This window comes from Cavia porcellus, unplaced genomic scaffold (assembly GCF_034190915.1).
Source record: "Cavia porcellus strain 051 isolate PalLab524CR breed Dunkin Hartley unplaced genomic scaffold, mCavPor4.1 scaffold_4, whole genome shotgun sequence".
NCBI lineage: Eukaryota > Metazoa > Chordata > Mammalia > Rodentia > Caviidae > Cavia > Cavia porcellus.
In genome coordinates, this window is record NW_026947487.1 from 21,652,245 (window position 1) to 22,228,960 (window position 576,716).

At 37.0% G+C, this 576,716-nt stretch overlaps 1 protein-coding gene and 2 pseudogenes across 10 annotated transcripts; 1 reads left to right on the forward strand and 2 right to left on the reverse strand.

Annotated features, from left to right (window-relative positions):
- Positions 1-53,398: 53,398 nt before the first annotated feature.
- Klf12 (KLF transcription factor 12) lies at positions 53,399-443,721 on the reverse strand. 10 transcript variants are annotated; one of them, XM_063246843.1, is made up of 9 exons: positions 443,515-443,721; positions 316,195-316,258; positions 264,369-264,458; positions 212,654-212,753; positions 185,167-185,713; positions 154,955-155,090; positions 123,475-123,537; positions 79,834-79,991; positions 53,399-62,826 (listed from the first exon to the last, which is right to left on the reverse strand). In XM_063246843.1, exons 4-9 carry the CDS (start codon positions 212,657-212,659, stop codon positions 62,645-62,647), a joined length of 1,092 nt encoding a protein of 363 aa, XP_063102913.1. In that variant the 5' UTR covers positions 212,660-212,753; positions 264,369-264,458; positions 316,195-316,258; positions 443,515-443,721; the 3' UTR covers positions 53,399-62,644. The 10 variants fall into 10 exon arrangements, with proteins under 10 accessions (XP_063102913.1, XP_063102914.1, XP_063102907.1 ...); XM_063246844.1 differs by lacking the exon at positions 212,654-212,753 and adding an exon at positions 261,762-262,463; XM_063246837.1 differs by lacking the exon at positions 212,654-212,753 and adding an exon at positions 398,350-398,426 and having other exon boundaries at positions 443,515-443,717.
- A 35,507-nt stretch (positions 443,722-479,228) lies between these two features.
- LOC100729849 (large ribosomal subunit protein uL30-like) lies at positions 479,229-570,704 on the forward strand (annotated as a pseudogene).
- On the reverse strand, positions 487,595-487,745 carry LOC111753876 (U4 spliceosomal RNA; annotated as a pseudogene).
- Positions 570,705-576,716: the final 6,012 nt, after the last annotated feature.

The window sequence follows — 576,716 nt, forward strand, 5'->3', positions numbered from 1 at the left end:
CATAGTAGGACATGTGAAAAAAAAGTTCTTCAAGATCATGGAGAGTCCAGCTATCAACATCAGCCATCTCAGTGTTAATACCTGTGCTTATGTAAGTTGATAAGATCCTTCTCTACATGAAGCTGTATACATTTCTGTATACATTTTTACTTTAAAAAATGAGATTCCATGTGTAAGGAGGAATTTACATACTTGAAAGAGAGGCCACCAATAAGTAACCCAATAACATCATTTAGGGGTCTCATAAATTCCATAAAGAAAATGAATAAAGGATTGGATAGAGGGGTAGGATTAAGGCAGGTAAAGTTAGGTGTTATTAATAGTATGATCATGGATAGTCTGGACCCAAAATTAGGAAGGCTGGAGTGTCACCCAACTTCTGTCACCAATCTATGGATTAACCTCAGGCAATGGATATCTGTGGACTAAGAAGTCTGTTTAAACTACATTCTTCCAGAAAACTTTTACAGTCTTTGGTAGGCAGAATGTCCCCCTCAACACACACACACACACACACACACACACACACACACACACACTGATGATGTCTGTGCTTTCATTTTTGAAACCCACGAATATATTGCAAAACACAGCAAAGGAACTATTAAGTACTTTGAAATGGAGAGATAGTCCTGGATGACCTGGGTAGACCCAACGGAATCACCAGGCTCATTAAATGCAGCAAATATCCTCTGATTATAGAAATGGAAGGCAGAAAAGGAATGCGGAAGAGAGATGAAGCAGAAAGACCAACAGAATGGAGAGGTTTGGCGTGTGAGAGGAGGTTAGCCTCGAGTGCTGGAAGGCTCCACATAGAAAGAACATGAAGGAATGCATGCTGTCTCTAGGAGCAAAGGCTTGCTCCGAGGTAACAGTTGGAAGGGGGACTTAGTGCTGCAACTCCAGAGACTTGAAATTCCCTCACAACCTGAGCGATTGGAAACAAATTCACTTACAAATCTTACTCAGGAGGACGGAGCCTTGCCAACACCTGAGTACAACTTTGTGAGACTCTAAGCAGGAGATTCAGATACAATGAGCTATGAGAAATAAATGGGTATTATTTTAAGCTACTAAAAGTCTCTTTCAAGACTTGCATTGGTTTATGTCCTGAGTTTATGCTCTGAAAATTAGACTAACGTTTCAGGCAGGTCTGAAGTGTGCTGGCCAAGAGGAATATATTAGCATCATTTCCAAAGAGATGGGAGGAGAGAGTGGAGACAGGGATAAGAAAAAGGGGAGGTGAGTGACTTGCTTTATTTCAAGTGCTTTAAGAAAATACCACAAACTAGCTGGCTTTAACAACAGAAATTTCTTTCTCACAATGCTAGAGACCTGCTAGAGACCAATCCAAGATCAAGGTGTTGATAGGTTTGATGGTTCCTGAGGACTCTTCCAGATTTCTTTACATGGGTGAGGGGCACACTAAACAGGACAATTAATTCCATCATGAAAGCTTCTGCCTTCTGAGTCACTTCCCAAATCCTGTCTCCAGACACTGTTATATTAGGAATTAGAGTTTCAGTGTATAAATTTCAGAAGGACACATTCAGCTTTCCCAGTGGGCCTTGGGCTAAAGGCTAGTTCTCGCCTCCTATTACATTTTTAATGTGGAATTTCAATAAATTCTAAAATTCTAAATTATAACACAGGCTGCTGGGATATTATAAAGGTATATTTGTCAAGGGAGAAGGATAAAATTTCTTTTATGTCATAGCTTGCTAACTTGATTTATAACTTCTATTTAGAGATAAGCTACTCAATCTCTATTTGCACTCTTGCCTTGAACCCCACAAATGGTAGAAGGTTTTTTTACCTCCCACATATCATGATTTCATATTATTTATTCCTCTGTTTCAGCCTCTTCTCCCAGCCTGGAAGGGCCTACCACCATTCTTCAGGCTCAGTTCTCCTGTAGTTATCTGCTGTAGGGAGCCTTCAGTGAATGTCCTTCTAAGCCTTCTTGCACTCCATGTGCCAGGTGAAATGATGAACTAAGTCTCCCTTACATTGTCTGATGAAGAAACGAGATGACATTGAACAATCCTATTGTCTCACTACTGTGGTGTCTGGTACAGGACATGGATTTAATTAAAAACTGAAAACTAAAAGCAAATGGGAAACACTTTATTCCAAATATATTTAACAAGCATTTAAGGAATAGTAGTGTAAAAACAGAAAAAAGAAAATTACTGGGAAGGAAGAAAGGAGATGTGGCAAATTTCTTGTTCTAGATCAAATAGTATTTCTTGAACATTAAATATTTGCCAGAAACTGATGAGAATTTCACAAGGTTATACTCAATCTTTCCAACACTCTGAGCTAGGAACTGTCATTATCTTTACTTTACCAGTGAGGAAACAGGTTCAGAGGCCAAGTGACTTGCCTAAAAACCCACATCCAGGAGGTGGTAGAAACTATAGTGATTCCTACACCTCCAGTCATAAATACGCATTGCTTCCTGGCATCTGCCACACGTAAAAAAAGAGCTAGACTCTTAGTCCTGTTTTTAAAAAGAGACTACACAAATACTAACTCCCTAGGGCATGAATAAACATTGATTGAAAGTGAGTTGCACATTCTCACAAACAAATGTGGGCCATCTGAAACATGTAAACAATAAGACTGACCAACTGGGAAAGATAATTTGGATTACAGTAAGAAAATGATAATCTATTCCGCTGACACTGAGCAGGGGGTGTGTCCCAGAGGAATCTGGGAGGTCTTCTCTGGAGGCCCTCATTGCAGTAGTTTCTGGAAACTTCTTCACACAGGATGTGAGAAGGGAATGCATGGGGGCTGAGTCAGTCTTCAAATCCAAAATGCAATACCAACACAAGTTTTACATTAAAATACTTTAAGATATAAATTGCTCCTCACAACAGTTTTTCATTTAAAAGAAGAGTTACTATGTTTCCTAAAATGTTATTTAAGGACATTATACACACCAACTCATTGGGCTAAATTATTGTTTCTTAAGTCAAGTCTAGAAAAGTAACCACTTTGTAACTTGGGAAAACTACATGTGTGCCAAATAAGCAGAAATATGTATAGCAGGAAAAACAAAAATAAAAACAAAAAACACCTCACCCACAAACTTGCAAAAGAATTGTCTTTATTTTGTTGTAACTGAACCTAATAATTATTTTAACTCCCCATTTGGCAAAATGGCTGGAAATATTTGGGATCTCAGCACAGTAGGGTCTTGCACGCCCCTTATATTTATTCCTTTCATTCCCTAGGACTAGGTCTGAATTTGGGGTGGCTTGAGGCCTGGGCAAGGGCTGGAGGAAGGGGTGACATCAATACCAACCCCTCCTTACGGGTCATTGCTTCACCCTCCCCATTTGCAGTGACCTCAGACCTCTAGTGAACATCCCTCTCTTCACTATGCCCCTCTTCTGTGGGTGTGTAAGAGTGGAAGCGCAGGATAGAGGCTTCAGTGAGGCTGCCTTGGGCCCTGTCCACCCAGCACTCCTTCTGCTCCCTACCGTGAAGTCTGCGAATGGTGCACACTTGTTCCTGCTCCGAGGTCAAAGGACTCAGCCTCACTCTGCTCTGAGATCTTCCAGCCGCATCAAGGGCTCTGTGGCACCCTCTTTCCCTAGACATGAGACTTACAAGAAGCAGATCACAGGCCCTCTTCCCAGAAACCAATGCTGTCTAGATTCCACCTCTTCCCTTTGAATTTCCATTTCCTCATCCCACATAATCTTTAGGTGTCCCGGGGCAAGAAGTCCTACATCACTGCTCTTACATCATAATGCACCACTCCAAGTCTTCTGTCCCATTCCAGGGTCTAGGCTTACGAAACACCAGTGCCAGGAATAAACAATTTTGACTGCAATTTCTCCTCTCCTGTAACATCATGCACAAGAAACTTGTAATTTGTATGGCTTAAAGAATCGTCTATGAAGTGGAAGGGAGAGAATACAATGAAGTTACAAAACAACTATACCACTGCCACAGTTCAGAGAAAAGCACCAGAGAGGGAATAAGGAGCCTGGCTGTGAGATCATCCTGGGTAGGTCATTTCCCCTCAAGGCCTTGCTTTTTCATATAATTAAGGATAGGAGGAGGTAACTTTCCATGTTCTCTTTTGACTCTAGAATTTCTTCTTTATCTGATTTTTAAAATTTTTTTCATGTAGCTCTGGTGCCTTTGAAACTCTTTAATCATATATTTATTGTAAGTAATGTGGACTACCATGATTTACACTCCACTTCTACCCGTTTGCAATATGTAAAAATAAAATGCCTTGTAACTAGAGTAAGACTTATTTAACTAAGTCTAATATCTAATTTCCATAGCTAAAAAGTCATGCAATGGAGTAATTTAAAAGCCTATGTCTCTTTTAATGTGTTCTAATTAGTAGTAATATTTCTTATGTACTTTCTATAAATGTTTTAGTGTCCTTGTTATTAGAACTGGGGAAAATGACATGGTCAGTATAATATGTACTGATTGAGAAGTGTTTCACAAAAAAGTTAAAATTGTATCTATAAAACTGTAAAAAGTAACCTGTTTCCAGAAATTGTGGAATCTTGAAAATAAGTTTCCAATTATAATATATAACTTACAGTTTATATAGGATCTAAGTAATTTACAGGAAAGCTCCATCAAACATGATCAGGTGTCCTTTTGACAATGTATCTCATAATTCAGAAAAAAAAACACTTGCTAAGTAGTATAATAAAAAAAAAATAATGGATGACTTCCAGGCTACCAAGAGAAATAGAAAAGTTATTTTCTAAAACAGTACAACATTTAATTAGTGTGACAGAAAGTCTATTTAAAAAGCCTTGCTTGTTCTCTTATTTTTTTCTTGCTTACAGAGTTGGTATGTTACACAGTATATAGCACGTACGCTACAAAACACCAGGGCTGTGTTTTTAATTTTAAGTCAGTGTGAGAAAAAAATTAAATTGAGTCCGATCTCAGTTTTGCTGTCAAGTCTCCTTGTGTCTTTTAATAATTTCTTTCACACCATCTGAATTGAGTTTAAGAAAAAATGATTTCCAAGAATTCTACCAACCCTCACAAGTGTTTGATTCTGTACATTTTTCCTTAGCTCTCAAGTAGGAATCACAATGCTTATGGTATCTACCTCACAAAGTGGATATGAGAATCAAAGTTCTCTCAGTCAATAGAACCTACAATTTTGCATTTATATAATTATTTGCTTAAGGCCAGTTGTCCCTGTGGGTGTTCAGCTGCAGGAGGACAGGGAGAAAGTCAGCTGGATACACTGCTCTACTTCCAGGACCTAAGAGAGGAGACTGTGGCACATCAGTTTATAAGCCTATCAAATAAGAATCGACCATATACAGAGCACTGAAAATAGGTACCAGCATCACTCCCTGCTTTCTCAGAGAAAAAGATACAGAAACATATGGCCATGTTGTATATCAACCACTGCTTAAAAACCAAACTCCTCTTCTACAAGAGAAGGAAATTAGAGCTGCTCCAAGTATGGGGCCAAACCTGTCACAGCAATATCAGCTGCAAGCTGGACAGAAATGCTAATTTTCTTTCCCTACCCAAGAGTTTCAGGCTTCAGAAACTCTGGAGGCAGGGCCAGCACTCTGTGTTAACAAGCTCTCTATGTGGTTCTGATGTACACCAGAGTCCAAGAACCTGTCTCCAGCAACCTTCTTTACAAATCACTTGCATATTCTTTTACTTCTCAGGTCAAAACTAAGTTTCTAGTTTGAGTTTAAAAAGTAACAATTTCACCCACAATAATAATAACTAAGAGTTTCTGAGTGCTTTACTGTGCTCCAGGGATTTGACTGTAAAGCATAAGTCTCACAGAAACTTTTGAGGTAACAAACATTCTGTTTTATAAACAAAAAGATTTACTAAATTTTCCCATGAGCAGTAAGCAAATACTTCAAATCTCAGTAGCCTGGGAGCAGAGCTGTGCTTTTAACCGTCACATCTCAGAGATTCCATGCCAGTCACCATGCTGAAGGTAAGCCCCTTAGGCTTTGGATCCTATCATGTAGTGAGGAGCACAGGTAAGCAAGTTAATTAAGCTGACCACCCCACAATTAGAGGAAGAGAGAAGGCTCTTCCCAGGAGACTGGCCACAGGAGGCCTAGTGTTGACAGCAGATTATTCTGTAAGAATTATCTGTGGACGTTTTCTCATGCAAGGATAAAACTGTTTTGTGTTATCTACATAAATTTCAGTCAGTGCCAAAAACGGATGACTTTTAGTTTGGCAGACTTAATACTAACCCGGCATTTCTGGAAGTACTTAGAAAACGCATCCATTGTTTCTTGAGATTTATTTTCTTCATCCTCAACCACAAAAGAGGACTTTGAAGATGGAGGAAAGGAATACACTGAGGTGGGATATAGGAAGAGGAAGCTTGTGTAAGAGGAGAAGAGAGGAAACAGGATGTTGGCGTCTTGTCCTGTCTTTCGCGTCCATGTGAGGATTCAGGAGTGGGCAGGGAGTTGACGCCCACCTCGTCCCAGGGTCACAGCGAAGGATGCAGCATCTGCGCGTGTGGGCCTGGGCAGAGCTGCCTATAGAGGAGGATGTCAGCAGGGAAATGGCACATGTGGTTGGCGTGACTCGTATTCCAGAAGAGGCAGGGCGGAGAGCAGATGGATCACGGTAAGCGGCTGCAGAGTTCCCAAAGAGAAGCTGTGCTAATAGAGCGGGGCTTTCTTTGAGTGCTCTCCTGGGACACGTCTTTTCAACAGCAGCCAGGGTGGTCTCTTTGGGGGACGTGGTCCATGGCAGTGCGGAACAGCAGAGAACACTGCTGATTTAGTGCCGAGCATGAAATGCACTTGCCTCTGGGTCCAGCTGAGCGCCCCTCATCCCCAGAAAGATTCCTGTTTCATTCACAAGGACACTGAGCTTCAGAGCTATTAACTACTTGTCCAAGATCATGAACTGGTTAAGTAATAAAGCAAACCAACTTCTCTGAATCCGTTGAGGTTTTTATTTATGTTTTATTTTCTTTTTCACTTGTTTGTTTTTCTTATCAGATGTTGTCTCTTGGAATGATGGGCGGGAGAAAACAGAAAATTTTAAGAAATAGTGCTGCCTCCTAAGGCTAAATGGGATATTCTTAAATGAGATTGCTTATCTAAATTATTTCTCTTTTAAATTGTCTTTCACAGACTTGAGTAGGTCTGTTGGTGGTGGTACTTTTTAAACTAGGCAGTGAATTAAAAAGCATCTTTCTCTCTGGATACAGTCACTCATCGCTTAGTGATAGGAATATGTGCTGGGAAATGTACTATTTGGTGATTTTGTCACTGTATATGTCATGGAGGATTTAGGCACAAGAAAAAAATCAGTTAAATAAAATAAAAGTAAATGAGAATATTTTTCCATCATGCTGTTATATTAATTTGTTTTTAACAAGAGGGACTTGACTAAGATTTAGGGCAAAGAGAAAATCGTATTGGGGCAGGATAACAAAATAAACAAAAAATGTTCCAAGAGTGTGTACATTTGTTCATTTCTTAAGAAATAGGGGTTAAATTTTGTTTTCCACAAAATGCATAAAGGACTTTGTTTCTATGAGGTTGGAATATTCTGCAAATGCTGTTATTAGCAAAAGAAAGTATGGAGGATTGTGGCCAGGATGTCCTAGGATACGTAAGCACCCAGATGATTCCAGCCATCCTTCGGGGCAGGTCTCTTGGTGGTGGTGCAGGTGTACCGACTTTGATGGGCTGAGCTGTAAACTCTGTTCTTCAATGCTGACGCCTAATGAGCTGGGAAGGGCAATGCAGAGGACTCCTTTCCCCCAAACTGGTAAGGCATGAACATATGCCACGTGAAAGAAGGCAGCCATAAAAGTCACACGCGGAATAATTCCATTTAAATGAAAAGACCAGAATGGGAGAATTCATAGATATATAAAATAATTTTTCCTGGTCAGCAGCTAGGGATTAGAAGTGACTACTAATTGATAAGTGACTACTAATATATAAAGAGTTTCTTTTTTGGAGTGGTGGAAATATTCTAGAATTAGTAGCAATTGTTACACAGTCAATATACAGAAAGCTATTGAATTGTGTACTTTAAAATGGGAAGTTTTATGTGATGCGAAGTACATCTCAATTTTTCCATTAAAATAAAAAGGTTTGGTTTAAAGCAGGCCATAAAAGTGATTTTGTTTTCTTCCATCTATGTCAAACTGAGCCAAAAGGCTGCTCTACTCTGACGATGGAAACAGAGGCTGGAATCATGTGCTTCTGTAGCATCAAGGAAAATGAAATCAGAAAGAAAATATAAAGCAACAGCAAAAAGAAAGCAGAATATAAAAGAGCAGAGTCCAAGACCATGCTGGCCTGGGCGGGGTGGGAGCAGAAGTCCTGGTCGACTATCAGATGTGAGGAAGAAGTGTTAAAAGAGAGACAGCCGCCAGGACTAACATGAGGTCACAGGAGGCTGTTTGTGGCAGTGAAGACTCGCCCCAGCCTGGAAGAAGAGACGTGTGGATATGTCACACAATGCCTGTCCTGCAGAAGATATTGATCATCCAGTGCCTTCACAGCAGACATTTCCAAATCAAAATTTGTCTTCATTGGAGTAGAACTGAAAGAAAGAGAAGAGATGGTTTTCTTCCCTGTAAGTAAGATAAATGTTCCCAAGAGCAGATCAGACAAATGAAGAATGCCCACAGAAAAAGGGAAGGTAAAGGAAGCGAGGCAAAAATAAAATTCACTGGTGCTGTTTTCCATTATCCTCTAACGATTTTTGGTATTTAAGAACTTGTGTCGGGAAACTTGTTAGCAGGAATCTTAAGAAATATCTGTTTTTGAGTAAAATCTAGTCTCCAGAGGGAAACTAATAGAAGAGAGGGTAAAAACAACATGTCAAAAAGACTGTAAGAACTTTCATCTCTCTCCTATTATTCTTGCCCTAAAAACAAAAAACACATCCTCACCTGGAAAGGAGGAAGAGAATTGGAAAGCAGTGGAGAATTGACGACCTCAATTTTGTTCCCTTCCGCTTTTGGATATTATTTAAACTTATCATGATGATAAAGGCATAAGATGATGCATATTTTTGTTTAATAAATACTTATTCAGCATCTGCTCAGGTTCCACGGTGGGGCCAGAACCAAGTAAACTGAGGCAGCTGGGTGGCAGTAAGCGGTCTGTGTCAAGACAAAGAGGTTCACAGAGGCAGGAATAAAATCCCAAGCTATTGTGGAAGCTACATCTGTCCATAGGTAGAAACATTTGTCTCTGCCTTGGCGCAGGACTTACCAGCAAAGGCTTCGTAGAAGGAGTTAGCGTAATAAAAGAGGCTGCCTGAGGTAGGCTGGCAGCACAAGAACACAGTTTCCTGGATTCAGTGTGATACACAGGCACTCAGACAAGAGGAAGAAAACAATTTAGGACCAGAAATCTCGGTGTAGGAATAAGGTCCTATGATTGATGTCATACATAAATCATATCCGCTCACGAACACCGTCGGCTGCTCTTTTCCAATAGCAAACGGGAGAGAAGGCAAGATGACCAGGCTGCTGACAAAAGAGGTGAATGGTTTAAAAAAGAAGATAGTGTTGCAGGCAGCTGAGTTAGATAGAAAGAAGCAGTCAGATAGGGTTGGGCCCTGGAAGAAACCAGTGCAGAGGACCAGATACATTGTAACTATGGGGGAAACAGACACCTCAGCTGAGGGCCAGGCCTCAGACAGAAGATCAAACACATGCACCCATACCCTAAGGATAAACATCAGGAAATGATATTCTAGATAGGTCTCATCACCCTGAAGAAGCTAGAAGGAGCCACTAACCCAAGGCCCTACAGGCAGAGCCCCTGCTCTGTATGCATGCCCGCTTGCTGTGTGACTGGCTTCCTGATTTAATCAATTTTCCCTGAGCAATTATACTTGTAATCCTAACGGTTGGCCATAGTTCTGTCCCACCCCATGCCCACCTTGTGAGTTTCCATTTTTCCCCAGTTTGGACCCTCCTCACTTTGGAATTTTGGTCTGTAAAAGAGCAAAAAAGAGTCTTTGGCAACCCACTCATGACCCTTTCTGTATAGATCTCTCAGACAGAAGCTTGCTTTCTCTCCATAAATATATTCTACACTTAACCTCTGTTGTTCCTAAAATTCGTTGTTCAATTTTAGAGAATAAAAACTCATGCCGGACATCTATTAGGTTGAGAGTTTCTTTCTCCTATGTCAATAGTAGACATGGAGAGATAGTGGTTATAAAGTGTATCGTGGAATGCTAGGGCACTGGAAATAACGTGCACGTCAAGAGATACAGGTTCTGAGCAAATGGTGGGACCCACCTAAGTGAGAAAGGGGCTGTGAATTCCTATAAGGGTTCAAGACAATAAGGTGGCTCAGTAGCAAAAGCAGATTTTCAGTATGCACGGCTGAAAGCTCCAGGAGTCCGCGATTTAGACCCTCACAGGGGTGTGGCAGGTCCCTTCTGAGGACAGGCGATGCTGGGGTGTATGCACAGAGCTGCCCTCGCCTCCTGACTGGGCTTCAGGGGCCTACTCTAGCCACTCAGCAAGCTCTGCTGGGGAAAGGTGAGGGGAGAGAGGCACTCCCTTGGGACACCAGCCTTTGTTTCTCCGGCAGGTGACACCTTTGCACAGTAGTATATCAGTGTATATGGATTTGTGTTTGAACACTGACTCAACAAGATCAGGAATCAGTTAAAGCCAGGCATATTCCTCACAATAAGGGACAATAGCATTGCAAGCAAAAGAATAGGGAAGTGTGTGATTCCTGGTAACACAGTTTAGGAGGAAAGAAGACACAAAAACAGGGAGGGGAACAGAAATGTAAACCAGGCTTGGAGATTTCTGTAGGAAGCAGGGCAAGGTCCAGCAAACCTTTTCCGCTACCAGGCCTTCCAGGAGAGCATCTGGTTTATGGCCTTCGGAGTGAAAGGCAAACAGAAAGAAATTCGTATGCCTGTGCCAGAAAGAGGATTAGGTGTGATGAATACAAAATCGTTTTATGGTTTAATGAGCCCCTCTTTACCTTTAGGGAAGCAGTGACAACTGTATGGCAGTACTGAAGAAAAGCTTTTTGAGTACATAAGAGCAATAATTTATAAATGACCTAAGGACCCTATTTTTCTGACTCTGCTCTCTGAAATCCATATCCCCAGGAAAGTCGCTTTTCTGAGTCCACATCCACAAGCCAACAATGACCAAAGACTTCAACCTGGAGGTCACACTGTACCTTGAGATCCAAAATGACCTCATTGTTTCCCTCTGTGGTTCCTTGTTTTCTCTGCTTCCCTCTGCCGCACTCCTCTAACATTTCTGACTTGGAGCCTGTCGGCATGAACTGAAACTGATAAACCATGAAAACAAACTCTTTCTCCATCAAGTCGTATATATCGAGTATTTTTTCCCCAGCAACAGAACGGTGACCAGGACACTATGTTACACGTACCTGTTGTGTCATTTGACTGTTCAAAGACCTTCAAAACCCTATACTTTTAACCAAAAAATTGCACTTCTTTTTATGAAATTGGTAATCCTATAATTTTGCCTCTAATTATCCTTGCAAAAATTTCCAAAGTAGTATCTTGTGTTCCAGACATACTGAGTAGCTCATGAGGAGCTACAAATATCACCAACCTTTAGATTTTTGCATTCTCTACTTGCTGAAATTCTTCAAGAACTATTTCAAATGTCATCACCAAAAGAAAAACTTCGGGACCTTCTTTGAAGAATGGGAGAGAAAGAAAAGAGCATCCGCTCTTGTGGCAAATGAAAATGAGGTCTGAGTTGGACAAAGAGAGAACTAGAAAAAAACTATGGAAAAGAAAATAGAAAAGAGCCTAGAAGCACAGTGGCTATGAGAGGAGCAATGCTGAGAGGAAGTGATGCTCATTGGTGAAACTCTTTGTTTGGTACTAGAATAATTATTTATTTTTTAATCTTTTTTCAAAAAGCTGATTAAAATGGTTGTAGTGTCTTGAGCAGAATATATTGTGATTCAGTCAGGTTCTGGCCTAAAGCATTTTGCATTAACTTATTTAATATTCTTATCCTTGGATGGAAAATGATTTAACTCTCAATAGAGAAAAGTAAACTTTCAATGATTTGTTCTACACTACAGCAGACAATTAGAAAGTCCATTTTTTGGACCTAGGAAAATTTGAATCTGTGCCTCAAACTCTATCATATCACCTGACCCCCTTGAAATTGGGAAAGTGCCCTGAGTAGTTCCTTTTTCTATGCTCTCATTTCTGACAAGACCATCATATCCACAGCATCCACAGCAGCACTCTTAGAAATACTGTCCCACACTGTCTGGTAAAGCATAGAGCCTCAGGACCAGCTGGGAACCACCTTTCACAGTGACTACCTATAAATGGCTCCTTTTAAACATATTTTTATTTACTGGTGGTAGTGTTCGTTCTCCTTTTTTGGCAGAAAGAAACAATAACTGTATACCACTGTTTTCATAATACCTAAATGTGGAAGAAAAATTCTGAAATATGTATCTAGTGAGATGAGGCGCATTAAGGAGAGAGAATACGATAAGGCCCTTACACGAGTGGGCTTTGGGGTCAGTCATTGTGGGTTTCAAATGCCAGCCATGTCATGTTTTTGCTTTGATACCAGGGAAGTTTTCTTAATTTTTTTAAAGCTTTATTTTCCTCATTTACAAATTAAGGAACATAAAAGTACTCACAGGGTGTGGGAGGCTCTAATACCAACCCTTGCTACAGGAATAATAATGACAGTACTGGTAATATTACTTGTAAAACTGATGGAGTAAGGAGTTCACCTGGAATTCTTGGTTCTTTCCTCACATTCAGTGAATTGAGCAATATGGTGGATTGATAACATTATCCTGAGGTCTCCATGGGGTGGGGGAGCTTACAATAAAAGAATAGTGAGGTAGACAAGCCTTAGTCTACACACTGGATAGCGTGATCTGCAGATAGATAAAAACTTAAACTCACCTTTTGGTTCAGTCTCTCACAACTCTTCCTAGCCAAAGGGCTAGTGATTCACTGGAGTGAGAGGTGGGCTGTATGGAAAATTGAAAAGACAGTATGTTTTCAAAACACTAGAAGACATTGAGGCCCAGGTGATACAAATATACCACTAAGCTAGAGTGCGGTGAATATGGCTTTCTCCTAGCAGTTCTGTGATACATTGGATCACTTCAGTGTCCCAAAAATTCTGCTACATTGGAGGTAAATGAGCTGGTGTTAGCAAGGAAATTAAATAAGCATGAGGAGAAGGCAGCATCTGGCATATCTAGGGTACTATGGAAGAGACAAGGCCACTGCAAAAGGAAAATATGTGTAAGTAGATGGCAATTGAGAACAAGGACATAATCTTTGGAGGTTTTCAGAGATGGATGAACTCCTAGGGTTTTGCAGGATGTTAGAAATTCTGAAAAAGTAGGAGCATGAGAAATGAAATACTCTTGGATAATAGCCATCAGATTTTGCGACAACCACCAAGTGAAAATATCTAAGCCTAAACGAGAGAAGATTGGAAAAACCAGAAGGCCATGAATTCTACTCACTCTTTGTAACATGACTTTGTATCTCTTCCTACTGACGACGGAGTTTATTTTCCTCATTACTTAGGTCTGGGATTGGTGATCTTACCTGTTTTGACTAACTTTACATTATCAAATGTGATGAAAGGAAATGTGAGGAAAAGCTCTTGTAGCAGGAATACCCGCTTCTTTGTTGCTGTCAGGGACTTTGTAACAGCCAGCATGTGAAAGAGCCTAGGCTAACACAGTTCTCTTTCATGCCCTGGAATAACTAAGAGAAAACAAAAGTATGAGTGAGGACATTGGCTCTCAATTAACTACAAAGCACTGAGTCCAACTAATACTAATTAGGAGAGATGTTAATTACCCTACCTCAACTTTGCATGATCCATGTTGCTGACTCCTAAGGGCACTGTGCCAGCCATTGCTATGATCATATCATCCATCCACAACCAACATCCCTACTGAGGGGAACAGTGAATTGTAGAAGATAAATAGTGATACGAGGTATCAAAGAATTCTGGGAGATATCAGGAATTGTGGTAAAGAACACTATAAGAAAGAAAAGAATTCTAGGACAGAAAAGACAATCATGAGACAATGTGGAAGACTAGGGGAAATATGGAGTACTGTGGGTAAGCATGGAAGATGGAGGCAGAAAAGTGGATTGTGGGAGAAGACAACGGTGGGAGAAAGCAGGATGGTGGGAAAAAACACAATCATTGAAGAAAACAATTATGGGAGAGGACAAGGAATTGTAGGATTATACAAAGGATTATGGGAGAAATCAGAATTGTGGGTAGGATACCGAACTCCATGTTCTTTCGGTCACTCCTTCCACAAGATCCATCCCTGTAAGATTCTGACTACAGCCTCAAGTATGTCTGAATCATGCCCCAATCTCTAGCCACATGATCTCTGCTCCTTCATTACCATGTTCATTCTCATCCCACGACAGCCGACCAGCTGGAACCACAGTTATCAGTGGCGCTAACCCCACAGTCCAAAAGTAGTTACTGAGAATTTTAGGACAGACATAGAATTATGGGAAAGATCAGAGACTTGGGGAAAGACTTGAGAATTATAAGTGAGAACAAAGAATTGTGGAAGAAGCAGGGACTTTCGGGAGAGCCAAGGAAGTTCTGTAGAAGTAGATAAATGGCATCCTGCATTTAGCTTGGAACCTCCTGCAGGAACCATACCTTATTCCTTAGGATTATTCCCCTGAGCTCATAAGCCATGGTCTCTCCCAGTTGTCCCCCGAATACCTCCAATCCTTCTGAAGTCATCCCCTGTGCTTCCCAAGTCACACTTATCCTAGCCAGATCACATCCCTTCTTTTTCCCCACCATACCCCTCTTTTATAAGCCAATTAACTGTGCTTTACCTTTACCCTAACTCTACTGACAGGACAAAGCTGACTTTATTCCAGGCTTCTCCCTGTCTCACACTGTACTCTTGTTTTGGCCAAGCTGAGTCCTCTGAGCTCATCTATGTGCACACTCCCTCCCCTAAAGCCACACTTCTTGTGCTCTGTCATAACTATGCCCTTCCAGGCTGCCATACCCTCTCGTTACATGCCCCTTCATCTGCACCATGCCTCTTCCTTTACCAGCTAGAACATGGCACATAGGCTTGGACCCACCATTCTTCTCCCTCCACGGTCACTTTCCTGGCTCACCCCATGCCTGTTCATGGTCACTGCCCTCCCACCATAGCAGTGCCCTATCCACGCAGCCCGGGCTGGGTGCTCATGTCTAGACACACTTCTTCCCTGGTCTCTGCCTTGCCTCTCTTGCCTCAGCCATCCCATCTTTCCTCCCAGACTTTACCTTTACACTTTACCAAGGCCATTTCCCTTCCATCTGTCATGCCCAGGCTCATTTCATCCTATCCCAGGTGAGTGCTCTATCTACCAGTTCCTTCCCAACACACAGGCCACACTCCCTTTTCTGGACTCTCAAGCAGTTACTGCAGAGATTTGAAGTGAACTGGAGAGAAAGAGGTTAAACCTTCTCAGTGGCACTTGCAGAGTAACAGGAAACTTGTGGCTCTGCAATCCTCATATTAAAAAATGACTTTTTCAGGTTTCTCCCAGCTCCACACACCCCCAACATGGGCGATGATCAAGTGATTCAGTGGGGAAACAATGGTAGATGGGTCACCAAACCTTGTTCCATATAGCCAATTTTCATGTTCATCAAACTGGTGTTTTTTCAGCCAGATTTTATATCCTGTACCCTAGCCTAAGGACTATATTCCGTCTGGCTCCTCACTGACCTTAAAAGCCAGAAAGAAGCATGGAGAAACATACTTTACGTCCTTCCTGTGACCATTCTTAGTTACCCAGTACCTTCTTGCAGTCTCATGACTGTCGGGCAAGCAGCGTACACAACCCCGTCCTCTGAGGATGCCCTCCACATCCCTTCCATTCACAAGACTGGGTCTGTAAGACAAATGCCAAGTTACTACTAATTTCCTTATTCAGAAATTTCAGAATTTCAGAAATTTCTGGATTGATCCATCTGGGGAATGGCATTTTTCATTAGCCATTTTATCACTTGAATTAAAAGCCATATTTATTTATTAAGGACTGTATATATTTCATTGACAGACCAAGAAACTTCAAGAACGTTGCAGTATGAAGTTGTGCCACTTTGGTTCTTGATAGTACAAGAATTACTCAGAAAATTAAAATGTGCTTTATAAGTGGAAAAGTGGCTTATAGGTGGGAAAGGACTTTGTAATCACAGGTTTACTTTGGGATGTTTTGGGGAAGCAAATATAGGGAGCCACTTTCATAGTTTTTATTAGTCTTTTATGCAACAAATTCTGTCTTCATTGAATGTGAGGAAGGAGGCAAAGAATGTTTGATGAAATATTTGTTGTAAAGTCATAAGTATATTAGTGGCTAAAATTCTGAAAATTGAGAACAAATCATTGTTTAAAACTAAATTAGAATTGATTCAAGAGTGTCACTATTATAATAGTGCTTTCCATCTTTTGCTTTGTTAACCAGGAAGAGAAAGTGGTGTGGTTAGAGCCTGAAATTGGGAGTTGAAGTGGGTGCTGTCATGGAATCCTCATTTATTGTGTGCATCAGAAAAAAAAGTCAAGAATTCTGTCTTGGATTATCTTTTCTATTGTTATTCTCATTTAGGCATTTGACAAGATTTTGATGAGTATTGGAAGTGACACAGACCACATAGGTTAACATTCTGCTTTCAAGTCAAGACACTAAATGGGCATTTTCATGTTACTTTTCTTTTGCTACAAAATCAAGTCCCTCCAACTCAGTGGCTCAAAACAATGTAGACAAGAGATCAGAATGTTCATAGTACAAAGGTCTAGGCGTGGCTTCACAGGGTCCCCTGCTCTGAACCTACCCAGGCTGAACTCAAGGTGCCATCCAGAGCTCTGTGATTTAATCTTCTGTCAAGGTCACTTGTTATTGGCAGCCTTCAATTCCTTAGACATCCAGGACTGAAGCCTTCAGCAAGTGGCATCTAGAGAATCTTGGCAACCTTTAAGAATTATACTCTCTACTCGAGGTAGAAACCGTTTCCCAACCTTAAGATTTGTCACAATTGTGTTGTTACTGAGATTCTTACTCTTCAGCACCTTAATTTTGGTCAGGGGTGGGATGGGAATTATCTTAATAAAACTGTTGCAGAAGACAGTTCTTCTTCCTGGTCACTTGGCAGTATTTCAAATTTAAGGCATGTGTGCGTGTGTGTGTGTGTGTGTGTGCGTGTGTTTAAATAGATTTTCTATCATAGCTAAACTGTGGGAAGTTGTGTGGGAAAATAAGACTAGCTAGTTACAAGAAATGTAGATCATGAAAGAGACTCCACAAGAAGAGGTCAAGGTACCACTAATTAAGAAAACATTTTGTTGAATAGCCAGTCACCTGGAATAAATTAAGTACATTTCCTTGGCTACAAGGCGCCCGGACTCTGACAATCAGTCTGTTCTAGAATTCCTCTGTGCCTTTTCAGTAACCCACAGAAAATTTGGTATTCAATACTTTGAAACCATAAATCCATTAAAAAAATAAGGGTGCACAGTACTCTGTGGGAGGTCTGTTTGCTCTAATGAGCAAAGAATAAAATAATTATCTCACACAATGCCGCAGGTGTAGGGCGGAAGAGCAACTTCAGTAACTGCAACTGATAATAGGTCTCCAGTGAAAGCACATTTTTAGATCTCCTTTTTCTCAGTTTCTTTTCTAGTAAAAGTAGCAGATGCCAAAATTAGTTCAGTCGCTTTTTCTGGGCCCTTCAAATACTGCAGCCACATTACTGGGTCTTTTGTTTAATATATTCTATCCATATGCGGTTGGTTGGCCTATTAAGCAAACATAAACCTTTGTGCCTACCCTTGGAAAAAGTTGTGTGGCTTTGCTTTTGATTCAGGAATACAGTTCTCATCCCGACTCTGCCCCTTAGGTTCCATTGGTTTTGTTCCATTTTTAAGTGCCAGTTGAACTGAAAATGTCAAAAGTCTTCAAAAATGCACTTATTTTTGTCCACAAATAATTGTGAAGGCATTGTATTAAGGAACTGTAAAGACCGCTTTGTTCAAAGATGCATCTGTGAGTCGGATGTTGTGAGATGTGTGCAGAAACGGATTCCTTTGCAAACGATTGTCCAGCCCATGGTCTACAAAATGCCAACTGCTTAAGAATAATATGAGCAGCAAAAACTTGGCTTTGAAATTAAAAAGCTTAAAAGAGGTTAATTTTTAAAATGAAAACATTTTTATTGAATTAAGCGAATTGAAAAACAATGAAATTAATTAAAAGCAATTTAGTTCTAGGAACGCTGTAGCTAACTGACTTGCTCCTCTCTCTGTCCCTCAGCAGACGATTTCCTTAACAGACCACCCCAGGTAGGATCTTCACAAGCTCCCATCCTAAATGCTCACCACGCACTTGCCTGCAGGAGCTCCTAGGTGACACTGGGGGAGGAATGGGAGCGTGAAGTCAGGCACATCTCTATTCTTGGCTGTTGTTCTCTTGTCTAACACAACAAATACAAACCCCTTGCATAAATAAACCTTCTGGGGACCACGTCCTCCTCTTGGCACTTGATTCCAGTCTCTGAAGCAGCTTTTAAATGTTTCCTCTTCACCTTGCTATGGACCTGGCTCCAACAATTCATCCTTTTATATAACTTGCATCTTTCTTAGATTACCTGTGTATGTGCGTGTGTGTGTGTGTGTGTGTGTGTGTGTGTGTATACTTATACACTCAGGTAACAATTTAGTCAAGGACCTTGCACTTGCTAGGCAGGCTCTGTGCCGCTGAGCTATATCCCCAGCCCACAAGCATCTTTATATTGATAACCATTTGGTTTCTTTGCTTGTTCTTACAGACATCTTTGTTATCTTGCAGATACGTGTATGAAGTTTTCTGTAGTTCATGTCCTCAAGCCTCCTATCCCAACCTGATTAAAATTTCCAGGGCTGATTCTTAAAAGTGTCACAGGTCACTCCAATGAGCAGCCTAGGTGGATAACTACAGCTCTAGAGGGTGAAGAGCATATCATGAAGGGTGTGCACGTTCAGATGATTTACTCAGTATCGCACGATTATTCTCCCAAACGACTGTACCTACCATCTGTTCCAGACATAGGTAAGAAAGATTTTGTGTTGCTTCATTGATCCCTGCCAGACATTTTTATTTTTGCCAATACACATATGAAGCTGCATTTCTTATTATGCTTATTCTGATTTTCTCCAACTACTGGGGAGGAGAAGCATCTTTGCATGATTTTTCCATTGCATTGTAGGTTCTCTCTCTCTCTCTCTTTCTCTCTTTCTCTCTTTCTCTCTGTAAATGGCCTGTTCACATTGCTTACCTATTTTTCTCTTGGTGTGTTTATCATTTTTTATTGACTTATATGTAATGTTTAACATATATTCTGTGTAATGATCTTCTTTTCAATGTTTGCAAAGTATCTTCTCCAGGTCTGTTGTTGGGCTTTTAAATTTGTGGGTTCTTCAGTGAAAACTAGTTGGATATAGTTTCTATTTTGCTTGTGATAAAATTGTTCTTTCCTAGAACTAGAATTAACTATTCTTAGATTTTTTTTCATGTAAATCTCGGTACTAATTTATGAAGCCTAATGAAAATATTATGTTGGAATTCTGCTTTAATTGCATTAAATGTGTATACTGATTGTCATCTTTAAATTATTGAGTCTTCCTTTTCTTGAAAATGAGGTAATTCTCCATTTATGTAGTTCTTACTTTATCTTTCATTGAGGTTTTAAAAATTCTTCATAATGGTCCTCTACATCATTTTAATATTATTCCAAAATGTATTCCTTGATATCTATTTAGAGCTTTTATTGCTATTGTAAATTGGATCTTTTCATTATGACTCTTGCCTGGCCATTACTGATGTTGAAGATGAGTATTGGTTTTTATACATTGAAACTTATCGAGTAATCTTGTAAAGTCTTATTGCCTTTTAGAATGTCTTGGGTTTCTATGTATATGATATTATTGACTGCAAATGACAGCTTTGTTCCCTACTGATCCGAGCCCTACATCTTATTTCTTTTTCCGTGTAACTGTTTGGGATATGAATGGCGGTAAGTGTAAGGGACACATTTGCTTCCCAGGCTGAGAGGAGCACTTTCAGCCTGCAGTTTTCAGCCGGTAGGCCCTCAGGGATTTCCTAGGCTACAAAGTGCCTGAGGTCACACCTTTCCTAGGGTGGCCCATATTTAATCAGTGGATCTGAGCCCACCTTTGGGACAACCTCAATAAGCAGTTCTGTCTCTGAGCTTCTCTGTAATAACTGAAGCTATTGCTGGGCCTACTTTGCCGTTCAGTTTTTTTCTCTCCCAATCTTGCTTCCTTCTGTGCTTTCTCAATGGTGTTGATCCCAAGGACACTTCTTAGTAAACACCCTGCAGGCTAAAGTCTATCTCAAGATACTGCTTTTACAACACTAATTGTGATATAATAATCCCTGAACTTTTCAGGTAATCAGAGTTTGGGGTTACAAGAAACAGAGAAAGTCTATGGTTTGCTTGAGGAGAATGTAAGCTACATGCATAGAAGGAATTCATCTGTACATGCTTTATAAAGAAAAATGCATTGAAGAGACTTAGGTTGGCTTATAAATGACTGAGGAGCCAAGAGATGTAAGCTTAAGAGGGCAGAAAGAAAAGGGAGATCTGGAAGCCAAGACAAACCCAAATGTCACTGGTGCAGCGAGCATCCTCCCCAGTATCACTGCCTCCCGTAACACATGTGGTGGCCTTCTTCACTGACAAAAGCCCTTTCAGTCCTGTTCTTTTTATTAGTTCCTGTCACTTTCTTCAGAATCAAAGTCTAGAAAGGAATGGCATGTGTGTCCATCCTGGCTGCCGCTGGCCTGGATCTTTTTGGCTCATGAAGGAGCAGATGGTCCTAGTTCCTCAACAGGACTTTTAAAGTCAACAACTCTCTACACAGTAATGAGAATTCAAATGTGGCATAGACAAAATCATGAAAAATATGCGGTTTTGAAAATTTTTGGTAGTTTCTAAAATTCTATGTGTAAGTAATAGATACTGGTAAACATTTAACAACTATCACTCCAGGGAAAAGAAGTAATTGGTTGAGCCAATTTTTGGGGTGAAAATTCACACACCATGGTTCATTTCAGTCTACCAACATGATACTTTGGGCGGGCGGGAGGGTACCAGGGATTGAACTCATGACCGCATGCTTGCAAGGCAGGCACTTATGCCACTGAGTTAAATCCTTGACTCCTAAAATGATACTTCTTAACACAGAGTTCAAAGGAGATGAACTTAATCTTCTCTCCCAAGCTGGTGTGAGCCAGGCCCTGAACACATCCACAATAATAGGATGATTGTTGTAAGTTTTGATTTATTTCAGTTTCTCACAATAGGGAGACAATACAATGTTTACACATGTGAGTCTGATTTATTTCACTTATGAGTATGGTCTCTAGTTGTACCCAGTTACCTATAAAAATCTTAAGATTATCCTTTATGGCTGAGTAGTACTCCATTGTATAAAAATATATCTTTTTTGTCCATTCTTCAGTTGATGGACATTTAGGTTGTTTCAAAGATGTAACTATTACAAATTGTGCTGATATAAACATGGGTGAACATATATCACTGTGGTACAATGTTTTTAATTCTTCTGGGAAGATACCCAGAAGAGGAATAGATGGGTGGAATGGGACCTCCTAGTTTTTTGAGGAATCTACACACTGATTTCCACAGTGGTTGCACTAGTCTACACTGCCAGCAACAGTGGAGAAGGATCCTTTTTCTCTGCAGCCCCTCCAGCATTTGTTATTGATTGATTTCTTGATAATAGCCATTCTTATGGGTTGAGGTGGAATCTCAGTGTTGTTTTAATTTGCATCTCTCAAATGACCAGTGATACTGAACGCTTTTTCATGTTGTATTTTTTATATATTTATTTGCTATTGGTATTTCATCTGAAAAGTGTATAATTATCTCAAATGCCCATTTTTGGATTGTGTTTTTAAATTTGGGAGGTCTGAATTTTTTGAGATCTTTATATGTTTTGATAAGTAATCCTCCATTTGAGAAATAACTGGCAAACATTTTTCCCACATTGTGTGTTGTCTCTTCACTATGTTGGTGGTTTCTCTTGCTGTGCAAAAGTTTTTTAATGAGATTCCAGTTGTTAATTCTTTGTGATAGTTCCTGTGCAACTAGGGTTTTATTCATAAAGTTATTGCCTGCACCAGTGTCTTCAAGAATTTTACTTATTCTGTCTTTCAGCAGATTTAATGTTTTTGTTTTACTATTTAGACCTTTGATCCATTCTAAATTTAGTTTAGTGCACTGTGAAAGATACATGCCAATTTTAATGTTTGGCATGTGTAGAACCAGTTTTCTCACCATTTGTTAAAGACGCTATTTTTCGCCCAGTGAATGTGTTTGGAAACTGTCAAAGATAAGGTGGCTGGGTGTGTCTGGAGTTGTTTCTGAATCTTCTATCTGTACCACTGATCTTTGAATCTATTATTTTGCCAATATCATGCTGTTTTTATTACAGTAGCTTTATATTATAATTTCAACTTGGATTGTGATGCCCTCTGTCTTGCCTTTGTTGCCCAGGATTGCCTTTGCTATTCTAGGCCTGTTCTCGTTCCAGAAGAATTTTAGGATTGATTTCTCTAATTCTGTGAGATATGCTATTTAATTTTTTTATTGAGATTGCATTAAATCTGTATGACAGTTTTGAAGATATGTCATTTTCACTACATTAGTTCTTCCTACCAAAGAGCATGGGATGTCTCTCCATTTTCTAGTATTCTCTTCAATCTCCTTTTTCAGAGTACTGTAGTTTTCAATGTAGAGGTTGTTTGCATCCTTCTTTAGATCTTTTCCCAGGTATTTCATGGTTCTTGGATGCTATTGTGAAAGGTGTTTTTTCCCCCCAATTTCTCTCTCAGTAAGTTTGTTATTCATGTACAGGAAGGCTATTAATTTTTGAGTGTTGACTCACTTACACTGCTGAATTTGCTTATTAAATCTAAAAGTTTTTTAATGGAGTTTTTGAGGTCTTCTATGTAGAGTATCATGTGATTTGCAAATAACAATAATTTAACGTCTTTCTTTCCTATCTTTATTCCTTTTATTTCTTTCTGTTGTTCAATTGGTCCAGCTAAAGTTTCCAGGACTATGTTGAATAAGAGTAGAAACAGTGGACATCCTTGTTTTGTTTCTGATTTTAGAGAGAAAGTTTTCAGTTTTTATCCTTTTAGTATGATATTGGCTGTTGATTTGTCATAGATGGCTTTTATCAGATTGAGACCATGTATTCCAATTTTCTGTAGGGTTTTTATCATTAATGGATGCTGGACTTTACCAATAGCTTTCCTTCCATCTATGAGATGATCATATGACTTTTGTCTTTGACTCTATTAATATGTTGTATTACATTTATTGATTTATGTATGTTGAACCATCTCTGGATACCTGGGATGAATTCCACTTGTTCATGATGTGTAATCTTCTTGATATTTGATGCACTTGCTTTGCCAGTATTGTATTAAGTATTGCCAGTATTGTATTAAGTATTGTATTAATTTTTGCATCTATGCTCATTAGGTCTCCTTTTTTTTATGGTATTGGGAATCCAACTCAGGACCTTCTGCTTATCAGGAAGTTGATTATACTGCTGAGTTATATCCCTGGGCATTCATTAGAGAAATTGCCCTGTAATTCTCTTTCTTACTTGGGTCTTTCTCCAGCTTTGATCAGGGTATTGCTTGCTTCCAGGAATGAATTTAAGAGTATTGCTTCCCCTTCAACCTCATTGAAGAGTTTGAGAAGTAGTGGTGTTATGTCTTCTCCAAATTTCTTCTAGAATTCAGCAGTGAATGCATCTGTGTCTGGACTTTCTTAGTAGATTTTTAACTGCATCTTTGATTTCATTGATTGATATTAGTTTGTTTAGGATTTTTATACCTTCTTGATTCCATTTTGGTAATTTATATGTATCTAGGAACCTGTCTATTTCTTCTGTATTACCCATCTTTTTACAAGTTTTTAAAGTAAGTATAGATGATCTTCTGATTTCTGCAGGACCCTTTCACCTTTTTCATTCCTACTCATGTGGATTTGAGTTTCTTTCTTTCTTTTTTGTACCAGGTATCAAACTCTTGGCCTCATACTTTTCTTTCCTTTTTATTTTTGATAAAGTTGGAGAAGGGTTTGTTGATTTTATTTAAGCTTTCAAAGAACAAACTCAATTCATTGATTCTTTGAATTGTTTTTTTCTTTTTTTTTTTTTTTTTAGTCTCCCATACATTAATTTCCACTGTGATCATTATAATTTCCTCCCTCATAGGAGCTTTTGGCTTAGCCTGCTCCTTTGGTTTTGTTTTGTTTTAGAAGTTTTAGGTTCACCATTAAGTTGTTTATACAATGTGCTTGTTCTGTTCTCCTGATATGGGTATTTACTGCTATAAATTTCCCTCTTAGGACTGCTTTCATTGTGTTCCATATGTTCTAGTACATTGTATTGTCATTATCATTTTAACTGTAGAAACTGCCTAATTTCTTCATTAATTTCATCTGTAATCCTTTGGTTGTTCAGGAGGATACTATTTCATTTCCATGTGTTCAAGAAGTTGTTTCTTTTGCCATGGATTTCCAATTTCATTGCACTCTGATTTGATAATATGCATGGGATAATTTCAATTCTTTGCATTTACTTAAGCATGTTCTATGAACTAGTATGTGATTTGTTTTGGAGAACATCCTGTGCGTAGCTGAGACGAATGTGTATTTGGATGTTGTGGGATAAACACTCTGTAGACATCTACTAAGTTCATTTGTTCAAAACTTTGTTCAGTTTTAATATTTCATTGTTGATTTTTTTGTTTAATTGATCTTCCTTTTGTGACAGCAGGGTATTGAGATTTCCACTGTATTAGGGCTTCTTTGATTTTTCATGCCTGTTAGTATTTGTTTTATATAATTGAGTGCATTGGTATTTGTTGCATATATATATTTATGATTGTGATCTCTTCCTGTTGGATTGTCCCCTTTACAAGGATGTAGTGACCTTATTTATCTCTTTTAATCAGTCTTGGCTTGAAATTCACTTTGGAAATATAATAAACACTCTTGCTTTTTTCTGGGTTCCTGTCTCATGGAGTATTGTTTCCCATTCTTTGAGTTTCAGTCTATGAATTTTTAAAAATTAAATGTGTTTCTTATATGCAGCATATTGTTGAATCTTGCTTCTGGATGCATTCTGCCAGTCTGTGTCTTTGATTGGTGAACTGAGACCATTAACATTTATGGTTATAACTGATATGCACTGACTTAGCCTTGTCTTGTTATTTTCCTGCTTTTGGCTCCCCCTCTTTTTTCTTCTCCCTCCTTCCGTTTAATTGTTTGTCTTGCCTGGTGGGTTTCTTCAGTTGGGGCTCAAAGAGCTGTAGTCTATGTTATAAATTTCCTTAGATGTTCTTTGTCATTCAAGTATCCTTTCTCCATCAATTTTGAAAGATAGTTTTGTAGGATACATCAATCTGGGTTGAAGGTTGTTTTCCTTTAGAACTTGAAATACTTCACTCCAATCTCTCTTTGACTTAAGAGTTTGTGCTGAGAAGTCAGCTGTGATTCTGATGGGCTTTCCTTTTTAGGCGCTTTGTTTCTTTGCCCTAACAGCTTTTAAGATTTTGTTTGTGTTGAATTTCTGGAATCTTGACTATGATAAGCCTGGCTGTAGATTTTTTAGACTGTGGAGTGTTTTTGATCTAATTGGAATTGTATAAACCTCACTTATCTGTATGTAAAATTCTTTTTCTCTACCAGGGAAGTTTTCTGCTATGATGTTTATGAACACTTTTTAAATATCATTTGTTGTATCTCCAGCTTTTTCATTGACTCCTATCAACCTTAAATTTTTCTTCTTTGTCTTATCTAGCAGCTGCTGGATTGACTTCTCATGGTCCATTGCTATTTTTGAGACATCTTTCTTTTCATGGTCACTAACTGCAAGCCTGTCTTTATTTCTGAGATCCTGTCATCGTATTGGCTTAATCTGCTGCACATACTTTCAATAGAATTTTTATTCTCCTGTGTATCTGCTTGAATATGCCTTATGGAGTTCATTTCTTTCCTATGCTGAGCATTCACGGCTTTCACAACTCATCCAACTTTCTTAACTCATCTAACTTTTTGCCTGCATTGCTCAGCATTGTCTTTATTTTGGACAATATCTCTGCAGTTGTCTGAGAAATTACTTCTGATTTGATTTTTTTCCAGAGCCTCATTCAATTGCTCTGTTGTTACCACTTCAGAGAAGCCAAGTAGAAGGCTTTCAGATTGTCCTATCTCATTGCCCCCTGGCTTTGTCTTTGGTGAACTTGATGTTTGGGGTTGCATTTTACATGTGTCTTCTCGTTTTCTTTCCTTTTTTAGTTTAATTCTTTTGGTGATGCTTGTATACTGCTTATGATAAGTTGCTTTATTGCTAGTATTTAAGACCTTTTGGTAATGACTGCTTCTCTGAGGTATCTTCCAGATGTAGCTCATTTTGGGGTTTTGAGTCTGTTGGAAGATTCTACCTCTTCAATTTGTTGGAGATTAGAAGTTGCTCTTGTTTGGCCCAGTCCCTGGTTCACTGGCACTGTGCCATGGTATTTTCTGTGATCCTTAGTCACACTCAGTCATGGAATACCAGGACCAACAGCTAGCATACAAGAGCCATTCTCTACCAGCTCACAACTCTGGCCATAGCCTCACCCATCTTCTTCAGCATGCAGATTCGGGTGTCCTGCTGCCAGCTCTCAGGCTGGTCTGCTGTTCACAAAGGGGCCTTCCTGGCAGCAATGCCTCATAGCACTCTGCTCGGCACACTCCCGCTCCTTGGCTGCTGAGAATTTCGTAAGTGCCAGTTTGATGGCTATAAATTTTTAAGATTTTTTTTCACAGATTTTGTTTCTTCATCAGTTTTGATGGTTAATTTCCCACAATACATATCAGTCTGAGTTGGAAGGTTTTTTTTCTCTTTGGGCCTGAAATACTTCACTTCAAGCTCTAATTTTAAAAAAATTTTTCATTTTAAAGAGATTAAGACAAAAGAAGACATAACAAAACATATCAAGTCAGAACAATGCAAGTAACACAACATTTTAAAACAGGACAACCCATAATTAACAGTAACTACCATAACGTCTCTTTCTTTGAAATGGTTGAGCATAGCTTCATACAGGATAGTGTCAAACATACCAAAACAGTATAAAACCATTCAAGAGAATGAAAGCATTACAGCGTTTTCAGAACCAAATAACAGAGAATAAACAATGGCTACTACATTATCTCACTTTCCATAGAAAATTTGTTTATACTATCACACATAATAATTTCCAATAAGATATAACAGGATACAACCAAAGGAAACAAAAACTAAAGCATAGTAGTACTTCAGAGTAAGATGATACTAAATCAGCACTGGCTATTCTAATGTCTTGTTTTCTTTAACATAGCTGTTTGTACTATCACAGATATTAAAATCAAACAAACTAAGCTAAAACCATTCCAACTAATGAATGCACATCTTATAAGGCTTCAGAGCAATGTAATGGGGAATCATGGTTACCATAAACTCTTATGTACTCTTATCATTTCTTACACAAGGGAGACTATACGGTATTTATACACGTGAGTTTGATCTATTTCACTTATGAGTATGGTCTCAAGTTGCATCTATTTATTTATAACTATATCAATGTGATCATTTTTTATAGATGAGTAGTACTCCATTGTATAAAAATACCACAACTTTTTTATCCATTCCTCAGTTGATGGACAAGTAGGTTGTTTCCAAGATCTGGCTATTACAAATTGAGCTGCTATAAACATGGGTGCATCTGCCTTGCAAGCAGGTGGTTGTGAGTTTGATTCCTAGTACCGATAAAAAAGTTTTTTAAAAAAGAGCAAAAAATAAATAAATAAATAAACATGGGTGCATATATATACATATATATATATATATATATATATATATATATATATCACTGTGGTATGATGTTTCCAGTTCTTCTGGGAAGATGCCTAGAAGTGGAATAGCTGGAACAAATGGGACTTCCAATCCCAGCTTTTTGAGAAATCTCCAAACTGATATCCACAATGGTTACACCAGTCTATACTCCCACCAACAGTGCAGGAGAGTTCCCTTATCCCCACAGCCTCTCCAGCATTTGTTGTTGTTGGTTTTCTTGATCCTGGCCAATCTTTCAGGAGTGAGATGGAATCTCAGTGTGGCTTTAATTTGCATTTCTCTAATGAGTAATGATGATGAATATTTTTTCTTGTTTTCTTCAAAACAGCTGTTCATAGCATCACAGATAATAAAATCAAACAAATCAGGATAAAACCATTTCAATTAATGAATGAAGACATTATAAGGTTGCAAAACAATGTAATGGGGAATCATAATTACCATAAATGTTTGTGTACTCTTACCAGGGAGATCATATGATATTTATACATATGAGTTTGATTTATTTTGCTTACGAGTATGGTCTCAAGTTGCCTCCATTTACTTATAAATATCTCAATGTGATCCTTCTTTATAGCTGAGTAGTACTCCATTGTATAAAAATATCACAACTTTTTTATCCATTCGTCAGTTGTTGGACAGTTAAGTTGTTTCCAAGATCTGGCTATTACAAATTGTACTGCTATAAACATGGGTGTACAAATATCACTGTGGTATAATGTTTTCAGTTCTGGGAATATGCCTAGTAGTGGAATAGCTGGAACAAATGGGACTTCAAAATCCAGCTTTTTGAGAAATCTCCAGACTGACCTCCACAGTGGTTGCACTAGTCTACACTCCCTCAAACAGTGCAGGAGAGTTCCCTTTTCCCCACAGCCTCTCCAACATTTGTTGTTGATGGTTTTCTTCATCCTGGCCATTCTTTTTGGAGTGAAATGAAATCTCAGTGTTATTTTAATTTGCACTTCTCTAATGACCAGTGATAATGAACATTTTTTCATGTATTTATTTGCCATTAGTATTTCTTCACCTGAGAACTGTGTATTCATCTCAGGTGCCCATTTTTGGATTGGGTCTTTGATTTTCGAGGTCTGATTTTTTTTTTTTTTAATTCTTTATGTTTTAGACAGAAGTCCTTTGTCTGAGGGACAGTTCGCTAAGATTTTTTTTTCCAGTTTGTGGGTTTTCTTTTCACTATGATGGAGATTTCTTTCGACATGCAGAAATAAGACGTGATCCCACCTATTGAATCTGTGAAGTATTTCCCATGCAGTTTGATTCTTGTTCATGAATTCTCTACCTATCCCTATGACTTCAAGATTTTTACCTAATTTGTCTTCCAACAGATTTAGTGTTTTTGTTTTAATATTCAGATCATTGATACATTTAGATTTTAGTTTAGTACGTGGTGATAGGCATCTGTCTAGTTTTAATTTTTGGCATGTAGAGAGTCAGTTTTTCCAGCACCGTTTATTAAAGAGACTGTCGTTCTTCCAGTGAACATGTTTGGCCCCTTTATCAATGATAAGGTTGTTGAGTGTGTTGGTAGTTGTGGTTGTATCTTCTAATCTATTCCACTGATCTTCAGATCTGTTTTTACTCCAGTACCATGTTGATTTTATTACAGTTGCTTTGTAGTATAACTTCAAGTCAGGGATTGTGATGCCTCCTGCCTTGCCTTTGCTGCTTAGAATTGCCTTAGCTATTCTAGGTCTCTTCTGGTTCCAAATGAATTTTAGGATTGATTTCTCTAGATCTATGAGGTATGTTGATGGTATTTTCATTGGGATTGCATTGAATTTGTATAACAGTTTTGGGAGAATGGCCATTTTTACAATATTTATTCTTCCTATCCATGAACAAGGGATGTCTTTCCATTTTCTGAAATCTTCTTCAATTTCTTTTTCAGGGCATTATAATTTTTCCTGTATAGATCTTTTACTTTTTTTGGTGAGATTAATTCCTAAGTATTTCATTTTTTTGGATGTTAGTGTGAAGGGTGTGGCTTCTGATATTCCTCTCTCAGTGATTTTGTTGTTAGTGTATAGAAATGCTATTGATTTTTGAGTTGATTTTGTATCCAGCTACATTGCTGAATTTATTTATTATATCTGGGAGTTTTTCAATGGAGTTTGGGGATCTTCTATGTAGAGTATCATGTCATCCACAAATGATTATAATTTAACTTCCTCTTTTCCTATCTTTACCCCTTTTATTTCTCTTGTATTATTGCTCTGGCTAGTATTTCCAGTACTATGTTAAATAGGAGCGGTGATGTCAGGCACTTGTTTTGTGCCTGATTTTACAGTAAAAGACTTCAGTTTTTGGCCATTTAATATGATGCTGGCTGTTGGTTTGTCATATATGGCCTTTGTCATATTGAGGTAAAGGCCATCTATTCCAATTTTCTGTAAGGTTCTTATAATGAATGAGTGTTGGACCTTATCAAAAGCTTTTTCTGCATCTATAGAGATAATCATGTGATTCTTACTTTTGGCTTTATTGATATGGTGGATTGCATTTATTGACGTATGTATGTTGAACCATCCCTGAATGCCTGGGATGAATTCCACTTGGTCATGCTGTATAATCTTCTTAATGAGTCGCTGTGTCCTGTTTGCCAATATTTTATTGAGGATTTTTGCATCTTTGTTCATTAGGGAGATTGGCCTATGGTTCTCTTTTTTTAGTTGGGTCTTTCTTAGGTTTTGGTACTAGAGTAATATTTGCTTCCAGGAATGACTTAGGAAGAATTTCTTCCCTTTCAATATCATTGAAGAGTTTGAGGAGTGTTGGCATTAAGTCTTCTTTGTATTTCTTGTAGAATTCTGCAGTGAATCCATCTGGGCCTGGGTTCTTATTTGTAGGCAAGGACTTAATTACATTGTTAATTTCATTAATAGAAATTGGGTTATTCAGCAATTTTACATCTTCTTGAGCCAGCTTTGGTATTTCATATGTTTCTAGGAATCTGTCCATTTCTTCTGTGTTATCAAACTTATGAGACTAGAGGTTTTTGAAACTGGTATTGATGATCTGTATTTCCACAGAGTCTGTAGTGATTTCACCTTTTTCATTCCTTATTGCATGAATTTGAGCTGTTTCATTCCTTTTTTTAATAAAGTTGGCTAGGGGCTTATCAATTTTATTTATTCTTTCAGAGAACCAACTCTTTGATTCATTGGCTTTTTGGATTGTTTTCTTACTCTCTATTGTATTAATTTCTGCTCTGATTTTTTATAATTTCCTCCCTTCTTTTGGCTTTGGGGTTGACTTCCTCTTCTTTTTCTAGATATTTGAGGTGTAGCACCAGGTTGTTTATTTGTATTCATTCTGTTTTCCTGATGCCGTAACTCAGTGCAATAAATTTTCCTCTGCGAACTCTTTCATTGCATCCCACAGATTCCAGTAAGTTGTATTTGTATTTTTGTTTTCTTTTAGAGATTGTTTAATTTCTTCTTTAATTTCCTCTGTGATCCAATGATTGCTCAAGAGTTTTTTATTCAATTTCCATGTGTTTGTAGGGTTTTTGCAGTTGCTTTTATCATTAATTTCTAGTTTCATGGCACTATGATCTGATAACATGCATGGGATAATTTTAATTCTTTTGCATTTATTTAAATATGTTCTGTGGGCTAGTATATGGTCTATTTTAGAGAATGTCACATGTGCTGGTGAGAAGAATGTGTATTCTGATTTTGTTGGATGGAACACTCTGTATATGTCTATCAAGTCCATTTGTTCACAGGTGTGATTCAGTTCTGTTATTTTTTTGCTGATTTTGTGTCTGGTTGGTCTGCCCCTTTTGTCAATGGTATGTTAAGGTCTCCTATTATTGTTTTATTGCTAATTTGATTTTTCATTTCTATTAATACTTGCTTTGTGTAACTGGGTGCTCTGGAATTTGGTGTATATATATTTAAAATAGTTATCTCTTCCTCTTTAAGCTTTCCCCTAACCAGTATGTAGTGACCTTCTTTATCTCTTAGGATCATTCTTCGTTTGAAGTTCACATTATCTGCAAACAGGATAGCTACCTCTGCTTTTTTTTTCGGTTCCTGGTGCATGAAGTATCATTTTCCATGCTTTGACTTTCAGTCTGTGAGTTTCCTTTTGTGTTAGATGAGTTTCTTGCAGACAGCATATGGTTGGATATTGTTTCTTGGCCAATTCTGCCAGTCTGTTTCATTTAATTGGTGAATTGAGACAATTTACATTAATAGTTATAACTGTTATATATTGGCTTATTGTTGACATGTTGTCTTTCTGCTGTTGCATCTTTATCTTTCCATTCTATATAGTAGTACATCTTGCTTAGTGGTTTTTTCCTGTGTGTATCTAGACTGTCTTTCAGTATTCTTTGCAGGGTTCGCTTGATGTTCATGAAGTTCTTCAGCTGTTCTTTGTCATGGAAGTATTTATTTCTCCATCCATTTTGAAGGATAGTTTTTCAGGGTAAATCTGTCTAGGTTAAAAATCATTTTCCTTTAGGATCTGAAATACTTCACTCCATGCTCTTCTTGACTTCATTGCTTGTGTTGAGAAGTCTGCTGTGATTCTGATAGGTTTTCCTTTATAGGTGATCTGTCTTTTCTTTCTGACAGCTTTTAGTTTTCTTATTTTGGATTTCTGGGATGGTGATTATTATATGTCTGGGTGTAGTTTTATTTTGGTTATGACTATTTGGAGTTCTATATGCTTCACTAACCTGAATGTCAGTTTCCATTCTCATGTTTGGGAACTTTTCAGCTATTACTTCTGTGAATAGCCTCTTTATATCATTTGTATTGTTCCCTTCTTTTTCATTTATCCCTATAAATCTTATGTTGTTTTTCTTTGCATCATCTTGCAGCTGTTGAATTGTTATTTCCTTATTCCTTGTTATTTTAAAAAATCTTTGCTGTTCACTAGCTGCAATCTTGTCTTTGAGGCCTGAAATTGTATCTTCAATTTTGTTGAGTTGGTTTTGACAAATTTCGATGAAATTTTTGATTTCCTGTATATCTCTCTTTGAATCTGCTTCATGTATTCTGTTTGTTTCTTAAATTGTTCATCCATAGCTTCTTTTTGTTTTGTTCCTCTAATTTTTTAACTGTGTCTTCTTTAGATGTGTTCAGCATCTCTTTCATTATTTTTATCATTCCTTCTTTTACCTGGGAGATTATTTCTAGTTTGAATTTCTTTAAAGATTCCTGGAGTTGCTTCTTTATTTCAGTTGCTATTATTACAGGTATTTTAGGTGTATGGCATATATTTTCTTCTATGTACATGGCTCCTAGGCCTTCTTGGGATGGGCTGGAGGTTTGAGATTGTATTTTGGTCTTTTGTTTTGTCATTTTCCTATATTTCTGTGTTTCAAGTGTTGTTCCAATGCTTCCTGTAGACGTGTTGGAAATGTCTCCTATGCCCTAAGCTCCTGGGACTGAATGGAGGTTGCTGAATGTAGTGTATTCAGGCCCTCAGGCCCTCTTGTGCCACCTTCAGTGTTCCAGGTAGCTGGGCAGGCACCTAACCACTGTGGATGATGGGCTAAAGCTCTTCCTGGGCAAAGACCAATCCCCTGGAACTCACTTCACCTGCTCTCAACTCCCCTAATTGAAGAAGGTTGCTGAGCATAATAGAGGTCCACAAAACCTCCCAAGGCTAGTCTAGTGTGGCTGGAAGCTGGGTGGGTCCTTGAGTACTGGGAGCAATGATCTTAAAGCCTCCTGGGGCTAGGGATGGCACTTAGATTCATCCCACCCACCTGCTGATTTTCCCAGTTTGGGAGAAGGTCACTGGGCGTGTCCTGAGCAGGCCTAAAACCTGCAGAGTGCAGCCTAGTGTGGCTGAGCTCTGGGCAGGTCCTTGAGCTCTGGAAGTGATGATCTGAAAGTCTCCCAGAGCTTGGGATGGCATGCAGACTCACTCCAGCTACCAGCTTAAGCTCTTCTAATTTTAAGGTTTGTGTTAAGAAGTCTGCTTTAATTCTATTGGTTAGTTTTGTAAGGTACTTGTGTAACACCTTTTAAGATTCTGTCCTTGTGTTGGACTTCTGGGATTTTGACAATAAGGTGTAGAGGTAAGTTCTTTGCTAACCATGGTTGTTTGGGATTCTGTATTGTTTAATTATCTGCATGTTAAATTATTTCAATACATGTGGAAATTTTCCTTCTATTTCTTCTGAATACTGGTTTTTAAGCCATTTGTGCTGTCTTTTGTTGTGTCACTAATTTCAGTTAATCTTCGGTTATTCTTCTTTTAACATCTGTTGGGTCCACTGCTCTTGTTCTCATATTGTTTTTAAGGTGTCTTTGAATAATTAATTGGCTACTGACCAATCAGCCCTACCTTCTAGTTCTAACACTCTATCTTCATATTCTGTTTTCTACACTTTCAATAGAGTTTTTAATCTATGGGATTTCTGTTTGGTACTTTTTCATGGACTCTAATTTTATACTAAACTGGTCATTTGCATTTTATATCATTTCTTTAGTTTGGCTAATTTTTTATTAGTGTCTTCTGTAAATTCATTGATCATTTTGTTTATTATTTGAATGGTTATAGCATTTTTTCAGTTTACTAAAAATCTCATTTATTTGTTTTTAATTTCTATTATTAACATTTCTAATAATTCAGCTGTATGATTTTTGATGTCCTTCCTGATGCCCCATGGGTCAGCTTTTGGGGGAGTTTTTGGAAGCATTCTGTTGCACTGTGTGCTAATGTTTCTCGTGTGTGTGTGTGTGTATCCTGAGTTTTGTTGATTAATTAAAGTTGAAATTCTTTGTTGCTAGCATGGAAACCTCTTTAATTACTATCTGCTTTTCTATGATGTACTCTGGGTAGAGTTAACTAATACCTTTACCTCTGTCCCAAATCCAATCACTGCCATTAATTTAGGCAGGGAGGCTGCAAATTGACCCAGCATGTAGTTCTCTGGGAATGGGCTGCATTTGTGTTAATGACACAAATCAACCCAGATATTGGCAAACAAAACCAATTAATCACAACAACTATTATGCACTGTCAATAGCACCTAAATTAGCAGCATTAATAACGTCAAAGACAAACTGGACATTGATGTATTCTAAAAACTAATAATGGACCTTAAGCATAGAAAAGAGATCTACAATTATAGTATAAATATTTTTTTAAAAACCAAAGACACATAATAAATATCTACTGAACACAACAACTCTACCTTCATTAACAATGGAAAATTATTCACCATAATGACATAGAGTTGTCTAAAGGTTAATAAGTCTTAATGATTATACTAGTAAAAATAGAGAGGCTGGCAAATAGGGAAATAAAAAAGTAGAATTTGAAAAAGTAATTGATGAAAAATAAGAGAAAAATGAGCTAAACTATCCTATTAAGAAGTAAAATAATATTAACAAAATTAGATATGTAACAAAAAAGTGCTTTCATGGCTCATATCTAGATGCCCCTAAGAGTTGTGTGTGTCAGGTATGAGGTCTTAGTGATTAGAAAGTAACTACAACAGATTTTGGTACCAGAGAAGTGAGGTCATTACCATGATGCCATGTGACCTTATCATCAGAGGCTTTTGGAACTAACTTGCAGGAGACATATGGAAAGATTTGAAGATGCTAGTTGGAAAACCAGTCTTAAAATACTGTAAACAGTTTTGGGAAGTTTTGCTTGCAACTCAAAAGACCAGAATGCTGATACAAACACAGCAGGAAAAGATTAGGTTTAGGAGGTTTTGGTTGGGAACAAGGACTGCATTGGCAGTTGTATTCCAGGCCATGTGTATTATGCTTTGACAGAAATGTGCCTATGTTTTGCTGATGTCCTGAGACTTTGCAGGAGACTGAGGTTACAGTTGCCTGACTAACTAATCTGATGAAGGAAATTTTAAGGCAGCCAAATATTCAGGCTGCCACTTTGGTACTCGTGGGGATTTAAACTAGCTCTACCTTCGGAAGTAAGAGCACAGTTGAATGATTTTAAAAGTTTTGAGTTGGGCCAGAAAAGTAACTCCAGCAAAACAGGAGCCTGCAAAGGTGTAGTAGAAAAAAGTTTGGTTGCTGAAAAGATTAGCATTAAAAAGAACCCATGCACATTGGATCTGGTCAGTGCAAAGGATGCCTGTGGGCATGGGAAGAATCTCAGAAAAACCCATCCTTTGTAGGCTCAAAGTTGGCAAGTTGAAAGACATTGCTTTGAGAAGAGTGCTCCAGGGCACTGTGTTGGAGAAGAGCCATGTGGTGGCTTAAAAACCTGTGGTCAACTAACACCAGCTGAACTGAATCAGCATAGTACTGAGTGGAGGGGGGCACCTAAGGATTGTCACCAATATAAAGGAGAATTAGAGAAAGTTGTTTGTTGCTGTTGGTTCTCCTGTTGTCATGGGTTCTCCTTGAGAAGCTTGTTGAGTGTCTTTCCTGATATGAACTTGGCTGTTCTCATGATCAAAGGAGCTTGGGACCTTGTTGTTGAGAATGACTGTGGTTCACTTTGGGGGAGCCCTGGTCCTCACTTTGAGCATCATTTCCTGACTCTAGAGGGACAGGTGGTGTGTTGTTCATTCTCCAGGAGAATCTTGTCACACTAGCTTCCTGATGTGAACTTGGCTGTTCTCATCATTGGAGGATCTCAAGATCTTGTTGATGCTGGGAATAGCTGTGGTATTTTCAGGAGAGCTCTGGTTCTTTAAGTGTTATTTTCTGGTTCCAGTGCAGTCTACTGGCATAGACATTGTAGCTTCCACTGTGGACTTTTGGGCCTTCCTAGTACAGATGCATGAAATAGACTTGCATGAGTTCTTGTCATGGACTCTAGGCCTGCAGTTGAACTTGTGGAGAGCATTGTCATGGGCTCTAGACCCTCAGCTGGATTCTCTAGGTCTTTAGAGTGTGGACAGATTTCCTGCACTCTGTGTTTGACTCCTTGGGTGACCCTTATAAATATTATAAATATTTGTATTACTATAAATTATATGTGCCATATATAATTGTTTTTCTTGCAATTCCTGACTACAACTTAAGGAATTGATTCCTCATGATTTGGTTTATAGTGCTCAGCCAGCCATCCAGCAAGATGCAAAAGAGTTCATCTACTACTTCAGCTGGCAGCAGACCACGCTATCACCCATATGGGTGCCTTCAATATGCAAGAGTCCTACCTAAATTTCAGAAGAAGGCTAGGAAGACCAGGCAGTGTGCTTCTGAGATGGCAATGTGTGAAGCTATGAGGGTAACACTAAAAGTGCAGTGGAGATCCTGGGATGTTGGAAAATCCAGGAACATGCAACGTCTGAGGAAAGCCAGTCTGAGAAGCCACGAGGATCACAAACATTGGCATTACTGTAGAGATGGGGCCACCCAAGCCCTTTGGAGTTCACAAAACACTGTAACTTGCCCCAGAGGCTGGATATGGAATTATAGGATTTAATGTTTAATGTTTGCCCTTCAGAGTTTTGGTTTTTCTTTGGTCCCATTCCTTTCTATCCCCCTATTTCTCCCAGACTAAATGCATTTTCCATAAAGAGATGCACAGGAGTCTTTGGGGGAAAAGGAACAAAATGTTACGGCTTATATTTAAATGTCCCCCAAAGCCTTATATGTGGGGTCTCATAGGTGGGGCTTTTGGACTGTGACTGAATCATGATACTCATCAGTGGTTTAGTCCTAAGTGGCTTAGCTAAAAGTGATGCTGGAAGGTGAAACCTGGTTGGAAGAGGTAGGTCACCGGGAGCACGGCTTAGATGCGAACAGCTCTCTCCTTCCTCCCTTAATCTTTCTCTCTCTCTGCTTCCTGCTGCTGCCATGCCATGGGCTGTTTCTCCTTTGCCATGCTGATCTGTTTTGGAGCTATGGACTATGTGCTGAAACTATTACAAACTATGAGCCAACAAGACATTTCCCCCTTAGAGTTCTGGGTTTTGGGTACTGTGTCTCAGTGGCAAGAAAGTAACTATGATAAAAACAAATAAGAACAAGGAGAAAATGGGGAGAAAAATAAAGAAAAAAAGAAAAATAAGAAGGAAAAATATGAAAGAAGAAAGAAAAAAAAAAGAACAAAAAAACCCAACCTCCCAAGATAATAAAGAAAAGCAAAAGGAAGAAAAGATGAAAGAAAAAATATGAAGCCAAGGGGCTGGGAGTTTAGCTCAGCAGCATAAGTGTCTGCTTGGCAAGCGTGAGGTTGTGAGTTCAATCCCCAGTTACTGCCCCCCAAAAAAGACTATGAATCCAAAAATTAAGTATTTTTGAATAAAATGTTTTCTTTCTAAGATCTACAGCATTGAAATACAGCAAGTCATGGTTTTTCTCCACCCTCCTTATGGCCTGTGGTTTTGTGAGATCTCTACCTTGCTCCAGAAGTCCCTCTGTCCACACACCCCAGACTGTGACAAACATCCAAGCCAAGATGTTTGATCTTTGCTCACATTGGTAGATGGAAAAAGCAATAAAACCACTCACTAATTTCTGGATGTAGGCAGTGGGGTAAGGGTTTCACAAGACCATTGGACTTAAAACCAGCACTTTCAGATCCGTCCCCTCTGAGGGCTACACTTGTTGGTCCTGGCCTCTCACCCTGGAAGGTAGAATCTATGGTTTTCCCAGCCTGCACTTGAGCTTCTCAGGGGATCTACGTTTAGCCCCTCTCTGTGGCTGTCTCTTGTGGCTTTCTCTCCACTACTCACTGTGGTAAGGTAATAATAGAGATCATGACCTGAAGTTATTCTGTGGCTCAGAGTGAAATAATCTTTTCCCAAAATGGCACCTGATTAAATTCGTTCCATTATGGATTTCTTTGTCAGCTCTAGCCAGCTGTGAAGGAATAATCACTTGGAGAGTAAAACTCCATACTGTTTGTGTTGTTTACAATAACCATGGGATTTTCTTTGGGCTAGCATCGCTGGCCCAGTCCATTATTTTCCCCAGAGCTTACCTTCTGCCCCAAGGTGCTGACTTTACCCAAGGTCAGATCAGTCAGCTGGTGATGCTGCCACCCTGTGCTGAGGGGAGACTGTGGGGAGTAGCCTTGGAGTTGGTGACTGGACATGGAATCCAGAGGCACCAGAGGGGGGTGATGAATGTGTAGCTTCCATCTGTGAATGAGGACTTCCTTCCCTGTACTGCTGTGTGTGACTAACTCCCCAACATTATTTCAATTCTACCTTCTTGTTATATAGAGGTAAAATAGTTTATGAATTTATCTTTGTTTCTGAGCTATAGCCAATCAGAGTGATCCAATCCCCTACATTAATGAATGATTTGAAACACAGGGCTGAGACAATCAATGCTATCATTCTCCTGGAGTCATTTATTGGGGAGCTGTGGGATGTGGTGACTAAGTTGAGCCAATCTAATGCTGAAGTGAAGAAGTTATATTCTATGAATAAGAGAGTTCTTTCTTTTTCCATGTTGTGGTCAACAAAAAAGAAATAGCCCTGATTGTTCTGGCCTGCTGTTTTAATAGGCTAAAATTGATTCCGTGGAATACAGAGCACAATGAACAACATAGCATGGTATGACTTACTTTATTTTTTTTTAAACTGACTTGAAATTGTTGTAGATATTATAAAGTTCTTCATGATATAGTGCCTAATTACATTTCCAATTTCATCTCTCCTATTTTGTCCTCTTTTACTCAATGTATCTGTTGTAGTCAGGGTTTACAGGGAAAAGATTTAATACAGGACACATAATTTATAGGATTATTTTATAATATTCACCCAGAGTCAAATGCAAAAGAGTGTAGAAAATCTGCCCACACACTAGAGACTCAAAGCATCCATCTGAGGGCCTGGATCCCATAGCAATGTCCTGCATGAGACCATCTGGAGGCCTAGAACCCATGACAATGTCACATGCAAGTCTGTATCACTGATCTGCATTGGGAAGGCCCAAAGGTCAGTGATGGAAGCTAGAAAGTCTGTGCTTACAGGATGAAGGGTCTGCGCCAGTACTGAGGGTTCTGCACTGGAGCCAGGAAGTGATGCTCAAAGTAAAAACCAGAGCTCCCTGGAAAAAAACCCCAGCAATCCACAGCAACAATGAAGTCCTGAGATCCTTCAATGATGAGAACAACTGAATTCATATGAGGAAAACCAGCATGACAAGCTTCTCCAGGAAAATCAACAGTATACCATCTTCCCCTCCAGTTCTGAATTTATTCTGTTGGCAACAATCCTCAGATGGGCCCTCCACCCCCAGCACCATGCTGATTCAGTTCAGCTGGGTGTTACCATTAGTAATGCTTGACCATTGGTTAATCCAACACAGTATCCTTAGAGGATGAGTAGCATTGGCTTTATCAAAAGATTGCTTAGAAATTCAGAAGCTCCAGCCCTCCCTAGACTTACTAAATCATAATCTGCATTTTAATAAGATCCCTAAGTGATCATATATTCATTAGCATTTGAGAAGTTCTGTTTTTGACCAGGCATTCTCGAAGTGTGGCTTCCAGGTCAACAGAATCAGCTTTAGCATCTTCTGAGAACATAAAAAGCAAAATGCTTAGGCCCCTGCCTATACTTAATGAAGCCGAAACTCTGGAGATGGAGTCCAGCAGTCTGTGATTTAATGGCTTTATCACTTCTCCAATGCCACGTATAAGATTGTTAGTTGATGTAACTCTTACCTGATAAGACTTGTCTTTGAGAACTACTGCACCATAGCAGCAGTTGCTAAACGTAATTTCATGTTGGAATTACTCAGAAAGCTTTAAAAATTGCTGATGTTTTCAGCCCATCTGCAGAGAATTCTGAATGATAGCTATGGAGCGTAACTTAAGACACTGAAGTGTTTGTCAAAGCTCCCTAGGGTTATTCTAATTTTCTGTGCACTTGAGACCACTGATCCATACTCTAACCATTGCTGTTTCTCCAAACCAAAATCTTTTACTTTTTCTTTTTCTATTCTGTTCATTTGTTTTTTCCTTCTCATCTTTCCTGTCATGACACATTTATATTTCCCTTTTATAATTTTGTACAGGTGTCGCTTCTAGCAGAAGGTTTCTCCATTGGCCAAGACTGAACTAAGTATCACATAGTCTCACACACACCACCACCACCACCACCACCACCATGTATTTATATGCCATACGGAGCAGTTCTTGTACTGGTCTCCACTTTGGCTTTTTCCTGACCTGCTTCCTCACATGGTTATAGTCTTTTTGAGTGTGGAAAGTCATTCACTCACATTTCTTCATTCTTTGGGTCTAATCAAGACCTGGCTTTTAAAAACTGAAAGCTCAACATGAATTTGTTAGATGAACACATTATGGCAGAGTTTGTGTCTTCTAATTCCTTGCTGAATGTTCCAGTGCCTGATAGATATTGATAGTTCCTCAAGTGTTCTTCAGAGGGATTCCTTTCACTTTAAACCTTCAGAATATAGTGAGAAAGGGGCTGGGGATTTAGCTCAGCGGCATAAGTGCCTTGCAAGCAGGCAGCCGTGAGTTCAATCCCTGGTACCGATAAAAACAACAACAACAACAAAAAAAAAAAAAAAGTGAGAAAATGCAATAGGCATAGGAAAACTAGGGGAAATCAAACTAGGAGAGTTAACCCACTGCTTTACTGCTGAATAAAAACAACATATTGTGTTAACTGAGCCATTTGTAACTGGGGCCAGGATGTGGATTCTGACTAAGAGTGGATTATCATAATGACTGTATACAGCATCAATGTGATTAAGACGCTGGTTTGGGGATAGACAGGTTGGCTTTGGCACTTACTCATCATGTTTTTCTGACTTCTTTAAATCTTAGGGTCTTTACCTCTAACACCAGTATAGCAATGTTTGCCCCACAGGAGTAGGTAAGGATTAAATGAAACCGTATTTATTAAGCACATTTATCAGGGCACATGGTATAATGAATAAAAGCTCCTCAAGTATTCCTAAATTTCACTTAGACTGTGGTTGTAGTTTGCCTGTATCTTTGCTAATGAAATTCTGTTAAAAATATAAGTGGATTCAGGTGTGGTGGCACATGCCTCTAATCCTAGCACTCTGGAGGCTGAGACTGAGAATTGCATGTTTGAGCCCAGCCTGAGCAACCTAGCAACTTAATGAGACCCTGTCTCAAAATAAAAACAAAAAGGGGCTAGGGGTGCTACTCAGTGCAAAAACCTTGGATTCAATCCAACTCTTAGTAGAACGTACTGCTCACATTTTTTCACATAATACATATTTATTTATATGCACATAAGGCATAGCACACTCAGACCCTTTCCATTCTACACTTAATGCCTCATTATCCAAGCGCAAAAACAGAAACTGTCTCCACACCTACGTCTTTTCTATGCCCACACAATCCTCTGCTCTTGGAGGTATCAGTTTCATTTCTTTCTTCAGAACAATAGCTCCTTCATAGAGCCATGAAAAACCCCAAAGATAATCAGAAGGAATAGAAGGGCAGCAGGGCTAATCGGTGGATAACTGACCCACAAGGAACAAATTGCCAGTCCTAGTTGGAAGTCCACACGCAAGAGGAATCACATAATTCTCCTTGAGCTAAAATTGGGCCCATGGCTATAAAATACAGAGTTTTGTGTGCTGTATGCTGAACCTGACCACATTAAGACCAGGAATGTTTGTTTATGGGCGTCAATAAAGTGAAAGTATAAGCTGTATGAGCAGAATTGGGCTGACCAAGGACAGCTAATTCCTGCAAATACCTTGTTACTCACTGAATGTAAATGATCTACTTCTGCATTTTACCATATTTACTCAGCAATATTTTGTGGTGGCTGCTTCCAGGTTTATGTGTATTTTTAATCTGGGAAAGTCCAAGGTTTATTCACTCATGTTGAAAAAAAAAAGGTCTTTGGTAAAGATCAGGAACAAGTCTACAACGAGAGAGATGATAAATTTGACCAAACATGTACTAAGTTATTTCAATAGTTTCTTTAGAAATCTATTATCTTGAAATAAGAAATAGTTTCTCATATTGTAAATAAAAGATGAGATATTTCAAGAAGGGGAAAAGCAACAGCAATAAGAACCCAACTCTCTCTAGGCTTTCACTGGAGTCACAGAAGGTACTTTGGTGTTGAAGTGAGAGAGAAATAAACAGACTCTATATGGTAGTATTTACCATGCTTTCTTCATATTTTACAGATAAAGAATTGAGGTATCAAGGAGCTGGGTCTACTTGCTCGTAACAAACACAATTAGCAAGCTATAGGATTGGTCCCAACACCTCGATTTGTTATTAGCCTAGTGGAACCCTGAACTTCCTTATATAATGTGAATATTTTTTACTGCTTCTTCAAAAGAATTTTGTGCATATATTCTTTATTTATTGTGCAACTCAACACTGGTAGCTGACAAGTTCATTAGCACAATGAAGCTCCTGTGGCTGAAACAGGAATTTGAATTCAAGGGCCATTTTGAGGTCAGCAGATTTCTGACAAATTTGTTTAATTTTGTGAACATGAGTTTCCTTTTCTGTAAAATGGGATAAAGACCTTTACTTTCAGTGGCGCTGTACGCAGGACATAACCATCTCCCTTCTGAGTATTACATGGAATAGGCCATCTAATCATTTCGTATGTGTAAACACCCATGCATGTTTGGAAAAAATTCTTTCTCGTCAACTGTGTATTCCTTGTTGAACATTATGCTCTTTACTTCATAGGCAGAATTTGCCAAAGAAAAGCCACAAATTAGGAAGAGACCCCCCCCCCCAAACTCGCCTTTATGTATCTTTGCAAACGTTGCTCTCTATTCTTTGCCCTTGTGTAACTCCCAGCCATGCGGCCAACCACAGCCAGGGCCACAAAAGAATGTAGCAACGGAAGGTTAGTATTTTGTACTTTCTTTTTTCTCTCTCTTAATTCAAATCTGCTCTTCAAAATATGTTTACAGACACATTAATACTAAAGTGTGATACTTGCTCCTCAAGGCTTATTTGGTGAATGATAAGAAGCCTGATACAAATACATGAAGTCTAATGTGTAATTTCAAACACTGTGTGAACAAACAGGAAATTAAGTTATGGGGAGGCAGGCTCGCTCAAATTTTAGGTGACCATTAAATACAGCAATTATCAATCTGTGTAGGTTTAAGCTTAGATACCATCTTATACGTAAGCAGGTGTGATGTGTTTTATCCCCAAATCTTAAAGTCCACGTTTACAAGGAAAAATATCTCCTTTACTGTACTTTGCAAGAGCTTGAAGGACAAGCGCCTCAATGCCCCTGTAAGGCATGATAATAATCAAACGGTCTTTGCTTTAGATCTGAAGGAGAACCGGAGACTCTTGAAGACAGGAAGACAGGCAGAGGATAGAACCAGCATGCACCTCCTCCTTCCCTGGCGGTAAAGAAACAGGCTCTTTACCCAAGATCCTTTGCGGAGGAAACAGAGATTGAGGGTGAAACTGATTTCCCTGATCACTGCACTTGAAACACATTATCCATGTGCACCTCCAACACCGCAGGGAGATGGCATAGCCACTTGCAGTAGTAAATATGTCCCCTGGAGCGAGGAACTTGCATGCATCCTTTTACTAGTAAACTGAATAACCGATGTCTAAGACCAGTCCATATAGTCTTACAGAGAGTGTTCTTTCCTCTGTGTTAACATTTTTAAAAGATTTTAAACTTCCATAACAAAGCCCAAGGCTGCAGCTCTGTGTATTTTATATAAAGATTCTTTCTTAAATTCATTATCCTAGAAACACTCCCAGTTGCACCCTTCTACCTAGATTTTTGGCACGTGTGAAGAGAAGTCTGTGGCCAGTTTTGGAGGAAAGTCCCTTTCCCCACTATCGTGCCATTTATCACCATGACTGAGGTTTTTGTCAATCTTTTTCACGATTACCTCAAAAATATTGTTATTTGTGAACCAAAGCCAACAGACCAGTGGCATTTTCTGAAATCGAAGGCTGAGAAAGCCCTTAACAATAATGTGTTTTAAAGAAGCGGAAATATAATGGGGGAGCCCCACTCCTGCTGATAAGGAAGTGAAGGGATGCCAAACACCAGCCCGCACGGGGCTTTATGGAGTAGTTAACCTTGAGATTTACCTGTATGTAAAGATAAAACTGCAACTTCTGCCTAACAGATTTATAGAGCTCAACAAGTACTTTGGCTTCAGCATCCATGCTTTTATCTACTTTTAGACTTTATTATTGGTTTCTGTCCAGCGATAGTCTTTATATACACAAACTGTCATGAGATTAAACAGTAAAGTCAAAAGGTTTCCTTTGCCATCTTTGATGTCTTAAAGGTTTTAATAGAAGCTCACACCTTCCATCAGTTGGATCCACAGGAAATGCCACCCCTGGCCCTGTATGGATGACAAGCATTTTACAAGTCACAGTCCCCAGATAAGGGGCAAGAAAATGTCAAAGTAGTATCCTTTCAAAATTCTAGTGGAGAGTAAGTAGTTCATGTATGCACAGAGTCTAAACACGTAAGTTACTGTCAGTATATTGGTGAGTAAATGTGTCACAGTCACACATGAGAAAAAAGAGACCATTGTCTTGACTTCTGTGAATGAAGATAGCCACATCAATGTAAAGAGTGAAATTTAAAAATATAAAGGAAACAGCATTTTCTTTAGGTCCCTTGTGGGATGAGAGATTCTGATATTACAGAATGTCTCACAAAAGGCAGGAAATGATAATGTTAGAATAAAATACACTGATAATGGGAGAAAAATAAAACAATGGCCTGAGGAGGTGGCTTGTTCCCACTTGCTCTGGCTATGAGAAAGTATTGCGTGGGCTGTGCCTTTTTTCCCTGCAGTGTGTCCTGTCACAGGGGCTGAGAATCCACTTGTAAATGCCCCAACTTGAGAGAAAACATCTCTGATGAGAACACTAAGTTCCCCATTTACATTTCTACCTACTCAGCAAGAGTGACAGGCAACCTATTTTTTCCTTGAAGAAAAAATTTATTTTTCTTTATTTAATTGATACATTTTAGATATATTATTTTTTGATTAGAGTGAGTCATGTGTATCAGCTGACATTCTGAGTTTCACAATTTTTTATCATGTTTTTTAAATCCAACCATAGTCAAATAATCAAATGAAAGCCATTGTTAAATCCTTTATGGTCTCGGTTCAAGACTTTGCCATCTTTGATGTCTTAAAGGTTTTAATAGAAGCTCACACTTTTTCCATCAGTTAGATCCACAGGAAATGCCACCCTTGGCCCTGCAACTGCGTACTGTCTTTACGGATTTCTTCTGAGACACAAAAGTGTTGAAGTCTGACAAATGAAGAGACATATACATATTTGAATTGGCATAAGCCTTTGTGGGTTGAAATAGAAATCAGAAGATAATCTGATGCTAATCAAAGTGGTCACTGGCAAAGCTGAGCAGAAAATCTTGGATAAAATGGCACTTGTATTTTTAATTGCTTGAACTTTTCCTGGGAAGTTCTTTGTCATCTTGATAAGCATTGTAAACATTGATAAACATGTAAACATTGTCTCATGAATAGTGTATCTATGTATGCCCTCATTTATTTTATTTATTTGCAGTGTTGGGGATTGACCAGAACCTGCTAAGTACCTACTCTTATCACTGAGCCACACCCCTAGCCCTTTGAGTGTTATTATTATATATGCTCCTTAAAAAAATTATTTGTATGTGTGTGAATGCATTTAAGATATGGCTTAGTTTACATTTACTACCATGTTCAATTTTTAGGAATAAAAAAAAATCAGTAGATGGCCATTGCCTAAATAATAAAGTTCAAATTCCAGAATTTAGTCTTTAGATCTCTGTGATCTGGTTGAGAAATATGCTTTTGATTTTACTATTTCCTTTTTCCTTAGCAAAATGTTATCTCTAAACTGAATCATTTACATAGCTATCACTATTTCTGTGTGCTAATCTGGTACCAGGATCTATGGTCACAGGTAAATAAGGTACCGTCTCTGCTCGCCAGCAGCTCAAATTCACCAAGCAAACACACAGCAAAGGATGTTTGAGGTTAAGAGAACAGCATGGGTTACGAATGTATGGGGACAATTAAGTGTATTGAAACCAAATAAATACAAACCCAATTAAATAATGTCATCAGAAGTTCTGAAGAATTAGGTATAAAAGAAAAATTGAACTGGGAGATATGGGTACAGACCATTTTTGCTAAGTAGTGGCTTTCCTGTTGCATAAATGAGGTTCCTTAATTCCAAGCTTCTTATGTTTCCCATCAATGTTGGAAATAATATATCAATGTTTCAGAATGCAAACTGATTTTATGGCACTTCAGCCTTCTAAGAAAGTAACCCATAAAGGATACAAAATTTTAGAATTGTTTCCCTTTGATTCTAAGACCATTTATAATGAAATATAGAAGTATGTGAAAATCAAAATCAAAGTATTTGTGAATCAGGAATCTGTGAATATTTCACACTCTATATGCTTGTGATAACTAAGAGAACTTTGCAGGTGAGGAGCTAATCTTCTAACCCTAATGTAAAATACGTAATTTGAGAAATTCTTGGTGTAGATATGCAAGGAGTCTGAGGCTGGGAGATGGGAGGACTGGGGGCGGGGGAAGTAAAAATGATTAAGATGCAGTATGTACATGTACCAGTTCCCCACAGATTAATGTAATGATTGTGTGTCACAAACATATACTAATAAAACATTTTAAAATTGTGTTGAACTAAGCACATACAGTCAGAATAAATACAAGTGAAATTTGGGAAACCTCATAAAACTGGATGAATTGTATTAACATCGATATCCTAGTTGTGACATTGTAGTTTTACAAAACGTTATTAAGGAAAATTGGACAAAAGACACGTACAATCTGTCTCAATTATTTCTTAAAACTGCCTATGACTTTCCAATTATCTCAAAATAAAATTATTTAATGGAAAAATGCTAACAAAATTAATTAAATGTTTTAAAATTTTATGTTGAAATCTTTCAACTTTTTTAAAATCTTTCAACATTTACATATAAAATTGAAACAGAACTTTTAAAAAATCACTGTATTTAGTTTAATAGACTTATGAGAATATTTAATTATTAGAATTGCTTGTTGTTAATCCATTAAAGTTCTTAAAAGAGAACTCAGATGTCTAAAATTTACAAGTTCAGTTTTTAATGTTGAGGAGAATGTTATGAGGTCCTTACAAACTAATATTACACTTGCTAGATTTACAAAACTAAGAACACATAAATTGAGATATAAAGGTAAAAAAGAACTAAGCTTTGGATTTCTTACTTTAGTAAATGCATTTATTCTTTAAATAAAACAACTTCTGCAAAGTCTTTTTGGAATAAGGGCATAACAAAACCCAAACTCAAGGGAAAAGCAGGTACCTTTATAATAGAAATCAAATATAACATTATCATTATTGGGACAAACCACATTACATCTCTTCTGATATAACACACTAAGAAAAGCACATAACCTATCTAACATCTGTGCTTTAAAAATGTCTAATTTGAACCTGGTCATAAAGAAATAAATCTACTTGAGAGATACTTTCAAAGCAAATGTCCAAATTCTTCTAAACTGCTGTTATCATAAAAGACCAACAGTAAGCAAATAAGTCCTCTAAACCTAAAACAAGCAAAGTTGGAAAGAATAGATGAGAAAGAGCTGGTGATTGTGTGATCCCTATTGGGGTCTGGATTCTAAAACTACAAATCTATAAAGGACATTACTGAGACATTTTCAGAAGTCTGATGCGAGAATATCTTCATTCTTAGATTATGAAGTTTCAAGAGAGAACAGTAGAGACACAATTTTTTCTTATACAGTTAAAAACTGTGTATGTAATGTGTTATAAATCTAGCTGGATGGTTCATTGTTGTTATAAACTTTTAGTAAGTTTAAAATTCTTCAAAGTAAAAGTTAAAACAAAACAAACAAAAATCTCCAGCTCACTTTGAAACCCAATTTTGCTCTTTCATATGAGGTTCTTACATTTCAGCAGTTTCTGCACAAGAGAACTGATCTAGTCTAAAGGTTTCCTCATCAAGGACTGGCTCAGCATTATGCCTGTTTCCAAATCTAGACCAATAAAACTGGAAGAAAGCTTTGTTAAGCGGTTTCCTTTCTATTTTCATTTCTGGAAGACTTTCTAGGTGCATTACTTTTGCATGAATGTATCTATGTGTGAGGCCTGATAATTTTGGAAGCTTTTAGATGGTAAAAACAAGAACTTTTGGCTAAATCAGCCCTGAAACAATTCTGTTTCCTTTTTTTTTCCAGTTTTGGGGATCAGTCAACCACTTTACTTCGTGAGCAAAATGCATCATTGCATCTGACCCCTAAATTGAAGCTGCCTTCATATTCAAGTGCTGCACCCTTCACTAGGATAACCTTATAGCTCCATTCCAAACTGTAGCTGGCACCAGAATTTTCATGAAAGGTACAACCTTTGTTTGGCAACATATGTAGATTGGTCATGCAGAGATGAGAGTAAGACTTGCAGGTCAGGAGGATGGAAAGTAGCTTGAGTGACCACATAGAGGGATACACTGGTCAGGGTGTTCCAGAGAAACCAAAGCAATGGGCATGTATATATTTACGCACATAAAGATTTATTTTTAAAAACTGGCTTACATGGTTGTAAAAGCTTAAAAACTCTGAAGTCTGATGTCAGCTGGCAGGCTGAAGACTCAGGGAAACATTGCTGTTCAAGTCCAGTAGCAGTGGCTGGCAGGTTTCTTTTTGCTTAGGAGAGGTGAATCATGTTCTCTTCAGGCCTCCAATTTATTTGATGAAGACCACCCACATTATAGAGATTATAGAGAGCAATCTACTTCATTCACCTAATTAAATGCTAATCTCATCAAAAACCATTGCTTCCGTCCACGAAAAAGCATTTCAGAATAATGCTTAGCCAAATATACAGACATGGTGGCTCAGCCAGTCTGAGACAGACAACCATCAAAATGGAGAAACTGCCTAGTGTGAGCCATGAGCACACTTGATTTGCTTTAGAAGTTGGGCAGTGGATGAGGAGAGATGAAGTAGTGAACTCAATGCCTTCAAACTACTTTTGACATGGTGCTGTGCCATGCCATGCTGTTCTATTCCATTCCCATCCATCCCAGACTCTACACTTCAGATCTTGAAGTGAACTTGAAGCCTAGAACAAGGTGATTGGAAACTGAGATGATGCAAGCAGCTCTGCCTCTCTTGTCCTCATGGTTGTACTCTCAAAGTTCACAGAAATCTTCTGGAGGCTTTGATTTTTCATTGGCCATAGAATTAAAATCTAGATATCAATCATACAATGTGCATCTCAGGGATGAGAGGTCTGGTGGGTTATCTGTATTACAGAGCTACTCACCCTACCTTAAGCTTTCATAAGACTTTAACTAGTTTTGCTGCTGCCTATTCATTTATAGTTTAAACATATAGGAAGAGTATATTGACCTAATTACTCTAATAAGCTGTAACCTATTTTTGGTCAAGGATTTTTGCCTTTAAGTACACAATGTTTTATACCCTATACTAAATAGTATATTCTCTTCATAGAAAAGTAACTCAAATATGTACTTTATTTTATGCAAATAAAATTGCTATTAGTAACTACAATTATGAGTGGTTGAGCAGAATAGATTTCATGTACTTTCCTAACTATATCCTTATGTTTTAGGTATATCAAATATAACTTATATGCTCACTTAAAATAGTAAATATTGATACATATACAATATGTATATGTATTTGAACACCTTGGCTTACAAATACTTTTGTTTGCAAACAATTCCATTCACAAACAGAAGCATTTCAACAAAAACTTGCTTCATTTGTGAAGCCAATGATGAACACAGCCTTGGCCATCTTCCCCAAAATTGTGGAATGAGTTAAATTCATGAACTAAGGTACAACTGTAGAACAAAGGAGTCAACTCAAGTTCTCAAACGATGATTTGGATTCAAGCAGAACACATAACAAAGCAATGGCTCCAAATTTGCCATGAGAGATACAGTAGGTTTCATAGAATGAAGAATGATATTTACCCTCTGTGAACACATCCCCTCTACAGCCTGGTCTACGGTCAAGCATCAGATGGCAAAGGAGTCTAAGGCAATGGTAAGGCCAGCCTTGAGATGCTGAACTGATCTAGGACAGATGGAAAGTTCTGATGGGCCTGGACATCACAGCAGCTCGTGGCACAGACTTTTAGTGTCATGCAATGCTCTTCAAGATAACAGACTGTAATACCCACAGAAACTGCAACAACTGGAGGACGTGATGGCTGTACACTTATTCAAACAATTCTTGGGCTTTCTTGCTTTTAGTATGCTTACCTAAGTCTGATGTTGCTGATATCATCATGGCCTTATAAAAGTGGATCTCTCTCTTATGCACACAAATGCAGATTTAACACCATGAAAATACTAAAGAAGAGCAATCATGTAGAAGTTATTTCTGTATAAGGAAAATGTAACTATTCCTGAAATCCACATCCCTCAAGTGTAGGCTGTGCTGTTTGTGTTCATTGGTGACGGGAAGTGATGTAAATTATACTTACTACACTACTGGGAGAAATATATTAGATCCAGACAGCACATGGACAAAGCACAAGGACCACACTGTGTCGCCAGCAACCATGTGACTTTTGTGGGAAGACAATGCAGTATATACTGTGAAAACCCACACTGGCCATTTGGGGGCTAAGACAATTTTTTTTTAGAGAATATAATTTTGTTCTAGCGCTACATTTTCTTTTTAAAATAAAGCCCCAAGATATTTTAATCTTAAGCATATTCTATACTTATGGCTTTAACTGTTTCATGCTGTTGGTTCCGCATCATTAAATTGGAGAGAACAACAGAGTGAAACTAGCTGTGTTTAGGTTGGAGAGCACAGCTGGGACACAAACACTCTGAGGAAAGGCAAGGCTAAGGACATGAGCGAGTTATCTAGCTCCAGTATAATTCCAGCTACCACTGAAGCATCCAGGGATCACCTGCTAGAAGAAATATCAACAGATAAATTACCTGGAGAGAATGACAGCCTCATGGGATTTGTTCCTTGAGAGCTGTCTAATTGGCCTATTCGCTGACAAAGCCTCCTGGAGTGAATGGAAATGCAGATCAGGAGAAAACAAAGCTGGAGAGCTGGTTTGGCTGCTTGTGTGGCTTGAAGGGAACTTTCAGAAAATGGGGACAAACATGTAAAAACCTAATGTTCTTTGTCGTTTCATTACAAAGCCCTACCCAGAATGTCGTACCTGAGTGGGTTAGATCCAGCCCTCAGTATGTTACCAGACTTCACCAGAGTGGGAGAAGAAACAGCCCCTGGCTTAACTGAGTATTTCTATGACAGATCACAACTAAAAGCTTTACGATGATGCAGTGAAACTAGACTTCACGGTTTACTGCTTCAATTTTAAAGAAGTATCTAATCTTTTAGTGAGTAATTTCTTTTATAAGGCTGGTGATGTAATCACCCGCAGAGTCCCTAGGAGGCTTTCCCCTGAGAGGAAATGATCCTAAAACCCATCCACAGCGTCCACCCAGAACTGGGTATGGGAAGCCAAAGCGGCAGCCCTCAAGCTTCCTGATGGGAGCGGCAGGCTTCCCATGCGAGGGCAGCTCACAGGCTCTGCCCAGTTTGTTTAAATGCAGCAGAACAACATTGAGAAACTCAAGTGTTATTTTGGAAAGGGCTTTGAGTCAGTAGTAAAGTGGGCCAAAAATCTATTTCGGTCTTCTTTTTTTTTCTAAGTGTGCATGAAGGATAGATAGTATTTTGCTGTTTTTGTATTTATTTGTACATACATAATCAAAGATACCTGTTGAACACTTTTATGACAGTGTTATTCATTCCTCTGCTTTCCATCCTCTCCATTCCTTGGACACATACCCTTTTGGTGGCTAAGGACACTAGCCCTGGAGCCAGACTGCCTGGGAAAGTTGCCTGAAGTCAAAAGCCTCCCTTTTTCATCTGTAAAATCAGGACATGGACAGAATGTAACTCATAATTTTAGTAATGAATAAAGGGAACAAATACAATGCTGAGGACATTGCCTAGCTGTATTTACTATCATTCTTTTTGTAGAATAGACTTTTCTAGATCGTCACCTGGGACATAATATAGTAAAAAACAGACTTTTTCAAGAGCTTATTTTAGCAACTGTCTAAAAAGATATTTTACTTATTAATGATCTTGTTTTAAAAAGTGTCTATAACCCACTCACAAAACTCACAAAAAATCAGCCTTAATTTTGCTGTGCAGATTTTACACTTAAACAATACACAAAGTCTGAAGAAATCACAATTCATGAGGATTTCATTCTGGACTCTAAAAGGCATATTTGTAATATCAATTTCATATTTCTTTACTACTTTTTAGTACTGAAATTTTAAGTGAAAAAAGGCTCAGATGCTGGTTGTTAAAAAAAACTTCACTTTTTAGTGTGGATTCTATCTTGTTCTGTTTCAAATCACTATACACAAGTAGTAAAACTTTTCATAAAAAGGTTTAATTAGAATCGTTAATAACTATGATTTCCAAAGTGTTTGAGTCAGCCTTAGTAATAATTAGGGAGTTTTGTTCCATACAAAATGCTTTATTTAACCTTCATGCCTTCATTCAGATAATTATACAAATGCATACAGTTAAAGGTTTAAACTCTATTTCGGTTCACAGCTCAATTCATAGGAAAGTTGAATACAGAAAAGCAATGCACCAACAGAATATGTCTGAGACACCATTAAAAACGATAACACTTGTTCATTTAAATCTCTGAGAATAGACTGGAATAATCATCCTCTGAGAGAATCTCATTAGGAGGGTCTCCCTTTACATTATCATAGGGCAAAAAAGAAAAAAAATCACCATTTTACAGTAAAAGGAAAAAAGCTCTGAATATATTTACAATACATACACTATACATAAATACAAGAACAACACTTACATAATATTAATAAACTTATAACAGGGGTTGCCTAAACACTACAGAGTATATAAATGCAGAGGAAACTATTAGGAAATTAGAACTTTAGATAAGCTGGAGAAATAAATTCATTTGCAATTAAAACTCTGAACAGAAAACCAAATGAAGATTTAAGAATTCAACACATTTGCTTGCCATCATCATTGGGGGACTTTACCCTTTAATGTGTAGGGTCTCCTCTGGGCACCTAGCTCTCTGGGTTCAGAGCCCCGTGAGTCTTTCGTAAGTTACATCCCTAAAGTAAATCAGACGCAGCCGTTTATTCAGTTTGCTGTTCAGAGGCTGTGAGCCTAGAATAATTGCTTTGTAAACTAAAAACCATTTTTGTATTTTTACACAGAAAGGTCTTGTGATCCAATCACCATGTGTAATGAGCTAAGTGTCAAGGAAAACAAAAGAGATGCCTGCTTGATTTGGCCAAAAAACACATTTTTCTTTATTCACGTGTATTTTTTCAAATATGACTGAGAGATTTATTCAAAAGAATATGACATTTGAATTGACCCCCACACACCGAGAGCAAAGTCTAGACTACTACTAATTACAACTAAGTCAGTTTAAGTGGCAGGTGGATATCTTAAAGGTGGTCTGTTCTCATTATTTCACGACACAGAAAGTTCTGAGTACATTCTTCTATGGACAAACATGAATTTGCTGGTTTCTCTTTTTAAAAAATGACCATGATACACATAATTGCATTATGAGGCAGGATGACATAATACATAAGACGATGTTTTCAAGCTGGCTTTGTTAAGTAGTTATCTCACATCCACAGAGTTGGTTTGTTACGTGATGCAATGTGTCCCACATAGACATGAACAAAACAATACAGCTGGCATCCCATGGGGGCAGAGGGACAGTGGTTTCTAAAAATGAATCTTTAAACACAACAAATCGTGGACAGACAAGTTGATAGGAAAGAGCCTTGTACATAGGCACCAGTGCCCCAGTTCAACAATACCCATCAAACGTAGTAAGGTTTGAGGAACAAAATATAATTCTATGGTATGGATGTAATCATAAATTCTGCCATGGGAAAACTTGAAAAGAGTGGAGCAAAAGCATTTTCTATAATGTTTTTATGTTCTATCTTTAGAGCATGAAATTAGCAGAAAGGGAAGATATTACTATGTCCTTAAAATGTTTAGTTTTTGATTACTTGGACATTTTTTACTATTAGATTTGGACTCAAATTCTATCCTTCCATATTCACCCTCATTTCTCAATAAAAATGAATCTCTGTGAAAGTCTTGGTTAGCCTGGTTTGGAAAAAGGTAATTCACCGGTCACTGGTTTGTTCTTTGCACAAAGGGCAAATTCTGTGGTCTAAAACACTTCAAATTTCTAGAGATGAAATCCAGAAAGAAGTACGGATGTGATTATTTCCGCTATTCATCTCTTTTCAACTCAAAGTGGTGCTTTTGTCATTGAGAAATTATTGCTGGTGAAACCCAATTAGCTGAGAAGAGCCCCCATCTGCAAAGAACACTTGCTTTCAGCGTGGAAGAGAATTTGTTTATATAAGTTTTATCTCTTCCCTCGGCCAAGTAACAAGGAGAAAGATCATAATTCAGAGGATTCATTTTCAGGAAAAGAAACACTATGAGAAATGACATTCTCTTAATGTTTTCAAAGTCCATTAGTACTTCCATGAATCAATACTGTCAGAGACCTTGTTCTACATGGAAGGGAAAGGATTTCATTTCTCTGATGTTAGACAGCTTCTCACATAAAACTCAATTAAACTAGCAATACTATAAACGAATTATTTATAAGATTATTTAAAGCATTTCAAGACAGTGCTGTTAAGTGAGAAATCTGAACATGAATTATCTATTGAGTATCAGCTGAATGTTTGTGATTGCCATTCCACTAACACCTAGAAAGGAGTTCTGAATTAATAACCAGCTCCATGGAGGTAGATTCTGACTGGACTACATGTGTAAAACCAACACAGGCAAAAATGCTAGTAAATTGGAAAAAATTTTGATGATTCTTAAGCTCCAGGCCAAACATTTGGGAGGAAAGTGACACGTTCAGGGAGACACTCAAGTTGTTTCTTGTTGTTATGACAATCCTTCATATGTGAATTTCTAGGCAAGGCCTGCCTGATTTCAAATATTCTACACCATTGTCAAATCATGTGTTCTTATCCTTTCCTGCTTGGAAAACAACTACTCTTTCAGAGTGCCCATAATAAAACTTAAGAGCCTGGAGAGGTGTTTCTAGGGATACACATCCTGTAGGGGACATTTGAAAGGACAAGTCTTCAGAGTTTCAGACAAGTGGTTTCATATCCCCACTCAGGTATTTCCTTCCTCTGTGCCCATGGACATCATCTTTGTACCTCAGATTCCCATCCACAACATGTAGAGTTGTTGTAAAAATCAGAAGTTATGCACCTAAAAACGTCTAGCACTGTGCCTGGCATGTCATGTTTAATAAAAAAAAAAAACAGCTATAATTTTTATTGTTGGAAGTTTTGGTCTCCCAAGGATTTTAGTGTATTCAGACCACATGCAGACAGCAGCTCAGTCAGAAGACTTCACTCCAGGGAGAGCAAGGAACACACCAGCTTCTTGTGATGCGCGACTGGCTATTTCAATCCCCTGCCCTGGTGTCCTTCCTTCTCCTTTCTTCCCCTCTACAATGTGGAGGAGAAAAGAGTGGATGGTTTTCTAGGCTTGTGGTCTGGGCCTGGAGAATGCTATCTATCGTGGTAGTCTACACCACCTAAAGCCTGAGGACTTAATGACAGTCATAATTTTAAAATTACTCTGACCAAATGTTTGGCTTGGAAAGTGTATAATTTTGCTGATAGCCTCAACAGCTTGTTTGGGTGAATTTGTGCTCTGAGATGGCATGGTTGGAGAATTTCCAGGGTTCATGTCTATTCACAGAGTCTGATTCTTGTATATTTCTACCCATGACTTCACTCCTAGCAGTAAACTAAATTTAGGAAAATCATGAACTTCTGAATGTAAATCAGGTAATTCTCCAGACTAATGGGAAAACTAGTCAGAGACTAGATTTACCAAGTATCAGTAGTACTTTGGCAGACTTTTTGGGGATGTGATTTTTATAAATATTTATCCCAAAGTGGTTCTTAGATGACAACAGGAAGTACTTGGGAAAAAAGAAGAAAGAAACTAAATATAAATTTGTGCATTGGATAAGTAAGCAGAAAATGTCCCTCAGTGTTTTGCTCTAAATAAACAGGTATTTTTAACTGAGCAAAACTTTTTGAGCCATGCATGCTATTTCACAATTTGGGGCAAATCACAATCACGTTTTTATTTGCAAATTTTAACTGCCACATGGCTGGTGCATGAAGATAACCACAATATTCACATTTGTATTCTTACATTCTGCAAGAAAAATCAAATTAGGAAATGTTACTTGCAAATAAGATTAGTTATACCTAACAGACAAATGCTTTATCCCCACTGTGGATATAGGAATGGATTTAATTTACTATGTGCATACATTTATTCTGTGTGTATGTGTTTTCAAAATGTACAGGAAAACCCGAGTTTGATGAAGAATTATTGCTCTGTAAAAGTATAGGAATATCTCATTGGTCATATTTATTGACAGGCACTTTCAGTATTTAATTCATTTCTGAAAATGGGCATTAGCTTATTCCTGTTGCCAGTATAAATTCATTTAACATGTGGCCATATCCACAGCACTTAATTTTGTCAACATGAAGCGATACCTAAAAGCGATCTCTCTGGAATTAAACAAGGATAACACCTGCACAGTTTTGTGATGAAGAACCACTTAGTTGAGGAGGAAGATGACAGGCTGCTGAAAGCTCGTAGCACAAGTAAAATCCTGTATAACTATTTCCCCTTGTTCAGGAAAAGACATTATGAGTTTGGAATTAGTTGTCTGTAGCAAGTTTTAAAATGACTTCACTGGGTTTTAAACCATCTTGGCTAAACCATGACAAGTGGTCATTCCATTTTGACAGAGCACAAAGAACATACTCTGAGACAGTGGGACAAAAGTCCATGGCAATATCACTAATTGTGTGGAAGCTATTCAAGGCATATCTGAACAAGTTTCTTATTCTTATTGTGATGAAAACTAGAAGCTCTTTTCCCCAACATACTTCATCAAACTATTTACAACTTCTGTAAAACTTGCGTGTTTGAAAATACTTTATCCATTATCACATTACGAATACAGTAAAATATCTTCACTCTATTTTTTAAAGATGCAGTATCCTTCTATTTCATCTTCTTATGAAAATCTGAGTTTCTATAGTAATTGCTCAGTATTTAGCATAGTCAAAATACCAATGGACATGAGTTGCTAAACAATATTACTCTATAATGAAACTGTGAAAATATAGCATTTTTAATTTTTATGTACATTTCTTAACTATAAAATGCAGGCAAGTCATACATAGTCTTATAAGCTGATTTCCTAGCAAGGTAAGAACTTTACATTTCTAGATAGCTTGGATTATTACAAATTCTTTTACAAAAGTTCTTTGTTGGTATTTACTAGCCCACCAGCTGCTGCATGTACATGTGTGCACATGTGTGCATATTTTGGGGCTGTGTGTCCAGGTAAGTGGAAGGCAGTGTGGGGACAAGTAGAAACGTACCATGGAAGACAGGACTCACCAACCGCTTTCTAAACTAAACCAAGTCAAACTGAAAAGGCTTTGTTAAAAGGTATGTATTACTTCAGAAAAACTAGAGGAAGACAGTTGCTCAGTGATATAACAGAACACATTTATCTAATAATTTGTAGGTATTAGTAAAGAATGAAATCTGAGAGTAGATCATGAACTATGGATATTAAGGCTTATTAATGATGTATTAAAATTATCTCACATTAGGTCCCTTCTATGCAGGCGAGAGCATGGATGCTGGTCTGTTAATACTGCTTCAGTTCTGTTAGTGCTCACTGTAAATGTTAAGACAGTCGTGTATCAACATCATGGCTACATTTCTAAGCAGTCATAACAACATAAGAAAAGCATGTGAATACATTTGAAGGCCTCACCTCACCAGATTTATTTAATTTCAGCTTTGGTAAGTAAAGTACAGATTAAGGAATACTGCATCTTTATCCATATACATGTTATCATTCTAATGAACTGACTTCAAAGTGCAGAATTCTATTTACTTTGAAACATAAATGGCAATTTGAAGTTAAAATGAATTATATAAAAGTGAACACAATCTTTGCACAAGCTTTTCCAAATTTCAAGCATATCATCCTAAAACTGGCATCTGTAAACACTGTGGCATTTTGTGAGTTTATCCCCTGACAATCTACCTTCCTATTTCTCACTTAAATTTTAAAGTGAATAAAAAGTGCTCATTCACAAAAAAAAAAAAAAAAAAAAAAAAAAAAAAAAAAAAAAATGGGGGTTATGTTACTGGTATTTAACTGTTTCTGGAAAAAAAAATCCTATGTGTTTTATAAAGGCAGTAGTATACTCTTTATGGTAAAGTCATTTAGGAATCTCAGTCTCAGTGCCTTAATAGAACTTAAGACAAGTTACCAAATGGAGTACACAGTCAGCAAAATGAGGCAGGAGATGGATGGAGAAGTATGAATCTCTCTCCAAACAATTTAAGGTCAGACTATAAGGGGTTCTGTTAAAACTGTGAGCACGAGTCTCCTAACTTTTCAAGTGCCTTAACATCCTTGAATCAGTCTCTGCAAATGCAAAGAGAGAGTCAGCTCTCCTGCAGCTTAGGTGACTCTCAGATGAGTATGTGTATCAAAGTGCCCCACTGTGCACGCATCTCTTGCTGCAAATTGAAAACTAATGAATGCTTCTAGTTAGAGAAAACCTTAAAAGTACTTTAAGATTCTATCCCTTTCCTATAGTTCATCATGCACTGTGCTTTTCCAAAGAAGCTAGAAATGGCACATGATATGGATTGGAGATTTTTCTGTGCCTAAAGATACCCTTCTACTCCAAACTACTTTCCTTTACATGGGAAAATACTTTTAGGAAACTCACCAAAGTGAATTTTCTTTGTCTCAAAACAAGCCCCAAAAAGGTTTCAATTCCAGGGGTAGCTCAGAGACTCATTCACTTACTTGTGCTTGGATTCCTTCTAGAAGAACTGCTATGTCAAAAAGGGAAATGGTGCAACGGTGATAGGTTTGATCAGTTAACTTACAATCTCAGTCTGGTTTCCACTTTGGAAGGTGAAAAAGCTCACTTACCCAACTCTTTCTGAAGTTATTAGACAAGTGCAGCTCACTTAATTCTGTGCTAACTTTAAATCAAGCTGTCAGTCGGGAAGACTCCACTGCCTGTCAGTTCAACGAATTCTAAAAGCCTTGTCTACTTGCAATACTCTCAAGACGCCTCTCAATAGAGAAAAGGGTTGGCTCTTTAGAGAGCAGGTAGGACCAACTCACATCTACAGTTTACTTGATGATTCCCCTATTATTGCCAACAAGTTTGGCAAGCCTTGGGGATTCATAGTTGTATTTGTTCCTCTCTGTATTCTTCGCCATTAACCAGGAACCAATGTTAACATGCACCAGGAAACCTTTTTCTATCCTGAATAGTTATAGGCAATGAAAAATAGGAGTTGCATACAGTACAAATAAAATGTTCCAGTTGGTCAAAACAAAACAAAACACAACAACAAAAAACACTGGTTGGTGGTAGCAGATTATGTAGCTGAGGAAGCTATCAATAGAATTGCAGCCCTTTTCGGAGGGAAATTACCTGAATTTTTCAGACCTGGCAGAAAATATAGAGCACATATTTGTGAAGCGAGAATTTAATCTGAAATTCCTTTTCATACCATCCAACACTAATCATCCTCATTGCAATGTTCATGGTTCTTGCACCATCAGAATAAGACTATCCGTATTGGAAGATGATCTTTAAAAAGGATCATTCGGTCACTGGAAATGATTTCAGAATGTTCAAACATTTTAAAAATGGGCTAGGAATACTGTGAGGTTGATCTGTGAAATTCCCCAAATCAAGTGTTTGCAATTAAAATGTATGTGCAAAGGTCTTTGGTGGAGACCTTGTACATCTAACCTATAAAAAAGCTTAACAACAACAACAAACAACAACAACAAAAATCTTACCAAGCCCCTTAGCCACAGAAAGCTGGAAAAAACCCAGCTTTTAGTGGGGACAAAAAGTATGATAATTTTTCAGAAAGAATGCTTGTCGGTGATGCATTGCTTTGTTTACTGCAAAAGGCTCAAGATTTTAGAGGGTGGATGGGATTCTACTTCCCTCTCATCCTCATCCCAGGATGAATAGATTCAATATCCCTGCAGATGCCAATGAGGATCACTGGGTCCTAGCGCAGTTTAAAAAGTGAAACGTGTACAGGAGAACCTACCGGAGAGTCACTTATCCTTGGCTCTCCGAGGGAGGAAGCTAGCACCATGGCAGCCTTCTAGGGGGAGCGTTCCCTTCTCACCACCTCGGTTCCAAGGAGAAATGACCCATTCATCAAGAGTTAATTCTCAGCTGTCTCCTTTGCCTTTCCTGAAACCAAATAACTGTTTTCAAACAAGAAAAGGGGAGCATAATCTTTAATTGTGGTCTTCAACCAAGCAGGACAACAAACAGCAGAAAGATTACCTCAGTGCTGTAAATGTAACCAAGACATCTAAAATGCTGGGGTGTTTTTTACCATCCCTTTAGTAAGTATGAAAATTGGTAACGTGAGTCCTCAGTGAAGTTATTGTAGCAAAGTCCTTTTATTCATTATTGCTTTTCTCCTCAAGAGGCGCATTATTTCCATCTCTGCTTTGTCTGATTTTTCATGTGCACTGACTTTGCCTGGGTAGCCCCACCGCTTCCCTTGGTGCCAGCGTGTCTAAGGAAGTTTTTTTCCCCTGATTCCTTGTAATCAAACACTAGGGGTAGGAAGAAATGATGCCTAGGTGACAGAACACTGCAATTTGAAGTGGGGCAGGAGTTTTTTTTAGACAGGCTCTTCCTATTCAACTACTGAACATCTTGGTGCCAGTCCATGTCAGGGCAGAGACCAGAACTAGACTTCAACTGAAATGTCGCTGCCCCTCTGCTTGAACAGATGAACAAAACGGAATTGAAACAAAACGAAAACAATCAATGACAAACAAATGAAGGATTCAATGTTGGTTTTCTTCAGGGCATGGAAGATGACAAATTGCAAGTGGTATCTAGTTGCTGCCATCACTACTGCAAAGGGCTGCTCGAGTGTGCCTTTATTTTCAGGAAATGGAACCTCTCCAACAACTTCTTCCTTTTTACGTTCAAGCTGCTTGCTGGTAACAGACTGGATGTGTGTTCTGTGTTCTAGCTTACTTAGGTAGGAACTCAAAAATTTTTTTAGAGGGGTTAAGAGTAGGGTGTGATGAGAGTTATCCAAACTTAAAAGGTCTTGCTCTAGTCATCAATTTGTGGTAGATGATCTTTAAGGTACTGATAACAAATCGTCTGACAGCTCAGAAAATGTATAGGCTACAAACATCTTTAAATGGCAGAGGACACAGCATGGAAAACAATGCCTGTCTCTTCAGCATTTGCATCGCTGAACTCCCAGGCCAGCGTGAGGACATCTCTCGAGCAGTCAGGACGGGGGTTACCTTCAGATCGAGAGGAGAAGCGTTCCTTCTTGTTCCTGCTCTGGTTTCAGACATCGTGGGATGGTGATGCCCTTTGTGTTAACACTGTGAAGGGGATTCAGCCCTGCTGAATTAGGTGCCACGAAGAGATCCAGCTCTTACCCTAGCTGGACAGGCAGCCCTCCTCACACCAGCATATGCCTCCGGCGGTGCAATGCCAAGTGGTCTGACCGGGAAAAGCTGCGATCACAGTCCGCACACTTGAATGGCTTCACTCCCGTGTGTTTGCGGTAATGCCTCGTCAGTTCATCCGAGCGGGCGAACTTCCAGGTGCAGCCTTCCCAGGTGCACTTGTAGGGCTTCTCCCCTGGAAGACACAAAGGCACACACTTTGGTGCTCCATCACCTTCTCAGGACAAGCCGGCCAGCCCTGTGCACGGGGAAGACTGCTGTTTTCAATGGGTTTTCCATTTGGTAAACCTTGGCTAGGAAATCTCACTGTCCCTACAAGAGTATTTGAGATCAGACAGCTCAGGGTTTCAAACTCATCTTTCCTGCTACAATGTCAGGCAGGGGAGTCCACACTTGCATCCTTAATTATGAGGAGTGAATTTGTACAACAGATATCAAAAGGCATAGGCCACATCAGGTGGCCAGAAAAGGCATATTAGCTCTCTAGCAAGTCTGATTTAGCCCTAAGGTTGGAAGTCAAAAGCAAGCATCAAGGATACTGATGTTTAGTTGCACCCCGAGCCCTTCCCGCCTCCATGTGTATGGCTTAGGTGGTTTAATGCTATTTTAGGACACAATGGCCATTTTTCAGTGACTGAAGATGCACACACAATTTCACTGGCCCCCTTTTACAAAGGTTTCAGCTCCTATCACATAAGCTAAACACATGTCTAGTATGCAAGAAGAAAGCAGTGAGAAGCTAGAAAGGAAGACGCTGCTGGAGAGGTTCCACTCCCTGAAAATAAAGGCACATTTAACTCCCAGAAAGCAGGCCCATATTATTCATAAACAGAGATGCTTTGCTAGAACCCTAGGTACCTCAGTAGTAAAGCGTTCAAATGGTTTTCTCAAGCCTTAAGAATCAGGGTGAGTCAGAGGTCCCACCAAGTTGGACCAAGTGCGAGAACTGCCTGTAAAAAGCAGTTGAAGAAGTCTGTAATTTGACCAGGTCCTTCAGGCAGCTTGTAAGGACTGTAAAATATGCAAAGGCTGTGCTGGGAAAAGATACTCTACCCATTGTGTGTATGGGCGGGGAGGGGTGCCACGGGGCAGGATAATAGATGGCCCAGGTGAGTGTTTTCCTGGCCCTCTTTCAGACTGGGAGCCCTGTCCCCAGGTAACCTCACAAAAACTGATCTCTCCTTCTGCACCTTCCAGTCAGCACTCCACACAATGTGCTTCTCCGCAGCACAGGATCTCTCCTGAAAAAAGAGAGACATTTGCAGACCCTTCCCCATACAGAGAACTGTAAAGTGAATATTTTTAACCCCAATTTACAGGTGAGAAAACTGAGGTTTCATGTAAACACATAGTATGTGGCTCTGAATCCAATGCTTTCACCAAGCTACAGAGCAATGGATAATTCTTACCCTGTCTAAACTTTGTTGCCTCCTCAGAGTTAGTTCTGCTTTCTTAGGCACTGTCAAATTGTTTGCTTCTTATTTCTATTAAATCATCTATCACAATATACTCTAATGATTTTGTTTTAATGCCTTTCTCACCCACCAGTTGCTGAATTCTTGGAGGCCAGGAACTATGCTTCTGTGATTTCAGTATTCCCAGGCACACAGAACAGGCCCTAAGCAGGAACTTAAGGAAGAGAACTGCAACACACCACACCCACACCCACACCCACACACACACATGCATACACAGAAATTAGGAAGCCCTATAAATGAGATGTACAGGTAATATCTACATGGAGAAGCTAGACCAAACCAGACTTAACTTTTTTCATCCAACTGTTAAATCAATGCTACCTCTATGGGTTCTGGGAGGTTGAAGCAGCCCTCCCAGAAAAGAGTAAATGAGTGTTTCAAACCTGTGTGATCTAGCAATGCTGATGTACTAACTGTGGGCCGCAGGATGGCCTGAGAAGGCTCTTTTCAAGTAAAAGCCCACTGACTGCACTGACCTAAAACCTCAACTTCTAATTCATTCTCGTTGTCCCAAAGAAACAAACTCTGCATCTGTTATGTGCCTGCTGACCAAAGTTGGACAGTAATTAAATAAAAATCGGTAAAATATCTAGCATAATTGGGAACTAACTATATAATTTACCAGGGAGAATGATCAGCATGCTTTTACATGCTGAATACCATCTCTGTATTTCTGAACTTTGTATTGCTGAGCTTGAGACACATCAACTCTTCAAAACACCTCCACCTTTGGGCCTTGTGCTTAGTGAGCTGGGGGACACCAAAATGCATCTCCTAGCTGTGTCCTGTGTTAGGGTGGATGTAGATATGTACAACACTGTATGTACAATATGTATGAAGGTAAGCAGCTTCCGCATTAGCACAGCTCAGATGCGTAAGAGGGTAACATTTCTGTTAGTGGGGAAGTGTCATATGCGATTAGAAAAGCCACTGAACCCTGGCCACTACAGACTGTCAGGGAGAGCTCGGTCACCAAATGGTCCTAAAGAGAGCAGGGCCAAGAGTGAGTAGGCAAGACTTCCAGGCCCATCTCAAGGAGACATGAAAGGCTGGCATGAGCCAAGAAGAAACTGGCATCACCTGAGCTGATGTCTGATTTCCTTGTACACTCAGTTTAGGCATATAAAGTTCTCTTAATTTACTTCTCAAAATGCAGACAGTTACACCTTATTTTGGTAATTTCATTCATAGTGGTAGTTACAGTCTTTCTATTTGAAAAATCTATAGCTGGGGTTGGTAAACTATGGGCTCCATTTTTGTATCTTAAGGGTGAAAACATATCAAGAGGAATCTGTATTTGCAAAATTACATAAAATTTAGAGTCCATATTATAAACTAGCCATGCCGATTTGCTTACACAGTTTTATTTTCCAAAGGAGGCAGATTTGAGCAGTTGTAACACAAAACATGTGGTGTCAGTGTCTGCAATTCTTAGTACCTAGCCTCTGCAGAAAGTCCACTGATACCATGAAAGGCACTCCTGCTCTGTGTAGGCTTTCCGATACCTTACTGCACTGAGTTGGAGCATACAGTGCATGTTGTTAGTTTAGGATGGAGAGGCCAGGGTGTATTTTGGTTGTGCTATCTGAATTCACAAATTACACTTCTCAATTCAAATGTTAAGAATTCTCTCAGTAACAACACAGGTATTTCTGATCTTTATGTTATTTTCAAACATAACTTTAACTGCAAATAAAGCACTTGTCATCTCCTCACAGGTGGGTGGGTAGTTGTAATGAATGCATAAAAACTGCCCAACTTATGGGGTACTACATGATATTTCAATATATATATAATATATATAATTTATATATATATATAAAACATTTAAACTAGGTGAAATGTATCTACTTCTTCAAAGTTATTCTTTATTAATGAAAACTTTCAAAACCCCTTTGACAGCATTCTGTATTTTTTTTTTTTTTTGTCTTTTTCCTTTTTATCGTTACCGGGGATCGAACTCACGACTGCCTGCTTGCAAGGCAGGCGCTTATGCTGCTGAGCCAAATCCCCAGGCCCAGCATTCTGAAATGTATAGTACACTGTGATTATCTGTAGTCTCCTACTGGGCAATGGTGACCGGCTCTTCCTGCCTCTAACTGTAGCTTAGCACACATTCATCAGCCTCGTCCCACCCTCTCTCCACCCCTCTCCCCTAAACCTCTGGTGGTAACCCTAGACTTTCTGCTTCTTTGAGATGAACTTTTTACGCTCTGCATATGGGTGCGATCCTGTGTACCTACCTGTCTTTCGGTGCCTGACCACATGCGCTATTTCATAACAAGCACTTGAAACTTAAAGTTGTGTGTGAAAGAGAGTGTTAACAGGCTCACCCAAATTCTATCAGAAGTAAAAAAACATCTTCAGGATTTTTCTGTTCACTAAAAATGTACCTACGAAGGTGAAGGTCAGAATGGTGTCAGCATCAGGTATGCTTCTTCTCCAGACTTCACTGGGAACTCAAAGCACTGATTCTGCATCAGGATAAAGCCTGGCTCCTCCAACTACCTCAATACCCTTGTGTTGAAAAGGTCACCAGGAGCAAAGATGCCTTTCCACTCTGCTGATGCAGGGCGAGGATGACCTCATGGGGAGGATCACACAAGGATTCAGATGCTGGGAACTGCTTCTCAGATCGACTGTTTAGAGGGGAAGGGCAGGGAACCCACCAGCTGGCAAGGGTTGGTCTGAGCCACAATGTGGGGCAGGGGAAACAAGTATAAAACCGAAAAGCAATCTGTGACGTTATGATTAAGCATGATAAGCAATCATAAAGACAAGGAAAGAGGCCTCAGGAACACTGTGAGCAGACATCACTCACTTCTCTGCTAAAAATCCATGAAAGGGACCCAGAAGCTTATAAACTTTTGAGGGATAAATAACAGCAAAACTGTTCTAGTAGGCAAGAGAGAAGGGAAAGAGTACATCAGAAAATAGGAAATGTAATTATCTGGGTGATAAGTAACTTCTCCTTAACATTTTCCTTCCAAAATTTTGTACTTTTTTACTATTCAAAAACTAAAAATTCCATGAATATTTATTGCCTCCCTTGCCTTATTAATAAAATTGGAATTTAAACATTCTTTCTCCATTTTAGAAAAAGGAAGAAAAAAGAAAAGATATTTAATATTTCCTCAACATTAAAGGATGAGTTATGAGCACTGGGATGGAAGAGCTGGATCCTCTGGCCAGGCAGGGGCTGGCTTCTGCCGCTCACTCGAACAAGACCTGGTATCGATTATACCTACCGGGTACACAGCATTTCATTAAAAAGATCAATAAGTCATTAAATGCTCTCTTTGGACGAGCCAAGTTTTAGAAATGGATAAAAATTTTAAATAGATACTACATTGTTTTTCATATATAATGTTTATGTTTGTGCTCTGAAATAATTGAAAGGGTATACTCTCATACATTAAGATAACGTTAACTAATGACACGATGTGAATAAAAAACTAATTAAGATGATAAACAAGCTTTTAAGATATACAGAAGTGTGTGTAAATGAGCCCTGAAAGGCATTAATGAAGAACAGTCTTTCTTCCATTTTGTCTCTTTCCCTTTAAAAACTTGCTAAATAAGAAAAGCCTACATTTAATTTTAGAAAGCCAGTGGCAGGAACAGAAGGGTAGGTGAATTTTCCATGATAATGTTCCTATGGAAAGAGCTGGCATGGATAATAAAATGAGGCAGACACCTCTGCGCTCAGCTGCTGCTACGCACAGCTGCTCTAAATCAGGATGAGCCAGGGCAGTGACAGTAAACAGGATTTCTGTTCATTTTGCGGGGATAGTGAATTGTCCTCAAATTCATTGGAACTGGAATGCTGCAAAAGTGTTACTCCAAACTCCTTGCCCGGGAAATAAGCTAAAAATAAAAACAGCAAACCTACTTCTTTGCTCCTTGTTTCTTATCCACAAGTATGCCTCTAAACCCTCTCTGGTAAATCTTTGAAAATTAATTTAGTATTTTCAAAATGACCTGAAGTTCTGATTCCAGCAGTTCTGGTGACGTATGTTAATCTTACAGAAAAAGGCATGGAGCACGTCTCTTTTCTTCATGGTATCATTTCTTTAGCAATAAGTCTTGGTTTGTGATTCAGAGACACAAAGTTGATATGTGAGAAATATTAAAGGACTCGAGCTGAGTGACCAGTGGCCAGTTGGGTGACACCATGCTACTCTATTTCAGGGTGTATTTCACTAACTTCTAGGTTTTTAATTTTGAAGTGATTCTTTCCATATGCCATGACAAGCTTTTATGCCATTTCTACCTTTTATATTTTAATAAAAGGTGGTGCTGAAATTGGTACGATTCTTATATTAAACACATATCTAAGATTAAAAAATAGAACATCCCAAAAAAGACTTGCTATTCCTGGTTTAAAAAAAGAAAACTTCTGAACTCCACATTTAGAGTTCAGGTTAAATACAACTTTATTGGCATGTGTAGCCAACTTTGCGTGCATGTGTATGTGTGTGTGTGTGTGTGTGTGTGTGTGTGTACGCATGTGTGCATTTGCAGGTATTATTTAAACAGAATAAGTGTCTTGGGAAAATAAAACACATCAGAGGGTTTTTTGGGTCTTAAAACAGTCAACACAAACTGATTTATTATGAGAAGGTTGTCTCTTTCAATTTTGGTTAAAGAAAAGGATTAAAGTCAATAAATGCATTTCCATGACATTTACCCCGCAGAAGGGATAATAAAGTCTAAAGAAAACACCAGGTAGTGAATAGATCCCCAAACCCACCAAACAAAACTTACTTTTTCAGGTACCTCCCATGTCACCATGTGAAATGCTGAAAAGTAAATGTGAACTGAGACAGAAGGCAGGTGCCCTTTCATATTAAAATGATGTGTGAGCAATAAGCTTGGAGGAATGTGCAGTTGAAAAAGGCCTGTGTTAAACAAAACACCCATGTTCTCATCAGCTTCTATTATTTTCTCAAGCAACTGAAAAGGACACCTTTTGCAACAGGAAGCTCAGGCATTTTTCTTAGGTTCAGAAGTGCATTTCTGAAATATGTCCCTGTTTAACTTTTATAAAGTTACAGGGCTCAGACACTGACAAATGAGCTTCATTACATTCAAGGCTCAACATATTTGCTGTGACAATTTGTTTCACATGAGGAATGGTATTTGCATATGAGGGGAAAAAAAACCAGAATCAAGATTCCTATCTTGTCTTTTGGTTTCTGTTACATTAGTTCATGAAAGTTCACCGAATTTTAGATTGAGAAGGAAATTAGGTACTTTCAAGATGAGGAAATAGAAACTTTGAGACCAAGAGGCCAACCTGTGTGTGTGGCTCCCCTGAGTCATCCAGGGGCAGACCAGGCTACCTTCCGCCTTCAGTGGTTAAGGTGGTATTAACCATCAGACAGGACGGACGGCCAAATACAGGCTCAGCCAGGGATTCACACGTGGATTCGGAGCTGCAGAGTTAAGCATCTTGTACCAGTTTTTCCATCTGTAAAATGAGTAAACTGGTGATTCCTGCAGTGTTTTTATGAAATTCTAAAATACAGATACCATGTGTCTGGCAAATGGCAGGTTCTCAGAAAAGGATATTTAATGTTGTAGTCATGGAATTGTAGATTTTTCTGTTTTTGCAAACAGAAATAGCACAAAGTTAAAATAGATCCTGTTTGCTATTTTTAAGGAGAGTCATAATCACTTTCTCATTGCTGAAACACAAGAACCTACCCTACATTAGAGGAGGGCGGGCTTATTTCAGCCAAGGGTTATGGTTCCTGGTGAGCTGGCTGCAAGGCAGAACAGCACAGCAGAGGGCCATGGCGGAGGAAAAGCTGCTTGTGCCATGGAGGCCAGGAAGCGGGGACAGAAGGGAGGAGCCAGGGAGCTGGACACGCCCTTCCAGATCAGATCCCTGGCGACCCCACTCTTCTGCCCAGGCTCACTAGGCTAACTCTGCTATCTCACCTCTGCGATCAGTCACCTTCCAAGAGCCCCATCTGCGAGTGCAAGAGGCTCGTGGGGGATACACTCAGTGTAAACTCTAACAAGAGGTGAATTGAGGTTTTCTGGTAATAGGATGCCAGTCCTTTACTCTAATTTAAAACAACATCTTAAGTATAAAGCTACTGTATGGGTCAAGGAAACACATGGTATTTTGACCTAGTAGTCTTGGTAACTAAATCAAACCAGTTAGCAATATGCAGCTCTGCTCTCTTGAACGTATGGAACAAACTGATGATACTCTCTTTATATGTAAATAAGACTAAAAGAGTCCCTTTTTTCCTTTCCCACGTAGTTTCGGGATGGATATTTCACTTAAAATAATATTTGCCAAGGCATATAACATTTCTAGGTGTCATATTTTGTCTGAGAGCTTTAAGGATGTTAACTTATTTAACTTTGACAACTTCCTAGTGAAGCAATTACAAAAGCTGAGCCCTGCTTCCCTTCGTCATCCAGTTAGTGTGTGTCTTAACCACTCTGCGCAGTACCTGTGGAAGTTTTAGGTTGCTGCTTTAATAAACCAAGATATCTAGTCAGAACTGGGTAAGCAGACTGAGATCCTGGGTTGCCTCTGACAAGACAGACAATGTTGTTAACACAAAGCCTAGCTCTCTTCATGCAGAAATCAAATATAAATAAAGGAAAATATCCCATGATCAAATGCACTTTATCAAAAGTTAAAAGTGCAAGGTCAGAGGGCATTATTTTACTTGGCTGTTTGCAGTTGAAATTTCCAAACTATGCCAACACCATTCTCTTGCACCTGTAACAGGAGTATTTCTCAAGATTCTGATTTTCTCTTCTTACCTGCGCAGGTTCCCTTTGCTTTCCCCAGTCTGCACCACAGCTTACAAGAAGATTCTCAAGTAGCTGCACCTGTCTCCCTCCTAAGACGCACAGAGGTACAGAGCATTTCTAACTGGAGATCCAAAAGCAATCTCAGCATGGCTGACACCTTGCTCAGCTGCTACCACCTGAACAAGACCTATTCCTCCTCCCATTTGCTATCAGAAAAAAGATAACCTCATCAATGCAAGGACCAACTCATAAACTTCTAGTTGGAGAGATGTCTTGGGCTTTTACAGAGGTAGGACAGGTATTCCTTATCTGTCCCAACTCAATGAATGTACCTGGCAGCTCGTCTTCCAAACACCCAGCCAGCAGTCCTCTCCATCCAGGCATGCCTTGATGGAGGTCCATTTTTAAACTCTTGCCATCTTTTAGCAGATGCAGCTTCTCTGGGTCTTTCCTGGTCATATGCCCAACCCTCCCAGTTTACTATCTGTCTTGCATTGAAAGAAACTTCTCAGACAGCAAGATTATGTCCTTCCTTGGCTCCACAGCATACTGGGAAGGTCCATATTAAAGCACTCATTACTGTGCAATGGGATGAAGAGTTCCCTGTATTTTTGTTTATGCATCCATGTGGTACCAAAGCTGGCTCTGAGCAAGCCTGGACCTTACACAGTGCTTGGTACTAATGGAACTGTTCTTTGTTGATGAACTGCACAAAACCACTTTAATTCAGATTATTTCCTATGGAGCTGCCAGTGTAGCTCGGCAGTAGAAAGCTTGCTTAGCATGCTTGAGGCCCTGGGTTCTATCCCCAGAACTGCAAAACAAAACAAAACAAAACAAAACAAAACAAAACAAAACAATTCCCTTTCTTTTGAAAATAGAACATGCAAAAGTCAACATAAAAGTCATCTGTTATATGAGACAGTTTATTTTTCATGTTCTTATTCATCCTATGATCTTTTCTAGATTAATAAATTTGAAAATATACTTTTGAAAAGGAAAATAGATTTTGGGAGGTTTCATTTAAAACTCTTGGTACACACAGATTTTCAAAGAAGTATCTTATTTCAAAACTATGAAATTAGTTACATGATAAATGATTGAGCCTTGTATTTTGTTGCTCAAAAGAATATTAATTATTTTAATCTTAAACGCTATATGTTTATAATTTTATCGTTAGTTATGATTCTTAATTGGATTAATCAGAGCATTATGCATAAACATTTTAATATATTTTAGTGGTGAGTATACAATCTATTAACCTATCAAAATATAGTCCCTTGTTCTATTTAATAATTCTACTGAAACCACAAATTTTAAGTTAGTAGCAGTTATTCATGCTACTGAGGACTAGATGACCAACAATCAAAACCTAGTTATCCTCAAACAGAACATAAGAGAGTACCAAGGCCGGAGATATTATTATCCTACATCATCCTTTCCCAATAGCTTTGAAGAGTACATTAAGAAAACAGCCAAAATCAAAGGAAGATCCATAATGATCCCATGTCAATTTTACTTTTCCAGTCATTGGTAATTTATGGCTAACATAAGTAGAATTCAAAAACAATACCCATTTAAGAACACAGCTATTTAAGTGAGAAAATCATAGTGCTGTTTTAGAAGTCTTTACTATGTATATGAAAGAAAAGATTGATGTATTTTTAATGTCATTTCAGTAAGGTAACACTTTCACAACAAAAGTGAATCAAATATGCACAGCACAGGTACCTGCACTCAGATTACTAAGTATCTTAGACATGATGTGCTTCTCAATAGTAATTCTCTAATGGGTTAAAACAACTCATGTCTCCATGCAAGTACAATACTTGCAACACTTTCATAGTAGGTTGCTACCAATCTAGATTGGAAACAGGTGGAAGACTCTCCATGTTTGAGGTGACCCTAAAAAGCATTTGTCTGCATAGGATACTCACCACATCCCTCTAGGCAGAACCAGTTACCTCCTCAGCACAGATAAAGCTCACTCCAGCCTGTTCTCATCTTCCCACAGTGGAGGTTTGTCGAGGTGGTGTCTCTCTCCCAACTTCCACCAAACTGAGGATTCTTTGCTGTCTTCATATTTATATCACCCTCGCAAGTATGCAAAGGGCCATGAGAAGATCAAGCACCACTCGCTGCCTATTCAATGTTAGTTTATGATGAGCTTCCGGCTCATATGTCTCACTGGCTTTCTAAGAAGGGAAATTTTAGTAGATTGAAAAGAAAGACCAGCTCACACTAGTACAAAGTCTCAAAGATAGACCACTGAACTCTGTTGCTATCTCATTAGTTCCCATTATTTGAATGACCAGTGCTAATGGGTAAGGACTGCCAGGCACACATGCCCAGAAATGCAGCTCTAATGAAGAAATGACTCTGGCTGATTATTGCAGACCTATCTGTGATGGGGCGTATGACAGCAGCACAGGCCCCAAGAAAGTACAGCCTTCACCTCAGCCCCAATGCCTTTGTGCTCCACTGCAGGAATTTACATAGATGATGAAAACACATAAAGCATTTAAGGAGCTGAGCACAAGGCTTGGGACACCAAAGGTCCTCAGAAAATACTAGCTCCCTCTGCTTATGACCCGTCTCATAATAACATCCTAACCACACATGCTGGTCATCCTCCAAGTCCTCCTCTGCCCTGCCCTCAGGTTCAGTGGGCTGCTTGGCTGTTGTTCCTACTGCTTCACTGTTTCCCACATACCCATCCTTTCTGCTAACGGGAACATACAAAGTGCTGGAGGGTCTGGGAGGATGGAATGTTTGCCTGCTTAGGAGAGCAGTGTGGTCCAAAAGCTCAACAGAGAAAGAGGCAGGGAGGCAATCTGGAAAGTAAACAGGAGGTTACAGACTGAAGACAGAAGAAGACAAGAGGCAACTAGGAAAGCTATTTCAGGCCCGGGGAAGCAAACAGGAATGATCTCCACAGAGTGAGGCAGGTCTGCAGATTCACTCACTTGTGTGGCTGAGGAAAAGGAGGCCTACATGGATGTTCACGTTTAAGGTCTAGCTACTCATGTGATCTACAGTGTATGTACGGACACGCTCTCCGAAGTACGGCTATGCCTCTTTCTACCTTTGCGAAATAAAACCTTCTCCACTGACAGCTAATGATTTAACAGTTGTTCAGTCAAATTTATCTAGAATGGGTCATTATAGATGGAAGACTGCAACATGTTGTCAGGCACGTAGAATACATTCCATAAAGGATTATTTATTATAATGGTGACAGAAGGGGCTTATTAAACATATTAGCTTTGCTCCAAATTTACATATGTGCTATGCAAATTTTAAATTTAGTAACAGTATGAAATAGACTATATAATTAAAGCTCACTGACTATATACTAGATTATCTAGACTGCTTTTCTTTAAACTTATTGCTCTCAAAAATAAAAATAAAAAACTTACTGTTCTCAGTAATGACACATATATATGCATATAAATAGTTATATCTATGCATACTTAATTTCAATTCAAGAAATAATTATTGAGCCTCTATGCTGTGTAATCACCATATATATTTGGGATATAAAACTGATGTCCCATTGATTGATGACAATTATGCACTTTTCTTTCTTTATTTCTTTCTTGTTTTGTTTTGATATCAACTCACAACCTCGTGCTTGCCAGGCAGGCACTTGTGCTGCTGAGCTATATCCCCAGACCCATGCAATGACCTTCTATATTCATGTTCAAAATTAAAGAAGAAAATCTGAGATTTATATAAGTTAGGCAGCTTCTTGAAGTTTATCTAAGAGGGTAAAGAAAGATTGAACCTTTTGTCTCCCACTTCAAGTTGAGTGATACTTGTATTTTCTGATTCCTTGTCAATTACTCATTGCTGTAGTTTGAAGGTAATTTGCGTCCTCTAAAACTCATATTAAAGTCTAATCCTCATTATGAGATTAAAAGGAAGGACAGGCAGAACCTTTAAGAGGTGATCAGGATCTTGCCTTCATGAATGGGTGAATCCAGTCAAGTGACTGATGGATTAATAGGTTGATGAAGTAATGGGTTATCTCCAAAGCTGGGCTATTATAACAGCCAGTGTGTCTCCCACGCACTCATCTCTTGCCCTGTGCCAGAGACTGACAGACTATGCTAGAAAAAAATAAGGCTATCATCACCAGATGTGGCCTTTTGCCTTGACCAGAACTTTTGGGCTGAAATAAACCTCTCTCCTTTGTAACTCACTCAGTCAATGTACTGTGCTATCAGTAACAGAAAATGAACTGGACAATCCTACTACTCATGTTTCTGAGCTGTCTCCTTAGGACTTAAACAATTTACTAGGAAAGGATTTTTTCCCCTGAGAAATGTCAATCTGCTCTTCAGTGATTTATTAGTTTGGCATCCCTAAGCCCCGTGCTTATGTAACTTATCTGTATAGGAGGAGTCTGCAATAGAGCTTTATATGTGATGATACGTCTGATGAGTGATCAGATGTGAAGTCATGAAGAGGAACACCTCACTTATCCAGAGGGGAGACCTGGCAGTCACAAGCATCTGTAAACCAATGTACCAGTGTCACAAAATCCATGTGTTTCTTCAACCATTCAGAATCTCATCCAGTAAAAACAAAACAAAACAAAACAAAACAATGGCAAATTGGAAACAAGAAATACACAAGCAGAAATACATTGGCAGCAAGAACAGATAAGGTGACAACAAAGATGTGGATGAGATTACAACAAAGATGAACAGGATCTGCAGGCATGCAGGGTCCACATGTCAGAAGTGGGTGTGTGTATGTGTATTTCAGATATATAACCCATGTTAACTGGTACATAGTAAATAAGCTAATTATAGTACTCGCTGACCACAAAGGCTTAATTCAGTAACAGAATAGTTATTAAATAATGTATAGATCCCTTCATTTATTAACATAGAGAAGGACAAACTTTAGAAACTGCTTGTAGGGATGGGAGGGGAAGTCAACAGGACGAAGATGTGTTATGTAATGTATCAATTCTGCACGATGTAACCAGTATGTAAGGAAAACACGCATAGTAAAAAAATATTAAAACAGAGTAAGTTAGTGTTTTTAAAACCCAATAAAACACTTCCTTAATGTGCAAAATTCTGAATGAATTATCGTTGGTAAAGCCAGACACACAAGAAATGTGACTAATGTGACTACTTTAATTTGGCTTACTTTTAAGAACAATAGTTTTCAAATGAATTAAAATGATTATAAAACATGATTGGCTATTGAGTCCCACAGATTTATTACATAGCAAGATAGAAATCTGGAGTATAAAACATTTCCAGTTTCTTCTGACATGGGATACTTCTATATGTTCTAATTAACCTTTTTAAAATATGGTTTTAAATATAACTTTGGCTTTTAAAAAATATATCAGTAAAACACAATCTTCAGCAGAACAATGATAGTCCATTTTACAGTCATGTCTTAGGAGAGTTCTTGCTTCCTCTTTTCAGACCCCGTGCTTAAAGCAACATCTGGGGCTAGTGCCCCATCTAGTGGCTGCATGAATTACCGACGCCTCCATTTTATTTGTACCGTATTTTAGAAATTACCATAGCACTTACTGAAGAGAAAATAATGCTAATTTTAAACAGCAATACCAAATTTTCTTATGAAATGCAAACTTAAGTTATTTAAATTCAATACAATTTTTAAAGTGTGGAAATCATCATACACAGTATTCATGCAAAGCCGAGATTTGAATGACTATTAATGTAAATACATTGCATATTCATTTAACTGTACTGTACTATGCATCATGTAAAGGAGACATTCAATTCAGGGCAGTTACTGCTTAAGCTGATGAACGTACATAGAGTGACTGCTGAGATATATTTTTCTCCTTTTTAACGTACCTTATTATTTATTACAGTAATGGCATTTCAGACTAGTTGGAACATCTTAAAGTTATTATCTAAACTGCACATCAGTGAAAATATATTTAACTAACTTTAAGTTTAAAAAGCTACTCCTAAGCATTTCTCTAAATTCCTCGCTAATATCTAGAAAATCATTCTCTCATATTCTTATATGTTTAAATTACTGAGTCCTAAATAATAGACAACTGATCAAGTACTACTAAAGCACAGAGATCTACACGTAAAGCCAGAATTAACCTGCCTTTCTCACAGAAAGTTCTCACTGCTGCCTGTCCCCTCCCCTCCCATAGCGTGCGTGCTTTTCATAAGTCATCTGCTATTATCCCAAATGCCACATTAATTATTGTTGGTCACACACAAGTAACTTGCTCAATATGCCTGAAGCAAAGGGAAGGTTAGAAGATATTTATTAAAAGCATGTGAACCAACCTGAATTTCTGTAGACCCAGCATTCATTACATTCTGAACACTAAGTAATGAAATCTTGTACATATTTATAAATTAGAAGCACAAGCTCACTTTGAAGCAGTTACAGCAATTAACCTAATTTTAGTTCTTCTTTTTTCCTATTGAAAAGTGATGTTACTGACTGATGGTTCAGGAGACTCTGCCTGCACAAGTTACAGCCATCTGCTGGTATCCTGGGCACTGTTTCATGACAAACACAAAACTGCAGATCTGCAAGGCCCTCATATGAAATGGTATTTACATATAACCTATATACATCTTTTCATGTACTGCAGGTCACGCTGTATGTGGTATAATACTAACACAGAGTACATGGTAGGTAAATAGATATTGTACTGTATTGCTTATGGAACACACACACACACACAGACTCTCCATGGATGCTCAGTGTACGTGCAACTTTTTCCCTACAAAATAGTTTTTATCCAAGAGTAGTTGAATCCACAGAGAACCTGCAGATACAGATATCACAAAGTCTCTGCTAAACAGACAAATGGATTTGAAACATCTTGGTTTGGGGCAGGAATTTAACAAGGCTATTTGGATGCAGGTGTGAGATAGAGATGTGGATTGGAAGTAGGACAAGTCAGTGAACTCTTTGCTCTTAAAGAATTAAGACCTGTCTGGATGGAGGTTCACAGGTTACGTCTCGGGAGTTTCTCCTTGTATGGATTTTACTCAATAACCCGAACATTAACTGGCAAAGATAGAGGAGCTGAAGAAGACAGCAAAAAGAAGGTGCGAGGAGAGGTTGCAAATCATTTCAACTTATTAGAATAATGGGCCAAATCATTCTATACCCAATACAGTGGGTATAGAATAACCCTTCTGAAGGCTGGAAAAAGTATGTGCCACCTGCAGAATGCTGATTCTGCCCTCTATCTTCAGTCAGTGCCTAAACACTTGCAAAACCATGGCATTAAATCCCTCAATAGTACCTAAAGAAAGATCTTGCTTTCTTTCACTCTTCATCATGTGGATATGTAAACCAGAGGTGTCTATGTGAAATGAGGCCAACACGTATTCCAGAAACCTCAAGGTGAACAGGAATAACATAAAAATGTGATGATTCACTGACAGACCATCTTTCTAAATAGAAACGATCCCATAAAAACATCAATAATATGGCCTGATCATACTTCGTGCTCTGATTTGTACACTTCTGGGATGTAGCATGTTTATTTAACTTCTATGTTTTTACACTCATTCTTTGATTTAATGATAAAAAAAGTTGATGTGAAAATAGTACCTAAGTAACATATGAAAACCTCTCATGGAGAAGCTCAGAATCAGGGTAAAGGAAGAATCTAGATTACGTAGAAAAGGGAAGGAATTGGGTATAGACAGGAAATGTGCAAAGGACAACTTAAAATGTGTTCAGTCAACCATTTTGAACATTGTAACATGCTAGACGAGCAAAAGGAAACTCCAGATTCTGTAATGCTTTCCTGACTTCAGGCAAGTCTCCTGTGCCACAACTACATTGCAAAACAATGATGCCCAGCCTAGAGGTTCAGTGTTCTGGGCCTGTAGTGCAGCGAGACAAATAGTTAGATGTAATAACACAGATAAGTAAATGGCAAAGAGGGCCAATTTAGATTACGTTACTACCTGAGCTTGGAAAATGGTCTGCATCATGTGGTTATTCTGTTTTCGATGGCAATCCTATTTAGGTGGCCACCTGGGAATCTGTTCCACTTGGTGCTTCCAGCTACAAGCAGATGCTGAGGTCTGATTGCTGTCAAGCACAGGCACTGGACTAGGCTGCTTGTTGCGTGGCATGTTTTACCAGGAAACCATGGGAATACATTTTCCTTTTCTACCTGGCCTTTGGTGTTGCCCTCCACTCTCCAGTCACTCCTCCTAGGAACAGAAGTGTGATTGTGAGCTCTCTTCCTATCTTCAGTCCTACAAAAGACTCCTACAGAGGGCACACAGGTACACCTGGAAACTCCGGGGACACTGGCTTGGGAGTGTAGAAGCAGAGATGGGTGGGCAAGGGCCTAACTGACAAATCATCACCTCTCTTCCTAAGTGGACAGAATAGGGGATGGAGAGAGGGTGGTAGCCAAGTCACAGAATTCCATGTGTTGGTGATCTTTGTCTCGAAACAGCGAAGACTAAGAAATCATTTCGCTACCACACACACAACAACAACAACAACAACAACAACAACAACAACAACAACCCAGTGAGATTAAAATAGGATATGTGGAAATGTTTCTAAAACTTCTCACAAATCTATGTATGCATCAATTTTATTTGTTTACAGTTTGGAGGAAATGGATTAAAAACATGATGTAAGGGGGAAGTGGATAAGGTGTAGCTTTAAGAGAAGAGAATAATTCTATCCATCGTTTGTTTACTGTGCTATGTGGACATTACTAAACCTGATGACCTTCATACTAAGATTTTGGCTGGTTTTTAAATCCAGAGAGAGAGAGAGAAAGAAAGACAGACAGACAGACACATACACACACAGATGGAGAAAGAAATGAAAATTCATCGTGCCCAGAAGAAAGCATTGAAATAATTCAGGGCAGATGAAGGCAGGCGAGGGCGGCAGCCTCGTACCTGTATGTGTCCTCCGGTGAGCTTTCAGGTGAGAACTTTTTGTGTACACTTTGTTGCATCCCTCGAAGTCACATCTGTGGATCCGCCGTTTCCGGGAGTCTGGGGATTCAGACCGTCTCTGGCGTCTTGTGCTCTCAATACTAAACGGTGAAATTGAACTGGAGAAAGAAAAGTAGAGTTACATGGTGAGATGCACAGCCTCCGTTCTGGCCGTGGGGCCTTGGACTTCACAGAATTAGGACCACGTTCCCTGCTGCCCCCAAAGTCAGGCAGCATGGCTGATGCCTGGCCAAAGAGTCCAGGGAGAGAAAAACATGCTTAAAACGACAACAATAGAAATGACAACTTAACTCCAAGTGAAAGTAGTGGCAGGTGAGTAAATCGCTCCTATCAAAAGACAACATTTGATGGTAGTAAATCAACACCTCATGGTTTTGAAGTTCAGAATATCCTTTATAGAGACTATTTTAGGAAGCCCTGCTATAAACAAAGGAAAGGAGGAATGCATTTACTAAGTACCAGGAGTGACTGAGCTGTATAAAATCACAACGCACACTGCAAAACAAGTGAGGTCGGGCTGAAAGAAAAGACATCACTATAACAATAACATGACTCATGGACAAGCGATCGCCAAGCAGTAAAATGTACCTGACATTTAACTTTTCTCCTTGGTGGTTTCTCATGGTGAGGAATAAAGTACACTGTATTTAAAGATTAGCTGTACTACTAGTATTTAAAAAAAAAAGTTTTAGCTCTGAAGTTCGGCCCTGACTTGCATGTTGTTTAATCTTAATGCACCAGTAGAAAAACAGGATTACACAGCAATGTTAGGTAATTGATTAACAAGTACCTTTTTAAAACTCTGATCTCTTTTGAAACAGAAATAAAGATTATGATTCATCAAAATTGCAGCGAAATATGATAAAGAAGTATTTCTACCATAGAAATGTATCACTCTTTATTCTGACATAGGTTGTTTTTCCATGTTAGAATGCTTTTAAAATTTGTTTTTATTAATGAGTCACCTCTTTAACAAACTAAACATTGTGGATAAATATAAATTTCCCCTTGTCTTCTACAATCACCCTAACTCCTTTCTTTAGCACCTTCCCACTCTTACTTATGTTACGTATCTGCATTTGTAGAAATTCACATACTGTCCATTGAAATAATGTAAGTAACATTATGCTGTTCATATGATTCTGCCAAGTTCTACTCTGGCTCTTTTTAATTCAACATTAAGCGTTTGAAATTTATCCATACTGATAAAATAGTTTGTTTATTTGAAATGGGATATGCTACAACTTGTCAATTCTCAGATGCACTTTTTCTTCATATTTTAACATATCTAATACCAAAAAGCTTCTTGCTTGTTATCCTTTAACTGGAATAATTTTTTCTCTATTGGTACATATAGAAATGGTGCATTTTACAACAGATGATATTTTTACTTAGACTAAAAATTGGGAAACTTTTTCCTATGGAGACAGATAGTAAATACTGTATTTCAACTTTGAGGGCCCTAAGTCTTATGTCATAACTAATCAACTCTGAAACTGTATAATGAAAACAGCTATAGGTAATATATAAAGAAGTGTGGTTCTAATAAAACTATACTTACAATAACAGTGGGTTGCATTTGGTCCATGGGTAGTTTGTGGACTCCTGACTTTCATGAAATAAGGTACTATTCAATAAATTTGCATTACAGAGTCTTAAAAAATCCATTTCTTAAGTGACAGATGCATACACTACTTCTAATACTGTTCTACTCTATTGTTCCAATATATTTTTTCTCAAATGTGTCCTTCTATATATATACACCTTTCAAGTTTTCAACATATTCTTTCCCTTCTGCAAATGGCACATTAGTCAACCAAGCTTTATATTATGTAAGATCGGAGATGAATGATGTTTGTCCACCTGTATCTCAGTCTCATGCAAGATCTGCATTAGAGTGACCAATATGCGATATGTGTGGCTTAGCAAATTTTCTCAGGCTTTGCATCAATCAGTGTAGCTTTGTGGTTTTCCACAAACTGAGTCAGTCATAGGGACAGGAGTGTATTGTGACAAGGGTCAACAGTATGACTGGCCTGCCCCAGAGAGAGCAGGTTTAGTAAAGGTTTACTTAGCTCACATTTTGCATAGGTTTTGATTTACAATCAGCTGGCTCTAGGGGGGCAGGGTGGCTTTGCAGAGAACAGTTCATGGCAGGCAGAAGACAGCAAAGTCAACAACTGATCTTAACAATGTCTTTCTGCCCCTTTTATACTCTATCCAGGCCGCAGTGCCAAGACAATCAGTGAACTGATCACACCTCCTTAATCACAGCATCATACACTTTAGATTCAGCTACCTCTGAAAAGCCCACCTCCCCATGACTGTATGAGGCTTTGGGGAGCATCTAGATACAAAACATAACATTCACTCTGTTTTGAGGCTATCCATAAATATGGGCCTATAGCAACAATGACCTGTCATTACACTTCAGGTTTTCTGTTCTTTCCTTTCTGTTTCTCTAAGCAATACGTCTGCTGTTTACAAGGCACTGGTGATGTCCTCAGATACTTTGGTACTTCAAAAACTGGACATGTTCTACAAGAACAAAAACGTACATGAAGCTACTGCCTTTGCTAGCACAGAATTCCTGCAATAATCCTTGTTATAATCTTGGTATGAGGCAAAGTAGTTGTTGCTGCATTCTCAACTGCAGTACTAAATACATCGTCCAGTGCAGAAGAGCAATAAACTGAGGCCCACTCCCTTCCCCAGGAGATTGGGCCAGTTAGAGGGGTACGAAAGCCTGCAGGGGTGTCCTGGGCACTACATGACAAAAATTAGACCTAGAGAGAACAAATAAGTGAATCATAACAGTCCCACTTGGAATGGCAAGTTAAATTAGAATTACACCCAGAGAGGCTCAAAAAGTCATATCCAGAAACAGGTCTATTTAAATAGAAAGCATTGCATGGCTGCCATGAAAGAAATTAGGGTTAACTGTAATCAGCAGGTAATAAAAGACCATTTGTCATGGGTGACCTTAGTGTGATGAGATGCCCTTCACTGAAATTGGAGTTCCTACAGGAGCTAAGGAAAAAAAAGCAAGGACGTTTTTTCAAGGCTAGAAGAGGACACACAGAAAATGTAAAAATAAGAGCAGAAAACAGGGCCACAGAGGGGCTCAGCAAATTCCAAACACACCAATCTCAGCAGGGCTCCAAGAAGCCTGAGGACATGAGGACACTGGCAGGTAACGTTAGTAGCCATCTCTTACAAATGAAGAAACTGAGGCACAGAGAAGTTAAGGCAGAGCAAAGACAAAGATGATGGCTATTAGAGGATTTGGACTCAAGAGGGTAATTTCAGAGCTGAATCTGAGTGTCTCACTTCACTGATTCAGACAAACAGGCAGGCATTACAGACCAGCACATGTTAGAACAACCAAGTAATTAGTAACTGGTAACTTCTCCCTCTAATCTAGCCATCTCAAACAACAGCATACCAAACATCCCTAAATGTAGCCTTCTATAAGATACTTTTTAGCCAGATGTTTAGCTCAGTGGCTCAAGTGGAAAGCACCAGGTCCTGAGTTAGATTTCTGGTACCAAAACAACAACAACAACAACAACAACAACAATAAAGACAGTTTAAATGATAATTTTAAGGTAAGCCCCGAGGCATGTAGTACGTTTACTATTTTCCTAAGAAAACAGTTTTTTAAGTTCTAAATTATAATTATATATTTATTCTCATTTTTTTCTTTCTTCTTTTTTTTTTTTTTGGTTTTGTAGTCCTGGGAATTGAGCCCAAAATCTGTGTCCTATGTGCTTTATCACCAAACTACTCTGTACATCCCTTTGAGAGCCGGTTCCCTTCAGGTTCTCCAAGCTAGCCTTGAACTGTCAATCTATGTGCCTCAGCCTCCTAAGACACTGGGATTGCAAGCATGGGCCACCACTCCTGGAGGGAAAATGATTTTTTTTAAAACAAGCAGCTGGCATTAGTATGTGACAGGGACCATCAATGCTCTGGCATTCTGATTCTCTCTGTCCTGGCCATACCATCTCATTCACAACTGTACTAAAAAAAATTCTGAGTTGACTGCACAACGGAGTTACCTTACAGAAAGTAGGGGGCACTGCTGTGAAAAGTGTATTTCTTACTGTTTTCAAAGCTTATTTTAAAACTATTCTGATAAAGACATTAAGCATCACCTGCTGGAATTCCTGATTAGTTTCTGCCAGAGAATACATGTAAGTAGAATAACATCCTTGTTAGTAATCAAACACCTTGGGAATAAATTACCAAGGCCATATCCAAAGGACAGTAGAGAAGACTTTCCGTTCATCTGGATTTACACAAATCCCAGGGAGAGATTCTGTTCACACAGACAAGCCAGGCATCTGCTATTCTGTAGACTTTCCCTCAGCCAGCAGATGGCTCTCAGAAGCATCTTCATACTGCAACACGCCTTCCTCCCAACAAACCACAACCTCCCTTTCATTGGAGATATTAACTAAGGGAAAGGTGCTGTGTAGATATGCTCACTTCCAAATCCCCAGGGGACACACCCCAAAACAGGATGGTTTCATCAATGTAAGGTTTTCCTTCATGCTTGTCTGTAGTTTCCTACATAAAACTGGTACTGAACAGACTGAAATTCTAAGATTAGTAGTTGTCACCCTTTCCAGAAATCATGACTAAGACATTATGTCACTTCACATTTGAATCTGGATTCAATAAAAATGTTTTTACAGAATGTATAAATCAAGAGCAATGTATTTGCTACAATGTGTCAAAAAACTCAATCTCATAGACTCAAATTAGTTTGACACTTTTTCATACGAAGAGAATATGCCTGAGATACATTCTAATTGTCATTTCGTTTATTTAGTACAGAAGTCTCCTGTGAATTTAATGGAGAGAGAATGAGCCTTTTTGGATGTGAGGGTCTGGGATGAACTCACGGTGCATCGTGGTCCTACTCAGCTATAAGGACTGACTGCCACTAAGGGTTTCCCTCATATTTTCAGAGTCTTACAGGCTTATCTTCTTGGTCTCTCCTTTTTTTTTCATGATATTTTAGCAAGTATTATCAGTACTATTAAGGAAAATTATTAAAGATAATCAAAACAGAGAACAGTAATCATGACTGGCACCAGCCATTCATGGCTTTATGATTATTACTGGTTTTATTATCTAGCTTTTATGATGAAACCAGATTGTCAGCTGTGGGAGAGGAGGGCTTGTAAACAAAATGTAGATCTATTTCAGATGCACAAGGTCTATTCAAAATAGTTACTTTGGAGGAAATTCTATGCATTACAATTATTTTACCCCCAAAACGAATTCACAGTGTTTCAAAGTCACTGAAACAAAAACTTCTGAATTATATTAAGCACACCCACTGACTGGAAGACACAAAACTTGCTTGAAGCTAGGCTTGGTGGTGTCTGCCTGTAATCCCAGCACTCAGGAGGCTGAGGCAGTAGGACTGTGGCGAGTTCAAGGCTAGCCTGAACTGCATAGAAGACCCTGTCACAAAAAAAGCAAAAACCAAAAAATGAAACAAAATAAAACCCCAAAACCAAAACTTGCTCAGTATGTCCATGGAATTTCTTCCGAAAACAGATTTAAATTTGGTTAGGCCAAGAGTCACAGCATAACAATTTCAAAACGCTTTCTAGGTCAGAATTGGACTGCAGGTGATTATTTTAAACTGAATGCGTTAGACAAGCCCTGCCCTCCTTGGGGCACAGGTCTACTCCGTGCCCTGCTGCCTTCTCAGAACTGCATTTTTAAACAGCCTGTCCTACCCATGGGCTCCTGCATACACTTAATTTTGAGACACTATAATCATGATTATTTAAATTTTCTTTATTTGACTAAAGATTAACTTTAGCTACTAAAGAGTGATGACAAAGTCTTACATAGTACATCTGTATTATCAGTAGATGCCTAAAAGGGGAAGAAGAAGGCAGGAAAGGAGCTCAGGAGCCTTTTCTACCTCTGAGGAATTTTCCATGCACATCAGCCAAAGCCTCAACAGAGCCTGCTCAAGGGCAGCCCTGGACAAGAAGGGGTTCATGTTTCCCCATCAGAAGGATCTTACAAAATAAATTCACTGATAAGGTCACACCACGGGCCTTCCCCAGACAAGGACAGTATATAGTAAGTATAATGAGATTCTGCATTTCAAATATTAAAACACATAAGGTGTTTCAAATATACAATTTCAATGAAATATTATAAAGCAACTATAACAGAAACTTCTGACATGATTATCAAAACAAACTTTCATCTATTTTATGGTGATCATTAACTAGATCTATGTTACACTAGAGGTTTGTTTTATTAAAGAGCACTGAAATTATATCAGCTAACTATCTGGTACTTAAGCTTACTAAATTATTGAAGTTTTTATTGCACATATGGGGATATATATAAACAACAAGACCAAACAGGACTCACTGGTGGTGCTCTGCCTGAGTATTCTGTGGTCAAAACGACCATCCAGCACCGTAAGAGCTGATGTGATTATTTCCTACTCTATAAGACTGAAGCACAAAACTATTTATGATTTTAATCTTCTATAGTGATTTTTTTCAAATACATGTATCATACTCTTCCTGAACTAGGCTTGTTAATAAACATGGAAGCAAAACCAAAAAGAAATATATGTTGTTCACTAAACTGGAGAAAAAACAGGGCTAAGGATGTAACTCAGTGGTAGGGTGCTTATTTAAGGCCCTGGGTTCCATCTCTAGCACCACTACATATATATATATACACACACACATACATAGGCACAGACCTCCTCTTTTAAAATAAAACAAATTGAACTTGAGGTTGAGTTTATAGAGTTTTAAACTTTTTCAACTAATAAGCCCATTACTATCGTTAAGAAAAAAGATGAAAATCTTGATTTTTTAAAAAAAAAATACACAGGATTCACAGCCTGAAAAAATATGTATGAGTCATAGGTTACTGTAAAGTATGAGCAATGGTATCTTGGAATTTAATCTCTGATTTTCACATACCTCATTTCAAATGTATGATTACTGAATGGAATTTTCATGAAGTGTAGCTAAGAGCAGTGTCCAGTACATCCCCTATTCTCAACACTGTGCTCCTTCTATCTGTTTTGTTAATAACTATTAAAGTCTAATTTGCATGCCATAAAAATCTCTCTGTGATGTAGTAGCACTCAACAATTCATATTTTTTGTGCAGTGATCAACTTCCTCTAGTTCTAAAATGTTTTCATCACCTTAGAGAAAAATCCTCTGCTCATTAACAACACTCTGTCTTCCCTCTAGCTCTTGGCAACTTGTATGTCCCTATACATTTGTCTGCTCTGGACATTTAACAGAAAGTAAGTAATACAATACATGATTTTTGTGTCTTTTTTTTTTCCGTAAGCATAAAATTTTCAAAGTTTATCTTTTGTCATGTGTTAATACATTATGTTTCTTTTTATTATTAAATATTATTTATGAGATTGGCCTACAGTTCTCCTTTTTGGGTCTTTCTTTGGATTTGGTATGAGAGCAATACTTGCCTCCGGGAATGATTTAGGGAGGATTGCTTGCTTTTCAATTTCACTGAAGAGTTTAAGGAGTATTGGCATCTAAACTTCTCTAAATTTCTTGTAGAATTCAGCTCGGAACCCATCAGGACCTGGGCTTTTCTTTGATGGTAAGTTTTTAATTATGTTTTCAATTTCAATAGCTGATAGTGGGTTATTCAAAATTGCTGTATCTTCTTGGTTGAGCTTTGGTAGTTCATGTTTCTAGAAATCTGTCCATTTCCTCTGGGTTTTCCACTCTATGTGAGCAGAGATTTTCGAAGTACGTATTCATAATCTTTTGACTTTCCATGGGATCTGTAGTAATTTCCCTCTTTTCAATTCTTATTTTGAGAATTTGGGTATTTTTCTTTCTTTTTCTTTATAAGGCCAGCTAGAGGTTTGTCAATTTTATTCTCTCAAACAACCAGCTTTTTTATTCAATAATTCTTTGTATTGTTTTAGTTTCAATTGCACTGATTTCTGCTCTAATCTTTACAAACTCCTCTCTTTTATGAGCTTTGGGTTTAACTTGCTCTTCTTTTTCTAGAAGCTTAAGATGAAGCATTAGGTTATTTGTGCTCTTTCTGTTTTCTTGATATGAAAATTATTCCTATATATTTCCCTCTTAAGACTGCTTTCATTGCATCCCACAGATAGCAGTATGTTGTTTCTGCATTTTCACTGAATTGTAGGGATTGCTTTTTTTCTTCTTTAATTTCATCTGTAGCCCATAGATTGTGCAAAAGGTTTTTATTTAATTTCCATATATTTCTGCAGGTTTTGCAATTTCTTTTGCCATTCATTTCCAATTTCAATGCATTATGGTCAGATATTACGCATGGGATAATTTCAATACCTTTGCAGTCACATAAGAGCGTTTTATGGCGTAATATGTGGCCTATTTTGGAGAATGTCCCATGCACAGCTGAGAAGAATGTGTATTCTGATGTGGTTGGGTGGAACACTCTGTAAACATCTACTAAGTCCAATTGCTCCCAGGTATGATTCAGTTCTATTATTTCTTTGCTGACTTTTTGTCTAATTGATCTATCTCTTTGTGACAATGGGCTGTTAAGGTCTCCTGTTATAATTGTGTTCTTGTGTATTTGGTTTTTCATGTCCATTAGTATCTGTCTTATATAGTTGGGTGCTCCTGTATTTGGTGCATATATATTTATAATTATTGGTTCTTCCTCTTGAATTTTTCTACTAATGAGTATGTAGTGACCTTCTTTATCTCTTTTAATCACTTTAGGTTTGAAGTTTACATTGTCTGCGAACAAAATAGTTACCCCTGCTTTTTTCTGGGTTCCTGTTGCATGAAATACTGTTTTCCATCCTTTGACTTTCCATCCTTTCCATCTATGAGTTTCCTTTTGGGTAAGATTGTGTTTCTTGTATACAGTATATTGTGGTATCCTGTTTCTTGATCCATTCTGTCAACCTATTTCTTTTGATAGGTGAATTGAGGCTGTTTACATTTTGGAGATCACTGATATGTACTGGCTCGACTTTGCCATGTTATGTTCCAGTTGTCTGCTTTCTGTTTTTCCCCATTGTTTAACTGCTTGGCCTACCTGGTGGTTTCTTTCTGTTGCCAATCTTAATAATGAACACTGATGCCAAGATTCTCAATAAAATACTGGCAAATAGAATGCAACAAATCATCAAGAAGATTATACATCATGACCAAGTGGGATTCATCCCAGGAATGGAGGGATGGTTTAACATATGCAAATCAATAAATGTAATACATCAACAGAGCCAAAAACAAAAACCACATGGTCATATCAACAGATGCAGAAAAAGCTTTTGATAAAGTCCAACATATGTTCATGATAAAAACCCTTCAAAACTTGGAATACATGGTATCTACCTCAATGTATAAAGGCCATCTACGACAAATCAACAGTCAGCATTATACTACATGGACAAAAACTGAAAGCTTTCACTTTAAAGTCAGGAACAAGACACCGATGTCCACTATCACCACTCCTATTCAATATAGTCTGGAAACACTAGCCAGAGCAATCAGAAAAGAGAGAGAAATAAAAGGAATAAAGATAGGAAAGGAAGAAGTTAAATTATCATGATTTGAAGATGACATGATACTTTATATAGAAAACCCAAAAAACTCTATTAAAAGACTACATGAAGTAATAAACAAATTTTGAGTCAATGCTCAAAAATCAATAGCATTCCTGTACACAAAGTCACTGAGAGAAATTATGTAAATATTGCCCTTCACAATAGCATCTAAAAAGATGAAATACTTAGGAATCAACCTAAGAATATAAAAGACCTATCTGCTGAAAATTATGCTATGCTAAAAAAGGAGATTGAAGAGGATATTAGAAAAATGGAAGGATATTCCTCGCTCTTGGCTAGGAACCAATATTGTGAAAATGGCCATACTCCCAAAACTGTTATATTGATTTGATGCAATTCCATTCAAAATACCATTAACATACCTCACAGTTTTAGAGAAAACATTCCTAAAATTCATTTGGAAACAGAAGAAACCTAGAATAGCAAAGGCAATTCTGAGCAACACAAGTAAGGCAGGAGGCATCTCAATTCCTGACTTGAAACTATACTACAATGCCACAGTGACAAAATTAGCACGGTACTGGCAAAGAAATAGACCTGAGGATCAATGGAACAGATTAGAAGATGCAAACACAACTACAAAGACACTCAGCCACCTGATATTTGACAAAGGGGCTAAACATGTTCACTGGAAGAAGGATAGCCTCTTTAATAAATGGTGTTGGAAAAACTGGCTCACCTGCCAAAGACTGAAACTAGATCCATGCCAATCACCATGCACAAAACTAAAATCCAAATAGATTAAAGACCTAAATATTAAAACAGAAACACTAAATCTACTGGAAGACAAAGTAGGTAGAAGTCCTGGAGACATAGGGGTAGGCAGAGAATTCACAAATAAAACACAAACTGCATGGGAAACACTTCAAAGAATCAACAACTGGGATCTCATATTATTGAAATGTTTCTGCACTTCAAAAGAAATCACCAATAGAGTGAAAAGAAAACTGACAGAATGGGAAAGAATTTTAGGCAGAAACCCCTCTGACAAAAGACTTATATCCAGAACATATGAAGAACTGAAATATCAAGCTCCCGAGTGCTGGGATTACAGGAGTGCACCACCACACCCAGCTCATTGTATTTAATATTTTGAAGAGTGGCCAGACATTTCTTCGAAGTCACTGAACCATTTTATAATCTTTCCAGCATTGTGAGAAAGATTCAATTTCTCCACATCCTCCAACACCTGATGTCTGTCTTTTTAATTTTAGCCATTTTTAAAAGGTATGAGGTTGCATGATTGCAGTTTTAATTAGCATTTCCCTATTGACTAATGATGCTGACAATCTTTTCAAGTGCTCACTGGCCCATCTGTATATCTTCTTTGAAGAAATGTCTATTTGAGTATTTTGCCCACTTTTAAAATGCCTTGTCTTTTTATTGTTGTGTGTAAGACTTCTTTAGATACTGTGACTATAGATCACTTATCAGGTGATTTGTAAGTATTTTCTGTGGGTTGGTTTCTTTAAAATTTTTTGATTATGTACTTTTCTCATTGATGAGACAAAATACCCTCACCCAAAGTTAAAGGAAGAAAGGGTTATTTACATCACAGTTTTTAGAGGCTTCAAGGCAGGGTGGCTCATGACAGCTAGGCAACTGTTCATGGATCAGAAGACAGCAAAAGCAACAAGAGGAGAAAGAAGCCACTTTCTGTTCTTATACTACAGTTCCTTAAACTGCATCCAGCTTAAATGGGTTAGGGCAGTGCCAGTCCAATCAGTGGACTGATCCAGCATTCAGGCACCCTTAGTCCTAGCACTGAAGTAGGAATCAATCACAAACTCTCAATACAGTTACCTCTAAAATTGCATGATACAATGGAATACTACTCAGCTATAAAAAGGATGATCTTGAGGCCTTTATAGGTAAATGGAGGCAATATGAAAATAACCTCATTAGTGAAATAAACAAGACTCACATGAGTAAATATCACAAATTAAATACAATTTATTGTTTTTTAGTGTAAGAAACAATCAAAACTGACAGAATAATGGATTCCAAAAAGTACAATTGATGCTGTGAAAGTGAAAGGGAAAAGTGCTCTAAAGAGTGTAACAGTATTTACAGTGTGTTATATGACCATATGACTGAATTTCTGTTGAAGCATTGAACAGAAGTATTTGCATTGTGAATGTTTGAGTGTCTAGCCACTATTTATGCTTTGATTTTGTGACTTTGGCAACTATTTTTTAAAACAACAATGAGTAATGTATCAACTAGTAATTCTATGATGATAATTTTTTTTAAATTTAGTGTTGTTCTACCCTTTTCTGTTTTTCTATTTTCTTTAATTTTCTTTTCTTTATTTGAAAAAAAAAAAAGAGAACAATATGCAATATAACAACCAAAAAGATAGCATGAGGCTTAGGGGGGGCATGTAGATACAAATCATAACATTCTTAAAGCACAAATGTTTTACATTTTGATTAAGTCTAATATTTTATAATATATGTGTATGTATATTTGATGTATCTAAAATAGTTTTGACTAACAAAGTCTCAAAATATTTACTCCTGTTTTAAGAGTTTTGTATACACAGGTTTTAGATTTAAATCTATGGTCCATTTTTAGTTAATGTTTGTGAATGGTGTAAGAAATGAAGAAGTGCTCTTATTTGATTTTTTTGGTATGTAGAGATCTAGCCATCCCAGCACCATTTTCTTTATTCTTTCTTAACTGAATGGTCTTGGAACCCTTGTCAAAAATAACCTGATCACAAACATAAGGATTTCTGGAATGGAATAATACCAATCTATTTTGATTTTGTAGCTTTGAGATAAAGTGTAAAATCAGAAAGCATTAGTTTTCAAATTGGTTCCTTTGTTCCCTAAAATTGTTTCCATATGCAACTTAGGATCATATCAATTTCTGCAAAAGAATACGCAGCTGGTTTGGAATAAGGCTTGCACTGAATTGGTCTCTAGACCAATTTTTAGATCACTGTCATCTTACAACTCATAGTTTTTTAATTCATGAGACCTTTCCATTTAATTACACAAATATCTTTGATAGTTTTTCAAATCTCAGTGTTTAAATCACATGTTTCTTTTGTGGAATTTACCCCTAGGTATTTTTTCTTTTTTGCATTATTATAAGTGACACTACTTTCTTAATCTCACTAATTTTCAGATTTTCCTCTGTTAGCAGAAAGATACACAACTGATTATTGTATATTCATCTGGTGTCATGCTACTTTGTTGAGTTTGTTCATTAGTTCTGATAGATTTTTGAGGAACTCTTAAGACTTCTCCAGATATAAGATCATGTTAGCTTCCAATTCAGAATTATTTTTCTTAATTGCCCTGAATAGAATGTTGAGTTAAAGTGGTGAATCAGAACATCCTTGTTTTGTTCCTGATGTAAAAGAGAACAAAAGCGTAAAGGGATTCAGCCTTTCACAGTGTATTTCAGGTGTCTTTCACACATGCTGAAGACAGTCCCTTTTGTTCCTAGTGTAATGAATGTTTTCATCGTGAAAGGACATTAGATCTCTGTCAAATGCTTTTCTTGTATCTACTGAGATAAGCATGTGCCTGTGCTGCTCGTTCTGTTACTGTGGTGTGTTACACTGACTGATTTTCATGTTACACTAGCCCCATTCCTGGGTGAAGTCTCACTTGTAGCGACACACAATCCTTTGTATGTTGCTGGATTCAGTTTGCTTATTCTCTGTGTATATTCGTAAGGGATACTGGTGTGTAGTTTTCTTGTGTGATACAGTATTTGTCTGCTTTTGGTGTCAGGGTAATGTTGGCTTCCTGGAGTAAACTGGGAAGTGTTCTTCTCCCCTCTTTGACCTTGAGCTCTCTGGTACTATGTTTACACTAATAATTGTCCCTTGGGGGCACATTTGCTGCTATTTATCCTTCTTTTAAACATAATTTTTGCTTTCAGCTTGCTTCCACAGAGTTGCTCTTGCTGACATTTCTACGTTATTGGCATTAATTTGGTCTCACCGAAATGTCCTGCTTTATTGTAAGTCTCTGAGCTACACTGTCCACCAAATGTACAGACCTGGTCCATGGTCTGCTCACCTAAGAAGAGTTAGATAGGCACTCTGCAAGTTTTAAAGGACAGTGTCTGTATTACTTACTCTAGATTTCTCTCTTTTCTCTTACTAGAAGACTGTTCGTGATTGGGTACTGCTAGGCCTCAGTGTTCAATTCTCAATGTATACTATATTATTTACTTTACACAGTGTATGCTGTAAAATACTGCAGGTGGCGGAATAATGGATTTTACACATATAAACCTGGAAGATTATCACAAAATTGCATAAAGACAGGCAGAGTAAATTAAATTGCTACTATGGGCAGTCTTATAGCTGAGTAGCTTGGAATGCATAAGTGCCTGCGAATGACAGTCTCAGTATCTCCAGGCTGCACCTCTCTCCCTGTATCATCTTCTACAGCAAACATGAAACATCTTTCACATATCAAGGTGATAACAGTTAATCTCCTACAGTATATTTTCTAAAGATTAAAGGTTATATGCCCTGTTGATATTTTTTTCTTGTCTTTTTCCTGTTAAGAGAATCAGTAAAATAAAAGTAAATCGGTATCATTCACAGGCATTTTTCATCTTTACACTACCGATTCAGTTAGGAAGGGCAAACCCTTTCTGTGAATGCACAGTAGGAAAGAAAGAAGCAGCCATGCCGAGGTGTCTTTGGGGACTTTATACCCCAGTGCAGTATACGGTTTGGTTTCTACCTCAAATACATGAAAAATGACTCAAATCTTTGTCAATTCTATGACATAGAGAAGTCATAGTGTATGTAAATTTTTAGGAAGCTTTAGGCCTACCTTGGTCACTAGTCTGATGCTAAAAATCATTACTTTCATCGATTTATACTCAAGAAAAACCCTACAACCCCATTTCACTGCCTGGCAGTCCTCTTTCCTAGAGGCAGAGAGACCCCCAGACCTTCGGCTGTCTCTGCCTAGTGTCCCCTCTACTGTAAAATGCTTTCAGCTGGCTCTGCTCTATCTGGCCTCTCTCCATCCTGAGAGATCTCCATATTCCTTCCCTCTCATTTCTCCTCCATGCCCAGGCCAACTGCATCCAACAGGGAAACCACAGACTCCTTCTGACCCAGGCAACACTCTTCCACCCAAAGCCTTGAGGGAAAGAAAGGTCAGACCCAAGGTGTAGGTGGGTTCAGTTCTTAGTCTACTAATAAGCATTTCTAAAGGCACATTTTACACACCACGAGTTTTGTTTTAGAGGAATTTGGTGCCAGCTGTTAGGATAATAAAAATTTCTCCAACTTATTATGTATGCAAATCATAATTATATAAGCCATAAAAATGATATGTGATAAGAGAGGCCCAGTAAAGTGCTATGGGAGTCAGGGGAGAGAGCTTCTAATTCTTCTTGGGAGAACAGGGCAAGCACAATGGAGGGCACCAGCTAGTGAGTCCTGAAGACACGGGAAAGTAACGCAATGGTGTCAGAGAGCGAAGAAAGACCTCTGTTAAAGAGACTTTAAAAACTCGCCCAACTTATCTTATTATCAATTTACCCAATGCACACGGTCCCTAATAGGTGGACAATAGGGAAGGACACAAGGCAGACAGAATGACCGGAGTCAAGTGGCATGGCTTCAGGATGCCTCCTGAAAGAAACATTTCTTTTGTAGAGCCTGGAACTATCATGATTTTTTTTTAGTAGGTTTTCTCTTCCTCCCCCTTTTCCTTTTCCTCTTTCTTTTTTATGTTTAAGAGGAAAGTTCTGGCTTATAAAAGGATTCATTGGTGAGGAAGTGATTAATGGAAAGGCCTTTATCAATTACAGAGCTATTTACTGCCATCATCTAAGTAAGTGGGTTCTGTCTGAAACGAAATCCTGTCTTTAAATCTCCGTCAGAGGGGACCAATTCCTCGGCCTCTCGTAGAGAATGGAGAATGTCAGTTCTTGGTGACTGATTGGATAATGAGGGTAGAGGAGAGAGGAATGAAAGGTGACCCCAGCAGACTAGCCTGGGTGACCAGGGAACAGTAATGTATCAACCAGCCTGGAGTCCGAGGAAAAATGGTGACAGGAGGTTAATGACTGAAACTGATTTATATGTAAACAATAGATTTATATTTCAAAGACAATAGGGTAGCATTTTCTATTTATCTGCTACAGAAGAAATAATGTAAAGGGAAGTAGTAACTAGATAATAAGTATTTTCAGAGATAACTTAAATGGGTTTTATAAAAGAAAGGTCATAAAATAAATTTAATGGTAGAGGAATTTCATTAAATGCTGTACAATCTGTAATTCAAAAGGCCAAGTACTAAAAAAAAAAAACTAAAAATGCACAGCTTTTGTTTATTCACTCAATTAACACTCACTAAATTCTTTTAGGAATATTATTAAGTTTACAGTTGGCAGTTTACATACTTGATGACCTAGGTGATTGTTTTTCTGATTGGTTTTAATTATAGCAGTTTGTTTTCAGGACCTCAAAGGGATACACTTAAGCAGAGGGAAGGACAAGGGATCAAAGAAATGAGCTCTGACTTACTATGTATGGCCTTAGGCAGCTTGCTGAGTATACTTTAGAACAGCTTTAAAGAGCAGATCCAGGTCTCAAAACAGCTCAAAACTACTAGAGAACAATCCTGCTGATGAAGTTTCAGCTGTGCTTCAGAAAATCCATCGCTTTCCTAGGCATCAGTTTTTTTTTTTTTCTATAGAACAGTAATAACTATACTTTGCAGTTCATAAAAATGATTAGGGCTATGAAAATGGAAGTTTGTCTGACTAGGTGGATATTTGGGAAACGGCTGCTGTTTCACCCCGTGCTGACCTCAATTATTAGCCCTGCTTCACCAGCTGAGCGATCGGGGGTCACTCATTGAGTCACTTTCCCAAGGACGCAGCTGTGAAGAGGTGGGTGCTGCCGCTCAGCGCTTGTTCCCTCACACACAGAGAACACTGGGTGCCTACAGATGCAAGCAGCAGTAGCAGCCAAAGCACCTCACCTGATGTTCTCCCCGCTGGGCTCTGTGTTCGGAAGCGTCCCTCGGCTCACTCCTCTCTGGCCTTTCAACACGCTCCCTGTGAGCTCTCTCACACTCTCTTCTGCATGGTGTGTGTCCTACACTATGTTTTTGCAGGCTCTGTGTGTCTCTTTGGAGTCCCCTCTTCCTTGAACTCCAGACTCGTAGATCTTTTTACCTTCCACTTGTGCATTAAGCATGATTCTAACCGAAAATGTCCAGAGGTGAACTCATGAGGTTTTCCCCAAACCTGCGCCTTCCTACTTTTTCCAATCTCAAGAAATGATAGGGGGTGAGGGGAAAAAGGAGAGTAAAACAAACAAACAAACAAACAGTAACATGCACATGTAATCACTCCCCAAGATGATATAAACTGCATGAAGTGCAAATACGTATTAATAAAAAAACTAGCAAAAAATAGAAATGATCACTACATTTCTAGCAGTTCAGAATAAAAATGGAATTCCTTTGTGATTACTGTTCTCTTCTACTCCTTACTGTCTGATAGCAAAACCTATTAATTTGATTTTCAAAATGATTTGTTGGGTTTTCAAAAGCGACCCCAAAGTACTCAGTACTTCCGCACCGTCTTCACAGCCGTGACCTCCTTTCTGGCTTCAGGCCATGACGACTGGAATCCTTCCCTCTCACCCTTCCCACAGTTCCTTCTGGTGTGTGATGAAAATGTACCCAGGATGACACTTACCCCTTTAACCATTACTAAGTATACAGTTCAGCAGCGCTGAGTATATGGAAATTATTATAAGCACAATTTAAGAGACATCAGTCAATACCACGTATGGTGTTGGTGCCCTGTGATTGCTCAAGTCACTGGAGAAACTCAGAGGACACAGTCACCCTGGGGGTTCTGGCGATCTGAAGAAGCAGGGCCCTAGTAGGTCCTAACTGTTGAGTGACACATAGATTAAGGGAGCTTGAGGGGAAGCCATTAAGGCACTCCAGACAGGAGGCACCACCTAAGTAGCCTAAAACACAAAAAGATGAAAGGCATTTGGTCAAAAAAGTCTGTCTACTTGAAATTTATAGTTTATCTCTAAAGGCTCAGCAGAGGACAAGGAATATCGGCTGGTGTTTACTGAGCACCATAAATGATGCCAAACACTGTGCTATGTGGTTATGAGGGCTACCTATTTAATTTTTGGAACAACTCTATGAGACTGATATAGTTGCCTTCCATTTAACAGGAAAAGGCAAACTAAGGGAGATGGATGCATGGTGAGAGATAAAAATACAAAGGCAGACTGCGTAAGGATTTTCAACACCACAGCAAAGTATTTATCTTTGTCTTCTAAGCATGGATTTTATCCCTCCCAGCCACTTTTCCATCTGACTTGAACTAGTGGTGCCACCTCAGTGTGGCCCTAAAACCATCAGCTTCCCTCTTTCCAAAGCTGAGCCCATGTGCGTCAGGGTAGGTCTGGCAGCCTCCCTCATCACGGATCACCAGCCAGCCTTCCTTCAGTCCAGCTTGGCGGACTGAAATCCCTTACTTGCCGTAGTATTGTTACAGGCAGCTGAGCTAGACAGAAATATTATGCGCAGGCAGATAGGGCTGGCCCTGAAGCAGCCAGTGCATAAGGGCAGATACCTCACAACCGTGGGGGGAGAGGACACCTCCCCTGTGGGCCAAACCTTAAGACAAAAGATAAATCAAATGCATGTGCATACTTCCTAGGGGTACACATCAGGGATTGATATCCTAAATAGGTCTCTATAGCCCTAAGAAACCAGGAGTCACTAACCCAGGCCCTACGGGAAGAGCCCCTGCTCTATATGCACGCCCACTTGCTGTGTGGCTCACTTCCCCATTTGTCCCTGGTTTAATCGATCTTACCTGAGCAATTAGTCTTTCGGGTTGGCCATTGTTCTGTCTCACCTAGTCCACCTGGTGAGTTCCCACGTTTTCCTCACCTTGGACTCACCTCACTTTGTGGTTTTGCTCTATAAAATTCCTAGAAAAGACAGTTTTTGGCAACCCACTTGGACCTCTTCTGTCTCTCTCTCAGCAGAGACTTTCTTTCTCTCTATAAATATATTCTGCTCCATTGTTCCTAAAATTCATTCTTCGATTTTAGAGAACACAAACTCACACCAGGAACCAAGTAGGAGGGCAGTTTCTTTTCCCGATATCAGGATGGCAGTTTCTTTGCCTTCTATTAGTATACCTCCACAAGCTTCTATTCAGAGATGTATTTATCAGGCACCAAAAACACATAATGAAACTCACTCACTGCTACAGAAAATGGCTGGAAAGTTTGAGAACTACTTCATACACTAATCACATCAACTAAGGACATTATCTCCAGAAAGCTCAGAATTTCTGTAAGTTATGATCTATCCCTAGTAACTCAGAGGGCTAATTATCAACATAATAAATATTTGATTCTTCCAGCTGCTCATATAAACTACAGTACTTTAGGACTATCTGTCTGACTCCAAGCAGTCAGTGAAATGATTTTTACTCTAGGAAAGTCACCATTTTATGAATCCAACCATCATCTCATAATTTAAGTATCAGGTGATGCAAGTGTCTATATGTTAAGGACCTATTATTAAGTAGTGCTTTGCACCTTACCAAGAACTTACTGTGCTTATATAACAGATAATAGGTAAGGTGTAAATCTCTCCATAACGTCTATTATGGTTCCCAAATACTGGCACAGATGTTGGCTGTCAGATGGGTTGCTGTCCTGAAGGATTAGCAGGGTATATTGTGGTCAAGTGTTCAAGCACATTTAACTACATTAGTGTAAGGTCAGGTTCATTCAAAGAGCAGGAAGGCAGAAAAATGAAGTGCTGATGCTTATTATGAAACACAATGACCAAGACAAAAGGGCTTTCCAGTAGAAAAATGACACACTAATGAATATACTTCATCATAAGTTTTTAGCTCTCTTCTTTACTCTAGAGTCAAAAATGAAACATTTGTTTGGTTTATAGCGCCCTCGTTATAAAATAAGAACACAATGATGTTCTAAATAAAACAAAACAAAAAACCCCAAAGAGTAACCGCCAGTGGACTTGTGAGATTTCTTCCCCATCTTCCTATCAATAACCGAGAGGACCTGAGGGCAACTCCTGAGGCTTTTCCAAAAATACGTCCACCTCAACCTCTCCCACCAACATGCAGCTGAACATGCGTACTACTGGCGATACAAGAGAATCCTGTGAACTCCATATATTCTACCTTGGTTTTTTTTTTTCAGCTCCATCTACAACCTTTATCTAAATTGTAAATTGAAGAGAATCCCATCCAAAAGTACATTTATTCTTCAAACTTACTACTCTAGCTATTGAGAAGGCCTATTTTAAACATTTTTCAAGAGTTCTTTGCTTACAAGTGAGTGTCACAATGAGAAAGTGTTACTCTTAGCTAACCTCTGACAAGGAAGTTAGCATTTCATGACTCTATTTTCTTCATTTTTAAAATAAGAAGGTCAAACTCATTAATCTTTCCTCCTTTTCAAGTCCTATGATTCTACTATGCTAAAATATTTCAGGCCAACCCTGAAGAATTAAAAGTATGTAATCTTAAGATATTTGTGAATTGTGTACAAAGTTCATACTAATTCCCAATTTAATTTTCTTTATCTTTTGGGCAATTAAAATATACTTTCATATTGAATAACAAGGCTTTGATCGATAATTCTGTGCACAAATATTAGGCATATGTGTAAATATATGTAAACTATCTTGTTTAGCTTTACTTAAAAGCTTTTTTTTTTTAACAGCAAGAGAACTAAAGAATATGTACATTATCAATGAGAAGTAATTAAACATCTTTAGAAAAAATTCTGAGGTTGGGGATAAAGCTCAGTGGCACAAATGCCTGCCTGGAAAATGCAAGGTTGTTGGATCCCCAGTACAAAAAAAAAATTCTGTTACCGCTTCTCCAAAGATTACCAGATGGATAAAATGTACCTTGACATTAATGTGTGACAGTAAATCACTGAAATATGTAAAGATTTAAGCATTAGTTCTATAGCTGCGTTTTCATGTCATTTTGTGGAAAACAGACTGGTCATAAAAGATACCGTCTGGTCTGTGGAATTTCAAATCTAAGGAAGTGCGTATTATGTTTGTGAAAACATTGATAATAAAAGCAAAAACCAAATGAAAGTATCAGACATAATCTCTGCATGCTGGGGGATGCGACAAGAGTGGTGGATTACCCTAAAAGGGTGAGGAAGTTAAAAAGATATAAAGAACAAAGGGCATGATAAGTGTAGTCATCATGATTTCCACTCAGGTCCCTTTAGGATTACAGTCAGTCCTAACTTCGGAATGAGTTGGTTAAGGAGAATTGTTCCTAAGCCAACAGTGGGTCTAATATAGCACACCTGTGAGAGTTTGCAATTGAAGTTGGGGACTTTTGGATTTTGGTTTTGAGTTGTGAGGAAGGGGGACTGTGTTTAAGTTCCTAATACCACAGTGAGACCATCCAGGGCTAGGTTTGCAACTGTGCAACTCTGGATGAGTAGCTTACAGCTTCTGTGCGTCAGTTTGTCTTAAAGGGCTGTGGTGAGAATTAAGTCAGGTGATATTTGCAAAGAACTGAAAACAGTGTCTGGTACTTGGTTAGCCTAAAACAGTTGTTCTACTGTGCTAGTTCTGGGCTGGAAATATCTTACAGCATTGTTGTTTAGCTTGCAGAAAATTGCAGAAGAGCTCAAATAAAATCCAGCTTTAAAGAGCGAATGTCATACAGCCCATTTATGATGTATAAGTGAAGGTTCCAAGTTAATTAAAAATAGAGTTTTGTGTCTCTAAAAAAGTTGGAAGTCATCATTCTGGGGCAAAGGTTGGGGAATGAAAACACCACTTCTCTCTCTCTGGTCACTGCTGTTACCTGATATTCTTCACAGGCTCTTGCCACGCTGCACACTATTAATAACTTCTGAATCATCTGGCATTTATAGTGCTGATGATAATCAGAAAAAACATATTCACCTAACTCTGCTAGTTATAAAAGCATTCATAAATTTATCTGAGGTTAGCACATTCTTGGATAATTTTATTTCTATAGCAAGTTGTCCAGTTTCCAATCATAAGTTTTTTCTTTTTACAAAAACATACTACCTCCCGGGGTGCGTTAATTCAAAACCTGGTAACACATACAAGAATACACAGGTAGCTGTCCATTCAAGGCTAACCTAGAGGGCTTCAAGGGCATAGAATTTGCTTAATTATCTTATTTTGTAGAATCTGTGACCAAGAACTTGTGACCTCTCTTTATGATCTCAAAGTACAACACGAACCTTGACAGAAACAGTCACAAGAAGGAACGTCTACAGCACACCTGAGCTGTAGGGTGCTATGGCGTGATGTCTGTGTTCCCTTCAAATTCTTATGAGAAAATCCTAACTGAACAAGTATGAGGAGGTGGGCCTTTGGGGAAGTGGTGAGGTCATGGAGATGGTGGGAGACCCCAGGGTGTGGGCTTGCGCCTCCCATTATGAGAGGGTACAGAGGAGAGGGTGTCACCCAGATCCAAAAGAGGGCTCACCAGATCCCAACCCTCCAATATTTTGGTATTGGACTTCCCGGCAAGGACTCAGTTGTTGTGGTTCACCAGCTACCAGATTCGGGATACTTTGCGAGAGCAGCTAGAACAGAGTAAACCATGGGGTGAGCCTGCTTCGGCATTAGCACAGATCCTGATTCAGGTCTTGCCATGTCATACATATTTTAATTTCATTAAGTGAGTCCAGTTCTTACTTTATTATTTCAAGGCAGCTGTGTGGACTCACTTTGCCAAATGTTCTTTTATCTCAAGGAGGAGGAATCCGGGAAGGCATCCTTGCAACACCCTCCGTGTGTGTCCTGGGGAATCAGCCTGTGCACTAAGGTACATCTCTGTCCTGCAAGCGAGGTGCCAGCAGGTGGTGCGGGGGAGGACAGAGACACAGTAGTAAGTCTGCTCCGGCAGACAGGCAACTCCCGGATGGAAAGCCACCCGGTGCTAATGTGATTTACACACACAAGACAGGCCTTCGAAGTCCAGGAGCAAAAGGAAAAACACAGAGTATAAGATGGGACAACGCCTCAAAGCACTAAGCGTGTTTCTACATGTTCCTTTTTTTTCTTTTAAACCAATAGTAGCTTCCTCCAGGACTATATCTTTCCTTAAGGGAGCTAAATGTTCTCCAAAGACTTTTTGTTGTTGGTGGTGGTGCCAGAGATTGAACCAAGGGCCTCTGCACTGAATTATATCTATACCCCTTTTTTTCTTTTCTCTTTTTAATTGTGAGACCAGGTCTTGCTATATTGCCCCGGCTGGACTTGAACTTCTAATCCTCCTGTATCAGCCAGGAAAGTGCTGGGATTATGGGCTTGCACCAGCACACTTGGCTTTTATTTTTAATATTCTAGTTCACCTTGGCAAAGTTCCCATGGAACAAAAGAAAACTGCCTCCAGTATACAGGAGAGAAAAACAAAATCCCCATTAGACAAAAGATGTCAGCACGAGGAGCACAGGGGAGGATAAACACAAGGTTCACACAAGCTCTGCTGTGGTCCAAGCTCAGGGTCTGTCAGAGTCATTGCTGGTAAAGTTACATCAACAATGCTCCCAAGCCTACAAAAGTCTTTAATTGGTCAAGCATAGCTATGGTTTCTAAGCCTTACACTCTGGTTTTTGTGCAGGAAAAAAATCTTACTTTCATATTTGTAAGAATAATGGCCAAAATTTCTACTACAACTCACTGGATCTAATTACTTTTATAGTACTTATGACAGTAACATTCTCTTTAAGTCCACGTCAGTGGTTTTTGAACCATGTACCATGGCATCACGAGAGATTCAGGGTCCCTATTTTGAATTACTTCAAGTATGAAAGCTAATACAGTAAGACTGTAACTCTCAATTATGAACTCCCATTATCAAGGTTGCATTCATCAATACCACTGTTCTCAGAGGTTGACTTCCACAAACAGATTGACTTTTTAAAAAAATATTCTATGTAAGGAAAAGTCTATTATTTCCCCAAATCTTAAGATCTCCTTGTGGGACTGGTCACTTCCTTTCACTTCACAAATATTTACTGAGTATTTCTATGGACTAAGCACAGCACTGAGTCTGAGGATCCAGCTGGGAAGGCGGCAGAGAATCTCCATGTTCTCATCAACTACAAGTCTAACACAGACCATGAGTGATAAGAGGCTTCACACTCACAGGGACCTTTCCATTGAGGAAGGAAAGCCTGCTAATGTGGTGAATTCCAAGCCTAATCTGCTATGGATGATCTCCTTTTATAGTTGCTAAATTTAATAAAATATAGGGTATTTAGAGATACAAAGAAAGGGAGAAAACAAGATAAAATCCATTGCTCAGATTCTTGCATTAGATTTGGTAGTTTTCTGAATATTCAGTGTATCCTATGGAATACGCACAACTTTTCTCTAGGAAAGTAAAAAAAAAATTCAAGAAATGAACCAAATCTCTGAAATTACTTGCCAGCTTTTACTTCAGTCAAAGCTGAACTCAAAAGATAAAGGTATATGTATTTCAGTCTTGCTTTGGAGCATCACAAGTGGTAATTTTCCTTTCACTGAGCTTTTTGTTATTCAAATCATAATAGCTAACAAAAGCTAAGAGCTACATGGCAGTTTAATGTTTGCTAGATATTATGTTAAATATCTTACATGCATCATTTTATTTTATTCTCCCAATACTCTTAAAATGACGACATTATTATCTCCATTTTACAGATGAGTAACATCAAGCTTAGGGAGATTAAATAACCTTAAAAAGAATGAGGTCTGATAGGAACATCAACCTTTAGTAAGGAGGATATGAATCAGTAGAGCATACTGTCAAATGAGAGCTAATTTAACATGGTATTTCCTTTAAGAAAATACTACAGGCAGAGGATAGTAATAAACTGTTCCATAAAGGATTTGGCCTGGCCCTGCCTCCCGATCCCCAGAGGAATGACTATCCTTCAGCTCTACGTTATCATCCTCTAAGTCAGGCAGAGTCACAACTTCACGTTCTTTTGGACACAAAGAAATAGTTAGGCTTTAGTACCACCCCTGTGTCTTCCTAACTCTTAGTAATTCGTGTATTGTTTCACTACTTTCTCTGCTTACAGGGAAGATTGAAAGTAAGGAGGCAGGAAACATCGTGGATCATTTTGCATGGACTGGGGGATGTCATGCTTATCTTACTGTAACACAGGTACTTTTTCTCTAGTTTTGGGCTCACTCTAGCCCCTAGATCTGGGCTTGAGATATGAGCAAACTGGGAATGAGGAGTTAGGCACATTCATGTGTGTACTGTTACTATTACTCTTGCAGAATATTGACAAACAGGATTTAACATCACTCCCCTCAGATTGACTCTTGTTACACAGAGATTTAAATTCTGTTGTTTGATCAGTGCCATACAATATTAAACAGACTAGTGTTTTAAGGTCTTGCAACTGCCAGAGAATATAACTTTGATTTAAGACTTACTACATAATTACTTAACAAATTAAATGTGTCTAAGAATTTAAGAGGGGAGACTACTGAAGGAACATTCTCTGATTCAATTAAAATTGCATGCAAACGTTTCCCCAATGGTGAGAGAAAACCCACCAAAAGATTCAGCATGCATGTTACATTAGTCATGGGTTTATATGCACTCATGTGTATATATTTGGAAAAGTCTGATTTAAGAAACAGATTTTAAAAATCTATTTTGATCTTGCTCTGGTTCAGAAGCACCATAGAAATTTCAGAATAATCACCTATTTTTAAAGTCCTGCTGTGGAAATGAGAAAAACCAAAGATGCAGTTTGTAAGAGACCTACAGCTTCCAGAAAAGAGAGAAAAAAAATCGTATGACTAAAATACCTTGTGAGTTCCTATAATTTACTACTTGAGACATGATTATGTTTGAAGAAATCTAGGTATAAGAAATTGATTTATATCTTTGGGGGGGGTGCTCAGGATCAAACTCACAACCTTGCACTTAACCAAGGAGGCGCTTGTGCTGCTGAGCTAAACCCCTGGCTCTGTAATCTATATATTTAAAAAGGACTTTAAAAGAACTTTAAAAGAAACCCAGTAACCAACTATATTTATCTGGAGAGCTCTCTGTAATTCTACAAATATTTCCCCGAAGGTCTAGACATACGGCATCTTTGAACTGAAGTAAAAGATGCATTCTCCATTTGCAAACAAGAACTCCAGTCTGATTTGGGTAGCATATCTAGGGGCAGGAGATAGAGTGCTTCATTTGGAATGAGATGAACCAGAAACGCCAGGGCTGCTGTAGAGTGGCTTTGTTTGTACACACCCCAACTATTTCAGATCGCACTTTCAGCACAGATGAAATGGCGTTAGTAACACCTAATGTGACTGAGCTGAGGGACTCCCATGAATCTCTCATGAGAATGAAAAAAACAACATTTTGAAAGGATACCTGTAGCTCTCCTATGCCAGGGGTCTTTTCAAAACCCTCCTGGCCTGTAAGTGCTACAAGTTGTGCACAGGTGGCTGGGGTCTGAGTGGCAGACATCTATGTCAGCTAATGAATCTGGTCTAGTGTGGGGAAGAGGCGGCAACCACAGTGAGCCAGGTCAGAGGAGAAAGTACAGGAGAGCTGCTTGGGCTGAGGTGTAGGAGAATAGGCAGGAAAGTGCTGAAAAAATCATACAGAAAAGGAAATCCTAGGTCTAGCACGTAAAAACAGTAGCATCACTTGCAAAAATGCGTATAAGGGCATGAAAATAAGCACTACAGGGTAATGTAGTTACATGTATGCATACATGCATGTATGTGTTTGTTCATGAGAGTTCACTGATTTCTAGAGGTAGCTAGTTGGATTTACTTTCAGTAGAGACTAGCATTTTTGAAAAGAATGTGACAATTAGGCATCTTGGTATTGAATCCTCAGGCAATAGTTGCATCCTGAGGTATGGAACCTTCTAATTCTAACTAGCTATACCCTTGAGAACAGGGATTGCTAAGCAGTCAGCTGTTTTTGTAAATACTTAAAATTATAGCTATTATATATTTAATAACTACTAATTTATTATTTATGATAATTTGTAGCTAATGCATTGGTATTCATTTTTAAAACACAGTTCACTGTAATGAAGGTCGTCAAGCATTCAGGTAGTACAGGCTGTTTTCATATAAATTCTTTAACTCTTAGAAACATAAAAGAACACATATTGCAAATGCATCTTCATTTATAAAGCACTTGCTTTAGGCAGGAAAAAGGTGGCACTGCTATATTACACTTAACCTTAGCCAAAAGGCCGAGAAGTGATAAGATGACACTATTATAATCCAGTAGTGATGAAAGTCATCAAGTCATTTAAGAGCCTACCATGACCAGTGCTGTGTCAGTGGCCTAGAAGCCAGCTCTGGGTTTGCTTCTCCAGTGTACAGAAACACCTGATAGAAGAACTGGGATTCTGGCTAAAGAACATGCTCTAGCCATATAAGTAAGTACTCATATTTATAAATAACATATGTAACTATGGTTATCCCTCACATATATCTAACAAAAGTTACGTTACTCAGGTTATGCCAATGACTGCACTTATATTTTGAGAAGCTATCACATGCAGGAATGACTACATCTCACATACTAGGTCGAAGTCTTTTGTACAAAAAAAAAAAAGAAATGTTCTTTTGACAACACTTATCACTGTTCTGCACATATGTAGTTTTTAAAACAACAGGTTTTCAAATCTATTAATAAATACCAACTTGTAAAATCAAGGCATTGCTTTAGACGGCTCCAAGCAAAAGCAGCACAATGATTTTCATTCTACTTAATGTTATTTTCAACATTTTCACCAGTTTGAAAGCTCAACAGTCAAGGGCATGCCACTACACAACTGAATCAATAGCAGTAGAAAATGCAGTTAATGGCCACCTGATACATGATGAATCACGAGGATAGCAGGACACACTGTATGCATGGGGCCAGAGGCTGAAACGGAGTGATGCTGCCTTCACAATGAAGCCAGACAGAAAAGAGCAATCTAAAATACTTCACAGGGGAGCAGCTTCTAGCTATAAAGACCCATACGTGAAACCAACAAACAAAGCTATTCTATCACCACAGTTACTAGCATACATACGTACACCTGGCGAAGGATAATGAGACTGTATTAGTTCAACTATTTACCTGTTCTCACCTGTAGTAAAGCGTGCTCTGAGAAGTACCAAAGGGGCAGAGGCAGTGGACCTGCCTGAGCTCTTTAAAACTTACAAATGAATGAAAAAAGGTAAATAATGTCTTGTTGACCAAGGCTTACTTGCAGGGCCTATATATAACACATAATACCTAAATACATTATATTAGTGAGACACAGGAAGACCTACCTGTGACAAGGAGGTGACATCATCTCCCCTAAGAGACTGTCAGCACACACCAGTAGCATAACTTTGTTAAGTCATTTGTGAGAGTGTGAGTGTCCCCGAAAGATGAAAGCTCTCTGAGGGAACTTTTAGATTGCCAGGCTTAGCATAGTGTCTCATACATAGAAGGTACTCAAAATCTGCCAGACTTCTAACTACCTACTGAAGTTACTTTCCTTGAGGAAATGTTAGAAAGTCTTAAAATGGTCAAGTTCTGGTGTCTTTCTGAAACATTACAGTTACAGAGTTAAAGCTGGAAGCAATCATAGCACCTTAGTATAGACATGCTCTACCCTTTTTTATGTCTAAAATGTTTGAGTGCCTACTATGACCCAGGTTTTATGCTACATGCTTGGACTTACAGTCCCAAAGACAAGAGGCATAAAACATACTTATATGTACATGCACACATGTAAAAGAAGAAGAGATAATAAGAGGCATGATCAGATATGCCCAGGTCAGTTTAGTGATATCACACTGAACGATATTAGCTATACATTAGTTACGGCACTGTATAAACTTGTCTTGCATTTCTGTCAACGTTTATTGAGTTTGCTAAATACTGTCCTCAGAGCTTTATGTAATACAACACATTTAATTCTTACAACAACCCCAAACAGGTATTATTAGTAAGCCCCATTTTATAGATTAGGAAGGCAAGGCAGAGAGATATTCAGTAACTTGCCTAAGGTTGCAAAGTTACCATGTAGTACCTGAGATACGAAAATAAACAGATTAATCTTTTAAGCCTTACTCTATTTGCCTCTCTCATTTTAAAGAGTTGGTCACATCTTTCAAGACATCTCACAGAATGGTCATAAGAAATAAATGAAATGAGATATATGAAACTGTGTGAAAGTACAAACAGCTTAATAATATAAAATATCCTAGAAAAGTGGTGCTAATGAGTGTTTTACTTCCCATTTCTGGCGAAATCATTCTTCATTGCTTCCCTTTGGAAAAGGATGGAAAAAGAGGAGTTTGCAGAATCACTGCAGAGACTCACCTCTACTACTAGGGCTGAATTATTCACCAGTAATATAACTAGGAACGCCAGGGAGCAAAGTATTGGTTTGAAGGCCTACTTCTATTCTGTGTCACCCAGAAGGCAATGTCACACACACATGATATTCTGATGACTGATTTTATGGAGCTGACAATTAAGAGTTGACATTTTAATGAAAATAACTAACATACATGGTCCTGCTCTGTCCATCCTGTGAACCTGAATTAACAATTATGGACTGAATGTTTGTGTCCCTTTAGAATGCATATATATAAGCCCCATCCCACAATGTGATTATCTTTGAACGCTGGTCCTGTGGGAGGTCATTCAGTTTAGTTGAGGTCATAAGGGTGCAGCCACTGGATGTGGGTTAGTACCCTTCTAAGTAGAGGAAGGAAGACCAAAGTTCTTTCTGCGTACATTCTGTGCAAGCCAAGAAGAAAGTCCTCAGAGGTCCCAAATTAGCCAGTCCCTTGATGTTGGTCTTTCCACCCTTCAGAAGTGAGAGAAGTAAACTCCTGTCACATAAGGTACTCAGGCTAAGGCAGAGCTGTGACAAATACATTTAAACTTCAATCTGTTAAGCTCGGGAAAAGAGAGATTTTTGTTGTTATTTTACCCCTGGGAAAAGGGTTGAGTTTGATGACTTGTTTAAAGCCAGAAGCCAAGTGCAGACAGGATTAGAACCAGCATCCCTTGCTTCCAAAGCCTCTGCTTCTTCCAGTGAGATGCTTAGGCTCTTGTTCTTTGTATTTCTTCAACCTAGGTCAGTTTTAAAGGACTTAAAAAAAGAATTTAAAAAGGCTACATTCAGTACTTCAGAGGCTACATCTCCCTCTGTGGCCAATTATAACAGCAGATTTGCTTTGATGGTCATTTCCTGTAGAGTGAACTGTCTTCAGGTTATTATCATCAGGGGCCCTTCAGTGCATGCTCCGGGACCTTCGGCCCACGGTTTGCTTCCATCCTGGGGAGGCCTGGATTCTTAGATCTTGGAAAGATAAGTGATTAACTCTTTTTACCAACATGGACTGACACTTTGCACAGTGCCACTTAAAATTGACTACCTGTTGAGTCAGCTAGCAGACTAAGGAGAAAAAATAAGATATTTTTCCCTTGTTCATAAAAAATGTTATACGCTTTAATCCTATTAAACCCCAGGCCCAGAATTTAAATCTTGTTCCAGATCCTATTTCCAGAGTTGTGACAGTTGAGGGTGTTTGTCTTGGTAGGCACAAAAATGAGAACCACAAGGTTTATTTTCCAATCTATTAATATATACCAGAAACAAAAAGACATTTAAATTAGCTCACCCCAAAGACGACAAAGCCCATCCAGGAGATGATCCTTTTTTATTGGACTAGTTTCAAGGAAATATAAAAGGGCAAGCTTTTATTAATCAGGCTTTTTATACTCAGCTATGAAGAACCACGAGGCAGAAAAAAGCAGAGACAGAGTGTGAATGTAAGCCTCATAATTAAATTCAGGATCAAATGGATCACAGGGAAGACCACAAATATCAACTGGCAGTAACAACTGAAACCCTAATCCTTTATAATACTGTACAGTTTGTAGAAAAAAAAAGAGAAAAGGAAGTTACTAAGTGTTTAAGGTATGAATTAGGAAGGTTACATTTAAGAAAAAAGTAAAAAAGTGACAATACCACTTAAGTATTTGGCAGCATCTTGCCTTCCATGGCTTAAAGTACTTTCCCACATAATCTCCCTGGTTTATTATCACATCATCCCTGTGAAACAGACAAGCAAGAAAGAGCAGGCATGAGATTCAATCTTGTTGGGATTCAGTCTTGTCCCGTATCACATCATTAGGGAGTAAGAGACATGGGAGCTAGCCAGTCATCAAAAAGTGAAAGGAAAACACCAAGGTGAGTAGATGTTCTAATTCTTTATTTACTTTGCAAAGCTGGCCAAAATTAGCCAAACTGTCTAGGCTTCAGTTTCCGCACCAACAAGGTGAAGATTATGCAATTCACCCGTGTGCCTTAAGCCTGCCGTACCACCAGCTGTGCTCCAAACAGGAAAAGATCCTCGCACTGGAGGGCCTCAGTCTTGGGGAGAAAGCTGGAAGAACATCTGCAGGCCAGTAAGTATAATAAGCTGGGACGACGGTTCCCACACTGGTCTGCGATCAAAAAGGAGGAAGTTGGTGGGAGGAGGAGCACGAGGGAAGTCTTCTGAGAATTTTTCTGAGAATGTTTGAGTGTTCGGAACTGACTTCCTTGGTAACCAAGGTGTTTTGGACAATGTCACAAATTCAGTGTGGCCGAAACCGAGACGATTGCACGATGGGAAATTTTCTAGAAAGCAAGATGGCAAGAGGAGGAACTGTAAGAGGCAAAGGGCTTTATCTATTTGCAAAAGGTCTCACCCCATTTCTCTTCCCTGAAAGTTCCCATTTCTCTTATTCCCTAATGATGTGGGAATAAGACATAAGATACGGGACAAGATTGAATCCCAACAAGACTGAATCTCATGCCTGCTTGTTCCTTAGGGCTGTGGATTTGTAAATTATAGCAAATTATAGCAGACTGATAAAGACAGGAAATGCCCACTTGTATTTTGTAACGATCACTGCGGGCACGGTGAGGACTGACACGGGGTACAGAAAGAACCTGAATCTAAAGAGACCGGTTAGGAGCTCAGGGTGGATTTCAGGTGAGATGGGGGCATGTGGGGGAAGGGCCAACAATGCTGCAAACGATTTATGAAGAGGGGGGCTAGACCTGGGGTCAAACAAATGTGGGTTTTGAGAGTTAGTACGAGCTTTCTCATTTGGGTCACTTTGTAGAAGTAAATAAGAAAAAAATGGAGCGTTGGGGACATGAACAAATACACTCAGGGTTTCTTGTAGTGCTAAAATCTTCTCAAGGAAGAGAGAGGCCTGGGTACTTGGTATTTCAGGGGAGGGCTGGGAGTCTCAATGTGTTAAGATTTATTTAGTTGGAACTGGTTGTCTGATCAAGTATCCCGGGGTTAAACATATTGAGGCAGGTGACATCATTTTATAAAGGGTCACTTGTAGTATGTGGAAATGGGACAAAGAAATGGGCTGAAACTTAAGGTACTTTATACCCTGAGACACATGTAGAGTGCCTCAGGTACACTTCACGTAACTTCCGTCTGACCTACTTGTGAATTAATTACGGCTGCATTTCCATGCCTTTTTAGAACCACCACATTGATTGAAAAGAGTTCTATCCTCATATTTTCTCCATCTCTGAAACTTCGCTGTCCCTCACATCTAATACTGACACCTACACAGAGATGCTCCTTGGTTAGTGCCATTTTTATGGCGATGGTGCCCACACTCGAGTTTCCAGACTTGCTCTCTCCTACAAGGTCCCAACCACAACCACAAGTCGCTCACACATTCCTGTCATCCTCGAATTCTTTTCCTTTCTTCACTTTCTCCCCTAAACAGCTGGTGACATTGCCTTCACATGTGCCCGCTTCATCCAAAGCTCTTTCCACTGGTGCCACTCCGGTGTGAGCCAATGCCATGTTGCTCTACATAGACACGCAGCCTCCTCATCTCTCTGGCCCACTCACACAATCCTCTCCCCACTGAGCAGCCGGGCCAAGCCCTACCATCTCAGCTCCATCACGTCATTCTCCGGCTCCAAGCCTTCCATGCTCCCCACACACGCACACCGCTGATCATGTTTTAACTCCTGCCAACCTCCCCGGCCCTGGCCTGTTCTGCTTTTCTATGTCCCAAGTCTGTTCCCACCTTGTCTCCTTCACGTGAGTTGTGTCTAGCAGCTGGGCTGATTGCCCCCATATCCTCTTACAGTTACCCCTTTCAAGCGGCTTTTTCTGACCAAGCCCTCTGGCTGCTTCATCATCTGCAGACCACCATCACATTTCAGTCAGCAGACTTAGCACCACCAGACGCTGGCTGGCATACTGTACTCCCTGGTAAGCTCCATGACACCAAGGGCCTTTCTGTCCTCTTAAATGAGATGCTCCCTGAGGACCGAAATGTGGATCTGCCCACTACAATAACTTCACTGGGCAAGGGAACAGAGACTCTCTACAAATACTCTGGAACACTGACAATGCAACTGAGTTTTTTTCATAAAAGGTATTTCAGGAGTTTAAAAAGTGGTCAGGGTTATAAGCAATGCAGAATCTAAACACTGAAACCATTGATTAAATACTGGTTGGGACAAAATTAAAATGCAAGTGGCTGAAAGTCCATGCACCTGCTCAGTAGAGATGAGATTGACCTAACCCATTCTACAAAAGCAAAACAGTTCAACATAAATGAGGAAGGTATTGTTGGTATCTCCTGGTAGTTTCTGAAGCCATTTGCAACTGAAAAGCATCATCATGATCATGGACAACAATCAAGTCTCCTGGTCAGAAGACAGAGAGGCAGACATGCAAACCCTGGTATCCACCCCAATCTTATTTTTCCACACTGTGTATTCTGCTTTGGTGCTCCTAGAAACATCCTTCTCACAGAATACAAGGTGAAGAGCACAGGATCTTCTGGCTGTCCAGGTTTCTTTATTTGTAAGTATCTTCTATTAAAAAATATCCTGACAAAAAAGTTTTGTTTTGTAAATTAGGGCTACACACACAGTCAATTCCTAATACCCAGAATGACAACACACCAATTACATATTCTTTTGCAGGCTGCATGTTACGGCTTGTGTCTAGATGTCCCCCAAAGTCTGATATGGTCATTTTGGGAGATGGCTGGATTTAGAGTGACAGCTGGGATCAAGGGCATGTGATTACAAAATAAGTCCACTCATTGGTTTGGCATAGTTCTGGGTAGAACTAAGGCTGCCTCACCCTGGGTGTGAGTGCTCCCTGCCCAAGGGTGGAGAGTCTGGATAACATATAAGGGACAGAAGGATTTGCTGGTTGTCACGTGACACCTGTTGCCTTTTGCCTGCCATGAACTCTTTCTCCTCTTGATGCCCCTCTGCCATGTGCCACCCTGCCCTGGAGCCAGCTGACTATGGACTGAAGCTTCTAAAAACTGTGAGCCAAAAAAACACTTCTTCCATTAACTTTGGGTGTTGGGTAACTTTTTCTTAGCAGTGAGAATAGTAAGTAGGACACCAGTGCTGCATGTGGTTTGAGCATCAGTCTAGCTTAGGCGTGGCTCAGGCAGGCTGTTTGCCCCCCCCACCCATGTCTCCCAGGGGAAAGGGAGCACACCAGCCACATAGTACTATGCCAAGTGTGGCCTCAGTGGAGCTTTGACACAGCCTTTGGAGAAGGAGTGTAGGAAAGCCACTCTCTACCAGCCAGAGTAACACTGCCTTCTAACCCACTGGAGGAGACTTCTAGTAACTTAGGACTCTCTGGGCAAGACTGGCAAAATCACCGAGAGCCACCATAATCTCACTGCACACTATGATGGGAGGTGCAAGGAATGGAATGAATCTAGTCCCACTCAGCGGTGGAGCCTCGGTAACCCAGCTGCATTTCAGTTTCAGGCTCCTATTACATCTCCTCTGAAGATCATTTTTTAAGTATTCACAGTACATGCTCGGAATGTATCACTGTTTACCTCTAGGTGGCAGTAGACGCCTTCTGTTCTCAACATGGCTGCCTGTGGTCTTTTGTTTCCTACCACCAATATAATTTGGTACGTCCTTGTCTTTTACAAAAGAATAACTCAGCCTGTGTAGTTTAGGGAAGATGACTGTGAGTCCATTCTTCAATAACAGGGTTTTTCAAAGCACACAGAATAATTCAGGTCTAATGTACAACATAATACTAAGGTTTTTTTTCCCTCGGTCCTCACAAACTACAAATATCAAGAAAAGTAACGTTTCTTTTTTTTTTTTACACACTTTTGAGACAAAAGGGAATGAGTAGAGGAATAGGAAAACAGATGGAGAGATTGTTATTTTACAATAACATTAATACTATCGGTAATTCAGTCACTGCTTTTCTACAAGTAGTAACTTGACATGATTATTTATAATGGTGTGTCACATATACTATAGAAGATATAATAGCACATGAAAATTATAATTAAGAAAGTTACCTTTCCCGTTTATGTGGCATTCAGTGAAACTGAAGGAAACCAGCTAAACAGCTCTTATTTCAGCTTAGATATTATATATGCCCCTTCTAGAACACATATTTACCTAATGTTTGGAACCGTAGTCCAATTAAACACACACATTCTAAATTGTTAGTTAAGAAGCACTCAAGAGACTTGAATTAAATTACAATCTCATTTGTGGCTGTAATAAGTGGTGGGTATGTCAATGAATCACCTGGGTGGTAATAAAGAGACTCCTTCCATGTAAAGTTCAAACTTGATTGTGGTCTAACACCTTGGTATTATGAAGCACTTTCTTCCAAGATTATATTATGACCAATATTGTCCTTAGGCACTCTTCCCAATAACTCGATTTAATACCTTGGGTCAGGTATCATTCATTCACTTAAGAGAAATAGTGAAATGCAGGAGATAAGAAAACTAATTTAAGAGCTGGGGATATAGCTCAGTCATGGGTGTGTGCATGTGTGAGGAGCCCTGCATTCCATCCTTAGCAACACACACACAAAACACTACATAGTGTAAGTGCCACATACATAGCAGAATGCAAGCTTGCAGATATAAGCTTTATACATTTCATAGGAGGGCCTCTGTTTTCTGCCTATTTTATATATCAGCACAATAACTATGGACATTTAGGTTTAAAAGACACAACTTTAAGTATGTGGCTAACAGCAAGATTTTGAAGACATGATGGGTCCAGGTGATGTTTCAAGGCGATGAGTGACAACACATCTTTACATGTTGTCGATTTAGTATTTAAGAAGATCGCCTGAGAGAAGTCACATACCTTAGTTATGAGAATACCATTGTTAAACAAATTAGAGGACATTATAGTTGCAAAGTAAAAATATTAAAGTGAATAATTTTGTCATACTAATTTTTTATTAGTATATGTCATTAACATATACTAATAAAAGTATATCATACAACGAAAATAGAAAATATTACAAAAAATAAAGTTTGTAATTTTGGAAAAGCTGCTACCCTCACCAACGGCTTCTAGTTTAACAGAATTCATCTTTTCCTTTGGGAATTATTTCTCTCTTGTGTGGCCTCAGGGTTGTTAATCTAAGAATCTCCACTTTTGCCCCCAGGTTGGCCAAGGGCTGGCACCCAAGCCCAGGCTGAGACCAATCACATGGGATTATCTCCAGCTTCTGTAATGGCGACTCGGAGGTGGTGATGGAAAGGAGCCGGATCTGGACACCCCAGGCCTGTGCAGCCCACTGCACTCTGCTCTGGTGCCTGTATTTCCTGAGGCTCCACTCTCCTTATATCCTTCCAAAATGCTACCTTTGCTTAAGGCTCCAGATGCAGCAAATTTCCATTACTCCCAATGAAAGATTCCACCTTATAAAGGTGATGGAACCAAACCAAAATCTAGACAGTGACACTGGCAACATGTGGACAGCTAATTCTGAAAGGACAGCCTGTTGTCCCTCTGATGGTACACTGCAGGCTTATGTACCTGTGACCCACACTGGGGTGACACAGGCTTGGTTAAGTTTTGATATGTACACTATTTACTCAAAACTGATTATGAGATGTATTTTAATTATGAGAGTGCTATTCTTCCCTTAGGTAATCTAGCACAATACCAAGGAACGCAATAAGTAGCCAATGCTAAAGAAATGACTATGAAACTTCATGAAAATCAGTGTTAACTGAGAAACATAGTAATAAGGAACTGAATATAGCCATTTAAAAACTGCTAGCTCATTGCCTGTGTGTATAAAGAGAAACCACTGGTTAGAAAGATGACATTGAGAAAGTAACAGAGATTAAAAACCAAGCAAAACTTGTGGTACACTGAGCATTATTATAGGGAGCCCTTAAAATTTATTATCCTGAGAAGTATTAGGATTTTTGATTGGATTTCAATTTTAGCCATTATTCTTTCAAATACATATTTGGAACACATAATTAACATTCAATTTTTTAACTCAAATTTATTCACTGAGTAACAAAAGAATAAATTTTTACAGTTATATAAAAGCTAGGGTCTTTAATTTAGTATGGTAATTGTGACATGACTGGTACTTATTAACACATACTTTTCCATATTTGGACACTGAATTTTTTGTATCTTATTCTAATAATGCCCTAGTTCTTCACGTTTCATTACAGTATGACTATTTCAAAGTTTGGCATCTGAACAAGTTTAACAGGAAGAGATAAATGCTATCAAACAATAACTCATGACACAACTTAAACCTGTAAGATTCAGCCCTTTCAGTAGCTTTCTCAGACTAATTCAGGATTTGACACTGAATTTTAAATACTCCTTGCTGTATAAAACCAGCCTAAAAGTAACGATTACATGCAAACATGCTACAAATTCCAAAAATATGAAAAAGTCATTTTTCATTGAGAACTAGTATCTCTTGGTCATGGTATAATTAATAGGACATAACTGTTTTATTAATTATAGTGTTACACCTAACTACAGTTCTGAGAATCAACAAAGAATAAATACACTGAGATGTCCTATATTTTCATGTTATCAGATTTTTAATCCAATACTCTATGAGTTAGAGCTGCGGGTTGCTAAAACCAAAATATTCACGGACTTTTAAAAGAAAAATAATCTCAGAAGTATGAATTTTAAGGCTCAGCATGATCTCATAGCCCTAATTCTCCTATAATTAGAGAAATAATTGCAGAAAAATAACCTACTTTAATGCCTTTCCTAAATCATCTTTACTGTGACTAAAGTAATACTAGAGAAGCAAATCAGCTGATGCTAACAGGCATGTGACGCATTTTTATCACAGAGGTCTCCGGCTGAAATTCTGGGTCACAGGGAATTTTTAAAAATCAGGCTAAGGTTCTCTAATAAGGTAAATTTGGAAGATGAACCACAAGTTTAAAGCGTATAAAATTGCCACAAAACTACATTTTACGAGGCAGTTGAAGTTATTAGAGTACTAAATAGCTCATATGGCATTACGACAGGAAAAGACATGAATCTGGAGGAACGAGCGCAACCTGACAGAACTTCTTTTTCTGTTATTCGGGTGAATATTCAGAGGACAGGCAACACTGCTTTGGTTTACACCCACGACGGCCCATTTTCCAAATCTGTTATCAAACACTGGGGAAGCATGCCTCCAAACCAAACCTAAAGGCAAACTCTGGTTACATTATTTACCAATATGTGTAGGTCAAAATAAAACAATAAACACACACACACACACACACACCACACCAAGGCCAAGTACCGGAAACAGAAATTTTCATACATTAATGTCCATATATAATATCATAAATATCTTCTCTATATGTCCAAATGTAAAGCAATGAAAAATGCTGGTTATTAAAAGAACATTTCAACATTACCTGTAAACACCGAGGACACAAGGGTTTGCACGATGCTGTGTCCATGTTCTTCTGGCAGCGAGTCATCGCCCACACTGGCGTGCAAGGCAGTGTCTTCATCAAGCCTTTCCTATTTCTCCTGCTTGCCCAGCACATCAATCTAATGGGAACTGCCCAGGCAAAAGCCTTCTGCTTAACTCATGATGAATTAAACATTCATCTTACTTATCTTCAGCATTTCTCTCGCATTCTACCCTGCTAGACAAGTGCCACATGGTGGAAAGACCACGGCACAGGTGTGCAGGGACTTGGATTTATGCCCAGGTTTGACATGTTACATTTTTGTCTTGGGGCCTCCACTTTCTCATATGCAAGTGCAGAGGCTGCCCTGAACTTGATGATGCTTGTATTTCCTTTAGGGCTCTGAAACTGACCACTGGTACATGTACTGTCCCTCCTTAAAGGGATGGTTCCACATCAGCTTTCTGATAGCAACAATCTCAGTGCTTTCGCACTATTCTGGAAAAAACCTTAAGAAACAACGCTCTTATTTTTATGGCAAAAACTTACCCTTGTTATATTCTTCAAAAAGACTTCATAAACTCATGCCTAACATTTGCAACTCTATGAATATAAATATTTAAGTTCATTGTAGCACTACATACCCAACATTAAAACATCAGAGTGTGGAAAGGCTCTTCCTGTCCTCTACAAAGATTTGTGACACAAAACTGTTAGACATCCAAATGTTAAATGTGATTCGCATCTAGACTGCATCATAATTTGCCCAGAGACTCTATTAAAACCAGAACTTTTTTGTATATATGGCTATAAAAAAATCTCAGACATGTTGGTAAGAAAAAAATTATAGCAGAGACTGGTTGTGACACCATACAACTGGTTAGAGAAAATTACTTCTGTCTTACTGACAACAATTTCTATTAATAAACAAATGCTTTATTTTCTGTGTCATAAAAACAGCCCGTCAAGTGTGACACTCACTGCCTCTATTATGTAACAGTCCTTGTGCTAGATGTTTTTGGGGACACATGCAACCACCACTGCCATCATCACCAAACAATAAATGCTTAAGCCCTGTACACCGTCAGGAGAGGAGCAAGGTGGAGCAAACAGCACAGAGGGGAGAGGAAAGGATGAGAGGAGACATGAGCATATAGAGATACGCATGTCTTAGGAAGACACTTTGATCCTGGAAACTCTTGGAGCTTTATTTCAATTCAGTATTCACAGATACTCCCCACTAAACCCCTCCCATTTGTTCCTGCTCTGGCCTACATATGAACACCAAAACATAGATGCCACATTTGTAGTTGGATTTTCAGGAATAAGACAGCAGAAATATGACTTGGAAACAGACCCGCTTCTGTGGATTTGCTTTCAGAATATAATAGCTTTATGTGAAAGTATCTGTAAAGAACAAATGTTTATATGCACATTCACCTTCAGTCCTCTAATAAAGAAATCCCCTTTTAACCCAAGAGGAATAAAATGTTTTCTTCTGGTACTATTATGTGCAAGAAGGAATGGCAAATGCTCTCAAAGGGTCAGATGATAAGGGATGGCAGCATATGCTACCTTATAACATGCCACTTTGGCATATGAATTATTATGGGCTGAAGGCATGTCAAAGAAGCAGACACAAGAAAAACTCTGCTCTTGCCCTTTGTTGCCAGGGAGAGCAGAGGGAGACTCTTAATCACGGGAGGCAATCTTCCTTATCAACCTGGAGAAGGAACCAGAGGAACTGATAGAACAAATCTTAGTAACTATCCCTAATCTCCCCACTGATTTCCCCATATATTTATCTTCTTATAATTTGCCACCTCTAAAAGCTCAAAGCCCTTTTCCTTTATCTTATCACTTGACTAAAAAGTTACTGCTTTGTTAAAATGCTACCTAAACTTAAATTCTAACCCCTGCCCTGAATTCTTCATCTCTGGGTACCTCCTCTGCTCAAGAACTTCTCTATTTCTTTTATGAACCCATCTTCTGGTAGTCTAATTCACAGGGCCCCAGTCAATGACCCAAACATGTATAAAAGGAAAAGATTCCTTTTCCTCCCATACAACAGTTATTGACCAAAGGAAGGCACTGTTAGGGTCCACGGAGATGAACTGAGAAGAGGCCTGATGCATAAAACAAAGAAAGAAATTCACAGGCCTGAACCCCAAAGGTTCATCAAGTCTTCAACAAATATTCCTGTTGTTGTAGTGGCACTGAGGAAAAGACATTCTGATAAGAGCTTATATCTGAACTACTGCCTCTGATTAATTATATACTAAGCAAGTTGCGCAGTGATCTGACATTCTTTAGTGGGGTGCTATACAATCTGCAATACACTCTTGTCGGTCTTCAATCCCTAAACCAGCACATACTTCAGAATGGTGCCACTGTTAGCAACCACCACCGGGTGCTGCCATCCGAGGGCTCGCGTGCATTGTCTCCCTGAACATGAACACTCTCAGTCTTTTTCCTTTGGGTCCAGCAGATTTTGTTTGCCCTGAGCAGCCATTCTTGTACACACGTTTTAGGCTCCAGAAGAAAGGGTGCCACACAAAAGAGGCCAGCTGATGCTACTTCTTGTATACATTGTGCAAAGTAAAACATTATTTAAAATTTTAAACTCTCGGCTCAATAATAAACACTGGCAGTATAGATGTCGACTGCAGCCATTGACCTCTTGAATCTCCCAGTGCTGTACATTCTCTATATATAACTTAATAAGTTTAAGGCTTTTCCTCTTTTGCCAGATTTTAATTGCTTATTTGAACATTTGCTAACCTACTTCACAAAATCACTAACTCTCAAGTATGTGCTCATAGCTCTAACTCAATTCAGAGATAAGTGAGTGATGAACCTGATACTTAACTCCTAAATTTTCCTAAGCTACTATATTGAGGAAAGTGACTATCTCTTTCCCTTCTTCCTTAGCATTAGATGAGTATTTAAACCTTGTGAATTTTTCAGAGTCAATATTTCATGAAAAAATATCAATGTTTATCACTTCACTAGGAGTAGATTCTGGGTGATTCATGAGGCTTCTTTCTAGCCAGGTGATTTATTTCCATGAAACGGTCTCACAGGATTTACCTAAGGAAGATTCAAGGTGGTATATATCACAGAAATTTTAGCTAACTCCTGATCAAATAAAGTCTATGTATTAAATCCATGTATGCTCTTGCTGTAGTTAACAGAAATGTCTCTGGGACTTTATATGTCTTGTTTCAATCTATAAAGGAGACACAGGTTCAGTTCTGCTTTCCCTAATAATTCTAGGTCTTTACTCAAAAGCTCTTTTCTCTGGATTTTCTAACCATCTGTTTCTTAGTTTGTATTATCCCCTCTCCATATGATCCACTCTCAAACTAGTCTTAAGTAGAGTTAATAATGCTTCCTTTAAGACTGCAATACAAATACATTTCCACAAGTATTTGTTACATTGTATTATATCATATATTGTTTACCACATAATGTGTGTGTGTGTGTGTGTGTGTGTGTGTGTGTGATAACAATGTACATACCCAGGGGGGATAGCAGATCATCACACACCCACCCCGTTACCTCCACACATCTCCCCTACAAGACAGCCCCTTGAGAATACCCAAATCATGTTTCATTTATCTTTCTAATCTGATGCTTTTAGTTCCTGGTACTATAAATCAATGTTGCTGAATAAATAAAAGTTCAACTTTTTCAAGAGTAGTAGGCAGAATGCTTTTTGTTTCTCATGGATTACTTTTCTGTAGAGAAAAAGTTACTAAATAAAATGCTATGAATTATGGCATTACTCCAGTAGTCCAGCAAGAAAAAGTGAAGAAAAGAAAATCTATTATTTCCTCAGTGCTTCATATTTAGCTTCTGAGAATGAAGAAGTAGAAACTGGATCTCACGACTGACTATTCGGTTCCTCTCCCTTGGCTCATGTTGCTTCCTTGAGCATCCGGCATTCTCTACATGTAATGAAGTTTCTTTAGCACAATATGCTGGGTATTGAGAAGGAATATAAATTCCACTCAGTCAAAATGAGACCTATTTTTCCCTTTCCTTCCATGTAATGACCATCAGGATTATTATTCCTACAGCTTTCCAGGTTTGACAGGGGACAATAAGCTTTAGCTATTGTGAGAGGCCATGAAGGATGCCCCAGCTTTTGTGTACGCAAATAGTTGTATCCTCTGTGCTCTATTTCCCTCTCTGAGAAAAAGAAAGGCATAATATTTAACAACATCACCAAGCTATTGTTAGGGTTAATTAGATTTAATGGGGGGAGGGAGGCGAGCTGATTAGGTGCTATTCAAAATGCTATTATTTTGCATCTAAAAATAATCCTGATTGGGAAATAAATTCAGAAACTCAATCTTTGGCAATCACGCTCCTGTGCTTCAAAAAAAAGTTTCCAATCAAAATCTCATTCTAAGTACAATAAATGGAGATCTGTAAATTTCTGTTGATCTTTGAGGTAATATACTACACAGTTTAATTCTTTTGTCCTTTTTAATTGATAACGTGCTGAAAGGTTAATTTTGTGGAATGCAATAATGTAAATAAACAGAATAACTATTATTTTCTTTGTTTCTCAAGAATTTTTGTAAAAGCCTTTATAGTGCCTCTTTTAAGGACTAAATAGTCAATATTATAGCTGAAATAACTTCATGTTGTTTCACTAATTCGACTTATAATTTTATTCAAGAACTAGTCAAAGATCTTAACATTTCCCCAAATTAAAAAAAAAAAAAATCCCTAGGTACTTAAGGCCAAAGCCAGGGTGAGAGGAATCACCTCACTAGTAATCACCAACATTAATTATAATGCACTAATTAACTGATAAATCTTCATGTGCATGAGAAGTTGGTACCTGAGAAAAGTTTTGATTGTTAAGTAAATCTCACTAAAAACAGGGAAATATTCTTCTAAAAGGCCATGGTTGAAAATTCTGGGAAACAAGATCGTATCTGTTAGGAGAAAACGTTCCACTCATTGTTTTTAGTAAGAATTTTGGATGAAAAGACACTATGACTATAGCTTTCAAACTCTTCAGAGAAAATGTATACTACATAGTCCAATTAGAAATCTAGTCTCTCTAGATCAGGAATAATTCTCTTCAACACAGCCTTATTAAAACTTACCTAGACCAGACTTACCACAAATACCCATAAATTAAGATTGTATACTCACCAAGCAAATTTCTGGTTATTCATTCGATTTCCTCGGACCCTTGACACCGGGGATGGATGTACTCTGTAAATAAATGAGAGAAATATAATCACTGCAAAAGCATATTCTTGATTGTAAAGAAAAGGGGGGGGAGGGGAAATCATCTGTTTTAGAAACAACTGTTTTAAGGTTTCATATAAAATCTGAAGTTGTTTACCTCTTAATAAATGGATATAAATTCGTGTCTGCAAATCTGCAGACCTTTTTACTGCTTTATCTCTATCAAGAGAACAAGGGCTTGTTATCACCTGTTTACTGGGAAGCTCCCAAAGGCAGGATCACCAGCTTCAAAGAACTGCCTTACTCATTCAACTAAACAGTAACTGAACACCTAACCTTTGCCAGGTACGGAGGGGGACAGTCACGTAATGTGTGGTGCCCTTCTTCAGTGAGCGCTCTTTGTACCTGTTCCCACAAGAGGTGCATAAAAACAGTGAAGGGTCAAACCCTAAGCTGATGATTGGATTTGAAACCCTAGAGAGCAGAACTTTCCCTAAGTAGCAGCAACAGAGTCCTGAGGATGGGAGAAGGGTGAGCAGGTACTCCTGGGAGAAAGGCTTTCTGGAAGTGAGGCTGTGCAACTGGCTCTGAAGAGGGCATAGTCAACTCAGAAGTGATGAATGTCCGGCTCGGTGAGTTTCCAGGGCTGGTGGCTGGTGCCATGCAGGGCTGCAGTCAAACGCTTCTGCCAACTGCCAAAGGCCTCTAATCACATACTAGCTGCCGGACCTCCAGATCTTCATGAGTCACCAACTGGCAAAACACTAGGCCAGCTGCCTACTTCGGCTTCCTGGGAGCCAACATCCTGCTCTGGTCTATCTTTCTCAAGCTCTGTGAGATCTACACAGTCTTTTTAGCTTGGTGTGTCTTCAAACCACGTGCTTCAAAAATTACTTTTATTAACAAGACAAGAAAGATACTGGGGGATTTTAAACAGGTGTCCAAGTCCAGGTAGAACAAACAGCTCCAAGGGTCTGTAAAATTTGAGTTCCTCCTCAGTGTTAGCAAGGGGGAATCGGGTCAGAACACATCACAGTTCCAATCCCTTCCCAGACCCCTCTGCACTTTGCACTCTGGAGGCTGATTTCTTCCAACATCCCTTATTAACATTCTTTTCCTTGCAGGCTTCTCAATGGTTGCTGCCGTTCAGCTGCTCAGCACAGATTTTCTGCTCGGCATGGGGGAGGGGGTGTTAATTATGCAGGAAGATGGAGGGAGGCCAGACAGCCCCTCGGGTGAACTGCCTCATTCAAGTGGCCCACTTCCTGCTGTTTTGCAGCTACAAGGATCACCTGTTGGTCTTGGCATCTGGCCAAACTGGGGCCGAGCGGAAATGACAGACTCAGCTAGAAATGAAAGCCAGCTCATATTCCAGGACCTCAAATTAGAGGAAGAAAAGCAAAGAGAAAGGGAAAAAGAACTAAAGAAAGAAAGGGAAGTGTGAGAAATAAAGGGAGAAAAATGCATCAAAAACACTTTAAGACTTATACAAAAAGTAGCAAAATTACTCTTTCCCTTTTCTTCCTTTTCTTCGGTCTGCTTGGAATATAATCCCCAAAAAGGGCATCTGAGCCAAACAGTTTCTCCCTGAATAAAGCACCCTGACCTAAAGGAAATGCAGGAAACCCCAGTCTAGGACTGTGTCTATACCCTCTCTGAGGTCTGACAATCCTATTAAATAAAGTCAAGGAGTAATCAGCCCCAAACTTACCACCCTAAGTGGAACTGGGATTCTCACAGCTTTTCAATTTACTCTCTATCCTGTAGCCCTTTACCCCATTTATCCTATCCTAACCCTAAAAGTACAGAACCATGTCATTTCACCATTGTAATTCTACCCACTCAAGTATGATGATGAAAGTTTCCTCTTATTAAGGCTGCTTACTGAATATATTGCTGGGATAAAATAAGCCTGCTATAATATTCTCTAGGTATTTGCATTGTTTAGAAAAATTTCATTAATCATAGGTCTGATGTCACAAACTGATAACTTCTGTAATGGTCCAGCAGGCATTAGGAAAAGAATCCCTTAGTAAAATCTTAAAAAGGAATTTCTGATTATGTGTATGATAAAATACTTGTAAGATTTCTTAAGATAAATCAAGAAAGATGCCCCAATACATTGGTAATCTGGAGCTTATTTCATCCAAAAAAAACCAAACAAAACAAAATGAAAAGGCATTCTCTTCCGATATTCCTTGTTTTCTTTCTCCAAAAGGATAGAGTTTTGGTGTGCTGGGTCTTTACAGAGGACTTTGCTGGTATCCTCTGCCTTTTCTCCACGTAAGAGTAGTCAGACAGGTAGCAGTCAGAACCCCAGTAGGAGAAAGCTCCACCTCATCTGCATGTCATGCATTATTCATGACCTCCTGATTTCTGCACCTGCATCTAGGCAGGAAGCTCGCAGGGAAGGTTCATTCTTCTTCTCTTAGCCTCATGCAGGCTCCGTTACTGTAAGCCACTTTGTTCTGTAACTAAGGATTTCGGGCCCTGGTACTAACTGCTGGATATGAAAAGGGAAAAAACAACAACAACAACAACAAAAAAAACCCCACAATGAAGAAAAGGGCAATCTCGGCTGTGTAATTTACTGAATCTTACACTGTGCTCCACTGAGACTAATTGCTTATGTCAGATGCAAACGCTCACATTGGGTGACTTACCTTACACAGAAGAAAAGGAAGTTATACTCTTAACACCATGTATACCAATTGTTCTATTTATACACACATTCTTATCTAGAGCAGGAGTAATTCGGAGCTTACTTTAGCATCTAAGAATTTTGAAATGTCTTAAATATAAGAATGACTCTTGCTTGTTGAGGTATAACCACCCCCTCCCCACCCCCAGCCAAAAAAAACCCTGGATTTTCAAATCTTGCATCTTAAGGACTCACACGAATAGTTAAGGGTATGTGATTTTTTCTAATGTTTCCCACCTGAGTGGCTGATGGCTGGAGGTGGGGTGTGAAATCTGGTTTCTCAAGCTATGAGCCAAATGAATTGCTGAGGAAGACTGGCTCCACCTCCTTACTATCTGCATCACTGAAAGCTGTGGCAATGTAAACCCAAATTTAGCATCCTAAGAGGAACTGGGATAAAGGGTTCAGATCAAGGCCTGCCAGGGACTGAGTTTCAGCTCCACCATTTACCAGCAAGTCATGTAACCTCTGTGTGGCTCAATTTCCTCATTCCTCATACAAATGAGGAGTACAGGTAAGATGGCCATGTGCACATAACCACAATTCAATGATGCATTGCTTATAGTCAATGGTCCCAAAAGGTTAAAATAGTGCTGAAAATCCCTGGCCTGTAGTGACATCATAGTCATTATCACAATGTTGCATCATAATGTACTAATCATGTGTGTGATGCTAATATAAAACCTATTGTGCTTCCAGTGGTACAAAAGTATTGCACATATAGTTATGTACAGCACGTTTGATAATGATAATAAATGTTAGTGCTTTACATATTTACTACCATATACTTGCATCAATATTTTAGAATGTACTCTTTCTAGTTACTAGAAAACAGTTTTGCAAAACAGTATGTCATGTTCCACTGGCAGCAATCTCAGAGATTTTAAGATTATGAAGTCTGTTGATTACATCAAGAGACCAGGTTAGTGATCCACCTGTACCAGCTGGGTTTGTATAAGCACTCCCATGGTGTTCCTATAGTGCTGATATCACCTAACAGAATGCGGTGCTGTTAAGTGACGCACGACTACAGTGCTGCCCACCTCCCAAGACTATGAGATTTAAATGATATTATAGCTGTAAATTGTTTAGAAAAGTGCTTAATACCCACGAAATAGTCAAGGCGTGTGGCTGATTAGATTGGAAAGGATTGAAAGACAGAAGTGGAATATGCAGCCAATTCTAGGAGATGGAGATCACAGATGTGCTCTACAGAGCTTGCAGATTTAATTATGATGCTTATAGAGTACAAGTTTACTAAAGGGAAGGAAACGAGAGAAATGAACATACACAAAATAAGATGAACCAAAAACTATGATTTATGGCCGATCCTCTGGCATCTCATTTTTCTGTTCTTTATTAGATTTTTGTTTACTAAATTGCACAGTATTTAATAAATTGCATAAGCTTACCTGCTGTTTACTACATTGCACAGCTTGCTCCATTCAAGAACAAGATAGCAATCACAGGAATACAAATTTATTCCCTCTTACTAGAGGATGCGTATCATATGAAATACTTAGGCATTTTATCTTAATTTATCTATGTATCATTATTGCCTGCATTTTATCTTGGAGAGAGTAAGGCTGAATGAATTAGGCAACTTGCCAGGGTTGCACAGCTACTGAGTACTGAAACCAGAACTTGAACTCAGCTCTGTCAATGTGATCCTTCTAGACTTTCATCTGATGCTTACCTATTCCCATACATTCCTTTCACCCTATCCCAGATGGCACAATAAAATGAATTCACACCAGAAGCTTTAATGAGACTTAGCATTTATCTCAGCCCAACTGAATATTCTATGAAATAAGTAGATATAATGTGGACTAACACTGTACTATGGGACCCAGTACAGCATGCACCATGTACTAATATTTTGGTACAGAAGACTGAATTTACAAGAATGCAGGATTTGCCATCTCTGACATCTTATTTTGCTGTTCTTTATTAGCAGCACACTCTTATGATTGTCACACAACAAAAACTGTCTAATAACACATTTCTCATGTTGAATCCCTGTTAAGTGACTAATAAGCATCACAACTACTTATAATACAATCACAGTAATATACTTTGTTTTCCCTTTGTTTATGAAAGTCTTTTGTTACACAGCAAGTCCCTGACTTGGAAGGAGTTCCATTCTGGGATAGTTACTTGCAAGTCAGATTCAATTGTAACCCTAACCCTAACCCAGCAAAGTGATTCATATACACCATACCTATGAACCTTTGCAACGTGAATATTTGTAAGTGGGAGACTAACTGCATTAGCATCACTATTGAAATATGTAATTGTATAACACACACAAATTGTAAGAGGCAGAAGTTACTTCTAGTTACAGCTACACTTTCTCACTTATTTTCTCTAGCACCCAATCCAAATCCAGTTTGTGTCCTTCCTAAATTCATTAATAACGTAGTTTTCAACTCTGGTAGCTAATTCTGTCTTCCCTGTCACATGCTGGCATAACTGATCACTCCTGATCTCTTGATCCAGTGTCCGTGACAGTTTATTGGCTATCCTCTTCTTGCTTAAACTTTCTCCCTCCATTCTTTCAACTCCAAATGTTTGTGTGGCTTAGAGGTCACTTTCCTGGGATCTTTTCTCTCTCTTATTTTTTTTTTTTTTTCTCTTCTATTTAAAGTCATCCTATAGCTGGAATTGTCTCCAATACAGTTACTCTCACAATCTTATCACCCATATAATAATGACTCCCAAAGTTCCATTTGCAGCACTGCATTTTCAGTGACTATCAGTGGTAGGTTCAGAAAATGATCCCCCAAAGTGAAGAGCTTGGAACCAAAGTTTCCTCTGACCCTCTTCAGGCCTCCTGTCTCTCATCCCCTGTTCTCCTCTTGAGGCACAGAAACTAGCTTTCCTCTCTCCCACAGCGGGCCATGGAAAGCATACTGCTTCATCTGCAAAGGCAGTCATGACCTACAAATACTGCTTTAGCTTTCTGCTACCTTTCCAGGCACACTTGGCCATGAAGACAGTATCTGACCGCCATTGTCTTATGACAGGCTCTAAGACCTGCATTTCAGGAAAATCCTTTGCCACAGAAAGAGATGCTGTATAAGAGAAAAGAGAAATCCGAACATAGTGCTCGCTGGGTCTCCCTCCCACGCATGTGGCCATTCCGCCCCATCTTGTTTGCCCTCAGCTGTCCATACTTCAGGGAGCCTAGGCATAAAAATGATTCCATAAGATTAGGATCAAATGAAAGTGTTTGGTTCTTCTCTTGTTAACCCTTTTCATGCTATTATAGAGATGTTGGCCATAACCCTTGCTATGAGGAGAGAACAATCATCACTTTTATTCTCTTATTTCTGGCTTGGGTTTCTCAATCCTAGCCCTTCTCTGGAAGAAGAAAAAAGGAAGTTCTCTTATCTTCTCAAGCTCTGAAGGGGCAGCATTACTCACTCAGTGGCTCAGTCTAAAACCTGGGATGGTACTGAAGCCCAGGTGGGCACTAACAAACCCAAGTTAGAAAGGTTGCTTCACAATGACAAAAGTAGAGGCAGAAGGATCAACAGTTTACGCCCAGTCTAGGCAACTTAGTGAGACCCTGTCTTGAAGGAAAAGAAGAAGAAATGACATATCAATACATTTGTCTCATAGGTCATTACTCTCCTATTAAGATCAACTGGTTATATTAAGGTTATTACATTATATACAAATATTTGCTCTTTACAAGTTCAATTTTTCTGTTACATAACAATAAAATTAGCTCATTTTTATCTATAAATTGTGCAATGTAATGGAATTTTTTTTTTTTTTTTTTTTTTTTTTTTTTTTTTGGTCTTTTTGAGACAGAGTTTCACTATGCAGTTTAGGCTGACCTTGAACTCACTTTGTAGTCCAGGCTGGTCTCAAATTTGCAGCACTCCTCCTGCTTCAGCCTCCTGAGTGCTACGAATACAAGTGTGTGCCATCATGTCCAGCCCATAATGGATATTTTAACAACTCATTTTACTACATTTGTTGATGACTAATCTAGAAATATTCTATAATTATTATCATCAGAATGTTTTCATTTAGCAACACATGAAAGATAATTTTAAAAATTCTTGGTATTGCTTCATTCTTATATATAGCTATATTAAACATAACTTCTCATAATTTTCAGGAAGACGAGATGTTATTTTAATAGATACATATACTACACCTGACAAGATAAAAATAGTATGGCTTTAGTGTTTAACAAGTAGGCCCTTTTTACTCTCAGATTTTTATTAAGCCAGTGAATACACAACAGTAGAAATACTACGTATTAGGAGCTAGGATTACAGCGAGGTAGAGCATCTGTCTAGGAAGTGTAAGGCCCTGAGTTTAATTCCTAGTACTACACACACACACACACATACACACACAGCCAAATCAACAAATAAAACAACCCAAAACTAGATCGCTATTTTAAAAACATCTTTATCACTTTTTTAATACTTAAAATTCAATTTCACAAAAATGAATTGGTGCTAGTTGAAGGGGAATGGGCTGAACTTAAAACACCACTTGGAATTAACATCATATTCATTTTGTTCACTATTTACTGCGACTATTACACTAATGTCTGTTTTTGCTATATATTCAAGGAATTTTAAAAAAAACATGCAATGCACAATTATAATGCTTTATTATTCCCGATCTCCCACCATCCCATCTTCTGTCTCATCCTCTTTACCTGGCTATCTGAAGCCTAGCTTTAAAAGGCCACCCCTGACCTGCAGGTCTATAAGGTTCTCTCAGTTTTCCATGGGGTATTTCATGCATGCTAAATGGAGATGCTTAGGACACTTACTTTAATTGTCCAGCTCAACAGTGTGTGCTGTTCCTCATGGATTTTCTCCCTTTGCTTACTGTCACATCTCCATTCCCTGGCACAAAGTAGGCACTCAATAGAGAGCTTCTGTATGATTAGTCCTATTTCCCTACTGAATATAGCTTCTAGAATAAACAGCAAAGGCCACGCCGGCACGATCATCACTGTATCCTCAGGACTTAACACAATGTATGTCCCGTAGCAGGCGTCTAACAATTATTTGTGAAGCAAAGGCATATAGAAGGGTAAAATGTTTTAGATTTATAAATTAGAGCTATTTCACTGAGTTACTTACTGAGGGCCTGCAGAGGAGCTGGAGCATCAGTAACTGAGCAGTATTAGCTCCATCTAACATACACTGCTCAATAGCTACCAGGCATGAGGTCTTGCATTGAAGAGCAAGGCGGGATTGCTGCCCTCACACAGGCTGGAAACACAGACAACAGCAAAACTAAAAGCCAGAAGAGATAAACAGAGTAACTATCTGGCAGGTGCAGGATGGAGGAGATTACATATTACTCTGTGAGTCATTCCAGCCAGTTACTGGACTTGAGTGGGAATGAAGGAAATCTTCCAGTTTGCAGCTGACCAGAGAAATCTGCAAGCAGGTTGGAAACTACATTTCTGTGGGCAGTCTTAAGCAGCTGAAGCCTTGATCTGTACTAACTCTGGGTAGTTGGTTTCAAAATGGAATTAAATTTTTGGGAGCCCTGCTGATGTCAGAGAATTGGAGAACTGCTTGTTGCTTACAAAAATAATTACAAATTTATTGTTTCATCTACTTTGTAAAGTGGGATTCTACAAATCTCATATTTCCTATATGGGCTGAACAAACATAAGAATTATCATGATCAAATACTGAAATTATAACATTCAAAGTCTGTAAATTAAAGCAACTATTAAAATCTGTGCAAATATTTGCTGGAGTTATTTTCCTCAATCATTGTTATTAGAAAATACAGACAGATGAATAGCCATAAAATAGAATTAACCCATATTTAAATCTACCGATCCTAATACTGTCTTTTAACTAATCGAGACAAAGTGGATTTACAAAATAAGATCAGATCAGTTGGCTAAAATCGGTAATAAATACAGATGTCATCCAAAATAGACTAGGTCTGGAAATTACTCATAACTGTATTCTTAACATTTAGCTTTATTTTTGCTTTGTAAGAACAGGAAAGGTCATCAGAATATCTGAGATAGCTGCAAAAAAATCAACCGAGAATTGGATGGAATAAAAATTCTGTATATGTAACAACACAAAAACCATGGGCATAAAAACTGCATATCACCAAACAGTACAACAAATTGAACACAATTTTAAAAACGAAATGCAAAAATTAAAAGAGAAGAAATTGATATTTTTATTCTTGCATTCTTGGCCTCGGAATTTGAGAAACAAAGAAATATGATTCAGCTATTGTACACATGGTAAAATAAAATTCAATGTACAAAAATGATTAATCAAAACATTTATTACTTTCTGTTGTTTCCCTGGTCCAGTGCTAGATGTAAATAATACATTAAAAGCATAAAATATTGCCTTTGCCTTTAAGAACTTTCTGGGATAGAGTTAAAGTGTAAGAAGAATTTAATGGAAAGGCTACAGAGTACACAATTTAGAGTACAAAATCTTGATCATGCCTTGCCTCAGACCTTGGCTCCACCATTTACTGCTTGTGAGGTCTATGAGTGAGAAACCTAATTTTCTGTGCCTCAGTGTTGTGTCTTGACAGTGGGGATAATTATACCCTCTCACTCAGGGTAATGCATACAGCACTATTTCCCAGATGAGCTGGAGCCTGATCACCTCCTTCTTACCCACTATGAGCTCCCACCTAGTAGCTGTGGAGTCCCTGCATGTCCCTGTACCTAACTTTCCCCTGAAGTAACAGCAACAACTACTTAAGATGATCCTGTCTGTCTGGGTGCTGGTATTGACTTTCCTGGAAATGCCAACAGACTACTTCAAACTAGCCAACTCCCAAGTTGCACATAACAGGGAAATTTATCATGGGGGAAATGTTTATAGTGTTTAATTTTAGAATAAAAAGTAACCAGAGTACTGCCACATTCTATTAACTGTAGCTGTAGTAGGCTGCATTCTATAAGAATACCAGAATAAGTATTCTGGAAATTTAATACTAAATGACTATATAAATTATTTGCTCATTAGGAAGCATATCTACTAGTTGCAAAGTGACCTTAGGTTTGAGTCTGTGTATTTTCAACTTTGGTGTTGACTGTATATCAAATGAGTGATTAGCATGGGAAGCAAGAAAGTACTTTACTTCTGTAGAAAGCTCTAATTTGCCTTGTGACTTGTGTTCACAAATATACCCTCAAATTGGACAGTGCAAAATAAGATAGTCAGTTGGACTGATTTGCTGTATTCTGCATGAAAACCAGAGTTAAATGGCAGAAATCTTGAAATTTCTTATTCTTACAAATGTATCATTATGCTGCACAAAGGGTTGCTCCGGTCTGAAATACATCAGGCAAAATAAATCACAGATTGAATTAAAGATGTTTTAGGTAATGGCAAGAGGTATTAAAGGGGTCAAAGGGCTTAAAGAATATTTCTATTTTGCTAACATGAATTACTGTGGCATACCAGTGTAGACTCATGATGGCTTGTGTATGCCCTACCTCCCTACTTTGTGCATGGATAAACCCACAGAGTGATTTGGAAACATATCTGCATAATATCTAATTCAAAATATGGCATCTTGTTCTCTTAACATCTTTTATAATGTTTTAGTATCTTTGTAAACTTTCATGTGCTTTGTTGTGTAGACCAGACACAGGTCCCACACAGATACATCTTTATAACTGGTTACCATGTGAAATTTCCATTATATATACATGCCTACTAATTCCAAACCACCTCCAATTTAGTAAGCCCACAGAACACTGCTGAATTTACTCAGAACTACAGTATCAGTTTTGAAAATGTTAGCAGCATTTTAATTTCTGACAAGCAACACTTGATTTGTATCACTTCTGGTAAGTTTCTTTCTCTAGAATTGAATTCAGAAATACAAAACATTGGGTTGCTCTTAAATAAACAGAAAAAGGTCACAATCTCTGGATTGTTTCACAGCTGAACTTCTACAATGGTCTACATTGGACTCCAGATCTCACACATCTTTCTCTTTGGCTAATTTTTTGTTATGCTATTTTAGAATTGGTTTTAACTCAGTTTAAACTTCCTCAGTAATTTGATTCCCACCCCCGGCACACCAGACTTAAAAGTGCACTCTTGTCTGCATCCACAGGGTCTGATGTATCTCTGTGCTGTCCCCTGATTTTGCCTTTCTCCAGTGTTTCTGCTAGACACTCACTGTCTTTCTGGGTACCGCTCCTTTACCCTCTGGTGCCTTAGGCTCCTTGGGTACTAAGGTTCTTTGAGGTACACCATGTTGGTTATCTCCAAAAAATCATCTTTGACCCAAATCTTGCCCAGAATTTAACTAATTTTGCATTTTGAACCTTTTAGCTGATATGCTTTCTTATAAATCAGTACACAGTCAGTATATTTAAAACCAAATTTATCTCCCATTGGTGATCAATGCTCAACTCACATTTCTATTAGTAAAGTGAGCATTTTTCAAGTTACTAACCTCCAGAGCCATGTTATGCTGATTCTCTGGTCCCTTAAAAGGCACTCTATACTTGCAATTCACTTTCTGAAACATTTCAGCTCTCCTGTATTTTCTCTTGCTGTACAATCCCTCTGCTGGATGCCATGAGTCCATCTCTGCCATGTCAATTGAACTGACTCACTACTAACAGATAAGCCATCTGGGTGGTACTGGAAATTGGCATGCTCAACATCCATCCCATTCTCAATCTTTTATTTTATTTTTTATTTTGGGAAACTAAACGCAACATGGCCCAGAGACTTTTGCAGCATCATTCCGTGTATAAGCTAGTGCTCACCACCCAAAACATGGTAGCTGTGGGCAATGTGCAGCAGCAGAGCTGTGCGTAGGGGACAGGCTTCCAGCAAGAGCAACAGCAGTTGCTCTAAGTGTTTGTGGGGCAACTGGGAAAGGATTCCAGCATCAGCCTCTATTTGGAGGTTCAAGCAGGGAAGGAGTAGTAGAGGCATTTTGCTAAAAGTGCACTCTGGTAGCTCTAACAAGATAGTAACATTTAAAGACTCATTTTCATCATCAATGTTAAGACTAGATTCTACAATCAGCAACCAAGGACCCTAAAACACTTCCCACATGTTACTGCTGCTGCTGCTGCTATCACCACTACTACACTACTTCCCTCATTTACCTCTGTAAGATGACATTAAAAGGTCCTCATGTCTTGGCCCTAACTTACTGTGTTACTTTTTACCAATTCTCATCAGAACCTGTCCCAGTGGGCTTGTGCTTCTCAGCTATAGGGATTCGGATTACACTACTTCACCCTTGGAAAATGTCTTTCTTTTCATCTTCAACATACAGAACCTTTCCAAGCACAAGGAGAGCTCCATCTCTGTCAAAGCCATCCTTGAGGCATTTTCTCTCACTCACCTCCTTTAAACAGAATATATACTTTGCTTTATGGTCTTGTGTTCTTGATCATCTCTTTCTATATACTCATAAACTCTGTAATTTTCACTCTTGAGGAAGCTAAATTTTCAATATTCCTAATAACAACACTGCTAATTTACTGAACACCTAACTTTTTTCCCTAGGCACTGTAACAAGTCTTAATTCTATTCCATCTCAAACAGTATCATGTGACAACTGGTTGAAAAAAAAACCATTTAGAGATGAAAAAATAAACTTCAAGAAGTTATACAGTTTGCCCAAGGTCATGTAATTAGGGAAGCAGGAATCACAGTCAACTCTAATGTGAATACCCAAGCTAAATTCTTGGCAGGATAAAATACAATCCCTTTACAAAGTGAGTGCACAGAGCAGACTTTATCCAACTACTGACTGAATAATCAATGCATTAATTTTCCAATGAATATTTCTTAAGCATTACCTGTCATATTCTCTGCTATATATTTACAAGTATTGTTTTATTTAATCTACTCAACCACTACACAAATGAAATGTTTTTTAGATATTTTCAGGATAAGAAACAATGAAAGGAACTTCAACCCAAGAAAAATCAGGTTACTTGCCAAAATCCCAGAGCTGGAATAAGGGCAGGTCTGGGTTTAAACTTAGGCATTTGGCTCCATAGGATATGTACTGGGTATGTCTGCCCTCAAAGACACACTGGTTTGGCTAGAAGAACATGGGATGAAATAAGTCATGGAAAACATTTTCAAAAGTACATCAGAGAGGATTTTCTTTATTAAAAGAACCATTAAGATTATTTGGACAATTTTAAAATTTCTAGTTTTTAGGAGGCAGAAATATCAAACAGTTACAAATCTCACAGGAAATGAGGGAAAAGACAGAAACAGCATAAGCAAGAAGACCTCTGGGAGGCAGTCACATCGATGGAGGGGCAGGTGACAACTGACAGGCTGAGCCTCCGCACAGAAGTCCGCGCATGTTTTATTAATGAAAATCATAATTAACTAAATTGCCTTGGGATTTCTTATACCTCCCTTCTCAATAAGATACTCCTCTTTGGTTCTTTTCCCACGTAACTCACTTTTATTATGTAAAATGGAAGTTTTTCATTTATCTACTGCCAACTAGAACACTTTCCCAGATACAATTATCACAACAGAAAGTCTTGAAAATACAATTTCTTCTGGGGACTCATTGATAATCTACTTATGCCAAATTTCAGCTTTCAAACAAGTGATCTAGAAGGTATGGTTTGAAGTGTTTGTTCTAGCTCAATTTGAATGCTTTTTTTCCTCTATAAGGTTATTTTTATTCTTTTCCAATATTCTTTTTATTCAGGGGATCAATGAAGCGACAAAATGATAACTTACAAGAAACAACAAATGGGTTCACATTTCAAATGCACGTGTAGGCAGATGTGTTCTGGGACCATTCAATTCAATAATACGGGGCTGGGGGTGGATTGCGGTGATCCAGTACAGTTCTTTAAGGTTCAGGTCCATGCGGGGGACATGCAAACTACCTCTGCACTCTTCTATCCAGTACACATCATATTCCCTTTGTCTAGATGCCTACTTTCTAATTTTTTAAAAAAAGATTTTATTTTCCATTAATCTGCTTTTATCTCATTTTGCATTTTTGTTTCAGAACATTTCAATTCCATATTATAAGCTAAGTAACCAGATAGACAAATGGGAATCAATTTCACTTAATTTTCTTATGAAACATGAAATTTGCACCTACACATTTTAATTATGATATAAACATCTTACTGTAGTGAAAACTGCTCAGTGTTATGGCGTTCTAGCCCACATAAGACATTAAAGTCTCAGCAAACCTTCCTGAGTTCATTCTAAAATGTTACAATTTATGTACATTTTAAACTTGTTACTATTTCTGAACACCATGGTGGCTGCATTTGCTTCAAACTGTAACACTTGCAGTTATTAATAAAATAAAAATTACCGAAACTTTTAAATCTATAAGCTAAGAACAGAACCACCACTGCATAAATCACAACCGATAATAGAAGGAATACAGCCTTTTTTTCTACACAGTTTCAATCACTGTTCCCAAGGTGAGGGGGACCACTGCACCATAGCAACATTCCACACATGTGAGATACTTCAGAGTGACACAACAACTTCTCACATGTCACCGGGCCCACAAGACTCCTACAGCAGGAATAGAGGCATTAATTACTACATTTGCATTCTGTGAATGAGCACCCTAAGGGTGTCTGGGACTAGATGGATGTTACAATAGTGCTGGACAGACAGAACTAAGGTCCAACTCTAAGCATATTTCTTTTTCTACCATTCTGAGAATTCAGAACCAGAAAACATTTTGGCACTCTCGGGGCCCAGACTTGCCTTGACCCTCGCCTACTGACTGTAGAATCATACGCCATTTATCCAGGTCACAGAGAGTGAGACTGTGACCATACAGGGAATAAGAATGCCTGTGTTTCACACTGTACAATGGGAAGAAGAAAGACTTCTGAGCCAGACAGCTAGGTGTAGACACTCACTCTAAAAATATGCCACCTCTAACCTTGTACAGTTTTTCAAATGTGCTCACCCTCAGATTCCTTATCTCTATAATGGGAATGATAAGATCGATTTTGTGCAGTTGGGAGGCTTAAAAGCAGGAAGGAATAGTGTATGTGACACATCATATTACTGCGTAGCACATGACATCTTCCTCTTTTTCCAGTTTACTGTTTGTTTAACCATATCGCCAGTTTTGATCCTAAGTGTTCCTCAAATGACCATGTGTTAAATACTTGAAATCAAGCATAGTTTTACTGAAAAATGAGCCTAGTAGGAAGTCTGCAAATCACTGGGGACATGCTCTCACCTAGGCCCTTTTCTCTTTTTCTCATCTGTGATAGTTCACTCTGAACACATTCCCACTTTGATATTCTGCTACAGGACCCAAGGATTGGGGTCAGCTAACCATGGACTGAAACCTCCAAGGCTGTGAGCCACGATAAACATTCTCGCTTTGTAAGTTTATCATCTCATATACATGATACAGTGATGAAAACCTAACACAAATACTTAGCTTTTGAATTTCATGTCTTCAACCAAAAAATAATGCAGACATCTATAATAGCATACAAAAACAGGCTTTCAATGACTGTGTTTCTTTTATAGGCAATCCTTAACTTACTTTTGACTGCTCAAATTTTTTATTACATGTAGTCCTTTTCATTAAAACAGTATGGTAAAACTTATTATTCCTTTCATAATTTAAAGTTTTAGTAAGATAAAACCTGCATCAGTCTGTCCTGGCCAATATTATTTTTATAGCTTTATTTTTATACTTTATTTTATTATATTATTTGTGATGGGATTGAAAACCAATCCTTCTAATTATTAAAGCTTTTGTGAAGAGACTTATGACTCTGTAGCAAAAAAACTCTTAGTACTGAAACTAACATATAGAAATGGATATAGTTTTACATGGCATTCTATATGCTGCACATAATGCTGGGCATGAATCCCATGTCATAGAAAGCATTCTTGGATAATTTTTTCATCAAATGCATTTAGGGCCAAATTTAGTGAAAAGTTGAAGAATTCTCCAGATAGAACCTGATATTCCCCTCTTCGCAATCTAATGAGCAAAAAAGGAGCAGATATTTTTAACTCTGTTTTACAGATGTTGATATTGAGTCCTCATGAATAGAAAACGGAGCCAGCCTGGTGCAGAGGTGGACTCCCATCCAGCACTAAGGACTTCCAGCCTTGGGCTGCCAGTAACACATACTCTTTTTCCACCTGATAACAACAACGTACTGTCTTGAATAGATTTTTTTTCTACTCTAAATATGTCATTTTTGATGAAAAGGGGAATTGTTCCTTGGAAAATACATTCTGCAGTTCAAATTCAACAGATACACATTTTGAAAGAATTTACTTTTATTCTTCCCAAGATTCCTGAACAGGTTCCTTTTACTTCTTTTTGTTATCTGAAAATTAAATGGACATATGAACACAACTAGAGTAACTCACATTGTTATAAAACTGAGGAGAAATTTTTACTGGGTTTAAGTGAAAGTATAAATCCATATGCATATTCATATGTAATGAAAGTTATGATTTATTATTACAGTATTATCTAACGTCATTGAAATTAGAACATTTTTATAAAAATAAGTGATATTATGGCAGAATTTCAATACAGCTTGTCACATTTCTTCTTCAAGTTGTCATTTTTCTCTGCCACATTGATTTTTTGTCATTCCAAATAAGCTGTCAAGTCAAAAAGATTCATTTCCTTCTCTCTCTTTTTTTTTTTTTCTACTTCAGCCTCATTTCCTTCTTTACACCAGTATTTTGCAGGTACTCTTCTAGAATAAAGCCTTTGAAATGTGTCTTTTGGGTATATATAGGTGACACTAGCCTCTTGCTTCTATTTAGTTAGCAGATAGAGCCTTAGACCTTGCTTATCTAGGTATTAACATTCCTCCATCTTTATCTAGCTTTTCGGGCATCATTTTCTTTGTGCCTTTTATATGCTTAGTTGTTATTTTTGTCAGTGATATTACACTGTATACATTTATATAAATTATCCAGAAATTCCCTTTAAAATGATAAAGAGAAGAAGTAAAGATACACAACATTCCACCCAGTTGCTGTCAGACCAAATGTCATGCCTATTTGGTGTTTGATTATGAGCCTGGAGACCACAGAATGCAAGCATCAGAATGGGAATCTAGCTTGCTGGCATCAAAAGCTGTAGTAGACTCAAAAGTGATTCTCTACAACATGCTGTCTTGATTGGAAAAATGTACTGAGCATGGCAAATCACTGACCTGCACCGTCCATTTCAATGGCTTTTCCCCACATTCACAGACATGCATTGTCTATGTCATACAGTCCGGTGGTGGCAAACCTTTACAGACTTGTGCCCAAACTGCAACCCAAAACTGACGTAATTATCACAAAGTGCCAGTGCTGCAATTAAACCTGAAAATGAGGTTTTAGTTTAGAAAAAAACAATTTAGCATCTTTTGTCTTAAAGCAAAAGTGCCATAGGTTCGCCACTAGATACAGTCTACAGATAGTACCCACATCCTGGAGGAACCTTGCTTGTTACTTCTGTGAGAAGACTTTTTACAATAAAACCATACAAAGAGTCTCAAAGTATAAAAAGCTAAATCCAGAACTGAGTGTGATGGTCCTTGCTTTTAATCCCAGAACTCTGGGAGGCTGGTAAGGAGGACTGCAAATTCTAGCCCAGCCTGAGCAACTTTGCACCTAGTAAGACTTTTATCTCAAAGTAAAAGGAACTGGGTGTATAGTTCAGTGTGGAGGCCCTGGGTTCAGTCCTGAGCACTGAACATCTGGTTATAATACATTTACTTCATGAAAGAAAATCTTTAGTAATTCTGAACTGAATAATCTTTGTAACATCAGTGGCAACATACAAATTATCTTACATATTATTTCCATTAGAGAGTATTATGAATCTGGATCCACTGAAAATTCTGGTTAACAATAGTGTGTTCAACAGCCCATCTTGCACTTTGAGAAGCTTCTTCCATTAGCATAATCCAGATGACCACCAGGCGAATTACTAAAATAATCCAGACTATAGCAAAACCCGCAAGCGCTCAAATTCACTTGAAAGCAAAATATGTAAAAACTCACTGAGCTGCACAGCTGAGGTCTACAATGAACAATGGAAATGTGAACCTCAATAATAAAACAATAACCTGGAAGCATGAAAACAATTTTTGATTTCAAAGTTAACAATTTCTAACAATAGTATACACTGTCAATCACTATTACATGGAAACTTAGGGCCAAAATGATTACACATTATTGTGGCTGCACATGCTAGCACTCACTTGTTACGCAAGTGACTGCCTGGTGGCGCAGAGGGCACATGCAGAACACGTGTGCTTCACTCTGCCTGACGTTTAATTAAGGCTGGCACATGTGTGCTCCAGTCAGGTACTCAACTGTGCATGGTGATGTGAGCAGACATCTGCATGCAGGGATTTGGAAAGAGCTAGTATAAAGTGACAACCTTTCTAACCAAAGGTCTGTCATAATGAGTGATAACAGGCAGCGGCTCCGACTAACATTTATTGAGGATTTACTACGTTGCAGGCTCTGCGCAGCATTCTTACACTCACCACCTCAGAAATCATACTTTCAGAAATGTTAAGCGTATGAGCCAAGAGGGTAGAACCTCTGTTTTGTGATCTGCTCCCAAATAAAGTAATCTGGTGGTGCAAATTAACACATTTAACAAAATTTACACAGTGTCTAACTAAGTTAACTACGCTGGTCTCGAACTCCTGGGCTCAAGCAGTTTTCCAGCCTCAAATTCCTGAAGAGCTGGGAATACAGGAGCGCATTGCAGTCACAGGTGTCTTTAGAAATCTGAAGAACTTTTAAAAAGCATGTTTTCTGACACTGAACTCTTATTTTCTCATTCTCAGAGTTCATAGGTGAGAAAAGCCTTTGTTAGCCCACTGTACCTGCAGTAAGCTTGGACTGTGAAGGAAATTCCCTAGGTCAGGATTCTCTTCCTGAACAACTGTTAACTTTGTAATATTTTTCACATGTAAATTTCTTTTGTTAAAATGTTTCTCTTAGAAGTTACCTATTATCATTATATTAAATCTTACTTAGTAGTTTTATTATGGAAACTCTAAATTTTAATCCTTATTCAAATTGAAATAATCATTAAAGAACAGCTGTGCAAAATGTGAATTCAACTATGCTAACCACAATACACATATTCTCCTTTAAGGGGAAACTGTCATTTCAGATACAGTCACTATGTGTCCTAGTAGCAGGGTGGAAGCATAAACCTTGAACCATTTCATTAAATGGAAGAGGATGTATCATTGTATGAGAAGTTGTATTTACTAAGAATGGCTCAAGTCTTCATACAGATAAATGCTGATATGACATAATAGTGTTAAATAAGACCTGAGAAACAATTTATTCTAAAATTGTGCTTCTTGTTTGGGGCCGGGGGAAGGTTCACAGAGGAAGGTTAACACTGGGTACCTGCATTACTGTGAAGGAGGCCAGCCTGCTGCTCATTCCACCCATGAAAATGATTCTACTTCATATATGGATATCACCTTTCTTAAAAATTACAAACACATAATTATATAAATGTATAGATATATATTTTTTAAAGTATATATATTTTAAAGCATATAAATCTATAGATACGTTTTAAAACATTCAATATTAAATGAAGAATCATATATACAAATTAATACATGCACACATAAATATATGTACATCATAGTTGACAACCCTGCTTGTTATCTGACAAATATATATATATATATATATATATTTGAAGGCAATCTTGAAAAGATCTGTAAGCTCTCCCTCCATGATGAACCATTTCAAACACTTTTAATTTTTACTTTTAGCATATCATTTACATCTCTTTTTTTTTTGTCTCTGTTTTGGTGGTGGGGATCAAACCCATTCTCTACCAGTGAGCTACACACACGCCTCAGACTGAACTTTCTCTTTTTTCACTTTGTCATATTTTTTCTTTAACAGGTATCTTCAGGGGAATGCAAAGCCCATGAAGAGATGTTTAAATTAATCTATCCCCTATGGAGAGTTCACTTTCTTTTAAAACTAGTCCACACTATTAAAAACCATTATACGAACAAATTGATTAGATTGCTTAAGTACTCTGGGCTGCACCTTGTGTGAGATGTTGACCTCGGGCATATAATGAAGGAGTACAAATGCATCTTTGTAATTCTCTTGCCTTCTGACAAAGCCAGTATATTAATGTTCTGTTTTATCTATTCTTGATTAGTTTCAAAATCAACAAAGTTTGAATCTTATAAATATGAAATTTTTAAAATAGAAGGATTGGATGATATTTTGGGGTGTCAAAATTGGTTAGACATTAGGGATAATCTTGAATCCCATTTTTTTCTTATAAGGAAGATGGTTTTTTGGTTTTTCACGATCCACGCAAACCTGCCATAATGAGTGGTGATTTCTTGGTATATACTGGAATGTATTTCCTCTATAGAAATTACTACACTGCATGGACAAACATTACTGCACTGGGAATTTTCATTGAATACAAATACTCTAGCTATCATGATGAGAAAAAATTAAATTTTTGTAGCTTGTTGGAGATGAAACCTCTAATTGTTGCCTGTACAATCCTGGCATGGAGTCCTATACATGGCCAGTGTTCAGTAAGAACTGAATGAATGGAGCACAACAATGAAGTAAGTCCCCCCTGATGCTGGATATGTTACTACGTATAACAATGCACTCAGCAAGAAACTGTAGGAGTCTCTAAATCAATCAAAAATGCCCACCTGCAATTTTGATTTTATAATCTTAGTTCTGTACAAACAACCAACTATGTAATACCTGTGCATATTGGAAGCACGTGAATCTGGAAAGCATTTAGGAGACTCATTGCTCCACGTGACGGGCAGAGGGAAGGGCAGAGTGTCAGAGTACTATAAAGTATTATACAGAAAGCAAATGAAGGAGCTACCAAAAAAAGAAAAGCTCCTTATTTTCTCACTAGGATGAACCAACACTAAACTTATACTTTGGGTTTATAGTTTACAAATATTTATGTATGTTTGAAGATCAAAGATGAAACAAAGTAGAATCTCAAATTTCCTACAGATAAAATGGTAAAGATTTTGTACCTAAAGTTAAAATTAAACAGAGGAGAAGATGAGAATAGTTCTGGCCAATTTGGGGGTCTTTAATGTCTAATACAGTATTTGGCATTTTTAGTGGATAAATCTTCATTACTGTTCCTTACCCAATTTTCTCCAGAAAATTATCAGAAAGGCAAATTTATTTTACACAGAGAGGCAAAAATCAATTGCCAGTGTTTTTCCAAACACAATTATCTGAAGAACAGTCTGAAACTCTGTCCTGCTCTTAATGTATCACAATGTACATTATTACCCATTTGTTGTTCTTATTTTTCACATTTCTTTTGTCGTACATAAATATTCACATAGCCTTATTTTAGTATTCCCAGACAGAAAAGTCCAAGTGTTCATCAAGTGAGTGGATACACAAAAATTTTACACCGGCACCTTGGAATAACACTTAGCAATGTGTAAGGTGAGAAGCTTAAAGACAGTATTCAAGGAAAGAAGCATGAAGAAAAACACATTACAAATGATTCCATAAATGAAGCTCTGGAACTGATCAGCTGTTCTGAGTTTGGGAAAAGAATTCATTGGGGAGGGACACAGGCAATTTCAAGCAATGAAAATGTATCTTATATGAAATAAATTTTATATGAAAGGACTCTTAAAATTAGTGCTTTTGTGTATACTAATAAAATGTCAAATAAAAAAAGAAATCTTTAGTAATTTTCTTATGTCGCTTTTCCTGGCCAGTTCCGGCTCTAGACTTCAAACAGCAATGGGAAAGCTCCCTTTGGAGTTACACAAACACCTCCACCCATTCCTCTTTCATCTCTTAACATCTCAAGGGACCTGGCTCAAGGAGGCCTCAGGGCTGGGTACCCAGCCACAACCACTCAAGTCCACTGTGTAAAACGGTGTAGGTTTTTGCAAAGATGATTCTTATATTCTTCTGCCTACTTTTAAACATCTCTAGGGTGTAGTGTATTGTTTGGGAATACAAGAAAATAAATCTGTACATGTTTAATACAGACATAGTTTTTAATAACATTTTGATCTGTGTTTGGCTGATTCTACAGATGTGGAACCTGCAGAGACAGGCAACTGACTGTACATCATTCAGTCAGAAGGTACAGCCATGTCTTCTCTCATTTCATCCTTCAAAGTCCAGTGCCCATCAGAACTATCAATGCTGTCTTTGAAATACCAACATAAATCCCTTCCTTCAAGAAAGAATGCAGGAGAAATCCATTTAAATACTCAGAAAGAATATTTAAGTTGGTGTCAGATGCATTACTTTTGTTTTATGAAACCTGCTAAGTCACTTGAGTCTTTAAATGGGAGAATTCACTCATGGGTCTACTAAGGAACATCGTGAAGTATATAAATGAGTTGATAATTATAAAGTATTATATTCTTTTGTCTTTTTTTTTTTTTTTTCCTTCTCATTTTGAGACAGGGTCTCGCTATGCAGTTCAGGCTAGCCTTGAGCTTTCTTTGTAGCCTAGGATGGTCTCGAATTCGCAACGATCCTCCAGCCTCAGCCTCCCGAGTGCTGGGATTACAGGTGTGAGCACCACACCCAGCACAAGTATTATATTCTTCATATAACATTTAGGGTCTCTGTTACTGATACTCATTCAAAAGCCAACGAGGACACCCTGGTCCGGGCCTAGGGTTGTTTGTGTATGAACTGCTTCAGTAACTTTTAGCTTCTTCTGACCTTCTGGCATGTGACCAACCTGTAACTCATTTTCATAAGCAATAATTCACCATGTAATCACTTTCTAAACACTATTACAACCATGGTTTTTAAAGATATATTTGGCAAGATTTATGAAACATCCCCATTTGCTTCAAAGCACACTATTCTGAGCGGAAGTCTGAGAAAAGATGTAAAAGAGGGAAAGCATCAAAGCTAATACGAAGCAGGGAGAGAGTCACGCCGATTTGTTGTTTGTTTTTTAATTTCTGTTTTGTTTTTCTCTTAAACAATTGCTAATTCTGCTGGAATTCCACTCTAAAATCATTACTAGTTTGATGATCTGACTTGAGTAAGTCCACAAAACTTCTAATAAAAATTAGTATTTGAACTCCACAATGTAACCTACCTAATAAAAAATGGCAGGAAGACATTTTAATTGTTTGATTGCAAAAAATCATTTATTTTAAGCCGGGTGTGGTGGCTCACACCTGTAATCCCAGCACTCGGGAGGCCGAGGTGGGAGGATCGTTGTGAGTTTGAGATCAGCCTGGCCTGGGCTACAAAGTGAACTCAAGGCCAGCCTGACCTGCATAGCGAGATCCCATCTCAAAAAAGACCAAAAAAAAAAAAAGAAAAATCATTTATTTTTCCTAGTCAGTTTTCTTATTTGGATTTTCTTATACAGTAGGAAAAATTTCTCTAATATAAAATTTGACTTTATTCAAATTACAAAAGATCCATAATTTTACCTGAAAGTATTCATTTAGGCTAAAAGTATTCATTTAGATTACTTTGATAAAGCAATCGTTTTAGCTAAGGATATCTACTTACATTTATGTTAAAGTTAAAGACCGGTTTTCATGTATTTGGCTTTCCTGTAAGTAGGAATAAAATAGTACTAACAATGTATCAGAGAGTTTTAAAACTAAAGTTTGGCAGAATGTTATTTTGGTTTATAAGTTAAAGGTTGAAATCCTTTCCCTGATACTAGTATTTCACTATATTAATCATGAATATAAGTCTTAAAATTTGTAGCCCTTTTACTGTACCAAATGTACCCAGTTTGGGATTTAAGTGTTAGATAAGTCATGATATATAATGTAATAGAATTCAACTGGCTGACAACCCTTGGCTATATGGCTGTGAAAATAGATGATATAAAACATCAGCCTGATAAGATTTAATTATCCAAGCTATTTTTTCTATGTCAGATTTTCCTATAGACAGCAGGCTTTCCCTGAAAACATATCTTTCAGATTTTTACTTCCATGTGATATATGTAAGCAAATGTATTTAATAAGATTTAAGCATGTGGGAAAATGTTACAACTAAGGAAAAATTATAGTACAATGACAATAATTCATGAACATTAATAAGAGAGAATATTCAGGGTATCTGGCTGGAAACAAGAGACTCCGTGGTATATCTCAAAGATATTATTGTTTGGTTTTCATCATGTGTACTTGCACTGAGTATATTAACAAATGAAATAGTGACAAATGATCCTGGGAACCTGCAATGAGACTTATTAATATTTCAACATATCCCAGAGTATTTATGTCAACACACATTAAAAAGCCATGAGAAATGACTACCTGTCCTCACTAAATTATTAAGAATATATACATATAAGAAATATAAATGGTATGAATAAATTTACAATGTGATTATAGGAAAAACACATGGCAAGAAAAAGCAACATGAAGCTTTCACATGGAAATGTCAAACAAATGAAAGTAAACTAATATTTTCAATCAGTTTGGAATATACTACATGACAGCACAAAATACTTATTTTAAATTCTTGGGGTTCTTAGAAACTACTAAATTACAAACATGTCTAAAAGCAGCAGAAAGAAACATCCACTATCAAGTAAAAGTAACTTGTCAATCCTATCTATGATATTATTTTGGATCCTGTACTTAAAAATAAAAACAAAGATTCTGCCTTTAAAAAGTTTAATTTGTTTTATTTATTTTTTTATTTTGGTACCAGGGATTGAACTCACAACCTTGTGCTTACCAGGCACGCACTTACACTGCTAGCTAAATCCCTGGCCATTTAATTTGTTTTTAAATTGATCACCCAGCAGTAATAGAATTCACAAAAGAAAGAGGCACAGCACTTGAAAGAAAGAAAATAAGTAACATTTATTTAACTCAATGATTTCCAAACGGTTAGAGGCTAAAAAATCCATAGAGCTATCGGCAGAGGGCTTGCCTAGAGAGTGCAGGGCCCTGGGTTAGGTCCCCAGCACTGAGGATAAAGGGCAGGGCAGAGGAGGGAAGGGGAGAGAAGGAGAAGTGGAAAAAAAGAGAAAAGGAAAGGCAATCTAGGATGGGGGCGGGGGGGGGGGGTCAGATTACCTGTTCAGCATTGCTTACTTTGTACTTTCTGTTTTTCATTTTCCCTAGGCTCTGGAAACCCTGTTATACACATGACAGTAGGCATTGCTTTGGCAAAGTATTTAAGTTGTTCCCCACCTCCCAAAACAGAATCCCCACACACACATACAAGGGAAAATGCCAATATGAATGTGAACATTAACTCTGAAAAACTAAGGAATTGGTGTTGTTGAGCCGGTCAATGGTCACTTACTCACTGCAGAATGCTCCTGCCTCAGAGCATTTTCTCTGCTTGAGATGCTCTTAGTTAGGTACCATTTGTTTTGACCTCACACCTCTCTGGATTTTACCTAAACACAGTCTCCCAGTCTGTTTTTCCCCCTTCCATAACACAGCATCTCTACCACCCCCTCCCCAACACTTCCCCCACATCCTCCTCATCTTTCTCTCTATCACAGATGCGGTGTATAATCACACACATAGTCATCGTCTGTCTCTGCCTACTCTCTCCATCATGAGATAAGCGCCTTGAGCTCAGCGACTGTCTAGTTTGGTCCCTATTTTCATAGAGATTAAAACCAGGGCCTGGCTAGGCACCATGCTAGCCTCGGAGATACAGTGAAGGCTAGCACATATTATTTGCCCTCTGAGCAGCTCCATATATAACAAAGTCATATGCTTACGTCAGACATACAAAAGCTTGTACCATAAGCTCCCAGGTCCAAATGTGGTGGTGGTGGACACTTAGTTGTTGTACTACTCATAGCCAAGATGATATGAATGACAACCTCTAGGATGTATGCTGCTCAACCTTCACAGCAGCATCCAGCTGCCCTATGCCTGATATCTGCATAGCACAAAGCTGACCACTGCTTAAAACCCACTGGTGGCTCTCTACCGTCTACAAAATAAATCCATCCTTCCTGATCAAGTCTCCATCGACCCTTCCAAATAGCTTCACACTCACTGCTGTAGCAGGCTCTATGAACTTATGCACCCACTCCTCAGGCCAATGCCATCCTCTATTCCAACTAACTAATCCAGAGCAGCATCTTTTGCTTTTCTTCCGGTGGGCTTCAAATCATCTCATGCACTTTGAGTACGAGCCCTTGTGGATGGGAACTGTGAGCCCTTCATTCGGTATCTCCAGCAGGTAACACAGGCTTTAATGAATGAATGACTTATCCAATGAATACATGACTTAATTTTGTAATTCATCTAATGATTCAGGTATTAAATGACTACTTTTAATCATGACACTCTATTACTTAACAAGGTGTTCAACCAAATACAGGTTCCATTTTTTTCTTAAATATCCAGTGACTAAATTAACTAAATCACTTTTAATTTTTTCAGGTGCAGAAGACTGTTGGGTTGATCACGGCCAAGCACACACTTTATAGGTTCTATGTGAAATCATTCACAGTAATCAGGGCTTTCTGTGACCTCCTTTTAAAAACAAGACCTTGACTACTGCAAATGCCCTCTTTGTTTTGTCTTATACCAGAGAAGGTGTTTAGTCACTATGAGAGACTTATACTTCTCAGACAAAAGGTATCATCTATGAAGGACCTGATAGAGCTCTGAGAATATTCCAACCCCATTACGTTTATTAAAGGAAAATATAGCCTCTTAACATTCCGAAACTATGGGAAACATTTAGAGGAGTTAATGAAATATTTTAAAGAACAAATACATGAAGCTCTCTGACTTTTTCTTAGAGCACAATCAATTCAGTCTTATCGGTAAAAGAGAGACATAACCCAAACATGCTCAAATCTTTCTGTCAAGGAGTGAAAACAAGATCATAGTACCTTTTCAAACTTCAAAAAACAGTTTCTTTTACAGCTGGGCAGAAAGCAATTCTAAAAAGAATGTTCATTTGGGGGCTTGGAAGTGTCACCATAAAGGTTATATTAAATCACACCTGAAATCACATTTTCCCAGCAATAGTTCAAAAAAAAGAAAGAAAGAAAAAAGAAAACTGTAAGTAGCATAAAAGCTTATCTAAAAAGTACTTTTATATTTTACATTAATATATTATATTTCTTCATTGGTCAGTATAACATTGTGATTTACAGAAGTTAAATCCTTCTTCTTCTTCTTTTTGGTGGTAGTGGTGTTAGGGTTGAACTTAGGGCCTCTGACTGAGCTATATCCCCTGACCTTTTTTGATGTGTAATTTTTGAGACAGGGTCTTGCTAAGTCACTGAGCTGCTCAGGTTGGATTAGAACTTGCAATCTTTTTGTCTCAGCTTCCAAAGAGTCCTGGGATTATAGGCACATACCACCATATCTTACTGCTCAGTTCTTTCAAAAAAATTTCTGAGAATATATTTGACAGAATTATTTTTCTCCCCATATCAGACTACTTTTGAAGTAACAATCAGTTTAAAGATTAGAAAGTCTATAATTATGTCATGTAAGTTATATACTTACTGAGGTTGAAGGCTCAAAAACATGCTAATTTTAGATAGCCATGGTACAGAGATTTTTAAAGCTGTAACGTATGATCAGGGGATTGTTAGTCCCCTTTCATGAAGAATTATAGGTTTGCAAACTTGAGTTTGAATATGAACTCTGCTAATTCCTTGCTGTGGGACCTCCAGGGGCAGAATAAACCTTTGTGTCTCCCTTTCTTTATCTGCAGGATAGAAACAGTACCATGGGGCAAATAAAATGAAGATTATGAGTTCTCATAAAATCTGCCAAAAGTATACTTTTAGTAACAGTTTCTGTTTTCTCATCTCTAGCACTTTCTCTACTATATTTAAGAGGCATTAACACAATCATAAAGAGGAAACTAAAAGAAACAAAAGAAGTGTTAGCTATTTAGTAGGCTTAGAGTAAAAATATAAAAAAAAATTCTCATCTTCTTTGATCTTGAAGCATAATTTTCTAAATTAAGAATCATGATGTTTGAACTACCTAGAAGGGAAGTATGAAAGGAGTTATTGGTATCTAACCTGCTACTTTAAAATAGCATTTAAACAATAAAAGCACTAATGGTAAGACTACTCATTTTCAAAAACTCACAAGTTGTTTGTCTTCAAGATGAGGAACATGTCACATAAGCTGTATGACAAAAATAGGAGACAAAGACATTTATGTGTTTTAATTAGCTTATGTATAAGTGACAAAAAGCCACTTATGAAGAATATCATCTTAACAGGTGCAGTTATCAGTAACAGCCACAGTGAAAGTTGGTAATGCTGCTAATTTAGGCTGTATTTGTTCCCCTCTGAGAATTATAATCAGGATCAGAGACAGCAACCCAGGCAGCTACGGAATAAGAGATTCAGAAATTTATATGCACTGATTGTGAAAGGGCTTGTGCTAGGAAATGGGAACATCTTATCATTTTCATCTTCTTCCACCCTCTACATCGTCTTTCTCCTCTTTACTCTGGCTGATACTCTCTCTCTCTATTTTTTAAGGCAGAAATTCCTCAGGGGGTGGTTTCTTTCAAGTATTATTCCGTTATACTTCAGTTTAATGGAACTTGATTTTTCCATGTGCATTAAAAAATAATGATAATGCATGCCTGGAATTAAAAAGTAAAAATATAGGTTTTGGGAAATAAAACTAAACTTTACCTATTTAAAAAATTATTATTTTTGTCTAGGATTTTAGTCAATTATAATAATTCACTCTAGTCATGTGCCTTTAGTTCTCTTTCTCTAGACACTTATTTCATAATTATTTCTGTCAAGTTGTTAAGGGTAATGACCCTATTTTAGCATCAAGGGAAAAAAAATGAGACCAAAACAAAGCAGATGTTCTATGAATTGCTAGAAGTTGGCCTTGTCAGAATTACTGAATACATGACTTCTGACATGAACAATATCTATAAAATTGATGTAAGAGGACAGCCCATCTGTGAGTATCTTTGTGGCTGCTTCTTCCAGCATATCTGAATTCACTGATGCCAAACTGACTAATAGGAATCAAGTTATTCAATGAAAATAGTGAAAAAGATCATTTCAAGCACATGAGTATACTTGTACAGTGGATACAATTCAGTACCCTCACCACATAAGTCTATAGAAATACAAGTGGCCTCAGGTTATTGTTCTAATCACCAAGCAATTCAGATACACACATCTGAATATCTGGGGAGAAAATGCATATTGGCTAATAACATTTACATTTCAAAGCAAAGCAAACGCTTTTCTAAACCCAAGTTTCAATAAAAGTTTACTTTAAAAAGCAGTAAAATTGGCCAGGGGTTTAGCTCAGGGGCATAAGTGCCTGCTTGGCAAACGCAAGGTCGGGAATTGAATGCCTGGTACACCCCCCCCCCCCCGCCCCGCCGCCCAAAAAAGCCAGTAAAATGCACAATACTACATATTTAGGGGAAAAATCTCTAGCACATTAGGGTTTATGCTATGTATATGAGTATCACTTATACAAAACACAACAAAAATTTAAATTATAACACTTATGCATGAAGCAACAACAGAACTGGAATGAGGAAAGGCAAAAGAGTTTCAATTAAAAATACTTCACCTGTGGTTTAGCATTTTGTCAGAGACTCACACACAGAGGTGGTTTAGAGTAAGGCAGTCTGACCCCTCCTTCACGTCAGTCTTCCTAAATCTCCTTCTTTTTTTTTTATCTTTTCCTTATCCTCCTTGATGCTCTCCTGATGGCCACAAAAGGAAGAGACTGGCAAACTTCTGAATCTTCCTTTACTCTTCTTTACTCTTTGTTTGGAAAGGTAAATGTGAACTCATTGCTCAGGATTTTTCAAACCTTTCTTACATTATAAAGAAAATTTTGATTTTTATCAAGTTTTAACCTGAAGACCTCCTCCTTGCGCTTAGAAAATTCCTAGGAAGTGTGAGAAATAAAAGATCAACAGGAGGCTTTAGAAATCCCCTTCTTATTTATAGGCTAAGTTGGTATCTTATCCTTTTATTATTTAACACACTAGTTTGTCAATCATATACCGGAATATATCGGTTGACTTTTGGTTTTGACAGTTTTTTTTTTTTTTTTTTTTTTTTTTTGCTTTTTTACAGAAAACATCAAGATATAAAGGGAAATAGAAGGAAAGAGAAATTACTGGTGAAACAGTCATTTGCACTAAGGAATTAAGCAGTAACACCAGAAAGACAAGCTCAAAAGTATACGTATTCAGTTAAATCTGAGATCACCTATTTCTACAATTTTTAAAAATTGTAAGCATTAGGGGCTGGGGATTTAGCTCAGTGGCATAAGCACCTGCCTTAAAAGCAGGAGGTTGTGAGTTCAATCCCTGACGCTGATAAAAAAAAAAAAAAAAAAAAGAAAAGAAAAAGAAAAACTGTAAGCATTATATATTTAAAAATAAAAATTTTCTTCACTATATTATTGTAAATTTTGGCAAAAGTACTTTGAAGAAGTCTCTATAGAACATAGACTTTCCTTCATTGACCAGTACCTGTTACTTCCCACTGTTTGCACACAGACGCCCAGACTTGAACAACAACTTATTAAATACTGATAGATCCTGACACTGTAGGACTTCCTAGGTAAGAGCTTGGTGTATTTTTAATCTATCTTTTAATGAAAAAATGACATGAACAATACAACTGGTATCTCCTAACATATACGTATAATTTAAAGACAGGAATTTCTCCTTTCATACAAAATACTACGTCTTTAAAAGTGTACAAAAAGAAATTGGAGAGCTATCACTTCTGTGTGCAATCTAAAAAAAAACAAACAAAAGAGTTGAAACCATAGGCATGGAGTAAATAAAATACTAGTGTCCAGAGGCTGGGGAGAGAGGGCAAATGAGGAGATGCTGATCAAATATAAAGTTCCAGTTAGAGTAAGCTCTGAGGATCTGATATACATCATGGTGACTAAGACTAGTAATAATGTCCCATATTCTTGAAATTTGTTAAGAAGTAGATCTTCAGTATTTTCATCAAAAACCACAACAAAAAGATCATTATGTGAGGTTATCGATATATTAATTAATTTGATCATGGTAATCATTTCGCAATGTATATGTGCACCAAATTAGCATGTTGTCAGTTTAATGTGTACAATTTTATCAATTATACCTCAATAAAGCTGAAAAAATATTCTACTGAAAAAACAGACATGAATTAACACAGTGCAATTCTAGACAAAGAGATGATAATGATAGGACAGCAGATATTTTCAATAAACAAGGATTGAAATCTAGACCTAGGTCGTGGGTGAAAGGAGAAGAGAAAAAGGTTTCTTTAGAAATTATATATGATTTCTGTATTCCAAAGGGCTTACACATTCCAAATTTAATTCTTTCAAAATGCAATTTTGAAACTTCCTGTCAAAATAAGATAAGGACACTTGCTATGTTTTCTCTTGCTTTTGTATAGAAAAAGAATGACGATGATGATAATAAGAGTGATATTTTAGAAAGAGCAATTTTTTGCCCCTCAGTTCAGTAAGGTGCAGGAGATAGCAGGAAAGATGCAAAGAGGTCTTACATCTAGTCAGGACACATACTTCCATTTCTTTTCAGACACTCAATTCTTCACCCTAATCTGCTCCCGAAGAGCACAGGCTGAATGGAAAGATGCAGCCATGTGTGCCATTTAAGAGCTAGAATGACACGTTTAGGGAACTGGAGATGTGGCAGTTCCCATTATCCACTGATCACCGTGGCAATTCTTATTTCATCCTGAGAATGTGATACTTACTCTTGTACTGCTCTGGCTATGGAAAGGGCCGTAGATCCAGTTTCATTAACGCTATCTAAGGTCACATTTGGCAGGTCATCATCATCACTGTCACTTTTACTTTGTCTGGGAGATAGGCCTCGGGGGTCCATTTGTGCTAGGAGAAAAAGGCATATATAATGAATTAAAATTAGTGTGCAGAAGTTAACCTTGTCCTGGACCAACATCAAGCATGGGGTATCTCTTCTGTGCATATCACACAAATGGAATTCTCTAGACATTACAGGAATTAGTGACGGCTAGGTATTTATGTACTGAGTATGCACTGACTCTGTCTCCTTTGTTCACTGAACTCTCAAAGCCTACATCCACTTCCAAGAGTTTCAGGGACGACTACAACATTGAAACTATAATATCTTTGATACTACAATTCCTGGAATGCTGAAAGTTGATTTTGTGGCTCATGAGTTACCATCCTCCTCTCTGCTTTCTCCCCCTTGTCATTTTTTGCTGCCAGGATTCTGGCTAATGCACACTGCTCATTAGTACTTCCTCTGCAAGGAAGAGCGCATGAGGCAGCGGAGCTTAATGTTCTCATAATAAGTTTTAAAAAGAACAAGGTTGACATGACCAAAATAAAGTTGCAGGTTATCTTTTATACTTCAGTGAGTTGCTATCTAACAGCTCATCAGTGTTGTAAATGCAGGTCTGATGCATAAAAACAACAGAGGTGGTGAGTATGTTTGTATGTGCTAAAAAGTGCTCTTCATTTCCATTCTGATTTCATTTTTCCAAAATGCATTGTCAGATACGGTTTTCCTCCAATCATGAATTTGCCAAAACAAGAAACTGAAGTCCTGACCCCATGGACTATAACCATGAAATCCTTCAGTAAGAGCTTTACTGTCGACATGCAATATGGTAAAATATATTTTAAAATTAGATTTAATTTCTAGCACCTCTTCCCTATGAACACCTTTATAAACCACTGCCTACAGTTTCTATTGGTCCTCGTCCCTAGCAAAAATTAGCATACCTTCTCAATTAGAAGTTCTGCTTTGGCTATAAAACTGTTATTAAAATACACGGTTTAGGAAAATAAATAAAATAAAATACATGATTTTCAGTCAAACAGACTCAGCCCAGATAGATGTTCCTTAAAGGTGTCTATGTAAGATTTCTAAAATCATTACTCCTTGTAAAAGAAAGCAAAATATACTATAAACAATGGTTACAATGACATTTGGGTACAGACATATTTAAAATCATGGTCAGAACAACACTTGTATTTTGGAAAAAAGATACCTTTCTTTTTTCTCAAGTTGTTTGCTAGTATAAATTATACCTCAGATACAATCACATAGAAATGCTGATAGCTCACCGGTTTTCAACCTACAAACAGGCAATACTGTATGATTACATACAATATTTACAATACACTAAAAACGAAACAACAACAAAAAACTGTATCTATAAAGTTTATACACTTTTGTGACTGAAGTTGATTATGATCTGTTATCTGGTGAACTTAATATTGTATTACTAATGTATCTGGCATACATTTTACTTGTAAGTAACTGTAAATTAAAATATGTTTTTCACTATGAAAGCACTTAGTAAATGTTGGTTGAATTAAAATAATTCAAATAATATAAAGCAGTAGTTTTCAGTTGAGGGAAAATCTGCCCTATAAGAGATTCCAGGAGTATCTGAAGACATTCGCATTGTCACAATTTGCTGGGAGAGTGAAAGATGCTGATGGCATTTAATGGCAGCAGTTAAGATAATGTCAAATACTTCACAATACACTTACTGGCAATTGTATAACTATGTCCCAGTTTCAAAGTCCCTAATAAAGAAATTAAGCCATACACTGGATCATCCATATTTTCTGGCCTTGTCCTAAATAAACCAACTCACTTGTCAGGTGACTGCATTCATGACTTCTTCAAACATAGCATTCACTTCCTCAATTGCAAAGAATCATGAAGTAACAGTCACTGAAAACTTTTGAATAGTTGCTTTGTGGTGCATATTTATTTCCCATTTGATCTCTAGAGAAGATGTCCCAGAAGGAGATTGCTGGGCAAACTGCAGTTCTGTCACCAATAAGAACATACAGCTTAGCTATGCAGCCACTCAAATGGTACTGAAGGAACTATATCGCTTTAGATTTCTTTTGGTTACAGGTAACAAAGTAGCTCAAACTAACACTAAAAGGTACAGTCAGTCATGCACTGCTTAATGACAGAGAAATGTGTTGTCATGTGATCATTAGAGTATGCTTACACAACTAAGATGGTTACAAGGGCAGTAAGTGGTACCCTCTTATGTGACCAGTGTTGTACGTGTGATCTGTTGTTACCTGAAACATCATCTGAACTGGAAAGATACTGAATAGCTTGTAGAATGAAAGGTAAAGAAGAATAAGCATTTCAGGACTAAGGCTCTTTTTAGCCAGGAATTCATAGATAGTTCTTTTTGAGCAATCTTGTTCTAGAATGATTCATTTAACAGCTGTTCATAATTATTCAAAGCCAGCCAAGAAAATGAACACCAGATCTATCTATGCTTCCAAATCCCATAATGTTACATATGCCTGGAAATGTCAACAATGTAACATTTAATGTCAACAATGTAACATTTAAAGTTGGTGAAACACTGCACACCAAGACACATTTGCCAAGATATGAAACCAACAAATAGCCAAAAAAAGAGTATTCTGGTGGTGCCATTTTGCCCAAGACAACTGGAATTCGGGTAAGTGATTCAATTCAAGGAAAAAACAGGCAGTTAACCAAGAAGCAATCTGGCTCTGAAAGTTCAAGTCTAACTGTTCAAAATATTCTAAACAACTTGTGTAGGAGTTGTAGCATGATCATCTAAATTATGTTATGTTTATATCTTAATGAAAGTATAAAATATGTTAAATAAGATATCCTTTTTGATGTGCTTTTCAGGAGCATCATTATTGAGGGTTTCTTTCCAATATTTTCAATAAATATTATGAAATACATCTGCTGCCATCATTCTGGGAAACTCTATTTAACCATACCTTCAGCCAAGCTGAGGAAGTAATTAGAAGGCTTCTTTAAAATTTGCATTACTGATTAGGTCAGATGATTAGCTTATCTACATACCTGCATAATTCCACTCTATTTTTATTAAATGTAGAATAGGGATATCTACCCTAGTTAACCTCTGTTAGTCTTTCTGCATCTGCACCCATTTAGAAAAGGCTAATTCTATAATACTTTGGGATAATATAAATCTAACCCCACCCTATACACAAAGAATCTCGGTCCCTAAGACAGTAGATGATCTATAAACATCTGGAAATAATTTACTTTTGGGATTTTATGTCTTTGAAGTAAAAAAAAAGGGATCAGATAGTTTGGGAAAACCCAGGAACTGGAAGTATCCTGGAATAGTGCATGAGCTGACAAAATCTCTGAAAGACAACTGCAAAATCCCCAAACCTGAAGTTGAGCCTACTAACTTTCAAAGACCCATCAACAGCAAACTGTTACTATAAAGATTCTCTCAGATATGATATCCCATTTTCCCATATTCATCCCTTATGTGGCTACTTCTCACAGTGACTGGGTTTGACTATTCGATTTAAGGTAGTCAGTGAAACATTAATAAACATGACACAAGTAAAGGCTGAAACGCACTTGCACATGGATGCTTCCAGAAGCTAGCCACTGCATAAAGAAGCCAATCAAAGTATGTTACATTCCCAGCTCCTTCCATGATATAGATCAACTACAGCTACTATTATAGTCTAGCTATCCTACTCTTGTGGATTCTCCTCCCAAATGGCAATCTTGTTTTCAGTGATGAACATCAGATGGGATATGAACATTAAAAGAAAAACAGCTCAGCAGCAAAGTGCTTGCCTGGCAAGCGAGAGGTCCTGAGTTCGACTCCTGATACCAAAACAAAACAATAAAAAAAGAAAAAGAAAAGGTGCATGACTGCATTTGGCATTATATAGTTTTAAGTTCAAAAGATTCTAAATGCATTTATAGGTGTTCTAATGTTGCAGACATCTTCAACCCCCTCACTATTGCTCAGGCAGGGCTCTTCTATTCCGAGGGGCCCTCTGGTAGACATTACTGCTCAGGAGAGCAGAGCTCAGCTATCCCTTCTCTTACAGACACAAGAGATGGGAGGCTCCTTGTGGGGAATCTATCCGGGCATGTGGTCACCCAAAGTCCTGTGTCACATATTTTGCTCTTTATATCCTACATAGCATTTTATTTATTTTTTAATTTATGTTTTTCTTATTTTAAAGAGAAAAAATGCAAAACAATGTATGTGAAGGGTAACAATGATAGGGTTAATACATGCTGTGGTGTATTGTTATCTTTAAATTAGTCATTCGGAGTAGAAAATATAGGCATTTAATTGTTCAAACACTAGCACAAACCTTTCTTATCAATGCATTAAGAGAAATTAGTGGTATAATTATCATAACTATTATATATGTATGTGTGTGTGTGTGTGTGTGTATGTATGTTTTTCCCTTCTTTTTTCCATTCCCCCATCCCAGTTTCTCTTTCCTTTTTGAACTTTATTCCCATTTTAGAAAATCTATTGTACATTTCATATCTTATTTAATCTTTTAGCTTCTCACACTGGGGAAAAATACGATGTTTACACATGTGCATCTGGTTTATTTCACTTATGAGTATGCTTTCAAGTTGCATTCATTTACCTATTAAAGCCTCAAGTATATCCTCCTTTATGGCTTAGTATTCCACTGTATAAAAACATCACATATTTTTAATTCATTCCTTAATCAATGGGCATTTGGGTTGTTTCCAAGATCTAGCTATTACAAATTGTGTTGCTATAAATATGGGTGCATGTATATCACTATGGTATGATGTTTTAAATTCTTCTGGGAAGATACTCAGGATGAATACTGAGTCAAATGGGACCTCGAATCCTAGTTTTCTGAGGAATTTCCACACTGATTTCTACTATGGTTGTATCACTGTACACTCCACCAACAGTGGAGAAGGGTTTCTTTTTCTCTGTTCTTCCATAATTTATTATTGGCTGCTTTCCTGATAACAGATATTTCTGGGAGGAGATAGAATCTCATTGTTATTTTAACTTGTATCCCTTAAAGGATCAGTGATGTTGAACATTTTTCATATATTTATTTGCTGTTTGTATTTCATCTGGAAAGTGTATTCATCTCAGATGCCCATTTTGGTATTGGGTCTTTAAATTTGGGAGGTCTGACTTTTTTGAGTTCTTTATATATTCTCAGTCTAATCCTCTGTCTGAGGAATAGCTGGCACATTTTTCTCCCACATTATGGGTTGACTCTTCGTTCTGTTCGTGGTTTCTCTTAGTGTGTGAAAGCTTTTTAATAAGATGAGATCCAGCTGTTGATTCTTTGCCATCAGTTTTATTCATGAAGTCTTTGTCTACACCAATGTCTTTAAGAGTTTTACCTATTCTACCCTCCAGAAGATTTAATGTTTTTGTTTTAATATTTGTATCTTTGCTCCATTTCACATTTAGTTTAGTGCACTGATAGAAGATACGGGTCCAGTTTTAATCTTCGGCATGTGCACAGCCAATTTTCCCAGCATCTTTTATTAAAGAGGCTATCTTTCTTCTAATGAATGTGTTTGGTACTTTCTACATAGCATTTTAAACTTTACAGTAACACTTTACAGTTAATTGTCTTCTTCAAAATTCATCCAACTTGGCATTTGCCATACTTTAATGTGAAAAATTTGCCCTCATACTCATCTGTTTCTCAACACACACACTGGAACTTAACAGTGTCGACTGCCTTGTAACTCGCTGCCCTCCCTGCTACTCACCCCACATCACAGAAGCAATCACGATGAATATTTGTCCACATAAAGGTGGACTGATGCAGACATGTGGCACCAATGTCCATTTCTGAAATCCCTTTTTCTCACTCGACTTTCGTGCTGTTTAGAATCTAATCACTCTTCTAACTTCTGTGGAAATCACTTGCTCACTTAGCCATTCACAGATAAAATGAAGTGTTTCCTTAAGTCACTGTGTTAAACAAATACTATACAACAATCTACGCACACTGACTGAAACTTAACAGCCTAACATGAATAAGAGGCAAGGAGTGTGATTCAGGGGTAGCTTGTTTACCTGCCATGCAAAAGGTGCAGGGTTCAATCCCAGTATCACAAAAGGAAAGGGAGAAAAACAAACAACAACAGAAAGACTCCTACAGGGTGGTAGTGGATCCCTTCCTCCACCCATCAGGGGTAGGGGAAGGGATAGTCACAGGAGGAAAGGGTGAGACACTGCTGGGCAGGCAGTGGCGCTGGGCTGATGGTGTGTCTTTTCCCTCTTGTAGCTACTGACAGACTGCCCGCTACCTGCAGATGTCCTACTTCACCCTGAGAAGACTGAAGAGTATGTGTCATCAGGGAAGACGTGGCTTCTAGAAGAGCAGCTGCTGTATGTTAGAAAGAAGGGGAGTGGAGGATGGGGATGCAGCTGGGGGATCTGCAAAGGAAGATGTGTAGGGGGACAGTCCTCCATCACAGTCAATGCAGAAATTGTTCCCATAAAGGAGAGTCATGGAGCCTCTCTAAGATAAATACATACACAGCTCTTGCTTCAGAGAAAATGGGTGATTTCTGGTGCTCGTCACTTGCAACCATCTCACCATGCGCACTTAAGGGTCAACCATCATCTTGCTTTATCCCAACCCTAAACATGCTGTTTCTTCAATCATTCCCCAAAATGAGGTGTAATTAAAAATAATGAATAGTAAAAACAGAAACAAAAACAATGAAAAAATTGTCATTAATCCCCTTCAAAACACGCCTCCCTTTGCACACACGTATCCCATCACTCTTGCCACTCTCAGAAGCAGGTCTGGAAGTCTTTTGTGAGTGTCTTTCATGGCTGCCTCAATGTCTTGAATTGATTCAAAACTTTAACGCCAACTTGTCAAATAAAAACTTCATGGTGTGTCTTCATCTACCTTATTCATTGGATCTGGCACCACATGACCTCTGGTTGCTCCCCAAATTCAAAATGACCATGAAAGATGAGTTTAAAATCAATTCAGGATATGTGGGCAGCCACAACAGTGCAACTAAAGACACTAGGCTTGAGTGAGCTGATTTCTTCTTGGCGTGGCTGGGGGTGGAGCTTTAGACACACAGGAAACAACAGGTGCCAAGGCTTTGAGGTGGGCGTGTGTGATCCATGTGTGACCACACGCCGGCGGCTGTAACTGGTACCAACCAAGGGAGAAAGAATAGAGTTCGAACAGAGAGAGGAGCACATGCAGAGAACTGATTCTGGGTTTTGCTGTAGATGACAAGCAAAATCATTAGAGGATCCTGGCAGAAGAAAGGCATGATTTGAGTTGTCTTTTGATAAGGATTCCCCTGGCTATGTGTGCCAGGGGTCCTGGCTGAAGATGTACATGTGGGACTCATTAGTGACACTATCACTGTTCTGTAAAAATTGCTCCTGTTTTTCTTCTTTGGTCACTGGCTTCATGCAGTAGTTAGTTAAAATTCAGGGTCATATTACACGAAGGGCTAGGAAGCATATTCTTCATAATATACTAGTACAACTGAAGTTCTGAGCTCATTTGGTTTCAGAATATCAGCTGTTCAGATATACCACTTGTTTTTCTATTGTATCAAGACATGATGTAGTGAACTGACAACCGACGGTCAACTTTTAACAACCAGCTGAACTGAATCAGCACAGTACTGAGTGTAAATGGACCACCTGAGGACTGTAATATTAAAAGAAGAATTGGAGAGCAAGAAGTTGTTGCTGCTACTCCTGTTGCTGTTGGCTCTCCTGGAGGAGCTTGTTGAGCATCTTTCCTGATATGAACTTGGCTGTTCTCATCACCAGAGGAGCTGGGGACCTTGTCGCTGAGAAAGGCTATGGTTCACTCTGGGGGAGCTCTGGTCCTTACTTTAAGCGTTGCTTGCTGACACTAGTGCAGATCCCCCAGCAGGCTTAGTAACACAGTTCCTTCATTCTGCTGGCACAGACTTTCTAGCTTCTACCAGTGACCTTTGGGCCTTCCCAGTGCAGATTTTTCTGCCATGGGTCAATGATCAACAGCTCCAAGTCATCTTTCATTCAAAACTCTTACTCCAAGAATCCTTTCATCAGCTTGATCAGACGATTATCCCTGATATGCAATTAGCTAATAAAAACCTACCCATTCTACAATGTACCTTCTTCATGCATCTTCCTCTCAGTTTCTAATTACATGCAATCTCTCTTTTAAAAAAAAAAAAAACCCTGATACCTTGAATTTACATATTTTATGGCTTTTATTTATTTATTTGCAGTGCTTGGGACTGAATCTACAGCCTTGTACATGATGCAAGGCAAGTGATCTAACGACTGAGCTAAAACCCCTGCACTATTTTTGCGCTTCCCTCTGTGAACTGTCGTTTGTATTTATGTTACATCTTCTGTTACACTGTCTGCCATACACAGGGAGGGCCATGTCAATTACAGTCCTTTCTATAATGTAAGATGTAGTATTTACTGATGAGATGATGGTAATAAAAGGAAAACTACATAAATGATCACAGTAGTTCTCACTTGGCAAGCCAGTCAGCAATATAAGGATGAAAGTGTCCAATTCACACTGTGTTTTAAAAATTGCATTTTGACTTGCATGCTAATACTAACATTTGTAGAGGGGAAGTCCCAATCATTAAATTTCTATTACTCTGTGAAGTCTTAGATTATTAAATTTTTGGCTTGAACAGGCCATGGGATGACACAGAAACGAAAATGTTCATAATTTCTATTCACTGTCAGCTAAATTACATTTAACAGGCTTTTGTTCCTTTTACCGAACCATTTTAAATACTTCCTCACACTTCCCATTTCTAGCACATGAATTACTGCAATAAGGAAATATCATTTAAATACATTTTAAAAATTAATGTTTGTTGAGATCATCACAAGAGTTACTAGGATTCCACTTTTCTGGAGAATCATGACTAAAACTACTCTTATTTGTAAAAAGAAAATGAGTACAGATTTACAACTGACTTGTATTCCCTGGAAGTTTGTCTTACAGCACAAAAGGCTTTTGTGACTTAAAAAAATCCATAAAGTTTTCCATTAATAAGGAGGATTTTCCGTGATGCCAGGCCCTTTATGTAACTCCCTCAAACGTAAGGAGTGAGCTCACACCACGCCACTATTTCCCCCGCTTTTCCACCTTGCCAATTCATTAAAACTGATCCAAACCCAGGCCAACCAACTCCAATTGACTTATGCAAAACTGAATCTACTTTAGGAACAAAAGATGCACAGTTTTAAGTAATAAAGTTATTTTGTGGTTAGTGCACAGGGTAAATAACAAAATCATCAAAATGAACTTTATTACACACAGGGAAAAAGATTTTAGCATTCATCGACAGCCTTTCACTCTCCTCTTATTTTACTTAATGTCTTTTTTCTCTATTTCCATTTTCTGGCTTGGGACTGGGAAAGTCAAGTCCTTTAAGAAACAGACTGACATCTGTAATGATTTCAGGTGAAATTACTACTGAATCATGACCTCACCTGAAGTGCTTTAGATTTAAGAAACAAAAAGAAAATTTACCTTGAACTTACTTTCATTTCTCAGTCAGCTCTGCTATGTACAGCCAAACAGAAAAGTGAATGACCAGGGTTAATGCTAGTTTTAAAGTAAAACGATTTTTAAAAATTGCAAGCAGAACTACCGTCCCAGACCAAGAATGAAAACTGCTTCCCTCTGCCCCTCTGTCTGCTCTGCATGTCCTATTTTAGAATACATTCAAGTTTGCTTGACCAATGATAAGCTGATACGTAACAGTGATGTCATGTCAGTTTAAACTTACATAAACTCGTGGCATTCTTGAAGATATGAACAAAGACTGTCAGAAATACTCATTTTGCTATTTTTTATACATATTATCTAACCTCTCCATAAAGTCATGGTTATTGCTCTTCATATTTACTTTTGGTCTTCAAAAATCTCTCCTCACATGGCTTTGGGAAGGAAGGGCACACTTGCCCCTAGACCCAACAACACATTTCCAGCAAGATGAATAGATTTTTCTTGAGCACATCTTTGTATCACATTTAAAAAAATACTCATGAACATTTTCTTTCTCATTTGATTAAATACGCACATGTATAGAGGCCTTTCCAGCCAGCACGGCACATGGGTTATAACATGAGCCACAGGCAGGGAACACGCAGCACCGCTGAGCCCTGCTGCGGAGGAGGCTCACTCGCAAACACTCCCTCCAAACATGGTTCCACTGTGCAGTGTGACGCAGTAGAAGCAGACTGAACAGCAGACCTTGTGGGCAGTGTAACTGCTGAGTGTCCAGGTCCAGATGTCAAACTCACAATGAACAAACTTCTGTTTTTCCAACACTGGGTTCACACTAACTTCTGAATGAAAGCTCATCTGATTTTGTGAGAAAGATGTGTGTCTGATGAAGATAGGGCTTCAAGGGAGGATGAGCTTCAAGGGAGGATGAGGTCTTTGGCTTTTCCAGATAAATGTCTGGTACACTTGTGTGGTTCTTCCACTTGGTATGGTCAACTTTTAACCATGTCAAATGTTTGATATTTTAAAAATACAATAATAAAGAGAAACGGACTTTTTCCTGTTAAAAACCAGAGGTGTTTGTGTTTGGGTAACTTTTAAGATGTATACCATGGCAACAATATACATTCTGAGTGTCAGCCAGGTAGTTTTCTTGACCAAAGCTGCCAAGTTACCTCCGTCCTAAACATTTGCTGTTCTTGTGTCTAAACTGTTATCTGAGAGCCGGAGTGTCTCGTTACAACCTAGCTGAGCTCACCTGCTACCAGGAAAGTGGATGAACTATGTGCCTGCCACACCTATATTTAGCAATCAACTAAGATACTGGGGCCAAATGAATTTTTGAGTAGTTTACCCCCTTTTTTTTCCCTAAAAGAAGAATTCGAATCATGAAAATTCTCTTCCCATTATCTCTCACATCCAACTATTCCTAATTTTAAAAAAATCAAGATGAGCCATTGCAGAGGATCCAGTTTTTTTTTAATCTCACTAACTTGCTTATAAATTTGAGTTAAATTACCTCTTTTTGGCAGGTCATTTCAATTCCAAGAATCTATTCATTTTAGAAAATTTTTAAAAACCTTAATACTTCTGCAGTATTTTCTTCAAAACATTTTTTAAAAAACCCCAAAATATCATAGAAGTGAAAGTCTCTTTGCGTTTTTAATTCATGTTTTGTTCCCTTCTTTTGTGGTATTCTGCTATCTAACTTTATTATATGTGTACAAATGAATGGTATTTGTAAGATTTTGTTCACAACAAATTTTACAATTGTTTTCACTTAACATGAAAATTGATATTTATAGTCTTTTAATTGTTATATAGAATTTTATTTTCTAAAAATGGACCTCTATTATTTATACATTCTTGCAGTGATGGGAAATTCAGTTGTTTCAAATCTCCACTGTTAAAAATACTGCTGTCGAAGAGGGATGTAACTCCACGGTACAGCACTTGACTAGTGTGCATGAGGCTCTAGGTGCAATCCCTAGCATGGTAACAGTAAAAACAAGAAAATATAAACAAACAAACAACCACTCCTGCAAACTGCTTCATACTACATTACTGAAAATTAGGGGGTATGCCTGTCATTGAATTTTCTAGGCAAAGCCAAATTATTCATCAAGGTGGCAGGATCAATTTCTACTCCCACTGGTGCAGGAATGTTTCACTTTTGCATATTATAAAACTTAATGCCAGATTTAAGCATTTGTCTGAAGTCTAAAATCTTTCAGTACAGTTTATCCTTCCAGAGATGAGGTTTAGCCTGCTGACAATCCAATGGCATGTGCACCTTCCCCATTTATCATTTTAGCCTAGGAATCTGGTGCATGTTTTACTGTCAAGAGATAATTAAAAGTTATCTTTATCTACATTTCAAAAACCAGTTTGAAGCTCTTTCTTCTTTGGTTCTTTTTCTTTCAAAAGTATATTCTTTACTAGGCCTCTCAGCAAATTTATGTGAGTAGTAAATGCCTAGTTGATGTGCGTTGATTTTTTTCTTTTACTGTTAATTGAATTTTATTTTAGCTGATGAGAGAATTCTAGGACCACCTAAGCCCTTTAAAGAGACTGTTCTATCACTCTGGCATTTGCTGTTGCTGACAGCCTTTCGTCAGTCTTAAATTTCTTTACAAATAATCTTTTGAGACTTTATGAATCATGCTTAACAATTTTACTGTTCTGTGACTACAGATGTGAATTTATTTTTAATTTCTGTACACTCTGAGATTAATGATCCCCCTTAATTTTTACAAATTTCTGGACATCTCTCAGAATATTGCATTTTAGTAATTTTATAGGTGTATTTTAAGATGTATTTTGGAACACCTCAATTCATGTCTCTTGACTTTTATTTCTTGCTTTGTCATCTTTTTGACTTGCATTGTTATCTGCGTTAAATTAGCAATATAATCTTTCAACTATTTTTCCACTAAACATTCTCAGCGTATTTCAGTGTCCAAGACTAGAACCTGAGAAATATCCTCTTTACATCATCCCATCCCTAAAATTCAATTTAGACAGTATGTTCTACCATATTTCTACTGATACCAACTCTGCCTAGACCCTCAAAGTATCCAATGGCTTCCAGAAATAGTATTTAAATCATCCCTTTTCCCGTGTTTTTCACCCTGTTGATCACCTCTTTGCACTCAGGAAAAACAGACTCTTTAGCCTGGCACACGATGCCTATGGGAACTGAACCCATTAATATCCTCCATTTTTTGGGCTTATTTACATGCCTTATAAATACCCTTAATTGGATCATATCAACGTATCTACCTGCTTTTAAAAATCTACTTTTATTGGAACCAGGACATACGATGCTCTTTAATATTCCCATATATCATATTTTAAAAGTGGGCTTTCCTTCCTCATGTTGACCTGCATAATGTAAAATACGTAATCCTTTCCTCTGAGAAACAGCCGTCTCCTGAAGGGCAGCCACTCCCTCCCAAAGCCTGAGTTTACCGCTTCTTTCCCAGCAGGCTTACCTGTGTGGGGCTGTGCTAATCGGTACTACACAGCTTGTCTCATTATGGCTATTTTCGGTTCAGTTGTGGCTTATTGTGGATACTGTCTGTATACTGCACATGTGGTAAAATGAGTAATGAAATGAATAAATGAATGGAAAGGAACACACAGCAATATTCCTGGGAAAAGCAAAATAATGAAATTAAAGTTTTTTAAAACATTCTTAATTTTTCAACCTGGTAGTTTAAATTTCATCCAGATGACAAATGAATCCGAGAGCAACAAGAAGATGAATTGGTGCTACAATCATCACATTTGCTTAAATAGCAAACATGAAGACTCTTCTGATTTATTTAGTTTTTTCTTCTGATTTAAATAGTACAACATATGGTATAAAGTTCAAGTTTATGAACCAACTGATTTCTTTCATTCTTTCATTTTATTGTATTAGCATAAGGTATAATTTTTATGAATATATATGTCCACATATTTTCTTCTTTATGTATAGATGCATACCTATAACATTTACATTTTCATGCCTAATGTATAATATGACATGCTTTTAGTATATTTCTAACATGCCCAGACATCATCTGGACACCGTATTATGAACCTTACAAATATGCAAATCCACCAGATAAGCTGGTTAAGTAGTAATATCCATACAACCTGTAGTTTCATTACTGACTAAACAATAATAGGTTGATGTTCCCAGTATTTTTCCTAGAATAAGGTAAGGAATAAGTAATGTTAAGAACTCAAGTCTGCATCTGGGAGTGGCATACTCTTGCCATTAAAGATGATTACATTCTCAAAGTTCATTATAATTATAAGTATAGAGCATAACACTGAAAAATAGTAACCATTTAGTAGCTTATTTAGATTTGTAAATGGAAAAAGTTGTAATCTTCTGTTTATAGCAGATCATGCAAATTATACTTGGAAAACTGTAGGGTTATCTTTCAGGTAAGAGATGGATGGGAGAGGAAAGGCAGGAAAAAGAGGTTTTTTTTTCATTTTTATCGGTACCAGGGATCGAACTCACGACTGCCTGCTTGCAAGGCAGGCACTTATGCCGCTGAGCTAAATCCCCAGCCCCAGAAAAAGAGGTTTTACAAAAAGAAAAACAAAAACATAGAAATAAGAGTTTTTTCAAATGGGAAGATTAAAAAAGGGAGGGGAAAGGGACAAAAAAGATTTAAGATGTGTTATGTACATGTATAAACTCCCCATGATAAATATAATCATTATGTATGGCAAATTTGCACTAACAAAAAAGCACATAATTAAAAAATACTATCAAGGAAAAAGGTTTACTTTTAAGTATCGGGGCTCATGGTGATTAACATTAAAAATGATCACAATTTGCCAAGGAAGGAAAAAAAACTCAAGCCTTTTAACAGTTGAACTAGTTGCAAGGTGGATAATGAGATAATAAAACACATAATTGGAGGTTATACTAACCTTGATTACTGAAGATTATACCAATGGGCACAATAATGCCACTAAACAGCATTTTGCCAGCTACCACTCACTTATTAAATGATAAACAGATTATGTTCCAGTAAAATCCTGACTTCAGAAATACAGTAGAAAGTATCATCACATATTATGATGCCAGTACATTTTGCACAGCATACAAAGTATTTTACTCTTTGACAAACTTAATAAATAGCAAAAGAACTAGAAAAACATGAAAGATACCAAACTAAAAACTGAGTATTTCCAGTTCTTACTATGACACTATTCTCCTTAACCAAATACACATCTTTTTTAGAATTTATATTCCAATTATGAAGAAAGCATTTCTGAACATCTGCTATATAAGCTAGGATAATTCTAAGACTGTAATGTTATAATGACTATTAGCTATTGGCGAGTGCTCAGAATTTTATTGAACTCATTAATCTAAGAAAAATAACTATAACAATAAAAATAAATGTTGGCTGTGTCTTTATTTTGTGTTTTGCCCTTGTGTTTCTCAAAAAAATAACACTATCCGGACAAGGCAAGACAGAACAGGCTTGTCTGTGTTCTATGTGTCTTTCTAACCAATTTCCCACTCAAAGAGCTGCAGGCAGGGACCAGATATGTCTAAAAATGACACAGACGTCGGTCTCTGAAACTCAGTGAACCACACTTGACAAAATTTCCCTACACCTAGAAATGTTAACCTATAGCTTGAGGCTGTTGTTTATCAAGCTAAAAGATGTTGGAGAATTGGAACTACATAATACCTTACTATAATGTCAATACTTAGCTATATGGAATTGTTTCACAAAATTCATAAACATATACATACTTAATTTTATAAGGATAAACTCCATATATAATAAATTTTAAACCTTAACAAAAAAATAAATGGTCTAAAATATAATACTACACTAATTTGAGGCAACATAAAGTTAGGATATTTAATGCTGATAAATTCTCCACGTAATTAACATTTCAACATCAATTCTAAATGCTGAAAATGGCTTTGAAATTTTAATTCAAGGCTCTACTACTTTTTAGCTCTTCATTTAGGAAGCAGAGAAAGTTATACAATTCTCAGTTTTCTTATGTGTAAAAAGATAATGAAGGATGCCTGCAAGTTAGTTATTGCAGGCTTAATGATAACATATGTAAAGTGCAAAGAATACGTGGGCATTCAGTAAAGTTAGTTAATATTTAGATGGCTTTAATAAATATCTTTAGAAGATTTATTACATATTTCGAAGCCTTATTCAAATAGACTGAAATAATTTAACCTTTCTTTCATTACTAACAGTCATTATTTCAAAAGCAATTATTATGCTGTAATAAAGTATTATCTCCAAGGAATAAAGAGCTGTGTAAGCCTATTTGCTTCCATCCGGAAAGACCTTGCTGCGATTACTCAAGTTCTTATTTTAATAATAATTTGACATCTTTGTTGGCTGCCACTTTTTGCTTATGTCCCTAAAGAAAAGGGAATTTTCCCAATGTGGGTAAGGGGTTAGCACGTGAGAATCATGCCAACAAACGTCTGTAGGTTGGCAAATTTCATAGGCCTATTTTTTTTCTTTTTAGCAAGGAAAACTACAGAAAGTAAAATGGCACCATTTTTTTGTGACAAATGAGAATAGACAAAAATCTACAGAGAAAACATTTTAGAAGACCCATGATATAACAATAAAGATTGAGAAATATTCCTGTCACTTATTTTTCCTTGGCTGTATCCATTTGCAATTTTTAATCTGTGCACATTTGGAAAACCGTATTTACATAAAATGTAATTTAAGCAAGAAGTTTTTAGAAGACTCAGAGAGAGAGGATCTTGAGTCCTTTCTGGAAAGTAATGTACAGTGCACAGCACACATGCAATGTGTGTTTTATGTCACATGCAGGTCTGTTATGTGAGAATACATTACGGTCAACATTTCAGTAAAACTACAGTATTGTTCACTCCTTATGTACCCGCTGTTCTCTGATCTCATTACTCACTCTCTTTCTGGTCTGGAATATTCCTTCCTACTCTGAGCATTAAACCCTTCTGCTTCTTCAACTTCCACCTCAAATGGCACGTAGTCTGCCTTCGTTATAACATACAGCTTCCTCCAGAGTCTAATTTATGCTCTTGGAGGATTTATGAGCTAGGTCTTTAGAAGGTTTTCTCTGTTAAAAAGGTCCCTGTGTTTATAAGGACTGACTTAAAACATTCGCTCTGACAGAGGCCATCCTGGAGATGATCAGGGAGCCTTTGGGTTTAACACAGAAGAGACCAAAAATCTAATTAAGAAATTGACAATTTCTTCTTAACACAGAAAGATTTGAAACAATTCACAAAAAGCTATTTGAGTTTTGGGCTTAGATTTACTTAAACACACATTGAAGATCACAGACCTGAGGAGAGGAAATCACATTTTATGGATATAACAAATGGGGTCCTGATGGTGAATACATTTATTTTTTTCTCACAAAAGAGACATTCGACCATACAGTACAAGTAGAAGTGGCATTCTCCTGCTTCCTAGATTAGTTAAATGAAATTTATGCTTTTAACATGCTGTGCAAACACCAAAAACTGATTGTGTCATTACCGGCGTTTAAATCAAAACAGCTTGCTCTCCAGTAAGGACAAGAGAACTGCTCGATTTATTTCATAAAATTTTATGTACAAAGACAGAGAGTCTATGAACTTAATGGAGGGAATACAGACTCTGGAGGGGTAGTTTTTATTATAATTTATAGTGAATTATCCATACTTCATCGTTCTCAGATTTTGATTGTACTGTGATACTGCAGAAGGGTAGCAGGTATCATCTGTTTCACCCTGACTGGGCCATCAAACTGAACTTCCTATTATCTAAGAAACCTAGCCGACTCTACTAACTGCTTAGATTCAACCAAAGTCATAATGCATCCTATGTTCACAAGTAAAATATTTCACATTAAAGTAAAAGAATGAATAAGTTCTGACTATAATTTTCATAAAGCACTATCTTTCTATTAATACTGTTTTGGAAGTTACGGCATATTTCTCACTGGCAAGGACTCAACAGTAGAAACTATTAAAACCTAAATCATATCAAGCATCTATAATGTACCACCAAACGTTATTTTAAAATATCACGTACTATGAAATAAAGCAATTTGGGAAAGAGCAGAAACAGTATATGCTCAAGAACACCATAGAACTACAAGGGGTTCACTGATATAAAGTAGTAACAGCTTTGGGGATGGTATTCATTCATTCTGTAAACACTTAAGGGTGTTTCCTGCCCGTCAGAAACTGGTTAGACAGTAAGGCAGTAAGAAGAGATGTGTACGCATGTATGCATGCACATGTGCTTGCAATGTCTCATATTGGTAAAGCAAAGAAAAATTTCCTTTTTTATATATATTAAGAGTGTCACCATGAAAAGCCATGACATGGCTGAACTATGGTAGGAGCCTTGCTGGCTTTTATGTTGAGACGTTTTCTACTTTATAATAAAAGGGAAAGATTCTTTTTTGTTTAGAGTTTAGGACCACAGATCAACATCAGCCACAAGAGCCCAAGTACGTCACATGACACACCACAAAACTGCTCACTATACTAATTCATTCATGTTTTTCATCTCTCTCTTTCAATAAATATTTACTGAGCACTTTCTGATATATACAGTGGAACAGCAACCAATCAAGCTTTAATGGTATTTCTTGAAGGTCAAATTTAAGTGAATAATCTTGTTAGATACCCCAACCCACTACCCCAAGAATGTGTTGTAGCTTTTATCTAGATGTCCCTCCAAAGCCTCATGTGTCACAGGTCGGGGCTTTTACAAAGGCCTGGCTCTACAGTGTGTGATGATAGGATTAAGGGTGTGTGATAACTAAATCAGCCCACTGATTGGTTTGACACCTGCCTAGGGCCCCGCAGCCTGGATAGAATAAAAAAGGGGAGAAGGAAGCTGCTGCTGTCATATGTGGCTTGGTGCTCTTTGTAGTTCACGGTTCCCACCATAAACGGTTTGTCCTCTGCAATGCCCCTCTGCTATGCCACCCTGCCAACTATGGACTGGAACCCCTACAAACTGTGAGTCAAATAAACCCTTCCTCCTTTAACTTTAGTCCTTGGGTATTTGTCTCAGCAAAGAGAAAAGTAACCAAGATGGTGAGAATCTGTAACAATATAAAACATATAAGCAACCACAGGTCTCATTAACAAAGGAGCTTATTCTTACCATAGATCACCCAAGTCCTGCTACATCTTTCTATCCTCAGCAAAGTACAACACCCACGTCTCAGGACTACCTTTTTACTCCTACCCTATCTCTACTGAAGTAAGTTTCTATCCCTTGAGGGAGCAATTCATCTGTCATGAATTCTCCAAGTGCTACCCCAATTCTCTCAGATTCACCAAATTCTTTTACATTGTGTTTCTTGAATTCTTGCTGTCTTGAGACATAACTCTCTGTTTGAATTTTATTTTATCTCTATAACTTTCCAGGGCTTTTGTTTCCTTGCTCAGTGGCTTCAGCTTTCAGTGAAACTTGCTAATAGCACACAAGTAGGCAAATGTCTGCTTCCATTTAGCCAGCAAATATAATCCATAGTTTAAAAAACACTGCACACAGATACATATAAAGTCGCATTTTATTTTTTTAGCACCAATACTGAAATGTACAGGGCAGAAAGCAGAATGATGGGGTAGAAGACAGGCTTTTTCTTCCTGGATTGAAATATACTTTTTAAAACTCCCATACTCAGTACTGGAACTTTAAAAGTAAAGTAAATAGAGTAAGTTTCAAGTTAAGGTTTGAGTATTTCTTAGGACCATATTCAGTGCCAGGAGAAATCCAGGCACAATACTAGAAAAAAATATTATATTGCATCCCATATTTAGTCTTTCCGTTTTCATTGCTCTAAAATTCTACCACTAGATGGCAGTAACAATGTTGTCATTTTCAGTAAGTGTCCTAGTTCCATAATGTAGGATTTCTGGGATAGGTGATTTGGTTAATATGAAAGACCAAGAATAATCAAGATTCAATACAAGACAGCATGGTGAAGGATGAAGGCAGAACTAGAAGAGATGATAGGGAAACAGAGGGGAAGTGGGGAATGAGAGGCAGAGAAAAGAAGACAGCCAGAGTGGATAACCATGAGCAGGAGGTGCAGAGAGGACCAGGGAAAAGGAAGGAGTTGGTCAACTTGCAGGTGTACAAATAAGGGGTAATCAACAAGTTCATGAAGTAACACTTATGTGGGTGCTGTTCTAAGGTGTTTTTAAGTCTCCATTGTATTTCATTTCTTTGAAACTCTTGATTGTGAGCTACTAAACTAGTTTCAAGATTTACCCACTGGAAATGAGCCACAACATAAATTACATTGCTTCAGTGTATCATAGACTACAGCTGGGGTTAAGTAATCTTTTTTAAGTACTATTGCTTGGAATTAAAGACATTTCTGGCCCTAACTGGTTCATACATATGTTGACTGAATGAACTAATTATTAGAAGAAAAGAAGGAGGTGATTCCATTTGATCATGAAAAACACAAACAACTAGCCAATGATCATCGTAGTATTTCACCCTATGCAGATTTAGCTGGAAAACGAATTGAAGATGTGTTTGTGACTTTGTAAATTGGTAGTTTCTCTTTTATTTGCTAGATAGACAAGTATCAATTAATTATTTTCTGAAGAATACAAAGCAGAATAGCAATTAATCAATTCTGCATTAACAATGGAAACTAGTGAAAGAGCGGAGAAAATAGTAACATAGTTTGGAACAGAAAGTATTTAAGGGTATAAGAAAAAAACAGAACAGAAAAATACTGCCACAAAGTAATAAATTATTAAAAGGTCAATTTAAAACAGTGCTGGCAGTGATTCTAAAACTCAGTTTCCCTCTTGGATCCATCTTTGTTTCATTTCTTTCTACTTTATATTAAAGTCAAATCTATCTATCTCCAAATACCTTCAAAATAATTCTGTGAAAAATTGCAACCTAATATGTAAAATAAGAATTCCCGGGCTGCACAACAGTACTTGGGAGATGTGACATAATTAGGAACATCATTCCAAAAGAGCAAATATTTTTAAAAACTATTCACAAAGGAAATGAGATGCTATACATCAAAGTACAGCATATAACATTCTATATATTAAATATCAAAGGGAGCTTTTCAGATGTGGTGAAAAATGATTATGGAACCTACACTGAATACTTTATTAATAAAGCATAACACTTATGCAGAAATCCATTTAAACATACATTAGGTACCTTTATTACAGGAGAAACTTGTACGACGTAAAAATAGTAATGCAAGGTTGTTTTATTTAGTAGTTTTTAATCCTGTTTTAAAACAGAATGATCACAAACTCTATTCTGTTGCCTATGCCTTTAGCTACTTTACTTGCTAAACAGATTTATCTCTGTCTTCACTTCCTTAATAACATCTAGCACTGGAAGAGGACTGTCCCACACATCCAAACTACTTTTTGCCTTTTTATTTGTATTTATTATTTAACTCACCACAGGAGAAACATCAACCAAATTCACTCTTTGGCATTTAACAGTCTCTGAGGAGCTTACCTGCAGGTTTCTCTCTTCTGCTAATTCTTTTACAATAATACAGAAAGCTTCTGTCTCCTCTCTGAGCCAGTTATTTCATTTAATCTTCGAACTCATCTAGTCTGCGCCAGATGAAGCGGTGCAATCAACAGATTGTAGATATTTGAGATAAACAAGAACATAAGCAGCCAGGTTTTTTTTTTTTTTTTTAATGGAATCTATTCAACCTCATGTGCATGCCCAGAAGTGAGAAAATACAAATAAGTTTTTATTCTATGTTGAAAACTGGGTACAAACAAACAACAAACCACCGACATATCTGTATAAAATAAAGCATTTTGAACTCCCAGTTAAAATTAAGTTTTTTCATAACATGGGTTGCCTGCCTTTTTTTATTTAACAAGCTCCTGTCTTTGTTTCACAGTGACCACAGTGAAATATAGCCTATTATCAAAGCCTATATTTTAGAGTAATAAACTAAGTATAGCAACATTATAGGCCATTTCCTAGTTACCAGTTCTTTTTTGGGGGTCTGGGGGGTACTGGGATTGAACCCACGACCTAGCGCTTGCCAGGCAGGCACTTATGACGCTGAGCTAAATCCCCAGTCCCCTTAGTCACGAATGTTTAAAAAATAAAGAACATAGGTAACTGCATGATCTGTTGGTAAAAAGCACAGTTAGCATTAAAGTATTAGTCTATACCTAGACATCACTACACATAAGAGCAAGCAGAGAATAAAATACTCAGAGAAGAGGTGGTAGCTCAGTCACACAAGAAGCCAAGACAACTGTACACACAAGCATAGGTCAGCTGCCCAGGACTATTCTGGTCATGAGGACAGATGACACCAGGATTCCCCAAACAGTGAGCTAAAAGGAGACAGTTATGTGTAAGATGGACAGAAGGAGAGGGTCTGTGACGATGATCATGATCTGAACTAAGATATTACCATCAGCTAGCAGGACATCTAACGGCAGAAGCACATTAATGAAATCAAGAAATCTGAAACGAGGAGCATCAAGGGAGCAAAATTCCAACGCCTTTAATGTACCAGGAGCCAGGGTCAGACCTTCCAGCAAGATGTGCAGCAATCACTGTGATGACCATATTTCCTTTTGCAAAGATAAATGACATAAGACTAAAAATACACCTGTGCTTCTTCCTGTAGGCTGCTGAGAAAAGCAACAGCCTGTAGGAAGAAAACAGGGTATATGGGACCATAGCTACATGCCTTTGAAATTCCTGAATGGCTGCTATGAAAATAAGGTATACATTTGGAAGATTCTTCACAGCAAGTCTCTATCTAAAAATAAGAAGAAAGCAACACTCTTTTAAAGGAGGGAAGAAAAAGCTGCACGCCTAAATTAGGTAGGTTTTTAAACAGCCAAATCAACACACTCTTAGGTATTTTAGGAAAAAGTACTTTATATCCAATGATATACAATTGTTTTAAATAAGGAACAGAGTACTAAGGACTTATAGTAGGGGATTTCTCAAATATAATGCTCTTCCAGTAAAAAGTTTTAATGCAATAGACATGTTTTGTATAATTCTGGTGAAGTCAGGTGTTCCTATTACATCTGCATTAAAAAATACAGTTGCATAAGAAACTGAAGCTGGACTCTTTCCCTCTAGGTAAATCTATCTCACTACCAGACAACGAGTGGGTAAGGAGAAGATGATAATGACAGAAAAAAGAAATGACAGGCCATCTGCATAGACTAATAAAGAAGAAAGGAAAATGGTTCGGGAAGAAAACTGGGCAACAGTGAAACCCCCACCCATTTGTACCAGGTCTTTTCAGGCCCTGATGGTTCTAAAGCCACTAATCTATCACATCCTTGACTCACTGTTGAGTATCAAGATTAACTGTTTCTTCAACCATATGTACAAAGGATCAGCTCAGTTATGGGATGGAGGTCATAATTCCAGTATTTTTTTTCTCACTCTTTGACTGGATTTTCTGAAACTAGTCATGGTATTACCTATTAGGGTTTTTGAGTTTCTAAAATGTAACCAACCCACTAAGTGAAAATATTTTTAAAATTCCCTTTAAAGTTTACTACAAATTATTTTGCTGTTTTAATTAGCGTGGCACTCTACTGAATGATGAATGAGAAGTATCTGATCTTTGTTTATGTTAATTCTGGTATTACTTTCACCATCATCAGCAGAATTCAGTTTTATTTATTGTTTGTTCACCTTCCATTGTTTATCCTCAATCAGTATCTTCTGTCTGTGCATTCTGTAATTGTCAGTGGAACCAGTTTTAATTCATATCCTTTATATTTATTTGTCAACCCTAGATCAGTATCTGTTACTTTGGTATTTTCTTTTTTCATTATGTATCTTTTTCCATTTTGACTCTAGAAATAAAATTAATTACTGTAAGATATATGTTACTCCATAGTATAATGTAAACAATAATGTATAATTAATATCAAGGACTCACGGACTTAGCTTCTACAATTCCTCCCTCTCTAGCAGTGGGCCGCAGTGGGCTGTATCCCTGAAAGCTCTGAAGGGTTCCCCTCTATAGAATTAATGTAGCTACACTGGATAATTCTTGGCAGCAACAGACAGGCCATATGCTATATCTCCTAGCTCTGAAAACCTTTGTACCACTCCCCAGGGTGCAAAATGCCTTTCCAGCCATCATCCCATGTCTACAACTCATTACCACGAAACCACTCCAAAAGAAGCGCGTAGGCATTCAGACTTTGTCTCCTTCCCTTTCACCTGAACAAGAGTCTATTTCAGTCTTTCGTGCTCTGGCTCCACTGACATTCGCCTCCCAGTGCTACTGATGAACTCTCTCTGGCCAGTCCACATTCCCAGTCCTCACTGGACTCAGGGCTGGCGCAGCATTTGGTGCCTGAGAACACTGCTCGTCTTCTCTTGAAGCTTCTCTTATTTCCTTCACAGCATATGGGTCCAGCTTTACCGGATCCTTCTTCTCTTTCTAATCTCCCGAGGCTGAACTGCTGCCTTCCATCCTTCTTTCTGTTTGGCTCTCACCAGTGATGATCCAGGAAAATGCACAGCATTAAATCCCTCCTCTACCTCAAAGGATCTCTAGTTGACTTTTCCAAACCCTTCTGTCTGAGCCGTAGGCTCACCTGTCCAACTGCCATCTCCAGCACTCCCATCAAGAACAGGTGTGAGGAACTGAACACTTGCAAAGGGGGAATTCCCTTCCCGCCTCACGCTGCCTGTGTAAGCAGAGGGTTCCTATATGCTCAATGGTTCACCCAGAACCCTGGTGGCATCCTTTCTTCTGCTCTTTGTCTCATGTCCCACTGCAATGCCTACTGCTAGAGTTCCTCACCAGGCCTTTCTATGTTTACACCTGACCCCTATTCTTCACAGTATATGCTGATTTTTTGTAAAAGACCAAACAATCTGCCATACTTCTCAAAGTTCTGGTTCCACTGGCTTCCCACCCAATTAAAAACCCAAACCAAAGCATTTACATCTTGGCTTTGCAGGCTCTACCTGCTGCGGCCCTGGGCCCTGGGCCCTGGGTCTTCACCTCCTTCATTCTCCCTTCCTTATCAGTGGCTCCCGCCCTACTGCCCCACAGGCCTCCATGCTGTTCCTCCTCACACGGCCTCTAAGCTTTGCACTTGTCATGCTCTTTTTCTGGGACAGTACTTCCCCAGTATGATTAGTGCAGCTGATGCCTCGGGGAAGCCTTTCATGAATATACCTAAGGTTGCACCCTTCTTCAATTGTTTTCAACTAACTTTTCAAATCAATCATTGCACTGACGCCATGTGACAGGTATTTTTGTCCTACTACAGTGCCAGGCCCAGGACAGCAAGACACGCATTCCCTGCAAGTGTAGTTGCTGGAGTTGTGCTTGGCATATAGTAAATACATATTATAAACTCAAAGCAAGGAAAACTTTAAGTCAAACTCTTTCATCGAGGCAATAATGAACAACTTTTTATGTGATTTGTTATGACACTGGTTTTCTCCTCCCAAGCGTCTATAAAAACCAATAAAAATCTCCTGGGAAAAAAACAACAGACTTCCTCAGATTGGACTGCAATTCCTGGGCTGATTATTATGAGGTCCATAATCCTTTCAGGATCTTATTTATATATGCCAGTCCCAGCTACATGGTAAGGAAGCTTCTGTACGCAGAGCTCAGCACGCCTCAGTATCACTTTGGGACTAAGTGCTATCTGTTCTTCTGGTATCGAATAGAAAAATATCCTCCTCAGAGGACCTCTTCTAGAGCTTGCTTTCACAGCTCTACCCTAAATTATTTTCATTTATTGTACTTTCCAGAAATTATTCCATCTTTGTTCATATATTATATTCAAAACCCCACTGAGATAGCTGACATGCTGTGGCTTGACTGACAACTTGCCCTTCCTGTAAGCCAACACTGTTTGCTTACTTGGATGGGCTGAGGTATAAGCTTCAAGAAAGCATATTCTTCTGTTGATTCCTCATGGAATATTAGCCTACAACAATCCTAAACCCTCACCATCTTCTCTGCATCAGAGCCAAAATATTTCTTCTTCCCATATATGGTATCCATTTGAAAACACTTATCAAAAACAACTTTTTTAAAAATTATAATGAAACTACCAGGTGTAGTGGTTCACACCTGTAATCCCAGCATTCAGGAGGCTGAGGCAGGAGGTCTAGTGTGAGTTCAAGACCAGCCTGGGCTTCATGAGGGAGCTCAAAGCCAGCTTATACTACATGGCAAGCAAGACCCTGTCTCCAAAACAAACAAACAAACAAAAATAGAATTATAAAAAAATTATATAAAATTATAAAAAAATAAAATTCCCAGTGGAAGGAGTTTAGTCCATTTTAATTCAACTCTAGCCACGATGAACAGTTAGTATGACTTGTTTAAAGTTGATGTCTCCCATTAAAATTTAAGGACTATAATATCAAAACACCAAGTGTTTTATTCAACACTGCATCATTGCCATCAACATTATCTAATAAAGACAGATGCTTAATAAATATTTGAATGAACAAATGACTCAAATTACATGCTATGTTAGCTTAGATATGGCTGTGTACATCCATCGTCCTTTGAGTAATATGACATGTAGGGTAATATATTTCTATTAGAGATCACATACATTATACAAACTTTAAAAGTAATTAGCCAGTACGATCATCTAATTCACATGAGTTAAATTTAGTATCACTTTTGAAACTCCAACTCTTCTATGGTCTTTTCTTTTGCTCACCCATGTGAGATATACAGGTCTGAAGTGGGAAGGGCAATATCACTCAGCTATTTTACTGCTACTATAATGTGCAGCTGTATATGCAAAATAAGACTTGAATAATTAAGTCAGGTGTGATGGCTCACACCTGTAATCCCAGAACTTGGGAGGCTGAGGCAGGAAGATCCTTGGGAGTTTGAGACCAGCCTGGGCTACAAAATGAGCTCAAGACCAGCCTAAACTGCACAGTAAGATTCTGTCTCAAAAAGACACACATACACACATACACACACACACACACACACACACACACACACACACACCACTTAAGGAATTACTGAAATACATTCTCCTTTTTTACTTCTGTGAAGCAGGCAAACCTTCAGTGGACACTTTTAGGGTCATCTAATTAATTAAACAATAAAAAACTTGTAAAATGTTATAGTAGTATTTGTAGAATATGGTGATTATAAAAATTAATATAAACTAATAAAAGTAGAAAAATGTGATTTTCCAGACAATTTTTCATACTAATCTATCGTCTCTTGTGATGTTACAGAAGTAACTTTGAGAAGAATCTCCATATCAACATTTGGAATTGCTTTTTGTTTTGTTTTTTAATTCAGCAATTTTCTCCGCCAACTTTCAGTTTTTCTTGTTTTTTGGAAGAGGGCACACCGGGGATTGAACTCACAACCTTGTGTTTGCCAGGTAGGTTCTTGTGTCACTGAGCTAAACACCTGCCCCTTTCAGTTTTTGTAAGAAAGAAAATCTGAACATTATTGCTTCGGTATTTTGGAGAAAGAGGATAATAAATCTACAAATATTTATTGATATTAGATCACTGTGAGACCTTTTCAGTATGCTCTTTAATTTTCCTAATAATCTTAGAAAAGATCCTGTTATTTTCCTCATTTTATCATAGATGAAAATGAGGGTTAAAGAGGTAAATAATTGTGCCAAATCGAAAGCTATAGATGAGAAAGGCAGGATTCTAACTCACACATCTTTGATCTCAAGTCTCATGTTCCTAACAACCAAAACAGAGTCCACCAGGTATATGATCAAATACATTTTTTATTCATAATATGAAAAACTGGAAAGTAAAAAGTACTTCATTAAATGAAACTAACAAATCTGCTTACATAAGGGGCAAATTACAGGCTCAGTTTTAAAAGTTCTGCAATGATATATTTTGTAGAAAATTAAGGTTTTAGCAATATTCTTTATATATTATACACATTAAGCAAAATGACCTCTCACATAAAATGATAATGGCAAATAAAAGATATTTCTTATGCTTCCTTATTAGTGAGTCAAAACTGTATAAAAGGTCATGAGCAACATTAAAATATTTATTAATGAACTTCCTAATGAAAGCAGTATTTTCTCTTTAGTGCTATTACAGAAAGATAGGACTCTATCATGTATACTTCATATCAACACATATATAATGTAATATGCAAGCTTGTACGTTCTACTACTTATTAATTCCTAATTCTTGAAAAACAACTGCAACTCTGAACCGAAAAGGAAAATAAATATAATGTGTGATCAAAATATAGAGTGAAAACATTTTTTAAAAAATTACAGTAAAAAAACACACTGCCATTAATTCCCCACATAATACTCCCCTTCATTTCCAAAGCTCTTATCTCAGCATTCTTGCCATTTCTGAAGCAGTTCTCAAGGTCCTCGTGGAGTGTATTTACAAGGTGTGATAAAAGATGGTAAATGCAGCTGCTGAGTGACATCCAGTAGAAAAAGTCAGCATGTAACCACTACTGTATGTCCTCATCCACTAGCCACTGTGTCTAGCACCATGAAACTTCTGGCTCTTCTTCAACGTCAAGAGGAAGTACAACTACAGAGACTTGCTAAAGAGGACTTCCAGAACTTCTTCCATTGACAAGAACAATGGGCAAAGTGTGCTTGAAGCAAATGAGAGCATTTGTGAGGAATTAATGGCAAAGTGGTTCCTACTGTAGTGTTTTTAGTATAAATTTAAATATACACCATCCTTTTGATAATAATATCTCATATCTGACGTTACGTTATTATTCCTTAAACGTCCAGTTATGTTGTTACTATCTTAAGTAGGTTGATTTGATCAGAAGCATAGCCATACTAAGTATCTGGCTTGAGTAAAAGCAATGGGAAAGCAGTGGTGGGACTGCCCCCTGAGCCATGACGGCAAGCCTGAGGCTGCCAGTGAAGCAGGAATGTCTTGAGGCTGCAGACTAAAATTCTTGTATACTCTGAATCATTTTAATTTTGATAAATTGGGAAGGGGTAATTTATTTCAGAACCATGAAGAAACTCTATTACTTGTCAATAGTGAATATACAGTTTTGTAGCATATGTTTGCAAAATTTTTCTAAGTTTGCAATCAAATTTATTCTTTCTCCATGGAACTGTACCTTATACAAGGACCAAAGGCATGTTTACTAGTATATTTTTTTAAAAGATAGTGTATTATGTACTCACTAAGTGTATTTTAATTGTGGTTTTCAGTGGTAACCAAGTTTCAAAACAAAAAGTAACTTAAGTATTGATGTAGCATCATATTTAGGCCCTAAAGACAAAAGAGATATGTATGTTTCCGGTTTAAAACAGAGAAAGTCAATATTGACTGAGATTTTACATGTCCATTGATAGGTGGCTTATTTTGTAGATTCCCGTGTAGGGAAAAAAGAATTAACAGGATAAAGCTATCACAATTCATTGTGGCAAAAAGTGGGAAAATACAAGAATTAGAAGTAGAAAATTACTTTAGGATGAGCTGCATAACTGAAATTAAATGAAGTAACTAGGTATTATTATGTACGTGCATGTGGCAAAATACCTTCCTCCTATCTTCTAAACTCTAGAAGGGAAAATTAAAATTGAATTTTGAAATATTTCTATTATATTATTATTCTGTTACTTGAAATAACTTAGACTTTTAAGACCATACGAATACAAACATCTTTTCTAGCCAAATATTTAAATTATAAATATTTTAAGGGCAATCTAATTTACAAGTGACTCAAAGTGAATGATCAGATTGTAGGCACTGCAACTTTGAAGCATTTTATATTACTGACCACAAAAGTTTCAGTCTAAACAAAAGAAAAAAATGATTTACTTTTTTAAAACTTTATAATGCATAATTTCTATGAGGATTTATGTATCTGTGCTTTACTGACCAGTTTGCCTTTTTCATCTGAATATTTAAGTGAGCAAGCATTATTTTACCATTTTAGGTACCTGAATGCTGACATTAAATGACATGATTAACAAAAATACAAACTGAATACATCTGAAGCAATACCTACATACTACATTATGCTCTACTGAGAGAGCACTTCTCTCCAGAGAGTGTCTTTTGCTGCAGTTCTTACACACAATTTAGGTTCCATTCATTAAAAAAAATTAATAGTTACTGATAGATTCTGCCAGCCTGGGGCTTAGCTATCTTTAACATGACATCTGCTGAACTTGGTACCAGCCCTAGAGAAGCAACTTATCTCTCCAAGAGTAACTTCTATGTTTCCTTCTAGTTCCAGAAATACACTTTCTGCGCCCTCTTTGTACATGCACTGAGCCCTGTCCAATTCCAAGACTCTAGAAACACCCAAGTGCTCCACACCCAGGCCCCAGTAAATCTTCCTGTTTTCTGTTTTACGCACGCAGATGCTCCTTTGAATCTGCTGTTAATATGTCCGTTTGCTCACCTCCCAAAGTACTCCTCCCCACAAGACTCTGATAAAAGTACTTCCACTTGTTTGTTCCCTCAAGAGGGTGCTTGCCTCTTTTCTGTAGCCCTCCCGTGCCACAATAAAGGCCTCTTTTTCTCTCCCTCTCTCTTACTTGCACCAAAAATCTTACCAGTTACTACTAGTACTGCTGAAATAAATCAAGGCTTTGTTTGTCTCTTACCTTTGCCATGGCTTCTCCCATCCTCCAAAAGCGGCACGACAATAGTGTTGTTCACATTTCCAGGTGAACGTACGGCTGTGTAGACAACAGGCACCGACTGCACCACCACAGGGATGCGGTGAACGTGACTCAGTTTGTTAGACTGTAAATTCATGGGACTCGAAGGCGGTACGGGATGGATAATGTGCAAAAACTGCTGGCCTCCCACACCAGATGCAGAGGCCACAAGGGGTCCTGGAGTTAATACTGTTGACGAGGACGAGGCTGAAGATACTGATGTGATAACAGTTGGGGATGAGGCCGGGCGACTGGAAGATGAAGAAGAGGTTGAAGTTGAAGAAGGCGAGGAGGCAGAGGCGGTCATGGAAACTGGGGAGGAGGAAACGGCGGTGGGTGATGTCCTGGCTTTGTTTATTGACAAGTCCACGGGCTCAGTTTGTGTTTGGAAATGATCTACAGATAACGAGTCCTCTGGAGGCTCCCCTTTGACATTATTTAGTAACAGGGGCACGGCTTCCATATCGGGGTAGTTGTGGACGTTTGGAGACTGTTGGAGAAAAATGGAACACATTTAATGGATATATGATTTATTACTTGAATGTCTATTAATTTCTCTTATGAGACATTGATTCCATTTCTAAATATGTGAAGCAGTGCTCTATGACAGAGTGATTAGAAATGGAGATACAAATTACAAAGTAAGACAAGTCAACTACCAGAGACACTTTTATTCTGGTAAGAAAGACAAACGCACTCATTAAAACAGGCAAAATCAGTTCTTCATGGAAGAGACCATAGGAATCTATACAGAAACAGTAAACTGACATATATAGTCTCTGAGAAGACAAGTTTAAAATACAAAACGTTACTTAAATTGTATAAATATTTAATTAAAACAGTCATTTTGTTAGTTTGATTCACGACTACATTTAGGAGTCTCACTTTTCTGTTAAAGACTAATTTAAGTTTTCATTAGATAAATATCCTTTCTAACTTTAAAGTTTTATAATTTACAGATTGTACCCTTACTCAACACTATTATAATCTGAATACTATTAATTGGCAACAATAGTTCGCACTATAATACTTCTTTCATATTTAGCTCGAACTACTATATTATTTTTGAGGATTAAAATATTTTACAACTTCCCAAACTCAAGTGCTACATTAATAAATATAAATGATTTATAACAACTGGGTTACAAATGTATCTAATGTAGAATACATTTTTTATTAAAATAATATACAAATCTACTATATTATTTTAGGAATTAATTTTAGGTAATTTTCATATTGCAAATTTTAAAATCTATGACTTTGTTTAAAGTAATGATAAATTTGTCCAATTTCATTTGAATTCTTATAATTCATGAACAAAAGTTAATAATAAACAGTCTAAGATTTGATCCAAACTAAAGCTGTTGGCATGTAATTATTGGGAAGGAAAATATACATCTATTCATACACACATTAACTTACAAATTCAACAAGCATTTAGTGAATTCCTACGTCTGAGGCACTACATGGTCCAACTGTTCCTCTGGTGTATATCAATCTGACCACGACAGAGAGAGCTAGACCACCTTGGTTACATGTAACGTAAGTGGGCTAACATAGAAATTATTGTTCTATGAAATGGAGACCAAAATCATTTCTTCAGCTTTATTATGGTAGCAGAATAATGTAAAATTATGTTAAGTTTGTCATTTCTCACCAGTTCTCTCTCAAAAATGTGAGCAAACACTGAAAGAAACAAAACATTTCTTAAAGCCATTCTTTATAGGACATAAATCATAGCTCCACTCAAAATATACAATAGGCAATAGTGCAAGGTCATTTTATTCAGCAACAATGGGAAAAGAAAAAATACATCAACATGGGTAGCAGATCAACTAAAAAAGGAAATGGGTTGATGTCTTAATGTTTCCCCCTTTCTTAACTAAGATAACTACTTACTTTAAAAAACATGCAAATTAGAAAAAAGAACAATGAACCATCCAAATCTGTATGAAATTCTAAATGACACGATTTTCATTTCATGTGCTGAAACTGAGAAACTTTTAAAATCTTAAAAACATTAAGAAACAAAAGAAACACCATAAATCAAACTACTCTGTAAAAGCTGTTAGCATTATCTACTTTTCCAACTAAAATAACATTTCACTTCTCTGTTTATCATTTAACTTCTTTGTTGGACAATGTAAGGGTTCTTTATTGGTATGTTTACCCATACAGAAACTTTTTGTTCAGGATATTTTCATAAATAATACATTATTAAATGCATAATGATTATATACCACTAGTTTGACTTTATTACTTTCTCTGTTTTACTGTATCAGATATACCCAAAAGTCTTTCTTTAGAAATGATGATTTTTTTCCATGGCAAATCTGTTTTCTAACTAAGATGCATCCGTTTCCAAGCCTAGGGCTGAACACTGCACACTGTTATAGACAGTTCCTTAGGTAAATGAAGAACTACTGTTGGTGGTAAATTTTGACAAGTCTTGACTAAGAAACATGGAGAATATTTGTAAAGACACTGAGTCTAGGGTACAAAGCTTCACTGAACTTTGCAAGCTGCTCAAATCTCTAAGCACCAGGAGCCCATCTTCTGCAGGTCTCTACTGAAGCCTTCACTAAGGAAAATATCTCCTTAAGTTTTTGTATAGCCAAAGAAAAAGAATATTTCTCTCTTGATTCTGTTGCACATATTAGAAAGCTGCAAAGATCAAATAGCAATCAGTAGGTGCTTTCAGAAGCTTGGGAATTATACAGCTTTCTCATACACTCAAACCAAAATACTCATAAAAACAAGGAAGCATAAAACAAACCATTGGATCAAAGACATGGGACCTTTCATGAATGTATAAATGCAAACGTCAAAGACATATGGTGTTGTTTTTTCCACATGTAGCATTTGAAATGTTGCCAGCATAGTAGAAAAATAGTACCTCATCAGTAAAAAGAGGACAAAATCCTTATTGTACCATTCATCTGTTTTCAGTGTTGACGTAGCATCCCATTCTGACAGCCCCTACTAACTTCCTACCATGTGATGACAATGTGTTAGATAAAGCCATTCATTATTCTGGCTTTGGGCTACACACACATATTTGTAAAGCCAGCAACACCACAAACACATGGGCTCTAATGGCTGTGGTACACGTTTTTAAATGCAAGAACGCCCGAAATCATCCATCACTAGAAATTCACGTCCTTACTTTTAGGAAGAAAAACTGAAATGCCTTGGCTTTGAGCTTTGAGTCCCTACATGGAAAGATGTGGTCAGTGCTGGAAGCAGAGCAGACAGCAGAAGGGGAATTAAAGTTATGGAAACACTGAGAGAAAGCACTAAGCAGCTAGAGGCCAAAGGAAAGGAAACTAAGCATGCACTTGAGAAAGTGAGAGGGGATTGGAGGTCTGTAGCCTTGAAGGGGCAGGAATACTGAAAAGCCCAGACATAAAAATGAGTTTACAAATTTCAAGCACGATGAAGAAGAACAAGGAAGGACTTCATATTAAAATTTTACTCTTGATTACTAACTTCTCAATTCTTGATGCAACGATAACGGGCTACTCAAGTCAGTACCAAATGTGTTTGTTTTCAAATAAAATTTATTGGGCTGGGGATTTAGCCCAGTAGTTTAAGCGCTTACCTGGTAAGCACAAGGTCGTGAGTTCAAAACCTGATACCAAATAAAATAAAATAAAATTTATCCATATTTTTGCATGGGGTAGTGTCATTCACTGAGGCTTTACTGTTGATTTCCCTAGTATGCAAAGATGGAACTTATTATGTTCACATTATCAAGCAAATACAACATTCCTTCTAAAGACATGAAGGCTGTATAGGAATATGGGGTTTTTGTCAAGGAGAAAGTTCATTTTCCAAACATTATACACATCCCCGAAAAGTCTGGTAAAGTTTACATTTTTTCACAATATATTAAGAAATAATACCATGAACATTACAATCTGGCAAGATAAATACAATAATATATCTGTAAAAACTATGTGTGAAAATCTAAAGGTAAATGTGAGCATTCTTCACAAGTCCAAAAGTTAGTTTTACTAATAATCCACTCAATAAAATATTACATGTAACAGTCTAGTGAACATGTTTCTTTAGGTGATACGAGGACCATATCAGGACTTTTCTAATCAGATTTTTTCTTGAATAAATATTTCAATCTAACTTCCACGTTAGGCGTTTTGTTCAGTGAAGGTAATCTAAAACCTCTACTTGTTTGTTCCCAGAGTGTGCTTCCTGCAGCTGCCATTATCACCAGGTGAATTTGTCATGGTCTTCCAGTGAAAAGGAAGTATGTTTAATGTTGATCATGGACTTTAATCACCTGAAGACTTAAAAAAAATGTTTAGATACTAACCTATCCTTCAGAGTCCTCTGAATCATCAGGGTTGAATACCATTTGAATAAATATATTACTAAAGGTTATCCATGATTTATATGCTGTCTGTTTTGCCTTCAATAGCACCTGGGATGTTTAAAGATGTGGGTTTTACAAGTACAAGTAATGCTGACAACTGTCTGTTCATCATTTAAATAAATTATGCTGTAGTTTGCTTCTACATACTTTTTGGGAAATAATTTGATAGCAGGTTTTAGAAACACTATAAAATGACATGCCTAATATTATACAGCTTGTGGGTTAACTATGACAAGAGTCCTGTTGTGGCCTGTTGTAAGATAAGATAGAAGCTGTTATGAAAGAAAATTTGCATTCAAAAGAATAAAACTTACAACCTACCCCTGCTGTTTATGAGCAGTACCATTTTAGTATTACCATTAAAATGCTCTAAGCCCCAGTTTCCCAATCTATAAAATCTGTAATTCCAAGCTTGGAAAATTGTTGTTTATTTGTTCTAAAGAATCAAGTGCTTTTAATAGAAAGAAGTGTGACAGAAAGTAAAAAAAAAAAAAAAAATGGGGGCTGGGGATTTAGCTCAGCGGCATAAGCGCCTGCCTTGCCAGTGGGTGGTCGTGAGTTCCATCTCCGGTACTGGTAAAAAAAGAAAAAAGACAAAAAAAAAAAAAAAAAAAAGTGTGACAGACAAGCAAATGAGCACAATCCCATTGTCTCGGAAATGGAAAACTTCCAAATGCAAGGCAGTCTGTTACTAACGCTCTCTCAGAGGTGACCCGACTAGGTAACTTCAGGCACGGGATCATCTACAGATGTACGTACGGACTGTGAAACAACCGAATAGGTTTTGTAAAAGCAGCTGAACAAACTGCCTTTAGGGACCAGTCACATTTTTAAAGAATCTCTTGAAATGAGTAAGGCAGTGATGTCGTGGTATTTGATGGTTCAATATATTTTTTTTAGCTTAATCAGACTGGCCCATAGGAAGATCACGTAAGAGTTGATGGAATACATTTTAACTGACTGGTCTGGTCTTTAAGTTCTATAATATAAAATATATCAAATCTACTCATATATATAAAAATATACGAAAATGGTTAGTAGGTATTACAATCATTCTTACCATCTTGCCATGAATGAAACAAAAAGTTTATATATTTCTTATGTCTTTAAAGTTCAAAGTTGACTTAATGATGAATTGAACATAATTATCTTTTATGGACTAGCTTTAAAAAGCTTACTGTACTTCATCTAAAAAAGAAATTGAACTGAACCCACATACCTGCGGTCACTTGATCCTTTAGGTTACATTGTTTTATTTTAAGTACAAGCATACTTTAACTAAAGAACTCACTTCCTTTTGAACATGATATGCACAGTAAGTACATGCCTTAGCTTTTGTACTTCATGAATAGATAAATTTTAAGGTCATAAGCACCATGCTTTTAAAAAAGCATCTTGCAACACTGACTAGCAGTTTTGCCAGTGTTAAAGGTCACTAAACATTCATTTGTGAATACCGCATGCATTTTACTTTCTTATCTGTTCTTTTATAAAAAAGGAAGGCTATTTTTCAAAATTTGTTTTTCCTGTGTCTTCATAATTGTAATTTACCTTGTTTTCATAATTTTTCTTTTTTACATGTTCAATACAAATGCCAGAAAAGTGTAAATTTATAAAACTCACCAAGAAAAATTAACTCATACTAAAGAAAGATAAATTATAATCTCTCTAAAACTGTATACAACAGAGCAAAAGGAAACAAATAGAATTATCTTAATTAAGAACCTGTGACTTGGATTTAAAAGTATTGAATGACTTACCAACTGCAGGTTAGAGTAAGATATTCAAGTAAATATTTAACTCAACTTTTAGATCAACTGTCAGTTAAGAAATGATCAATTCCTTAAATTACAGAACATATGAATACTAAAATGAACTCTTTGGACTTTAACAGTTTATGTATACATTTTCATATATGAATTTAAAAGAACCTAATATACACATTTAAAATTATTCCAAAGTTGCCTTATTTCTTAGTCGTTATATTTTCCTGTAGCATATCATCTTATCTACCCAAATCAATCAGAATTCATGTTTACAGTAGACTAGAACTCTGAAACTCTGGTATGAGCCCTATATTATTACAAACTGGAATTGGTAAATAGGAGAATGGATTTTGTTTGTACATTTTTCAAAGTAATAATGGACATTCCTAAGGATTGAATAGACAAATACGTTTGGTTATAAATGTAAATACATAAATTAGCCAATGGTAACTTTAACATTACTTAATTGATGAATACTGACGACATTTACTACTACAGAATATGGTGTTCAAAATACTTTGGATCTTAAGCCACCTAAACTCTATCCTTTACATGAAAAAGTACTGTCAAAAAAGGAAGTCTAGAAAGTTGGTTTAATTCTTATTGTCTTAGACTGCTTTTAAACTGAACCTCACAAAGCCCACCAAGGTATTATAGGAAGAAATTTACCATTTTAACTGTATGCAAAGACAAAATTATTAAGACAGTAAACCGATACATAGTAACTAAGGGTTTGGGGAAGGAAGCAAGATGGGGATGAATAGTTGGAATACAGTGGCCGAGTTGGGTAGTGAAACTATATGAAATACACGTCTGCTACGCATTTGTCAAAACCCACAGAACTACACAACAGAGAATGAGCTTTAAACTATAGACTATACGGTAATGATACAGTATCACTATGCCTTCATTAAATGATTAAATGTAACACATATATACACAAACACACAATGTTAATAATAGGGGAAATAATGTGTAGAGACAGGTCTGAGCACCTCACATGCTCCCCGCCAAGTTGTTATCTAAATCTAATTTGTACTGAAAGTGTAGTCTAAATCGTTTTTTGGGATTCAATTCACCACTGATGCTGTTGACAAGACTGTATTTTGTCTTGCAAAATTAGCACTTTGAAACTATCATGACATTTATAAATTTATAAAGCGATAACTTAAAGACTTATCTTTTCTATCTCCTATCTTTTGTTCTTTTAGCTTTAAATTAACGTTCTATCTAGCAGATGATTTACACTATTAAAGTTTCTCTATAAATGAGAAGAAAATGTGCCTTATTGACTCTTAAGGTATAAAAGCTTCATTTACATATTTCTGTTGAACTATAATCTCACTCCAGTACCTGAGGCAAACAGTCTGTGCTACTTACATATTTTTAAATATACAATAGTGTTTACCATTCCTAAACAGATTACTCTTCTCTTCTACTAGCTGGGCCTTGCTTCTGATTTTCCAAAATGTTCACTGTAAACAGTTATTTTTATAACAATATCTCACAGAGGCAAAAAAAAAAAAAATCAAATTTCAGAGAAAAGAAAATTTGACCTTATAGTGGCTGTGACAGTCAAATGATACATTTGGAAACCCTGACACATGACAAAAACATAACCTTTTCCATAAAGAAAGGTCTAGCAAATAGGAGTTTACTTTTGGTATAAAGTGTGAGCCACTAGTCTAGAAAAATCTATGTGTGCTTGTCTGCTACCACAAAAGTTTTAAAGAGAGAGGTGTACCATTAGGTCAAAACAAGACCAAGGGCAGGAGACAGATCAATCTTCTCTTACCTCTCCCTGGAAACAGAGGCAGATGTGGCGGATAATTGCAGAGGTAGCACAGCAAGCATTTGTAAAGGCCCGAAAGGTTTACATGAGCAGTAGACTTAATCCATTTCAGTTTACTACAGCATTACTAAAATGCTCTCATGCAACCCAATAGTTTTATCCTTGACTGCTGGCTTCCAGGTAAAAAAAATATAGACCCACACTGGTCTTCTGAGGTCTGAGAGGGTGATTGTTAAAGTGCTGTTTTAGTGGTCTCCTTTGCCCTACAAGCACTGTGGGACACACAGGTGTATGTGATTAACACATTCACATGGAATTAATTGTACAAATGCCCCCACTGACTGTTCCCAGCAAGACAGCCACACGGCAAGCAGGCGACAGCCCAGGAGACAGGCAGAAACAAGACGGCAGGAAGGAGCAGCAGCTGGTGTTCCCCTCAGAGGGGCGGAGGGGGAGAACATGTGTCAGGCAATCAGGTGTAGCACATCATGAAGGGGCGTCTCAGTCCGGAGCTCCTCTGGGCTAGGATACTTATTCATTCATGGAAATAAAGGATGGAAAAGCCCATAACAGTAATGCCGACAATGATGTTGTAAAAACAACACTCTATTATTCTGCAAGTGAGGAATATAAATAGCATACACTTTAAATGATATACACTTTTAGAAGCACTGCTGAGTTTTGTCTCAAATCTTAAAATCCTTAGAACCAATAATCACATACCAATAATCACTAATTTTTAAAAATATAGGCACTGTGACCCTATTCTTCCCTCTTCTCCAAACACTCACATCTCCTGGGGAGCAGAAAGGAAGTGACCTTGTATTCAGAGTCCATTCAAGATATATTTCTAATTGTTCTATGTTTCAAAACAAACTGATGTTTGCAAATCACATGCTCAGTCAACAGTGCTAACTTTCAGAAATTAGCAAAAGAGAATACACTGCACTTTTGAAAAGAGAAGGAAAGAAAAAAGACACATGAGTCAAAGAAAGTAACAGACTTATTCATGACCCTTGTGATTACCTCAAAATGTCAAACGCTGGCACCGAGCAGCAGCTCTCCTGTGCAGTCACTCTGTTTGGAAGATTACATAAGTATCGACCATCTCAATTTCATACAAGTTAAGTGCTTTAGATTGTTTTGGGAGAAAAAATCCTCAGAGGCACAATCGCTACTGACTTAGATTAAAATTTTTTAATTAAATTGTAGGCAGTATTTTATAGAAAATGTGAATTTGTGTAACTATTACAGTTAAATTATCAATGAATTTATATATTCTGGCTGGTTATAAAACCTTCTTCCTGGTAAAATAGCTGATAACTGACAGCAAGAACTTGCATTTAGACATAATGGGCAATATGAGATTTTTGACAACGAAAGCACAAGGACATTTTACTTTGCCTTATTCGTAGCAGGACAAATCAGAAACAGAAAAAGTAGTCATAAAAATAGAATCAACTTTAGAACAATGATATTTATGGTAACTATAAACTAGATCTATCTAGGAAACATTTCAAAGGTACACAGGACAGGTACTAACGTCAGTTAAGTATACTGTAGGCAACTCTATTTTAAAATCATTTATAATGAGTGAGATTTTCAGGCAAGCAGAGAAGTAATATTCAATAGTATTGGCAAACACTGTACATATAATTTCAAGTGTAAAAATGTTAGTGTACAAACTGTCTAAAGAATGAACTTAATTTTGTCCTCTAAAGCATTTTTTACAAATAAAAATTAGATAAAGTATAGAAAAACACTGCAGAATGTTAAATAAATGGTTTCTCTATTAGGTGAATATATGCATGAACTATATTTCATTTTTAAAACATTTTCCTATATTTTCTGTGTTTTCTAAGGTAAATCTGTGCTACTTTTAAAATAAAAAAGGTTATATTTGCAGAAAGAAAAAGGAGTGGAAATTTTGTAAAAATTCATTAATTTTTAATTGACTAAGTTCTTAAAATTGCTACCTGAATTCTTTTTAATAGTAATACAAATATATTTTAAGAAAAAAATTCATAAAGGGAAAAGAGTCTTTTCTAATTTTTAACCTGGTTTTTGTGTTGCTGGCTTGTAGTGAACTGCAATGTTATTAGCAGAAAATAATTACATTACACTGTGGTTACAAGAAAATTACAGATCCTATTAAAGCTCAATTTGCCAAGGGAGTTACTTCTATCAGTTTTAGATTAGAGACATGGATATCATACAGAAATAAATGTGTGTATCCACTCATAATTTGGAATTAAAGTATAGCAATGAACTAAGTATAACTGATAACTAAAAGTATACAATTTCAGTCACTGTAGTGTTCCCTAGAAATACAAACTGCTACACACTGGGCAAATAGTTTGATATTGAGAAACCATCATAACAAGTCTGACCTCTTTACAGAAACTATTTCAGATTTTGATGAAAAGCTTTCACTCAATCAATAAATGCTTAGTGAACATACCTGTAAAATCAACTCAGCACAACAATAAATCTGATGGTGCTAGATTTTTAACCCTAATCCTGATAGCAGCAGTTCCCCTCCCTCAAAGAAATACAGGCATTTTTCACTAATTTTCAGTTAAGTGCGTTTAGAAAACATGAAACATGCAAATAATGCAAAATGTTTCAACTCTACATTCCATAAAAATGGAAGGGATTAAAAATGAATGAGGAAACACTGATTTAAGTAAAAGTATCCAAGTAATATTATTGTTACTATAATGTCAATTTTACTAGTTATGTTTAAATGCCAGGAGAATAAATATCTATAATCATACTTACCAAATTATCTGGTAAAATTTTTTCCCTTCAGTTTATAAATGAAGAAATATCATCTTACAGAAGCTGAAGAAATTGCTATGATGCTACGTGGATTTGTGATTTAATTGTAAGAGTAATTCCTAAGACTTAACTGATTCTCCCATACTTCTCTCATTACCCCTGGAAATGACAGAAAACAAAACAAAACAAAACAAAACAAACACCAGTTCATCTTTCCTCACGCAGTTCAAGTGAAATTGGTTCTGAATTCAGTTGCATATTTCGAAGAACCAATTACGCAACTGAATTCAGACAGTGTAATAAATGCTGTGCTATGATAGTTTTTTGATGACCTGCAACCACTTCTCCAACACACCTCTGCCAGCAACAAACTTAATGGCATAAGGCAGATATCAATAACCCACCCCATAAAGTCTACTTCTTATTTAGTTCCTCTGTTATCGAACTGGCTTTAGGATAATAGCACCAGAAAAATCATTCTTAATTTGGGAAGAGCATCCTGCGTTGTGTGTACTGTCTAGGCTGTGCAGGGTACAGGTCTGAAAGGAAAAAGAGAAAGGATGACAGAGTGAAAAGAAAAAACCAAAGTCTCATTTCACAACAGGGATAATACATGGAAACAGAAACATACATGGAAAAACCAGTTGTCAAATTTTATTGTTTCTTCCTTTTAACACTTCGAAATAAAGAAAAATTTACCTCATTTTATTTTGAGCCACTGATGCTTGCATGTTCCCTTACAAAAGGCAATGTAGTAAATAAAACCTTAGTACATGGGACAGGAAGTGAGTTGCAGTGCAGTCTTTTGTAAGAAGGGTACACACCTGAGTCCCAGACTAGGTTCCACCTCATCTGACCAGCCCACTCGCCATTTCCCTTACTCTTGATTGCTACCTGAAATGATTGTGAATATGTTTCTGCACTCTTACCAGAGCCCTCTTGACCGGAATTAGACACTCCTTTTCCACGTGCTAGGACGCTCCAACTCTATGGCTCTCTCACTTACAGGACGAGGGGCCCAGTGAAGACATGGGTTGTGCTGGCACCCAGCACATCTCTACTAGTCAAAGTTCATCAAGAAGGTTTCCTGTACCCTGAGAGTTCTTAGGTTCAAAATCTGTAAATTATCCCATATCTAAATTTTAAACAGTGAATATGTGAACTTAATTATACTACACACACAAGTCAGGGTAAAAGCATTCCACTTGGTCAGCCTTTTATTAAGAATATTTAAATAATTAGTTGCCATTTTAGTCATTCCTCTCACTACAGAAATTCAATGAATAGTTTCAATGTACTATTACAATGCAATGTTTTTTTGAGAAAAAAGATGAGAGACACACACATCCAATGCACCTACACCAAATGTGTCACATTTTAGTCAGGCATAATAGTGCACTCTCTAATGTCAGCACTGGGTGTTGATATTGTCTAGTAAGTGAATGGAAAGCTGAGGCAGGAAGAGTTCTAGCCCAGCCTGGGCAATATCATGGCCTGATGAAACCCTTTCTCAAAAGAGAAAGAAAGTGCTGGGGAGGAAGCCTGTGAAAAGGTTCTGAGTTTAGTCCCCAGAACAAGACACACACACACACACCACGTCACATTTTATATTTGTGTTAATTTGAAGTCCATTACCTTTATTATAGCAGAAACACAGGAAAATTCAGATAAGAATCCAGCACACCCAATAAAATAAAAATCTAATGTTCTAAAATTTAGTTTAAGCATACATCAAATTTCCTGAAGTTAGTTATGAGCCTGTGCATACTGTTTTCTTCCAATCAGGTAAAACAAATGTCAGAGAGATTATAAGTTCTATAATGAAACACAGTAAGAGGTATACATGTCTGATAATGACTGTATAGATAATTTGATCCCATGGTAAAAAAATAAAAAGTGCTACTCAAGTCCTTTCTATGTGGAGATATCCTGACTTGACTTCTTTCTATCAAACTCTATTGCATGCTTCCAATATATAATATTTACATCCACTCCTCCCTTTTTCCTTCGCACAGTTGGTTACTGCACTTGGCATCTTTGTCTTGGTCTTACTCTTTTAGAATTTTTCCAATTTCACTGGCATACTGAGGATTCACATTTATACCTAAGGAGTAGTTTTCAGCCACAGATGATGTTGTCCCACAGGGGACACTGAAGAATGTCTAAAGACATTTCTGATTGTCACAAACAAAGGAAGGGTTGACAGGAGAGTTTCCAAAATAAAGACAACAAAAGTAGTAGTAGTGCCAAAGTCAACAAATCCTATGCTAAAGTATCACCCCTATCTTTGCCTTTCCTTTAACGTGTATTTTCCTATTTGTGAGATTCTAGTATGTTTTTCCCCTGAGTTTTTCTTCTTCTAATTCTTCTACACGTGTTAATTATGTAAATATAACCATAAAGTTCCAAATATGCATATATGTAAATCGTATAGGCATGGGAATACAGTTTAGTGCAGGTATAAATGCTGGTAGACATATCTACCTACTATAGATATCTGTCTATCTATATATATAGTTTTATATATAGTCTGTATATATATATATATAGATATAGATATATAAATATACATAGATATACATGGTCTTGTGCCTTTTTAGCATGAAAGGAATTGAAAAATCAAAGGAGAAATGATTGTGCATGTATATGTATATGTACTGTTTACGTACATATGAGAAGAGGCAGTTAATTTGCAGTTAAGACCTATCTGTATATATGCATGTATATGTACATATGTATGCCTCATTCAAGTACTGTGTAATTTTCATACTTGTGTTCTAAGTGTGCAAATGGAAGAATACAGATGTATGTTGTTTAAATCAAGGAACTATAAAACTGGGTCAAAGAGTTTAAGTCACAAGTGCACTAGATGATCCCTCAGATCCCTCAAGAATCTGCTTTTTTTTACAATAATAATTCTGAACATCAGCTCAAATGATATCTAGTGCTAATTAAATGCTGGCCCCAAACTTCAATCCCTTTTGCTGCATATAAATGGTACTTAAAACTTAATTTTGCATATATATTAGTGTATTGTTTATTCTTCACAATACCTCAAGGTAGAAAATTCTTATTAATCACAGTTTACACACAGTGAACTATGAAGTGCAGAAATCAAGAAATGTGCCAATGGTTCCACAGGTAGCAATGTCACAAAACAATTTTTAGCAATTTCTGACAATGAAATTTCTGACCTTCACATTAATGCACTACTCCTACATCTAGTGTCTAATTTATGCCTAAGATCAAGAGGCACTGAAATCACTGTCATCACTTGTATAAAACATTTTAGTTTTATTTCATGCAATTACAGAATACTATTGTTTGCTTAATAAAGCAGAAAAGGTCTAAAGTTTAAAGCTTTCGGAGGTTCACAAACATATCTTAACAGATTTTTCCTATAGTAATTTCTCTTACATCTCTTTTAAAAAAAAACAACTGCACATTATTCAGTTGTTTATTATTGGACATAGAAAAGAGTCAGGCACATTAGTCACTTCTTTAATCCAAATAATAGGATTTCTCCCATGAGATAAAATCACTTTGTGCATAGGTTTTTAAATAATTCCTGTGATGAAATCCCAAATTAATTATTAAGTAACTAAGCATACATGTTTATGTGGCTCATTGCATTCTCAACATAAGAACTTACAGTTCCAATAAAACACTCAACATTCAATCATCTACAGTCACTTCAAGGATCACAGTGTAAGTAATCCCAAGTGACAGATAATCCAGAAAGCATTTACCTTAGGTTTTAAAGTCATTATATGATTCCAGCAGATTTACCACCCTAACTGTAATTTTTTCCCCACAGGCTTACACTAAAAACTCATCTGTAGTTCTTGATCACAAGCCAGCTGACACCAGGAAAAAGGACCTCATATACATGATGCATTAAAACAAAAAACTGATTTGCTACTAGCACCTTGTTACTGTAGATAATGGACATGCAGATAAGAGTATCAGGAATTGATAGTGAGCTTTCATTTCATATGTTTTAAGATTCTTGTGTAGGGGCTGGGGATTTAGCTCAGTGGCATAAGCACCTGTCTTGCAAGCAGGCGGTCGTAAGTTCGATCCCTGGTACCAATAAAAAAAAAAAAAGATTCCTGTGTAGTTCATTAAAAATGATGTGTTACAACAGAGTGGGAACGTGTTAAAGGCATAGACTCTAGATTTCAACAGCCTTAGGTTTGTGGTCTAGCTCTATACTCGTCCTATGATCATAAATGAACTCTCGATTTTCTACATTTCATTCCTTAGTTATGAAATGGTTATTAATATTTTATATCATTTAAACAGAGGTCTGAAATTAAATTATTAAATGTAACTGCCTGACACAGTACTCAAACTTAGTTGTGGTTATTCTTTTTTGTTATAGCTATCATCTTCTTTAATCTAGGGCTAAATTTAAGATTATTGCATTACACACTTTTTTTCGGTCTCCATAAAATGACATGACCTATGATTGTTCAATAAATCACAGAATACACAGTAAAGCCAGATGTTGGGATGTGCTCATCACTTGGGCAGCTGAAGACATTTGGACTCATGCAGAATAACTATCGGAACTAACTGGAAAAAACTGGAAAACATGATTTCTTGTTTTAAACTTACAGTATCATACACAATTCAGAACTCAACTCGTATAATTTCTAAATGTAAGAGTGCACTGACAGGAGGGCTTGGGGTGGTGCTGGATAGTCATAAACATTAACATGTGTGCAGTAAAGAAAATGAGCACTAACGATCAATGTTATAAAGACTCTAAATATCCGCATATTCCAGGGATTTTAAAAAACTAATTTTCAAAATTTTAAACATTGTAGAATTAAAGACACTGTGAAAAGAGATTATATGAAGCAATACCATCAATACTGATTCTATGATTTCTCATTTACACATATCAAAGCATAGAGGAAGATAATCTGGGAATTAAAATCTCTCTTAGCTTATATAAAGTGGCACTGCATAATTTTTAATGCAACTGTAAATTGCAATTAAAGTCTAACAATTATTTATTTTAAAAATACAGCATGTATCTTGATTTTTACAATAGTGACTATCTCTTTACCCTTGTTTTTCAATTAGAAATCAATTTATTTTTATACTTTTGTATCTTACTGGTGAACAAAATTTTTAATTTGAGTTTTAATAAGCTACCAAATTGTTCATTGTCTTTACTGGTTAGTAGAAAAGACAGAACATAAGCAAGATGTAGAAAATGGAAGTGTTTCATGGGGAAAAAAAAAACACTCTTCTATACCTGTTACCTTCTTACAAATACACAAAGTTGTCCCAGTTTGAAAACAGTTCCCCCTACAAAAAATAGAATACTGACACAGATTTGTAAAAATTGCAAGAAAGAATTCATATAATCCTTAAACAGACATAAGCAAGGAAAACATTACTGACTATACAGATAGTATTTTCAATCGGAGAAGTTTCAAATTACAAACTTATTCACAAGTTATTCTAACTGCCAGGCCAGAGTTTGCTGAAAATTCTGTTCAAGAGAAACACTGATCAACACGAAGTTGATCACATTCAGGATGTGGTGCAGTTTTAAGATGTGACATGTGAGGCTCACAGTAGAATGAAGGAGCAGTGTGATCAAAGTGATACACAAGGAAAGAACATGAAAATAAGGATTTTAAAAATGATTTTTATCTTGTGACTTTTGAATACATAATAGCTTTTATCCAATCTAAATGAGTAATGGGGTTTTAAAGATTCAGTTCTCAAAAAAAAAAAAAAAATCAGTTCTCATAGGCCAGGGCTAAGAAGAACCCACACAGAAAATCCATGATGAAAGTGGGGGTACACACCTTTGATACCAGCACTTTAAGGGGCTGAGGCAGAAAGAATGAAGTATCTAAGCCCAGCACAGGCAGCTTAGTAGCTTAGCAAAACCCTATCTCAATATTTACAAAAAATGTTTAAATTGAAAAATGGTTGGAAATATAGCTCCGTGTGAAGGCCGTGGGTTACATCATTTAATCATATACAGGGAAGGAAGGGTAACCCATCCTTCTGAAAAAGGAGACTACAAATGAATAACAGGGGCGTGGAGTACCAGGGATGGAACTCAGGACTGCCTACTTGCCGGCCAGGTGCCGTGCCACTGAGTTGTATCTCCAGTCCTTAAGGAGGTAAACAGTCAGGTCAACTTCACTGCCTAATTGCAAATTTAACCTTATTTTTTTAGTAGCTCTACAGATCACAGTATCTCAACTGAACTCTATTCTCACTATTAACAGTGTCACAAAAATCACTTTGAACGGCACAACTTTCTCCTGAGAGGCTTCAAGAACAGAATAAAGGTAATCAAATGAAAAATATTTTCAAATACTCTCAAAATTAGCTTTTAAAATGGACATAGGACTAAGGATGTTGCATGACAAATCCTAAGGAATGTCATAAGCGCCAAACCAGCACTGCAGAAAACAGTTAAGGAAATCCTAGACAGAATAAGGGAGGCCACTAGCAGCAGAGATCTAACTGGGAGAGTTGTTAAAAGAAAAGAAAGAAATCAGCACTTTTAAAAATGCAATCATGTAATGATTTGATATATACCTTGCAATAATAACTCATAAGAAAAACAGACAGAGTGGCACACTGGCAACCATACATTACCAGAGGAGAAATACCACCTACAAAGGGGAGAACACAGATGGAAATGGAAGGATGGAAAACAATACTCCACTCGAGGGAGCCTGAATCTTATTTTTAGACACAATAGACTTCAAGCCAAAACTGATCAAAAGAGACAAAGGTGATCCTTACATATTGGCAAAGGGATCAATTCGACCAGAAGAAATAATAATTGTAAATACCTATGCACAAAATGTTGGCACACCAACCCCATAAAACACAATCTACTGGATTTAAAAGAACAGACATTTCAATATGAACATAGTTGGGGACTTCAAAATACCACTCTCGTAATTAGGGAAACCAGACAAAAAGTCAACAACATGAGCATTATATCACAGTACTGCACAAACGAGTTTAACAAATATCCACAAACTATTTCATCCAACAACAAAATACACATTTTTCTCAACAGCCCATGGAACTTTCTCCAAATTGCACCATATCTTCAGCCATAAAGCATGCTTAAGGAAATAGAAGAGAACTGAGATAATCTCCTGAATAACAAGAGATCACAGTAGAAAGAAACTAGAAGTCACAGCAAAAAAAGCCATGGGAACTACACAAAAATATGGAGATTAAATGATACATTATTGAATAATCAATGAATCACAGAAGAAATCAGGGAAGAAGTAAAAATATTCCTTTAAGTACATAGTAATGGGAGCACAACAAACCTACGGAACACAAGGAAAGCAATTATAAGCAGAAAGCTTATAGTTCTAAATGCACATATAAGAAGAATAAACTGATATCCAAAAAATAACCTGATAATGGATACTAAAAGACAAGAACAATCCAAATCTAAAACTAATGGACTGAATTTATAAATATCAACACAAAAATTAAGGAAATTGAGACAACAAATACAAAGGATCAATGAATGAATGAGTTGGTTATGTGGAAGGTTAAGAAGGGGATCCAAGACAAAACGGAAGTGAAAAGGATTGAGATCAGTATGTTTATACGTCAGTTCCCCCACAATTAATATATTTACCATACTGAGAATATATATTAATAAAAATTGAGGAAAATCCCTAATATAATCAATTTATAGAAGATGAAACATGGAAAATGGTTAAATTTTCACTTACCTACAGCAGGATAGCTTGTAGATCAACATTCTCATTAGAGCAACAACAAAACTAGATTAAATTTTTAAAAATACATGTTAAACACTAGCAAGCAACTAAAACAACCAGGACACAAATACGCAAGAAGCATGCGTGAACAGTTTTCACTCTACAGTACTTTTTTTGAGGCACAATCACAATGTCAGATATTCACATAAATGTGGTAATATATCCCAAGTTCTAAATCACTTGAAACTAGGAGATAGGCTAACTTCATAGCAATATTAGTATTAGTATTCCATTAGTATTATTGGTATTAACATTAATAGTAACTCATAATTAAATTTTACAGTGATCAAACATAAGCTTTAAAATAACTGTCATAACATGCTTCAGAAAACAGATAGTAAAATTGTATTCCTAAATTGAAATTAGGCAGGGCAACTTCTGGGTGAGGGAAGATATATTGAAAAGCGTAAGACACACGTGGTAGGTCTTACATGCACGTAACTGGAGGTCCAGGAGTGGAAGCAAAGGACAGGGTGGGGCCAGAGCAACGTACTGCAGCAGTCAGAGATTGCATAATTCAGTGAAAGTCATTCTGCTCTAAACTCAAGAATCTCTAAATCCCAAGGCAATAAAAGGCTATTTAAAAGTAGTGAAAGAATAACCACCCAAGTAGCAACTTTGAAAAACGACTTAGTGACAAAGATCATAAAAGCCAAAAGATGATGGAAGGAACAGTTCAATCGCTCAAAGAAAAAACTCAACAACTTTAATACTTAAAAAGTGACCGAGGTTGTGCTGTGTGTATATATGTGTGTATGTAGAAAAGCTACCTTAAATTCATTTTCAAAGTGTTCAAGGAAGGTTAATCTTGATTTTTCAGGCGGACTGGACTGAGAGACCCTAACAAGATGACTGGATTATGAGTATGAGCCTGTTATCTTCATGATGAGCTAACCCATGGGAGCTGATGGTTGTTAGGAGATGGGACTTAGTTGGAGGAAGTGGGTCATGGGGATGCAATTTTGAGGACTACAGCTGGTTCCTGACCCCTTCCTGGCAGGCTGTTTCCCTGTTTCCTGCACGTACTCTGCCGTGCACTTCAGCTTTAGCATTTCTGCCATGTTGCTGGCTGACCATGGACTGCAACCTCTGAAATGGTGAGTCAATAGAACTTTCCTACTCGGGGTATGTTATCACATATTTCATCCTCACAACAGAAAGCTGCCAATACAGTTCTCCACACCTAGATGCCACTCCGCTTCATGATCTGAGTAATGCCAGATTTGCCTTCTGACCTTCTTTTGACCATTGAAACCTATCTAAACTTTACTGCAAGAAAAATGTTTTTTCAATACTAGTCATTTCTTTCTTCCTTTAAAGATATTTATTTTCTCTGTAGCCCACGAGGGTCTTCTACTCTCCTGGACTTCTTTTCAGATTCTTTTCAGCTTCTTTGATTCTTTTTTCTGGATAGCATTATAATAAAGGTAGTTTTTTTGGAGGGTTGGGGGATCAGAAAAAAATTAAATCTCACATTTTATATAATAGATAGTCCAGTACAAACTAGAGTGCTGTTCTCAATGTTACTTGGGATTGCTGATCATTGACTGTCATTGCTTTCTCCTACCTCTCTGAAGCAGAGAGGCTAGAATGACAGCCTCCCTTATATCAGGGTTCTAAGTTCTGCAGTGAGGTTCCCTCACTCAGTCATCAGAAGGTGCAAGTGAGATTCAGCCTAGCTCCTCACTGGTATGGCTGTTGGCTACAATGTGTAACATAGCAGTGTCTAATCAGCAATCTGTGGGACAAGCATTTGAATCCATAGTAGTAAAGCATTCTCTCTATCTGCTGCAGAGCAACAATACTGGATCATGAAATCAACAACAGGGAAACAGACTCCACTCCTTTTTTTCAATGAATCATGTAATTCTCTCTAATAAATTCCTCCCTGCTTGAAATACCTAGGGTGATCACTGTTACCTGTGCTAAAATATGACATAGTTATTGGGAGGATGGCAAATAAATAATATGAATATAGATTTTAAAAAAAAACAGTGAAAATAAAATGCTAGACTATCAAACATACAAGCTAAGTTCCTGACCACTGGATGGATGGGGTTGCACACTCCTATGTTTCTCCCTCATGTTCTTCCCCATCTTGCCTTCCACTGGCTGCTCAGCTTGCTTACTTTCCTGACACTTCTGGGTCCTTCACACACCAGTACTTACAGGCACAACTCTCTTTCAGCCACTTTTTGTTCACACTCAATATTTTCTTAACTTTCGCACATCGTCAAAATGTTCATGTAATCCCTCTTCTATCAAGCACTTTAGTACTCTCTTGAAATCCATCAGCAGTTTACCTCTGGAATCTCATGTTCTCTACCCATTCTTTCCACTTCCTAAGCTATGTTCAAATAATATGCCTCTATGTGTATATATACCTCATATAAGACTGTGAAATCTTTGCAGTTTGGAAACATAGTCAATAAATTTCTGCTAAATAATAATAGAGTGATTCCATAATTTTTCATTGGTTTAAAGTCTGAAGAGACTAATTGTCATCAGTGTAGAAAAATATGCAGCCTCATTTATACAAAGAAATGTTATATCTTTGTAAGGTTTATGAAAATAACCAGTCAAAGCAAAATTTCTGAGAAAGTTTCTAATTCCTCTTGTAAGCTATATTGTATATGGCACAGCTGTGTGTACTTGGTGCTGTGCCATATACAATTGGAAGTTACCTGACATGTCCTATGCATGATGACTAATTACATTTTTAATATGGGTTTTCCCTACATTAGGACAGCCAACCTCAAATATCTTAAAATTTACACATTTGTATGTTAGCACCACTCACCTTTGCCCTGAGTAAACTGATTTGCTGAATCACATTTAGGTTTTCAACTTCCTTCCAACAGGAATAACAAACATATGGAATAAAACAAACTATTAGCTTCATACGGTATTATGAACACTCAGGCTTTTAGACAGTTTACGGTTTTACCAGTAAACTAGATTCTTCACAGGGTAAAGTGGCTAATTGCTTACACAGAACTGGGAATGGGAAGACCTCTGGTGGGACAGGAAGCTGCAGGAAATCTCAGCCACTGTCTAAGATAAAACAGGAACTTGGCTCCAACTGATTGAAAAGCCACTGGGTTGACAGAAAGGGAATAACTCTGGGAGGACCTAAGCAGTCATTCTTCATGATGAGTATAGGCTAGTCATTCAGTTATTCCTGGGTAGAATCCATTCTGATTGCTCATTTCTTCATCGCCTTTAAAATGCTTGTCTCACCTCACATAGCTAACACATCTTAATAAGTTTGTGTGGAAGCAGTAAGTAGGATGAGCAACAGAATACTGATGTGCAGTATTATCTGACAAATTTAGAAACTGTTAATAGAAATCAAGGGTCAAACTTTTAGGAGTAAAAGTCCTCAGATTCAGCTATGAAAGAATTGCCAGAAATGGAGAACTGAATAAATTCTCATGACAGTCTCTGTTCTCTGCTAAGTTTTAAATACCTGGCATGTTTATGAAACGGAGTTTGGTGTTCTCAGATGCTTATTTTTCTATCTGTTCATTTTTCTTTTAGCTATCAACTTTACTCATTGCACTGACCATTTAATCTGCTGTATTTTCATGATTTTTAAGCCTAAAGGAAAAATCTCTACTATGTCAAGGGTACATGTATGAGAAAGACAGAATAAATGTAAACAGAATTCATATTAAAAGCAAGGATAAAAAATTACATTAACTTTACCCTAGAACATTCTGATGAGTTTAGGAAATCATGCAAATAACTAGTTTTATTACCTTGGCCATTTGATAATACCTTGGTTTGTTTAGTTTTGTTTTGATTTTTGTTTTTTGATACAGGGTCTCACTATGCTCTTCAGACTGGCCTTGAGCTCACTTTGTAGCCCAGGCTGGTCTTGAACTTGCAAAGATCCTCCCACCTCAGCCTACAGAGTACTGACATGAGAGGCATGCATCACCGATAATGGTCTGTTAAAACAACCTAAGCAATGATTAGTTTCATCAGTTTTGTGCTCATCCCTGCCCTTTTTTTTTTAATGAGAATTTCGCTATGTAGTCAGAGAAGGGCTGGAGGTCTAGCTCTATGTTAGGGCCTTTGAGTTTAATCCCAAACATCATACATGCTCCCCACCCGTGCTTCCCCCGTCAAAAACCAAGGCAATGATTTTAGTAAACACATATTCTAAAGTAAACAAGATGGAGAATAAGTATTAATTTGAAATGAGCTTTGAGAATAATTTATTTGTCAGACAAGTGAAGTTTCCTGACAAAACCTTATTAAGTATGACTTGAGATTTCTATAATATTATCATTAGTGTAATATTAATTAGATTCAGTTCTCAAAACCCCATTTGTCAGAAGTTGAGAAGCCATAAGCATCTTATACATAACTGTAACATCAACTTACACAGAACGCTGCAAGCAACCAATATTCTATTTCACTATCAAAGCATTGGGAAACGAGATACTAAAAGCTACCTTTATTACCCTTTACATCCATATTTGTTTTTGTGGATTTTTGTGAAAACTATATGAATCTGTGCTCACCTTCAACTCTTTAGTGAAATATTCTGTCTAAAAGAAAAACCAGATGAAGTTGACAGCATTCTATTTCTGTTCCACGTAAAGGAGATGAGACATAAAGAGATTCACACTGCTCTCCAAGCAAAGGAAATGTTGAGTTAAAAACTGTAAGTAAAATAAACTAATAATTCATTTCTAAAATATCTCAAAATAATTCACATTGGTGAATAATGTACTCAGAAGCCCGACTATAGTATTTAAAAGGCACTCAGAATCTATTGTTTGAATAAATAAACATATGGCACCCTCAAAAAAAAAAGCACTGAAGCAAATAATTCATTGAAAATGCAAATAACCACAGGTAAACTTGTTTAGAAAAAGCAAGGCGGGGACCAAAGGCTCCAATGAAAGGCAAAGTCAGGGACTGTTCACAGTGGAGAATTCTGATGAGGTCAAGCACAGCTTGGAGGTGCCAGCTACTTAACAAGGAAGCAGCAGTTCTGAATTTTTATTACTGAGCTTGCTCATACTGTGATGATTTCAAAGAAGGTATTTTTGGACTGAATGAGTATCTGACCTTGCAGCTACTTTATAAACACAAGATATATTGCTTCTTATGGAGAAAACAGGCAGTTCTACATAAGTAATTATTTATATTATCAAAAGAGAAAGACCAAACTGGGCTGGGGCAGAGACACTGAACAGGGAGACTTCTGCCTGTGAAACATTTTGTGCTTATTCAGTAAGTTTAAGCAATTATGCATGCAATAAATTAGAATACATTATAAATCAATTAGTGAATCTTATTACAAAGCCAACTGTCCATGTAAAAGAAAATACATCAAAATGTCATTTTTACAATAAAATGCAGTCCTTACAACTCAGTCATTTAGAAAAATAAGGTGATCTCAGTCTACTGAGATTTATAATCAGTCCCAAACAGACTTATTTTCTTCAGAAAAGGGCACTGTCTTCACAAAAAGTGTAGTAAATAACCACATGGACTTAAGTATTATATAATCACATCCTTTTTCTATTATATTAGCCCATCATATTAGTAAAGACCCTACCTTCGCTGACAGCACTAAACACTAACAGTTGAAGTCATTCTGTTGTAGTCATGGTTTGAAAGGGAAACAATTTAATACAGGACACATAATTTATAGACTTATAATAGTCACGCAAAGAAGCAAACACAAAAAAGTGCAGGAAACCTTTCCATACACTAAAGACCCAAAGAATTCAGCTGAGGACCTGGATCCTATGGCAATGTCTTGCATGAGTCCAGCTGAAGACCTAGAGCTCATGACAATGCGTCCACAAGTCCAACTGGAGGCCTAGAGCCCACGACAATCACTCATGCAAGTCTGTTTTACTGATCTTCACTAGGAAGGCCCAAAATTATGCAGTAGAAGCTAGAAAGTCTATGCCAGCGGGATGCAGGACTGTGCCAGTAGGCTGAGGGTTCTGCACTGGAGCCAGGAAGCAACACTCAAAATAAGGACCTGAGCTCCTCCAAGTTCATATCAGAAAGCCAGTGTGACAAGCTTCTCCTGGAGATTGATTAGCACACATCTTCCCCTCCTGAGCCAGGATACAATGCTCAAAGAAAGAACCAGAGCTCCCCCAAAGGAAACCACAGCCTTTCTGAGATAACAAGGTCCTGATCTCCTCTGACAGTGAGAATAGCAAACTTCTTATCAGGAAAGAAGCTCAACAAGCTCCTCCAGAAGAACCAACAGCAATAGGAGAACCAACAGTACCACCTCTTCCTTTCCAGGTTTCCTTTTAACGTTGTTTGTAACAGTCCTCAGGTGGGCCATCCACTCCCAGCATCACACTGATTCAGTTCAGCTGGATATTACAAGTTTCCCACCAGTTGTCAACCCATCACACATTCAAGTCAATCAACATGGGAGAACTGGACATTGGCTTACGGTTAATTTAATTAAGACCTCACTAAAATGTTCTCTGGATATGATACAAACTAAAGGAAACCAAAACAATTTACAGCTTTTAAAATCAGTTACAATGACATTCACCTCAAATCTCCAGCTACTTGGTAGGTTGAGGCAAAAGGATCACCTGAGTCAAGGAGTCCAAGAGTAATCTGGGCAGGATGAAGGTTCTGTGCAAGCAGGCTGAGATTTGGTCTCAAAATTAATTAAGTAATTAATAAAGCTCTTTGCCCTTATAAAGTTGCAAATATTTAGAGCCATTGCTAAATATCATACTTTTATTGAACAGTTCAATGATGAGACATACAAAAAACACCCTCAAAAACAATTTATTATTTACTCAAACTGTATCTATATTGGTCATCTTAATTTTTCATGTTCCATTTGCAAACGAGAGCTTAAACGAAGAGAACAGAATAATCATTGCCAAATTAAAAAGATCATGGACTATTCAGTATGTTTAGAAGATAATTTGAATAAATTAACTTTTGTAATATTTGATATATGCAAATGAATACAATTGACCCAGGGAAGTTATGCAACATAATAAAACAAATGTCTATGATTAGCATTTCTTTTTTAAAATTGATATGATTTCCCTTATAAGTTTATAAATGCCAGTTTTACAACATACAACAAATTTAAATATAGTTTTATCATACAGTACTAAATATTTCTGTAAATTTCCACTGTAATTTTTTGTCAGACTTATAAACAACATATAAAGATGTTAGATTTCAATATTTTAATGCTATAACTAATTAGATGCAGTAACTAGAAAGCGATGACTTTTTAAAAATTTGAATTTCACTTACTGTGTGTTCCACTTTGTAATTATTTTATATCTTTGAAAAGACATTTCTGCTTTCTAAATTGTTGGACAAAAGAATTTGTATATATGTATTCTATTCATCTTACTGTATTGTATAATCACTAATCTTTATTTGTGTCTCCGGCTTGACTTAACAATAACTGACCTCTACGTGGCTTTTATATTCAAACCATCTTGTTTATTATTTTCACACTACTTTTAAAACTGCTAAAAAGCTTCAACTTGCTATACTGTCCTCATAAACTACACACAGTAAAACTCTATTTCTACCTATATTTTCCATGCTAATATCGGAATGGACTGAAATAAAATGGATGCATTTGCATGGCAGACTTCTGCATGTCCTATTTTCAAATTTTGTTTTGATGTTAAGGTGGTCTTTTGTGAACCATATATAGTTACCCTTTTAAATCCAAATTCATGATTTTTTTTTGTCTTTCACATGCAGTCCATCGTATTAGTTTTCAATTATTGCATACACATATTGGCCTAAAACAACACAGATTTATTATCTCACGGACTCAGATTCAGAGTCCAACATATTTTAGCCGAGACTGTTCCCAGCTGTCAGAGGTCGCCTTCCCACTCTACAAAGTGGTATTCTGAGTCTTCCCATTCTAAGATTTAACTTTCCAAAGTTTTTCCTTTTTAAGACATTCCTTCAGGTCAACCAGAGAAAACGTTTTTTCTTTTAAAGGTTCATGTGAATAGGTCTGATCCTCTGAGATTCAACTGGGTTAGTCAGACCCATTCTCTTGAGGTCAACTGTCCGTGCAGCATAACCCAAACGCAGGAGTGAAACCACCACAGTCACAAGGCCACGGACCATGAATCTTGGACGACAGCCAGAGTTCTGGTCACCACATTTATTTGCATCTATTATAAGTAGTTACATTTTAATTTATTTTTACCACCGGTTTGGTTTCTGTTTGTCCTGTCTTTTTGTGTACTCACTCTAACTTCAGATAAAGCAAGGAAAATTGTTTTACTGTTTGCTTGTCTCACATATTCCCCCTACACTGCTAGTTTGGAGAATTATGTAATGTCTTCTTATTCTTTTATGCTTTTTGTTTTTTAAACCCAGAATTATTAATTAATAAGGCCATAGACAACCAACATAAGGACATTTGGAAACTAACTCCCAATATCTTTCTCTGAATTTAAAATGCTATTATAGCTCAATGTTTTAGTTTTACTGTCTTATAAAAATCCCACGAGTCAAACATTAGTGGTGGTACTGTAAGAAGAAAATGGGTATGAACTTATGAAATATTTACCCATTTTAGTCATCATTCCTTTTTACTTTTCAGATCATCTTTTTGAGATTTTTCTCTTTATTCCTCAAGTATTATGAATGTTGCCTTTACTTTATTTAGGTGTCTTAGTTCTTGTTCACTCCAAAGTGTCCTTGTTTTTGCTTGTATTCTGGAAAACATTTCACAGAATTATGGCAAGTTCTCACACAGCTTTACGTGGACATTTTCTCTCAAGAATTTGAAAATATTACTCCCCTGTCTTGAGCTGCCCTTGCTGACAGAGAGAAGTTGGTGTTATCTTTGTAAAGCAGTATCTTTTCTTGCTATTGATTTCAAAAGTCTTACCTTCATCTCTTTTCAATGTTAGTGTGGTTTGGGCTATGGATGCAGCCAGTGGCACAGTGCTTATCTAGCAAGCACAAGGTCCTGAATTTGATCTCTTAAACTGCAAAGAAGCAGAACAAGCCACTATATTTATAGTTATAAAAATTCTGTTTCATTCTCAATTGTAATCAGCCCTTGCTGCACTATTTAAGAATAATTCTAATTTGTGGCGTCAAGATGAAGTTTGAATGTGCACACATACACATATGTGTGATCCTGTTGATAAGGGTAACATAGCAACGGAGAAAGGTGAGAGAATCGAGAGATTTTTATTTTTCATTGTTTTGCAGCAACATGGCTATTTCGTCCCTTGTCATCAACATTGCAGAAAGAACATTTTATATCTTAAAAATTCATCAAATTATTAGCCATCAATTTAAAGTTGCTTTGTACTTTTCTCTGAAGGACTTTTTATTATCATACTTTGTACCACAGACAACAAAATTTCCCATAATTCTACATTTTCGCTTACATTTTGAATAAAGTACATGCCAAATAAAATTTTCAGCTAGCCCAGAATATCAAGTATTACCTATGGGAAAAAGCTGGCTATGCCAACAAAGTAACCCTTAGCATACATTAAGGTGACCAGGGTAGTTTCCTTTGGCATAAATACATAATTTAATAACAAAGCTGAAAGTATTACAATGTATGCATTAGTGTGTTATTTAAGTATTCTCTTTTAAGCAATTCATTATCATGGTACATTGTTTGAGATAGATAGATAGACAGATAGATAGATAGATAGATAGATAGATAGAAGATAGATAGATAGATTTGCAAGCAGAGAGAGAGACAGAAGACAGAGACAGAGAGAGAATTTTTAAAATGTTTCCTGACTCTCAACTAGAATGACTAAGAACATTCCTGTGTTAGTTTCTCACAAACTTCATCTAGGTAACTGTACACTACATCTTATGACCCAGAAGGAATCAAGGTACATGGAACATTTAGCTGACATAAAATAGTTGTCTGGTTTTTTCCTTCCTGGGATCTGGAATGTTCTCCCTACCCAAACAGACACATGCACAGTTAATACATCCTTATTTTATATAATCTACTTCCTACTTTTCTTACTACTATATCTGTCATAAAGAACTTCATGATAAAACAGTAATAACTCTGTTGGCATTTTCCTTTGACCTTCAAGTATGAAACAGTGTTAATGGGTATTTCTCATGAATCTTAGACTCTTAATGGGTCATAAAGAGTTACACTGACTTGACTCCTGGTTTTGGAAAAGCATGAACTCAAAGTAAATTTAATTAAATTACTTACTCTACAAGCTTTATTTTTTTCAACAGAAAATTATATTCTACATGGATAATCACATAAAATTATTCCAAGACTAATAAAAAGTGAAAATTCTTTTTTTTTTCCTCTACAGGGGCAATATGGACAAAAAACTTTACCGTAAAAGCTTAGTATTCTTAATTAAAACTAGATTTTTCATATGGGCATAGCATAAAGCTTTTCTAAGTAGTCAAAAGTAAAAGAGAATGAAGAAAAATGAAAGGAAGTATAAAGCTTCTATTAATTCCGTTAGCATTATTTCTGGCTTGAGTTACCAGAATTTATTCTGTGCTATATACTGCTCAGAATTCCTCAGCCATGGTTCCAGTTAAATCCTCATTTGCCTCCTGGTTCACCATGATTTCGAAGTCCAACCTCTAAAGCAGTATCAGTTAATTTCCTAAAGAAAGATGATCTCACATAAAAAGATAAGGCAGGAAAAGGATCCCAAGAATGACACAGGAGAAAGAGCTACTTGAAAGGGCTGTTCAGAGGAGGTTTGTCTGATACAGTGAGATTCAGCCTGAAATCTGGATAAAACATGGCTGGTATCCTAGTGAAGGGAGCTGCAGACAGGGGACCCAGCCTCTGTGATGGATGTGAGGAATTCCAAGAACAGCAGAGGTGGAGCAGGAAATACAGGAGGAATAGAGGTCAGAATGGAGTGAGAAACCAAGCAAGACTGCACTTCCAGGAGATGGCAAGAATTTGGGCTTTTAAAAAGGAAGCCACTGAAAATAGGTGTGCTATGCTAACACTCACATTTTAAAAACATCATTTTGGCTGAGAAAGGAATGTGTTCTCCACAGAAGAGCAAGAACTCTCTGTAGTTTACAGAATGTCAATTAAGACACTTGAAGGGGCTGGGGATTTAGCTCAGCGGCATAAGCGCCTGCCTTGCAAGCAGGTAGTCCTGAGTTCGATCCCCAGTACCGATAAAAAGGAAAAAGACCAAAAAAAAAAAAAAAAAAAAAAAGACACTTGAACACACAAGACAAACTGAGTCTAAAGGCTTATGCCTTTAACTTCAGCTACTCAGGAGATGCAGATAGGCGGATCACAAGGTTCAAGGCAACAATCCGAGACATTTTCAAAATAAATTTTAAAATGGGCTGGTGTAGCTCAGTGAAGAGTGCATGCCTAGCACTCTTACCTAGTCAGGCCCCTGCTTCATTCTCCAGTATGCTCCCCAAACAAACAGACAACCAAAACAAACAAACAAAACCCACCAAAAGACAAAGGACAAGCCTATAATACTCCCTAAATGCCATGTTTACTAAAGATAGGAACTGCTTGGTGCTCAGTTAAGTATTATACTGTCTTTCACGTTAGTTCGTCTTTTTTTCCTAGTGCTGGAAACTAAAGCCAGGACCTCACACATGCTAGCCAAGCACTCTATCACTAAGCTACAGCCCCCACCCTTTGCTTATGCTATTTCTTGTATCCAAAGTATGATTTTTGCTTTCACATCCTTGTATGAGCCAGCTCAGATATTACAGCTTGCTGATACCTTTGTGACCTCAGGATATTCTCTACTACAACAATACGGCACTAACCAGACAGGGAAAGAAAATATAACAAAAGATAGATGTAATTATACTTTGCAGGTCAATGCTATCAAACTGTAAGCAAGAAATGTTGGATTTTTTCATAACAGAAAGCATAGATCAGATATTAAAACACATGGTAAAACTAGAATTTTTTAAACAGAAAGGAATACAAATAAGAGAAGGTACACAAAAGTCTACAATTTTAATTACATTGTATCTGGCAGATCAATCTTATGAGGATATTAACCAAAGCAATCACTAAATTAAGCAACAGAGGGTTTTAGTACTAAGGTAACCTCTCTATACCAGAGTTTCACAAACAGGGGCCTGTGGATAAATCCAGCTAATTTATGCAAATAAAGGACATTAAACACATCTATGGCTGCCCACTGACATGTTGTCTAGGGCTGCTTTTCTAGAACTCCACAGCCCTGAACCTTTTAAGGAGGGTTTATGGGCCATGTGTCCTGCACATCCTAAAATGCTTATTGATTACTCCTTTGCAAAACAGGTTTGTGGACCTCTGCTCTATTCTGTTTCCTCACAAGCTCCTTAACTCCTTGGGCTTCTCATTGACCTCAGACTAGACAGCCTAGACATGACACCCAGCTTCCTCAGCGTATGGTCAGTGCTCCCATAAGACTAGGCACTGCGTAGTGAGCACCAGGTGACTTGTTTTCTGGTCCACATGGACGCAGTCCACCTGATATTAATTATTTACATTCTGGCCACTCCAATTTTATAAAAGACCCTGAGACAGGAAATGCTTTGTGAACTTTGCATTTCTTCTCCAAATGAACAAATGCTAGACTTTTCAACTTACTTGATTAGTGTTAGCCCAGACTAAGAGAGTTAAATGAGTCAGAGAGAATTCAAATTTGGTTTATTGCCTTATATCACAAGTCTGCATGGTGATCACCAGTCAGTGTGTGTGGAAGTAAGATTTTAAGTCCCATTATTCCCCTTCAAAGTCCCCAAGAGTCCTCACTCCTCACAGGATTGCCTCCTACCAGTGATAAGGTCCTTGGGCCATTTCCTGCTACTTGCAGATGCCTCTAGCCCATTGCAGTCCCAATTTGTAGATTTAAAACTACACTGAAGAGATGGAGCAGAAGACAAATGTGGCTAAAACTCACATTAAGATTAAGTAAATGGGGTTTTGAAGACCTAATGGGGCTTTTATTTCACAGGTAACTGAATGAGACTTTTTTTTTTTTTTTTTTTTTTGACAATTTGTCTAAATTCCAGCTTTGTGGCTGTATTCTACAAGGGTGGTGCTTTTTGGTGTGTTTTTCTTTTTAAATCAGAAACCTAATACAATTAACAGAAATAATAAGGATGGAAACTATCTTGATCTGGTTACAGAAAAAAACTCTATAAAGACCCTCTGCCTTTCAAAAGAATAGACAATAGTAAGTCTGTTACTTTGTTATTACATTAAAAATATAGCATGCATCTAATTTTAATTAACTCTCTTATCTAAAGATGTTTATATATAAACTAGTTTAGAACTTTTAGTGCCTATTTATCGTCACTAATAATTCAAACATGCTCTCTGAAGTTCTAAAAAACAAGTCAAATTTCTAGAGCGACTGCCAAATAAAAATTAAACAGAAATCAAGCATGCTGTAGAAAGAAAAGATAAAACAGTAAAAACTATTCAAGTTTTACAATTCCAAATTATAAACCACTATTTACAAAAACATAGATTTCACTTTTACATTTGAATTTTAATCATGTAGATTCATCAAATGCTATTTTTGCAGGGGATACAAATATTTAAAACATTACTTTTTGTTCGAAATTTTCCAAGAGCTTAAAATAGCAAAATAAGGTTTTACCTTTTTTTTTTTTAATTGATACCGGAGATGGAACTCACGACCACCCACCCGCTTGCAAAGCAGGTACTTTGCTGCTGAGCTAAATCCCCAGCCCAAAATAAACTTTTAGCAAGATATATTTTTCTTAAAATTAATATGACAAAAGCAAAAAAACTGCAACCAATTTATTCCTTCAAAAAACAACTAAAATCTATCTGACGAACTCCTAACATGAATATAACAAAAAAAAAAAAAAAAAAAATCAAATGTTGCTCATCCGATAACGTGAAACATACCCATAGCAAGTAAGGTCTCATTTATACTGACAAACCTAACAATGGCCACTTTCTTTTCTATGGCACTTTCTTTTCTATTGTACTTTCTTTCCATTGCAAATTTCAGGTAACTTTAGAAATCCAATCCTGGTCCTAGAGCATGACTGTGAATGTTCTTCCAGTCTTTACTTCACATGGTAATAGAGGAATAAGTAATACGGTATTATGTTACCTTTATGAGACTGAAAAAATTCGTCACAAAATAAAGAGGTCAAGCAGCGTGGTGTACGGGGAAGCTGTTGCAGGACAATCACAAGTGTGAGCTCAGGTGGGACAATTTAGCAGAACCCTATCTCAAAATTTAAAAAGGGGTAGAGATGTAGCTCACTGTGAAGACTCTGGATTAAATCCCCAGTTCAGGGAAGGGAAGCCAACGGAAGGAGAGGGAAGAGGAGTCTTCCAGGAGCCATACTCATTCTCGTTTTTCTTTCACTGTATTGTTGTATTACAGTCTTTGTGAACTGCCGTGTGGGGAATTAAAACAAACATCTTTGAATGTAAAATTTACTAATTCAATCACTGTGGGGAAGCTTGCCAGATTGAGAATTCTTTCTCCAAATAATTACTATGAATGACACCACCATTATATTGTCCCCTTTTTAAATGCATCCTGAAGTTAATAGCTGTTAAATAAAAGATTATGTCTTACAGTGTTTTCTTATTACAAAAGCAACTTCAATAAGAACACCAATAATCACCTTAGAAAATAAAAAGTTATTTACACGAGAAAAATGATTCTTCTTTGTAGGTCCTTGGAAATGTACTGTGGAAAACAAAATGACTTAAACATCCTTGTTAAATCGGTAACTTACCTTACTTACAAAACCAACTGATTTAAAGGGCTACAAGGTAACATACTTAGGTATTTTTCTTTCTTGTTTTGTGTGTGTAGGGTGGTGTACACTGCATATATATGCCAGGGAAGGATAAGTAACTCAAAAGAGGTCAGATGACACTGTTGGCCTGAAACTGAATCAGCGGCAGTAAAATACTTAATTTAGCCCAACCTCTATCTATTAAATATGTAATTATTGTTAAGTTTGGGCATAGCACTTCAGAATAAAGGAAAGATATATACGCATTTCTCTGTCAAGGAGCTTATAACTCAACATGAAAACCAGGTATGTGTGCATGGCTAGTAAACTTAACAAACAATGTGACAGAAGGAAGGACATTTTTCTACAATGGACAGCTGATAAAATAGTTAATTCACTTTACCATGTTACGAACATCATATTAAATTTTATTGGATGTTAAATTCAGGACGTGTGCTATTGACAATGGATAATATGAGCCCCATTCGTACTGTGTATTGAATGGCTGTTTTATTATAGTACAAACAGCTAAAATGGAGTGGCACTCAGTTACATAATTACAAGTGTTTGCAAAGTGTCATCTGGAGGCATCTTCCCCACATTTAATACAGTTGGGAAAAAAAGCCAGTTTCTTCTGGGTCATTATGTCACAACTTTCATCCCCCTATTCAGTTTCTAAAGATTTACAGAACAAAAACTCAGTTTATCTACAGTTTGATCTCTCAAATAAGATGGAGTTCTTTTCTCATCAAGAAAATGAAAAATATTCATTTATCACCTAAAGTTGTTCTGCTGATTAAATGTGCTGCTCTATCTAAAGCACAGCTGTGCCAGTATTAGCCTCTTTCCTCAGCAGAAGGGATGTGTCAATGTCCTCTTGCAGGAGCACATCTTACTTTCGGTCTGTGTAAGTTGTGCTTCCTGAGTAAAACCTTCTTGGACAGCAGGAGCCCTGGACCTGCCACATCTTTGATCTGTCATAGATTTCACTGCAGGAAACAACAATGCAGAAGGTGAGTGAAAGGGGCAAGAGGAAATGGAAGAAAGCAGGGGGGATGGTACTAGAGAGACTGAGTGAGCAAGAAGGGGACAGAAATCAGTCTAGACAAAAAGTATGTTTGGATGCAAAGATCACGAAAGAGGGAAATCAAGGATGACTCCTACGGCTGTGGCTCCAGAATCATGATGAAGGTTGCTTACTGAGGTAAGTCAAAATGCTAAAGAGAGCCGGGGATAGAGCTCAGAGGCATAAGCTCCTGCCTGGCAAGCACACGATCCTGAGTTTCATGGCCGGTATCACCCCCCCCCCAACAAAAAAAGAAAGTAACAACTTTGATGGATGGTAATGAAGCAAGGTGAAACCAGTATTTCTGCTCTTCAGGTTCCAACCTGGCACAAGAGTCACCAAGTACAAATCTATGGATGTATTACAAGGTAGCAAGAGTGAAATTCTAGCCTCTGAATGCCAGTTACCCTCAACATGTCAACAATATTTCAGATGTGGGAGGTCTGCCACTCTACGAGATAGTCAGACAGTTTTATACATGAGCTTGAAGTACTCAGAATCTCTCAAATTCTCCCCAGGTACTGTCTAGGCGTTCTTTAATTCCTCATGAATCTGTGCTCAGTGACAGAAAATCTGGGTTCATTAGCAACCAAAGGACAAATATACTGATAGTAATAAACCACGTGGCAAGGCTTTTTTTGTATAAGGTCAATAGCTCTATCACAAGAATATCCAACCCAGTGGATGCTTCAAAATGGCATATTGTAAAAAAAAATTAATTTCATACATATATAAAATGTTTTATTTCTAGCCAGATCAAGCCCACTCACAGGGACAGGGTAGAGCTCCGTGGCTGAGTACGTGCCCAGCAAGCACGATGCTCTGGGATAGCCCCGTTTTCTGAACGCAGAAAACAGACTCCTGACCTCATACTCACACGAAGTTAATTATCATCATTAAAAACATTAAAAGCACCAAAAATAGAAACTGGTGATACATGTGTTATTGGACAAGTATAACTGCCCAATGTAACCTCATGTAAATTGTTTAATCATTTATGGCACTAAAAATAATGTAATTAACTATAGCTAGTGAAGTTAATACAAAGTAACTTCATTTTTTAAAACGCTTCAGTTCATTTACACTTTTTAAAAAGAAGTTATTTCTATTCATCTGTTCTTCTAAAAGACTGTTAATGTCTTCCTGAACTTCAGGATACAGATTTATGTGCCCATAAATAAGAAAATGATTTCTGAAAGTGTTCTGTTAGAAAAACCAAACTGAAGGACTGCATAATGGAAAACGATAAAACATAATAATATTTTGACCCTTGTATAAATTAATTTTGATTACTGATTATTATCTGCATCTGATAAAAACTATAATTTCAGATAAATCAAATAAAATAATTTAGACCGCAATGGCATTCAAACTTGTATTTTTACTATAGCAGCACTGCTAAATCATTGAAACTATCTTTTAATTATGAAGGTTTTTGACGCAGAAAGTGGATTTTGCTACTATTCAAAGTACTAAAGATGACTCCCATGCTATCTACAATTCTTTCACTCACTGTTTCACACAACGTTCTATTAGTTGAACAGCAGACCTTGCTCTTTTTTCATGTGTTAGTAAAAAGAGATTACTGTGCTTTGATGTCTTAAAAACAATATGGTAAATAACTGCCACGAAGAGGAGGGGACATGTGCACATGTCTTACTGGGACTGTTAAGAAAGAAACACCATTCTACAGATGATAAACCATTTTTTATGCTTTATGAATCTTTCTTTCTATGTCATTTGAAATGTAAGAAATCCCATCAGAATCTAGGGACTTCTGAGGACTCAAATCTTGATTGTCTGTTATGCTCTGTTAAGCACTGTGTTCTTTGTTTATCTTGAAAAAGTTTAAACTATGAAGATTTCATTGCATTTTAAGTCACTCAGAAATTATGGTAAACAACCGAAACTACTAAAAATTCTAAAAATGTGTTCATTGAAATCTGCTAAAAGATAAGAGAGACACTGATTTTTGTAAGCAAATGGGATTTTGTAGGTTACGTTAGGCCCAAGCTGATTTATTTACACTTGCAAGTATTGTCTGATATCTTTGGTCTTTTCTCATTACAGTTTCTAGTACAATCCACTTTGATTCACATACCACTGTCCATCTTTTAGAAGATGATCAGAAGGTTGAGCAGAGGCACAGAAAAATCACAAGACAGGCAGATATTTATGTATGAAATAGAGAATTACATGAAAAATACCAACATCAAATAGATATACATAAATGTGTACACATAGTTTACAGTTAAATCTCCAGTTTTTCTATCCCTTCATTTTGCAGTGATATATGTTATTGGGGTCTAAAGTACAAATCTCTCTAAGGAGCAGTCTATCTCTGAAACCTTGGGTAGGCATCTGCAATACAGTAACTCCCACTGTCTACAACATGGTCTTATTCCACAAATCCAAAAAATTGGAAATCTGAGAGGTTAATTTTCTTTTAAAATTGTACCATAAAAATTTAAATTCCAAGGGATTACTCTGTTCTTCTCACTAGCCATGTATAGTGATTTTAATCACCAGCTGCTAAAATGTATCTATAGAAAATCCAATGACGGGGCTGGGGATTTAGCTCAGCGGCATAAGCGCCTGCCTTGCAAGCAGGCAGTCGTGAGTTCAGTCCCTGGTACCGATAAAAAGGAAAAAAAAAAAAAATCCAATGACGAATGTGAGGTGTATAGTAAAATACCAACTTCTTTTTAAAAAACAGAAAAAAAAAGGTAAAAATAATACAGAATTTCAAAACAATAGGAAATTTATACTAGTTAATATATTGCATATTGTTTTCTTCAAAGTACTTGTTCAGATTACAAGATTTAGGCATAAAAATGAACATGCAATGAAGATACAAACTATTCTTTTTGATGAACAGATTAGTAGTATAGTTATCTATCTAATATATATACATCCATACATATATGAGTATACGTATATGCATATAATCTTTCCCATTCTTTCAAAATACCCAACTTTTGAAAGACTGTCCTTTATTCAAGAGAAGCAAGAGTATCCCTACATTTATGAACATTAAAAAGTATCAGCAAAGATAATGTAAAGTTAATAGACTAAAACATCAATGTAAGAAATAAAAACAAAATAAAATTTAAAATACGCACTATGCCTAATTTATTTATTTATTTTATTTAGTGTTCCTCTGGCTTTTTAGACTATTAAAGAAACAAAAGGAACTAAATACAATCACACTTTTTCAAACAAGTTGTGAAGGTATATAATAGAAAATAAAATTTTACATCTTTAAATTAAAAAATAAAAGAGGTAGGGTGGTAGAGAACCTGATTAACATGCACAAGGCCCTGGGATAAATTCCTAGCACTTCCCCCAATAAAAGGAGAAGAGTGCTTGGCTTATTCTTAGATTTCTCCTAAGTACTTCTGTGGCTAAATTATGAATGTTATAAAGATATCGTGAGTTTGAGGCATATACTGATGTTAAGTACACCTACAGCAGAGAAAACACAAGAACAGTCTTTGAACATGTCCATAATAGGCTTATATCTAGCTTCAGCTGTACTTTATTATCATCCGATAAAGAATGATCGATTTCCTCTGACACACTTCCCACCTAGTAAACTACATTTATTATCATCTGTCTCACATAAGCATCCGATCAGGGTAATGGGTTTTACAAGCTTTATTTTGGGCTGCACTTCAAAAAAATTACCACCAAAAATACTTCTTTTTAAGCAACGAGTAAAAAGGCAATCTTATAAAGTTGCTTCAACTTTCTGACTAGAAAACAAAATATACGTTCCACAAAACTAGCAAAAAACTCCCATTTGAAACAAGATGTTCTCTCAAAGGAAAAAGTCCTTTTTCTTTCATTGTCTTATTTTTAAAAATCACTTTATTGCTTATAAGTAAATTCTTTAATATATAATTTTAAATCCTGTGACACAGAATAGATTTAAATTTTCTGGTGAAATCTTTAAAATATTAATGTACATCTGCTTGATTGGCTTTTATCACGTTTTAAACAGTTAGTGGGAGGTCATTGTGTTGGACCAGGCTCCTGCACAAGCTTCCAGAAAGACCATGAGAGTCACCTATTTATGCTAAGTGCTTGTAATCAAACTGAACTTTTAAATGGGCCAGTTTGCCAAAAACAGAAATTCCTGTCAATTCGAGTCAAAACAGCAAGGAAGTTTCCTCTACTTTAACCCCTAAGAAAAATATCTTTGAAATGACCAACTCTTTTGGCCCTTTGCTGTCTATGAAATCAACCCTCTTTCCCTATACTCACAAAAACACTCACTGGCCTTTTGGAATGAGATGTTACACAGTTTGAAAATCACAAATAAGAGCAATTTGATCTTTATATTACATTTGTTGCAATTTTGCCTTTGGCCAATGCATGATCCAATGATCTGTTCTCAAAGGTAGAACTCAAAAGAAACTAATAATTTTATACTTGTAAGTAATACAATGTCAGTAAAAATGAAAAAAAGTATGAAAGTGCTTAACTCTTCCAGAAACATTTTTAAAAATCTGAATTTTAGGTGACATAGTAAAATAGGGCCTAAATTTTGCTAGGCTATCCCAACATTTCTTTTCACATAAAAAAGTAAAAAGACAAACAGAAGCATTTCTAATAGGAAGTTGAAAGCAAAAACTCTGGAGAACTCTTAATTTTTTTAAGAAGATATGCACATATGTACAAATATACTCTCATGTTATGGTAAAGGAAAAGAACACAATAGCAAGCTTTGGTCAAAAGAGAAACCAAATGTTATTTAAAATATATTTTCATATATTTAAAAAGTGGACATCATCTCTCACATATTACTATGTAAAAGACAAAATCCCCCTTGCCTTGAATGACCTAAAGTAAAAATCATATCCTCTCCTCTGAACAGCTAAATACATTAACATTGGGACAAACAGGTCACTTTTCAATTTTTTATATTAATACAGTCAGTAAATTATTTCTCCTCAAAAATGAAACTTCAAAATAGACTAAAGAAGTACTATTTTCAAGAAACTTGGGAAATGATTTTTGGCCAAGGTAGCTTCAAAACAGGCATAATCACAGAAGTGTTTGAAAGCAAACACTTCTTAAATAATTATGCATTTTCTTGTTTTCAAAGACACACACTCTAACCTCTTCCTGGATTGGACATGTTTACATACCCTAAATTTTGTCTTCCTGTGAAAATGTATTTGCTAATTCCATGTGTAGATGACAAAAACTGGTGAATGTTAAAGTTTTCCTTAACTTCGATTTCTTACGATGTTTCCACGATGTTTCCACTGATAGCTTGTACTGCTATTCATATTTTTTAATGAATTAGGCAGATGAGTTACATACAAATCCTAAGGCAATGTAACATGACATCTTCCTACAAAAGTAACATATGGCTAGAGGAGGGTAGTAAAGCAGGGTGGAGTCTGAACCTAATGCTTGATACATGGTGGCCAGCACTCTACCAGTCTTCTCTATCTTCTAACAGAAAGTAACGCTGACCCAAAAGGAGAAGCAATGATTTTACAAGTGATGATCAGCCTTTCAGAAAACAGCCTCCTCACTGCTGGTATGGACAGTCAATTTACAGAAGCATTCATTCATCTTATTTATGTGTTGGCACAAGTAGCTCCTTCAAGGCAAGTGTTTTACCTTATGGTCCAGTGTGTTGATTCAACAGACTACAAATTCTTCATCATAAGAAATCTCTCCTTGTTCATAATCTGAATAATACTGAGGAATAACCAATGGAAATCACAGGAATCAATGAGAGCCAGAGAGTCAGCAAAACTATTCAATATGGGATGCCTCTTCTTCAGGATGGACTTCCTAAAAAAATTTTTCTTGAAGATTTAAAAAATGCTACAATCAAATGCCTACACAAATACCCAGTTGTGTATGAAACCAGGGCTACTAAGATTTTTATCTATTTTAGCAGATATTTAGGAACATTAACCATGACAACATACACACATGCACACGCACACGCGCGTACACACACACACACACACACACACAGAGTACTTCTTTTGCGTAAGGCTCACATCTGCCAAAATAGAAGCCAATGCCAAAAAACAAGTACCCATCAATAAGGAATCTGACCAAAAATTTGCTGCATTCACCCACCAGAGTACTATGCAGCTACTTTTTAAAGAAGGCACTAAGTTACTGACTGCACAGAAAGGAGTTCTAAATTATTATTTTAGTGAGAAAAGAAATTGAAAAATCAATTTGCACAGCAACACATAATCTGCATATTCTTAATATATGCCTAGACCATTATCTCTGTGGCAATGAAGCACTGACCTTGGTTATATCTGTGGAAATAAGGGTGGGTGGAATGAGGCTATTACTTTTTAGCCAGAATCCACTTTGAATTTTTATTGTCACATTATAGTAATGATGATGATTTTAGAAAAAGAATAAATACAAATCCACACTTTTGCTGTCCATGTAAGTTGATTCAGATAATATACTGTTCAAAGAGCGCTTTTAAAGTTCATTTTTAAAAAGCCTCTTATCTCCTATTTTCTTGAGTGCTAAGTCCCCAAAGTTTACTTTCTTGGTTTTTTTTCCAAAGTCTACTTTCTAAGATCTTATTTTGAAATGTCTCTCTTCCAAATATCCCTAAGCCACACTTCTGCAATGCCACACCAATTAGCACTGGGTCACAAGAAAGGATTGTCTGCAATATCTTTCATAATGACTGAGTAAACACAATTCATGTGACCTAGTTAATTTAATTAAGTACATAGTGTGGGTCTTCTCATTCGCTTTTGTTGACTGAATATTGGCAAGTAATCTGATCACTTCATTTTTTTCTCAGCTTCACTGTTTTATCATGCATTCAATCAACAATATTGATTATGCCAGATATCGTCAGATATATGCCAGATATTGTAGATTTTTTTAAGTAAAGGAAAACACAATCACTGCTTATATGTAATTCAGTATCCATTCAAGAAGAGGTACTCTACTGAGTACTTAAATGGAGACAATTTAATGCAGGTGACAACAGATGACAAGCCAAAAAAGGGAACAGTGAAGTAAACCAGATTAACAGCAGTAAAAAGCCTAAAAATCACTTTCACTTCTAGAACTAAAAAGACAAAAGGAGGAAATGTCACAACTCCATCCAAGGGAAGCAAGACAACAGCAGAGGCTTCCCAGGGAGCTGGGTACCCACAGATGTGACCCCAGCTGAAAACGCTGCCAGTATCAGGGACGAAGAAAAGTGCCCTGTTTTGGGTCCCTTCTTTGACCTTCCTAGTTGCTTTGCAATGCCTCTCCTTGGTTGAACTCTGCAAGCCAGTGGGAGTGGTAACTTAGGAAACAAAATTTGCATGAAAGAGGACTGGAAAAGAACTCAGGAACACTAAGACTTTCAGTAATAACCAGCACTTGAAGTACTCCAAATCTATAAAGCAAAGCAGGCTGCCTCCTTCAAGTTCATTATAATTTTAGGTAGTAGGTTATACAAAACAATTTCCAGTTAAATAATTTTAAGGCTTCAGATGAAAAATTCTTTCTGATAAAATCAAACTAGCTGGTGAGTAAGAACTGCATTTTTTCTAAACAATATACATACACATGATTGAGAAGAACAAAACTTCTGAATATCTCCCATGTCCCAAGCAGAGGATAGTGATGGTGACTGTTGATCCCGGACACAGTCAGGGGGCCTCCATATCCTTGACCAACACATTATAAAAAGCTGACAGGGAAAGTGGTGTTTTCACATTAGCCCATAAAGGTTTAGCTAATATAAACATTACTAGAGGAACATAAGTTAGGCCCAGTAACTTGCTATGTCTAACTCACTTTTCTTGAAGTAATTCAATGTCCAGAAAAATTTCTCTGAATCTAAGCTGTCTTCTTCAGAATTAGTAATTCTCAACACTGTTTGTTAACATCTAAAAATTATGTTTACTAATAAAGATTCATTTAAAAAGAATATATATATATATATATATAGTCTCCTCAATGATGGACACATTTTTCCTTTTTAATGTCACACAATGGTTTTTATGAAGAGATCTGAAACTTTAAAATTTTTAATTAGTTGTTCTGTGTTTTATCATTTCAAAATCTAAAACTTATAAAAAAAATTTTGGTCTGGGCGAAGGCTGTATTGTATGTCATATCCGGTCAACTTCTCTTCACAGGATACACAACCCTACTTGAAGCTGCTATCTGCCACCCTGCATTTAAACAATGATGTCTTAGCTCATCTCTGTTCTTCTTGACTTCTTCAGTCCACAATCTTTCTAAAGCCCAAACTTGCACAGAGTGTGGGACCCCGTGCCTGTAATCCCAGTACTTGGGAGGCAGAGGTAGGAGAACTGTTGTGAGTTGGAGGCCAGCCTGGGCACATAGTGAATTAAAGGCCAGCCTGAACTGCATAGCAACACCCCTATCTTAAAAAACTAAAATTTAAAAAAAATCCAAACTTCATGATACTATACCTCTATTTAAAATATTCCAGTAGTTATCTAATTCAAGATAATTTTCCAGTGTTTCTCATAATCTGATTTCTTTGTGTTCCTTTGAAACCATGTTAGACAACTCATTTTTGCCTCTACTTGCTCTATAAGCACCATGAGTCTACTCTGAACCTTCAGTGCTTCAAGGTTCCACATTCTATCTTCATCCTGGTCCTTTGTAAAGACTGTCTCTTCCATCACCTGCCTAATTCCTGCCCCTGCTTTAGCCACCTACTCAGGCTTCCTCTCCTCCAGGATGCTTTCCTTGACCTCTTAAATCTGGGATACTCTGCCTTCTTTGCATATGTTTCCCACTAAAGCATTTCTATACCTCTAATTTAAAAATCTTTCTTTTGTATGATCGGTGTGCATGGAAGGAATAAATGGTAAACTTTTCAGAGTAAATTTAGCATTTAAAAAGGGACCCCCCAAATTAGTAAATTTCATACAAAAAGGATAGAGACATATACCCCTTCCATGTTCTCTCTTTCCCCCCCTTTCCCCCTCTCCTTTGTGCTCTTGGTTGCTAGCTTATTTGGGTTTTGGTTTCACTTGTTTGCTTGTTGGTTTGTTGCAGTACTAGGGATTGAACTCAGGACTCCCTGCATGCTATGCAAGCACCCTACCCACCACTACTCAACTCATTCCCAGCCTTCTTCCTACCTCTTTATCTCTGCCTCAGTCTCTCAAAGGAAATCTTACTGTAAGGTTTTTGTAGAATGTTTCCTATTGTACTAGATTTGTCCACTAACCCAATACTGAAGACAAAGTGAGATAAACCACTTCCCATTTAAAGAGAGTTGTAAATATCTAGGGCCAGACATTCCTCTCAGGATCATTTCAAGATGTGGCAGAAAACCTGGTGCTATTCATAACTATCACCGAAAGCTGAGCTATTTGTTTAAGTTAAGGAAAAGACAAAAGGTGGGGTGGGGGGGAGAAAATTCTAGAATTATGTGTCATTTCCCTGGTAGGTAGGGAGACCATAGGTCAGTGATTATGTGCTTACCCTAAGAGGCAAAGGGATAGATGCCAGTAGACTCATAAATACAGCAGTACCAGCAAGAAGCGAGTATTTTATTTCAGTCTTTGGCCAAACATGCATGTAAGCAATACTCCTTATTGATTATCCTTTCACCTATTCATAAATGAAGAAAAAAGGAGTTGGGGGACTACAGATAATGAGAGGCGTGGCTAGTTTATTGCAAAGCCTATACTCCCACTTTTGGCACTAGAGTGACAGAAGAGTTCATGAATTAAGACACACTGTAGAAGGAAGTTGGGCTTGTATCACATAAGGCAACTCCAACAGAAAGAGGTTGTGAGGTACAATTTTCTTTCTGTCTCTTTTTCTTTTAAACATGTGATTTTGATGGCAAGAGCCCAAGGAGCTGCAATGAAAAGGGTTATGCCAGCATCAGATGTCCAAGATCAGGGGACTTACACAATGGAGCTGCCCAGGAGGCCACCAGCTAGGGACACTCAGTCCAAGGAGGTTGAATACAGGGACCACTGGCCAACTGAGAGGCAACAAGTCTGCACAGTTCTTTGGGGCCTTTTCAGAAGGTGAAACAAAAGGTATTCTCTACATCATATCACTAAAGCCACTCACAGCAAAGAACTAGACCAAGCCAGATCAGGCAGTCTGCTCTCTATATTACCTTCTCTCAACTCATACCTATTAGAAAAGGGAGAAGGAAACAACCCAGAAGACAGTCATGTAGTGCTTCATAGCTTGCAGTACATTCCAAAGTGAGGATCAGAAAGGTAAAGCAGCAGAATTTACTTTCCTCCTCTGATGGTGTTTCGAAAAGGGAAAAGAAGAGCTGATAGTCAGATACAGTCTGAATTATGAACCTAACTCAAAGCTTCAGTGCTTTAAATAAACCAAAAAGCACTAATAAGTTATAGGAAGTATTTCAAGTGTCGATTATAAGACAATAATAGGAATTCAGTAGACTTTGAAAAGTATAAAATTCTTTCGTATTTATACTTTAGCAAATTATGACTGTTCAACAAATTGATCACAGATCCAGTCATCAGAAGGCATTCTACCCATATATGAAAATAAAACAATGATATGCCACAGCACAGAAGAGCTGACACCTAATTAGACCTGCACATATCAAGAGAGCATTCATTTATGCTAGCCTGTATTATACCATACACAACAACACCATCCTGTTCCTAATCACTTCTCTTTCCAATACATTTTATTAATTGCTAGTTACAATAGCTACCAAAACAACTGTGTATAAAACGTGAGAATTCACCCTAATACATTTTTCAATATAATCATAATAGCATGAATTTAGGCATTAGTGCAATGCATTCAGGGTCCTACATAGTAATGAAATGATTGCACTGTTTCCAAATGTGGTGTTATACAATTACATCATTACTCAAGAAAAACCCCAGTACATACACAGAGTATTGCTGGTGAAACTAATATATTTTATATTGTATTATATTATATAGTAAAATAGTAACAGTAACAGTATTATATAGTAAAATATAAATTTTTGCAACACTATAATTGAAATTTTATTCTTGAAAAGAAGTGAAATCACTTTGCTGTCAAAATTAGTCTAATTTCTACATATTTTTCCATTAACAATGATATTGTATTGGTTTATTAGATAAACTGAACATGCCTATAAATGTAAGGAAACATTTATAGTGTGTGTGTGTGTGTGTGTGTGTGTGTGTGTCTGTGTGTGCAAACACATCCTGATCAGAGGGAGATTACTGTTTGCCCATATACATTAAATTTTATGCCAAAAATTAAGAAAATGTTGAAAGTTCTGAGTTTTGTTTGTAAAAACAGAAGATAAATCTGAATCAGAGACCCTGGAAAACACTCGAGTGACAATGTGATCCAAGAGCCACTTTGACTGAAGTGCCTTTCCCTAAAAGAAACACTGACTTCTAACAAGCCAAGTGCATATGCACTAAATTCACTTTACATACAGTGATGGCTCTTAATTGTGTTTCTGTGTTACTGCTTATATTGTTTGGTTAGAAACTTCTCCCACATTTAGCAAACGTCCTATAATTAGCTATGCCTTCACCGACAGAGACAAATAGCATAGTGATCTGAGATTCTTAATATTCTCTTGAAATTTATTTCAAAGCTGTACTAAACAAATCAGTCACAAAGCTTCAGCCAAGTATCCACCCACGTTCAGAAACCTTTTTCTACCTAATGATAATTACAGTCTGTAGAGCAGGCAGCCTCTAATAAACAGCATCAAGTCTAGAAGACAGATAGCTGCTGGGGCCTTTTTGTTGCCATAGAAATATCTTCAGGCCACCTTGTCCTCAGTACTAAACATGACTTCCTGTTAACCTGCTCTGTGTGTGTGTGTGTGTGTGTGTGTGTGTGTGTGTGTGTGTGTGTCTATCTGTCTGTTTGTATATGCATGCGGGGTTGGGGGTATATATCAGCCCAAATTATAGGTTAGTTCACCCTGTCCTGATGGTTATAAACGATAGAGAGTCCTTCACTCTAAAACATTCCCCAAAATGGAGAACACAAATCTTCTCAGTGACAACCTCTCTGACTAATGGGCTCTTGCTCTCTGGGCTCAACTGCACAGTTCCCTGATGCAGCACAGCAGAAACGATCCGCTGAGAATTCTCCGTATCCCTTCTCTCCACTCTAAGCCCCCTCCCCGGGTGAAAGGGGGGGGCAGTAGCTTCTCAAAATAAAGGTAATATCCACAATTATAAAACAGGAGACAAATCTCTTCAGGTCAATCCAAACATAAGTAATATTTTAAGAGCCCCCAAAAATTGTCTTTTAAGAACCATTAATTTTGAGAGTGGTGAGCAAAATAGCTAGACTCCTTATAATTATTTTAAAAGTTGTTTTTGAAAGAATCAAATGAACTTCCTTGAGGTATAACAGCTTAAAAAGTAGTAATTCATTTCACACAGCTGTAAATACTCTCCGTGTAAACAGTGTGGTTTGGGACCATGGATATGAAACAGAACTCAGTCGTGTGGAGTGGCTGTACTTTAAATATGGAGGTTTTTAAGGCCATTTAAATATAAAATCCTAACTACACAATAAAGATCACTTGAAAAATACAACAGCAAACATGCAGTTTCTTGGATTTGTATCGTTTACCGTGTGTTGGGAAATAGCAAGCAATGGAATGGGAGAGAATGCTAATGGGGAAGAAGAGTGAAAGTAAAGGGGACCTTCAGGGCTGGACTGTGTCTCTTAAGTCACTTTACACATACACCATTTGCCCAAGCGGCCCTCTGACATGGGTTCTATCAGTTGCTTCTAAAAAGCCACCATGGGAGGAGGTAGTGCTAAAATATAATTTCCATTTTAACAGAAACACACACTAGACCTAAAAAGTTTAAATGATTTCCTTGGGTTCACAGATCTGCTCCACCCAGGACTTCACTGTGACATTACTTTAGGAGTTCCTTTATTTTGCCTAATGGCCATCTTTACATAAAACATTCTAAAATGTTCTTTAAACCATCAGTAAATAAACTTCCTCAGTTCACACTAATCATTTATTCTTAAAGCAAGAATCTGAAACATTTCTTCTTTCATGCTCTTCTCCAAGGTAATTCCTAATTGTTTAAATACTGAAGATCCCATGTTACTTTCACTAAGATGGTTACAGCTCACCGAGAGGACTTTCAATGAGATGATGTGAAGTCCCTCCTTACTTTCAATGGGAGGAACATATCTAGGACTGGAGGAAGTTTAACACAAGGAGAATACTAATGAAGTGCCTGCCATTCACCTTTATGACCATGAATTTTGTTACTTTTTTCAAGGCAATTTCTTTCAAAGAATCATGAAGACATTTATCTGTACATTCTCCATTAGTTTATCATGACAGGATACAGCTCCATTATTCAGTTCCTCTGATGTGTTACAGACAAATTATTGTTATAAAAATTTTTTGACAAAATGTCAGCCTACAAATCAAGATATATTTTTTCATCAGTGCTAAACAGAAGTTATATAACATGATACAAAATAATATCCTCTCATTTGGCTGATGTCTAAGTAACACACTAATTTTTATTATCATATCATAGCAATATCATTTTTTAAAAAAGAGCTGCTATCTGTGTGTGGCACGTGTGTGTGCCAGAACACACTGAGATAGCGATGGAAGTAATCTTCACATCAAGAGATAGGCGATAAACACTGAAATTAACCACCAAGTCTAAACTCTGATTAATTACAGCATTCTACAAATACACAGAAGACTGTAAGTACAGCAGTGACAAGGGAAATAAAAGAGCATAATAAATTTGACATAATATTTGGAAACATACCAAAAAAACATAAAAATCTGGTCATCTTTCTAGGATGTTAATGTTAGCATGAAGTAAAATAGGGTTTATAATTAAACTCGCATTCAAGACTAGGACTTTGCATTTGTAAGTTTATTCGCATATCAAGCCTTAAAATTCTCAAATAGGTAGATCACACTAACTATAACAATAGGGTGTATGGGAAATTTCCTCACTTGAAGTTTCAAAATGTCCCAATGCTTCTAATATGCTCCATTAAGTCAGGTTACAGAAATAATATTAAAAAAAATTTTTAAATGACCCACAACAAGTTGACCATATCAAATTTTTTTTACAAGAACAATTCCAACATGGGTAATTGACAACTTTAAAGAAAACCTCAAAAAGGCAATTACAGCCAAAAGCAATGCTTGAAATAGAAACTAAATAGATAGGAAAATGCAATCAAACATCTCAATCACAGCCATTAGATGAAATGTCATACTTAGAGGATAAAAACATTAATTATAAGTACAAAAAGTCATTAATAAAATCTGTAAGTCTATAACAAATTTCAAAAAAGTCTGTTTTCTGTGACAGGCTGATTTATGTAATAATCATTTCCCAAATTAATGTAATGATATCCTGATCATTTTATTATAGGAATCTGATACAATTTCACTGCTGAGCTTGTATGATTATCACCTCATATCAACACATTTAAGATCCAAGTTTAAGCTCCAGGGTTAATTTAGCAGGAAAGGAATGGAGGCCCGCATAACAATGATGCGCAGAGCTCAGCACACGCCTGTGACAGCACTGGGCACCAGAATGATGGTTTCCTTATAGTTTGCACAGTGGGAAGCAGCAAGAACACACGGAACTCAGTGGACAAGGCTTGTAGAATCAAAAACCCTACACTTAAAACAGTCAGTGGTCTTCACATCAACAGCAATTTACAATCAGTTAAAAAACATTATCCATCAGGGAGGTAATTTGAATTTCATACCTTTCTGAAGTGCTGGTTTCATTTAATTTGCACACTTGTTATACACAAAGGTTGTAAGCTTGCTATCTACTTATTTCATGCAATATTATGCACCAAAATTTAAATATAATTTGAAGTATCAGAGATTTTTTTTCTCCTTTAGAAGAATACATTCATAAAATAAAAAAGGAAAAAGACATGCATGGAAGGGAAGAAGAAAGGGAAAAATGTAGGGCCCAGCAAAGAAAGATCAATTCATTTCTCAAATTTAACCTGAGTTTACCATTGTTTACAGTCATCTCTGATTTACAAATTATTGTTTCTCTTGTACAAGTAAAAGGGTGTTTTTGTTTTTGTTTTTTTTTTTTTTTGTCTTTTCTCCCTAGCTAAAGTCTGAGGTAGTACTAACCTGTTTTTACTGTTATAAGGCTTTGTTAGAATGCGTTATCATCATGGTTAATTGCTCCATTGTTAAATTACCAACCTAGCGAGATAACAATACAATAGCTTTAAAAATATATCATTAGAAGTAAAATCAACAAATGTGTGTCCATGTTCAAGAATTTCTACAAAAATTATTTCCTGCACTCTTGCCATTGCTAATTTAAGAAGAAAACAGTAATTTCACAAATTTAATTTCCAATTATTTTAGCAATGGAATTTATGCTATTATCCCTTTTGTCAAAAGTAGGTTATATGCTGAGAAACCACCACTTTCAACTCTGAATATATAAAAAGTAAAATTTTGTGAGGAGATATTTTTTTTTTCCTAAAATATCCATCAGAAAATTTTTAGGTTTTCATGAGCATGGCTTTCAAGTTGTAATTTTCATTTAAATATTCTACTGTTTTCCAAAGTTGTTCTATCTAAAACTAAATATACTACTTTCTTCACAAATCATTTCATCTTCCAAAATTTTCAACATCTAAAACTATTATTTATAAAATGCAGAAACACACTATTTGAATTTATCTTTTTAAAAATCAGATCATTCATTTTATCCCACTAGATTTTAATTCACAATACATATTCTTTCCTATTCATATCAGTATTATACCATTAAATCAAATCACCTTACAACATGATTAGGATAACCAAACTTGTAGGCAATGTCACCAGCTCCACTTTTTTTTTTTTTTTTAGTCTCTTAAATTTGCTAAGAGAAAAACTCTATAGTTTTCCTGATGACATTCTTAATTTTGGCCACTTCTACTTGGGATTCACTATACGTCCTGAATCTCTGAATTAAAATATTTATGTGTTTCAAAAATTCTGCACTGGGGCTGGGGATTTAGCTCAGCGGCATAAGCGCCTGCTTTGCAAGCAGGCAGTCGTGAGTTCGATCCCCAGTACCAATAAAAAGGAAAAAGACAAAAAAAAAAAAAAAAAAAAAAAATTCTCCACCAACGTGTTTTCAAATATTGATCCTTTCCTTCATTCTCTCTATTGTCTCTTGGCTGGGAAGTCAAATATTATGCACAGTTAGCCTCTCAGGCTTTTTAGATTTTCTTTTTCTTTTCTCTTGGTTATCTTCTGAGTAATCTACTTGTGTTTTCCAGTTCCTCAATTCTCTCTTTAGCATGACTTACCTGTTTCTTAATCTCCTTCTTTGATTTGTAGAGTTCCATGGGGTTTTTTCCTGAGATCTTCCTTGGTCATTCTCAAAAGGTTTTTTCATTGCTTATTCACTTCTGTGGTTCACTTTTTAAGTGTACATAAACTGCCATTATATTTTTCTATACTTAACTCTAATATCTATACTTCCAAGTGATTAAATGTTTTTTAACTCTCATTTTAAAATGTCTTGTATCCTAATAAAATTGATAATAAATGACTGCAGTCTGCTTAATTTTCAACTGTTAAAATCTTGCAAATTTATGCTGGTGATACTTAGAAAAAGGCTTCTGCTGAAAGTCACTGTGCCAAAAATATTTTAATCCATCTCAAAGGTCCCAATTTAACACTGTCGTCTCATGTTCTGAGCTCCATTCCTTATTGCTTGTCCAGTTCTTCACATCCAGGTAGCCGTGTTTGCATCCAGTTGCCCTCATAGCAATTACCATTCTAGTTCTCAGCTCAGTTTTTGGCTCCTTTGTTCTATTTTGGTAAAGGAAACAGATAAATCTTATTCTGTAGGCATTTTTCAGTGTTTATTCCCTACCAATGCACTGAAAATTGTGTTTCTCAAGCATATTGTCAGTATGGAATGATGCATCACTAGCAATAAAGAGCACTGTCATTTGTCAAGCCATTAACTTTCTGCTTTAAAATACATAATGGTTGTTTACTAACCAGAATATGTTAAAAACTTTGCTTGTGTTTCAGTTGTATGTATACATCACGGATCTCCCTACAGGTCTGCTAGGGGTGCCCTTCCACCCTCGATGATCACTAGACATCACTCGTTGTGGTTCCTCATGTCTAGGACATACTCTACCTGGAGTCACACCAGCATACTCCTATCTGGACAATATAATGTTAAATGAAATAAAGAAGACACACAAGCTTAAATATTACAGGCTTTCTTTTATATAAGAAACCCTTATCCTACTGATGGATGTATCGGCAGCTTCCCAGATTACAAGCTGTGCTGGTATAAACATGATTGTGCATGCATCACTATAATACGATATCTTTAACTCTTTTGGGTAGACACCTAGAAGGGTAATACTGCATCAAATGGAATTTCTAGCGTTAGTTTTTTGAGGAATCTCTATACTGATTTCTATAGTGGTTGTACTAGTTTACACTTCCACAGGGGGGTCCTTTTTCTCTGAAGTCTCCAGCATTTATTATTTTATTTCTTGTTGATGGCCACTCTTTCTGGGGTAAGATGTTTTAATTTGTGTATCTCTAATGGTCAGTGAACCTCTTATTTATTTATTAGTCCTTGTACTTCTTTTGAGGTGTGTCAGTTCATTCCAGGAAGCTTACAATCATCTTCGTAAAAAGCTTACTAAAATCAAAGTTTATAACTTTTTCTTCATCTACTTTGAAAAATCTTCTCAAAACATGTTTTTTAAAAATCTACTTTTAGAGCTGGGCACGGTGATAGATGCCTGTAAACTCAGCACTCAGGTGACTGAGGCAGGAGGATCACCATGAGTTCAGGATTACAGAGTAAGACCCTGTCTTAAATAAAAACCTTTTGTAGTTTGATATTAATTTACAAATTTTTAATCTTTCAAACTTTAACCCTCTAGATGTATACAACAACTAAGCCAAGTGAATAAAAAAAAAATGGATCCCTTTGTAAATGCGTAAGCATAAACTCACAGGTATCATAGAAAACAGGTGTGTAGCTGTCATCAGACTCCAAGCCTTGTGACTCCTCATTCATAATAAGTCTTCACTACCTTGCCTACACTTAAGCACCTTTGTTAATGATAATATCTAGGTTTACTCCAAATTAACATAACCTATTTAATATAATTTCCAAAAAAATATTTGTTGAGGACTGACAATAACTTTAACATCCTATAGTTTCTGAAATCCACATCTTGGTATTATTTTGAAAGGTACTATTCTTGATAGAACTAAAGGCAGACTTAACCCTGTTTTTTGGCATTGTGCATTGTAACATTCAGATACAAGATATATTTGAAAAATATTTAAAACATAAATGCAACGTCACATAATAAAATAAAACTACAGATTGTTCTGCTACTCGTCTTTATTAAATTAACTGAATGTTAGAAAAAAATTTACTTAATGGAATCCTGAACTATGTAATGAAGTCAAATTCAGAGCAAGAGAGAAAGGGATGGGGGCGGGGGAGAGGGAAATGACAAGATATGACAAGACAAGAGACAGGGAGGGATGAGGCTGGGGATTTAGCTCAGCAGCATAAGCTCCTGCCTTGCAAGTGTGTGGTCTTGAGTTCGACCCCTGGTAACAAAAAAAAAAACAAAAAAACAAAAAAAACCACAGACAGGGAGGGAGCTAGGAAGAGGGGGGAAGGGTAGAGGAGGAAAAACCTTATAAAACAGTTTAGGGATTTGGGAAAGGGAATGAGGAGTTGTTGATCAAAGAGTATAAAGTTTCAAAATAGGAAGAATAGGTTTTGATTCCCATTGCACAGAAAGCTGTCTATAGTCAATCACATAGCATATATAATGTATCAAAATAAGAATAAACTTGACTCCACTATGAAAAATAATAGACAAGTGAAGTGACAGATTCTTAAATTACACTTTAATCATTCTACATGATGCACCGAAATGTATTGTGTTCGATAAATGTATACAATATGATTTATGGATCAAAAATAGTAAAATTTTAAAATAGTTAAAAGACAGGAGTGTAAGGTATGGTGATAGATATCTGTTCAAACTGCATAGCTTTAAAAATGGAAAAGTAACCTTAGGAAGCTATTTCAACCTTTGGTTCTAAGAGAAATAAAAGCGATAAGAAGGAAAAGATGACTATGGACTAATAATATAAAGCTGGTGGGAATGCAGGATAACATTTGGACAGGCAATTCAGTACGACTCAGGCCTCAGGACTGCCCATGTGCCCTTGCAGATACAGACATGAAAACAGTGAGAAAAGTACAGTTTTTAAGTTTAACAGAAATGTTCTTGAGAAAGTACATACACAATGAATGTCAAGAAACTGGAGAGCACTCATCCACTTATTTATAAAGCACTATATTAGAAATTATAGAACTAAGGAAAACATTCAGGTAACAGCTTACATTGTTTTCAATCATAGAAATCTACCTTGTGTTTTTATGCTTTCTTCCTATGATTTCAAAGCAAATATATACAACTTTTTAAATAGTTTGACAGGCCAGCGGCCCTGTTATTAGCTCCAGTGTTTCTGGTCCTTTTATACTTCTATAAGGTATGAAGATTTAGCCTGGGGCAGGTTGGTACCGACTGCCCAGGACCTGCTGAAGGCCCACCTACTTACTCTCCCTCACAATACCTCCCAAAAGGTAATTTCTCAAAGAGCTTCTGCACAGCTGCTTAGAAAATGCTACCAATTGTTTACCCATTGAGGGCTACTAGAGTGACACTCAGCGTGCTTTTTCTGTTCCTTGTGTTCACATTTGCCTTTTTTCTTCTGCAGGCCATTTTAAAAAGCCACTTTGAGCCCACAAGTGCAGGTCCCCACTGAGTACACTTCCTGTAAGCAACTTCCAGGGGAAAATATAAATGTAAACACTCTCTTATGGGTACTGTTTTGGATTAAATTGTGTGCCTTAAAATGGTGTATTAAAGAATTAACACTCACTACCTCAGAAGGCTGCCTTATTTGGAAACAGGGTCACTGCAAGTTAACTTGCATTCATGCTGGAGCATAGAGGGGCCCTTAATCCAATATGACTGGTGTCCTTAAATAAAAGGACAAGACCTACTGACACACAGGAAGACAGAGACAGAATGGAGTGATTTCTCTGCAAGTCAGAAACACCAACACCATTCTGAGGAATGACAGGAGCTGACAGAGACTAAGAAGGATTCTCTCCTAGAGGTGTCAGAGAAGGCACCAGGCCCGTCATCAACCTCATGTTGGATTTAAAGCCCCCACAGGTGTGAGAGCCTAAGTTTCTGTTGTGTTAAGGCACTGCGTTTGCAGTCATTTGTTAAGGCAGTCATAGGCAAGGAACGAAATACATGTACATATGCAGCAGTGCTCTTCCTTAACACCGTCTTGTTATCTCTTCTTTCAGGTTGTGCCTTCCTCCCTTAAAGGTAAATCCCTTAAGGCATTTACATTACTATTGGTCTCTCCACCATCCTTCCCCCACTTCATGCCAGTAACTCCTGTGCCAACCTTATTTATTCACTACCTTTGCTAGGAAGCACTCCCTACCCTCCTCCAGCAGAGTCTTGTAGGAGCTTTGTGGTTTCCTCAACCACAGCTCTCAGGTCTTGGCCACATGTCTGTCTTGCACACTGGACTGTGAGCTCTAGAAGCTTTACCATTTCTGTACACACAGGTCAGAACTTAGCATCTGCAACACAGTGTTTGGGGCACAGCTGAGCTGTATATTACCACTGTGCATTTCCCTGTGCTTCCCTTTCTCTGTCAGTCTCTTCGTTATCCATGACTTACGTCATTAATTAAAGATACTGCAAGTAATTTCAGAGTTTCCTTCCTTAGAGGAATTTGCTATGTGTAACTCTAGGAAAAACTAGTCATTGTAGCACTTGAGGGTCACAGCCCAGCTACTGGAACCTGGCAATTCTCGATTTGTCAGAATTTTAATCATGACCAGTAAATCACGGGACACATTTCATTCAGCCTGCCTACCTGTGCAAGAGGAGCATTCTGTGGACTGACAAGGAATAAGGGAGCCAATGTTTCCTTCCTCCTGAAGAGGTGACTCAGAAAAACAAAATTCTGCCTTCCCCAGGAAAAGAGATGGGAACTAAGCCAGAGAGGTTTGCATATGAAAGCAGGCATTCCACAGATATGCCCACAAAGACCAAAGGAAGGGATTCAAACTTGGCAAAGGCCATAAGCTTTTCATATCTTTTAAATAAAACACAATTTTATTTATATTTAGAAGGTACTTTCATGTATAAATTAATGTCATCTTCAGTGTATTTTCAGCTGTTACTGTTTTAAGAGCAGCACTTTTAGAACTACACAATATATGCAACATATGCAAAATTTCTAAACATGGCACTATGAACTTATTATAATTCTATTCGGGACAGCTCTCTAAACACTTTCTGTTAAAGGAAAAAGTAAGTTAAAAAAGAAAGAACACAGTCAAATGCTTTGCAAGAAATCTTACACACTGCATAGCCATGAATTAAAGGAACATATTTTTAGTCTCTAGGTCCCTCAGCCAGGCTGGTCTGAGCGTCATGCTGACTGGTCTGCTTCTCCAAAATCAATCAATGGACTCTGCACCTTCACCTTTATGGGCTATTTCCCCAAACTACTATGCTTTGACCTACTTTACACCTCAATGTCTGGCTTCTTTCTAACATCAGCCCTAGAATTTCCCTTTCCAGGTCTTTCTCCGGCAGCGTTGCCACTTCAGACAGAACCACGGTCCCCACGTGGCTCATTCTGCTCCGAGTCTGGGAAGACCCTAGCACGCCACCACTGGTGCCTGACACCTTCAGCCTATTACACAGGCTTGCCACCAACTGTTATACTCCAGCCTCAAGAGTTTCACTAAAATGATGCGTTTTTCTCTAACTCCTGCCTCTACTGTAACACTTGAAATAGTGCAGAAAATAGGCACTGGCATATGTGCGAGATGAGCCAAAGAATCTCTTTTCTTATTTAGAAAAACAGTTACAAAATTATAGGTTTCAAAAAAGCTGAATCTGCTCCGCGGATGACATAGCATCAGCAGCACTGCATCTGCCTAGCAAGCATGAGGACCTGAGTTCAATTCCCACAATCTCCCCTCAGCCCTCCCCTAAAAAAACCATAAATCCTATAGCTGGTTTTTGATAAGCATGAATCCAGAAAATATAAATCAAGTTAGAGGAGACCATGGTGAAGGAACTCTATTTTCATTCTCATTTTTCAAGAGGAAAGAGTTTAGAAGGCCATCCTCAGTTTTCTTATTAATACCTAAAGAATCTGGTTTTATGGCTTTCTTTGTTCTTATTGATCTGCATTGACTTTTAAAAGGATGATGTAGAAATCTATCATAATTAAGAGGCATAAACCTTCTGTGACACAGGCAAATCCATAGCAGTCTAATTTGAGGAAGGGCAACTTCAATCACATGCATACATGTGCACAGCAAGGCTTAAAAAGTTTGTAATTTTACACAATAGCTGAAGTTTTACATACTTATTCATAGATAACAAGTAATTAAAAACCATACATTTATTGAACCTATAATGCTATCAGGCATTTGAGAAATCTCTTCCTGGCACACAGCTACTTCTTCTGAAAGCACCCCCCTTCCGCATTCAAGTCCAAAGCATGAAACAACTGTGGATTAATATATTCTTATGTTGAATGAAGCACTCTAGGTACAATGCTTGTAAATAAACACTGTCAATGTCTTTGCTTTCTATTCTCTGCCTATAAAATAGTAATCATAATATTTAAATAAGAACCATCTAAGAAGGCTCATGATAAATTAGCTAGAGTCACTAAGTCACTTTCCAAATGAAGGTTTAAGTTCAATCATTTAACTGTGATGTATGCTGTGATGAAGCAGAAGCTTTAGTGACAGACGGTGGCCATATAAATTAATATATTAATATTTAACAAAGAAATAGGAGATGAGAAATTGGGATGTCTGCATCTTGCCATTAGTATTCCAGGGCACATGTGCAAGGACAGGCTTTATGCTCTTGGAAAGGTGTCACTATTTTCATTTAACTGCTAAATTCATCTGTTCTCAATTAACAGATGTAAAGAACATTTTCGAGCAGTGAAATGTGGTCAGTAATTATTTTGAAGGTAGAATCCTTGAGCCACTCCTCTGCACAAATAGGTCAAAGAATGGCCATCTCTTTATATTACACTCTGTAACTAACTTCTGTCCAGACTTCAGTAAGCATCAACAAAATATACTACCCAAAAGTCCCACACAAACTGAATACCTGACTTAGGGAAAAATACTCTTTTATATTAGTGCCTATTTTATTTGCTATAAAAATGCCTATTTTATAAGTGCTATTAAAATACTCAATACAGAGCACTTTAACTAGGAAATAGACACTTATTATACTAATAAATCTAGCCATCTATTTTTCCTGGTATTGTGTTCCTTGTACTTCGAATATTTTTAAACAGATTTCTCTCATCTTTATACCTCTTCCAGAGGTCATCACACTGAAGCTTTTCTAGATCTTCTAAATCAGATATATTTACCACTTGGTTAGAACTTTATTATTTTTAACTACCTTTATCTCTGTATTTGCTTCTACTGCTTGTTATACACATGTATGATGGCACCATAAAGGTAGTATACGTGTTTAAGAACCCAGCATTTGGCTTACATTAAGTACCAAGTTATGCTCTGCAGTTTATTTGCAATTATCACCTTGATTGGCTGATCTTTGAGATTTGGTATTTTTGAAGACAGAAGAGGATAATAATAGCTAATCTTCTAGGTTTACTAGAAGAATTAAATGGAACAACATGTGTAGGGTGCTATGTGATAGTCAACACCAATTCTCCACCTGGACTGAGAGATGCCTGGCAGGGAGACTGAACTGGGAGGGAGCTGAACTCACTGACGGATTAATGAATGGAGCATCAGTGGAGCAAGCAGGTGCCTGAGGGAGGGCCTTGGGTGTGTCTCTCCTTGGGCTCCTTCCCTTTCTTTCTTTTCTGCCTGTTTTGAGGTGAGTATATGTCTTCGGAGGCTCTTTCCCTTTCCACTTCCTGCCTTTAAGAAAGTGAGCGGTTTTCTTCACCATGATGGTATAGTTGGGAGTCACATACCATGGACTGAAGCCTCTCAACCTTTCTTCCTTCAAGTTGTCTGTGCCCAGCGAGAGTGAGAAATCTTATTAGTAGTAAACATTCACAAAATTCATATTCTCTGATACAACCTAATCCTGCTTTCTGAGTATAAATTCCTTTTGTATCAGACATTATCACATTATTTGATGCCCTTGAAACATCTAGGTCAACCATGAACATCATAGTAGCATGCACTTTTTTTTTTTTTTTTTTTTGTCTTTTTCATTTTTATCGGTACCGGGGATCGAACTCACGACTGCCTGCTTGCAAGGCAGGTGCTTATGCCGCTGAGCTAAATCCCCAGCCCCTAGCAAGCACTTTTTTAAATCAAAGAGGAAAAATAACCTAACAACATCGGCTGTGTTTTTTCACTGTAAAGACAAAGTGAGAAGCAGAAAAAAAAAATCATTCCTGACAAATTAAGTAGTTAGTGTAATTTAGAAAGTTAGTTCCATAAAAGGGCAGTTAATGTTTAAGTGTTCAGTTTAGTTAAATTTATTTAGTTCACTCATAAGATTCAAGTGAAAAGGACCAGGGGAGAAGCTGGTAAATGTTAATCACGTTAATTTATTAACACAAACTTAAGTGATAAAATTTCAGAACTTATGTTTTTGTTCTTCATTCCCTCCCCCCAAATATGCTTCCCCTTGTAATTCTCCTTCCTCCTGCTCAAATCTTTGCTTCCCTGACAAAACTGCCACCTTGACATCCTACTGCTGGATGATCTGTAAGTATTTCTACTGTGCCATCTTTAAAATTGCTACTAGCAAAAATTAATTCTCTAGTTCAGGATACAAATGAATAAATATCTCTTAATATGCATTTCTCTCTTCATCCTCTCGAATTGTATAGGAAGCTTTCCAATATACCTAATATAGGTACATTTTAGTTTGATAACAAAAAGCAACAATGAAAGAGCTACTAAGAATCAAAGGGAGAGAGACGGAAAAAAATACTAGTAAAAGAAAAAGGCATCCAACAAGGACTTATTTCTATCACTTGATCTTACATTTGGCCAGATACTTGATTTCTCCTGCCAGAACCCTGCAACTGCTAAGGAAACCCTAATAGCTATTTGGAGTTTTTCAACTGATGTAGTCTAAATCCCACTTTTATTAGGCTCTTTAATGCTGCTTCATTTACTTCTAATTCCTCTGTTTTGAGTTGTGCTGCCAAAGTCCTGAAGATCTGAAACACACTATTACTTCTGAATGGATCTGATTTGATTATAATGAAAACCAGTCAGGTCCTGGAAAAAAACTGACAAATGTCACAAGCTAATAAAGTGCTCTATAATCAAACGGTTGGTGCTAACACATACAGCAGGTCTTCTCTGGATGCTCAAAGGATCATTTTTAAGAAACCCCAAAACTGACACAGGATTCAGAAGCTTAGTTCAGGTGTTCATCCAAGAATTCTTACAAAAAGAGGAATTCAAGAATCACCTATTTTTAGAATGGTTATCCATAAGTCAGATTAATACCCGAGAGTAGTTCTGGTAAGCCTATAGCATGCATGCTGCAGCAGGCTGTCTGTACCACTGAAAGATGTAAAAAGTTCACCATTACTGTCGTAGGACATTGCTGACTCCATGGCAGAGTTTTGTCTACTATGCAAGATATAACCCTTACTGTGTCCAAATGTCTCATCTTTATGATCTCTTTAGACTGCTTAGAAACAATCTGGATTTTCTCCTGCTTATTTTGATATACAGATGGAAGTTGTCTTTCTCTACACCCTGAAATGGACCAAAAAAACCTGGAGTAACAAAAACAGAAACAATAAAAAAAAAAAAAATACCTTTAACACCAGACAAGGAAAACCAAGTCCACTCCAATTGCAGTTATATCCATACTGCAATGGGTTCATCATTTGATAATGTGTCCTGTTGATTCTGTTTAACTTTTGGTACACATCACTCAGCAGAGCTCCCTAAATACATCATTAGCATACTACACCACTATGTGGTAATCAGTCCTTAACATTTCATTTGAATGCTTTCAGAAATGTGGGTATTATATCCAATATACCATGAAACACCAATTATCTTGCCAAGGTTTGCAACAGAAAAGCACTATTTTCATTCCTCACACGAGATGCAGTCTAGTACAAGTCTGCCCTCTAACTGATAGAGGTTATCCTTAGATTCTGTGCTTTTGTCAGAGGCATCTAGCCTGATCCTAGTTTTTCTCCCACAAATTTCTTCAATTTATGAAAAAAATAGGAAGCCCACCAGCAGCAGCACTTACCCCAAATTCCAATGAGGGCTTCCACCATACAGACCTGCCTCCCCCTCCCCATACATATATATTCCATTATTATCGATGTCTCCCTTTCAAATTCAGAAATATGCAACGTAGTTTAACAGTCTGTTCTAGACAATGATACATCACCATCACCAACACTAGGAGAAATGTACAGCATTTTTATGTACAAGTTTATTTATGTATAAATATACACATATAAAAGTCATGAATATACACATGTAACCAAATATATACATATATGTGTATGAATATATAAATGTCAAAAATAAACACATATATAAATACGTAAAAGTGCGTTCAGTCTAAATGTGTTTTTGCATTTATTTTTTTAAAATACACAGTAAGCTAAGTAAGGGCAACCGGCCTTATGGGTTGCCCTTATGGCCAAGGTCCCATTTAAGATAAGCACAGCCTAGTATTCAAACAGCAATTTAAGAGTTCAGTGAAGTCGTTGAATAAAACATTAATAATTAAAATGTGGTTGTAATTACAGACTTCGGGGGGCAAGAGTTAAGACTAGGTCTCACTAGGTGATTCAGGCTGACACTGAACTCACTATAAATCCAGACTGGCCTTAAATCTTCAGAGATTCTCCAACCTCAGCCTCCCAAATGCTGGGATTATAGGCGTGCACTGCCACACCTGCCTAAAACTTCTAAAATCTTTTTTCCTCATTTTCTGAATCTGAAAATGTCTAGTAGATTCATCTCTTTCTGCCCATTCAACCTTTTAACTTTTTATCCAGATTTGCCAAAACACTTAGCAACCCTACTCTCATCACCACGTATTCTTTCAAAGTTAGTATTCTGCCACTTGGAACCATTCTATGCTTTCCAAATAAATGCCAGCACACTGCTACTTCTCCTCATTTCCGACTCTAGCCTTACCCTCAGTAGTCATCCTCCTCCCATTATCCAGACTCTGTATAAAAAAGGCCTATCATGGGAAAAAGAAAACAGGAAAAAAGAAGAGGTTGTAAATGCTTAAGCATTCATATTTTCCTGTCTATATCTATAAAAAAGAATGTGCCTAAAGAAGCAAGTTTCATTATTAGTGCAGATAGAAAGGATACTCCTCAGCTTTGTGGTCAGATGGATACTTAAAGATACGGAGACTTTATTTCCTCAACTGCAAATGCAGTTGCTATTTTAAGGATCCCATGTGGTAGTACATGGTAAAGGACTACAAAAATGTCGATTAACAGACATTGATCTCCATTTCCCCTCCAGTTTCAACGCACCCTCTAACATAAACTCAGGTTTTTAGCTCGACACATTTAAAGCAGTTCAAGTATCTAAAAACTGCCTCCCCTCAGTACTAAATAACATACCTTTGAAAACCCAGGCTATAAGCTTTCTGGATGTTATGACTTTTGAGTTTATTTTAGCTGTACTCTCTTTTCTGCCATCAGAGGGAAAAAAATCTTCCAGATTTGTGAAAGCGCAAAAAAAAAAAAAAAAAGTCAAACTCTATTATTACACTTAGAAACTATATTACCAAACAAGGGCATCAGTATCTGTGGACTTCCTAGAAAGTGCTTGGAGAAACAATAAATTAATATTGTTTTTTAATTGTACACCACTGTTCTCCTTTTCAATAGAAAAGTCATGTGAGTATGCACAAAAAAGCTGAAGATTCTTATGACTGCACAGAACTGTTTTGAGACCTCTTTCGCTTAATTAATTTATTATCTAGTTTCAAGGAAAATGTTTTTGTATTGGCATTACTTTCAAGAAACGAAACCTTCGCATTCTATACATACTGAAAAGTACCTGCTTATTGCTCTTCTCTGCTTTAAGAATTGACTAACAAACTGCAGAGCACAGTTGTTATTTGCTTTTCTTCTTTAGTGGCCTACAATGGAAATCTTACAGATAGTCTCCTGGTGTCCTAAGCACATGCTTTATGCACGAAAGTATAGCATTGAACCAAAGGTGAGCTCAGCATCTCAGTATTCACAGAAAAAAACTGGCAAAACTAAAACAAACAAGTACACTGCCAAAAAGAAATCAGAGACTGCATTCTGGGCAATTAGAAATATAATGAAAAGGGAGAGCGCTGCATGGGCTTCGCAAGATTTTACGCAGCTATTTCATTGGCGATTGGGAGAATGTGATCCCTTTCTTCCTACAACCAGGAGAGAAGCAGACTTCTGATAATTTATGTCAAAAGGGAAGAGACAAGGACTCTCTCCAGCAATTCCTTGACACTGTATCACAGTTGCAGATTTTTAGTCAAGAGGAAGAAATTAAGATGAAAACACAGATTGAGAATTTATTTTGTGCACTGACCTAAGTATTGTGCAAGCTCTCTAGTTTAAACTTTTTTAAAAATTAGAACAAGATATCTTTTCAGTAGAATGATTAGAAAAAAAAAATCGCAGAAAAATCACACACTAGGGCTCCTGATTGGTCAGGGGAGCAGAAACCGAATATTAACCCCAGGACCCCTCTACAGGGCGGCTTTATGTGGCACTCAACCCGCCCTGCAGCCCTGCTGCTAGGCATTCAGAGATGAATTCAAAATCTGACAGGTCATTCCAATAGCAAAGCTCATTCTATACAAAAGAACTGGAATCTTTGGAGACATCATTTAAATGCCAATTTTCATGCTTCCCCTTTGAAGTTATGGCACTTATAACACCAGTATTTTAAACAGTACAAGTATTTTTTAACTTCTAAATGAGTCATTCACTCTCTCAGTAGAGCAGAGGTAAAATAAAATGTCACTGACTAAAATGTGAGCTACTTCTTCAAAGACAGAGTTTAGTACATTCCTCATGATTCAGCAGTAACTGGCTAGAACTTGGAAATACAATGGTGCTCATGGCAAGGGAGTATGGCTGGGATCTGCAGGAATTCAAAGACTACTCTAGAAAGTGGCCTAGTATTATTATGTCACACTTACTACACTTCTCACAGTGCAATTTATCGCCACTCTCACTGAGTTTTATAGGAATCATTTGTGCCACTCAGAATTTACATGTTTCTATCAATCAATTTCAGGTACTGAAAATTCTTAAAATGTCTCCAGATTAAGCTCCCACTGGCTGCTCCACTCCATCCAAACTATCAGCTGGGCCAGTCTTCCCCAAGAGTCACAGGTACCATGTCAAAGTTTTCAGTGGCGTCTTTATACAAGAGAGATTTAGGTAGCAGTGGCACCTCAGAAGTCACAGTCACCAGAGGCTAACTGAGGCAGAGCCCTTATGATCTCACTGTGTATTAAGAGGTGCCAAATGCTGTGTGAGAACCACCTGGGAATTTGTTGAACACAGTGATTCTTTCCTGTTTGCAGGTGATGTCATGAAAAAAGGCTACATTCTGTGCCCCAGTGTTCTAAGCCTGAGATTGACATATGTTCCTATCCACTCAACTTGGCTCATGAACTGATCCAATGCAGGAACACAGGAACATCGAACTATTTACTGGAAATAATTATTATTAAAGTTTACCACACTGAGTAAATACCATACTTCTCAGTTTTCTCTTGCAGAAAAATAATGACTACAATATTTGTTTATCTTCTTGGTAAATAAAGCATCACATGACAATATGTAAGAAAGTGAAGCTACAACCTACACAATCCTTTAAATAACAAAGCACACAACAAAGGATAATATCCTAAAATATGAATTATACACATAGCTTTCAATATTTTCAGGGTTCTCCACCTATGCATGTCTGTTCAATGCTTCCTCACTGATTGTTTTTTAATACAAAAGAAAGAGCCAAAGATACAGTAATATAATTTGCTTTACAAAATAAATTAGACTACCACTCTAACTCACAATTTTTAGTCACAGAATAAACAGTGGGATTTAAGCACATGTGGTTTCTCTGCTTGAATTACCCAAATGTTTGTGACTGCAGAATCAGGCAAATTTTGTGCACATCTGGGGAACTTTACGATTTTGGTAAAATGTGAGTGTTAGTGTAGTATCATGATCACTCCATTATGGGAGTTAACTAAGAACATGAAAAAGCAGCACTCAGTTCTTTGGCTCTGTAAAAATAACGAGCCAGAGCAACACTGAAGATTATTCCCAAAGTGTTGTACAAAATTATAACGAAATTATATTAGATAAATAAAATAGCATGGAGAATTTAAAAGAGTGTGAAGCATTAAAGTCAGAAATCTAACCACCTAACAAAAACACAGCTTAAGTGTGAATAAGTATCAATAATTCCAATTTTTTTCTCAATCTGGGTGGAGCAAAGGTCTTTTGAAATAGTGAACAGGCTTGAAGACTCAGTACTACAGAAATGGGAAAGTACAAAAATGGGAAAGTGGAGAAAGGAAAGAAAAAAACTCAGCATGTCAGTTAAGAGTAGAAAGATACTGAGAAAATGTGGATCGCCACCACCACCTCGAGGAATCAGTTATTTAACATTCTTTCTACGGTGTCAGTAACTGAATTCCAAACAAAAGGATGAAAATAGCTTTTACTCCAAGTATCTGCTGTCAGGTGGCAGCCTACATAAGGACAAGTCCTGTTTCCACTTATGGCTTCCCCACTATTTCCACTCAAGCAAGCAAGTCCTCTTCTCCTCTCTCTATAGCTCCTCTCTCTACTTTGACCAACAAGACAAGGTTCCATTGCCACCTACATCATTAGGCCATCACTTCCCCAATACCAGGACCACACTAGTAAGAGCATGATGTTGTCCATTCAAAATTCTCACTAAAAACCCAAATATGTGGATGGATTGGCACTTTACTTGAAGATGCATCAGCTAAACCTTTCAGCTAAAGGATAAGTGTGAAAGCCCTGGGCTATGTTCTCACAACTCCCACTAATTATCTCTGGGGTTTAGGCCAAATGATCTCATTATTAGTTCCCAAATTTGAATGTGGAAAAATAGTACTCATAAGACTCTGCTCCATCTTCTCTCCCTGAACTGATGCAAACATCAAAAAACAGATAATATACCAGGTCCTCTCACTTCTACAAAAGAAACACAAATACAAACTCAAAAGAAGTCAGAGAACAATGCTGTCACAATACCCAAGAAATTAGATTAACCAAATCATTTTCAGTAATCAACAAAATTATTTCAGTAAGTAATTTTCATAAAACACAATGAAACAATGAGAATAACTTTTAAGATCTGTAAAATTAAATGATTTCCCATGACTGTGTCACACAGAGTGTTTTTAGCCCTTGTTAAAAGGTAGCTTAGTAACAAACAGAGCTGCTCCTGACACAAAGCAGCTAGGTGACTTTGATTTATTTAACCATTGTTAATTACTGCTGTCCTCACTGGAAAAGTGAGATGATCCCTGCAAGACAACTAGAAAAACATGACCAAGCACAGAAAAAAAATTGATCATACATGATATTCTACATTTATCTCCCAATTTTTATAGGAAAAGTTAAAATTAGGATCAGCTTCTAAATAAACTATGGAACTACTTAAACTCTTGCCTAACTTTATCCCTTACAATCCACCATATTTTTGAGACTGACTTAACATATGAACATGCTTGAAATCAAGCTGAGGAGGGAGTTCAAATACAAAATATAATCTAAGTCAATTAAGCGCTAAATTGGGTAGTCAACAACCATAAGTAGATTGAATAAAGTGCAGAGAAGGGAAAGATCAATGGGAATGCTTTGTGGGAGACAGAGTCAGTGCTGGGACTTGTAAGATAGTCATGGCTAAAGTGAAAACACAGAGTGATACTTCAGGTTGAAGCAAGCAATTAATAAATCAGCTAGCAATTAATAAATCTTACACATATACTAACACTTTTATGTTCCTTAAAACTGCATGAGATAGGTACTGCTATAATCCCTATTTTATAGAAGAAGGACACAGAGGGATTAAATGGCTTGATCAGGTCACAAAAGTGTCACAATTAGGAAATATATAGGAGCTTGTTTTCTGTAGTCAATAAACTTATTTATCGCCACTGAGATAAGTCCTGATATAATTTCTAAGAAAATGAATTTATTTCTCTTTGCAATAGAATCAACAAAAAAAAAAGGTGTGATCTAAAGTATCAGCTCAGAAAACATCCAGGTCAGTCAAAGAAACAGACTTTCTTGCTACACACCCAGTAACAATCTGGTCAAACATCCAGGGTCTCTTCCCACAGACATACTTCCACAGCTGCAGTACCTGCTGCCAGAACATCTGCCATGGGCTGCCCTGAAGAGCTCCACCAGTTCATCTACCCAAAAGTACAGCAATCTGCCTTCTGCAGCTCTCTGCTACATGTGACAACGGACAAAGAGGCTGAGTCCCAGTTGCAAGAGACTCTGGGAAAGACTGATTTTTTTTTTTCTTTTAAATCTATCTTGGAAGGAGTGAAATCACAATATGGGAAGTTAACTAAACACTGAGATGATAAAAAATGTCAGGAAATTCTAAAAGACCACTACACACTCTGATAATGGGCAAGCTTGAAAAGTTTGAGAAATACACTCAACTACATAAAGTAGGATCGAGCTAATGTAGGTACAACCTCATTTCATTTCTAACAATTTATTCCAATAAATGTCGTACATAGATCCGTTACAATAGCTAGGCATATTTTCAAATCATACTATAAAGATGACTGATTCTAAAACTGTGAATATCAAATTTATGATTTTGTCCCCCAAGGATTTGAAGTTGTTAAAACAGAACATTGTGGGTTATTCTCTTCACAAGACAAAATTGACTACTGCATAAAAGTCATTAATAAGCTGTCTACTTTGTATATTATACACTACTTTTGGTTCTGCTAGTTCTTTTACCTTTCCATAAGGAACATTCTCTAAGTGGAGATTGTAAATATTCAGAATGTTTCACTATTTTGGAAATAGAAATATGAGATAAAATCCTAGATATTCACCACATAATTTTAATTTGGAAATAAAATACATGTCTCTCAATAATATCTTTTTTTCTCAATAATATTTCAAGTGTTGTCTCCAGTAGTAATAGCTCTAATAGTTTAAGAAAAGATAGCTACATATGATCAAACATATTAAGTTCAAGAAAACAGAATTAATGGTGTCTATTTTAAAGTCTATTGGAAAAATACAACTGTGTAAAAGCACAATATCAGTATACATTATTTATTATGTAAACATAAGCTCTGACCACCCTTTTCTTTCCTGCTAATGGAGTCCTGGGTAACGGCATTATCTTTGAACATCACTAATGTTGAGTCATTTCCAACATCTATATAAATGCGATGTACACAGTATTTTAATTTTCCAGTGCAAAATATTTGTATCAAAAAATTAAACAGAAATGCAGGTGAACAATAACATATACTTTTTCGATCATTTAAATGCACACAAGATACTTTATTAATCATACGTATATAATTTTATTTATTCCAGCTTAATTCTATACCTTTATATAGTATCTGAATTTGAATAGGAGGATGTTTAACAATCTTCTCAGAAATACTTCTACACCCAGCCTGAAGAAAATTAGGAAGATATCTCTACTTATATGTATTTATGGGATATCAGTGTGGAAATCAAAAGGCAATATGAAAAATAAAGTTTGGCACAGAGCAAGTGACAGCACAGTCAGGTAATATTAATAGAAAGAGATCATCTCCATATCTATGTTCTGACTTGACAAAATAAGCAGATTAAGATTTCTGATGATGAGGTCTGTGGGCATTTTAGAAAGGCTAATAACGCTTTTAGCAATAGATACATTAGTTTTTAGTGAGTACGCTATTGCCCGGGAAAAAAAAAATAAATGATCTTTTTGTAAGCAAGTCCTATATTTGACGTGAAAGTAATATCCAGACTGCCAGGAACCTAAAATGTGCTCATATAAGATACTTCATCCTGTTTTTTAGCATATAAGACAGTATAATAGTGAACCATTTTTTAAAGGATCCTAACACACATCTTCTTCTTCTTCTTTTTTTTTTTTTTTTTTTGTCTTTTTCCTTTTTATCGGTACCGGAGATCGAACTCAAGACTGCCTGCTTTAAAGGCAGGCGCTTATGCCACTGAGCTAAATCCCCAGCCCCAACACCCATCTTCTATGTGAAATTTATAAACAAAACTTGAAGCAACACAGGAGGGTTGTTCTACTACCTTCTTATAGCTATGTTAGCCAAGAGAAACTGAAGTTTTAAACCCACACTGCCATGAATCTCTTTCAAGTTAAAAAATTTTCAAAGTGCATAACTGAATTTAAAAAAAAATCTAATAAAAATAATCCTGTAAGTTTTATGGAATAACAAGACTGCCTTCTTAGCTGCTACAGGTTTTAAGAATAAATCCTCTACCTCAATCACCACCTTCAGAGCCTCACTGCAAAGATATAATTAGTTGCAGCATGAACACAGAAAAGCAGCAAAGTTTGGCAGTTCAAAACAGAGAATTAACTATGGTGACTATGACTCATCTCAACACTGCAGCGTCTTTGGGACTCAGGATAGGAAGGAGTCCATGTTTCTTTACTAAGGAAATTTATCGACAATATTTAAGTAAACTAAAAGGACGAACTATTGACACAGGGCACAGTTTCACTCTTTCATAGCCACAGATCTGATCATTCACTAAGCCATTAAATTGACTCCATGTGCTTCTAGGTCAAAGGCCCTGGTAGCACTGTATACATCCGCTTCTCAGTGGTGGCACTGTCATAAGCTGCACAGCAATGTGAGGAGTTGGGAGGAGGGTTGACAACTTTATGTTGCACACATTTATGAAATTCTGAGTTCTTAAAATGGAAGAGACAGAGGCAGAGACAGAGACTGACAGACAGACACAGAGGAGAGACGCATTCTCAGATGCTCAGTCTAATACATGGTATCAGCTCTGTTCAATCAACTGATTTGTGAAAAATAAATTCAACAGTGAAATAGGACTTTGCCCATGTGGTGCCAGGGGTTATTTTTAGACATTTTATGCACTTTTAAGTAAGTGAAAACATGACATTATCATAAAGTATCTTACAAAATATTTTTAAAATCTTATGATATTAAAAGTAAAAAGAGTGATTCCAGAGGAGTTCATATTTACTGCAGCCTAATACAAGCAACAGCCCCTGATTTTCTAGAAGTAAATTTGAATTTACTGAGTCACTGAAAACTTTCCCTAAAATCTGCAGTAAGCCTTTCTTACCTATTAATACAATAGTGAGAATTATTTGATATCAGATCATGCCAAATGCGATAAGCAGTTATAATAGTTGAGATATAAAGACAGACAGTTTGTAATAGTGAAAAGAATTCAATTCACAAAAGGTGGACTTTAATGCTTGTTCCTGATTGTGTGATCTTGGATGCATGGTATGTTACTAATGGACACAATAGCACATCTATACTACCACATATATAAGCATGTGGAACTACTATATTTGATCTGAGGACAGATTTTGAGCACAAGAGTCAAAAAGATTGCCATAAACAACCAGAAAGAGACTTCCTTTTCATAGGAGACTCCTTCCTCCAGAATGGAAGGGTATAGTCACATTCAATATTCACCGAAGATGTGACCCCCTCAGACGCCTTGTTCTCAATGCTTGCCGGTAAAGCAAAATGTGTTAAAAAGTCACATTCCCCTTGAACTATCTGAAACAATTTCTGCTAAAGTCTGCCTTTCACCACTGAATCATATTTGATACCTTACAGCTAGCTACAAAGCTTTGGCTGTCTTCTATTTGCTTTTAACTTTTAAAAATTCTTAACTGTGGTAAAGAACATGCAACATAAAATTTACCTACTTACAGAGTCAGCTACATTCAAATTGTTGTAAAACACATTTTTAAATCTTTTTCATCTTACAAAACTAAAACCCCTATAGCCATCAAACAACTATTTCTCATACCCCGCCCCCAGTGTATTCTTTCCCTCTACACCAGTCTGAGTGTTCTCAATACTGTGCTTATCCTATTTGCGTCTTTACAATTACAGATTTTTTTAAGATGGTGTGCACTTTGTTCTCACTTTTATTTCCAATGTAACAATCTGCCATAGTTATTAATTGAAATAATTCAACTATTTGATGTAATCATCATTACATTTGGTTTGAATGGTCCTATTTGCTATATTTCCTATGCTTTGTTTCTTTTTTCCTGTTTTCTTTACCTTCTTTGTATTTCTTTTATCACTGCTTCCAGTTCCTCTTCACTACTGATTTACTATGTCCAATTGTTTGTGTGCCCAGTTTTTCTAGGATTTAAAACATACGCTTTCCTTTATCACAGTCTACCATCAAATAAAATCATGCCACTTCTCACATGGAAAGCCCTACAGCTTACACCCGCTTCCATTCCCACTCTCGGGGCCACTGCTTCCCATTTTCATTCAGTGTCTGACATTTTACAAGCAACTATTTGCTTTAAGCTACTGTTAAAATATTCTTAAAACCTTTATTTTTGCCCATATATTTATCATTTCAGGTGCTCACTTATTTGGCTAGATTCAAATTTCTATCGTGTCCTTTTTTTTTCTGCCTAAAGAAATTTATCCTCAGCAAGATAAACACATCATCTCTCCTTAGGAGAAAAGTTTCTCCTATCCTAAATACTACAGTTTGACAAGAAGTTTGAATTTGACTCCTTCATACATAAAGTATATTTTCTCCCCTTTGGTTATTTTTAAAGCTATTTCTCTTCATTCTTCTTTTCAGCAATTTGATTATTATGTGTTTTAATGGCTATGGTGGGTTCGCTGAACTTTTTGGAATTTGTAGGTTCAAATTTCTCATATATGAATGACGCTCAGTGATTATTTTTTGAGATGTATTTTATGATTCTCCTCCTCCTCCTTACAGTCTCCTTGTACATTTGTTAGGTAAGTCAATATTCTTCCATTGCTCACTACGGCTCTATTCTTTATTTTCAATTTTTACTTCTCTTTGTGTCATATTTTGGATGATTTCTACTGCTATGTATTCACAGTGACGTTTTCTTCTGCACAGCATACTAATGCAATCCATGTTATTTTAAAAGTTTCAGATATCTTTTATATCTACTTTTTCTATTTAATTCTTAATCTTTTCTCAAATCATTCATGTTTTCTTTCAAATTCTTAAGTGTATTTATAAGATACAGGTACTTTAAGGTTGATTCATTATTTCTGTCATATCTGGATGAGTTCGTATTGATTTTTTAATTTAGTTATGTTATACTTTTCTCATCTTTTGTATATCTGGTAATTCTTACTGAATGTCAGACATCTTACTGAATGTGATTTTGACATTATTAAGCACCAGACTTTGCTGTATTTCTCTGGAGGAGATTTTTATTCTGATACCCAGTTGAGTGAGACTTGCAGATCATATAGCTCTTTCTGTAGTTCTTTCTACGATTTGTTATGTTGCATTCAAATGCAAATTTTCTGGGATTAACTGTATCCAAACCCATCACGAAGCTGTGAGCCTTCTATGGTCTGTCCCCAACAGAGCACAGGTGAAGAAATCTCTCCACTCTTCTTTGAGTGAACTTTATGTGAGCTCCCAAGAACTGTTTAGCCCATTGCTTCCAGAGGTCTTTCCTTGCCTTTCTCAATCCTCTGGAAGACAGTTACTCAGCCAATGCTTACGGGGACCTTCCCAAACACCTCCACAAATCTCTCTTTGTATAACTCCCTCCTCTATAATACTGTTCCTTTACAAGTGAGTTGCTCTCACCTCTTCCAATTCCAATCTCTGATTAACTCAAGGAAAATGCCACACCCTGTCAGAGTCCACTCTTGGGACACCACCTCCAGGCAGCAGGCTGAGATACCACCAGAGCCGGCCTGATGTTTTAGCTCTTCCAAAGCTTGCTACCCAGCCGCCCAATATGTGACAAACTTTTCATGTACATTTCTTGGTTTTCTAGTTGTTTATGGTTGGAGATCAATTTCCACAGCTATTCATCCTTCATGCTCAGAAGTAAAACTCCTCTAAGAGTTAATAGGATTGTTCCTGTGAAGCACTGTAAATCAGCATGCAAATGTTAGCCCAAGAAAACACCAAATAGAAATGCATGCCTCATGGTGTGGGCACATTTTTTCTTCTACCCCAAAGACAAGTAGACAAAGTAGATCAGGGCTTATATAAACTGAAACATTCTGGAAAGGTTAATTTGCCTCAACTCAAAATCCTCAAATTATTCAGAGCATGAAATTTCTTTAAGAAGCATTCCTTTTTACAAAGCACTGACCCTATAAAAATGCAAATAACTCTCAGAAAGAATAGCATTTTATGTTCTCCTCATTTAGTGAGACTACAGTTACAACTGGTCATCTCTAGGTACTTTGAATCATTACAGCACAATGAGATCATCAGAGTATTAGGACTGCAGGTGACAAGAGAATCAAGCTGAAGAAGCAAGCACACTGCTAAGAGGAGGAGGAAAGGCAGAATTATCAACTTCATAGCTGTGCCCAGGGCAGGCCCTCAGGGAAAGGATTTGTCTGCCTGCTATATTTCCCTTGGGTACTATCTGTAATTACTATCACAGCTCATTGATTTTCAATTCTTTCTATTAATACATTTATTGGCCATGCTGACATTATTAAAATCAGTCCAACTCTGCATCTCTAGTAGAGGGTATCTCTTCCCTAAAACATGAGTTCTGCAAGTGCAGATATTTTCTGCTTTTAAAAAAAAATAGTGGTCTCTTCACATTAGCAAAATCACAGCTTCTGCATATGTTTTTCTTTGAAGTCAGGTAGTGACAAGCAAAGATTTCACTACAGATCAAAAGATCCCAAGCAGTGGGTCATCAGAGAATATTAAATGATAAGCAAATTCTTATTTCCAAGATAATTCTACCAATTTACCAGTGGCGCTGGCCCCTGTTCCACAGTAGGAGGGGAAATAATGAGGCCCTGTTAAAGGGTAATATAAGTGGCATTTTAATAAATGCCATTTCTTCCCTTCTGATGAAAGCATTAAAGTAACAGTGTCTTACTAAGCCTTACACACAGATGTACACTAAATCTTTAATGTAAAATTAAACAGAGAGCTTTGTTGAGGGAATAAGTTTGTTGTTGGTTTTCCCCTTAAAGCTACTGAATTTTAATGTAATTGCCTGTCTTAAATAAGCACTGCAGGGCTGGGGATTTAGCTCAGTGGAGTAAGCACCTGGCAAGTGCAAGGTCATGAGTTCGATCCCAGTACCAAAAAAAAAAAAGCATACAATACTTGCACCTGTCTATACTTCTTTATTAAGACTAAGGATTGGAATCTTTCAAAACAGTACGAGTCTCAAAATCCTTCCCATTCCACAGTGTGGCAAACAGGCCCTCACTTACAATAAATAGTATTTGAGTGAATCACAATTTATTGAGCCCTGACTATTCATGAGCTCCTGGGCTGAGATGATGTTCTGTAATAAGAAGCATAATGCTTAAATTCTCCTCTTCAGAAAGTTCCATTAGAACTGTTTCATGATGCTAGTCAGCTCTTTGAAATCAGGAATGTCCTCAATGCAACCTTACGAATGCCCTGCAGAATGATGTGTAAAGTCACTACAAGCTGCCATAAGGGGAGAAAAAAACTCATTGTTTTGTCTTATTTGTAACAAGTGGGCACTCACAGGGGTCTGCTGCAGGGCAGGCTAAGATTCCCAGACAGTAAGAAAGGGTATCCTTTGAACCTGTACCAGTCAAGTTCAATGCCAGTAACCATCCTAGCTACATGACAGTGGCAACAGGAGCCTTAGCCTTTCTCCTCCATGGGTCAAACACAGAGGCCTCTTACCATCAGTCACTGGCTACTTACAGCACTTGAAACTGAGCAACCAGCCATTCTCTCCTGCCGCGTCGCTCTAACACACTAGTGCCTCTCTTCTCTATGGGACCCTATTAGAGAAGGCAGGGTAACAAGGGCTCAGCATTCCAGCTGCTGGTCAGAGACTACTCCTCCCCGCCGGCAGATGTGCAGGGTTTAGGAAGGAAGAAGTATCTCTTTCATCCCTCTGAGAAAGCTGATGTACCTATGTAAGTCTTTTCTCATATTTTTGTAAAGAATTGTTTTCTTCTTTACACATTTTCTTTAAAGAATCCTGAACATACATAAAATTAGGCAGAATAAACGAAACTCCTTTTGTGCCCATCACCCAGCTTCAATAATGAGGGAATCACAACCACTCTTGTTTCATCTCTACTCATATGCATTCTTCTCTCCTGTGTTGTTTTACAGCAAATTCCAGATATCTTTATCATTTCATTTGTAAATATTTCAAGAGGTAAGATGTGAACTCAGAACTTCATTTTAGAAAATGTGGTCAAACTCTATTATCACACAAAAAAACTTTATCTTTTTTATATGTTATTTTCCCATTTTCCTTTTGATTCTATTTTTTTATATACTACGTCTCACCAGAATTTGAAATATTTCTGCAGGGACACTTTAAAATATTCAAATTAAAAAAATATTTACCTTAAAACTATCTATAGAATTACAGAGTGATAACAGACATTGAAATCTCTGCTAAATAGCTCAGGAAAACTGCAGGAACAGAAATGGAAACAACGGAGGCTTTCCCCTTGTTTTTCTTCCAAAGACAAATATTTGTTTTCCACCTACCACATGTAGCAGCCTCCTTTGATTCTGGGCAGTTAACTCCACTTCCTGGCCAAGGGGAAGAAAGATGACAGAGACTAAGGCTCACCTACACAGCTGTCTTGGCTGAACAAGTATTTGAACTACAGCTGTCCCACTCAGGACACTGGGTGGCTTTTCTTTCACAAACAGGTCATGGTAGTATGATCATTATACTCCTGATTAGAAATGCTTTTTCTCTTTGCCCTTTTCTGGAATCTTAAGAATATCGCAAACCTGAGAAGGAAGGGCTTGTCTCCAACACCCTTACTGCATGGATAAGCACTGAAGGGCCTGGAGACAGGCAGGAACTTTCCAAAGTCATTCAAGCTAGTGGCTTCAGGGCCAGCAGTAAAAATCACGTTTTATGTCTTTGAGGCAGTGCCCTTTCCCCCATCTGCCTTATCTCTGGATATAATAGTTCCAAATCTCTTCTTCCTGCTGTAGTTCTTCGGTTAATAACACGTTAGAACATCCAAAGACTGACAGCATTTGGGAAGCTCTAGTAACAGCAGGGCATGAGTACTGAAGGTCACAGACAAAGTCACTCAAATGTTCCTCACTGTGCCCCTGAAGCATATCACAAGAGTACAGACTCTTCCTGCAGCCTGCTTAGCAGCATGTGCTGGATTACTGACAAGCCACAAGAAAACTCAAGTCATATTTCAGGAAACACTACTGATAATCTACCTAGAGACCCTATAACTAAAATCATGAAAAAAGAGAGCTCCAGAGGGAAGGTTTTCAGAACTACTACAATACTTAACTGCATTGCATGGCCATAGGAAGAAGCCTCCAGCACAGTGAGGATGTTTCCTGTATGTCCAACTTGACTTGTACGTTCACAAGAGCTTCATGAAGCAGGAAAACTAGGTTTACAGCCAACCATTAATGAGTTTTATACTTTACCTGCCATAGTAGTGATAGTCTGTAGACAAGATAAGTGAAATCTTGTCTTTACAGAGCACCTCCCATATACCAGGAATTACAAGATACAAGGGAAACTGTAAAAACCAGCCTTCACCCTCTAAAAGATCTCAGTCTGACTGAAGAGACACAACCATATACATACAACCATAAAACCTGTTAAAGTGAAATAGCGCACTGCAGCAGAATTTTTCAGATAAGAGACTTGGTCTGGTCTACGGTCTTGCTTTAACCCTTGGAACGTGCGCGTTAGGTCCGGAATTCCTTGGAAGGGCAGGAGACATGCAGACACCAGCTGACAGAAGAAGACCTGAAGGCCTATTTATAATAAGCAAGAGGAAACAAACATACCTCCATAGTGCACAGAAACAGAAGGCCTATCTTTAAAACACTGCCTGCAGCCTGAAAGAAACATCAATTTTCTTTCCTGAAGACTGAAGTTTAACGTCTGTTTTAAGGCCAGGGTCTTTAACTTAGATTTTTCAGAGTGATTACAGATTCTGTTGATGTATCAACTTCAGGTTTTCGTATTCACTGCTGAGACATAGTCAAGTTTCTGTAATTTTTTATTCAAAAACATGTCTTATCTTTTTCAAAATATGTGATTACTTAAATTTCACTAGCAAGTTTATATTTTCTTATAAAGAATCAAACTTCAAACAATCTTTAGGTATAAAAAACTCTATTATTAGAATTTTAGACCTATGTCTTCAAAAACAGGTCTGAACATTCCAAAATTATATGGTAGACAACATCTACTCCATCACCATTTTGAAAAACCCAAAGTAGTCAAAAATGAAAATCACTGAAATTCTAGATTTTATTTCCTATTTTAAGTTGCAGCTGTAAAATATTACAAATTATTAATACTGTGATCAAACATTAAGCTCTAATACTTTTCAGTACAGAATGCAGATTGTTTCTCTTGAAGCTGTTCCATAAAAGAATGAAATTACATTTGTCATATATTTAAGAATTACATAGACAGGGCTGGAGATTTAGCTCAGCGGCATAAGCGCCTTCCTTGCAAGTGTGCAGTCATGAGTTCGATTCCTGGTACCAATAAAAATGAGAAAGACAAAAAAAAAAAAAAAAAAAAAAAGAATTACATAGACAACTAAGGAAAACAATAAAGATCCCATTTTGCTCCAATGTACACAAGCTAAATTAGGGTTAAAATACTAATATCAGCTCCATTCACAATAAAGAAAATTGACTTTAATGTAAAGCCATTAATTAAGTAACATTAAGAACCCACAATGTTTCCTATCCCTGTTTAAAGACACAGAATAACGTGATACAGGGTTCTTAGCCACACTTTAAAAGATGGTCTTCATTTTATGAACACCTAAATCTTTCAGGCAAATCTTACCCTAAAACTGGAAAAAGAAGCAAAAAGAACTCTCTGGATACTATTAAATATCAAGGGGCAGCTAACAGAAAGGCACTATCCTGGCTTTGACCATTGGTCCATACCACAATTTTTGATTGCTGTGTTTCTGTAGCTTTTGTCTTCCTCCAACATGAAACGTTTGAACAGATTGTTACTATCTGAGTTGAACAAAGTATTATGAAGTAAAAGCAGTACTGTGAAATATAGAGACTACTTTGCCCTCCTCCCATAAGCACTAAAAATGACTATTTTCTCTGAATGAGACTTAATCTCTAAACATTATGCAGAATTTTATTTTATTAAATTCATGCATCTACATTTTAAGGAATGAAGTGATGGGGCTGGGGATTTAGCTCAGTGGCGTAAGTGCCTGCCTGGCAAGCGACAGTCGTGAGTTTGATCCCGTTTAAAAACAAAACAAACAAACAAAAAGAAGAAATGAAACGAGACATTGGAACGCTAAAGAAATAGAATGAATCTTCTCTGTGGTTAGGTTAATTAGTTAAGGCTGAAACTACTACATCTACATAGAAGATATATTGAGTTTATCTGGATGAGTCCAGTTAGAAAATCCATGTGAGCATATGACTTTTTCTGAAAAAATTGTCAATGAACAAATAATGTAGTAACTGGTACATAGTTTTTTCTTTCATGATGTTTTCTACTCCCTCAGTGTTGGGTTGAATCTTTACAAGTCTGTCATTATACCATGCAGAGAACTATGGAGATGTGCTACTGGTCCACATGAACTTTGTGGATTATTTCAGAATTTAAAAATCAATGCAGAACGGAACAGTAAAAATGACATCCTTTAAAATGACACTGAAAAGACCTCTAACTGCTTCTAGCTCAATATATATATATATATATATTCCATAACAATGTTGCAACCAATTATATTATCCTTATGCTTTTAATTAGTGAAGCTATAAATGTTAACAATTATAAAATGTCCTATGTTCTTAAGAAGGATCTTTGCTCTTATATTTTAAATACTCATAAATTAACTCATCAATTTGGTACATATTTCTAAGTAACCTTTCTCTTGCTTTCAGGCAAATTTCAGATTCATTGAACTCAATTTCATCAACCATTCCCTATTCCTCATGGAACTAAAAAAGGTAAATATGAATGTCAAAAGAAAAGCCCATTCAATACACATTAACATTCCCATATGTGTACTTAGAATGAACCATGCTACTTAACAATAAGATTATATTCCCATCTTATTTCTTAGTACATCTTCTTTGCTTCGGATTTTTACTAGCTTTTGAAAAATTCACCCATTTAAATATATAACAGTATAGTTCTTATAAGGTCATTATCTCTTCTAATTTCAACACATTATCCAAAGAGTTATATTCAAGCTTGTAATTGGGTGAGAATCAACTAAAATCTCAAATGATTTTTACTTGAGAGAAAAGTTTAGGCAATGGGGAAAAAAATAGGCAAGCAAACAAGCAAACTAACAAACAGAATTGTTTTGCAAGTCTTAGGATGGTCTGGATGTGAACCGCATGATGCGAAAGAGAAGGAGGTTGGCATCACTGTAAACTTCTGCTTACCCCTTGTTCAGATTCCAAAAGCTCTGTTTTGACTCTGACTGCCGGCATCCCATCAAGCATTAACATTCTGTTCTCAAAGGTGTTGGTATTCTGAGAATAAAAGAGAGGGGGCAGATTCAGCTGTAAAGCATCAAAAGAGGACATCTGGTAGAGTTTTCCTTCACTAGAGTACCCTGAGCATTGCTAACCTAATTCTTTAACAATGAAGTATAATTAAATGTGAATATCAGCATAACCAATTATCTCCCCAGTCTGAACTTTCATTTGAAGTAATGACCAAGAAGTTGAATTAATCAGGCTGATTCTTTGACCTCTGGGTTGGAGGTCAGACTGTAATAAACTGAAGTGTGGAAACCTTACATTAATTTATATGAGGCTGAAACAATTTATCACAGCTTCTCAACAGTACAAGGAACTACAAGGCAAGTTTCTCTCTTTCTTAGTTCTGGAGGTTGACTCTTATATAGACAATCATTAAAAAAAAGTTAGATAAAAAAAACCTATTCTCAAAACCTCAATAATTAAAAAGCAAGAAAATACAATTCTAGAGAAATTTAAGTTATACATGAAAGCAATTTTGATCAGATAAAAATTTCTTTTTTTTTTTTTTTTTTTTTTTTTATAAATAATGTTTTGTTTTTTTTGTTTTTTTTGGTTTTTTTTTTTGGTCTTTTTCGTTTTTATCGGTACCGGGGATCGAACTCACAACTGGCTGCTTGCAAGGCAGGCGCTTATGCCGCTGAGCTAAATCCCCAGCCCCTAGATAAAAATTTCTATATTATGAACCCCCCAAAATATACTTCAAAAACAGCCCCCATAATTGTAGATTAGGAATGATTTCTTAAAACCATAGCTACCCCCCCCCTTCTCATATATGTTGGGCTCGGTTTACCATCTCTTAAAAGGAAAACCTCATTTATATTGTAGCTCAATAGACTTTCAAACAACATTTATAAGAAGATTCAATCAAGCTTATTTTTTACTACTGCTCATTGCTTTAGAAATTTCCTGCAGTCAGTCATCTATGTAAGCAGTTAAACAATCCCACATCATTGCTTATTTAAGATCAAATCAAGCTGATATTTTAGAATGCATTTAGAGTGCCAACTTACGAACTAAAGTAAGGAAGTATTATGATTAAATTTGACTGAGTTTTTAGAATAGTTATTTTTGCTCAATTACAGAATATAACCAGGATGTTAAAGTGGTTTTAACCCAATGTAAAAAATTTTAGTTACTAAATATTTTAAGTATAGTTTAACAAAAAGTATAATTCCTGAACTTCGATTTTTTTTTTTTACAATTAAAAATTTCATTAGTACATGTTTATAATACGTAATGCTTACATTCATCCTGGGGAATTGGTACTCGGACATCACATATTCTAATTCTTTTCACCTTCCCACATCTACACACTGATACTTTTGCCTTTCATAAAGTTGCTTTTCCATAAAATAGTTAAACTCCCATTTCAATTATAAATTATATGATTTTATTACTAAATAATACCAACAGTGTGGTATAGTGAAGCTCCACTTGATTTTGCTTTTTAAGAAAAATCCATTTCTTGATTTTGCTTTTTAAGAAAAATATGAAATAAAACTTACAGGATCTCTAATAAATAACTGCTCAGAAGTCAGCTGCTCTGAGAAAGCAAGTTTATCCTAGATATCTAATAAATATTTTTTAAAAAGATTAATGCCACCTAAACTATTAGACAACCAAAAAGAAGAAAACACATTCATGTCCTTCTTTCCTTGAAAACTTGTATTTTCAAAATTGGAAGGACATTTTTTTCCTTAGGTGTTGCTTTTAAGTTGTCCTTATTTTTTATTTTATATTATTTTATTTTAGGGATTTTTGCATACCTTCTGCTCCTTACAGCAGAAGGAACTATGGTATTGCTGGTGAGCTCAGTTAATGTGTTCCAAACTTAAAATCCTTTCATCAAGGCCTGTGGTTGTTTACACATCGGGCACAGATCTCAAACCCTAATGTGTCACTTGCTTCCGTCCTTGGAAGCATCCAGCTTGGCATCGGACCAGCCCATCTCGGAAAGCCTTCCTGCAGCCAGCCAGCCCTCAGCTCCCCAGCCTCCCACAGCAGTTCCCAAAAGCTGCCTGAACAAAGCTTCCCATAGGCTGTCTGGTTGGTGGACAATGAAGGATGAGTTGAAACTGCTTCCTACCCTACAGGAGGTCCTGCCTAGATGAAAAAAGAAAAAAGATGCCTTCTAACGGAGGCCTAAGCAAAGGAGGAAAAAAGACAAAGAGCAATTCTGGACAGGCAGGTTTAATGAACTGTTAGAATCTGATTAGAGGCTAATGTCCCTTTTAGTGCTCTGTACCAATTTACAGCTGCTAGACTTTAACCATTTTCCCCACTGGCTGTGATAAACTCATTAGTTTTTAAAATGCGAGCTAACCAGAGTCTTTGAAGTTAAAAACTGATAAATCATGGAAACCTGGTTGGGTCTGTGTTCCATTTAGCACATCACTGCACTTTCAAATGTTTTATTAAATTTTTTCATTGTTGGCTGTGTATCATTCCACTCTGTTAGGGTCACAATATATATTTTAGTTTATGTAAAAGTGAAAAATTATGATTTTTTTTTTAAAAAAAGAAATCAGGTTTTCCCTGGAAATACAATTTTTTTGTTGTTGTTGTTTTTGTTTTTTTGTCTTTTTCGTTTTTATCGGTACCAGGGATCGAACTCACAACTGCCTGCTTGCAAGGCAGGCGCTTATGCTGCTGAACTAAATCCCCAGCCTGGAAATACAGTTTTACCTTCTACGATTTCCCAGGATCATCCACAGGCACAACTAAAGTAAATACAGTACCATAAGTAACAGTATTTACAGCTAGGGAACCAATCTCAATTGTTAAACTATTTCAATGCATGCAGATAACTTTTCATTGTAAATTACTGTATATACGAAGCACATTAATATGTGCATTCCTCATTCTAAGCTTCTCTAGTACATAGACTAAGCACTAAACATCACAGTGTGCTCAAATCACAAGGGAAAGTGTACAGTTTCTAATTATACAGTACTGCAGGTACAGTCCTTGGAACAAAATATTAATAGATTTATCTCACTAAACTCAAGACACATATAATCTCAGGTGACTTTAAATATGTGATAGGTTCTAATAAAAGAAACTGCTGTCAAACATATCTTGCTATAATCTTAATCAAAAGACATTTGCTGTAGAATCAATAGAATAACTAGCCCTCAAGGGGTAAATAAAATTATATAATCATCAATTTTAGTGCCATGGTACATTTTGTACATTTATGGCATAAACTTTCAATCATAAACACATGATACTCAGAATTATAATGTGTAATGTGCATTATATACACATCTGCACACACGTGTACAAGCTACTTGTTTTCTATGAGTGAATTTTATCACTTAATGTAAAATTTATTATAGGATTTGTTAGCTGGCTAATGATCGATGCCACGTACACTGAATGAGAACAGAGCTCTATATAGTCCTTACTTTCCAAATAACATATGGCAACATAGTAGCAAACAAATAAATGGTTTTCACATTCCAAAATCATATAAAGTACAACAGCAATTGATTTCAACATATCAGAATTTCCAGAAATGCACCTGCTTCAAGGAAAAGGGACAGCTCTTCACTGACAGTAACGTCTAAATATATACAATGAGGGTGACATAATTTCATACAATAACAGTGACTTCCCAGGTCTACTATCTGCCCTCCTTTTTCTCTCCAGGAGAAAATCCAGGTCTTTTTCTCTCCCTTCTAACTGTGGGTCAGTGTGCAAAACTGGAATAAAAAACTAGCCAGTGAATATTCTCTAAGCCAAAAAATGTTTTCTGGTGTTTGTTTTACTCTCTGTAGGTACAGAGCATATTTACTTGTGTATGTATCAACTTAAATCTTCATGATCAGTGACAAGTGATCCCATGTCCATGTTATATTAAACAGTGGTGTACGGAATACAGAAGTGGTTCAGCATTCACTGAATCAAGTTCCTGAGGCACTTGCATGGCAGACTCTTAAGCTTTATAATGCCAGTACATCAAAGAGCTCAAAGGGACATCCTGTAGGAAAAAGCAACAGAACCACCTGACAGATAATTAAGACTTTTTAGAGAAGTCATATCATTCTTGTTTGGCTAATCTCTACCATAGCAACAATAAAAACACGTCAAACAGTGGCTAATTTTTTAAAGAGGTGCCAGATCAACCAACAGGCTAACAACTAACTATACAAAATGTGTGCTGAAATAAAAGACAATCAGTGAAATCCTCTGCATAAAGGGCTACCAAACCTAATCCTGCTGGATAAAGAAATATCAAATCTAACACACTAGAATGATGCTTATGTAACAATTCTAGTTACCTACTGCTATATGACAAATCATATAGTGGCATAGAACAAATCATTTTTATTACCATCTTGCAAACATAATAACTCATGTTTGCATAGTTGCATGTGTCCAGATACTTATTGTGCATCTGTTTTGTATACAGATACTCATTTAATTCTCACAGAAATCCAAGAAGTTGACGCCACTATTACAAGAAATTAAAGCATCTGAGAGAAAAGGAAGTTAAGTTGCCCAAGGACACACAATTAGTAGGTAGCACAGCTCTGTTCAAAACTCAATGCATCTGACCCCAGATTTTACTCTTTAACAACTACACTCAATCTACGTTCCTCTCTTCCTATCAATATGTACCCCACACATAAAAATAGGAAAAATAAGGGCACTTTATGAAGGTCGCACGTAATCTAGGTAACAGTTCTTTCCAGGGCTTCACTCACTTAGCTATGGGGCTAAATGTGAAATTTCTGGTCACCGGTGATTATCAATATTTTAGGGAATAGTAGTATTAAGTCAAACCAACCTCCAGTTTCCAAGCTATTTCACCTTTTTCTCATTAAATCAAGTTTTCAATATATTTTTAACTTAATGAGATTATATGTTTCTATCCTAGAAGTGTCTCACAATTAATTCCTCAAGTCAGTTTGTTCATTCTGACTTCACCATCCAGAAAATCTACCATAGTCTCATCTGCTATGCTTTGTTTTGAAAATATTCACATCTTTGATTGCTAGTTCAGTATTTTCTTTTTTTTTTTTTTTTTTTTTTTTTTTTGTCTTTTTCGTTTTTTACCGGTACCAGGGATCGAACTCACGACTGCCTGCTTGCAAGGCAGGCGCTTATGCCGCTGAGCTAAATCCCCAGCCCCTTGAAATAGTAATTTAATCTACTACACTTTACACTTAAGGATCTGTGCATTTGGGCATTATATTTTAAATAATTGTGAAGATTAAGTGTAAAAGTTATTTTCCTATGCTCACAGTTCCTTGGTAATTCAGTTTTACAGAGGAAACATGAATAATCAAAGTACCTGAAATGGTACAAAAGAAATATCACTTCAATCAGAGACTTTGCCATTTTAACCAAGTCTGTCATCTTTCATTCCTTTGCAGATCAGGAGAAGGACTATCATATTACCAGCCATATTTTACAGAACTAAGAGCCAAAACTACAGTGCTCTCTGCACCCTACCTGTAAGATTCTCAATTAAGTCTTGGTCATGGTTCCAGTGATCCATATGTACATTACTCCGAAGTATTTGTCTTCAGTCTTAATAAAACCTTCCCATAAAAATCTCACACTGAAATACATGCAACAGGGCCGGGAGTTTAAGTCAGTGCACAATTGCCTGCCTGGTCAGCGTGAGGTCGTGAATTTGATCCCTGGTTCCCAAAAACACACATAGAGACACACACAACAGTCTTTCCCCACAGGACAATGTGTTCTATCCTATCTTACAGACCCCCTTCCTAGGTATACATGTGATCACAGAAACCTGGGCTGAAAGGACCAATGCAGGAGAAAGGCTCCACATCACATGCTTAGGACAAACTCTTGCAACACAATGACAGTATGACCTTCAAGCTTCCTAATTATAAAAAAAAAAAAAGGAACAATAACATTTTTGAGCACTTATATGCCAGATGTTGTTTCATGTGCTTTGTATTCACTACATCATGCATTTATGCCCATACTGACTCATCTGAAACACAACTAACTGGTCAGGCACTCTTCCGGCTACTTAGGATAGAACCATGAAAAACAAAGTTTTGAGAGGTATCATTCTAGTCATTTAATTCCCCAAACTTTTTTTTTACTACAGTATGTCCATGGTAGAAAAGAAAACTATTAAGGTTGAGAGATTAAACCCTCTGCCTAAAATTATGAAAATGATAATCAGTCTAATCCTAAAACAAACTTTTTTTTACTGGTAGCAGGGACGGAGCTCCTTGACACTGCCACAAAGCCTTCCTATGGTGGGAACTGTGCCAGCTACCCTGGTGAATGAGCTACAGCTGCTCACTTCACAGCAGGCTGAGTGAGAGTTACATGCAAAAGCAACTGGACCATGTGTACACCAGTGGGAAAGAGCACCAACTTCACAGAAGGCCTTAGTCTTCCCTAGAGCAGGAGCCTCTAACATGTACCCATTCCCTTCCCTACCATCCCATTTAACTATTCTGTTTAGCTATATCTTGACTGTGTTAAAAGTGTTCCCACCACCAGGGTTGTGAATATTCTACACCACTGTAGCATTCATACTCTAGAATATAAATGACAGGAAGCGCTGATTTATCTTTCTGTTCCTAACAGTCTTCCTAGCTCTAGACTTCAAACTGTGAAACACAATGTATGTTCCAAGAATTTGTTAGGCTACTGAAAGAAAAATGTAGACAAATGAAAGATCAATTTATTCTTCCAGTTCTAGGATAGATATAGTCAAAATCTTAAGACCTATGAAATTCTCCATAAAAGAATTATTTATAGAAGAACTTGGTATGGCTAGAATGTTTCATTCATTGGAGGCGTAACTGATCAGAACAGAAACGTAACCTGGTGTCAAGTCATGAAGGGGCTTATAAGTTAGGTAACTCATTGATTTAAGAAAAAAATCTCTAATGCTGTGTGTTATTTGCCAGGGGGAGAAATGAACCAGACAGCTCCTTAAAATAAGCTGGGGTTGGGGGACAATGCGTTGACCATGATAGGAGGTGAAGGTCATGAAAGCTTACTTAGCAAAAGCTACTGCTTTCTACTTTTATAAAGACTTAGTACTGAAAATAATGTGGAAGATGGCTTATAAAGATGTAGGACACAATACTGCAGGGAGGGCAGCCCCTGCCCAAGGGAGACTAAGGCCTCAAGGGGCAGCGGCGACGAACAGAAGAAAAAATACCTGGGAGAGCACATGGAAGACTGATCAGCCTTCGGGAAGGAGGAGGGACAGGATGTATGGTGGCAAAACAGAGCAGCAGGAACAGCATTCGTGTTTCTAGATTTTACTCTGAGGTTGAGGCAAAAAAATCTATGTTATTTATTCCTCAGTCCCGCAAAAAGTTCACTCAGAAATAGGTAGATATTTGCATACTGTTTACCTTGCTGTGCTCATTTCCTCTTAAGATGTGTAGGTTTCAACAGAAACTAAAAAAAGTTTAAGTTGTGTAAGTTGTGTAAACCAATTCTCTTAGTTAGCCACATTATTTTAAAACTATGTCTGTTTTTACTACCATATTTCAGGAAATTTACCAACTCTACAGGCAGTCATAGATATCAAAACTGAAAAACTGATTATTTACCAAAGCAGAGGTTTGAATGCTGTGCATTAACAGTCATCAGTCATTTGCCTTTATGAAGAGTCATTTGTACAAAATGAAAAGAACATCCAGAATAATGAATGGAGTAAGTAATAAAATAGCATCTCTGGTCTTTTGTGGCTAGAGAAAATGAAGATTACTATCACGAACGGAGTCATTCATTTTCTGTAGGGAAAAAGGAAATGATTATTGACCTGTGTATCCACCTTTCCTTGTCTACAATAATGTCAAGTGGCTCCATTTCAAAACCAAAATAGATTAACTTTCTAAAACATGAGCTGCTGAATATGTGTCTCCTCCACAGATTGAAGAAAAAAAAAAAAACTCAAGATTTGAGAAGTTAAAAAAAGTTATGGGAGTAATAAAAATCCATGTTACGTTGTTACAAATTATGACTATTCTAATAAAAACAAAAAAAGAATAAACAACCTTATAGTTTTCCTCAGTGATCAGAATGTGTAAACTGCTAACCAAGTAAACAAGGATTTATTGGTTTCTTTAAAAATCCATGTTCACTGCCTTTTTGTATGTCAGATTTAATCCTTTAATTAAGATTCAGTACCATCCCTGTTGATTTCTAGAAAAAAAAAAAAGATTCAGTACCAAATATGTAATTTTATCATCCTTGAAAGCCCTAAGCAATGACCTTCATTTTTCTTTTCACCCAAGGTTTATCAAAGCATGTAAAAGGTTATGTAGTATGCTGTCATTAAAAGTTATAAGAAAAGCAGTTAAAATGAAAAGAGTGTATCAATAATAACTAAGGTGCAACAGTATTTGCAACCCCCCAAAAATAAAACCCGACACACAATAACCATGTCCTTCCTCTCTCCACTGCATACACTGCAGAAAGATGCTAGTTCCTGACCAACAAATAAACAAATGCACAAAAACTGTAACCTGTGAACTTCCATCTCTAGCTATGATTCTGCCAGATTCTCAAAACTCTTCTCAGTAGTTATTACAAAAGATTTATGTATAATTCACACACAGTGTTCTCTAGACATTTTTACTGAGAATGCCATTAAACACTTACTTTTATTATTGTATTCCTGAAATTGGCCTCAATAATTCTACCTCATCATCTACCTTTGAAAAGCATTCTTTCTTCTGGGCCTACACTGTCTCTATTCATCCATTACTGTGTACCACTCTGCACTTGGAGTGTGCGACGGGTGCCTGGAGAGTCCTGCCCTTCTTCAGATTCTACTTTTCCATAACCCATTTCATACAATTTTCAATGATTTCAAAGAGAGAATGCATATGTACTGTTTAGCATGTACTCAGTTTTTATAAATGTTAGTAGATGGTATTTTTAAAAGTATAATTACTCATAGAAGTCAGTCTTATCTCATACATTCTTCCCAAATTGATGGGGCCCTAATCTGGTTCTGCCTCTTGGCAGAACTCACTGGGTTTTATGTATCAGATTCTCTAATATGAATTACTCTATAAACAGAATGAAAATGTTACACTTTTTGAGAGGAAAAACCTGGTGACAGGAATTGATGAAAGAACGACCTATGATGGGTCTGTCTGTGCCTGTCTCCTGTAAACAGTAGCAGTGAACTGTTTCATCTGTTTAATTAGCTAGGGTCTAAGGAAGACACCTAATGTTTACTGTCTACTAAAACAAACATGAGCCAGGTGAGATGGTGCACACCTGTAAACCCACCCTCAGGAGGATGAGGCAGGAGGATCTCTCCAAATTCAAGGCCAATACAGGTTACACAGTGAGTTCAAAGACAAACATTCTGTCTCAAAAAACCAAAACAAAGAAACAAACAAACAAAGACAAGCATGTAGTGTCTAATAGCCCATTTTTACCAATCAAATGCTAGATTTGAAGCCGTGCTAAATAAAAAGGTATTAGTTCTCCTTCACATGTTCCCAGATTATGCTCTGTTTAAAAAAATGCTATTACTGCTTCAATATATCTGACAAATACATTATTGGAGAAGTTGCCAGCAAAGCGTTCTGTAACTTAAGCTTACAACTTTCTAAAAAATTTGTGAAAAAATTTCAAAATCATTTGAGGAAGACAAAAGAATACACAGAATATAAATAAATGCAAGCTGCTAAAACTAAAATTAGCCTGCACGTAGGGCAAGAAGAGGTCACTAACACTTCCCTGCATGACACACACTGCTCCCAACAGGCAGATGACGTGTTTTCCCCACCCTCCTTCTCCACGTCTCACACAGCCTTTCTATTCTTTCCTGGAATTTTTAGAGTATGGGATTGGGGGATATGCATGGCACATGCACATAAATAAATTCAACCTACAGTTATGCTTCCTTTTATGAGTACTTCTGAAATTCTAAAATATAACACAATGAAACTCAGTAAAGAAACAAAACTCACTGGACAGAAATTTAGAATATAATTTTTTAATGAAGGAATTCTGTAACTGTTCAGTGTTTATTGAGGCTTTGTTACTTCCTGACAATCTCTTAATAAACCTGACTCCTAAAAATAGAAACTGAGTAATTTCGCATCTGCATAACTTACTACATCCAGGAAATTCCTACTGCCTTCATAGGTTACTTGATACTCAACATGGTTAAAATGAATATACATAAAAGTAGACTTTCAGTGGGCCAGAGGACTGATAAATATGCTCTGCCTTAGAAGTCCATGGCCGGCCGTAACTCAGATTTCTTTTACTCTAGAACGTCTGCGCTGTGGACATTTCCACCACATAACGGGGAGTCGTCTCATGCACCCCGCCTTCTACCACTAAAGCCCCTCAGCTGCAGCAATCAAAAACATCTACAGAAATTGCCAAATATTGGGGAATGGAGACAGAAGTATCCTGAATTACTGCTTTATATTATGAACTCTTTCAGAAAGAACCTTAATTTTATATTGAATTATGCTGTTAATAAAACAGAATACATGGTGCCTGCAAATTAAGTCCCTGATATAAAGAATATTTATAGTCAATTTTGGAAAATACACTGCCAAGAAATTAGTAATATTTTATTTGATTTTACCTTATTTGAATTCCTTTACCCTCGCTGCATACCAAAATTCCTACTAAACACAAGAAGGATTTCAGAAAAGACCTGTGAGTGTGCTCATTAGTTCAAGCATGGAAACTGACAAAAATCTACAGGGATTTCAGGGTTAACACAGCACTCGGGAGAAATTTAGTCACAGTCTTAGACATGGCTGATAAAAATCAACCAAACTAGCCTCAGAAAACACACAAAAAGAAAACTATATTTTTTTTCTTTTTATTTTTCCTTTTTCTTTGTCATTTTTTTTTTTTTTTTTTTGGTTGTTGTCAAACTCACGATCTCATACTTGCCAAGCAGTCACTTAAGGCCGCTCAGCTAAACCCCTAACCCAAGAAAACTGTAATTATCTAAACATACACAGTAACTCACACTTTCAGTACAGAACTAGAAGATGCTGTTTTCAACTGTGGTTCTACATCTGAGTTGCTCAAGGAAATTATGATAATTTGTGTTTCTTTACAGAAATAAGGATGGCTCCTGTATGAAGGACAAAGTACATCATAATATGAATTTGTGAAATATGAACCTGTTTATATTATTAATAATTTTGTTAGAAATGTTATTTTTAATAAAGTAACATTAAAAAATCAGTGTATCATTGTGATTTATCTCATCCCCATGAACTAAAAAGATACCACAGAGTGTATAATTCAAGTTTCTAAAGAAAACATCTAAAGTTAAAAGTGTTTTCTTACAAAAAACAAACAAACAAAAAAAATGAACCGGGGTGTGGTGGTGCACTCCTTTAATCCCAGCACTCTGGGATGTTGAGGCAGAAGGATAGCAAGTTTGAACCTGGTATGTGAAATTTAAGGTCACTCACCAAGACACTATCTCACTCTTAGTTTAGTAAAAAGCTAAAAATAAACTTTTAAAATATGGGGCTGAGGATGTATCTCAGTGCAAAGGCCCTGAGTTCAATCTTAAGCACAACAGAAAATTAAACCAAATACAAAATGTGCAAGATCATAACACAAGAAACAATTTTAATTTTGAATCTTAGGAGATCTATGAGCTGATTCATAAAAATAAAAGAAGATATTAGTTTCGGAAGGTTGAGAACACACTGAAAAGGCAAACCCCAAATTGACTTCTAACACTCTGTGAAGTATCTCTACAGACCTATGCTGTCTCGGTAGCTACTAATTAGTAGCTGTGGAGCAGTTAAAAATGACTATTCCAAATCTAAAAGTGCTTTATATGGGCATTGCCCACTGAATTTTGAAGACTTAGCATAAAAAAAGGCAACTTAGAATGTTTCATTAATTTCAAATTACATATTGAAATGTTTTTTGTTATGAGGGGTTAAACATTAACTTTTTAAGCTTTGCTAATGTTTACCAGGAAACATTAAAAATCATTACTTTTTATTGTCTACTAGAAAATTTAAAATTACTTATTTGGATTATATTGTGCCTTTTGGTCAAAGTTGCTCTGCACTATCACTTTAGCAGATCTGAAACTGAATTAGTACCATGATCTTCCCTACAGCTGCCCACACAATCCTGAAAACTGGAAACAAAATGGAAACTGTTTAAAGCCGTAAAATTATAGGAGCACCCCTGACTGGCAGTACTGAGGAATGTCAAAAATCCTCAATGCATGACATCAGTTCCAAACAATAAAGAATTTAGTTGTATTTCTACTGAAAAACAACAGGCAAGTGATCTCATCTGTCAATCAGATCTCGGCATCTAATTCCTGAAATCCAGCTTTGCATTGTCAGCAATGATTTCTTCTTCTCAATATTCAGAACTACACTCTAACGTCCCTCAACATTTCCAAATGCACATGCTGTGGGCACGGCATACTCACCAAACCTAAACCATGTGCAGTATCTCTGAACTTCAAAACTTTTGAAAGTGTTTGTTTGTTTGTTTGTTTGACTGGTACCAGGGATTGAACTCACGACTGCATGCTTGCAAGGCAGGAGCTTATGCCCCTGAGCTAAATCCTAGGCCCAAAACTCTTGAAAGTTTTTAAATCATTTTTTAAATAAAAGAAAGCAAGCAAGATCTTGTTCTGTTTCATGAATTTTCCTCAAGGAATGACATCACATTCAGTCATTTTTCCAGGCTAGCAAACTTTCCCTTACCACACTATACAGAATGAGCTACCAGAACAGTCATCACTACTCTGATTAGTCTTTGATCCATCTGTGATAGTCCTGCTACCACTCTTTTCCTGGCCCACTGCCAACACATCTTGTGTGAGGGAAGACTTACTGTTCTGTATCTAAAATTCAACTTGTTTTGACAGTAGCACAAGGAAAACCTGGCAATCTTTCCTGCCAGGTAAAATGTCAGGTCAAAGAGAAAACTTAGGTAAAAATGTGGCTGTATTTTTTAGAACACAGAATTAGTCATATTTCTGTTACTTTAAAATAATGCCTTAAAGAAGAAAGGAAGGGCCAGAGATTTAGCTCAGCAGCGTAAGCACCTGCCTAGCAAGCACAAGGTCATGAGTTCAATCCCCCACCCCTGTACCAAATAAATAAATAAATAAATAAATAAATAAGGTTTAAAAAAAAAAAGAACTGTAGGACTTCAAAAAAAAATTCAAATAAAATTACATATATTCAATATAGGGGCCAACACAATGTACACTGATTATTTCTGATTCTTGTTTTGACATCTCTTATACTTTTACAAATTCCATATATAGCTATATAATTAAAAGAAATATTTGACAGTTCAAAATTTGAGGTAAAAAAGAGCTAAGCAAGCTAAAAGAAAAAAGAAATGATCAGTACAGAAATGAAATGATCTCCAACCTGGAAAGTACAGAGGCACTCAAACATTTTTTTGTTACAATGAAATTTTAACAAATACCAATCTAAAAAAGCAGGAGAAAGTTAAGGATTTACCTTAGTAGTAGAGTTTATGCCTGGCACGTAGAAGACCCTAGTTTCAATCTCCAGCATCACCGAAAAAAAACAGATGAAACTGGAAGACTTTATTGTCTAAAATACATTTTAACTGATGCACAAAATCCTATATTGCTTAACACAGCATCAGCGGAGATACGTATTACATTGTCATTTAATGATATAATCTTCTTTTATGTTCTAGGGAATTCCATGACAATAAACAGATATGCTATATACTACTATTCTGTACTATCCAGCATCCTGAGAAAAAGCAAACGTGTAAGTGTATGAAATACCGCCCTCCCAAACACAGGGATAGCCAATGACTGTATTTCAAAATATTTTAGTCATATGGAAAAATCAATCTTTTCTGTTCTTTTCTGGGAAAGCATAAAGGAGCAATAAGATTTACACTAATTAACTTTTTTTGAACAAAATATACTATCTTATAGTTATCACAATTAGACTCGCTAGCCTTTGTGCAGATACCGCACTCTCCTGGGCCTTTCATCATTAAGCTACATTCTCGGGTTATATAACAATATTGGAAATGTTGTATGAAAGAATTCCTAGAGAGTTACTGTGAACAGAACTGAGTTCTTGCCAATAATACATTTTTGGAAGAACTAAAATTATCCTCTGGGGCTTCCAGTTTCCTGTCCAGCATATAAAAAGCTTGTAAGCCACAATTAAGTTCTAACAATAACCAAAAAAATGGAATGAACTGAAAAATCAACAATTCTTCTTAAATGCAAAGAAGTAAAGTCATAGGGTAAACCCTGCCCCCGAGAGAGAAAAATGGGAGGTCACAGGAAAAGCTGACTTTGGAATCAGTGTTAGGCAATAAAATCAGAGTGTAAGTGGTAAACTGCTGTATGTAGATAACTCTGAGTTAAGAACTTCAGGAGACTCCCCACATTCTCATAGTGAAATTTCCAGTCTTTTTAAAAGAAAAGCCTCATGTTTCATAAAACGAAAACAATTTGGAATAATCTACTTAAGGCAAAAGACCTAAGGAGACACCCCATCAAAGATTTCACAGAAAGTGTGTAAAAAACTCTCAACACGTCTTAAGAATTGCAGGGGCTGGAGATTTAGCTCAGCGGCATAAGCGCCTGCCTTGCAAGCAGGCAGTCGTGAGTTTGATCCCCGGTACTGATAAAAAGGAAAAAGACAAAAAAAAAAAAAATTGCAAATCAGAATAACACTCTACACAGTTACTAGCAAGTCAAATCTAGAACAACGACAACACCAAATGCTGACAAAGACGCAGAGCTACAAGAATTCTCATTTGTTGCTGGTGGACATGCAAAATGGTGCTGTCATTCTGGAAGATAAGTGGGCAATTTCTTACAAAACTTAACAATACATTTTTTTATCACAGAACCCCTTATCATTCTTCTTGGAATTCATCCAAAGAAGTTAAAGATTTGTTTGTACAAAATGTTTATGGCAGCATCAATTGTAACTGCCAAAACATGACAGCAATCAAGATGTCTTTCAGTAAGCAATTGAATAAACTATGGTATACGACAATGAAATACTATTCAGCCTTAAAAAGCAATAAACTGTCAAGCCATGAAAAGACATGGAGGAAACTAATATGCATATTACAGAAAGAAACCAATATGGAAGGGCTACATAATGTATGATGCCAAGCATATAAAATTCTGTAAAAGACAAAACTATGGATACTGGAAAACCATCAGGGATTAGCAGCTGTTAAGAGAAGGGTGAACAGGAAGAGCTAAAAGGATAAGGTAAATTATTCTACATACTATGAAAATGGATACATTGGGTAATAACCCAATTCTCAAAACCCATACAATATTAAACAAGATTAATCCTAAAACAAACTACAAATTTTGGATGATAATGGTATGTAAATTTATGAATTATAAAAACCATACCATTATCTTGTGTGTTTCTATAATAGGAAAGTTATGCATGTGAGGTACAGAGAAGAGTCCAGTGAACTCAGTACTTTCTGCTCAATTCTGTTTTGAATCTAAAACTCCTCTAACAAGTTATTGCTTTAAAAAATACTTATAAATGTAATTACAAATTCCACCATAAAAAATCCAAAATAAAAAGGCTAAATTCTGTACATCAACCTCCCCAAAATGCAATTAAATAATAAATGAGAAATTTAATACTACAATTCTTACTGCATTCAGAGAATACTGAAATAGTTTCTAAAAGTAATCACATACTGCCAAAACTAGAGCACTATCCAACATAGCAAGGTGCTGTTAAGAATTTCAAAGAAGGGGCTGGGGATTTAGCTCAGCGCCATAAGCACCTGCCTTGCAAGCAGGCAGTCGTGAGTTCGATCCCTGGTACCGATAAAAACGAAAAAGACAAAAAAAAAAAAAAAAAAAAAGAATTTCAAAGAAACAGACTTCTCACCTACACTATTTCATATTATTAAATCTTATTTACAGTAGAAATTCAAATGTAATTTTATTACTCTACATTAATTTTAAACATTTTGTCAAGACCAATTGATGAGATTGGCTAATAATATTAACTACTAAGCCACATATATCATTCTGCATTTAATTATTTTTTTCCTGGCCCTCAACTAATCTTAACTTTTCAATCTGCTTCCAATTTTAGAGTGGAGTACATACACACGAAAAAATAATTTTTTAAGTTATAATAGGTTTTACTAGAGCTAGAAAATAGGACAAGTTATTCAGTAATGCTCTTGGAATACTTATTTCTATCAATTATGTTTTAAGCTAAATAGTGTTCAGCAAAATAATTCAATTTTTCTACATGAAAAAGTCTTCTGCTAATTTAGTACTTACGTATTATGCTTTAAGTGTTCAATTGGACAGAATGATTTCATATTTAGATAAAATAAGTTGTCAAGCAGAAGCAAAAGTATCAATATACTTATCTCCATATAATTTCATGATAAAACATTCTGCTTATATTTCTACAAGCCATTAATTTTTAAATAAGAAACCATGATAATTCAGATGCTCAAATCTAGTTCTCTGTTTCAAAAATGCAAAAAGAAATGGCAAGAAGATCCACTCCTCAATGACAAACGGAAGGAAAATCTGTGACTACGAGCTTATGAAGGAGAACCTAGCACCAACTGTGTTTCAAGTTCAAGGTATGCGCATATTTTTACAATTTTAATTACCAGTGAAACTAAAGGCCCTGACTGAGCCTTCCTAAGGTACTATTGCAAATGTCTAATACGCAGCTTTATACTATGTAAACTCCTCAAACAGTAGACAATGAGAAAATGATCTGTGCCACTGTCACTGAATCTTTCATGGGAAATTAGGTACCCAGTACTTTTTCATATCTATGTAAACTATAGCCAAGGATGAAAAGATGCAGAGATGCAAAGATTTCATAAGAAAACACAAATACTAATAATCAGGTCAACACAACAATGAACTTCTTAACGACTGCTACCCAGGGTAATGGGCATAAAGAGGGAAAAGATAGTGTACAATTTCATAAACACTTCTAGAATCTTAAGTCACCCTAGCATTATATATTGCTTTAAAAAGCTTTTGCAATTTCCAAGTTCTCACAATATGGTATCAAAGTAAACTGCAACAGACAAACAAAGAATGCTTTGACATACTAGAGCTGATCTGAACCTAGCATGTAATATGCCAAGACAACAAAAGGCCAAAAACAAGTCTGTGAGCCATGCTTCCCAGTGTTTCACAATATCCATTGCACAGACAGGGCCATGGCTCTACTGCATAGAAGAACGAAGGATAAAGCCAGCCCCGGGGAAGGAAGACCCAAGGGGCTGTTACTTATGGTGCCCTTGCAATGCATACGATACACCATACCAGTGAAAAGGTTTTACCTTAAGATACAATGTCCTTAGCATACTACATTACACCCAAAAAAAAAAAGTGCTGTGAATCAAAGTATTGCATTGTAGTTAAAACTCTGTATATTAACAGATAAATGCAGCTACCATTTAAAGTCATTTTCCCAAGACAATTCATTTTTCAAATATTTATTTCAGATGAAAGACTGCAAGGGAAACATTGTAATCAAGTTCCCATAAGAAATATTTTATTCCAAACATACACATTTTTTTAAATTTTTAAATTTATTTTTGTCTTTTTTTTGGTACTGGGGAATCGAACTCACAACTTTGTGCTTGCCAGGGAGGCGCTTACACCACTGAGCTAAATCCCCAGCCCACACATTATTGTTGATGGCCCATTTCTTCATTGTTCTCCAAAACCTGGAAGCAGTCTTAGTTTCATCTTTCTGTTACAAGGATTCTAGTCTCTGATTCAATACAGTCTTATCCACAAAGAGTGATGAGATCAAGTCTGACAGATGGGGACTCCAATGTAGAGCACTCAGAGACTTTGAACTTGCATCTGCATCCCACTGTGCACAGTCCACTAAGGAACTATGTGAAGGCCACGGCAATAGAAAATGTGGAAAACATTCGCAAACATAACTGTAGATTGCGCCAAAACTCCTTTGCATTTTTCACCATCTTTTATCTTTGCAAAAGTGAACATATTCAATTTTTCCATTCTTACCAAAAGGCATGAGGCTTGTGGAATTTCATTATAGTTATTAAGTCCTCATTATAGCATGCTTTTCAAGCTAGGAAATGACCACATCATGCCAGTAAGCTAGCTCTTCCAAGCTATTCTGATATAGCTGTAATATAATTAAGAGCAGGTCACTCTTGTACTCTAGTGGGTTGAACTGTAAACTGTAGACAATTTGGCAGAAAATACCAATAGCCATAAAAATGCAAATGTCTTTGGTTCTAGAGATTACACCTCTTGGAATTTATCCTAAGGTAATAATTAAGGATGTGCAAAAGAATATTTATTTCTCTGCTGTTCGTAATTACTGAATCTTGGAAGCAACCTAAACTTCCAAAAATAGCATACTGGTTAAATAAATTATCCAAGACCCATAAAGTAAAATACCACAAATCATTATTTCAAAAAATGCAGAAATGTACCCAGTGACATGCATAGGATTATACTATATATTTATATTGTTAAATATAAAAATTAGAATACAGATGGAAATAAAGTCACTTCATTATTCTGTGTGCAGCTTTGCTATTCTTGTGTATTATGTTTGTAGAGGTTTCTCATGAGTATAATAAGTATGTACTATATTGATAAAGAGCAACTGTACATAGAAAAAAATAAACAGTGAAAGTTTAAAAAAAAGAAAAACAGAATGCCAAATAAAGGAAAGTATCTGAAAGAGGAAGGATTAGAAATGAGATTCAGAAAGGAGTCCTTACAAGTGTGATTGTGAGGCACTGAAATGTGCAGTCAAGAGAGGTCACAGAATCTCTTTACCTTAGGGATTTGTAAGAAAAGGGTAGCCAACTTTCATTTGAGGACAGCTTGAATGAAATTCTGACCTCCATGGCCTCTGGTAGCTCCACGTGCAAAATGACTGAGCCAAAGTACAATTTTCTCATACCGACACACAAAGTGTTCAGTTTCTTAGATTGCCCCCAATCCTCTACAATCCTTTGCCCTTTTCAGGAGAAAGTAACCCTAACATCACCCACCCAGCACTGAAACCCAATGACCCTCAATTTATTTACCCAGCAACTTTCCAGTGCACCACTCAGGAAATACTACGCAAAGTTAGTTACTCTTCTGCAATGCACAACTGATTACTGACTGGCTTTCCACATTAAAGAAAATTATAACTAATTTCAGCCACTTAAATACATCACCTGAGACAAAGAAAATGGTGCTACCTATTTAAAATCAGATATATACTTATCTGCAAATTTTATAGCAAAAACACATAAAATAACTAAAATAATTGTTGGGAATGGTTAAAGACAAAACTGTTCATTTCTTTCAAGTTCTTTTTCTTTAATAAGACCTGTATGCTTGTTATTTGATCTTTCCTGTGAACACAAGTGCAATGTTTTGCAAGACCATAATTTTTGCATTTTATACTGGAAATCATTTTTCTTGGAAGAAAACAGAGACTGGGTGAGTCAGCAGAGTTAAACTAAGAATTATTAGTGAAAGCAGGTTTACAGCAGTTCCCAAAACTGAAAACATTAGTTTGAATCAGTGAATAGTTCAAATAATGCCAAGATAAAAGAGTTGACCAGGCAAAAAACAGAAATTGCCGGGAATTTAGCTCAGCGCATAAGCAGCTGCCTGGCAAACATGAGGCTGTGAGTTCGAAACCCCAGAAATTATACATGGTGATGTTCCAAGCCCAAAGAATACAATGAATGATGGTAATGGGCAGTTAACAGAAGTTATCTTTTTTGGGGTTAGCTATCTGTGCCCTCAAATCTCATATGAGTAGACAGACCAGAACAAAATATAATCAAATTAAACAGAGCAACTACTGTGGCTTTTAAATTCTGATACACTTATAACAATGTCCTCTGCCTTCCTTTTTTAGGCAGTTCCTCCCCATTCCCCTTCTCAGGCTGCTTTGTGTATTTTGGGTCCCACTAGCTCCTATAGTTTTTAGACTAGGGGGTCAACCTGTTATCTATGTGAGTGTTGCTGAACTGTTTATTTTTCTGAAATTCTGTATTATTTCTACCCTTTTTGTTTTGTGGGGTTTTTTTTTCCTCAAGAAATAAATAAATAAATAAATAAACAAACAAACAGAAGTTATCTACTGGTTGAAGTTATCTTTCCAGTTCCAAAGCAAAGTCAAGTCTTCAATAAAAGCCATCCCTGCCGAGATGTTCATGCCTTCCATGAAGAAGGAACCTTAACTGTCAGCTTTGTAAGGCAGGCATCTGACACAGGTAAGGCTATGCAACACTTAAGGATTATGACGCTTTGCTCCAAACAGCTCAGTCTTGTTGTTCTAATAGAATAGTGACCTGGGTAGGACATTGCTCTGAAACAGGCATTGTTTTGCCATAGGTAGTATGTGAGAGGATGCTCTGAAAATAATAATAATATAATAATATAATATAATAATAATATAATGAAACAAGTGACCTGCCCATAGAAAAGGTTTGTTCCTTTTTCAATATACTTCACTTAAATAGTATTCTAAGGATGTTGTGTTCTAAAGTTAATTTTTGGACAGGTGAGGGGTTCTTTCCATTGCAAATTTAAAATATTACATTGAGCACTTAGGAACAGTACTGATATACTTTACATAGACGGTAAAGGACATAAGCTAATTTTCTTGATGACTCAGACTCTTAATCAGGACCACCAATGACCAAGGAATGCTGCACAGAGATAACTTCAGGGTCCACTGAAGTGTGTCTATGCTAAACGAGCTGAAGCTGCAGTGCTTCCTGTTTTTACACCTGTATGTTACAGCCTGGCAGGGTGTCAGTCCTCACTCAGTATTGTGAGGATCTTTTCATCAATGTTCCTCTTCTGTAAGGTGGAACAGAAAGAGCAGCGTATGAAGAGTGATCCAAATGCACAGTGAATGTTTAAAATATTATTACAGTAAAAAGCACATTATGATTAATTCCCCTCAAAAGGATCCTTCTCACTTCAAACACACCTCATTGTTCTTGCCACTTTCAGAAGTGAAGTACTCTTTCATGAGTGTCTTTATGAGCTAGGGTCAAAACTAAGATCAGTGTTGTTGCCGAGTACCCTGTAATGGAAAGGTAGGCTTATAAAAACAGTAGGGTGTGTCCTCAACCACAACATTCATTGGGTCTGGCACCACGTGACTCTTCTCCCCAGTCAAAATGACCATGAAAGATAACATTTTGAATTGCTTCGGGATACTGGGGAGGCCATGAAATGTCAGCTAAAGGCACTTACTAAAAAGGATTTCCAGAACTGCTTCAAAAAGTGGTGAGGAGGAGAAGAGTGTATTCAAACTAAGGTAGAGTATTCTGGGGCAGATCAACGGCAATGTGTTAATGACTTTTTAATCATGTCTCATGTTATGAGTCCCTCAGATTTAGGTTAATATTTCTAGCAAAATGATCTTGGACATGTCATTTAACATCTTTAGAATTAAGACAAAGAATTTTTCAACTAGGTAGCTTTCAGGTTCTCTAAGTGCTATACACTCTCTCTTAAGCAACATGGCTTACACCTTTGCTATCTAGTTGTCATTCGTCCTTACTTATATGGTTACAGTGACGGATGGGATCCTAGATAGTCATCATTCCGTATAATAAAGATCCTGATAGTGACAGTTCACTATATTTTCATTTACCTCTACCTTATCTAATATTATGGATGTAAATCAGTGATTATGAGATACTGCTCTGTGTTGGACCACCTAAAAATATAATTCATATACCACAGCCTCACATTATGAATGTGAACAATCTGATTGTAAAATTAATGCTCTAATTTGAATTCAATGTTTGTTTCAGTTAAAGAGCTCCTTAAGAAACTCCACTAGAATACCATACTTGTGTAAAATATATAAAGTACAAATATATAGACAATATAGCTTCTGAAAAGAAAGAAATGTATTCATCTTTTATTTTTTGAAGTCCTAAATGGATGTTTTCCACCTACTTATTCCATAGCATCAACTGGAGCATGAAAATACCAAAATTGTCTCCATCTCTTCCTTCAATACACCTGTCCCTGGGAAAGTCAAGGCATGCTCAGTGCTGCAATGCCTTCTGCAGCTCTCTCCTGAGCTCTGGATTCCTTTGTACTATCCCCACCTCTACAGGATTTCACATAAACTACCCAGCACTCAAAAATATTTAATACCTTCTTTGTATATGTTCCAATTCCCCAAGATGACTGTCATTATTATGTTTTGTAAACATATACTAATTTTAATAAGAGAAACTACAAAAATCAATCTATGGCAACTATTCTCAAATTTTTCCACCATCCCAGAGCAGGAGGATACTAATTCAAGAGAAATGCTGGGCTGTGTCAGGGCCAGCACTCCTACTGTGAAGGAGGAGGCAAGAGAATGAAGTCCAGGAAACACAGATTCACATCTGTGAGGGGCCAGAACACCAGGCCTCGCTTCCTACATGGTTACTGTAAATGTGTATGAATAGGAACAAATTGAATATATGAAGATACAAAGGAAAAGGGGTTGTAAGTCCATGGCCTTAGGTGCCACATATGGTCGTCTTCTCGTTAGCCTACATCCAAGAGACCCACTTAGCCTGGGTTAGCTTTGCAACCTCACTTCTACTCTCCGCAGCAATGTGCAACCACAACAGTTTTTTATGCTCCCTCCTATATCTTACAGGGTATTTCATTTACCTAGGAGGAATACCCTTTCCTCCTTATTTAATTACAAAATTTCTACTCATCTTTCTTCAAATCCTGATTCAATTATAAGCCCATAAATGTTTCTTCTCTTCCACGCTAAAGAGTCATTTCTTCTATGAGACTGAAAACTGCTTTGGAGGCTAATGCTATGTACTATCTGACTTTGTGGCCACAGTCCCCAGCCTACTGCATGGCACAAAGCATATCTACATAAAACATGCCATATACTTGCACTGATCTCCCTACAACAGTATGCCATTCTCTCAATCTTCCTCACTTAGCTACCATCAAATCTCCTTTTAAATCAGTATATGGAGAAAAATGTTTTATTTATGTCATCTGCTGGACATGTACAAAATCTACAACTTCACTTAGCCAATTTTTGTTCTTAACATTCAACCTTCTTTCAGTTTCAGGCCTCACCTAATTCCAAACTTTATTAATCCCATAGAGCTTAATTAAGATAAAAAAATTTTGTTGCTAATTGAATGCCTGATGTTAGTGGCATAAGCAGAGCTTTTAGGTCCCCAATGTGATATATATTTGATGGATATGATATATATTTGATATATATTTGTACTACATTAAGTCAGTCAATCTTCCACAGATAACGCCTTACTTTTAGTGCTACACAGAGAGACACAGAAGGTACAATCTGATGAGGAGGATTTAAATAACAACAATACTTTTAGCTTGTGTGGTTAACTTAACTGTAATATGGAAGTAGCATCATTTGCTTCACAAGTAATTTTTCGATTAATCAAATGAGGAAATGTGGCACTATCTTAAATACAATGGAGCATTATACAAGTATTTTTAACCATCCTGTATCTTTAATAACAACAATATAAAGCTCAGTTGTACTGCCTTGTTTGCCTCATTTCCAATCTGAGTACAGAATTACCCTAAGAGTTCTGATTTTTTTCTCTGACATGGACCTAGGTGGGCTTCCTCTGTCACTATGGACAGACCGAGGAAGCTCATTAGTATCTATATGCTTCCAGGTAGGCGGGGCCAACTTCTGCCAATTCTAGCATATGTCAACTGGCTATACACAGGAGCACTCCAATGCTACCACATTCCCATACACACGCCCACTTCCACCCCCAAGAGGTAGCAGACTGTTGGACAACTTGGCGGCTAGCCTATGAAAATGTGGAAACACTGTAGAAACATTAGCCAAGACAGCACGTACTGGCAACTGAACCAAATGTTTAAGCTCTTAGATGTACCCGAATAAATAGTTTGTGTGTTCTAACAAATGTTTTCTTTGGAAAGCATTTCTCAGTGCAGATGCTGTCAGAAGTGCCCATTTTTAGTGGGTTAAATCAAGAACTAAAAATGGCCTAAGAGAGGGGGATTTTTTTAAAACGAAATTGCATAAATGGCAAAAAAAAAAAAAAGTTAATATTGACTAATGGAGGACATACTTGAAAAACAGGAAAGTTTTTAGTCGTATTCAAAGTTAAATTTTTACACTTTGTAAATGTTACAAAATTATAAATTTTGTAACAGTAATTCCAAGGAATGAGAAAGTTATCAGACCTTGATATGCTGTAAAATTCTGGGCAATTTTTAGAGATAGAGATACAGATATAGACATATCAATATAGGAAGTTACCAAAAACACCCCCAAGAATACAGACGTGCTCCATTTATATTCTTCGCTTGTTAGAGACTTTTAATAAGCAATCAGTCATGAACACATTTAAAAGTTTTTATGCTATGGGAAAGAGTTATCATGTAAACGACATACATGAACATCCTTACCAAAATAAACCATGCCACAAGAGATTAGAGAGAGCTTGTGACATCTCCTAGCTTCTAGAACAGGCACAGTAATGTCCTCTACAGTAATGTCCTCTAAGAGACCAAGCTATCCACCAATCCCTGTGCTTAGGCACTGACGTGATGCATACATCATTTATCTGGGCTGCAACATCCTTTCCAGTTTAGCTCTACCTCTACAATGCCTCCCGAGACAGGAAAAGTTATTAAACTGCAATCCATAAGGCGGACTTCTCTGTGACTCCTGATTAAAAAATGCATGGTAAATACTTCCCCTGAGGCTCAAAAAAAAGAAAAGTCTCTCTTAATAGTGGATAGTTTCATTGCCAGCAGATTTTTTGTATAAATTTTGATAGGGATAAAGATACTATGTTCAAGGTAACATGAGATATGAATAGAGGTAAAAATTTTAACTGAATTTATTAGATGGCACAGGGGGCCAAAAATTTTTTTTAAAGGTTACTGTTTCTCACTCATAAACTGGCTATTCAACTAAACTGACCAAACCAATGTGATTTTTGATGTTATGCACCTCTAAGTGTTCAGTAAATTAAATCAAAAGTACAAACAAAGGATACAAAACAATGCTCAGGAAAAAAATGGGTGATTCTGACTGTCAAAGAAAACTAAAATTCTGGAATGCTTCAAGAAAAGGGAGGGGGTAAAACAATACACATGAATATACAATCACAGCAACCTATTAAGAGATAATTGCTGCATGAGAATTGTAAGACTATTCTAATGTTATGCATTTTGATTCATCAGAAAAAACAAAAAAACACATGAATCTTTCTCCTTTACCCTGATACATTTTCACTGTAGACTTCATTTTTACTGAAAAATGTCTCACTTTTAATTCCATTATTGAATGTGAGGTCTTTCACAGTCAACAAAGTTTAAAATCCTATAATTAATCCAATGGATTTAATTATCAATGTATTTAAATAATAATTTATAACAGCATATTGGCTTTCCTGTTACAGAGTCAATCTTAATGTATATAATGCATAATGAATATCCTCTGTGTCATCTAGAGAGTACAAAATATTATACCAATTTTATTTAAGCATAATCATAAACTGGATTCAAAGAGAGAGATTTCAGATTTCTTATAAACTTTATAAATTTTAGTTTATTCTTATCACATGATAGATCTCAGGTGGAGTTCAGAGTAATCAGAGCTACAGTGAGCAACTTCAAACATAAATGAAACGAATGACTGGGAGGTCGATACAAGCTGACACTCTCCCAGCGGAATCTCACAGTGGGGTGACCATCACTTCCCTTTAGGCCTCTAAAGACTTAATGAATCACCAGCAGCACAGTAAAGATGGTGTATGCTCTGCCCAGGTGAGAACTGGATTCCGATCAGTACCAAAAAAGGATCATCCCCCTGCCACAAGACAAACACAGTGAAGTAAAGTATGTTTCCACAGGGGACTGGAATGAATGGTTTCATGCAGCTATGTACACGTGTTACAAAATTTAAACTGACAGAAAATCAGGAAGTTGAATGGGGGAATAATTTAAAATGATAGGCACTCACTGTAGAGTTATCCGTTTTCATGTTGACAAAGGAAAATGGTGCACTAGCAATATACCAAAAAGAAAAATGTATGATTCAGCTTTCTGAATACATTTTGCCCTACAAAATGTGCAAAATGACTTTGCTACTTAATACTGAAGATGCTCCTACTGGCTCTAAGCAATAATGAATACTTAATTACCCTGTAAAGAGAATTCCAGTTCTTTAATAAATATGAATCTATACAACAGTCTCATCTTGGTAAAGAGAAAAGCCAAGCCATATGTTAGGGTTTATGCCCTACCTATCAACACCCTGTGGAAGGTACTGGCATACAGGAGCTTACACAGTCATCGACCTCTTGCTAGGAGGTGGGTTCTGGTGGGCAGGGACAAGGCCCTAGGTGCCTGGAATGGGGTATTTTCCTTCCAGCTCCTCTGCATCCCTGCCACTGTGCCATCAACTCTCCTCCACCATGTGCCTGTGCCATGCTGCCCTTCCTTGCAGCCAACGAACTGTGGACTGAAATGTCTATAAACAATAAGCCAAAATACTTTCCTTCTTTAAGTGGCATCAGGTATTTTGTCCCAACAACAAGGAAGTAACCAAGACACCATGGTAGACAGCAACCTGCCTGCAAGTTTCCTAAGGAAAAGTTTGACACCATTTAGCTACAGAAACCCCATTTAGCTACAGAAAGGTACAGAAACAACCTGCATGACTCTTACAAGTAAGTTTTATACCTGAATGTTCCTTTGAAAAGACATCATGGTTCACGCGGTCAGGACAGATAGTGGAAACAAAAATATGCTGGCTGACATGGCAAGCATGTAACCCATCCCAGAACTTTAGAAATAAATCCTATTTGAGTCCTTGCCTCAAATTACAGCAAAGGGGAAGAAGAAATAACCAATTCTCACACTGTAGCACTCAAGGGAAATCAGATAGGGCCACTATAGTATCAAAATGAAGGAAGGATTCAACCACCATGACAAGATAAAACAAAATGACAGGACAGATGTGCAAACATATGACAGGACAAAAAGAAAGTAAAGAAGGAGAAAATAAAGACAAAAAGCAGCAAAGAGCACGCAGAGGGGAGAAAACGCTCATTTCCAAATCACACAGTCCAAAAGCTGAAATCTTCCTGCTGTACAGAGCTTCCAAAAAAGAAAAAGAAAGGATTTTCAGTGAACAGAGGCTCAAAGATAAAATAATCAAACAAGTCTAAAAGATTTTACAGAGGCAATGAAACATACTGAAGATGAAAAAGCTGTCAATAAAATAATAAGAAAATCAAAACACGTTGCTAAAGATGCAGTGACACAGCTAAAAACTGAAATTAATGTAGAAGAAAAGCTTAATTTAATTCCAATAAGCAGAGGACAAATACACTTTTTCAATAAAAACATGAACAAGGAGACAAAACCACTGAGAGTGAAGAAAAGAAACCAAAAATTGGTTTAAAAATACTTCAAGTAATAATAGTTTAAACTTTTTCTAACACAAATAACACTGAAATAACAGTGTTTCAGCAAAAAGTAGTGCAGACTGATCCCTTGAAAAAGTTATACACTTAAATCATTGAACTTTAAGACAAACAAAAAACTGTAGGTAAATTTAAAAAGCTATTCATTTTGATGGGAGTGAGGCAGGGATATCAGATTGGCCTCACTCTTTTACTAGGAACTTTTAATGCTAGAAGACAAAAAAGTAATGTCTAAAGATTTCTACATGTAACCCAAGAATTTAACAATGAGGCAAAATACCCTTCTAATATAAAGACATTTAAACACGCAAAAAGGGAATACAGAACACTGGTGGTCAACTTAACACCAGCTGGATTACATCAGCATCGCACTGAGTGAAGATGCTCCACCTGAGGAAAGTTGCCAGCATAAATAGGTGGAGAACGAGAAGGAGGTTGTTAATGCGTTGATGCATTATTGCATTTCATTGAGGCACTGTGGTTTCTCCTACAAGTTACTGTTTGAGCCGTAAGGTTCTCCTGAAGAAGCTTTGGTCCTCACATCGAGCATTGCTTCCTGTCTGTGGAGGGGAAGACGTGTGCTGCTTGGTCTCCAGGATGAACTCATCAAGCTGGATTTCTGGCATGTACCCAACTGTGCTTGTCAGAGGAGGAGCTCTGGGCCTCGGTGTCACTGAGGATGGCTGTGGTGCCTTTCAGGACAGCCCTGGTCTTTGTTGTGTGACTTCTCAGCTCCAGCGTAGAACCCTCACCCCACCAGCACAGCCCCTTCACCCCACTGGCATGGACTTTCTGGCTTCCACCGCTGACCTTTGGGCCTTCCTGGCACAGATCCATAAAAGAGACTGGAATGAGTCCTTTTTGGGAGTCATTGTCATGAGCTCTGGGTTTTTATCTGGACTTGTGTAGGACACTGCTGTGGGATTTAGGCCCTTGACTAAATATTCTATGTCTTTGGTGTTGCGGATAGATTTCCTGCATTTTCTTGTGTTAACTCCCAGTGACGATTATAAAAATAATATTATAAACTCCATGTCCTGATTCTAATTGTTCTCTGTGCATAACCCCAAACTATAACAATGACTTTTATAAAATGAACTATTCAATACAGTAAAATCCAATTAAACAAGTCAATAAGACAAAAACTATGCCAAAAAAGACAATTTTGCCACTACATTTTTATGAATTTCTGAGGAAAGGTGTGATCCAATTACTTTACTAAGTCAGGCTGGCCTGAGGAAATGCAAGTAGCAAATTAGTATGTTCAAACACAGAATATCTCAGGGAATTCAGGGTGTACTCTATTTTCCTAAAATTATATGACAGTGCAACCTCAACAAAAAGCACATTAAAAAATCACTGAGAATAAAAAAACCAAGGATGAATACCACACCCAATTTTAAAGATGAGAATATCATTTGCTGAAAAATAACATCTTTTCATAGTGTAGATTTCTTATCTTTGTGGAAAGTCAGATAAAAAGTTCTACATGAGCAGTTTACCAATAAATTTAATAATTTTTTTTTTTGTCTTTCTCATTTTTATCGGTACCAGGATCGAACTCACCACTGCCTGCTTGCAAGGCAGGCGTTTATGCCGCTGAGCTAAATCTCCAGCCCCCAATTTACTAATTTCTTAACAAATCACTACAAGAAACTCTTGAAACAATAAGAACTGCAGTTATACTGTAATTTTATCATTTCTTATTTTTAAAAACTCAATTCTTCCATTATTGAAACATTTATGTTCATCTAAAACTCTAGAGTTCCAATCAGGTACATATTGAGTATGTAACAAAAGTAACCTTGTAATTGCAAAAGTCTTGTTACTTTATTAAATACGTCTATAGAATCCTTGGTTTGAGATCTCTGGGTTTTGCAAATCCGATGCTCCTAGAGAACCATCACCCAAGTTGTTAAACTATTATTTGGTGTCATTTCTAACTTCCCTCCTGTCTTCAGCCCCACAAACATCCCTTCAACAACCGAGATGTCATTTCTCTACCCATGCTCTGAGTCCATTTCTTTTGACCCTCAAAGCTGATTCAAGCCCCACCTCAAGCACGGCCCTCGTCCGGTAACCCTCTCTTATTTTTCAACCCAGTACTTTTTACATATATTCCACTCCTAAAATGTAAACATCATGATGTCAGCTTCTTCTGGAAAGTTCTTCAAAAGCTTCTCATTACTTTGTAATAAGTACTAAACTTCATAGGTTGTAAAACTTTGTATGCCTTGGCTCCTCTTCCCTTCGGCAGTTGTGTTGCTCTTTACAGTTAGATAAATTTTTGTAGGTAAATTTTATTTTCTTTTTACATATTTTATATTTTCATTAAATATGCATTTTCAGTCAATAGAAATTACATTCACCTTGGGGAATTAATACATAGACCTTTTGTCAGTCCCTCAGCTGAGCCATGATCTGCTTTATATTTGTGTCTTTTTCCATAGCGCCTAACCTTTCTGTGGTATCTTTAAGTCTCATTCACTTTTCCATGAAAAATCTTCACAATATTTGCAGGTTTTTCTGTAAATCTGGTTTGAGTGCCTCACCGTCTGCTATCTTGAACCACGTACAGTTGTGTGTGGTTAACAACAGGCCTAGTTCTGAGAAACGTTGCACAAACATCATTAAGTTGTAAGTACACCACCCTACATGGTTAGCTGACCACTTGCCTACGCTATGCAGTATATAACTGTACTGCAACCTGTTTCTCTTAGGACCGTGATAGACAAAACACCGCAAGACTAAGAGTGAAGAACAGACCCAAGAAATCAAGAAGCAAGTGAACACAAGATGGATGAGACTGCTGCTTGCTGGTGTATGCAACATGACATACTGTTTTACAGTGAAATTTCTGAAGTAGCAAAATGGTCCATAGAGTGATGAAATGTACAGTTAGGTATATTCAGTGTTACGGATTAAAAACTGGTGCAGATTAAAAAACGACACCAGCTCAATTAAATCAGCATGGTGCTGAGTATAGATGTTCCACATGAGGAAAGCTGCCAACATAAATAGAGATGTGGAGAAGGAGAAGAGAGGCATTGTGCGTTTCTCTAAATGTTGCTGTGTTGAGATGTTGGTTCTGCTGCAGGAGCTCGTCATGATTAGCTTCCCCAGTGTGAGTTCGACCATCGTATCAGAGGAGCTCAGGACCTTGTCGGGGACAGTGGCTGTGGTTCTCTTTAGGAGAGCTCTGGTCCTTACATGGAGCATCACTTCCTGGCTCTGGAGAGGAAGACATGTGCCGTTTAATCTCCAGGACAAACTTGTCATGCTGGCTTTCTGGCATGTACTCAAACTTTCTTACCATCAGAGAAGCTCAGGGCCTCCATATCGCTGAGGATGACTGTGGTGTTTTTTCAGGAAAGCCCTGGTCTTTGTTTTGAGCATGACTTCTCAGCTCCAGCGTAGAACCCTCAACCTACCAGCACAGCTCCTTCAACCTGCTGGCATAGACTTTCTGGCTTCCACTGCTGACCTTATGTAGGACACTGGTGGAGGATTTAGGTACTTGGCTAAATATTCTATATCTTGAGTGTTGTGGATACATTTCCTGCACTTTCTTGTGTTAACTCTGTGTGACCATCATAAAATAGCAGTATAAATTCTGTGTCCTGATTGTATTTGTTCTCCTCACAATCCCTGAATACAACATATAGTAACAGTCATTTATTATCATTACCAGCTATCACTGTACATAATTGTACCTCACTTGACTGGCAATTGCAGTTTTATTTAAATTAGTTTTTCTGCAAACATGATGACTGTATTAGGATAACTACAAAGTCACTGAGGGGTAGGACTTTTTCAGCTCTATTATAATCTTACAGGACCACCATTCTGTACACGCATCCCCTGTATGACGCAAACACTGCATGTGGCATATGACTTTATGTCGCTTACCAAAGCTCTTCCCACATGGCATAGATAAACAGCAGTGGACTGATCCACATTTACTACTAAACTTAGCGCAGGTACACACTAGATCCACCACAATCATAGCTGTCAGTAAGAAAATGGCACTGCTCCTAGCATATGCTAAGTCATCAAACAAAATTTAAATGTTAGGAATTCAGGTATGAGGCTTGAACTAAGTACTTTCAGAACAAAAATATGAGATTATTTTTATCTTCTCTAAAGCAATAAACATTAATATTATTCCTTAGAGATGCTCAGAAAATTCTAAACCAAAAAACCAGTAAATGCAAGAAGTACAAAATTAACTTTAGAGCATGCCCCTCTAGTACTTCAAACTTGATAAATGGTGAGCATAATGAAACAGACTCTCAAGACAGAAACTGATGCTTCACTACCTACACATTTCCTTCCACCTCACCCTCAACATCCAATCACCCAACTGTCCAGTTTCCCTCAGAAACACGTAATGAACTTCTATTTATCTCCACATCGTGTGGCAACACTCCAAGCCAAGACAACACCATCTCCTATTCAACTACAAGAGCTTTCTCAACTGCAGATTTTTTTTTCAACTTTTCAATACATATTTCCTATATGGTAATCCATGTCTTTTTATAGAACTCAAGTACATGGCCCTACTGTTCATAATGTTTAAATGAATCTTGACTATCTTTACAGTAAAATGGAATAATAACCTCTCAAAGGAAAAAGAAAGTAACAGCAATGCTAGAGTATGTCTACTAAATTCTGGTCCAGGAGCACATAGATAAAATTTATTATGAAAGAACAGAAAGATCAGTATGCATAAGATCAATCTTCTAAGTGAATACACATATATTTAGAATCGTACAAAATATGTGAAGCTAAAGTGCACAAAAATACAAAGAGAAATTAGCAAAGGCAGAATAAAAAAGATTTCAAACAACTCTGAGTATAAGAAAATCAGCAAGATTTTTATTTTAGAAAATAAGCTTTATCTAATAAAATTTATATATACACACATACGCACACGTTCTTTTCAAACATACTAGCCAATTACAAAAGTTATGCTTAGCTAGGCCACATAATATCAAGACCACAGCATCAAGCAGACTACACGATATAAATATAACACAATAAAGTTAATGGACAATTTAAAAACAGTTCAGAGTAAATATGAGAACTGAAACTTCTAAACAGTTCAGAGGAAAAGTTACAATGGCACAGAAAATACTTTAGGCTGAACAACACAAAATACATGGAAAACCATGATATTCCATCAAGATTTTTAGTAGTTCTCTGCGAAATTATTCTGAAATTCATATGAAAAGGCAAAAGTCCCAGAATGGCCAGCACGATAGTGGAGGAGAATACATGCTGAAGGACCAATATTATCTGACTTCAGGATTTACAATACAGCGATGGTAATCACCGCTGTTTGATACTGACAAAAAATAGAAAGTAAATTGATCCATATAATAAAGTTAACTAATCTTTGACAAAGGAATAAAGGTAATGATGCACTAGCAGTCTTTTCAATCAACAGTGTTTGGACAACCACATCTCTAGAGAACAAGAACAATAACAAAAGAATCCAAACACAGATCTTATGCCCTGCACAAAACTTAACTCAAAATAGAACACAGACCCACATGGAAAATGGAAAATCATAAAAGTTCTAAAATATACTACAAGAAAAGAAATTTACTGCAGATGATCCTGGATTGGGGATGCCTTTTTACATGCAACATCAAAGGCATAATCCATGGAAAAAGTTGATTAGCTAAAATTCATTTTGCATATGAAACCATTATCAAGAACAGGAAAAAGACAAGCCACAAAATAAGAGAAAAATCTACAAAGGATATATCTGACTAAAGAACTTTTGAAACTCAAGAACAGAAAATATACATCTTGGTTAAAAAATAAATTTCCTAAATGCAAACTGTGCCAAAAAAAAAGGCAAGCAGATAGAAAATAAACATGTGAAAAGAATGATCCCAAACTCTACACCAAATGTCATCAGGACTGAATGTAATGTCTGTCCACAACTCAGCTGAAGCTTAATCTCATGTCCTATACAGCATTCTACACAGTCTTCTGATGAAAACATAAAATCTAAAACATTATCCAAAAATATGTTTCTGCAGTTTTATTTGTTTTGTCTTGGTTTTGGCTTATTGTTAATATTTTTTTATTTAAACCTTATGAATCTTTGTATGTTGTTTGAATTGAATTTTTTTTATACAAGGATAGCCACAATACTATTCAATGAATTCAAATTCCCACATGTAATCACAAAGTTTTCACTAAGGCAATGATCTGTTTCTAGATTGATAGGATTTTGGTTTTTTTCTTTGCTGTTGTATTCCTTTTGGCTATTCAAATGTGGCCATATATACATTCCTACATATGGATATGTACATGTATGCACACTTGTATAGTTTGTTAATTCTTAGAAGTTCTGTCTAGATACTCTATTTGTCCTTACACAATGAGATTAATCTTGTTTAAATTTTTAATTTTTCCAGTTTTCTTTAGACTGAAACAAAGCTTTTGTAAATAAGGAGGGGAACAGGGGTTGAAGGGAAAGGGGAGAAATAGGGGGGAAATCAAGTTACATCACCTACAGGTAAAAATTCCCTACGATGATTATTATATACCTAAAATGTATCAATAAACTTAATAAATAAAAAATTTTAAGACGACAAATTATCTAAAAAAAAACCTGTAGTTGATAGTGATTTCCATACCTGAGTGTAAACAGTAATGGCTATATATTTCACTTTTCTATCTTCTAACCATAATGGTGGGGTGTTGGGAAGGGCAATTGTTTAGCAGAGGTTTCATACATGTCAGAACAAGATTTTTTAAGAAAAAAAATCTCACCGTGGTGGCTTTAAGAAGTTAGACATTTGGAAAAATGGTTTAGTATGTGAGAAATAAATTTTTGGTTCTTTATACATGTCTCAGACTAAGAGTCTTTGCTATAGTAGCACAAATGAATCAAGACATCAAGGAAATGCAAAGTACGACAATGAGATACAACTAAATACGTAATAAAATGGCCAAAATCCAGAACACTAGCAATACCAAAAGCTGATAAAGAAGGGAAACAACACGAACTTCCACTTATTGCTGTTGGCAATACAAAACTGTGCAGCTACTTTGAAATATAATTTGTCAGTTCTTTGTAACACTAAATCTCCACTTAAAATAGGACTCAGAAATTGTGCCCTTTGGAAGTTACTCAAAGAAAATGAAAACCTAAACCTACATAATAATCTTAGATACAGATGTTTAGGGCAGCTTTTTTCATAACTGCAAAATCTCGGAAGCAGCCATGATATATTCTTCAACAGGTAAATGAACAGACTGCTTTACAATCAAATACTATTCAGCACTAAAAATAAATGAACTATCAAGCCACAAAGTCACAGAGGAAACTTACATACATTTTGCTAAGTCAAACAGAACAATCTGACATGGCTACATATTGCATAATTCAAACTGCAATACATGACTTTCAGAAAAAGGCAAAAATACTGAGATGATAAAATAAGAACTGGGGCTTCAGAAGATGAACAGGCACATTCTAGTGAATTTTAGAGCAACAAAGCTACTCTTTATAAAACTACACTGGTATGCATATATCTTACATGTATATTTGTCTAAACCTATAAAATGTACAATACTAATAACAGATCGTAATGCAAAATACGAATTGTGAGTAATAACGATATACATCAATACAGGATCATCAACAATAAGAATTGTATTACACTTGCAGGGAATGTTGATGGTATAGGAGGCAGCCCATATGTTGATAAAAGGCAATTAAAACAAATGTAGTTCTGTGGTAGAGTCAACCCACTATTATCAAGGCCAAGAGCACAGATTAAGACACAGTTACACAAAAGAAGGAACAAACAAAAGTATGCAGTTCATCTACAAGTGAAAGCAGAAATCAAGGGACTTAAACCTTTAGCCTCCAAAAATGGCCATGAAGTACTAAAGTTTTAGGCTGATAAATTTGAAAAGGTAAAGCCAATGAATAAAATCCAACCTACCAAAACCGACTCAAGAAGAAACTGAAAACCTACAGACCTTAAAGAATGTAAACTTTTACTATTTTTTTTTTTTTAAAATCTGTACCAGGGATCAAATTCACGACTGCCTGCTTGCAAGGCAGGCGCTTATGCCGCTGAGCTAAATCCCCAGTCCCAGAATGTCAACTTTTATCCACAAAGAAAACACTAGTCCCAAATAGTTTTACAAGTTCTGTCCAATATTTAAGGACTAAAATTATTCTCCTTACATTCTAAGAACACAAAAACAGAACTTCTAACTGATAATAAAAACAAGACAGAGTATCATTAGAAATAAAATTTAGAAGCCAATCTCATAATTGGAAATATATGCAAATAGCTTACAAAAAATAGGATCTATTGTCATGATCAAATTGGGTTTAACAAAAAGCACTGAACATAGGAATCTGTAAATTCAACAAAAACAGCTATTAAAGCAATATTTTCAAAGTAAAATTGAATTCCACTCTCTTACAAAAATACTTTCTTCCCATACATTTTATTAAACCGAAATTATCTACCCACATTTTTAAGAAACTATATTATATATACTGAAAAATGGAAAAAGGCATTAATATTAATCCTATAGACGATGAAACACAATCAATAAACTTATTAACTATCAACAACAAGAACATACAATTAAAGGTATAGTGAGATGATATTAATATACACTGTATTTATAAAAGTTTAAATATTAGACACATCAAGAGTTGTTAAACCCCATAGGTAAAATACGGGGCACTATCTGGCCAAGTTGAAAATGTACACATTCAACAATCTAAAAATCCTACTCTTGAATAAATAGGATACATTTAAATGACCTTTCATAATAGCAATGTAGAAAACAGTAAAAAGTTTCAAAACACAATGTGCACTGCTGAAAAATGACCAAATAAATCATAGTGCAGTCATATAATATACTATTTACTTGGAAATAAACTTACCTATACACATGAATGAAAATAAAGATCAAAACCAAACACCTGCAAGAACATTAACAGTATGGTACTGTTATTAAATGCCTCAAGACAAGTAGAAATACACACTATAGTTTTGAATATGCAATTGCGTATGATGGAAAACATTATAAGATATTACAAACAGCAAAGAAAACATAATACGGAATTCATTTTAATGGTCTGTCTGTGACTAAAAGGAGTCTTTACAAAGACTAGAAGTAATCTACTTCTTGAATTGGTGGGGGTTTTTTCATTATAATGCCTTATAATGTACATACTTAACATTCTTTTGTAGCTATCAAGTAACTTACTGAAAGCATTTATCCCTGCTTTCTCAATTAGAATGATTTATTCTTTTTATTGGTTAAATAAAATTTTCAAACATACTTATTTTGAAAAAAAAGTGATTTTGTTGGCTAGGATGAAGACTATATTCATCACAACATAACCATTTATTTTATTGTAAAGGCAGGAATGGAAACTTAATTTACCACGCCATTATGACACAGAAAGAACACATGAAAAAGTGAACAGAAAAGAAACATTCAGAACACTCTACTTAACAAACTAAACAAAGGGTGTCTTTGTGATTGTTCCATTAGCACTTAAAAGTAAATGTATGCTTAGGCAAAGAGAATTGTAAAACAGTACATGACCTCTTACAAAAAATAAAGATTTAAATTATACAAATAAAAATATATAACAGAAAATTATTTACTTCCTAAAAAAAGTCCTGTGGCTAGATGCTTGGATATAAAATTACTGACCTAGACATATGCTACTAATAATCATAAATGCACTCAGTATAAGAAGCATTTTCTTTCTTTCTTTCTTTCTTTTTTTTTTTTTTTTTTTTCTTTTTATAGGTACCAGGGATTGAACTCACAACCACGGGCTTGCAAGGCAGGCACTTATGCCGCTGAGCTAAATCCCCAGCCCCAAGAAGCATTTTCTTAATGTCTGTTATTACACAGAACCATAGCCCAGCCAGTAAATTCAGAATATTTTACAGTAAGTCGGCCTAGCTGTGTAAGGTAAGAGCTCTTTAGGAAAACTCCTTTCATGCCATTTTCCACATAGGTGACTTTGTAAAGCAGATACTGTTCTTTAACTCCCAGATGTTGAAAAAGTCAACTTTAGTCACAAAAAACTTTCAGCATTTTAAGTATTATATGGCTTATCTGTTTCTTAGGATATCATTTATCTTTCTCTTGCACCACACAGGATCGTAACCATTTTACCTTTTTACAAAAGGGAAAGAAAAAGGTGTTCATTCTCATTTTCATTCTGTGTTTCTCATGCTCTCTCCTCTCCGTGTCCCACCCACTGGAGTTCTGGGTGACCAGGCTTCAGGAATGCTCCTGCCTCGGCTTCCCAAACAGCTGAAACTGCAGGAGTTATAGCCACCAACTTTTCTTCATGCGCCACTCCCCCATCCAGCTCTTTATTCACACACACACTAAAAAGATACACATCAAGTGCCTTAACATTTGAAACAAATGAAGAAACATGTTAAGAGTTAAATTCACATGCTCAAATGAGATTTTTAAATTCATGAATTGCAAGCAACCAAGATCCTGCCATGATTTTCTTCCTTTCTTTCTACCAAACCCACCAATTTATAATAGGATATATAACCTCGGAAGTAGCTTCATTTTTATTGAACTTTTTCCTCCTCTTTATATCAGCCAGTTGAATGAGATAATTCTTATAGTATCACCCCACTCCACGTTCCTACATTTCTAAGATATATATTTGAAATTTTCAGCATTACTTAAGAAGAAAATCTAGAAAAATGCTGGTCTTTTGCCAACAATAACATCATCTCCTTAACAGGGAGATCTGCATCCACGCTACTTAGCAAGACTGTGCCTACATAAAAAGGGCAATTAGCCAGTCCACTGTTCACAATTAATTTCCTTCTCACCCTGTACACATAATTCATTGTGGAAAGACCAACTTATTACCAGTAGTTTTTGCTGGTGATTTTTATACTATCTCAGTTACCATACATAGTGGTAAAGTAGGGTTGGTATCCAACTTCTCATTCAAAAAGCATCAGATATTTGTGCTGCAACTGAAATCCTGCATTATTACAAAACATATTACTTGTGCCAGAACGAGAAATCAGCAGTTCCTGTATAATTGCTCAAAACAAGAGAGGAGTACTCAATTCTCACCCAGTACCAGTGCAGAAATCTCTAGGCTTCTGTTTGTGTCTCTCTGACTTTTTACACTGCAAGTAGCCAGCAGCGGGTTCTGCACCTGTCAAACATCTTGCCTGTCAATGTTTGAGTAGCTGATATTTCAATTCTTTTCAAACACGAGAAGATTTGAGAGGTAAGATGGACTGCACCTGTTACTCAGTTAGACAAGTATTTAAAATCCCCTTAAGTCCTACAATACAGCACAGAGAAATTATAAACACAAATCTATCATTCATTCCTTAAAAATAAATTTTGCTTACCACCTCAGTACCTGTAATCACTCAATCTCTTCCTCTCCCACATGAATATTTTCACAAGCCTCACACCTCCACCAAAATTACTCTGTTGGAGTCTTTCACTCTAAAACTTTTAGAAAGGATGTACAAATAAATGGTAAAAAATAGCCATTTAACATATTCAGTTTTGTTATAACTGGTTTGCAACCTTGGGCATGTCCCTCAGTATTTTAGGCACTGATGAAGGTTGTCATTGATGAAAATCACAAATCGGGCCAGAAGCCAAACACACACATTCCTAGAATGATACTGTGGAGGAGAAAGGCATTTATAAACAAATATATGATCACGTCTACAAACATTTTCCATCTTTCATAGTAATAGCCAGGTAATATTAATCTTCATTAGCCATATTTACCACTCAGAAGAACTGAAACCACAACAGGAATAATCAAGTAAAGTATCTTGATGATTACTGATGTTCTAGTGTTTTAGGATTGTATTATACATTTAATTCAGCTTAAAAGTAATTTAGTAATTAAAAATAAAGTTAGCAACCCAGAAAATCCTAGCAAGCATGTACTCACAAAAATTGGATGACTGCTCAGGTGCATGAGCGTACACACACACACACACACACACATATATACACACACACACACTGTTGAAAGAATAAATGTAAATATAAACTGATAATTTCTAATACTCTAATAGTGAACTGATCTTTCAACAATTTGTTAGTTTTTATTTCTTCCTGGTAAGAATGCAACTTCTGAATTCACTCTAATTAACAGTCAAATATTTTCTGTGGTTAGTTATGGGATTCTGGGATTTTGAAAGTCAAATTATTTTTAAAAGCCTTTCATTTTAACTGCCTGCATCCAGATCTAGAATAGCTCTTTCTCCCTCTCTATGCTCTGGTCATTCACCTCAACAAATGTCCCTTTTATATTTGGTCCAGAAAGTCCTGCTGTACAGGATTCCCTAGTCTTATACCACAGCTCACCTTAGAATCCCAGGAAACCTTACCAAAATGAGAGTGACATGTGAAATCAAAAGCCACTTGCACTCCAGTATTGTAGAGATGCCATCCCATGCCAACAAGCTCCCTGGTGCCAACATGCGTCACCTTCAGAAGCACTGTTTCACATGGCCCTTAGCTCTGTAACTTCTTATCTGCTCCCCTGCTCCATTATTAGTGATTTCTGGTCCAAGAAACCTGAATTACAACCTGCCTCCACATAGATGCTCCCCAGCATGTGTCCTCCCAGTTACATCCTGTCTCCTTTGCCGCAATCCTACTGCTGATCGTGACAGTCATCATGTTCTTGACTACCAACAGATGAAATCATTGACACTCATATTTCTGCTTTAAACTTTACTACCAGAATAAGCCCTCCACATCCAGATTATCCGTATATTTCTACCATGTGCAACAGCAACCTAACTTTTTCTCATGTTCTGTGATACAGCCTTCCTTATGCTCTCAACTGCAGCTCCCCTCATCACATATTCTGATGAGCTAGAGTGACCTACAGGGAAGATGCAAACTCCAGGGAGCAGAGTGGCCTCCACCACAACACACAGCAGTAATTTAGTCAGGTCCTACAGGAAGAGGAAAAAAGAAGCCATAACTATCTTACAGGTTCTCAAGGGATGAGCTGAGTTCATGTTCACCACAAGGCTGTATCCCAGGGGCAGGTTTGAGATCTTTACATTGGAATGGAAAGATGAAGGGAAAAGGGCTAGAATCAAACTAGGTCTGCATCATCTGTAATCCTCACGCAGGGAAAAGGATAGGGAGGGAGAGCAGCAAACGAAAAGGGAGATATGAGACAACATGGTACTCAGGCAATCAACAGTTTTGGTTGAGTGCAAAAGTTTAAACTGCAAAATTCTCTTCTGTGCATAGTTCTAGAGCTCTAATATCTTAAGAGACAGTCTGGTGGGATATAGAATGTGGAAGTGAGGCAGCAGCCATGTGCATTTCATAGCAGGAAGGTTAATGCAGACCTCTGGGTGAGAAAGCAACTCATATTGTGGTCACTGATGTGCTGGCTCTACTAGCTGGACCGGGAAGCATAAATCCCACATCTCCCCCAACACCCACAGGATCTTCCTCGTCAGTTTATCTGATTCTTAGGTTGTGATGAGTTTTTCTCAGTGCAGGGCACCAGTTTTTCCAAGAACCTTGGAAATTCAGAGATGACAGAGTAAGCAGTAAGAAACCCATGTGGACCTCAGCACGTGCTGTGTCCACACTGCCCTCGCTCTCCACACTTCATGCTCACCCCTGCTGACTTCTTCAGTCTGCCCCCAAATATACAGAGGCAATACAATTTGCTTAACTAGTTCTCGCCATGATTTCAGAACAAATTCCACCAAATTCCACAAGCTATACCATTCCTATGGTTCTGTTTCATCAAGCTCTCATATAAAAAATTTCATATGAAAACTAGTTTCAGAAAAACAATTTCAAGAACTTCTTTAGTTTGAAGATGACCTGGGGCTGACACTATTTTCCAGAGATCTTCATTAGGATACTTCCACTCACATGGGTTCTTCCAGAATATTGTCATTGCCAACAAAATGGTGGCGTGTTCTCCTGTTCCCTTGAAATTAAGTGTCAAGTCTCAGTAACTGCCTAGTGAATAGGGTATAGAGGAGGCAGAGTGACATGGTCTCCAAGGGAGATAAGGCCTAATGTCCTTTCCATTCTGCTGCCCTTGTAGCATAACTTTTCTATGCAAAAGAAACTCGAGCCACATGAAAATGTTCTAGCCAACAGACCCATGTGAGACAGAAGCAAATAGCCAGTGCTAAGTGGCAAACACATAAATGAGTCTTCAGAGAATTCTGGTCATCAGTACTTGCTTGAGCTACCTCTATAATCACTGAGCAGAGCAAGAAAAGCTATTTCCACCAAGCCCTGTCCAAATAGCAGCTTCAAGGGCAAAATAATCATTGCTTTTAAACTACTAAATGTGCAGTAATTTGATTTGCATCATTAAATGATGAAACAGTGACTGGCATGAGGTTCTAGATTCCAACTCTGCTGGTTACAAAGCACACTCCACAGCCCCTGGAAACCTCTTCTTTAATGTGGATGCACAATGACTGACGGAAGACAAGGACTGGCTTGCAACAGGGGAGTGTGGAGCAAACACCAATGGTTCTCACGTGTACAACTTTAGAGCAGGCTTTAAACAAGCCCAGGGCGCCACACCCCAGACTCCATCCTTATAACTACTGTCCTTTTAACACTTAGCATCCAGGCATGGAAACCTTCCTGGAAGTTTGCTCTCAATCCTTCAGCTTATTTTTATCCAGTAGTCTTAATTTTTCTCCTAGCAGCCAGCAATCAGCACTGTACTGTGAAGCTCTGAACAGGCCAGTGCTCCCTCTCACAGTCCGTTCCCCCAGAGACACCCTCATTCACTGCTGTGTGGGGATGTGCCGAGTGAAAAAAGCTACACAAAATTCTGCCTTCCCTCGAGAAGCCATTTTTTTAAATACTTGCTATCAAAAATTCTTTGAAATCTGAAGGATCTCCCAGATGGTCCACACATACTCCCCACCCTGCCTGTTATCCATAATGGTCAGCTGCAGCCAGGTGTTAAACCAAAGTTTACAGGTGTCTCAATATACATACTTCTGGCTACCCCTGGGACCTCTAACCAGTCAATTGTGTTTTCTGAAAGGAGAATTTTAATATTGTCATGTCTCCTCCAAATCACAGCATGAAGATGTCTGCTACGCCAAAGGGTCTAATGAATTCTAAAAACATCTCCTCTAGCTTTGAAGGCCCATGGGGCACAGGTATCGAAAGGTGAAACGGTGATAAGAAATCTATGATGTGGAAATGGAGGATTTGACATGATGCTACTGCAAATACCTGTAAGTATCATAAAACAAAAACCCAGATATTTTTGACATTTTAATACTTAGCATTTGCTTCATTTTGCCAACAGGGTCAAAAATTTGAATGCATTTTTTCTCCAGAACCTCATGAGAAAAGAATCACATTGTGATTGAAATAAATCATTGTAAGTCTATGAATCTTAATGGAAATGATAAAATGAAAATTTTCTCAAAACCTGCAACCACATGTACACGGCTCTGGCTACCTCAGCGCTGGATGTTATTTCTAACCCGTGAGTGGCAGATGTTCACACCCCATCCCTGCAACCTCTGGCTCTGCTAGCTCTGCAACAAGGGTTAAGGAGGCCTGATGATGGGGAAAAAATGTTGCTAATAATCTGGTCTCAAAATAATCAGTAATCCCAAATAATCTGGTGAGTCCAATGTAATCACAAAGGTCTCACATATGAAAGACAGAAGCAGAGACAGACTAGAAAAGTGCCAGTAGGAGAAGGACAGCCCAGTGCTGCTGCCTTTGAAAACTGAAGACGAGGACCACAAAACAGGAGAGGTCTCAGAAGGTGGCAAGTGTAAGGAAGCAGACTGTGCCCCAGGTGGAGCTTTCAGGAAGGAAATGCAGCCCTGCCAACATCTTAATCTCACCTACATGTGACCACGTTGGACCTTTAGCTGCATAACCTAAGATAATAAATTTCTGTTTTACAAAACATGACTTATGGTGATTTTCCACGACATTAAAAAGAAATTTTAAGCTTCGTGAAAGTAAATTCTCTTCCACATTAACCTGCTTGCTCTAAAAACTTAACAGGGTAGTGAGGCACAATAGCAAACACTTATAATACCAGCAGTGGAGGAGGCTGAGACAGGAAAACTACAAGTTCAAGGCAATTTAAGAAGATTATTTTTTAAAAGCATATTAAAGATTAATAATGACTTGACGCTTAAACTGGAATGTTGTCAAGCCTTACTTACATTAGGCTGTAAAATATACTTATGTAAGGCTAAATTATATGTAATATAAAGAACTGTACTTATTGAGCCAACAATTATTCATGCTTTTATTAAACAAATTCTCCTCGGAGAACTGTAAAAAATTAATCTGCTACTAACATCAACTTGAGAAAAGAAAGCTGCTTTTAAAAATGTAACTATGTTGAGCACCTAAAACTAACTAGATATAGTAATTTAATAAATGCTTTTACTAGTTAAGTATTATTGCTCAAATACTAGAATGCTCTCATTCAATCAAATCATTTAACTAAAATGATTACATGTAAAAGGTGTTCAAAAGATGTTTTAGAATCATTGAAAATATTCTGGCAAAATATACAGGCTACACTGGCAAGCTACTCTATGTAGAATGACAGTTGAGCTGAAGAAACACTGTAATCACACGACAAGGAAGCAAACATGGATAAGCAAGGAGGACAGGGAGAGTCTGGAGGGAGGAGAAAGGAGAAAGGAAAAGGAAGAGAATCATCTGGGCACAAAAATGAGCCTCAACAGATTCCGCCTGAACTATTTAATACCATCACCAAATAGCACATTTGTCCTTAACTCCAAGATCTAATTCTGTAGAGCACTTTTATACCTCGAGTCCAGAAAACAAAGTTTTGTATCTGCTAATAACTTTCTAACCAAAAGGTGGTGACCTTCCTCAATTGTCCTCATCTCTTCCAGTCAACGTCATGTTGTCAACGTCACGTTGTCATTCAAGTCCAAGCTTCAATGACACATCCATACGTTTCCAGATTGTGCTAAATATATTAACACACTAATTATATCAAACTGTAGTTAACTTTTTCCTGCTCTGGAGATGATAATGACTTGAAAGCAGGGTCTAAATACAATTTGTCTTTGTAGCTCAGTGCCTAACAAGCAAGAGAGGCTGAATGTACTGCTGCTGAATTTGATCACACTGCAGGACAGAAGCCGTCAGCCTTCTGTGAATGACTCAGTGACTTGTGTGCTATCACAGCACAGCTAGTGTCTTCAAGAACTTTATTTTCTACAAGAGAAGGCCAGATGTATCTACTTCTTACCAACACAGTGTTACAACTTTGAAGTCCTCAGTCAGACCCTAAAATCAGAATGGGATGCCAAAGTCAGACATCAGTGCTAATCTGCACTGCAGCATGCTCCTTAGCAGGAGCAAAGAAAATACACGAATTCTACTCTGGACAGCCAGTTCTCCCAAAGCCAAATTGACTGTACTCCAAACACCACTACTATGACTTAAATTTCAATTTTCTCAAATAGTTACTTTAAGAAGTACCAATAACTACCAGGCAATACACTAGCTTTGAACATTTCTTTTTCTTTATCTTTTTTCTTTTCTTTTTTTCCCCTCTCAAGACTCGATCTTGCTACATTAATCCAGCCATTCTCAAACACCCCAGGTTAGGTGATTTTTTCTGCCTAAGCCTCTTGAGTAACAAGCACTACAGGCACCTGCACAGCAATTTTTTTTTTTTCTCGTTTAACTTGCACCACAATTTGAAAGACTAGGCACTATTATTGTCCTCTCCAGTCACAAACATGGTAACTGAGATACAGGAGCAAATCTAAACCTGGGCGCAGCCAAGAATAACACAGGCAGTAAAGGTCACACCCAGTTTTTAATCACTACACTACAGCAGGTTCAATACTCTCCATATAATTGCCACTGAAAACTTATAAATTCTGGAGAGAACAAAGTGAAAAAAATCCATTTTTAATGAAGGTAAAGTAGAAAAGTCACAAACTCAAACTGCTCATCAAAGTGTTCTGTCAAATTCTGTGTCATGTGTGCTGTCCCTGGAGATGACACACACTTCCCCACATCTTGAGCAAAACACAGAATTTCCTTAAAGTACAAATCACCACCATGAAAGGCCTAGCCAGTGACCCTCTGATTAGAACAGACATCTGTCATAATCAAGTGAGGAACGATCAATAGCTCAGAAAACAAAGACCGTGGTGCTAAAGGAGCAAACACACCGACTCAGCACGTTACAGGGCTGAGCTCCCTCACCAAGGAGGAGAACAGGAGCCCGTGCTTCAGAGCTCTGCTGCACAATGGAAACAGAGGGAAGACTTGGGACACAGTATCTTTATTTAGAAAGTAGTAGAAATAACAAAACTCAACCAAAGATCTGGACACATGGAACTGCTCGCATTGTACTTCGGCAAATACTGGGGAATCGGGAAGCCGCAGAGGGACTGCCTGTGAAAGCAGCAAATGTCAAAAGCAAGACAGAAATGTAAGCAAAAGGCCAGCAAAGAACAAACATCACAGGAGGAATTACCCAAGCAAACAGATTAAGAATTTAGACAAATACTCTTTGAAAATTAAAGAAAAAAAAGAAGTGTAAGTGTGAATGAAGGACAGCATTTAAAGAATAAAAGAGAAGATACGAAAATAAACTGGCAAAGTTATGAAATACAGAGATGAAAAGCTACTTTAGAGACAAAAATATAAAGAATGTGAGTGAGACTAGAGCATGAAAAAATCTTCAAAGGGAAACTACATTAAGTGAAATAAAGATGAAGACCACAGGTAGAGAAAAATCAAAGAAAACCATTATACATATTTTCACGGCAAAGAAGAGAATAAAACAAAAACATAAGCCATATAATCTTGAAAGCTCTTGACATAAAACTAATTCCACTTCTGAATTCACGGGCAAGACTCAGCAACCACATAAAAAGATGTGGAATAACAATAACTGAGACATACTCAACGCAACTACTGAATTTCTAGGTTAATAAAAAACAGTTTTAGACATCATAGACAAAAAACCAAAACAAGAACAACAGCAAAGATCAGCCTGCTTCAGCCTTCAACCACACCAAATGCCAGATGACAGTGAAGCTGTTTTCCAATTCTTCTGAGTATCTTCTTATGAATACTAAGCAGCTTTGATGAGAATCAGAAAATAAATGTTAATAACTTTAATTGTAAAAAGTAGTAAAACAAGACAGGAAAAAAGAAAATTAGAAATGTCATCAAAGCAAAAACTTAAAAGATGCTGTTTAAAATCAAATTTAAGCCAGGCATAGTGGCACAAGCCTGTAGTAATCCCAGCCCTCGAGAGGTTGAGGCAGGAGGGTCATCAATTGGAGGCCAGCCTGGCTGCGTGCTAAGTTCAAAGTCCGCCTAGACTACACATTAGGTAGGACTCTTGACTCAAAAAACCATCTTCCCACAAAAACCAAATTTAGTCAGCATTCCTGTAAGTCCGGTTACTCAGGAGGCTGAGGTAAGAGGAATAAATGTTAAAGCCAGCCTAAGTGACTTAGGGAGACTCTATCTCAAAATAAAAAAGAGCTGAAGATAGACCCCTCACCTAACATGACAGAGGCCTTTGATTTGATCTTGAGTCCTAGAGGGGAAAAGTCCTCCCTGCTTTTTAGCTCTCAATAGCATCCATTTGGTAAAAGTACGTTAAATGGAAATTACTAATTCCTTCCGTTTAAATTCCATTTCTATTTCTTTCATTACACAAATCCGAAGTATAAATATAGTCCTCTTTTGTAGAAACCCAAAGTACAAATATGATTCTACTTTAATAAAACCGTTTCTGCTTACTTGTATTTACATACACAGGGAAAATACAAATGATGTTCACCAAAAGTTAGCATAAGGTACAAAGAGGTGAGGTGATGAGCTACGCGTGCTTTAATGTTTTCAAAATGAGCAATGCGTCACTTTCAATGTTCTACTTCAATAATTCTCTCATCGTCCCCAAATCCCTATGTATCATTTTGTTGTCATTTCCCAGGTAAGATAAATGAGCTCCCCGCGCTGAAGAGACCTCGAGCAGGATACTCTGACATGTTCTTTCATATAGTTACTATTTGGTACCATTATCAAATCTATGGATTTGGCTCAGTGGAAGAAGAACTTTAACACATTATATATGTATGTAAAGAGGATGGAAGCAACATGAAGTAAGAAATTCCAAGAAGCAGTCAATAGAATGCTTAAGTAACAACCAAGTCTCATGGACAGCAGCATACACTCCAGGTCCTGCAAACTCACTAGCTTTCAGGCTGACTCTGATTTTGCAAATGGTTGACTCTGTGCATGGAATTACACAATGTCAAGAATCTGAGGGGAAACTAGCAGTATTAATGCCATATGCACTTCAACAATTCTACAACTCTATACTTTTCCACAAATATCTGTTGTTTTCTTTTGTCTGCAAAACAGCTCTTGACAATTGGTTGGATGAATACCATCAGTTCCACTTTTCAGGTGCTACAATTGAAATATAAAAAGAAAACTCATGGGCCCAGGATCATGGCAATGTGACTGCAGAGCCAAGACTCGCCTTTGCTGCTATCATGTTCCCTGGTCAGCAGCCACTCTGCACACACTTAGAGCGGCCCTGTGCTGCAGCACAATTCATTTACATGAATGTGGCAACCTGGGATCTTGGCTGCTAGTTCAAAGTGGGAAGCACATCCTCTAATTGGGCACTCTGGGAGGCTCAGACAGGCAGATCATAAATTAAGACCAGCCTGGGCAACTTAGCAAGACCCTTTCTCAAAATATTCTTTAAAAGGGAGGCTGGGGTGAGGCTCAGTGCAAAGGCCCTGGTTCCATTCTCAATCTCACCCCACACCAAAAAAAAAAAAAAAGACGTGTCACCAGCAAGTCTTATTCTTTATGGCAAAGATATATAAAGTACTCACAACGCACACACCCATCACTCTGAAACAAACCCTGTTTTGTATGGAAGGAAAGCACTCAGAGAGGCTTGCTGTTGTGTTCTAGGCTTCCAATGTGAAATGTAAAAATCACCCAGCGTTAACACTGATGGTTTAAGCAGCTGTTCATCAGATGCAATCACAGAGCACAAGTTTTCCCGTGAACCCTGATAAGCAGGTCTAATGTAAAGGCACGTGGAAGTTTGGAGCGTCTGCTCTAAGCCAGCTGCTGAGCAGCCCTGGATAAACAAACAAAATGGCTGGAAAACCAAAGAAGCAAAGAGCCAGGTCCTCAGAGCTGCGAACAACCCCTGAAATACAGTAAAGAGTATACACACCAGATTTTACGCTGATGTTTTTGAGGAGGAAATAATAAAAGGCTAGATCTTTTCAGAACGTACCAAATGCTTTCTACAGATATACGATAAACAGGCCAATTCACGTGCAATGAAATTGAGTAAAGGAACAAACTTAATGCCAGTGAATTTTTTTAATGAAAAGGCAGATGAAGACTCCTCCTAGAAGTAGAAGTCTCAGACTCAAGAGAAAATTTATAAATCCCGAGTTGGCTATTTACATTTTTGAACCTAAGCAAAAAGGCATGACAGGATATTCTTGGCTCTTGGCAAAGTTTTACCATCACTGGCAAGCTGGAAAGGTACAAAATTGTCCAAGAGCCACATTCAAGTCCTTTCTCAGTTCTGCATATTCAAGTCTTATTCAAGTCTTTCTCAGTGGGAACAGCACTTCTGCAAATGACTTTTTTTCCCATCGTTTTTTTTTTTTTTTAGTAGCAGGGATTGAACTCACGACCTCGCGTTTGCGACCAGGGAACTTACACAGCTGAGCTAAACCCCCAGCCCTTAAAACTTCATCTTAATACTAACCTCGTCAATATATTTAAAATGCAGAAAACATAAATTTCTAACTACACAGTTTTCTCCCTGAATCTGTCTTTGTCAAAACTAACAGCAGGAGATTCAAACAGACTTACAAAAAAGCATCAATGTTTTTTCTGTTAAGGGATCTATAACTAAAAATACAGAAAAAACATGAAAAAGGAAAAAGAAAAAAATGTCAAGGAACAAACACATTAAATGAAATATTCAGTGTTCCTTTCCCCATAAGGACTTTGAACCTATGAATAATAAACTATGATGTCTGACCATTTAGGATGAATCACATATAAATTACTCAATCATATTCTTAGTTTATCCTCTGGCTAAGTAGAAAAATGATGATTTTCTCCGTCATCATCTTTAGTTGTCATTCTAAAATTAGTTACAGAACAATGACAGTGCTAAAATTTATAAATTTATAAAGCTAGCACCAATCCATTCAATAGACACTTAATGACAACTGAATGAAAATAGAACACTGTCAACATCATACATAAGAAGAGAATTAAAGACAGTTTGCATGACAATGAGGAACACTTTCACGTTTATATAAAGCCAAAAAATACTTCTACCTATTGTTTTTTTTACTTTGTTTTCAGTTTGGAGAGGTGGTGTTTTATTTTGTTTTTGTTTTGGGGGTTGTTTTTTGTACCAGTAATAAAACTAAGGACCTTGTGTTTGCCAATAGGCGCTGTGTTGCTGAGCTATATCCCTGGCCCTGCCTCACTAGCCTTAAGAAGGAGTATATAATTTCTAACTTTACTGAATGAATGGAATTATCATAGCTATTTCATCTCTAGGTTATGAATACCACTTGTTAAATGCTAAGGACTTTCTCAAGCAGTTGGTAAACTGCTGAAGCCAACCAGTGTACCACTTACACACAGAAATCCGTTAACATAGTGACAAGTCAGCTCTTTCCCCATTCTCCTCCCCACAGAGAACCAGTTTATTAGTACAGTGCTGTTGCCTATACAAAAAAGTACACTATACAGGTAGCTCTCACAATTAATGAAACCACATAGATAATACTAAGGCCACAAGAAAGTATACTTTTTGTATTCTCTGGCATAGCATGTGCCCAGATGTCCTCTGGAAGCTTCAAGTGCTCATAGGTGAGGCTTTTCCAAGACAGCTGAACCAAGGGTGTGTGATGCTGAGATGGAGGATGTGATGCTGGGACTGATTCTCGGTGACATGCTAGGATTAAGGGTGCCCACCTCTGGGTTTCAGTGCTACCTGCCCTAAAGAGAGTAACCTGGATAAAGAATAAGGCATAGAAAGAGGGTTGCTTATGAAAGGAAGAAAAGACTTTATCAGTGAGAATAAAAGTAGACAATTTTAATTGAAAGACATACTCGGGAAAAATCATTTTTAAGTATGTGGAAGAAAGCTGGCAGAAAATGACACAGCATGCCATGCATTTATTTGAAAGTAGTCACAGTAACCAGGGAAGGGAAATATGACATCATACGTATTGCACAACCATATGAAGAGTTACAAGGCACATTCCTTTGAACCACATCTGTTCAGTGTAAGGCTATTTATAAAACAGAGATAGTTTAATATACTGTAATTTCTTCAGTATTACCTATGATTTTTATATTATAACCAGTATGAAGTGGAAGAAAAACTCAACTACCACAAATAAAGCAGTGCCCAGCATTTGATTACTCTACAATCCACAGGGTTTCCTGTCTGCTATTTCACACTGTGTGTGAGAGAAGCCACCGTAAAGCCTTTCGTGGTGATCCCACTTTTCCACAGAAAGCTGACTGCAAGGGCAAAGAAGACAGCGTCTGAGAGACACGGGCACCACACAGTGCTGGTTCCAGATTATGCTTGTAGGAACTGATGAACTTTAAACAAAACCTGGCTATTTTGGGGCCTAGCAATCAGTTGTTATCAATTGGTATTAAATTTTTTAATAGTCATCTAAAAGTTAATTCTTAAAATACCAGTTAAAGTTCTGGAAAAGAATGACAGCTAAGCCAAGCATGGTGGTACACTCCTGTGTACTTGAGAGGCTGAGGCAGGAGGATCACTGCAAGTTTGAGACCCCCAGCCTGGGCTACAAAATGAGCCCAAGGCCAGCCTGAACCACACAGCAAGACCTTATCTCAAAACAACAGAAAAAAAGAATGATAACTATACTTGCACAAAAACAGATAGCTTCCCTATAAATGTCTTTATATTTAAGTACTTAAAAGAAAAATCATATCTTACTGATAAATGTATTGGTCCAAGGATTAACTGCTATTTCACACTCAGCCAGACAAGGAAATGTTCTAATAACTGCCTGGAAATACTGTTCAATTTATTACTGCAACTGTTCAATGCAATTATACAGCTTGACTAACCAACCTTTATCGTTTTCCTCTTCATATGGATACTCATTCATCCATTTGTTAACAGAGTCACATTGATCCTGCAAGAAAAGCAGAGCAGAAGATACAATGAGAATAAGTTCTACAAGTTGACAGTAAGACTACTAATGTAAAAAAACGGTACCAAAAAACCACACCTCAGCCCTGCAGTTATTTAAGCTCTTGAGTAGTAAAATGACATGATAAAAAAAAATAGTTGAGGAATTTCTCTTGTTTTTTATTTGCTCTTTCTTTGGGTTTTGTTGTTCCGTTGTGTTTTGAGACAGGATAACTCACTATGTACCCCAGGGTGACCTCAAAATCAGGACAATCCTCCTGCCTCAGCGTCCCAAGGACTGCTGGGATTACAAACATATACACCACAGCCAGCTAGCTGTATTTGCCATGTAAGAATAACGGAAAAATGAGGGAAGAGAGAACCAGCCCAGCCACAACACCATGGCAACATCCCGAACACAAGATGATGAAGATGAGTAGGAATCAAAGGGGTTGAGGGGTGCAGCAGAGAAAGCTGAGTGAAAAGGGTAAAATCTGGCTTCTGTATGAATTTCCTGTATGAAAGAGAACCCACAAATACTCAAAATGGAGTATAACTCCATTATCCTTAGCAAGGAAGAAAATTTTAAAGAGCTGGTCTTTTACTGAGGAGATGAACATTTTTCTCTTTACAACTGATATAAATGTCCAAAGTAATTAAAACAAATTTCCATGACTCAATGTTGGCTAACACCAAAGTAACTTTTTGAAAAATGAATAAAGTTTCCATGTTTCTTCATAAAAGTTAAATAAATAAAAGTAAGTATTTATGTGATTTGTAGAAGTTCCCACATCTCCAGGACCACTTGGATTTCACCAAGTATAACTTACTATTACTGGTTCAGAAAATTCTGATTACAATAAACCATTTGCCCCATCTGGATATACAGTATCTTAAGAGGCTTTCTATTTATTTGCTCAGCATTATGTAACCTGCTTCAGAATTTCCATTTCATGAGGCAAATTTTCTTTGGCACTCAGTGGAGCCAGCTTATTAGGCACAGATGCCTTTTTCTTTTTCCATTTGGAATTACACTTAAGAGGGCCACACCTATTCTGTGCCATTGCCTCTGCAGGGGAGCAACGGGCCTGCTTCCCGCATATGCAGACCCATACGTAGAGACAGAACAAGAACTCGCTTATAAATCCCGCAGTGAAATGTAGCTGGGACCACCTCATGCACTGGGCTGGCCTGTGACATGCTCTGTGACATGATCCATTGGGTAGCCCAGTGAACCTTAATTTTAAGTATGTCTCTCACTCCTCTCAAAACATATGCCCTTAATACATATTTCAGTTTTTACTTCCACTACTACTGACTTCTACTACTGTTACTACTACTAAAAATACTACTTTACAAACGCAATATTTATGCATTAAAAGAACAGACAATTATTCTCTTAAAATTCAGAGTATAATTCTGTTTTACATGTGAAACCATAATATAGTTATCTTCTGAAATTCTCAAAAAAAATCTAACATGGTGTTCTCATCAAATACATCTTTTCTTTCAGTTTCTACATGTTAGAAAAATGCACAAAATACTTTGAAACTTTCTTCAATCTTACATTCTGCCTCATTACACTTCAAAATGTAGTTTTCTGAATTTTTATATGTTAATATACAGTGAGCCTTCCATACCCTCCAGTTCCACACTCATGGGTTCAACCAACCTTGGATCAAAAATATTCGATGAAAAAAAATTGCATCTGTAATGAACATGCACAGCTGTTTTTCTTGTCCTTTCCCTCTAACCAATGCAGTGTAATACCGATTTGCTCAGCATTTATATGGTAACAGAAATTTAGAGGCGGTTTAAAGCACACAGGAGGATATACATAGGTTATCTGTAAATACGATTCATATATTGTAAAAGACTCAGCAGTGTTAATTTGGTATCTACATGTGTTCCTAGATCCGACCCTCTGCAGATACAAAGCAACAAGAGTACCACAAGTATTTTCTTGATTTTAAAAGCATCAACACTCTGTCCAAAATTTCTATATTCCATTGTAGCAATACATCATTACTTCCTCATTTTTATCTCATAATTTATGATTTTTACTAGCAATTTGATAGTCTTCCATATGAATCCTTGGACAATCTGATGATTCCTGTACAACCAGATTCCTGTACATCCTCTGATGGACACCGACAGCTCTGATCAAGAGAGGAAAGGGAGCCTAGTACTGCACAGGTTTCAACCTCCACTCACTTTGACTCCACTGCATCTAGCTGTACCAATACACTGTGGAGTCCTACTAGGAGAAGGAAGAAAACCACCACAGGGCCCTTTCTCATCTTTGCATCCCAATACATAGCAGAGGCCCTACAGTAGCAAATTTTAAGATAACAGTAAATGTGATAAGAGAATAAAGTTAATAAGGAGAAATCAGGAAAATCACATAAAGAAAATTCCTTTCTGTATGAATGACACAGATACATTTTTACCTAAGTAATTTAAGCTTTAATTACATAATTTTACTTTTCGACAGGCTGAAATAAACATTAAATTATGTGAACTATAAATAACCTGGTATACACATTTTTGGTGCATTTGGGGATTCAAAAATTATCCTAATGTTATCATTTGTTCTGAAGTTAGTTCAGTGAGTTCAGCACCTGAACTACTTTAAGATCCACTCAAAATGATAAAAGTAATCAGATGTATCTTTTATCCAGCATAACAAGTTAGATAATGTCAGAATCCTTCTAAAATTGGTATTTTTAGTTCCAAGTTTTGTTGCACGGCTCTTCGTGGTTTATATTACCACGTGGTCTTGTAATCACCTATAATTTAAATGCATGCCTTGGTATGTTTTGAAGTTGGACAGGGCCTGGTATAATATGTTTTGCTTTCCATCAATTCAAACTGCTAAGAGAGTGTTCAACATCCATCACTTATTCTTTATTCACCAACACTATACTGTGAGCAGCACGACTGATGGCAAGGAAATAAAGATACAGCTTAGAGGTGAGAAGATCTGCTCCCCGTCACACGTCACACTTCTATCAACTGCGGCTGTGAAACCTTAACTCATTCAACATCACTGAGTTCAATTTCCTTCACAGAAGCAGGAATAATGATTCTTGTGGTTTCTGCTGCCTATTCTAAATAACATAACAATCTGTAAAATGGTAAATGCCATACCTGTAAGAATTGTCACTATTTAATCAATGGCTGAGCTATTTAACAGGCAAAATGAAAAAGATTTTCCTAAAAGGACATCACATGATAGAACAAAAGAAATTTCATTCACACTAAGGGGTTTTGGGTTTCCCCCAAGTCTTTATAAAAACCAAACTATGACAAAGGAAAAGTAATTATTTCCAATAACATTATCTCATCAGTTTCTGAATTAAACTTGTTCTGTCCTATCAAATATGTAAATCTTCCCCCAAAGCACAAGTAATTTAAAGGCCGGAGTTCCTACCAAAGCAATCAGTACACAATGGTTGTGGTACTCACTTTCCTGCTTTAAAAGATTATTTCCAGATGTCATTAGGTGCAGGACAGTGAAAAATTACTTATTTCTGTATCAAAAAATGAGAAATAAGAAATGGTGTAAATTTATATCCCACAAAAAGTGTTACATTTCTTTAAAAACTGGTGTTACCTGGAAACATGGGTAAACACTGGCGTTTTAAGGAAAGGGCAGAGAAATTCCAGTTACACCTGTTTCTCTTTAGCAACTACAGGAAGAGAATGATTTTCTAAGATCCTCATTTTCTCTTTGGATTCTTTTAAAATTTCCACACGTGATCATACAGCTTCCTTTATAATTCAAAAAGCACACTCTGGGCAGCAAAAATGACCTTGGCCATACTCCGAACAGATCTGGTCCATTTCACAAATAAAGAACGACCTGAAATAACTACCTCGGGGTGCAGACATTCTTCTGCAGCTCCAGGCTGCTCACTCTTGACCACCTCTTTAACGATCTCTCAGGTTCTCAATCATTAAAGGTCAGTGTTTAGTACTCTTAAATGTCTCAGGACCACTTGTTGCTAGTGCCTCTGATAATCCCGTTAGAGGCCTGGAAATGCAGACACCAAAACACATTCTGGTGTGTTTGTAGACATCTGACTAGGCAAGGCATCCATTCTCTCCATAAAGGTGACTTAGTTGTTCTGTTTCAGGTAAATCAATTGAACTCTGGTGTTGATGCAGCCAGGTCATTTGGAATACTGACTTTTAGATTCAAGTTTACAAATCACTACTTCATCAGTTGTGACTGTTTCTCAGTATTAATAAAAAGAAAGGAAAAGTCAAGTAATAAAGGTTTATATACATATTCAATTCAGTAGCCATAACTTTAAAAGCTGATGGGGGAACTGACATGCAGGCTTTGTGCATCTAAGTTTGAACTATTATGTAAGAATTCCAAGTTTGCCTTGCTCTGAGTCTCAAGGTTCCTACCATGTAAGCTGATTTTTGCTTCATTTAAAGTTATTTTTGTTTCATGTGTCATAGTAGATTATCTTGGGAACTAAAAATATTTGAAGGTTATTCTAAATATTTCTGGAGATAAATGCAAATCTAAGTACTATGTTTTCACAGCTACTTTGACTTAAAGTGAAGGAAATCTAAAGATATAATGCAGAATGCTCGTTGCTAGGTGACAGGTGACACATACTGTATCTCCTCCAAATTTGCACATCATGACACACCTTGCTACTGAAAAAAATATGTACACATGTCATCCTGCATAATTTTTTTATACATAGACCATAAGAAATTAGAAAATCATATGTAAATAGAGACATCTCCAACAACAGGAGAGGATGGCACTTGACTTTCCATTTGGGTACAAATGTTCTATATTGTAAGTCAAAAAACATCAATGTAGATGATTTCCTGATATACTTTTGTAACCACAAACCAACATTCTAACATTCCAGAACCTTCCTCTACCAAAAAACCATGAACAAAATTCCACCTGCTCTTTGTCTCTTCATGCAATATAGGTGACAATACAGAAACTTCAGAATGCCACTAAATCCAGAATTTTAGGAGTCATGAGAATAAATGGCAACCTCCACCTCATGTGAGACAGGCATCATGAAAAAAGTTCAGGTATGAAAGTCAGACAGAATGAACAGAAACTTTAACAGCTGAGGTAAAGGAAGTTACTGGTAAGTGTCTCTTTCCCTCCTTTGTTAAATTTGTATCATATATATGCCTCACTTCTATTTTAAGTAAGAATACTGAAAATGAGAATGTCTATAATGTGTATATCAGACTTTCTGGTGCATGTTAGGTATCCGGCATGTCCTTCCTATTCATACTCTTTATATTTATAAACAAGTATACAAATTTCTCTTCCCACTTAAAATTTCCTGAGAATTAAAAGGAAGCTCTGACCTACCTTAGACAAAGTTCCATTTCCAGACCTTCTACCATTATTGTATGTGTTTTTTTTATAAGAAAACTCTAGGTACATAGAGGAAATAATCTGTTTACAGCCATATAGAATGGTGTTTATAATTCATTTATTAAGTAAACTCAAACATACAACAGCTAATTGAATTGGGAGAAAAAGAAGTCAAAGTTATTAATAATCCAAACTCAAAAATGTTCCCTACAAAATTCTAGTGGCATATAAATCTATCAAAAATTCATCATTTGTAAATTCTCCTTCCTTATTTCCAGTTTTATGTTTCCTTGAAATTGTGCTCACATGTAGGAATTCTTTACCGTTAAAAAAAATCCAGCAATAACAGAGTCAAAAAAAATTAGGAATTAAGATCCTCTAGGAAGAAAGTCTGCCTGGAAGCTTGAGCAGTTGTTAAAGAAAAGAGTTGGCCAAATAAACAGCCCATTTTCAAAAGGAGGAGGTAAAGCAAGAGCACACTGACATGGAAATTGCTCCTTTAATCTGTTTTTTCAGCTTCTGTTCCATTACATGGCATCATTCTCTGCATCAAGAGAACAAATAAACCTTTAAAGGAAAGTAACCATAGCAAATGAATTAAGTATTTCTTTCATATATATTGTGCTCAAAATAACAGTTTGAAAAGTAATTTATGCTATGCTTATATTCAAACATAATTGCCATTTTATCAAGACTGCGTAGTCAAAAATCTGATTTGTACTGTGAAGGATTGATACGATGATTAAATTGTGCCTCTGTATGTCTGATTTATGTGACTGAGATTGTAGTAGAATGTAAGCATGTGCCGTCTGTACTCATATGTAACTCATGAGACTACAATATGTACTACTTATAATCTACAAATAAAAACTTGGAGACACACAAGTTTGCAAAGGCAGATGAAAAACACTGAAATTCTTCTTTTAATCCTGATCTATAAAGAAACATTTTGAATCATCATGCTAAAGATGTTAAAATCAGTGTCTTTAAGAAGCAATGAGAGGGAGGGAAGAATAAAGGGAACAACTATGAATTAATCGCTCATTCATTTTTGACAGTATAAATAAATGTACTATGATTGATATTTATGCACAAGAAAGGAAACAAATTTTAAAATCAAGTAATCATAAACACACATATTACGTACCCATTAAAAATACTCCATTCATGCACTAGTATTTTATCCACTACTTCACATTTAATAGGTATCTCAGCATAGCTAGAAAAGATGAATTAAATGGCATCTAAAACTTTACACATTAAAGATCTATGATATAAACAACTTGTCTTATTCAGAATGCAGTACACATACTTTGCTTTCCTATTAATTGTTGCCTGTATGCTTAATCTGACAATGCTAAGTAAGATAAATCCAATTCAAATGCACAGTACACAATTTGCCTAGAGAAAAAATTTATTTCTAGTCCATCACAACAATAGTTGATTAAAATATGTTGTTCTTGTCCCTTTTGAATTAATTCATGTGAAATACAGCAAATATTTATTAAATTGTGGGAAAAACATTTCATCAAATTGTAAAACCTGAGTAGAAAAACAATGGCATAAGCTTAATTATGGTTGACATTTAAATGAAATTTACATTCTCAATATATTTAGCAATAGCTAAAAAAAAATTAAACAAATATTTTTAGGATACTTTAATATTCAGTCTCTTCACATATCAGAACCCAAAGAAATTTAATGAAGGTAGATTTTACAACATAGCTTGAAAAATATCTCAAAGAACTAAATAATTTATTTCACTGACATTTTGACATTTTGATACAGAAAAGGAGGATTTATTTTGATATTTTTAATGACTATCTTATGGGTTACTGAGTGCCTTACTGAACGATAGTTTTGACTGGATGAAATCATTACTCTAGTGTGTGCATTTAAACACTATTATCTTTGTCTTCTGTAGCTCAAAATCTGGCCCACAGAGCTGGCTATCTTAACAAATATATTCATACAATCTATTACTTTTTTATTTTTTCAATTACTCTTTCTTAATGATAAGAAAATTAATAGGCAGTCAAATGTATTGCTTAAACATGCATCTCTTATAACTGAATAATACCAAAAAATCAAAATAGTACTTTCTGAGAATAAGAAACAGTGTATTGATTCTTATTTATAAGATCCAAAAAAGAGTCCCTTAAAAACTGGTAAACTGAAATTAGAGGAAACAGGGCAAATATACACTACCAACTAACAGCAGGTGATTAGAGTCAATAATTTGCAACTATGCTATGTTATTCGATGGTAAGTGTATTGTTATTATTTCATGAATCACCTATATGCCAGAAACCAAGGACATGAAAAATGATATGTCAAAGTACCTGATTTAAAGACTACAGTCAACAGAAGAGCCAAATGTAAGTGAAATAACAATGCCACAGACCAACTTTTCAGTGATTATTGTGTGCAATATTGACTAAGTGCCATCATGTAGATTCCTTAATTAAATCATGTATAAAGCATATCCACACTTTATATGAAAATAACTGACTCAAGTCAATTTGCATCACTCTTATCAAGATGCCACCCTTAATATCACAGAAGTAGCACATGTATGAGCGTGCATGCGAGCACACACCCCTAAGAATTAGCATTTAAATTAGCCACCCTTTCTCACAAAAAAGGAACACTAATATAGATTTGTTTGATAATAAAAAAATATAACCATTTCTGAAAGTCTAACCTTCAGAGTATTAGGTATACAATTTTTTTACAATATAAATGGATTCATACTATGTATGCTACAATTAGGAACTCCAAGATAAGCAGACATTTCTATGAAAACTTGACTTAAGAAATTTTATTGACTATGTTATGCTATAAATTAGTCTTGGTATTACTGGCTTCTCTGATCATAACAGATCAAATATTTTGCATTATCTATTATTCACATAGGAATCAATGAAAATATGGTCACAATAGGATATGTTCATATGTACATACACACAGCTGAGCACTGGTGGAAAACAATGGAGATAAAATCTTGAAGAGTCTGAGAGTAACAGAAGTTTATATTTTGTTACAAAAATACTTCCAAAACTAAAATGCTTTCAAAAAAAAACAACAGCGTCTCAGCTAAGGGCTGCCAAAAGTATTTCGAAAATTAACCTCAAAACAAATATTATGTAATTATTTCCCATAACCATTAACACAAGAGTGTGTCTGTTATCTCTAACAATATATATATATATATACTCCAAAATAACTAGAGAAATTCAAAGATTCTCCCTATAGTTTGGATTTGGATTGTGTCCACCAAGAATTCACGATGGAATGTTGGTTCTTAGCACAGTAAAGAAAGAGGTAGTGGAACCTTTGTGAGATACAGTCTCATGCAATGTGATGGGGTCACTAGAGAGGCTGCCCTTGAAAGAATTAATACAGTTTTCATGAGATTCTTGTGAGTTCCCTAGAAAGAAGATGCTACAAGAGAGCAAGTCTGGTCCAACCCACCCACTCCAGTCTCCTGTCTAGCTGTGTGATCTCTCCATGCACACAGCTAGACAGTGCCTAACCAGAGCTGAGCAGATGTCAATAGCCTGTTCTTGAGCATCCAAAATTGGAAGCCAAATAAAACACTTCTTACAAATGAGACAGTCCTCAGAATTTTCTTATACAACAGAAAACTAACTTCTCAGAACACAGCAACAATGATAAACGTTGAAGAGATGGAAGATGGAAGGCTAATGATTCCAGCTTGATTGGTACCCACCGTGAACACACATTAACACTTTCAATCATACAATTAAGTAAATTTTATTAACTATGAGTAAATAAGAAAAAATTGCCCAACTCAGTCTTACAAACCTATGTGAAGATATAATGTATAATTACTGATATCAAGTTTGGGCCTGTAAGTTAAAAAAAAAAAAATTTCTACCTTTTGGGAGGGTGGGCAGGCTGACCAAGCACCGAGCATACACCAGGCTGACCTTGAACCCACTCTACAGCCCACGAGGACCTCAAAATAATAGTGATACTTTTGCCTCAACCTCCTGAATGCTCAGATTACTCCTTGGCTGGCTGGTTTCTACTCTAATTAAAAAAAAAAAAAATATATATATATATATATATATATATATATTCACAAGTAAAATAAATTATCAAGTCAGTATTAAGCAGCAGGTTAAATGTTTACATGTATTTCTCTAGTAAATGTGGGGAATATATTTTTATGATTGAGTTTAAATATACTGTCATTGAGAAGATACCAGGTTTCAAAAAAATGCTTTGAATTTTCTAACTTTGTTCCTAAAGATGGTCATATACATCCTGGGAATTGCAGAGAAGGGAAGCTGTGAGCCAAAGAACTGAATTCAAATCATTCCCTGTGTGGAGTGCTTTTAATTTTCAATAATAAAAGGAGAGGTAACAGTGATCCTAGCACCAGTAAATACTTAACACAGATTTACTAGGTGATAGGACTATTCCAACCACTTTATCATATATTAATTTATGTCATTCCTTACAGCTCTGTGAGGGAGATGTAATTATTATTCTTAATTTGGAGATGTGAAAATACAAATAATTGGTCTAGAAAGCAGCAAAATAATGATTTTAAAACCCAGCAAGATAGGATGAAAACAACTGTACTTCAATTCAGGAGAAACAAGTGGATGACAACTTCTCAGGAATCGGGAATAGAGCCATCAAGTATATGCAGGAGTCTGTTATTCAACTTCAATTTGAAAAGAGCATTATATCAGAATCCAAATGAACATAAGAGCAAGGCATATACTATTTGGAGCTCACTGTAGAGAGCAATTTTTGTCCAAAAGCATCTGAACACTGGGTTAGTTCTATTTTACATGCAGTTATGCATAGACTCCAACTTCTGTCCCTCCTCAGATTATGATCAGAGCTCATTAATTCTGCTAATCCACCCTGCCTCCAAATGATCTCGATATCTGCTGTGCATTGAACACGAAATTCCCAACTTCGATAACCTTTCTTATTCTTATTTCGGCTCTTTCTAACCATCACCACTAGATATTCCTTGAAAATTCTATTGTCCTACAAAGGAGTATCTTTCAAGACTGTCCTTAATTTTAAGGTACACTTTCTCTTTGTGTTCCATCTCTTTAGCCATTCAACTACCAGTCTCAATTATTAACTTCCACAGGTAGCTTCCAAATGAACGTAAGTATACCATAATCACAGTCTGTTTCTCCACACAGATATCATTAAATAATTTAACATATGTTTATCACCTTCTTACCATTTGGTACTGTGACGTACACAGAGACTTACAGCCAAGATTTCTCCCCTACGCACACCCAGCCTACCCACTGTGTAGACGGTGCCACCTATAAGAAACCACAACTAACTCCATTATTTTTCTCTCGAAGAAAATCCTATTCACATTTTTCCATTTCAGTCTGTGAAGTCATCAACAATTAATCAATGGCACATTATACTTTTGGCTCAATTTTAACATTATTTTAACCAACACATATCAAAATATTCTAGTACTTATTCCTTCAAAACGCTTTCAGGACTTCTTTCTGCAATTCTCCTCTACCGTTTTATCTCTTGTAGGACCTCATTTAGCAATCTAGATTAGTGTTAAGTCTACACTCTTTACAATGCTCATGAAAAACCAGGTTGATACTTAAAATATTTAATCGTTATTCTTGATATCAAGAACTTATCATTTCTTCCAATTAACTTCAATTTCTTACTTTCATGTAAGTTTCCCAAAGGATCTTCTCCCATATAGAAGTCATCTAAGCCTCCAGCCAAATTTCTCCTGGACTCTCATGAACTCAAAGAACCACAAAAACAGTAATGAATAAATCAGCACAGTTATTTTTAAATCAATAAACCTTAAAATCTAGAAACAGAATACCCATTAGTTACCTACGGATGTTGGCAAAGGCTTACAATCTCTGCACTCTAGGAGGTTGAGGCATGAGGTTTGCAAATTTGAGTCCAGCCTGCACAATTTAGTGAGACACAATCTCAAAAAATCAAAAGAAATGGAAAGTTTTCCATAACAAAATAAGCAAGTTACAAAAGTATTTGTTACATTACCCCAATTCAACTTACACTACAAGTCTAGACAGTGTTCCAAAGCATAGAGTACATTAAAATCACCATAGGTGGGAAACATGATTATTTTATTAAAAAAAAAATGAAGAATCTATAATTACAGCATTAGATCATACAAATTTAATAAAGTTACTAAACACGTGTAAACACACAAATATAAATACATCCGAAAAACAGTCACACAAATTTATAGGAACAAATGTGTAACATTAAAGAATTGGATACCTAACAATAAATAAAAGAGGTTCATAAGATCAAAGTGAAAAGACACTATTTAGAGAAATCTGAAAGTTCCACTTAACTGAGCAATATTAAATGTTCATGAGTAGAAAAACTCAGTATTAAAGTGAAAATTCTCCTCAAATTGGTCTAAAGATTTAATACAAACACAATCAAAAACCCTTGAGCCATATGTGTTTGTGTGTAATGGAAACATGTTTACAAACTTAAAATACAAATGTAAGGAATCAAGAACAGCCAAGTTAGTCTTTAGGAAAAAGGACCAAATAGATTTATACTATCATATACAGGAAGCCTATTCTAAATTTATCGTGATCACAACATTCTGAAACAATGTACAAGTATAAATAAATTGATCAACATTCTCTCACATAATTGGGATTCTGGCCGCCCTCTTATGACACAGGTGGCACACTGACTTGTACCTTAGAAAGCAAAGCCTAACCTGGGTGTGGTGGTGCCTGTCTGAATCCCAGCACTCAAAAGGCTGAGGCAGGAGAAATGCCCTGAGTTTCACACCAGCCTGAGTCACACAGTGAGTTCAAGACCAGCCTGAAGAACATAGCAAAACCCTCTCTCAAAAAACATACAGGCACGGCAGGAGTAAGTTTGATTTGTGGTACAAAAAAACCAAACCAACAACAAATCAGTAAGCCGTTTCAGTAAACGGTGCTTGGCCAACTGAGTATCTTAGGAGAGAAAAAAATGCCCATTTTTACCTTTACCTCTCACACAGCACACAAAAATCTATTCCAGATGTATATGTAATATGAAAGTAAAATCAAACTTTCTAGAAAAATAAAGGAGAATATCTCCATCATCTTGTAACAAGCAAAGATTCATAAAGCTGGACATCAAAAGTACTCATCACAAGTAATAGCTAATAAAATGTTCAGTATCAAAATCAGGAATAAGTGGGACTGGGAACACAGCTCAGTGGTAAAGCACATGCTTGGCATGTGGAAGGTGCTGGGTTCATTCCCCTTCACTACCAACTAATTTTTTAAAAAACTCAAGAATGAGTATATATAATCACCAAAGTGAGCACATGCTTGATAAAACAAATTCTTAAGCACAATGTGAAATAAAATTATCAGCTACAAAACTGTACACAGTATGACTGTGTTTATGTATACTGAAAATTAATAGTGACAGAAATCAATGTAGTGGTTACATTTAAAGAGAGTAAAGAGTGGAATGGAATAGAAGGGAGATATTTGGGACATGAATGTTTTGTTTTATCTGGATGCAGTAACATGAATGTATTCAACTGGGAAATTTCACTAAGGGACAGACTTATGATGTCATCTTTGTGCATATTTTACTTCATGAAAACTAGCCAAAACTACTTTCTTGAGTTTGATTTGACTTAAAATATGATTTTAAGTCAGATTTCCTAAATGAAAGAGTGAGGCCCATGGTGCATGGCTCACTCCAAAGTTAGCTGTCACCCATGGAGCAATTAGTTGACAAATCACAAAAGGGCAGGCACCTCAAAAACATGTAACACTCCAGCTCTCTCCAAAACTCCTTTTACCTACCAAGAGTATTTAATGCACAAAGTTATTGGACACATTTTGAGGAGATTTCTGTTAGTACTATGCTGAATTAATGTAGCTATTACTAGGTATTATTTGATTGGAGAGAGATGTCTAATTAGATGAAAAAAACAGTATCACCTACCTTCCTTAATTACATTACAATACAGCCATGAAACACTATAAGCCTGCTGCCAAGTTAAATTTTCTGGGCCACAAATACTTCTCTATGAAACTGAAGGGTTAAGAATTTTCATATTCTCCTCCATTTATATGCTGAGGAGGGTACAAATCTAACATGTTAAAAATGCCCAAGTCTATATAAGACATATGTAATGAGCTGGGACAAATTAATACTTGTTCAGAGTTGAAGTCCTAATCTACATTGATGAACTCATGAAATTTAACCAATGTTCTCATTCACAGCAGCTCCTAACCTACTCCGGGCAGTGATGAAATGGATAACTATTATGTCAACTGTGAACTACAACTCACGCATTCCTCTTGACTTTTAATTATCCAGCATTCTGAACAGAAACTCTTAGGAGGTAAAAATGGGGGCTATGGAGTGAAATATTTTCACTATTTGCCAGTTAAGCCTACAGACACAGCAGTAGCTAAATGATGCTCTGGAGATGGTAAAGGATGTACTCAAGGCCTTTGAGAATTTTGAAGGTGAGCAAAGAGGATTTCTTTTCTAAGCATAGTTCAATAAAGTACAGCATTATAACACAGTTTATCTGTGACTGTAAATAATCTCTTTCCCTACAGTTTTACCACAGCCACTTGGAGTGCTCAGAAATGTATCTGTCACTTTGTCTTATATAATTTAAAGAAGTATGTTATTTACAATCACATCTTAGCAGTAAAAATACAATCCATGAATCAAGTATGTGCCATGCAGATGGTAGATACTTCACAAGCGTTATCTTAAGTAATCCTCATGGTAACCTTGTGAAGAGAGGATATTAACCCCCACTTCACAAGTGAAGAAATATACAGTCAGATGGATGCAGAACTGGAAAGCTGGGATGTGAACTCTTTCATCTGATCCCAAAAAACAGACTGCCACTGTGCCTCTTACTGAGGCCCCGGGTGGGCCTCAGTAGTATATGCAAGGTGGGGGTGCTGAGCCATTGCAGCATCAGCCAGGATCCATCAGAGGTCAAAAAGAGGTAAGAAGGCAGATAAGGGGAGAATGTAATAACGCCAGCAGTACCCCATCTGGAAATGACTGGACGTTGTTGGTGTCCTCTGGATGTGTGGACAGCATGCATGGCAGGAACCAACATGGCTCGTCTCCAGTGCTTCAAATGTGCAATTGTAAGGCTGTCACTGCAGCGCAGACTCTGGATCCAGGTAGCCACTGAGGATCCATGCTGTCCACCAAGAGCCATGGCAGATAATCCTGTCACTATCCAGGCAGCACTTCTCCATGTGCATTTGGTGGACCGAAGAGTCTAAATTCAAGTGTAACAGTGCTTGTTTGCCAGTGCACTGTTTGCCAGTATTTGTAAAGTAGCTTTTCTCAGAGACAGGAAGCAAGAGCACCCCTAACACACAGGCATACCCTCCTCAGACCAAGCCTGAAGGTACAGAGACTCACAGGTCACTGGGAAGCAACATCAAGACAATGAACAATAATCACAGGGTTCATCAGAGCAGGTCACGTTTTCTTCAGTCACTTTATCAACCTCCTGATGTTGGGTCAGAATTGACATCCCATAGCACTGAATTCAAATTCTATTTTTTCTCCAAGTTATATAGCTATGGTTTAGTCACAGGATCTCTAAAGTTCAGTTTTTCCACCTCCATGAGACCACCAAAATAATGCCTATCTCGTACTATCTTTGTTGTGTTTGAAGAATGAAACAAATGCAATTTCCAGAAGGTATTTGAGATGAAGTCACTATTAACTTATTTTCTTATTAATAAATATATCTTACTTTTTAAAGCACACAACTAGCAATACTACGAGACCATAAATGCTGCTTGTGGCCAAGAAGATCAGGAGAACATCTCATGAGCCTCTTTTCATCTTAAATTATGCTAAGAAACAGGAGATGTAGTTCCTAACTACAGTCAGATTTCCAGAAAATGTACATCAACATGTCACATTCTTTCAGAGAGAACAGGGCAATACAAGATTGGCTTACAACTTTTCATAGCAATACAACTCAAATAAATTAAAACACACAGGAGTAAAAGATCATTTGGAAAAGCCATCATCCAGAATTGTACTCAAGGAAATTTTTTACTATGTCTAAAAATGTAAAAATGTATCACCACATAACTGTTAATTTAGCAGTCTTCCTTTTCTTGGGAAGCTATAATTGTACAGAATGTATTTGATTCCTGCGGGTACCTGATTTTTATCTCACTGTATTATCAATCTCTAATTCAATGAAACACTTGCAAAATGATCTCAAAAGTCTATTACCCGACTTAGACTTTGATTTCCAATGATGTCTCCTTATTGTTCCTTTGATATCATTGTGCCTATTGACTATTAGGAAATCCACACCTTGATTACATTCACTATACTTTAATCATTCACTATAAATACTTAAGCTCCTTCATCCAGCTTCCAACTAAATCACTAGTCTAGTTAAAAACAAGAATTTCTGCATATCAGAAAACATACATGTCACATTTTTTAAAACATCATGAATGTCTGAATCACAATAGTATAAAATCTCTGCTTACAGCACTGCTACCCGTCACTTCACTCGTGTATTCATGGAGCAGATGAAATGTGTCTGGCCCAATTTAAGTTCTTCTGTGAGCATGAAATACATACCAGACTTTGAAGACTTTATAGAGAAAATATATTAGTGTTAAAATTAATACCCACTATATCTTTTAAATTGTAGTTCAGTGATTAGAGACTTTAAAATTACTTACGTGGCTTGACATTTTTATGAGATAGTCCTGGTCAAAGTCCCACATTTCAAACTCTTATACCTTTTTACAACACACTGAAGTTTTCCTGGCCTTTTATTTATTTTACATACACCTTACTGACATGTGTGCTTTGTCCAATAATTTTCAGAAGACCTGTTCTCTGGTTTAAACTAGCATTTAATGTATTTTGATGTAAGCATATCACAACATATATTGTTAATTTAGCATAGCCTTCCATTTCTTGGAGAACTATAATTGTATAGAACGTATCTGATTCTTCTTGGTACCTGATCTTTACTGGATTACTTAATCTTCAGATGATTGAAATTTTTGCAAAATGATCTCAAAAGTGTTGTGTGCATCTTCTGAAGCACAGTCATTCATGTACAGCCATGCCTGAACAGAAGTGTCAAGGGTTTTCCATAATCCTCATAGGCTATTTAAGACTAAATGAGTCTCAGAGGAACAGAAACAGAATCCAGTATCCACTCCCAAGTCCCCTGCTCCATCCTGAAGCATAGTTGTGTTTCAATTGATAAAATGAAATGTAACCTATTCTGCATCACACAGCTAATGTGCTGCTGATGGAAAATACACTAGACAATATATATATCATTAAGCTGAACACATGGAAGAATATCATGTTACAGTGCCATTTGAAAACTCAGGCCATACAATACTAATTTCTAAATGTCAAGCATACTGACAATAACGTTTTCATTCTGTGTCTAACTGCTGCTCCTAATACATTTCTCCTCAGGCATTCCTCTAAACAAATTCTACAGAGAGCTTAGAATTTTCATAATGTGTAAAAGTCATAAAAGTTCATTGTACATTTAAGGAATTGCATAGCTCTTCAGCACTTTCATAGACAACAAATAATATCTTTAAAATCCCACATATTATAACTCAGTCAACACTTTTCTTCATGGAGTTATACACTGAGACAATGTTTTCAAACATGCAATCTTTACCAACTATCTCTACTCTGCTTGGTGAAGGACACTCAAACTATGGGGATTCTGTCATCGTCCTCATAAGGTTACATGAACAGAGCACTGCTCAGGACACACTGAACCTCTCATGAATCAAAAAACCTCCAACAGCAGAGAGAGGACCTACCTCGCGAGGGACACATGGATTTACTTCTATTTGGGCAGAAAGCCTAAGTGCTGACAGTTCTCCACAGCTTGGAATAAACTCAGGAGAAGCTCCCACTTAGAACAATTTCCTGAACCCCAAGCTGGAAACAGGTTACAGGTGCTAGGTCACGCAAAAATTTACCAAAATGTGAACCAATGCTTCCCAACGTTATTTACAGAACCTAAGCATACCCGTAACACACACTACACCCACTGGGAAGACCTGAACTCATTTACGTTAGAAGCAACAAACTGAATGCTCTTAGGAGGCCTTAGGAGGCCAGAGGCTGCAACAAAGGAGGGCATCACAGAGCTAACGTAAGCCAAGCTAAGTCTGAAAGTGCCAAGGTCAATGAATGTCCTCCTGGAGTGTCACCCCGACAGCCCTGTAGCCGCATCCAAATAGAGTAAGAAATCAGTACCTTGCTAAGAAATCTCCTAAATTTTAAAATATGGTCTTTGTTGATCTAAAATACATTTACACATCGATCACTTGACATGTGTTGTATGATTCTGACCTCCAATTCAAAATATCTAGGATGATTAAAAAAATTACAAACTATAGAAACCCCAGATTTATTTGGGCCTTTGCAATGGTATGTCACGAGAAACATAAATTAACAGAAAAAATATGGTTCTTTTTATAGAACCATCAATTTTCGTTTCTGCTTTAAAAAAAAAATTGTATTAAAATAAAAAGCATATTGTGAACATAAAAATCACGATTTAAAGTAACCAGAGAGTCAGAATAAATTCCCTGCTCACAGGAGAGTACTTTCAACCACATAATGTAACTATTTTTCTGTCCTAAGGAAAAGTTTGAGAAGTAGGCTATGGGATGAATCTCAAAAATTTTTATAATCACTCTGTAAAAATATGATTTTCAAGGATTCTTAAGAGTTCTAATCCACTGTAAGCTATATAAGTTACTACCTAAATATAACCAATATTGTCAAAATGTTCTAGAAGGCCCCAGAATATCATATTTCAGTAGTTCAGGTACATCTCTGTTTCCAGTAGAGAACATTCCACTAATAGATCTGCCCAGTCCACACTAATAAACAGGTTTCACTGAGTGCCCTGCATTTGTTTACTGGTAATGCATAAAACATGAAGACGGCCATTTAGAATGTAAAGCACTCTAGTTCCTGCAAAAGGTAAAGTTATGTTGGCTGCAGTTTAGGATACTAAGATGTTATGAATAGAATAAAATCCATTATCACTACTCAAATATTGAACAAGAATAGTTTATATTCAAAGATAAAGTTGCCACAAGGGACTACTGATACAGGAAACGTGGCTGGAAAGATACGGAGTACATATTTAAAATTTATAATATCGAAAAGAAAAAAATGTATTTAACTGGTATATTTAACATTCCAGTAGCATCAACTGTACTCATCAAAGTGAGATTTGCTGACATTTCAATCGTAACTTCCTAGTTTCAGTGCCTTCAGCCCAATTCAAAATTTTCTTGCAGGGCCAAAGTATGTACTTTACAAGGTCTCATTGTGCAGATGATTTTTTTATTAGTGTTTAGCAGATCAAAACTTCACAAAAAAGACCAAAGGCAGGGGCTGGGGATTTAGCTCAGTGGCATAAGCGCCTGCCTTCCAAGTAGGCAGTCATGAGTTCGATCCCTGGTACCGATAAAAAGGAAAAAGACAAAAATAAATAAATAAATATAAAAAAGACCAAAGGCAAATCTGAATTTGCTTCGCTGCACAGAATGACCAAATTTTGAAATGAATATAGGCTTATGACAATACTTTTCTAATTAATCATAGGATAAGAATTGTCAAGGCTAAAGAACAAGTTAGTGGTGGTGTCAGGAATCAAAATCAAGGAGAGGAAGGAGATATAGAAAGAATTACGATGTGATACTCGTAACCATACACTACAAATGTGTATCATAGAAATTAAACAACAAATTTTTGAAAGAGAGAATAAGGGAAGAGAACTATTTCTTAGGGAGTTCCCCCCTTCTCACTAGAATTGAAAGCCAGCTCTTAGGAGTTCCTTTCATCAGATGAACCTGGGCTACCTTATCTATCATTAAACTTCCAGTACCAGCTTAGTGCTGGGCACAGAATACTTGATAGTTTTTTTTACAAGGTAATCAAATCCAAGAATTTCAAATCCTAATTCTATGCTCAATAACTTCCACACTTAAATGCCTTTTAATTATCATAGCTGGATACAAATACGTTTATATATAGCCATTACATGCAGTACTATGTATAATATATAATGTATGCAGTATACTATATTATATAAATATGAAATTTTGAAAAAAATGCTAAAAATGTTTATTCATAGCTCTTCCAGTGTCTTACAACTCTGTTACTATGTATAGACCCACATCTGACTTAAGGCTTTTTTAGCTCACAGTTTATAGAAGTTTCAGTCTATAATCAGCTGGGTCCAAGGCAAGGTGGAACATGCCAGAGGGAGAACCCAAAGGAAAAACAGTTCATAGGGCATAAGTCAGCAAAAGCAAAAAGCAAGGGAAACAAGACTTTCTGCCTCTTATACTGTATGTAGGCTACCTGCCCTAGGGCAGATGTAACACTCCCTCTAATCCTAGCCAGAACTATACCAAACCAATCAGTGGACTGATACACTAATCACATACTCCGAATCCAGCATCACACACTATAGATTCAGCCACCTCCAAAAAATTGCTATAACTGCATGAGGCTGTGGAGAGACATCTAGACACAAACCATAACAACCAGAGACTGCTAAAAGCCCTGAGTTTGCTTTCACTGGACACTTCCTTATTCCCTAGTTACCTAACTCTAAGATTTTTGATCTCTTTTCATTTGCTCTAATATTCTACTAAACTGGCAAATATCCTTAAGCCAAACACTGTCCTGTTTCACTGCACATGTACAGGCACAAGGGATATTCACTGGCTAAATAAGTGAACAAGTAAATATCTCTGTCTAAATTACTTTTCCATGAGTTTTAGCCTCCCAATCAAATGTTACACTGGATTTAGGTTCTGGTTCAATTTTAGAAATAAACAAAAAGACAAAAGAGAAAGTCAGTATTTTTAATGGATGAAAGTTAAGTGAGTTCTTCCCAAGAAACAGACAAATGGCCATTAACACATGAAAGTCATCAACACTGACAGCTGGGTATTAATCAAAATTATTAGACACCAACATACAGCCATCAGTATGATAAAACACAAGACAGAACACAGAGAATCGTATGAACATGGAGTACTTGGAACCCTTATAGACCCTAGATGAATCTAAACTGATGCAACTACTTAGGAAACTATTTGGTAGAGTCCAATAAACTGGAAAAATGTTCTTAGGGCTCAACAGCAATTCAACATTTAGAAACATACCACGTAAAAATATGTACATAGCGTGCTAAAAAAAAGCATTAAGAAAATTTACAACAGTATCTTCCTAACAGCTAAGAACCAGAAATAACTCAAATGTCCATCAACAGTAAAATGGAAAAACTGGATGATGTAAGCATTATGATAAGTTCCTATAAATATCTAGAAAAGAAGAAAGAAATGTAAGGGTAGATCTCGCAAACAGTTCTGAATAAAAGCTGTTGTACACAAAAAGGGCACGTATTATCCTGCAGTCCTTAGGGACAGATGGTCTCTAGTGATTAAGAGAGGGCCAGAGTTGACTTGGAAAAGTAGCTGTTGGTACTCATTTTATGACTCAATCTAGGTGAACACTGCATGTATGTGTTGGTTTCATGAGAGTTCATCCAACTGTACATGTGCAATATGTGCACTTTCCTGGACATATTTTCTGAGAACTACACAGAGAAACGGAGAGTGAATATTCTCAACCTAAAGAAAAAAAAATCAACATAGATAATTCATTCAGTTTCAGGAAGTCTAAAAACCTCTGAAGAACCGTAACTCAATGCTATTTAAAACAAGAAGTCTGCTTGATCATACTTCCAACTCTTCTTATTGGGATATTGTATCTTAATACATTTACTAAATATATACTACACAGACGCAGGTTTACTACTGTCATAAAAAGCAAAAGAACAGCAGAAAGGACATTATCTTTCTAGTAAGAGAAAAAGGAGAAAAGAGGTTTTACCAAGTTAAGTTGGCAACGGTGCGAAGAGATAGAAATCACACACACACACACACACACACACACACACACACACTCACTCTCTCTCACACATACACACACACACACACATCTCAGATGGTCTGAATTCAAAACATTTGGCCTAACAGCAATGAAAGCCACAGGAAAATGGAAGTTCTCACATTATTGGTGATTATCTATCTCCAGGGGAGCAAAATAGACAAGAAAATTTTGGCGGACACAGTTCCAGAGCAGTCATCAAGGGACACAATCGAGCGTACTGCAGACAAGGAGCGTGCACATGGCAATTCCTGGTGCGCTTGTCACCTCCACACTGGGAGGGGGGAGAAACAAGGGTTGGGGACAACTATGGCCATGAGAAAGATTCTGAAAGCCCTTATAATTGCTGTTTTTCCCTTTATTTTTATTGCACATGTACATACATGCCCTTACAAATGTTTTACATTATATATACACACGCATATATAAACATCCATAAACAGACACTATCCACAATAGGAGAAACTTCAGTGGCATTTTACCATTTTAAATTAGTAGTAGCTTTTTTGTACAACACAGTCTTCATTTCCAAATTCCTCATTAGAAACTTTTCAGAATCTCTCTATTCTTATCTCTAGCTGTATTCACCTAATTATACTTTTTTATTTACAATACATGCCACTTATCTTCCACAGAAGTGATTTAAGATGCACAAGTCATCCACAGAATGCTTCCACTACTCATGAAGTATACAAAGTAAATCCATACACATATTTCGACAAGACAAATATACTGTAAGGATTGGAACATCATTCACAAATTCAGTTTTACTAAGCATTTCTGTCTTACTGAAATTTACGTTTAAATTCACAACAGTGTAATAGGCATCATCGTAGCCTTATCATGGCTGATTCAGAAAAATCTGTTAAACTAAAAGCCACACCACGTTTTTTTTTCCTTTCAGTTGATGCAAACAACCGCTCTTAGGTATACTTCATTCATCTAACAAATTATACAATGTATACAGACCAAATATGCTTTACTAAAGCATGAAGTATTTCATTTAAATTATAACAAGTTATAAAGAAGTCCACATTTTTGATCCAACACTCTTCAATACAGACCAACAACTGAGTCATTAAGTAATTAGATATTAAGTATAAAGGTCAGGCAGTCATAAAATCTCAGCCTTACTTATGGATATTTAGAGATAGTCACTAACAAACACATATAAAAGTAAATTAAAATCTTAATGAATTACATATTAAATATGAATAAGCAGAAATGAAGAATGGCCTTGGGTACCAGGGTTAAATTTTTTTAAATGAGTTTGCCAAATAAAATGAACTCACTCTCAAATTTTCTATTCAAAAATTTATTTCTATTCCCATATGCATGTATGAAGACTTCAAACTGAAAAGCATTTTCAGCCATAAAGCAACTGAACTCCATTTCATTGTCATTCTCTTTAGATACTAAGTATATTCATCATAAATCAGTACAAATTATAGAATCATTACAGAGAAAAAGCAATTTCCACTGATGTTGTTCATCAATGTAATCTGATTTGTCTGTCAAGAAGTTACTGTCAATAGATTTTTTTAACTTAATAAAATTATCTGTATAATCCAAAGATCTGACATGATCTGTTTACATAAAAGTAAAGAACAGATCAAGGTATCTTTGCATCTCTTCCTGTAAGAAAGAAAATTTATTCTATCCTTGGAAATTTCATTTTATGGCAGAAAATGCTTCCAATTTTAACACTTAAGAAGATAACAGTTACACTTTATTATCTCAGTAAAAGCAAAATAAATTGTTGAACCCGCAAACCACACCTGCACACTCCGTCCCTTCAGCCAGCTGCCTCCACAGCAGGACAGAGCTGCAGTCCACGTCCCCCGGCCCTCCTGCTCTCATCGCTCAGGGTCCCAGCTTAACACACTAAGTATAAGTGTCAGGCAGTCATAAAATCTCAACAACTGCAAAATCTTTAGGGATCAAATATAAAATGACATTTTGTTATGTGGGGATTGAAATCCTATGGCCTGTAGTCATATCTGAAAGGAGTCTGACAAGCTGGGAAGGAAAAAAAGAAAACTCTAAGCTGCCTTGAAAACAAGAGCATTCTTACATGGAATGTAGTTTTAAAAAGAGAGACATTATTTATATGCAGTAAAATCTTTTCATGGATATATACCTCCAGAATCAATTTTGGAAATTTTATTTAATAAACTCTGATGAATGAAAGCAACACCTATGCAACCAAAGTACCACAGAAAAAGCAAGCAATCCAAGTCAGTGATGGAGACAGGCTCTCTCTACCCCTCACTAAGCCTTTCACAGCTCTTGTGAAGAAAAATAAAATGAATATTGTACTCACTACAGGGCAAATCCCAGACACACTGCAGCACCTCCTTAGTAATGTATCACGTTAGGCCTTGATATGAGTAGGAAAGTAGACAAAATGCAATGATTGAAAACGCACTGATTTTTAAATTCAGTGTTGTAGCCGCAAGAAAAAAAAAAGCTAAAACATGTGTTCTCAGAGATCTATAACCAGGGAGAAATTAGATAAATGTTCAGCTCCTTCATCAGAACGCAGAATGGAAAGGAAACAGTGAAGTCAGAAACTTCTTTAAAATTTTGAAAACGTCAACTGATAGTTCTCATGGTGCTTCATTACCTTCAAGCTCTAGACTCCTTCCATATTTGCTAATATAAAACTATTTTATGTAAACTGTATTTTGAAGGACAGGTGGTTTCAGGTAAAGGTGATGCAGAAAAAAGGTCAGAAAAATTTTAAAAACTTTTAATTAAACTAAAAAGTTATCACAAATAAAACCAATCTGGTTTATTATTAAATATTTAAAATTGCTACTCACATTTGCAAAAATCACCATTAAACTTGATAATAAATCCATACTTTTCTCATGAAGAACAAAAAGGAGAGACACAGACAGATGGACAGACACAAGAGACAAGAGACCAAAAGCCGAGAGACAGACAGACAGACAGAGATGGAGTGGGGAGAGTTCTGCCACCACAATGAATTTGTATATTAATTACAAGAGTCTTTTTGTGGAATTTGGAAAGTCTTCCACATAAAGGATCATGTCACCTGCAAATCAGGACGTTTCTCTTTTTTTCCTATACTTGTTCCTTTTACTCCTTTCTCTTGTATCATCGCTGACTAACATTTAAGCACTGCATTGAATAGAATTGGTGGACAGTGAACAACGCATATGGTTTATACCAAGATGTCGCCCAAAGCCTCTGGTGTCTATCAGTAGGGCTTTTGAGAGGTGCCTGGCCGTGGTGGTGTGGTATTTATAGTCCACTGAAGACTTTACAGCTAAATATGATGTTGGAAGGTAAAGAATAGTCAGGGGAGTAGGCAGATCACTGGGGTGAGGCCTGGAAGGCTGTGTCTCCTGGCCTCTCCCCTATATATCTCTTTTTGTTTCTGCTTTCCACCACCAAGCATGAGCTCCTTTTCCTCTGCCCTGCTCCTTTGTTATGCCAGCCTGCCTTGAGTCAGCCAGCTAAGGAACCTAACCTCTAAAATCATCATTTCCTCCTTAGAGTTGTAGTTGTTCAGTATAATGTCTCAGTGACGAGAAGGTAACTGATAACATTCTTGTCTTGTTCCTTATTTTAGAGAAAAACATTTCTGGTTTTTTCCACATAGAATGATAATGGGAATAGGTTTGTCATAGTGACTTATAGATTAAAATCATTCTATTCCTATTTTCTTCAGTCTTTTTATTTTAAATCACAAATGGACGTTTAATGTTGTCAAAGGCTTTTTCTGTGCCTACTGAAATGATCATGTGACTTTTGTTCTTGTTCCTGTTTATGTAATGTACTATATTTCTTGATTTACATATGTTGAACCATCCTTGCATTCCTGAGAGAAAGCCTATTTGGTCATGATGTATAATCTTTTTAATGATTTGTTACATTCTATTTGCCAGGATCTTGTTCAGGATATTTGCATCTATGTTTATTAGAGAGACTGGTCTATAGTTTTCTTTTTTAGTTGGGTGTTGGTCCAGTTTGGCAATCATGCTAATACTAGCTTACAGAAATGAGTTTAGCAGTACTACCTCTCTTTTGATTTCATTAAAATGTTTGAGGACTATTGCCATTAGATCTTTCTTGAGCGTTTTCAAGAATCCAGTAATGAATTCATCAAGCCCTGAGCTTATTTTAGTTCAAAGATTCTTGATTACTGCCGCAATTTTACTACCTATTAATGGATTCTTCGGGATTTTTATATTTTTTTGATTCAGTTTTGGTAATTAATAGGCATCTAGGAATCTATTCATTTCTTCTGGATTCTCTGGGTATATGAAATAGTTACTAATCATCTTCTGGAATTTCAGAGAGATCACTGTTGATTTCACCATTTTCATTTCTTTTTTGAGTTCTTGTTTTTTGTTGCAGTTGTTTGTCTGTTTTTTGAGACAGGGTCTCCCTATGCAATCCAGGCTAGCCTAGAACTCACTACATAGCCCAAGGTTGGGCTGGACCTTGTAGCAATCCTCCTGCCTTACCTTTTTTTTGTTTCTAATTCACTGACACGGCCTTTTCCTTCCTTCTTTTGGTTAAGATTGGCTAAGGGCTTGTCTATTTTGTTTATTCTTTCAAAGAATCTGCATGTCAATTCATTGATTCCTTGTGTTATTATTTCAGTCTCACTTTCATTAATTTCTACTCAGATTCTTATAATCTCCTTCCTTGTACTACCTTTATATTTGAGCTGTCCTTGTTTCTTTTAAACCTTCAGGTGCATCACTAGGTTATTTACTTGGGTTTACTCTGTTTTTCTGATGTGAGTCACAGCTACAAACTTCCTCTTAGAACTGTTTTTACTGTGTCTGGTAGGTTCTGCTTTATGGTACTGGCATTATCATTTGATTCTAGGAACTAATTTCATCCTTGATATCGTCTGTGGCCTACTGATTATTCTAGAATGTCTTTTTAATCTCCATGCGTTTGCATAATTTCTGTGGTTTCTTTTTCCACTGATTTACAGTTTCATTACACTATAATCTGATAATAAGTATAGCATAATTTCAACAGTTTTATATTTATCTAAGCATGCTTTATGGACTAGTATGGGCTCTATCTTGGAGAAAGTTCTGTGTGTTCCCAAAATGTGTGTTCTACTGCTGTTGAGTAGAATACTGTATAAATATCTATTCAGTTCATTTGTTTAAAGGTTTAGTTCAACTCTGATCTTTCTTCATTTTTCTCCTGTTGATCTATTGTTAATGGTGGGTAGCATCCCTGTAAACCAATAATGAATCCACCAAGAAAGAAATTAAGTAGCATTCAAACTGACTTCAAGAATTAAATGTCTATGAAACAACCTAATGAAGGAAGTAGACTTCTACCAAAACTTCAGTATTCTGATAAAGGAGATTACTGGAAAATAGGAAGATACTCCTTTTTCTATATAGGCAGAATCAATATTGACCAGATGGTCATATTACCAAAACCAATATACATATTTAATATAATCACAATGAAAATACCAACAGTATTTCTCACAGAACTAGCAAAATAAATCCTAAAATTTATATGAAGCCAAAAGAGTCCCAAAATAGCAAAAGCAATCCTGTACAACAAAGGAAAAGCAGGAGAAATACTGTAATACCTAACTTTAAATTATACTGCAAAGGTATACTGATAAAAATAGCATGGAGCTGAACAAAAAAACAATTATGTGGATCCAAGAAATAGAATGAAGTTCACAGAGATATCCCCAAGCACACGCAGTCATACAATTTTTGAAAAAGGGGTCAAAAAGCATATAGTGGAATAAAATTGAACTCTTTAACAAATGGTGCTAGAAAAGCTGGCTATGCACATGCCAAAGACTGAATCTTAGACTATCTCTCATCATATACTTACATAAAATCAAAGGAGATAAAAGATCTAAATATTAGAATAAATGTTCTACTGGACACCAAAATAAGAAAAAACTCAAAGTCATAAGGCACAGGTTAGGGCTTTCTAAACAGAATCCCACTGGCACGAGAAATAACATCAAGAATCAACAACAAATGGGATCATATCAAATTAAAAGGCTTCTGCACCATAAAGGAAACACCAACAAAATGAAGAGACAATCTACAAAAGGAAACTCAAAAAATTAATACCCAAATAAAAGACCCAATCAAAAACTGGGCAACTAAAATGAATATACTTCTCAGAAGAAGAAGTACAAAGAACCAACATATACATGAAAAAACATTTGACATTTATGGTCATCAGAGAAATACAAACTAAAACAACTTTGGGATTCCATCCTACTCCAGAAAGAATGGTTATCATCAAAAAATCAAATAATAGCAAATGCTGCAGAGGCTGCAGGGAGAAAGGAAGTTTTCTACATTGTTGGTGAAAATGTAAACTAGTATACCGCTACAACAATCACTATGAACATTCTAAAAGCAGAAATTCCGTTCTACCAGGCTCTTCCCCTTCTAGGTATCTTCCTGAAAGAGTTGAAAATATTCTGTTATAGTAATGTATGCATACTCAAGTTTACAGCAACAGAATTCAAAGTAGTTAAATCTTGCAAGCAGCCTAACTGTTCTTTAATTAGATGAATGGATAAAGAAAATGTGGTCCATATACACAGTGGAGTATTACTATTACATAAAAAATAAATTTGAGTCACTTTTACCAAAATGTATATAGCTTGAGACCATACTGTTAACAGTAATGCAGGGAACTCTGAATATGACTTGGAAGGGGCAGATTTGGTGTAAGAAGCTGCCACAGGCACAAGCAAGATCACTGCTCCCATCTTTTCACAAGTCTATGTCTAGCAGCACGAAATAATCTGTGTATTGATGTCAAAGACATCAACAAACCAAGTGATTACTTTTTATTCAGAAAGCTATTCACAAGCCATATACCCCTGGCTAGTTCTAAATCACAATGATAAAGACAGTCTCCTTTCCAAAAAAAAAAAAAAAAAAAAAGTGCTGTAATGGACATCAAAGGCTTTATATGAAAATTAATGTAATAATTCTTATCAGACACATACGAATGACAGACCAATATTTACTTTCAAGAATTCCCATAAGGTGCACATTGCAAAATCCAACCCATAAGAATTTCACCAATAATGAAATCTCTTTCCTAGTGTTGTTTACCTAGAACACAGCACCTCCAAATAGTTTAATAGCACCTAAATCAGCAATGGAGCTGAGGAACAAACAGACAAAAAGAAACAAAGTAATAGCAAAGCCTATAGACCTGACAGGACAGCCAGCACAAAATGAAAGTCAGTACCTTGGCATTACTTCCAAACTCTCTACTTGAAACAGATGTGCATTAAGTCTGATGCCTTGAACATATTGTCATGATGTAAGAAATGGTAACAATGGAATGCTGCAAATTACTCACCAGCATGGGCATCATCACACTACAACATATCTTAGTCAACAATACTCTACACAGCCACAACCCAAATGATAAAGTTTCAGAAGTACAAGGAATGCAAGAAATGATTGTCTAGGAATTGATCACATAGTACATTTACTGCTAACAATTACAAGTAGCAATATTCACTGCTAACAGAATTTTAAGAACAAAGAATGTAATGTATCATTAGATATACTTTTCTACAGCACACAAGGCCATAATTCCCTAAAGGAATATCTATACAGTACATACCTAAGCACATAGACACAGATGGAGCCCCCTCTCTACACGCTCACTGGACTTCTTCACACTCACACTTAAATAGCCACCAATGGCCACAGTGCCTCTCTGCCTCCTGCTTCTTCCACATGGCACTTTTCACTGAGGCTCCCCTCATCCACTATAATTTTTACAGCCAATGTTTTTATTTTCATTTCCATACTACAAACCTAAGAGAAGTTTTCAAAGAGTAAAACAGGCAGTTTTGTTCATCAGCCCCTCCTCCTGTCCTCTCTCGGACACCAGCGACCAATCTAACCTACACACACACACACACACACACACACTCTATTCACATTTTATTAACCACCTTTTTTAAAGATCTCAGGGGAAATATTACATGTGAAGAAGAATGAACAAAATAATATCTGTTTTTGACTTACTGAGACAAACTAAATCTACTCACTAGTTATCAAAAAATAAAATCTCAAGAATCTTAGAAGTGTAAGTTATCTTAGCTATCCAAAGGAATGCAATGGTCTTTAACCAATATTTTTCAACTTTGCACATTAGAATTTGCTAAGAGCTTTAAAATTCTCTTTGAGGTATTTGTGTCCCTGATCAATGACAAGACTCTGGCCTTGAGGTTCAGGCACTGGAAAATTTGTAAAGCTTACCCAAATGATCTCAATGTGTAGCCAGTTTCACACTATTCTAGAATGGCTCTCAACCATAGCTGTGTGTTCCTAAATTCTCTGGGGAAGTTTTAAAATGGCAGACTCCACCCTAAACCAACTAAATTCGAATCTCTGGGAACAGGGCCTCTGCATGGAAAAGCTTTTCCACAAGAAACCAAACTGAAGCTATGGTTGAAAACTAATGCTTTCCAAGTATAGATACTCAGCTTTATTCTTGGAATTCCTAGAATTATTATAAATTTGCTTCTATTATATGCTATTTACATATAACTGCAAGTAGCTTTAAGCCTTCAGAAACTTTAAAAACAGTCTTGCAGTAGAAAAAACTCTAAGACTACATTCTTACCAGCTACTTACTGCCACGACTATTGGTTTCCTAAGGCTGCAGTAACAAAGTTCCACACACTAGATGGCTTCTAACAACAGAAGTTTATTCTCTCCTGCCTCTAAGGAGCTGAAAATTCAACACTCTAGGTATCAGTAGGGCTTTTCTCTGTATCTCCCATTTTCCGCCTCCTCTCCCAGTCTCCTCCCCTTCTCTCTCTGAAGGCTGTAGGAAGGGATCTGTTCCATGTCTTTCTCTTAGTTTCAAGTGTTGCCAGCAGGCAGTGTTCTTTGGCTTGTAATTACACTCCAGTCTCTGTCTCTGGCACATGATGCTCTATGCCTCTCCTCTTCTTATAAGAGCACAACCCTAACAGATTCAAGGTTCACCCTACTCCAAGGTAACTTTGTCTTAGCTAACTACACCATCAACCACCAACCCTATTTCCAAAAAAGTTCATATTCCAAGAAGGACATGAGTTATGTAGTGCCACTATTTAATCCAAAATATAGAAAACAAGTTGGAAGAATAAAGCAATTATGATCAGAATAATCACCGTTAACTATAAACAGCAGCTTATCCAAATTTCCTGGCACGTTAGAGGGGGAAAAAAAAAGTAGTACAAAAATGAAGCTATAGTTCAGAGTGTTCCTAAGAAGTTAAAGTAAAAAGATGGTCTACCATCAGTGCATTGAGGTCTGTTCCAGCCCCCAGAGTCAGAAAGACCAATTGTCTAAAGTTATGTAACTTTAACTTAGAACTTTCAAGTTGATATTTATAGTCAGAACTATAGCAATGCCCATAAAAGCTCACATGAAAACAAATACTTCTCTGTAATGTGTCATATATAGGGTTACTATAAAACAGTAGTACCATATAATAAGAGGGATTGTCATGGTTTATGTCTGTGTCCCCCAGGCCTCATGAGTTTGAATTGTGCATTTATTATTCGTTCATTGTCTAGTGCTTGGATTAATGGTGTCAGTGCTCCACCCACCTAGGGGTGGAGCCAGGATGTGATGTAATGGCAGGAAGAAGGTGTGTCTTGCTCTTTGCTGGTTTGAGCTTGCTGTTTGCAGCTGCCATGAACGGTGGCCCAGCCATGCCCGCCTGCCTGGGAGCCAACTGAGTGTGGACTGAAACCTCCAAAAACCATAAGAAATAAACCTTTCCTTTCCCAACTTGGGCATCAGGTATTTTGTCTCAGCAACGAGAGTAACTAAGACAGGGATATAGAAGAAATGTGCTTTGAAGCTTAACAAATGTATACCAAACCAACCGCATTCATAATTCCAACTGCACACCCTAAGCAATAGGCAGCAAGAGTGAATCCTCTATGCTTTATCACCTTGACTTTATAGTTAGCAGGTATGTATACATGATGGTCCTCACTAGGAATAGTACACAACTTTTCTTTCCATAATCAAAAACATGAGTACATATGCTATTTTGGCATAGTCAAAGCTTCTTTCTGATACATATAGAGCTCTTAAATAAGGAGAACAATCAGCTGCCAGAGAGTAAGCATACACATAATGAATATACATGATGCAAAATATTTTAGCCCAAATCATAAATATATAAGTACAAATGAGGTCCATCTCCTGATATGTTGCATCTTCTTTGGCCTTAAATATCTTACAATGTAACTGGCAATATTAGCAAATTAGTATGATTCTCTAAAATGTTATTTTTAAAGAAGTAGACAAGATCAAAATCATCTTTTTAAGCTAAATTTTGCTTCTAAAAATGCAAACATACCTAAAAAGGACAAAGCCTCTCTAAAACAGAAAATCAGAAGAAACTTCAAACAATCTAATAGATTTATATCAATTAAATTACCTCAACTACAATTTCAGATACTTGAGGCCTTTCAAAAAATAGTACTCACTTCCTTCTTGACACTTTTCAAACTTTAATAATCCCTTTTTCCAACTACGCTGTTGTAAATATAAATAAATCTCCCTTTGTCACACAGCTTAGAAAGAAAAAAAATCTATTTACTAAGCTGACACTTACTTCGATCTCTTAGAAACTCATTCAGGTAGCAATTTATATATAATAGAATTTAAGACAAGCAAACTCCTTTGGGAATTTAAAATACCTCAAAAACCATGAACACATGCAAATAAACTAAAAACACAAGGGGGCTGTATCTCTCTTGCTTGCCTTTGCCTACTTTGTTTGACTGAAATGTTTTACAGCACAGGCAAAGAAATAAATCCTTCAATTTGGCTGTGATCCTTGGAAAGAAGCTTAAAGCAGTTTAATAACAGGCGTAAGATTAAACCATACTTCTATAAAAAAAAAATTCAAGGTAGCAAAAGGAAGTGCCTTTATGCAAGTGCCACTTCTTTCCAATGACTTTCTATTTTCCAAAATCAGACCTTTGCAGCTAATCTGCTTAGTTAAAGGGTATAAAGCTATATTTGATGGCTATCTACTGCAATAGCTTTATGGTCAGTTGGAGCAGTCTTAATTCTGCTAAAAATTGGTTATGAACACTAGTAAATTCACATATTGGAAAGTTAGGTTTTCAGAATCTTAAATTAATGAATATTTCATTTAGATGCAAAGTTCTAGGCACTTTGCTGCCACAGGCTACCCACTGAGCATGAAAGGCCCAAAGAAATTCAGAATAATCCAGGTTTACACACCATCTTAGAAAAAAGTCACTGTATAATCAAAATAATACAAATTATATCATCACTCAATGAAGCAAAATGAAACACAACTGGCTGATCACTGATAACCCAAATGCCTACAATTATAGCTAAGTTTTGAGACCATCTAGATAAAAAACCGTGTGTTCTCCAACACTTTGATAGCTGCTAGATAATCACTTCTCTAGAATCCCCAACTAGCGTGCTGAAAGCAACTACTCGATAAAATGCAAAAGTTATGTCCTTAAAATGACTTAAATTTGCTAAGAGTTTTTACTAAGTATCATTTCATTCTGGTAGTCTTACTCAGAAAGTTGATATTATTAATGATCATAAATTATGCTTACTGAAATGCAAACACAATTGTCAATTTCATGATATTTTCATTAAAAATGATTGCACACAGATACAAATTCACCTCATGAAAAATATTTTTAAAACCTTCAGGATGAAATATCTCAATTATACAAAAAATAAGTTTGAAAGAAGCTGGCGATATTTCAATTCCCAAATATATGTAGAAAATAAGAATGAAAGAAAGAAATATTTTTAATTCAAAACGGGGAAAGATTTGCAAATCAGTCTTTTTTTAGCATCATGATTGTTTAATAAAACTTCATAAATTTTTTCCTAAATCTTAAATTATATAATAAAAATCATCTCATAACATATAAAATATTAAAATGATAAATTTTGTTATTTTTAACCACAAAATAAAAAATTAAAATCATACTTAGAGGTTCTACTACCTTAAAACAGGAAAAAGAATGGTTTTCACTTTTGAGACTTATACATGCATGCAAATATTCTCATGTAGATTTAACTAGTTTTGCTCTTTGAGGACAGAATTTGGGCTTTATTCACTTATGTATTTCCGTAGATTAGAAGTATCTCTATACAAATCTTTTTGTGAAAAGCTGTAATTTTATTAAATAAACATGTGAAAGTATTTAAGTTAGGTTAATGTATATTATAAATCTTTTATTACATTAAAGAAGCCCAGCATTTGATTTGGACTTAAGTTATTTATCAATGCTCTCCACACTGATGGCTACTTAGATTAATCTGAACATTAATGGTAATCTCTATTTATGTTCTAAAATCGGTGTTGGAGGCCCTAAGGTACCCAAGAGTTCAACAGGTTGATCAGCCATCCCACAAAGAAGTTGTGTACACCCTGCAATTTTTCTGGTCCCTTCCTGTGTGAATCACCAAAAGTGAGAGGCCAGCTCTGGGTTTCAGGGTTTCTAACAGGAAACAGTGCCCCTGAAGTGCAAGTTCACAGGGTGGGTAGCTGCAGGGCTGAGGCTGTCGCACCAGTGGAGCAGAAATAACCTGTAAGTGACACAGTGCTTTTCTTAAACCTAAAATGAGTAATACAGAACCAGATAATGACAAAGAGGCTCAGAGTTAGTTTGCCCAAAACTACAAACCAACTATGTATCAGTAAATCTAACCCGTACAGCTGGTCTTACAGTTTGCAGTGGAATGAGAGCTCAGAATAAACCTATTTTCCTCTTAATTTCTATGTTTTCTTCCCTAATCTCCTTTTTATTTTCTCTGTAGTTCTCACACCACCTCACCACCCACTTTCCATCATCTAATGATGCATCTCAAGGAAATCCCCCGCCCTTTTTATGTCTATTTATTTAAACTGCCTCCAGTTTGTTTTGGATGAACATCCAACATTGTTTTTAAAATACTATGATCTATCCTCCTACAAATGAGGCAAAAAAGAAAACTAATGGGAAGACTTGTATAGTTAGCTTTAAAAAACATAAGATAAAGATTCTCCTAAGGCTATTTTTAAATGCCCATAAAATCAAAACAGTGATTTCCAGTTCTATGTACAGTGACTTGGCCTTCTAACAGTATGAGCTCAAAGTAGATGTTATCTTAAAGCAAGTAACTAGCAATTAATCTATAACCCAGAAATACATTTTTTCAAGTTTTGAGTTTTAAAAAAAAACTTCAAATACTTTCTCATTTTGTTATAAGTCATATCTATTATGAAAATGCAAATCTGTCATATAAAAGGTCACCACGGGACTGGGGATAGAAATCGGTGGCACAGCTCTTTCTTAACATGCAAAAGAGCCTAAGTTCAATGCACAGAACCAAAAACAAAATCAGCAAATTTCATTAATGTTTTTCTTAGTTCTAATAACATGTAGCTTTACTGTAAATATTCTTAATTCAAGATTTTACTCAGATTACTTCAAGACATGACCATCTACTTTAACTCAAAACTAAGTGCATATCTATAAGATCATTTTTCTCTCATATAAAGAAACAAAGCTGAGGTGAACAAGCACTGATTGAGTTAGCCAACTGTAACTAATACCGTCATTTTTGTTGCTAAAAAGCAATACAGAGGACCTTACTCCATGTTGCCCCTCATATATCAATCAGAAGTTTTTTGAAAGGCACTTTAGTTTCAAGCATCAGAAAAAGTCATTGTATTGGTCAGCTTTCCTGTCACTGGGTCAAAATACCTGACACCCACAACTTGAAGGAGTTGTTTACTTTGGGTCACAATTTCAGATTTCAGTCCATTGTCAGGGGGCTCCATGGCAAAAACCATCAGGGCTGAAAAGCACGGTGGAGAAAAGCTGCTGAACTTGTGGAATCTGGGAAGGAGAGGTCCAGAGAAGATGCCCCAGAGAGGAGGAGGCCAAGGATAAGACTTAGTCCTCTAGGACACAGCCCCATGACTTACCCAGGCTTGCTCCAAAGTGTGTGCCTTACTAATCTATGGATCTCTCAAGTAGGCTGTGAATCAAAATTTAACTGTAACATTCCTTGAATCCTGAATAACATTCCTGAATTAGATCTATGAGAAAAGGAAAAGTATTCAGTATTAAAGCTCACTGACCTATCATTACAATATTAAAACTGGAAATAATTCATAATCAGAAAATTGTTCACTTACATATGTGATACACTAATATGCTGATATGAAAAGCTACATGTTTTAAAAATGATAAGCTGGGCATGGTAACACAACCTGCAATCCCACCACTTGTGAATGCTGATGCAGGAGGATCACAGATTTGAGTCTATCTGATAACTGAGACTGTGTCTCAAAATAAAAAGAATTTAAAGGATTCAGTGTTAAGGCCCTAGGTTCAATCTCCACTACCACAACTCCTCCTTCAAAAGAAAGAAAAGAAGTTTAATTTAAAATGCAATTTTAATGAAAGATGATATACATTAAGAAGAAAGAGTAAAATTTACAAAAAAGTTTATTGAGTACTGTGCTTTTCGAGTAAGGTCTTTTTCTACCTTAATTTGTGTCACCGTCATAGTTTCACTTAATGTTTTTCTGAGAACATAAGGTTATACTCTATATACATATTTTGTAAGTATATTTCCTAAAATTTTAAAACATTGAGAGTTTAAATAGCAATATTAAAAAAACTAATGTTTAGTACAGTCATATCTAGAATTTCTCTTAAGTAAACAGGGATCCTACATGGAAAGTATTTCCACTTTTTAATGCTTATGTTAATATGACTTTATAGAGGCTTTTGCTAGGTACTTCAGAGTTACAAGTATGTACAAGAAAAAAGATAATTAACATTACCTTATAAGTTTAAATTAATGAGGGGAAAAAAGCATTTTCAGTTTTTTCAAAAAGAACTGACATCACATTATATAACCATTTCTGAAGCTCTAGAGAAATAATTGGCAATGATGTGTATTAAAAATGACTTGCAATTATCATAAATACTATATTCACTGCATATTCATTGGTACTCATATTAACATAGCATTCGTTGAGCACTAAATTCTACACAGTCTGTTTTCCAACATCTCTAACACTTGTCAATTTTGAGAGACATTACCAAGCACTTCCTTTTGCTAGCCATAGTTTGAAGATGAGGAAACAAAAGCTTAGGTATGAATTAAAACCTCTCTGAGGTGTCATGAAAGGTACGTGATCAGTAACAAAAGGGCTGGTGGTGCTGGCTACCAGCCCTGAGCCTGTATTTCATACTTTTCCCAAACACTCACCAATCTTTAAAAGAAGAACACACTTCAGCTACACAAAACCAGCACTTCTATTTCTCTATATAACTATACAGGGTTTGTTTTTAATTCAGCTGTTTTGTTGTGTGTGTGTTCTTGAAATGGTAAAACTGCTAAACTATATAAGAAAAGTTTACCATGATATGTCATCTATTTTACTTTTAATATGCTTCTTAGGAATTAACTCCAGCTATATTGAAAGTTTATCTTTCAGAACATAAAACTGATGCAGGAATGTTTCCTGACTGTACATTTCTAAGATCAGATTGAACTACACCAAAACAAATAAACAAACATAAAATGCGCACATGTTCTTCTCTCCATTATACACGACACTCATGATTTCTAAGGTAAGCATTACAGAACCTGATAATGGGGCTGGGCAGCTGCCCTCACAAAGGCACCAGCATCACTCCTACAACTTGTTTACATGCTTTTACTTTCTTTTTACTTATTCAGCCTTCACTGTGTGGCCCATTCGGGCCTCTAACTTGAGCTCTGTCTGCCTCTGCCTTCTGAGAGATGGGATTACACAATGTCCAGCACTGCTCCCGTGCTTTTCTAAGCTTAGAAAGGCCTATCTCATTCTTTTTGTTGTTGGTTGTTTGCTTTGTTTTGTTTTCGAAACCATTTTATTTCAAAAAAAGAAAAAGAAAAATTACTGCAGTATAAGTGTCTAAGAGGAAACTTTAAAAAACAGCCTCCTCCAAGGACCTCCTATACGTAGGTAGCTTCCTTTCTATCTAAAGAAATGCTATGTCCTGTGAGTTAATTTTCATAGTTTAACTTCTAAAAGCACTGCTCATCAAATCTTACCTCTGGACTATAGTTAGGTACAGAGCAGGGCCAAACGCCAAAACACCGAGGCAAAGAAATAGGAAAAGGACAAAATAACTGGCCCTAAGTATCTGTTAGTCTATACTTTCTCATATATAGATCTGAACTTTCTCTAAAGTCTCCTATAACTTGTTTCCTGGTACCTGTTTAAATTCAAAAATGGTTAAGTGACTGTGAGTCATGAATGATTTCACTATATGGGTGGCCTCACATACAAATCAAATGCCTTTAAAGACCTGAATTCCTGGGCTAGACTAGAACAGTCCTGGCTCAGAAGGGCCATGGGGAGCATGTTTTGTTTTAACCAGCGTGACAGAGGGCTCACTACAAAAAAAGACAACTTTCAAAAGTTACCAAGCAAGCACGCAGAAATGAGATTGTTCACGGAATGCAAAGAAGGGAGCTCTCTATCCTACCTCAGTAAGTCTCTTCCTTGTTTTTGCCTCTCCCTGATTCAGAATGTGTGTTAACTGATCAGGTCATTCTCTGGTCCAATTAAACCCCATTTTTTTCATTTTAAGGGGTATCTCACACCTCCTTTCTTAAAAATCTAGATGAGGAAGAGAAAGATCTGATGAGCGCTGCTGTACTAAACAAAACCTTGCCATTCTTTGGTCTCCTCCCTGATTGTCTCCTGGTGTGGCCACAGTCCAACTAACACAGCATTTCAAGAAAAAATGAGCATATGCCACAACATTCAACCCACTTTACAGCACTTCTTAGCTACTTATAAAAGAACATAAAGAATATATTTCTATGTTAATGCATTTATATGTTAACACAAAAGTAGCATTCTGCCATGCCCCTGTGTCTCTTATTTAAAGGTAACATTTAAACACTTTGCAAGACTGAGCTCATTGAAATCTTAAAATAAGGACTCAACATGCCACCTTGTAAATGAGGGCACTCTAAGTTAGAAGGTAAAAATCCTGACTAATTCCAGAAATACAAAGCTCTGGTGAAGCCAGGACTCAAGGTGCAATAGCTGTTGCCCCACACTGAATTTCAAACTGCTAGTCTACAGCAAAGGTTGTTAAAGTCTGCTTTGAAATAACTAAGAAGCGGGTAGATTTAAAAAAAAAAAAATCATGTATTAACATATACAAGGCCTTGTACAGCATCCTATAATTACAAACATTAAGTAATGTGGGTTCAAGGATTCCAACAATTAGTCATTGCTTCTAGAGAAAAACCTGTTCTAAATCCACCAGTCCTCACCTTTAAGTGCTTTCAAAATTTTTGTTTGCTTCCTCCACAATACCTGTCTTAATTCTCTTCTAACAGTGTTTTTGGTTTACAATTAGTGTTTGAACAGCTTTACACATTAGATTTACACTCAACAAAAAGACCACCTTCTTTGTTCTAAAATACCAGTTGTACCTACAACTCACTGTACGCTGTGTATCACGGAGATTACACAAACCACTCTGTGCACAATCGCCTGTACATAAAAAAGCTGATTAACTCGATTCTAGATTCATGAGAAAGTACTACCATAGGTGTTGTAGAGGATATGTAGGTTCTTAGTCGGAACACACAAGTAACTGTTACTTTTTAAATAAAAATGGTCTCTGATTTAATTCACTACTATGAAAAAGTTGTGATCTTTAATCACACTAGAATTCATATTTAACTTTTTATACATCCTTAACACGCTGCCTGCGAAGTCAAATATGACTTTCCTCCATCTGTTAGGTGTACATTAAAAAAGAATTTAAATAAGAAAGTAGCCATTATCTTGGTAAATATTCTTACAGGTTACACAGCAAATAAAAGATTTCAAAACTTATTAGGATGATAACTTAGCATTCCAATGATTCTTTTCCAAGAAGTAAAAATCTTCTGAAATGTGTGCACTTTTTAGTTTTCACTCAGTTATAAATACGTGCTTCAATAGACGAAATAAGCTAACATACTAGTCTAAGCTTGTAACTCTTTTCAGTATTATTTTAAGCAAAAAATTAGGAATAATCACCTTTTGTGATTAAGATAGGAGGTCAGAAACCAGGCTTAATATCATGGTAGGAAGCCAGATGTGGAAAGCCAAAGTTAAAGAAGCTCCAAGCCCCATTCAACGCAGATTTCCTTAAGAACTTCACTCAACAGTGTGCAGATCCTTGCTCATACTTCATTATTTCTCATGCATAACTCATAGAATACTGTGGGTATACTATAAAAATAGTTTGAAACCAAATATTGTAACTGATAGGAACTCCAAATCTGTCAGGCACAGACTTGACTATGGGACCTCCTTCAGCATCTCATAGAAACTATAGAGGAACTTAAGACTCCAACAATATAATCAAGGCCTTCTAGAAGGCTGAAAAGGTCATTTTATGAAAACCTTGGTACACAAGCACTTCCCAGTGGCAGCTCCATTCTCTAGCTCCCATGTAGCCTTCCCACCACTCCAGGGCAACCAGCCAGCACCTCCTGACTTCACAGCCTGCTCTCCGTTCCACTCATCCTCACCTCTGCTCAAGCTAGCTGTAGCCAAGCGCTCTCCACCCACCTCCTACCAGAGTTTTCAACTAAAGACTCATTTTGTCCCAGGCCCGCTCTATTACGCCTGAGCACTACTCGCCCTCATCTATCTCATTTGTAATTCTGTCCTCACAACACAGGTATGTGTGTCTACATTTTCATCTCAATGTCTATGATTTATCATCCCCTCACATTTTTGTCTTAAAACACAGGATAGTTGCTCCTGGCGTTTTGTTTCCATGCCTAGATTATTAGTTTGGCATTTTATAATCCTTTGTTTCTGGAAACATTTAGTCCTCAGCAAATAAAATTACTTTTATAGGGATTTTGTTATTTGACTTTCCAGAGTATTATTATGTCTGCATCTGTATGTCCTCCTCAAAGCCTCACCCACTCATATGTAGGGCTTTTCAGAGCTGGCTGGATCCAGGGAATGACACTGGATTAGGGGAATGATGCTGGATTAAGGGTCCCCCACTCTGAGTGTGGGAGGGGCAGCCGAAAGGGCAGGTAACCCAAATGGGATATAAAAGGACAGAAATAAGGTTTCTGTTGCTGATGCTTTGATGCTGCTAACTGCCCTGTCACACCATGGACTGTTTTTCCTCTGCAGTACCCCTCCACTACGCCACCCTGCCTTACAGCCAGAAGACTGCACTGAACCTCTACAAACTGTGAGCTGAAATAAGTTTTTCTTCCTTTGAGTCTTCGGCATTTTGTTTAAGCAATGAAAAAAGTAACTAAGACAAGTATTCAAAATTTTTAAACTGAAACCTGTTTAATGTTCCATTATTTTTATTCTTTAAACAACATTTCCACAGGGCATGAAGGTGCATGCCTGCAACCTCAGCACATAGGAAACTGAGGCAGGAGGCTCAGGCTAGCCTGGGCTGTATGGTGAAGTCAAAACTACCCCAAACTATGCAGCAAGATCCTGTCTCAAAAATAAAACAAAATTTCTTTGTATTCATCCTTAAAGTTACCTCAGCTTAAGTATAATAATTTATTATACAAATATAAATTACTCAATGAAATAAACACAGCATTTGGTAAAATACTATGCAAGCTTAACATAACTACTATTTATTCATAATTACAGTTTGGGAAAAATTTCCGGATATAAGATTTCTGAGTCAAAGGTAATAACATTTTAAGTGTTTATACATATTTCCAAAGCCTTCAATTTATACATGCTTCATCGATGTACATACAAGTGTAATTATCACACCCTTTTTCCAACATTAGGTATGGTCACTTTGAAACTCATACAAAATGACAACAGAAAACTGAAAGTTCTATTTTAATTTGTGTTTCTGGCCCACCAGTTGAATTAAACACCAAGTCATGTACTTGCTGGTTATTTGTATGTTTTCTTATATGAAGTTCCTCTTTATTTCATATTTATAGTAGAGCAGCTCACTTATTCTAGTCAAAAAAATTCATTTAAAAATTATCTTTTCCGCAGTTGCAATAGTTCTCTCTACTTCACGGTTTATCATGTAAAGTGAAAAGAAAATTATTACAAAGATGAACTTCAAAGTTGTCAAATATATCAAATCCAAGTTATGATTTCTGAATATGGAATCAAGTCGACATCTTTTCCACTCTAGATTTGTAAAAATAACCACCTAACACTTGCTTTTGTTCATCATTCAGAATTTGTTTTGTTTTGCAGTGTTGAGGGTAAAACCCAGTGCACCTTTCTGCTAATCAAGCACCCTACCAGTGAGCTACATTCTGGAGATGATTCTGATTGTATGAGGTATAGCATTATGGAGATAGACTCAAAACCTTAAGAATATAGTTTCTGAAGTGATTTCAGGTTGGACAAACCCAACACACAGGCAAAGAAGAGTACTGAAATAGAACGTGCTTTGTGTAAGCTTCCAGAGTAAAATGCTATAAAAAAACGCCCCATATTATACCCCGTATAACTGTGTTAGTAGTTTACTGTTATCCCAATCCCTACGCCTCTATTCTGATTTTCAGTGCTATTTATCCCACAGAGATCACTTCACGTATGTTCTCAAAAACTACTTTCGCAAGAGAAGAGGGTCTCAGCAGGTCCCTGTTACAAGTAAGCACTTCTGGAATTTTTCCTTTAACACAGGTTTTAGTTGAAAGTGCTATGTCAGGTGTGATTAGAAAATATGGTGAATGTTTAAATTTTAAAATCTCTTGGAGTAAAAAGACACATTGCCATCACACCATTCCCTAAATTCTATATCTCACTTCAAGCACACTTGCACTATCTTTCTTGGTACTTTCTTAACCAGTCTAGAAATTCTCTTTCAGATTTCCAATTGCAGTCATGACTGCTTGATGCCCTAAATCAATTCACAATCCTTACTTTTCATGGCCATTTTAAAGCTAGGGAAGAGCCACAAGTCACACGTTACTAGAACCAGTGAATCAAGTGGATGATGACACAATTTTCTATAGGATTGCACTTAGCAGCAGGTCACTATATTTTGATCACATGTCATTAAAACATTCATGAAGGAGGACTTCAAAAACTGCTTCAGAAAGTGGCAAGAATAATGGGATAAATACGCTTAAAGTGGGTGGGAATAGTCTGAGGGAAGTTAATAGCAAGGTATTTCTCACTATAATAAAATTTTTAAATTAAACGTCTACTGAATATTTTCATTGCCCCTTGTATACATAAGCTCTTCACAAGTCAAAACATTATTATGACTAAAATGCATTTAATACACTGACATTAGCAAACGTATGTCGGCAATAGAGGACACTGTGGGGCGTTGTTTGCTTCCATCTGATCTTACAGCTGAAGGAGAGCTGAGTTTCAAATCCACTGTCCAGCATCACAAGAGTATTACATCACATACTGTTAGCCAGGAGAAGACCACAAGCCACAGTATGGTTTCCACCGAATGTACATTGCTTTCAGACAATGGCAGAGTTAAAAAACTGTAAGTCAAACTAGCACAGGTCAGGGAACATCTGTATATTCATATCAATTTGATTATTCTGACCATGACAAGGATGATGATTATTTTTGAAGCCCATTGCCAAACTTGGCAACCAGGGCAAAAGGATAAAAGGTAGGAGGTAGGAAAACTCATCAGATAGTCTTCTGTTTTGTTTGTTTACATTTGTTTGTTCCTCGAAGAAAAAGTCTGAACAAAGTTAAGAGTGACTACACAGTTGTTCTTTGGAAGTAATGAATCTCTCTCTCGCAGATTTTTACAAAAGCTGAAGAACATGATCATTCTAAAATCTGCCCCTGATGGGCTGAAAGGGGAATGAATCTTTGTTCTAAAATAATCTGCTATATTGTTATTTCAGGATCTTTCCCTGTTCTTAAAAACGTGTAAATCCAGCACCTTTCCAGAAGTTATAAAGTATACACAATAGAAATAAAAAATTGATTTCTGAAACTAGTAATCACAGAATAAAAATTCAAATCTACGTAGAGTTTTGCAGTGTATGCCACTTTATAGAATGATTTCCTTTTCTGCAGTCTAAGGACAGGATTTCAAGTCTGAAAAAAACTCAACTTGAACAAACCAATCTATTGAACAGGACTTGAATCCAGGACACCTGACCAGGCCTGCACTCTGTACTCAGCAGCACTCCCAGCCCTCTATTCTCTACACCTGTCTCCAATGCTAAGCATTCATCAGCTCATATAAATTAGCTCAAAACAGACTCCAAGTCTTCACCAATACCCTCAGATCATGGGCATAATTTTAGCAACATAACCTTTGGTGCTTAAAAAATCCTTTTAACCGCAGCCCATAATTCTGCATTACTAGGAACTCTTTCTCCTGCTTATAGATAAATCCTCAAGAAATTGTTCCACAAAGATTTTTTTTATTAAACATCCCAAAGTACCTAATGTAAGAGTTAAAAAGTGATTAATAAACTGGAACAGGGTGGCTATGTTCTCTAAAATGAAAAACAAGCTATTTTTAAAGACCTGGCCTGACACTCGCCCGGATTCGTCGTCCCCACGCCCACCCACAGACTCCCAGATCTGCTCACAGTGCACACACAAGAACACATGAACACGACCGACAGGGACACAGTGTTCCCAGGACAGGCTGAAGGCTTTCAGCCCTGAGAAAGTGAAAGACTTTTCCTATCCAAAGCCTGGGGGAGTGTCCCCTGGATCCTTTTCTCTGCAGAACAGGTTTTTCTTGCTGGCTTCCGGTAGCTGTGGTGGGAAAGGAAGCAGCAGACAAGGAGGAAGCTGAGTCAGCAGGGCACAGTCCCTTCAAGCCCCTTGATGCAATTCCCAAGAGCCTCCCAATGCACCATCTCCCAGCACCACAAAATGTACAAGACTGAAAGAGGGCAGAGGATGCAGACAGCCTTCTCTCCAAAGGAGACAGCTCTCACTTTGGTGCCTTTGCAAACCTAAGTATAAACTTCATTGTGTTGTCTTCTTTTATGTTTGTAACATAAAAGATTCTCATTCTCAAAAATGTGAACTATTTCCTATAAGAAAAAGTTCGTCAAGTGCCTGCTTTTCCTTTCTAACTCAGTTTAGTCTTCGTGTATAGAAACAGGTATTTACATTTGCAACCTGGTCTACTGTATTCACTGCAGAAGATGGACTCCTTACAACACACAATCAGTGTTAGATAGTTCTGAGCCTGCCAGACAGTCTCCATTATACACAAGACAGCCACAATCAGGCTGATTAAAATCTATGTGACACTCCAGTTCACGTCACATAAGCCTATATCAAATTTTTGCTCATAAGGTCATATTCTAAGACATACTTATCAATGTTTAAACTCATTAATATATGAATCCTGATTTTCAGAATTCTATGTGTGCTTTGGAACTTCATGCATTTTCCAGGTAATGAATATAGTATGTTTGTCTTCACCTTCTGATTATTGAGAATGGACTTTCATTATATGATAACATTGACAATTCTTAATTCCAGTAGCTGTGGTAGGAAAGCCAAAATTGAGCAAGTTAATTTTAAGATTTTTTTAAATAAAAAATATGTGAAGTGATCATGGATGAGGGATTATCTAATGTACTAAAAAACTAGTAAACAAATAACAAACTTCTGCTCTCTTTCCCTAAACATAAATTTCTATATCCTAATTCTCTGCCATCTCTACATCCCTATAGTTTTTGGCATCATTTATATGCCTCTTTGGGCAGGTACTCACTGAACTATTTAAAACAGAAGTCATCACTAGAAAGGAAGATGCCTTGTACCACACAGTACAAGGAAATAAATTGTTTGCTTTTTGTGATGTGACCCTCAGCAGGACATTGTGCACAAGGTAAGGCTAAGAAGCATTTATCCAATAGCAGCGACTTTGAACATTCATGTTAAGAAACTTACTTATTCTCAAGTGCAAGTATTCTGTAATACAGGAACTTTAATAGTTTATTGTAGTAATTGGTCTTTCTAAAAAAGCACTTTCATATCACTAACATCCATAGCTTAACTTAATAAAAGAGAAATCCCAAATGAAAGACAGTGTGATTCAGTTCCTGGAGACAGGCAGATACACTCACACCCTCAGGTCAGGGTAACAGTTTTTAGAGGTTATCTCTGGCATCAGAATGCTTTAGTGCAATCTTGATTCTACCACTTGCTAGTGTATAAATACCAATAAAACAAAGTGTAGCAACACCTTAATTTTACAATCAGTGAAATAATCGTAACTTCATAATTTATAAGAAACATGCATGTACCAAACAAGTGATATGTGCTTGCTGTTATTTTGTTACACATATAAGTTAAACTAACATATATCAAGAATGAAGTTTTCAGGCTGGGCATATGGTATAGAGCATGCCTAGCATACAGACCTTGGTTCAATCTCTTTAACCAACCAAAAAAAAAAAGTTATCATCTTATTCCCCTCCCAGGGCTGCTGATCAAACCTAGGGCTTGAGCTACTAGTAGCTAATCCTTAATAAATAAGTTCTCAGACACAATTAGCACGATGATTCAATCCTAAAAATGTATCTGACCTTGATACATCTCTTGCTGCCATTCAGCGGTCCATGTTTTTACTATAATTATAATCTCTAAAGGTCAGAGTGTCTTCAAAGTCTGCTATAAGGAAGAAAATCCCAGAGTCCCCACCTCTATTCACAGCATTAAGTAATGTAGAGGTTAGGGCCATAAGAATCTTGGTTTGAGTTTAAATTGACTGAAGGACTTAACAGATTGCTCAGCGTTAACATCAATTAAGAAAGACCTGATAAGTTTGTCCAAAAGGGCAATAAAATAATTCAGGAGGTTCTCATAAATATGTAACATTAAATATTTGCAAAGAATCATTCAGTCAAACAGATAAGATCTATGCTTCAGAGAACAGGATCTTGCAAAGCATCTGAATGAATAAAAGGAAAGCATGAACTGAGGCACAAATTAAAAGAGAGACAGTACAGAGCATCCCACTGAACAGGAAGCCTTTCGAGTGCCTCGATATTCCAGGAGACAGGAAACTAGGAACAAACCTAGAAAGAATCAAAGATTCAAGAAAAAGCAAAGGCTAGAATCTTCTTTCACAAGATTATTCAAAGACAAGAAAGAAAAGACACAAGGTAAAAAAGATTGCACACTGCTAAGTAAAGTCTGGCTAATCGACTGGAAAACCTCTTCACAAGGCTGAGACTGCCTTCATGAAACATTATTTTTGGTTAAGTCTGTAAACTTGAAAGATTGGATGAAATAAGGCTCTGGCACTGCTCATGCTTTTGTAATTATCCTACTAATGACCAGATGGAAAATAAAATTAAGACTCTCATCCTTTGACAGATTATACCATTTTAAATATCAAAAATTAATCCATCCAAATGACTGATTCAAAGGATAGAGTATGTGTAGTGACAACTACGTCACAGGGATGGGGATTGAGGACAAGGAAAATCCATGGTAACTCAGTTGAGTCTGCTGTTCTGTGATAACACAGAAGCCAGGAAATTGAGTCAACTTCAAAACTCAACCCAACTTCCCTGTAACCATTTAACAGGCCCTAATGTAAACATGGAAATCCATCATGAGAGTGTGTACATATGAGTACTCAATTGTCATAAAGGTTTCAGCCTTTCTTGATACAGTACTCAGACAGAGTAAACTACAATATGGAGAGATACCTTAGACATGACAACCAGAAAAGGCCATCCAAATGCCATTGATGAGTGCTAATTTTTCAGAAAATAGCAGCAAACCAAATAAAACAGAATAAAGCCAATTAAAACAAAATAGTTGAAGTGATGAAGGATTTCAAAACAAGGTAATAAGAAATCAACAATGGCTGCCATAATGTCTCTTGTTGTCTTCAAAATAGCTGCCCATACCATTAGATCTAATAAAAATCAAATAATACAGAACAGAATAAAACCAATCAAAATAAAACAGAGAAAGTGATACAGGAATTCAAAACAAAATAATAAGAAATCAACAATGGCTACCATAATATATCTTGTTATCTTCAAAATAGCTGCTCATACCATTAGATATAATAAAATTGAACCAAACAAAACAGAATAAGACTAATCAAAACAAAATAATTAATCTAGATGACCTTAATTCACAAATAAAAAGAAACAGGCAGAGTGGATCAAGAAACAAGGTTCATACATATATGGTATATAAAAAAACATATTAACTCAAAAGGAAATTCATATATTAAAAGTCAAAGGATAAAAAATAATTCTTCATGCAACAGGGAAACAGAAAAAAGCAGGGATAGTTTATCAATCACCGCATGGATAAGACAGACACAACATTTTTATACAATGAAAAGCTACTCATCTATAAAGGATAATCATGAGACTCTTAGAGGTAAATGGATACAACTTGTGATCATGCTCCAGGGTGAAATGGTTCGGACTTATATAGGTGAGCACTGTGATGTCTCTCTAGTATAAAAAACTAAAGGAGTTAGTATGATCCAAAATGTACAGTGGACAGAGTGAAAATGAAAGGACACGCCTAAAAAGGAAGGTGGTAGCCATTGTTAATTCCCTATTATTTGTTTTAAAGAGTGCTATTTAAATGGGTGCAGAGGGATAAAAAACAATGTATGACAGACTAAATTTAAATCCTTCCTTTAAAGGTTCTTGAAGAAAACGTGTATTTCTCCATTCAAATTGATATTTATGTTTCCAATAAACGTTCCCTTAAATTGTAAACACTGGACAATGGAGCCAGTTGTAATGAATTAGGCAAGCCCTCACAGCAATAGCAGTGTGACCTGAAAGGAGAATGAGGAGCATTAAATCCATTACCCACTCCCAGGTCATTCTGTCTGTGCAGATGACCTTGCAGCGAAGTTTACATCCATTTTTATTGCTACAGGCAATACACAACACACTTTAACACGTTTCATTTCTATGACTGTTTGGCAAAACTGCAAGAAAAAAACAAAAAAACATTGTAGCAATCAATAAATAACTTCGCTAGTCAGAGAATAAATAAAAACTTTCTCACACCTCATCAAAGTACCCAGGAAAATAAATCACCTTGTAAAAATATCTTTGAGAGTGAAACCAAGTATTATTTCTTCACTACAGAGGAATCAAGGGAAACTACCCCAAAAGAGGATCCTTCTTTCCTCACCCTGCTACACCACTTCCCCCACTACCTTTGCTAACACTGTCATTCAGGGGTTCCATTCTCTAGAACCTGTATCTTGATTTCTAATCTGAGGAACTGCAGCTCCCTTGAGAAATTATTGATTCTAGGGTTGGGGACAGAGGTACACAAGATGAGAATGAAGCATCTTGTAATGCCAAAAGTCAGAGAAATACTTTTTTTTTTTAAGTCTTTTTAAACAAAGATGGCAGTAGTTCAGGATTTAAAAAGTACTAGATTACAATGTAAAATATGAAATAAATGTCCTTGAATCCACAGTTGTACTAGAAAAAACTAACTGACAAATAGATAAGGGAAGAGAAAAAACTATGCACAAGTTTCCATGCCACTTATGGTACACTTCATAACCAAGGAGCTGAAGTATAAAACCCTGCTTGTTAAGTGTGGGATACACACTTCGACTTCTTTCCAAAGACTACACTAAGGAAAGAAGGAAAGAGTAACAGTACAGAGGAGAAACCTGACCAACTCTATCTCACACAAGTAGTACAGTATGTAATTTTAATAGTACAAACTTTTGCTTTCAGGTAACAAGAATGGCAATTTATGTTTGTGCTTCTCCTCTCAAAAAAAACTCATAAACTGCAGGCTAATCATGAGAAGAACATCAAGCAAACACCAATTGAGAGGCATTCTACAGAAGACCTGCCCAGTACTCCTGACAAGGTCAAGGTCACCAAACAGGAAAGTCTGATAAACTTTCACAGGCAAGGGAGTCACAGGGATGTGACCACAGGTGTATGTGGTATGCTGAGTGGGATTCTGGCTTAGAAAAGGGGGCTGTAGATAAAAACCAAAGAGATCTGAATAACGCATGGACTGTAATAATTTTTTTGAAACGCTCAAAATTGGTTCACCAACTGAAACAAATACAGTATCCCAATGTAAGATGTTAATAATGGGAGGAACTGGGAGTAGGACACAGGGAAGCTCTGTATTCCTACTCTTGCAATTTTCTGTAAATATACAATTTCTGAAAACAATAATAAAGCTTACTTTTAAAACTCCCTTCTTTATCTCCCATACAAGGTTAAATTTTTAAAGGCTACACTGCCCACAATGTATTAAAAAATAAATATATTTTTCCAGTTGTTTTGGAAAAGAACGTAATTTCATTTTGGCTTGGGTGCTGATTAGAAGTTTGTTTTCCTATTAAGAAAAAAAACTGTGAAGTGTCACTGGGTGGGGCCCTTAGTGAGGATCTCAGGAGATAGTTCTCTGTAATTGATTACAAATTTGAAGTGAATTATACAGGCTGTTCCTTTTTCAAATGTGATCCCAGATGTGCAACCATCCTAATATGAATGCTTCATTATCACTAATAGAAATGACTTTCTACATGGAAAACTTTTTTTTTCAGTGATGGAGATGAAACCCAGGGGATACTCTTATCACTGAGCTATATACAGAGCTTTTTTTTTTTTTTTTTTTTTTTTTTGAGATGAAGTTCTCACAAGTTGTACAAGCTGGCTTCAAACTTCTGATTCTCATGCCTTAACCTCCAGAATAGCTGGAATTACAGACTTGTGCTACTATGATCAACCTATTATCATTTTTATTAATCACTGATATTTTTATTTGTTCATCTTACCACTGACAACTCTACAAAGGCAATGAATATTTTTTACTTTCCCTACTACATCACATGCATTAATTTTTGTTGTTTGTTTGTTTAATCGGTACCAGGGATCAAACTCACGACCGCCTGCTTGCAAGGCAGGTGCTTATGCCGCTGAGCTAAATCCCCAGCCCCAATTTTATCATTTTTAAACTGTGATCTTTATTAGTACATGGCTACAGTACATAACGATTATATTCACAGTAGAGTTGGTACATGTATATAACACATCTTAACTCCTATTTACTTCCTCTTCTGCTTTCCAATTCCCATTTGTAAAGGATCTCTGTTACCTATTATCTCCCTTTATTCTTTTATACTTTACATTTCTCATAAAAGAAAAATCATGCAAGAAGTTAAGCTTGTGCATCTGACTTATTTCACTTAACAGTATGATCTCCAGGTACATCCATTTTACTACAAATGACTCTAATTCATCTTTCTCCAGTGCATTATACACATTCAGTACTCCACTGCTTATAAATAGTCTTTGTTTATCCATTCATCTGCTGATCGGATTTAAGACTGTTCTCCAAGATAAAGCTGTTACAAGTTCGGCTGCCGTAAACATGATTATGCACATATCACTGAAATAGGATGTATTCAACTCTTTCAGAAAGATGCCCTGAAGGGGAATAATAGCTGAGTTTAATGGAATTTCTAGTTTTAAATTTTTGAGGAATGTTCAGACTGATTTCCACAGTGGTTGCACTAGTTTACATTTCTACTAACAATGTAGAAAAGTTCTTTAATCACTATGACAATACTGATTCCTTAAAAATATTCATTTTAACATTCACTGCTTCTTTTAGAAAGAATTACTGAAAAATGGGGAAAATATCAAGAAATTCACATATATATATATATATATACACACACACTTTTAAAAATTATAGCAGTATAAAGCCTTAGTGTATATAATGCACTGGATATGTATCTCCCTACTTTCTTTTCCAAACCAGCCCTCCTCCATTCTGGAGAAAATTCTGCTAGCCCCGTGTTTAGGTAAGTGTGCCCCTTCTCTCCACACCAGCAGAAGGCATGAACCACATGTTGGAAGTAGGTGACCAGGCCAAACAGAAGAGCATATACTCTTTCTCTGAGTACAGAATGATGGAAATTTGAGGTAGTCCACTGGTCCATTGCTGCCACACCCTGACGGCTTGAGAATAACATAAACAGTGGCAACAGGCTGAAATGTGAAGAGAAACACAGCACCAAGGGTACTACTTAATTGCTACATGCAGCAGTCCTTAAAAATAGCTTTCCCATTTGGATGTCTCAGTTTAAAACTATAAAACACAAATCGTTTAATTCAGCACACTTGTATTGGTTATCAGTTACGATTAGGTTTCACTGCCAAGGGTCATACACTTAAAGGAAAGCAGCATAGGTGTCACTGAGTTTCTAGCTTTCTTAGAGTGCAAATGAAGCAGGGAGAGGCTGGCATGGAAACTGTCTGACCCCATCTAGCAGAACCCCCATGTATTCTAGCTCCCAGCTCCACCACCCCTACTGTTGCATCTCATCCTTAAGGCTCCATATGGCAGCTTGTTCCAGCCATCACACGCAGCAGAACTGAAGAAAGGATGAGATGCTGGGCAAAGGGATGTACCTGGTGACTCTGAAGGCAGGTTCTTAGGAGTAAATATCCATTTACACCTCACTGGCTAGAACTTACCTCACCATACTTAGAGACAAGAAAATGTCATTTTATTCTAGGCATTCACGTACTCAAGTAGAAATCTTACCATGGTGAAACAGGCGGAAAGGAATGGCTTCTGGAAGACAATCAGGCTATTCTAATTGGGTTTTTATAATTTACACAATTAAAGCAAACTACATGCTACAGAATAGTTAACTCAGGAACCGTATTTTTTTAACCTGCAAGCTACAAGGTATTAATCACTGTAGTATTTGATTTGGAAATCCCACACTGCAATGACACATGTAGAAATCAGCATTTTTAACACCTAATTTAACATTTTAGAACATGAAAATGAGAGTAGAGTTTTACAATATGATCCAAAATGGCCAACATGAATGTTTAAATTTAATAGGGAATTAAAATCTAGAATAAAAAGATTCTAGAAATCAACTTTTAAAGATCCCAATGAAAACCTAACAAGCCATGCACATGACTGACAGAAAGGCACATTAAAATGGCAACAGGATATGACTTTGGAGTAAGGAGAGCACGTTGACCATACACATAACCCTCTCCTCAATTCAACTATGTGAGAGGTAATCAATTTTTCTCTAGATGTAGAATGTAAAAGGAGTCAATAAAAGCAAAATTGTTTTTGAAAAAGCAAAAAAGCAAGTGGATGAAAGGTAAGTGGTTTAACAGAAAGCTGAGAAGCAATCTGACTTATGATCAAAACCTCCTAGGATCTAGGAAACTGTCAACTCTACATGACTAGAAATGGAAGTAAAAGTTCAGCTAACAAGAGAGACACTGGTTGACAATACCTCTAAGAATTAATTAGAGCACCTAATTAATTAGAGTTAGGTGACTGCTCTCCTTGGTCCTAGGAGACTTGCTTCTTTGACAAAAGCACTGTGTTGAGGATGGAGGGAGAGAGGGAGCGTGGTGAACCCTCAGCTCAGTTCTCATTCAGGCTATGAATTCCCAAGCTCTCATTCTTTACTCTCAGGACCAGATAAGGAAAATAAGCTTTATAGTAGTATTCTTGGGAAGAAATGACCCCCAAACCCTAGAGTATGTCCTCTGCTTGCTGTCATAACTTGTGACATAAATCAACCTGGGTAATGAGGTTTTGTATCTGAAAAAATAACCCTTAAAATTGAAGAATTTGAGTTCACAGAATGATTGGGGCCACAGAGTACTCTATGAAACATGGAGAAAGCAGACCACCCACAGACAGGCACTTCACTGAGAAATTCAGAACACTTGAAAGAAGACACTGCTATAAGATTTTTTGAGTACTGAGGATTGAACCAAGCCCATCCATCCCCAGTTGTCGCTTACAAATTTTTTGAGATAGCATCTCACTGGGTCACTAAGTAACACTGGCTAGACTTGAACCTGTGATCTTCCTGCCTTAGCTCCCCAGAGTGCTGGGATTACAGACATGTTGCCACCACACTGATCTACTTCAACAGGATTTTAGAGAGACAGTACTTAAAATGGCATCCAATTAGAGACTATAATTAAAAAATGCTTTAAATTCTCAAAGACAAGTTACTTCTAATATTGAGTTACAGAACCAGGTACACTAACAATGAAGGTATTTTACACATGCTAGATTCCAAAGAACTTACCTCTAACACAACTTCCCTCCTCAGAAAGAACAGTATGCTTAGCACATAAGGGAGTTCAAAAGAATGAGACCATGAGATCAAGAGACAGTGAACACAGAGAATAAAGCATGAATAGGATAACCCAGAGTGACAGCTGCACACAAAGCAGAGCAGACCTCAGGACCCCCAGAAGACCGACCTGCAAAAACACTCCTGCCATGCACTGATTGGAGACATGCACTCCAGACATGCACTGAGCGGAGAAAAAAGAGCCCTGGGTTTGAAGCAGTGGTCAGGAAACCGAACACTAAAAACACAGAGGGGTGAAGCTCTAAAACTTGGTCTCAGCAGTGATTTTTTAGAAATAATCTCAAAAGCAAAGGCAACAAAATCAAAAATAGAAAAATGTTATATCAAACTCAGAAGCTTCTGCACAGCCAAGGAAAAAGTCAACAGAGTAAAGGGACGAACTAAGAATGGGAGAAAATATTTGTTAAACATATACATCTGGTAAAAGATTAAATATGAGAATTGTAATAATTGAAGCAGAAAGCATTTAAGGTATACAAAGGCAATGAAGAAGTCAAAGATGGGTGAATGTTATGGAATACCATGCACAAGTAAGAATCAATAAATACACAGACATAACTGTAAAACACAATGTAACATTAAACTTTTAAGAGAAAAAGTTTTATAGCACAAAACCTGCATGAAAATTGACAACACACAGATACCACTGGCATTCTGCAAGAACTTGTGCGCATTCAGGGACATATTTCAGAGCCATAACGAAGTGTGTTTGGGTGGTGGTGAGGTCCAGATGTAAACAGGAGGAAAGGTGGATATGGTGCATAAAGATGAAAGTAAATTGAATGAAGAGATGCCCTGCTGGTATCAGTAAGGGTGGTCAGGCACAAACTGAGGAGCAGGATGAATTCAACTCTATACCAGAAGGTCTGCAGCAGAGGATCAAGTAACACCATCACCACTCACCACCAAACCCCAGCAGAGAAAGAGGAAGAACATAAAGTGAGGTATCAAGTAAAAAGCAATGGAAATGGGACCCAGTAAAAGGAATAGGGGACTTAACTCCAAGTTAACTCCAAATAAAGAATTCCAAGTTAACCCTAAAACTTGCAATATATGTGATTTAAAGCATATTATTTTACCTTCCTATGCCTATATATATTTATATATAATATATATTGATCTATATATAATACATATAATATTACATAGATACATATACACACATTTAGTATACATATATAGCTTACACATAATACATGTGATGTGTATACACATATATATTATGTATGTACCAGTAATATTAGCATATATAATATACATGTGATATGTATACACATTTATATATTACACATGCATAAATGTAAACATAATACACATGGATATAATACACAGATGTACATATAATGAATGTACATACATATGTATAAATATATTGTAAATATAAATATATATATATACCTATGATGTATATTATACATATAAAAAAGACACAAGTAACTTCTTAGAGTGAGGATTAAACAATCAAATACTGTATAAACATCACATTTTTGAAGCCCTGAAACCAGAGAGGAACCTAACTATAAAGTGTCCCCTTTATTGGACATCGCAAGCATGAGCCCAGAAGGGCAACTGGGCAACAGACAGGAATCTCGCGTTTTGCCTACCCGCCTCAGATTAGGTAATTCTGAGAATGACACTTTGCTTTTATGTAAGCTTTCTATTAGTATATATTTACAACACATAACGGACACACTAACCACTGGATAATCGGACATATACACAGCGCATCTTGATCCCTTTTATTGCCCCTCCGGCTTGTGTCCAACCACCCCCACACCCCCTGCCCTCCACAAAGTCTATCTTCCTGTTTCCTATCATCTATATTTTGTTTCTTAAATTTTTTTATTTATACTTTGAATCAATTACTGGAGGCTTCTTGGCTTTTTTTTTTTTTTTCTCTTTTGAGTTTTGTTCTACTCTCATTCTTGGTAAAACTATTTATGCTGAAAATAAATATGAGGGCACTTCCTAGAAAGGAAATAACAATGAGTCTGCTTATCAATGCTGAGACTGGAGTTAATAGCCAAGGAACAAGTTATCTACCGGGTCCCAGCCCACACCCCATCTGGACGAGATCACACCTCACAGCACTCAGAGGGGCTTCTCCAAAGCAAGTCCCCATCATCTCCGTCTCCTAAATTTTAAAGTCAGTGCTCACAGGGCAACACTTGCACACCACTTCACAGTCATGAGCCCAGTACCAAGCGAAATCAAGTCACTGCATCTGGACAAGGTCACCCTCTCAGTGTCTATTCTTTTTTCTGGTGATAACAGCTGAGGCAAAAAGAAAAACAGTGCCAAATCCACTCATTTCTGCCCCAAAAACTTCCCAACCCCCCACTCCTGGCTGCCAGGTCTTTCTGTCACTGTCCTAGACACCAGCTTCACTTTCCCTCTAAAACCAGTCTGCCTTGGCTGCTTTGTCCTCTACCTTCACACAGCCACACCAAAATTAAGACTACACAGAGAGGTGACCTGAACTGTAGCCAGCAGGCAGCTCGGGTGTCAGTCAGGAAACACTGCTACCTAGACTTTTATTTTCAAGTTAAATGTATGTTGATAAGGAGTGTTTTCTAACACTTGGTAGGATGCAATGAAGTAAGTGAAATTTTAAGGGTAAATTGTTTCTAAAGTGTACTAAATGTATAAGCTTGCCCTATTGAACATTTACAATGAATATAGTTTATTTGCTACTTATGGTAAAAAAAAAATGACTATACAACACATATTTAATACACACTGCTTGTCATGGATGTCTCAATTTTCCACTGAATTACAGAAAACAATGAGAAAGAAAAGTATCTATTTTCTTTGTCTTTCCTACTACTATCACCGTGAAGAACAGCCACCACCACCACGATTTGTAATACGATGTTCAAGATCCTGCCCGTGCCCTTTGCACATATTAAGTAATCCAGCGCTCTCAACCACCTGATGAGCCAGGGTTGTCATAATTATTTCACAGATGAGAAAACTAAAGTACAGAGAAATTAAAAGGCCGCCCCATTTAAAGCAACAAGAAGCAGGATCCAAACTCCAGCAAGCAGACACTGGAACTGTTAACTATTCAACACTTTACCCTCCATCAGCCTCCAGAACAACAGGGCGATATCTCGAAAAGGTGGAGGAGGCTCCTTGCCTGGAATACTGGACTAAGCAAAAACGGACATTTAAAAAGTAGAGAATGCAAGCTTGAAATATTGCATCAATCTCTCTGAACAAAAAGATATTTTAAATAATGTTATCAGTCCACATAAATGAGAGGTAAGGCAAGGTAAAAGAAAAGCAGAAAACTTTTTGGTCATGTTGGTCACAATGAAGAGTAATATTGGACCTAGAGACACACATTCATTGAAAAGCTAGAGCTAAATTGACTTTATGCAGCTCGTGAGACTATGTTTTAAAAAGGTATGATTGAATTATAACTAATTAATATGCACCATGAACAGTTAAAGCATGCTGATTAGTTACAATTCAGTCACATCTTTTTTATACAATCCTAATACTAGTAAACATTTCTGTATATGTTATCAAATAAAATCTGCTTATGATGTTTTAAATTGGAAACTGCTCCAGAACATCTTCAACAGGTATTTTACACTATTTAAAGAATCGAACAAAAGGAACAAAAATAAAATATGTAAAGTCCACTCCGGACAATCAATAAGATCTCAAGTTCAAGCCAGACTCAAGAATTTGCAAAACTCTGTCTCCAAATTTTAAAAGGGTTAGGAATGTACCTCGGTGCTGGTGTGCCTTGCCTGGCACATCCAAGGCCCTGGGTTTGGTGCTCAATACTTTGTGCATGTACACACACACACACACACACACACACACACAAATATGCACAAACACCAGCTCAAAGTACTCACCTCTTAAGAAGGCAAGGCACTGTCTTCAGAATAATTATTGAAACTTTCAGACACTTCGACCAAAAATAATTTACACGTGACACAGAATACTTTAAAAAAGCTATTATGGGTAATGTGGTTAGAAGCTGTAGTTTTTCATCAACATGAAAAGTCCCAGAGTCAGCTCACTTTGGCCTGCATCAATTACCTCACAGAGGGTTACCTGATCCTGATAGAAAAAGCTGGCTAGGAAAAGAAGGGAAGTGGACACTTGGTTTTAGAATGATAGAACAAAAAAGAACTTTAGAATCATCAAGTTCAAACCCCTCATTTTACAAATAAGAAAACTCAAACCTTACACAAGAGCAGGCAACTCTCAAACGCAGATCAGAATATAGATACGGCAGACTACAGCCTCTCCTACCTCCTGTTAATGCAATTGGGGGCGGGATTCATACTACATTACAGTAGGCATTCAGACAGCTACTTAACACCGGGATTCTGCACTCTCCATGCTCAACAGAACCGCTCAGCTCTCATTTTCCAAAATAAAAACAAAAGGAATGTTTATGATCTCAATTTAATAGCTGACACATAGCCTTCCTTTTTTACAACACACAGCTGTCATTTCAGTTAGCCAGCAAAGACTTAATACTGAAAAAAGTAACAAGTTTTGTTATTACATTGTACTTTACATTGACACAGGACATTTATTCCAAAATATCACAGTAGAGCATCACAAATCACAGTATCTCTATGATGAAAATGGGAAAGAATTACAAAAATTAACATCTATAGGGAAGGAAATTAAAACATAAAAAGATAAACAGGCATCTCCCTGGATTTACAGCACTGAATAAACTTAGTGAAACACTGACTAAAACTGAGTAGAAGTCTCAGGGTATCAGCCACTGACAACATCACATAGATTTTAAAGCATTAAAAATTATATTAAGAAAATCTGCTAAGAGAAAACTTTAAATTTTAATAAATCAAAGTCTACCCTTTATATAAAATCTCACCAAAATGCCTTGCACTCTTATCAAATCAATTGAACGTTTACTCAAACTGATTCCACTCGCTTTTATGCTTTTAAATAAGAAGCAAAACCCTGAGAAAAGCAATTTTTATTAGGGAAAAACGATGGGCTACATGAAGAAATAAACACATTTATTTACTTTGCCATTAGTATATCTGACATTACCTGTAAGTCATGTTTTCTTGGCTCTTTATGTAATGTAACAGAAAGCGACAAAGCTTCCCTCAGCAGGCCTGCTCCCTCTGGATCACTATGCACACATGCTTGCTATCCCAGGAGAGCATGAGAATAAATTGTGGGCACAATCAACACCCTTCCACCTACTTTCCAGTGTTCTGACAAGAACTTTCTGCCTCTGGGCTCATGCTAGCTTCTCTGTAGCTAGAACTCTGTGTCTCAGGCCAGAAAAAGCCAAAACGTGTCCCTAGAAATCTTCTTCATGCAACAGAGGAGGGAACAGTCAAGCGATGATGATTAAAGGGCAAAACATCCATTTACCTGAAACCTTGAGTTATTCCAGATAGCATGTGGCCAGTCAAAAAATGAGCATAACATACTTTTACCTGAAACCAAAATAAATAGGCACAGGAAGCAAGGATTGGGGAGGAGTCAAGTGCAGGCCCGAGTAATACCACAGAAAGTAACCAGCAACATATGCACAGGTAGGCACAAAGGCAAAAGAAACAGAGGCAGGAAATACTGAGTGTGAGCGGTAACAACACCTTCCAAGGTTATCTTCAAAGCAGCTCAAGAAGAATGGGGCCACCTGAGTCCCCAGATGAGAAACACGCAGGCAGGAAAGGAAATGTTTAATAGGATTAGAAGTATGGGAAGTTTAAGAGAAGGAAGGAGAAGACTCACACTGTGATTTGAAGAGAAAACCAATGACCATATTGGGCACAGACACCAGACCATCAGTTATGCAATATACATGTAACCCAAATTTCACCGACTGTCACTTCTTTCTAAAGCGTCTGTTAAGAAATTTGTTCCTGTATGTTTATTGGTAGTTTTTTAAGGTCTGACTTTTATTGCTCACTTGCCATTCTACTTGCAGTAAAGATTAATAACACAGCATATGGTCCACGATGAATAAGAAATTCAACTTACATGGCATTAGGTATAAAATTACACAGTGTATCCCTTTGAGTATACACAAATTCAGTTTAACATGAAGAGCTCTCTACACAGAGGGGAAAAGTGAAATTTATCTAAGTATTTGCCATGGCTGGGTGTATACACAGGCTCAGGAAGGTAATCCATGACAATGAAAACTGGTAGTGGCCACACTGTCAAACTAAAATAATGTTAGTTCACAGTTACAGTAAACATCAACTCACCTAAAATCTACCCAGTTGAGACACTGAATTTTGGCTTTAGTTCTGTATGGAAGAGAGGAATGGAAAAAATATTTAGAATCCATGTCTGAGTTCCTTGGGAGAAGGAGAATAAAATTCATCTCAGTGGAGAAATAAATCTGCATGCTTCCCGTCCCTTGTGGGGCCTGGAAAGGGGGGAAGAAAACCTGGGGAAAACATTAATGGGTCCTTGGATGAGCCAAAGGAGGCCCAGGCTGGCCCTGCACAGAGCCAGAGAAGGCTGTAGTGCACTCTGAAGCTCAGAGCTCAGAATAATTTAAGTTGCTAAAAGAAAAAGACAACCATGGTAATCTGCCTGGCCTAAACTGTTAGATCCTAATGATCCTAATGAACTTTTGAAAACTACTGTCTAAAATTTAATACCATGCTTTTTTGTACCTGAACTTCTGAACTTTTCAGTTTCCCTTATCACCATAAAGTTTACTCAATATGCTCTTTGAAGGAAAAATTGGGGGTGGGGAGGACTGAGTTTGTGAGTGGGGAGGTACAAAGTGCAACGCAGGCAGCCAGCTCCAGCTTGCAGAGCTCCAGCTGTCCATAACCTCCAGTCCATCCCTAGACACAGGAGGAAAATGTGGCCTCCACCGCCAACCTTCATGCCACCATGCGTCCGAAGAACAGGCTACCATGGCATGTTCTACACCCTGCGAGTCAAATTTAAATGCATCTAGAATGATAACTGCTGTGGTGTCTTCTCAAACCAGAGCACACAGTTAGTATAAGTAGAAATATCCATCAATGAAAAATTTTGAAGGTACATATCAAAGGGTAATTTCCAACTCCTGGGATAACTAATTTCCCTATCACGAGTAATTTTCACAGAGAAAAGGGGGAGATTTCTAATGGCACAAAATGATACAATAAAATAAAAACAATAATTCAGAAACTGTGTCATCTGCTTTTAGAATAAAGTAAAAAGTGTAGAAATTATTAGAGACAACAACTTCTTAAAAACTTATTTTTGCTACACTCACAGGAAATGAAGCAAAAGTAAAGAGCGAAGTGGTGATGTTCAGTGGGAAAAGGTAACAGGTAATAAGGATAAGGCCCAGGTGGCACAGTGAAGGGAAAATGCAGTCAAGATGGAACATGAACACAGAAGAATCAAGAAAAACCGAAAATTGAAAGCCAAATTCAACCACTTTGTAGCTGTCACCACTGATAAATTTCTCAGAATTTTAGTTTCCTCATCTATAAAAAGGAGTTTCCTGATGTTATCCTTCCTTAAATATATACAAACGAGGGGCTGGGGATTTAGCTCAGCGGCATAAGCACCTGCCTTGCAAGCAGGCAGTCGTGAGTTCAATCCCCGGTACCGATAAAAAGGAAAAAGACAAAAAAAAAAAAAAAAAAAATATATATATATACACACACACACACACACACACACAAACGTAACACACATAAAATGCATACCAGTGTACAGCAGGGTATACAATGTAAACAAAAGAAAGATTTAATATATAAGATGACTATGAATAAGATCTGCTTCTGTGAACTTGAGATTACTGTTCCTATTTTTTGATGTCTGATATGCTGGCTGACTTTTGCTGACAAGTTTTGATTTCTTCATTTGATGACTGATGAGTACTTATTGCTGCCTAATATACAGGAAAAAAAAAGGGCACAGTTCCATCTCACGGGCCTAGATCTGGGTTCCCTTGAATGATCCAATACTTTTGACACAAAAGACACTTTTTGAGTTAATGGCCTTGAGTTACTATATGGTAAAATAACATCATTCATCAGAGCAACAGTACACACATATTTTCTCCTTTTCATACGCCAGGCACCACATTGGGCATTTCAGATGTGTACTTTAAAACTCAGTCCTTTTAGCTAAGTTTTATTATTAAGCTCATCTTACAAAAGAGAAAACTGAGGCCCTGATATGATAAGTAACTTGCCTAGGTCACACAACAGGAAGAGAAGTGATAGGTTTCAGACACAGACGGGTGAATTCTGTAGCTTGGCTTTTAATCATTACAACAAATTTCATAATCCTTAAATATTTCTTTCACAGAAGGCTGTAATACACAATTTTCTCTAATTTCCTCTAGTAAGTGGCATATCAGTTATTGAATCCTCTCAGATTCTATATCCATCAAATTTCCACAATACCTCTTAGACCGTGAGATTTCAGATAAGAAATACTGAAATTTCAGATACTTTTGGCTCTCAGTTTCTTTATCTGTAATCGAAAATGCTTCAAATGATGTCACATATTGAATCAAATAGTAGGAAATTATTCAATAACACTTGTTCCTCCTTCTTAGTTATATCAAGGCTATTCTATTCTTTTTTTTTCTGGAAAATGATGGCAAAACAAATCAATGGTCTTATGAAATAGTTTGAAGGAAGTACCTTCCTCTATAAATGTCACACTGCTATGAATTTGTAAGGTACCACATAGCCAAGGCCATGCACATACCACAACTTTATACAGTAGCTTTTGAAACTTAGCTATTTATAAATAAGAAATGTAAAGGTTGGGACTTTTTAACTATACATTTTAAGAAGTAAAAAGAGGCTGTGCACACTTTAAGTAATATATAAACAGCCACGCTAGTGGCAGAAGGGGGGCACTTGGGCTTGCTGTTCAGAATGAAAGTGCCAACAGAATCTTATGTTAGTGGTCAGAGACTGTGGTTACCCTATTTCTAATAAATGAGGCAGCTTCCTGTCTCTGGCTTGTCACTGCTAAATCGGGGCTACAGTCCTGACCCCTGAGTGCACTCATGCTAAGGAGTATTTGCTTTGCTTTGTTCCTTATCATAAAAAAGCTATGCACTTAGTGCCTCCTGCTTCTAGAATATAAAATACAATAGTTTCATCAGTGAAGCTAAAAAAAAAAAAAAAAACATTCATTTCTCAAAACTTAGTATCTCATTGTCTCTAAATTTATCTCCTATTGGCTAGCATATCTGGACATTTTCTGTGTCCCCAAAAGGATGAAGATTTGCATATATATTTAGAACACTTTTAGAACATTTCACCACTGCTTAAAACAGCACCCAGTAGTTGATTTCATAATCAAATGTTCATTGATACTTTTATTAAGGACCTGTAGAAACACAACTCACAAGATGGAGTTCAGAAAATTAAAAGTACTCCAGGTCAAAAAACAATTTTTTACAAGTGATAGATCATTTTCAAGAGGATTTAAAATGCAATCTGCCAATTTTTCCTCCCACTTTGGGATTCTTCTGAAGTAATTTACTCTCTAGTATGGCATTCTATTTATTTCCAATATGCTGGTAAACTCTAAGTGATGGATGTCCTCCTTCTTTTCTGTTGCTCACAACCTTAAAGGACTGTGTCAGCAGAGTATCTTTTGTTAGTTGAAAGGGGTGGAGGAGGAAAAACTTTATAAACGAAAGATTTTGTCTCCATTTTTCTCCCATCATGATTGCCCTTCATCATCAGGACGTATTCCATTGGCTTGGTCAGTCTCCTGACAGAGCTGGAGACCTGTCACCCTTCTCCTGCTGTGGGGCCACTGCACAAGCTCCCCTGCTTTCCGGAGGCCTCTGGCCCAGCCAGTGTGAAACGGTGATGCTTTCTGCTTCTGCAATCCTGCCTCTGAGAGGTTCTGCTGTGCAGCACCTCCAGCTGCCTCGCTGCACGGTGTCAGGGTATTAAAATAGCTCGCGCTTGATGACTTCACTAGTTCTCACAAATAGGCCAGTTGGCAGAATGCTAATGCAGTCTGCTCCTGCGTGCATGGCATTTTCTTCTTTCCCCACCAGTCCCTAATATGCATACTTAGTTTCAGTATGACTGGAAAAAGTCTCCCTTCTGAGGTTCAATGCAGCATAAATGTAATGCAATATCTCTGAATGCCTCAAAAATGTTTGAACTAACAGAGGTCACCTAAAGCCAACCACCATCATCCAGCCTGCACAATAATTTAAGTAAAACTTCAAGGACATCAAAACTGTTAGGAGAGCTAATCCTACGTAACACATTTGTATTTTGTTCATTTTAGGGTCAAATATCTTCCTTAAGAATATCAGTGACAGCTGATTATCAGATGAAGTTTTTTAAATCTTACTTACCGTGTTTACTTCATGACCTTAAGTAAAGAGGTCAATATAAAGTTATTAAAGTAAAAATTAATTACCATTATTAATCAGCATAAAATTACAAAGGATCTTTAAAAGGCATTTTTTGTCACCACAGCAAGCTTCAGAGATTAATGTTCAGAAGAATTTGAAATTTTTTAAAACATATAAGGCACTCATGCAATCAAAAGTGCATTCCATTATTAGATAACCAGATTTTATTTTAATGTTTGTATTCTCTTAGTCTTTCATTCCCTTTGGAACTACCATACAGTAGTAAGAGAACATTCTATGAGAAAAGTCAGACTTCTGATGTTTCAGTATCATAACTCAGTTCTAAGTCTGCACTGTATTTCCATCCCAAAAGAGAGCATTTAGATTAACTGCTCCAGTGCCCTATGGACACAAGATTTATGCCCAGAGCAAAAATTCCCATATGACTCTATGGACATATAGCTAATGAAATAATCTGGTTCACTGGTTTAAGATAGTACCTCTAAAAAGAGTGCAATCACCGTTCCAAAAGAGAGAAAAATCACCAGCATTCTCTCCCAGCATCCCGCAGCTCCTCTCACAATCAGTGTCAGTTACTAAAGACATCTAAGAAGTATTGACAACTTGCAATCATGATGGGAAGCCCTGTCTCCATCAAAAAAAATATCAGAGAATTTTTCAGAAAACACATGACCAGATATATTACAGTGAATTTAAAAGCGTTCTGCCATACCATGATTTGATCATTCCATAAACAGTCGCTGAAGAGAGAATACAGCTCAGTGGCACAATGCCTGTTGACAAGTGTAAGGTCCTCAGTTCAATTCCCAGTACAAAAAAAAAAAAAAAAAAAGAATTTCCTTCCATCTTTTATTTGGGCAAGAGAAGAATATACTAGGGATTGAATCTAGGACCTTGGCTCTGAGCTACAACCCAGCCAATTTTTATTTTGTTAAGTCATTAAGTTGCCAAGGATTTGTAGCTTCCTGCCTCAGCCTTCCAGAGTGCTGAGATAACGGAAATGTGTCACCATGACCAGCCAATCAGTCATTTTTAGTTAATATTACACAGCTATACATCAGGTGCAAGATGAGACATGATCTGCTGCAATTTATTTTACTTATACTAATATTAGTTAGAAAATTTAGGATTGATAGTATATTTAAGGAACTGTTACCATCCCTTAATTATAGTAACTATGAATATTCTGGACATAATTCACAGAAATACCAATGAGTTATCCTGTCTTTCTCCTGCAAAAGCTAATATACAAAGCCAAATATGGAGTGTGAGTGCTGAAAGGTTAATTATATCATTCAGATAAAATAATTCTCACAGTGACAAGTGGTAGTAAGCCTTGACACATGTATTATTGCACTTTTTGACAAAAGATGTTAATGTATGAGTTGTTTTTTCTAAACTAAAACCCTTGGTCTAAAACCCAAGTATTCAAGTTTACTTGCAGTGTTGGCATTTTGTGTTAAGTAAGTCGGTTCGGAGTTGCAGTTTGACCACTTGGTCTCTAACATGTTCACCACTACTGGACTAGGGTGAATAGTTTTTGTAACAATAACTATACTTACCCATCAGATTTTAGAACCAGAAAAGCCTTAGTTAACCCTTATTTGGAACTCAGACCTAAAAATGCCACGTTTTCAAATGATGCTTAGATAGACTGCATGATTTAAACAAACTAACAAAGATATCAAGTTATACTGAAATTTTTAAAAAGTAAGTAAGTAAAACACATTATGGAATCAACGTAAGTTTTATCCTGTATTTTCCCATTATACTACTCTAAATCTGATGCACAAGTATATACATTATTCTGCCTTATTCATATTGAAATAGATGTGTATAGACATAAATATACCTACTCCCAATTCATACACATTCTACTGTTCTCCATCTCATTCACACACATACTCTACGAATCTGATTCATATACATATACATGTATGCATATCTATTAGATTCATACATACAATTCACAGATTACTAGGACTGATTCACCCACCCAAGCATATACTGTATCTAATTTATATGCAAATTCATATCGAAATACACACATACACACTAAAACAATGTTTTTTTACCGTGAGAAATTTCAAATGTGAACCAGCCATCCACTAATTATAGTACTCCAAAAACCAAAACATACCATGAACTAATTTATCTATACCTTCATTTATATCTAAGACTTCCTAAGGATTTTAAAGAAATGAGACTAATGACCATGTGGAAATTTGGTTGGTCTCTAGGCATTCAGTGGCATGAAAATTTTTATTTCTTAAATCAAGAATGTGGCTATGGATGTTGTTATACTCTTTTCCATACTATCAGAGAATGACACACACAAAAAAAACTAGGAACCAAGAACAGCATTCAAAGTCCTTGCTCTAGGGTAAAATCCCAGTTACTGAGTCCATAATGCAAGAGTTGTGTGAGATAAAAGTACACACAAGTGGCTCAGGACTCTGGTTACAAAGTGACCAGAAGGGATATTCTCCCCTCTGATCAAGGGCTGACAATACAGAGACGCTGAACAGTCTCTGAAGACATATGACATGAGGATTTCTACAGGAGTTAGAATGAGCAATGATTAGGACTCTACAGGTTTTACGAAGAACAGGATATGAGCACTGAGGAGAAAGAAATGTGAAGACTTTCATGGTAACTCACTGATTCTATGATTCCTGAGAACTGAACTTGCCCCCTTGGGACTCAGACTTAAAAGAATTAGAGCAGATCTAGACAGTAGAAAAGGCCTGGAGACTGCAGGAGCAAGAAGGTGCAGAAACAGAAAATGTGAGTTGGGGTGGGTATTTAGCATGGCCTGTGGGCCGGCAGGCGAGACTGAAAAAGATGCAAATGGGAAGAAGACACACGGACCTAAATGACTCCAGTTTCAGACTGTAGTGCATGTCACTTTCAAAATGTCTACTGCATCAAAAGGCAATTATTTTGAACATTTGCATTCTTAAGGTACTTACTCTATTGGTCTAGCCAACTTTTATTTACCCATAAATAATTTCCCTTGTTATTAAACATAGCTACTACCAATTGATGTATATATACATATATACACACATATCAAAAGATACTCATTATTGAAACTATGAGGCATTACTTTATTATCCTTTTGTAGAATAGTCTAGTTTTTAATGAAATTCAGAAAACATTATAAGTAGTAGTGGTGATATAGCTTGTGAAGTGTACACATCTTTCTGTTTTTTATTTATTTAAAAAAAAAAACCAGATAGGTACTGGAAGAGTCCTCCCCAAATGGATGGCACTGTCACTCTGACCTTGGAAGATTGCTGTAAAAGTCACTAATCAACTCTTCAGAGGAGGCATTATTCCTCACAAAAGAAATGTGCAGCTTTACGCAAATAAACCATAAGTACTTTGAAGACCATTTCAAACACCTTATCCATAGCCCAAAATAAATGTCTGCTAAGGATCAAAAAGATCGGACCCTGGGCAAGGATTTAGAGGGCAGTGCAGGCGGGAACGTAAATAACTGCCTTTCAAAAACTGGAATGAAAATCCTTCTATCAAGAAATACAAGGAAACCTGCAAAGTTTAGCAGGTCAAGTACAAACTAATGATTGAACTTGCCAAGAAAGAATTTGAGTAACCTTGCAAAGTACACCAAAGACAATAAAAAATGTTGCTTATTAAGATAAACCTTTTAAAAATACAGGATTTTCTGCAAAGCTTATATGTAAGATGAAAAAGAAACGTGCATATAAAACTAAACATTTGCCTTGGTATTTACTAAGAGAAGTATTAACATTTCACAAATATCAACTTATCTTTTGAAACAGGTTAAAGTAACAAACATCAAACAGATTCTTAAGGAAGAATCTAAATCTCATTCAAACTAGATATATCAAAATCCAAAACTTGATTAGCATTACCAAGGTAGAATCTTTAAACTGAATGTTGAGGCAAATGCAAAATGCAAATTATAGCCAAGCCACTATACAGAAGGCTGTGGTTGTTAACAGGGTGCCTAAGCATTGAATTTGCAAAATGAATGCTTTCCAGTATTAAAGAGAACACACTGAAAGAAAAGCAACCAGGAATTAATGGCATAATATGGCTGAGTATTTTACTTAATGGCCATCTACAACTTTAAAAATCACTGTATACTAGAGTTTGGACATGGAGTGTCCCCAAAGGCCTACATGTTAAAGGCTTTGTCACCAGCCTGTAACACCACTTAGAGGTTGTGGGACCTGCACAAGGTGGGGGTCTAGTGAAAGGAAGTTAGATCACTGAGGGCTCGTCCTGGAAGCGGACCTGTAGGAACCTAGAGACTTCTTTTCTCTTTGGTTTCCAGGTTGCCATGAGATGAACTGCCTCTCCATCGTCCCAAAGCAATGGAAACAAGAAATCACAAACTGAAACTATGAACCAAAAACCTTTCTTATTAAGTGGAGTGTTATGTCTCAGATATTTTTGTCACAATTAAAGAAAACTGAGTAGTAAGTTAAACCTCAAGACTAGTTTTAAAAATTACACTTCACCATGGTCAAAACAGTAAATAAATGACAGAAAACTAGATGTGTACACATGAAGACTTCCAGGAGGCAAGTACTCAAAGTGAAGTTATTTAACATTTTTATAAATGACAAGAGGGGGAAATGTAAAGGAAGTAAATAAGTTTGCACTGAGCTCTTCTAGCTACCAAAATGCCAAGTAAAGATAAATGACCTTTTAGTATCAATCTGACAAATATGGTAGGATCCTTTTACCCAACATCCACTTACCCAACTGTCCAGATTAACCAATGTATTCCCCTGGGAATGTATCCATTCCCATTGTAAATCATACTGACTGATGCACCTGGAACATTCCCAACCAGCCAGCAAAGGAAAAAACCCCTGTTCTCTGTGGCTGAGCTTTTATTTTCAGTAAGAGTAGTTTTTATCCTAATCTTCCTTCTGTAATAAATAGTATCACACTGAAACATGATTAACTATTGATGTGGTAAATTATTTAAAGAACTAAAATGGAAGTAGGAAAAGCAATACATTACCTATTATATGAAAAGTTGAATACCTTGAAAATGTCAAGTGGCCAACTACAAAAGGTTTTTAAACTGCCATTGAATAAAGTGTATCATAATTACAAAAATAGGAAAAATAAATGAAAAATGCCTCCAAAAGTTTTTACCTTAAAGGAACAAATTGGAGGTAACAGACAATCCATGAGTAGAACTTAGATAATACACTTGTGGGTCCATACTAGTACTTTGGCCCTCCATCTAACATTTGCCCAACAGACTTGACATTCCATGCTTGAAATAAAATACTTTCAACATGTATTATCATTTTCGTGCTCCTCTATTGTCACCAATTTTGGACATTTGATTCTTCCTTGTTCTGTCAGGAAGCTCCAAGGTATTCATTCAATGGTATGCCTATGAAGTGTCAGACAGTTTATTAAGCAAAAAAACAGAGTTTGGAGTAAGAGCTCCAAGGAGTCAAGCATTCATAGGGCAGGTAGACATCCTAACAAGTAAGATCACTCTAATTACTCGAACAACACTGTACATCATTCTAATTACTCGAAGAAATATATTCTAATCAGCATAAAAATATAACTTGGTCAGCCAAAAGACAGGATGAGTTAATGATGGTGAGACTTTAAACTCTTAAGAGAGAATTCAAATTATGTGAACCAGGTAGGAACGCATGCTCTATCAGAGCACAAAGGCAGGGCACCACTAAGGAAAACCATGAAGTCCTAGGTACTAAAAATTTCCACACAGGAGATAGTGCGAAGATAGAGCGGAAGCCAGATCACAGAGACAAAGTTATCTGAGTTTCGTATCATCAATTATGAGGAATCATATTTTAAACAAAAGAACGGCAAGATCGTATTTAGCATCCTTTCAAACAGTTTAAACAAACAAGTGGAAGTAATACAGGACACATTCAATTATCAGATTATCAAAATTGCCTAATAAAAACAGAAAAATAAAGGAACAAGATTAAAGCAAAATCCCCACGATTTGGTGACTAAGGAGAGATAAAAGGGGTTAGGGATATTAATGACTTAAGAATGGACCTCAGGTTAAAGACTTTAGCACCTGGTAGTCATAGATTAACAAAGGAAAGTAGAAATGAAGATGTTCTGAAATAACAGATAAAGAACCCAGATGGGAACATGATAAATTTGAAATGCTACAGGTTGTATCAAGAAGGAAATATTTAACTGGAAGTTGACTAACAACTGCTAGCACTCAGGAAAGGTGAGTAAGTCTCTTTCTGTGTAAGCAGAATGTGAAGCTACTGAAATAAGTGGGCAACTTAGGGAAGCAAATATAAAAGAGATAAAAGGCTGAAACTCCTCTAAACACAATGTTAGGAGCAAGAAGGAAAGGAAGTATCAATACCAGAAACTACAGTTACATAAAGGAAAAAACAACAGGTTTCAGAAAAGAGCTCCAAAGAAGACAGACAATACTTACTATTATGGAGACCTAAACCCACCCGTGTCCATTTTTAGGGCTGGATTTTTTAAACTGTAAACTTTTGTTTTTGTTTTTCTTTTTCTTTTTCTGACAGTGGTTCTCACTATGTAGTTTCTGCTGGCCTTGAACGCACTATGTAGCCCAGGCTGGCCTCAAACTCATGATAATCGTCCTGCCTCAGACTCCCAAGTGCTGGCATTATAGATATGTATCACAATGCCAGGTAAAACTCTAAATTTTACTACAGCAAATCATAAGATAAAGATTCTAGTCTTTCTGCTGTTATGCATTAAATGTATGTGTGTCCAACAAATCACATGTTAATGGCCTGACACCAATGGGATGCTGTTAAGAACTGAGGCAGTTGGGAAGTGATTAGGTAATGTGGGTGGAGATTAGTGTCGTGAATGGAGTTAGTATGCTTATGAAAGAGATTCAAGGCTGAGGATGTAGCTCGGTGGCAGAGCACATGGTCACCATGCACAGGCATTACAAAAGGAAGGAAGGAAGGAAGGAAGGGTGGGAGAGAAGAAAGGAGGGAGGGAGGGAGGAAGGAAGGGAGACACCAGAGAACTCCCTGGCATGCTTCTGAAACAGCCCTCTGCGACTCACAAGTGGAGCCTCACTCAGATCTAACCATGCAGGCTTCTGATCGCAGACTTCCAGGTTTGAGAACTGTTGAGAGAAACAAGCTGTGATGGAAGGGAGGAAAGAAAGGAAAGAGAGGAGAAGCAGCAGCAGCAAAGGCAGCGGCAACAGCAGGAGCAGAAACATAGGAAGGATATGAGACCAGCGAAGGAAACTGAAAAGACTAGCCAGTGACCACGTCAAATGCACAAGCAAGGCAAATTCGCCACCCCAGGAAACCGCTGCGCTTAGCAGTTCAGGGGGCAGGAGCCAAGTGTGAGCAGGTGCACACACTTAAGTGCAGGGCTGGAGAGGGCACGGAAGATGATGAGTGGAAATGAGCCCTTTTACCAATCTCTCCCTTCACTGAGAGCAAAAGAGAACGAGAATCTTTCACCGAGAATAAAACAAAGGAAAACTTTTTTAAAATGTACATAACTTTAGAGGTTTTTATCTGAGAGACAAGGGTCAGCAGAAGAAAACCTGTAGGAAGAGAGCTGCCAAGGCATCACCCACAGGAAGGCCAGCAAGTAACTAGATGAAGAGGACCAGTGTCAGCAATAGTCTTATCCAAAAGCACTCAACCACCACGGACTGGGAAAGAAGGAGAGAAATCAGTCCTTAACCTGACCCAGGAAGAAACTGAGCACGTTTCTGAATTAGAGATTCATTTGCTGTCTCGATGACACAAGATTAATTGCAGAGGAGAATGGCCTTGTTCAAGCCCCCGGAACTGGGGACCTTCTAAGGCCTGGGGGTGGGTGGATAGTGTTTCCCTGAGGGATAAGCAAAAGAAACTTCACAGGCAGGAAGTATCTGGTCAAGGTTCTGGAATCCTACGTACAAGTTATTAATAAATTTAGGAAATGGGCCTAATGGTCATTATGAAAAATTAATACAAGATACCTCCCTTTTTTTTTTGTCTTTTTCCTTTTCATCGGTACCAGGGATCGAACTCACGACTGCCTGCTTGCAAGGCAGGCGCTTATGCCGCTGAGCTAAATCCCCAGCCCCACAAGATACCTCTCTTAATATACAAACTACAAACACATTAACAAAACACAAGCACTACTCAAATGAAAATGAAAATAAAGCCTACATTATCTCTACAGATCTGGGATGCCTGTCATACTGTTAATCACCACTCCTTCCTAAATAATATTAGAGATAATTAATAACCGAAATATTGGGATGCCAAATAAAAATGTGTTTTAGTCTAGAAGTATAAGCTAAACAATCTACTGACTTTCCAATGCAACTTGTCCATTCATCCTAACATCAGTGTACCCACAAGACTCTCACTAAAACCTGAGAGAACAATAAATAATGGATCAAACACTATTTTACATAGCAGGCAGTAGACTTACATAAAATAATTCCTTATCCACATGACTAAAGTTTCTATGTAGTTCATGAAGCTTTATACAGTTAAATGAATGAGTGAGCCAGGTATGGTGCCAGATGCCCATAATCTTCACTATTCCAGGGGCTGGGGCAGGAGTGTAGTAAATGCTCGGCCAGCCAGGGAAATTCAACAAGAACCCTTCTCAAATAAAACTGTAAAAAGATCTAGGTCCTGAACTGGTGGTGCACACCTGTGATCTTAGTACTTGGGAATCCAAGGCAGAAGAACTGCCTCAACTTAGAAGTCAGCCTGGGCTACACAGTGAGTTAGGGCCAGCCTGGATACACAGTGAGAACCTGTCTCCAGGAAAATAAATAAATAAATAAATAAAAACAGGTATGGCTATAGCTCATCAGTACAGCACCTAGCTGGCACCTGCAAGGCTCTGGGTACAATTCCTAGTACTCATTAAAAAAAAAAAATACATTTTTTAAAAGATGGGAAATTAAAATGGATTCAACAGAAACAAGGAACAGTTTTTTTAAAATTAAAATATGAGTGGATGGTGTCAAATGGGAAACTTATATTGCTCTAAGAGACAAAACTTCAGAATAGGCTATGGAGCTGATCCTATAATGATTTTTTTATGATTTTTAAATTGATGCTGATGAGAAACAATGAATGACTATGTACTAACAGAAGGATATAAAACACAATGGAATTTAATAAGCAGCATTTAAATTTTCCTTTTCTTCAGAACAAGTGGAATAGAAAGTTAGATCACAGAGTATTCAAACTTCCTTATGAACTCCCTCATTTCTTTTCCAAAAGAAATTTAACTAGAAATACAAATGCGCCTGGAAATAGAACACTTCAGAGGAGATCTGTACCTGACTCGATACCAAATTATATCCCACAGTACTACTTAAGTGTTGGCATTTTAGCATGTACTTTTTTGTACCTTTAGAATTTAGTATGGTGTCTGGTATATGACACATGTTCATTGGGAGAAAAAAATTTCATGAAAAGATGATTATAAAAATACATGAATAAATTTTGCCAACCCCTAAAGCTTTACTGTGTCTAAGATTTTTATAGTAGAAAAACATGAATTTATACTAAAGTTTATCCCCTTTTAATTATCTAGAAGACACTAAACATGTTAGAAATAGCACATAATCACAGTGTTAAGTGACAACTTTCTTGAACTTAAATTGCATTTGTGTTACACCACCATCCTAGACACTACAGAAGATTATCAGACAGTAGCAATACAACCATCTACTTAACTACTTGTTTTGTTTTTTTTGTTAAATATAAAATTTTTCGAGTCAGTTACCCAAGACTAGGGAAACAAGAAAGGAATCAAAAGCAGTCATGTTGACTTCTACACTTCCTTAAACATCCCTGAGCCTTTTTTGAGGAATAGGAAGTTCCAAATCCTGCTCCACACTGCTTAAGGAAACGCTTTGTGCAGGCTGTTTTTAGAGAAAACAGTCAATAGCTATGCTGCTCCTTTGAATTCAGCTGCACCAGCTGCTGGCTTAAGGACACTGAAATCACGAAGTTGTGTTCTAGTGGTGGCCACACAAAAGCTCCTTTGGCATACTTAAAGGGTCCTCAACAAGCAAAGTCTCTTAAAAGGCATACACAGATCTACACACGTCCACAGAATAAATTATTTGCAAAATAGAACAACAAAGTCAAACAGCCCAAGTAAGTACAAGAAGTGAGAAGGAAATGCAATGGAAGGAAAGAGCCTCCAGGACTGAATTCCTACAGCATCACGTACAGAAGAAAGGCGGAATTTACTTCTAAAAATATTTTCCCTAAAAACACAGGGCATGCCATTTCCAGTTAACATTATTCACTTTCCCATATATAAATTCAATCGTGCCAACAGTGGCACTGACAACTGCAACAGAAGAAAATCCCTTACTTCGCAATCTTTCTTTCTTCCCCTGCTTTATTTTCAACAGAAGCACCACAGTAACATGCACTAGTAATACAGAATTCAGAAGGAGTTTTCTATATGCGGAGAGGCTGGGCGAAAGCTAGAAATAACAACATAACAGAATATCTGACTTTAAAAAGCAAAGCAAAACATCCGCCCTTATGCTGCTGTTTCTTACTCTTAAATAGGTGGGTGTTTTTGCATTTTACTGCTTCAAAGTATTTTTTCCCTATAGGTATCTTTAAAATATCTAAGCAGCTATTGGGAAGCACAGGAGAGAGGAGCAAACCCAGTGAGCACTGCATGCTGGGACAGGATCACAGCAAGCCACCTCCCACCTGTCCCCACAAGGGCCTAGCAGACCGCTGGGACATGAAGTCTCCAGGCTGACCTGCAGAACTTCTAAGATAGCCTTCTCTAACTTAAAGTCCACCCATCAGAGTGATCCTTTTCTCGTCATCCAACGTGGCCTGTCTCCAATCCTACCCAAAACTCTGTTTGATGGGTTTGTGACTCAAGGGGAATCTAACAGTAAGGTCACCAGTCTTAACCAACTCATCCTGATGGCCTCATCCTGCAGGAAGCGCGCAAGTCCCTGAATATGAAAGTGAAAAGAGACAAGTGGGGAAGTCGCATACAAGGCTTGGAATGTTCCTGGACATCAAAAAGACACAATTTCTGCAAAAGATTAGAAGCACACAGCACAGCAGTGTGCCAGGAGGGCTCACTGTGATGCCATTCGATTCAACAAATATTTATTAAGTATCTTTTGCCAACTCGAATATAAGGAGGACTCCAAACTGTATTTACATCCTCATGATATAAAACAGTGCTGGGACAGCAGGCATTTAACAAATGTGGAACGAAGGAAAGAGGAGAAAGAAGGGTAGTACACAACTTCCACAGGATAGGTATTGACTAAAGTCCAGGGAAGCGAGGTGAACAACATGGTAAACACATCTTAGAGATGCTGGTCAGTGATTTAACCAAGGCTCCATGCCCATCTTGTAATCTGGCTTTCACTCAATCAATCTCCTTTCTTGAAGGTCAGACAGAATGACAAAAGACAAACTAGCTTTTAAAACTTCAAACTGTAGACTGCTGGTTCCTAAAATTTCAACATGAAATAAAACAATGGCTCTCAACACTGCCACAGGTTGGCGCGTTGGAATCATGTACCAAACTTAAATTTGTGAGGCATTAGCAAATGCATTACATGCCAGATTACATTATTTAATTACAATCTCTGGGGAGCAGGCAAAGTACTAATATTTTTAAATACTCACGTGAGTCCAACATGCATGAAATACTGCTCAACAAACAATGCTAGTTTTAAAGAAAATCTCACCTACTGTTTTCTCTCCATGATCTATTATGAACCTAGTAACTAAAACTGAACTCTAATGTATACTTAGTAATGACAATGTATATGTTTATAGTCCTTACTGTAACACACCAAACTCATCTGTTTTATTAAAAAAAAAAAATTAGCTTCTTCCTGACCACAACTCTCCAGAACAAGAGTGGAGAAATACTAAGACAAGGATACAACTTTTTAAAAAGCTCTTCAGGTTTTCCGTGCTCAGCAGCTGGCACAAACTGTTAGGAAAATAATCACAACACAATCAAAAGTTTTCAAACCCCATTCGGGCAATAATTTGAAGATTAATTATTGTGTTTCATTACTTAACATTTTTAAAGCAACTCTATCCTTAATCAACAAAAACAGAAAGTAAGTCATATATTCCTGTATGCTACTGGGTAAGTGTTCATATGGTTACAACTCTATGATGATCCTAAAACTCACTGAAATGTACATTTAACAGGTAAACTATTTTGGGTACAAGAAGTCTATCTCCAAGTTGTTACAGTTGTTAAAGTAGGCTTACTTTCTTGACTATATTTAAAATGATCATTTTAGTAATTAAATGTCTTACATCTTTGTGCTGTGATAACAAAATGCCCAAGAGTAGGTAATTTATAAAAGACAGAAACTGAATTCCTCATCATTCTGGGGACTGGAAGTCCAAGATGGAAACATTGGTGGGTTCAGCAACCTGAAAAGAGCTGCTGTCTGCTTCTAAGTCGGTCTCTAGAAGCTGCACCGTCCAGAGGAGATAAACGCCGTGTCTTTACTCAGAAGGAGGCAAAAGTGTGACCAAGCTACCTGAAGCCTCATTCACAAGGGCCCACTTTTAACACCACCACATGGGCTCTGAGTTTCAACGCCTGAATTTTGGAGAAACTATATGTAAACCCAAACATTGCACATGAACTGGAATTAGTTCACCAAATATTAATATGTCACTTTTTAATGTTAAATCTCATTTTCTTTTCCCTGTTTTCTCAGAGTACATTCTTTACTGAAAGAGTATGGGCTTCAAAAAAAAAAAAAAATATATATATATATAGGCTTCAACACCTTTTAAAAAATCACAACCTGCAGCAAAAAAGTTGAAACTATATACATTAACAGTAAAATATTATGATTAATGATACTATAATTGGAGGCAGAGGCCGCAATGTAGGTAAATTAGTAAATACCTAAGTTTGATGTGCTGTAAATAAAATGGGTCTAAGAGACATAAGTAGCAAACACAAGTTCTGACCTCATTAGTCGTGTGGTAAGTATCCTTGGACAAATTTATAAAAATTATAAATCACAAGTTTATTGTGAGAACAAACTGAAGCAATGTGTAAGAAATCATTTGAAAATTATTTGGTGTTTTATAAAAAGTGTTGAGATTATTTTGGCTTTATGACAGAAAGAGAAGCACAAGTTCTCACAGATTATTTCCTCCACAAAGCTCCAAAACTCTCTTCACATACTTTTTCTTACAGCTTTGAACTGCTTAAATTTTTTCTTGTCTGTATTTTTCATCTGTACAAAAAGAGACCTGTTTACCTTTTAGAAATTATTAAGATCTCAAGTCTGAAGAGCTGGCTTCCTTTGGATCAAGGAAAAATATGTTTTTCTAATACTGTAATAATTACATGTTGGTTTTGTTTGTTTGTTTTGTGGGTTTTTTGACCACAGTCCCAATCAGCCAGGATAAAAAGCTACAAGGAACAGTTACTAAGGGACATGGAAGCTCTGGACTATCAAAGAGCAGATTTTCACATTGGTTCTTATTGGGAAAGATTCATGTTTATGGAAAAATGACAAATGTAAACTTCCATACATATAAAAGCAATCATTTTACAGTAATTGCTCTCTCCTTTCAAAATTCCATCAGTGGGCACCACTACAAATAAACTGACTCCACTGCAAAAAAAGTTGCACTTTTCTCCAAAGAACAGCACTGTTACCACAAAAGTGTTAAAATTATTAAACCTTCTTCTCATCTAGAAATGGAAGACCCAGGTTGGTAGAATTATTTTTCCAAACTTTTTTCAGCATTACAATTAACTTTTACAGGATGTAATTATAATAAGTGAGCATAAATTTAATACTTTTTTGTTAAGGTATTAACAGACTTTTACTTTGCAACTTCAACTTTTTTGTTAAGGGTTATTACACTAAATTTTCTTCTTTGTAGTGATATGGAAATATATTCTCACATGTGTGTGAGCTGCTCAACTGTAATTAATGATAGATTTTTAGTCTCTATTATTGTGAGGAAAATATTCTGACACAAAATAAATGAAGCATAATCATTCAGAATAATGATTCAAATGTACTGATTAATAACACTGAGAAGCTTCTAGTTCTTGAGTTAAATTAAAACATTTACAGTCTGATTACAGAAAATCATAAGAGGTATCCCTAAATGATACAGAAATAACCTATGTTACTTCACTAGAAATGAGTTCTCACAGCCTGTAAAATGGACCACTATTTTATGTCAAAAACAGAAGTCTATCCATTTATACAGTGCTAAAATGGTCTTCTGAGATGTTAAAAGTGTGGCAGAGGGGAGGGGGGAGATAATATTTACACAAACATTTCAGAGCACCGATATTTACGAAAGTCAAGAGGAAGAAGCAACATAAATGTCTATCAAAGTATAGTATCACTATGCCTTAGAAAAGAAAGAAATTCTCCCACATGTCACAACTGGGATCAACGTGAGGACATGCTGCCAAGTGATGTTAACCTGTCATGTCTGGGTTCCACATCTAAAATAGTCAAAAGTAGAACTGTGGCTACCAAGGGATAAGGAGTTTTTCAATAGATACACAATCAATTTTGAAAGATTAGAAGATTTTGGAGGTCCGCTGCACACTTAGATGCACAATGCTAGTGAATCAGTTTTTATGCTTTAAAATGATTAAGATGGAAAGAAACAGAAAGAAAAGCATTATCTAAGCATTATCTAATGCTTTTTTTTTGTTTACTTATGTAAGTAAACAAAAGATTTTCTGAGTCCTATTCCAACTTTACTGACTTAGAATTTCTGGAGACTGATCTGAAATAACTGGTGTTTGTAAAAAACCTCTCTGAGTGACACTCTAGGTGCAACATAGACTATCACATACATTACTCTCCAAGTCAGAATTAACCCAACCATCATGGGACATGGCAACAATGTTGAATACTTCCCTTTGTCTTTAATAATTGCTTATAGGCCCAAAGCCCATGGGCTAGGGACCCCAGCGTTACAGTATCTCTACTGTATCTCCTCACCCACTGATGAACTGACACCAGTGGGTGCAGCCCAGGTCCACTGACAAGAGCAGCATTTGCATCACACTACTGTTGAGGAAGAGTTCAAGTCTTCTACTGGCATCCAATTGCCCAGAAAGTCTCTGGTATATAAGGGATCAATCCTGACTCAGAGTTCTAGAAAACCAATAATGTTATACAAAAGCAAAAAGTCAAAGAGCCTGACAGTTATCATAAACAGGCTCTGCCTCTTGACAGATCACCTTGAGCAAGACACTGAGATTTGATTACATCATTGAAGAATAAGAAGGATGTTAACAATGACAGATGTGCTGTGAAGTTTCACTGAAATAATGCATGTAAAACATTCAGCAGAATAAATGATGCAAAATAGGTTCTCAGTAATTAGCAGCTGACATTACCAATGCTGCTGGCCCCTTCAGCTATCTGCTCTTTCATTAAAAATTACCTTATTAAAGTACTATGGGGCAATTCATTCAGGACCTCTCCTGTCTCTTGGGAGCTATTCCTATTTTCCATTATCCCTCCTCTCCAATACATTTTCCTACTCTTAAAAAACGATACTATGGAATTCAACAATAATCATTCTCTATTATATGCAATGAACTTTGCATTTATTTCTAATATATCTCAAGGGCCCTGTTTCATATTATTATATATTTTTCTATATTCTTTGAAGTTCTTCAAATGGTACTAAACAAACAGCCAACATTTTATTTAGCAACTCAACCATTTCCTCAATAGTAAACAACTATGGAAGCAAGGAACTATTGTAGGCATTATGCAGGGAACACATGGGTCACCACTCCTGAGGGAACAGTACAGGCTCAAACCTGTTACTTTATTATTCACTAAAAAAGCACAAGCATATACATACTGCTCTACAGTGGTATGAAAAGCCTCCTTCCACAGATTTATACATGTTGTCCACACTCAAATTCTGCCAGAGAATATCAACTTATTAATAAATCAACTTATTAATAAATCAACTTATTAATCAAACCAATTTCAACTATATAATCTATGGTGCCTCATGTTGTAGTCTGCTCAGTAAGTCAGTCTAAAAATCAAAACCATCTATACATGTTCAAAAAGTTTGCAAAAGAGCTACTGCAAAAAATTTAAAGTCAAAGAGACAGGCACAGTGGCTCATGCCTGTCTAAACCTAATCTTTCGAGAGGACAGGCAGAGAACCACAAGTTTTAGCCTACCCTGGGCAACTTGGTGATTTTGTAAAACCATGTCTTTAAAATTTTTAAACTGAAAAAGAGGACTGAAAATGTAGCTCAGTGTAAAGGCCCTGGGTTCAAATCCAAGTACTATTAAAAAAAAAGCCAAAGAATCCTTTTATGTCCTTTAAGGTATGATGTTCCAACACTGTTGATAAAAGAACAAAAGGAATTCATGTAAACAAAAGATTTTATACATGATGTTCTAAAATATTTTAATATATTCAGAGATTAAGCATTCTGATTCCAAGATGTCCTCCTCTCCAGTAAGATTTCTTCCAGTCAGGAAAAAATGGAAGCATAACTTAAAGAAATTAATGAAGGAAAGATTCTGTTAATAAAGCAAAAGTCAAATTTTCTCCATTCCTGCAATATCACCATTTCTCCCAATCAAGCCCTTTTCTTTTCAGCCCCACTGACATCCTTACCCCCTTCCAGATTCCACAAGGTGAAATGAATTCTCCTCTAAGAATAACCAAATTCAAGACATTTTTAGTGAAGAGGAACATGTACATATTTTTGTTCAAGATGAGTATCTAGTTTGCTATTTCTGGCAAAAGGGCAGGAAACATTCAAGGTTGTCAGTATAACTTTTATCTCTTGTGATTTAACTGGACCTTTAGCAAGCACAGAATTTAACTTCAAAAGAAAGAATTCTTTTCCATGATTGAACAAACAAACCCAGAGAGCATTTTCCCCAGGGTAGAGAACACACTGACAGACCTTCAAGCCAGTTAGGTTGGTTAAACAAGAGAGAGAAAGAGACAGAGAGTAGAAAAGCAGAAGATAAAAACAATCCTCCTCTTGCATTAAGTAAAGCAAAGTAAGACAAGCACAGATAAAGAAAAAAATCTTTCTACAAAGATAATCCAGCATATAAGTAAAACATAAGGATCAATCACTTAAAGACAAGAAGTTCAATTATGGTTATCTAAAAATAATACTGAAATAGATTAGGAAGTGGATTTATAACAAAGTACACAACAGAGTAAAATATCCTAACTTAAAAATGATTTGGCCCACAGAACAGGCATCATTTCTAGATCATCAATTATTTAAAATTTTATAAAGAGTAATGGTATTTTAGACAAATCCAACTAAATTCATTTCATTGCAACAAGCCTTTTGTGAACACGTTCCCATCTATAACACACTCTAGGTTCTCCAACATTAAGCTATATAACCCAACTCAAAGATACGTACTAAGTAACACAGAAAACACATTATCTTCAAGTTTTTGTAGTTCACGCTGAAATATGTATTAGCTTCAATTACATGAACTTGTCATGTTTTGTAGCTTAAAAATATTTTCATAACTGTAATTTCATAGGTTCAATTTTAAAGCTAATGAAATAAATGAAACAAGAGTCTACTCAAAAATTTCTCACTGGGGATTTAGTTTAGCAGCACAGCACCTGCCTGGCAAGCACTAGGTCCTAAATTCTATTCACGGTATCAAAAAAAATAAGGCTATTAACTCCACCACTTGGAAGACTGAGGCAGGAGTATCACTGTAAAGTTCACATCTCCCAAAGACAAATAAATAAAGTCTCAAATATACAAATTAAACTGTAAAACCAGAATTTATTCATTACGAGTTTGAAAAGCAAGTTGACTTCTTGGAGCAGAGGGTATACAAATTAGATATGAGACTTTTGAGTAGAAACCTGAAAAAGAGAAGACGTAGTGAGTTAAGGTAAATAAGGATTTTAGATGGAGAAATCAAGAATGTAACTACAAGACCCTAAAGCATGAAAGACTAATTCCAATGGTAAAATCATCTGTTTTCATGTTATAAAAGAGGTGTGTGAAGTTTCAAACTAAGAAATAATTTAGGCCAAATGTGGTGGCGCATACCTGTAATCCCAGCACTTTGGGATACTGAGATAGGGAGATCCCAAATTCCAGGCCAACTTGGACAACTTAGCAAGACCCTGTATCAAAATAAAAATTAAAAAAGAGAAGATTAAAGAGCTAAGGACAAAGCTCAGTGAAAAGGGCCTGCGTTGAATCTCCAGTACCAAAACAGGAAAAAAAAATTATTTTTAGATTCAACTCAGTGATTTTGATACTATATCTCACACCCAATAAATATTTATGATGAAGTATATTACAGCTTTTGTGTTACACTATTTTAAAAAATGAAAGAAAGGAAATAAATTATCCAATCCCTCCCTCCCAAATTACGACAAACACTCTCAATTTCATATAAGTCTCAGTATAAAACTCTAAAAGCTGTTTTACTCTGTTACAGACGCAACAAGATCATGCATCAGATTAGATAGCTCTGTTTCTTAATGGGCACTCAAGATCTCTTTACTTTTCCTTATGATTGTCCGTCATCAAGGTTCCTGAGACTGCCCCAAAGATCAAAATTTTGCAACATCCCATTAAATTTCAGAAGTCAGATTCTTCCCATTACTCCATTTACAGATCAGTAGAAGTAACTATCATTTACCAAGGTAGTGGCGAAACATAACACTCACTACAATTTACTGAATGATTTTTGCGGGTGCTGATTTTTGCCTGGTATGAAGATGATAATGAATTCTAATCTACTGCTCCCCGTTACACATATTATTCTTAGCCACAATCACAGTGTTTCATTTAAACTTTAGGACTGTATTTAAATGGACAGCTTAGGAAACAATAAAGCCAAAAAGAACACTGTAGCTGTATTCCAAATTTAGAGTAAGTAGGAAACATCAGGGGAATTTTATCTATTTCATCAAACAATAAAACACTCTGAGCCAGCAACTGAAAGAGGCAAAAATAAATAAATAAATAAACGGGAGGGGAACTTTTTTCTTCCTTTACTGGAGAGTCATTGTACTAATAAAAATATTCCTCAAAGGCATATAAAGTCTTATTATTGTTTGCTGGAAGTTCTTTTTTTAAGAACATTGTAAAATGTTGTGCTACTTATGTAAACAATGGACCCACTGTAACATATTACAGTTATATATCATGACAAGTTAACAATCAAGACTCAGACAAGAATAGAGTTAAAAGCCAAGTGAAAAAAAGAAATGGGCACTTGGAGAAAGACACAAAAACCTAAAGAGGGAAGCACACAGAGGAAAGTATTGACAGTCAAACCCACATGATAGAGAATATTCTACCTGTTAGACCTTTTCTTTTTTCTGAAGATACCTGTTGTGTTTTTATGAACATACACAAAAATGAGAACACTTCTGACACACAGAACTATGTCCAAGGCCGAATATAAAACACATACTTTGGAGGTTTTTCCCTAGCTAAAGCCTACATAACAGTGTTAACATCAAATACCAGAAGAATATATAGATAGAATTATAACAAGCACCACTACAGTGACTCCATCAAGAGTTGTCTTCACATACCTGCTATACACTGGGCACTGTACTAATTAGTTTACACATAATTCACCAAATTCTCACACCTATTTGAGGTAGCTACAGTAATTATCACTCCTATTTCCACACACAAAAACCAAAGTTAAGAGAATTTTCCTAAGAAGTTTCCTAAATCCAGCATCCTTAAATTCTGGAAAAGGAACTTAACCCAGATGATTAGAAAGTTGATTCCTGGCTACCATCTATTAGCCAGGAGTCCTCTAAACTTAGAGTACATGATAGGCAATAGGGGATGTATTAAAATGTCAGAAGATCAGCATCATCTTCAGAGATTCTGACTCTGTCATCTGGGGTTAAGCCCAGGACTCTGTGTTTTAACACACACTTCAGGTAAGTCTGGTGTAAACGTCTGGAAAAAACTGTAAGAAAGCTACAATATTGTATAGCTTCCAAGCAAAAAAGGCAACTCTCCACATTGAAATAGATTATTTACACCTGCTGAAAGCTTAATTAAGCAAATGATTAACAGCAATAAATTTTAAAGTAAATTGTACTTAGTCTGTTCTATATTTTATATATAAAAACACATAAAGATACACTGAATTTTTAATGTTTCATATGAATATAAAATATTGGTCTGAATTAATATTTTAGGGAGAGGGAGGAGTTGAGGATCACCAGCTAGCATTTCTGTTTTAAAGGCTTTAAATCCGCTATACTTCTCTCCTTCATCTTCCAAAATATATACTATCTAGAGCTATTTGACGTGCCACTGAGCATGATAAAGAATTACGGCATTATTTTGAATAATTTCATTTATGGTTAATTCTGACAACGTAACTTGTTGAACAGAGAATAGAAAGCACAGCTCAGGGAGCAGCCACAGGTGTTCTGCCATCAGCAGCGCACAGGACCAGACGCACAGGCACCAGCAAGAGCATGTGACGGAGTGTGGATCCAGATCCTCTGGCAGAAGATACGCAGCTCAGGCACAAGACAGCACAATGTTTCTTTAAAAAAAAAATTTTTTTTTGAGGCTTTTCTCATCCATGAAAATAGCTGATGCCCCCTGGGCTCTGTGAGGATTGTGCATACAGGAAAAGTTCAGAATCTTTTGCTGAAGCAGTCTCTCACAGCAGCACCATATAGGTCTGATGATGCATGGGATGGAAAGGGCCTCAATATCTACTCAACATGTAGAAGACACCAACTATGTGCCACCATCTGCGAGGTGCTGGGCTAAAACACTAAGATCCACACTCCTTGCTCTCAAGGAGTTTATGACCTGACTGAGTTCAAGTTTTAGGCCCAGTGGCACCAGCTTCCAGCCGTGTCATTTCAAGCAAGTCACTCAACAGCCCACGAGCCTCAAGTGTCTTTAACTGTGAAGCAAAGAAACAAAAAAATAAGTTCTTTGGGTTACAGCATGAAACAAGACTTATATGTAAAGTATAAGACATTAATGCACAGTTAATTGATGTTTCTCAGTTCACTGTGCAAAGAAAGCTAGAACTGAGCTATCTATCAATGAGGCTCAATCAATGTACAAATAGTAAAGGAGCAGAAAAGAAGGAACCACCAGTTACCACACTCAAATCCATTCCTACTGAGTGCAGCACTGATGAGGGGCATGACCCAGGGTTCTTTTTACCAAGATACTCTATTCCCGGAAGTAAGTATTTCACAAAGTAAGTGATTGAAAGAGGGAGTGGTATCCTGCAGAATGGAAACAAAAAGCATGGTTCTGCTCTCTCCCAGCATCACAGCGCCCCTAAAAAATTGAAGTGTGATTTTTAAAACTGCATGAAAGAAGGATGGTGAGCTCAGGTCAAATACCAATTCTCACTGCTAAGCAAACCCCTCTCTTTAGCAATTCCATTAAAGGTAAATACTCTTCTTTGGAGAAAGTAAATGTATCACAGAAACTACTGTACAGGTAAAAATGTTCGCGAATGCTATTTTTCAACTTGAGTATACCAAAGGACAAAAACAGAAAACAAGCCAATCAAAAATCACAATGCAGGGGGCTAGGGATTTAGCTCAATGGTGCAGTGCCTGCTGGCCAGTCTGAGTTCCTGAGTTCAATTCCCAGTACCAAAAATAAAATGAAATGAAAAAAACCAAAAATCAGAATATGGTCATCAGATGGTATTTTTATATATACAATCCAATTTGCAAGAAAAAGCATAGGGCCATAATTCTATATACCAGAATTACACTCCCATTCCTCTGTCACTATACAGACAGGCACGCCTAACATTTTTTAACAGCTAAATTTGTTTTCCTGACAAATGAAGATGCTGATACTAACTTGACCTTTTCCGACAGGGCTTTGATAATGACAAGATGGGATTATGAATGTGACTGTGCAAGAAATTATTAAAACCACTCACAAAGAATTATGATTAAAGATATAAACTTCAATTGTATGTATGAGGGAACGTTACAAGACTTTAATTATTCTGGATTGTATAGCAAACCACTTATGTCCAAGCTCTTAAGAAATAAGAAATTATTCTAATTTACCTTTAATGGAAAATAACAAATATCTGTAGAATTCTTATGTACTAATCATCAATAAAAACAGTAAAACTATAAATGTAAATATAAGATAAATCTCCATAAAATTCATTTTACTCTATTTACAATATTAAGTCATTGATTTTAGACACATTACAGTTAATTGAGTCATGTATATAAAGAGAGAGGGAAGGGAGAGACAAAGACAGAGAGAAAACATTTTCACCAAAAATAAAAACAAAGGTGGAGGGCCAGGGATTTAGCTCAGCAGCATAAGCGCCTACCTGGCAGGTGTAAGGTTGCGAGTTCAGTCCCCAGAACCAAAAAAAGAAACAAAGGTGGAGCATGGATGACAAACCAGGTCCATAAATACAATAAGCTATGTTTTCTCATTTTAAAATCTGTGACTGTGTTCTTTGCAAACCGAAAATATTAAGTTTGTTCCAAATGTGATGGTGAATGTTAATTCCTAGGCCATTTTATTTAGTAAGTATATATATTTAGATAACTCCATCAAAAATACATAAATTATCAATAACAAGTTTAAAACTTCATGAATGGTCTATGTGTTTAGGTGTTTATACATGAATTATGACAAAGACACTATTAAAAAACCTGAAAACAGGTGTGCCTTATACATACGAAGGCAAAAGTCCTACACAAAATACCTGCAAACAAAAGCCAGCAATATAATTATAAAACAATTACAAACCATGACCAGCTGGGATTTATCCTATGTATCCAACAGTGATCTAACATACAAAAAATTACTTACTAAAGGGCCAGGGATTTAGCTCAGTGGCACAAGTACCTGCCTGGCAAGTGCAAGGTCATGAGTTCTATCCCTGGTACCAAAAAGAAAAAAAAAAAAAAAAGCACAATACCATGGCAAGAAACTAAAAAACAAAACTATCTGATCTCACCAATACATACGAGGAGGATAACAAACTTCAACCACTTTTTTGATGAAAACAGTCATCATACTAAGACAGGAGGGAATGTCTTCAACATGATATAAACATCTGCATAAAGAGTAGAACATAATCGCAAAAGATTTGCCTTTCTAAAACAGAAAACAAGGATGCTTGTTCCCACAACTGTAATTTAATATTCTGTTGGAAACTCCAGCGAGAGCAATTAAGCAAAGTAAATGGCATCGTTATTAAAAAGAAAAAAGTAAGTTTAACACTTCAGATGACATGGTCCTGTATATAAATATTCTAAAGAATACAGTAGGGGCTGGGGATTTAGCTCAGCGGCATAAGCGCCTGCCTTGCAAGCAGGCAGTCATGAGTTCGATCCCTGGTACCGATAAAAATGAAAAAGACAAAAAAAAAAAAAAAAGGAATACAGTAAAAATGGGAATTAGAATAGACATGTCTAGCAAAACCGCAGGATACCATATCAATATATAAATCCCTACTTTCTATACACGTGCAATCTATAAATAATCTAAAAGAGAAAATTAAGAATATAATTTTATTTTACTTTACTTACAATAGTACTGAAAGTAGTAAGTAGGAAAAAATTTAACAAAACTAAAACAGTATAATCTGAAAATTATAATAAAACACTAAGAAAATTAAATATTTGCATGAATGAAACATCTTAGATTGGAAGGTATATACAGTATTAATACTGTAAGATAGCAGTATCCTCAAACTGATAACCAATACAAAAAACCAATGCTTATTATAACTCCAGAGACTTCTCCCATGAGCTTAGAAAGCTGCACTAAGTTTTGTGGCGTATACCTGTTCTACTAGACATTTGGGAGGCTTGCCCGAACGCAGGAGCACAAGGTTAAGTTGGGCAACAGAGCAAGACTATGTCTCAAAAAATGGAAGGAAAGGGTTGGGGATTTAGCTCAGCGGCATAAGCACCTGCCTTGTAAGCAGGCAGTCCTGAGTTCGATCCCCGGTACCGATAAAAAAGGAAAAAGACAAAAAAAAAAAAAGGAAGGAAAGAGAAAAGATAAGAAATTTTCCAAGATTAATACAGAATTCCAAGGGTGAAAAAATTATCAAAGGAAGACTCATACTTTCTAATTTCAAAGCTTACAACAAAGCATTGATATATAGACATCATAAAGACATGCATCAATGGAATAGAAATGAGAGCTATGTGTCTATGTTCAACAAATATTTTAAAGCAGTGCAAAATCACTAAACAGAAAACAAATTGTGTATGTGGGTCAGTGTGTATGCATATGCATACACACATCCATACATAAAGGGTTGGACCCAGGCCTCTGAACTATACCCCTAGACAAAGAATGGTCTTTTTAACAAATGATGCTGGAAAAATGAATACCCATACCCAAAACAATGATTTTTGATCCTTATCTCACATCATGTATAAAACTTAACTCAAAAATTGATTAAAGGCCCAAATGTAAGACCTAAAACAATAAAATTCTTAGAGAAAAACACTTGGGTAAATCATTTTATGACCTCAAATTTCTAGACATGATTTCTAGAAACCAAAATCAGAAATAACAAGAAAAAACTAACAAGTTCATCTTTTTACTATCTCTATATTTTTGCATTTTCCAGAATGTTATACGATTTGTATCATATGGCATAATGTATTTTCAGAATAGCTTTTTTCACCTTTTATGAATGTAAGTTTCCTTCATGTACTACCTTAGTTTCACAGCCATTCTTTTTTGGATTAATAATACTTCACTGTCTAAACATACAGTTTATTTATGCAAGCACTGACCAAGTGATATCTTGGTTAGTTCCAAACTGTGCCAATTATGACTATAAACCTAAAAGGATCACTGGTTTCAAAAAGTTGGAGGGGAGGGTGAGATGAACAGGTAAAGAATAAAGGATTTCCAGGGCATTGAAAACAATCTGTATGATACTAAAGAGGCTATGTATGTATCATTAAAAATCTGTCCAAACCCACAGCAAGCATAACAGCAAAAATGCACTAGTGAATTATTTAGATTCAACAATAATGACATATCAGTGTAAAACCATCAACTGTTACAAACACAACTCTGATAGGCAGACATCAATCATGGGACAAGGCTATGTACAGCTACACAATTTTCCTATGAACCTGACACTGCTCTAAAACAAATCTTTAAAAATAAAGATCAGTTGGGCTTCATCAAAATTTAAAAACCTTGAGTAAAGAGCATTATACGTTTCAGAAAATGAAAAGACAACGTACAAAATAAGAGAAAAACATTTCCAAATCACGTATCCACCTTAGGTCTGGTATCTAGAATGCATAAAGATACCTCAAATTCAGCAATGAAAAAGCCCAATGAAAAGCAGATGAACAACTTAAATGTACATTTCCCTCCAAGAAAGTATGAAAATATCTAACAAGCCCAGGAAAACACACTGGACATTACTAGTCACTAACGAAACGCAAAACAAAACCCCTCTGTAAGAATCCCCAAAAATGAGCAGCAAGCCTGGCACATAGAACTTCAGTAATTTTCTCCCCTTAAAACCACCAAAGTTTCTACATCTATCATGCGTTATAAGTGTAACTTGAAGCTACATATTTATCTATGAAATACCTTGTATAAGTAGTACAGTCTACAATTAGCCTACTCAATGCACACCATACTATTTTTTTACTTGTTTTTCACTAAACATTGCTCAAATTTAAAGGAAAATTCAATTCTAATAAAGATCTCTGAGATTTGACACATTAAGTTTACATTTTGTGGACCGTAATTATACATCCTCCAGACTGGGTTCACGTTTTTCAAATCTGAACAAACACACACAGAACAAAGATCAGTTCATTTCCTTTTTTTCCTTTTTCCTTTTTTTCAGATCCAGTCTTTAATGAGATACGCCTTAAAACACCAAAAGGGACTTCAGAGTAAAAATTTCAGAAGTTTATGACAGCGCAAGCACAGTGAGTGAAACCCGTTTTCTAAACTCCTCAAAGAGTAAGTTATTTGAGATGAGTGAATTTTTGGTACAGTGAACACTTTCAGTGCCATATTTTCACTATAATTTTAAATGAAATGTTTGTAAGCTACACACTTACAATGACTTAGTACAAAGACTGTACTAAATTCAAAAGGCTTAAAACTATTCTTAGTGTCTCGGGTTACCATTTGGAACACTTGTTCCTGTGAGGAGATGATGCTCTCAACGCTGTCCAGAACAGCTAGCTCTTGGTGTGCTGTGCTGCCATCAGAAAGACACGCTGGTAAGATCGAGGACCGGGTCCAATACACGTCCTGTAGCTTTTAAACCTTCACGACATCCTCTGACAGATGCAGCAGGCTGTCTACCAGACTCCCTCTCCTGACCATCATTTCACAGGCTGTTTGGATCAGAAGAGGTGGAATTTTACACACACTATGAAGTTTCCTTCTGTCATGTTTATTTGCTGGAGAGTATTTAGAAGTTTCTGAAGGTTTTCTTTTCCAATTATAAAACTCAGAATGCTTCCATCTGAATTAAGAATACTGAAAGGTACCAACTTCAAATAAATCCTAAAATTTTCCATGAAAAGTGTAAGTGCTCATCATAAAAGTGTAAGCTTTGTTACGTTTACTTTCCTTTACCACGGTCCCTTTCTCAGGAACTCAGTACGGAGCTCCTAGACCACACAGTTACGCCAAAAACTAAGTTCCCTACTTCTCTAGCACAGCAAACTAAAGACAAGCACTGAAGATCACAGTCGTAATGAATCTGTATCCAGCTTTCACAGAATCATCTACTATGCAAGATGTATTCTGACTAAAACGCCACTGTCCAAGATTCAATTACTTAACTTTGTTTCTTCAGGTAAACTATTTCTATGGCAGAAACAAAGACCTAGGTTTCCTTTAAGCTTTTTCAAATCAATATTTGTAAATAATGTTTCTGTTTCCTTGGACATTGAGTAGGTAATACTTATGGCAAGAAAACTCTACCAGAGCCATTTTCATTATATCCTTGGCTCATACTCATGATTATCACATATTAAAAGAAAAAACTGTCTTTTAGTATCATTGAAAATCACAGGAAAGGAGACAGAATGCCAATTTCTCAGCCTGCTTCTTTTCTTACAGCCTTACAGAAGAATAAACAAAATAAAATCCTGCTCAGAGAGCTCCAAAAGATTGGAAAGTAGTTTATGCTCCAGTTCAATAAATGCCCAAGACAGTACATGGCATTGTGAGACAAAAGCTGGATTTGCTACAAACACCAGGTCAGACATGTCGGAGTTTAAATTCCAGATCTTTTTCCCTTGGAGAAATTACTTCACCTCTCTTAACCATGGTTTTCAACTCTCAAAATTCATATGGTAGAAATATGAAACTGGTGGTTTCCTTAAGGACTTTATAACAAAAGTAAAACAAGGTTTCTTTCTGAGTTCTTATCTTCAAGGGTTTGCATGGAATCGTAGTTGAAGCTTAGAAGGTTCAATGGAAGATCACATCTTCCAGAGACCTTTCAACTTTGAGAATGTTATTTTTCTATTGTACATCTTTAATAGGACCACATGAACTGAGCTTGCTCTGTTTCATGAATAGTCAAATACAGCAGGAAAACAAGGCATTAATCACAACATGAGTTATACACATGAATAAATTCACATTAAAAAAACATTAATGAAGTATTCTAAATTGTAGGGTACCCCAACCCTGGCACAAAGATCCAAAGACAACACATGCTGCTGAGATGTGCAGTTCAGCTAAACTCAGACACTACATCCTAACGTTTTTAGTACATTTTAAAGTTTAGGTATTTTCCTAAACATTTAACTGCACAGCATGCTTTGAAATATAAATATGTTATACATATATTCATGTGTCTTTATGATTTAAATGTTTGCAATTGCAAAGCAATTTTTTCTAACCAGAAACTCATTACTTTCCATACTACAGATCCTAACTCCACAAATTGCTCCTCCAAACATGTTTGTTAGATTCCTTTTGACACACAGATGTATCTATTGGCCCACCCTACAGATAATCAGAATTCAAATTTTATTCCCTTCCCCAATAACACATTCAAATTCAAAATAGAAAAAGACTAAAAACTGGTAACAACCAACCAGTTAGATTTATTTTCTTACGGTAGAGTTGGCCTCAACCATCAAGTGGATGCGTAGACACAAGGGCTTTAATTTCGGTAAATTAACCACTCTGTACCACTTACTTCCTCACAGAATCTCAGAAATCCTGATTCCCAGGAATGTAGTCATGTGAGTCATAATACTAAGGGGAATTCAGATTTTCGGTTCATCATACATACTAATGCTGAACTTCGTTGTACACAAAGATCTTTGTTAAGTACTAAAAAAGATTCAAGTAATTATTAACCACAGTACGTCAACCTTCTGGCAAATATTTGGTGTTATAAACTACTAAGCTAATCAAACAGTAATAATAAAGATAATTATAATCACCACCACTACCAAACTCAAAAGCACTAAGACGCTGAGGTATAGATTTTGACCTAGCACCTGGACAGCTAAACAGGTACCTATCTCTACTAAACACATGCTCTATGACCTAGCACAAGTTACATTACATTTATCTATAAAAGAAAAACTAGTTCTAAATTTCCTCCAATTCCCCATAATTCTTTAGGCCTAATGCCACAGAGATCTATATGGGGAATACAGAATGGCTGTGTCAAGCCTCATATATGTATTTTTTAATCCAAGGCTCAAATACATGCTTCCCAAATATTTAGCCAATACTACAAGAATGAGCATTCTATAAAACCAACCTTGATAACCTTTTTTAAAAAAAAAATTTACAGTCTCCTTATAATAGGCTAAACATTATTCAGAAAATATTTCACTATTTATGTGGCACTTATTAAGCAATTATATTCAAAACAAATAGGTGTAAGCAAACAAGAAAAAAGGTCACATGGAAGATTAAATATTTTCAATCCTTAATATACTAGTATGTTATATGTTATAGGTTAGGTCTTGTTTTATAATGTTATAAAGTTTCAGTAAGCCAGGTTAACTTTTGTTTTGTTTTCTGTTTTGCTTTGTTTGTTTTGGTTTTGGGGGCACTGGGATTAAACCCAGGGTCTTCACACTGAGCTACATCCTCAACTCCTTTTTATTTTTGTTTTGAAACAGGATACATTAACTCACTAAGTTGACCACGTTGAACTTGAAGTTGAGATCCTCCTGCCTCAGCCTCTCTTAGTGCTCAGATTATAGGCATGCATCACTATCTCTACCAGGAAAATCTTTTTTTTTTTTTTTGTCTTTTTGCTTTTTATTGGTACTGGGGCAAGGCAGGCGCTTATGCCGCTGAGCTAAATCCCCAGCCCCAGGAAAGTCTATTTTTATAATTCCTTTTTTGTATTGGGCTTGCTAAAAATCATTATCTTAAAAATGCTTTTAGAAACATCATTGTGCCCTAAATCAATCCATATAAGCAATACAAAATTTCACTATGTCCAGAAACATGAGTAATCATTCTGAAACCAAAAAAGGAAGCATGTATGATCATCAAACTAAAGTACTGGTCTTACACTCACAGCCATAACCCTTAAAGTCACTTCTTCAGCTAATTCTGCTGCCTGAACACATCACCTACCCACACCTCCAACACCAAGTAATCTATTCAGTAAATCTTACACTACAATCAGTCATAAGAAAAAACTCAAATAAAGGGCGGTGGGGATTTACCTCCAAAACACCATGTTCTTTGCATGTTGTAAATCTCATCATAGGAAAGTGCAGTTTGCCTCCCAACAGGCCTGACTCTATACAGTTAACAATCTGACGATCTCCACTTCTGCAGTAGACCTAGCATAGCGCCACAACACACAGTAAGCATTTTTAAATATAAGTGTTGATCAAAACTGAAAATAGAAAAACAAGTACCTTCTAACTATCAAAATATGAAATGGTATATTATGTTCAAACTCAACTAAAAACTCTACTGTATTTGATGCCCAGCAGAATTCAAGGAAGTACATGAAGTTCTAGAGGAGGAGGATGGCCCACCCGGGGGTAGCGGGCCTATGGCTCCAAGCACCCTGGGCGCTAGAGAGCGAGACAGAAGCAGGAGGCACATGGGCAGTTGTCAAAAACCGAGAACACAGGGAACGGGACTGGAGAGGAAGGAGATAAGACAAAGGCAAGACAAAGGATAGCTAAGCACAATGAGGAAAACAATTAAGCAAATAAAAATGCTAAGGATTGCCACAATCGGGGATCTCACTGGGGCAGCAAGCCTTTCACAGACAGAACAGGTGATGGTTGGAGAGCATCTGAAGTGCTAGGTTGAAATTGGAAAATCAGTATGAAATTGTAGTTTTTACAAAAAGAACCGAACACAGATATAGGCATAGTTATAGATGTGTGCACTTACCGGATGCATATACAAAAATATGTATGGACATACACATACACATACACATATACATATACATATACATATACATATACATATACATATTCATACACATATACATACACACAGAGCCCAGCTGTCTACTGAACACCCAGTACACATGCTCACGTGAAGTGCTCAGATTTTACTTGCTCAACACCACACATCACTGAAAGTGGCCAGACACCCAGAGAAAAGGCTTACCACAAGGATAGGGAAAATAAACACAAAGTGAGCCTAGAACTACTGATTGTGCCCCAAAGGAGGGAACTGTTCAAAGACTGAAGGAATAAGAGCCATCCTGAGGATCTCTCATTGCCTCCATGACAATATAAGCATTCAGAATATTATAAATAAGAGTAGTAACAGATGACAACCCATTCAGTAAATTAGGAATCTGTCGTATAATACATGACAAAAATAAAAGAGAAAAGGGAGAGCGGATCCACAAAGTGGGTTCCTATAGAAGAATGACAGAAAATGGCACTGTGTGTCACCAGTGGAAAACTATCACCGCGGGGCCAATGCAGGGGCAGGAGTCAATAGAGAAAAAACCCAGAGTGGAGTCCTGATGAAGAACATTGGTATAATCTCACAGTATCTCCCCTGATAGCACTGAACAATCACTAATGGGAAAATAATACCCTGATGGAGGGAAACCTGACGGACACTAACAGGAGATCAACATTATCATCACCAAGACTAAGGGCTGTCCTAAGAATTCAGGTCTGTGCTCTTAACTATGGCGGAGACCACAGGAAATAAATGAGGAAATGTCCCAGACTGAAGCCACGACCACTAACTGCAGTACATACTCTTAGACAGGTTCCTGACCAGTGGAGAGAAGAGGCAGCAGCAAGACAGCAATAAACTCGCAGCAAGGTCTGTGGATTAGGTGCTGTGCTATCTTGGAGTAGACGTCCAGATTTAGAATTTATCTTGTGAACAGGTACATGTGTACTTTTTTGATGAAGACACACTAACGTATTTAGATGGACAGAATATCTAAAGCTTAACCTCAAATATTTCACTGAAAAACCATAACAAGAGAGAAAGTGAGAAAGAGAGAAAGAGAGAAAGAGAGAAAGAGAGAGAGAGAGAGATAATAGAGTAGAATAACAACTGGAATCCTCTTGTAACTTGCTACACATGTATTTCTTATTAAGATCTTTAAAATTTATTTTAAAACTTTTATAACAAAACTCACTATACATAATTTGTACAACTTCATGTATCTCTTAAAACATTTCCAAACTTTTAAAAAATTAAGATTACTAAATAGGCTTACCCTTTTAGGCCCATCAGTTTGGGACTTTATGGTGGCCAATTTAAACAAGGATTGATGTGGACAAAGCCATTAGTCCAGATCCTTGAAAATACTACTGACACTGCAGCATAGAAAATGTCCATTCAAACGTATGGTATATCTGAAACAGAGTGTATCCAGGAAGAAGGGACACACTGACTACTGGTGGTCACTAACAATCTCCTAAGAGACTCAGGGACATCTTATGGTGAATTCTAAAGAAAAAAAGTAACATATTCAGGTAGAGACATTTAGCTATATAATAATGTGCTAATTGTATTTTAATGTACAGTTATTTTTGAAAGAAAAGCACATTATTATTATTCCATTATTAAAGGAATGTTTCATTTTCCTTCAAATGATGCCAAAACAAAAAGACTTCAAAATTACTATGGTATGTTCCGATGAGTGACAATTCAATTACATCTAATTTCAAAAGATTTGACCTATTACAATACTATCAAAGTGCAAGGATTATGTGCAATTCACTATCATCCCATGCAAAGCATCAGTTCACATAGAAACTAAGAAACAAATGATAGAAGTTTAACTAGAAGTATGAAAGGTTATCTGAAACATGATATTTTAATAGATTCTAAAGTAAATTTAGTATTAGAAAGGTAAGAACACTTTTCCAAATGGAATAATTACCTCTGCAAAAATGAGTCATAATGTTTATTTTATCCTGTATTAAAATACAAAACACCTCATAAAAGTAGAAAAGTAGAAATCATCAGATAAAGTGTTTTAGAAGTCTGTGAGTCATCACTCGGTCTATTTTTAGTACATTATTTCAGTGATTTGTACATTTTGTTTCTAGACAGTTTTGAGCAGTGCGTCATTATTCCTCTGTGGACAGGTAGAGCTATTTGGTGAGTGATTAAACTCCCGTTCTGTGTGATCTAACATTCATTCAACCGTAACTTTGCAGCCTGACATTTCTACACATTTGCATAAATTGGGATTCATGACAATTCTTACAATGTACCAAAATTTCTTGACTCGTAAGTCTTCTGAACCATGAAAGAATAAGTGCTATTTAATATCATACAAATTCAGTGAATTTGTTCAAAGATTTCAATGACCAGGACCCAACTCTCTTGGTCAACTCAATGTCATTTTTACTTATTTTGTCTCTAGTTCTTCCACGTGTTTCCGTGAATGGTGCTACCATTTCCCCAGTGTCACGACTGAATACATATCATTGCTTAGCTAGTATAGAATTTCTGGAGTCAATAATGTTCTACGAAGAAAGCTTTTTTCCCTACTGTAATGTGTAAGTTCATTCACACACACGTACACGCACACACATACATCTTGCTCCTAATTAAATCAGACAACATCTAAATTCTCTAGATTTATCTTAAGAAACAACATAATAGCAATAGGAAACAGAATTACAACAGAAAACCAGTACATTATGATTGGGAGACAAAACACATACTGCAGACTCTCCTGCAAACTTCTACTAGTAATCATTAGTAAAAGTGGTTTAGATCCTCCAATTCCACCCTGCCCAATTCCACAACAGCAGCGTGCTTTTCCCCTCTCTTTTTATTTACCCATATTAATTTACCTTTGGAAATTAACTGTAAATTGCATAGTACATAGGGTTGGGTTCACCATTCTATTCAGTGCTTTCTTTAGGGACAAATACAGCAGAAGCCACTAACTTTCACCGGTAAAAAGAGACATTATGTTATTAAATAAAACAAGGTTTACTGGATGATTATATTGATAAACCTTTCAAATGTCTTGGAAATAATTCTGCATTTCCAATGGTCTATAAGAAATATCAGGAGGTACACCTCCTAAGAAAGCATGGATTGATTTAGAAGTTTCACAATTCTAAAAATAAAAGGACTTTCTAGAAACACAACATGTAAGCTATAAATCTCTAAAATGACGTAAGGTTTGTTCTAACTCTATTTTGATTTGGACACTACTTAATTTTTTAAATTAATGAAGGAAAATGGGAAGCTAACAAGAAATCATATTCTATTGAATTTGAAATAGCCTACTCAACAGGATCATAAAATACACAGGTGACATCACTGTAACATCCCCCCCTCCTTATGCACAGGAGACACAACACTCCCAGTGGATAGATGAAACTGCAAATAGTACCAAGTCCTCTCTCTATATATATATATGATTCTTTTTTCCTATTTGCACAAGCCTGTGAGAAAAATAAAAGGTTAACAATAACTAATTAAGTGGACTGTAATAGTATACTGTAATAAAACTGACAGCCAACATTACTACTCTTTCACTTTGTGATCATTATTAAGTAAAATAGAAGTTACTTAAACACAAACATCATGTTATTGAGACAGTATAATAGAGATGGTAAAAGTGACTAACTGGCAGGTAGCATATACAGTATGGATACACTGAACAAAGGAAGAGAAGACTCATATCCCAGTTATGATAGAGACCAGTTACATTCTGAGGATAGAGAGGATTTTATCATGCTATTTAGAATGGTGTACATAATTCAAAACTTATTATCTGAGGAATTTTCTATTTGATATTTGGCTGCAGATAACTGAAACCACACAAAAGTGAAACCACAGGTAAGAAGGGCCCATAGTATTGTAGGTTTATCCACAAAGGGGAAAAAAAATACAGTAGGAAGAAAGCACCTGGGGGTGGGGCAGGGGGGGAGGTACAGAAAATAAGAACTGGTCATTTTAAGAAACTACATTCACATGGAATGGAATGCACAGGTGAATTTTGGGTCACCTCACCATATAGGAGCAGAGCAGACAGCCTTAAACTGGTATTCATTCAATAATTATCAAATATTATTTTGACACTACAGATATTTTAATATCCATCTGTACAAATTTTTAATTGGGCATTTTAGACTTTAAAAGTGAATTCAAATATTTAATGAAATATTTAATTTTTTGAAATGTTTGATTATTTTAAATATTAGTGAAATCTGTGATTCATAAAACTGCCTTAAAAAGAAATAGCGTCTAACGTAATAAAACTAAGGAGTATTTAGCATATTATATAACTGAATTTTCTATTATTTTAACCTTTATTGCAAGACATAAATTATTTAAACTTTTCAAGTGTATGTTTTATTGATTAAAAATACAGGTATTTTCTACATACTTCATATAACTGTGTTCATAGGAATTCTGCCCTATCATTGGGTTATCAGAACCATGAAATTAAATAATGTCCAACACATCAACTGCCAAGAAAACAGGACTACATTATGCTCAGCAAAAGATCATTACACAAAGGTTCAAACAGAACTGTTAGATTTTTTTTTTTTTTTACTTGCAAAGACAACATGGTATTTATCAACTCAAATCTCATTCCTTGGTCCATATAATATGGCTAACCCAAATAATTCATGCAATATTTCATGTATTTCCTCATAACATTAAAGTCTTTACAAGGGAGTTTCAATTCACAAAGGGCAAAAGAAAAAAAGCTAAACATGATACCTTGGTCAGTTTGGGCTACTAAAAGAAACTGGTTTACTTATAAATCAAAACATCACAGGTTGCATCAGATGCTGGACACACAACCATAGATAGGTCTTAACATCTGTTCTACTGGATTTGGGATTTGTTTTGGTCCCAATCCTTTGTATCCCCATTTGTACCTTTTGGAATGGGAATGTTTGTCTTGTGTCATTGTTATGTTGGAAGTGTTTAACTTTGTTTTCATTTGTATAGGGGCTTGCAGCTAAGATTTGTCTTACAAAGCAGAGGAGACTTGGGACTTAAACTTTTCAGCAACTGTTAGGACTTTGGCAATTCTTGCAGATGGACTAAATGCTTTTTGCATAAAGGTATGTGCATGAGTATTTGGGGGTCCAAAGACAAAATGTTATGTTTCTAATGTAATATAATGTTGACAGACTTAATGCTGGTTCTTAAGGATTGTTGAGCTGCGTTATAATTTGGTACCAGTGAAGTGGGCTGTTGCTGTGACTGTACCTGACCATGTGATTCAAGGGCCTTTGGAAATGGATTGTAGGAAGAGTTTGGAAAGGTTCTGAGATGTTGCCTGAAACAGTGGCACTCAAACAGCTTAGGCTGTTCTGCATGCGAGATTCTGGTTAGAACTCAGGAGACCAGAAGACTGTTAGAAAGCCTCTCGGTAAAGACCAGGCTCAGGAGGTTTCTGCTGGGAAGAAGGACTGCATTGCTTGCTGGATTCCAGTCGATGTGTGTTATGGCTTGGAAGAATGTTTGTCTGCATTTTGCTCAAGTCCAGAGACTTTGCCTGAGTCTGAGATTAAGGGCGGCAGGCTGATTAATCTGACAGAAGAAATTTCAAGGCAGTCCAATGTTGAGGCAGTGGCATGGCTACTGTTAGGGGTGTTTAGCCAGATTCGAGCAAAGAACCCAGCAAGATGATTTAAAACACTGTAGCCTGTGGGCATCACAAGAAGAGGAAGCAGCTCTCCACACTTTACAACCTCAAAACTGCAAAAGTGGGAGATTTTGCTCTGAGGAGAAATCCTCTGAGGATCATGTTCCAGAATGATGGTGGAGGCCCTATGAGGCTCCAAAATGGAAGTGACATAGAGAATTTGTTCCTCACAATCAGGTTCAGAGTGCTCAGCAATCCAGGCACTCCACCCCAATGACCAAGAGAGAGGAAAGCCTGGCTACTGCTCCAGCTGGCAGGAAACCATGGCAGCATCCACACTGGTTTTAGACATATGCAGAATGCACAAGTTCTGAGGTTAAGGCAGCTTCCACCCTGATTTCAGAAGGCTGAGATGCCAGGCAGTACACCCCTGAGGTGGCAATATGTAAATATATGAGTGTAAAGCCAAAGATGCAATGGAGAACCCATGAGTTTATAAAAGCTGGGAGTGTGGATCATCTAAGGAAAGCTGCAAAGACTGAGCAAAGAGACCTGGGACTTATAACCACCAGAAGTATAGTAGGGGTGGAGTCACACAAGACCTTTGGAGTTCACAATTTTAAGGTTCAATTTGCAAAATGCTAAGAATAAGCATGCTTTTGTGTCTGAAGCCTAATTTAAAGAAATATATCTGGTTGCCAAGTTGACAAGGGGTGGATTGTTACGGTTGACACATTGTGTCAACTTGAGAAGTTTAACTGAGAACAGGGAGCCAAGATTTTTACTTTGTAAATATCCTCCTCTTGTGCAAGAGGAGGGAAAGGAGCTCAGGGTTTGGGGGAAGGCCTGTGTACAATATAAAGAGAAGAGGCTTGTTTCCTCCTTTTTGCTCTGGCTGCTGCCTTGAACTGTTATCCCTGTACCATGCCACATCAACTGCTTTGGAGTCAGTTGATTATGGAAACCTCTGAAAACACTGTGCTAAATAAACCTTTCCTGCCTTAATTTTGGGTACTGGGTATTTTGTCTCAGCAATGAGAGAAAAGTAACCAAGATATTATCAATTCAAATCTCTCACTCCTCTGACCATATAATATGGCTAACCCAAATAATTCAGGAAATATTTCATATATTTCCTCATAACATTAAAGTATTATAACATTAAAATCTTTACAAAGGAGTTGCAATTCAAAAAGGTCAAAAAAAAAAAAAGGTAAACATGATACATTGGTCCATTTGGACTACTATAAGAAAATACCTTAGACTGGATAACTTACAAATCAAAATGTTCATACTTCTGCAGGCAAGAAAGTCCAGGATCAAGTTGCTAGTAAACCTGGTTTCTGGGGAGGGCCCACTCCTCGGATATGGAACTTTATTTAGGTCTTCTTGAGTAGAATTCAAAGGGCTCAACTTCTTTTATGACAGCATGACTGTTATAAAATGAGGGCAGAGGACTCCGAACCTAACTGCTACCCAAACGGCCAGTTTTTTGTAGTCCTGCGTGGAGGATAAAGTTTCACTGAATTCACCATACCAGATGCCTCCCTGTGATTCATGTGTATTCAGGCTTCAATTTCTAAATTAGATAGGGTTCCTGTTTTCTCCAGATAGTCCAAGTAAAAACCTGCAATGGCAATATCACTAAGCTAAAATGAAGAAACAAGTTGAATTACAAGATAGTATTTCTATAAAAATAACAATAAAAAGAAATGTCAACTCATCACTTTCTCAGAGTGACTGTTCCACTTAAAGTGTGAGGCATCTCAGTTGGTTGGCCTTTCTCTCTTTCTCTCTCTCTCTCTCTCATATATATATATATATTTTTTTTTAAGAAGCAAGGGCAATTTAGAAAAATAAACCATATATGAGATATTAGAAACTGTGAAAAGTAAGACAAGCTTAGAGCTTGCCCAATCCTTGAAGAGTATACCAAAGTGGGGTGAGAGCCAGAGTTGATTAGGAGCAACAAGGAACTCAAACCAAGAAATGACTTTCCAATTCTAATACCAAGACATGCTAATACATAAGCTATATACAAAAAATTGTAGGATAAATAAAAAACTTAAAGCAAAATAATTTAGTCATGAGATAAGAAATTAGACAACTTGTCTTGGTAGCAAAGCGTAAGCTTAGTTACTATATACAACACACTTTAATTTCCATTCTATGGATACGCTGGCTGAGTCTTCATTAAAGTTTTACGTCCCTTTTTTGATGTTTTGATTCTTCCTTTGTGGTGTTTTTCATTTTCCTTTTAAGAAACTAAATACATTAAAGACATTTAACACTCTTTAGGGATCACAAAAAATCTCCAACTTATTCTGTTACTCATCATCATGAATAGAGCATTATGTTCTCTACAGTAGTAATAATAATTTATTCATGCCTATATCATTCTGGTTTCTTAGACACTTTGGATCAACTTTTTAAATACTTATCAAATCAGAAAGCAACTGCATTCCTACTTCAATTATTCTGCAACTCTTTCAGAAACTCTAAAACTCACATACTGGTTTTCTTTTTTTTTTTTTTTTTTTTTCTGGAAGCCAAGCAAAACTCAAATACAAAAATCAAAAGCTAAGATGTTGATATCAAATTTTAAGCTGTTTTTAAAAATACATGGAAATTTTACCAAAATTAATCATACATTATGCGACAGAATTTTCAATAAAATACAGAGGTCAAAATATACATGGGATAAACTGCTTGCATATAAATTTCCAGAAATTTATAGCTAACTATAGTATCTAAACACTTTGAGAACAATTAGAAATGCGATAATAAACAGAAAAGCAGTCTCAAGGAGGAGGGTCAATCCCAGCCAATGCATCCTAAGAAACCCAGTGAAATCCTGTCTCAAAATTTCAAAAAGGGCTAGGGATGTGGATCAATGCAAAGGCCCTAATGTAAGTCTCTACAACAAAGAAAAAGAGGGGGGGGGGGAAGGAAAGAAAAAAGGGAAGGAAGGGAAAGAGAGAAAGAGAGATGGATAGGGGCTGGAGATTTAGCTCAGCGGCATAAGCACCTGCCTTGCAAGCAGGCAGTCGTGAGTTCGATCCCCGGTACCGATAAAAAGGAAAAAGACAAAAAAAGAAAAAGAGATGGATAGATCCATTGGGGGTGTAGCTCAGTGCTAGGGCACTTGCCTAGCACGCACAAGTGCACAGGGCATGTCTTCAATTCCTAGCACAGCAAAATAAGTAAGCAGATAAAGCAAAATATATTATATGACTATTTCTAAGAATAGCTGATAAACAAAATTATAAATTAATTTCTTTTTAAAAATATAAAATATAAAAATATCTTTTTAAAGATATAAAATGTAAGAATCATGAAACATGAAATTGAAATTTTAAACATATACACTTTAAAAATAAATATAGAGGAAAACATTTTATTGGGGAGGGTACCAGAAATCACACTCAGGACCTGGTGCTTGCCAGGCAGGTGCTGTGCCACTAAGCTATATGCCCAGCCCAACATACACTGTTTCTAAATCTCTACTACTAAATTTGAAAGTACCTAAAGAATTTTGAAAGATAAGTTTAAATACCAATATTGATTTAGAAAAAAACAGAACAGGTAAAGTGACCAAATCAATCAATTTGATGGAGTGCAAAAGGTGAAAGTGAGTAAATAATTATTAAAAATTGAAATGCTAACAAACATTAAAGTTTTACAACATTTAAAAAAACAAAAAATATATTTTACAGTAATTTTCATGAGAACAGACCATTCCAGTGCTTTAAGAACTATTCTATGGCACAGAAAAAAACAAAACTTAACACACTATCAGGCCAAAGCATCACAATTTCAAAGAGGAAAATCCTAATATAAGCTGTTTAATAAAATTCTAAATCTATTCTTGTCTACAATTTAAAAGCAAAAGCGTAGAAATAAAAACAAGCTACTTGCTCTTAACATGCCAATCCAAGTGAATGCAGATTTCCCACATAATATTCCAACAAAAACCACTTAGAAAATTCGACGACCAAAGGGAACTGTATTTGCCAGCTTTCCCATTGCTGGGTTCCTGGGATGCAGTACCTGATGCCCATTACTTAAAGGAGGAAAGGTTTGATTTGGCCCACTCTTTAGAGGATTCACTACAAGGTAAGCTGGGTCAGAGACAGGAACCTTACGGCAGAAGGGAGGGCCAGAGCAAAGCTGCTCAGTTCATGGTCATGCAAGCAGAGCAGCAAAACAGTGCCAGAGAGGAAGGGGTGAGGGACCAGACACACTATCCAAGGTCTCACCTCCACAACCCACCGAGACAGTCACTAGTGCCCGCCACCCATCCCATAGGCTGGTCCCAAGCCCATCAGGCTGAAACCCCACCCCAACTGCCACAGGGACATTCACAATAGTAACTATAAATACAAAGTATCATCAGAGCTGCTCTAAAGCTGAAATTTACTAAACATGAAAGGTGTGAATACTTTCTAAAGTAGCAAAATAATAAGGAACATCAAATGGAATAAAGTGACAACAATCGTGGGTACATTTCTGCAAAAGAGTAATAGAAGAAAACCTGACCTAAACTATTAAAATGTCTTTAAAATATGAATTTAAATGAAGCAGGACTAAGAAAGGCAGGAGGTATTTTAAGCTCTTCAAACTTTTTAAGAGAAATTGGAAATCTAGATTTTTTTTAAGTGAAATGTTCCAAGTTTCTCTATAGATTGCACTCTCTCAAAGGTTGGGTGTTTCCAAAGAAAGCATTTCTGTGGGCTGAACTGGCCCGAGTGGACCTCGCCCCACACACGCCCAGTGCTTCCTGCCTCACCCAGAGCTCCGCGAGCTTCCTGCATCTACCCAGCCCTTTCCTTTCCCTCCACCCACTTCAGTGCAAACCACCCATCCAGGTGTGGCTAGCCGACTTCCCTCTAAAAAGCACTCTCTGAAGGGGGAAGGATTATCACTACTCTCCCTCCACTGGGACAACCACTGCTCGTCACAGATTGGCTTGAGAAGTGAGTAATCCAAGTATTCCCTCTAGGCCTCTGGTTGAAGAGCAGGGATGGCATCTAACAATAATAGCAGCTACTACCTAATGGCCAAACCCCAAGCTAAGCACTGAAATGATGCTGTGTACACAACTTCTGCAACCCTCTCCACAAACATAAAACAGGTTTTATCTCCACTTTACCATCAGTGCTATGCTCAGAAGGGTAAACAAATAGATGGGGGGGGGGACGACAGATTTAAATTATTTTTCACCAGCTTCACCAATCACACCATAGTTGATAGTCTCAATTTAAATGAAAAGCCTTGGGTCCTTATCTGAGTTGAGGGCAGTGAGGAGGGCGTCAGGAGTGAAACAGGAGTAAGCCTAAGGGTCAGGACTATGGTTTAGGACTACTAGTTATGGGTACCACATGAAGCACAAGGAGACAAAACTTGTCTAATTCTGTATTTGAGGACAACTTCAGTAATATACTTTATACCCAAAATTACCTTTTGCTTTACCAAATTATCGATTCATTTAGCAGGAGGAAAAACAGATGGGAACCATAGGTTAATACAAAGTTTGAACTATCAGACATCTTTTAAAAAATTAATAGTCTTATTTTAATCTCAGTCTAAGATTTTTATGATAGCTACTTTGTTTCATTGGAATTATATAATCTTATAAAGTTTTTTTAATTTAAATAAGTCATCTCCAGGCTACCAATACCAAGTTACTTTAAATGAATTTAAAAGAATTTTAATGTAACTTGCTGACAATTTGTAAAGCTACCAACAACTTTAGGATGTTTCAGGAGCTGAAACTGAAGAAAGAGAAGACAATCTAATAACAAAGGTCTTTCAGACTATCTGAAACATTCAATTAATTATTCACCCTAAAAAATACAATTTTGAAGTGTCTTTAAAAATTCAATAAAACATTTCACTTAGGGAATCCTTTGTGTCAATGAAGGACAGTCTTTCAAAAGTGCTATTAGCTAACCTCTCTAGCAATGTATTGTTGCAGAAGTTAAGAGAAAAAACTCCAGATGTTTAGCTTCCTGCTTCTTTTTAGAACACTGGAAAATTTTTTACATGTTCTAATTACAAAGAAGGTGCAGATGAAGAAAAGCTAAGCATTTTTCTCGTTATTTCTAAACTCATTTCATGTTTAAAGGCTAGAGAGCCATAAACTGAGCTGCACATACTCTGGCTCAGATTTTAAATTACTCATATTTAATACCTGTTTTTTTATAACAGAAACATACTACCATCAAGTAAAAATGAGGTGAGAGCCCCAATTTACCACACTGCTGCAGAACAGAGGTCAGCTGACATTGCCTGGTAAGCTAAATACAGTGTATGACCTTTCTTTAAGGCATACTCTGTGGGAGTAGTTTTTATCCATAATAAAACAATAAAAGAATGACAACAGTCAACACACTTTGTATCACTATCCTCAAAGTAGTCACTCAGAGTACAAGAGACACCAAAAAGATTCTTACAAAGAAGAAACAGATAATATTAACGTCTTAAAGATACATGTGTGTGCACACATGCACGCAGGTCTGTATATACACAGGGTTGTCCCTCTGTGTCTGTAAGTTTCTCACTGCAAAATTCAACCAACCATGAATCAGAAGTATTAAATACTACAGTGGGGACCAGGGATTTAGCTCAGTAGCTCAAGTGCTTGCCTGGTAAGCACAAGGTCGTGAGTTTGATCCCCGGTAGCAAAAAAAAAAAAACTAGAGTATAGACTTTTCTTGCCATTATTCCCCAACTTCTATAATACACAGCATTTACACTGCATCGTTGTAAGTAATCCAGAGATGATTTAAAGTACATAAGGGGATATGCACAGTATCTGGCAAATACCATAACTGTTTAATATAGGAGACTTGAGAATCTGGATTTTGGTACCCAGGAGGTCCTCGATCCAAACGGCCAGAGATTAGGGTACAAGTGTTTTATACATATATATATATATATATATGCGCAGAGACCTCATGTGGCTTTCAGAACCTAAAATATTACTGGTCTGGCCCTTATGCAAAAGTACGCTGACTTGTTCACAGAGTACCTCCTGCACAAGCCACCGAGTTCATACTACAGGCTAACTTGCCACAGTGAGTGAGTCAGAAGAGTGCAGGATGAAGTATGGATAGCAGGTCACATTTTAAATTTCTAGCATGATGTTTACTGCAGAGACAGGCTACCACAGGATGAGGTATATATCATCAAGAGGTATATATCATCATGAGGTATATATCAACTCTTCCAGTTGATAGAATAGCTTTAAGAAATACCTTTACTCTCAAAACTCGAGAATACTATAGTTCTGGAGGTTGTACTGTTCATCTTCCCAAACACACCAGGAGCAGAAAATGCCATTCCATACATGCTTCCCCTGCTTCCAGCCCTCCATCCCCTTTCTGGCACACTGGTCCCTCCTCACTCAATTCCACAACAAATGTTTCTTCCTCAGTGCCTCCCCCAGATCCTCCAAATGAACAAAGCTAGCTGCATCTTTCAATGCTCTCAGAACATTCTGTATGACTATACCACTTATTATAATGTTATACAGTAGGAATTTCTTTCCTTGACTTGTTTTGTTCAACTTTTACCTATCACACTTAGCATAATGCCTTCCCAGATGGGTTTATTAGTTTCTTGTGGCTGCCCTAACAAATTATGACAAACTTGGTGGCTAAAAACAGAGATTATTCTATACCAGTTATGAAGAGAGTGACTGCAAAGCCAAACTTCTTCTTCTGAAGGCTCTAAGGAGAACCCTTCCACCAACTGGTGACCAATGCCACTCCCTGGCATTCTGTAACTTATCTCTACATCACTCCAATCTGCTTTCTTTTCACATCATCTTCCCTTCTGACTTGACTCAGGAAATCCGAAGTGTTTTCAACTTAAAATCTTAACTTACTTACATCAGTAGAGACCCTTTACTCAAGTAAGGGCACATTCACATCTCTATGAATTTGGGCAGAAACCCATCTTTTTGATAGGTAAGATTCAACTCACTATTGTACTTAATTAATGTGTTTCTCATCTCAGTCCCAAATGAAATACACAAACCCCAAAAGGAGAAAAAGAAACTTAACTTTATTTCCTTTTCTTCTTTGCCAATGTCCTCTTTGAAAAAGAACCATTGAGGGATAGCACATAATCTTAACAGCACTGTCTTGCTAAGCTGTCAGATTTACTCTATCAATGCCCTAGAACAGAACAATAGAGACTATTTCTCTGGTCCCAGGAAAAACAGTCCAGAGTTCTATATTCTTCTTCACAAAGCAACGCACTTGATCACACAGTAATTTTGCAATGATTTGCTTTGAGTGAGGTTTCCATTTCCTTACATTCTTAACACATGGTCATGAATGTTTTATAGCATGTGTTGTTTTACTTGAGTGGCAGAAAGTCAAACTATTAAGAACTCATTCTTATAGGAAACCTAACCAAGTGTTAAAGCCACAGTTCTCAAGGTCCTAGGCTCTCAATCTGAACACAGTCCTCTCTGTACATTATAAATCCCCAATGAGCATTAGCTGATTTCCATGACTGTGATTGTTCTCAGCACACAGTTTAAAATGTCATAGCAGGGTAGCATTGTTTCTGTGGTATAAGAAATCAAAGTGTAAATAAGGACCAAAATGTCTAACAGGTATTGTGTAAAAGCAAGAAAATGCCCAAACAAGCAGGGGAACAAGAGAGGGGAAAAGGGGAAAGAAGAAAAAAATGGAAACAAAGCTTTTTTAAATGGGGAGAAAAGGAGGAGTTAGAGGAGGGGAAGGGATGGGAAAAAAAGAATCAAGCTGTATCATGCACAGGAACATATTCTCCATGATGTGATATATATATAATGTAGCAATAAAATATGATTTTAAACAGTCATAACAGGACTTTTCAGATACATATTTTAATAGTTAGACTACTATGCTCTTCAAATGTGAGAAATAAGAGCAATTTCAAAACTTTTTTTCAAGTGTAATTAGAGCTGAAACAATTTTTCTGTCCAAGTTTTGCATTAACTGATGAGACCAATAAGCTAGTAAAGTAAAAATATCTAGCAAGTTATAAAATAGTGCTAGTAGTACAACATAACCATAGGTTTAAATTCTCCCGATAAGCCAGGTGTGGTGGTGTGTCTACACTCCCAGAACTCTGGGAGAATGAGGCAGGAAGATTACAAACTGAGCCCTGCTGAACAATTTAGCAATCTAGGGAGACCTTGTCTCAAAGCACAAATTTTAAAAAGGACTGGGAGTTTGGCTTCATGAGAATGTCAATATCTAGCACCACAAACAAATAATTACTCTCTCAAGATCTCTAGTACTCCAACTTACAACGGAATGCATATAAGAAAAGTTATAGTGACTTTATCACAAGACATGGTGAAGAAAATATTTTGTCTACTCATACACAACATACGAGACTATGAAAATTCCAAGTAATTAAAGTTCTCCATTTTAAAAGAATCATTGATATTTCCTTCACTTACCAGTTTACTATGAAACAATATTTAAAGGAATTAATTTTGACCAACTACGATTCACAATGAAAACACCACGAACTTCTAGCATCCAGATCTTAGTTTCCAAATATCATTCTCCACTAAATGAATTTAACAATCCTTGGCGAAATGGCTGATTTATTGGCTGGAACATATAAAATTTAAAGTCAGCATGGAGAATCTTCTAACATCAGAAAGTGAGGAAGTGCTCAAAGAATAAAAGGATAGGGGGAAGTCAACAAGAACAAGAGAGCTCTGTGGCCAGAGCTGGAAAAATCTGAGTAAGAAAATAAACAATACTATATTAGATTATGAAGCCATGTATAAAATAAACATCCATGTGCACATAGTGATATAAATTTTAAATAAGTAAGAAAGCAAAGATGCATAGAATTCTAATCATTATACAAGTTATGCTCAACAAATGTGAATTTTTTTAAATTATTACAGTAAATGACATATTTCCACTAATCCCCCTAAAATTCCTCCCCTCACTTCAAACACACTTTCCCTTCATTCTTACCATTTTCTGAAACAATCCTGGCGGTCCTCTTTTATGAGTATCTTCGCTTGGGCTGTTCTGACTACCTCATGGCCCTGAGTCAGTTCAAAATATTTATTTTTCATAGTTGTTTTGGCTTTGGGGAAAAGCTAGACACCACACAGTACCAGGTTCCGTGAATACGGCAGATGCAAGGACACAGTAAAATTTTTGTAAGCCTGTCTGTCTATTAGATGGCACATAGCAACACTCACTGTTTTTTTTAAATCACACTTTATAAGGACACTTGTGAAAGAAAAGTTGCAAAACTGCTTCTGAAACCAGCAAGAACAACAGGATAAGCGTTTTCAAAGTAGGAGGAGGGAATTATAAGGGAGATTAATGACAATGTGTCTTTCATTGTAATGAATTTTTCCTAATTTAAGTATTTATCATCTCTCTTGATCACACATCACATGTAGTTCCTTTCAGCCCCAACTACCACCGTAGCAGTGGGTTAAGAGATAGTGCCTGATCTCTAAAGAATACAGTATGAAGAGGAGGAGGGGAAAGGAATTCTGCAGTAGAGAAATGGCAAAAAGAACTTTGAGTAAACAAAGTTCACAAATAATATATTGTGGATATTATGTTATAACACAGTAATGACACTCGATACAATACACTGAGAAGAGCATTTGACCTCACAATTTTTCTAAAAACCCATAATCCAAATTATTCATTAAAAAATCAGACAAACTAAAATCAAAGGAATATCCTACAAAGTTGACAAGTACTCAAGTACTTCTCAAAACTGTCAAGGTCATAGAAAAGACAGAGTATGAAACTATCGGAGAACAGAAAAAACAAAGGACACAGGATAATTCAATGTAATACAGTACCCGATTTGTGGCTAAATAAGAAATAAGACATCAATAGAAAAACTGGTGAAATTCAAGTATAAGACTCAAAAACATTTAGAAGAGTTATGGTTCAGCTTTCCTTCCTTAAATGAAAGGTTTCTGAAACAACTCATATAATCACTTGTAATTCTTAAGGATTTTGTGAATTTGTTGTATTATTACAGAACATATTATATAATTAGTTGTATCAAATAAAATTATTAAGTCTGTGAAGAAACATATACTATATAGCAGTCTATAAGTACTTCACTTGCTAAGCTGCAAAGGAAGCTCTTATTATTTTCTAAGTGTAAAAAATAAACTCTTACTGGTCTTCTATGCAACCTGTGACTATTCATCTAGATGATCACCCATTCCTTGATTGATAAGAAAATGAAGGACAATGTAAATAACAACTCTGAAAGTTGGTAGGTTGGAGCAATGAAGGAGAAACACATTGTCAAATGCCTTGTGTTCATTAAACTATAGTCAGTAAAGTTTCAAATTGGGTATGAAAAGGGAAATAATTCCCTCTCATATATTATCACCTCCAACAGATAGCTTACAAATCAACTTTCCCAATGACCTTACCTGTAAGGAAGTGTGCATGTACACACAAACACGGCACCCAAGGAAGAAAGTAAAACTAAGTTTTTAAAAGAAAGAAATGAAAACATACAATATCTGGAAGACAAATCCAGAAGATCCAATACAAGTAAGAAGAAACTAAAAGAGAGAATGAGAAAAAAACAGATGAAAGACAATCTACATATTTTAATTGTCTGCCCTTAATACAACTGGAGATTCAAAGGGCTGTTAATAAAGATTGATGAGAATGCACATTTTTTGTCATACACCAGCAAAAACCCAAAATTCCAAAGATAATCTTAAAAAAAAAATACTTATACATGCAAGTATTTCAGAATAAAAAGTAAGTTATTATTGCAACTATTAGAAATACATTAATTATATGAAAAACAACCTAACCTCACAGACTGAGTTCTCCAGAGGTAAGTTAGCTGATTGTTCAATGGTTCAAAAGGGCATAAAGCACACATTTCTACCTTTACATAAAACCTCCAATGATGAATGTCTTTTAAATGTTTGTCAATTCATTCTTGCAAAATAGATTCTATAATCGGCTAGGCTTGGTGATACATGCCTTTAATTTGAGTACTTGGGTGACTGAAGCTGGAGGATCATCACAAGTTTGAGGTCAGGTTAGACTTACACAGTGAGATCAAGGTCAGTCTTAAGAAAACAACAAAAAGATTCTATAGCCTCAAACAGTTAAGTTGGCCACTTTTGAGCATCTTTCTTTTCCCTTTTACCAAAAAAGACTTCCAGCACACCTTAATCTACACATTATGACTTTATCTTACTCTAAAGAAGGCTGAAACAGTATATACAGAGCTTTCAGTATCATTGTAAAGGCAAGTGAAGGAGACATTGCTGGAACAGGCGACTGGAAATCAATTCACTGAGTCTGTCATAAATAAAAAGAAAACGCAATCACAACAGCAGTCCAACTTGTGATTACAAACAACAGATCCAAGAAGATGGTGAAACAACTACAGTGAACTGAGCAAAAAAGGAAGCAGAACCCAAGCACTATTCTTTGGGCTTAGTGAATATTATTTGAGTATTATCTAGAGATAAGCAAAAATCCATTGATAATTATACTAACACAGCCCTTCTAATGAAATTACTGAATCATCCTAACCAAATAACAAGTGAATCACAGCAGTGCTGAGAACTCTAGCAAAGGATATATGAAAAAAGAAAAAAGTAATGGAAAGTAAGCCATTATATAAATAATCACACACACACAAAAATGAATGGTCTGGGTATGTGCAGAACAATCACCAAGAAGGTCCTGCAAACGAAGTTCTAAGAGAAAAAATAGTAAAAATTTCAGCAAAAATAAGCAGATAAAAACAAGAGAACAGTAGAGAAGCAAAAGTGTACCAAAGCTCCCATCAGGTGGGAGAGGTAATAAAAAAAGAAGAAAACTGAGTTCTTACTGAGTTGAGTTGCTTTCAAGTAAAGAGAAATGTGCCTCTGAATGAAAGCAGTGCACACAGTGGTGTAACATACATACACCAAGGGCATTCCATCTAAAAGAGGCCATTCTCTCTGCAGACACCATAAATGTGTGTATCTGTCACTAAAATGTTCACCAGGGGCAGTATATTGGAGTATTTTTTCATACAGGTCACTTAAGGAAATGGTGAATCCATGCATATAGCCACAAGCTAGTAGTGACTCTAGCAATTAACCCTAAAAACAGAAGAGTGACCACTGTCACGCAGCATAGCCCAGCATATATTACAAATTGGTAGAGATCAAGGAGGAAAGCACAGAAAATACGCACCAATTGGAAAAAGCAAAATCAACATTAGTAAGGAAACGTAAGAAATAACTACTCCCAAAAATCTTGAGAAAATCAAGCACAGGTATAATTATACTAAAAAAGAAGAAAAAGGGAAATACACAAACATATTGAAAAAAAAAAGTTACTCTATAGTAAAATAAACAAACCTACATAAAAAAAGAAAAGTATTTCCAGAATAAAACCTAAAAGAAAAAAATAAAAAGATCTAGGCATGGTGGTACATGCCTACAATCTTAGCACTCTGGGAGGTTGAGGCAGAAGAACCATAAATCTGAGTCTAGCCTGGGCAATTAAGTAACTTGGTAAGATGTTACATCAAGATTAAAAAAATAAAAAGTCTGGAATATAAGGAAGGCCCTGAGTTCAAATCCCAGGACCAAAAAAAGAAAAAGAAACGAAAATCTTTCTAGGATAAATTATGAATTAAATGAATACTACAGAAAAAAATAATGTAATAAAATAACATTTTAATAACATTTATGGAGCTAATGTAACAAGCAATATAGTGGTAAATATACAATGGAAGTGGCATCAAAAATTTGAATGAAACTATAAAACGTTCAGGAAAAAGCAGGATGACACACCAATTTGAACACACAAAGACACAGAGACATCAAAAAAAAGGAAAAAAAAAATTGGACTACATCAAAAGTAAAGACTTTTGTTCATCAAAGGACACTATTAACAAAGTAGAAAGGTAGCCCACATAACAGGAATAAACACTAAAAAATATACAAATGATAAGATGCTAATGTCCAGTTGTTTGTATCATGCAAAGCTCTAAAAGTCATCACTGATCTAGACTACATGAAGAATGACTGCAATTCAGCAACCCTAAAAAATGAACCAAGGACAAACAGAAATGTTCCTCTAAAGAAGACATTCCAGGAGCCAATAGGGAGATCTGTTGCACTGCAACATAGATATGTTTAATGTCACTGAATTATACACCTAAAAATAGCTACAATGGTTAATAATTTTATGTTACTTGTACTTCACAATTTTTAAAAATAAAAAGTATAACAAACAGTATGATAAAAACTTGATCAAACAATATGCATAAAATGTGGGTGTGGTGGCGCACAACTATAATCCCTGCTAATAAAACCCAAAATGTGTAATTGTTATTGTAAAAAAGAGAGGGAAAAAAAGTGCTCTAAAGGATACAACTGCATGTATGTTTAAGTGTGTAAGATAGATAACCATATTACTGAGTTTCTGTTGGATCACTGAACAGAACTGTTTGCAGTCTCACTGTTTGAATGTCCACCTTGTATGCTTTAATCCTGTAACTTGAACAACTATTTCTAAGATGACAATATGTAACCCATTAACTAGTGATTTCTTACTTTTTTTTTTAAATTCTCTAAGAAAGGAAGTAGGAAAACAACTTCATTCACAAAATACTTCAAAATATATACAAAAATACAATAGCTTCAAAAATACATTAAATACCTAGGAATCAATCTAACTACTGAGATCAAGACTTCTATAATGAAAATTACAGAAAAAAGGAAACTGAGAAGGATATTAGAAAACAGACATGCTTTATTCTTGGATCAGAAAAATTAATACCATGAAAACAGTACCATTACCAAAAAAAAAAAAACTACCAGTTCAACCCAAAACCTATTTAAAATAACAACAATATTCTTCACAGAATCAGAAAACAAATTCTAAAATTCACGAAGTCAGGAAAGATCCAGAATAGCCAAAGAATTACTGAGTTAAAAGAGCATGCTGGAGGCATCCAATATAAGATCCCAAGTAACACTTTGGGGCTACAGTAGCAAAACCAACACGGCACTAACAGAAAAATAGACGTGGAACCCAGCAGAAGACACAGAAACAACCCCATTCACATTCAGCCATCTGATTTTTTAAAAAATATGCTGGATGGGCAGGTGTTGTGGCTCACATCCAGTACTCTGCAAGGCTAAGAAAAGAGAATTGCACATTCAACCCAAGCCTGAACTATTTAGCAAATTAGCAACACTCTTTCAAAATAAAATTTTTGAAGAGCCTGGGATATGAAGGCTGCCAGTCAAATCCCTAGTAACTAAATATATATAGATAGATGGAGATAGATATAGAGATAGAGATAGAGAATCCTCTTTAATTGGTGCTAGGAAAACTGGAGAAACGCAAACCAAATTTACTGTGAAATTCCATCTTACTCAAGTCAAAACTGTTACCATCAAGAACACAAACCAAAAACACTGATCAAGGTGGGAGTTGGGGGAAGGAACTCTCCTACATGGTTAGTGGGAATCTAAACTAGTACAAGCAGCATAGAAAGCAGGATAAAGCGCCCTCAGAAAACTAAAACTACAAAAACACTGGATACAGTTTTATCTCTTCTGGAGTATATTCCCAAAAGAATCAAGGACAATATACTGTAGTGATACATGCATACCTATGTTTATAGTGACATGATTCCTAAAATCTGGAAACAGTCTAGATCCTTGTCTAGAAGCAACTATGAACTTTAGATATTATTCAGTCATAAATAATAAAAGTGTCATTTGCCAGAACTCAGATAGAACTAATGACCATCATGTTAAGTGAAATAAACCACAGTAAGAAAGTTAAATGAGGGGCTGGGAATTTAGCTCAGTGGCATAAGCGCGCCTGCCTTGCAAGCAGGCAGTCATGGGTTCAATCCCCAGTACCGATAAAAAAAGGAAAAAGACAAAAAAAAAAAAAAAAAAAAAAAGAAAGTTAAATGAATGAATGAGAGATGCAAGTAATCTAGAAGGTGAAGTTTGGGCCATGGAGAGGGGGTTTGGGAAGAGAGAGGTGGAAAGGGAGACAGAGGTAACAGGATTGATATGTTAAGTAAATGTACCAAATTCTCAAAACAAGTATCAGCCTTCTGTTTTACTAACATGAATTGTAACAACAAAAACAAAAATATTGCTAAAGATAAAGTTTAAAAAGTTAAAAATGAAAACACTGTACATGTTTTACATCAAAGGTATCCAATGAACAAGCAAGAGACAAAAAATCAGTTTGTAAAACAATGACCTATAATGCAGTCACAAAAGAACCACCACCAGAAGAAAAAAAATGGCCAAATAAGATAAAAGCACAATCCTTAAAACAATCTAATTTACCTACAAACACAGGGAAAAATTTCAAATTCAGCAGCAATCAGGAATTCAAGTAAAAACCAGATACTACTATAGTACATAATACCAGAATAGAAAGGTGTCAGCTTTGCTGATAGTTTCCAGGAAAGAGTACTAGTCTCCATTGCTGGTAAAAAATGTGAACTGCTATCACCTTGGTAAGTAATGATGTGACCTTAATAAAAACTAAAATCATTTGTCCACTTGTCCCTATTCCTGGGAATTTACTCCATAGGTCCATCAGGGTATAGCTATTAAGACATTACAACACTTATGTTAGTGGCAAGAACTAGAAACAAAGCACTCCCCTTCAATAAACAGGGGAGACTATGATATAATCATTTATCAGAATAGTACACAACATTTCTAATGGATTACAGCTGTAGCAGCTGAGCAAAAGGATTTCCCTTAAGCAATACTGACTGAAATGAAAGAAAAAATTTTTAAATTAATTTCATTGTCATAAAAAGCGACCATGAGCCAGGCATGATGGTACACACCTGCAATCCCAGCCCTAGTCAGAATCACTGTGAACTGAGGCCAGCCTGGGCTACAAAGTTCAAGGCCAACCTGAACCGTAGACTCTCAAAAAGATACACACACAAAAAAAAAGGTGACCAAGAAAACTTTGTTTATGCTCCTAACTGTGAACATGTAGGAAAAAAAGGACATGAAGATAGTTCTATAGTTCTGATGATATGGGTTACAGACAATGGAATGCTATTGTTAGCTAGAGAAGAAAGGGAGGCAAAGAAGATACAAGAGTTCACTTAAAATTTTTTAAGTCTCAATTTCCCATGAAAGTTATTTTCTGCAGAACGAAGCTTATTTCCCTTGAGAAACTGAAGAATTACAAAAGTAAAAATTAATTTACCTTTAATAACTCAAGTAATGTCAATGAATTGGCTAAACCTTACATGAGATAATGCCTTTAAAGTGTATTGCACATATTTAATGACAATAAATGTTTAAAACAGTTTTTGAAAGGAAAAAAACCTTGCAGAAGGCTGTTCAAATACAACAAAGACTTTTCTTGTAAGATTAAAGTACTTTTAAAAGACTAAAGTAGAAATTGTAAAACATCTAGGGTATTTTTAAAGGCACTTTAAAGAACTACATGAAGAAAATAAACTGAGCCAGAATACACTCCAGCCTTCTTTTGGGCTTAACTATGAAGCTATCTTTCTGACCCGCCTATCACACAAAGCCGATGTTTTACGGACCTTCATTCTCAGCACCTAGCACCAGCTCCTGAGCATGTGACGTGATGAGCCATTTCAGAATATGAATGTCTCCAACTACATGATCTCTTTCAGAGCTGACTGGGCTTACTTCGCAGGGGTTTATGCATATGGAGTTTTTAATGCCTTTTTAAAGAGCGCTTTGGAGTAAGAGATTATCCAGTGTAACTGAGTATCTCACATGGAATAGACAATAGAAGGTGACACCACTTTTGTACAAGGTGGCCTTTCAAATCATTAACTTATTGAGACTAAATAAAAGGAGTGCAATGAAATGGAAGAAAACTATTTTATTGGTTACCGGCAACTGGGGTGGACGTCTAGCTCTGAGTCTGCCACTTTCTTAGTTATTTTATCTTTTCGTATCTTTAGTATCTTCATCAATAAAATGGGTAACACATTCACTGCGCCTTACAGGACTATCATGATATAACCATCCTGCAAGCCACTAGGCAGTATGTTTTACCCCACAATTCTCAAATACTTTAAACTGTCATAATTTAGCTATTGATAAATACATCACAAGGTAAGTGCTTCAACCAGGAGCCTCACTGTACTGTGATATACCATAATCTAACCCCACCAATATAACAGAGGGCTTAATATAAATTAATAAATCCACTAATGCTTTTTATAGACTCATTAAGAGTTCATTACACTCATTATGTAATCTCTCTAAATGAAATATTTTGTGTTTGCTAAAATTTCTTGTATTCACACCTAACGCATCAGAGTTAAATCATGTACCAAAGGATGTTGCTCTCGAAACACACAACTACTTAAACTTTCTAAATGTCACTTCTAGCAACACATTCAAAAAACTGCAATGGATTCTAACCTCCTCTAAAAGTCATCTGTTAACAAATTTCTCCTCTCATTGTTCTTATCTTTTAAAAACTTCCTATACCTACATTGAAAAGTTTTTTTTTAATCAAGGCTAGAATTCCTATCATGTAAAAACAAAACAAAACAAAAAAATTCACTAGAGTATAATTTGCTACCTATATGTAACTTCCCCTTCTTGATTTTCAGCTCACCAATGACAATGTCTTTCCAATCTCGTGTATGGTTCCACATACATAGGAGTTAAAAAGTGTAGGTCAAATGGGCAAGTAAGCACTTTTTTAAAAAATGTTTTATACTTTTTTATTATGGCTCTAACTTTAACAGCTTCATCTAGTGGCAGTATGGACATTACCACGAATTTATTGTCTACTATTATCCCCATTGTGGAACATCTTTTAGCAGTTTCCTCCTAAAACCATTTTTTGGATTAGGTCTCATAATTTCAGTACATATATCAGCAAACACATAAGTGGCTCATGCATAAATACAGTAGTAAATGTAATGCAGAATATGGAGTAAACCAATATAATCTATCACCATTTAAGCAACAATCTATAAACAATACTTACCTATATAATACTATTTTTGCTGTACTCTATAAGACTAATTCTAGATTACTGTATTTAATGATAGCCGAAGAGTAGTGAGAAAAGTTAAGGATCTTTCTAATGTGCAAATCTCTACTTCTAATTGGCCACTGATCATGACTCTATTACTTAATTTTAATAATCTGCTTCCACAACTATAAAGTAAACATCATAATAAACATAAACAAAAATCATAATATAATATATATAATATATATATAATATAATGAAATACAAATATAATACATCATACAAGTACATATGAAATACATAATATAAATCATAACATAGTACACATAGTATAAATGTATCCTACATGTTACATAATTTTGTATATATTGTATATGCTACACATCCTAAATGATACACACAAAATCAGTATTTATTGAATAAAAGGAATCTCATATTTTTATATATAAGGCACTAGTGAAAACTTGTATAAAACTCAAATATGTCAAATTCAAACAATCATATATTATGTTAAAGAAGTTCCATTCCCACAGATAAAATGAAAATTTTAAAAGCCCACAATTAGATGTATTCTATTAAATACAATCATTAAAGTATCTGAAAAAGTATTTTTGTATGCCCTGTAACTTGATTATTTGTCACAACTCAAGGGCTTAACTCCATTAAACACTTTCAATAAACATTTACCACTTTCAGCACGTTGCCCGATTACTTTCTCAACAGTGTACATATTATACCTCATTCCACATAACCAGAAGCAGCACTTTTCAGTGTTCATTTTCTATTCATTTTAGTAAAACAGAAAAGGTAAAAGAGTAAAACTTTCAAGAAATTTGAGAAGGTATTGCTATGCAGTTCAGGCTGGACTTGAACTTATTTTGTAGTCCAAAGAATGTCCTTGAACTCACGTGGATCCTCCTTCCTCAGACTCTGGAGTTCTGGGTTTTCAGGTGTGTACCACCATGCCCAGACTTTTTCAAATACTTTTTGAAATTACTGCCAAAGTAGCCAAGTTACAGGGTAGGGAAGGGATTAATTACTTGGCAAGAAAGCATCATCACACAGTAGCTCAAAATGTGCATTTGTCAAATGATATTAATAAATCAGTATCCAGTGTATAAAAGAAATTTCAGAAGTCACCACATAAACTCACCTATGTGCCAATGATCTGAAAATCAACTATACAGAAGCCACAGAATACTAGTACCCATTCACTAAAGAGTATATGTTAAAAAAGCTAACACATGAGAGGTCCAGAACCTCACTTCAGTATTATGGTAGCTCACAATAGTGAGCAGCTATTTTATTACTATGTTGGTGGTGTTTCCAGGATACTAGTATCCAGGGCCTCATGTATGTTGGGTAAACACTGTACCATTATGGCCACATAACCTAGCCCATCACTAGTGACTAAATGACTGCTAGTAAGACTTATCAAAAAAAAAAAGGACATCAGTACGCAACAGTGGAGCAATACTTAGTGGGCAATAAATACATATAAAGTTCTACACTAAATGATAAGACACATTTTAATCCTCAAAAAATATTCTTGGATGTTGACATAATATTTATTCTTATTTCTGTTTTTATTTACCAATAAGTAAATTGAGACTTGGAGGAAAACTTGCCCACTAGACAGCTAATAACTATATAACTTCATGTTTCAAAGCTTGCTTGTTTGACAAATTATGACTTCTTTTTACGAGAAAAACAAAACAATTCAGAAAAATACAGTGGATTGAGCAACAGTTGAATATACTTAGCAAGAGACAAGTGACTTAGGTAGAAAAAGACCATGATAGTGACATTTAGCTACTAACAGGGCAGTCTGGAGGACTGTATGGTAACTATTCTCCAGTACAGCCTTTCAGTAAGTACTGCAACACTTCCTATATCGTCAATGTGGCAGACATTGTTTCAGATGCCAGTAAAATAATTATGAAGAAGGTTCATTCCTGCTTTCTGTTGGAGGGACAAGGCAACTCAGCAAGGAATTAATATACTGTGCAGCCAGAAAACACAGACTGGAACTCAGAACACCCTTACAGTAGAGGATGATAAATCAAAGAGTCCCACAGAATGTGACGTTGATGTTGACACTGATAGCTGTAACATGAATGGGAGTCAAGAAAGAGGGGCTATTGATGCACAAAGAGTCCAAGTGAATAATCTTGAGGAGTTTGAGTCTGTTTATATGCTCTTGTAAGAATACAGTGTTCAGGCAGAATGCACAGCAAGAATACAGTGTTTAGACAGAGTGCAAAAAGGATGTTTTTGGGCTTTTTTATTTACATGATTCCTCCTGGAGTGAATTTTACTTTAAGAAGAATCATGTAAATTAATATTCTTAATTTTCTCAAATCTGTAAGTATAATGAAATGTACATGATGGAAAAATGTGTGGCTATAAATGTGTTCAATAAATTTTCAAATAACCATGGAAGATTCCCATCATCTACCTTCCTTTATACTGTATGTTAAGCCATATATCAATCATAACTTAATCAACAGAATCTTGAATTAACTTGGGATGTGCAGTTCAATTCACTGTCCTAAAATACATCACAGATTGATTTTTTAAAAGGGTATATTTAATGGCCAGCTGACAGAAGCTTCAGTGGACTCCCTGAAGTCAACTAAAGGTTTTTAAATCTCTGTTATCACAGGTAACACACAAGGCTGAGGCAGGAGGATCAGAAGCTTGAGGCCAGGCCAGGCAACTTAGACTCTGTCTCAAAGTGCAAAATAAAAAGATAAAAATAAAAAGTGGGCTGGAGTGTATTTCCCTGTAAAATACTTGGGTTCAGTCTCCAGTACCAAAAAGAAAGGGAGGTTTGGTTTGGTCTGGGTAGTTGAGTGCACCTGTGTACAACCGTCAGCTATGGGGGTGGGGCGGCAATGTCAGACTTTACTATTCAATTTTCTCTGCATGATCATATTAACTGTATTTTTATCTACTTGTTTCTTTTGAAAAGTGCACATACTTCATCTATATTATATAAATGTTAATCATCAATAACTTGCATATCAGCTACACAGAAACTTAAGAGTGACTTTCTCAAGGTTACAGAGCAAACCTCTGGCAGAGACAGGAATGGAATTCATGACTTTTGACTGCCAGGAGCTTTCTACCCACACAGAAATTCCTTCTCCATAAATGCAGTTTATATGCTCACTATGAGAAGCTATAAAGTCCATCTCTTTTGGTGGGGTGGGAGACACAAGACTGGGAGGGTGAGGGCTGTGGAGGGCGACAGCCAGGAGTAGTTTTCCTTTGGAATCAGATGCTACACTGGTACTTTACAGTACCAAGTGGCTTTTACCCCATGACTTCATTTAACCCTCACCACAGTTAAGAAATTTGACCAAGGTCACCCAGAGTTCATCAGCAAGAGAGGCTGACTCAAACAGACATTCTGCCACTGAGATGAGCTGATTCTAGAAGCTGATTATGAAATTAATGAAGGTTTTCTTCAGTTATTTGTATTTCATTTTTTTTAAAATAATTTACCTTGGTTGCCTTTGGTGAGTTTTTCTTTTGTTTTGTTTTGATTTCTGAGGTTTGTTAATCTCAAAGTGAGAAAAGTACTATATTACCAAATACAGAATTTGAAAATACACGAACGGTGTTTCTCCTTTTCACACTGTAATTGTTGGTCATGCCGTGTATGACGTAGGAGTATATATCCAACACAGAGGATATAATAACTCATGCACAAATATAAATACTATATATACTATATATGCACACATAGTATTTACATACACATCATGACAAAAATTACTGTGAAAAGCTATATAAACTATGTGAAAAGCTATATAACAGCATGATGAATACTGCCCCTTGGGATCCAATTCCTGGCTATCACAGCCTGCAGGTAGTAACCATGGTAGCTTCCACAGCCTTTGAAGCTGAAGGTAAGAAAACTATTCCCAAGCTTTCTGATTTTCTTCTCTCTCGCCTTTCATGGAGCAAGAAAATCACAAGGGTTTTCTGCTACTCTCTCTTGTACCTAAACAATACCATTTGGACCATGTCAATTACTATATTAATAAATACACAAAAATATACACACACTATGATATCAGCAACTAAAGAAAAATATGGTTTAAGTTAGAAAAAAGACCATACCAAAGCAGACTGCTTTGGGTGAATGAATATCCTGTCATCTACTGTGAAGCCAAAACAAATTTTTATGGAGCAATATGATTACTCAAGTAGCCACTTTATGACAGTAAACACCCAACACCGAGAAATCCTTTTGTAACATAATTACTGAGAATATATACAGAAAGGAACCATTTAATCCACAGCATGTGTTCTCTACCAAAGGAACTCAGTAGCTGACATCAGATGGGGTGTGGCCCGTGCAGGCCTTGAAAATGAATTCTGGCCAGTGGCAGTCAGGCAGCTCCCTGGCAGGATTTGGGATCTAGAAACCAAGCAGGACTGACTGACCGAAGGCAGCTGACCTTCTGGGCATAGGGCAAAGCCCATCTGTTTACTCCCATTTTGCTTCTGGGAGGAGTGGTTGTGGTGGATGAGTTAAGGCTGTGGTTACAGTAGGGTGTTGCCAGTGACTTAATTTTAATATTGTTACTCTTACATTTTGTACACATTTAAAGCTGAAAGCTGTGCATAACTTGTAGACTGAATTTTTTTTAGTATCTGAATTAGAAAAAGAAAATACGTGAATACAGCAAAAATACAGTCATTTGTAGTCTATTACCATATGGTATTTTCAAAATGCACATAGATAAGCAACTACAACCCATTTCAGAATTTGTAAAAATGAAAGTTATTTCCTCAACAAAAAATACAATAGTATCAATTTTGATTAAAACTGCTTTGGAATTTCTAGCTCTGGTGCATTTATTAATCAACCTACAAGCACAAGTGGGTAAACATGCTTATTAAAAAAAAAATAGGAGAAGTTTGTTGAGTTTTAAATGAGTTTGTGCCATTACAGTTTTGTACAACTATCTTTTATTTAACACACAAACTACACTTAGATTATAAACTTGACATTTGAGAATGCTTCTCTCAAAATACAAGGAAAACAAGCCACTTAACATCACAACTAATGTAATATTATTCTAATGTTATCTAATTTACATATATAGGAAAGTCCATGTTTTTCATTTTGTATAAGGGAGAAAATGCTCAGAACTTTTATATGTTCCACTGTTTATCAATATTATCTCACAGGGTAAGGTTACTCAAAACGCTAGATTAAGCAACAGTTCAAATTGAAAATGCCCTCAGTACAAACCTGAAGGCCTAAGCACTTAAAGTTGTCTTTGCTGAGATGAGCACGCCTATGTTTTAGATCAAATTATTTCATTAAGTTGACAACACTCTGCTCCACAATATAGTATCTGTAATTCACTCCAAGGCTGTGAAAATGCATGTTCCCCTGCTTAGGATGCCCCAAGAAATCCCGGAGCAGCAGGCCAAAAGAAATCCCTGAGCAACAAATATGAATACTCCACTTAGAATACTCCAGTTCTGATGCACACACACCCTGTGAACTGAACACCGAGTATGCGCATTCATTCTCTCCTCTGGGCCCAGGAGACAGACAGAGCAGGGAGTGTGCTTTGCCTTCCCTTCAGTACAGGGGAAGGCTGCAGTGGTGGTAAACAACCACCAGCCCAGCGTTGCTAAGGTCAAGGTCTCAAAGGCTACATAGGACCACTTCCTCCTAAATGACATTCATTTCTTGAAAAGGAACTTGGAGAGAGGGAACTATTAAGAGCTCATTAGCAGAATAATTTTCATTCAATCAACTAATAAAAAGCAGTCCCCCAATAAAGTTCAGCTGACTGAAGTTTCTTTCAAATATGCCCCACTAAGTAGAAGAAAGCACAGCAACGGAAAGATTTCAAAAATAAATTCTTCAAAACTATTTAGTTTAACCTAACATGACTGCATTATTTACAGTTTTAGTTCATAAGTTACGAAATTCTTATGTGAAACCATCCCAGATTTACCACTCTAAATATATTCCATAAGTTATGAATTGGTAGAATAATGTCTTTCCTAAATACAGTACAATTTCCTGCCAATTCCTTTATGCCCAAACTGCTCTCTCCTCAACTCAAAGGAGTTTAATATACTCAACCCAGTATCAAGACTGACCAGGCTGCACCGATAAAGATGTATCTTATGCAACTGAAATGTCTGCCCTTCAACATTTTATTTCTACCGAGATACACTATAGTTAAAATTTTTCTACCCTAACAGTATATACACCCTTTTAATGTTATCAATTTCTGAGTATCTTTTTTTAAATGTAAACAGGCGAAGGAGCTCTACCCAGGCACAACCAGGTTTTTTGTCCTTTGGGAGGAGGGGGTTCCGCTGTAGTAATTAAATGCCAATTCCAAAAGCATTTCTTAGAAGACAGTCCGCTCTCACTGTTCAAAGTGGCCACTCCTATTTCCATCACGAGCTGCTGCTCGCTAAAAGCCACCAAATTTATTTCAGTGCATTCACTTAGCTAAACTCTATCGTCCACTAAGAAAAGGGCATGGAGCCACCTAGGTGGATTTGCAGAATGACGTGTACGTGATTGGCAGATGTCTACTGAAGCAACTAGATGCACATGCACTAAATGTAAATAGCTCTGCTTGGTGTTACAGGAAAACAGATTATTAAAGCTGAATTAAAATACCTGTGTGCTCAGCGGAGAATTCTATTAGCCAGTGGAATTATTTAAAACAATCCATACAGAATACTTGGGCCATCTGTACAGTTAGTTCAATTAGAGACCTGACAATACTTCCCACACAAACTGTTTATCCAGATTACACATTCTGTTGTATTAATGCTCGAACTCAACAGTCGGCTCGTATCAGCTGAATTAAGGTTATTACTATTAAAGTATGCAAAACTCGAAGAGCAGGGTGAAGGGGGTTGGGAAGCAGCAGGGCTTATAACAAAGGAATTGGTACTTTTTCCAGGCATTTGCCTCCAATGCACTGTGAAACAAAACTGTTGAGTGCACCCCACCCTTTTCCCCAAAGATAAAAGTTTTCAAAGTTCCAGTAGGCAGTTCTCTACCCAACAAAAGCAGGATTGACTCTCCCTGTAGGGGAGCATCTAACAAGAACACCAACTAATGTCGCGGAGGTCAAGTCCGAGCCCTCGGAGCGAGCTTCTGAGGCCCGAAGTGGCTCTCGGACTGGCTCCGCGGGCTTCCTGGCCCGAGTGGACGCGCGAAGTTGCCCCCTGTCAACTCCAGCCGGGTCCCTCGTAATTGAAAATAACAGCCACCGGTCAGCCCCTGGCTACCTCCGAGGACCAAGCACCGTAGCAACTGACAGTTACACATCATTACGACCAGAGACAATAATGAATGTAGCACCAGGACCACTATTCATGCCAGCAGTGTCATCTCCGCCTTAACCCCTTCCCCTCCGCTCGGCAAAGCGCACACACAGCCCACACGGCCCGGTGCGATCGCTCTCCATCCCACCCGCCCCATTCCTGGGGCCAACTACTTCCACGACCCCCACCCCACCCCCACCCAGCCCTAGGGTTTTATTTCTCATCCTTGGCAACTGTCAGACAAACACTGCAACCAACAATCCCATTAGGGGCAGAAAAACATTTGCTTAATTCATGTTACTTGTTAAGTTCTTTTTTAAAAAAATTTTTAGGGGAGTGGGGGAAGTAACCTCCCTCTTTCTTCTCCACGAATCCGACCGACGCTACTTGCTTTGCAACAGCATTGCCCTTCCCAGGCCCCCTCCCGCTTCCCAACACTTTCCCCCTTTAAAAGCACAGACCAACCAAATGATTTAACTTGAGCAGATGACAGAAGGAAAATAAAACATGTTAAGAGAATACGGCCTGATTTGGGATGGCAAAAAAGGAGGGGGTTGTTTATTTTGATAAGAAACGGAATCGGCACAGACCTGAACAGAAGCTGCAGAGCAGGAGAAATTGTTTTCTTTCCCTCACACAGAGTCAGTCTCTCTCCCTCTCCCTCTCTCGCCCTTTCTCTCTCACACACACACGCGCGCGCACACACTCACTCACACGCACACGCACAAGCAGAGCCTCTCAGCTGCTCTCTGCAGTTCTCAGGAAATGAATGGGGGGCAACCCAGGGAACTGTTGTACTTGCAAATGACTTACCCGGATCACATGATGCGCTAAATGTAGGGTGGGCCGGTGGGTGGAGGCTGCCGAGACGCGAGCCCCGGTCTAGCGTGGGGAGCCTCGCCAGGCCCGCATCGAATTACCCCGGGGCCCAGCCGAGGGGGTTGCAAGACGCCACCGCTTCTCCCCAGCAGCCTGCAGCTCAGGAAACCGGAGAGGCGCGGAGGGGTGGGGCGGGGCGGGGCGGGGTGGGGCAGGGTAGGGCGGGGCGGGGTGGGGTGAAAACACCAAACCCCCAAACAAAAGAGCTCCCGGTCCTCCTCCCCAGAAACAAAGCCCCGCCGCTGCGGGCAGAGCCCCGGGGTGGGGCCGAGGGCGGGGGCGGCGGCGGGGAGGGGCTCGCTCAGCAGGCGCTAAGTCGCTTTATTGCCATAAAATGGGGCCCCCGAGCCGCTCCGCCCGAGGATTAGGAGGCGGGCCCTGAGCGTGATGGTTGAAATCCCCTGTGGGAAACTAACCCCTCCTGCTCGCAGAGGTAGAAGGCAACACCCACTGCCCCGCACTCGCCCGGCCGCCCGGGCCGGCTGGGGGGTGGGTCCGCCGCGCCCCCACCCCGCCCCGCCCCCGCTTCGCCCCCGCCCCCGGCCTGGGGCCTCTGCGCGCGCCGTCCACCTGCACCGCCTCGCCGCGGCGCCCCACATAACCCGCACATGGCCCTCGAGCGCCGCCGCCGCCGGCCCAGGGGCCCCGGGGGCGCGCGGCGGGAGGACCCCGATGGCAACGCGCCGGGCCAGACTCGCGCTGAACCGCAACAAAGTCCCCTCTTTTGTGTCAAAGCGCGCAAGGCAGTCTTAGGAAAAGAATTCAGAGACAAATAAAGCGCCGGGCCCCTTCGGTCCCCGCCCCTCGCCGCCACCGTCCGGGTGGGGGCGCTCGGGCAGGGGGCGCCCGCGCGGTCCCCGGCTCGCCCGCCGGCGAACTTGGAAAGGTGTGGGCGGAGCCGGCGCGGACGGGCGGGCGGGCTACCGGCCGAGGCTGCGGGGCCGCTCGCGTGGACTGCGCCCGGCAACAATGGGGTCCCCGTGGGGCGCCCCGCGGCGCGTCTGCATCGCGGGGCTGGTGGGTGGGGCGCACGGAGGGCCGGGCGAGGAAGTGGGGAGTCATTGTTTGGGTTCCGGAGCGACGCACGTTGCGGGCGAGGCGGGGGCGTCCTCCCGCCCCGCGCTCCACCTCGGCTGGATGAATGGGGCGAGGCGGAGACCCGAGCCTCGCTCCGCATGCCGGGGCACAGGGCGCCTTCCTGCGCCGGTGGTTTAGGGGAGCCGGCGAACCCGCCGGTGGAGGGGAGGAAGGGGATCTGCGGACCCTGCCAGGTCCTGCGGGCGAGAGGCTGAGCCCCGCGGGAGAGTGCGGAGAACCGCGCGGCCGGCCCCAGATCCGCCAGGTTCTGTGTCGGGAGCTGAAGGAGGCGGCCGGGCAGTTCCCGCGGGGCTCAGAGGACGCAGGGGTCAGCAGGGTGCTGGAGCTGGGCCGGGCTGGGCTGGGCCGGCGGGCGGCCGTCGATGTTCGGCGACTGCGGAGCCACTTTCTTGCAAGCTTAGGTGCGCAGTCTGGGGCTCCCGGCTGAGCCAGACATCCCCTCCGCGCGCCACTGAGCCCGCCAGCGTGGGAAGCCGCCCTGGCTGTGGGCAGGCCGGGAGGGGAAGTTTGTGTTAGGAGAGAAAGATTTGCAGTCCTGTGGCTCGAAGTGGGTTGGGAAGAGACACAAGGGAGAGGCCGAGGAGCAGGAGAATGAGCGCGAAGAAGCTTGTTCAGCTAGGAAAAGCTGGATTCTCTGTGGCACTATGGCATTTTCCAAACACTTCTTGAAGACGTTTGTGCATAATAATGAAAACAAAGACAGGGTACTGCCTGGAGCGCACTGGGCCCCCTGCCACGTTTGCTCTGGAGGGGAAGGGGAAAGAAAGGTGGTCCAGCCTAGCGTGGAGTCCTGACACGATGCACCAGCAGGCCTGCCTCTTGCTAGAATAAAACAGGTTTGAGGGGAGCAGTCCTAGCCTTAAAGGTTTCCAAGAAGAACAAATGAAGGAAGTCTGAAATTTGTGGAGCACTCATGAAACAAAAGAACCTTGAGTCAGAAAGCAGTGGGGTCAGGAAAGTGGGGGCTCGGGAGGCGGGGTTCGGTGGATCACAGGAGGAGTCTGTCAAAGTGATGGTATTTCAGGCCCCACCCTCTGGTCTGATTCTAGGCACAAGATCTTTCCATTCCACTGCATCCAAATAGAAACAACATGAAAAGGCAAGTTTGGAAAACGTTAGAAATAGCAACAAATGCAGTGTTTAAACAGAAAACTTGCCTCTACTGGAATCGAGTAAAGTTTGCCTCTGGGTGGGGCAGGGAGTGAAGAAAGAGTTTAAGACTGAAAGGGCGCTGTAAGAAATTATGTCATCGTGGCAGTCCTTGCACCAACAGCTGTTTTTCAGAGAGCTGGGAGCTGGGTGGTGAACAGACCATAAATACATTCTATATCGAGTGCTTCTGCACGTGGAAAAGAAAACTGCACACTCGCTTTCTATGGCAACAGCCACGGGCATGTTAATAGAATGATGAAAGATAGGAAATAAAGTACAAGAATTCATTCCAGAGGGATAAGGAAATTAAGGGCAGGTCAAGGTTAATATCTATAGTCTGAATAGAGTGTGTGATTAAAAGAGGAAAGTACATCAAGTATTACAAGGAAGTGCTAGCCGCTTTTTAAAAACTAGGTGATGTTTTTAAAAATTAGAAATGTTAAAATAAGGCTAACCGCCAGCCTATCCCCCCTCCCTTATAAAAAGGGAAGAAAGTATATTTAGAGGGGAGAATCGTTGTGTGAAACTCAATGGATGTGGAAGAGTCAAGACAAAGAATTTTAAAAGGGTGGATATAATTGGGAATTAGATTACCGGAGTTTGTATATATGGCATACATTTCCTGTGCAGTTCCTACAGACTGTCTCTGTATAGGATTTAACGAGTGGACACAAGAGAAAGAAGGACATGAGCCTGGCAAAAATATGTGCACTTTTGATGTTTAGACCTTCGTGCTTTCTACCTACATGTGTGTTGCCGGAGATGTGAAAAATCAGAAAACTTTTAAAAGGCAAAATTTTTTAACTCAACTTCTGTCAAGGAATGTTAAAGCCCATGTAGAGAGAAATTACAGGATTTTAGGATGTCAAGGTTCAAAGAATCTGTCAGATAGAATCCCGCATGATACTTCTGTTTAAACCAAGATGGTTTGGGTCAAAAGTGTTAAACCATTTACCTAACTTTCCCTGTATATTTTGCATTTACTTAGTCTGTATTATCAAGACAACCATAAAAAAATAAAGATGGTAAAAGATTGGTATCCTGAGTTTCTTATACAGGATACATATGTTGAATTTTTTGTTTAATCTAACATATTATCCAGAAAAGAAGAACACTGGAAAGCAGTATATTCACCTTGTAATTATGACACAGTAAAATTTACAAGTAGAGATTTTAAATAGTGAATGTAAAAGCAAATGTTAACTGGTGACAATTTTTTTTTTACAACTTATTAGAGATACTGTTTGAAAAATGAGTGTCTATGGCCAAAAATTTTTACATTATGTAGTTATTACCTATACTACTTTCTTATAACTAATGTAAAGACTGTTGAATGCCCATTAAAAGTATGTTAAGCTTTTGAATTAGTGAGGACAAGGATTACATGTGTGATATAATTTGAGAGGGGGAGGCAAGTCTATTTTCAGAGGTGAAAACTATTCAAAGATGAGAATTAATGAAGTAAAAATAAAAGTGATCCCCAGAGTTAGTAAATGTAAAAATATAGTCCTGATTTTTTCCTAGGGCCAAATGTGCATATGTGCTGTTAGACTTTCAATGCTTATTTTTTTTTTTCATGTCATATTTTGGCAATAATGTGCAGAAAAGGAGAATTTTCCTACTCAAATATGGAAAAGACATTTAAAAGCCTTACTACAAATTCAAACAGCTGGTGATATTATGTGATTACATGGTAAACAACCTGTTTTGATTTGGGTGAGGAACTGTCTGAAAATTAGGAAAAAATACCATTTTGTAAGTTTGTTGCAATAAATACAAATTTTGGTTCTTTGTGCTACATATCTTCTTCACACTCTTCTCCAGGGTCCTCCAGTCACCTTCATTCAGACCTCCTCCAGCCTTGTCTCCACTTCCCCCACCCCACCCTCCAGCTGTGCACCTCTTTTTAAGCCTTCCCTTAGAGCCATTCAACCTCTCCCAAGGGAAAGCCTTAATTATGACAACCTATATTTACAAACCCCAAATGGCACAAATTAGTGTCAGCACACTATTATGACACAAAAAGGCCCTATTTCATTGTGTACATCTCGTGCATCCCCTTGTAGCCCTGGTGGACAGCTTGTCATGCCCCATGCTACCTAGATGCCTTTATGCTACTGAAGGATTCTCCTGTCTCCTCCCATTCAGTTCTCGGGAAATGACACTCCACACAGTTACGTAGTCCATTCCCTCACTGAAAATTAATCTCTCCTAGGGGCTGGAGATTTACTGAGATTTACTCAGCGGCAGAAGTGCCTGCCTTGCAAGCAGGCAGTCGTGAGTTCGATCCCCGGAACCAATAAAAAGGAAAAACAAACACACACAAAAATAATAACAACAATAATCTCTCCTGCCTTGGAGATTCTTCTGGTATGATGAGAATAGCACCTTAGCCTCTGTTACTCTAGTTTTTAAGATTTCTTAAGCTTCTTCCTTTTTCCTACTTACTTCACTTTTCTCTTATTAGTGGATTGACATTTATTGAATGTCTGCTTGGGCCAACATTGACTCAGACAAGCATCGAACAATGTTGCTTCCCTTACTTACTCATAGGATGTTAATACCTTTCTGCACCCATTAACTTCCATTGGTTCACCTCTTACTTCCTGTAATCTTTGGAGAATAAAAGCTGCATCTTAACCACGTATTTAGCTTGCCTTTTACTACTCACACTGTTTTGCACACACCGTGTAATTACTGAATGCTTGTTGAATCAATGAAACTATTGTATATAAAATTATAATGACAAACCTCAAATAAAATTTAGCAGAAAAGTTGATGTTTCATTTGGTTGCATATATTGAAAATAAAATTCTAGAATGCATTGATAAATACCTTTTAGCATTAATTTCAGCAACATCCTTCAAGCAGCTTTGTTAGAAGTTTTTACACAAAAATGTATTAAATTTGGAGCATTTTAATTCATTTCATTGTCCCTTTCATATTTAATCATTTAAAATTATTCAATCAATTGCAATATTTGTTTTATTAGAATTATATAGCACTATACCAAATCAAATAAAAATTGGATTTTTTATTGCAGAGGGAAAATTCTCAGCAAAATTTGTCTCAAAAATTACACCTTATGAGTTGTTAGGTTATAAACATTGGTGCTGCAATGCAATAATCTGTATTTTCAAATATAATAAATTGAGGTATATGAGATTTGAAATATAGGTATCTTTGCTTCTTTCACTTTGCAAATGAAAACAGTACCTGCATCAAAATAATTTAATTCACTCAAATATAGATAGCTTTAAAGATACTTTAATTTCATGCTATATACAAGGCACTAACCAAGACACTTATATGACGTAAGCTTATATAAAAACTAAAGAAAAGCTACAATGTGAGGTACAATTAAAAACTCAAGATGAAATTACATTTACTTGGAAACATTAAAGAATACTGTGGGAAAGATTGTACATATACAAATCTTCAAAAACTATTAGATATTTTTATTTCTTAATATGAACTATGTCATACATGCATAATATATTAAGGAGGTTCCTGTGAATGCTGTCTGCCTTGGAACATAGAATATTTCCAAAAACCTCCAAGTCCCTGTACCATACTCCACCCTATCCCACACTCTGATCTTTCCGTCTGCCCTCCCACTTCTGTCCCTGTGAAAGCTTAATTTCTGACCTAGGGTTTATCATGAAGTTGTTATTAATATTTTGACCTTGCTTTTAAGTCTTTGTAACCATCTTTTCTCCTAACAGCAGACTGCCAACTGCCATTATTCACGTAACTTCTTACTTCCATGTATTAGCTTTCCCACTGCGGGACAGAATACCTGACTCCTAAAATTTAAAGGAAGAGAGGTTTCACTTACAGGTTCACATTTTAAGGGGATCCATCCATGGTCAACTGGTTCCCAGGTGGAAACCTTATGGCAGAAGGGCACAGTGCAACCAAACTGCTTAGTTCATGGCAGCAGGAAACAGAGCAGACTACAGAGCCAGAGAGGAAAAGGCTAGACCAGACTTAGACCCTCCCTGACCCATCCAGAAACATCCAGGGCCTACTCAGCCAGTCATCCACAGATACCAAAGCCAGTCAAGTTGACACTGCAATCACCTACCCTACCATAGTGAAATGTTTCCCAAATTTTTTCAGTTTTCTTTACATTATAGTAAATGTCTTAATTTCTCTCTTAAAAATGTTTATAATTTCCCCTAAGTTATGTCACTAAAAGAGAATACAAATTTTCAACTACTACAGAAATCCTGGCAAACTATTTCTTAAAAAATTTACTCATTTACAATGACAGTATCATATTTGAGATTGCCATTTTCCTTATTTTTGCTGGTGATGGATGGTGCTTTAATATACTTTTTAAAAAATTTAGCCTGGCATGGTGGCACACGCCTATAATCCCAGCACTCGGGAGGCTGAGGCAGGAAGATTGCCTGGGCAATTTTTCGAGGGCAGCCTACAAAAGGAGTCCCAGTTCAACCTGCACTACACATGGAGAACCTGTCTTAAAAATAAATAATTGATTAAAACATAAATCCGATGAAGAAAACTAACTTAAATTTTAACTTTTTAGTAAGTAAATACTGACCCTAGGAATATAAGTATGATATTGCCAGGGAGGATACTTGGCAGAATAGAAATGCTATTGCCATAGCCTGGTTAAAAGATCTAGAGAGGGCTGGCTTTAGCCCAGCGGTTCCTTCGAGTCTGGCTTCCCAACAGCCCGGGCCGACTGGTCCAGACCTGCGGGCGCTCTCCAGTCCTTTAGAAAAAAAAAAAAAGAGAGATCTGGAGAGCTATATATCTAAATAGCTATGACAGAAAATGAAGATTGGCACAGCTGTGAAAGTCATTAAAATTCACACGCTAAAACCCTATAACTTGTTGGGAAGCTATACAAGAGAAAGAGAATAGGAAACCACCGTATCTAATATTTCAAACCTTAATTCAGTAGGATTAGTTTGGCTTTAATTTTGATAAATGTGGCAATCTTCCCAATACATCATTGATTCTTCCACAGTTAAAGGTAAAATAAATTAGCAGATCAAGAAGAATGGGGAGGAAGACAGAAGTGAAACCTGGTTGGAAAACTGAGAATAGAATGCAATGAGTTGAAAATAGGAGGAGAAACAGAAAAGAGGAAGGAAAGGAGGGAGGGAAGGAGAGAAGGAAGAAGGGGAGGAGTGTTATGAAATTGATTAGTATTGCTTTTGTCGGAAGACAACAGAAAACTTCTCAAACATCAACCTAAGATTCATACTTTTTGCCCCTTTTATTGAGACAAAAAGTCCAAAGATAGGAAGCCATTGTTCAAGACTGTGCAGCTGCTGTTTGGGACCAGAAAATGCCAAACTCATTTTAGTTTTTTGTTCTGCCTCTTACAGTGTAGCTTCCCCTTTCCCCCTGCCCTCCTTAGTAGTAAGAAAAGCAGCCAAGAGTAAAACCGAGGTTCTTCCTTTTAGAAAGCTTTCCAGAAGCCTTACTCTTGTCATCTGCTTGTATTTCATTGGTCAGAACAGGGACACATGACTTCCTAGAGACCAAACGCAGCAAAGAAGACATGGAGACGGGCCTCCTGGATAGTATCCAAGGTAACCAGCAAAGAGTGTCTGCCTTTTTGCTATAAAGTTTCACATAATCTTTTACTCTTACATGGGCAACCATTCTGTTACAAGGCTTTCTACTGAAGTTTTGCAGGCAGACAACTTCAAAAAGGAAAAGTACAAGTTATTGCCACCATCCTTTTAAGCGCATTAATTTATATTTTTTAAAAAGAATATATATTGTTTCTTAGCATAAATTTTCCTCACAATGTGTTCAACAATCAAAGTATACAAACCATAATGTACTCCCTTTTAGATTAATCTAGAAGTGATTTCCTTAAGGCAAAATGTGAATCTTAATTTGCTTTATCCAGTTATATGGTCTGGTTATGACTCATCTTTCCACCCCACCAATTTATACATCTTTGAAAAATGAACATTACTTTTTTGAAGATGGATAAGCAAGTCACAATTAGGTAAATCTGTGCCTTCAAGAATATAAACTATATTTGCATTTCATATTCAGCTGTGAGCAAGACCGCAATGTATGAGCCAGTTCCTAAGAAACAGCCAGATTCAAACTGATTCTGGGTTTGTTGCTCAGTTGTGACCTTTCACAGCGAATTGTTCGGTTTTTATCGGTTTAAATTACTTCTCAGGTATATGGATGTGGAAAACTAATGTGGTCTTAATGTACTTTCCTTTATAAGACTGTGATCTCCATAAGGCTTGGCAAGAACTATGTTGAACCACTTCTCAGTTATTTCACCAGGGCCGAACTTCAAAGCTTTCTGCAGAGGCCGCGCATGGAGGCATATCCTGCTGTCATGGCACTCAAGTAGCCTCAGGCAGAATGATTACAAGTTTGACCCCAGCACTGGGAAACTTAGAAAGTCTCAAAATTTAAAAAAAAAAAAAAAATTAAGGAGTGGGATGGTGTTTGTAGCTCAGTGCCAAGGCCTACGGTTCAATCTTCAGTATCACAAAAAAACCAGAAAGTTTTTGTTGGACAAAAGAAAGTAATTTCCAAAGTTCCCCATATAATGTAGGTTCCCTTAAATTATTTGCTTGTCCTTTGTATTAACTAGAATTGTTAGTGTCTTTATTACAAATAACTGTTTGGTTACTATTAAAATATACTTAAATGTAAACATCTACTAGGATAGCAGAGATATTAGTTAAGCAAAATAATCTAAAGAAATATACATGATTTCTATACTTAAGTTCCACAAAGTACTTACAAGCAAGTAATTAGGGTGGGATGTAACTGAGTGGCAGAGTGATTGCCTAGCAAATCTAAGGCCTGGTTTGAGTCACAAAGCAAAAAAAAAAAAAAAAAAAAGGAAAAGCTAGTTTGTTAAGATTAGTATTTTTCTATAATTGATATGTACCTGTTTGATGACACAAGTTCTAAGTGAAAACATATGTATAATTAAAATAAATTATATCTATAACTTCATACTTAAAATGGATTCTGGTGCCTGGTGCCTCTGGGGGACTGAGGCAAGAGAAATGCAAGTTCAAGTCTGACCTGGACAGTTAAGCAACACCCTGTCCCAAAATAATAAACAAAAAAGGACTGTAATTGTATCTCAGTATAAGAGAGATACACCTCCACAGCCCACTTCTACTCTATTAGGAGCTCCATAAGGGCAAAGGATTTTTCTGTAATGGTCACTATGGCTGCTCATTGTACAGAAATGTACAGCATATAGTAGACACTCAATAATTGTTTGTGAATGAACAAATTTGCATTGCATAGGTGAAGAAACTAAAGCTTATGATGCTTTCTTTTTAAATTTTATCTTAAAGAGAATAAAACAAAAGAGGACAGAACAAGGCAGATCAGAACAGAACAATGTAAGCAACACAGCACTTCACAACAAGACAACCAGATATTAACAGTAGCTACCATAATGTCTCTTTCTTTAAAATAGTTGAGTATACCTTCTATACAATTGTATCAAACATAGCAGAATAGTATAAAGTCATTCAAGAGGATTACAGGGCATTCAGAACCAAATAACAGAAAATGAACAATGGCTACTACATTATCTCATTTTCCATAAAAGTTTTGATTATGCTATCACACATATTAAAAGCCAATAAGACACAACATGATAGAATCAATGGAAATAGAACAAAAGCATGGTAGGACTTCAAAGCCAAATGATATTAAATCAGCAATGGCTGCCATAATGTCGTATTTTCTTCAAAAGACTTGTTCATGCCATCACACATAATAAAATTAAACAGAACAGAATAAAAACATTCCACTACCGAATGAAAATATTATAAGGCTTCAAAGCAATATAATGAGGAATCATAATTACCATAAAATCTTATGTACTCTTACCATTTCTTACACTAGGGAGACTATATGATATTTATACATGTGAGTTTGATTCATTTTACTTATGAATATGGTCTCAGGTTGCACCCATTTATTTATAAATATCTCAATGTGATCATTCTCTATAGTTGAGTAGTACTCTATTGTATAAAATACCACAACTTTTTTTTCATTCCCCAGTTGATGGGCACTTAGGTTGTTTCCAAGATATGGCTATTACAAATTGTGCTGCTATGGGTTCACATGTATCACTGTGGCATGATGTTTTCAGTTCTTCTAGGAATATGCCTAGAAGTAGAATAGCTGAGTCAAATGGGACTTCCAACCCCAGATTTTTGAGGAATCTCAACACTGACCTCCACAGTGGTTGCAGTCTACACTCCCACCAAACATGCATGAGAGTTCTTTTTTCCCCACACACCTCGCCAGCATTTGCTGTTGGTAGGTTTCTTGATCCTGGCCATTCTTTCAGGAGTGAGATAGAATCTCAGTGTGGTTTTAATTTTCATTTCTCTAATGATTAAAGATGATGAACATTTTTCATGTATTTATTTTGCATTTGTATTTTTTCATCTGAGAACTGTGTATTCATCACAGATGCTCATTTTTGGGTTGGGTCTTTGAGTATCAGAGGTCTGATTTTTTTAATTTCTTTATATGTTCTAGATAGAAGTCCTTTGTCTGAGGGACAGTTCACTAAGATTTTTTTCCACTTTGTGGTTTTTCTTTTCACTATGTTGGAGATTTCTTTCGAGATGCAGAAAAAGATGTGATCCCAGTTATTGATTCTGGGAAATATTTCCTGTGCAGTTTGATTCTTGTTCATGAATTCTCTACCTATCCCTATGTCTTCAAGATTTTTACCTACTTTGTCTTCCATCAGATTTAGTGTTTCTGTTTTAATATTTAGATCTTTGATCCATTTAGATTTTTATTTAGTTCATGGTGATAGGTATGGGTCTAGTTTTAGTTTTTAGCATATGGAAAACCAGTTTTTCCAGCACCATTTATTAAAGAGACTGCCGTTCTTCAAGTGAATATATTTGGCCCCTTTATAAAAGATAAAGTGGTTGAGTGTGTTTGTAGTTGTGGTTATATCTACTAATCTATTCTTTGATCTTCAGATCTATTTTTATTCCAGTATCATGTTGATTTTATTACAGTAGCTTTGTAGTATAACTTTAAGTCAGGGATTGTGATGCCTCCTGCCTTGCCTTTGCTGCTTAGAAATTGCCTTTGCTATTCGAGGTCTCTTCTGGTTCCAGATGAATTTTAGGAGTGATTTCTCTAGATCTATGAGGTATGTTAGTGGTATTTTCATTGAGATTGCATTGAATCTGTATAACAATTTTGGGAGAATGGCTATTTTCACCATATTTATTCTTCCTATCCATAAACAAGGGATGTCTTTCCATTTTCTGAGGTCCTCTTTGATTTCTTTTTCAGGGTATTATAATTTTCCCTGTATAGATCTTTTTCTTCTTTTGTTAGATTAATTCCAAAGTATTTCATTTTTAGATGCTTCTCTTATTTCTCTCTCAGTGATTTAATTATTAGTGTATAGGAACGCTATTGATTTTTGAGTATTGACTTTGTATCCAGCTACATTGCTGAATTTATTTATTATATCTAGAAGTCTATCAATGGAGTTTTGGGGGTCTTCTATGTAGAGTATCATGTCATCTGCAAATAATAATAATTTAACTTCTTCATTTCCTATCTTTACTCCTTTTATTTCTCTTTGTTGTCTAATTGCTCTGGCTAGTATTTCCCGTACTATGGTGAATAGGAGAGGTGATAAGGGACATCCTTGTCTTGTGCCTGATTTTAAGGTAAACGCTTTCAGTTTTTGGCCATTTAATATGATGCTGGCTGTTGGTTTATCATAGATAACCTTTATCATATTGAGGTAAAGACTATCTATTCCAATTCTCTTATCATGACTGAGTGTTGGACATTATCAAAAGCTTTCTATGCATCTATAGAAACGATCATGTGATTTTTATTTTTGGCTCTATTGATATGATGGATTACATTTATTGATTTACATATGTTAAGCCATCCCTGCATGCCTAGGATGAATCCCACTTGGTTGTAGTATATAATCTTCTTGATGATTTGCTGCATCTTATTTGCCAATATTTTATTGAGGATTTTTGCATCTGTGTTCATTAGGGAGATTGGTCTGTAGTTCTCTTTTTAGTTTAGTCTATCTCAGGTTTTGGTACTAGAGTAATACTTGCTTCCAGAAGTGACTTAGGAAGGATTGCTTCCCTTTTGATTTCATTGAAGAGTTTGAGGAGTGTCAGCATTAAGTCTTCTTTGTATTTCTTGTAGAATTCCACAGTGAATCCATATGGGCCTGGGTTCTTCTTTGTTGGTAAGGACTTAATTATATTTTCAATTTCATTAATAGAATTTGGGTTGTTCAGCAGTTTTATATTTTCTTGACCCAGCTTTGGCAGTTCATATATTTCAAGGAATCTGTCCATTTCTTTTGTGTTATCGAACCAATGAGAGTAGAGGTTTTTGAAATAGATGTTGATGATCTTCTGTATTTCCACAGTCTGTAGTGTATCCTATATTTTTTTCATTCCTTATTGTATGAATGTGAGCTTTGAGTGTTTCTTTCCTTTTTTGAAATAAGGTTGTCTAGGGGCTTATCAATTTTGTTTATTCTTTCATAGAACCAACTCTTTGGTTCATTGATTCTTTGGATTGTTTCCTTAGTCTCTATTGCATTAATTTCTGCTCTGATCTTTATAATTTCTTCCCTTCTTTTGGCTTTGGACTTGACTTGCTCTTCTTTTTCTGTTTGTTTGAGGCCTAGCGTTAGATTGTTTATTTCTGTTCATTCTGTTTTCCTGATGTGAGAACTCAGTACAATAAATTTTCCCCTGAGGACCACTTTCATTGCATCCCACAGATTCCAGTAAGTTGTATTTGTATTTTCATTTGCTTAAAGATAGTTTAATTTCTTCCTTAATTTTCTCTGTAACCCACTGATTACTCAAGAGTGTGTTATTCAATTTCCATGTGTTTGTGTGGTTTTGCTGTTTCTTTTATCATTAATTTGTAGTTTCATGGTGCTATGATCTGATAACATGCATGGGATAATTTCAATTCTTTTGCGTTTACTTAAACATGTTCTGTGGGCAAGTATATGGCCTATTCTAAAGAATGTCTCATATACTGCTGAAAAGAATGTATATTCTGATGTTGTTGGATTGAATACTCTATACATCTATCAAGTCTATTTGTTCACAGGTGTGATTCAGTTCTGTTATTTCTTTGCTGATTTTCTGTCTAGTTGGTCTGCCCCTTTGTGTCAATCACGTGTTAAGTTCTCCTGTTATAATTATGTTATTGGTTGTTATAATTATGTTATTGGTTATTTGATTTTTCATTTCTGTTAATCCTTGTTTTCTATAGCTGGGTGCTCTGGAATTTGGTGCATATATATTTAAGATTGTTATCTCTTCCTCTTGAATTTTTCACCTAACTAGTATGCAGTGACCTTCTTTATCTCTTCAGATCATTCTTGGTTTGAAGTTCACATTTTCTGCAAAAGAATAGCTACCCCCACCTTTCTTTGGGTTCCTGTTGCATGAAGTATTGTTTTCCATCCTTTGACTTTCAGTCTATGAGTTTCCTTTTGGGTTAGAGGGTTTCTTGTAGACAGCGTATGATTGGACGTTGTTTCTTTTAGTTGGTGAATTGAGGCCACTTACATTAATGATTATAACTATAATATATTGGTTTAATGTTGACATGTTATCTTTTTGCTTCACCTTTCCATTCTGTTTAATTGTATGCCTTGCTTAGTGGTTTTTTTCCTATGTGTATCTAGAATACCTTTCAGTATTCTTTGCAGGGTTGGTTTTGTGATCATGAAGTTCTTCAGCTGTTCTTTGTCATGGAAGTATCTTATTTCTCCATCAATTTTGAAGGGCAGTTTTTCAGGGTACATCAGTCTGGGTTGGAAGTTGTTTTCCTTTAGGATCTGAAATACTTCACTCTGTGCTCTTCTTGACTTCATTGTTTGTGCTGAGAAGTCTGCTGTGATTCTGATAGGTTTTCCTTACAGGTGATCTGTCTTTTTCTCCCTAACAGCTTTTAATAATCTGTTCTTATGTTGGATTTCTGGGATGGTGATTATTATATGTCTGGGTGTAGTTTTATTTTGGCCATGGCTATTTGGGTTCTATATGATTCACTAATCCTTATGTCAGTTTCCATTCTCATGTTTAGGAATTTTTCAGCTTTTACTTCTGTAAATAGCCCCTTTTTCATTTATCCCTATCAATCTTATGTTGTTTTTCTTTGCATCATCTTGCAGCTGTTGAATTGTTGTTTCTTGATTCCTTGTTATTTTTAAAAGATCTTTTCTGTTCACTAGCTGCAATTTTATCTTTGAGGTCTGAAATTCTATCTGCACTTTCGCTGAGGCAATTTTGGCAACTTTCAATGGAATTTTTGATTTCCTGTATATCTCTTTGAATCTGCTTCATGCATTCTGTTTCTTATACTGTTCATTCAGGGATTCTATCTTTTTGCATTGTTCCTCTAATTTTTTATCTGTGTCTTCTTTGGATGTGTTCAGCATTTCTTTCATTACTTTTATCATTTCTTCTTTTACTGAGAGATTATTTCTGATTTAAGTTCTTTTATAGCTTCCTATAGTTGCTTCTTTATTTCAGTTGACATCATTTCAGGCATTTCAGGTGTGTGGCGTATATTTTCTTCTATGTACATGGCTCCCAGGCTTTCTTTTGGGCTGGAGGTTTGACATTGTATTTTGGTCTTTTGTCTTGTCATTTTCCTATATTTCTGTGTGTTGAGTGATGTTCCCAAGCTTCCCCTGGGTGTGTTGGAAATCACCTCTTTTGCCCTCAGCTCCAGGGTCTGAATGGAGGTTTCTGAGGCTGGCCCAGTCAGACCCCCAGGATCTCCTGTGCCTCCTCTGGTGTTTGAAGAAGCTGGGTGGGCTCCTAACTGCTGGAGGTGATGGTCCCAAGCTAGCACAGGTGCGCTCGAGCTCACCTCACATGCCCTCTGCTCCCCAGATTGAAGGAAGGTCACTGGGTGTGGTCTAGTCAGGCCTGTGAAACTGAAACCTTCGAACCTTGTCCAGTGTTTCAGGAAGCTGGGCGGACACATAACTGCTTGAAGCGATGGTCTTAAACTCTACCTGGGCCAGCATAGGTATTCTGAAACTCATATCACTTGGCCTCAGCTTCTCAAATTGAAAGAAGGTTGTTGGGCATGGTCCAGTCAGGCCCACAAGAACTCCAGAGCCTAGTCCAGTGTGTCTGGAAGCTGGGTGGGCACCTAACTTCGGGGAGTGATGGTCTTAAACTCTCCTTGGGCCAGCACCGGCATGCTGGAACTCATCTTGTGTGGCCTCAGCTCCCTGGATTTTTCTGATGCTTTCAAATTATGTAATCTTCAAAATTACAACGATCAGGATTTTGTGCAATTTGTCATTATGTGTTGTGAAACAAACCATTTCCATGTAATGAATAAGCTAGAGAAGGAAAGGTCTAGTTCGGCTCACAATTTGCAAAAGTTTTAGTTATAGTCAACTGGTTCTAAAGCAGGGCAGAATGGCAGAGAGGCCTGCAAGAAGAGAAACAATTTATGGGAGAGACTGGCAAGAAGCAGCTACACCACCTTCCTTCCCTTTTTATTCCATTCAAACTACAAGTATATTAGTTGGTGCTACAGACACCCAGGGTGTCCTTTTCAGTGAATCTATCATCCACACCCAGAACTATGGTATACCACTCAGCAAACTCCTCCAGCATCACATACCCAGGATCCAATCACCACCCCAAACCCCACCTATAAACACATAGACCATGGGGGCACATCTGGATATAAACCATAAAAACAAAAAAGAACTTGATAACATTAATAGACCCCACAGATGATTATGGGTCTCAAGAATTCAACTGGTTATCACAAAGTCATGACAAAAATACAAGTTTCCTCAAAAATAGGACAAGAACAATCTGATTCATGACTCTTAGCTACCACTAATGTACCTGAATATTTGCATATTATTTGTATTTAAATAAACTACTGGGTCATTACCAAATCAAGTGCTTAATGTTTTTCTTACATCAATCACTACACAGTAGTTATAGATCATATGGTATTTTCAGTCTCAGAAGCTGAGCAGAATAACATGGGGAATATATTAATGGCTGAAAACTGTATTTTAATTCACTGAGAAAAACTAGGTAGAATCATAATATTTTTGTCCTCATATTATGCCTGGTACTTTTATACCTAAGTATTAAGATGATAGGTGTTATAGAAAGAGTAAATAAATACAGCAGAATAAGTCTATTCAGTTATTTTAGAGCTGTTTTATTGAAGTACTGTTTTGTTTACAATTTTCAACCCCACAAATCTTCATAAATTGTTAAATATTTTTCTCATTGAATTAAACAGGGTGACTGTATTTTCTCAGGAAAATACATCAGGTGAAATGAAAAGCTGACATTAAACAGATAAAAATTTCTCTATATGGAGGAAATTCTATAGCCTAATGATATTACTACCCCACCCTCACTCTAAACAGAAAATATACAATTCAATTTATTACATGAGGAGACATTGAATTTGTTACATAAAGTGAAAATGAATTTAAACCTCATTTATTTATTTAAAGCTACAAGTAGTTCTTCCTTATTGCAAAAACAAAACAAAATTTTGTGCAATGTATTCAGTGTATCAGGTAGTACTATTCTTGGTCACGCCCTGCTGAGTGTACAGAGGTTCTGATGAAGGTAACTGGACAAGAATCAGGGAGCAGATATAGATAGCCATCATGCCTTACTTCAGGAAATGCTATGCACCCTTCACCATCAACATTCTGATTATTTTCTCAATAAGATGATTATATTAACATACCATTTATTCATTTATCAAAGTTAGTTATTAAAAAAGTTTGGTTGAGTAGCATTCATTTTAGAAATGCAATTTGCTGTTAGTATGCCTCTTTGTTTCATTGTAAGCTATGCTCATTGTTTGTCTGGCTGCTTTCCTGCTAGAACTGTCATCCACATGCATGAGTTCATTGGGCAGCCGCTGATACAAGAAACATATGGTTGGGTCTGCTGTGAAAATCTAGACACACACCATGGGTAACTCTATCTCTTTTTGTGCATGTGTTTGACTTGCGTCCATTCATGCACATCTACTTTTGGGATCTGTATCTCTTACAATCATTTGGTAATAAAAATATTTATATAATTTAACACTAGCATTACATACAAAGATCTCCTTTATTTAGCAACATGTAATCAGGCAGCAAAAAAATATTTTGCCATTTTATCTGGAAACATCAGAGATGTATAATTCTCTACAGACTTGGCAATAAAACCTAAACTTCGGTTTTTTAGTTCCTATTTCTGAGCTTGGTCTTGGATTGGGGTCCAAGGTTAATAACAGACATACTGAAACTCATTTTAAAACCAAAATGCAAAATGCAATTCTTATTCTTAGCATGGCAGTCGAGAATTATCTTCTTACAGCAAGCAAGTAAACTTAATTCTTTGAAATTTCCGACCTAAAGGAAGATTTTATTTTTAACTTGAATTTTTTTAAACAGACAAAACAAAACAATTCCTATAATTATCTTGGAATTTTGTCAAAGTAGGTCCAGATCTTAACATGAACATAAAAAAGGTACTTAAAGGGCATTAACAGCTAGCAAAGCACATCTAAGTTAAAAGGGGAAAGGTTTGAATGGTCAGAGACCTTAAAATACACAAAAGCATTAAGCAAACATCTTAACCACAGAGTTATAAATATGTCAGAAGTACAGACTTTCCCATTGCTTTATGAGGGGAATGATTACGCCAGGTCTTGATCTTCATTAAGTCAGTTAACCCTTCTGTAATCTTTGTTTTCTCTTCAGGAGCAATACCTGTATGTAAAGGTAATGACTACAGATCTAAAACAGAGTTACTTTACTACTGTTATTATCTCAACAGATTATATTACATTTCTGCTATAATGTGGTACAAATTTGATAAACATCTAGTGTAGACTGTTGTCTAAATACTGAAGGAAATGGATTCAGATTAGCAATATATTGGTTTTTAAAGGGGTAGGGAGCCATAGATTAAAATTAAATTTCATTTTCCTTGTTATACTATTAAAAAAGAACCAATGCTGCTTTACAATTTTATGTGGGGTTTAATGTATAGAATATGTTACTATCAGTTATTGCATTCTTTTCCCCCAATATACATGCAAAAAAATACACTGTTTGTTGTGTATTTTCTCATTTAATCCTCACAGTGGCCAGTGAAGTTGGTGTTACCTTCTTTTTCTGTCTCACAAAGAAGAAAGCTGAGATCCATGGAGATTAACTTCTTTTCGAGGTAACATAGCCAAGTAAGACATGAAGCTGAGGTTTGCTCTTTGGTTGTCTAATTCAGAAGAGTATTTTGAATTTCTATGTATCTCATGAACCATTGGCCACTTAAGGGTTGAAGCCTTGCCAAGATCGCATAGTATGTGTATGTCAACCTAGGGATCCTGGATCTCAGTGTGTATTTTTTCTAATGAAAGTAAATTATGGTTAAGCTTTTACAGCCCCTCCCATTATGATTTGTAATGAGGAACTTCAGAAAAAGATTAGTAGCTTTTCCCTTTTTTCATCTATTTTGCATATTGCACTTTGTAAATGGAATGCAATGACTGTTAGAGCCTTCCTTTAGGGAACAGATAGACCCCTTCAATGGTACCATAGATGTGTCTGTGGTTTCTCAGAGTGGAGTCTATCAACTACTGTTTGATTGGGTGCTAGTAGGTAACATTACACAAAGAAGTCTGTGCTGTCAAATATTTGGAAAAATTTTGACTACACATACTAAACATCTTTCTTTGGTGAAAATGCCACAGAGGCTGTAAATTTGTTACTTGACATTTGACTCTGAGTGTGTGGAGGAGACAAAACATGAGGAGCAAGCACATTTCAAAGTGACAAATCCAGTCCCACAAAAATTAATACAGTCCCTCATGGAAGGCATCCATCCCTCTTAATGGCCTGATTACCTGTTGAGAACCTTGCATCACCACACTGTCAGTCAAATTTCAAAATAAGTTTCTGCAGTGAACTAACCATATACAAAGCATCTGATCTTCCTTACCTTCTATATTTTTCTCTGCATATTAACATGAATAATAAAACATAAAATTTCCCTTCCCTATTATATTGTAATCTCAATAATAATACATTTTTTGGTCTATTGTGTTTACCAGTATATTCACATTGCCTAGAAAAGTACCTTGAATATAGCTGACAATAAATATCTACTGAATTGTTATTATTGTTATTTTTAATATTATTTGCAATACTGGATGTGATCCAAAGGCCTTTGTACTGAGATATACCCTCATTTTTTTAGACCAGGTGTCAATAAATTGCCAAGTTACCTAGGCTGGATTTGAGCCTATGATCATGCTGCTCAGCCTCTCACAGTACAAGGATTGTAAGTGTGTGCCACCATATCCCACTCTGAATTAATTCTTGAATGAATGAGGGGATACCTTTCTAACATATAGCCTATATTCTCACAGATGCAATTGTTTTCAACGCATTTCCATGAATTAAAAAACAAATTCCTCTTACCATTATTAATTATAGTACAATGAAATAGTGGTACTTCCTCCCTGATTAGGATTTTCAATAAATGAGGGGGTTATTTGCAATTAATTATGTGAATATAAACTCATTTAGGTAATTAGAAGTGTGGATTGAGAATTTCCTTTAGTGTATGGACAGGAAACTGAAGAGTAATATTTCCAACAGATAGATCCTGAGATAGGCGTGAAAAAATGCAATTTTTGAAGAAAATCCTAATTCCAATTTAAAATCTCAGTTATAACCAGATAAAAATAAAATGTGATTAGGCATTTAGTCAGTAGACAAAGCTGTATGAACCCTAAACTAAGAAACTCCACAGTTAGGAGAAGGTCAAAGGAAACAATAAGAAATTCTGGTTAGGAAATGATTGAAACTTACAAACACATAAATCAGGAAATAGATCTGACAGAAGTAAGTTATCTCCAATGGGATTTGAAAACATTACTGTAACAACATTTGGAATAAAGATAGTTCTTCATATGCTGGTGAAAGTAATAAGAAAGCTAAAAAAAATCTAATTAATTAGTTAAAAATGTTTGCTGAAAAGGAGACTTGTGGGGTGGATCAGGATGAAATTAAGAGCAGTGGCACTCCCAGCAAATGAAAGACACTAATGTAAGAATGGTTCGTTTTTGGCAATATTTTCCAAGCAGGAGGGTGGCCTGACTTTGGAATATAAATAGATGTCCTTGATGACACAGTCTGTTAGTGGAGAAAAACAGCTCACTAGACTCCTAGAGAGATAAAAATAACCGGCAAGACCACCCAAAACAGCTACTCTGACCCCAGTTTATCAAGACATTTTTAAAATTTTGATTTCTCAATGCAGGCTGGTGAGCAGGGATACTAACCCAAATTTCTCATTGTTATTTCTTTGTCATCCTTGTACAAGAAATTCATATGTGATTTAGGGCCCGGATGAGCTTGTTTTTTTCTTCAGGTGAAGTTTTAAAGTGGAGATGTTTTGCTAGCATGCTCCCCTTTCAGACATTAACCTTTACCTTTAGGTTTTTACCTCATAACCTTCCCATAATTGCATTAGTTCCCTAACAACTAAAGGTATTTTAGCTGGTACTTTTGTGCTACCTGATAAATTTATGGGACATTTAAAGATGTGTGTCTTTAGGCAAGTGTTCCACAACTGAGCTACACTGCCCAGCCAACATGTCTGTTTTAAATAGAAAGCTCTTCAGATCTAAGATTGGCATAACCAGAGCATACAATGCAAATAAAAGTGGAAAGGTACAATATATTTAATAATAGGAACTACCATTTGTTAAGTGTTTGCTACCTGTCTGATCACACAAATTAGATTTAATTTTTGCCTGGTTAAAACATTTAGATATTAAAGATAAAAATAATTTTTATCCCTCCATTATAGCTCAAACTACCAAAGTTTAAAATTCCCAGTGTCTCTGATGCTGGAAATTTTTGTGTTGTTAGTTTAGGTTTACTTATTAATTTCTGAAATTCAATACAGTGAATTTAAAATTTCAAATCAGTTCATCATTTGCTCTTATTTCTCTTGGCATCAGCAAGTCCCTGAGGGAGAGATTGGCAAAACATATCATCCTGGGCTAAGGATAGATCATCTGGTTCAGGTGTGATAACTTCTGTGCTTGTTCAGTCCAGCAAACTGTAGCTAGTCCTTCTTGGGGCTGAGTGTGTGGTGTGTTCACCATGAATGGTTTCTGGATATAAGAATGATTTCTTCATTTTCCTTGTTCAAACACATAGTCTCTTTTGGATCAGCTCTTAAGTCAGTGCAAACCTTAGTGGCTTTCTTCACATTACACTTTAGGTTAGAGATCTCAAAAATCCAAGAACCCAGAGACCTTACTCCACCACTAACAGTGCGCAGCCTTGGTTTGAGGTTGGAATTTAAACATTTGCAATGCATTAGGATTTTCCTGGGAAAACTAAGCTAGGTCCTTCTGGTTTCAGATCTCCTTGTACCTACTGTCCAACATTCTAGATCTCTAAACATGATCCTTATGAACGTATCTTCATATTTATTCATTCTGAATTTTTATTTTATTTTGTTTGTTTTCCTGTAGTACTAAGGGTCAAACCCAAAGCCTCACCTATGGGCAAGTGCTCCGAACTATACTCTCAGCTCCTGCACTGAATTTTTAAACTTCTACTTTCAAATTTAAAATGAAAGGGTAACTCTTGTTTTCTCCTTAAGCATGAGTATTACTTATTCAGTCACAATCTGAAAGACTACATTAGAGAACATAAGAATGACTACAAATATGAATTATATTCATTAGGTTTTCAAAACCATTAGTTTTTTCTTCTATACTTCTAATAAGTCTTTGCACCCCCAAAATTATTTTTCCAAGATTATACTGGTTTTATTCAAATTTTGTCTGTCTACCAATTTACCTTGCCTTATTCCAGTCTGAGATTGTAGAGAGGTGTGTGTATTAGAAGGGAGTTTGCCACTTGTTTCATTATTAGGTTGTCATGATTTTCCTAAGAATTTCTTTCTCCTTTCTTCCCCTGCTAGTTTGTCCTATGGAAGGAACTTCCTTGGAGTTGGGATAGTTGAAGGTAAACAGGACTTTTAATTTGGGATTGTGGGAATTGATGACTAGCATGTCAGTATACATGACTGTTCTATCACTGGGCCTTGGTTAACTTTCATCACGATGACGTTTCCTTTCTTCAGGATTCCTAGGTTCCCCAACCCTATTTAGCTTAAATGTATGGCTAACAGCAGGTTCTCTTCACATCTTGGTGTCTTCTTTTTCCAAATTCAGACTCTTCAGTACGATCTGCCATCTATAGTGTAAGTTTGTACCCAGAACCTTCTATGAGAAAGAAGTCTATTTCTTTGCACATTTTACAGTCACAGCTAAGGGCTTTAACTATAATACTCTATATTACTTCCCTTCTTTCTCTGCAGATTGTCAACCTGTGCCCAGTGCAGTTAATGTCATGGTATAAGGTCACAGAATCATGGTTATGACTTGCTCCAATTCTTTTCTGAAGTTTAAACTAGTTCATGGTGTAAGTATGCTTTGCATAAATGTTCTTGGAACTTCAGGCACATCTCCACACATGGTACATTTAAAACTCTATAGTCTCTAACTCAAGATGACTAATCATTGAGAGTCTGTATATTCCCAATTCAAATTAAATATTCAGTGAATGTACTATTCCCTTCCCATTCTTTCTTCTTTTCTGGCATTATCTATGTTAAGATGAATACTTTTGCTTCTCTGTCATCCTAGCATTGGAGAGAAGTGTTCATCCTAAGAAATTTCTTTGACCCCATTGGCAGCCAGTGCGACTTAACTCACCCTCATTGATCCCTGTTGTAGGGCCTTGGGTTCTGCTACCATCACCATAATTCTTCCATGGCTTGTTGTCTCAGCATATGCATAGTTTAGTTCCTCTCTTGATTGCACTGTTTCTATGCCCATGGGGACTTCTATGTAAACATAAAAGTCCAGTCCTTTTTCTTCCACTGTTTAAGAGCTATGATGGACACTTGCTCCAAGACACATCTTCCAAAGTTGTATCTTGGGAAACTAAGCTATAATACTTTCTATTCTCAGAATCTCCCACCAAATAAAGGATTACCTGCTGCTATCTAGCTTCATAGTTTTCACTCCAAATTGGTACAAAGTTCTCAGCACTCCTCAAAGGCCTCTGTATGATCTAATCATGTTTGCTTCAAATTAATTCATTTCAGTCATCTAATTCCTCTTCTTTTGTCTCCTGTGTTTCCTCTTCTTTTGTCTCCTGCTCTGTTACCATCATGTGGGGTTTTTTATACTACACTTAATTGCATAAGATCTATGTAGTAAGTCAGCTAAGCCCTGGATCTTTGTAATCTATACATCTCTTACTTTTTAAGCCTAGTTCTTGTGAATCAAAAGTATTTTGCAATATTTGACATGAAAAATCTTGTATATGTCTGTTTCCCCTGCATTTTCTTTTGCTGTGTTTGTTTTTTGGGTTTTTCTCTTTTTGAGACAAAGTCTCACTATGCGGTTCAGGCTGGCTTTGAACTTACTTTGTAGCACAGGTTGAATTCAAAACAATCTCCTGCCTCACCCTCCTGAGTGCAGGAATTACTGGCATGCGCCACCATTCCCAGTTTATACTACCCCCCACCCCCAGCATTTTCTTATTTTTTTTTTTTTTTTTTTTTTTTTTTTTTTTTTATTTAAGAGGAAAAAGAGAAAAACACAAAACAAACCAAAGCGGCGTAAGGGTACACGCAATACAGAACTACAAAACAAAACAAAACAAAACAAAACAAAACAAAAAACCATAACAGTAAGAAATTACCTGCTAGTAGATTACACACTATTTTCTTGAAAATAGTTCCTCAAATCACAGTATCAAAGAACACAAGGTGGACATTCAAACAGGGAGACTGCAAACAGCTGTGTTCAATGTTCCAAAAACATTGATAAAGTCAGCTATTTAACACCCCCAAACACACTTGCTGTTATATCCGTTAGAGCTCCTTTTCTTTTTTTTTTTCCCTCTCTTTTTTACAACAAAATTTACACATCTTGGATTTTATTACTCCTTAGTGCTTATTACTTTCTTTGGGGGGGGGGGAAGAATACAGTCAAATATGGCAAAACAAAGCTGTCATTCAATACCAAGGATAGACGTAGCACATGGTGTAGAACAGAGTACAAGTTTATCAACAATGGTTATCAACGTTGTCCCTTGTTTCCTTAAAAAGAATTGTCTATCTTATTAGATATTATAAAGTTGGACAAAACAGTAGAGAACAAGACCAAGAAAACTTAGGCGTTGTAAACATTACAGGACTTCCAAAGAAGACAATAGTCAAACCAGAATGGGTATCTTAGTGAATCTTATTGTCTTCAAAGTAGTTGCCTATGTCTTCAAACTTGATACTATCATATAGAATGGAACAGAGTCTAATCAGTCAAAACAAGATCGTGGGAGTACTACAGGACTTCAAAACAAGTTAATAGGAAATCGAAAAGAGTTACTATTTATATATCCTAATTTTTTTGAATTTTTTCTTTAATTAAGACAAACATAAGAAATGACTAAATAATTTTTTTTGAAACAATAAGGGGGAGATTGAGATAAAACAGGACATAACAATATAACAATAGAGGTCACAGCATGACTGTTTCAATAACCTAGTACTTCACCACCTTATAACCTGACTTAATAGTAGTTACCATAGTGTCTTTTTCCTTGAACTATTTGGGTAAAACTTCATATACTCTAGCTTCAAATATTTTCATATCAAGAAGCCCAGAATAAAGCCTTTCTAATTAATGAGTGAAAACTTTATAAGGCTTCAAGGCCACCTAATGGGGAATCATGATTACCACATATTTTTATATATTTGAATCATTACTTACATTAGGGAAACTATTCGGTATTCACACATGCGAGATTGATTTATTTCACTTATGAGTATGGTCTCAAGCTGTGCCCATTTATTGATAAATACCTCAATGTGATCCTTCTTTATAGCTGAATAATACTCCATTGTATAGAAATACCACAACTTTTTTATCCATTCCTCAGTTGATGGGCACTTGGGTTGTTTCCAAGATCTGGCGATTACAAATTGTGCTGCTATAAACATAGGTGCACATATATCACTGTGGTATGATGCTTTCAGTTCTTCTGGGAATATGCCTAGAAGTGGAATAGCTGGAATAAATGGGATTTCCAGTCCCAACTTTTTGAGAAATCTCCAGACAGATCTCCACAAAGGCTGTACCAGTCTACACTCCCACCAGCAGTGCAGGAGAGTTCCTTTTTCCCCACAGCCTCTCCAGCATTTGTTGTCGGTTTTCTTGATCCTGGCCATTCTTTCAGGAGTGAGATGGTATCTCAGTGTGGTTTTAATTTGCATTTCTCTAATGACCAATGATGATGAGCATTTTTTCATGTATTTATTTGCCATTTGCATTTCTTCATCTGAGAATTGCATATTCATCTCAGATGCCCATTTTTGGATTGGATCTTTGAATTTCGGAGGTCTGAGTTTCTTTAATTCTTTATATGTTTTAGACAAGAGGCCCTTGTCTGAGAGAGAGTTCACTAAAATCTTTTCCCAGTTTGTGGGTTTTCTTTTCACTATGCTGGAGATTTCTTTTGACATGCAGAAACTTTTTAATAAGAAGTGGTCCCAGTTATTGATTCTGGGAAGTATTTCCCGTGCGGTTTGAGTCCTGTTCATGAATTCTTTACCTACTCCTATGTCTCCAAGGTTTCTACCTATTTTGTCTTCCAATAGATTTAGTGTTTCTGTTTTAATATTCAGATCTTTGACCCATTTACATTTTAATTTAGTACATGGTGATAGACATGGGTCTAGCTTTAGTTTTCGGCAAATGGAGAGCCAGTTTTTCCAGCACCATTTATTAAAGAGACTGTCGTTCTTCCAGTGAACCTGCTTGGCTCCTTTATCAAAAATAAGGTGGTTGAGTGTGTTCGTAGTTGTGGTTGTATCTTCTAATCTATTCCACTGATCTTCAGCTCTGTTTTGATTCCAATACCATGTTGATTTTACTACTGTTGCTTTGTAGTATAACTTCAAGTCAGGGATTGTGATGCCTCCTGCTTTGTCTTTGCTGCTTAGAATTGCCTTTGCGATTCTAGGTCTCTTCTGGTTCCAGATGAAATTTAGGAGTGATTTCTCTAGATCTATAAGGTATGTTGATGGTATTTCTATTGGGATTGCATTGAATCTGTATAACAGTTTTGGGAGAATGACCATTTTCACAATGTTTGTTCTTCCTATCCATGAGCAAGGGATGTCTTTCCATTTTCTGAGATCATCTTCAATTTCCTTTTTCAGTGTATTATAATTTTCACTGTATAAGTCTTTCACTTCTTTCGTAAGAGTAATTCCTAAATATTTCATTTTTTTGCTTGCTAATGTGAATAGTCCAGTTTCTCTTATTTCCCTCTCTGTAATTTTGTTGTTCGTGTATAGGAATGCTATTGATTTCTGAGTATTGATTTTGTATCCAGCCACATTACTGAATTTATTTATTGTATCTAAGAGTATTTCAATGGAGTTTAGGGGGTCTTCTATGTAGAGTATCATGTCATCTGCAAACAATGATAATTTAACTTCTTCTTTTCCTATCTTTACCCCTTTTATTTCTCTTTCTTGCCTAATTGCTCTGGCTAGTACTTCCAGTACTATATTAAATAGGAGTGGTGATAAAGGACATCCTTGTCTTGTACCCGATTTTAAAGTAAAGGCTTTCAATTTTTGGCCATTTAGTATGATGCTGGCTGTTGGTTTGTCATAAATGGCCTTTATTATATTGAGGTAAAGACCATTTATTCCAATTTTCTGTAAAGTTCTTATCATGAATAAGTGTTGGACCTTATCGAAGGCTTTTTCTGCATCTATAGAGATGATCATGTGATTCTTATTTTTGGCTTTATTGATATGGTGGATTACATTTATTGATTTGCGTATGTTGAACCATCCTTGCATTCCTGGGATGAATCCCACCTGGTCATGGTGTATAATCTTCTTGATGATTTGCTGGATCCTATTTGCCAATATTTTATTGAGGATTTTTGCATCTGTGTTCATTAGGGAGATCGGTCTATAGTTCTCTTTTATAGTTGGGTCTTTCTCAGGTTTTGGTACTAGAGTAATATTTGCTTCCAGGAATGACTTAGGAAGGATTGCTTCCCTTTCAATTTCATTGAATAGTTTGAGGAGTGTCGGCATTAGGTCTTCTTTATATTTCTTGTAGAATTCTGCAGTGAATCCATCTGGGCCTGGGCTCTTCTTGGTGGACAAGGACCCAATTACATTCTCAATTTCATTAGCAGAGATTGGGTTATTCAACAGTTTTATATCCTCTTGATCTAGCTTTGGTACTTCATATGCTTCTAAGAATCTGTCTATTTCTTCTGTGTTATCAAACTTTTGAGAGTAGAGGTTTTCGAAATAGGTGTTGATGATCCTCTGTATTTCTATTGGGTCTGTAGTGATTTCTCCTTTTTCATTTCTTATTGCATGAATTTGAGCTTTTTCTTTCCTTTTTTTAATAAGGTTGGCTAGGGGCTTATCGATTTTATTTATTCTTTCAAAGAACCAACTCTTTGATTCGTTGATTCTTTGGATTGTTTTCTTAGTCTCTATTGCATTGATTTCTGCTCTGATTCTTATAATTTCCTCTCTTCTTTTGGCTTTGGGCTTGACTTGCTCTTCTTTTTCTAGCTGTTTGAGGTGTAGCATCAAGTTATTTACTTGTATTCGTTCTGTTTTCCTGATGTGGGAACTCAGTGCAATAAATTTTCCTCTCAGAACGGCTTTCATTGCATCCCACAGATTCCGGTAAGTTGTATCTGCATTTTCATTTTCTTTTAGGTATTGTTTAATTTCTTCTTTAATTTCTTCTGTGACCCACTGATTACTCAAGAGTGTGTTATTTAGTTTCCATGTGTTTGCGGAATTTTTGCAGTATCCTTTGTCATTAATTTCTAATTTCAGAGCGCTATGATCCGATAATATGCAAGGGATGATTTCAACTCTTTTGCATTTGCTTAAATATGTTCTGTGAGCTAATATATGGTCTATTTTAGAAAATGATCCATGTACTGCTGAGAAGAATGTGTATTCTGATGTTGTTGGGTGGAACATTCTGTATATGTCTATCAAACCCATTTGTTCACAGGTGTGATTCAGTTCTGTTATTTCTTTGCTCATTTTCTGTCTGGTTGATCTGTCCCTTGGTGTCAGTGGTGTATTAAGGTCTCCTGTTACAATTGTGTTACTGATAATTTGAGTTTTCATTTCTGTTAATAATTGTTTTATATAACTGGGTGCTCTGGAGTTTGGTGCGTATATATTTAAGATAGTTATCTCTTCCTCTTGGAGTTTTCCCCTTACGAGTATGTAGTGACCTTCTTTGTCCTTTATGGTCATTGTTGGTTTAAAGTTCACGTTGTCTGCAAACAGAATGGCTACTCCTGCCTTTTTTTTGGATTCCTGCTGCATGAAGAATTGTTTTCCATCCTTTGACTTTCAGTCTGTGAGTATCTTTCTGGGTTAGATGGGTTTCCTGTAAACAGCATATGGTTGGATTTTGTTTCTTGATCCATTCTGCTAGTCTGTTTCTTTTGATTGGTGCATTGAGACCATTTACATTAATGGTTATTACTGTTAAATGCTGGTTAATTGTAGGAATGTTATCTCTCTGCTGTTGCATCTTTATCTTTCGGTTCTGTTTAATTATTTGCTTTGCTTAGTGGTTTTTTCCTTTGTGTATCTAAACTGTCTTTCAATATTTTTTGCAGGGTTGGTTTGGTGTTCATGAAGTTCTTCAGCTGTTCTTTGTCATGGAAGTATCGTATTGCACCATCTATTTTGAATGATAGTTTTGCAGGATATATCAGTCTTGGTTGGAAATCATTTTGCTTTAGGATCTGGAATACTTCACTCCATGCTCTTCTTGACTTTATCGTTTGTGCTGAGAAGTCTGCTGTGATTCTGATAGGTTTTCCTTTATAAGTGATTTGTCTTTTCTCTCTGACAGCTTTTAATAATCTATTCTTGTGTTGGATTTCTGGGATGGTGGCTATTATATGTCTGGGTGTAGTTTTATTTTGGTTATGACTGTTTGGAGTTCTATATGCTTCACTGATCCTGATGTCAGTTTCTGATCTCATGCTTGGGAAATTTTCAGCTATTACTTCTCTAAATATCCTCCTGACATCCTTCATGTTGTCTCCCTCTCTTTCATTAATCCCTATCATTCTTATGTTATTCTTCTTTGCATCGTCTTGCAGTTGTTGAATTGTTGTTTCCTGGTTCCTTGTTATTTTCAAAAGATCTTTCCTTTCCTGTTCACTAGCTGCAATCCTGTCTTCAAGGTCTGAAATTCTATCTTCACTTTCATTAAGGCGGTTTTTACAACTTTCAGTGGAGTTTTTTATTTCCTGTATATCTCTGTGCATCTGCATTATGTATTCTGTTTGTTTCTTATATTGCTCGTCTAGGGATTCTATCTTTTTGTTTAGTTCCTCCAATTTTTTATCTGTGTTTTCTTTAGATATATTTAGAATCTCTTTCATTTCTTTTATCATTTCTTCTTTTATCTGGGAGATTATTTCGAGTTTGAATTTCTTTAAAGCTTCCTGGAGTTGCTTGTCAATTTCAGTGGCTATTGTGTCCGATATATGAGGTGGATGGGATATATTTTCTTCTATATACATCGCTCCTAGGGTTTCTTGAGATGGGCTGGAGGTTTGAGGTTGTAATTTGGTCTTTCGTTTTGTCATTTTCCTATATTTCTGTGTTTCAAGTGTTACTTGAAAGCTTCCTCAGGATCTGTTGAAAATCCCCTTCTATGTTTGGAGCTACTGGGACTCTGGCGCCGCGCTACTGCAAGCCATTAGGCCTACAGAACCAGTGGCCCTCCTCTGCCTGCTCAGAACTCCGCAGTTCCAGACAAGCTGGGCCTCAGGGACACTGTGCACCCACCTGCCCCTTGGAAGCTCCACAGTTCTTCAATCGCAGCCGGGTTAGGGTACTCACCACAGGCCGCAGTGCTTCAGGAACCTGTGGACCTTCCCTGGTTGCAGAGATATCCAGAGTCCTCCAGACACGCAGAGAGGCCAGTGAGGGCACCCCAGATCTGCCCAGCTCCTCCTCTGCAGACCTGTGGCCAGGCACGGCAGCTAAACAGGCTGGGCTAGGCTGGTAGTGTGGGCCAGCCCACCTATTGGGAGCTCAGCAGGTCTCCAAATGAAGCCGGGAATGGGGAGGCTGATGTGGAAGCCTTAAACCCACCTCTCTCCTTCACTGCACCTGGAAGCCTGAGGGAACTCCAGCAGTCTGGGCGCAGAAATCCAGAGTCCTCCAGACACGCAGAGAGGCCAGTGAGGGCACCCCAGATCTGCCCAGCTCCTCCTCTGCAGACCTGTGGCCAGGCGCGGCAGCTAAACAGGCTGGGCTAGGCTGGTAGTGTGGGCCAGCCCACCTATCGGGAGCTCAGCAGGTCTCCAAATGAAGCCGGGAATGGGGAGGCTGATGTGGAAGCCTCAAACCCACCTCTCTCCTTCACTGCACCTGGAAGCCTGAGGGAACTCCAGCAGTCTGGGCGCAGAAATCCAGAGTCCTCCAGACACGCAGAGAGGCCAGTGAGGGCACCCCAGATCTGCCCAGCTCCTCCTCTGCAGACCTGTGGCCAGGCGCGGCAGCTAAACAGGCTGGGCTAGGCTGGTAGTGTGGGCCAGCCCACCTATCGGGAGCTCAGCAGGTCTCCAAATGAAGCCTGGAATGGGGAGGCTGATGTGGAAGCCTCAAACCCACCTCTCGCCTTCACTGCACCTGGAAGCCTGAGGGAACTCCAGCAGTCTGGGCGCAGAAATCCAGAGTCCTCCAGACACACAGAGAGGCCAGTGAGGGCACCCCAGATCTGCCCAGCTCCTCCTCTCCCAGCATTTTCTTAGAGAAAAGACAAAAGCTAAGGAGAGAAAAAGTGGCCATTAGGATCTATACTTAATCCACTGGCTCCAAAATCATGTAAGAATGGTCGAAAGCCAGAGCAAGAGGTGAAGAAGATAAGCAGCACAGAGGATCAGAGCTCAGATGGAACCACTTGCTGAAGGCCACGAACTCTCCTCAAAGTGCAAACCCTGCATCACTTGTTTACAAGAATGAGGCTGAACTGTGTCAGCAGAGCTGATGCAGATGCCCTCAAGATGTGTTTGGTCAAGATACAGAAGAGAGATAGGGCTAAACAAAGTCACATGAAGGAGCCATTATTGTAAGAAGCAATCTACCTTTATGCTAGAACCCAGCATGCAAAGTTTCTGCTAGGTGGACTTCCTAAATCAATGAACCCTAGGAAAAGCCCACACAGGAATTTACATAGTCTAATTAAAAATATAAAGTAAAAATATATAAAACAATGGTAAAATTTTAGCATCAGATAAAGTACATATTTTGAACATTACACAGTATTTCTGGAAGGAACTATGAGCATATGATTAAATATCCAGCCAAACTATCCTGCAAATATGAAGGCAAAAGTCAGGTCAGGAACTTCTGAGCCAATAAGAACACAAGAAATATTACCTTGGTGAACTATTTTGAGAGGATTCTTGCAGACAACTTGGGACACTGTGGAATATTGAATCTATGTAAGGGTAAGGGAAGCTTGAACCAAAAGTAAGGATACATGAGGACAGAATAGATGAATGTGTTCTACATCCCCAAATGTAGAAAGTACATGAATAAAGAAAATCTGAAAGGAGAGGGGATGAGAGTTGAAGTAAATTTGCAGATGGCTTTCTCTGTAATAGTTGAAAGTTGGTAGATAGTATTTAAAGCACACAGATCAAGTGACACAAAAATTTGCTTACATACCTGTACTGTTAAACTCTGAAAAAGATAATAAAAAAGAGGAAGGAGAGAATAGAATAAACAGGAAACATGCTAATTTTATCATTGCTCATAATAGAAAGTTAATAGATACTGTCTAAAGAAATAGAAAACTAAAGATATTATATTGCTATAATTACAAAATTTCCACTGCTATAGTATAGGAATACAACATTTCTAAATAATAAGAGAACTATACAAATTCATACAAAGAAAACAACTATACAGTTAACGGCTAAATAAGCATTAAAACAAAATGTAGTGTAGGTTTTCTCCTCCCTCATTAGCTTCCAAGTTACATAGAAATGGAAATATAGAATACCTAGACTCATTCTGTTTCGATAGACACTCAATAAATATTAACTAAGCTAATAAATTATAGAACTAAGATATCTATCCTTAATAAGTATCAATATGTTTATTCAATATGAAAGGAGGAAGATTTCAGACTGACTTCAAAGAAAACCTAAAAATCCTAATTTCAAAAGGCAAATAAAAAGATAAACAACCTTATGCAAAACAAGATTTAAAGAAATCAGGTTTCCAAGTATCAGATATAGTGGTCCTGGGGCCAATAAACATTAAATTAACTTAAGAAGTTTAAGGTAGGAGAGATAATAACTTTGGAAATTTAGATACTTATTTGCCCCCCAAAAGCAAAACAGTAACAAGGCAGACATTTCAAAAGATACAGAAGAAACTGGCAGAAACAGACCAGCAGTAGCAGACCTAAATTTGCTGCTAATGTTGATTTTACCTGTCAGCTGAGTGCACCATGGAGTGCCCTGGCTAGAACGTTTCTGGATGAGATTAGCAAGGGAATGCATGGGACCCATCTGACTCTACAGTTCCTTCTATGGGGTCTCTCTGTTTGGCAGTGGGTGTTGGGCTCGAAAGCCACTTGGAAACAATACTACCATTATAATCCACTTTTGGAAGTCACTAGTAACCTGTCTGGTGTGAACTGAAGCGGTCATACAGATCCACCTAAGTCTGAGAGAAAGAGACCTCGATTCCACCTTTCAATGAGGGAGGTGGAGGGAAAGATAGCAGCATTGTTCTGAAAGAGCATTTATTACTGGAAATAATACTGTGACCATTTGTGGGAAGTATTGTCTGCAAAAGTACTTTCAAAGATTTATCATACATAATATTGTATGTAGCCTTAAATTGTTTGCTTTAACTATTGTATGAAAATAATTTGTGTCGTCATTCTTCTGTTCAAGAGCCTTTGACTTCTTTTCACCATTTTTTGTGCTTACAGACATTGTTATGATACATTAGCCTCTGAACACATGGATATCTGTGTGCAAGCTATGTCTCTTGAGAATATATTAGGTGTGGAATTGATGTTCCGTTATAAGAGTTCCCACATGTTCAACATGGCAACCCAGTATCAAGTTACCTTCCTCAGGAACTGAGTCATTTACTTTTGGTAGCTTCATAGTACACTTCTCTTTTATAATTGTAGCATTATAAAAATACAGTACATATTTTGCAAATTAAATTTTAAAAATTAAAGAATATTTTGTTTCTCACACTACATTTTCAGTGCCTCGAAAAGTGTTGGGAAAAATTGTTGAATGAATAAAATGTTGCATTATGTGATAAATAAATGAATTAGATTTGGAGATTTCTTTAGAAGTTGAAATTCAATTATTTATCTATTTAAAGTATGAGATTTTATTTTAAATGTGATACATTATAAAAACATGGAAAAAGAAAATATTTTTAAAATGGCATTTGGTTTACAGTCTGTTATATTTTCTAAAATATTAAATTATTGGGATCCAACAAGAAGTCAATCAGCTAAATTTGTATAAACACACTTAGGATAACTAAGATGATTGTGCTACAAATTCTATTAGTTCTTAGAACAGAACAGTTAACATTCATAGGACTGGATCAATTTTGCATGTTTATGTCTGGTGATCTGAGGAACTCTTTTGAAGATCATTATTTATTTTTTATTTTATTTTATTTTTTAAAATTTTATTTAAGGAGAAAAAGAAAAAAAAAACAGAAAAAGGGTACAAGTTATACAGAACTTCAGAAAGAATAAACAGTAGGGAATCACTAGTTAATAGATTACATATTGTTATCTTAGAAATAGTTGTTCAAGTTACAAAATTAAAGCATATAAAGTGGACTTGCAAACAGTGAGACTGCAAACAGTTCTGTTCAATGAAGATCACTATTTAAAATAACAGCTTTAGTTGTGTTCCTACCATCTTGTTTTGAAGGCCTATATCACTATTGTTTTCAGATCTTTGCTATTGTTATTTATTTGTTTTTTCTGTTTCTTATTTTTCTAGTAATTTGTTTTGTTCTGTTTTTCCCTCTAATGCGGAAAGGATAAGTGTACATGTAGAGGCTTACATATGCCTAGAACTTCTCCTAAACAGTTTGTGACAATCCATTGTATTACACATGATGAAATGAACAGTTACTTTGAAGAAAAAGAAAAGAAAAGAAAACATTATGGTATCTATTGCTGATTCCCTATCACCATGCTGCGTAATCCAGTAATGCTTTTATTCTTTGTTCAGAGTGGTTTTAGTCTGTTTTGTATTACTTAATTCCAACATACATGAAGGTATGAACAGCTATTTTGAAAAGAACAAGAGACATTATGGTAGCCATTGTTGATTTTTCTACTGTCTGGTTTGAAGGCCTGTAGTGCCTTCATTACTCTGTTATGATCAGTTTTATACTGTTTTGTTTTGCATGAATTCATTGTGTGTGAACATATAGACAACTATTTAGAAGAAAACAGGAGACATTGTGGTAGCCACTGTTGAGCCCCTGCCGTCTTGCTTTGAAATCTGTGACACTCACATTGTTTTCTTCTGATCTGCTTTGCTCTGTTTCATTATGTTTTACCATCTTTAAAATAAACTTTAAAAATAACAAGGAATTTAGTGATTTGGTCTTCTTGTTTTGTTGGGTCTTGGATCTTTGTTGAGTAGAACCCAGGAAGATGCTTATTGAGTTGGCAGAGATTCTTCCATCTCAGATGACACTCATGTACAACTTACAACAAGCACTCCTATGTGTAAACATTACACTTTTACTTCCTGTACCTCGTTCTTCCTTATTTTTCTCTTCATTTTTGTGTGAGAGGCTATAAAAGCTTCTGCTTTACTTTGTTGGCTTGCTTGTAAATTTAAAATATTAAGGTACTTAAAATCATGTTTTTCTTTAAAGTTCTTTCCCTAATGACCTTGATGAGATAAGTGGAGTGCAGAGTGAGCACATTTGGACAAGCCTGAAAGAAGCAAGCAAGGGAGGTGGCATGCTCAGGACTTCAGGGAGGGCTCTGTGGGTGGCCAGGGAAGTCCATATGAGGGCAGCGACCTGTGCAGGCTGCGGGGGCAGGAGTTTGAATGGACACACATGTGTGGTCGCGGGATGTTTGGCTGGGATTCCTCCTCATCACCCTGTGGGTGATCCAAAGGGTGTAAGATGGAGATCCGCATGCTGCTTGTGTTCCTGGAGCAATCTAACTCCAGAAGAGAGATGTTGGTGACCTTCCAGTGTTCCAGATGTGGGCAGTTCACCACCTGGGATCAGGTAAGCACACAGCTACCAGACTCTCTCACTCATTCTCCTGTTTTCCTGAACTTCTGAACTTGGATTACAAAGCAGTAGCCAAGTGGAGAGAGAGAGAGAGAGAGAGAGAGACAGAGAGGAGAGAGAGAGAGAGAGAGAGAGAGAGAGAGCGCACAAAATAAACATGTCTCATCTTGAGGCAGTCCACTGGGGAAGGGAATATGGACAGAGGGAGTTGGTTTTGAAGAGAGATGACTAGATTATTAGCTTGCAAAGGTCATTTTTGGGGTGGGTTTGGGTATGGGATAAAAAGTATATGAATGTGAAGAAGAAAACCTTGAAATAAATAGAGTGGAGTAAGTTTTCATGATTTGGGATCTGGCCTGACACACAGGTCATTTGCAATGATATTCACAGCATGAATAATAGAAAACTGTTAGAGGAAAAAGTAAATTTATAATACGTCATTTGTCAATTCAGATCGATCAATCTATTGATTTCCAGTACAGTACAGATGAATCTCAGAGGTTGGTGCCCAGCAAGCAAAGGATCTACTACTGAGTTGCGCCCCAGATCATCAGTCTGGATTTTAATTCACCAACATTTTAAAAAATATTTTAGAGTTAAAAGAGGTTTTAGAAATGATCCATTGATTCAACAAGCATGAGTGCCTCTGACTACCATTGCACGCTACACATACAGTACACCTTCCAGTCTGACTGAAGTAACAAAGTCACACAAATGTGACATTTTGGAAGGAGTAGCTTTTAAAAATGTAGTTTCACAGTACGATGCATCACATTAGTGCGTCACAGACAGCAATGTGTACCTAAGATTATGTGTGGGAAAAGTGGATCTAAAAGTGTATTGAAAGTAGAGGGAGAGGTGGAAAACAATGCTGAAGAGTCAATACTGAGGACAACTTAATTACATAAACTTTTATCCAGTAATGAAGAAAAGTGAAAACTGGGAGCTGGGGAATGTGCATGCATCACTGTTACTTTAGCCCACTCTGGAGAAACATGAGAAATGGGTTGCTTGGCATGTGAAACCCCAACGCAGATACATGCGTGTGCCATCCAGTCACTCAGTTACTGTACTCATTCACTAACCACACATAGTCTCTACGTTTAATTTTACTTCTCAAGGAGACATTTCTATTTAGAAGGTGCTTTCCAACTACCTGGAGTGAGCACTACAATCTATCTGGTAGTCATTTTTTAAAGTATAATTGGCATTTTCTCTTATAAACGTGTTATAATTTGGTTAGTGTGAATTAGCTTCCTGGAGAAAATTGAAAATCCAATTTTTGATTTTGTAAAAGGAAATAATATAATTTTTTATTAGATATAGGGCTGTAGCATAATGGTCTGTGTTCTACACTCTGCATGTGTAATATTTCTCTTCCATGTACAGAAATTCTGGACCCATGCATGCTACACTGATACATTAATAGGTAGTAGGTCTCTTTTTAATTTTTATTTATACAGTTTGTAACTAGGTGCTCATTAAATGTAAGAAATGGAATTTATTTTTACATATTCCTTGTTGCTGAGAGAAAGAGAAAATTTTAGCTACAATGATGTTTCTATGTGGTTAAGGAAAGTTTTAGTCCAATCCATGTACATATGCAAGCATTTTCAGAGGGCAGAGAATGTAGAACAAATAAAGTATTTTTATATAAATACCATTCAAGCAGGAGCAAGAGAAAGATAGTGAGGAGGCACTTGGGGTTTTAGCTTTTTCCCTGGAGCCTATCTCCAGAAATCAAGATCAATATTTCACTGCTTAGGGTATTAGAAACAAAGGTGCAGCACACACAGGCTCATGTTTTGTGGAAATTAAAGGAACTCTAATATGCAAGAGATGGGAATAGTTCGTCTACACCGTCTCCAGCAGGCAGCCTCAGAGCAGAGAAGGGGAGCAGCCATAGTGCAATCACAGGTGACATTATAAGCAAAGGCAGGTGCTCCACGTGGGATGTGTCCACAGTGTGGAATGCAGATGTCAGTTTGTACATGCAAGTGTGTGTGTGTGTGATTGACAAAAAACTGTTTTAAGTGTACTCTTGCAATGCTTCATAACCTAGATGAGCAGAATTTGGGAAAGATAGATGAGTTAGAGTTACAGGAAATTTTTGGATCTGAGGAAACTTAGGTATACATTTAGTCCCATTGTGAGGTATTAGGAGAGTAGAAACTTAGTACGTATGGCATATAGAGGTGGATGTTTAGGAGATAATTAAGATGAGGTCATGATAATTCAAGATAATTAAATGAGGTCATGAGGATAGGCCTCTAATCCAATGAGACAGTGGTTCTGTAAGAAAAGGAGGAGAAATCTAATCTAGGATGTTCTATCAGGCTATGTGATGCCCTATGCTGCCCACCCTGCTTTCAGAATCATGAGCTGAGCAAACATGTGTTCTCTGGAAATTACTCTATCTGTGGTGTCCAGGTATAGCAACTGAACATCTACTAAGTTAAGATTCTAAAGTAAGATAAGCTTACATAAAGACTGTTTTCTGTATCAAAGTATGGAGGGGCACAGTTAGACACAAAAGGAAAGAAGACTGGGTAAAGATGGAGGCAAAAGTTGGAGTGATGCAGCCACAAGCCAAGGAATGGCCCAGCTTGCCAGAAACTGCTAGAAGTGGAGTTCTGTCTCACCGACTCCTGCCCTGTCCTGCCCACACCCTGACTCTGGATAGCTGGCCTCCAGACAGAGAAAAAAATTTCTGTTATTTTAAACTACCAAATTTTCCATAGTTGGCTAAAATGGCCTTAAATAAACAGATATCTATCCACTTACCTAGATTCCTCAATTTTAGATCCAGCAGAGAGTGACCTGTGGAAATCTGGACTGTATATTCATTTCTTAGCTACTGAGTTGAAATAGTTTTCATTCTACCTCACTATTTTCCCCTCAATCACTTCGTATACATAAGCAAACTATGTACCAATGAGTGGAACAGATAGACAGAAGTCAGAAGGAGCCATATGAAATACTGTAAGGGCTCTGCTCGTTCTTTGATTAATCCAGAGACAGAGGACTTGAATAATTTTATTTAACGCGCACACACACACGCACCCCCCCCCCACAACTGCTATCATCTTAGCGGCTTCTTTTCAAGAAATTATTTTAATTTTCAGATAGAGTTTATTTTGCTAAAGCATACAAATGCCACAGTGGGGTGGGACACTGAGAAAGTGGCAGCAACAGATATTACTTTCCTTTTCAAAATAAATATCCTTAAACTACAGAATCACAAATCAACCAAATCCATAAGAGCAACAAAGAAATATGTGACTGTTTTTGTAAGACAGTTGTTAATCCTACAAAACAGTATCGTCCTTTTCCGTGTTTGTCTATTGTGTTCTTCTTCACTGAGCTAGATGAATGACACTACAAAAGTACCTTCTTGTTTATCAACAAAGATTGATCAGCATGTGAGATCTTGACCAGGTCTCTGTCTTGAATCAGGTTCTTTCTGTTTTACCCCTGACCTCTTCAGATTTGATTCTTAAATTAAACCAGATGCTCCATCAGGGGGTCCCCTACACCTTCCTCTAGAAGTGAGTCTTAATAATCTGCAACTGTCATCACTTTGTTTGATGCCTATGGCTGAAATGAAATGGCTCTGAAATAGAATTGAATGTTGTTGATTTCGTCTCTCTTTTCTCTCGTTCATGGCTATCTTTTCTCTTGGGAGTCTGCCTGCTTCTCTCTCAGCTCCTCATTTTGTGCACTGTCTAATGCCTGGCAGAGGTCTGTAGGCCAACTGTGGAATGCAATGAATGCCCTGACAAGATGTCAGCCCCTGGTCCTTATGATCATCACTGCCCTGCTAACTTTGGAAAAAGGGAAAAACATACTGAATAAAGCAATAAATAAGAAGGTAGTACATTCAAAAAAGAATGTCAGAAAAGGGCTTAAAAGTGAAAAAAAGATAATATAAGATGCAAACAATAATGGAATAATGAAATGAAAATAAATGAATTGGTAAGAGCTTATGTTAAGAAGAAAAAAAATGGATGATTTGCTAGAAGAATGGAGATACCAGTGAAAGAGGTTAGTGAAATACCATAAGCGGTAGTGAGAAGGGGAAGAGAAAGTTCATATAATAGAAAAGAAGAAACAAATGAAATGAAAAAGAAAAGAAAAGAAGAAGGAGAAGAAGAGGAAGAAGAAATTGTTGTAGAATGCATAATAATGAGAATAAGAGATAATAAGATATATGAACTTAAAATGAAATTTTTGAAAACATCTGGTCATTGTTTTCTAGTGAAAGGATGTTAATAATTATGTCAGTGTTTCTATTTCTCCATTTGGAAGTTTGGTATAATAGAGTGAAAAATATGAGTGACAAAAGCTTTGGTTTGAAAAGATAGTGTCCTAATTTTGCTTGTCACTGTGTAGTTGAGTGACCAATGACAGATCACATAACCTTTCCATTTTTCCCAAAGGTAGAATTAAAACATGTTTATGATCCATTTGTCCTCTGAGAAACTATGCCTTTATGTAGCTCTTAAATACATTTTAGTTAAAATCATTAATCAGGAGCTAGTATGGAAATGGTATGTTAAAATATCTGCATTTATTTTTACATTTGTGCTTTTCCTCCAAGTTAGTTATATTTTAATTTTCTTGTCTAGGCCTTTTTTGTTGCCCAGTGGAAAATACTAACACGTCCAAATAAGTGGAGCTACTTTGTCATGCTTAAGCTGTCTGGATCTGGGACAATAAAAGAACATGCTAAATTATTTTTTAAGTGTTAGTTTGAAATGGTTTGTTTACTTTCTTGAATCACTGAAGAGATACATGTATACATTTTAACCCATACAAGACACAAGGAAAGTTACAGTTTCATTCACTTATATGATTAAGAGACTGAATGCTTTTGGGATCAAGTAAAGAAAAGTCGAGGTACACAGAGGTTATTGTAGAGGTTACAAGTTGCACACATGTACAAGTTAGTGGTTACTAAAATTTCACCCAGGAGCTTGACTTTTTCCATCCTTTCCATCCTTCAAGTTTACCATTCTCAGTGGGATTTTCATGCTTTCATATTTCTGCCTTGGAGTCAGTTAAATATGAATTGAATACTCTGATGTTCTCAAAAAGCTCAATAATAAAACATGCAAGTTGAGTAATAATGTCATTTAAATAATGAACAACTACTACCTTCATCCTGATCAATATGATTATGGCACAAAATAGTCTTGTCTGTGTTGTCAGATAACACCAGAATGAAAGTAAAGTGAAGGTCAAAATAATGACCACTAAACAGAATTTTTAAAAAATCTGTACTTATTTTTAGGTTTCTTATCTCAGTTTCATTGCTAGCGTTCCCCAAAGATATTTTCCACATACTTGCTGGCGTGGATCTTGGACTGCATGTGTGCACCATTTTCCTTTCGTGCCCTGCCTTCATCAGTGCTGATGCTTCCAATATATCCATTAAGGAGCTACTGCTTCAGGTGGCTTTGCAGCGACCTGTGAAACTGCTCCGAATTGCTTCCAGCGCTTCTTTCCCATAGCGTGGTCTCCCAGTGACACGTGGAGGTAATATATTGGCCAAATTTATGTGGCAACTTGCATAAACACCTTCTTTTTAGAACTAAAAGATACCCTAGAAGGGAATATGAGTATGAGTCATCTGTGACTTATTAGGAGACTGAAAACCCACAGAAAATCATGTGAAGAATGAAATTAACAAAAATTTCCAGAAGGAGGCCATGAAGAGCGAAATGGTCAAGTTCCACTAAAAAACTGATTGGCGGTATGCACACTGAGAGGTCAGGGCAGGAGGATCACTTGAGCCCAAAGTTCAACACAAGCCTGGCCAACAAGTGAGACCTCATCTCAAAAGTAAAACAAAGCAAGCAAGTAAACAAACAAACAAATAAAATACAAGAACAAATGGAAAATACACACATAAAGTGAAATCAAGAGAACTTGTGTTAGGTCTTTGTTCTTATTTTTTAGGAATATGACAGGAGAAAGGTCAGTTCGGGACGTTTCAGTTCAGAACAAGGGCTCCACAGACAATTGGACTAGAGGACATGGGTGCTGTGCTCTTGAAAACAGTGGTCTATACTTGCTCATGTCCTGAGACTTTATGGGACACTGAGATTAAAGGTAGCAGACTAATCTAGTGGAGAACATTTCAAGGGAGCCAGCATCCAGTCTGTGGCATGTGTACTATTGGATGCTTGTGACCAGATTTGCTGCAAGAATCAGGAGCAAAACAGCTGGGCCAAATAATCTGAAGCTTGGCCAGAAAGGAAGCACCTGTTAAGTGGACAAAGAGACTGTGGTTGCTGAAATTAACATTAAAAGAAGCCATGTACTTTGCATCAGGACAATAGGAAAGATGGCTTGAAAGCATTTCAGAAATTAACTGGACACCAAGGCTCAGAGATGTAAAAGGATAAAGGTAAACTTCTTTGAAAGATTTTGCTTTGCAATGAAATGAATCTTTGACTTTGAGATGAGAGCCTACAGTGCCCTATTCTGAAAGGGTCCCAGAGAAAATTGGTTTCCTGAGATTTGACTCACTGTGCTGAATCTTCCAGGCACTCAGAGACACTATTCTCATGATCCAAGGTGGCAGGTAGATTTTGGCATTCTCCATCCAGTACTGGTTTTTCAGGCATGCAGAATAGAAGAGTTATGGATCATGAAGGCTTCCATCCAGAAGCCAGGGAGTCTGTTCTTGAGAGGGCAATGTGTGAAGCAGTGAGAATGACTCTGAAGGTGAAGCAGTGCTTGAACTGTTAACTTTGACACCGCTTACAGATGGACTAAATATATTTTGCATAATGAATTGGACATGAAGTTTGGTGGGGAAGGGAAAGTGTGTTATAATTTAGATGTAAAAGGTACTCCAAAGTCTGACATTTCCAGGTGGGGCCTTCTCAGAAGATGTGAGTCACTGGGAATGTGACTTGGACGGGTGTACTCTGGTCTCTGGCTGGTTTTTTTTCCTCCTTTCTCTCTCTGATTCTTGACTGGCATACAGTGAGCAGCTTTCCTACACTATGCAGGTCTGCCATGCCATTTCTGCCTTGGAGTCAATTAAATATGAATTGAATACTCTGAAACTGTGTCCTGACAATGGGAAATTGACTAAAACAGTGTTTTTTACTGTAATGAAAATTTAATTTAAACTTCACAGTATAGTTTGATCAATCCTTGTATATGCTATGATCCTTCCATTTTCTCTCTTCAGAGATATTTGTGGTCATTTTTATATCTTTATAATTATGCAGAAGCAAATGTAGACAAGCAAAATAATATTTTCTTCTTTCATTAAACTAGGTCTATGTATTGATCCTTCTTTCCGCTCACCTTGAATTTTTCATGATTATAAAATTCCAATCTCTATGTCCAGATTCACACATTCTGACCTTGAACTATGTTGATTCTTTTAACTTTCTTTGCCTCTTTATCTTGTTAGAAACTGCATATTGCCGTACTCAACCAAAGAATGAATCTGGGGCATAACTAGTTTTTCCCAATACAGTATATCTTGTGGAGAGAGGTAATTTTTGAGACATCTGGTATACCTTCCTCCTTTGTTTACAGAGGCTAGAAGGGATACAGCACAAGTCTAGAGGTTTGGAGTAGATACATAGGAACCAGTATAAGATCAAGTGGAGATATCTCTTTTTCCAGCAGCTATTTTTAACTGTAATTAGGGAAATACATAAAATTAATTAGAACCTCTCATGTTCTAAAAAAAATATTTATTTACTCTTTCATCTTTCCACATCATAAAAAAGTTGATAGGATTCAATGTGAAGCGAAAATTTAGGAAAAACTGCAGAGCCCGAATATATAAAATATCAAGGAAATAAATTTAGTATTAAAAATGAGTTTCTCTAAAAGCAGTTAATATTATTCAAATAACTATTATATGCCAGGTATTATGATTTTATTCCTACTCTCATATTTAGTCTAATCCTTTGTTGGATTTAATTCTTCATTGTACTTTATTGTTCTTGATGTCTGCATCATAAACTAATAACATCTTTTTCTTTATTATTGTCAAAACAGCAAATGTCTTGTTAAGTGGTAGTCAGCAAAATTTATTTGTTAATTTAATTGATAAGTTCATATAGTTGGTGAAAATATTAAATAATGCAACGTACAGAAAATGCAGTTAAATAGTCATCTATAAAGTTATCATAAGCATACTTTAAAGACATAAAACAAAAATATGAGAATGTTTAGGCAAATTAACGGTACATCCTTAAATTGTTCTTTTTTCTCAGTCTCCACAGAGAGGGCAGAGACTGTCAAAAATTGCCAGTGCCAACTATATTGTAAGTTGTCATGGCGGGGTATTTGGGAAAAGTTTTCAATCAGCAATAATCGCACCTCGGATAAACTTTATTGGCTATGATACTGCCACTGCATAAAACTATCCTTGAATCGTTCTTAAAACTGTAAACTTTTACACAAAATTCAAAAATTTCCAATTGTTTGAAATGATTATTACAAAAGTTAATACATGTTGAGCTGTGATTTTAAACTTCAGTGACTATTAAAAGAAATTAAAAGTCTAACAATAAATGACATATTGTCACTAATTTTCCCCTCGCTTTCAACACATTTATCTCATCTTTCTTGCCATTTGCTGAAACAGTTCTAGAAGTGTCTTAAGTTGCTCTGTCATGGATTTTTCATTTTGAATCAACAAAAAATTTACCTTTCACGGTCATTTTCACTTTGAGGAAGAGCCAGGAGTTACCTGGTTGCGAGACCCAATAATAAGATGGACGAGGACATGCCATAGTGCTTTATTTGACTGAAATTGCCATAAACATTTTGGATTGATTCAGGATAATAAGCCAGCCACACAAAGATATTTACCAAAGAGGACTTCCAGAACTTCTTCATAAAATGGCAAGAAAGATGGGAAGGAAAGTGTGTTCTAAGTGAGCTGGAGTATTTTGAGAGGAATTAGTGACAATGTAGCTTTTACTATAATACATCGTTTAAAAACTTATTCCTTGTAATTTTTTATGATATGTGTCATATCTCTTGTACAATTGAAGTGACTTTACCATTAAAGGAAATGACATCAAGCCTGCGCATTTTAGGTGTAGTTGTCTGATACGGTATCAAGGTTTTGAAAAGGAGCTGTTTAAATTCTCTGCATCCTGAGTCTTCTCTGGATGTATTAAGTGGTGCCTGTGAGACAGTGTAGGGTGCTCTTCTTGCAGGTGCTTTGCTATGAGCAGTTTTAGGATGGTCTTCAATGTTAGCTGTTACGCAGCTTGTCCTCTGACCCCTGCCTGGACTCTGGCTCCGTGTCTTATCTTCCTCCCTACGTGACAACTTTCTTTTGGCACAGTTCTGCTTGGCTCTCAGTGTTTACTTGTGTACACGTAACACTGCCTCTGGGCTTTAACTTCTGCCCAGTCCTCTTGCCAACCCGTTTGCTGCAACTTGTGAAATAGTCCATGGGTGATATCTGACACAGAGACCATGTGCCTTTCAGTGAAAAGATCAAAGCACTCCCCACATCTGACCCAGTGCTGGCTGGAAAGCCTGGGTTATCTCAGCAAACATGACTGCAAGGCCATTACTGACAATTTAAAATGAGGCACATTATTGGAAATTGAAATAACTGGTGGCAAACACTAGTAAATTAGGAGGCTATAGGAGAACATCTGGGATTTATTTTTGGGTAAATCACCTACAAACAACATAGAACTTGAAGAAGCAGAGCTATATTGGCAATTTTAAGCCTGAAGATTACCTAGAGGATAGTTCGATGCCTCTGGGATAAATCAAAGAAGAAAAGGTTTTGTGTGTTAATAGTAGAGGTTCTTATGATATGGCAGTGTTAGGGACTGAAACTTATAGTCCTAGGGTATTGCCTTGTATTTACTGGCTAAATACAGAGCGCAAACCAATCATAGGTGTAGACAGCAATGATTTCTGTTGATTTATTCAGTGTTTGGCAGCTTGGTAGAATAAATTCTGTAAGATTTTATAATTTGTTCTTGGGAGAGCTGTTAGTATTTGTTTTTTTTTTTTTTTAAATCAGTGCTACCCACTAATGCAAATTATGGACCAAAATATTATTAAGGAAAGGTATTATCTAATAAAAGATTTTAATGGGACATAGCTATGACTTTCAATAATGTTGTAACATTTTAGTAGAAGTAATGTTATTTTGGCCACAGGAAATCTGAGATAATTTATTATAAAACAATTAAAATGTCAAAATTAGATAAATTAAATGATATATAACTGTCATATATCTGATATTGTGAAAAGTGCATTATAGATATGATCTCATTCATGTAGGTATTTTATTTTGGTTTGTAATTGAGTATATTGATTAATAAAAGTATTAAATAAATTGCCTAAACTCCCATAGCTAGTAAGGAGTAGAACTAGAATTTAAATCCAGGTATAATTCTTTTTACCTATAAAATGGAGAAAATAATAATTAAAAGAATAATTCCAAGGGTTCAATGAAACTATGTATAAGGAAACATTCTATAAGCATGAAAATGATATGCAACTGTTGGATATCATTAATACTCTTGATAGGCTTTTAAATAATCATTATTTGCCCTTGGACAACTTGAAGTATTGAGGGACCTACTGAGATATTTTTCTTCTATGCATGGTATGATCATATTGTGAAAATGAAGTCAAAGGAACTATAAGTTGACAAGAAAATGTCTCTGGTCCATTGAGTTATAGTGCAGAAACAAAAGACAATGCTTTAAATGGCATTGTGAAGGAAGAGACCTGTGAATCTGAGGATTGTCTGGAGGTGAGAAAATCACTTGGGAGAAGTCTGCTTGTTTCAACTTCAGGTTTGCTAATTAGTTTTACAGAAAGCAGCTGTGTTACACTGCCCTGGGGTCAACAGCTGCACATTTTTTAGTCCACCTTTATGTGAGTCAAATTATTTAAAAGCAAACAAATTATTGGTGTTTTTTCTTTCTTCAGTAAGCAAATACCAGATCCACTGAATAGCCCTTGCCATTTAAGCCTTATGTTTCTGATAATTTATTCAAATCCACATTTATAGCTAACGATTACAAACCACAACCAAAAGATATTTATGATAACAAACTCTTGAATCCTCTCTAAATATGAAACTATGGTCTGTATAACCTGCTAAAAAGGCAGGAAACCATAGAATATATTATAGAAATGCCTTCTATCTAAATAATTGAAATGTTACAGTTCTGCTGCCAGCTTTCAGCTTCAGTTCTCGAAAATATGTTTAATTAAGATTTATTTATTATTATTTAATAATAGTTTACTGCTGTTAACTATTTCTATTGTAAACTATTAAATATTATTTTGTAATTTGCACAAGGTTTTATAAATTTGATATACTCAGCTCTGAGAGTTGGGAATTATTATCTTTATAATTTGAATTTCTTTGAGAATATAATACCAAGAAAATGCTATACATCCTCAGAAGAGCTGGTAGCCTTTCTCCTTAATGTAAGCCAGAGAAACATAACTTCATTTTCCCTTCATGACTGGGCTTCTAGGACCATCAAATTCTAATCGGATGAATGTTTTTGAGTAGTTATCAACCTTTATAGTTAGCATACTTTCCTTGTGTTGTTCTGATTTTCTATGGCTCTTTCATGAACCTCAAAATGTATGTATGATTTTTCAAAATTTGTTTCAAATGTGTGAAAAAGCTAGTATGAGAAGAATAAATAAATTAATGAATAATTTGACGCCTTTCCTTAATTTTAGAGATAAGTGAAGCTACATGCATTTTATAAACAGCAGAGCTGAGCCTTCAATCCAGGTCTCTTGATTGTCTCGCTATTTTTTTCCTCCAGAGAATTCCATTTGTCGAGAATAAGTGAGTTAAAATTAATGCCTACCTTGCCCAAGGGAGTGAAACTATCACATTTTATGCCCAAGGTTGTGCAAATCCCCACCATTGTCTCTATGTCTTCTCCATGACCCTTAAGAGGCAAAGAAAAAGCAAAGAGAGCATGCTCATGGCTTTCTCGGATAATTCACACACTAAATCAGGAATTTGGGAAAATTTGGCAGGGGTTGGGAGGGAAGTGAGATGGGTTGGGACAGGGGATGATGAGGGTGGGTGTTGTGAGGAGGGGGTGGGTACATGAACTGTGAGGCACAGGGCCTCTGGAACATCCAGATGACTGCTACGCACATTCTCACCCATCTCATCCCAAATAGGAGGAAAAACTGTCCAACCAGCCCATGCATCTTTGCCTGTTGAGACACTGCAGCAGCTGCCACCCGGTTCTCCCTGCAGCTCAGCATGAATTTTTCTCTTTGTTGGAAAGATGATATAAAAAGTCAATGCATTATTTATAGTAGTTATTTTCATCATTACATATTCACAATAATTGAAAGGTGGAAGTAGAGTATAATAGAATACAATGGGAAGCAAACGATCTGCAGTAACGTCAAAAACATTCATCAGAAATGTTCAGCTGCTGAAAGATAACCGCAACAGAGACCAAAAAACAAACACTGCATCCTAAAATACTCCATGAGCCATCCACATCTGCAAGGTTTTATTTCTGCTCCTATTTGTCCAAAGTAATAGCATTGGTGTAATCTACAACCTGAAGGAAAATTCTCAATTTTCTCCATCTTGCAGGGTTTGTAATGAAGTTATTTACTCTCACCAGGTCAAGCAAACTTCTGATTAGATAATGGGTTCTATTGTGGCACAACTAGAGTCCCTTTTGTACCAGGCACTGGACCACTGACATCAGCCAACTGTTATTGAATATGTAGTCTTAGTTATAAGGAGAACTGATGGAGATAACCTAGACAAATCAATTTACCATCCCCATGAAACATGCACACACATTTTGTCTACTGATGTGTGCTCTTACTATATCTTCACTACAAAGACTGGTACATACTGGTGAGATATTAAAAATGTATTTTCTAAGACCAGTCTCTAAACCTTGCATTCCCTATAGTAATATAGCACCAAGAATCTTTATTAGTTAAGAAGCTGCTATGCTTTGAAGGTGTCAGCTAATGTTTCTGTGCTGGAAACTTAATCTAAAATGTAACTTAATCTCCCAGTGAGACCTGAGAGGTCATTAGGTCATGAAGGTCCTGCCCTCATGAATAAATTAATATCATTATGAGAAAGGGGGCTTGTTATCACGAGAGACGGTTAGTTATAAAAGCACATTTGGTTCTGTTTCTCTCCCTCTCTTGCCCTTCTGCCTTCTAACACAAGATGACACAGCAAAAAAGCTCTCATGTCACATGGCCTCCTGTATCTGGGGCTCCTGGAACCATAGGAAATATCTTCTTCATTCTAGAGTCTCCATTCTAGGACGTGATGCTATAGCAACGTAAAATAGATCAGGACAGAGATGTTCAAGATAAAAGAAAACAACGTATCTTAAACACTAATACAATAAAATTGTATTATTTTACATAATAAGAATTCAAAAGGCTCCTGTTGGGTGAGTCCACGGCCAGTTATTTAGTGGCTTAATGATATTATCATTGTGAGTTTAGATTCTCTCCCACATTTGGCTCTTTTAGGCTTCACCTTGGTCTAGCTTCTTCTTGGTCACACAGCATTCACACAGTTCTAGATGTTGTAGGTATGTACAACAAGATGAGGTGAAAAACAGAGCTTTTTCTCATGAGTCTCTTTGTTAGTACTGGAACCTTTTTCTGAAGGCATCATTATTAGATTTCCCTTTAATGTCAGTGGCCATAATTGTCTCAGTGCCTTTTGTTGTATCACAGGCAAAGAGAATGAAATGACCATGGTTGACTGAAATAAAAAAAGAATAGTCCACCTGAACAAATTTTTTAACTTTGTCCAAGTGGAGGAAGTAGGGGAATTGTTTGCTTAACAATCAAAAATGTCTCATCAGTATCACAGTTGGCCCAATGGTATCTAAATATCTACCATTTGCCCATTCTTTCTACATTCTCTTTGGTCAATAGCCAGTTCTATGTGTGAAATTTCTGGATTTAAAAACATTTTCATTTTATTTATTAATTTTTAATATTTTTGTGGTTCTGGGGATTGAGCCTATGGCCTTCACACTGAGCTACATCCTAAGCTCTTTTTTAACATTTTTATTTTGACAGAAAATCTTATTAAATTACTAAATGGACTAGGTTGGGCTCTAATTACCATTCCTCTTGCCTCAGCTTCCCAGAGTGTTGGGATGACAAGAGCGTGCCACCAATCCCAGCTCTTGGGCTATAACCATTACCTATTCCATTCTGGTCTGTGAACATTTTGGCTCAAAACCGAGTCATTCACAGTATAGCTAATACAAAATAGAAAAAACTTTCCCTCTAATCTCCACTAAATAGCAATTCTGAAAAGAAGACACTAGGAAGCAGCCGACCATGGTCACCTAGTAGCTGCTGGACTGTGGCACTTGTTAGGTGAGAGCAGAAACAATCTCGTATGTATCTTGGCAAAAGAGAGGGTGAGGGTTACCAATTGTATAGCCCAATGCTGTGCTGAGGAATAGACTCTCTCTCTCTGTCTCTCTCTTTCTCTCTCTCTCGGTTGTTGTTATTTCTTCCTCTTGGGGACACAGCTCAGACACCTTTCTCAGATTTCCTTCAGTTTAGTTGTGACCACATAGCCTGACTTTGTCCCATAGAATATTAGAATCACCATGCATCACTGGCTGGCCGGGTCCATAAAGTCACCAGCATGTGTGCATACCTGCTAGTATTGTTCCTCCTTCTACCTCACTGAAATGGTGCTACTTGATAAGCTTAAATGATGTGTTAAATACGGTAGAAGCCCTTTCACTTTGGATTCCTGGATTACCACATGCAGGAAGGCTATGCTCCCTACCTTTAAACTAGCTTAGTCCTGCTATATGAATAAGAAATAAGACCCTATTTTATTTGAGATATTTAAAGGCTGGGTCTATTTATTATGGCACTTACTCTACCCACACCAACATAATTTTCCTTTGTGTTAACAGTGGAGATGAACATTGAGGAAAATGTGTTTCCTGGGGCTGCGCAGCTTTAGTAGTCTATAACCTGCTGGTGAAAGTTTAGGAGCTAGAGAATTGTCTTAATGACCAGTACTCACAGGCCATTGTTTATTAACCTTGGGTTTTCTTTGGTAATACAATTCCTGTAAGAACTCAGTAGGCTTCAGGTGCTTCCAGTCAATTCCATGGGTTAATAACACAGCCAACAGCTTTTCTAGAAATAGACCGTGAGTGTGAATTCCTGACTCTGTGCCACAAACTTGTACAGGAGGCTGGTGTTCCTAGACCTCAGATTAATGACCTCTGCCCTGAGGCAATTTAAAACAATAACCTTGAGTAGGAAGGCAATACCTATAATCCAATCTCCGCCATCTGGGGTTTTCTCTTTGTCAGGCAGAAATAACTTTATAAAAATTGTTTAAGACAGGCCTGAAAGATTAAACTTTTCTTTTGACTCAGATTTATCTGCCACTGCTCAGTCTCCTGCTTTTTTCTTCTAGATGGTCCATCGTCAGTTATAAATTGTCTCTTTCCCACGGAACCTCACTGAAAGGCATCCACTGATGCTTCTACCACTTCCTCTAAGACAGTGTCCTCTAGGGCTCCAGGTTTGATTTAACTGATTGTTTCACTGCTTCATAGAAAGAGCCCAAAGTCTCCTGACATCTACTGAGCTCCTCCCATTTACCCATTTGCTTATTTTAGTCTTTGTTATTTTCAATATCCCATTTTTGTTTCAACACCTGCTATCGTAGAGATTTTAGTTACTAGAATATGCAGCCAAATCTGCCCAACTTAAGAACAAACTGAGCTTACTAAAAGGAAATTAAATGGGAATGAAAGAGTAGGATCAGAGGGAAAATGGCACAAATCACACACGGAACTTGCTGGGCAGGTGAGTGCACGACTTCCACTGTCACCAAATACAGCTCCCTGTAGCTCACACAGCTGACGTCATCAGAATGGAGCGCTGGGTGTTGCCATGGCCACACACTGCTCTGGGACGTTAATTCTGCCTCCATAGCTCCTGCCACAGTAAGGATTTCTTTGCCATCACATTCTGGATCCCAAGTTCATTAGCTTACCTTAGGCCTCATGAATACTCCTGACCTACAGGAGGAACTGGAAAAGTAAGATTCCAACATTCATTGCCAACGCCAACTCATGAGCAGGAACTCCTTCCTTTATAGAGAGAGGGCAGCCAGAGAGGATGACAAGTATTTCCTGTTGACTTTTCAGCAGTTTGAAAATATACTGGGGATTTAGCTCAGCGGCATAAGCACCTGCCTTGCAAGCAGGTGGTCGTGAGTTCGATCCCCAATACCGGTAAAAAAAAAAAAAAAGAAAGAAAATGTACTATCAAAACCGCTACTTTCCAACAGAAAGCGAGAGCTTATGATTCATACTAATTCACTCAACAAATACTTTCCATGCTCCCTATTCACTAAATTGAATGATTAGTTTGTTTTTTGTCCTTTTCATGTCTTTGAGAGCAAGATTACTTTTTAAAATTTTTCATTTATTTATTTTTTAGACAGGGTCTCATTGGGTAGTGCAGGCTGGTCTTGAATGTGTATGTAGCCCAGGCTGGCCTTGATCTAATAGCAATCCTCCTGCCTCAGGCTCCTGAGTGCTGGGATTACAGGTGTGTGCCACAATGCCTGGACTAAGAATATCCTTTTTCTAGATCTCATCTCTGATTGATGATGCCGGAAACATTCCTAAAATGAGAGCTAATCCAGCTTGCAGCATAATTTTTCAAAAGTTTGCTTAAATCATTTCAATTACTGGGAGGTTTTCAGTAAGAAGTAGGCATCTGGAGACTAATCTTAATTACAGTCCACCTGGATTAAATTTAGTTAGAGAAATTATAACAATTTCTCAACAATGTTTACACATGAATCCAGAGCAAAGTCCACAGAAGCCTAACTATCTGTTCTGGAGAAAAGTCTCCACTTAGTCTGAGCCTGCCTTTCACACTCAACCTGGCTGTTTCTTCAGATTCCAACATCAACTAATTCTGTGATACCTCCCAACCCAGTCCCAAAGAACCATCCTCCCACTGGGCAATCTATTCTCTCTCTATTTTTATACCAATGGTTTTCTATATTTCTATTACTCGGACTAGCTTCTTACTATTTCCTCCTTTGCAATAGTTTAGATTTTGAAACAATCTCATTTTGTGTTGAAAGGTATTTGATCATCTTCCTAGGTAACTCACTACTTTAAAATTAACCTGAACTTTGTTTTCTTCAAACCACATACTTTTCCTTAACCATTTTAACTAAAGCTAATTATTCCTCTTTTACAGTTTAGATCTAGAGTGTTTACCAAAAGGCTCATATGTTTAGAGGCTGGGCTTTTGGGAAGTGACTGGGTCGTGGGATATTATACACATCAGTGGATTCATCCACTGTAGAGTTCAGAGCTGAATGTGCTGTTTGGAAGTGGAGTCAGCTCAGAAGGCGTGGTCATTGGGGACATGACCTGGGAGACTTTACCCCCCTCCTTGGCTCCTCCCTTTTCTCTTGTCTTCCTGACCACCATGATGCCGACAACTTTTCTCTACAGACTTTTTGCCTCATCCCTTTCACTTTGGAGCCAGCCAGCCATGCACTTAATCCTCCAAAATTGTAAGCCATATTAAAACTCTTTGCTTTTAAGTTGTTTGTGTCAGGTTGTGTGTCCAATGATAGGAAAGTAACACAAACACCCTCTTTAACATTAGGCTTTAGTACATGTGTGTGAGTGAGACAGAGGGGAAGGGAAAGCTCAGTATTATGTCCAAAACATTGCTCCTCTGTGACTATACAGATACTCTTCGTCCTTTGATGGTTAGCTGCCTATCAACAATAATCTATGAGTGTATGGAGTTTTTCATTTGGCTTACATTATTGGCTTAAATCACGTTTCTATTTACCCAAACTCTTGCCATGACTTTGGAAGACTCGTCTGTCCATGGAAACAAATACCGAATACTCTTAACAGCATAGTGCCTCACCATCCTCATCCTAGTAACTCACAACCCTCATCCTACTTTTTGTCCATGACTGCTCAAGGGTGTTTTTCCCCAGAGACTTCTTTAACTCAGATTTTTTATTCTTTATCATCATCTCCTGTTTTAGTACTCTCTCTCTCTCTCTCTCTCTCTCTCTGTCTGTCTCTCCCTCTATCTCTGTCTTTCTTTCTTTCACTTGATTTTTGAGACAAGGAGGCTGGCCTTGAATTCCCCTTGTAACCCAGACTGACCTCAAACTCACAGCCATCCTCCTGCCTCAGTTTCCTGAGTACTAGGGTTACAAGGATGTGCCACCATGCTTGACTGTATTTTCACATCTATTACACTGATTCACTGACTGAATTCAAACATTCAGTTGCTTAGTCTCTTGATTTTCTCCTAATTTTATTAGTCAATTTGTGTTCTCATTTTCTTTGTCTATTCTAAAGTCAGGGACCTAATAACTTACTTTCTTATCGATAGTCTCAACTCTCTTGCCTCATTACATTTATGTTTTTCCTTTCTTCCATCTCCTCAGGAGAATCCATGCTTTATATCAATCTGTGTACTTCGTTACCCACTCCACTTAGATTCACACATTAGGCACTTAATGAATATTAAATTAATTAGGCTGACTGTACTTGTTGCATTAGATAGCACCATTGTCTCTGACCATTGCAGAGCTGCACATTGCAGCTGCCTTTTGGTTAGTAGGAATCTACTACAATCAACTTCCCATTATAGCCAGTTCCAAAACATCTTTCTTGATCTCTCTAACAATGCATTATTATCAATGGCTAGGAACAAGAAACCTGATTTATCTGATGTGAATTATGCATGCTTCTTTTTAAAATTTTAATATTTCTGTTCTAGGATGTAGAGGGGAGGTACAAAACATGACAATGATTCTTTACATCATCAGCATCATCTAAAGCTCACACCATGGCAGTTGAGTCCTGAATTCTGAATGAAAGCTCCCTAGGAGGGAGGAAGAAGAAATTTTAGGTAAAACTGCAAACTCAGAGGCTGTGAAAGTATAGTATGTTTGGGGAAGGATCAAGGAATGCAAGTAGCATTTTATTACTGCCTATTTTTGCTTAAGCCTGTACGAGATGCTTTATATATGTTACTTAGTGAGCAGTTCAGTGAACTTGAAAATAGGGAATTTAGAAGAAGAAGGTGATGGAAAGTGGTGCAGGGAAGCTGGAGATTTAGCATATTGCAAGACTCTCAAAGATCTTACAGGAATTTAAAAGCCTTTGGTTTTACTTATAGGTTATGGGCAATCCCTTTAGGATTTTAAATGAAGAATGATATGTTCATATTTATGTTTCAAGAGTCAACAGAGCTAGATTATTAGTGGCATTAGGAGAATCCCAAGCTGTTTGATGACATGTATCATATGTATCTGCAACACTACTCTTTCTTCAGAATCTTCCCTGGTGTTGGACATTCAGTAAGGAGTCGGTGAGCGTACCTAAAATAACAACCGAGATTGAATGCAGGAGAATAATCTGGGCAGGTGGAAAAGAGAGGCTACAAAGTCCTGTCATGGAATGGTGTAGGGAATTGATTTATGATTTAAGTGGGACAGAAGAACTCAAGATAACTAAAAGATTCAAAGCTAGGTAATTCATTTATGTCTTGTGATAGTAGTTCCTATTCCATCATCAAATGTTAATGAGCAAAAATATATGTATAATATGTTAATATAAATAATTGGGTGAAATGTACTTCAGGATTGCATTTGTAAGCAATTGTAAGTCTAGTGTCTAGACTTACATATGGTGGTTGGGCATGGTGGTGCAAGCTTGTAATCCCAGTATGTGGGAGGCTGAGTGAGGAGAATTGCTACAAGTTTGAGAACATCCTGGGCTACAAAATGAGTACAAGGCCAGCCTGAAATACATAGTGAAGGCCTATCTAAAAAAGAAGAAAAAAAAAGAATACATATGCTAGGAATTCTATTTTCTCACATGAAAAATATCTCAACTGATGTAGTATTATACTATGTTACCGAGGAGTCTATTACTTCTGAAACTGGCTTTTAGCTCTGCTATTTTTATTAATGTGCAGCTTTGCCTGGTGACCACCATCCAGTCACCATGTAGGGTACAGATTTCATGAAGGACAAGAGGCAGAGAAGATATGTAGACTGGTTCTGCCCCCTTGTTTGGTGTTTTCAAAATCCCCACCCAGTGGGTGGCTACAAAACCACGTTGCTCCAATGCAACTGTGCTGACAAGAAAAGCTTTATTTTTCATTACATGCATTGAAAACCAGAAACAAACAAACAAGCAAGCAAACATAGAAAAGATGGTTCTCTTAAAAGGCAAAAGAGTGAACAGATATGAATGGCACATTTAGCAGTGTCTGCCACAGCTCTATGGAAAAAGAAGGGGAAAGAATATTCTGACAGCTTTGATGATTTCAACTTTAGAAACACTAGAGCTTTTCTTTGTGTTCCTCTGTGATGTTCACAAGAATACAGGGTTTGTACTAATATTAAATTTCAGGAAATTGAATGAGGACGTTATAGAAAAAAAGATAATCTCCCAGTAAATGTTTATTTTGTTTAGCGGCTAGTTCATCTTCTTAGTTGTTGAATACATGCATTTTCTATTTCTTTATGTACTCCAATACATAGGCTGAGATCGAGCCTAGAAAAACCTTTTTGTTTGAGGGAGTTCCTCAATTAGACCTTCCAGTCTTTTGCAATACTTTGTTTCACTAGTGGCCCAGTGAAAGAACTGGACTCCCATTTTTGGTCTTATCTTTAGTTTTACTAATCTTTTCTTTTCTTTTGTGGTACTGGAAATCGAACTCAGGACCTTGCACTTGCCAGGCAGATGTGGTGCCACTGAGCTACATCCCTAGCATAGTTTCACTAACATTTTGTAACTGTTATTCTTTAGTTCTCCTTTTTTTCCCCTACCTTTTAAAACTATAACTTGTGCCTTATTCTCACAAATGAGATCACGGCTGTTATGCACATTTTCTGGTCATTAAGCAATTACTGTGTCTGCTGTGTTTTCTCAGTGTGCAGTAGATGTTTCTAGATCTTTTATTTTTTTTTCTCTGCACATGCTCATATCTAGGTTGCCAGCCTGGACCATGAAACAAAACACTGAGGTCCGAATGCTTTCAATTCTAAGACTGGTGATCTTTGATTATGAAAAAGAGAGATGTATGTAGCAAAAGCCCATTGCACAGCTGCAGAGGCTGAGCAACATGCCTATGAACAGAGATAAGTAAAATCTCACAGTGATTCCTCTATGTGTTCAACACAGTTGATTTCATCTGTCCTGCAGGAGAGATGGTTGCTTTCCTGACAGTAATATGAGGGCAAGGAAGGTGCTCCTATTGGTCACTGCTCTGTTAGAACCCGGTGTTACTTCCTACCTCCTCTTTGTAGCGTGAAGCAAAATGTAGAAATAAAATGATTTAAATGAATGTAGACAATGTAGACTGCCTAGAGGTGCATTGAAAAGTAGCTGATATATCAGAGGAAAGATGTTTACTGATTCAGTCAGTAATGCAACATCTCCCTGATCTCTCTCTGAAGACACATCGATGCCATGGTTCTTCTGTTCAGTTCTAGGAAGTTCTTCAGTGGTCTGTTGCTGTATCTTAGATTGCTGTATCAAGATCAACAGTGGAAAATATGTGGCTAAAACACGAACAATTTTATTCTTCTTGTTGCTATGAGTGAATGGAGTTTTAACTCAGAATTACTTTAATATGTCATAAGAAATGAGATTACAACCTTTTCTCTCCAAATGGTCCTCTGAGTCAGCATCTGGTAAAACTGAATGTTGCATACTTAACTTGTATAAAAGGTAAGGGAAATTGCTTATTCATGTTGAGAAGCAATAACTTACAGGGGAGCAACTCTACTTTAGGTTCAGAACATGAAGGGGTATCATAGTTAGAGCAAATCTGGAAGGAAATGATAAACATATCTTCATATATAATTTGCAGGCTTATTTGAGACTTTCTGGCATATTCCCTGGCTGTTAATAAGCATTTTGATTAACTGGTTATGGAATTATGCAATGGATTGCTGCTGTGGATTTCTCCATGGAAGATAATCCCAACCTACAAATCAAACCTGAACTAATAGTTGGTGTTTGGTGTTCTTGATTGGACAAAAGTCCTTAACAAATTGCAAAGACTATATCAAAAGACAAATTGAGTTGGTTTGCTGAATTTAGGGAAATGTTTGTTCTGACAGTTAATCAATTGAAATACCTGCAATTGAAAGATTGTGTTACTAATTCTCTTCACAATTTATCTTTCTTTTCTCATTTCTTATACGTAAAGGCTCAGAAATTACTGCCTTTGCCAATGAAGTGACCCATTTAGCATGAGGCTTTTCTTAAACGGGGATGGCTAAATGGCAGAACACTTAAGGGAGCCAGAACCTGCTTCTGAAAATGATTAGATTTTGCTCTGTATGTTTCTTTGCAGTCTTTGTATATGTGAGACACATATAGATGCTGCCTTCTAAACTCTAATAATTTAAAAGTAAATTCATTGAAGTATCACATACCCCAACTTCTGTATATGATTATTATAAATCAATTAAAATGAATGAAATTAGTAATACAAATATTAAAGCAGTTGTGGTTGATACATTGTGTCAACTTGAGAAGTTTAACTAAGAGACTCAGCAGGAAGCCAGGATCTTTACTCTGTAAATATCTTCAATCTGTGCAAGAGGAGGACACAGAGATTTTGTGAGTGCCAAACTTTCCCTGGAGGGCGGAAGTGATAAAAAGGAGGAAAAGAGTCTTGCTCTTGCCCCCTTTTAGGTCTGGCTGCTACCTTGAAATGTTGCTCCTGTGCCCTGCCAGCCTGCTTTGGAGCCAGCTGATTATGGACCGGAACCTCCCGAAACAGTGAGCTGAATAAACCTTTCTTTCCTTCATTTTGGGTGCTGGGTGTTTTGTTCCAGCAACAAGAGAAAAGTAACCAAGAAACGGCAGTGAAGAGTGGATATTGTAATGCTGAAGAATCAATAGACCATGGTTACAGTCCCACTAATTGATAGGAATGACCAATTACATGTGTAGAATTTCCTTATGGAAATATAATTATTTATAAAGGAATGACCACTTCTCCTTTTAGAAATATAATTTTTTTCCAGAAACAAAAGTTTTTAAGCATATTGTTTTTTTCTCTGTCAAAACCTAGTTGAAGACAAAAGATTAACAGTGACAACATAAATGTTGAAATATTACTTCTATTTAATTTTTATGCCTGCTCAAATTTTAAAAGAATATACTTAATTACTCCATGACCTTTGATTATGTTAGAAAAATAGGAAAATATCTTAAAAACGTACCTAGTGTGAAAAAACTACTAAAAATCATGTTAAAAATTATAAACAGGGAGTCAGGGACTAAAATTGAAGATAAGACAAGAGCAAAAACACCCAAATCTAGGCATTCTTTGGATTTTGATTTCATTTGACAATATACACTGTATAAATGTATCTTTGAAATAATCTAGGAATTTTGAATATGAAATACATATTAGGTAATATTTAGGAATTACTCTTAATTTATATATGGTATGATATATACCATGCTACAAATGTGTCTTATCAGATTGAGATGCAAAGAGTAGCAAAAATTTCACAGCTGAAATGGCATAATGTCTGGAGTTTGCTGTAATCTAGAAAACAAAATATGTTGAATGATATAAATGAAACCAACTAACAAATGTCATAATTGGTGGATGATGAGTACAAAGCATTTTATACTCTTGTTTGTGTTTCTATCTGCATTTTAAATTTTTGCACAATGAAACTTAGAGTCTCAGTCCATTGTGTTAGAAAGAAGAAGCAAACAAATTGAAAACAGTCTTTTCTTTTATTAGTTCTTACTTTGGTTATCCTTAACAAGGAATTTTCTTTAGAGTTACACACATAAAGCCAAAGTTGGTTTTGTCTCGGGTATTTTATTTCTCTGTCCAAAGCTATCAGAATTAAAGGATAAGCTGATTGTACTGTTGCAACAGTAGGCTTAAATCAAGTCAAACAGTCTGCTAACACCACGGCGATGGCAGTCTGCCCTGGGCTGCAGTAGATGCTAGGGGAGCAACCTCGATTTACTTTCCTGTCTGTGTCCTCTGCAAAGGTGGAGGGAGGAATGCCTGGGACCAGAAGCCTCTCTCCTATTTTTCCTAACTGCTAAGGAAAGCTGGGAATTCTCTCTAACTTCTGGGTGTAGTGTGCATGAGAAAGAACAGAAATCCTGTTTTGCTGTGAGGAATCCACAGAGAGAAACAATCTTGGCGTTCCTGTTTTTTAGAGTAGGCAGCACATTTCTTTATGGAAACTGAGGCATTGCTTCTACAAATCACTAACAGACGTGTGGGGGAGCATGAGGAGTGAAAATACACCGCATAAATTTGGGAACTGCTTGGTTAAATACTTTTGAGAATTTCTCCCCTACATATGCAATAGGTGTATAATACCTTACTATCCATGAAAAACCTCCTTAGAAGTGAACCAAGCACTGTATTTCTCCAATAATTTTGACCATTAACTGTTTTCTTCTCCCAGGGAACTCAAGGGAGAGTAATTTTCTTGGAACACACTTTGGAAAGTGCTATCTTGATCAAACATTTTTTCTTTAGTTTTATTTTTTGGGACAGGTTTCCCTATGTAGTGCAGGCTAGCCTTAAACTTGCTTCTGTAGCCTAGGCTGGCCTCCAACTCCCAGCAATCCTCCTGCCTCAGCCTCCAGAGTTCTGGGATTATAGGCACATGCCATGAGGCTGGCTTGATCAAACCATTTTCAATTCAAATGTCATAATTTTTTTTTTTTTGTGCTGACTATAGCCAGATCAAACTTTCTTTCAAAGAGCACCAATATAGTCAGTATCTTCTACATGCCTTTTACCTTGGTTCAGGGGATAAAAGATGAATAGGACACAATTGCTGGCCCCAAAAGGTTCATGGCTCCAGAGGAACCAGATGTAATGCAAATGAACTAGTTAAGTGTTCACAAGCCACATAAATGTGGCCCTTGACTATGGCAGCCCAAAGAAGGGAGAGAATGGTTGAACCTTAAACTCGAAAGTAACATCAGAAGGAAGTGTACCTACCTGGTGTTTACTCCTGCCTTCTTGGCATCTCCCTTGGTTCCTTGCAACCAAGGGTGATTACTCCCGCTCTTTGGAGACAGATATAGATATACATGTAGATAAATATACTATAGATGTTGGCTACTTCTGTGGGAAAACATGTGCAGTACATGTGCCCAGACACTAAGCTATGTGCCTTGTCTCCTGTACTAGATTATAAACCACTTGAAAGTGTAGATTATAAATGCTTAACATTACATGGGATGCAATGCTTTATGATCATTTGTTGAATAAATGTTAGACTTTTACATCCTACCCCGTTTCCTGCAGTTCTGATCACAGTACTGACATACAGCAGAGTTGTAACAGTAATCACATTTTACTGAGCTCCCACATCATCTTGGTATTTCTCTTGATTCCTTTCAAGTAAGTGTGATCACTCCCCTTTCCGTACACCCACAGTGTCATCACGCCTGTCACATTATTGCTTTTGTTTATTTTTGAAGCTCTTCTCCTGCTACCATGTAGGGACAGAGAGCATATTTTTCCATCTTTGTCACCCCAGCACCTTATTAGAGCACCAACATCTATATGTGTATATCTATATGTATCTATATCTATATCTATCTCTACATCTGTGAGACATTTTATGTATTTCTAGTTCTTACACTGGAAATAAAATATCTACACAATTCTAGCTGATGCAGTAATTCTTCCATTTGGTGCACACATATCAGAGAGAACAGGCCAAGTGGTAATATGGGCCTAAACTGCACATTTTCTTCATGCATTCACAAATAAAGTGTATTGGTTCAAGTATAATCTTATCAGAAAAATTTTTATGTCAAAGTTTAGCGTTAGAAAATGATTTCTATTTCTAGGTGACAACCTACACTCACACCGCTTCCCTCGCTGTGATAAAATGAATTGTATTGAATCTGAACATAAACCAGAAGAGAAGCAGGTATTGCTGAATTCTGTTACAGCACCATGACCACTTAATAAATATGGAGTTCCCCTGGTGCGATGGCTGGACGGTGAAATCCTTGAGTGGTGTGTCCCAGGAGATAATGTATCCTTAAAGAAGCACAGTAGCTAAAAAGCCTAGCCTTCTCAAGAGCCTTGTATCTTTTCCTCTTTCCCAGAGTTCTTGATTCTTCATGGATTTGTATTTATCTGAGCCTTATTTCCCACGTCTCTTAGTCTTTAATGGAGCCTTCACATCTGTCCCTTTGCTGAGACTAAAATACTACTTTTTCTTAAACTCTACTGTCTTTATCAGCCATATAATGTTTCACCAGTTTTTTTGGATTGGCATTCAGAAGTTATTGTAATATTCTTGCCTAAATCACAAAGAACATTTTTTTTTCTGGCTGTGCAAACACTATCAGGACTATATAACTCTTTTGTTATTGTGATAGTTCAGGACAAGAAATTTATTGATGCGATACACTGAAACCTTTACAGTGTACATTCAGGATTAAAGGATCATTAATGTTTAGGGAAAACATTGAGAAATGCTTCTTTGAAGTGGCAGGCAACACATTTCTCACTTCAGGATGATTAAGAAAAAAATTCCACCAATGGTATGCTTGGGAAAACTATTAAACATTTTTAAGAGTACTTGTAATGAGCTCTAATGAAGTATAGCAGCAATTTAAATATAGGGCATGTTGCTAAGGTGTGATTTATGGATCCAGCAGCCCACTAGAGAAGTCAGTGGAAATACAGATTCCCAGGCCCCATGCTAGCTTCCTGAGTTAGAATTCACATGTCCCCAGACAACGCCTATGTATAGTAATGTTTAAAAACCACTAACTGTCAACATAAACTTTTAAATACCAAAATGTTTTTAATACTATTGTGGACAGATTTTTAATTTTTATATTGTATTAAGTTTTCTGCTATGAAAATTCATAGTAGATAGTTTTCCCAAAGATAACTAAGATATAGTCTCAGTCAATCTAATGCTCACAGACTTGTAGGAACAGTGAACATGTATGAAAGCCCATATATCAGTGTGGTCAACTTAAAAACAATAAACCAGGGCAATATTAAATTAGATATAATATTCCCACTTGACTACCTCCCAAGGATGCTGTAATGCTCAACACGGTTATTTATGGAACACAGTAATATGCACTGAAAAAGAACTGTGTAACCAACATTCTTGCAAATCATGTTTTGATGAAGATTTTCTCCAGCAAATATTTTCTCCATTATAAAATGTTCAAAAGTATGCTCACATCAACCATAATTACCTGAGACCTGATAATTATGCATGCGAGCTCAGAACAGTAGGCTACGGGTTGCATTCACAGGAGGATGCAAAGGTTTTTGGGAGCCAAGGGAGAAGATTCTCATAAATACAACAACCAATAGAATTGTATTGACCCTTAGGCCTAGCTGGAAATATAAATATGTTTATTGCTCTGGTTTTCAAACAATATTAGCTTTGTTTTTGTATAGAAAATTTGCAATATTTATCTGAAATATAGAATAATTTTGTTATCTCAATAAATGTACTTGAGATTGAACATTTATTACTGAAATACAAAGCTGGCATTAATTTTGCATAGCCATTTGATGCAAACACTTCAGCATCATAAAAAATACGTACTAAGTGCCTTTTAAATAGGTACTAGCGATATGGAGAAGTAATCCTGCCCATAAGGCAAGTAACATAATGTAACATTTATCTTTACCTAGTCTAGTCTAGGTCAAGCAATATGAGATCAACATTCCCAATAGAATTTATGCACTGCCAATATTTTCTTTGAGATATGCTGAGAAACAAAGATAAATAAGATATATATTGCTCTTCAGTTAATAATATATTAAGAAAATCTTCCTTTAAATCCTTCTCTCTCATCTTCAAATGCTTGTAAATGGTTTTAAAAAGTTATAGGGATAAACTTGATATATTACCAAGCCTCGTAAAACATCTCAGCAGACTAAGAATGGAGTGAGGCAGCTGTATACAGCAATGAGCTCCCCAGTAAGCGTATCAGTCAGTTAACAATAATTTCCCACTGGATCATCAACTTGGTGTGTATTCCTCACACTGTGAATGTGCAGGCTTAGGGTTGTTTAAAGCCCCAGAAGCTTGGGCTGTTGAAGAGGAGCTGCGAGAGGCAGAAAGGGTCAAGTGACAGTCTTGGAACTTCAAGCTTGGAATGGTGCTAACGCTGATCAGGCTGATGACTTTGACTGGTAAAACCTCTTAAGTTTGTTGTAGGTCATTTGGAGTTCTTTAACGAACACAGCGATGAGCTAGGCTTCTTACTATGACTGATGATTAATGCAGCAGTTGGGAGAGCTGAGGTTTTTTATACACACTGACTGATAATGTGTCTGTTAAATATGCAGCCACAGAACAACAACTAGATTCTTCCAGAAAAAAGACACAAGTAACCCACAGATATAATCTTAATGATCATGTTTTTCTAAAATATTTTTCTTGGGAGACTTCTAGGAAACTGTAGTTTGATAAGAGGCTTTCTTGCTGCAGTATTCTCATTTTAATCTGTGGTGACTATGAAGTATTTTACTTAAAACTTATTAGGCTCCGATCCCCTTACTTATGTGTGGCCCTCCCCTGATGTTGATATGAGGTTGTGAGGACCAAACCCAAGGTGGGTTTCAGGTGGCAGAGAGGACAGAGTGGTTCCTCTCATTCCCGAAGACCAAGCAGTAACCCTTGCACTGGAGACAGTGTGGAGTTTTGTGTCTGTTTCTGGAAGTTCTCCAGAGGTAGTGGAGCAGCGTGCACTGATGAAGGTCGATTCGTGAAGCGTGCTCAGGCTCAGAGAATCAAGTCGGTCATGCCGAAAGCCTTGGATACCACCAACGGGTGGTCTGCAACTTTAGGGTTCCTCCACCCCTCCCATTCACTCCATGATTCTTTTTTTAAAGTGTCTTTTGTTGTTTATTTAAACCATGTTTTTAAAAAGTTAAGACACATAGGGCTAATTAAGTGCTGGTTGTTTATGTGATTAACTCATTGAATAAAATTGACCGTATGCTGTATGCACTCTTCCTTCTTTCATAGAGAAGGAAACAGACACAGAGAAATGAAATCATTTGCTTGCGGACATCGCCAGTAAGTGGCTGAGTTGAGATTTAACCCTGGAGTTTAGATAAGAAAGTTTTTTGATCTTAATTCCTGATATCTGTTGTTGTATTGTATAATCATAAATGAGATAGCATCAAAAAAAAAAAAAAAACAAAAAACAAAAAAGCAAAATGTGGGGACGACACATGAAAGAATTCCAGAAAGGTTAGCTGCTCTTACGTAAAAATGTATTTGCAGATGCTTATGTTTAGGGAGAGCAGAATTCTTCACTGTTCAGGAGTTAAGGGGATAGGTTCATGAATTAGCCTACACAGTTTCACAATCCTGCCTTCCCTTAGTAGCTGTGTGATGACGACCAAAATGCATTACTTTAGAAGGTAAGTAAATATTTAATAAGTGACCAAATGAAAGTATGACTTCACTAATTCGCCCATGTTCGATTTGCCCCAGGGACGTCTGGGGGCCAGAGAGGTCGGTCATGTAATATTTTCTGGGTCTCTGAAGGTGCCAGGATGACTCAGCAAGCTGACATCTGACAGTGACATGCTAAGCTGCTTGGGCACTGTCTGACTTTGACATGAGCTCAGCGCTAACACATTTCATGATTTGAGACACTGACAAACCAAAGCCAGGTCAGCTCTATGGTGCTGAGGGTGACTGAAGATCAGAAAAAATTACGTCTATTTATGATCCTCATTAAATACAGCACATGTGACTTTCTAATGACCAGCATGTACTCAATGACAGTTACGACTTCTTTTTTTGTCATTTTTTTATTTTGAAAAGAATAAAACCAAAAGAAATACAACAATAGGGATAATCAAAACAAAACAATGAATGTGATAAAAAATTTCAAAACAAGATAAAAGGAAACCAACGATGACTACCATGATGCTTTTTGCTATCTTCAGAATAACTTCCTATATGATCAGGTATAATAAAAATCAAACAAAACAGAACAGAATAAAACCAATCGAAACCAAAACAATGAAAGCAATACAAGACTTCAAAACAAGACAGTAAGAATACAACAGTGCCTACCATAATGCATCTTGTTATCTTCAAAATAGCTGTTTATACAATCAGACATAATAAAGTCCAAACAAACAAAATAGACTAGTTAATTAAAACCAAACAATGAGCATGATACAAAGCTTCACAACAAGTTAAAAGGAAGTCAATAGTGGCTACCATAATGTCTCTTGTTATCTTCAAAATAACTGCCCATACCATCAGACATAATAAAATTAAACAAAACAGAGCAGAATAAGACCAATCGAAACCAAAACAATAAAAGCAATACAGGACTTTAAAACAAGACAGTAAGAATACAACAGTGGCTACCATAATGCATCTTGTTATCTTCAAAGTAGCTGCTTATACCATCAGACAAAATAAATCAAACAAAACAAAATAGAATAAAATTTATCAAAAGAAAACAAGTGAAGCAATACTGGGCTTCAAAACAAAATAACTGGAAATCAATAATGGCTACTATAGTATATTTGTTGTTTTTGAAACAGCTGTCCATGCCATCAAGTATTACAACATCCAACAAAACAAAATAAAACCACGCTAAATGTAACGATGAAAACAACACAGAGTTTCAAAACAGGATATAGGTTAACAATGGCCACTGCCTTCCCTCTCTAGACCTCTCTTCACTTTCACAACATCTATTGTGCATTTTTGATTCCACTAACTCCTATAGTCTTTTTATACTAGGGAGACAACACAATGTACATCCATGTGACTCTGAACTATTTCACCCATGAGCATGATCTCAAGTTGTATCCAGTTACTTGTAAAAGCCTTGAGGTTATCTTTCTTTATAGCTGAGTAGCTTTCCATTGCATAGAAATGCCATATCTTTCTTATCCATTCTGCAGTTGATGGGCAAGCTGCTCCTACTTTTTTCTGATTCTTTGTCACATAGAGCATTGTTTTCTCTCCTTTGACTTTTAGTCTATGAATTTTCTCTGGAGTTAAATGTGTTTCTTGAGTAAAGCATGTTGATGGATCCTGTCTCCTGATCCACTCTGCCTGTGTTTCTTTTTATTGGTGAATTGAGACCATCTACATTACTTGTTGCAGCCAACATGCACTGGCTTGTCTCTGCCATGCTATTTTTTGGCCATTGGCTGCCTAGTTTTCTCCTCAATTCAGTTGTTTGCCCCACTCAGTGATCCCACTTGCTGCTGTTTCTGGAACTGTGGTCTTTCTCTCTCTCTCTCTCTCTCTCTCTCTCTCTCTCTCTCTCTCTCTCTTTCTCTCATTCTTTAGTATTCTTAGTAAGGTTGGCTTGGTGGTCATGAATTCATCTTTGTCATGGAAGTACCGTATCTCTCCATGTATTTTGAAAGATAGTTTTGCAGGGTACATCAATTTAGGTTGGAAGTTGTTTTCTTTTAGAACTTGAAATACTTCACTCCAAGGTCGTCTTGACTTGATGGTTTGTGTTGAGAAGTCTGTTGTGATTCTGATGAGTTTTCTTTTATAGCTGATCTGTTCCTTTTTTCTAAGAACCTTTAATATTCTGTTCTTGTGCTGAATTTCTGGGACCTTGATTATTATATGTCTGGATGTAGATTTATTTTGGTTATGGCTAGCTGGAGTTCTATATGCCTTACTTATCTGTATGTCAGGTGATTTTTCCCATGCTTGGGAAGTTAGCTGCTATTACTTTTGTAAATAATCTTTTTATGTCATTTGTGTTGATATCTGCTTTTTCATTGACACCTATCACTCTTAAATTATTTTTCTTTGTGTCATCTTGCAGCCTTTGAATTTTTATTTCCAGATTCCTTGTTGTTTTTAAGAGACTTTCCTTTCACGATTGCAAGCTGCATACCTGTCATCAAAGTCTGAAAGTCTATCTTCTGCTTCTTTCAAGCAGTTTTGCCAGCTTTCAATGGAGTTTTTAATTTCCTGGGAATCTCTTTGAATCCGTTTCATGCATTCTAAATCTCTCTTATAATATTCACTCACAGTTTCCCTCATTTTCCTATTTCCTCATATTCCTATGCTCCTCTATTTTTTTCATTTGTGTCTTCTTTAGAGATGCTTAGCAATTCTTTATTATGTTTTTCATTTCTTATTTTATCTGAGATAGTATTTCTGTTCTAATTTCTTTTATAGCCTCATGAAGTTGCTCTTTACTTCCACTGCCATCACTTCAGAAACTTCAGGTGTGTGACTCGCTGTCTGTCCTATATTTTCATCTCCTGGACCAGCCCCGCTTGGGTTGGAGACCAGGGACTGCCTTCTGCTTCTTCTTGACATTCTTGGGTTCTTCCAAACAAGGGAGCAGTGAGGTTCCAGGCACTTTCCACATTGGCTACAATTTCTCTGGAGCCTGAGTGTTTGGTTCTCCTAGCTGGTGCTGGCTATAGATATCCAGTGGTGGCCCCTGGGTGCACTGGTGCAGGGCTGGCTGCTGTTTTTCCAAGCCCATGCTGGTTACCGGGGGCAGAAGCTTCGAGGAGGCTGCTGTAGTTTGTGCAGGGGCAGGGCCAGCTGCTGCCTCCCAGCCAAGCTGGTTACCTGTGGGCAGTGTCTTCTGATGGCTGCTGGAGTGTGCGAGGGGACAGAGCCTGCCTCTGCCTCTCCACTCAGCTGGTTATCTATGGGCAGTGTCTTCTGATGGCTGCTGGAGCGTGTGCATGGGCAGGGCTGGCTGCTGCCTCCCTGCTGAGCTGGTTATCTCAGTTATACTTCCTAAAACTGTGTATGTATAATGAAGGTAGCGTTTACAATGCTATTCCTTTGAGATGAAATAAGGTCTAGGAGTACATTTGGAACAACGAAAATATAACAAAAAATACAGTTAGGTACAGCTCTGGTGTTTTGTCTACATGCTTCTAAATTTTTTTATTTATTAATAAGTGTATAACAAGCCAAGTGTCATGGCCCCAGTGCTTGGGAGGCTGAGGCAGGAGGATCGCCAAAAGTTCGAGATCAACCTGGGCTACTAAGTGAGCTCAAGGTGGTGTGAACCACATAGTGAGACTCTCCCTAAAAATAATTATCTCACTTCCACAAAAAACCAAAAGTAAGACAAAACTATTATATTATATAGTATATTCTATTTCATAAAAAATTTATCAACTACTAACTATATATATATTGGATAATGTTTTAGGAATTAAAGGATATACCAGTGAACAAGACATATCAAAGTGGTATCAAAACCAAGTGGTATAATAGAAAATGTACATTAGATTATATTGCTTTAATATGACCATAATTTTCAGAAAATATAAGATATTAGCTTTTCATCACTATAATAAAATACTGGCTGTAGGATGCCCTTATAAGTAAAGAGGTTTGTCCCACAGCTTGGGAGGCTGAAAGTCTAAGCATCACAGTTTGGGTACAGAGGAGGCCTGTCAGGTAGCAGAATGTGTATGGGAGGAAACACCTTGAACCTGGAAGCAGAGCGACAAGAAGGGGCCATACGTGCTCCTCTATGAGCATCCTTGCAGGTAGGAGAAGCATCAAGGGGTCAGAGGAAAGGTAACTCAATGACTTTTGAAGGTTCATCCTCAGTGTCCAAGAACCTCCTGCTAGGTCTCATCTCTTAATGATTGCACCATGGTCCAGTAGCTCCACCCTGGGGACCAAGCCCTCAACTCATGGACTCTTGGGGACTCCTCAACCATTGCTAAACCGTAGCAATTCATAAAGCTGATGCTCAAACTCAATGATCCAAAGTTTTATGGTTTTAAGCCTTATTTACTAAGCCAAAAACATGCTCTTGTATGTTTAAAACAACATTAAAGTGTGGCTCAGTTGTTATACCTGGCAAAATATGATGGCAAAACCTTTTTATAGCTAACAGAGCTAGTTACGGTAAAGCAACAATTTTGAATATGATTTTCTGTGGGCTGTTATTGGTATTTGGCTTCAAAACAAAAAGCAATTTTTCTGCTTAAAGAAATTAGGAGATCTTCATGTATCTCATGAATATGCAAGAGTGAAAAATGACACTCAAGGTTGTGCAAACCTCTTTGGTTTTGGAGTCTTCTTTCTAGCAGAGCTTTGTGTAGAACAACTGCTTCACTAAACAGTTTGGAAAAAAAATTTCTAAGCCTCTTCAATAATTTATTTGCAGTGCAGAGAGGAATTACAGACATAGGTAGGCTGGTAATAAAAATGAAAAATGCAATTTTTATCTGGTTCTGTAAAATCAACAGTAGGATAACAAAAATTCCTCCTAGATCAACAGCTTTCTTTCTTAAGCAGAGTCTGGAGTTGGCACCTGCTCTTCACAGTAAAGACACAGGGATGCTCAGCTCTTTTCTGTTGAGACCAGTGATCAATATGTATTTGATTTACTTTATGCATCTGACTCTGTATGTGGAACTGTCCCTATGTAACAGCTCATATTCATGGATCTCCTGTGATCAGTCTTTTTTGATTCCTAGCCCTTGTTCAGACCACTAACTTTATATGTAAATAAATTGCTTCATTTTGCTTTGTTTGGAATAGGTAATTTCATATGGCTCAAAACTTCAGAGGTTCAAAAGAGTGAAAGACATCTCTTTCACCAGTTTTTCAAACATTCATTTAAACCAATGTTGCTAATATTCGGTATTTCTGGTATTTTTATTCATATATAAACAACATGCACATATCCATAACCACCTACCCATGCATGCCACTCATACATTTCATACTTTTTTTTTCATTTTAAGAAGTTATATTGGTCATTATAATTATTATGGTAACTACTATTATTTTGATGCTATTGATAATCTAAAGTCTCATAAAGTCTCACTCATGGTAAGTAAATATTATTGAGCTAGAACCCCAGTCCCAACACACATGCACACACACACACACACACACACACACACACACACACTATATATATATATATATGTATATATATATATATAAACATATACTTTCTTTATCTTCTCAGTTGTGTTGGAAGTTATTATTATTATTGTGGTGCTGGGGACTGAACTCAGGACCTTCACACTAAGTTACATTCTCAGCGCTTTTTATTTTTTATTTTGAGACAAAGTCTCATTAAATAGGTAAGTTGCCCAAGCTGCGTTCAAACTTGTGATCCCCCTGTCTCAGCCTCCCAGTGTGCTGGAATTACAGCATGCACAAACACATCCCACTGAGAATCACTTTTTTTTTTTTAACCATTTTTGACCTTTTAAGCTTTCACATTCTTTTTCTTAATGTGTGCAAAGTATTCTGTTGAGTTGATGTGCCATAAATTATTTGACTAATACATTTTTAGCTAACATTGTTATTTCTAATATTTTGCTACTGCCAGCTTTAACACAAAGAATAACCTTGTTACATATATCAGTTCACATGCTTCTAACCATATTTTTAGCATGAATTCCTGCAGTGGACTTACTGAGTTAAAATGTACATATTAATAATTTCATAGACATTGTCAAATTACCTTCCACAGGGGTTGTACAATGTGCATTCCCACCAAGAGTGTACAAAAACGTTCCTTTCAGCTCCACCCATGATAAGAGTGCACTAAGCTTTTTCATCTTTGCAAAAGTAGTGGATGAAAAACACTATTGTAATAGTTTAAGTTTCAAGTTTATCTCTTAAAGAAACATGAGTTTTTAAATTAATTTCCTTCTGTTTCTTTTTTGTTCTGGTGATTGAACTCAGAGCCTTGCACACGCTAAGAATGTATTTTACCCAATAGCTTTATTTTTAATTGAAAAACTTACAGAAATAACTTAAGAGTATGTTACGTATTTCAATGGTCTTGTACTGTACTGAAGTTAATCTTTCTTTGATAATTCACTGTCATCATTGTGGCATAAATTTTGTGCTGTACTGAAATGATACTTTCAAAGGGCAGTGGCAAGCCGTGGCCTTTTGTCAAGCATTGGATTGAGTGTCGACACTGCTCAGGTTGTTCGTCTGATAAGTTAATTTCTTTCAGCTGATACTCCATGTATGCAAGTATCATTTTGGCTTCTAATCTGTTTCTTTAATTAATATTTTATCATCTGAAGGAAAAGATGAAAGAGGCTCCTAAAGCCTACAAAATAATAATTATGATAGCTATCATTTGCTAAGTGTCTTTTATGGTTCAGGTTGATGTTTATATGCATTAACGATGAAATATTCATAAAGACCATATAAGGTAAATATTATTTGCATTTCCCTGCTGAAATAACTCAGGCTACTCCACGGTTTATAAATTGGAGGGCTGGAATTCAGTGCTGCATAGACCACATGGACTCTTTCCTTCTTGCAAGAAGCGATAATTGCTTCCCTCACTGTTCAAAGACCTTTCTCTCCAGATTCCCAGATGTGTGGTGGGGTCCGAGGTTACACTCCTTTTGACCTCTGGAAGCACAGGGCACAACTGCACACTACTTCACACTCAATATGCTTTTGAAGCCAGAAGCTTGGAGTTTCTTAATGTGAACCAAAATAACTAAAAAGCCAGGTCAGCAATCATTTTAGCAATAAATGTCTGCTTCATTATATTGTGAACTCTCTTGCTAATGAGTTCCCTTCCAGAGGGTTTTATGTGAAGCATGTGACATGCAGTATATTCTGTGTTTGAGCTAGCAAAGAAATTCAAAGAGCCTGGCATACGTGTCACTCAGGTGACTGATTTATTATTTCCTACCTGGCTAAACCACATCTGAGGTTTCTTCATCCTTGTTTTATCACAAGATAGGATTTTCCTTCTTGACCACTCCAGTGACATAAGAGTATAAAGCTCGGGGAAAATCTTTGCATTTTGACTTAAATTCATTTTCATTTCATTTGTGTTTAGCAAAGCACCACCTGCGCATTCTAATACACTCCTGGGAGGAGCTCATTTCCCTACTTGCATCTTAATAGTTAATGAGGTTAAGGAAAGCCACATGCTTCCAGGCGCAGGGTTCAGGATTCTTGTGACAAAAATGTAAGTGGTCTTGGATGTTTCCTGGCATTGCCTTCAAGAACTTCTCACTAGGTGGTTGCGCGTGTCTCACACAGCCCAATATAGAAGCCCATTAGGAAGGGCTGAGCCCCTGACTCAGAAGAATGGCTCATTTCTTTATATCCTAAAAAGACCAATTTGGGGGTTGGTACACATAAACTAACATTGTACCTTTCCCCTTTTCTATTCATTACTTTTTGCTTTGTCAACTCTGCCTTATAAACAGGAATGATTTTAAGTCTTTCTCTCAAGATCTTAGGAACTCATTTTAAAAGAAATTATGATGGACTGGGATTTTTCTCGTTTCAATAGGTTGATTGGGCATCAATGACTTTTAGGTTTATGGTCCATTTTAAAACCTCAACAGACACATTCAAACTCAGCTAAGTAAGGCTTGTAACAAAAGGCAGCAAACAGATGAACACTTGAAAAATTTATCTCTCCCTAAAGAGCAGAGCAAGTCAAAATAAATGCCTTTGACTATTGACCAAATTTTAATCCTTTCTTTTCTGAAAAAATGAAGAGCAACAAATTATCAGCAGTGGTCTACAATAAAAGCAAATCAAGGAATGTGTTAGTAATATAAAAATACTGACTACAACTTCCTGCCCCAGTTTTATTTCTTTGGCAAACCACGTTGCATGGTTATTGAATTTTAAAAAGCCGGTTTGTTAAACCCATAGAATAAAGGCAACAGTTTATCCTGGGCCTCCTGGTTTTCTCTTTCAAATATTACCATAGCTTTGGTTTTACTTGGGAAAAAGTCACTTTACAGACATTAAACTAAAGCCAGTGGCTATAGTAATATACAAAATATTTTGGTTTCAAAAGTCACATTATGTTCATAGAATGGATACAAGTTGTGAATTCAATAGCAAAGATATGATCTGCATTTGGATAATTTACATTGAAGAAGAGGCTATTTACATTAAGTAAGAGATTTTATTTTTGTGCCATGAACATTTTTGGCAGTCAAGTGGAATACATGGACTCCTCCAAATAATTTTTAAACTCTTAAAATACATAAGTTTTCCAAAAAAATCAACTATGTTAACTTAAGAGTTCATTCTTTTTTCTACTATTTGTTGTCATCTTTCAAAGTATCACCATAGACCTATGCACAGGATATAGAGTTGAAAGTGCCTTCTTTCAGAGCATTTCTTCTCAGCAAGGGAGAGAAGAAGTGGAAGAAGCCCGAAAGCCTAGCTCTTGCTCCATCCCTCAGCTATTCCTCCTTTGCTTCACATTCCTTCAGGATGGCTATCTCTCCCTGTCTTCTGGTCCCTTAGTATAAGCACATCCTTATTCAATAATTTAAAGTGCTATTTTCATTGTAATAGCAATGTATACTTATATGCTTTAACTTGGTCTCTTGTCTTTTATTATAGCCTTTTGGAGACAATATATTACATTACACGGGTGGAGATTTGTTTTGTTGGACACCATTATGGGTTTGAATGCATAGATGCTTCTCAATAAGATGAGGTTATATTCTGATGAACTCATCATGTCAAAAATATAATTCTAAAATGCACAGCATATATCTACCTATTGAACATTATAGCTTAGCTGTGCCTAAATTGAAGGTACCCAGAACACTTATATTAACTTACAGGTGAACAAAAATCATCTAACAAAGCTTATTTTTTTTTTTTAACAAACAAGCTTTGGGAGCCATGTCAAAATTAAAACCCACAATCCAATCATCATAAATTGGGGAAGGTGTGTAGAGGTTTGTTGTAAGAGAGGACATTTCTTTTTTCCTAAAGGGAACATCATTTGGAGGAGTAGGGGTATTCTGGGAAGGAAAGTTGAGAGAAGGAGGACAAGGAAAGAGAAGACAAGCTATAACAAAGATGAATATAACATCTTATTGTACCTATTAATGTTATTTTGGGGGATGGTAGTAATGAAAGCCAATAAAGAAGGCACGTTTGTTCATAGAAGAGAGCATGAATGAGTCCAGGAATTAGAGTAAATAGATTTGAAGTTTTATGGTAAAATATTCTAAATTAACTCATGAGAAATTAATGGATATTGATTGTTTGTGTTGCTATAATAAAACACCTGAGATTAAGTAATTTATAAAGAGTAAACATTTATTTTCTTACAGTCCACGGGCTGAGAAATTCCTGATCAAGGTGCTGACAGGTATGGCTGCAGGATGAGGCTGCATCCACCAAAGGGAAGGTGTGGTGTGTCAATGGCATTAGGCCGAAGAGCAAGCTAGGCTGATTTCCTTATGGAGCCCCACTTCTTCTCTGTCTGTGTATATGGTACTAAAGGCTGAACCTAGGACCTTTACATTGAATTACTTCCTCAGGCCTTTTTTATTTTGGATTTTGAAAGAAGACCTTGCTAAGTGGCTAAATTTTCCAGTCTGGATTCAAATTTGAAATCCTCCTGCCTCAGCTACCCAGTGTTGGGATTACAGGCCTACACTACTATTCCAATCTCATCAACTCTATTATAAGGGTACCTAATCCAATTCATGAGGGGTTTAACCTTCATGACTCAATCACTTCTTTTAAGTTTTAACTCCTACCACATTGATGGTACATGAATCTTGGAAGGAACCCATTCAAACCATAGCAGATATCAAATACATTATACTATAAGGACTAAGAGGATGCTAGATGACTTCTGAGCTTCACATTTAAAGATGCTTGAAGAAGCTGAGTGTAGTGGCAGACACCTATAATGCCGCTCAGAAGCAGAAGAATCACTGATTCTGAGGCTAGCCTGGGGTATATAGTGAGACTTGTCTGGAAAGAAAAATGCTTAAAGAGGACAGAAAACAAACAAACTGAAGTTTTCAAGACCAGGTAGATGTCACTTGCTTTTTTCATACGATAATTTAGAGTACTTTTCTGCTTGCCCTGTACTACCCTGAATGTGCTCTATCTCATCTGCTTGCAATGAGAACCCATCTGATTCCTCTATTACTTTTACAACTATCAGTTGGATCAAGCCCCCCACTGCTCCTGGTCTTTTTGCCTCAGCTTTCTTTCTCTAAACACCTCCTTCTGATTCAGAAATCTCCTTTTGTGATTATGCCTTTGGCTACTGACAGGTCATGTGATCTTCACTTTTCTAAGCTCCAATTTCTTTATCAGCATGAATATCTCATAAGATTGTATTAAAATGTTGTTTAAAATGTGCATCACATAGTTTTTTTAAATTTACAAACATTATAATGTAATTTAGCCAATATTAGTGTAACAGAAAATGGGTTCCTCAGCCATTATATTTCATTGCCCAGATAATAGTTCCTGTGGCAGTTCCACTTGCTTTTGTCTCCTGGAAATGGCTGTCACTGCAGTGCACAGCTGATTACTGTGATGCATATTGTAAGAACCAATCCCCAACTGACAAGTCATTCTGCCTCTGTACTTTCTGCTTGCTTATCCCATATAAGACTTAGCCTACTAGAGATTGGGGATCCATATTTTGTGATGATCTGAACAGTGCTTGTCAATGTAAATAAACCTGCTTCCAAATCCTGTGTGCCATTTTGGTGTTTCTGTTTGTCATTGCATCTGGCATGGTGGCCAGAAAGACTGACCATGCCAACCTCTTTGGTCACCTGTCATTGCCCTTGTGGATAGAGCAGTTTTCCAGGTCCCCATGGGAAGGTGCACCTTTGAGATTCCTCTAGTTTTCTTGGAGGTCTGCAGGAGGATTCCTGGCTCCCCACTTGAGTGGCTCACATTGGACCCCTAAAGGAGGAGAACACAGTTTGTCTGTCTGTTTGCCTGCCTGCCTGCCTGATTCTGGTAAGACCCCCAGGGACACCACAGTTAGTCACTCTGTCAGTCCCACTCAGCTTGAGCAGAAGGGAAGTCTGATCAACACTTGTTAGGACTACCTTCAAAGAAAGAGGATTAGAATATTTAACCTCTGAGTGCCTGTTGAATGAATGTGTGAGTGAGTGGAAAGGACAGCATAAGCAATAGGCAACTCTGTGTGTGCACCAAGACTGGGAAGCACTGGTTGCGATGGCTGATTGGGCACTCACCTGTGGTTCTATGGTGATCAAAATATAGCATAAGAGAAGGCTCACACTCTTCTTAGCTAAGCTCTATGCAAGTCCCTGTGAAGGGTATTGCCAGGTGGGCATTTGAATGGTCTCTCTCTCTATCTCTTTGTCTCTCTGAGAGAAACCCAACTTTTGTCTGTTGTGCCATTATTCAAGGGTACACAGCCCACATTTAGGAAGTCAGAGATGAGAACTAATTAGTCAAAACCCACAGTGCCAGGCTGCTTTTCCACGTCATTGCTTCTCTGCCCCTGTTTTTTGCCTTAGTTCTACAAGTGATTTCCCCAAGAGAACAACAACAACAAAAAATAACCAGTAAGGACCTTACAAATGATAAAGGTTCAATGAACATCCAAGGCACATGGAACACCTTCTTGGATCAGATTAACACCTTCACTATTTTGTCAAAGTCAGTTTAGGGAGAAACTCTATAATAAAGCAAATAAACCACAAACTCCTGGTGGGAATTTTTAGTCTTGAGGACCTTGGCCCATCCTAAAGCCACTGATACTGCTTCTAGCTGGGCCTTGTCTCAAAAGATTATATATAATATGCCCAGCAAAGATTTTCCAGGGAAACTAAAAGAGGGAGAAATGTAACAGAAAATGAATCCCCAGTCAATATACTTCAGTTTCTTAGTTGTCCAGGTAACAGTTCCTGTTGCAGTTCCAGTTGCTGCTGTCTCCTAGAAACAGCTGGTTACTATGATACATAGTTGGTTGCTATGATTCATATTGTAAAAATCAATCCCTAATTGACAGGCCATTCTGCCTCTGTGCTTCATACTTACTATCTCATGTAAAGCCTAGACTACCAGAGATTGGGGCCTGGTATTTTGGGAATGATCTGAGCAGTGCCCGTCAGTGTAAATAAACCTGCCTTCAAATCTTGGGTGTTGTTTTGGTGTTTCTGTTTGCCACTGCATTAGAAAATAAAATTATTTAAGATGGCTTAAAGAATCTTTGAGAGACATAGAGGTCTCACAGCCAGGAAATATATTGACTCTACCTCCTTGCAGGGCATGTCATGCCGAAGACTCAAAGGACACTTCTTGCTATGAACCCTGCATAGGTTCTATGCTATGATTCACCATGACTGCTGAGAAAGGGAGTCCTCATATGGGCTTTTTTCTTCCTGTTCTCTTTCAAAACAAGTGTTGGATAAATATCACTGATCTAATCTAGGCTACATGCCCAAAGCTGGGCTCAGTCTTAGTTTTATTTTGCAATTCCAGAACCAGAAAAATGGAAACTCCACACACATGGCATACTTCTTTCAATTCAACAATATATGCTACCTGGCCCATAATGAAATCTCAAAAGATGTATTTAATATTGGTACTGCGAAGTATTATGAAAAGAAAATATGATAACTTATGTCATTCTTTATATACATACCCCTTCATACTTATGAAGCCTGCATCTGGTGCAAAGTATTTTAAAAAGCACACATGCAACAGCGTGTCCTTTTGGAGCACATCCTCTAAGACAATATATTGAATATATCAGAATTCTTTTGTCTTTCTTCCTAGCTTCAGGTTCATTTTCCACCCTATTCTAAAAATAAGGATTGATGTCCCAAACCAGGCATCCTGAGTCTCTGAGTACCAGTTGGTTCTGCCAGCCAGTTTGAGGGCACCAGCTGGAGAAAGGGGAAGGGAAAAGAGTGAAGATAGGGTATACCTCCCTGGCCTCCATTGTTGTAGGGAAGAAAAACACATTAAGTTGGTTACATACTACCTAAAGTTAAGGATACCATCAAAAAGGAGGAGACAGTGGGTGGTGGAAAAGAGGAATATACTAGATGTCATTTCAAGTGCTATTTGCATTTGTAACAGAAGTGTGATTGTACTCTTTGGTGTGGTTTCTTTATTTTTTGGCAGAGTCTTCAAAAGATAGTGAGTTTTATTGGGGTTTTTCACCTCAACTTTCTACATCTTGGGATTCTGTTCCACTGGCTGTTTTAGCCCACAGGTGGTAACAATGCTCCCTTGTATCCAGATTCATGGCACTGCAATGTCTTCTGCAAGGTCTCGACATTCTGACCAGATCCTCAAGAGTAACTCCTTTATTAAATTCTCTCCAGATTTCACAGTATAAATATATCATCTTTTTTCTGTCTGAACTCTGGCTGATACTCTGAGAATGGGTTATTTAAAAATGCTATAAGATGTTAAGTAATATTTGTTTGGGATATCCAAAAATTGTACATTTTCTACATCATTTAAAACAAACTTAGTTTAAAAATGCACATACATGGAAGGATAGTAACAAGGCTGAAGTTCAGGATGTGGCCAATGGACTGAGCAAGTGGGCGTGATCTGTTAATCACAGAGATCCAGGACACTTGCTCAGTTGTCAGGGCCCAGACCTGGGACCAATCAGGAAATGCGATTTCTAGTTCTTCCGGTGTGAAATCAAGGTTTTGGATAAGATGGCCTGGATTTGAGTTCAGCCTGATGAATGAGGAATAGAAAAGGGTTAAATTTGTGGTCATAGTGAACTTCCCAGTGGCGTGTATGCACCCTGCAGAGCAGGTTTCTCTTTCTACCTTTAATAACTGTAAAACCTTGCTCCCCTTTTTGAGGGTCTTGTTCAATTCCTTGTTCAGGGCACCAAGAACCTGGAGTCTGCAGAATCCCAGAACCTGGTAATGATATGCTTGGTATATTTTAGTTAGTATTTGAAAGATGAGATTCCTTTTCCAAGCATTAGCTAATCTGGTGAGCATTTATTTATTGTCTTCTATATTCCAGGCCCTGAACAAAAGTTCACATAGTAAAGTGAATATGACTTGCATTCAGCTTTCAGTGTTAAAGGGGTTAGAATTTATGGTTTTTATGATAATTTTCAAATATATAATAGTTAATGAAATAGAAATAATGACTAGCATAACTCATTGGCTGTAATAGATAATCAACAGGAAAAGAAAACCTACAAACACTTTAGATTTTCTGTTTCTTTGTGATGGTTATTCTGAATTAGATCATGTATATTTTTCAAATTTTTTACAAAATTATAATTTTTTAGATATAAGAATATTGAGAAGGAAAAATTTAGTTCTCTCTAGACTACTCAATTTGCATGAAAGTAAAGAAGAGTTTAATTGGTACATAAGTGCAGACAGATTATTCACTTAAAAATGAATTCTTCAGGTGTATACACACACACACACACACACACACACACACACACACATACACAAACACATCTTTCCAGAGAAAAAGTCTTACAATATTAATTTTATTTTAATTTTATATCAATGCTATTGTTTTTGGTTCTCTCTGCAAAAAGATGTAAAACATGGACACTTATCTACCTGACAGATGAGTGTATAATAAAAACTCTATAAAAGTTTCTGCCCAAGTCACTGTTTCATGCAGTTTTCAAATAGAATATGAAGAGTTTTAAAGTCCTCATGATCCTTGCTATTTTTATGACCTAAATGTGAGAGTAATAGGCATTTTATGAAATGTTTTCATATCCTGTACATTCTTTTCACCTCAGAGGCTCTCCACCCATTTTGTCAATGGCAGTTTTTCCTCTGGGAGGAGGGCGGATACCGTCTGGAACAAAGAGGGCATTGATCAGCCTTGAGTTTCAAAGCCAATTAAAAAAAAAATAGAATTCCTAGCAAGAGAGCCCAGCCTTTTAGACAGTGAGTTTTGAAAAATGCTGAAAAGGATTGAGAGAGAGAGAGAGAGAGAGAGAGAGAGAGAGAGAGAGAGAGAGAGAAAGAGAAAGAGAGAGAGACAGAGTCAGAAACAGAGACAGAGAAAGGGACAAGGGAAGATAAACCCTTCCTGTTCAAATATTAAAATCAAAGACAGTGAATTTCGTCTCAAAATGCCAAGTAGACAGAATGCAAGAAGAAACAGCAGAGAGGCTCCTGGTGAGAGACAGACACTGAGAGAGATCAAGGCAAACAGAGGAGTGTGTCCTGGCTTTACCTCTGTGGCTAAAACCCTGGGGTGTGGTAGCAGCAAGTATGGGCGTGCTGCTCAAAAGCTATTAGAATAAACATAAAAGGGAACTAACTGTACAGTATCTCAGAAAAGTGGCACTTGCTCTACCCAGCACTGAGCAATCCCTGTGAAGATGAGATGTCACAGGTCAGCGGTGCTTGGCCCAACATGGCACATTTTAGACTAGTGCTCCTCAAAGAATCGGTGCACCAAGATGTTACTCTACTGCCCTTTCTGAGGATCTGCCATCCGTGTGAAGGAAAGTTGTGGAATGGAACATAAGCATCTAGAAATTTTATAGTCATTTGATAGACTAGTTTTCTACCAGTTGAGTCCAATAATAATTTTTAGAAACCGGGGCTTATATTATACACCTCTGTTACTTTTTCCTAGTAATGGATTTTTATGGTATTTTACAAAAATAGTAATGCATTTAATTTTTGGGGAAAATCTTCACCACAGATAATTTCTGAAGTGTTGTCCTAGAGCACACTTTACAAATGTCCCAGTGAGGCACCAAGTAGAGGTCAGATGTCTTGCTCCTTACTTCTCTAACTCTCTGCACACACCTAGGTCTCATGAGCCCTAGGTCTCAAGACTGAGAATTATGAACAGTAGGACACATAGAAAATGCCTGTATGGGGAATCCATGAATCAGCTCTGGGAATGAAAGAAGAGTGGCTCTACTTCTGCAGAGCAGGCAACGTAAGAGAGAAATGGAGGAAGGATTTGGTTGATATTCAGTGCCAGTGACATTCAGGTAGTAGAAGAGCCAGTGAGCCCACAAGAGCCAGACTTCATGAGCCCACAGGACATCCAGGACCCGGCACATAGGGCATCCCTATAGGGGTTAGTGGGGTCCCAAATCTCATCCGTGTCTGTGGTTGCTGGGAATGGCCCCAAGATACCTCTATCCTAGTAACTCATAGTGTTAAATGTCCACCCTAGATCCAAGGAAATTTTTGGAAATGCAGGTGTTGAAGAATGGAAGGACCCCGGATTTACTCCAAAATGACTCACCTAAAGATATTTTACGTGTCGTTGAGTAGCCATGTTGCCATGTGGTAGCTTGAGAGTAACATTATATTAAGTGTGCAAAATAAAGAAACTACATTTCTTTTCACTCCTGATTTGCAATGCAAAAATTACTGACCTTGTCCTACATTCAATAAATTATAACAATAAAAACCATGCCTCACATACAGAACACTTAATAAAGCTAGTTGAAATGGTGAAGGAAACTCTTAAGAATGTCACATTTCATAAGCTGCCACATATGCAGAAAGGATGTTATTCAGTCTCCAAAGTTTGTCTCTACTGGGGTACCACAGTCATAGCTTGGTTGCCAGGAAATTTAGGTGAAACCAATGGATTATATGAGAGAGTCATGGCTTTGCTGACTGAAAATACAGTCCTGAATAAGTGATGAGAAAGGAAAATTTTCAAGTCATGGGAATAACTTTTGGGTGAGAATAATTAAAATTATTGCATTTAAAAAGATTTGTTGGACTCCTGTTAAGCACGGGATGCAATAAGTGTAGGTGATCTGTCCCTTCACTCCAGAGATTTCACTTTAGCAATCCCAAGACCTCTCTCAGGCATTATGTGGGGCTTTTGGTGATATATACTGTTAACATATGCTAATGATTTGTACTAGTAACCACCTAGGGACTGTGCTGGGTGCTGGGCATTTAAATAAAGATGATTATTTTTTTCTGATTTTAAAGAGGATTCTTTTAAAAAAAATTGGGTTGGGGTTAAACAGAGGAAAAAAGCAATGGGAGGATTCAGAGCTCTGTATAAGATTACCCAGACTCTAGAGTTGTTAAATTTAAGAACTGAGATGGCTCTGAAACTGGCATATTAAGAAAGGGAACTACATGAATCTGCAGGATTTTATTGTGTGTAAGGGAGGGTTTAAAGAAGTTTAATGGCAGGCAGAATGGAGTGGAAAAAGATAGAAGTTAAAAGAATGTAAGGCCAGCTTGCAAAAGACCTGATAAAAGATAATAGTCAGGATCTTCTCATGTCCAAACCTCGGGTCTCCTTAGGAAAAAGTGAATGACATCTCATGCAAACTAGACATGAGTAATCTGATGTCTGTGACATACATTTATTCAGAGAAGCATTTATTTTTGTCTTTGTGGTCACATGCCTTTTCTTCAATAGTCCAATGTCTCAGTTTCTTTTTATTTCAAATCCTAGTCTGCATACTAATCTTACCCTTACAAGAATAATCTTTATATTAGAATGCCTATTACTTTGGTTTTCTTATAGTAGTAGGGCCCTATGCGTAATTTTAGGCTTCATTCCACAGCACGAGAAGTAACAAAGATTCAGTTGCATGATCTATTTGTTCTTAATAACTGAGCCCTTTAACTATCTGCAAATCCTAATCAAGAAGGTAGTTCTGTTCTCCCGATGGTTTTTTTATGTTAGTTATTTTTAGTGACTGTGAGAAGGGTCTGTCTTTCAGCCGCAATAGAGATCTGATTAGAACAGCTGAAGAAGATATGAGGCTATTAGGGCTGGGGATTTAGCTCAGCGGCATCAGCGCCTCCCTTGCAAGCAGGCAGTTGTGAGTTCAATCCCTGGTACCGATAAAAAGGAAAAAGATAAAAAAAAAATTTATGGAAGATATGAGGCTAGATAAGTGTTTCAACATTTTTATATTCTGCACCATTTATAAATCTTCTTTCACACATGCTATTGGTGGTCTGTTTCTTCCTTCTTCCTGATTGAGTCGCTGTTGATTTTAATAAACATTTGGGACACATGGAAAGCTGCTAGAGGTAAAGGTCTTGCTGCTGGTAAAGGTCTTAGCTCAGTGCTGTATTAGACACATCTTTTGCTTGTAAGGTACCATGGAGCTCAGAAAGTGCCTTAATTTGCTACTTTTTCCTCTTCCTTTTACATGCCAAGTTCAGAGTACATTTGGCTAGATCTTCTCAAATCATATATACCCCTTGGTTAAACAAATGTAAAATTCATGTCCATGTATTCTTATGATGCTCTTTAACCACACTTCTGAGATAAATCCTGTAATATTTTTATGTATTCTTTTTCTTCCCCACTATACTAGTTTTGCATATCACTAGATCTAGCGTTGCATTTGAATCCTCACGATTAGCCTGCACCTCATTCTACCCTCAGGGGAAGCTGTTGAATGCACAGATGTAATTCAGAGGGGCCCAGGTCGGTAAAGCCAGGCTACTCTGGCTCTCCTCAGATGGCTCCAATTGCTAGAATGATAGTCTTTGCCAAGCAGGGCATTAATTTTAACCATAGAAACCTGGCAAGTCAGACAATTCAGCTTGACATTGCAATTCAGCAGTGGGAACTATTAGTTTTGGATCTGATTTTAAGTGGTCTCAGAATACTGGTTACAAACAGAAAGGGTTTCCTGAAGCCAAGTCATATGGCGGCCCTGTGTTTCCTTATCTGCTTTCGGCCAGGCTACCTGGGACCAGAGCATGTGCTTCTCTACGGCAGCTCATCTAATCGTATGAGAGGCATTCATCCAGCTCTGCTGTTTGTGAATTCCATTTTCCTTCCCCTTTTTTTCTTTTCACTCTTGCTTTATTATTTCTTTATTCCAAAACCAGTACATTTACATTGTTAAAGAAGGGAAGAAAAAACAAATAATTTGTGAGATCAAAAATATCTTGTATTTCTGCCATTCAAAAGTAACCTCTTAACATCTTAGAGCCTCTTCTTTTTGAAGGAGTGAGTGGGGGACTCCAGGAGGAGGGAAATTTTTTTTGCATTTCCTATGTCCTTGAAATTGCTCTAAAGCAAAATCACCAAAGCCTTGCTTTGACTCGGGCCATGACCACTTTATCTCTGCTGTACATGGCTGTCTCGCTGTTGATCCTGGAAGGAGTTATCCAGTCTTCCATAATCCTACAAACTAATTCACATCCCTTCCTAGACACTGAAACTTAAAAACTACTCAAGACTTCTCCCTCCATCTCTCTGCATGCATAGAAACTAATGTTAATAAAAGTGTGCTCATTTATGTGCATTTTTTGTGCCAGGTTTACAGTCATCAATCTGTCTATGCCTCAGCACTTTCAACTTCTCTGTTTTTCTTGCACAAAATTCTTGGCTTCACTTAGCACGTTCACTCTGCTCTTTTCTTTCTGTGGATATGCCACACTCCTCCCATTCCACATCCAAAGTATAGGAAAAAATAATCCATTACGGCAGATACTGTTTCCTCTGTTAGCAGAGTTTTCTGAGCTAGGCAACCTCATTAATCATAAGTCAGATTCTTGCTTTACGTGTTTGCTTTGATCCATTTGAGTGGCCGTTAAATGAAATAATACTTGCTTTCTGAAAGAGGAGGAGTAGGAAAGGCTGGATGCTGTGTTAGATGGCAAGACTAACATTTCATTAATGAGGATCCGATCAAAAGAAGTGTCAGGGTAAAAAGGCATTTGAGTGAAAGTTATTTGGGCACTGAAATTAATGGAATAGAATGTAGTGTCTGTCACATTCTTAGATTTTTGGCTTAGAATGAATGAATTCCATGGGATTCTAGTAGGAGAGATAAAAAACATAAAAAAGGCATTTGGCTTCAGAATTTATGAACACATTTATTTTGACGAATGTGGGGGGGCATCTAGGAGATGACACCTCTCTGCCAATACTAATATAAATCTAGAGCTAAATATAAATCTAGAGATAGAGCAGCAGATATGTCTTGGTTACTTTTTTCACTGCTAGAACAAAATACCTGATACCTACAAATTAATGGAGGGAAGGTTCATTTCAGTTCATAGTTTGTGGAGGTTTCAGTAGCTGGTTCCAAGGTAAGATGGCATGGTAGAAGAGCACCACAGGGGAGAAACAATTCATGGTGTGGGAAGGAGAAAGGTCGAAGTAGTAAGTGGCAGAAGTGATAAAACTGCCTTCTTTCCATCTCTTTCTTTGTATTCCATCAGGCTGTAAGCCTAATGATTGGTGCAACCCATACTCAGTGTGGGCTTCCATTACCCACTCCTGTAATCCACGTTCACATACCCCAGTCCTGCTACCTTTGAAATTCCCCACCTATGACCACTTTCCTAGATACAAGCCATAACGAGGTACTTAGTTGGGATCATCATACATAGATTACAGATCTCAGTCTATTGCCCAGGAACCCATATTCTCTCCACCCCAGAATAAGATTAGATGCAAGAAAATGGTGGCACACATTTGGGTTTTGGAAGGAGCATTATCTATTTTTAGATATAGTTTCCTAATCAGTTTTATAAATTAATAAAACAGTAGTAAAAACTAAGCAACAATACCTCAGCAGCTTTGTTAATAAAACTGTTATGCTTCACTGTGAGTCGTAACAGGATCTAAGCTGAGCCAGCTACTAGGGTAAGGCAATTGAAGGTGATGCCAGTGAATTGCTGCTGCCGTCCAGATGCGTAATGTGGAAAGCCAGGTAAAGTTATGATCCTATGCAAAGTTAGAGTACGTGTTTGACTTGATGGTATATAGCAGCAAGTAACTACTTGGCCAAGAAAATTGAAAATGTCCTTTCCCTAGCTGTAGGACGCTGGAAGTTAATTATGGCATGGAAACACAGCTGCCAAGGAGAAGGCAGACCCAGTGCTCAGGTTACAGAGACAGAGCTATGTATGTACGGTACCGCCCACCTTTCTAGGGGGCCAATACAGGAGGCAGCTTACCAATGTGTAAAACAGCTTCATGAATATTCATTTGTCAAAACTGTGTTTTAAACCTGCTTATATTGTCTATGAAGAGGCAAAGTTGGAATAATTAGATACAGAAGCATCTTTAAAAGAAGATGTGCAAACAACATGGATATCATTTTTTCCTGAATCTTAAAATGGAAACTCCTGAAGAGTGGATAGGTGCTATAAAGTACAAATGGATATTTTTCAGTCTCTTCCTCACTACATCACTGCTGTGCAAAGGGATTTGAAATAACACTTGCTCTGAAAGCATATTTTAAAAACACATATTTTTCTGAGAATTTTTCTCACATTGATATTCTTGGATCAATATTATATTAAAGAGAATAAATATTATTTTGTTAAAATCTGAGTCAGAGACCTTAAACCCAGGAGAGGATCTTTCAAGATTCTACTTTGCTATGATAATGGGTCATCAGAAAATCTTTGGATTAAGACTTTTCAATATAACACAATACACTGTTAAAATTCAGGACCAAGATAGTGTTGAAAAGCACATGAATATCTGAGGTTATGTGGCTCACTGATAGAATATTTCCTGCCCTTGAGATTGATCCCTAGCCCTGAAAAATACAAAACACGCACACACACACACACACACACACACACATGCTCACCACTTCATTGAGAAAAAAACCAACTTCTTTATTTTGTACTAGGAATGGGAACTGTGAGCAAATTGTTGTTTGGTTACCATTACAATGGCCTAAGTGCAGTGAAAGAAAGATGAGGAGTTTCCCAAGGACTTCATGGAAGCCTACTGAATACAGATAAAAGAGTCTATTGCAATTCAATTAAACACAATCTTGAGTGACATAACAGTGTAGAGAAAAATTGAAAAAGTCTAATCACTTAAGGAATTTACAATCTTATCACACAGGTCAACAGATAGTCAAGGATAATGACTCAAACCCCATTTGTAACCAGTGGGTACTAGATTGTTCTTTACAGTGTACACATTACTCTCTGTGAACTACAGTGAGCACCACTTAATTTCCTTTCTGTGAAATCTGAATTTCCTAGGTTAACACTGAGGGCCACTCAATCCTCCTTGTTTTTTCAATTAAAATATTTCCTCAATTAATATTTCCTCAAAGCTTCTAAGGACCAGAGTTGATGTTTAGTCATTTCTGGCTTCTACTGAATACTGTGTACATTAATTAATAACTAGTGTTCAATAAGATTCTTTCAAAGAAAATATTTTTGACTAAAGTCAGGAGGGGAAAAGAACACTTTAGTATTGTGTGCATGCACACACATACACACACACCCCACACACAATAACAGATAAACATCCTAAAAATTTAAGATCCAGGTTAAAAAGCCCATGTCCATATCTTTGAAGCTGTGTGATTTTGGACAAGTTTTGTAACCTAAAAATTTGTACAAAACTTCAAATATAAGATCAGATAATTGATAGAATTCCATGTGGCTTTAATGAAATGGTGCTTATAGAGGTGTCTATGTAAGTTCATGCACATAAGTGCTAAGTGATTAACTATATCCTTATATTTAAAAAGATTTGAGACAACTACATTGAAAACATATGTAATAAAACTAGGATAAAGAAAACAATCAGGCTATACTGTTGACACTTATGTTTTTCATTCTTTGATGTGTGGAATTGATTTGTAGTTTAAAGCAAACCCAAACAAGATAGATTTTTGTTGCATATGTAAATGTTGTTTTAAAATTTATTCTTTACATTATTATTTGGAGAAAGGGAAATATCTAAAACAATGAATGAAAAACAACGTTTTCGAAATACTATTGCAACAAGCAATCAGAGACTTTTTGCAGGTCCTTAATTAATAGCTCATGAATCTAAATAGTAGTTGATTCAAGTTTTTATCAAGCCATAGGAAACCACGTTCTCTTGGAATTCAGAAACATGGTGTTAAAAATGTTGACTCAATAACTGACACTTTTTCTTAGTGACTCATGAATGAAGAAACTTCTTAACAAATTCTTAGCTCAAAACAGTTATGATTCCCTTCCACCTAATTGTTTGCTATCAAAATTTGTTCAAAGACTCTAAAACCTGTTGTCTATTTTAGGTGGCTGGCCTCTTAATCTCTTAATTAGCTATGCTATCAAGTATTATGAGCTTCCTAAATTAAACTGTTTTGAACTATGAGGTTATGCTATTTCCTTTATCTGTGTCTCTTCCAAGGTCATAATATCTATGTGGGTTGATGTCTTCTATGCCAGGTATGAGCTAAAGTTACCGAACCTTCTTTAAAGTAGGAAGTATCTATAGCTTCAGGGCCCGCCTTTCAGTTCCTCTTTCTTCATGGCTTAAAATCAAGTCACTTTTCCAGACATGGAAGCTGGTGACCCAGTTGTTTTCTTGGCTTCCCATCATAAATTATTTCTGCTGATTTCCAGGCCTGAGATCCAGTGTTCCCTCGGGATCCCAGTACGTACCAATGTTAATTCCAAGTCTTGGCCGTCTGCTAATTCATAGTATTCTTCATCTATTTTGATCTGATGTTTGCATTACTCTTTGCACACTGAATTTGGCCCAGTAACCCTGCCCTGACAAGGTCACACTGAATGTGTGCTGTTGCAGCCTGAATATCATCTGAGTTCTTCAAGTCAGTGAGCTTCCAAGCCAGCTAAAGAATGGTGGTCAGTTTCCTTTACATCGATACTGGGTTGCTTACCCTATTCTTTTCTTATGCTTTGGTTTTTGGAACTCTTGAGCTAACTCATATCTAAATCATGACTTTAAAAACAAAATCATGACTTAACCTATAATGCTGCCAGAGGCTGTCTTTCAGCTGTTCAGTGGCATCTCTGAACTTTAGCACTTAGCTCTGAGTCACATCAGTTCTTCTAGGTCACTGCCAGTGCAGTGTTTGTGTCTTCGGCCAGTCCCCAAATTTTCCACGGTGAGCCGGCTTTCATGACTAGTGCCTCAGTATTAAAATATGAATCTCTCTCTACCTAATGTGATATAAATACATATTTTTTCTCCACTATGAATGTACATCTTCCGTATTATAAACATATACTAATAAAGGGAAAAATAAAAAAAATTAAAAAGTCTAAAAAACCCATAAAGCAAACATGAATCTAGCTACTCCCAAGGTCAGTGTGAGGACGAAGGGGAAGTAACTTTGGAGGGGAAATGCCTGGCGCTGAAGGCTGTGAGGGTTTCGGTTGGGTAGGAAGGATATTGAAATTAGTGACAGTGCATTTCAAGAGCCAGATAAATCTTTTTTGTTCCTTTTCTTAAAGAGAGAAAAAGAAATGCAATTTAAAACGGAATGCCGGGCCTAGTGGCTTCCATTTGGATATACAGAACTTAACAATTAAAAAAATCACAGAAATTTTTGAATGTAAAACTCGAGAAGTTGACATACTCTTTTTCAAGGAGAGATTATTTTCAAAGACAGCCACTGGAGGTTTTCAAAAGGCAAACATTTAAGGGCCAAAAGTATTGAACTAGTACTGGAGAATAAAGAATAAAGAGGCCAATGTCTGGTGTTACTCTCAAGGAGTTGATATTCCGATAGTGAGTTTTATGTTTAGTTGAAACTCTTTAACCTCATGCAGGCTGGTTCAGGAGTTGGCTTATAACCAAGTAAAAATGTGATTATAGGAGGGAATTAAAAAATATTCTTTGTGTATTTTAATTTAAAACACAAAATTGTGCACATTTTAACTTATCTTTTGATATAAGCTATGGCTTTTCTTTTGAGTAAGAGTCTTCTAATTATAATTGTGATTGCTTTTTTACACAAGCCACATACATAATGTATGGTATATGGTTTATTGTTTTTTTTAAAGTGGAATAAAAAACTGAACTTACACTCCAGTATGAGTGTAATAAGTGTATTTTTGTAAGCATAGTGATGTTGAAATAAAGCAGTAAAAAGCAAAAACAAAAAGAAAAGGACAGAAAAGCCCTCCCCAAACCCCTCAAGAAACCCATCAAATCAAACTTGCAAAGTAATGAGTGAAGACCTTAGCAGGTTATATTACTATAGTTACATGAATTAATATTTTGGTTGTTATTTTGCCAACATACAGTGCAGTAGCATTATTTTTAGCAACTCATCTTTTTTCAGTCATTAGAATATTCATGTGTGTTTATAGAAACAATTTTTTTTAACATAATTTTTCATATATAATTTAGTTGTGTAATTAAAATGGCAAGTAGAACTGATTTGGGAAGAAATGTTACTCTTGGTTTGGTTAAAGTACCACTAGCCTGGTAGAAACAGACATTCATGGTCACACTACAGAATAGCTGAAAGTTGAGAATCCTGAGCACTGTTTGAGCATTGTATTTTACAAAGGAAATGGACACTGTCAATTTGGTTTAGATAAAGAAGTTGGAGTTTCATTAGGAAAATTTCCCCAATATGAAAACAGAAATAAGTTTAGATGTAATGGAACAATCCAAGAGCAAACCAAGAGCAATACAGTATTTACTTTTTTTTGTACTGGGTTCAATCTCATGACCTCATGCCAGGCAGGCACTTATGCTGCTGAGCTAAATCCCTGGCCCCATATTTACTGTATTAAATAAGTTAAGTGGGACCCACAACAGAATTGTGAGAGGCATCAAACAGCATGAAAGATGCATCACATAACTATTCCGATGAATGCAAATAACAAATTTACAAGTCAAAAGAGCTACTTGGGAAGTTGAGGCCAGAAGATTGCAAGTTCAAGACCAACCAGGGCAACATAATGAGATCCCATCTAAAAAACAAAAAAGTTTAATTCAAAATAGCTTTTGTAGAATCTATCCTGTTTAGTTAGGGTGAGAAAGACAGAATACAGATAGAGAGGGAGACCTAAAAATCTGAAATGGAGTTATAGGAGTCAAAAAGGGAGTTATCTCTTCAATTTTACTGTTTTATTCAGGGTCAATTCTTCTGTAAAGTTCAAAACTGTACATGGAAGTGATATAAAAATAAATTTGTGAATTCAATTTTTTAAACAGTAATAAGATTACTAAAAATAGAAAAAAGAATGGAGATGTGTTATAGGAATGTGCTTTTTTCACGTAAGAAAATTTTAAAAGTTTCTGTAATCAAAGAGAGGGTAGCACTAAAAAAGACACATAAATTGTGATTTCTATGTATAGAACATTCAGAAAAATCTGGAACAGTACAAATTGCATACATGTACAATGAAATGAAAGTCATCTATACATATTCTATACAGAGATAACCTATGTTAAATTGTTTCTTTTTAAATATTATGTACACACACAAAATAAGAAAATTTTAAAAAAACTTTACAGTATACTGTGGCCATTTGTAGTATATGTGCTGTTGAAGTGAGCACATGTGGCCCTTTTTAATGATGGCAATTTTATTTTATTTTTCTCATCTATGGCATTAGCTATGATTATAATTAATGAATTTTAGTGTTGAGATCAATTTCTTTGATTCATAACTTGTCATTTTAATAGCATAGTGATTGTTACAGTTTTCTGGAAGTCATTTTTAATAGGGAAAGAAATTTTCCATTTTTTCCCTGTCTTTTTATATTTTTACTTCATTATCTCATCAACGGATGCAGAATTTTATCAAATAGTTCTTGAGCATCACATAGAATGGATCATCTGGATTATCTCCTGAATGGTAGATACTATAAAATACATGGATGGGAAGTTTTCCATCTTTTCTTTAACACATTTTTCTCTGACTTCTTCCCTTTCTTTTCTCCAAGATTAATTCATTTGTATTCTATTTGAAATGTTATTTTAATTTCTCAGATAACACAGCATAAGCTATGTATATATCTTAAACTGTAAAAATATCTTTGAAAGGCTGATATCAAAAATTGTTATAATGGGTGTGAGTGCTCCACCCGTCCTAGGGTGGGTGGTCTGTTTACAATATGGGGGACAGAAAGAGTCTTCTTTTGTGTGCCTTCCTTTTTGCTCGTGCTGCTTTTGCCATCTTGAAGTGCTTTCCCTGTACCGTGCCTCCCTGTCTTGGAACCAGCTGATTATGAACTGAAAACCTCCATGCACTCTGAGCTAAATAACCTTTTTGGCCTTAATTTTGAGTGTAGGGTGTTTTGTCTCAGTAACAAGAGCACAGTAACCAAAACAGGCTAGTAGGAGAGTGATAATAATCAACACATTGAATATTGTTATGTTCACAGTAGTTGTTCAGAGTACACGATATATTCATGAAACACTGTCCAGAAAATTACTAACACAAAACTTTCCCTCAGTGAACCATGAGAAGCCATCCTATTGTTTCTTAATTTGCTAATTTTAGTCATTATATATCTTTTTTTCTTTGGAATGAGAATTTAACATTCTAAGCCCATCTCATGTTTTCTCTTTGTTTTGCCTCAATATAATGTTTTATAATAGTTTTGTTGAATTGATCAGGATGACTGTTAATGTTATTCAGTGGTGCACCAAGTTGTATAATTATATTTTCCATCTTGTACAAATCTGTTTTTCTTAGTTATTAATTTCTTGTTTTTGCTTGCATATTATAGCCATTATATCAAAATTTCCAATAAGAATCAATAAATTCCTTTTCCAATAAGAATCAATAAATTCCTTATTTCCAATAAGAATCAATAAATTCCTGTTATTCAGTGGTGCACCAAGTTGTATAATTATATTTTCTATCTTGTACAATATCTGTTTTTCTTAGTTATTAATTTATTGTCTTTCTTGCATATTATAGCCATTATATCAAAATTTCCAATAAGAATCAATAAATTCTTGATTTCTATGTAATCAAACCCATGTGGTGTTTTGTTAGTATATCACCCTCTCTCCACCCGGCCCTCGGAAACACCCATTCTTTAATCCTCCATCTCCTGGTCCCTGTGGGCTGATTTCTCTTTAGAGCTATTGCACACCTATCACAGAACTTCTCACTCCTAGACTCGGATTCTTATTTTGAAGATTCAGGATCTTTACCTATTTTAGGCTGCATTTCCCATTGTCCAGTAACTTCTTGATACAGTAGGCACAGGTGGTAATTTTTTTTAGATCATACGTATCAGAAAATGTTTAATATGCTGACATGCTTGATTGATAGTTTGGTATAGACTGATACTTTGGTTTGGAACAGAATTCTAGCTTGAATAAAAATTTTCCTTAGAAAACTGAAGGTAGTGCTTCATCTTTTTGCTGTAAACTTGGTGTAGTGTTTTCAGGTGATGTGATAATTTTAGGTCTGTGTTCAGAATGTATTTCTCTCTGAGACCATCCGCTTATCTGTAATAATCCGCTTGTCCTTAGCACTTGGAAGTTTTAGATGCCCATTAAAACAAGCCTTCCCCATTTGTTTTGTTGAAATTTTAATAATGTCCTTTTATACATCCTCACTCCCATTCTCCTTCTTGAACTCTGATTTATTGGGTATTATATCTTGTGAACTGATTTTTAAAATCATTTCAATAATTACTTTGTTTTTATAACCCAATGTATCATATTTTTATCTTTTTATTATAGTTTCTGGTAGAATATTCCATTTTATCTTTTACATTTCTGTTAACTTTTTAATTTTAGCAATTTTATTTTATTTCTCAATAAAAATGAAATTATTCTTCAACTATTTCTTTTCTGTATCTTGTAATTATTTCATGCATGAGTATCTTCCCTTAAATCTCTGAGGATAATAATTTTAATATTTTCCTCTATCATAACATTGCTTCCTTTGAGTTCCTATTTCCTTTTTTTCTTTCTTTCTCTCTCTCTCTCTCTCTCTTTTTTTTTTTTTTTTTTTTTTTATTCCCACTCCTATTCCCAAGGCACTGAAAGCTGAATCAAGCAGTTTGTTTCTTGGGTCTCTTTTCTGAAGTAGGATACTTTCCTCAAGGTTCTGATAATTTTAAACACTGTGTTTAAAGAAAGGACCTGAAAGTGTTGATTGGAAACTGTGTGGTAGATTCTGGTCCCTGATGGGTTGGTTTTTGGGGACCTGGCTATTTTCTTGTGGAATTCTTCTTTTCTCTCTAATGTCAGTAATAATGTGTTATTTCTCTGGACAAAAATTTTCCAGCAAACAAGTTAACAAGCTTCTCCTATAGCCTTTTTCCTGCTCAGTAAGTTCCTTGCTGCTCTTATTATTGAGATGCAGGAACTCAGAAAGGCTCAGAAGAGTAATTTCTCTGGGTTGGGTATGGATTTGTAATTATCTCTCTATTTCCAGGTCAGCTTCTTTTTTTTCTTTTCATTCCATGTTCTGGTGCCCTGAGCATCTGGAGCATCTTATGCTAGGACAGGAAAGAGGAGACACGAGGTTGTTCCAGGATGTGGGCAAGGTCAGAGTCCAATCTCTTCTCATACCTACTCTGAGAAAATGACAATTGGAGTCCCTCCAACCTTTCTGTGGTCAGGCACATCCTGGTAACGAGCCTGCCCAGCATTGCTAGCAGTCTCTGTTGGCGCTTGGTATTTAATCTTTCAAGTTCCACTAATTCTTTCCGATCGTTTGAATTGTCCGCTAGTTTGATAGCTCATTTCCACTATAAAACCCTTGCCATTTGTGTGTGTGTGTGTAAACATACATGTGTGCATTTATACTTTAAAACGTCCTTTTAATTTTATTTTAGTGGGATTAGATGCTAAAAAAGGTAGGTTTTCCATTTTCCATGTCTCAGTGGAAACTTAAACAATATATTTAATCAAACATACTAACCTTTGTCTTAATGGTTTGTGTATGTGTATAGTATAGTATTTGAGACATGGTGTTTAAATAGATGTTCATGTATTTTAAAATATAAAGTTAGAAATGCCATTAAATTTTTGTCAAAATATTTTATCAAAAATTGTGTATTACATTATACAAGTATCTTAATACTATTCCATACATACTAGAAATAGATACAATATGATATAGCCCAAGTTTTTTCCTACAGAATTATTTTGTCAGCATTTAATGTATACTTAATGTGGTGTTGTGCATAAGTTATTACTAAATATCAGTGAGTGGAGGGCCACATTCTTGCAGGGTATTCATTTCTACTGAAAATTTGAAGAAAAAATAGTGAAATATAGACACCAGAGTTTTTCATGTAATTCCAGATTCTACTACTGCTGGGAAACTTGAAAGGCCTTTTTCATTTGGAAAACAAGATTAGCTAGATGACAAGACTATTTATATGCATCTGAGTTGGTTTGGGCACTGTAGCACAGAAGAGAAAGAAGAAAAAGATAGAGAGTTAAGAGTTACTTATTTTGGCTCAATCCATGTCAATACAGAGAGTTAAGTAAAAGAAATGGAGTAGAGGGCACATCCTGTCCAGATTGTATGGAAAAGAGTGTCCCAAAGAGCCCGGTAGCGTGTACCCTGTGTGAGCCTTAGCAGATGTGCTGGGTAAATGATGAGGGGAGAGTGGGTAGTGATCACACATTCTTCAATTGTCTTTGATTTTTAAGAGAAATGTACATCAAGGTATACGATCAAGTGGAAGGTGGTAACTTGCACAGTTTGGGCAACTGAGATAGGAAAACCACAAGTTCAAGCCAACCCTGGACAATTCACTAACTTAGACATTATCTAAAAATAAAATGTAAAAATAAGGGATGTAGCTCAGTGCGAAAGTCCTGGTTCAGTCTCCAGCACTGAGAAGAAAAATAAAAGTTATACAACAAAGAGAAAGATACAAAAAAGAGTTTTCACAATTTAAATAGAAGGTGACAATAAAAGAAGTTCCCAAAATTCTAAAAAGAATACTATCAATGATTTTGTGAGGACAACAGGTTTAAATCCACCAGGGTTGTTTAAGAAATTTTAAGGCACATGTACTTCCCTTAATTAAAGTTTTCTGTAGTGAGCAGTCTTAACCAATCCTGGCAGAAGGGAGTGTTTCAAAAATAAGTTTAATTCATTGACAACGAGTATCTTTTATCTCTGTAATCATTTTCTATAAAAAATTATGGTTTCTTGTTAACTACTCACCTCATGATCAAATCTTGAGAATTATTTTGTTACATATATTTTTTCCTACATTCCCTAGGAGAAAATATCAAGTGATTTCTAAACTATCCAGCAGAAAAGCATAAATTTCTAGAAGATAATTATTTTATTCTTGGTGAATTGTAGGAAAACTATTTTTGATGTGTACTATGCCTTCCACAAACTACAGAGAACTGAAACATTATTAATTGCATCTTCGGTGCAGGAGAGACATGCCAAAAACCTCGGTTCTTCTGCAGTGCAGCCGCTCGCCAGATATTTTTTCCAGAATTGTGAAATGACTTGTTTAGAATTTTACATAGTATATCATTCATAATGATGTGCTGGAATGCATAACCCAACTCGTCCATATATTACATATAAACAACCCAACAAGCCACTCAAATTCCTCCCGTGATTCTGGGTGTGAATTGACAGTGATACATTCAGATTGGAATGAAGTTCTAGGCTTGTACGGCAGGCTCCAAACCAGACCAACTCCAAGCAGTATTGTTAGGATTTGCTTGTTGTGAAGTTGAGATGTCAAACTGCAGGTTTGCAAGAAAACTGTCAGATCACTATCCTATAGTGTTTATGTTCCTTGGCATACTGAAAAATGGGAACACTTTTTTGAGGCAATAGGAAGTGGCTTGGCCAGCCTTTATTTCCTGAGGTTGTTGAGAATGAATATGGTGGCAAAGAAGAAATATTCCAAGGCCCAGCAAGTTTGAGAAAATAATAAGGCATGTAAAAAGGGATCAGTAAAAAATGAGAATTTTTTGTTTCATGCACTTTTGTTTTGATTAGACTTTAATTAAATCAGGGACATATGGTAGTCTGGGAAAAACAAAGGTCAGCTTTTCAAATATGAGTCATTCTTCACAGGTGAAAGTGATACAACATGCACCCACTCCTGAGGTTCATGTGGCTTGAGTTGTTTCCCCTATTTTCTATGCATTGTGGCAGCAGCATCTTATTCCTTGCCATGAGACTTAGGTGGATTGGAAAGCCTGGCTTCTTGGATGAAAAAGGAAGGTACAAAAGGCAGATTCGTTGGCAGAGCCAAATGCCATACACAGGAAACAAAACTTCACAGTAGACTTCATTAATATTGGCCCTACCAAAGAATAGCAAGTCTAAACATCATGATGCTAGCTGCACAAATACAACTTCAGAATAAAGGTTTCAGTAAATGTGAGATACGCCCCCAAAGCCTTTTTTCTTTCCCCATGTGAAAAATTATAACATCAAAGAACACAGATTAAAAAGACAATATTAAAAGATCCTCTTATCTGGGACTCTGAGAATAATAACTGCATTTGTATGCTCCTCAACTTTTCTGGATTTGTAAACTTGTAAAACATAGAAATTTATAATTTTAATGTGTACTAGATCAAATGAAACATGCTGATCATAATTTGCTTTGTATCTTTTCTTTCTCCTACTTATTGTAATATTGAGAATATCTTCCCATGTAAGTAGAAAAATCTTTATAATGCAAATTATGAATGTATCATCTTTTATATCAATAATCCCTTACTGATGTACATTTTACTTGATTTCAGATTTTTGATAAAATAAACAAATCTGTAATAGTAAGTAGCCTTGAATTGTATATATATATCTTTTCACATTTGTCCTATTCTTTCTTTGAGTTAAAGACCTAGGATGGGCTCTATAGGAACTACAGATGAATATAATTTATGTAAAAGAAAAACCAAAACCTTAATTTCTTTAATGCGTCACCTTATTATTTTACTGAAAATGTCTTATTTTCCTCCCAACTGCAGTGCAGGTGGTTATAATTTCACTTTTAAAATAAATTCTAACCTGATACATAAAAAGCTTAAAGTGCTTACTCATGCATAGCATTCCATAAGACATTTCATACATGTACATTGCATAATGCTTAAATCAGGCTAAACACACCGGTCTCCTCAACTACTCATCGTTTCTTTATGGTGAAAACTTTCAAAATCGCCGTAAACTTCTGAAATATCCAGAACTTACTGATCATTATCTGTAGTCATCCTGCTGTGCCGCAGCACACCAGAATCTCTTGTTCCTAGCTAACTAGCTTTGTACATGATGACAAACCTTTCCCTGTCCCTCTCTCCCCTCTATTTAATCCTTCTTCCTGAATGATATTTCTGCTGTGTGTGGAATTCAGACTAAACCACTGAGGGAAACATTCCACAATCTTCAGAGTAAGATTGCTGCTGTTGAAAAGTCAGCTCTTGGTGTTCTTTGAAGTAATCTATTTTTGTTGGCTGCTTTTAAGAATTCTTTGTCTTTGGTTTTCTCCAGTTGCACTCAAATATTTCAAGTGTGGATTTTTTTTTTTTTTTTTTTTTTTACTTTTAAAACTTGATCCTTAAATCTAACGCATTTCATCAGCTCTGGGACTGTCTTAGTCATCTCTTAAAATATATCTGATGCAACTCTCTTTGCTGGAAACTTTTGCTCCAACTTCTATGTTTCTGTTGTTTGTTTATTTTCCTACTTTTTGTATTTTTGTACATTGTTCTGATTATTTCTTTTGATGCAATTTCCAGAACAAAACTGTCTTTAATTGTATCTCAGCCTTCGTTACATTAAATTCATGCTCCACACTCCAGCACTGGAGATCGAACTGAGCACTTTTGCACTAGGCTATGTCCTGGCTCTTTAAAAATCATGTTTTAAAGTAAAGTTTCAGACAAGGTCTTACAGAGTTGCAAAATTTCCCTGACTGTGCTTAAATTTATTATTCTCCTGGCTCAGCCTCCCAGAGTACTGGGAATAGGTATATGCCTGCATGCATGGTTAAGCTCATGCTTTAAGTTTTTAGTGTTGATTATAGTTCAGAAAAATGACTTTGAGGGATTTTCTTACTTCATTGAAGTCTCACATTACAGATTTTTGTCTTCAAAATAAGTCATTAGCCCATTATGTCCCAAATAATGCTAATTATTTTAGAGGCAATAATTTAACTGACAAAAAACTGTATTTGTGGTACATATTTGGGGTTTTGGTGTTTGTATACATTACGGAATGGTGATATTGATCCATTTTGCATATGCATTATCTCATGTTCTTACCCTTTTTTTGTGGTACAAACACAGACAGTCTACTTTCTGAGGTATCTTTGAATATACAATAGAATGATATAAATGAGGGTACCATAATATACACTAATTTTCTTGAAATTTTTTCTACTGTCTAGTTGAACTTTTGTTCAGTTTGGTTTGTTCCTTTGACAAACACCTCCTTAGCCCCTTTATCCTCAGCTTCTGGAATCATCATTCTGCTTGTTTCTATGAAATCAACTCTTTTACACTTCAGATTACATGATATCATGGTTGTACTTGTCTTTCTGTGTTTGGATTTTTAAAAAAATTTTTATTGGTATATATTTGAAACACAGAATAGTGCCATTTATTTGGGGAACTGGTACATGCACATAACAGATCTTGATAATTTTTGATCCCTTTACCTCTTTCCCCCATTCCCTTTCCCATTTCCAACATTTTTATTGTATCTTACCCTTTTCCATCCCTGTTTCTTCCCCTTTCCTTCCTTCCTTCCTTCCTTCCTTCCTTCCTTCCTTCCTTCCTTCCTTCCTCCCTTTCTCCCTCCTTTCCTTTCTCCTTCCCTCCCTGCCTGCCTGGTTTCTTATATAAAAGAAAGATTTTTATATTTAACTTTATGTGTCTGATTTATTTCTCTTAGCATTATAGTCTCAAGTTCTTGCAAATGTCATGATTTCATTCCTCTTTATGGCTGTATAATATTCACACCCCTCTCTCTCTGTGTGTGAGAGAGATGTTTTCTTAATCCATTTGTCTTTTGACAGGCATGTGTTTCTGTTTTCAGAAGTTAGAAAGTTTGGCAGTTTACCCAGGAGAAATACAGCAGGATGAAATGGAATTTCTACCTTTAAGTTTTGAGGAATCTCCATACAGACTTTTATCATTTCCATAGGGGTTGTACCAGTTTACAACAATGCAGAATGGTTCCTGTTTCCCACATGCTTGCCAGCATCTGCTGCTTTTTGTTTTTAATGATTGCATTCTGACTACGGCTGGGTCAAGATGGAATTCGCAGTTGCTTTGATTTTACATTTCCTTAATGACTGAAGCTATTGAACATTTTTCATGCACTTATTGGCCATTTATTATTTTTTAGTGGTCTTTTAAATACGTTTGCCCATTTTTAACTGGATCATTTGTGTTGGGTTTTAGGTCTTTGTATATTCTAGCTACTAATCTTCTATCAGAATAGTACATAGAAAAAAAATTTCCCATGATGTATGTTGTTGGCTCATTCTATTGATTATTTCCTTTATTGTGCAGAAGCTTTTTAATTTGATGCTTTACTTTCTATGCTATAGGAGTTCTCTGTAGGCAGTCTTTTCTGAGCCCATGGCTTCAAGTGTTTCCAAAGTTTCAAAGTTTCTGCATTTATATATAGGTCTTCGATCCATTTTGCTTTGATTTTAGTACAAGTAAGAGGGTGGGATCGTATGTATCCAGTTTTCCCAGTACTATTTGTTTTTAATTTTTTCTTTCTTTTTTTTTTTTTTTGTACTGGGGATGGAACTCATGACATGAAGCTTGCCAGGCAGCCACTTGTGCCGCTGAGCTAAATGCCCAGCCCTCCTCAGTACTGCTTGTTAAAGAGGCTCTCTTTTCTTCAACGTATGTTTTTGGTTCTTTTGTCAAACATTAGATAGGTTGTTTCTGTGTCTTCTGTTGACTCCATTTCTCTTTTTGTGTTAGTACCACATTGTTTTTGTTACTACAGCTTTATAGTATCACTTGAAAGGCGGTATTGTGATTTCTCCCACTTTGCCCAGGGTTTCTTTGGCTATTCTGGCTCCCTCTGGGTTCCATAAGAATTTTACAATTGTGTTTCCTTGTTCTGTGAAGAATGTTATTGGTATTTTAATATATATATATCATTAAATTAATTTCATTTGATAATATAGCTGTTATCACAGTATTAGTTCTTCCTATCAAAGAATAATAAATTTCTTTCCATTTTCTAATGTCCTCTTCAATTTCTTTCTTCAGAGGTCTATAATTTTCCTTATAGAGGTCTTTCATTTCCTTGGTTAGACTGACTCCCAGTTGTTTAACTTTTTTGAAGCTAGTGTGAATGAAATTGTTTTCCTGACTCTATTCCCTGGTACACCTGGTTTATTTCACTTAACATGATGAACTCTAGGTTGATCCATGTTGTTGTCATAAAAAAGGGCAGATTTTCTCTTCCTATTCCTTTTGAGCAAGAAAAAGTAAATACAAAATTTAATACACTCTAAGGCATGGAGTAGTCTGCAGGACTTCCTTTTTTTAAAATAAAGCTGAAGATATTCTACAATGTATATACCACAGCTTCTTCATTGGATTGTTAAAAACGTTTTATTTAAGTTTTTCAATTGCTGTAATTTGTCTAGTTTGACATTATTAAAACTTACATATCATGTTAGTCTTCTAAAATTAAGTTAAATTTTTTTGTGGTACTGAGGATTGAATCAAGAGTCTCATGCATGCTAGGCAAACATTTCATCACTGAAATAAATCTCCACTATTACCTAGTCTTGTTTTTAATAATAAAATTATACATTCTATTTCTTTTCTTGTTGTCTTTTTAAAATTTTTCTCTCTATAATTTTTAGTTTTCCCTTTCTTTGGGGGAGTCACATGGAAATTCTATATCCCCCATTTCATCCTGCACTTTCATAACACTAATTTTCTTAAACTTGATTTCTTTGATATAAGCTTTGGAGGGCACCACTTATTCTAACATGAAAATGAAGAAGTCATCAAAAGTATGCTTTCTTGTATTCCTATCCTTCTATTTTTCTTTCTTACATTATCTTTTCTGTCCCGTGTTTTGTAACAGGTATCTTCGTTTTGTAACACTTTGTAGACCCAGACATGACTTGGCCTTATGTTTAAGTAAAGTCAATGTTAGATTTAGAAAGAGGCAGTTCTCTCTGCTGACACTGTTAACTCAGGCAGCATGAACTTGGGAAACTGTAGCATCAGTTTGAGTTTTGTCATTTTTGGGCAATTTTCTAGTAAAGACTACTCTTCACGTCTGTCTGAAGATCCCATCTCTCCCTCACTGTTGGAGCTCACAAAACAGGTAGAGGGGCAAGATTCAGGGCACAGCCCCGGAGCACAGGCCACTTGCCAAATTCTCTGCTCGGTTGATGCTGCTTGCTGGTTCTCTTCTTCCTTGTGTACCTGAATGCTGCTTATTCAGTGATGGCGGGTGGGGTGAGAAGAGATACAGAACATGTGTGCCTTCTATGGGCATCTTGTTGTTTGATGGTAGTTTGACCTCCACACTCTCCCTTCCTTATCCACGATTCCAATTTCTTTTAATTTCAGTGTAAAACTTGGGCTAGCTTCTTGGAGCACTCCAATCTTATTTCAGAGAAATTTATGCTTTAAACAAGCTCTGAAGGGCAATGAATTAGTATTTGGCATCATCTCTGAGGTTGGAGTACATTTCTCTGTTTTGTAGTTTGGATCTGAAATTTTCCCCAAAGGTCCATATGTTGGACTTGGTCTCTAATGTGATGCTACTCGGGATGACAGAACTTTCAACAGGCAGAGCCTAGTCAGGAGAAGTGCAGTGTGTCCTTAAAGGGAATATTGTGATCCCAGCTCCGGTGGGCAAGAGCAGAGTAAAGATCTGAGTTCCTCTATCTTTTATAAACCACATGAATCTGTTTCTGAAATCTTTATTTCTATTTACTTATTTGATCATTAGACCTATGCAACGACTATACTTTTATTAATTACTAAAAGAGGTTGTGCTGTATTTTTTAATTTTTGGAGGAAGTCTGTTCCCCTTAATCTGTCTTTCAAAAGTCACTTCGTTAGTGGCTGGCACTTATTCTGCTAGAATGTCTTACAACCTATTGACAATTTTGAAATACTCATATTGAAATTTTACTTACAAGTTCAATAAGTTCTCAGATAAACTCAAAGGTTTTGATAGTCACTCAAATATTAAATTTGACAGACTGTATCAAATAATCTGTAAATATTGCACACTTTAAAAACAGGTAAATTTTATTTATAGCCAAAAAAGGCTATAAATAATATGTTATTACATGGTGATCATGTTGGCCATATTCTTCGAATAGTCCCAGAACTTGGCACAGTAACTGGCATAGATTATAAACTTAAACAATAGTTAAATGAATCAACATTTGACTTTTGTAATGTGTATATGGTTTACAATTCTTATTTAGCAAGACAGAAAAAACTACTAACCCTACTTAATTTAACAGAGAACAAAAGTACTTTGAATCAAACATAACAAGAAAGAAGGAAATGAAAGAGTAACACCACCCTTTTCCTTTTGTGCACAGGGGTATCTTTTTCAAACTGTAAAAGAGCTTACCTTATTTGTCTAGGATGTTCTGGATTGGAAAAAAAGGGAAAAAGACAATTTGTTTTATGAGCAAACAACTGTAGTCTAAAATAGCTCCTCCTCTTAGTGATGGTTTAGCAATACACAACTGAGTTCTTCCATTGTAGACCATGACTTTGTATAAAGATGATGGAACCATACATTCTGTCAATAATATCTAAGCATTTACAGGTAGAATTCCTCTCAAAATCTATTTCAAACCTCCCATCTGATTTTTAGACTCTCATGAGTCTAAAACTCATATGAGTTCATATATCCCATTATAGTTAGTAGGCATTTTTTATTTATTTACACTGGATTCCTTGTATAACAGTTGCCAAGTGATGGGACCAAGTATAGTGAGAAACATGGTCTTATAGGCAGGGTTAAAAACCTGGCTAGTGAGCTTTCTGGGACCCAGGAAGACCCTCCCAAGCCCATGTCCGATTGTAATAAAGTGAAAGGTGGATCTGTATGTGGTCCAAAGAGGCCAGGGCATTTATTTCCTACCACTTTCTCGTAGGGTCATCCAAGTGAGTTGCATCAATGTCAACATATTCCAGCATCGATCAGTCTCAGTCAATTTTCTATCATACTCTGAACTGTGGAGTTTTTACTTCATGCTGCTTGCACCGCAATGGCTCACACTGTGTGTGAATTCTTGTAGGCTTTCATAGACACGTGGATCTACTGCCTGTCACTGATTCTGTACGATGCACACCCACGTTTCACTTGTGTCAGCTTCCCCATATTTTCTCATCAGTGGAGAAGGGAAAGTGAAACCTACTGTGTCATGTCTCTGAGGCCAACTCACTTGTTTTCTAGAAGAGGACCTTGTGTAATGAAGAAATAAAATGTTAGCTGACCCGCCTGTCTGTCCTCCTGTTGTGCATTTCCCAGAAACTCTGCTCTATCCCACAGGATATGGAAGCCTCATTAGTGCAGAATCACGTTTCCACAAATACTTTCATAGTACGTCTTGCAATTTCCCCAAATTCTGAATATATATAAATTAATGGCTTAATAGAACAATTAAATCAACATTTTCATTGATAATTTGCAGAAATATAAAGAGCTTGGACTCTCCTTATTAATCCATGCATCCATTCAATCAAGATTTAATTGCAGGCCCTGGGCTTCTACGAAGGAATTGCACAAACTTATTTCCTAGACCTTCAAATCTCTGGTCAAAGGGTTTCTCATACTCAGCATAGTGAAATTTATAAAATCCAGGATCTTACAGTTTTCTCTATGGAAAAACCCAATACATTGTTGAATCAGCCATCCAACCTATCATACTATACAATGTGTAATTGATATTAAAGTTGATATTAAATAATGGAGAGTTGTTTTTGTCTTTTTCAGGCACGGTTTGACTATACAGTTTAGGCTGGCCTTCAACTCACTTTGTAGCTCAGATAGGTCTGGAATTTGCAGCGATCCTTCTGCCTCAGAGTCCTGAATACTGGGATTACAGTTGTGTACCACCATGTCCAGTTCTGGAGAGTTTTTAAAAAGAGGAGATGTTCATTATTCCATTTCCCTAGCATCTAAATTCTTCCTTGGTTTCATTATACATAAGAGCACAGGACTGTAGTATATAACTGCTTAGAATTGACTTTTAAATTTCTATCAAGTAATCAAGAATGCAAAAAAGAATACAATATATGAGCAACTATTTGCATAGCAGGTCTTGCTCTGAGTTGCTAGCATTTTTTTCTTTCAAAATATAATAGCTTTGAGTAATTGATATATTGAGTAAATATATGAGGTAAAAGTTGAATTTAAGATACATATTGTTGTAGTTTTACCAAGCATGCTAAGCTGTTGATTTAACTTGATCAGAAACACAATTTAAAGAATTAGCAGATAATTCACATTATTATTTATTCAAGTGAATGAAAGAAGACCTAATAAAGCATGAAATATATATATCATTCTGATGTTTCCTTTAACTTTTTCTTTTATTTGATTGGGACTTCCAATCAATGGAGTGTCAAGACTTTCTCCTTGATTACATACAAGTCAGAGACCATCAATGACATATCAGAATTAAGCAGAAGCTAACGCATAATACCTCAACCACACTTGGAAACAGAAATGCTTGGCTATGACATCCTAAGGGAGAATTTGAGAGTCAACATGGATTATGTATGTAGTCCTCTCTGCCCACACCTGATGCCTTGATATCCTCATTGTATTCTAAAGTTTCAGTTACACCTCTACAAAGAAGATACCCAAGACTACAGTGAGTGTCCCTAATTTTGTTCCTCCACATCAAGAATTTTGATTTCAAGCTATCTTAAGGATGTTAATTGATTTTTTGTTACAAAATTATACTGTTAACAAAGGCACAGATATGTTTTCTTTTAAAACGTTCTTTTCAGATTAATCTCTCAATCTCTTTGAGATTTATTTCCTACTTTTTCTCCACGAATTATTGTATGTAGTCCTGGTTTATATGGCTATTACTCCTAAAGGGCAATTACTTTTTTGTACAGTGTCCAAAAGTGATAATCAGTCATTCATTTATTGAACACATGCCATTTACCAGGCTAATTAGAGACATGGAAAATAGAAAGGTCAATGAAATCCAGTTCCTATCCTTGAGAATTTTGTTTTCTGTTGAAAGAGCTCTGTCTTTCAACAAACAGGTAGAGTTGCAATAAAATGAAACTAATTGCAAAAAATAAAGATAAAAACAACATGCTTTGTGGATATAGGGGAAATTTAATTTTGTCATGGGAAATTAGGGAAAGAAAATACATTTTTCATATGTGGTAATCATGATTCCCCATTATGTGGCCTTGAAGCCTTATAAAGTTTTCACTTATTAATTGGAAAGGCTTTATTCTGGGCTTCCTGATATGGAAATATTTGAAGCTATAGTATATGAAATTTTATTCAAATATTTCAAGGAAAAAGACAGACACTATGGTAACTACTATTAAGTCGGGTTATTTGGTGGTGAAGCACTAGGTTGCTGAAACAGTCATGCTTTGACTTGTATTGTTATGTTGTTATGTCCTGTTTTATCTCAATCTCTCCCTTATTCATTAAAAAAATTATTTAGTTATTTCTTATGTTTGTTTTAATTAAGGGGAAAAATTTTAAAAATTAGCAGGATATATAATAGTAACTTTTTGGATTTCCTATTAACTTGTTTTGAAGTCCTGTAATACTCCCACGATCTTGTTTTGACTGATTAGACTCTGTTCCATTCTGTATGATAGTATCAAGTTTGAGGGTATAGGCAACCAATTTGAAGGCAATAAGATTCACTAAGATGCCCATTCTGGTTTGACTATTGTCTCCTTTGGAAGTCCTGTAATGTTCACAATGCCTAAGTTTTATTGGTCTTGTTCTCTACTGTTTTGTCCAACTTTATAATATCTTATGAGATAGACAATTCTTTTTAAGGAAACAAGAGACATTGTTGATAACCATTGTTGATAACCTTGTACTCTGTTTTACATCATGTGCTATGTCTATCCTTGGTTTTGACTGACAGCTTTGTTTTGCCATATTTCACTTTATTCTCTCCCCCCCAAAAAGTAATAAGAACTAAGGAGTAATAAAACCCAAAATGTGTGGATTTTGTTGTAAAAAAGAGAGGGAAAAAAAGAGCTCTAAAGGATACAACAGCAAGTGTGTTTAGGGGTGTTAAATAGCTGACCATATTAATGTTTTTGGTTGGATCATTGAACACAACTGTTTGCAGTCTCACTGTTGGAATGTCCACTTTGTATGCTTTGATACTGTGATTTGAGCAACTATCTCTAAGATGATAATATGTAATCTATTAACTGGTGATTTCTTACTGTTCTTTTTTTTTTTTTTTTGTACTTCTGCATTACTTGTACCCTTACACCGCTTTGTTTTGTTTTGTGTTTTTCTCTTTTTCCTTTTAAATAAAATTTTAAAAAAAAGAAAAAATATATATTTTTCATATGTGTTTGGAAGGATGAAGAAATGTCAAGGCTTAGAGAAAGGAAATGTTGACAGCAGAGTCGCATGTGCAGCAGCCATGGAAGTGCATTCTGTGCGGTGATAGGCAGAAGATGGTGGCAACTTCCAAGCAGTTCAAACTGGCAGCTTAGTGATGTTGTTAGATGTTGGCAAGATGTGTCGAGTTATCGTATGTCCACCTTTAAAACATGCTTTCATACTGTGTTCAGAAGTCTGAATTTGTTTATCAAGGATGGTATAGTGTTGTAGATACACAAACTGGTAGACAGATGAGTAATGGAATAGATTTCTTAAAAGGAAAATGACTTTGGGAGCTGTGTGGAGAAGGACTAAATGGGGAGAAAGCAATGAGAGCAGGGAGAAGACCGGGGTTATAACCCAGGTGGCAGCTGATAGGACCTCAGGTAAGAAAAGGTTTGGCCTGGGAAGGAGAAGGGGCAGACTAAAAAAGAATGTCTGAGAAGTAATAGGCAGGACTTGCTAATGGTCTGGGCAGTGTGTTTGCAGGTGGAAGAAGGAACACACATCTTTGGAATTTTTGGCATGGGAGGATGGGTGAGTTTTGAAAGACATTAAGTAAGAGAAGAAGCTAGCCAAGAAAGGAAGGTGTGTTTTATCTTGAATGCATCCCTTTAATAAATTTGGGGGGCATCCATGTGGATATGTCCGATAGGCAGTTCAAAATAGGAATCTTCTGGGCACAAAGACTAGCAATAGAGTTGTTGAAATCATTAGCAAATAGATCATGTTAAAGAGTAAGGAATTCAGTGAAAGAAAATTAATCTAGATTGCTCAGATATTAGCAGTTTGTCCTTTTAGTGTTGTACCTCCATCATAACATTAAACCACATTATGCCGTAAATGAGTGTGTTTGTGGTTAGTATTACATCAACTCTGAAAATGAACTGTATTACTTATTTTTTGTTTCACTTCTAATTGATCCCTGATGCTTCCTGCAGAGTAGCTGCATAGTAATGACAGGTAAATAGTATCTCCTTATAGTTTTGTCATTTCTTTAACATTATAGGGTCACGTATAGTAACTAATTTGTGTATTAGTTTTGATTTCCTGACCAAAGTATGTGTGTGTTTATCAAAATGACTTCCTGCTCAAAGTTTCCCACCCTTTTATCTCCATCCATTGCCAAGGATAATGATAGAAATAACCTGAGTGTTATAGAAACAACTGCGCACAATAGTTTCCTCATTCTAGAATGGAAAATATTACACAAGAAAGAGGATAACTCATGAAAATCTATACTTATTCTGATTATGAACAGATAGCTACATATTTATGTATTTCCTTTAAAAATTCCCTATTTCTTTGGGGGAAAGGAGCATACAAATCTATTGTTCAAATGAATGAGATGTGAGCTGATACATCAGGATAACAGAGAATCTAATCTTTTAAAAATGTGTTCAATTTTTTAGTTTTTCACTTTGATAGGATATCTAGTCAATTTTCAATGACCTTAGACAGAACAAAGATTGCTATGTTGAAGTTAATCAGTAATTTAAAATGCCTTTTTTCATGTGTTTGGAAGAAAGAAAAAGAGACAGATTGCAGTGGAAGTATAAGATGTTATTTCTGCAAAAATACTTGTATCTTTACCAATTTTAAATGTCATTTTTCTTCTGCCTAAGTTTATTTTACCTGTCTACTTGGATGAGATTCAAAACTATCCATGACTTAGGAATATTATTTGTGTCTTCTACATTTTGCTGTAAAGCATTTTGTCACATCCTCTGCACTGTATGTTGAAATCTCTGAAACTGTACTATATGGTAGAAACAATTCTAGTCTTACTTTGGAAATGTTGATTTGTGGCATTTTCTTTCAGTTGGCACAATTGGAATAGAACCACAGCAAGAAGATCTTGACTGTATGATGTACACAGTTGATTTTAAAAGGAAGGAGGAAGTGAGGAAGGCGATGCATGGAAACAAAAATTTTATACCTGTCAGACTTGAAAGGGCAAGAATTTTGAAGGGGTGAAAGTTTATGATGATAGGCTTAATTAAAGACAATTATTCACTTGTATAAACACTTGAAAGTCATCCTAAATAATAATTACTTCGTTTAGATTCCAAAACTTAAAAGGCAACTGTTACTTTGCAATATTTTCATGAGTTCCCTAGAGGCAACCTGGGAGCCATTAAAAACCAGAAACTGAACTTAAGCAAGCAATGCAAGTTCTATTTCTTATACAGACTATTTTACTCTTGTCTATGTAGTGTTCCCAACTAATTTCAACTCTCCATTTTCTAAAGTAGGACTCGCTTCTGTGGCTTTCAGAGGACAATGAACAGTGGGAAATATTCAAATTATAGTCTTTTCACTTACTATGTGAAAATGAGTATGCTATTTAATTTTTCTGAGAAACACTTTCCTCATCTTTATGATGGGGGCATAGCATCTTTTACACTTGATTTTAGCCAAAAGTCTGAGAAGTGATAGATAACATCTTTTTCGAGGTTTATTTTTGTTTTGTAAAGACTAAATATCTTAGATATAGACTACCTACTTATTAAATAATGGTTATACCCAGTCTGTTCAAAAGCTGTACTCTTCTCCAAACCAGATTCTTCACTTCTATCATGGATTTTCTAGTCTACTACCCAAATAGGCAACAGTTGGTGTTGCATGGAAATGAGGCAAGTGACTGTGGCAACTGATGATTTTGTTCCCAACCCTCATATCTAGAATGAGTTCTACTCTATGTTCTGTTGGTTCAGTTTGGAGACAGCCCATGCATGCATCACCACTAAGTGATTAATTATGTATTGTTCCCAGAGTCAGCCTCTCTAACCCTGGAGCTTGGTTTCTTCCTTATTCTCCGATCTCCTAAAGACCACCCTCCCAAATTTCTTCCAACAAACTCTGGAAGTTTTATTCTGCTATGAACCCCATTTTTATCCCTTTCCTTTGGATAAACTTTGCCTAGACTTGAAGGGCACCAACTATCTTTCTGCCACGCACAATTCAAAGTTCAGTCATCAGTCTTCATCTTAGTTTAATTCTTACCATTTCCACCATTGTGTAAGTCACTACTATTTCTTGCCTAAAATGACATAGTATTTTATTTGTCATTTTGAATATTTAGGGTTTAGAGGTGCTGCTGTATTCAACCATAATCCTGTGATTTTCTCAACCTCATGGTGTGCACAGCTGTTGATAAAAGAATGGCGACTGTGATACATAGTAACACAATTTTTGTTTTTGCTTTCTGTTTCCACCTTTACTTCCCTATTGTTTGTGCTCTGCATGGTGGTCAGGATGGTTCTTATAAAACTAGTCAGATCATATCACTTCATTACTGTTTCAGTTTAGAGACTAACATTTTGTCTCTGTAACTCCAATGCTTATCCTAGGAGCTTTGCAGATAGTATTTATTTCCCTGAACAATTAAAGCTAAAAAACAAAAAAAGAAGAGGGAAATATGCCAATTATTTGCCACATCCTCTCTTGACTTCTTGCACATCTTGACAATACCTTATTTTGTGTTAGTTACACATGATTTGATTTATTTGATGAACAAAATCATCAGCTAGAGAGCCAGAGTACATGTGTGTACTGAGATGCAGAGAAGTTAAGAGATGTGCCCATATTTGCAGTATTAGTGTGATTAGGAGCTTGGCTTGAATTCAACATCTTTTCCTGAAAATCTTTTCCTGTTTCTGTTATGCCTTGCTTCACATACAAGCCTGGAGACCATTTGCCCTGCCTATCCCAAGTGTATCTTTTCTCAATATTTGCTGCTTTTGGAACTATCTCCTGAAAAGCCCAAACTTTGACACTGCAGGAAGACATTAGGTAGATATAGAAGATTGTCAGTTAGCTCGACTGCTTCTAAAGACCTCTTTCTTTCATACAATCTTCAGAATATACATCACTCGATATAGAACCGGGTCACCAGAATTATTATTATATACTTGCAAATAACTTTGATACAGGTTTTAAATCTAGGAATTAAAATGGCCTACTCTTTAGGAAATTTGACTTCCTAAAATTGTTTTTTCATTATTACATTAGGTCTGCTTAGTGAAAAATTGGCAGAAAGCATCCAATTTATTAAAATCAGATATTCAATGTATTTAATGTTAAAATCCTAGAGGCTATGTTCACTATCTGAATTTATGATGTAACAAGATCTGGGAGTAACATAAATGAAATTACCTTCCCTTGTAAATAAATCTTTTCCCTTCACACCCTTGCTAAGGGGGTAGAGGTCGTGGGCACTGCAAGAAGGTGCAGCTAGTCGGACAATTTCATCTTGTGCTTCCAGTTCTAATCCTAGAATAAAACTTTTCTATTCCAAAGACTACAGAAGATTAACTGATATTGACATACATTTCTAGCAGGCTTTTATTTCCCAAAATAATAATTGTGGTCAACTTACGTGACTCTTTGTAACCCACTCTGTTACGTATCCATTTGACTGCATCAGAAACTGCTACATAAAACTGACCTTGATCGCTTGTTCTTTCACATATATTTGTCTTATTTTTTGAACTAGATTGTGACGAGAAACTGTCTTGCTTTTGTAATGTCCTCGTTTAAACTCTCACATGTCGAGATAATTACTAAATCTAAAAGATGATAAATCAATATTTCTGAGACACTTAGCTTACAATCCAACAAGAGTATCTTGGTTTGAGGATTTCTAGCTTCGGAAAATGGAAACTGTATCAATAAAAGTATTTTAACACAGTCCTAAAAAGTGATAGGCATTCACTGTATTGCCTCAGAAATGTTGATTTGTGGCATCATATTCCGGTTGGCACAATTGGAATAGAACCACATTTCTTCTTTCCAGGAAGAGATCTAAATGGCAGGGCTGTACACAGCGTCATGAAGGCCACCGTCAAAGACAATTGGGCTTCTCTGCCTAGAATCAAGGATCTTTGATTCCAACATTTTTAGGGGGACCCTTGTAAACAGGGCTTACAGACAAGGATTTTCCATTAAATGAAACAAACGATAAGGTTCATAATTTGAGAAAGCTTTTCCTTTGATTTTCACTAGTTTTATAGGAATAGCCACAGCACTCAGAGCAGCAAGACTTTTTTGCACAGGACACCCCAGCCTGTTCTGATCCATTTTGACCATGCTATGGCCCAGTAGCTCTAATCTGCCGCATCCACTCCCTGCCCTTAAAGTTTTCCCACAGTGAGCAGCTTCCTCTTCGGCTTCCTGTGCCACATATCAACAGCAAGAAGATCTTGACAACACTTTCAGAAGGGTATTTTAAAAGCAACAAAAAATGTATTGTTACCAGTTCTTACAGAGGTATATTTGCCAGAAAGATATCTGTTATAATGTAATTCCTTTGTTCCTCACTGTGTATTATAGCCTGGAAAAGCATGATGATGTTCAATTAAAAGCAACTTACTAAATGGATATAAAAATACTTCAGCTGATTAAATATTCTATATAAAGACAGATGAATAAAATAATTTTAACCTTAAATCTAGAATATAGTTCTTAAAATTAAAGGCAGAGGATCTTTTACCATAAGGCAGGCTATCATTTTAGGGTCACTTTAAGATATACGGTAATGTTAAAATTGTCATCTTAGTAAGTGATATAACATAGTTGCACAATTCAAGATTAATGTACAAACTCTAGTGCTTTCTTGTGTAACAGAAATGAACAATTGGAATTTGAAATTTAAAAGAAATCACTTATGTGTGCATTAGTAACAATAACAACATATTTCAGTATAAGTCTAACAAAATATATACAAGTTCTATGCAAGGAAATATATACAAAATATATACAAGTTCTATACAAGGAAAATAAAACTGATGAAAGTATCAACATTGTATCATAAATTGTAACCAGTACTCTACAGTAATGCAAAATATGAATAATAAGGGAAACTAAGGTAGAGACGAGGATAGAGGAACTCTGTAGTTTCTCTTTAGTTTTTCAACAAAACTAAAACTGCTTAATATAAAGCCTATTAAAAATAAATGCCCTCCAAGAGGTGTAAAAATGATGCTACATTAAGCATAGTAAACAGACAGAAATATGTCTTGAGAGGCTGTGTAGCATTTTCAGATAATTCTCTGAAAAGAAACTTAATACAGTGGGTAAGATTTTTTTTTAATGGCACTGGGGATTGAACTCAGAACTTCATGCTTATCAGGTGGATATCCACAGCCATGACTCAACTTTTAGAAACAGACGATTCTGCACTCAAATTTGAGACTGGAATTTTGCAAAATTTATGAGAATCAAAAAGAATGGCTGAATTTTTTCTTGGATCTTATTTTTATCATCCATAAAACACGAGTAGGAACAACTACCTCATTAAATAAGATTATGTTAGCAAATTTTGTAAAACACTGCATGGCACACTGTTAAATGTTTAATAACTGGCAATACTCAATCCTTAACACGAAACTACAATTAAGAGCTTTCATATTTCAAAAGCTAGCAGAATGAAGCCAAATATAAAACTGGTTATTGGAAGACAGGAAAGGTCATTACACAACAAAGAAAAAGTTTTTCATTTACTTGGCTATACATACATTGAAAGATTAATTATTTTCATAATTTTGTAGGTTTTATTACTGTTATTTGTAACTGAAAACTTTTTCAGAGAACTCTCTCTAAATCTCTTTCCACTGCATAAGACCACTATACATAAATGATTGTAATAGACATATTTCCCTTTTGTTTAGTTTGTGCAAAGGTTTACATCTATAGAATGTAATGTAATGATGGATCCATCTCTCTTTTTATCTTAAATTATGGTTTAACATAGTCTGTATGCAAAAATCCAAAATGACTCAATGATAGCGTTTTATGTGTTTTTTCTTCCTTTTTCTTTTTTTTTTTCTTCTTCTTCTTTTTTTTTTAAACATGGCATCTTATTGTGTTTTCCAGGCTGGTCTCCAACTCATGGATTCAAGAGACCCCCTTGCTTCAGTCTCTCAAGTCCTGAGGCTAAGGGCAAGTGTCACTGTTCTGGGTTCTACCCTGGTTTTTGGCCAAAGAGTTGCTGAGAATGTTTTCCAACTCACGAGGGCCGGTGTACCTCAGAGTGCTGAGGCACACAGGATGTTTTTCACAAAATTGATTAAAGTACAAGTTGGCCTTTCATTCGTCTTGTTTTCATACTTGGTATAAGTCACTGAGGCAATGAATGTGTGCGGCTGCTGTTTGTAGTAGGTGCTGGTAAGGAAAACCAGAGGCATTTCTCACTTTTAAAGCAGGAAAAGCAAATTCATGAAGATAGATTTTAAAAATCAGGCAAACTTATCTTCATCCCCTTAAATATTATTTTCTTGGATTTTATTTTAAATTAATATTCCTTAATAGCATATATGAAAGCATTTTAATAGGTCAGTAGTAGAGTTTGGATGCCTACATACTTTGACTGTCAGTTACCAAGTCTCTAAATTAGGATTTCTTTCTCTCCCTATTTTTTTTTTTTGTGGGTGTGTGTGCTGGGAATTGACTCCAGAGCTTTGAACCTGCTAAGCCTGTGATCCAACACTGAGTTATACACCTAGCCCTAAAGCAAGAATATTAAATATCTCTACCAACTTCAATGTGTAATTGCAAATTAAAGAACAAAAGTGTATATTTGCATGACTATTAATCTTTCCTCAAATATAAAATGTTTCTTACTGACATTATTATTTCTGAGAAATATATATCAGTTGAAAAGTTATGTTCTGTAGAAGGTCCATTTAGTCTTCTGAAATAGGCCTTTTTAAGAGGTTTATATGTTTCTGCATTTTCTTTGACATACATATATGTATATGGGGTGTGGTAAAGGAGTGAGGCTGTTTCTTTGTGAGCTTTAGTTCTTTAGGGTTCTCACTCAGTATGGTTATCTAATGTGTGCCAGCTGTTGGACAGGGTACTGGAGATACAAGAAGAGGCATAACTCTATTTGTAAGGACCTCACAATCTAAAGGGTATCAACATGCAACACATCCTTACCCTGTGTTGAGGAGAGGCTATCAGAACCAGACATGCAGAACCTCTAAGCATCCTGGGATGGAGCTTTCTCTTTGGAAGTAACAACTGTAGTGATGGTGCATTCTTTAAAGAGGTGTTTTTGATGTGGATTTTGAGAAACAGTTTAAAAGTTCCACAGTTGGCATAGGGCACATAGTGGCAAGGACATTCTAAGCAGAGCGACCAGAATGTACATGCAATGCCACAGGCTGGAGTATATCAAATGTATACATGACATATTTTATTAAAAATAATGTCTCATTGTTTTTAATTTATGTACACTGAGGTTAGAAAAATTGAATGTGCCTTTACTAATATGAGTATCTGAAACATCTACTACAGGATGTTTATCAAATGAATCATTATCACAGTTCCTGTTGTGGTTGAATTTTTTGTTTTTTACTTCAAAGCACTAGAGTGAAATGTGTCACTTATATTCCCACGGTCGACTCTTAAGTGCCTGTTATGAATTTTGCCTTTGCATAGATCACAGCTGGAATCTCCACTCTTTTAACCCATACATCACTTTACCACCAGATGTATCATAAACATGGATAATAAAAGCTTGTGGTTTTTATTTCTAAGAGACAAATGATCCTGACATTCTTTTACCTATAGCGTCCAGAAGTTCCTCATGGCTAACAGGACTGTAGGGCTTATTATGAAAATGTTCCTCATGATCTGGGCCAATAATCCTTTCCAAAACTCATTCTAAACTCATCTCTTTGTACTTCCGATCAAGCCCACTAGGGTTTCACTGTCACACAGTATTCACCATCCCTCCCATGTTCTAGCCCCCTTCTAACTTGTGTACTTATGCATAAGATGTACAGCCAGTTGAGATAAGACTCATTTGCATAGGTGGAGCTGTAAGTGGGACAGAGTGGAAGAACCAGATGAGGTGGATGTATCAGGGGTCGACCAAAGGATGAAGAATTACAGATGGTGTATTAAGGAGTGTTGGCTTTTTTAAAAAAATTGTGTTCACAATATCTGTCACACATGTCCACTAAAGAACTACAAAGAAAGGAGAAAAACATCCTGCCTACTACCATAAGTCTAGGGAACAGACCCTGAAGTAGTCCATTACAAGGAAAAATTTAGATCTTCCTCTGTTTTTTGCATTCCATAGTACATTTTCCTACTAGTTATAATATCAAGTCAATGTTCTTAATTTTCAGCATCAAATAAAATTGAAGTTTGAAGTTGATGTTATTCTCGGGTTTTCAGTTTCCCTGGTACATTGCCAAGTTTCCTGGGAAATATATATATTCCAGATTGAGCAGCACACTGGGTGATGGAAAAACAATGCTAGTAGCAGCAAAACCTTGTTGCTAAGTGTTTTAAATTTATAAGGGGAACGGGTTTATATAGCTAGAATTTGGAAATGTCACTCTGGTGGTGCTCTGAAAGATAGGATGGAGGCACAAGGATGTTAGAGGAAGAATGCAGACAGTCAGGTACCAATAAATAGCTACAGACAGTCTTGAAGAAAGTTCTTAGTTCCCAGGTTTGGTATTTGAAGTAGATATTATTATTAATTCAGACAGAGATGAGAATAGATTTTCAATTTTGAATATGAAAGTTTAAGATGAATTTAGTATAGATAGGTAGGAAACATTTAGTAGAAAGCTGAATATAAGTTTGGAGATGGAGAAATATGTCTGTTTATCTATCACTCATTTATTTAGCTACATTTGGGAATAATTAGTCTATTAGTGGAAAGTAATATCACGTGAATAGATGAAATTGTCCAGGAAAGCAATACAGGGTCAAAAGGATAAATGATTGCATAGATAAAAAACTACAATAGCAAGACAAATTTAAAAAGTTTGTTTTAGTCACTTTTCTCTCACTCAGACAAAATACCTTACAGCCAAAATGAAGGAAGGAAAGGTTTATTTAGCTCACAGTTTGTGGAGGTTTCAGTCCATAATTAGCTGGCTCCAAGGCCGGGTGGCATGGCACAGGGGCAAGATGGCAGAAGACAGCAAAAGCAGCAAAAGCACCAGAGGGAAAGCGAGCTTTTCCCCTCCCTTACACTGTATGCAGGCTACCACCGCCCCCCAGGGCAGATGTAGCACTCACAAAATCTTTGTACTCTCCCCTTACACAGGGTGAGGATATTTACAAAGTAAGGGTCCTAGCTCCCTGCTGAGTCTTTCAGTAAAACTTCTAAAGTTGACACAATGTATCAACCATAACAGAGTTCTATAATGAAAATCGAACCAGTAAAAGACAATAATAAAGAACCCAGAAAAAATGTTAACACTGTAAACAGATTCAGAGATCTACCTCTCATTTTCTTATTGGATAGATTAAGAATTCAAGACATAAAAACAGTAAAGATCCTTAGTCCGTATTTTATTTTTTCATTTTGGTGACTGTTCCTTACTATATTTTATTGATCTTGCTTTGTCATGTTTATTAATCTTATGTCTGCTGTGAAGGATGTATGGGACAGTAGCTTTATTTTGAATGGGCCAAATTAAAGTGAAAGAATATATATATGGAAAATAAAAAATAGTGTACATTGTCATCAATGAAAAAAATAAGTCACATGGAAAAGGTAAGTTTCAGTAGTATTTCCTAGAATTTTTTTTCCAGATAGAAGGGTTATTTGTGTCATTCATTTATCTCCTTTTGGAATTTCTTTGTTTCTAGAGGTCTCTTTCTCAAACCCTCTTTGATGACAATACCCTGATCCTGCTTTAACATGACAAATGTCTTAGAACTCTAGGCATAAATATCAGAAGAAATAGCGAACAATTTTAGATCTGCTTCTGTCAGACGTGAATTCACGCTGCTTTAAATGGGTGATAACTGTGTACTTTTCTATGCATTCATGGGAGGACCATGTGGTATTAGGGCTTGATCAAATTCTGCTTGCAAGTTCCAGGATGAAATAGAAATACCACATTCTTGTACTCAGAGAGTCAGAAGGTGGGTGGCTCCCCACAAAGACAGCCCATTTTCTACACTGATTTTCTGTCCTTTGAAAAAGAAAAGCTGAAGCATTTAAAATGTTTCTCAGGCTTATTTCTCAGGCTTGAAAAGCAGTGGACTTAGTTTTTTGCTATCATTCTCTAAGTAGTGATTAGGTTGAGTGAGGCAGCATTTGCCTTTTAAAAACACAACGGAATCACTCTCTCTACGTCTGATAAAATTGAAAGTGGCTGTCTGCCAGAGATTTGTGCAGCTTACTGGCTTTAGCGGGTGGAAAAAGCTGTGCAGACAAAATGAGGGACATTTCAACTCCCTTCCCTTCACCATGTGCCTGTGATCCCTGCCTAGAATTGCTGGACAGATGGTGAAGATCACCTTCCATCAGAAAACCACGCCTGTGTACAGGGAGGCTCCAAGGAGAGGGAGTCTCGGCATAGTGATGCTCCTGGGCTCCTAGCAGCCACAGCGTGTGGCTCAGATCTGCTGTTGCTCCTGGCCAAGTATGAGAAAGCACGTCTGGCCCAATGCTAACAACAGTAGTTCACAGTGTTCGAAAAGATGAGGGAGGGTCGGAGAAGTTAATTACTTGCATTTAAAAAATCTAAATGCTCAGAGGAGATAACTGGTATTCTACAATTAATTTAAAAAGGGATTCTTTGAGTTGAAAAATATGATCTTAATATAGACATCAGCAGTTTTAATTCCAGCCATAGTTACTGAATTCTATGAAAATGATCTCATTGTCCTAATACTGAGTTTGAAGGCAAAGAGCTACATTTTCAGTTGGGGGGGGACCAGATTTCAAAGAAAATAAATTGAGGGCACAAAAAAGACAAAGCGAGGAAAACAATACCTTTGATATGTTGCTTTTTACACTGCAGTAAAATGAATATCACAAATGATCTTGATGATGTAGATGGGTTTAGATTGCTTTGAACCAAAAATGAAAATTACAATATGAAATAATTTCCTCATCATGGATTTTATGATGGAAAAGGATGATATGGATTAAATAGTTGTGTTACACTGTAACGGTATTTCTTTTTAAAAAATATCAGAGATATGTGGGTAATGTGTGGGTATCTTTGCCATGATAAAACTGAGTTTTCTTTTGTGATCACTTTTCTGGTTCCTATGAAAATGTGCCAGGCTTGTGCATAGGTGAAGAAGGAAGATGAAGTATTGTAAGCATCCTGCCTGGCTTTTCTTATTTCATAACATAGACCTCAAATAGCACTTTCCTCCTACTCATTCTGAAATCCTCCTTGGTGGTCCTTCTGTGGACACTGTAGAAAGGATTCCCAAGATGTGGTGAATGAGTGGAACACAACTGAACTCTAGGAATTCACCCAGGAAGCCAATGAAGAAGAAATCAGGGTTGTGTCGAGTTATCTTAGACTGGTGTCCAGCTCTGTAAGACAACATTAACCAGGCTGAGTGAACTTACGCTGTTAAATTCATGTTGAATTCATCTTTCAGTTAAAGCAAGAAGAGGATTACAGAAGCCATGGTGAGTAGATCTCACCCAAACACTGCAAAGAAGAAGTGGGACCAGCAGAAGACCAGAATCCCTGCCCCCCTGGTGAGGCTTTTCCGAAGCGTAGCCCTGCATGCCTCAGGGTAGCTTTCTCTAAGGCTGTGATGAACTCAGGTGACAGCTTTTCCTATGATCACAATTCCCCAGTAAGATTCTACTTGTAATTTGGCTTTCCATGTAGGGCAGCAATGGTGAACTTTTTAGAACCTTCAATGAGACAAACAGCCTGCTGTGGCATGCATGCTTAGGTCTGCCACCACGACACAGGGGAAAGGCATTGGTTATGCCAATTCAAATATTATAGTAATGCCACTTTGGGCGATGTGTAGTTGGGTTCTGCTTTCATCTGTTTGCCAGTTTTATTATTGGGAATATACACTGAGAGTCTGTATTCATTCCTAGTGTCCTGGAAACCTTCCAGTTTTGATTCTGATACCCGGGGGCAGCCAGCCTGCATTCCTCTGATGAAACAGCTATGGTGTGCATTGCTCTTGGCTGAGATGCAATCCATTTGCACTTCTGTTATTGCCATTTGAATTTCTCTTTTCTGCTACATTAGAAAAGATGAGGCATTCATTCTAGAAATAGTTTCCATTTTACCAGGAAGAATAAAGAGACCTCAAGGAAAGCAGAAGAGACCGTCTTCATCAATGAATACAATTCCTTCAAGCCAACACCTACTCATAAGCAAAGCTTCAAATTTGGAAGCATTTGGGAAATTACAGAACTTATTTCATTCAGTTTTATGTTATAGTCAGTCATCTAAACATACTTTGCCACTGTCATAACAACGCCCATCTTTAAAATCTGGTCTGAAGTTTGTGGTTTACAAGGGACTAGTCTTCTTGGTTATGTGTTTCTCTCTGTGAGCAGCTGAGGTGGGAGGGAACACACATTGGTTTTAAGAAGCTTTGGGATTTTACCAAATGAGTGTCAAAGGGAGCAAACTACAATGGCAGTAAAAGCAAGGAGCATATATGGTGATCAAACATGGGTTTCAAGCCGATAAAGAGGGACAGAAGGGTACGAGAGAGTTGGAGGATATTGAAAATGTGGTCAGACCAGTGGACTTGGTCTCATTTCAGGACTGCTGAAAGAAACTAGAGATTAGAAACATGGGAAGTAGTGGGGGAAACATTGTCTGAGATTGGAAAACTTCATGGGAGCAGGAAGCAGGAAAACAGGGGTTCAAAGCTAGGTGATGACACGACACTTGCTAGGTGATGATGCCAGTGATTTGCTCTTGTTCTGCTTCAAGCCTTCAAGTTTCTTTTTAAATTCCTAACGTGTGAATAGTAATGTTTACTTCATGAAAAACCTAAAATGATCAAGTGCTGAAATGGGCATATAGAACCTACCACAGTTACTGGCACAATTCTGTTGTAAATGTACAAGCTTGCATTCTTACTATGCAGTTAAGGCTTTGAAAGCAGGAGCAGCACACACGTACATGTGTGTGCACACTTATGCACACACCTGCATGTACACATGCATTCAGTGCAGTAAATCTCCAGTGAAAGAGAGCAGAGCAGGGCCTGGGCTGTGGGACTAGGGGAGTGAGTCTGGAGTGTGAGGCTCCTCAGGGTTCCCCCAGCCGCTGGGCCTGCTGGGTGTCGAGGGGGTTGGGGGTGTGAGAGGGGCTTCAACACAGCAGGTGAGAACGGGGAAAAACAACAGGCTTTCTTATGCTTTAAATATGGTTTTCATCAACCATAATTCTGTTTGAGGGAAGCATATGGAACCTAAAAGTTCTGAAGAACAGATTTTTTTTAATTTGTAAAGAATATTTTTAAAAAATGTATTCTGTCTTGTTCTTTGAGGAGTAAATAAGAAAAGCTCAGTAGGGTCCTTGGGGAATATTTGCCTATATGAGTAACATAAAGAAGAGATTCTTTAATTATTCTCTGATGAGACAAATGGAGTGAGTGGACGTTCAAGGAGGTCAAGGAGCCTGTGTGCCACACTGGGGAGGGTCCTGGCTTTCTTTCTGGTACCTGCATACCTAAACTATATGGCCATAATAACATGGCTGGGAGAACTCAGCTGTAGGCTCAGTAATGAGGCATATTTGAGACATCTATGCTGTATGTCTGAGATGCTCAGTTTGGAGGGTGAGGGAAAGGTCATTATAACAAGCCAACATGAAGGATAATCAGGTCCACATGAACATAGAATCAGTAAGCAGAGGGCTGTACCCACAGAAAGAGCCCTGCTCTGGGAGATAACAGTCTGGAATTTGGAGTGGGATAAACTCCTTGGGGAATGAAGAAGACAATGACAAGAAGTCCTGCAAACCCAGAGAACTACAGAAAAAGTGTTTGGACAAGATCTGTTTTTTGTTTTTTTCAGTTAAGGAAGAATGCAGATGGCTGAACTGTTACACGGATCCAGAGAGATCTGGAGATTGTGCACAGAGATTGCAAGGCCAGCAGCAGGTAGGGTGTGGAGAAGAGTTGGCCCTGAGTGGAAGGAGGGACTGTAGAGAACCAGAGGGAAGGGATGCTGGAAACCAGGCTGTAGAAGGTTAGAACAGGGACAACTAAAGCAGGAGCAAAAGACAGCATCGGGGAAAAGGTGAGGGAGAAGTAAGCTGGAGCTAGATGTCTTAGTGAAGGGGTTTAATCCTTCTTCAGATAACAGGAATTTTGCCAAGTCTGCCCTACATCTGTCAAGCACTCGATGTGGTTAGCTCACTAGTGACTGATGGGTTTTTAAATCAAACTTAAATGAAAGCTGCAGTAAAAATCAACCCAGGTGTTGCATATTTTATATGTATTTTTCCAACCATTATGTGCATTAGTCATTGTACTAAACAGTGAAAAGAGAAATGTGCCAAAAATGGTAGAGAAAATATGTCAACATTCAAAGACTAAACACTGTGTAATACATGGAAAGGAGTCATTCTCTAGTACTCACAGAGACCCATGATCTCCAACTCCTGGATAGAGCTGTGCCCTCTTTCTAATCTGGTGCATCAACAGGTGACAAATGTGGTGGAAGCGTAGTCATCATAGTCTGAGACTGGTGTCTGTCATAACCAAACAAATCATCCTGGTATCCACAGACTGACCTGAGGCCGTCTTAGCCTCATGTGTGATTTCCTGATCTTCACTGTTTCTGCTTTCCAGATCTCCCTTGTGACTAGGTCCTTGCCTTTTACCATAAGGTACCTGGTTAAGTTCCTAATGAAGCACTTGCCCTTGGTTGCCTCTGGCTCGGGCATTAAATCTCTGGAATCCTCTCTCACCTCCCCACCCTCCTCATCAGAGGAGGAAAGTTCAATGCCCCAGTGGGCTGGCTGTTTATCAGAGGTAGGTCGTGATTCGCTGCTGTGCAGAGGACTTTGCAAGGGAAACCAAGCACTGCATACTTGAAAGGATGGGTCAGTTAGGCAAGTTGGCTGCGACCAGAGGGTAAGTTAGGGAGCCTGAAATATAATATTCTTTCTGGCACAGAGAATTCTGTTGACCTCCAGACTCAATAACTTAAGACTGCTCTGGGCACTTTCTAGACCCCATTGGCAAGGAGGCAGGGGTAAAGCTTCTAACTCTGCTGCTTGAGTCAGTCATTGGTGCTTACATGGGTGTGGCTGAAACAGATGGAGGTAATCATTAGGGTAATACGATGGAGCTGGGACAGGCTGAACTTGACAGCCATGGTCTGATTTACACAGGCAGGCACCCATTTTCCCAGGATCATGCAAGCTACTCTTCTTGTTCCGTGTGTGTGTGTGTGTGTGTGTGTGTGTGTACATGCATATGCCATGTGTTTCTCTGTCTTCCTTAGTTATTTATAAACCATATAAAAATTACATTATTAATGCCATCCCATGTTTTGTGTAGTGCTTGTAATCAAGCCCAGGGTCTCAGGTATGTTAGGCATGTGCTCTACCACTGAGTTACATGCCAGACTCATTAATACTAATTTCCAAATATACATTATTAACCAACATCTTGTTTTACCCTTGGATGATTCTTGTTTCTGGACTATGCACTCCTAGGGATGCTTCCATGGAAATTCAGCAAAGTCAGCTGACTTCTCCTGTTCCTTACACATCGTGACTCAGACTGTGGTCCTTGCTGAAGGACCTTGCCTGCCGCAGAAATGTGGTATATTCTGCCTCCAGACTCCTTTTCCTATATATCCATTTTGGGTCATCCTGAGAATCACCTGCACTATTTGACCAGGGTACAACCTCTCATGAAGAAGACCATATTACTGCCATTAACTGTTCCCGGACCCTGAGGCCCTACATTCCACTGGAAAAGCCGGATGGGTAGGGTCCACGTGTAAGTGGAACAGCACTGAAACTTCTGCAATTCCTTGAAACTTAACCATTACTCTCTACAGGTGTTAGGTTCAGTGGCACTACAGCAAATTATGTGTTTTCATTAATCATGACTGTAATTCTTCCTTTAAACCATCTGAATCACATCAGAAACATTTAACTACACCACCAGCTCTGGCCCCTCCCCATTTCCTTTTTTGTTTTTTCCTTTTTTTATCTCTTGCCTTCCCCAACCTCACCTTCCTTTATTTCTAAATTTAAAATAAATTACGTGGAAGTTTGAATCCCTTGTTAAGATTGGTTATTCTAGCATACAATGGAAACACCCCAGTCTAGATCATCACTACCTGTAATTTATGCCTTCCAGCCCTTGTGTTCTCCTCTACCTTTGCCCCTCCTTTGGAATATCTGTATTTTGCTGAAGTATCTGTATGTTTTATTAATGCACACTTGCAGTACTAGTTGCTCAAAAGCTGAACCAGGAAGATCACAATTTAGCAAACTTTTGTCTCAAAATAAATTAAAAATTAAATTAAATTAAACTAAAAAGTTTTAAAGACTTAGGGATGTGGCTGAAAGCTACAGGGCCTGGATAACGTGTATGAGGCCCTGGGTTCAATCATCAGTACTGGGAAAAAGACTGTTTTAGAGTGTGGTAAGAGATTAAATTGTATTTTCTAATTAACATTAATCTGGAGCATTATTTTAAAAAGCATGTCATCTATATATTACCAGCATTGAGTTACTGGAAGTGTATGCTAAATCATCTTACAGGGGGCTGAAAATCAGTAGTCCTCATGGTTCTGCACCCACTGCTGCACCTCAAATGCATGTCTGGAGCTTTGCCTAGGAAGACTTTGTAAACCACCGTGTATCATATAACACAAAGGACTGTTTTGCAGTGGATCTAAGTGGTCCTGAGAGATAAACTTGTCTCTGGAAAACACCTCAAATCTTTTCTGGATGTTAAAATTATCAGTAAATAAAAATGAAAGGATAGATATAAATGAAAAAATATCTTTAAGTAACTACATGTCAGTTTATTTTCCCTCTCAATTTCTATCTTGTGTTATCTGTCCTGTTCATTTTTTGAAAAAAGATGAAATCTATTATCTGTTAAAACTGGCTTCCACTTTTCTGCCTGGAACCACGGAAGGTGTTGAAGAGAAGAAAAAGAAGGTTCCTGCTGTGGCAGAAACTCTTAAGAAAAAGTGAAGGTGGGGGGCGGGGCTTTCGCTCAGTAGCACAAGCACTTGCCTGGCAAGCGCAAGGTTGGTACCCTAGATCCCTGGTACAAAAAGCAAACAAACAAACAAACAAACAAAAAAAGAAAAAAAAAAAAAAAAGCGAAGAGATTTTGCAGAGCTGAAGGCAAAGCACCTGAGAAAGAAGTTTGCCCAGAAGACGTTTCAAAAGTCAAGGAGGACGCTGATCTATGAATCTAAGCACTGTTATAAAGAGTACAGACAGATGTGCAGAACTGAGATTTGAGGGGCTGGGGATTTAGCTCAGCGGCATAAGCACCTGCCTTGCAAGCAGGCAGTCGTGAGTTCGATCCCTGGTACCGATAAAAAAAAAAAAAAAAAAAAAAAAAAAAAAAAAAGAACTGAGATTTGAATGGCTAGGATGATAAGAAAAGCTGGCAACTTCTGTGTACCTGCAGAATCCAAATTGGCCTTTGTCATCCAGAGCAGGGGTATCAATGCTGTGAGCCCAAAAGTCCACAGCTTCTTCATCTTTGCCAATCTTAAATGGCACCTTTGTTGAGTTCAGTGAGGCTTCAGTTAACATGCTGAGAACTGTAGGAAGCCCTGTAGTTGGCTGCCACCTTACATCTGCAGGCAGCAGCCACCTTAACCCCCTCTAGGAGTTAAGTTTGGTAGTTAAGCAGCTCCTTGCCTAGCCTGTTTGGCCCATTCAGGGATTATCAGGGATTACCACTTTATGAGCCTGCATGCGGGAGATTTGAATGAGATTTGAATTACCCTATAATCCTCAGTCTTGCCACTGTTGCTAAGCTACCTGCTGACAGGTTTCAGAACCCAACTCTCTCCTCCCCCAATCCAGTATATATTTGTTACTCTTTCTTTGAATAAACAAGACTTGATCAGAATCCTGTCTTGTCTCCATTCTTCACGTCTCTTGTCTCTTCTCATCCCTACTCCCCCTCTAGGGTCTACGTTGACTCACCTGCGGGCTGTGACAGAGAATTGTGGAACCATATATCACATGGGGGTACCAAAAACTGAAGTCAGTAAATGAACTAAGATACAAGTGTGCTATGGCAAAATTAATAAGAAGCAAATTGCCTTGATGGACAGCTCATTGATTGCTTGATCTTGGTAAATATGGCGTCATCTGCATGGAAAATCTGATTCATGAGAGCTGCACTGTTGGAAAATGCTTTAAAGAGGCAAATACCTAAATCTTCCTCAAATTATAGTCTCCATAAGGTAGAATGAAAACAAAGACCACTTGTTTTGTGGAGGGTGGAGATGCTGAAAAGAGAAGACCAGACCAACAGGCTTATTAGGAGGAACTAAGTATCTACCATGGTGTTTTTATGATTCAGTCAGTTAATAAAAAGTGTCTGCTTCGAAATTGAAAAACATAAACAAGAACAAAGAAAAACTTGCCAACTTACGTGATGTTTATATAAATTTAAATGTATTTTAAGGAGTAGGCACACACACCTAACGTACAGTCGTTCTTTTTACTTCCCTTCCCTTCCCTCTCCTCTTCCTCCTCCCTCTGTCTCTAGATTCTCATCCTCTATTTGCACTTTTTAGTTCATGTTTGTGACACACAATGATTATGATCACTGTGAGTAGCTGGCACGTGTTCATGACACATCTTCACTCTTTACGTCCTTTTCCTCTCTTTCCTCCTCCATCTCTTGGTCCCTTTCCTACTTGCAGAAGTTCTATCTCTCCATTTATTTTTACCTTTTGTTTTTCTCTTACCTTATTTATACTTTGGGTTTCTTACATGAGGAAAACCATATGGTGTTTAAACTTGTGTGTCTGATTGATTTATTTCATTTAACAGCACGTTTTCAAAGTGCATCCATTTTTCCACACAAATCAAGTTTATCCTTCATTAGGTGAGTGGTGTTCAACTGTGTAGATAACCTGTTTTCTTTATCCATTTTTCTGCTTATGTTTCTAAGATTTAGCTATTATGAATTCTTCTGCTATAAACAGGGGTACGCATGTAACACTGTAATGTGATGTCTTTAGCTCTTTTAGCAAGAGTGGGTCAAACAGAACATTCGCTGGGGATGTAGCTCAGTGGCATAGGTGCCTGCTTGGCAAGTTCAAGGTCCTGAGTTAGATTCCCAGCATCAAAAATCAAACAAACAAACAAACACCCCCCCCCCGAATTTCTATTTTTAGTTTTTTGAGGAATCTCCATGCGAATTTCAATGATTGTTTTACTAGTTTACATTCCTCCTAGCAGTGTAGGAGAGTTCCTTTTTCATTCCAGTCTTGCCAACATTTGTTATTGAGTTTTTGGTGATTGACATACTTTTTCAGGTAAGAGAAAATCTCATTGTTATTTTAATTTGCATATCTTTAATGTCCAGAGATGCTGACCTTTTTTTCAGATATTCATTGACCATTTCTATTTCTTCTTCTGAGAAGTGCGTATTCATTTCAGTTGCCTGTTTTTAATTGGTTCTTTCATTTCAGGGAGGGTTCTAATTTTTTTTAGTTCTTTATACATTCCAGACATCATTCCTCTGTCTAAGGTGTAACTGGCAAAAAAAAATTCTTTAGGTTGTCTTTTCACTCTGTTGGTTGTATCTGTTGCTGTGCAGAAACTGTAATTTGATAAAATCCCATTTATTCGGTGATTTTCTTATGCAAATGAAATTCTATTCAGAAATTCCTTGCTTATGTCTATGATTTCAAGAATTTTACCTACTTTTCCTTTTAGCAGGTTAAATGTTTCTATTTTAATACTTAGATCTTTAATCCATTTTGATTTTATTTAATATATGGTGGGTCTAGTTTCAAACTTTTGCATCAGATAACTTAGTTTACCCAGCACCATTTACTAAATAATCTATCTTTCCTCCACCATATTTTTGGCCTCTTTGTCAAGGATCATGTAGCAGAATGTGTCAGGCGTTGTTTCTGCATCCTCTATTTTGTTCTACTGATCCATGTATCTGTTTTTGAGACAGTATGCTGTTTGCATCATTGAGATTATGCAGTGTAGCTTGAAGTCAGGTATGGTGATATCTCCTGCTTTTCTCTTGTTGCCTAGGGTTGTTTTTGCTACTCTGACTCTTTTCTTTTTCCATACGAATTTAGATTGTTTTCTCTAGTTTTGTGAGAAACACTATTGATATTTTGATTAAATTGCATTTTATATTAGTGTTAGTAGTATGTCCATTTAAAAATCTGAGTAATTGTTCTTGATGCTATTGAGAATGATACTGTTTTCCTAATTTCTTTCTCAGCAAATTCAATATTGGTGTACAGGAATACTGTTGATGTTTGTATGTTGATTTTGTATCTTGCTACCTTGTAGAATGTAGTTATTAATTGTAGAAGTCTTTTAGTAGAAGTTTTGAATCTTCTATGTAAAGAATCATGTCATTTGCAGATACATTTTTTTTTTTTGTTTCCTGTACATATCTGTTTTGTAGCTTTCTCTTGCCTGATTGCTCTGGTTAATGTTTCTAGTGCTGTAAAGAACAGGCATAGGTGATAACATACATTTTTGTTTGTTCCTCACTTTAAAGGGAAATCTTTGTTTCTCTTCACTTAATATAGCGTTGACTAATTTTCTAGTTTGTTAGAGTACAATTTTTCATAGTGGTTATTAGCAATCTTTTGGATTGCAGCAGTATCCATTGTAATTTTGCCTTTTTTACTTCTAATTGCATTGATATGAGTCTTTTATCTCTTTCTTTTGGTAAATTTGGCCAATGGTTTACCTATTTTGATTATTATTTCAAAGAATTGTTTCTTTAATTTATTGAATTTTTGCATTATTTTAGTGTCAGTTTTGTTAAACTTTACTCTGATCTATATAATTTTCCACCTTAAACTAGGCTTAGGCTTGCATTGCTGTTGTTTTTTGAGTATCTTGAAATTCATCATTAGCTTATTTATTTGAGGTCACTCTGTTTTTCTAATGTGAGCATTGACTGCATCTTACTTCACTGTTAGAACTGCTTTTATTGTATCCCATTATTTCTGGTGTGTTTTACTGGTATTGTCATTTGATCTGTTTGATTCCAAAAGTTGTTTCATTTGTTCCTTAATTGTGTGTGTGTGTGTGTGTGTGTGTGTGTGTGTGTGACCCACTAAGTGTTCAAGAGTGTGCTATTAAGTTTCCTGGTATTTATAAATTTTACGTGGTTTCTATTGCGATTGTTTTCCAGTTTTAATGCACAATGATATGATAGAATACATGGGGTTATTTTAGTTATTTTTTATTTAACTAGGTTTTGTGAATTAGTATGTGGTTATTTTGGAGAATATTTTGTGTGCTACTAAGAAGAATGTGTGTTATCATGGTAGGGTAGAGCACTCTGTAAATACTTATTAAGCCCACCTGTTTGAAGGTGTGATTCAGCTCTGATATTTCTTTTTTATTCAGTTGATCTGTCTCGAGAAAGTGGGGTACTGCTTATAAAATGGTTGCTCCCTGCAGTGAGGAGATGCTGCCAGCCATCGTAGTGCTGTTTCCCCTTTTCAATAATCTAGATGTTTAATTTGATCTTCATGAATCATCTTTCAGGTTGATTTTTTTCCATTTCCACATGTGATGCCTCCCCCAGTTTAGAGTATCTTTTTAGTGGTTCTTTACTGAATCTCTCTGATGTGCCACTTCCTCTAATCATCTATGTTGAATCTCCACCTGAACTATTTTACCATTAAAAAAGTACACACATTTGCAAAAGTCTATCACTAGGGCAGTAATACAGTTGATGTGCTCACTATTTGAGCTTGGCACCTGCAAATTAAATGAGAAGAGGTTTATTTTGGTGTACAGTTTCAGAAGTCTCAGTCCTTGCATGATCTGCCAGGTCCAGGCAGAAAAGCCACAGTGCAAGGGCCTCAGAAGAGAGAAACCCGCACATATCATGGTGACCAGAAAGCAGAGAATGAGGCAGATTCATAGAAGGGAGATAATCCTTCCTGGTCATACCCCAGTGACCTGCCACTTCCAAACAGACCCAGTCTCTTAACAGATGCCAGCTACATCACCCCATGATTCAGTCACCTTCCAACTACGTGAGTCTTTTAGGGACCATTTTCAATCCAATTCTCACACTGTCCTTTAGGTTATCAAATATGAAAAATTTTGCAGGAAGAAACATTTAATGTTTTTATTTATTTGTTTATTTTTTACCACATAGTACAGAGTGGCCTCCAACTTGCTTATGTAGCCCAGGCTGGCCTTGAATTCATGATGCTGAGTGCTGGGATTGTAGGTATGCATCACCATTCCTGAAAGTTTTAACATTTTCTAAGCCAGAATTTCTAAATTAAAATCATAATAATTCTCTCTCTCCAAATTTGCTTTTGCCAATTGATCCTGTGAACTTTAGGACTATTTCTTAATTGTTGTTTAACCCCTCAAGAATTTATACGTAAGTTGTCTCTACCCAGTGTACATGTGTGTCATGTGGAATTGTATGTTTAGTGTATTTTATTGAGTGATTAGTTCTGTTTTTCCCTATTAGAAAGAATAAATGCTGAATGTGAGTGCAATCTTTTCTAAGAGTGAACTTTTTTGATGTTAATTATTTAGGATGAAGACAGTCCTGAAATAAAAACCAAAAAATCAAGATGGCAGGTTCTATGCAAGTCTACTCATTTTTGCTTGTCTTCTGTTTTATTCATGTACTACATAATGACATTTTGATCAATGATATTCTGTATTTATGATAGTGGTCTCATAAAATTATAATGGACTTGAAGAATAATTCTTACCACCTATTAATTTTTGCAGGAAGAAACTTTTAATGTTTTTAGTTTGTTTCTCTATATTCAGATATGCTTAGATGCAGAAATATTGTGTTATAACTGCGTATAGTACCATTCTGTAGTATTCTGTATAGTACCTTGCTGTACAGGTTTGTATCCTGGGATTAGATTAAACTAAATAGCCTAAGTGTGTAGTAGGCTGTTCCATCTGGGTTTATGTAAGTGCATTCTCTGATCTCCCAATGATGAGATCATCTAATGACATCTTTCAGAGTGTATTCCTATTGTTAGAAGATATGTGATGTGTATTAACTACCATTTATTGTGTACTTACAGGCAGCTGTATACCAAATATTTATTTCTTTTAACTCTAAAAAACAGCCCAGTGAGGATGGCATTATTAATGTAATTTCCCATAATTTTACAAGTTGAAATTTGTGTATGTATGCACGAAAGCTGGGACTTGAACTCATCTGCACATAAACTTAAAGTTTGTGGTAATAATCACTCTGTCAGATAAGGTTAGAAGTTTTTGAGTGGGTGCCCAAGGTGGACAAGATTAAAGGTGGCCACTTCCATGTGGAATGAGTCTAGGAGATAGGCAGTAGACCACTCCCCAAACCAAATACAAGTAATATATATATAGCCATAGTATGTGCCATGGTTTGTGTGCCTGTGTGTGTGTGTGTGTGTGCACGCGTGCGTGCACAGGGCAGTGAGCACTATTTTTCTCTTTTGTTACCTTTTAGAGGAATAGAAAAACCACAATGAATTATTCAAGCTTTTCCTCAGTAGGATTAAGCAAAATTAAAAGTGCCTCAAATGGACCACAGAAACTATCAGCCAGAGGTGGTCAAGGAGAAGGAGCTGCAGGAGAAGAGATTGCTTCTTTCCAGAGTTGCCTGATTAGTTGTTATCATGATGTTCTTTCTAATGACCAGGATTTGTATTTAGAAACTTAGGCATTCTAAATATTACATCTACTTTGACAAATGTTTAGAAAACTAATGAAGGGACAATTTCTTATCATTTTTAAGAAATTATAATTGGCTCATCTTGGTAACGTATCTCAAGTATCATAAATACTGGTTAATAAAAGAGAAAAGGTTTATCTCTAAGTTAATAATGGAAGATGTCTGGACACAAAGACAAACTTCACTCAGCATTCTGAATGCACCAGGCATAGTTCTAGGACTAACGATGAGATGTCGCATCACTGTTTTTGAAGCATATTTATTTGCTTACGATATAAGGCGAGTTGAATTTTTGGTTGCTTAATCAATTAAGTGACATTTAATCTTTTATGTTCTATCATTTAACAGCAGGCTACTAATCAGAATTTGATTTAGCTTTTCAAGTGCGTGATGTAGTGAGACCTAATATGGATATAATTTCAGGAAGTTGATTTACCAAATTATTTTAGACCTGGGAAGGATCTCCACAAAACAGTTATTTGTAGCTTCTATTATACTGAATGATTTCTACTTAATTAAAATTGTGTCTGTAGCCTAGAAATTGTTTTCTAAGAAATGCTTTCTTGCTGAATGAGATTGTTATGTACGGAAAACTAACTCTCTCCACTGAGGGCTGCTGCTTATTGAGAAG

What these genes read in the sequence shown, in the direction of transcription:
- Klf12 (XM_063246835.1), bottom strand. Translation starts at nt 316,227, where the DNA reads ATGAGTATCCATATGAAGAGGAAAACGATAAAG. An exon ending in AATAACCAGAAATTTGCTTG is followed by an intron (nt 79,992 to 123,474) that starts GTGAGTATACAA and finishes TTCTTTCTCCAG; the next exon opens with TTCAATTTCACCGTTTAGTA. An exon ending in TCACCGGAGGACACATACAG is followed by an intron (nt 62,827 to 79,833) that starts GTACGAGGCTGC and finishes TGTGTCTTCCAG; the next exon opens with GGGAGAAGCCCTACAAGTGC.